This window comes from Solea senegalensis, linkage group LG12 (genome assembly GCF_019176455.1).
Source record: "Solea senegalensis isolate Sse05_10M linkage group LG12, IFAPA_SoseM_1, whole genome shotgun sequence".
NCBI classification, from domain to species: domain Eukaryota; kingdom Metazoa; phylum Chordata; class Actinopteri; order Pleuronectiformes; family Soleidae; genus Solea; species Solea senegalensis.
In genome coordinates, this window is record NC_058032.1 from 7,553,715 (window position 1) to 8,130,430 (window position 576,716).

General features: G+C 41.2%; 23 protein-coding genes and 2 non-coding genes across 47 annotated transcripts; 16 read left to right on the forward strand and 9 right to left on the reverse strand.

Moving 5' to 3' along the window:
* Positions 1-2,636: 2,636 nt before the first annotated feature.
* On the forward strand, positions 2,637-8,209 carry rom1b (retinal outer segment membrane protein 1b). The gene is made up of 5 exons (XM_044039468.1): positions 2,637-3,400; positions 4,694-4,936; positions 5,340-5,527; positions 6,022-6,268; positions 7,412-8,209. The coding sequence occupies exons 1-5, from the start codon at positions 3,254-3,256 to the stop codon at positions 7,622-7,624; spliced, it is 1,038 nt and encodes a 345-aa protein (XP_043895403.1). The 5' UTR covers positions 2,637-3,253; the 3' UTR covers positions 7,625-8,209.
* Positions 8,210-9,326: 1,117 nt separating this feature from the next.
* Positions 9,327-48,212, forward strand: ccdc88b (coiled-coil domain containing 88B). Of its 2 annotated transcripts, none has more exons than XM_044039853.1 (28): positions 9,327-9,575; positions 9,871-10,785; positions 12,265-12,373; positions 16,797-16,866; positions 17,050-17,108; positions 17,742-17,825; positions 18,554-18,694; positions 20,435-20,580; positions 21,004-21,085; positions 21,827-21,985; positions 24,899-25,045; positions 25,451-25,643; positions 25,840-25,976; positions 26,266-26,334; positions 26,900-27,592; positions 28,202-28,381; positions 30,881-31,221; positions 31,386-31,545; positions 32,347-32,745; positions 33,910-34,071; positions 35,086-35,363; positions 35,514-35,657; positions 36,826-37,012; positions 39,050-39,195; positions 42,874-42,981; positions 44,478-44,629; positions 46,183-46,515; positions 47,515-48,212. In XM_044039853.1, exons 2-28 carry the CDS (start codon positions 10,661-10,663, stop codon positions 47,550-47,552), a joined length of 4,842 nt encoding a protein of 1,613 aa, XP_043895788.1. In that variant the 5' UTR covers positions 9,327-9,575; positions 9,871-10,660; the 3' UTR covers positions 47,553-48,212. The 2 variants fall into 2 exon arrangements, with proteins under 2 accessions (XP_043895788.1, XP_043895787.1); XM_044039852.1 differs by having other exon boundaries at positions 10,643-10,785.
* Positions 48,213-61,585: 13,373 nt separating this feature from the next.
* macrod1 (mono-ADP ribosylhydrolase 1) lies at positions 61,586-174,766 on the reverse strand. 3 transcript variants are annotated; one of them, XM_044041167.1, is made up of 11 exons: positions 174,209-174,766; positions 172,466-172,564; positions 171,942-172,049; positions 108,917-108,946; positions 95,823-95,939; positions 77,495-77,616; positions 75,780-75,810; positions 73,023-73,096; positions 69,014-69,095; positions 65,468-65,497; positions 61,586-62,277 (listed from the first exon to the last, which is right to left on the reverse strand). In XM_044041167.1, exons 1-10 carry the CDS (start codon positions 174,621-174,623, stop codon positions 65,493-65,495), a joined length of 1,083 nt encoding a protein of 360 aa, XP_043897102.1. In that variant the 5' UTR covers positions 174,624-174,766; the 3' UTR covers positions 61,586-62,277; positions 65,468-65,492. The 3 variants fall into 3 exon arrangements, with proteins under 3 accessions (XP_043897102.1, XP_043897101.1, XP_043897103.1); XM_044041166.1 differs by lacking the exon at positions 65,468-65,497 and having other exon boundaries at positions 174,209-174,765; XM_044041168.1 differs by lacking the exons at positions 65,468-65,497; positions 108,917-108,946.
* On the forward strand, positions 116,140-150,302 carry flrt1b (fibronectin leucine rich transmembrane protein 1b). 2 transcript variants are annotated; one of them, XM_044041164.1, is made up of 3 exons: positions 116,140-116,253; positions 141,494-142,559; positions 145,046-150,302. In XM_044041164.1, the coding sequence occupies exon 3, from the start codon at positions 145,065-145,067 to the stop codon at positions 147,267-147,269; it is 2,205 nt and encodes a 734-aa protein (XP_043897099.1). In that variant the 5' UTR covers positions 116,140-116,253; positions 141,494-142,559; positions 145,046-145,064; the 3' UTR covers positions 147,270-150,302. The 2 variants fall into 2 exon arrangements, with proteins under 2 accessions (XP_043897099.1, XP_043897100.1); XM_044041165.1 differs by lacking the exon at positions 116,140-116,253 and adding an exon at positions 121,270-121,288.
* Positions 174,767-176,901: 2,135 nt separating the features above from the next.
* Positions 176,902-190,003, forward strand: fermt3b (FERM domain containing kindlin 3b). Its single transcript, XM_044039876.1, has 15 exons — positions 176,902-177,105; positions 179,271-179,395; positions 182,025-182,258; positions 183,827-183,940; positions 184,634-184,802; positions 185,769-185,871; positions 185,989-186,096; positions 186,257-186,391; positions 186,709-186,755; positions 186,833-186,957; positions 187,148-187,254; positions 187,354-187,575; positions 187,805-187,929; positions 188,546-188,687; positions 188,877-190,003. Exons 2-15 carry the CDS (start codon positions 179,272-179,274, stop codon positions 189,054-189,056), a joined length of 1,935 nt encoding a protein of 644 aa, XP_043895811.1. The 5' UTR covers positions 176,902-177,105; position 179,271; the 3' UTR covers positions 189,057-190,003.
* On the reverse strand, positions 180,169-180,240 carry trnaw-cca. Its single transcript has one exon. It is a non-coding gene; the product is annotated as a tRNA-Trp (tRNA).
* On the reverse strand, positions 181,434-181,505 carry trnaw-cca. Its single transcript has one exon. It is a non-coding gene; the product is annotated as a tRNA-Trp (tRNA).
* trpt1 (tRNA phosphotransferase 1) lies at positions 189,584-194,580 on the reverse strand. Of its 2 annotated transcripts, none has more exons than XM_044039883.1 (7): positions 194,286-194,580; positions 192,605-192,686; positions 191,473-191,642; positions 190,739-190,916; positions 190,558-190,614; positions 190,345-190,455; positions 189,584-190,246 (listed from the first exon to the last, which is right to left on the reverse strand). In XM_044039883.1, exons 1-7 carry the CDS (start codon positions 194,349-194,351, stop codon positions 190,224-190,226), a joined length of 687 nt encoding a protein of 228 aa, XP_043895818.1. In that variant the 5' UTR covers positions 194,352-194,580; the 3' UTR covers positions 189,584-190,223. The 2 variants fall into 2 exon arrangements, with proteins under 2 accessions (XP_043895818.1, XP_043895819.1); XM_044039884.1 differs by lacking the exon at positions 194,286-194,580 and adding an exon at positions 193,970-194,001.
* On the forward strand, positions 194,561-198,710 carry zbtb3 (zinc finger and BTB domain containing 3). 2 transcript variants are annotated; one of them, XM_044039877.1, is made up of 3 exons: positions 194,561-194,966; positions 195,873-196,681; positions 197,333-198,710. In XM_044039877.1, exons 2-3 carry the CDS (start codon positions 195,873-195,875, stop codon positions 198,420-198,422), a joined length of 1,899 nt encoding a protein of 632 aa, XP_043895812.1. In that variant the 5' UTR covers positions 194,561-194,966; the 3' UTR covers positions 198,423-198,710. The 2 variants fall into 2 exon arrangements, with proteins under 2 accessions (XP_043895812.1, XP_043895813.1); XM_044039878.1 differs by having other exon boundaries at positions 197,336-198,710.
* Positions 198,711-200,326: 1,616 nt separating this feature from the next.
* rnaseh2c (ribonuclease H2, subunit C) lies at positions 200,327-202,121 on the reverse strand. 3 transcript variants are annotated; one of them, XM_044039885.1, is made up of 5 exons: positions 202,079-202,121; positions 201,821-201,975; positions 201,620-201,732; positions 200,970-201,089; positions 200,327-200,459 (listed from the first exon to the last, which is right to left on the reverse strand). In XM_044039885.1, exons 2-5 carry the CDS (start codon positions 201,972-201,974, stop codon positions 200,436-200,438), a joined length of 411 nt encoding a protein of 136 aa, XP_043895820.1. In that variant the 5' UTR covers position 201,975; positions 202,079-202,121; the 3' UTR covers positions 200,327-200,435. The 3 variants fall into 3 exon arrangements, with proteins under 3 accessions (XP_043895820.1, XP_043895821.1, XP_043895822.1); XM_044039886.1 differs by having other exon boundaries at positions 202,069-202,086; XM_044039887.1 differs by having other exon boundaries at positions 200,970-201,053; positions 201,821-202,111.
* A 1,048-nt stretch (positions 202,122-203,169) lies between these two features.
* LOC122778231 (seipin-like) lies at positions 203,170-208,826 on the forward strand. Of its 3 annotated transcripts, none has more exons than XM_044039879.1 (10): positions 203,170-203,422; positions 203,882-204,151; positions 204,272-204,350; positions 205,328-205,471; positions 205,602-205,628; positions 206,802-206,936; positions 207,033-207,130; positions 207,373-207,496; positions 207,661-207,736; positions 207,846-208,826. In XM_044039879.1, exons 1-10 carry the CDS (start codon positions 203,376-203,378, stop codon positions 207,980-207,982), a joined length of 1,137 nt encoding a protein of 378 aa, XP_043895814.1. In that variant the 5' UTR covers positions 203,170-203,375; the 3' UTR covers positions 207,983-208,826. The 3 variants fall into 3 exon arrangements, with proteins under 3 accessions (XP_043895814.1, XP_043895815.1, XP_043895816.1); XM_044039880.1 differs by having other exon boundaries at positions 203,171-203,404; positions 203,879-204,151; XM_044039881.1 differs by having other exon boundaries at positions 203,171-203,365.
* A 375-nt stretch (positions 208,827-209,201) lies between these two features.
* si:ch73-22a13.3 (inositol-trisphosphate 3-kinase B) lies at positions 209,202-215,102 on the forward strand. Its single transcript, XM_044041139.1, has 9 exons — positions 209,202-209,246; positions 209,415-210,337; positions 211,238-211,322; positions 211,945-212,158; positions 212,683-212,733; positions 212,810-213,014; positions 213,119-213,220; positions 213,782-213,853; positions 213,970-215,102. The coding sequence occupies exons 2-9, from the start codon at positions 209,471-209,473 to the stop codon at positions 214,222-214,224; spliced, it is 1,851 nt and encodes a 616-aa protein (XP_043897074.1). The 5' UTR covers positions 209,202-209,246; positions 209,415-209,470; the 3' UTR covers positions 214,225-215,102.
* Positions 215,103-215,160: 58 nt separating this feature from the next.
* On the forward strand, positions 215,161-225,707 carry nxf1a (nuclear RNA export factor 1a). Of its 3 annotated transcripts, none has more exons than XM_044041136.1 (22): positions 215,161-215,245; positions 216,350-216,409; positions 217,395-217,605; positions 217,992-218,166; positions 218,252-218,335; positions 218,434-218,538; positions 218,791-218,871; positions 219,059-219,128; positions 219,330-219,418; positions 219,510-219,617; positions 219,710-219,819; positions 222,134-222,170; positions 222,353-222,421; positions 222,595-222,650; positions 223,317-223,424; positions 223,799-223,857; positions 224,174-224,289; positions 224,391-224,433; positions 224,525-224,603; positions 224,927-225,109; positions 225,189-225,249; positions 225,338-225,707. In XM_044041136.1, the coding sequence occupies exons 1-22, from the start codon at positions 215,176-215,178 to the stop codon at positions 225,374-225,376; spliced, it is 2,013 nt and encodes a 670-aa protein (XP_043897071.1). In that variant the 5' UTR covers positions 215,161-215,175; the 3' UTR covers positions 225,377-225,707. The 3 variants fall into 3 exon arrangements, with proteins under 3 accessions (XP_043897071.1, XP_043897072.1, XP_043897073.1); XM_044041137.1 differs by lacking the exon at positions 215,161-215,245 and adding an exon at positions 215,605-215,629; XM_044041138.1 differs by lacking the exons at positions 215,161-215,245; positions 216,350-216,409 and adding an exon at positions 216,025-216,280.
* A 683-nt stretch (positions 225,708-226,390) lies between these two features.
* atg2a (autophagy related 2A) lies at positions 226,391-248,485 on the forward strand. 3 transcript variants are annotated; one of them, XM_044041133.1, is made up of 42 exons: positions 226,391-226,932; positions 228,670-228,832; positions 229,524-229,673; positions 229,986-230,088; positions 231,243-231,387; positions 231,816-232,067; positions 232,160-232,259; positions 232,801-232,965; positions 233,247-233,389; positions 233,474-233,552; positions 233,672-233,921; positions 234,537-234,678; positions 234,959-235,057; positions 235,433-235,585; positions 235,932-236,205; positions 236,712-236,784; positions 236,939-237,113; positions 237,216-237,358; positions 237,473-237,594; positions 237,768-237,925; positions 238,137-238,269; positions 238,384-238,568; positions 238,646-238,726; positions 239,275-239,381; positions 239,470-239,562; positions 239,683-239,753; positions 240,917-240,993; positions 241,382-241,552; positions 241,825-241,951; positions 242,275-242,498; positions 243,151-243,380; positions 243,488-243,623; positions 243,897-244,124; positions 244,232-244,333; positions 244,502-244,586; positions 244,761-244,914; positions 245,023-245,092; positions 245,221-245,303; positions 245,378-245,499; positions 245,615-245,769; positions 245,928-246,086; positions 246,221-248,485. In XM_044041133.1, exons 1-42 carry the CDS (start codon positions 226,762-226,764, stop codon positions 246,455-246,457), a joined length of 6,090 nt encoding a protein of 2,029 aa, XP_043897068.1. In that variant the 5' UTR covers positions 226,391-226,761; the 3' UTR covers positions 246,458-248,485. The 3 variants fall into 3 exon arrangements, with proteins under 3 accessions (XP_043897068.1, XP_043897069.1, XP_043897070.1); XM_044041134.1 differs by having other exon boundaries at positions 238,387-238,568; XM_044041135.1 differs by having other exon boundaries at positions 233,247-233,353.
* Positions 248,486-250,895: 2,410 nt separating this feature from the next.
* On the forward strand, positions 250,896-253,876 carry trmt112 (tRNA methyltransferase activator subunit 11-2). The gene is made up of 4 exons (XM_044039672.1): positions 250,896-251,109; positions 251,516-251,617; positions 251,874-251,966; positions 253,453-253,876. The coding sequence occupies exons 1-4, from the start codon at positions 251,035-251,037 to the stop codon at positions 253,552-253,554; spliced, it is 372 nt and encodes a 123-aa protein (XP_043895607.1). The 5' UTR covers positions 250,896-251,034; the 3' UTR covers positions 253,555-253,876.
* Positions 253,877-256,743: 2,867 nt separating this feature from the next.
* On the forward strand, positions 256,744-265,951 carry tgfb5 (transforming growth factor, beta 5). Its single transcript, XM_044039718.1, has 7 exons — positions 256,744-258,125; positions 260,388-260,551; positions 260,992-261,124; positions 261,295-261,405; positions 263,079-263,259; positions 263,616-263,769; positions 265,450-265,951. The coding sequence occupies exons 1-7, from the start codon at positions 257,762-257,764 to the stop codon at positions 265,606-265,608; spliced, it is 1,266 nt and encodes a 421-aa protein (XP_043895653.1). The 5' UTR covers positions 256,744-257,761; the 3' UTR covers positions 265,609-265,951.
* A 5,376-nt stretch (positions 265,952-271,327) lies between these two features.
* LOC122778755 (protocadherin gamma-C5-like) lies at positions 271,328-275,150 on the forward strand. The gene is made up of 3 exons (XM_044040851.1): positions 271,328-271,384; positions 273,644-274,525; positions 274,989-275,150. Exons 1-3 carry the CDS (start codon positions 271,328-271,330, stop codon positions 275,148-275,150), a joined length of 1,101 nt encoding a protein of 366 aa, XP_043896786.1.
* Positions 274,576-277,897, forward strand: LOC122778589 (protocadherin gamma-C5-like). Its single transcript, XM_044040633.1, has one exon. The coding sequence runs from the start codon at positions 275,194-275,196 to the stop codon at positions 277,846-277,848; it is 2,655 nt and encodes an 884-aa protein (XP_043896568.1). The 5' UTR covers positions 274,576-275,193; the 3' UTR covers positions 277,849-277,897.
* Positions 277,898-278,488: 591 nt separating this feature from the next.
* Positions 278,489-281,170, forward strand: LOC122778590 (protocadherin gamma-C5-like). The gene has a single exon (XM_044040634.1). It carries the CDS (start codon positions 278,585-278,587, stop codon positions 281,111-281,113), a length of 2,529 nt encoding a protein of 842 aa, XP_043896569.1. The 5' UTR covers positions 278,489-278,584; the 3' UTR covers positions 281,114-281,170.
* Positions 281,171-281,866: 696 nt separating this feature from the next.
* Positions 281,867-302,825, forward strand: LOC122778588 (protocadherin gamma-C5-like). 6 transcript variants are annotated; one of them, XM_044040629.1, is made up of 5 exons: positions 281,993-284,513; positions 295,567-295,625; positions 296,580-296,633; positions 298,742-298,839; positions 300,655-302,825. In XM_044040629.1, the coding sequence occupies exons 1-5, from the start codon at positions 282,060-282,062 to the stop codon at positions 300,936-300,938; spliced, it is 2,949 nt and encodes a 982-aa protein (XP_043896564.1). In that variant the 5' UTR covers positions 281,993-282,059; the 3' UTR covers positions 300,939-302,825. The 6 variants fall into 6 exon arrangements, with proteins under 6 accessions (XP_043896567.1, XP_043896564.1, XP_043896566.1 ...); XM_044040628.1 differs by lacking the exon at positions 281,993-284,513 and adding an exon at positions 284,571-287,991; XM_044040627.1 differs by lacking the exon at positions 281,993-284,513 and adding an exon at positions 288,454-291,687.
* A 13,798-nt stretch (positions 302,826-316,623) lies between these two features.
* LOC122778282 (protein diaphanous homolog 1-like) lies at positions 316,624-399,820 on the reverse strand. Of its 2 annotated transcripts, XM_044039997.1 has the most exons (28): positions 398,990-399,820; positions 381,114-381,140; positions 379,690-379,854; positions 379,389-379,490; positions 378,727-378,857; positions 378,428-378,511; positions 378,273-378,336; positions 377,624-377,763; positions 377,231-377,336; positions 376,984-377,094; positions 376,686-376,804; positions 375,354-375,470; positions 372,564-372,679; positions 370,730-370,794; positions 369,090-369,269; positions 365,453-366,112; positions 364,003-364,117; positions 363,837-363,845; positions 332,294-332,392; positions 332,074-332,168; positions 331,491-331,592; positions 330,964-331,203; positions 330,372-330,501; positions 330,009-330,133; positions 329,720-329,884; positions 329,211-329,343; positions 325,448-325,537; positions 316,624-318,966 (listed from the first exon to the last, which is right to left on the reverse strand). In XM_044039997.1, the coding sequence occupies exons 1-28, from the start codon at positions 399,092-399,094 to the stop codon at positions 318,794-318,796; spliced, it is 3,768 nt and encodes a 1,255-aa protein (XP_043895932.1). In that variant the 5' UTR covers positions 399,095-399,820; the 3' UTR covers positions 316,624-318,793. The 2 variants fall into 2 exon arrangements, with proteins under 2 accessions (XP_043895932.1, XP_043895933.1); XM_044039998.1 differs by lacking the exon at positions 381,114-381,140.
* A 2,710-nt stretch (positions 399,821-402,530) lies between these two features.
* LOC122778577 (small integral membrane protein 32-like) lies at positions 402,531-404,539 on the reverse strand. Its single transcript, XM_044040610.1, has 2 exons — positions 403,820-404,539; positions 402,531-403,542 (listed from the first exon to the last, which is right to left on the reverse strand). The coding sequence occupies exon 2, from the start codon at positions 403,506-403,508 to the stop codon at positions 403,170-403,172; it is 339 nt and encodes a 112-aa protein (XP_043896545.1). The 5' UTR covers positions 403,509-403,542; positions 403,820-404,539; the 3' UTR covers positions 402,531-403,169.
* Positions 404,540-416,414: 11,875 nt separating this feature from the next.
* On the reverse strand, positions 416,415-479,408 carry LOC122778961 (short transient receptor potential channel 7-like). 3 transcript variants are annotated; one of them, XM_044041131.1, is made up of 12 exons: positions 479,394-479,408; positions 453,340-454,102; positions 447,278-447,460; positions 444,184-444,348; positions 437,243-437,459; positions 435,161-435,394; positions 433,963-434,227; positions 420,715-420,910; positions 420,140-420,361; positions 418,098-418,181; positions 417,105-417,180; positions 416,415-416,818 (listed from the first exon to the last, which is right to left on the reverse strand). In XM_044041131.1, exons 2-12 carry the CDS (start codon positions 454,090-454,092, stop codon positions 416,679-416,681), a joined length of 2,535 nt encoding a protein of 844 aa, XP_043897066.1. In that variant the 5' UTR covers positions 454,093-454,102; positions 479,394-479,408; the 3' UTR covers positions 416,415-416,678. The 3 variants fall into 3 exon arrangements, with proteins under 3 accessions (XP_043897066.1, XP_043897065.1, XP_043897064.1); XM_044041130.1 differs by lacking the exon at positions 479,394-479,408 and adding an exon at positions 459,728-460,327 and having other exon boundaries at positions 418,098-418,178; XM_044041129.1 differs by lacking the exon at positions 479,394-479,408 and adding an exon at positions 459,728-460,327.
* A 12,156-nt stretch (positions 479,409-491,564) lies between these two features.
* LOC122778137 (dedicator of cytokinesis protein 2-like) lies at positions 491,565-576,703 on the reverse strand. Its single transcript, XM_044039732.1, has 51 exons — positions 576,501-576,703; positions 575,206-575,289; positions 574,418-574,458; positions 574,273-574,328; positions 574,083-574,179; positions 573,843-573,991; positions 573,554-573,689; positions 572,898-573,055; positions 570,868-570,949; positions 570,530-570,662; positions 569,904-569,979; positions 569,526-569,602; positions 568,024-568,274; positions 567,653-567,751; positions 567,406-567,478; positions 567,040-567,143; positions 565,581-565,782; positions 563,022-563,119; positions 562,529-562,618; positions 562,214-562,314; positions 559,115-559,249; positions 556,048-556,156; positions 555,086-555,156; positions 553,193-553,299; positions 541,511-541,653; positions 537,165-537,260; positions 508,296-508,394; positions 508,100-508,194; positions 507,395-507,473; positions 507,122-507,222; positions 506,773-506,831; positions 506,535-506,683; positions 506,189-506,274; positions 505,795-505,951; positions 503,321-503,361; positions 501,418-501,508; positions 500,270-500,380; positions 499,691-499,780; positions 498,977-499,081; positions 498,040-498,181; positions 497,342-497,423; positions 497,152-497,236; positions 496,895-496,981; positions 496,634-496,810; positions 495,570-495,653; positions 495,338-495,475; positions 494,829-494,956; positions 494,525-494,732; positions 494,332-494,437; positions 493,003-493,151; positions 491,565-492,423 (listed from the first exon to the last, which is right to left on the reverse strand). The coding sequence occupies exons 1-51, from the start codon at positions 576,541-576,543 to the stop codon at positions 492,361-492,363; spliced, it is 5,523 nt and encodes a 1,840-aa protein (XP_043895667.1). The 5' UTR covers positions 576,544-576,703; the 3' UTR covers positions 491,565-492,360.
* LOC122778138 (protein INSYN2B) lies at positions 514,048-535,277 on the forward strand. Its single transcript, XM_044039733.1, has 4 exons — positions 514,048-514,264; positions 525,662-527,533; positions 529,989-530,063; positions 533,691-535,277. Exons 2-4 carry the CDS (start codon positions 525,984-525,986, stop codon positions 533,866-533,868), a joined length of 1,803 nt encoding a protein of 600 aa, XP_043895668.1. The 5' UTR covers positions 514,048-514,264; positions 525,662-525,983; the 3' UTR covers positions 533,869-535,277.
* Positions 576,704-576,716: the final 13 nt, after the last annotated feature.

A 576,716-nucleotide genomic window follows, 5' to 3' on the forward strand; every position in this document is an offset into this window, starting at 1 on the left:
GACTCACTCACACTACATAGAAATTAGTGTTAAACTTATCTAATAATAAATGTTTTTTTTGTAATTGTTAGTTTTTAATGAATGGAATAACTTTCGAACTACACAAAGCAGAGTGTTAAAATATTTTCAGGACATACCAAACCAACATTTTCTTAAATAGTTCAAATCTTGCATTGAATATAATTTTGGTTGTTGGTGTGAAATTAATACATTTTCTGTGTAGATATAATTTATTTACCCCATGTTTCTGTATATAATACACAAGTATACAAATGTTTAAATGTTAGACTTTGAAATAGAAGGATGTTCAGGGGTTAAAGGTTAACTTCAGAAGGCAGAGCACACATGTACATTTCAGATTCAGTGTTGCATTTCTGTAAATTTGATAATGATGATAGGATAATGTAGATTAACTAAGGTTTAATAGCAGTGTATTAATATTATTTCAATGTGTAAGACCCTCATCTCTCTTCAGAGTGCACCTCACTCTCTGAACTATGCACCTGTGACTCCTGTTAGTCTTCCTCGATTGAATTTGTAAGTGTGTCATTGCAGCTGTTCCATCAATAAAAACGTATTTGGCTTATTTTCATTGTTTATATTGTTATTGGTTGTTTTTTTGTCCCATTAGCCACAATGTTACCATTCTCAACATAACTTTATAATACAGCAAAAGTCATATTTGTTCCAAAGCTTAGGGCTTAAATGTTTCTCCAAAATCAGTTACATTCATCTGCTATTAAAGCTGTAGTGTGTAACTTTAAAATACAAACTTGCCTGTTAGTCTCAAACCATGGTCAAATGCAGTAGCGTACCGTGGGGTTTCAGTCAGGGCCTTCGGTAAAAAAAACAACAACGACATAGCGCACACACACACACCACTGCACATCTATAGGCTACTGCATCATTACCAACACATCTTCCGTTAAGTCACTCAGCAAACACAATTTCACGAGCCACTGTATGACACAAAAACAAGCTTCCACATAAGCATAGGCGTCAGCTACGCGAGCTACCCCGGCACTATTTATGATCAACACTTTTGTCCTCACCACTTCTAAAAAATGTTATAAATGTATCATTAACACTCCAACTACCGTAAATGATGTACCTCTTCGCTGTAGGTCTTGAAATAATTTCCTTCTTTTCTCCAAACGATCGCCGTGAAAAGTGCACACGAAGGAGATCAGAAACATGAGGGATCGGTGGTGTTAATGCAGTGATGATAACTGATTTCAAAACCCGCCAAAGGTTCAAATGTCGTTGATGATAACAGCGGGGGCTAGCGCCAGACACATCGCTGGGCAGGAAATGGCAACTTCAACGAAAGGCCAGCAATACTACTAGAGCAGGTCCACGGAGCTATGATGCGTTTAAAGACATTATGGAAAATCCAGCTCAGCTTCACAAAAAATAACCATATTCTTTCTGGAAATATAATCATAACATACTGAAAAAGTAATTTAATTTAGACATGTTCAGACACACATTAATTTGATTATTAAAAATAATAATAATAATAAAAAAAATACTTTTTTGGATATTGGATTTGGATATACTGACAGCCCACCACTGGTCAAATGAGTTCACACAACTCTCTCTCCCTGTTTCTCAGTAGATTTAGATCTCGTGTCGCCTGCATTCCTACACTGCACACAGGAAGTGATTTGTTTTTTTTCTCCAGACAGATGGAGGCTAACAGCAACACTGCACGAGTAAAGCAAGATGGCTGCAAACAGATTGGAATATGATTGAAAACACAAAGCAGCACACATGAAAAGTGAATTCTACTGCTCGCCACCTGCCCCTGTGCTGCTGGTATACAGCTTTCAAGGAAACAGCATACTAATAATTTCTGTTGATGGTGGAGTAATAAAATCAACAACAACAAACCACCAAAAGTTACACACTGCAGCTTTAACTCTCATTGCAGTAAAGCTACTAAAGTTTATAGTGCCTGTTCAGCAGACATGATGTCGTCTAGATGTAGATAATTATCAAGGTAAGGTAAGGTCCTGTAAATGTGAGCCTTTGTTGTGTTGTAAACACACTTAACTTGAGACTGGCTTCAACCTGGCTGCAACTCTCACTCAGGCCGTCACAAGTACTTATAATAATCCTATTGATCCGGCCCCACCAACCTCCCACCCTATTTATACATAATCCCACAAGAGAGAACTCTCCCTCACATTGTCATATTTCACTTTAACCAGTGTCCTCGAGATCATGTTGGGGACAACATTCACCTCATGTTCTTTAAGACAATAATCAGTTCATATGTGGCCTGCATTAAAGGACTAATCCTCACATGCAGGTTAAAGCAAAGCAAAAACAAAAACTAAATTGAATCATTACAGTACAAAAATTGGTATTGAAATGTGTTTAGTGCAGTTAATATGTGATTTTCCGAAAACCTCTGTTAACAGTCGTGACACTTTGTTTTCTGTTTGTGTGAGGCCTCCATGGCGCTGCAGGCTATGCTGTTTTCAGGTCAGTCCACCTGTCATAACAGACCTCCAATAGGTTACTGCATGTCCATCAGAATAAGTTTGCTGATCAGACACTGGCCTGCTTTCCCATTGGCCCCTGCACTTTAATAGGATCCCAAGGACTCGGTTGGGGGATTAGAGCTCCAAACTCTCAACTTTGGTCGGTCTCAGTGTCCTGCAACCATGGGCACAGCGGTTTAGGGGGGTGCCGCTCACGCACAGTCCCAGAGGGGTACCAACAAAAGACGTCACGACACGAGGTCAGAATCGTTGGTTTCAGCTTGAAGAGGGGGGCGACAGCAGAGTGACCTATCAACTTTGGGGGTGAAACTTGTAATCTCATGTGACGGAATATCTCTTGCTCCATACTTCTTCGATAACAAATTTTCTCACATTTTCCCAAGGTCCTACTACACTGAATTGGATCATAAACAATCTTTTGGCAACAATTTTTGCCTTGAGGTGAAAGCGTTTGGATTATCCTCGAAGGTCAACTCTGCCGTTTACCATCTAAGGGATCTGCCTACTTATCCTCTCCACTTGGAACAACTTAGATGAGCTCAACCTGCTAATAACTGATCAAACAAGTGCAAAGCCTGCACTGACAACTGCATTCCTTTTTTTACTTGCAGTTTGACATCTTTGAAATGAGTCCGTTTTTGATCCAAATTCACTGAGCTCCGTCCTCTTCTCCCCCGTTCTCCTTCTCTTACTCGTTTCTCTTGTCTTCGTTTGGATTGGTGCATAGTGGTGAGCCCTTGAAGATGCTGCTGAAAATGAAGTTCAACCAGCAGAGGCGGGTGCGTCTGGCCCAGGGACTGTGGCTGCTGTCGTGGCTGGCAGTGATGTGCGGGGCCTTTATCTTCTGTCTGGGGGTTTTCCTCAAGATAGAGCTGCTCCGTAGGGATGAGGTAGAGAAGAGGACACACACACACACACACACACACACACACACACACTTACCTAAACCCAGTTCTAACCCTTACCCTAAAACCAAGTCTTAACTAAGTCTAAAGCACTATGTAAAGCACTTGATCACTTGAGATAATGTGTGTTATGATTTGGCACTACTAATAAAATTGAATTGAATGGAATCGTGTTAATTGGAACCTAATTTAGTCCATTTAATAATGCTACATCACCTTTTAGACATGGGCTGAAAAGCAAAGTGGTGCTGACACTGAACACTGAGATGATTTTTGTCAAGGTTATACAAATATGCGTCTATGAGCTCAAGCTTTAGTCCTTTGCTCGTGGGTTGTTTACTGAGTCTGCTGCCACTCGTCTGTGTATTTTTATGTAAAATGAGCTTGTAGTAAAATATATACAAACACAAACAAGCACACCAGGTCATGTTAAACCAGATGGATTGTGTAGCATGTCAAAACGTTCTGTTTTCGAAATTGTTTACAACCCAAGTCATTGTTTATTGTATGTAGAATGAGAATGGCAGATCAAGGTTTATGGCACTGTCGCTAATTGAGGTTGGAAGCATTGATATCCATTTGGCTGCTCAAGAAAGCCTTTCTTCAGCTATGTATTGATCTTTGATGAGAGAATCCGATTTTTAATTATCCTTGCTGTTTAGCCAAGAACTAATTGACACTGGCGCTGAGAGAAAGCGAATGGGTGTATTACAAGAAACACTTGCATTGTGGCCAGCGTAATGGTGTCAGGAAGCAAAAGAAGCTTTTCGGAATGATTTAAAAGAGCTGTTACTCCATTTCACTTGTTATTCAGAAACATATACATATTCAGATGGCGTGCATGTAGCACTTGACTCCATGTACAGATCATTTATAAAAATAGATTATTCTTCACAGAGCTTCAGAAAGTAATGTGTGTACATGAACATGTGCAATTCATTTGAGGAATGCAACAGTGCCAGGTCAAGATTTTAATAATGGAGCTTACACAACTGGCAGCTTCCTACAAACCCGCCTCGGAATCTAATAAATCCATAAATTACTTTTTTTGTAACCAGGGCTAATAATTAAATATGTGACCATATTACTATTGAAGCCTTTGTATCCGGCATATCAGCAGATAACAGAATCTTTTGGTGGCCTGTCATAGTTCTTTTAGAACAGATAAGTGAGGGCAGAATTATTACCTGCTGAAAGTGAGCAGAGGAAAGTGTGACCTGCAGTTGGCCGCTGCGCTGGTAACAATTTTACCTTTGACCCTGTTCTTCCTTACTTGAGGTGATGGACAACACAGAGATCCACGTGGTGCCCAACATCCTAATGATGGTGGGTCTGGCCTCCATTGGCACCAACTGGGCTGCTACTCGTGTGTGTCAGGACTCCCTGGATGCCAGCCGCTTCCCCCGTTGGAAGGTTCTCCTGTTGGCCTGGTTTGCTGTTGCTGCAATGCTCTGTTGCCTGCTCATCTCCGTGGTGGTGCTCAGCTATGCCCTGCAGGGACGCCTGGAGGAGTCACTGAAGGTGGGGGGGTCACTGGGCAGGGTAAAAGATTTCAGCTTTAGAGAGAATGGCCCGGTGTGTTTTCTAGTCTTTGCTGAGACTAGCAAAGAGTAGCAGCTGGCTGACTGGGTTTTGGGCTAGGAAGAAGACAGCAATTCCATATCCTGCAAATAGAAGAATGGTTGCAGATATTAAATACAATTACATTATGCATTTATCAGCATTTAAAAAAAACATTTTTCAATATCTGTTTTCTGAAAGATGGCACTCTTGTTCAAATATTATATTGAAACAGAGTATAGAAAGTGTCTGTCTTCTTGATATGTTGTTTCATACAAACCCAGGTGTTGTCTGTCAACAGACAACTTATAAAATCTAAAAATAAAATCTGATGCCCATTGTCTTTCTCTTACTTTTCTGTCAGATTGGCCTCAGGAATGGTATTCGCTTCTACAAGGACACAGACGTACCAGGCCGCTGTTTCCAGAAAGAGACCATCGATCATCTGCAGATGGAGTTTCGCTGTTGTGGAAACAACAATTTCAGAGACTGGTTTGAGGTTCAGTGGGTCAGCGGCAGATACCTGGACTTCACCTCTAAAGATGTGAAGGAGTGAGTGTACCACAGTGCCACAATGAGAAAGTCACGAGACGCAGGGAGGTGGAATGATGAGCTAGAGATAAAAGGAAATGGACTGATAAGGGATGTATGGGAAAGAGGGGCAAATTAAATAAGGTGGAAATGGAAGTTCAAATGAGGGACGGATAAGTAGAGATCACATCCAGAAACAAGGAAAGATGTCGGGGGGCAGATAAATATGGGATGGCAGAGGAGGAGTGGATTAAATATAGACCTGGCCTTTAGTTTTGAAACAAAGGGCAGAGATGGGTGGAAAGTTTGGTTTGTGAAGCGAGCAGAGAAAGATTAAACACGTGGAAAGGAATGAGTAAGCAGAAAGGATACAACACGATGACACTTACTCAGAGACACTGCCCGCTTCTCACTAATGTTAAGTGTTTATTGAGCTAAGTTGACATTTACAATGTCTACTTAGACGTATATCTCCTTGTGTCTTCATTTACTCTCCTGTCCCCCTCCGTCTCCAGCCGTATCCGGAGTAATGTGGATGGACGTTACCTGCTGGACGGCGTTCCTTTCAGCTGCTGTAACCCTGCCTCCCCTCGCCCCTGCCTGCAGAACCACCTGACAGACAACACTGCCCACTACAACTATGACTTCCAGTCAGAGGAGCTCAACCTGTACAGCCGGGGCTGTAGGCAGGCGCTGATCGACTATTACATGGGCCTAATGAATTCAACCGGTCCTGGTGTGCTGTCAGTCATCTTAATACAGGTGGGTGACATGAACAACACTCAACATTGCTAAAGTAATAACAGTTCACTGATTTTGGGAGTATTTGCTGTAATCTCTGCTCCACATTCATTTCTCAGAGAAACATAGCCATATCCATAACCATAACAATAACATAACTTTTTTTCCTCAATTGTGTCCACATTATGTAACAATGTACAGTAAACAGATCCCCACAAAAATGGAATTACCTTGACAACATCATTTCAATTAAGGGGTCCCTGCTCTCTCTCTCACTCTCTCCCTCACACACACACACACACACACACACACACACACACACACACACACACACAGAGAGCCAAGATGACCAACAAACGACTGACACACATTGATTTCTGTCTTAATCAAACATGCATTCTTAGTTTGCCAAGTATTGATAGCTTACTCGGCTTACATAACAAACACAACCTCAGGCTGGTTGTTATTGAAGGCAGTTTGTGTTTTATGGACCCAAAGTAAGTGCAGTGACTCATTCAATGTTTCAAGGTTATTTATTGAACAAACTTAAAAAAGTTGGCAGAGGGTGAGCTGGTGGAGGCTCAGGACTGAAGGCAGGTGAGGCAGGAGTTAGCTGGATGTGGTGGACAACAGGGGTTCAACCTGAGGCCCGGACTTACAAAGCTTTAGCAGAAGCAGACAGACAAAGATCTGAAGATGTTTGATTTTCAACTCAAACCTGCTTCGAAACCAATTCAATTCAATTCAATTCAATTTCACTTATATAGCCCAACATTACACAATTTCGCCTCAAGGGCTTTGCAGTCTATATGTATTAATACATTATTACATGTCAACATAAGACAAATAGGTACCCTAACCTGAAAGTTAACATTGACCTATATACATTTAGAATTATGATATGATATGATATGATATGATATGCTATAATACTGAAGTGACTCACATTATGAAATAAAAACATAATTAAAATCTTATGTATGCAGCATGAATAAACCTAAACAATGACTAATATTTCCTTTCCATTATATGATTTTGAAGAAGGGAATTTTCCCCAAAGTTTTTGTCAGCCTATGATCTCATTTGGTGAGACAAATATTACCAACTGACACGTCATTCAGATGGAGTTTTTAGAGCCTCTCTGTTTTTCATCTTTCTGTGTAGATGTCGGTGCTCCTGAGCCTGCGTTACCTACAGACGGCTGTGGAAGGAGCCATGGCACTGGAGGACCCAGAGGGCGACAGTGAGGGTTATCTCCTGCAGAAGGGAGTGAAAGAAACCTTGGAGGAAGTCAAAGCCAATGTCCTCACCATGCTAAAGTTTACGCAGGTCGACCCCACTACCGACGGGGAGTCCCCAGAGGCAGCAGATGCCTAGAAAGCTGCCTCCTCTACTCCTGCAAGCTAGAAGCAGAAAAACAAAATCACAGATGAGATGTTGGAGGAATGGATGCGGAGGAGGGGATGGGGGAAGGCGATGTGATGTCAACGGTTCTTGGTTATGTGAGTTGGCTGGTGGCAGGTAGAGCACCTGTTTGGCTTTGACATGTTTTGTTATATACTCCACTGATGCAGCAGCTGCAGCTCCCTCACAAACACACACACACACAAACACACACACACACACACACACACACAGCCAAAACAAGGCATCACACAGGGGTGTTCCTGCACAGACACCAAAACAAACATCTCCTCTGTGCAGGAGCTCATGAATGAGTAAACATCAGAGAATCTGCTCGGGAGATGTGTAGTGACTTTTTATTGTATCTAGAAAAGAGTATACATTCAGTTCATATGGGTGTAGTGTATAAGCACAGAGACACATTTTCAATACTACGACTCAAATTTGTGGTTTTGAAATTCATCCCATGTGCACGAGTTTGTACTAAAGTGCAATAACATGCTTAGGAATTTGAAAATGCACCTGAATTACACATTAAAGGTAGACGTTTTTAACTGCTTTGAAGTGTCGGCTTCCTTTTGTAATATTATAGGTTGTATTAACTGACTCTGGGTTATCGGAGTTCAGCAAGGAGAGTTGGATTAAGTGTGTGTTTGTGTGTATGTGTGTGTGGTGTCCCATATGAAGCTATCATCTTGTCTATTCTGGCAGCTCTGAAACAATCTGATAATCCTAGTAAAGTTAATCCCAGAACTGCTGCACAAGCGGTATCACACAGGAACACACACACACACACACACACACACACACTCTGCCACACAGAGGCACACACTGATACAACACAATGAAGGGGGATTCATGAATCAAAAGAGTTTTTAGTGTGTTTTCATCGACAAAGAACATATCATGTGTCTCTCTCTCTATTCTTATCAAATAAACCTCTACAACAGAACAAGTGAATGTTTTATTGTATTCATAGCAAGAGACAAAATATCTTCCATTATGTACCACGAGCAGAGGTCGATGCAGGAGGGTGAGGTGAGGATGAGAGTTTGATTGAAAAAGGAGAGAAATATTATTTATTCAGTAAAATGTTTCCCTGACCTGCAGCAGTCAAATGAATTTTACATTTAAGAGGAAATGGTAAAGTCAGGAAATGTTCAAAGTAAAATTACAGTTAAGGCATATAAATTGAGGTCTTTCAAACAACTTTCAAACATAAATTACATTAAACATTAATTAGTATTATACAAAAAAGCAAAGGGGAGTCTGACTTTCAACCAGCAGAGGTCGCCACTGCACAGTGTTTGAATGAGTCGCTCGTGGGTTGACATGGATACGGTGGCCCGCTGACAACTTGTTTGAGTTTGATGAAAGCAAATGTCCTCATATCTGTATATTTGTACTTAAAACGTGATTTTATCATTCTGCATTTGCGGATTTTTACCTAAATTTAATTTAAATATTGTTTTTCCTCTGGTGACTCTTGCTCACGTTTTACTGTTATTTTTATTTTATTTATTTATTTATTTATTGCTGTATTATTTATTTATTTATGTGTATAGATTTGTGATTTTGTATTGTTGTTGATGTTATTGTTTCATCATGTGGGTGGGTCTCTTGTCGTGTGTCGTGAGAGGAAGAGGAAAAAACGCAACATGTGCGTTTTGAACATTCCGGTGTGGTTTTGCAACGGAACAGAATCACACTGAGAGGAAGGAGGAGGAAGGGAGGGCCGCACAAATGTCAAACTACTCCACTTGACGCGAGATGGATCCTCTTTCTATGATTCATTATTCATTTATAATGTGTTTATTTTAATTAGCTATATTCTGTAATGTTTCACAGCTCTCCCAACGCAACAATGGACTCCAACATTATGGAGATAATAGAAGAATTCATGGAAAGTGCGTTGGCGCAATGGGTACGTCCTTTATCATTCATCACTTTCAGTTAGAGAAAATGTCATCATTTCTGGAGGCAAAAAGAATAAAATGAAACGCAGGGTCTGATTAGAAAGCAGGTGAATTAGTATTATTTCACTGTGTCTTTTACAGCAGCCTGCCTTCCAGCTCCAAAATATATAATTATTATAGGTGGTGAATAATAAGTGAGCAGCCTAGTTACTGTGTTTTTGCTTTTGTGCACGGCAACAACTCAACTTCTCCTTTTAGCAGCTTCCTTTGCCTGTTAATAACCCTTTTTTGTCCCTCTACCAGCCTTGATACTTCCGTGTCCATGGGCAGGTTCTCATTAGAGAATAATACAAAGTTAAGTACAGTGTGTTCAACAGAAAATAGTCTCAGTGAAATCAATTGAGACGTTGTGCTAGCAGGGGTTTCCACGTGGGAAACCAATCAGCCCCAGGGAATGTGTTCTCCTTCTGGTCATTGAACAGTATTTATGTTTACCTGTACCTGTGTTTAATCTTGTTGTTAAGATATTCTGTTTTACGACTGCCTGCCTCCAAAGAGGGGGTCATTCTGCAGGATCCCTGCAGCTGGCAGGAGAGCAGTATTTGCTCAAGGGCACTTCAGTACAACACAAAAGTTGTCACATATGTTGAAGGACATCCACAGCCAATGCTGTGCCACTCTGTCGCAGACAAGGGTCACCAGCTTCTCTGCATCACCCCAGTCCATGTTTACCCACAGTGCAGTTTTTAGAAGGTGCAGGTGGGAATAAACCTCATTATATTGCAGTTTGCATTGGCACAGCTTTTTTTTGGAGCAAAGAGAGAGGGACCTTGGCTGCGATCCTGCTTGGCTGCCTGTCACTGTGAAGTGCTTCCCAGTGGGAAGGCACATGTCCCACCTGTATAGACAGGTGCACCGACTCAAGTGGCTTCCTGTGTGAAAACATTTGCACCTCTCCATCTCTTTGTGTCTCCCTCTCTCTCTGTGGACCTATTTCCTGCACCTGTCTCTGTCTTCCTTGTTTTGTCCACCCCCCTGGTACACTCCCGCACCTTTCTCCACACATTTCTCACAGGTTCAGCTGTTTGAGAAGATGGTTGAGAGCGAGAACGGCAGCTACAGTCAGTATATGGAAGTAAACTCAATTTCCCAGAGTACCCAGGATCGCTACCTGAGGCTGACCAACGGGATTTTCCTCAATGAGGTCATGAGGGTCATGTAAGGTTCATTTGAATTTTTCATTGCCTCACAATGGCCGCAATAAAAATGATCATTAGACAATGGGAAAATATGAGCCAGTTTGATGATCCTGATATGGGGACATTTTCAAGTGAGTCTTCAATATTAGATGAGCACTTAAACTTTAAATTAGAAACAAGTCCAAAGAGCCCATTTTTCAACCATTTGTGGGGAAATTCATGGGAGGAAAAAAATTAAAAGCTACTATAACCTTGCAGTTAGTTACAAAAACTGGTCACGACAGAAAAACAGAACAATTCATGTATCTAAAGATGAAATATAATTATTTTGGTGTTGTTATGTTCTGAGAAACAGAAGAGCGTGAGTAGGTCACTCAGTTTTCCACTGTGTCAATACACTAAAGTGGTATAAACAAAATCCAACAAATTCTTCCTCGGGCCATAACCTACATCCCCAGACAACTTTACTAAAATCCATCTTTTACTTTTTGAGATTTGCTGGTCCCAGTCAGTCAAACATGGTCAATAACATAATCTTCTAGGCTCATGTGAGACCTACATTACAACTTAAAATCGCATTCTGACCACAAACCAACCAAATATTAAGAAATTGATAGCAAAAAGGTGGATACTTTGAAGTTATAAATTATTTCCAAGGCAAGATGTTGACATATTTCTCCCTGTGGTGCAAAATTGCCGGGAAATTTGTGTTAAACTATGTTTGCCAGGATCACATGTTGCCATTTTTGCCATTTTTTGTGAGTTCATTTCTGGACCAAGATCACTGGACCAAGTGATGTTTCCTGATTTTAAACCGTGGGTGAGGTGAAGTGAGTGGTTAAATTGAAACATAAAAACCACCTGGTCATAAAAAGATCATGGTCTTTCCTCATTGCATCAGCATCCTCTCCATTAGAAACACAATGAGTCATAGGATCATGTTCTCATAACAATCAGTTTTGCCTCAAGAAATTCACAGTAGAATAGAAAGCAACTTTAAATGAGACACCACACAACATCACCTCACATATCTGCTTGCATGCACTCACCCTTTTTTTACTTGCACAAAATTTGAAATAAACTTTGTTGTGGATCCTGTGTAAAGAATGGCATAAAAGCATGACCTGTGCATATTTGCCAGAATCTTAAAATGAGGCTCTGCATATGTGCCACCCTAACAGGTGCCTCTGATAAATGTCTTCTGTCCCTATTCAAATTTCAGCAGAATAAAACCTTTTCTCTCTGAAATGGAAAGACCATGTTCTTGTCAGTATTTGCCAAACAGCTGATTAATGTGGCCTGACCTCAGCCTCGCCATTTCAACAAATAACTACATGAGGATTTTTGCTGCCTGCTTCACAGGCTCATAAAAATTTTATTCACTCTCTGCTGAAATGCACAATTGCATAAGAATTTCTTGTCTGGAGAGAAATGATGTGGGCCTGTTGGATCAAACTATAGTAAATACACTGCCTTGTCTTTTCTGTGTTCCTCTCAGAGACCCAAACCCCAAAATGGAGCGGCTTTACAACAGTGGGAGAGATGACCACGTGCTGAGAGTGCAGAACTTTTCCATCTTAAACCGACACCTGAGAGCCTTCTACCAGGTAGGGGAGGGTCAAAGGAGGGAGCAGGGTATGATCGAGAGGTTAGGTCAGGTCATCAGGAGTGATTTGCTGAGAATCAACGGAATACAAACCAACCAAAAATGATAGCAAACTCTCCAACCTGTATCTCATGTTCTTGTACCTGTCTAAGCTCTGAAAAATGGGGATACTTTGAATTTATAAATGATTTCCAAGGTAAGATGTTGATGTAGACATTTGCGTTAAACTATGTATTGCTGCAATTGCCAGGATCACAAGTTTGTGAGCTCATTTCTGGACCAAAATCACAGGACCAAGGGCTGATAACCATTTCCTGAAAATTTAGGCACAAAAACCACCACAAAAAGATCACGTTTTTTTTCCGCTGTCCATCCTCATGCTCTCCATTAAAAACGCAATGTGTCGTAAGGTTAAAACACGAGGATCATGTTCTCATAACATCATAAAATCCGTAATTACAGTGTTTTAAAACAGACTCACCAGGATGACACAGCAGTGACCTGGTCTTATGCTGTGGTCTGACTGCCTCATTTTATTTCACGGTAGAGTAGAGAGCAACGTCTAATGAAACACCTCACAACGTTGCCTATAAATATTGATCAGAATATATACATATTTTTTAATAATCTGTTGAGAATTAGTCAACTTTTTTGGATCAGTTGAAATAATAAATCTTTGATAATATATTATTGTTGTTTTGTTATTTTTTCATCAAAAATGCCTGAGTTTTTCTGGACCGCTGTGTCTCAGATGTGAGGACAAGATTATTTTCCTTCCTAAAATTAATCATAGTCTTTTGTCAATGTAAAGTATTTCTAATTTCAGTCTTCATAATATCCACCGCTTTTGACAAATTATTTTTTAGATAAAAAACAGCAATACTTTCTTTTTGAAGTGTTTGGCAGTTCTTCAGTTTATATCTCCTATGAAAAATGACACTCGGTTTATCTTGGTCTGCATGCAAACCACAGAACCATTTGTTTGTTTAGGAGGGGCGGGGCCAGCAGTTTCCAATGTGATGATTAATAGAACTTATTTACTGAGAAAACAAAGTGGAAATGTGATTTGTGGCGGAATTATTTTAATGTTTTGCTTTTACAAAGTCAATATTTGAGGAATGTTACAATACTATTTCTCTTTAGACAGAACTTTGATTTTTAAATGACTTCAGTTTTAAAAGACTGTCCACTATAATGAGCAACATATTCTATAGTGTTGTTTTTTAAAAAGGTCTCTTGCCACATACTGTAGTTTCCTCATGTTAAACCACAACTTTTTTTTTCCACGTTTCTTTTTTAATTTAGATTAGAAAAACAAGCTGTAATAAGTGTTGATTAGTGAGTTTTTAGAGGTGCTGACAGGCTAATTGGTTGACAGCTTTAGCTCAAATTTACTTTACACATATGATTACACTTATTTTAACTTTTGCTTGAAGAATACAACACCCCCATGCTGCCAAAAAACTATGACACCATACACTTGAGTCATGTGTTTTTTGTGGTTGTATTTCAGTGTACGCCTGAACTATTCATTTAGACACATTGTACAAGTTTTTTGACTACAGACAGGTAATGGTGAGGCAAACCTGGGACACAGTCACACAGACTAATCATTTGGAAACGGTTTGAGTCTGGATTGAGTTTGTCTGGTGCATTTTAGCACAGACACTGTGAACAGCCTTGTTCACTTTATGAAGCATTATCCAGCCACTGGTGCTCCCAAAAACACTGCTATAAAGGTGTTTTGTAGATGCATTTATTATAGATAGGCTTTTTATTGAAACTGATGAAATATCCCTCTAAATCATAACCAAATGGCATCGGCGAGAGAGAGAGGCTGGAGCCACAGGACGTGGTGAAGCTCAGGCATCAGTCTCAGCATATTATAAAAAGTTAAAGGTGAATGCAGGGGGTGAAAAGAAGATGAAACACAGAACATTTCCACCCTCAGTAAATGTCTCCCCGCTTATTATCTGCCAAATGGTGGAGTGACCACCGGAATATTTTATGGTTATGGGGTTGAGGAAAAGAAGACAATGAAAAAAGTAAATCAAACAGCGCAGAGTATCACGCATTTCATATAATGTGCATTGTAGGTGCCGGTGACATTTGAGGAAATGACTAGTCTTCCCTCGGCAGAGGCAAGGCTTCTGTTCTCGACAAAGAACAACTCCCACTCAAGTGGACTGACTGTGCACTGCTCAGCACGTCACACAAAATAAGGTTTCACTTCCTTACTCTCAGTGAACCACTGACACACATGTGAAGACTCGAAGCAGCACAGCCTGCAGCCCAGTGACTGAGCTGTTTGTGTCCGTCTAGTAAATCGTTGTGAGTTGCAAGAGCATAAAACTCCAGGCGAAATCTGGTTTGCATACCGGGCAAAAAAAGGGCAAAGACAGAAACACAGGAACTGAAAAGTTTGTAGCGTTATTGAGAGAAAGAGTTTGAAAAAAGACAAAATAGTAGATTTTGCCTTCCACCAAGTTCTCTTCTCGTTTCTTCTAGGCACCACAATTGACATATGAGAAACTGTACTGTTTATTACTCATATTGCTAATCTCATACTCAGCATGTGAGAATTAGTGACATCTAATGGTGAGACTGCCACAGATTGTAACAAATTGAGGACTCCGCTCACTCCTCCCACTCCCAAGTGCGTCAAGGAACTATGGTGGCCTTCCCATACCAGAAATGATGTAATTCTGACAGCGAAACACACACTCTGCACATATAAAACTGTTGTGCAAAGATTATTCCAGAATACTAAACCAAACTTTAAAAAACAATTTGATGTGATTACACACGTACGCAGACAAATGTCTTATAAGCAGGTGAATGTAACCTAGTATGTAAGTTGGCAGTGTGATGCTGGAGAACGAATGAATTGTTTGCCTGCCAACGCCAACCAGCAGCTACTATATAATTTCCAGTCTGGCTAATCTCCTGCAGAAGTCTATTTGGCACCATGAACCAATGGCTGAACGCTGACCAACACAAAGCTGCAGCAGATACTGCCCTACATTCCCTGAAGGATCTGAAACTTCATTGTGGCTGTACATGCCTGTGATGCCAGACTCGCTAAAGGGAGCGCGCCTGTCTCTCGGTGCACCGTCGTTCTCATTGTGTGGTTTGTAAATGACAGCAAGCCACAGAGAGACAGAGAGACTGTAAGTGTGAGGTAGTTCTGTGAGTGGAGAACGTGGACAGGCTTTCATGGCAGTTGGGAAAGGAGCTTGCCAAATTCGGTGTGCAGTGCGTCGACAAAAGCATTTTTAATGAAGGGGGGGGCTGCAAGGATGTTTTTTTTAGTTTAAGACTAAAGAAAATAGAGCATTTAAGTAACAGGCTGATGACCTGCTACACTGGTGTTACACTAAATAGCGCTGCAGGTCCCACATGATGGAGAGTTTGTTTTTGTTGCCAGGAGAAAATTGTTTTCTGAACAGAGCGAGCTAGTCAGAGGCATGTGCTGTCTGCTTGACTTCACGCCCTTTAGACCCTGTGAAATTTGTCCAACTTCAGAAAGTAGAAATTACAAGTTGTTGGAACAACCTGACCACTGGTGTCTTTAACACATTCTAAATACTTTATACATCCAGTTTCACAAGCTTATCGTGCCTGTCCCCAAGGACAGAGGTCCAATTCAATCAAAGCATTTAACCTGAGGAAGGATGTGCCTTCTCATCTTTAAGACTATTTTGTTAATAATTGAATAGTTTTTCTGTTTGTTTGTGTTTGTGTGTTTGTGTTTCTCCATATTTGTCTCTTTGTATTTGGGTCTCTGATCAAACAGTTTACTTAAAAACACATTTGTCACGTGTATAAAAAGAAGAGTTAAATCAGCATCTTCAAAGCTTGTCATCATTTATCTCTCGTTTCCTTATAGATGCCATTTAATCTAAAGTCACTAAATGAATTCAGCCTGTAATGTGATACTGTACCAGTTGTAAGTAGCTTGTAAGTGGTTTGTTGTTAGTCAAGGGTTCTGCTGGTGTGTGACGTCTGTTGTGGTCTTGTGCTTACGGATCATTTACATTATCGGCATTGTCCACGTTACCCACGTCTTTAAAGAGTACGGACAACAATAAATGCTGTGAGTGTGCAGATGTGGGAGGACTGTTCTCCATTAATCAGTCCTTTCCCGCTGCTTTTACTACTTTAGATAATCCTCACAATAACTGACACTGAAGAATATAATCAGCCGAAATCTTCTTTGACCCTGAAAGACTAAACGCACACTTATCAGATATCGGCTCTTTGTTTAGACCACAAACTGCAGCCGGCTGGTGGAAAATGTTGCCGTCTGTTTATTTTGGTTTTGTGTATTTCGTCACTGTGGGCAGACCAGGTGAAATTGTCCAGCTGATCACTGTGCAGTTTTTCTTTTACATAACCCGTCCTCCATGTCTTCTTTTCTTCAGGAAGACTTGCAACAGTTGATAATGATGTCTCTCCCGAATGTTGCCATCCTGGGGCAGGACCCCCTAACAGGTACAGGATCACATGATCCTATCAGTGCTCAGGAAGTCATTATGATTCTCATACGAGTCCATTTCGCTGCTATCTGTGAAACACATTTACAGAGTTCTCATAGGGAGGATGGTGGCGGGGGCTGGGGATGATGGGGATGATGGTGATGATGGTGATGATGATGAGTTATTTCTGTGTCCTCAGAGGCAGCTGTGGAAGAGCTCAGGCGACTGCTGCTCCTCTTACTAGGATGTGCCGTGCAGGTGATGACACGCTCACATGACGACCACACTGTGTTTTTTAAATGTAATAATGACAATAATGTTATTTTACTGAGCCTGTGGAGAGCCTATATTTTGTGTCTTTACTCAGTATTTTTCATTGTTGTCACTGCTGGCCTTGTGTTGTAATCAGTCTGATCTATTTTGGCTCAAAGAGTTGCTTCCCGGTAAAAAAAATATTTGCTGAATGGACAACAATGAAATGTGACACAGAAAGAATTCCCTGGTTTCCGAAAGAACGAACACTGGATCAATCACAGGCCCAGTATTGCCGTACACCTCATGACAGGATATCTGCTTGCTTAGCATCTTTAAAATTAATGTCAAAAACCAAACCTCAAAAAATGACATTGTCAAATGTTTTTTAGTAGAGGACCAAATAAACCAGAAAATACTTTCAGGGCTGAAATTAGTTTTAATTAAACAATGTGATTTATGAATGATCAAACTAGCTGGCTATTCATTTCATAAATGATTATTCAACTAATTGTTGCTGCCCAAAAAACGAGACATTTAACAGTCAGTGTGTATAAAACGTATATGAACTACACACACACACACACACACACACACACACAACAATGATTTTTTTTTCTTATCTCACGGTGTCTGCAGTGTGAGAGGAAAGAGACCTTCATTCAGCAGATCCAGTCTCTGGACATTGAGACCCAGGCAGCCCTTGCCAGCTGCATTCAGGAGGTGCGTTCAAGTGGAGAATTAATCCAATGAATAAACCTAAGTATAAAAATGAATTCCACCGATCGTCTGTGTGAGTAGATCATGTCCAAGGGGAGACACCAAGGGAAAAACTATTTTTATTCCCTAACTATGATTTAGCAGAGAATTTCCTCACTGTCTGGCATGTTGCCTGACAGTGTGCTGGGCTTTAGTTTTTATTTAGGATGTCTGGGTGTCCCCTTCTGTCCCCCTCTCTGCCTCTGTCACACCATCCTGTCTCTCTCATTTGTTTCAGTCATCCTCCTCTGTCTTTTCCAATAAGGCATGAATGCCAAATTGTACTCTTTTGAAAGTACCCCCTGTGGATAATTGCCAGTATTACAAAAACAGCATGTTGCAACCCAGCATGTCTGAATTACAGTAACAGCATGTTTCCCCTCCATCGTTTTTTTTGTGCCAGTCTTCTCGGCCTAATAAATCATGAGGTGAGAGGTGCTCTTCCTGTGCACCTCCTGTGTGCTGTTAATATGCTTTTTTACCCGAGGATATTTCAAGCTTCTTTACATGATTATTAGTTTTGCATGCATTAGTCTGGCATTTGTGGTCACACTTCCCACATAGAAATTATAAGACATTTTTTGTCTTTTTTACTTTGTACTTAAATCACATTTCTCACACAACCTTCAAACCGTCTGGCTAATTTTGTGTCAGGTTATCACAGAATATTTGAGACTCTGTCCTTGGTGCAGGTGACACAGGATCCTCGGGTGGTGCTGCCGCTGCAGTGGGAGGAGCTGGTGGAGGTGGAAGGTGCAGACTTACAGCTGGTGTTCGGCTCCATGGCCAAACAGATCCAAAGCCTGCTGGCACAGAGAGACACACACCTGGAGGTACTGGATGTGTGCACACGCTCAAAGGAGTAGCTTGACATTTTATCTTTAAAAAAAAAAGGATCTTGTCCAGAGTTAGGTGAGAAGGTTGATGCCACCCTCACAGGGTTTTATTTTGGATATTTCTTCTTCTGAGACGTGTGCAATGTTTTCCGTCACATCAGTATGAGAACACGCACGTCTCCTTTTATGAAGTTATAAAATCCGATGGACATAAAAGTAAAATATGCACAACTACAGCAATCATTTCATTAAAGATTCATTGGGCCACATTGATGAACATTTCATATCTGTAACTTCTTGGATATTACATTTACTCTGTAGCTATTATTTACCACTGAACTGTTATAATTCTGCCTTGCAGGCAGCAGGAGCTGATATTAGAATGATCTTATAGATGGGTAGTTGGTTGGACAGATTAGAAATCGACTAGAGGTGCTCTCTCTCTTCCACTGAGTTAAAAACAGACTACATTAAAAGTGTATGAGATATACCATGAAGATAGAGATATATTTAAAAAAAAAAAAACACAAAGGCAACATGGTGGGTCACATTAAAAACCGTAGAAGATAATAAAACATTGATGTTAAAGCATATAAAAGACGGAAGGAATATGCATAAAAAGCAAAAAGACACCAGTAAAAAAACATTGTGTTAAAGGCCAAAGAAAAGAGGTGCATTTAAGAAGAGATTCATAAACAGCAAGTGAAGAAACCTGGGACCACATTCAATATTTTGGGAGCTTCAGCCTTGTTTCCGGGACAACCAGGAGCAGTAGTAGAAGGATAGGGTGAGACCACTGAGTGTAAATGAGAGAATAAAATGATTTTTAAAATGATTCTGTAATGCACAGACAGCTAGTGGAGCTAGTTGTGTTCATTCATCTTCCACCGCTTTATCCTCCACATGAGAGTCACGGTGACCTGGAGCCAATCAGGCGAGGTACACCCAGGTCACCTGTCCATCAAAGGGCCAACGTCATTCTCTCTCACACTCACAGTCAGTTTAGAGAGGCCACTAAAGCTCTGCATGTTTTTGGACTGTGAGAGGAAACCAGAGAAAACCCACAGCCACACAAGAAGAACATGCAAACTCCTCTCAGAAAGACCCTCGGTCAAACCAGGATTCAAACCAGCAACCTTTTTGCTGTGAGGCAACAGTGCTAACCACATGGTAGTAATAACTAACTGCAAAAGTGAAAGGACAGTCCGACTAACCTGAAAATAAAGTAGTAGTAAGTAGTAGTAAAATGACATTATTATTAGCTCAATATAAGAACAGCAAAGCAAGAAGTAAAACTTCTAATAAATAATCATGCATAATAAACAAATCATCTCCAGTGAGTCAAATAAGCCCTGATGAGAAAGACTCACCTTGCTGTCTTAATTGAATCCAGTAAGGCATGAAAACACAATTTCATTTTGTATCTGCCATCACTAATGTCATGCAACATGTCAAATAGTCCACAAAGGGGCAATTACAAAAAGAGAGAAGCTATTTTCTATTCGTTTTGTGGAACAATTAATGGTTCAAAACCCATAAACACTAAAATGTGCCTACAGTCAGCTCAAAATGAACAAGCATTTGTCTTCATAGCAATCTTTCTTCCAATCTCGCTCCTGAAAGTCTCCCTTACTGAATCATTCCATGTCTCACTCTCTCTCAGATCTGTCTTTCTTCTGTCCTCTTTGTCCCCTTGCCATGTCCACTGACGTATCTCTGACTCCCTCTGTGTCCCAGAGGACAGCAGAGCTGTGTCGGGAGCGGGAGGCCCAGGCTGACTCAACCCCCGAGTCCCTGGGTGGTCGCAGCATGGGGCCACCCCAAGGTCTGGCACTCCAGCTGGCCGATAGCAAGGCCAAACTCCGCCGCCTCAAACAGCAACTGTAAGTGTGTGTGTACATGTGTGTGTGTGTGTGTGTGTGTGTGTGATGGAAGAACTCAAGAGAACCTTTAAAAAAGGTGTGGTAAAGGTCAGCATGGAAAAAGTGCAAATGATTCTGTCACACTTAATAATAGGAAAAAAAAAAACAGATAACAGATAAGACACAAATCAGGTACTCACTAAAAATGATCCAGTTCACTCAGTGTGTTCAGTGTTGTCTGTATCACAAAGGTCAGTGTTGGCCAATTATAATTTCTGGATGTACATGTGTTTTATTTTTAATTAACATTTCTAGCAAACACAGTCTTATCAGCTCAATTAAAAAATAAATAATACAACTTCTCTGAACACTGCTCTGTTTAATTGTGTGTTTCTTTGTTTTTTTTTTTTTTAATTATGACAGTTTTATGTTTGACTGTTTTAGGCAAGATAACGGTGATCAGATATTGGATTACAAGCAGGAGATCCAAACCATGGAGGAACAGCTCAAGAAACTTCAAAAAGAGGTACAGACACCTGAGGCGTGACCTCGTCTCAGCTGAGCCACACTTCACGTTTAAAATGCTCATCTTTTGTTACAGCAGAGAAGATTTGTTGCATATAGAAATTCTCTATAATTTAGGCATAAAAATGATGAGGCACAGTGAACGTCACAAAACACAGGTATAATTAACAGCCAATTAGTTAATTCCTCTAATGTATTAAACAGAAAAAAATAGTGGCAGCCATTTATAGTTTTGTCCTTTGGCGAACAACTGTTTTTTTGGTGTTTTTTTTAAAAACCTGACAGTATGAACACTTATTATCCAGAGCAGAACGGCCATGAATAGTCATGGTTCATATAAGATTGGAATGTTTCGACAGTGAAGAATTTCCCAAATGATTGTACAAAAAACTTACAAATGAGGAAATAATTTAATACTACGCATTTTTCTATAATATAATAATATGTTGTCAATCACTGCAAAACAAATTGCGCAACAATTGACAAGATGGAGGTGGATGAAGAAAGCCAGTAAAAAAGTTAATGTTAAATTCTCATTAGAAATAACAGAAAAGTACTAAATAAATTTGGTGGCAGACTTCTCTCTTTGTTTTCATTCTGCTACTGTACACACACACACACATTCAATCTTTCTATATCAGACTTTGTCAACATTTGCTCTGCTCTGTATCCCAGATCTGTGTACAACCTTTTATTGACCTCATCCCCACTGCTGAATGTGTGTGTGTGTGTGTGTGTGCAGAACCGCTCTCTGCAGGGCGAGGTGAGGGGCATGCGTGCACTGCGGGATGAGCTGGACTGCGCACGTGAGCGAGCTACGCGGGCCGAGCAGCTCCAGACTGAGCTTCAGGGTTGTAAGCACAGATTGCGCAGCCTGGAGCTCACACGCACTCAGCTGAAGGTACACACACACACACACACACACACACACATTCAAGCACACAGCTAACAAGGCACGATTTATACCACAAAATAATGTACATTCAAACTGCGTTGGCAGTGTGTTGCGTATGGAAATCTATACGGCGCAAAACCTCACTTCACACTGCCTATACAGAAACAGACAAACACAACTACAGTTCTCACTTTTGCAAAAAGAAAGTTCCACTCACTCAAAAACTGCATTTCTTATCATTGTGTGGATTTTAGACAGACATCTTTTTCTCAAAATGTCTTCTCATTCAAAGGTTTAGAGCTTTATGGAACAGTGTCAAATGTTTTTTTGCTTTAGAGATGTACAGTCTGCAGTTTATGTATATATATGTATGTATATATATACATGTATTTGTATATATGTATGCAAAGGTTTAAATGTTTTTGTTTCCCTGAATGTATTTTCATTTTTATGCCTTGTATCATCTACCATCCGAGGGACTACGGGCAGAAGTTAGCCTCAGGCTACAACCTGGCATATTTACATTTTAATGTTTGTCAATATGCATCGTCCCTTTCCTTAAATACTAATAATAATAATGATAATACAAACAATTATATATATGTTTATATATATATATATATATATACATATATATAAACATATATATATATATGTATGCGGAATATATACATATATATATATTTACACAAACTGCAGACTGTACATCTCTAAACCAAAAAAACTTTTAAATCCCTAAAGCTTTCGCTTCCAAACACCAATTTATTCATCTTTCAACTGCCAACTGCACTAAATCCAAATACTTTTTACATTTCTAATTCATCATCAGACACCAACACTGTATGTTTTGGACATATTTTCATGCTGTAAATATAATGTCTTCATTGTTAATGCTGAAGAAAGGCAGGAACACACTGTACTGTAAAACACAGCAGACCTGTGTTTTTTGAGCAGTGTACGTGCTGAAAAGAAAAACTTTTGCAGTTGCTTCACTCCTTCAGGTTTCATGCAAAAGTATATGCTGTTGTGTGCGGTGTCCGTCAGTTTTTCCACTTTTGTAAAAGTAGCACCACTTAATCTGAAAAGCTGCACATTCCATGTCACGGCCGTGAGCATTTCAGTCAAGAGTGAGTTTATGATCAAAGTCGCAGAATGAGATTATATTGAGTGATGTCATCAGGATTTACAGCCTGGAGTGGCTTCGCTGACAAACAGCAGGAGTATGGCTTCAGTTATTGGAACTTTTACACTCAAATGAGATTTATTCTGTGGCAGTATAACTCTTCTGAGGGGGAAAATGTGCTCATATTCTTGTAAAACTCCTCAGTGTCCTCTTTGTCACCTTCTCCGTCTTTTATGATTTACTTTGTGTCCCTGTGACAGCCAGACTTTTAAGGCAGGTGAAATTTCTGTTGTCTTTGGATTCATAATTCATATTGACAAACTCACAGTAAAGTTTTGCAGAAGAGACAACATTACATCTTAATATGCAGATGAAAACTCCAGATCATAACATTTAAGTCATTTTGTAATAGCTCTGGTAATTATTAGATGCAATCATTCGCACACATTGACATTTATAGTCTTTGGTGTGCTCTTTTTTTTTTCATTAAAAGAAAATTAAGAATAAAAAGATCAGGGGAAACAGTTAACTTGTTTACCGTCTGATTGCTTGTGTTTATTGTTGTGTTTTTAGATCACAGCACACTACAAAAATAGTACTTTACATGAGCGGAGTGATCACTGCACGGCTGCATGAAACTGCCGTGACTAGTGACTTGTAAAGCAGTTGTTTTCATTAAGTGAATCATTAGAATCAGATAATTAATTATTAATTATTTGTTCAGTACTTCCTCCATGACCGGAGCACAGACTCGCCAATTACGATCAGCAGTGCTGTCGCTAAATACACCAGACTCCTCTGTTAATTATTGAGATTTTAGACATTTCCTTGGTCATTTTTCGGAGATTAACCCACATTTGTAGGATTGTTAAATCTTTTTAACTGATATGCAGTTCGGCTTGATTCTCGTGGACGTCTCTTCCTGTGTCAAGCCAGCTCGCTTAGAACCTCACCAAAGCAAGTCCTAAAAATAGTACCTAGTACAGGTTCTATTGTTACGTCCCTGTAAAAGTCCAGGGGATGCGGGGAGTAACAAGGTAAAAGCAAAACCATGGGATATTTTGGGCTAAAACAACACAGCTCACATGCTATCCACATGGCTCCAAAGACAGAGAGCACAAGCCCAACTTTTCCACAGCTTTTTAAGTCACAGCTTGATTGCGGAATTGGAGGCATCTGTGGAACAAGCAGAATGGGTGGAGCCACAAAGCACACACAGGAAAAAGGACATCTCACACAGCACCCTAGCACGTAACAACTATGCTCGTGGAAACACAATTTCACCGCGCCGTGCTGAGGCGAGGTGAGCCGATGGAAACACGGCATTTGTTACATGGAGCAAAGAAACCAGAAAAATCTTTCATGAAGCTGAAAAACCAGAGCAACCACTGAATCGATTATTGGTTGACCATTAAGTTGCTAATGGATTAATAATCGTTTAATTGTTGCATTCCTTTTGTATAACTTATGCAAACATAATGAACAATTTTGAATAAATGTCTAATTGCAATTATTTGGACAGGAATTGCGATATCAGAGGGAATGGCAATTTTTAATGAGAAACAAACATGTTCTCTTCAGTCTGTGCAATAAGACGTGTATAGGTCAAGACAATAATTCATCTAAAATGATTTTTTGACACACATTTTGGCTTTAACAAATATTGCACCTCCTGCGATTTGAAAATCGCAGTGGGCTGTTTTGCGATTGTTCAGCCTGAGGGAAGCCATCACTTCGCTATATCTGTGTGTCTTAATGTCACGTTTCCTCTCCCTGTGCCCCTGCGCCCCCTGCAGGAGCAGCAGCAGCTGTGCGCGGCTCTGCAGGAGACCAAAGCTCTCCTGGAAGAACAGCTGGCCGAAGCGCGGGCACGTTGCTCGTCTGTAAGGGAGCTGGAGAGGGACAATCTTTTCTTGCGCCAGAAAATCATGGATGTGGAAGCGGTGAGTATGCACTGCATTCACATGTGTACAATATTTATTTACTTGTCTTATTTGTTTATGGTGTATATGGTGCAGTGTGTATGTAGACGAGTGATTACAGTAATAGATAAGTATATAAGGATGTTACCATCTTTTGATTCACTGATTTATTGTATCTGATACATTAAAATACAGCTTACAAAAAATGTCAATACACAATAGTCTGCGGCCAATTTTAGTTGGCTTTTGAAGCAGTTTAAAGATTGGGCAGATTTAATCTCATTGGTAATTGTATTCCACAGTTTATAAGAATGTACTTCTCCCATATTAGTTTTCACAAGTGGCTGTTCAAAATGATACTAGCCCTTGTATAAATGCTGTGAGAGTTGTTTTTCCTGTGATAACGGTGTGTATGTGTGTGTGTAGGAGCGCGACACCGAGAGGCAGCGAGTTGATGAACTGCTGGAGCTGAACATGAGCCTGGAGGCAGACCTGAGGCTCTGCAGCAGCAGCGGCGGCGGCGGCGCTGGTGGCAGTGTTCATGGCCCTGTCGCTGCAGTTCACCGGATTTTCTTCCAATCAGACCTGGACTCTGACGAGGAGCTGAGCGGATTGATTGGTCAGAGCACCTGCCTCTCTGCACACTGTCATTTAAGACATTTTAATTAACTGATAAGAGAAAATGTGCTGAGGTTTTACTGGCCCTTGGGTGATCACTTATCAATAATCAATGAATGTATTCATTTCTCTCTCTGCCTTCTCCTCTCTTCACTCTTATTCTTTTTGCATTTCTTTTACTCCTTGCCTTGTCTCAGATCAACAGCCACTGAGTGTGGAAGTGGGTGAGGCGTCAACGCTGAGGCTGCTCGGAGCAGAGCAGGAGAACGCGGAACTGAGGCGGCAACTGGAGGAGCTTCAGGCACTGCAGGAGGTCAAGGATCAGCCGTTGAAGGTCGTGACTCTCAAAAAAAATCTATAACCGCTTATCTCTCGCTTGCTACAGGTTTGAGGTCAAAGCAGGATATAAATAGCGATACAGGAAGAAGACAGAAGAGAGACTTTTGGAGAAGAATGTTAAACTGAACGGAACATCTACTGTTAGGCTAGAACAGAACATATATATATGTATATGTATATGCTTTCAGTGTGTTTAATGAAGATACTAGTATATGACATTCATCAGTCTGCCTCAGCTGTGAGCGATGCAGTTGGAGTTAAGTGTGAATCTCCTGTCAATGCAGGCGGGTTCACCAGATGCTAAGGATGAGCTGGCTTGGTTGGAGATGGAGCATCAGAACATACTCACAGAGGTGGGCCGTTTGTAGGACATGGTGTTCATTATGCTACTTTGCTAAGAGACCTTCAAAATAAAAAAAGTTTATCATCAAAACAAGAATATTGAGTAATCATAAAAGCCATGAAGCAGTGTGATAGTAGACATCTAATCTTGAAAGGATTACTTCAGTGACTAGTTACTTTAACCAGTTACTAGTAATGTTATTATAGAGTGGAATGTTTTTCATAGACCCGCTTAGTGTCCTTAATCACTTTTTGCTTTAAATTAAAGAACATCATCAAATAAACACAAAATCAAATCAATCATTCCAACACCAGACACGTCTTCAAACCTCAAATTAGAACGAGGGACACGTTTACTGGAAAAGTGAGCGCTGCAACCTTATGTTCTTTATAATTGACCAATTTAAAACAATTGAAATCAATTAATAATTAGCTTTTCATATTTTTTCTTCTTCTTTGTATTGTTGTATTATTTTTGAGAAAGAACAAAGGAAGGTTTCGTTTTCTTCAATAATTTTTGTTATTAAAAGATTAAAAAAAAAAAATGAAAAATGTCTCTCCCATTATACTTTTCAGTTCTACAACTTGAAGAATGAAAATGCCACTTTGAAACGGAAGCTTGAGCAATTTGAGACCAAACTGCAACACTCAGAAGACAAGACAAACGACCATGGAATGAAGGCAGACAGAAAGGAGGAGGAGAGGGAGGAGAGAGGAGTCCAAGGCTCTGAGTCCTGCCGGGGAGAGGGGGAAGGCAGGGTGAAGGTGACAGAGAGGAGGGAGAGGAGAGGGGAAATCATTGGGACACAGAGGGAGGCAGGTGTTGGTGAGGAAATCCTCCGCATTCAGGATGAAATGTGTGATGGAGAGCTCAAGCCCAAAAGAAGGGAAGAGGCAGAGGGAGGACATAAAGAAAGGGAGAGACAGGGGAAAGCAAGCAAGCAAGAGGAAGACCAGCTTGCACTCACAACAAGCTCGGAGTCCCCAAAGCATTCACCAAGTGTGGCGGAGAACACAGAGACGGAAGCTGAAGTCCAGGCTGCATGCCACTTGCCTGCTCCTGATGTGGAGCTTCTGGTGACACAGCTCCGCAAGGCCCAGGAGGAGGCTGACAGGCAGGCAACTGTGGCCCAGGACCTGCAGTCCAAGCTGGGAGAGCAGAGCAAGAAAACTTGGGAGGCTGAGCAGAGGCTGGTGGTGCTGGAGGCTGAGCTGCAGCGCCTCAGGAAAGCTGCTGACAATCTGGCAGAGGCCCGCAGGCAAATAGAGGTATGGATGGATGGACATCATTTTTATTAAATGCTAATACAGAAATTAAGGTTGTGGATGTTTGGCTGGTGTGAGGGATGAATCAAAGATCTGGTGCATGCAGCAGTTAGTTTTTCAACAGAAAACACCCAGCATGCTTTGAGGGAGCCAAGAAATGTCTCTCATCTGTGATTGCTCATCAAGTTAAATAACACGTTCTTAACGCGGTTTTTGAAAATGTTTTGAGCTGATATGAGAATATGAAGGTGTTGATTCATACAATTACACAGGTTGCCACTGCATGGACTCATTTCACCACTCGCCCAGGAGTATATAATTTCAAGTGTCATTATAGAGGGGAAATTGTATATATTCATACAGTAAGACATTTTAAACACGCTCCATGGTGGTTAGCTTATACCTGCATGATATTATCATTTAGAACGGTACAGCCTCACTGAGCTGCACAGTGTCAGTTATTTTGCTTAAGTACACACATAATCCACGTCCGTATGACGCAATACGGTTCAGCAGCACAACAAAGTACAAGTGGCAGCACCGAATAAAGTGATAACTGTGTATGTACAGACGTGTGTTGTGGACACATCAACTCACTTGTTTGTGTCTCAGGTTCTTCAGTCTGAGGGTCTGGCCATGGAGGAGGAGCTGTGCCGCCTGCGGAGCCAAACAGAGCTCCACAGGATCCAGACCACGGTCATTGCCACTCTGGAGGGAGAGCGCGCAGCACTGGAGAGGGACAAGGAGACGCTGCGCAGCACGGTGGACGCACTGCGCACCACCCAGCGCAAGGTTGGCCAGTCCACAAAACTCAATTACATTAAGTACATCAGAGTGAAGCATTTTCCACGTTCTCTAACCCAAAACAAGCTCTCCAGAAGGGAATAAGCTTCTTAGTATCCCTTTAATTCAGAAAAAAAGGGGGGGAAAAAAGGGAAAACTTGACTCAATAATTCTACAAAACAGAGCATAATGTTACTTTTTCTGGAAAAAAAAAACCCTAAAACACACTACCTTGTATTAGATGGGGATTTTATTTGACAAATAAATTTCTCTTTAAACCACTGACACCACAGAGAGGGATTGCTCAGCTTCTTGTCTTTACACAGCCCCATGTGGACTAAACAAGTCTGTTTTGAAACTCCACTATTTACATATTGATCCACTTCCACACACAGAGGAGACATCGCAGCCTGAGAACATGATGTAATTTATTTAGTGTATTTTTCCAAATGTAGTTTCAGTAAAAATCTAACCATAACACTCCACTGCAGGTCTTTGGGAAATACTGTGTTTAATGTGCTAGTTACAGTAAGAGCGTGAGACATACAACAGAAATTGCAAGCTAAGGAGAAGAATAGCGCTAAGTCAGCATTAAATAAATAGCATAAAAGGTTTTCATGAATATCTCCACTGCAAGTGAGTCGTACATAACCCAGCCGCCAATGCTACTGTGCTTTCCACCGTTATTGTGGACGTTGTATTCACACTGCATGACTACGTACCCAAACCCTCGCTCATAATTCACTGTAAATATATTTTTAATACTCCCAGAATCTTTCTATTCATACACACAATCATTATTAAAATAAAACAGGATGTTCTTCTATGGGATCCAAAGAGGAACTGTGTTTAATACATGTAGTTGAAAAGAAGTGCAACAATCAAAGATTATGATGCTGGTTTATCCTACAATATCATTTACTGAGACCTAACATTTCCCCAGAAGCAGCAACTTGGCGGCAGTGGCGAGGAAATGTTCTTTTAACTCAAAAAAACAAACTATGTATCCACGGACTGTGTGAGTTGAAAGGGCAAGAGAAAGATCAAGTGTTTAGGTTATGGTTTACAGAGCCGTCTGGACAAGGCAGGTCCATGTGTAGTAAGGTATATTTCATAAATAAACAGGCTTACAGTCTCAGGTTGGCATAGGCAGACTGACAGGCAAACAGGAAGCCCAGAACAAAGTAGAGACATGGGGGATAACCAGGGGTAGAACAGGGGAACTGAAGTAGACAAACAACAGAAAGACTGCTGAACAAAACTGAGACAAACTCGAGCACGAGCAAAACCAACGACATGAACAAACTAACAAAGACGACTGGCACCACAGAGACTGAATACACAGGCTGTCCATCCATCTGTCTGTCTGTCTGTCTGTCCAGTCAACACTCTGTTGTCATGTGCTTCCTACAGTAAGGTGTTCATCAGCATCGCCGAACAGAAATGTTAATAAATAAACCAGCGTCCTGTAGTATTTCTCTCAGATTTGAAAATTCTGAGCACAAGGACGAAGATGTAGAGTCAGAAAACATGGAGTAAACTTTACTTTGGCTGAAACACAAACATATAACATTGTATCCTCTTTCTCCCCTTTGTTTCCTTGTTGTTGTTTAGCTTTCCCAAACTACCAAACCCAGACACGTCACTGTGATGATTTGGAAATATAGCAATAATATTAGAATAAGTGAAAACGTTTGTTCTTTGCAATATTTTTGATTTTAATCGATCGTTTTTCACATTGTGTCTGTTTTGTGTCCAATTCATTATTTTTTTTGTAGGGGTGGAAGAAAATGTTGTGATATTTCATGGCATGATACTATATCAGTTCTGTGATTCTCTGTATCCACATGGAAATATTTATGACTGTGGTTTTGTGTTGTATTTAAATATTCAACCGCTAGTTGGCAGCTATGTTTATAGCCATTTGACTTCCACTCCTCTCGCTAGAGAATGAAAACAATACGTTGGTTATATATGGAACTATACGTTATGGATATAGTATTAGTTTCAATCAAATCAAATCAAATGTTGACAGCAAAAAAAAATTTAAAATAACAAAAAGGGCAAAAGGTAAAACACAAACCTCAAAACCTCCGAACACAGGCAGTAGAAACACAGGCAACAAGACCAGGAAACACATGGAAAAACTGCAGCAACAAACTGAACTGAATCAAAGTCACTGGGGAGCACAAGAGACTAAATACACGAGGGAGGCAGGGATTATGAGACACAGGTGAAGCACATTATGGCAGGAAAGACAATCAAAAGGTAAGACAGGACAGGAAGCAAAACTCGACAAGGTACACCCAAGGAACAACTTCAAAATAAAACCAGACACAGAGAACTGAAAACCCAGTGTAAGGAAAACAGAAATAGTAAAAAAATAAATCAAACAACAAATGTATTCTAACATATCAGAACCCTACTGGCTACCATTAGTATGTGTGTCTATTTTAAACTGAGAGTAAAAAAAACTATCTAATTATCCATCTTTCCCCCCTTGACCAGAGTGACCAGTTGGAGCACACCATCCAGACTCTCAAAGCAGAGCTACAACGCCACGGGCGCAGTTTGGACACTTCCCGCCGTCAGGAAGAAGTGCTGGAGGCAGAGCTCCGTGAGGCGAACCTGGAGGCCCAATCACTGGCCAGAGCGCGAGACCAGGCACTGCTGGAGGCCACGCGGCTGGAGCAGGAGAAAGATGCGTGTCAGCTGGAGCTGGATGGCCAACGGAAGGAGGGGAGGCAGAGAGAGCGGGAGGTGGCGAGGCTGAGGCAGCAGCTGGAGAGCACGACCCTGGCCCTGGAGCACAGCAACCAAAGAGCTTGTGCTCTGGACGCTGAGCACAGGTACACACACATTCCTGTAGACACACTTAACCTTTATCAAGAGGGGAGGTGCACGGTTAAGTTCACAAGGCACGAGGGAGTGCTGTGTGCTGCATCATGCATTAATCTGCGGTGTCAATTCTGTCTTCATTTCAACCCTCGGTGCGTTGCCCCCTGGTGTGCAGACGTGTGTGTCAGCAGCTGTGTGAGTCTAAGGAGCTCTGCACTCAGCTGCAGGACCTGGAGAAAGAACTCGGCACTCGATTAACCATCATGGAGGAGGGTAAACAGCAGCTGGAGGAGCAGCACACAGACGCTCAGGCCAAGATGATCTCACTGTCCCAGGTGAGCACGGTTGTGCGCGTGTGTCTGCTAGTGAAGTCACTGACAGTAATCACAATCTAGATGTTGAATACTTAAGGCAAGGGCCTTGCTTTACAGACTCCGCCACCATCTTGCACTGCCATGATATTACAGCAGCTCAAATCGTGCGTGGTATTCTTAGTTTGCAGACGCTTACTAGGCAAACAAAGAAGAATGACATCCTGTCTGTTATGTGAGGGCCACCGTAGTTCCAGACATTTTCTATGACAAAAACAATATTCGATTTGATTATGTTTCTATGTTTGAAGCATGTCAGAGCATTTTTCTATTTCCCCGTATTATTACACCTTTAGATCACATAGTATATTGCTCACACTGGAAAAGGGGGAATAAAGTATCTGCTCAGAGGTGGAAAAAAACAATCACATGTGACGTGAGTTTATTATCACGACCTGAAGTGTGGACTTTATCAAACAAATGTTTCCTACTAACAATTCCAAAGTGCATGAACATTTCAGTGATGACACAAAATGATGCTGATGCTGAAAACACTATATTGTAATTGCTAAAGTCAGCCAAATTTGAATACCAGTGAAGTCAGTGAATAATTTATTGTTTGCATACATTCATTTCTAGTCCATACACACTAACAACCACTAATCTAACGGAACACTGCTGTTCCGTTATATTAGTATAGTATATCATTAATATGTAGTGTGGAACTGGGTCATAACTATAATGTGGTGTTTAGATTTGTGCTTTACGTTCCTCCACAGGAGTTAAATCTCTAAACACTGTATTTCACCCGATATCTCTTATCAGGACCTTTCCAGTGAGCGTGCACATTCTCAGGAACTCTCCGCTGAAGTAAAACGCCTCAGCAAGAAGCTACAAAAAGCCGAAGCTGAACGAAAGGTAGCCACAGAGTCCCTCAGCCAATCACAGGAGAGGACGGAGTCACTCTCCCGCTGCCTGAAGGAGAGCGAGTCTCTCCTCCTGTTGGAAAAGCGAAGAAGAAGCACCGATGTGGACACTGTGTCAGATTTCAATTCAGACATGTCAAACAAAACGCACATTCATCAGACACACAACCAGGACATGTCGCCTCTGGATGAATGCCCTGAAGCCAGCAAAGGTCATGACCTTCCCATGAGTCATGATTATGCCACAAAAGAGACAGAGAAGCAACTGAGTGAGAGGTTGACAGAGCTGGAAAAAGAGGTGTGTAGCTGTGTTTCAATGCATACTGTACATTTATGTGAATAAGACGTATGTGCTCGTGTCAAGACTTTAAAGTCCCATCTCCAGTATGTCTGTGTCGTTCCGTGTGACGTCTGTGAGAGCGAGATGATCTGTAGTATGTTGAAATCCTTGCTCCGGGGATGTTTGACGACTATAAGCCCACAGTCGACTCCCACAAGTGCAGCACTTTATTTCTAAAGCTACTGCTTTATCTCTGCTCATCAGTTTTTATAATGTCACCTCGGCTACTGTTAATCTTCCTTATCTCCACGGCTGCTCTCGTGCTTCAGCTCTTATTCTTTTTCTCTCTCGCACACATTACGTCGTGTGTCTCGCGTCAGACTGTAAGGGGCGGCTCCAGCACTGCCAAGGTCAAGAATTTCATCGAGTGCATTGCTCAGTATGAGCCTGCATTAACGCTGTCAGCATTTAAAGTTTTAGATTAGGAATGATGACATAAGACGACTGTCACCTTTACGCTTCGATTCCTCCAGTGCCACACTCAAATTCTAATTAGCTTTTTAGACATGAATAAATAAATGTTATATTATATTACTTTTGGCTTTGAGCTGTTAATCAAGAAATCCCCAATGGCATCCAGACTCTTTTTCTTTTTAAATGTCTGAATCCGTTGTTTTTAGCACCAAATGGAAATACTAAAGCATTACCATTTCAAATTTACACCACGCCATAAGCTGGGAAAAAAACTGGTGAAATACTGAAAAAAAAAGTGAAAATCCCCCGCGAAGCAGCGTGATTTGTCCAGGTGCTCGTCAAACATGTGAAGGAATTCAAAGAGAGCGCGATCACACACCTGATCCGAGCCACAAAACCCTCCCGACGATGTTGTGAAATGTGTTGTCACACTGCCATTTACTAAAAATATTCATATAAGTTCACACTGTATGAACAGAGGAAAGCAGAGTTGTGCTGTGCATTTTAATTTAAGATAAAACACCTTCAGCTGATTTATAAAGTACCCTTTACCCCCCCTAATCATTTCTAATCTTCATTAGATTTTTATATTTCTCCATTTCATCTCTGTGGATATGTTTTTAAGACAGAAACCTGTCGTTGTACAGCTACAACGTTGTCATGTGGCAGCTGTTGCTGAACATGGCTGTGAATGTTTCCGTCCTGCAGAAAGCAGTGGCGGTTGCAGGACAGGAGGCGCTGCTGTCACGTTTGTCTCAGTCCCAGGAGATGAGTGAGCACCTGAAAGAGCAGCTGGAGGCGCTGCATCGACACTCCCTCAGCCTGCAGGACTCCTGCACTCGACTGCAGACGCTCAACACCCAGCTGCAGGTGACCAAAGCAGGATTATGTAACACGACACACTTGAGAGTTTCCCTTCACATAATCTACATCGTATCGAAAGAATGGGGATGATGTGTTTTGTAAATTGGGGAAAATGGCTTATTTAATGTTCTTATATCAGTGCATGGTAAATTGGTGTTTTTGGCCGGCAACAACTTCATTAACCAGCACCTCAAGAGCACAAAGCACTTTATTCTATACTGTGTAACAGTAGATATTAAAGATAATAAATAAATATGAAGTGGAACTTGAAGGATATGGGCTGTTTCAGTCACCACTGTCACCACTGTACACAAAACTATACGATACTATACTAAGGAACACAGAGATAATCATGTAGAACTCAGTTGAAAGAACAGACTTTCATTTATACTGAAACGTTACACACTACAGCTGTAAATCTTTGAAAATCAGACACAAACTAAGGGCAGACAAACATCTGGTCAGACTTTCCGCTCATTTAAATCAGGGCCCCAAAACATTATTTGGGGCTTTTTCCTAAATTCTCTAATTATTATTGGCAAATCCCACTTTTGTCTCATATGATTTTAATTTTACTGTATTTCTCTGCCTTTGTAAAGCACTATGAGTTGCCCCGTGTATGAACAGTGTTATACAAATAAACCGGCCTTGCCTTACAGACAATATTACGTCAAAAAAAAAGAGCAGTTTAAATTGAAAAGGATTTATCGCGTGTCTTTTATTCCCACTGCCACTGGCTTCTTAAATAATTCCATGTGATTTCATCGTTGTTCTTTTATCGGCTTTTCCCCCCAAATTGAGTGTTTTATTCTAATACGAATCATACTGCTATTTATTTAAGTATTTTATTCAATTTGCCTGTTTGAATTGTAGTGTGTTTTCAGGTTTTCTTTTTTATCCTTTGTTGTTTCCTGTCTGTTGGATGTGTGTGAATACTGCTGACTGCACAACAAATTGCCCATTGGGGGAATAATACAATTCTTTTCTATTCTATATTCTCATATATGCTCTGTAAAAAAGATGGACCAAGCATCACTGAGCTCCCAGCATTCAGCGGCAGTGGCGCGCTGCAGCCAGTGCGAGGCTCGTTGTGCGACTCTAGAGGCCGAGTCTAAAGTGTGGGCACGGGAGCGGGAGGAGTCCGTGGCGAGGGTGGAGGCTCTGAGGCGGGACCACGAGCGGATGACAACGCTGCAGCAGCAGCAGGAGGCGGAGCTGGAGGAGCTGCTGGACAAGCACTCTGAGCTGAGGAGCAATAACCGTAGCCTGGAGGCCCAGTACAGGGAGCTGGAGGCCAGGTACAACACTCACTCATCAAATCATCACACTCTAGACTTTTTTATATGTCTATGTGAGGACCTAAGCACAGAAATACGTATAAAAATAAAACACAAAACCAACAAACACAGTTTTTTGCTGAGGGTGAATGTTATCTTCGCAATCTCAAGGTACAAGGAGCTTCTCAATGAGAAAACCCAGATGGAGGAGAGGGAGCGGGAGATGAAGGTGCAGAGAGAGGAAATGGAGGCAGAGGCCCAGAAGACGCTGGAGAGAGAACGAGAGCTGGAGAGGCTGAAAGAAGACAACGAGAGGTAAAGAATCCCCTCGTCCTCAGCGTCACATTTACGAGGTCTCCTCTCGTGCTGATCTGAATACACCGAACAGCAGCATTAACCTGTCGACTACATATGAATTATAATGAGCAACACAGGCATCCGTTTGAAAGCAAATGTTCGAGTGGGAATGTACAGAAGCGCTCGATGCAGGGAAGACACAGCGCACGGAACTTTTCTTGAAACTTTTCAAAGCGTGTTTTGGAAAAATATTCTGCATCTGCATTCAAGTCCATTCATTTAAGAGGAGTTTCCTGTACGACGTCGGCTTAGAAATACCAAAAAGTAAAAGATACAAGAGAGTGATTTTATTGTCTTGCCTTTATCAGATATCCAGGTTTCATAATAATGTTTACAAACAACATAAATCAGGATAGATCTGTTCATGTTGGAGTTAAGTTTACAGCCTCTTTTAACTGCCCTTGAAATTTCTTGCTCCAGCTTCTCTAATGTGAGCAATTACTAGCTCCGGTCGTCTCTAATTGTAAGCTTGTTATTTAGGGCTGTCTGACATGTCTACACTAAATGCTTAAAATAATTTTTCTGGATAAATTGTTAAGGAATATAATATTAAAACACGGCATTAAATGATATATAGACAGTTTCTGGTGTAATAAACATAGACTCATTATTTGTCCTCATCATTTGAACTCATAGTAAAAAGTTTTATTCCAAAACACTTTGATTCCTCGCTGGGAAAATGAAAGGATATTTATTGCTGCTGAATATTAGCACATTTTCCCCCCTCAGTGATCATTACGAGTTTCATCTCATCTCATTACAGTTCTAATTACAAAATAAGACAAAGATGATTGCTTACTTCAAAAAAATGGGACTCATTTGTAAGCAATAGCCTGAAACCTCAGTGACAATGACGCGCCGCAGTCTTTCTAAACCATTTTTGCCTGATTTGATGTTGGATGTATCCATTGTTTATTGTTTGGCTCATAAAGCAGAGCCGAATGTCGGGCTGTTTGATCCTCGGCTCCGACCGTCTGCATTCTGAAGTGTCCTTGAACAACACACCGCGCTCACTCACTGCCGTCCGTGTTTGATGTTGGAGTGACACAGAAGTGCTCCATGAATGAGTCCGTTTACCATAACAGAGACAGTGGTGAGCAAAAGCCTTTGCATGTGGGTGTCACAGGCTTCAGGCCCACCAGAAGGAGTGGCTGGCACTGCAGACGGAGCTGTTGGCTCAGGGCTTGGTGCTGAGGGGGGAGCTGAGCGCCTCCCAGCTGGAACGGACTCGACTGGAGGGGGAGCTCAGCGCACTGAGGGAAACCAACCAGAGCCTGGACCTCAGCAACGCCCGCCTCACCAGCCAGTACCAGGTATTAACCACACACACACACACACACAGGTGTTTTGTATTCATGCCGCAGTTTCAATATTTACTGCTTTGCAGTGGAAACATTTGCATACTCTTCTTCCCTCTTAAAAACGACGTGTTTAAATGGTTGAAATGGTTAGTTAAAATTGCCTTTTATTAGGATTTCATTGCATTGGATTTATAGAGAGTGTATTTTACACAAACAAAATAATACATTTAGCAGTTGTTATAAACGCAAGTTTCACTCGGACACATCAACAAATGAAAATGAATACAAAGTAGCCAATAAGGCACATGGACATCTCTTGCCTCTGGAGAGGTTAGTCATCTGTCAGTCAAGCACTGACTATAGACTCTCCAGTCTGTTTAAAAAGTTCAAGAACCAGAAGATGATGTTTAGTTCTTTATCTCATGAAACCACTGCTCACTCTCCTGATCCTGGCAGAGCGGGTGACGCACATGTGTGTAGAACTCAAGACACGTGCAGATCAGGCTCTTTTGGTTTCTCTCTGTCCTTTTATTTAACCAAGAACAGTCACATACGTCTGTGTGGCTGGAGCCAGGTTAGCCACAGGTGACAAAATCCACCTCCCTGCACCTCCATCACACTGACTGTATGTTCTGTGTGTGTGTGTGTTTTTTGTCAGGGAGCTGTTGCATGGCAACCAGCAGAGACATCATCAAGTTACTGCACCTGGCCAAGAAATAGTTCAGCTCACGACCATAAATAACAACACACATCACATGTTTACACTTCAGTTTCATTTGGATTAAAGAAGAACAAACGTGTGAGAGATTTAGATAAAAAACAACTGAATGATGATGTGTTTTAATTTAAAAAATACATTTAAAAGAATAGTGTTTTCTCCCCCATAACTGGGTTTTTTCTTCAAGCTTGATTAACCGAAACAGCTCAAACTAGCAGTTGTCAAATAAGAACAATAATGGTGTTTTTCAGTATTATCTGCATGGTAATCTGTGTCCTGTTTTGAGAGGCTCGATTCATTCGGACCCAGAATGTTATATTATTTTCTTACCGCACTTGCAACCAAGTATCATGGTTTAATCAAAACATGACAATAGGGTTGTTGTCTCAGTCCTACTTTAGAGTTTCTTCTGACAGACTTAAATTTACCAGAGAATGGGATGCGGTTTTCACAAGACTTTACTCAAAAACATCATTTACAGTCCTCTAGTGAAGATATCATACACGCAGGCTTCTTATTAAACTGTAGAAACGTATTTTTCCCAAAAAGATTCACATATAGATAAACAGCACAGATGATGTATATTAGTCAAAGTGTGTTTTTTAACGCGTGTCATTATGAGTGTGGTCTTCAGGTTTTTATAAAGACGTTCAAAGCATTTGAAGTTTTTTCTTTCTGTACTTCAACATCTATTCAGAGGCATAACAGGCCTCAAAGATCAGCCGTTTCTTACCGTGTATTCACTGACTAGTCATGCACCCAATCATGTGTCCTTGTCTGTTAAAAAGCAGCGCTATAAACCTTTTAATGCGCTCGCTTTTGTTCAGAGCGCAGCTGAATGAATCGTGCGGCCATTTGCGAGGCCTTAGTTTTGTGCTTGTCGGTGAACGTTGCTGAACTCAAGCCTCTTAAAAAGACAAAAGGTGTTTGTGACGAACACCCAGGTTATGTCGACACTAGCTCCAGCTCTGTGGCCCTTAAATTCTGTTTGTCTGTTGTTTGTGGAGGTTGTGTCTTAGCACATTATGAAGTCTCCGGTTTTGAGACCTTTTCAAAACCGAGCGCTTTTGTAACTGCTATTCACTTCGATTAATCTTTCTTTTTTCCCCGTTGAGTTCTCAATGTGAGCTTTGAATTGCTTCCTCTGTTTTCTGTGATCATCTTCACTTTAAAATATAATACATTTACATTATGGGGACTTGCTTTTTGTCCCGACAACATGAGTCATACCTGGAAAACACACACACTCACTATTCATTCACAGACATATATCGATCTAACCGGGCTGTTCATTTTGACTGACTGACATTTTTGTGGTCTTGTATTCCCAGCTGTTGACGCAGCTGAAGGGGAACATGGAGGAGGAGAACCGACACTTAGCGGAGCAGAACCAGAGTCTGCTGAAGGAGAACCGCGCCTTACTGGAGCAGAGCCTGGAGCGCCGTGACCAGCACTATTCACAGCAGAAGGAGTACCAGTCAGTACACATGCAACCAGATGATTTGTTTAGCAGAGAGTTTCTGGTGTGACAAACAAAAGGTTTAAGGGTTTTATACTGTGAAGATAACCGTTTTCACAGTGGTAGAGCACTCAGCATTCGTCCTTTTTAAATTACTAAAAAGTCTCGTAGCGAATAAATCCAGAAATAGAGGTGAACATGCAGAGTCGGCCTCACCCTTCAAGTAATGAGTCAATCTTTTAATAGCTTTACATTTTAATCTTAAATTCCTGGAAAAGGACATTTAATCTACCCCCCTCCTCAAATTACAGATTTAAATATCAGCCTGTCTCACCTCGGCACACGCAGGTAGTTTTTCTTTACAAACACTTTTATTTGTTCCTTCAAGGCTGCATCTTATTTGTTTTGGAATGACTTGACCACAGGGGGATCCTTCACTTTGTGTTGTAATATTTGTGATATTAGAACACAGACGGCTGAAGGATGCAGAAAGATTCAATTAAAGGTCGGATGTTATGTTGGGACGCACAATGTTAATATTGGCAGATATTGGCTTGAAAATGGATTATCGGATATCGTAAAAACGCACCAAGATCATCTGTGGATATGACTAATGACTACACCAGGAGGCTAAATAGGTCGCTACCACCTTGACTTCTATGCTGGTGACCTCTACAACTATTATTATTTTTCCTGTTTATTTATATTTCTCAATGGAGACTTTTTATATCCATCTACTGCAACAATATGAAAATGATTATGTTCACTTCACCACAGGAGTTGGGAGACAAACAGACATATATTGGATATCGGCAAAAAGTCCAATATTGTCATCTTAATGTTATACTTTAATATCGTTTCAAAGAACAAGTCGAGGGAGAACATGTGTAGGGTGATGTGTGTGTGATTAATGGAACGTTTGGAAAAAAAATAATAATAGAAAATACTTGTGCACAGTGCAAAATACTAATATGCACGGTTGCAGTTATGTAATTATTACTAAATATTTTCACAAGAGATGTCGGTTTTGTTTTTATATAAAAACCTCAACTAAAAGAGACAGAGCAGCAACGTATGAGACAAATGATACATATTTTTGAACATTACAGCATGAAAAAATCTTGTATTCAGAGTAAAAATAAGAAGCAAAACACACAAGTGTTTCATGCACTGTTTGAAAAGCTTCTATCTAACCAAGCCACTTATTTCCCCTCTGAAATATTATTGGATATGTTATTATCATCCCAGCGCCTGAAGACCAGAATCATGGGTGTACAGTTCATTCTTCTGGAGTGAGGATCAAAACTCACACCAGTCCAAAGAGGGAAGTCAGGGCTGAGGCTGATATTCTGCTTTTTCTTTATGTGTGCAAAGACAAGTGCATTATGGGAAGATAAAATGACTCACATTAATCACAAAACTCCATCAAATATTACATTTTCAATCTGGTTCAGATTTTTTTTAATAGCTTATAGTTGTAAGTGTATATTTAAGATAAAGATGCCTCGTAAACACTTTATTTAGTTGAAGGAGATTTAAAGACTTCCACACACTCAGCAGTTTCAGACAGTCTTATATTTTCAGGCCTCTGCACTGGTGACAGCTGTGGCCAGAGGCACTGTGTTTACTGGTTGTCCATCTGTCTGCCCCACTCTCGCGGACGTGATGTCTCGGGAACGCCCCGAGGGAGTTTCTTTAAATTTGGCACAAGCGTTCAAGTTAATTCAGAGATGAACCAGTTAGAGTTTCTGGCAGTTTAGGTGTAAAAGGTCAGTGTATTTGTGACTTCATAAATCATGTTTTTGGCTGAAACTCAAGAATAGAGAAGGAAATTTGAGGAAATTCGAGGCTCAGTTTCTACGGGTTAAAGATGAGAAACATTAAACCCCAAAAAAAAAGGGGGGGAAAAAAGGAAAAATAGAGAGAAATAAAATAATTTACATGAAATTATGAAAAGAATGCACAGTGCAGTAAATGGTTACAATTTAAATCATAAGCATATGAGAATAGAAATGTTTTCAACTTATTTCTATTAGGAGTTTGCATGTTCCCCCCGTGTGTGCGCGGGCTTTCTCCCGGTTCTCCACTTTCCTCCCACAGTCCAAAAACATGCAGGTTAGGGATTGGACACTCTAAATCGACTGTAGGTGTGAGTGTGAGAGTGGATGGTTGTTTGTCTCTAAGTGTCCATGTGATAGATTGGCAAACTGTCCAGGGTTTGACCCCAGCTTTTCACCCTATGTCAGCTGAGATTGGCACCAGCGACCCCCACGACCCTCATGTGGAGGACAAAGCGGTAGAAGATGAGTGAGTGAGTGAGTGAGTGAGTGAGTGAGTGAGTGGTAGCTTGTTCCAGTTGTGTGCAATGCAGCATAACAGCCAAATGCTGCTTCATCACGCATATTTGGACTGAACTCTGGGATCGACTACCTGACCTAATTCAGTAGATCTGAGAGGCTTATCGCTGACTGGAGTGGAGTTAGTATAATGCTCTTGAGTTACAGCGTTCTGAATGACCTGCAGCTGTTAAATGCTCTTTTGTTGAGTCCTGTCAGAAGATCATTACAATAGTCAAACCGACGGGAGATGAAAGCATGGATGAGCTTCTCCTGGTCTCCACTCTTGATATGTTTTCAAAAGGAAGCACGCAGAGAGCTCAAACCTCCGCCAAGACTGCTCAGTTCCCCAATTTGTCAATACATTCTAGTGATGATACCTTTCCAGGTCACCACCGCAATCGAATCATTTCTTCCTTGGGTCTTAACCTACGTCCTCACAAAATTGAATCAAAATCCATCCTTTAGTTTTCGAGTTATGCTGCTCACAGCCTGACAAATGCAGCCAAAAATATAACGCCAAATACACTTACAGTAATACCTTTTATTAAATTCCTTTAAGTCTGTCCATTTTCTACCTCCTTATCCTCCACATGAGGGTCACATGGATGATATTTGAGTCTGGTCAGAGGCATATAGACATCATTTTTATTGTTTATCAAAAATATAAAAATGACTTTTGCACTTGAAATGATGAAGTGCGTTTGCTTCTCTAATCTAGCGCTGGAGAAAATGTGGGGAAGCCTTTAGAGGACGGCGTTAGCGTTCATAACATAAATGGAACTGGCCCTCGAGCCTCATCAAAGTCTGACATCAGTGTCATTTCATAAGTTTGATACCGATCCACCGCAATCAGATCACTTCTGAAAATGAGCTCTGCAGTGATGAGAGCGGCTTTGTGAGGCTGTGAAGCTGAAAATGTTTCATTTCCCATCACTGACCTTTGCTCTCTGCACCAGAGACCGTACTAACAATGAATTAAGAATATATTGAATAGCCACCAGGGGGCAACTGCAAGAAGAGAAATCCGTTTGAATGGAAATCTATGGGAAAATGTCAATTTTGTAATTGTAAATTAGAGGGGAATAGACAATAAAGCACGGCACATATGAGTGGACACCAGAGTGACTGACAGCTGGTATCATCGTATTGTCAGATTCACAGACATCAGAGATCTTCTCCACCCACCACTCTAACCAGTAACCAACTGGGATTGTTATTCTCTGAATGAAACCTTGAACCCTTTAACATTAACATCCACATCCACACACAGTGATGTGAATGAAATCTCCTTTGCAGATTCATCCTCATCTCAGCTGTTTTTATTCTCATGCTTTATCTTCTGTTTCTTTTCTTTCAGGGAGAAGCTGAGCGAGCTTCGTCGGGAGAAGCAGAAGTTGGTGGAGAAGATTATGGATCAATATCGAGTCCTTGAGCCGAGCATGCTTCCCACACCCACCAAGACTAAGTACTAAACACATATTTTATACATATGTAGTAGTTTTTAATGCTACTACAGTATTTATAAAGGAGTGAAGTGAAATATTGTACGTTGTAGTCACATTTGGGCATATTATCTGTGTTATTACAAGTCATTTTAGATTTTAAATGTGTTACTAGAAGTTTACAACGCTACAACGCCTACAACCAGGATCACCACACTGTGCCTTCAAGTCTTTAAATTACCCAATTTTGTACGTTGATATGAGGAAATTACTTTTACAATTACACCCAAAATAATTTCAATGGTACATTCTGATGTGAAGCAGCCATAAAGTGAGAAGCTGCACTTGAACGAACGCAGCGAATATTGATATTCTGACCATCACCGTAGCCTTTCATTCTTCTTCTCACTCGTCCTCATGTTTTGTTGAGCTGGAACAAAAAGGCTCCTGTTCATTGTTACGTCGGCTTTGCTTCCAGACTCTTAGAGACATGATGGTTTTGTTTGTATCTGGACTGGCTCAAGCGTACGCTGTTGTCTGAATGCGATCGGGTCCACACGTCACTGTTAGATATACTGTTACAATAACACATTGAATGTTGTCATTTCACAGAGCTACTGTGAGTCTATCGCGTGAATAGTAACTAATGTGACGACCTTATTCTCCACATAAGGTGATGATTTTCCTCTCACATTACACCTTGAAAATAACGGATTCTTCGATGTAACACTGAGATTTAGACTGAAATCTCAAGTACAATCCTCTCACAAAGACTCCTTTGTAGAAAAGAGTCAGAACAGGAGAATAAAACATTAATGAAGTCACAGCCTTGAGACTTTATTGTGATCGCTCATACGCTCATACTGTATGTATCTGCAACTTTAACAGACAGTCCAGTTCACTGAGTGGACGCTGGTCTGTGTCCTGTCTAATCATTTGTTTTGCAGCGTTCTAAACGTGCATTATGGACTCATGACATATTTAAAATGGATTATCTTGACAGCACGCGATAGAATTATTATTCATCATAATAAATTATAGAATTGTCATGGCACAAATACGGCAGAATTAAAAAAGCTGCTTCCATACGTCGATGCTGTAAAGAAGAGAGAAGAACAAAATAAATGTAAAGAGCGGCAACCGTCGATTCACTTTCACAAATCGATGAATCTGTCGATTATTTCCACGATTAATCGAGTAATCGTTTGGTCCATAAAATGTCAGAAAGCGTCCACAGACCAAAAATGATTAATTCTTTGTTTTATGGAGCAAAGAAATGAAGAAAATATTCACATCTGAGAAGCTGAAACAATCAGAAACCTCGTTATAATCAGGAAAAATCTTCAGTAATTGTTTCAGCGCTACATATTTTAAACAACATACAGGAAACGAGTGATACTTGGTTATCTCCGTGGTGTTCTCTCAAACATCGGGGCTCACACACACACACAAACAATGACACACACTCTCTTGTCTAATCCGTCTTTGTAAATGGTCCCTGTCCACTGTGTCCTCCTAGGAAATCTAACTGGATTGCAGACAGGATGAAGAAGCTAATCAAACCCCGTGGAGGAGGAAGAGAGGGACGCGCCCTCTTCACCGCCGCGGGCAGTGTGGAAAACCTTGCTGACAGCAGTGAATTTACATCAGACACACACTCACCTCAGCCTGGTGAGACCTCACACACACACACACACACACACCGTCTTTCACTTTCTTTCCTTCTCTCACAAACACAAGCCCGATGGTTTTCACACAGATGCGCTCGCATGCTCAAACCACCAAGCAAGGCTACGGGCATGCATACAAATCATCTCATGACTACCAAGTGCGCTCGGCGTTGATACCGGCGTTCGTCTCCTTGGATCTCGCGCTGCAGAGACTTTACCGAGTCTGGACTTGTCTGCTAACCACATGTTGGAAACAGAGAGAGCGATGCTTTCAAAGCCAATATTTAAACCCTATCTCTCTTTCTGACATACTATTAGTGTGCACAGTGAAATTTTATTTTTCCTTTTCATTGACCCCCCCACACACACACACACACCAGCCCTGCTTTCCCCTGGCACTTTTGGTTGCTGGAGGTTTTTATTAGCGCTGTGTCCCAGAGGGACATTCAATCTCTGAATTGTCTCTCAAGTAGAGGAGACATAAAATCGCTTTAGTTTATTTATTTATTATTATTTTTAAATGGATTAATTGCGTAACAACACAATAAGTAAAAGTGAAAATAATTCAAACCCTAAAATTGCCTGCATTTACGCCTGAAACTGACCTGATTTGTCACATTTACGCTGGTCTCTGGTCAGTTTTTGTTCGATAGGTTTAATCAGAATATAGAACAAGTGTTATAATACAGCAGTTTTCCATCTCATTGAACTAAGACTGCAGGCTTTGGTTTATTTTTTATTTATTTATTTATTTATTTTAGTTGAATTCTCATTAAATGAAACACATTAATTGCCATTAATGTTTCTCATTTTGCTGTAATTTGCTGTTAAATAGGTTAATTATAGTTAAATTAAAATAAATCTTCTCCGTGTGTACTTCTGCATTTAAATATAAACCTACTCAGTGGTTCAACTTAAAGGCACACTAATAATCTGTGAAGGATTCTCTTTTCCAGGGTCATTTTAAATATATTTCCAGGTAAAATAAAGGGCATTTTTGAAGGAGACGTGCAATTTTGAAACACATTATTTACCCATACCGTGAATGCTTTACAAATAAATAACAGATACAGCACAGCTGAAGTATCTGAAGAGTGTTTCCACTCTGTTATCTTTAAAGTGAAGGGTTTAAGTGCTTGATAATGTTTCTCTCTCGCTGGTGGAGCTGCTTGGTCGTCAGGGGCAGTTTTCAGGTTCTAATGTGTTGCTCAAAAGATGTTTTGACATGTGGTCAGGAGGAGCCAGGACTAAAACCACTAGCTCTATGATTAATGGCCATGAGCTCCACCGTCTGAGCCACAGTCACACACATTTCCTTAATTAATTTCTGCACCTGCCATTGTGAGACTTGCTGAAAATGTGTTAGCGCAGCAAGAAAACTTCTAGAGAAAACTAGAGAAGTCAAGCAGGTTATACTCATATCTAAGCATGAGATCACAGATGATTAACACCAAGGTCAAAATGGCAACATCATCTACAATATAACATTGCTGCATTTGCATAGACATGGTATTGAAGTAACAATAACCTTTCCTCAACCTCTGACTGTTTCAGATCCTCGCAGCGCTCCAGTCTCTCCCGCTGCCCTGAGAAAAGCTCCATCCCAGACAGACATTTCAGTTCCCGGGACTCCAGCCTTGCATTCTGGCTCCCGTCGTAAGTTGGGATCCCGTCATGGCTGGGGGCTGGGCTTAGCCAGAGGAGGCGCCGCAGTTTCCCAATCCTTCAGTCCTGGTGACAAAAGAACACCTCCCCGCCAACGGCTGCGCTCCAGTCAAAACACCTCCACTGTCCTCTGGGAGAAAGAGAAGGGCGAGACAAACGCACCCCGGGCTGCAGACACACCTCTGACCAATCAGGAGAGTGTCGAGGAGGATGAAGGAAAAGGTGAGGAAGAGAGCGCACAGTGATGAAGATGGCTCTCTCTGTTGAGGCACTTAAAACACGTTGAACCCTGAACCCACTCAGCCAATCAAATCACGAGTTCAACAAGGCTGTGGAGCCACTGACAAACAACGCCAGAGCAGACACATGAATGTAGAAGGAAAACATCATTAACCCCGAGAACACTTTCCATTACGATGTTAAAACATAAATACAGAGGCTAGAAGAGTGTCTTATGTTTTTTTATATAGGAAATCTGATCAAATTCATTATTATTTTCATTTTCACCAACTATGTTAACACACCTAAACAAAAAGTACTCAAAATCTAATATACATTTATAAAATGAGTCATATTTTTGACTCAACAACACATAAGACTTTTGTAAAGCCTGAAGATGTGACACACCCCCAGGAGGCGCATATAAGGAGTTGTGTATTACCCCCACGGCAATTTACCACGGGTGAACCAGCGGCACTGATCTGTGCCCCGTGAGCACTGAGGGTTAAAAAACCAGTAGTGCAAAATGAACAAACCCACGGTGACAGATTAGTGTTATATCCGTGCGAGAGGTCGTCCACTGATGTTTTAAATGTAGATTATTTTCATAATGATGAATCTGTCGATCGTAGTTTCTCGATTTATCAGAAAACCTTAAAATGTTGATCGGTGTTTGTCAAACCTGGATATGATGATCTTCTCAAACGTCTTTTTTTGTCCACAAATGATTCACTTTTAATGTTTTCTTATGACTTGTCATCTAGAGCAATGGAAATGAAGATAATATTCACATTTAAGAAGCTTAAACTCAAAAAAGCTTAAAACCGATAAATTAATAATTAAAATTGTTGTCGATTCATTTAGTAATCGATTAATTATTTCAGCTCTATTTAAATGACTTGTGTGGCTGGATGGATAAATGTTATGTAGAATAAATGTGTGTTAACAGTTACATTTAAAACCTGCTTATAAACACTGTGGTCTTCTCTCTGTTCTTTCCAGACAAACAACTCTCCAGCGATGACACTGCGACAACCTGACAACAACGTACTGTAGCGTAAAAGACACATCTTTTTGATACTAATTTTCGTATGTCTGACTATTGTTAAGCACAAGTTGTTGGTTTTTTTTAAACATGAGAGTGAATAAATCAAAGAGCACACACGTCACTTTGTTGTGAATCAATTAACCACCAAGTGTGGAGCCTTGAATCGAAGTGTCGTTAATAAATAATCGGATTTTTTATTTTGCTTTCGCCACAAATTTGTTGATGAATTAATGAAGTCCTGAAATGATCGTAAACTTACTTTTACTTTTCTTTTCTTTTTTTGTTCTCAGCACATTATTTTTAGTCACAATTTAGTCACCTTAACAACTGTGACTTTGGTCATTATCTTGCATTATTTCTTTTCCCTTGACTTAACTGTACTTTAACAGTACTGTAGAAAAAACTTGGAACTTTGTTGGCAACATCATTAAAGTTGTCAAAAAGCATCAGTCCTGCTGATAACAGTTGTATAGCTTTTTGATTATTATACTATTATGTTAACTATCCACACACTGTATTATGTATTACTGCTGTAAAGACGCTGTTTATCATCTTCAAGTAAATGTCTCCTTCAAGGACCAACTGTTAAGATGTCAAAGAAAACGTAAAATGCTTTTAAATCCATTAAAAAAATATATATTTATTGATATAATCCTGTTGCGTTTTTGACTCAACCTTATATTTAGTATTTTTAAAGGACTAACCCTATCACACACGCTCAGCATCATAGCATACTCTACATGAAGTTCCTCTCCTGTACGTCCCGCTGTGTCTCCTCTCTAACTGCATCCTTTTTTTCCCCCCTCACTACAATGTGTCATCACAAGGACAAACATATTTATTTCATTTCCTCTCTGCGGGGAGAGCCCAAGGCACTACTTTGTGATGTGCACGACATACTTGGGTCCAATTATCTGCTCACGCGGCTCGTCGTTTCGCCGCTAAGTCAATGATACCTGTCGTTACCGCCAGGAAACCCCGGGGTGTTTGAAATAGGCCTGAGGTTATCTATCAGTCATATGCACACAAACAAGGAACAGCCGCCTTCAAGAGGATGTCTCTGAAGTCAGATTGGCCCCATATGTTCTGTTATCTTACATAATTATCCGCGTTTTGTCAAAGGTTGTGAGGTTTTTAGTGCTGGGGTACTGAGATAAACACATTGTGGGCACTTCCAGACCACAACAGGAACAGAATAAAATCCACAGTGTATTGAGACGGAGAGAGGAAGAACACAAAATGCTGGATGCCTTAAATTGTTACACTTTGTTTTCTGAGTCATGTTCATTCTCTTGACACTGTGACGGGCAGGTACGATGAGGTCACAGTAGCGGTCGCAGCTCTCGTCATTCAGCAGCTCTCGTCATTCTACACACCACACATGGTGGAAAAGCCAGGCTAGCTGAGGGTGATCTGGGCATCTGACAAACTCTTCTGACACACACAAAGACTGTGTATAAAGATATAAAAAAAGATGTGTATATAAACCCCCGTTGTGAAATCTTTGGATTTTTCACCAGCTGCCAATAACACTGGTGAGTTTTTTTTCCTCTAAAATGAGAACATCATTTATAAAAAGTGACATCATGTTCAAGACCTTAAACCAACTTTTTATGTATGGATATAATGAAGCGAAAAGAAGTGAGGCCATTTTCCCAAAGAGACATTAAAACAACTGCTACTACCCCATCCTACTTCCTGCGCTTCTTTTTTCAAACATCCATCCTGTATTCCATTCTGATTCAGGCAGTGTCACAGTTTTGCACTGAACCACAGTTTAATTCATTTTCACGCAATCTAGACTCGACAAGCCCTGAGAAAGTTGTTGTTTGCCCCTCTCTGGATGGTGATATGCCAGCGTTCGGTATATGAACATTTCCAGTTTGGACAAGCAACTGAGAAAACAATACTGTATATCTGATGATGACGACAAGAGAACACGCTGCTGCTGCATCCAGAAACCTCCTATTAGAATATAATGACCTATTCACTGGACAGTTTGTGTTCCAAAGAAGCATCAGATAAGCTGCTAGGTGATATAGCCTATTTATAAGCCTAGACACAAATTGTGCTCTTGCTGCAAACGAACCGCTCCGTGGAGCGATTGCAAGGCGGTCTCTGTGATCTAGGGGAGAAAACCTCAAGCTTCTGTAGAGCAGAAAGCAGCCTTATATACAGTCTACATTCTGACCATGTAATCACGCTGCTTTGCTCTGTACTACAAGAGAAAAATCAGGCCGAGTCTGTACTACAGTACTACAGACATCCTTTTATGCAGAGTGCAATCTTTAGAAATTCTGGACTAGGACGAGCTGTAAAAGAACTGTTTTATGCCACGGTTAAACTTCCACTGTTCACCTGCAAGAATTTCAATGACGACTCACCGAGCATCTCCTCTCGCTCACACACTCAAACACACCTAACCAGCACTTATGCTGCACTTGGAGCACAGCTCTTTACCTGATCTCCTATACTTTGTCTTACTGAACAGGTTCTGCACTTATTGCTTACCCTGAGCTTGAGTGTTTTTTCTCAGTAGTGAGTTACTTTGGATAAAAGCGTCTGACAAACGGCTGAATGTAAACGCAGTTCAGCTGGAAGAGACGAGCGAGTGGAGCAGAGCAGGCAGAAGAACAAGACGACACCCTCACATGTAAATTTTTACTTCGCCATCAAAGTGCGGCGCTTGAAGTGCCTCGTCTTGCCTTTCATAAACCGTCCATTTTTATCCTCCACTAGAGGGTCATGGGGGGGAGGGAGGGAGGTACACCTTGGACAGGTTGCCAGTGCAGCGCCGCTTCCATAAACCTTTAGAGGATTAAGCTAAAATGTTGGCTGTCCCTGCTGTTCCCTCTGATCGGGGCTTCTTTGAGTTGGCTCACTCAAAGTAAAAAGTTTTGTGAGACTTGCTTCAAAGTAAAAGTTGATATGAAGCAGGTAACTGAGGAAATGCAGAGCATGATGATTTCCTTGATGACTCCTGGAATTGTCTATTCAAGACACAATTCCAGGCCATTTTTGAGATCATCTCTCTCACACTTGGATTTGCACAGAAAGCAAAAAAATTGCATTAGTGTAAGGATAAAACCCCCGGATGTGATCAGTGGGAGAAGCGTAAAGGAACCGCAGCCATCTGGCTCACATATGGGTTCTTTTGTGAGCTTGTTTTTTAAATTTTTTTTATATGTGTTCATGCCAGAAAAAAACAGATACATTCTAAATCAAATTATGACATAATGCCAATATATTACATTCCTAAAACCAGACATAGGGACCTAAGGATTTTCAGTCAGCAGACATAACAACATGGAATGTCAAATTTCTGTGACTGACATATGGTTGAAAAACCTCTTCCACTTCAGGGTCCTTGTTTAAAACCGGGCACTTATCTAATAGAAAAGGGCGCTGTGCTTTAATGAGAATCCTCCTTAACTCTTATCACTGTTGCACCAAATGGTGTCATTGTAGCGCTGGCCAGGCCCCCGTCAACCAAGAGACAGGCAGATGGATGAAGAGGAGGGATAATTAGCATGCAGCCTCCCAAAGGAGCAGACCTGAGAGTTCATCGTGATGCTGAAAGGGCCCACTCGTGAGACAAGACAGCTTCTGAAGAGCCTCCGCCTCAAATGAGGGGCCGAGGCCACATGAGAATTTGTGGCAGGAGTCGTTTTTGAACGTGGGATCGCAGAAGACAACACAAAAGGATAAACACAGGCCGTAGCTCATTCTCTGCAGCCGGCCCTCTCCAAACACACATCCCGAATTATGATTTGCAAAAGACAAATGGATCGCTAATACAATTCATGAATTATATAGTTGTCATGGTGACATTAATCAAAACGCCGGCCCTTCTCTCTCGGCTCTGAACACTGTGTATGTGGAATTGAGATGCATGATGGGGACTGCACACCGAGCCGCCTGAGTGAGCGCAGGGCACAGCAATAGCAAGATATTGGTTCTGCCAGTCACTCAGAGGCTTATTATGAGTGCGACGCAACAATCACAAGCCCTCTGGCACACAGACAGACAGCCCCCACAGACAAACAGCGGAGGGGAAGGCTTTAAATTCTCGGCAGATGAGCACATTCACAAGCTATTGCACCACTTAAAAAGAGGGATGAATAAAGAAGCAGGACTGTGTGATTGCAAAATGACCCTTGTTTATTCAGCACAATCCCTCACTGTATTTTGAAGGATGGCGTTGTCCCCGCGAGCATAATAAGCAGCAGGAACAAAATCAGTGCAGAACAAAAAAAAAAACGTTGGAGGAAATGAAGTGAGAGGGATAAAAAGTCTTTGCACAAACTGAGTGATTAAGTGCCATCTCCACTCCTGATTCCAGGAGCGATGAATGATGGATGGCTGCCTAAGATGACATCATGGTTGGGTTGTCTTAGAGTCTGCTCAGCTGCTTAGTTATTGATCAGCTGTGAAAATCTCCTTTATTTACACGGTCTGTGGCCTTCCACGACTGTCCTCTTCTCTCGGAGGTCTTTGGTCTCTTCCTGTCTCTCATTGAAAGTTTTCCCTTCATCCTCCCACCGAAAACTCTCTCTCTCTCTCTCCCTCCACAGCCACTCAGCCCCTTTACCTCCACTCCTTGCCTGGGATATCAAATATTAATGACCTTCTTCCTAAAATGTCCCCGGCGACTAAAAACCTCATTTAAACCACTTAGTCCACTAACTGAAGAGGAAGGACACCTAAATACCGGAGTTTGAGTTTTGACGCTCACACACGAGATGAAAACATGCAACGACCATCCATCCATCCATCCATCCATCCATCTTCTACCGCATTATCCTCCACATGAGGGTCGTGGGGAGGAGCTGTGCCAGTCTCAGCTGGTATAGGGTGAAAGGTGGGGTCTAACCCTGGACAGGTCTCCACTCCCTCACAGAGACACACTCTCACACTCACACCTATGGTCAATTATAGTGTCCAATTTGCCTAAACTCCATATTACATGTTTTTGGACAGTGGGAGGAAGCCAGAGAATCTGAAGAGAGAGCCCACACACACCTGAGGAGAACATGCAAACTCCATGCAGAAAGGCCCTTGTTGTGACCAGGTCTCAAACCCGAGTCTTCATGCTGCAAAGGCAAGAGTGTGAACCAGTACCATGTAACTACCATCTAAATCTAAATCAGCACAGAACACCACTGAAACTTCATTTCGGACGATGGAAAACTGCAATTCTGCGGATTGTTTTTGGGCCATTTTCACCCAGCAGAGTACTCTCCCCTAGACTAGGGAGTGGCGTGGTAGTGTAATTCAATTAACTATATTTTACTCGGGGAGGGGGATTCATTGTGAGGGAACACAATGCAACGAGGTAGAAAAATAACAGGCAGGCAGGAGTGCATGTGTGCACTCAGCTGACCCCGTAACCTCACCTCCTCACAAAACTGTCAAAGTCTCTGTGCTTTTACCAGGCTTTTACTCAATGAGGTTAGCCCAAAGGTGAGCGTGTTCATCTGTAACCTCCCTCCCAAGCCTCCATCCATCTCCCCTTCCTTTTCTTCTTTTCCTCCACACTCCCCCTCCCTCGTCTGTTTCGTCATTCTCTTTTCTCTTTGCTTCATTCAGGACCGTTCGTCTCATAACAGTTTGTCCCTGCAGCTCCCTTCACACCTCCTCCACCTCTCTCATGCACTCCCTTTCTCTCCCCTAGTGTATTAAGGAGCTTTGACGCTCTCAGTAAAAGCTGATTTATTCTCTGGGTGGTATCGATCGGTTTCTGCATTAAAGATTATAATTCATTACCCCAGCCCCTTTTAATACATTAAACACTCAAAATAAAAATAAAAAAGCCCCACCCACCCAGACTCCCCGTGTCCTGCGGGTGCGGGAAAACACAAGACGTCCAGCCTGTCGCCCTGAGCTCCACTGCTGCACCTGTGTGTGTGTGCGTGTGTGTGTGTGTGTGTGTGTGTACAAATGTGTGTCACAGAAATCCTCACCGGAACACGAGCTTATATCTTTACACCTCCGTCTGTGACAAACACAGCATCATAAACAGAGGATATGGTAGGGGCCAAAATCTGTGAACAACAAACACACAGCAGTGATCAAAAGTATTCTTAAAGTGAGACTGGGCTGATTTGATTTGATTTCATTTCAGGTTTTAACTGAGTCACTGACTTTTGAAGAATTCTTTAAAGGGTATTTTTTTGTATCTATAATTCCCAGCCATGCAAATGGTGTGGGCTTCTAGACATCATTCATTCATTCATTTTTCAGACTAAAAAAAACTAAATTCTCAAAGCTCAAAGCTTTCACTCATTCAGTGGACTATTTTTGTATTTTGCTAATTGGTTTATGAACTAATATCAGCAATGAATACTGTAGTTTTTTTGGATGGATATCTTTTTGCCTCAATTTCTGATTCTGGTCAAGAGTTAAGGATTTGTTTGCTGCTGACATTCTCTCTCTCTCTCTCTCTCTCTCTCTCTCTCTCTCTCTCTCTCTCTCTCTCTCTCTCTCTCTCTCTCTCTCTCTCTCTCTCTCTCTCTCTCTCTCTCTCTCTCTCTCTCTCTCTCTCTCTCTCTCTCTCTCTCTCTCTCTCTCTCTCTCTCTCTCTCTCTCTCTCTCTCTCTCTCTCTCTCTCTCTCTCTCTCTCTCTCTCTCTCTCTCTCGTCAGCAGCCGATGCAGCCTGCCTCTGTGGGATAGTAAGGATTTGAGAAACACCATGTGTTCCCTATTGATTTGATCTAAAATGGCTTCGAATTCCCTGCACAAAACAAGACTGCCATTCCCCATTGCCTTCTTAAATGGATTTTGTATCTTCGCTGTGAGGACTTGAGGGGCAATCCCTGTGATTCTGCCTCTTTGCACTGTCACTCTGACGGACAATTTGCCTCTTCATCCTTACCCCTCCCCGTCTCTCCTCTGTCTCCTTCCATTAAAGGGCTCTCCTACCTCTAAGCTGAAACTTCTCTCGGTCCAGCCACCACCACACCCCCACTCCCACCACCACCACCACCGGTCTTCATCTCTCCCCCCGTCTGCCTCTCTTTCCCTCTGACAGGCTTTCAGACAGTAAATCAGAGACATTGATCCAGCGCAGAGCACAAGTGTCCTGGATTCTGCTAAAGAGCCATTTTCATTTCACAAGCAGTTTACTGCCCCACAGCACCCCGCCCCACCCCGTAAACATCACCCTCCTCCCTCTTCTCTCGCTCTCTCCATCATGGCCTCATCCATACACATCACCCATCTCACCTAACTGCCAGATCCTCATCTTCTCTGAGTGCCGGTCGGCCACTATTCTCTTCCCGCTTTTCGCTCTCAATTTTCTTAGAAAAGGAATACACACACACACGTTGATAACCTAAATTCTTCAACAACATTACATTTGTTTTTAAACATGTAATTGTAAGATGGTTTCAGAAACACGTCTATAACAAAGACGCATGTTGGAAAACTTTCAACTACCAGTGATAGAAGTGACATTATTTGTGTCTCCATCACTTACTCACAATACAACAGGTGATTCTGAGACAGGACATGTGCCAAATTGCAATATCTAATCGTTTCAGGAAGAGTCTTCCTATCGCGGATAAAAAGGTTTCAGTTGGTCGTGAGTCTTTGTGATCACCTTTGCTTTCCTCTGCAGGGAAAGATTCTGTCCCACTATACTGAGTGAGTGACTCCCTGTTGATTGAACTGATGGGCTGCAGGTGAGTCCAACCACATGAGCCTATGGTAGCTGCACTGCACTGGGTAAAACACTCCCTCTGACACCTCCCCCAACCTGAGTCAGAGACTGTTTGTAAATAAAATCCCCCTTAAAGTCTTAAAGTTAGGACTTGTTTCACATAGAGTCTACTTAAGTACAGAGTCAACATCCAGCAATTTGTTAAAATACTTAAATAGAATGTGTTGTATACTGTCGCTTATCTGAGAACTGGTAAGTTTACACTAGATTATAAAGTGGTGTTTCTCTGCCCTGCATCATTTATGTGTTTCCCTTCCCCAGCGCGCCTGCTTTGAACAAGGCTTTTGTAGAGCTTGCTGATGAGCTGACTGATTTGAATCAGGTGTGTCGGAGCAGGGAAACATCTAAAACATGCAGTGCAGTAGATCCCCAGGATCAGGATTGAGAATCACTGGTCTAGTGGAAGAAGAAATATTCAGTGTCTCTCAATCCCCGTGCTCTGACACACCTGAATTAAATGACCAAATAATCAGCAAGCACTGCAGAAGCCTGATAACGAGCCATTCATTTGAATCAGGTGTGTTGGAGCAAGACAGGGATCCCTGAGGATCTGGACTAGACCATGGTCTGTGTCACTGTCTGCCAGTTTCCTTCTCCATCCAATTAAAGGCAAAATATACAAAAAAAAAAACATTCCATCCTGCTGATAAAGATCATATGATATTATGTGCACTTTGTAGTTAATGCTATTAATGCTAACATTTCTGCATTAAAATATCCTAAAACAACAAGACTAAGTCTCTTTAAATCCATAAAAATATAAATAAATCCATATTTATATTCAATATACCAATGTTTCATTCATTTGGGTTGAACAGTTTACTGATTTCTGCTATTACCTCAGGGGCAAACCCCGACGAAATATCACAGTTAGGAAGGAAATAATTGGTTTAATCCCTTTGACTGTCATCATACATCAGACCAACAAAGTAACAGAAACACTTGTCTTTTGTTCCGTGACATGCGAGCGTAACAATCCGACGCTCTGTTCTGTTCATGCCGCTGATAGAACTCTAACATGAGCTATTCCTTTGTAGCAGTGTTAATGATTGTGATTAAGTGTGAGTAAGTGTCATTAATAATGTTTTGTGCCATAGCTCACTTTACTCAGATAAATTTAGCTGGAATGACACTTTATCTATAAAGCAGTCCTTGTCTCGGATAAGCACCTGAAATGAGTGACAACCTGAATGGAGTGCTTTGGTATGAATGAGCTTCTCTGTGTATTCTACAGTATTTCTACATTCATGTGTGAATAGGAAGAATGTGAACGCCTGTCACTGTGTAATTAGCCCACATTTGCTGTGTAACGTATTCAAAGTGGTTTGTTACTTCGCACGGGTGATTTCAATCAGCTGAATTCATCAAATGAATTGTGTCAACACTGGATTTTGTTGAGATGTCCGGTAACTGGGATTGTTGATGCTTTTTAGTTCTTGTAGATATGAGGATTTTTTTTAATGCTCAGTGAGTGACATGAAGGTTTTTTTTACCTCTGGAGTGAACAACACAAGATGAATGTGGCGTATGTCTGTGCTCACTCATGTGTTTTAGTCTTTGGTGGCTGTTGCTCCACAAAGTGACACTTTCTTGTCCACACTGTGTTACTAAGGAGGGACAACAAACCTGTCAGAGTATAACAAGGCTGCCGACACTCACTGAACAAACTCAGCTCAGTCCGGTCACTAACAGTGCATTAAGTTCATTCTGCTGATTAAAAAAAAAAAATGCCCTTGCCCCGTTTGACCCCGGTCTCGGATGTGTCTTTTTAAGTGGAACAGTTTTTTACTTCAACTGAAGAGGTTTAATAAAAGTGAAGGGTGCCGCACACTTTAAAACCTACAATCCGGCCTCCTGTATATTGGACTTTCCATCATTGTCGATGACAGCTATAGAGTCACATGGCTGATTTTTGCACAGTACAACTCATTCTGCTGTGAGGTTGTTAGGAGAAAGTATACAGGACACGTCAGTGTGCAGCTCCAACGTCTCCCCACTCTGTGCTGTGTGTGTTTTTATGAAAGCTATTAACGATGCAGGAACAGAATCTGTACAGGTCAGTCTCACATGGCTCAACCCTTGGGGTTGCTGGTGCCAATCCCCACTGACACTGTTTACTCCGTGGCAAGGCTCCGACAGTGGTTTACAACTGTCCAGACTTTAACTAAACTGCTTACTACAGCTTAATAAACTCCCCTCTGGAAAGGGTAATCAGAACATGAACGGCGGGGACAACTCGAGTGTCTTTATGAAGTTTTATTGCACACACACACTAGTTAGTAGGTTGTAAACCGACAGAGCGCACGGGTTCTAACGATCAGTTAAATGAACTGAAATAAAAGTGAAACAAACAGCACTTTGATGACAAACTGTGCATGGTCCATACACCGCCTGGAGATCATCATAATCATAATAACATCTATCACAGATAATAATAACTATATAGAGCAATAGTTACACCTTCTGGACAGTTCTACCACGCTGGACACATCGCCAGACCATCACAGGGACGACATTGAGAGACAAAGGACAGGAGGGTACAGCTCAGGTGAGGGAAAAAAAGAAAACTCATATTTGGTCGATAGAAAATTACACAGTTTCAGTATAACTGAGTTCATTATTTAATTATCAGGACAAGTCGGCGACCCCGGCGTTGTTAACACACCTGACGTTTACACACATTAATACACAATATTTGTACACAGAGGTGTGGCTCTGTGGCTCACCTCGGGCAACTCTCTCATATAATTGGCAATGCCCTAAGGCACTTGTGGCATTTACCTGCGACCTAGAGGGCGCCCTCGAGCCACACTTACCCACAGATATAAAGCATGACTTTGTGGCAAGTGGAATAATATATACCATATAAACTCTGCTACACCGGGAAAAAACATTTGTTTCATTTAACTGTGGGGAGTTTTGAGGGCACTGCGGAGCGCACGTTTTACAGTTGGACACTAATAAAACGCTGAAAACAGAAAGTGATTTAGCCCATAACAGGGCAAAATGTGAAAGGTAAGGGCAAAAAGAAGTCTTTTTCTCCCTGATCATTTTAACTGAGATAAGAGGTAAACGAACCCTAACCCATGTTACAGGTGTTGAATCTATAGCTATATATATATATTATAATAATCTTTCTTTTTTTACCAACCACATGCAGAGATTTGTGAATTACAACCACAGCCGCATTGTTTTTACCAGAAGATAAACATTTTCAGCCCAAAATGGCTAAACCAGAGATCTCTAAATAATAGCCACTTAACGACATGACGGAAAAAAAAGAACAAGCACTAAACATACAGACAAGGCGAATAATTTAAAATTTACTCTGGATTATTTTTTTTGTCTCTTGCTGGAAGAAACTCAACAGTAACAAATGAGTTTAAGTGCCAGGGAAATGTTGACAGTGCAGTAACCTATTTGACTGCAATGAACAAAGTCAGCAACAGCATCGACCTGTGATAAATTCTTCAACAAGAGTTCACTGCCTCGTGATGCTGTTAACTGAACAAGCAGTTGACATCCCACACACACACACACGCTCCGTAACATCCACTTCCACAGACTTTGGCACACAATTTTCTCTGTGCCAGTGAAGGCATCAAGAGTATGCGCACACACTCGTACGTGTGGGTGTGTCTGCAGGCTGCGAGCAGCCAGCAATTTCCAGGATTATCAGTGTATGCTCAGAAAGATGGCAGGGAATCAGCCTTCAAGTTAACGAAGCAGTTAGCGTAATTGGTCTTCATCTGTCATCTCAAACAGAGCCGTGGACGGTCTGAGGACAAGTGAGACAGAAAGAACGAGGGAGGGAGAGATTACTGATGGGACAGTGATGAAAACTGGTTGGAGGATAATGAGTCTCATTGTCTCTTCATCCTCTCATCCTCTGTCTCTCTTTCATTATTCAGAGTGACTAGTCAGAGAGTATCTTCACAGTCTGCTGCTTATTAAAAACCCAGAGTGGCTCTAGATGAGTTCATCAGTCTCCCAATTCCTCTTTCCCTCCGTCCTCCCGTCAGCTCCACATCCTCTCATCCGCACCATTTTCTCTTTCCCCCTCTCTCTCAGTTTGAACTCCAACATCCTTCCTCCCTCCGTCTCTCTAGCCCTCCCTCTTCCATCTGTTTATTTTTTTTCCACCATCCTGTAGAGTAAAACAGCGAGAATGAGATATGAGGGGAGGGAGGAGAATGCAGAAGACGAGAGAGAGAGAGAGAAGAAGCAGACGAGGGCCCAGAGATGGAGAGAATCAAAGAGCTCAGGGGTGGAAAAGACAATCCCCTTTTGTGCGAGATGAAGCATTAATACAAAATATGCTTCTCCCAATTTCCTGTTTTTATTCTTTGTAGTTTGTTTTTGCTTCCTGCGACCCAACACTCCTCCCCCTCCTCCCCCCTGTGTGTCTCCACCACTGTGGCAGATTGTTTGGAATCAATAAAGATGGTTGTTGGCAGATGAAAGTCGCGGGGCGGGACGGTGGCTCGCTAAACACTCATTTCGCTTCACACAAATCACGGCCTGCATCCCGCCGACATGTGACGGCTACATCCTGCAACAAACAATTAAAAAGTCATACAGATGCGCTGTGGGGAGAGGCGCGATAGCACGGGCATAAATACACATATGGTGTGTCGTGACAAGCAGACAGGCTACTCGAGGACATGGGATTTGGACAGCATGGAGCAAAAAAGAGGACATAAACGGAGAGAAGAGGAGAGGATTGATGATGGTTGTTAAAAATGAACAGGTGCTGCAGTCACTCAAAAAAAAGAAGAAGAAGAAGATCTGAGAGTGTAAAACAGTGTAAAACTGTAAAATGTTGCTGGTAAAAGAAGTATTCTGACACTCAAAACGACAACATTTGACTTGCAATTTTTTGCCTTTGTCATTAATCAGGAAAAAAGATAATAACAGACTATAAAGAATATATTTTGTCACAGGAGAATTATCAGCTGAATCTGCAGCTCATCTAGTTTAACTGCAGTCATCTCAGTCTGTCCGCACACAAATGCACTGTGTTGGTTCACTCTCATTATATCTAGTTTCAGCTGCAGGAGGCTCTAAACACACGGCGCACACAGCCTGCTCAGGACTGAGCAGCAGACGGATCGTGACCAGCTGGTGAACATACTGAAGCATTTAGCAGCTTAAAACACAAATATTTCCCTTAAGACCCGGTGGAGGCTGGAAACAGAGCCATCATTGAAGAACTGTAATGTTGCAGGTGCTACAGTATGCTGTTCATAATAATAATTATTATAATAATAATAATAATAATAATAATAATAATAATAGCAAACCAGATTAAAAAAAAGGGCTTTGCAAAAAAAGAGGATACACTAAGAAACAATATAATTTAAAATGAGTGTAGGCTAAAGCCTGATTTATAAAACACTTTTTTTTATATTATTCATTGAAATCCTTCAAATTCTGATATCCATCACTAAATAAACACAACGCATCATTTTCGTTCAAATTATATTATAAATATATTGTCAGTACTACAACAATTTCTAGACTTGGACTGAACTGTATTTTCTTTTCTCCCCCTTGATTAATAGTAGCTATCTGGATGCATAGAGGAACAAATAACATAAAAGCACATTATTATTTCTTTATGTAGACGACAAATTAGCAAATTAGACAAATTGCATTTCCAAACAGAAACATTTGCTTTAGTGGTTGAATGTTTATGCTTGATTCCTTCTCAGAGAAGAAGCCCAGTGAGAAAAATGTGAATTCAGTTTGTTATTTGCCAAATAAATAACAATACCATAATAACACGTTTTTGAATGTGTGTACAGTTACAGTTACATCTCATTTTCATATTTTTGGGAAAACATGTCCTCGCCATGTTGTGCGCGCGCCCTGTTTAACACCAAAGGTTTCTGTTGTACATATTTGAGATAAATCACTTTTAATATTGGTATTTAGGGACGACAAGGGCTCAATGATAATTCAATACTGTATTACTGCTCACCTTCAGTGGTATCGCAATAATACAAACAGATTTTTATTTTCATTCTAAAATGTAATTACACATGATCAAATAGAGGAGCTGAAGTTGTAGATTTACACGGGCCAAGAGTTTTTATCTAATGTTGCTCATTACCTTGCATTTGCTGAATAGTGACCCACTGTTATTGGGAAAGCACTAACAATAATATCATATTGATCTCGACTTACTCCCTACTGATGCTTCTGCACGGGGTATTCTTCTATACACGGCACATATGCTCTACAACAAGCTCATTTCACAAGCAGCATGTTTCTGTGTGGAGAAAAAAATTAAATCTCAGTCTCAGTGTTAAACTATTTATCGTTCGTCGTCAAATTGCAGAGACAGAAGAATCCCTCATTCTGTCTCCATCACTTTCAGACAAGAGAAAACAAGGGAGGAAATATTCATGTCAAGTGTTCCCTTGTGGTGCTCAGCTCACTGACTCATATTGCATCTCGAGAAATAATCAATTCACACCGACGCACACAAGAAGCCTGTGCGATTCCCTTTAATAAGCTTTGATCATTGTCTCACACACATGCGCACACAGTGGAATCTCACACACTGTGGCTCAGACTCAACACAAGAACCAACAAATGTTGTAGAAGCTAATAACGACGGTGAAATGAAATCCTTTCAGACGACGGGAACTTGTGCGGAAAGAGACACCGTCGCTGTCATTGCACACTTTGCGTTTTGAAAACTTTCACAAACTGAACCATTAGTGGGAGAAAACAGAGAGCGTAATCGACATCTGCGGAAGCACTAGTGTGTGCGCCTCAAAACAAAACAACCTTAACCTTCAGGAGGAAAGAAGAAGCAATCACATCTTCCAGCTGAAGAAGGTCTGGATACACGTCAACAGCGAGGAGGAGGAGGAGAAGGAGGAGGAGGAAGAGTCTGGATGCTGAGAGAGAGAGAGTGTAGCCACGGCAACACAATCTGACAGATCCACTCTCAGAGTTTACTCCTGACAGTGGATTCTGGGGAGGCTGACGGAGAGAGAGAGAGAGAGAGAGAGAGACAGTGAAATATGGGGAATATGGGTGACCATTTTAACTTCATGCAACAAAGAATAGCATTTTGGTGATTGGAGCACCTGGCTGCTGCAGAGGGATCCGTTAGTGAGGATTAGTCATCCCGAGTCCAACATGGACGCAGACACATTCATAGCATGCAAACCGATGCACATACACATCAAACAGACAGCCAGTGTGGGAAGTGCCAGGTGTTAGAGACACATAAGGTTTATAGTGGAGACTTGGAGGGCTGCCTGCAGCCGCTGTGTCACACACACGCACGCACAAACACACATATAAACACACACAGACAGACAGACAGACAGTTCCACTCCATCTACCAGCCAAGCACCGCTACTGCTTGCTCACTGCTGCTACAAAATCTGCTGCACATCCATTAGAGGAGGGGAAAAACACCAACAGCTACCACTGACTTTGTGCTTTTTTTTCTTCCAGGGACACGTGTACCTTTGGAGAACAACCACTGCTTATTCAGCTGACCCAGTGTGGAGATGTGAAAGTGCTGATTTCAAAGGGCTTTCACATGTTGAGTTTCACAGGCTGAGGATTTGCACGCGTGACAAAGGTCAGAAAACAGATGGGGTAAAATAATGATTCCATCGCTCCATGTAAAGCTGTATTAAGTGAACACACAGTAACGCAACTTAGTGTATAAACACCCCCATAAACTCGCTGCTGCTGTTTTAACCCTGGTTATAAAAAAATCTGCGTACAGTATCAGTTTTTTTCCCCCCCTTTGCTAAAAACAACTACCAGGTTAAAAAAAATCACAGTTGAAAGATGTTAAACACTCTGTGGCGCAGGTGATAATTGCATTTGTCACTACAAATGACACTTTTCATGTTATACATAGTTATTTGATCCGCACTTAACATAAGAGTAATTATTTGTGAGTTGCATATTAATGTAGCGTCAAGCAACCGAGAGCTTGAGCTTAAATGTGTATTTGTCTCATTTCAGGAGGAAAATGTGTCCTTTAAGTTTGCAAGTGCTCCCTTTACAAACTGTGTAACTTAGTAACTACGTAAAACAGCAGCCTACGTAAAACAAGACCTTTGCCAAAAGTTCATATACCAAACTAATTCTAAGGCTATTTTAAAGCAATTATACACGTATATAACTTGTGTTCCTCACTATAGCGGTGTTTTGTTTTTGAGCGTGTGGTGACGTGTGATGTGTTCTTACATCACGACTGATGAGGAAAGGTCTAACCCCGACCCAGAAGCAGCTGTTCTAGTAAAGCGGGTCCGACGCAAACTTTAGGTTAAGTGAGTCAGACGCTGTACTCCGGATACAGACTGTCGGAATCAGCCACTGTTTCACTTCTATTATTTACTGGAGTATAAATGTTAAGTCCCACTTTATACACATTCTTTTGTTCCGTGTGGTGAAAGGAACTTATTACAAACCGCTGGAATGACACTCACATTTGTACAGCGCGCTACTGTGAGTTGATAATTTCCCTCAGTCGTTGTTACATTTGTGTCGACAGAACACTCCCTACATACTGAATTTCTATTTTATGTTTAAAGCAGGGAGAGCGAGGGAAATCACAGTTCGGGATCCCATTATTTTTAGCAACTGATCTTCCCTTAGGCCTGCTTTGAAATATGTGAGAAATCCCTTCTGGTATCGACCAATTCTGTCTGCAGAAAAGATCAAAAAACGAAGACTCTCACCACGGCGTCTAGGTTTAAAGCTTAGCTTTAAACCGGCAGCAACAATGGTTTGATTCAGCTTTTATTTTGAATAAAATGGTTTTTTTTCTCCCCCTTTGACTCTTCTAAAACTCCTTGTCTGTCACATATAATTTAAGTGCTTTAAATCCTTAGCTTAAGATGTCTTTTCATCTTGTCTTGTGTCTGCTGCTGTTTTTTTTCCATCCCGCTCCTGTATATACATGTAGTGTATACATATCTGTTGAGCAGCATGCATATTAATGTAATAGTGAGTGATATCCAAAGCCAGCAGCATCTCTCTGTTGACTTTACTGCCGCTGAGAGCATAACATCTCTCTCCTCATTTAAAATTAATTCTTCTTAAGTTTAAGTTTCAACCGTGCTGCACTGTGCAGATATTTTAATGTGTCATTTATTTCATTTATTTGGAAATAAATAAGCTAGAAAATGTGAATGAGGCCCTGTGATGAACTTTCCAGAGTGTATGCCACTCTATGTCAGCTGGGATTGAACGCCCCTCATGTGGAGGATAAAGTGGTTAAAGATGAATGAATGGATGAATGAATGAATGAATGAATGAATGAAGGAATGTTGTAAACATCCCACCGCGTATGTTAAAGTATAAGTGACCTACTCAGGTAAATCCAAAACTGTGACCAAACCATTTCCAGGACTGTGTGAAAAAAACAATGTGGAGCAACTACTTCCAAATAGTTTTGCTTGGTTTTGTGTTTGTTGCTGTAGCAACTCTAAAAATAACTCGTACGAATGCAGGAAGCATGGTGGCGGAGACCTCTGTCTCAAAATGTTTTGGAGATGAGGGGTGAGTTTGATTTATAGCGCTGGTAAAGTGAGACATTAGAGGTTATGGCTGCAGTTGTAATACCGATGCTTAATTTGAATAATTGAGTGAATGACTGATCATTCCTAGGGAGCCCAGACTGCTTGGCATTATAACTCTATCAATCATGGGCGTAATCAAAACAAATGGGTGAAGTCATCATGTCACGGCTCAAGCCAACATAAAATTTACGTATTTACCAAACTTCATTTAACCACACAGATCAATCTGCAATGATGGCGTACTACATTCGCTTTAGCCTCCTTTGAAAAGTAGGTGAGACGTGAGTCGCACATGCACAGAACAACCTTCAGAGGCTTAAACTGTGGCTTCTTCCATTGGAACCAGGCACTTTCAACATTCACAAAGGCAGAAAAACAACACTTTAAATGAGACCAACACTGCCCATTCACCAAATGCAAGAAGTCAATTCCATTTAACTGGGGAGCGAAATGGAAGTCCTGGTTGCTATTAAAAGTGAGTGTTTCTCCTCTATGACACATTATTTACTTTTCACACGGGGGTTAAGGTTAAGGCTACCCATTTATGGAACAGAATTAATTGCAGTTATTCCTCTTAAAAGGGACCAACAACACATGTTGTCACACACTGGGTTTGTTACCTGAACAATAAGCTGCTGTCACTGGTCAGGCTAAAGTGGTGGGCAGAAAAATCAAGGTAAAACAGAAGTGAATGAGGAAGAATCAACTTTTCAGCAGTGAACAAAAAGCGGTGAAATATTTTCAGCACATTTTTGGCAGCACACACTTTTCAACAATATCTGAACAAGAATAAAGAACAATTAAGCACTTTGGGAAATTCTTCTGTCCTAAGAGAGAGATGATGGCAAGTATAGTTCATTGTAGTGATTGTTTGGAGCTTCCCTCACTTTACTAATTCAAACTTCCATACCTGCTGGGTGAAGTGCAACAATGTGCAAACACAGCAGCAAGATTTTGTGAAAAGGACTGAGAGCCCAGCCCCGGGTCTTCCTCCTCCTGATGTTCACAACTGCACATCTCTGTTATTATATATTATATGTCATGCAATAGAATTTTCATTCTCAGTGCAATTATATTTCATTTTACATGCACACTGTGTGTGCTTTACAGTTTAAGGGCAATCATCCTGTACAAACAGAGTGTCATTTTTATTCTGACAGCATTTTTTAATATCATTTTTTTCCTCTCTATCTCTCTCTACATATATATTTATACATATTTCTTTGCATGCCTTTTGTTCTCATTTCGTCTCGACACATGGCAACAGAGCAAGTGTTTGTTGTTCCGTTACACAGCTTCTATAACAACTTTTTTTTGCATGCCTGATCTTGTTTTCATTTTGTCACTACACATTTTCTTTGTTCTTCCCTACTGTTTGCCAATAAAGCCCTTTGAATTTGACTTTTTGAGAGAGAAAGCAGTGAGCAAACAAAATAGAGAAGGTGGACCGTGTTCTTACTTACATACTTTTATGATTGTTCCAAGACTGTGATATAAAGCACACTTTCTTGCCTTTTTTTTTCCTGCTGTATCAAACGTGTACTGAACCATGACTTCAAAAACCAAACTGTGACTTGTGTGAACTATTACACCGCTCATTTCTATGGATTTAAAGAACGTTGGGAAAAGTACCCCACACAATATGTAACATGATTGGGAATCACAGGGTACTGATACATGGTCCACGATACCAATAATAATATCACGATACAACGATTCTGTGATAATCAATATATTGCAAGACAATAATACACCAATCTGTCTAACTAAAGACTAAACTAAAGAAAGCAAAAACGTCCGTGTGAAAAGTTAAAAGTGCAGCATTTCTCTATTTATACACAACATAGGGAACAAAGTGCATGGAACGTGGATGGAGCATCTCTTAACGTAGCTTTCTCCTCCATTATGCCGCTGTACACTCCCTCTTCTCCCCCCACTTCCTGTTTGCTTTAAAGTGCGTTCATTTGTTTATTAAACCGGTGAATGGATTATCACATTGCGCGAGGAAGGACGACGATATATCACCAAATGAGTATTTTGACCCATTGCTAGTCTACCATGTGGTGGTAATGCAGTTTTCGCATTAACAACTAAACATCTTCAGTGCATGAATAACTTATGATTTGACAACAAGATGCAACCATGACACTCTCTCTCTCTCTCTCTCACATGTGCAAGTAACACATTTTTACACAGGGGCCAAGAATAAAGTTGTTGTGCATGGTAGTGTTTGTAAACACATTAAAAATAAATGAGATGTTAATTAATGAGCTTTAAAAGGTGCTGAAAGCTAATATAGTTTGTAGATGTTTATTCAGAGACTGTCCAGCTCTGTATTGAACACAGTTACATGATGTTGTTGTCAAAGCAAAGGTGTAATTCCCAATGATAGTCTTTCTTTTTTGTATTATCTTATTTGAATCCCTGAAACCCTGGAAGTTATGTGGATGTATGGTACTTTTTCCTGCACTCCCCAACATTTGTAAGTGTCTGTTTCAATATATGTTAGAAGAGTAAATCTGTCGGATTTTTAGTAGTGCAATAACTCAAAAAAAATAAATAAATGTAGATTTAGTGGATTACATCTCGATGTCTCTCAGTGAAATATCCCACCCCATAACACAACACCGCCTATGTGTAACACAGATCACTCGTTGCACTATTTGTCACAGAGACTTAAGTCCAATGTCTGACTCAATTATTATATGACATTAATCACTGGAATTTGTGTTCTGATGAATTCACTTGACTGAACAAATAAAGTAATAATAAAGTGGTTTTCACAGCTACATGAAAGACCAAACCAACAACATGTGTGTGTGTGCACTGAAATTAATTTAATAAAACACACCTGTGTACCTATGCCAGGGGTCTGCAACCTCTAGTATCAGACGAGCCATTATTTTTGACCCCTCTGCACACAAATATAAATAATCTGGAGCCGCAAAACCCTCATGTATAAATATAAATATAATAAATATAATAACTAAAGTTTGTTGCATTTGTGAAATTTAAGAAGTACAAAAAAGAAAACTGTTGACATTTCATAGGAAAACACACAAAAAGCACTGTTGGCCTAACTATAACTACAACTATGTAGACCTACTTGTGCCCTTCCATTATTGGTGGAAAACTGATCAAATAAAAAGTGACCCACTTTGGATTTAATGTAGCACATGTTTGAGAAAAACTGCTGGCATAAGTACAGTATGTGGATCCAAGTGTGTACTTCTTCTTGTACAAAAGTTCATTAAAGTGTTGGGAATGGCTTTCCATATTTCAAACACAGGTCGGTTGAGTTTGAGGAGGTTTTTAAAAATTGCATCTGACAGAGACATAGACGATATGACACATAATATATAACACTGTCAAACACTTTTATTTATCGCCTTAATCTCGAAATAAGAGGTGTTTACTCTGAAAGACAACCATGCATATCAAATATTTGTTTTTCTTTCAAATCTACAGGGACCCACTGCAGAGGTGCAGAGGTGCAGAGGAGCCACAGGTTGCAGACCCCTGACCTACAGTATGTCATTGTGCATTTCATAGTTACTTTAATAGTTATAGACCTAAAGATAATGCATGAAGAGGTGAACAAATACAGAAAGAGTTAGTTTAGTAGTAGTAGTGCTAATTTAAATAATTGTGTGTGCATGTGTGCATATATCAGGTGTCACCAAGCTTTTTGAGACTGAGAACTACCTGAACGGGTAAGAATAAAATATTAGAGGGCGACCATGTTGATCATCCCAGGACGTATTAGGTGCATTTTTAGTGCTCACTCCTAATGATTCATTTTCAGCACCTAATACATCTGAACTTCAAACTCAAGCCCTTGGTACACTGAATGAGTTCAGAGAATCAGCTGTGGTGAAATCATTCAATAATGCATTTGTCGTTTGAAAAGTGAACGTTTCTTATTTGAAATGTAGATTTTTCATTTTTACACATTTAACACACACAGTATTCTGGCTTTGTGTATTGTATTGTATGTACAAATAGCATGCAGGGAATGACATCACTGTGTGTCTCCATTAGTGCTTGTAGCTCAATTGCGTTGGAGCTGAGTTGTCCTCACTGTATACAGTTGTGTGTGTGTGTGTGTGTGTGTGCACGTGTGTGTGTGTGCGTGAGAGAGAGGGAAAGTGGGAAAGTCAACTCACCAGCAGGGAAGTAGAGCGGGAGATTCTGCATGTACAGCTCCTTATCCATGGGCAAGAACACACAGAAGATGACTCTGTCCAGCTGACACACACACACGCACACACACACACACACACACACACACACACACACACACACACACACACACACACACACACACACAGAGGGGGAGGGGGAGAGAGAGACCTTCATTACAGGAAAGCAACAATGTAAAAGAGATAATGTATGTTGTGAATTGGCACTGTACAAATAAAATTGAATTGAATATCAGGAGGAAGCAGCTAATGCATCAGTCCATTACTCTGCTATTATATTCATGCTACAACACAGTGCCTACGACAGTGAGTGCTGGTGTGTGTGTGTAAAAGAAGCTTGGCTTCCATTAAAATGTGGATTCCCGGCACTTTTTCCCTACATTTTTTACGAATTCATGTGTGTTTCCGATCCACCACTGCTACACGAATATTAGGAGTGAGTTTCCAGAGAAGCAGTGGGTGGCACAGAAGTCACCACAGACGGATGAGAAGGCACAACTTAATGATGTCTATAAAGAGCGTCAAGCGAGATCCTGGAGTGTGTGATCAAAAAGCATTTTGTTGTTGCTTACCCTCTATGAGAGTGTTAATATTTGCTTCTTGCACTAAGTTGCACATCACTCCACACGCACCTCCTTTCACTTGCTGTTTTCACTATTTATCCAGTGTAGTGAAATGCAGAAGCTGGAGTGATGTTTCAATCACATATCCACCGAAAATCGTCGTTGATAAAACTCTTACCACTGCACTTATTTGCATATTTAAGTGCAAATCGAAATGAGAGAAAGAGAGGGAATTAAAAATAAGATTCAAAAGGTATACTTTTGTATAGCTGTATATTAGTTGCATATATACAACTAATAAACACCCACCATGTCAGTACCAGTAGCCCTCACATAGATCAAAACCTGGTTCTAATGAGGCAAAACTTCATTTCTGAGGAATTGGTTTAGTCTAGAGCTATGATTCCAGTTGTGGTTAGGCCACAACTGGAATCATAGCTCTAGACTTAACCAATTCCGGGTTAGGCTTAAGAATGAACTAGTTATAGTAAGGGTTAGGGATAATGCCTTATTCCGGGTTATTTAGCTTGATTTAAAGCATAACTCCACGTTAAACAGCTGACCTGAAATTTTTCAGGTCCCCTGTTCAACGTGGAGTCCCCTCTTTGTGAGTGTATAACGACACCAAAGTCCCCTGTTCTCCTGGTTCACAAGTACACACTCGCGCACACACACACACGGCCATAAAGATAATAACTTTCAAATATTGTTAAGACACCGGTCGAGTAAGTGCAGCTACTTTATGACAATAAACCATCTTTATGCTCTGCGCTCTTGTGTTCTTAGATGCCGGCTCTGTACACTGTAATATTTACACTATGATGTGTATATTTGGACATACAGTGCAGCACAATACATAACACTATATGCCTGATGATTCAAAGTTATGACGGCTACAGTAAAAAAAAAGAAAAGGTTTTATAAACGTAAACCATGTTCTCTTCGTTCTCAGATTGTGACAAATATATTATAACCATTATGATGTCGCTCCAAAAGTTTAGATTCTTCTCTTCTGGGCAAGGAGGTGGTATATTTTACAGTCAAGCTGTGACTTCTTTGACTTTATGCCTGGAGTTTAAGTCTTGTTGCTTACAAAGACATTTCAGCAGCCTGCTAGTCTGCAGCTCATGGTTTTCAGTCCCGGCTTGTTGCACAACTACTATCCCTTGCCAGCATTTGAAAGGAGGTCAAAAGAGCAGATATGGAAATCTCTGACCTCTACACGTTTCATCCACTTGATTCCATTTTGCAGCCTCCCACATTTGCAATAAGGGAGGTGCAAAATGGCCTCCAGAAGATATTATCAGCCAAAAGCTCATTTTGATACTATTTCAACATGGACCCAGGAGATGATAAAGCAAATAATAACATCCAAAGCTCTTTTCAAACTGCCCATCTTTCAGGGATCTCTTCAAGCTTGTATTTATATCCTCTTCAAACTGAAAGTCTGTCTGCAGCTACTTTCACTGTCCCGCTGTGTGTGAGGTATAAGCAGATGTTCAGGGAGGCTTTGAGCGATCAGATTAGGATAGTTCACAGAAAAAACTTTGATGAAGATTTTGATGAATCACAGGGACATTTAGGGAGAGAGTGGGCAGTTGTTCCTACTGGCCGTTCTAAAACTTCCTACGCCACAAAGAAACATACAAAAAAAAGCAAAGTGTCATACAATGAAAAACAATAAAAAGTGCCAATATCAGCAGAGAGACTCAGAGACAGAGATTGCCTGGAGTCAACTGTCGCATGAGAAACAAAAGCATCTCTTTGTGCTCTTCTGAGGAAAGAGGCTCTGGACACAGAGCTGTGATCCCAAAACACGAGTATTTTAATAACCTTGGCTATTTTTTCCCCAGTATTCCTGCTCACTGCAATGAATTTTAAAGGTCAAGCCCAGTTTGAACATTTGCAAAACAGCTTTGATGGTGGTGTCATTTTTTTGACACCACCAAATAACCACAGTCACAAGGACCAGAGTGTAAGGAATGGCTTGCTTATGATGTTTAACGCAACAGTGTGTTAAGCCACACTAACATTATGTGAGCTGGAAAAAAAAAGCATGTGCGGCTAACTACCGCTCTAACTGTGGTCATAAATGAGTATTACCCCCAAGGCTGCGATAAAGATCATGTGATGTGATTAAAATCCCTGCGAGAGCCAGTCAGTGACGCAACTGTTATATTCGGCTGAAAACTTGGGGTCAACTCTGACACCAGTGTAAAGAAAATGTAACCCTTGTTTATTACTTTCTCAACAGCTGTGTTAGTGTTTTATGAATTCATGATTACATTTTTTTTATTATTTCACTTGATGCAGTATGTTGGCACGTTGCCCTTTCTTGAGTCCATTTTGTGCCTCAATGTGTTTGCAATTTTCAATTTCATTTTCTACATTACAGCTCTCCAAGCCAGAGCGAGCCCAACAAAACAAACAGTAAAAAAAAATAAAAAAAATGTTAAATTGAAGCAGTTCAAATCAAGAGTAAACTAAATTTCCTCTGGGGAACATTCTTACTTTATATACATGCAAATGAACCTCATCTCACAATCTCATTTGTTTACAATGAACCTTTTTTCACCCACAAAAAAATACCACACACACACACATTCCTCTCAGCAGAACGTAAATAAATGCCTCATTGGTTTGGCTTTCTGGTCTTATTTTCAGCCATTTAAAGCTTGTTGACTGCTGTCTGCCGTGCTAAATCATGTAATGTTTAATGTTTGCTTATTAAGCCTGGCGCGGCGGCGGCGGCGGGTTGCATCAGTCGACCGGTATTGCTGCAGAGACTCTAGAGACACCAGTGCTAACAATAACATCGTCAACACCCTCACTGGGAGGTGATGCAGCCCGGTGCTTACAGAGAGAGAAAGATTAAAAAGAGGAGTGGGAGGAGACCTCTGAAGTGAACGAGGGAGTGGGGAGGAGAGTTTAGAGCATGTAAACGACTGATTGGAAAGTTTCTTCTTTGTTTCAATCACCCACTGCCCCTCTCCTCCCCCGCCTCCCCCCCTCCGTCTCTCCCCTCCAGTCATCTATTCCATCATTTTGTCTTTTCTCTGCTCACTGTTTCTCCGGAGGGAAAGTGTGCCGCATGTGTGTTTGTGTTAGTCGGCCTTAGTCCCGTAAGGAGCTAATTAAAACACAGACTTTGCCATGAGCACGGGAGTCAGAACTTGGGAGTGTGTGTTTGAATGTATGCTATTGTGTGTGTGTGTGGGAGCGTGCGCATGTGTGTGTTTGTGTGTGTTTTCCTCATTTCGCCCTTCTCCTTGCTCTCACCAGAAAACAAAAACAACAGCTGTGAAAGGAATAATACCTAGAGGAAATGGTAGAGAAAAAAACTGACAATCTCTCTCTCTCTCTCTCTCACTCTCACACACACACAAACACACACACACACACACACTTACCTTGTCATGATGTTCGTCTAGATACTCCCTCACAGTTGCCAACGCCTCATGCACAGCCTTTTCAGGTGGATATCCTGCACAAACATACACACACAACATCAACATTATACAAACAATTTGCAGGAACAGACACAGTGACAAATCTCTGTGTTTTCATTCAGAACGCACTGTTATTTCCTCAACAGGTATCCGTTCTTCTTTACACTGTTCCATCAAAGGCTATTCTATCTATTCTATCTCTCTGTGTTTCCTCACTTCTTCTCATCCTGACTCGCCTACTATGCAGACATAAAATACCCTACAGTGTTTCTCCCCAGTGATGCAAACTAGGTACTGAAAATTCATCTTCCGGCCAAATTGTTGCGATTAAACAAACGGTGTGACTCTGCAAAGTAATTATTTTATTCATCAATAAAGGTTTAATATCAGAACACAGAGGAACACACTATGGGGCACAGACTTGCCCTGAGTGATGTACTCTGAAAATGCAGAATCAAAAGAAGCATTTGCAGTGTGATATTGTGTCTAAGTGGCCAAATATGGTTTTCGATAACATGTTTATTATTATTATTATTACTATCAAAATGATGTTCAGTTCAATCATACACTAATCCCAAAAGGAAACATGTTTTGAATGAGTAATGTTAACCTTGTCTTATTTCAATTATTATGCAACAATATCCAAAACTGGCAGTTACGGCACTTTGTGCGTGTGTTTTATGTTCAGGGAGGAAAGATCATTTTCTTTCACCAAAGATCCTGCCGTTTGTAATCTGCTATGACATATGCAAAACTGGCTCACATTTGTTAAAGGTTCTGGAATACTACTGATCATTTGAACGGCCACAGGACGACCTACAACCGACTCCATCGTCCAAACATAAAAGTTGTATGGAAATGTGAACTGACTCCTCTGTGTCATGAGTAATCAGTATTCTTTCTGTTTTCATTTCTTTCAGCTCAGTTGTTTCTTGCTGAAACTGGGGACACACGACACAACTTTCATAGTTGTTACCGATTTTGGAGTTACCGACCTGGAGTACACATTACGCCGACCGGTAACAGCAGATTTTATAAACAGCAGTGTCTAAAAAGACTGGGGATCACACATACAACGCCTGCGCCTGATGAGGGATCAGAGACCACATGATCACGAGAGCGACAGTTTAAAGGGTAAACAAACATCGACATCCATTGATGTGCTGATGTTCCCGCTACTTCCTGTCATTTTCGTCTTCTGTCACCATTTCCTGTGTCCTGAGTTGGCTTCAAAAATTCAAACATGTCTGATTGAGTGCGACGGGGGTCGGGTCGGGTATGTTACCCTTACACACCAGCCATGCCGACTGTCGCCAACTACAGTTGACCGGTGCAGACTCGGCCCAACTGTGAATCGTGGGTAAATTCGGGCAAACCTTCTTGTCGTGCGTCCCTAGCTTTAATAACTATCCTGTCATTTCAGATCCTGCCCCTCGTCCTTGTCAGTCAATCATCAAACTTCCTTCACCTGTTGTTCCCCACCTAACTCCCCTCATTATTCCCTCAGCTTTTACACACAATCCATTTTCATCAGTCCCTTGCCTGATTGTTTAGCTTCCTGCTTCCACTGCAGCTCTCAGTTTGATTATCTGAGAACGCTACGTGGTTGTCAGAATTAGGACCCCTGCTTGATTATCCGGACTGAGGGTTCAAAACCTTCTAACAGTGGGTCATTGTTAGATACAAAAAAATCATTTCAGGTTGTTTAATACTGTACAGAAATCCTGGTTAATAATGAAAATACTCTCGCTGACTGCTCCTCTATCAGTCATCAATCAAATGTGACACATGGTAGATGGTTGTGAGTGAACCAGCAATTTTTATGATGAATGGTCTGGTCCTTTTCTGGACTGGTTTCTACTGAAAGTAATCAAGGCAGCAGTTATCTACGCAAAGTTACTCAATTCCTTGAAAAGCCGTTTGATTGTCAGACCTTCAACTCTAACTTCTGTCAATCCACTCGACGGGAGCATTATTCAAAAACATTTTGGCAAGACTGCTACCTTATTTTCACTTCCATCACATCCGAGTACAGCGCTACCTACAAACCCCAGAGAATGTGTTCCTTTCTATTTGTCAAAATGAGCAGGGATGATAAACAAGAAGTGGTTGATGTTTTTTTAAACATCTTTTACTGAGAAGTTGTCTGAAACAATTCTTATAGAAAAATCCCCCTTTTTATTTTTTTCAACAAACTCTAGTTGCAGAGTTGCTTGTATACGGGAGAATTAGAACCTTGTGTTACACTCTGAACTTCCTCAATAGAGAGGAGGACATGGATAAACGCACTCAATCAGAACTCTGGCCTTTTCCTCCTTCTAGCAACGGGGGAGAGTGAGTCAACAACCAGCCCACCCTGGGGAGTGTTTAAACACCATCCTTAACTCTTTGTCCTGCCAGTGTGAAGGGGATTACCATCAATCTGACACTGTCTCTGGTCTAATCTATCTTAATCTGCCAGTCTTAATCTAAGGCCTTAATCGAGAACCACCTCTGGGCTGCAGGAGATAATGTGACAGGAGGCACTGGGTGTCTCAGCACTCTGGTTGAACACAGCGACCGAAACAAGCCCTTGATGGAAAACACAGCATCTGTTGTTGTAAAATAAAAATGGATTTCTCTGGAACTCAACAAAAATGGTTGGACTTAAAAGCCCTGAGCAATTTGAATAAAAAAAAGATTATAATCACACACACACACACACACACACTCACTGACCATAGATTCCAGTGGAGATGCAGGGGAAAGCCTGCAGAGAAAAGATGGCACACAAAGTGGTTAGAGTCTGTTGCTGATCATATAACAGCCTGGTTATATACACACACACATATACATGCGGAAAAATAACACTCTGCTGGATCTTGATGGTCTCCTCCTAACTAGTAGCCACTTTCTTCTCCTCCTGAATTACATTATTATATTAGAGCAGCAATAAACAGGGATTATTGTGGTCATTTAAATGGAGCGCAGGGTGGTAATCACAGAGCAAATCACTTTTATGTATACTGTACATATTTAGTAACAAAAAAACATCAATCTATAATCTCTACCATGACTTTATCCTTCAGGCTTAAGCAGTAAGTTAAGACATGTCTCATGTTGGAAGATAAGGAGTCTATTATCACTTAACATTTAAGTATATACACGCCTTATTACCTGTGAGCGGCCTTATATTTAAAACCTAGTCAGGAAATGTTAGGCATGTTTGCGATAGACAAACTGGATTAACAATTTCTATGATAAAAATGGCAGTAAGGACAACTTTAGGTCGATGAAATCCATATTAAGCAGGTTGATGCCATAATCTTGGTTCTAAGTTGAGCCAGGCAGCCAGGAAACTTCAAAAGAGGTAAAATCTGGCAGATTCTCAACCTGCTGTCAAACAAAGAAGTGCGAGCAGATGTCAGGAAGCTCCCTGAGCCTCCAGAACTAGTCATTTAACCAGGCTGTGGAGCTGGCAAGCATGAGTCAGAGCAGACATGACTCACATGTTCCCCGAGATGAAAGGTAAGGTAGAAATTGATGGAAGTGAACCAGTTACAGTAAAGAAACTTACCACACCGGGTAAAACAGAAAAGCTGTGGCTGATCAGCAGATTTAAAGACATTTTTTGTCATACTTCTAGGGTTGGGTTGCGGTTCGTGTCGGTACTACCGAGTATAGATTCACATTTAATGAATCGCTGCCAAATTTCGGTACTTGAAATATCTGGGAGAGCACGCGAGAATGTGAGAGCTACGTGTCGGTATCGGTACTGAATACCAGATACAGATACCAGTGCGGCATCGGTTCAATTATGAACGGTCCCCAACCCTACATACAGCTGCTCGTGCAGAGACCTGATTTCAAACAATAACATCTTTTTTCAAATTCATCTATATTGATAATGCCAAAGTGTTGTGAGTCTTGTGACGTTACAATTGCAAGAGAACACAACTACAACATTTAGCAATAAAGAAGTGTAAATTGTAAATCTAACTAACTACAGTCAAAAATACATGAAGTTTGCAATTAGTAAAAAGCTTGAGAACAGAAGCTGTTCTTCCATCATTGGGTCTTTTTTTTTTTTTACACCGTACCTGTGACATTATGTTCTTGTCTTTCTTTGACTTTAACACTTCATTTTGTTGCGAAACCTCCTGCCTGGTGTGTTTCATAAAGCCTTTCTTCATGTTTCCACACTCCAACTTGCAGCTCCTTTTTTCTTGTCCCCCATCTATCTCAATTTGAATTGGGTTTCCTTTGATAAATCCTCACGTCTTTACCTCACATTTCTATTTTAACTACATTACTTTAATGCCTTTGCACATTTGAACCTTTTTTTTTTAACCTTAATCACATTGATCTCTCAGGTTTTTGTTTTCATTATTCTTTAGGTTTATCGCTTCCTATTCATGTCGGCTTCCACCATCCCTCCATCCGTCTGTTCTCACCACAGATCGTGCAGATTTTTCCGTGGCTGTTTTCAGGCTGTTGTCGTAGCAGGACCTCAGAGCTTTCCGCTGCTCCTCTCCAACTCCTCCCTGAGCAATTGGCCCCACAGTGTGGATCACATCTGCAAGCAGGATGAGATGATGAAGCAATTTTAAAGTGAGAAAGAAGAGTAAAATATGCTCATTATGCACATGTACATGTTCAATTTTGTCCCACTTTTAACAAATCACTTAAAAAACGGTATTAATTAATGTAGCCTCACAAATGAAATAATTGTAGTGTGTTAAATTGAAGGTATTGTTATACTATACATACGTAGTAACAATGCCGGTGGAGTCATTTATATTCAGACCTTAATTTGGTATTTTAATAAAAACCAGTTCAGCAGCAGACTTCAGCTCTACACATGCTGAGCCTGGACTTGGACATGTCATCCCATTCTTCCAGCCAGATCATCTCCAGCTCTGTCACAATGAATGAGAAGTGTCTGAACTGCCATTTTCAGGTCTCTCCACCGATGTATTATGGGGTTTAGGTCTAAGCTTTGGCTAAGCCACTTAAGTACAGTCTGAGAATTGTCAAGAATCCACTCAAGAATCATCTTCTTGGCTGTACGTTTCTCGTTACTGCTGAAACCTGAACCGTTACCCATGTCAGATGGGTCTGAACTCTAGAGAGGGTTTTATTCAAACATCTCCTCAATCTTGCGCGTCTCTGTCAATCAGTCAGTCAATGTGTAACTGTATAGCACCTTTCATTGACATCAACTGTACAACATCCCCACATACACACACATACACACACACTTCAATACATACCACAAACACATTCATTTCACACACAACAGGCCAAGGCCACGCTCAATCATTAAGAATGGAAAACCACAACAAACAAAACAACGGAGGAAGACATTGAGAAGCACTCCCACAGCATTATGCTGCAACTGTCATGCCTCACTATAAAGAGAGGCCAGGTTTAGTCAGGTGATCGATCGCTTAGAAAATATCTGTCAGAACAATTACAGTCATTGGAGGTACTGGTTTTTTTTCCCTGATGTTTTTCCTCTCAGCCCTTTTCATCAAGGCCAGACCGTTCAGTTCACACCAAAGCATCTTTTCCCTAATGTCCTACAAGTCCTTGAAATGTTGTGTGCAAACTCCAAGGGAAAAGACACTCATAAGCCTTTTACTTATAGTGGCTTAAAGACTGATGAAGTACTGGAGTAGACCTGGCTGTCATTTCTCTCTGTTAGAATAATGTTTGGCACTTCTTGCCTGGTCACTCAGTTTGGGTGAAAACTTGGGAAGCAATCCTGTTGGTTCAAAGGTATTATTGAGGTAGTCAAGACCGCCAAAACCCAGACCAAGACAATACCGAGACCAAGACAAGACGCAGACCAAGACAGACCAAGTCGAGACAAGGCCGAGACCGGAAAAACACTAGAGTTGACGTTACTCCATAACTTGCATGAATGGAACAACAGCAGCATACTGGGGTTCAGCTACAGTTTACAATCAATACATATCAAAAGTATTATTTCTACTACAGGCAGAACAATACAGAGACAGAGTTTATGTCACGTGAGCTCACTCACTGTAAATGTTTTCACAGACTGGCTGAGATAAACTATGACGGCTGTTGCGGCACTATGAGAGGATTGAGACTCTGTTGAGGACTGACATGACTGGTACTGACAAAACAGCTAACACCTCCAACCCCATCTTTCACCTCCGACAACTGTCTAAAGAATGGGAAATATGTAACGTTATGTAATATTGTAGATGAAAGTGTAACATCAAATTGAAGATACACAATTACAAACTTGAAATTGCATCAGGTCCCATTGTAGTAGCCAAATTACACTAGAATAAGGACAAGTGCATAGAAGATTCTGACATCTTGTCTGCAGTGATTACACATGCCACTGTTCATGTTTTTCTTCATTTAATACACTATTTTAACAATTTTACTGAAAATTATTCTGCAAAAATGGGCAAAAACACTTACTCACATACCTTTTCTGGCCCCTTTATGAAAATTCCAGACAGACATTTTGAGGCTTAGGTGTTAAAAGGATAAATTGATAATAATAATATAATAAACTTATATAATATCTGTAGGACTTTTCACATCAAGGCTACAAATAACTTTACACAGAGGAGACAATAAAGCAGGCAAATAAATCCCGAAAATAAAGTAAGTAAAAGTAAGTAAAAAGTGCTAAGGCTTTAGTAAAAGGGTTTTCAAAGATTACTTGAATTTGCCTCAAAGATCAAGCAGGGAGTTCCAGAGCCGAGGGCTTTGACCACAAAATCTTTATAAACTGATCCACAACACAGTTAAATGTGCGTCAGGTGAACTTACTTACTTGTTAGTTTGGTCATATGTCTGAGATCTTGTCATTATCATTCTAAACCATTATTATTGTGCTTGTTAATAACCATAAAATAAAATGAAAAACTACACGTGTGTGATCACCTAACAATTTAGTTTAACGTTAATGCACCGCTGACACTCTTTTACATGCTACATGCAAATAATTTAAAATATATAAATGGGCAGTAAACCTTCAAATGTCACGGATGTATTGTCTTTAATTATAAAAGCCAACTGTCTAGAAAAAGTAGATTTGAGTGAGCTGGATTGCTTGGAGCTACGAGCCAATTAGCCTGATGACCTCCTTCATGGCTGCTGGAGGATGTAACATGACACCAAAGAAGCTTTCTCTACGTTAATCAAATAGAAAAAGCCTCACCTAGAGTGTGTCTGGCACAATCCAAAGTGAAAAAAAGTTTTCTTTGTTTCTCTCAGCAGGTTCACAGCAAAAAATGTCTTCTACAGTCTCTATTTGCTTTGAACGTTATTACACTGTTTTCCCTCAAACACTTAACGCATTCATGGCGTGTTTCTCTGTCAAGTTAATGACAGCTTGTTTTTTTTTTGGAAACACTACTTTACTGTGATTGTATAAATAGTGAAAGGACTGTTTTTAGGGAAGTGAAGGCATGAAAAGAGAGGAAGACAGAACGCCTAAGAAACAGAAGCTGAGCGAGGATGAGAGCGCTACAGTGGAGTTTAAGCAACCTCTACAAGCCAACACCAGCACACATTCTGATGAGTCTCAGCATGTTGCTCACAGTGTGAATCCCACTGCTGAGATAAGACCTAGTTGGACTGCTGACTCTATACACACACAGAAAAATTCAAGCAATGCATTAAATCTCGTGTTGAGACTTTTCCCGAACAGCATTCCACGGTGTGATAATCTCAGATCTTTCCTTAACAGATCAATCTTGACACTTCAGTTTTAAATCAAGTGTCGCAGCTGGACCGATCTGCACCACTGATAGCTTTGACATCACACGACCTAACCGAAGCTTGCTTTCCAAACCTTCATTTAGTAACACCTTTTTTTATGCAACTAACACATTCTGCAGGTATATATGCAAAAACCGTAAAAACCTTTTCCGTTTCCTTCATAGTTTTACCAATCATGTTTGAGTGGGCGTTCGTTGCTCACAGATAAACAATATCCGTGGAGAAAAAGAGGTGGACCACATTGACAGAAATGTAATGGCTTTTGAATTTATCTGCAGTCAAAAAACAGAGATGAGCCAAGCACTCACGATAGTCACCATCGATCATCTCTCCAATGACATTATTATTGTCATTCTTATAATAATAATAATGGATTTTACACAATGTAGAAAGATAGGCGTTGCGTGTAAAACATCAAGTATAAATAGATTAAGGTATAGGTTTGAATTGCAGTGCTTGACATTTTAGGGCATTCTAAATTCCCAACCCCAGTCGTTTAGCCGACATATGTTTGCATGTTGGCAAAGTGCTCTAATTAATGCTGAATGAACTATTAGCTGTTCTTGCTTGCACTGAACCAGACGCATACACTATCACTAGATTACTTAAAGCTGTGAGCTGCCGATTGCACAGTAGAAAGCTCCTAAATCCAAACAGCAGAGGACTGGAGTACATTCAGCAGAAAGATTTAATGCTTCAAAACCTGCTATCCCATTTTCACCACCAGAAATTCATAACAAAAGCCTGAAATGTGCTCTCGCAACCACGTCCTGAGATTTCTCCAAAGGCTTGTTGTAAGAAATTGTTATAGCTGTAGCCATTGACAAAGGAAATTGTGCAAACTAACCACAATCAATGGAGGATATTTGGTTAGTGATGCAGGATTTGCTCATTACAGCCAGCCAGTGGACCAGAGCTGCTGCTGCTGCTGCCAGAAAACTATTCCACATTGTTTTTTTTCTTTACAACAAAGTATTTCAGATACAAGCCTGAAACAGAGTTAACGACTGTGGAAAAGGAAACTTAGTTTAGGCTGTATTACAGGTTTAATTGAAACAACAACTTTTCACTAAAGTAACATTGAATCTGGTCAGAATGAATAGTTCTTTTTAAATAATGAAAAATAGTCATTAAATAAAAGATTCTCCCCTTCACACATGTGAAAAAAAATACAACTGAGGAAAATGGATGGATGGATGGATGGATGGAGTAAACAATTATCGAGTAAACAGTTTCTCCGCTGTCAGGATTTTAAGGCATGTTCAAAATATGGCTCGATGACGCACGGGAGCCATAGTTAGCATAACTCCTCCTCAAAAGCTGTAACGAGATAAAAATAATCGTCAGTGTGCGTTTACCCTATTACTCGTGAATAATTGCAACTGCTCCTATATTTCTGCCTTTGGTTTGCTCAGAAGTGGATTTGTCTTACCTCCATGCAAGAACCCACACAAAAGCTCTTTATTTCCAGTTGTTGTGAGGCTACAGGTACGGCTGATAGAGAGGAAGAGGGCAAAGTGTCACGTCTGTCCTTGTTAACTTCCTGTTCCGGTACTTTTACCTTAACATTCTGAACAAATGCTGTACAAACACCAATAATGTGTGTGTAGCAGGGCAGGGCAGAACTCTCACACACACTTTAGATGCGGAGAAAGTAGGTGAACGTCACTCCTCCACATGTCTGTCGAACAGGAAGTGTATGTGGGTGTGTGTGCGTGCGTGTGGTTACCGATATACACACTCCAGACTCTTTGGCCGCCACTGAGGACACTAATCGGTGAACTTTTAAGTAGTGTAGTGTGGGTATTTTAAAACAGTAAACTTCAACAGATGATGTTTCAGTGATCCTGCTAAGACCAGAAGTGTGGGGTTCAAATTCTATACCACAGAGTGCTGCAGCAGTTCTGCTAAAAGTGGAACTTGGAGAAACTTTGTCTGAATAAAGATGTGACAACACATCAATGAGATGTTTGCTGATGAAGGAGAGTGCAGTCCCTGAGAAATCACTTAGTCTGAGAGCATAAACCCCCACTGAAAGAATAATAAGTGCTCCAATCAAAGCTGATTAGGCATTGACATGCCTATTAGACACCAATATTCTCCTATTGTATGGGTTATCAAAGGTCATGTCTTTCATATGGTATGGAATGAGAGGTGGAACATTTTTAATGATGCTTTGTTCAGCTGACCTTAAGTCTGATTCATTTACAGTCACATGTATTATTCACAGTCATTTCTGGAAATTTTCTTCATCAAACCGATCTTAGTTCTTCTCTTTAAAGAACCGCTTGCGCAAAATTAATTTGGACACCAGCAATTTGTAATATAATTAGATAATATTGTTGGCTGCAAATCAAAAAATATCTAAATACAACATCATATCAATAATTTTCATCATTTCTAACCACTTTATCCTCTAAAGGGTTGTGGAGGAAGCTGAGCGGGATACACCCTGGACAGGTCACCAGTCCATCACAGAGCCAACACACAAACAACCTTTCACTCTCGCTGGAGTAACTGGAGACGCACACACGCGAGAGAACATGCAAACTCCACACAAAAATGCCCTGAAAGACTGAAACATAAAGGTGATAAGGTACAGATATTCATAACCACATCAGTGTACCTTAAAATACGTTAAAACACAACACTGCATTCTGTGCTGGAGCTGCAGCGACACAATTATGGAAAACACAGACATATTGTGTCACATCAGAAAGAATACAGTGGTAGAGAAATGCTAACTTAAGAGCTTCAGTAGAACCACCATTGTGATTCATCACTTGGTGAGCAGCGAACTCAGCAGAGACATTTATTAAAATTAGCTCTTTTTTTGCACACACACCAATTAGTGATAGTGAATTTGACCTTTGCATTTAACCCATCCTTATTACACACCAGCAGTGAACACACACACACGCACACACACACAAACCAGACACAGGTGCAGCAGTGGGGGATTGGGTACCCGTTGCTCAAAGAACCCCAGCCATTATTGACCAGTTCCAGGATTTGTATACAGCCAAGGAGTTACAAGCCCAATTCCTTTCCTCTTGGCCACGGGTAACATAATGAAATACATGACAAGTTATTGTCACTATTTTTTTTAACGGAGCAGATAAAACAGTCATGGACATCAGAGTTTAATTATGCCATGGTCAGACGTGCAGTCAACCATAAAGGAACCAAAAACAGAGAACATTGCAGTCATGACAATAACCTTTGGTGTATTTTTGTGTGATTGTTTACATCTCCTTGTGTGCATTTACCTCACAACTACACCAATAGTCAAGAAACTAAGGGTGAGTATTTGTTCTGTGTGTGTGTATGTGTAGCGCAGCATGTCTTGTGCTGGGTTCGGTTCAACAGTGGGTCACTTGGTGGTCATTCATCTGCATGTCATCTGCTAAATGTCACTGCTACATAAACACACACACAAACACACAAACGCTTGTTTTTATCCCTTAGTGAGGACACATCACTGACATAATGCATTCCCTGGCCCCTTACCCTAAACTTAACCATCAATTGCCTAACCTTAACCCTTTCTTTAATTTTAACCTAAAACCAATTCTAACCCTAACCCTAAAACCAGGTTTTACCATGACAAAACCCTTTTAAGTTGTGGGGCCCAGACAAAATGTTCCCACAGAGATCGCATTTTTTGGACCTCACAAATCTATAAATACAAATACGAACACACACACACACACACACACACATGTATATAATGTATTTCTGCTAAAATTGAACTGTAATCTATATGGTGATTTTTCCTCCTTGCTAACCCACTTATGTGTTTTTCTGACCTCTTTGTTTACCAGAGCCATTTCACCCTTTTCCACATTCCACCATATTTTTCTCCATCTCCTCTTTCCTATTTCTCCATCTATTCCTTCCACTCACCCAATGTTTATCTCTCTCTCTCTCTGTCCTTTGTCACCACTCTCCTCTCTTCCTCCATCACATTACCTCATCCAGTCATCCCACCTTTCCTCTCACCCCATTACATCTCCTCCATCTCTCCGTCACCACCTCTCCATCCCTTCTTTCATTTACTCATCCCTCCCTCTCTTTCTTTAGCCTTCTACCTTATTTATCCCCATCACTTCTACTTTGTCCCTCTCATCCCACTATAATCTTACCCCTGCATCCTCGCCCTCCCTCCCGCCATTCCCCCATTAGACATTTCTCTCCCCCTCTCCTCTCCCTCCCTCTCTGTCACCTGAGGTAGACAGTTCTGTCAGGAGTCGGCCTTATTTACCGCGTCTCTTTGCTCCTGTTTACATTATCGATCGGCAGGGTTGCTTTAGTTCCACCATACATCAACACCCCCCCACCCCTTCCTCCCCACCACAATGTTACGGCTGCTGGCTCATATTACTCTGAAACACAGAGGGTGTGGGGGCTCGACGGGGAGATGGAAAGCTAGTGGAGCATGTTGGGATGTATGAGGAATTTATGTGTGAAGGAGGTTGTTGTGGATGTGTTATAGTGCATGTGTGTGAGCAGTAGTGTTAACGGGATAAAGCAGACAAGTGACTTGTGAAAGTGTGTGTGACTGAAAGTGTGTGTGTGTGTGTGTGTGCAGCACTGAAAACATACACACACATGTACACGTGGACAAGACCACTCGCTGAAGTTCAAACCGAGCACCAGAAAAAAGTGACCGTAAACATGGCATGTTGTTGGCGCCTGACAAGCGGATCTGTGTTTTTCAGAAATCTACTGGGATTTTCATGCACAACATCTCGGGGTTTACAGAAAATGGTCTGAAGTTGAGAAAATATCCAGGTATGACCAGACTTGATCAAGACAATAGAGGATGACAGTAACTCTACTTGTTACAATTAAGGTATGCAGAAGCTCATCTCTGAACATACAAGACGTCAAACCTTGAAGGATGCGAGCAACAGCAGCAGAAAACCACACCATGCAACTCCTGCCACTTTAGGCCCAGGTCGTACTTTCTACATGTTTGTGTCTGCAGATGTCTGCTTTAGATCCAGGTCCACTGCGGGGCCAACATACAGAGATGGAGCAACCATTCACTCTCACACTCACACCTACTGTCAATTAATTCAAAGTGTCCAATTAACCTCTGCATGTTTTGACCAAGTCTCGAATCTGAACTTTCTTGCTGTGAGGCAACAGTGTCAGCCGGTACACTGCTGTGTGGTCCATGTAATGTAAATATCTTCTTCTGCCAATTTGGAGGAGCAGAGGAGGAGCAGACCTACAGTTAGAGGCTGCATGGACCGTATCCAGGTAACTACACTTTCCAGTCCAGTTAATGATGTGCTCTTGTTTTTTGGTCAAATGAGACAAAGAAGAAGACAGTAACCATGGATGCTTGCTTGAGATTATGTGAGGAGGTCTGCCAGTACTTGAAGAATACAAGGACATACGCATGAGGTCAAACGCCTGGAGAGAAATTGCCACTACTGGAATGGAATGTGAGATTGAATAATATGTGTGGAATGCTACACTGGTGTGGACCCTCATGTTAGTATGAATGGAACTGTGGCCATGTACACACATGGCATGGCATCATGTGTTCCTAATAAAGTAGCCTGTGAGTATATGAAAGTTTGGTGATGAAGTGGATATTACATAGTATACACAAAGTACACTATATAAAATACATAGATTAGATTTATGGCGTTTTTTTAAATTACACAGTTCCATCACGACTTGGCTTGGCGAGGTTCCAAGCAAGCTGAGCTGTGATGTTGACAGACTGCTGGCCACTGATTGGTCAGAGAGTGTCGTCACTGGTCGAGTCATGAGTGCGATGTCTGACGCAAGAATCAAACTGAACAATGCCGAACTGTAGATCCATTGAATAGACTTAAAAAAACATTTAGCAAGGAAATTTCTAAAATCTCAATATTTTAGAAATGTGTATTTAACGGCCGCACTGCCGAAAGCTGGCGATCGCGAGTGGCAAGCTGCATCATAACCCATTCAGCCGCGTTTCAGTACAGTGACTGTGTCAGATGAAGTCTGTGCTCTAGTCATGCAGGAAGTACTGAGCTAATCTTTTTAATTAACTGATTCTAATGATTCAGTATACTGATTATAAATGCTTTACAAGTCACTAGTTTGTGTGTTTGTGTCGCATATAAAACAATGTCACAGGAGTTTTATGCAGCCGTGATATGATGACTCCACCCATGTTGAGGTGGTACTATAGTAATGGAAAACAAGTAGATACCAAACTGAGTAGAGTCGAGCCATGCCGAGCCGAGCTGTGTATAGTGGAGAAGTGCCATTATTGAACATATGTCAGATGTGGCTTTGTGCATAGGACCAGTGTCGGGTTAGAACTAAAAAAAAACCTTCATCACACACTTGAGAATTGCTCTCTAAAATATGTCCCTTAATGCAGTCCTTATTTCCTGGAGGGAAAAAGGCCACATTGCGCTTGCTCCATTATTCTCTGTCCTTGGCAACATATTAAGCCTCTTAAATTCATCTTTACTAACACATCTATCACAGGTCTCCACCAGGGTTTTCTTTTACCTGCAGGATTCAGTCTCAGGACAATTCTTAGGATCTACGTTTTTCTTCTGTAAATAGTTAAAGGTCTCCACAAACTCACTTCGATTTTTGGATATATCGATGTGCATCTTTTGGCACTCCATGGCCAAGCTGAAAGAGAACTTGGATTGTAACAAGAGGGTTGTCCTTCCGAGTCCCTGCCAGGGCAAAGGCTGAGGTATCTCTGAGCAAGGTACCCAATCCCCATTGCTAATGGGGATTGGGTACCTTCATTTTTAATTGGGCACTATAAATTGACACCAGCCACGGGGGTCAACTATACCATTGGTGCATTCTTCAAATTGCCGGAACAAATTGAGGATGCAACCTTGTCTCAATCTAGCCCTAAAGATCGCCATGGATGCTAAGCCTTTTGTGCATTTTTTCAAAGATAAGACACTGAATGTACAGGCATTCAACAAATGAAATGTAGAAAATGATGGACCTCTATCAACTTCAAAATTGGTAGGTTTATCTCTGAAAATCTTGGAAATGGCAGTATCAACAACAATGACATTATGGTTCTGGAGAACTCATCCCTTAACTGATTTACTACAAACTGTTGACACTGCACTTTCCAGTATGCTAAGCATATGATCCACCAAGTGTGAAGTAGATGTGAAAAACTGATGGACTCCACCAATGTAACAGCATTTATGTCATCAAATCAAATAAAAAACAAAAAAGTATGGCCTTTTCCCAAGGAGTTTTTCAGTTCATGTTTGTTGATTAATGAGGGAGAAACTCAACAGACCAGTTTGTTCATGCTGATTGTGCACAAGCGTTTTTTTTCCCCAACAAGCAATTTTCCACCTAACAGCAGTTACCATTGTGGTAGTTGCATACGGTGCAAAAATATGCATGTAATGGCCATATTTTATCATCCTGCTAGAGGTTAATATTTGCAAATCGTCATTACATTAACATGTGCTCATGTTGAACGTGGAACACGTTAGTTTTTATGTTGTGCAGAAAAGATGTTTCAAACTGCCTGCAGACGAACATTAGAGTGCAATATGAATTAATGGCTGCCATTAGCCTGTGACTGCATTTTAGTGAGGCTTTGTATCTTTGCTTCTGTGGAGCTGAAAAGGTTGAACTTTCAAATAGAGGAAGGAACCGTTTTCGGTGGTTACACAGATGTGAGGCCTTTTGAATATTACCCTGAAGACTGTTTTCATCACAAGCCTCATCAAACCACAATACGATTTTCTATGCAATGATCGACTGTGGCCTAATGTAATGTACATGATCCTCTTGTCTTGTTTACAGATTTGTTCGAGGCAACAGCTCCTGCCAGATTCTGAAGACTAAATGTTATTTAGTTTTTATGTAAAGCACATTGAGTTGCCCTTGTGTATAAAATGTGCTATTCAAATAAAGCTGCCATTTTCTAGATGGGGTCCAATAAAGTGATTGAGAAATAATTATACTGTATGGTCATTATAGCGTTGCTATACAAAAACAACATCTAATGGTTGGTTGAATGAATGAATGGAAAAAAAGTATTGGACAGGGTGAACAAGGCTTCCCATTTCCCATGTTTTTTTCCCAAAGAAAAACACTGTAGTGCTTGTAAGATGAAGTCCTTATAAGTCCTTTCATCAAAATGTACAAAACACACACCACTGCAATTTCACTCATAATCATAACACAGAGGCTGTGACAGATGGCCCTCAGATCTATGGGTGCTTCAATCAATCCGCCACTGACCGTTATTTGTTCTGGGTAGTTTCATTGGTAGGCACTATATGGGCCAAATCAGAAGAGCCACTCAACTCAGCAATGACAAAAGACAGTGAATGAGTTGTGCTCTAAAATTTGGAAAGGTCACATACAGAAATATGACAGCAATAAGACTGCCTTTTCAAAATTACATAGCATCAAAGCCGAGTGGGCAGGGCCATTCAGCAGCTCAATACACACTCAGCTGCTGGTAACAATGACAGCAACCTTAGTACAAGGACAGCAAGAAGCCAAAATAAATATCAGCCAAAATGTTGAAATTCATAAGCCTTGATCACCAGCTACTGTCTGGTGGGAAGGACAAAATCATGACTCTGAAAAAGGACATGTGCCTGTTGCATTCATACCACATGTTGTTGACCCATATCTGCATCCTTATGAAGTACAACCTCTCAAGGACCACGTTTGAGTCTGAGTACCACACATCACAGTCCTTGATCTGAAGTGAGAAAAGTTGAGTGACACATTCTTCTTCACATTCCTCTGTGTTTTACATTTCAATTCACAATTGATAAGACTGATATTTTTACCACTACACTTCACAACTGCATACATAATGTGGGTTTGGCATAAATGATTCGGTACTGGGACAAACTGGGCAGCAAAAACCAGTAGAAAGCAAGGCTACTGTGTAATAGTTGTAATTGTTTCCTGTAAACCTTTTATCACATGTGACAATGAACATTTAAATTAAATAATTTATTTATGTATTTATAAATTAATGTCTGGATGACTGAACAAGACAACAGAATAAAACCACAACTCTTGAAAATGAGTCAAGCTTCAGCATGACTTATAATAAGGATGAGAATTTGAAACATGAACCTTAATTCCTCTTGGAGATCAATTAAATGTTTATGATATGATAAAAAATGTGTGTACTTTTATTTGTAACTGCTTTAGGAGTTTTTCCAGGCATAAACACTGAGTGAGATTGTCAGGACCAGTGGTCCTCATGAGGCAGAACCTCATTAGGACCAGGAACTGGTTAGGTTTAGTGTTAAGCACTAACTGGTTACGGTTAAGGTCAGGAGAAACATTTTTGTTAGGCTATGGAAGTCAATGCAGTTTCCTAAGACGAACAGCCGTGAAAAACCTGTGTTCATGAGTAGGCGTCACGCTGGCTTGTGCCTTAAGAGAACTTGACGGAGTGCCATCCGGTGACACCCACCCAGTATTTTTTCTTTTTGTCTGCATTTCCAGCTTTTTTTTCCTGCTCATTGTCATAACCACAATCTTTTTTTCGCTTGGTTCAACCATTCCTGCCTTTCTTCCCTTCTCAGTCTCTCACCATTTTTACCTGGGAGGCTACGAGTCGCTGCTCCCGCTTTCCATATTTAACAGTTCTCCATTCGTCCGTCAGTTCTCTCTCCTCCCCTTTCTCCATCTCTTCTCAAACTTCCATCTGTCCCTCTCTTTTCTTTAACTGCCTTTAAAGCAGAAGGCAGGAAAAAGGCTAGCTGGTCCTTTGTAAGCCTCAGTTTGTGCTCAACCAAGCGAACACAGCTCTTAAATCCAGACTCGGGCTTTGGCACAAAAGGAATGCTCGGGTCTTGTAAAGGCCCCTATGGCTCTCCCTATCTCTTTCCACCTTTCTCTGAGAAAGACAGAAGGGCAGTTACTCTAAAGAGGAGGACAACAGACGACAGAGAAGGGGCCGCTTAAAAGAGAGGACATAATTCTCCTTATTCGAGAACAGCAAAGACATTCTTTACTCCCTCTCACTCCAGCTCTCCAACTCTTTTTTCCCTGAGCCAAGCAACACTGGTGCTTTTTTTTCTTTCTTCATCCCTATTTTCTCCTTCAAGGCAAATGAATTAACTGAATGAATTAACACCAAGGCTGGTGCTGCTATGATCATCATCATCACGTTCCTCCTCATCAACAGCAGCAGCTTTGATGAAGCTTTTTAACACCTAGTGGGATCACACTGCTGACGCCGAGGCAGGAAGATGCAAATATGTCGACAACCTTGTCAAATTTTTTTTTTTTTTTAGCAAGGTCTGAAAGCTACAGTCTTTAGCCCAGAGCCTGGTCGATTCTCTTGGCACCACGAGAGAAACCTCGCTGCTGATGATAGGAACAGAGGGGGAACGAGGGGTAGTGGAAGGGCAGTCAAGAAACAAATAAAGAAAGGAGGAAACCAAACGTGGAAGTGAGGAATGAGAAAAACAAGACAGGGGGTTAGGGGGTGGAGAGGCGCACAAGTGGATAAAGGTGAACAGGAGGGAAACAAGCAGGTAAAGCTGGTGATCGCAACAGGAAGAAACACCACATTTTCAGAAGAGAGAAACAGACAAGAGAGAGTGTCAGGGTGACAGGCGAAGCAGAGAGATGGGGGCTCTTGGAGGAGAGAAAAGGGGGGAGTCCAGGGGAGTATAGTCAGGATTTTAATTAGCGGTAATTGGCCACTGAGGGAACTGAAACTGGGAGATGTGAGGCAGTGCGGGAAGAGAGGGGGGCACAGCAGCCACATTTTGACACTTTGAGTGATATCTCTGTTGCTTTGTACCGCTTTATTTTCTTCAGCACAGCACTTCTTTTCAGCTTCTTGTATTCCCTCCCTCTTTTTGAACCTCTGATTGTGTTATTCCAACACTGCCTAAATGCAGAATGACTGCAAACTAACTATGAGGTATTTGGCAAAAGAGACGACAAACACCAAGGTTCCACCATAGTTTTATCAACCTGCTGACAAACAGGGCCGTGACTAACTGATCAGTGCCGTGGAGAATTCAAAGAGTATCCCTCTGCTCGAGGAGCAAAGGTTAATGCTTATATTGCTCTTCCTTAACCCTCTGCGGTTTTTGTGCTACCTCTGCCATGGCATTCACTCAATGAATAGTTCCACCTGTGTAACTTTGTCCTTTCATTTTGCTCATATATAATTACATGGTGCCAATGCAGGTGATGCAGACGTGCTGAGGCTTTCCTCCTGTTGTCAGTCAAAATAATCTAAATATTGTTTGAATGTCAAAATCCTACATTGCGTTGGTTTAAAGGAGCAGTTTTATGTTATATTCAAGAACTGTAGAAGTCTATGAACACTGTAAAAATAACAGGGGTTTCACACGAGCTGGACATTAGACCAAATGATCTAGCCCTTTATTGAAATAACAGAGTGGTTATTGTGAGATGTCAGTGATGAATAAAAGTCTATTTGTTGCTGCCTTGAAATGTGTTTTTCATCTGATGTTATTTGCTGCTAACACGGCTGTCCAAGTGTATGATGCTGCTAAGTGACCCTGTCTTGGCCAGGTCTGACTTAAATAAGATATTCTAATTTCAGTGGCACTCTCTTGTGGAATAACGGTTAAATTGAAATGAATAAATACAGATTGGTAAAACTCAAAGTTAGCACATAATATCTAGAATCACTGATAGTTTTACCATAGATGTACTTATACTGACCAACGTGCATGACCCTTGAATGACGTGAAATAAGCCATTGCCCATTTATTCCTTCTGCATGTTTACAAACTAAACTGCAGCACACCAAAAAATGTCCGTGCAGTTCAAATGTAACAATAGACCGCCTGTTGCACAATCATCATTGGTTTTTTGGCATTTTTCACGCACTCCTGTGATAACTGTACAGTGTATCACCTGATGAACAAAGTAAGGCTCAATGGTGCGAAAGCATAAGCTTTTAACGTCACTAAAGCACAGTGCGTCTTTTACAGGACGTTAATAGACTCACCCATCTCTCCTTACCTCCCCAGTGTTTCACTATGTTGTATTCTTGTGTGTTTGGCTGGGGAGCGAGGGGTGACTGGGGAACGGGTTAGCAGGGGTGTATCTGTGTTTATCGGTACACAGGTGAGCTCTGGGCGCTGTGTTGTCCGGACAACACATTTGGCTCACGATCCCTTGTCTGGCAACTGAAAAACACACGCAAACACACACACACACCTACACGAGTCTGGATCTTTACAGCAAGCATGTGCCTCGCAAATGAGCAACACTCTAACAGGCTGATTTCAAACTGCACCACTCCTAATCAGACCCTCATTTACACCGGCTCATTCAATCCAGAGCTGACAGATTGCTGATTTAACTAGCTTTAAGTTTCACTTAATATGTGAATTTATGCAGGGACCGGCTTGAAAATTTCCAGCTGTCATTTGCCAAAATCACAAATTGCATGTGACTCTTGCTAAACAGCAGCAGTAGTGTGCCATGTGCACTGCGTGTTGCTAGGTTACAGTTGTGGAATGCTGCTGGCTAAGTGGCTGCGGGATCATCGACGGACACTCTGCATGGAGGGTAGACAGCAGGTCCTCTGGACCGTTTGCTAATTTGTGAGTCAGGCTCTCTCGAAATCCCACATCTGGTGGCAAGCCCGTACAAATCAAGATCAAAGAGTTGGCTTAGACACCGGACCCATCTTTCAGCCCCTCCGCTTTTGTTTTTGAGGTTTATTTTCAAGTGTCGCTTATCAACGTTATGTTCCCACATAGTCCTCCGACTGTTTATTTATCTTTCCTTTGCTTTCCCTCTGTTTTTGCTGTCTCGCCTTCCTCTACCTCCTGCTGGGAGGTAATCAAGTCCTGTTGTGAGTGTTTAAGCAACAGACGCGAGTTGACTTATTCCTGGGACTTAATATTACGTCTTGGGAGAAGCGATCCAGTCCCCAACTACATACTGGGTGAAAGCAGAATACTAAAAACAGGGAGGCAAACACATTCACATGCATACACACTCAGATGCAGTTAAGTCAGTCAGTGACTCAGAAAGCCACTCAGTCACACAGATATCACACTGACAGATAGTTACAGGTAAGAGAGTGATAGGACCTGACAGACTGAACTGTAGTCACTGACACCCTTCATTCAATGCAACACAAACAGGTGTAACCACAGCCCAGTGTACATGGCATCATACTGTGTCAGCGACAGAGAAACACACACACACAATGTGCTTACATACATACTGTGACAAGCAGCAGTGTCCATTCACATGAATAAATTACATCTACGATCTTCAAAGTTAAACAAGTGAACCAACAAAGGAGAACAGACAATGTGAGAACTCATCTCCTTCTAATTCCCCCCTGTCTCCTGCTCCCATCATATCTGACCCCTTCCCGACGCCTCTCATTATTATATCTTATTTTTATTCTTTTTAACCATTATCCCACTCCTTCATTATCGCTCTCTTCTACTCCCCTCCTTCCTGCATTGAGCTTGCCTTTGTTATTGCTCCTCTCGTCTTCTGTGAACTCAAACGCTCAGTGGTACCATAAGCTGATATCACAGACTCAGTTCCCCCTTTAATATCTGTCTAACACAAACGTGCGCATGCTGGAAGACACACACACACACAACTAGGTGGAGTGGTTTATATTATATAACCTAACAAGTTATTACAACTGGCATTGTATCCTGACAAAAATCAAGTTTGAACTTCCACGCAGAGGCAGAGAAGGCTTTGAACTGTGTGCAACAATTTACATGCAGCATGAGATAATGAACACTGGGAGTCACTGATTTAAAGTCTTTGCATGATAGACAATCTTTCATGTTAAGCCAGAATTTAAATTGAACACATTTTAAAGATATCGAGCCGTTTAATTAGGGGCTGCATAACTGTGATTACGTCGTTGCATATTGCTATGACGATATGACTTGTGATAAATGTAGACAAATATGTATGTAAACATTGTAAAATGTCTTTCTGCTATTTCAACAAAAAGGTGAAAAAAACCTGAAAAGGTCCCTTAATTCCTTGGTGGCTGAAATAAATAAGTAAAATATGATAGCACATTACTTTTTCAATCTTAACTTTATAAGTTAATAATTTATACTATTTAAAAATAACTGCCACTGATGCCACAAAGGGTTTTTATTTACATATATTTTTGAAAACATAAAATAGACAACAAATAAATTAATAGATAGAATTCAGTGTGTAATAGTGGAGTTTCCATTTGAATCAAGCAAACTCGGCTGTTAATTCACAACAGAGGCGAGCCGATGAGAACTTTCTATAAATAAAGCAGAGGTATGCAATAAGTGACAGGACGTCTGTGATGATGTGGTATTTTAGACAGCAAAAGCAAAATGGAAGACAATATCGAACTGACCCAGACTCAGGAAGAGACTGCACTTTAATTGGTATTTTAAACTTTAACCTCCTGTCTGTTATGACCTTTCTGACTCAAAAGGTTACTGCTGTTCAGTTTCTCTCCTTAACCCTTAACGTTTTTGTCAAGTGATGATAACCCTAGCCCTCGACCCAGACTTACATGCTGTGTTGCAGATAAACAGGATTCTATTTCATTTCTTTATTTATTTACTGTTACCTCACTAAAACACCTCGAGAAAGCCTTATCTGCCGCGTTAAATCTTCGGTTTTGCCACAGTGCACAGCTGCGAAGGAGTGCCACTTAATAACTGAGTGCAATCCACTTTGCTATAAAAAGAGCACACTAAGTCACAATATTGTCGACTCCTAGATGAGTTTCTGCTGGTGGTTGAGTTTCGTCTGGTGTAAAAAAAAAGAAAAGAAAAGAAAAGAAAAGAAAAGAAATCTACTTGGGGGAAATTCAAGTGTGGATCTTTGCTCTTTTTCAGCAGTTCTTTGCATCGCTGTCAAACTTTCCCCACACATTCACACCTGCAGGCAGTCCAGTACAAGTGCACAGAACAGCCTCACTGGATTCACAGAAAGTCACGTTAAAAACACACACACACACACACACACACACTGTGTACTTACACTTTGCTGGCAGACCGTAGCCGCAGGTGATCTTGGCCTCTCCAGTCTCACACCCGTGGAGGGAAGCGCACTCCTTTTTTAGCACGGGACCCGCAGCGCGATGGATCGCTCCATCCACTGGAGAGAGGAGAGAAGACAGGAGATTCAAAGAGTTGGCCTACTTTTATGAAATCCCTGCACTCTAACTTCTTAAAATGGAGTCAAAATGTTGTTTGAAGTCAAGGTGATGCATGTATAGATGTCAGATTATGATTATACAGATACAGATACAACGGCTTGGTATTATTGCTGGACAGCTCCATGTTGAAAACCTTTCATCCCGATGTTTGTTGTTTTTACAAGTCAAATCTCTCTGTACATCAGTCAATTTGATGGGTTTTTAAGGATACTGCAATAGTTAATTGCTCGATTTAATGTATTAAGAGCTCGACTGACTCTGACTTTTTGGTCAATTAGTCTTTATTAATTACATTTTCATAAATCTACATAATATTTAGAAAAATGTGTATCAATCTTCGATTCACACCACATCTAAAAACTGTGACTGAGTTCATTTCCAGGAGGCTAGTGATGCAGGAAAAGCAATTTTACAGCTGTGCCAATTATAGTTCAGTCAGAATATTTACCCTCCCCTCCCCCCACTGCAGTCAACACATTTCCTCAGAATTAATTTTCAAACAATCTTGATTTTAACAGCTTTAATATTATGATTCTCCGTGTAATGGAGCAAAGAAGGATGAATATGACTTAAAGTAAATCCTGCTCTAAAACAAAAATAGACACTGTACGAAAGCCGTGCGACCACAAAAAAACAAATCACTCCCACTACAACGGGATACTGTGATGACTTACAGTATATAAAGGGAAATGAGGATTATGAATGTGCAGCTGTTCACTCGCTTTGTGTTACATTTTAATTTGTTAGGTTCGAGTGATCGTTCAGGCAGTGTAAGTGAAAAAACGCTCTATATTGATATAAAATTATAAAAGAATAGATATAATCATTTAAAAAAACAAAGAGGGTGTGTTTTTAATGTAACCCGCAAAACATGGGCGATGTTTGTACACTGAAAACACATTTCATTTGATTCTTCAATAATATAATATACGCCTTGTAACACAACATCAGTAACAGTTTAATAATGGTTGCTTTTAGATGGTTTTCACTAGGGCTGCACAATTAATCCAAGTGAACTCAAAGTACGAGCATGTTATAATATCCAAATCAATCTGGACACTACAGTTGTTGGATAAAGACAAACATGTGTGATGAGTGACAAAACAGCATAATAACTCATATTACACTTGCATTCCATGTTCTGTTATCACTCACAGCACTTGATTAAGAAAAGATGATCCTCATGTTGCGGACAGAAGCACTACAGAGGATGGATGTGTTCACTTAATTAATATTTCATCAAAATCAATCTGACCTTAGACTAAACCACTGCACAGTTTGTTTACCTGAACCAAACACGAGGTTCTGGCGACATAGTCGTCAGTGTTGTGCATACACAGCACATCCACTGTTGAATCTCCTCACAACTTGTAAACAGTTCACTGTAGTGCTTCCTACCTTTGAAAACAACGTTACCAATCAACACTTATTTTCCCCTCCAAATGTCATGAGCAAAATAAATTTGCATATATTACAGTATTAATGTCATTTCTCCAAGAGAAAATGTGAAAGCTTATAGATTTTTTAAAAAAAAGCCCAACACGCCAGTGCTTTTTGTTATGGAAGAACACTGAAGTCAATTTAGTCTGGTGCAAACACTATAATTAACCCAGACTAAAACACATCTGTCAGGAGTGAGTTTGTCACAGCACTGAGAGCCTTGACAGCACTTGGTACAAATAGTATAACAACACCCGTTCATATGTCACAGCTCAGTGCGTCGGCCTGTGGTTCTTATTTGTGACTGTATACGCAGACCAGCTGTTACAGCGGCTTGTTTTTTCGCCAAAATAAGGAGCTACACAAAGAGGTCCGGTGTGACGTGAACACGATTGTGTTAAGTCGCCGCATCATGTGCGGTGCTGAGCTGTCGTGCGCTGTGTCATGCTGTGCGACGAGGAACTGGGTTGCACTGTGAGCTCAACGTACGCGTGAGTATGCGGGAGGCGAGCTCTGAGCGCTACAAGCTACATGCTTAGGGCTGCAAAAGTTCAGTTCAGCCTTGGTCTGAGGATTGAAACGGCAACACTGATTCCACACTTTTTAGACCCACTCGTAGGGGACGGGACCTCATTCCCAGAATGTAAACAGTGTCTGCCATCTTTGCTAACAGTTACGCTAACAGGACCAAGTGTTTCTAAGATATTTCTTAACTCAGGGGAAACTGAGGTTGGGAAGCACACTTTTTCAAAAATACTACCCCTATTCTAGTAATACAAAGCTAAATGCAAATGTGTGAAGTATTCCTTTAAGTATTATGACCAGAAACCTGACTCTGACTCAAGTACCCGGTAGGAGGTGGGTTTTCAAAACTTAGCAGAGCAGTGTCTGTCGTGGCCAACTTCATAGTCAGATTTACTAATGTGGCTAAAACACAGGTGACATGATGTCCAGAGTTGTTGTCTGACAACAACACAGACAATGGGGAAAAATGTCCTTGACAGGGAGCTCTGTTAGGACTGTGTAGTATTAAGGTTAAAAAAAAAAGAAGATTGCATGCATATGATTAGATTGCACCTGTGCTGGAATTTTTATATAATATCCACAATGTGTGAGTGCACTGTCAGGTCTATGCCTCAGACTAGTTCAACTTCTCACAAAGATACAGGTGTGCACACACACACACAGAGCACACAGTGAGTTTAAAAGAGTCTCACTCTGAAATAGATGGAAGTGATGGGACGGAGAGATGGAAAAAGGAGGAGGGGATGGAAAGAGGGGGAGCCTGAAGGTAGATATGGAAACAGCATCACTAACAGGGATGGAAACTGAGCTGAAACAACCAACCAACACAAAACACAAATGAATTGTATCTGTTGTTGTTATCATCGCAGAAAAGATGCATAACTGTGTGTGTGTTTGCGTGTGTAAATAATAAAACCTGAACATTTCCTACAGTAAAAATGAAAGGACAACACAGCCTTGAGATACAGTGATGCTTACTGGCCTGACAGTTCCTCACAAAATGCCTGTTTTGCAAATGCAATGTGTCTCATTTACACACACAGTACAAATATGCATGTGAGCACATACAGAAAACTCAACAAACACCCTGATTAGGTAATTAGTCCAAGCAAAAAATAAAAAGAAGAAAAAACGTCGGGAGTTAATTTATGAGTTTAATGAAATCAGTAAAGGCACATGACCATAAAAATGTCAAAACAGTAATTACCATAACCTTGATTAACGTATTGTTTATTTACTGTAATTTACTGCGACACTGGTAGGGAACCAGAGTCTGACTGGCCACCCTTGGTGCCAAGGTGATAGGTTGGCTTATTAGCATCATTGATGGATTACAGAACAGACCTACATGGGTAAAGACGCAGACGCCTGGATCAGAGCCTTTGCATGAAGTGAAGAAATCACTACAAAGTGATGAAGTATTGAACAAAGAGATCTAAACAAACATGCAAATGACCGCAAAGTGATACTAAATAGCCACAAAACCCCCCAGAAAAAGTGAGTAAACAACAGCAACAAAAGCATGATAAATGACAAGAAACCCAATTGGCTTTCATGCTTCTCAAATTGTTATTATGACAGCCTATTTTCTCCTTATTTAAGGCTCTGCATCATTCTTAAAAGTGGTGGAAACTATGGCCAACATTTGAAGGACTTATTTTTATCAAAAGTCCCTCAGCTCTGCACTACGCCGCTCCATCAGTTTGGAATCATTTACAAAAGCAGCTACATCTTAAACAGCTGCTCTCATAATGTCTTTAAATCGGCTTTAAATAACATGAAGTCAAGCAAATCCGGCTGTGTATAATGTGTGTGTTTTCATATTTTATCATTCTGCATTTTACTCCTGTTTTAGATTTTTTTTAATGAATATTTTATCTTGTGTTAGTTTTACTGTCTGAAACCTTGTTGAACGCCTGTCTTGGCTGGGACGCTATTGTAACTAAGGGTTTTAATTTCAGTGAGGCTGTCCTGGCAAAACAATGGTTATCATAATTATAATAATACTTTCCATCTCCATGAGTCTACAGAAGCGGACTCTCTGTGGACCTATATAGGTAACCCAACATCTTGAGAATGTGTGCTCCATGTACTACAACATTTTCCAGTACAGACAAACAAAGAAGACGACAATAGCCGCAGCATTTATGTGAGGAGATCTGTTGCTACCCGCCCACTCCAGTACAACCCAGTGCTCAAGGAACACAAGGACAAACACACGGGGAAACAAATTACCGCTACTGGAATGGAATGCCAGATCGAGTACATGTGCTTGGAATGCTAGACTAACGCGGATTCTCGTTTCAGTATGACGTGAAGAGCAGCTTTGTACATGCAAATGGAAATGTGTAGCAACACTCTGAGGACACGGCACACGCATACACAGAAGGGCCCTGAGTATCTTTTGGTAAGTGCTTGCTCCACCATGTCCGCACCCCCTTGGAAACAGATTTCTCTCTTTTCTTTTGTTAGGTTTTGTGTCTCAGTCCACAGATAGAACTATGATGAGGGAGGGATGTTGGTGTGGCCCATGGCTGACTGCCTTCTGGGGGTTTGTTGTCACACTCACACTCTAAAATGGCCCACTAACTAATTTCTGCTGTCATTATCACCATGTCATTCATTTCCGGGGATGCATGAACACAATACGGCAACTTTTCTTTTTTTAAAACGGGAAAAGGTAATGGTTAAAGTCAACATGCTGTGTCCTTTTAGCTGCGCTTGAATCGCTCTATGCACATTCAGATTAATCTTCTGATGTTCTCCTGTTTACGTAAGATTACTCCCCGTCAAATGGACGATAGCCAAGAGAAATGGCTGAGCCCATTGTTCCAGTGTACATGTGTAGTATGTTCGAATAAAAACAAAATAAAAAACCCAAGACTTAGGATTTGAGGCAGCGCCGCCTCACTCGAGGTGGGGAATATGTTAGGTTTGGTTCGTTTCACTCAGGTGAAGTGTGAAAGCAAACTCGGACCGGCTGAATGTTGCAACTCCTGAGTCTAGCAGACAATTAGGTGTTAGAGCGACTTCACTCCATCCCTCTCTCTTTGGAACCAGCTGAGCAAGGCTAATAAATATCCATGCATTTATTCAGCCTCTCAGTGACTCCCACTTCTCTCGTGTAGCGAGCTGTCCCTCCATCTACATTCAGTGAGGACAGCCTGTGTTCGCTTTCCTTCAGTATGTAGTAACTTCTGACTCTGTGGGAGCCGGTGTAATAGCCCAGCGTGAGTGCCACACACAACTGAGCCGATTCAGACACTATTCTGTCACCTCACCGCAGTCCAAAATATGAAGGGGGAATTCTCGAGCAGAGGGGAGTGCAAGTGAAAGATGTGTTTGAGGCGAAGCTGCACCAGCAGTACTTCCTCAGTGCATGAATGTATCAATATTATTATTACTATGTCTGCTGCACAATATCAGAGTCCATCTGGTCACGCTGCCAAGGGTGAAATGACTGCATTTTTTATTCCTCATTAAATATTTATCTTCTTGAAATTAATTTTTTAAAAGGGGAAATTTAATTTCTCTGTATTGAAGTCTGTAATGTCACACATTGGTGTTTAATTAGCTTTTTGAGTGCTAACATGCTTAATTAAGACGGGGAACATTGTGTGCATGTTATTACAAGTGCCAACCATTAGTGACGTCACCCATCAAAAAATTCCCAGTTTCAAGCGTCCAGAATCCATGTTGTCAATGTTGACACTTTACAAATGGACGTTCAGAGGCTCTAAGAGACGCTGAATTGCCCCCTTGGTACAAATAAAGCTAAACTGTATTGAATGGAACTGAATATGTGCTTCACCTAATCATATATTTTTACTGTAAATGGGAACATCATTTACAAAACTGACACCATGTGTTATAGAGTGTCGGTAGCTGGCATCACACAATCCCAACACCAAAACAATGCCATTTTGGCGGGAGGCGGCGATGTTCACATCCATAGACGTGGCAGCACTTACTAGACTAAAATGTAAAGCCTTACTGTATTTTGAGATCCACTATGACATTTATAAACCCTTTATTGGATAAAGTCGGACCTCTTAACGATCTCTGTCTGATCTCTCTTAAGTTTGAAATAGGCACCGGTGCCATTCATTTTTCAGAGGCTTTTCCTGCCAACATAGCAGTGTGAGCAAACTGAGAGGTCTATTGAAGAAGACTCCAAACGAGTGATTGAGACTATTAACTCCTCAGGCAAATGTTTATTGACTTTATAAATCAACTGAGAAGTAGGTTCAGTTCCCCACTGACTTCAAACAGAGTCCCTTTTTGAAACCAGCAGACTCATCCCCCGGTGGCTATTCTGTTTGTCAGATTTGCTTGCAATGTACATTCACCTGTGCAAATCAATTCCCCTTAGTTTGATAATAAGGTCAAAACTCCGCTTCATACATCAACTCAACAACGCTGTGCCATATATCAGGAGTGACATCATCCCGGTTCAGACCGCGGAGAGAGCAGGAGCCCAAACCACATTAGCATCACTGCAGTGTCAAAGGATACTTGTTGTTCATACTCCATTGACTCTGTCGCATGCTAACTACTCAACAATTACCCATAATTGACGACACCTAATGATGCTGAGACACATTAACAGATTAAAAGAAGGAGAAGTCATGGATTTCATTTACTTTGCTAGACACTAAAAATATTTTAGTGTCAATACCATTTCCATATTCAAATTATCTGGCCTTCATTACCATACAAAATAGTATGATAAGACCAAAAGATGCGACAAATGTGTAAGAACAAAAAGAATAACCAGACAGGGGATTGAAGAGGAAAAGAGTGGGAGGGAGGCGCAAGATAAAAGGGGATGAGATGAATGTTAAGCAGGGGTTCAGAGAGGAGAAAGGATACAAAGGATGCAGGATGGATGGATTGTTGCAGAACTGGGAGTATAAATGAGTGTTTTGGCTCCTTTAGACAAGTCACCAGCCAGAAAAGCAGGCAGCTGACCAGTTTAGGTATTATCATGACTCCCTCACAGGCTCTATATTGACTGACTCTTGGGTAAAGTGGGAGGGAGGCAGCCAGAGAAATGGGGGACTGGGAGGTGATAATTGGCGATATGCTTACCTGGCAAAGAGCCTGCAACCCCCAGCAGGCCTCACAAACACAAACAGATGCACACGCCTGCCTGCAACCTTATATGCCAGGACAAGCTTTAACTCCTTACTAAAACCACCCCCCACACACACACACACACACACACACACATATACACAGGTAAATTGACATTAGAGTAAAACCAATCCCGAAAGTCTCTCCTATGGAATACTAATATGACTGCCCTTGCCAGCTGACCTCTTATAGGCCAAACACACTGTCCGTCAAACTAATGGGGCGGAACACTGGCATATTGCTTTCCCACAATCCCTCAGCAGAGTCAGGACACTCATTTACTTCAGCCAGCTTGTTGCCAAGGCAACATTTAGGATGGGTCTGGTGGTGTATGTACACACTTGCACACTTCCTCACACTGAGCTGTAGACGCAGACACACTTGTATGCACCTGAACGTGCATTGTTGTGCTTAACACTGACTATTCATTTAACTCTCCTTTCTCACACACACACACACACACACACACACACACACACACACACACACACACACACACACACAGTGGTGAGACAGAATGTAGGCATGCAGCTGAGACACTTTCCTATTGTCTGCATGTGGAAGGGACACTAAGTGTTCTTTGCTGCTCGTCTCATCTTTGCTCTCCCAAAACCAATCTTATTCTCCCTCCCTTTCATTCACAATACATGCCCTCTTGTTCATTTAGTCTGAAAGGCAAAGAGACAAGCCTATCTTGTGCCTGCATTTTTCTCCTCATCCAGACAATTTGAGAGAAAGAGAGAGGTGCAGACACACTAGGACCACAGCTGAGCGAGTGCAGGGTATCAAACCCCAGCCCTGCTCTGGAGGATTGATTATAGATGTCAGTGCACACAAATTCACCCTGGTTTTTTTTCTTCTTTTTTTAGCTCGTCAAGAAATCCAGTGCAAAAGGATTTTGTTCTTTTTTTATCTCCCCCAAATAAAAAAAGGGGAGGTGGATGAAATTTTAATTGGGATTATGCTCATCTATCTGGGTCAGATGTCGTGCAACACCTAAACCAGTCAAATGCGTATGGCTGGTTTACATCCTGTGCACTCTGTCCCCACAGACCCAGAGCAACATCTCTATAATACCAGCTGCCTGTTTTTAACTACGTGTCCCTGTTTGATCACAAACCTGTTACGATTCAATTTCGGCACATCACAGCAGGTGAAGGCTTTGAATAGACGATTCCATTCGCCGCAAATATGAATTGAGATGGGAAGCCGTGACAGTCGTTCAAGGATAACTTCTGGCTTTTTAATCTTAATCATAATACTGTAGTTAAAGTGACGCGTTATCCATTCCACCTGTCCAAAACATGTGGCTTATTCTTTTACATTCAAGCCAGTGCCAAATGAGTTTTCACAATGCTACATGCGACACCCTCTGTGCCAATCAAGATATATATATACATATACATGTGTATGTATATATGTATATATATATGTATATATATATATATATATATATATATATATATATATATATATATATATATACAGTATATATATATATATATATATATATATATATATATATATATATATATATATATATATATTATTAAATGTTATTAAAGCAAGATAATGGCAAATAGTTGGAGTATGGCTGAAGATGCAAATATGCACCGACAAAAAGCTCCAGAAGTGTTTTCCCCTGCTTTATAAAAACTGGACATTCAGGGGTTGTTTTGGTAATTACTGTCAGAGACAGTGAGGATAAAGAAGTTGGAAAACTAAGTAACACCCATCTCACAAAGCAATCTCCACTGCTCCTAGCTGCATTCGCCGCTCTAATGGTGAATGAATACACACAAATATGCTTTTCACGCTGCGATAATCTTCTATTAGGGTTTTGAGACAAGTGGCGATAGAGGTGACACAGAGAGCAGTGGCTAGCACTGTAACCTTACCTCAAAGGAAGCAGGTTCTTAGAAACAAATACTCTACTACTACTACTTCCATACTTCCATCCCACAGTCAAGAACCCATGCATACAAATTAAAAAGCCATATTTTTAATATATATTTTAGAAAGTGTGTGTGCACTGCCTTCAAAAATGAAAATCAGAAATTTCCCTAAGAGATAGAAGACATCCATACAGAATTTGTTATGTCTAATAAAATTCAATCGGCGTAACCACCATGAAAAGACAGTGTCTTGAGGAGATCTCAGAGGATAAAAAGTAGACTCAGAAAAATTTAACTGGAGGGCAAAAACCAGCATTTCTCTGTGGACAAACACCTGATGAATCCAAGGAAAGTCTGGAGGTGTTTTACCTCCTCTGGAGCTGGACACACCGACCAAGCAGATGTACCACTCTATTCTTTGAAGACATACTAAAGCCCATGGTTTGCATTTCTACAGAGGAGGATTTATACTGTAGCTGGATAATGGCCTCAAATACACCTCAAGCTTTTACAAGAACTACCAGAGAGCCACTCTTGAAAGGACTGTATAAGACACTGTAAGACAATTGTCAAATAAAGCTGGTAAGACAAGTGTCATCAGTACCTCCACTCCCTGCCGGCTTATGTGCATGATGTCGCTGAAGTAAAAGGAAGACTGTTTCTTCTGTTTCCAAAACTAACCGAGCCCAACAAACCCAACAGGCATTCTGGGTTTTTTTTTGTGTGTCCAAACCCAAACCAGGTACATTTGATGTGTAAACTCCCCAGTCCTTGACATCCAATTAAAGCACAAAGCAAATAACCACCTGCTTACAGACATATGAGTAAATGACTGTCAACACACATATAAATATAAACTAAAACGCCTCCAACAAAAACCCAAATAAGTATGTGTCCAAGTATCCACACTTGGATACTTCTATCAGCATCAAATATTGAAACTTTATGCAAAAAGGCCCTTTACAAATCTATGTGCAATTAAATGAAAAATGTCCTATTTCCTGGATTACCTTGCTGCATCGCAGATTGTCTGTTTTGGTAACTGTTTTTTTTTCGCCCTCTTGGTTGTCTTTTGTATGTATAGGTGCAATTTGTCCTGCACCGCCAACCTGGCTCGGGACAGTGGATGCAAATAAGTCACCGGCTTGTTTACACCATGATGATCATTAACGTGCAATGTCCCCATTTCTAAATAAATAACAAAATGCAATTCTAAGGTGATTTTTGCAAGATCGTATCCTCTTACTCAAACAGTTAAGCTGATATTTTCATCTGTGATGATTTAGTACTTTTTACCGCTAAAGTAGTGCAACATAAACAATTGTAATGAAGTATCTTGACAAGTGATCTTAGGGTAAAGCTTGTGGCAACATTCATATGATGGCTGACCTCCAGCCATCATATGGGCTTTCTTTTCCATTTGGAAAATCAATCAGAGTGGTAAACAGCGAGATGAAAGATGAGCTCTGAAATATATTAGCAGCCAGTGAAAATCAAAAAAAGGTTAATTTCCTGCCCTTGAATTTGTTGCTGATGCGCTGCTTGAGCCCAGTCCTCGTCGAGATTGAAGTGAGAAAACAATGTCAGCAGGTGTGCGTTTGATCTATCTGAATGACATTTTCCCAGGTACCCTTGAGACTGAGTAGTAAAGCACTGTAAAGACCTTTTGTTGCTGATCCTCTGATGAAAAACGCATTAAAGCTGAATGAACACTGTTTATTCAATGCAGTATGACGTAAGCGCAATGATTTTTGTGTATTTCTCCCCACTTTCTTCTAATCCCCAGCGGCTGCCTTCAAACACTATCAGGCCATCGTTGCTTTCTTTCTCTCGTCTTGTCGTCTGTTTGTTCTATCCATCTCCTGCCTCTACCCTTACCCCCTCTCTCTAATTAACACCTACTGTGGGCTCTGACTTAACAAAACCCCCAAGGATGGAGCTGGAAAGAGAGCGAGGGAAGGAAGGAAAGCAAATCCAATAAGAGACGAAGGAAGTCAGCAGAGCAAGACGCACATTTTCAACAAGTGATACAGAAACACGTGAAAGGACCGACGCAGATGGTGATTGTTGGAAATATTGCCTCCTCTAGTCATTCGGTGGACATTTTTTTTTTAGTTTGAAACAGATGTCATCATAAAATTAAACTGAATAAAAATTAATGGAGAAAAACATAAAAATGACTAAAACAAACCAGCGACATAAACATTTTTACTTGAGTGTGATGAAAACACACATTCATGGCCTGCCTGTGAGGAACCATCAGACATCACTTCAGGACACACATCAAATCACGGTGCAGAGCATGAGATGATTAGTGTGTGCACAGTCCATTTGAAAGGCTTGAAGCTCAGTTGGTGTAAGTAAGGGTGGAGCTCGTTTTGCATGTGTGTGTGTGTGTGTGCATGGTAACGACTTAACCCTTTAACACCGGGCGCATCGCAGACGACACGTTAGCGAAAGTACACTTTGCATGACTGTAATTACACGGTTACAATGGTTTGTGCTATCGGAAACATTCCCACAGTTTCTGAAAGCTGGGAAGTTGCACGTCAAAGCCAACCAATCAGCGTCTTTGTTGCCAGAAAGGAAAAAAGTGGGAAAACACCTGTACATGTATTTGGACATTGAGACATTGTTTTTTGTTTTTCCGTCCTTTTAAATTGTTAATACACTATTTTAACATGCAATAAATTGTATGAATTTAAATTTATTCTGGAAAAATTGGCAAAAGCACTTAACTCACAGGACATTTTCTGGCCCTTTTATGGTTAAAATAAGCAAAAGGCTTAGGTGTTAAAGGGTTAATATCTTAAACAGAGCACAAGAGTCAAACGATGCTAAGAACTGACGGCATATGAAAGAACATAACATTTGGGTTAAGTATACCCTACAAAAATTTGATACATCACCATGGAGACTGCAGAGGACTAATTCTGCATTTGTCTAAACACACACACACACACACACAAACTTGTTTTTATATCTTAGAGAGGACACATCATTGACAAATAATGTATACCCTAACCTTAAGAGCCTAACCATAACCTGACCTAAACCCAATTCTAACCCTAACCCTAAAACCAGGTATTAACCCTGGAAAAAGCCATTTAAAGTTGTGGGGCTCAGACATAATGTCTCCACAAAGATAGGTTTTTATGTTTTTTTGGACCTCACAAAGATATACAGTACATACAAGTACACACACACACACACACACAAGGGTCAAAACTCAGGGTGCAATTGTACTGTGAAAGACAAAAGCTTTGCCCAAATGAGTAAAGTAAACAAGCACAGACAAAAGTAGCAGCACTTAGATTTGCCACCATTGACAAACACAAGTTGAGTGTATGGGTGCTCGTAAGCGCGCGCGCGTGTGTGTGTGTGTACAGGTTGGAGCGAATGTGGCAGCCGCATTAGTAGTACAGATTTATTACAAGTATTGATTAACCGTAGACGTCCAACGTCACACGCACACAGCAAAGCACTGAGTCAACAATACACTGAAAAATGACTGTTTATGTCCAGAGCACTCTACACCCATAAATTATCAAATATCGACTTTGCACCTGCACGCGCACACTAACGCGCAGACACAGACACGGGCCGGCAGACACACTGAGTAGCATGCACACACACACACTTTGAACACCTGCCACAACAAAGAGCTACCTGCCACCAAACACAAAAGAAGATCCAGACAGCCATGTCACGCATAGAATATACAGCACACACACACACACACACACGTGCCCTTTGTCTCACAAATTGCATTGCATCATTGGATTAAAAGAAGCACAACATTTGCAGTTACTTTGTGTCCAGAGTGGAGTATTTGCACCACAAAGATGAAAAGAAAAGCCAGCCAAGAAGCCACGGCCACAGTCGCACACACACAACAGATGAGACAGGTTGTGACTTACCTCCACCTCCACCAAGCAGGGTGTTGTTGGCTGAAAGAAAAACGAGATAGAGGAAACACGGATGAAAAACATGTCTAACACATTCTGAGCCAAAATGACAGAACATTTGTTGTTGTTGTTGTTGTTGTTGAATGAAATGGCTGAAGAGTACAATGCTTCATCTCTGAAGATCACACAACGACAGAGTGTATAAAACAGAGTGGTGCAAATAGTTCTACGCTGTCATTACAGAGCAAATGTGGTAGAAATGCAAAAAGAGTCTTTCTTGGTTTTCTGTTCAAACCAGATTACAGCATTTATCAGACATATCCGTCTCAAAGACCCCAGTGATTTTTGTTCCAACAGACGTCAATGTGCCACCAGTTAGAGTCAGTTAAAGACATTTACATTAGCTACAGCGAGAACACATTAAATCCCATGAATGGTGATAAACTGAAACCTTCATCTTTCACCACTGAAATACTGTACATCACAACATGCCACCACTACTATCAGACTTTTTCTATATTTGCACTGCTTTTGCTTACTTCTACTTACTGGGGGATAAACATGGTCTACATTTGTCCTTGACAACATAATTTATTATTGGTGTCAGCATTTCCCGACAAGACCAGTTCTCAATCCAAGTCCTCTGGACTCACGGCACTACCGGTTCTGCCAACCAGCGAGTTTATTGCATTCACCTGGCATTGCAGGTGTAACTTAGTCCCTGATTAGATAGACAGAATTGGAACCAGCAGTCTCTGAGTCCCTTCACAGGGGAATGATGAGCTCTGCACAATGAGGACGACTAGATTCACTGCTGGCAGAGTTAATGAATGAACTCATGCTTAGACTCTGGTCCAAAGGAAAATAAACCACACTGTGATAAGAAAAACTGGTAAGGAAGGCACTGATTAATTTGTCTATCTGGTTATGGAAAATGTCAATCATACTGCAATGTTCGACCTGGAAAACAAGCAGGTGACTGAAGCTTAAATAAATGTAATATCATGAGCTCTTTTGCGAGACAAAGAAAAACAATGGAATTAATGTTTACAGCCTGGCTGGTGTGTACATAATCATTATAACTTCCCAGTTTAAACTAAGCCATGGCACATGGAGGAATCGGACTATGGATCACATTATTTACATTACATTACATTACATGTCATTTAGCAGACGCTTTTATCCAAAGCGACTTACAATGGAATTGAGTACAGTCAGCGAGGGGTGGAATCGAACTTGCGACCATTGCGACCATGATGTTTACCACTGAGCCACTCCACCCCATTTAGGTATGTTAGTCCGACTAAAACTAGCTCAATTTTAGTCGTGTTACACAAATGATTGTCTTAGTCTGGCTAAAATCAGACTTTTAACATGTTTGTAAACACACTGAGTATCTACTGCTTTATTATCCACATGAGGACCACAGGGGGGCGGAGCCAATCCCAGCTGGCATAGGGTGAAACGCAAAAAAACCCACGCACATGGGGGAGAAAACAAAGGCCCTCGATCCATACTGGTGACCCTCTAGCTCTAGCTGTGAGGCAACAATGCTAGCCACTGCTCCACTGTGTGACCAGCAAAGTGCTTTTCTCTCCCATATATTCATTAACATGTGGAACTGACTGCTGGACAAAGGACATACACAGCATGTCCGGAAAACTGAAAGCTCACCACACATTTATATACTGTATATATAAAAAATATATATGATTCTATTCTTTCTCTGCAAAATGTTGGTAGCTGAGACTGGGTTAAAAAAATCCTGATGAATACATAATTTCTCTGCATAGGACAGTGACAATATTACGTCAGAACATGCAGAGGATATCTCCTATTTTAGTTACTTTTTGTTGGCAGGCAATTTGCCAATTGGGAGCTCACTCAAATTGAATAAGTTGGTTTAAGAGAAGGAGAAAGAGAAACTGAATCCCACCGCTGTCTGTCTCTCTCTCTCTCTCTTCTCGAATCCTCCACTCAACACTTCACAACCCCCCATTGTCTCATTAATGGTAAATCTCATTTAATTCCAGCCTTTAAAGACACTATACGTCTCCATATTTGTACGCTGCAGCTTCATTAACATCTCCTAAAGTGAATATCTCCACTCTCCCGTTTGAAAATGTGCAGTTCCATGCAGTGTGAATTAGAAAAAAAAGGAGGCTTATTTAATGTGACAGTGTGAGCCTATTTCGGGGTCCACAGCTTGTTTGAGAGCTGATAGATGTTATGATGAACTGAAATAAAACTTGCTCAGGTGTAAAAGTGCAGAAAAAAATAAAATGGCTCCATTGTATTAAGCCTCCAATTCGCCCCTTTGCTGATTACTGTCGCTGCGGGCTGAACATCACGTAATGTCACATACTTGTCCAATCGATTAATTGATTATTAATCGTTTACTAAATTAATCGACAACTATTTAGATCAGAGGTGTCAAACTCATTTTTGTTCGGGGGCCACATACAGCACAATTTGATCTAAAGGGGGCCGGACCAGTAAAAATAGCAAAATAATAGAATAATAACCTATGAACAACAAGAACTCCTTTGTTTTTTCTCCTTTGTTTTACATTTAATGAAGGATAATTTTACAAAACATGAAATTTCTTGAGAAATATAAGTGCAATTTCAACAATATGCCTAAATTTACTATTTACACAGCACACTGGATCTATAAAGGCACAAACATTTAGTCACAGGTATCTGGAGCATTTGACATTACGTTTAGATTAGTGTGAAATTTTAACAAATTCATCCTGTGGGCCGGATTAGACCCTCTGGCGGGCCGGTTCTGGCCCCCGGGCCGTATGTTTGACACCCCTGATTTAGATAATCGATTAATCGGTTCAAAGCTTTTTTTATGATTAAAACAAGATTTCCGATTGTTTAAGCTTCTTAAATGTGAGTATTTTCTTCATTCCTTTGCTCTGGATAACAAAGAAATCAAACAAGACATTTGAGAACAACGTCATTTCCAGGTTTGACGAACAACGATCGACATTTTTTAAGGTTTTCTGACATTTATTGGACCAAACGATTGATCGATAAAATAAGCAACAGATAAATCGATTATGAAAATAATTGTTATTTGCAGCTCTAGTCCAGTGTGAAATAATTAATAATAATTAGAAAGGATGTTGGTCTTCTGTTAGGCTGCTGTAGCAACATAAAACCCCAAACACTGATCATCACAAAGTTGTCATGTGTTGGAGGCACAGGCTTGAATTTGGGTTTAAATCAGAGAAAGGAATTCTTTTCCTCAGTGAATGCAAACTCAAAACTGTATTTACCTTTACATTCACTTTGCACTTATACAGCGTCACACTAGACATCAGGGATCGCACTTAGCCTTTTTTCTGCAAACAATGTCAAACTACTTAGAAACGTGACAATGAGCGGTAACAACAGTGTGACTGGATTCACTGGACTGGATTTACGATGATTTACGATGACAGCTGCTGCGGCTACGATTAATTCTATACACCTCTATTTTGTTCTTAACTTTTCCAAGCTCATGTGCCAAGCTATTAAATGAGACTTGGTCATTACTACAAGGACATACGAGAAATTAGGATAAGGTACCAAAATATTTTAGGATAGCGAACAGTGAATCAAAGCTCACTATAAATCCACTGAATTGACATTTTTCATATTAATGGAAGGGTGTTTTGCATGGAGCTGAAATAACTTAAGGAGATTTAGGTTTTTATTAAAGATCATTTTGATCAAACTTAAAATAATGTAACTAGGTTGCCTGCTGTGTAAGCCTGAGTGTAAATATTTAGTTAGAAACAAAGTAGTTACTGTGGTTTTAATCAAGGGTGCAAAACTCCTCTTCATACCATAGCAATTTCAATTTTGCCACACTATAAATGTATGTTGTTATTACACTGTAAAGCAGGTGGTAACTTTGTAACGGAATAATTTTTGCAGAAATCACATGGAACCAGACGTTGCTTTAGGGTGTTGGAGCTTATCTGCACCATGTCCAGGATATCTGAAAAATAGCACACAGGCTTTTACCTTTTCTGCACTTTAAAGGAAAAGTCAACCCCCTGATGCTTTTACTGTTATGTGTCAATTTATGACGTGTAATTCATTTCATGACTTATCTAGTTTCCTTTCGTATCTACATCTACACTTAATTTCCCAAAATATTATTGTGAACAAAAAAAAGAAATAAAAAAAAAAGAGGCAGAACCAGTTTCTTACAAATGTGAAGAAAGAGAAACAGGCTCTCTTCAGAAGGTTACATCACCTTCTGGATTTAAAAAGCCGGCATCAGAGTAGAAGTTTGTATCTCAGGATCAACAGCAATGGATTTTTTTCCCCTTATTAAAACAGATGAACATCTGCTGCGAAACGGTGTATAAAGAGAAGTGGCTTTCTTTTCTTCTGAGGCATCACACATCAAAATCTGGTGGTAGCTGGTGTTTTAGACGGTGGACTTTCTTTCTTCTTCAGTCACACTCCACTGCAGCTGGCATTGTCTCAGTGCAAGCTGCCAGGAATCTGGACAGCTATCGTCAGAAATCAGAAAAACAATATACTTTAAATGTTCACAGGTGTAAGTATTTCTATATTAACGTCTATCATAATGATTTTTGCTTAAAAATTAAAGGATTCTCACTGAATATTTAGACTGGTATCCGCTCCATCAAAAAAACTCTACTATTGCACCGATAAAAAAAAAAAACAGGAATGTAAACAGTAGAAATCGAGCCTGAAGTTCACAGGAACACGTGTATAAATGTATTTAATAAGCCAGCACCTTCCTTGTTATGTGACATAGAAAATGTTGAACCAGACTCAAATATTTTGCCAGAGCCTCAGCATCTCTTTCAGATTTAATAAAGGGGAAATGTTTCTTTAACTCAAAACTGACGTTACTCTCAACGCGGCCTTTCTGACGTGGACTTGGAGGGTCTGTGTCTAAAACCCTGAGTACACTCTGCCCCTGCTCACCAGAACACTTTGTTCTTGGAGAGAGATCAGGGAGACTTCTGTGTGTCAGAGTTCTAAACTGATGTAAACATTTCAACCTTTAGGCTCGGTGAGGAACAGGTGTCAGCTCCTGGTTTGTTTCGCAGATACTGAACCAGTTCATGCACATTTGGAAGCAGAAATAAAATGACGGATAATGTGGTAAGGACGAGTGGGCAGACTTTATAATCAGCAAAGTCAAGACAAGAACCTACAGTGAGGTGTCCTTTTACTATTGCGCTCCTCATCTATGGAGCCTGAAGACCTGAGGGCAGCAGAGAATATAAGTCTTTTTTTAAAAAGCAAACTTAGACTTTTAATTTTATTCTTTTATTGTTTCTTTTTTTTTTAAGTTTATCTTTCACCTCATCAGCATACCCTTTTCATTAGCCTTATTAGATAAATACTGTTTCACTATACGATATCAGTATTACTGGTCTATTCTGACTGTATTTATCCATTTCATTTGCATATGTTTTATTGACATATCTATATTTCTTTATATATTCTTGCCGGGTTCTGGTTGTTCAGTCTTTCGTTAGCGTTTCCTCATCTCCATCGTAAGTTTAATATCTGATCATTTTATGTGTTGTTGGGATGGTTGATGAGTGATGGGCGGGCTGATGGAGTTGCGTTTTTATCCTCTGAAGCACTTTGAGTTGCATCGATTTGTATGAAAGCTGCTATATAAATGAAGTCTGGCTGATTGATTGATTAATTGATTGATTGACTGTTTGATGCACAGCTGGCTGCCTGGGCGACATAAAAGGCATTTTTACAACCTACAGCCTTTTGTAAATTATCCTGACCATGTTCATGTGATGTCTTCTGAGTAGCATAATAATTTTCCCCATTCAAAAACAAACCGTGACTCCCGGTCCTTAACTCATTCAACTGTCTTTTGTAGCTGCTGAACACACACACAGTGGTCAGAAGACTGTCCGACCTTTGACACATAACTTGACTGTTGAGTTTTGCGTGTGTGTTGCCTGAGTCTGAGGCGAGGGCTGGATGATATGGCCATAAATGTCAATATCTGTATTTATCACAATAAAGACGCAATTTTCTCCAGTTAATTTAGGTTTTGTATTATAAGCTGTGTCTCTAAGTGTGTTTGCACAGTGCATGAACATTATACCCTTAAATATATTATTGAATTATTGCCTAAGCCTACATCCAGAAAAGGTGCACCGTTTTCAAATTCAGGTTCATCTTCCTCGTGGCAAGTGCATATAATTAACCAAAACCAAAAACATTAAAAGAAAAAAAAGCCTGTTGCTTGTGTTCTATATTCAAGGGATGATACGGTTATTAGGATTGTCTCATGTGACGTGCAATAGATTTGGAATACATTTTCAAATGTCTCCCATGTAACAACACTGTTCTTCTCTGTGTGTAGGTGCTTGAAACAGGACCAGGCCGTGAGCCCTGCAGGGAAACAAAGGCATCAAAGCAACCTAAAATACTCATGTGTATGCACTATCATGCACTTGCAGAGATGGACGGACGCACACACACGCATGCACGCACGCACGCACGCACACACACGTGAGAGAGAAAGAGAGAGGGCGAGATGCACATACATACGCGGTAGCTGCAACAGTCACACATAGACACTCATGCAAATGCGGATAGCGGTGTTTTGGTGTTTGGGTTTCCATGGAGACGGCAAGGCCCAAAGGTTTGTTACTGAAACCTATTTAATTAGAGAGAGAGAGAGAGCGAGAGAGAGAGAGAGAGAGAGAATAATGTTGATACTCAAGGGAAGATGTTTCACCATCTGTTAAAACCAACATGTATCCACTACTCGGTCAAGTGTGAATTGAGTGCAACAGTGTGTTTGTAAAAGTCACACACACGCACACACACACACACACACACACACACACACACACACACACACACACACACACACACACACACAAGTCGCCTGCATACATGATGGAAGCTCACAGTTTCTTTTTCTCATTGGCATCAGATTAGACTAATTGTAATAGCTAATACCGCAAAGCTAAATAAAGCCGGCTAGCATCTGCTGCCGAGACACACCAATTATCTGAGTGAAGGAGGGATCAGGGTGATAAGTTATACAACTACACACAGGGTGAGAGAGAGCGGGAGGGAGGGTAGGTTGATAGGGAGGAAGGGGAGGAGAGTGCTAGGTGTCGGGGGACACGGGGAAGGGCTCAGGGAGGGGGAGAGAGCAATGGAGAGGCAAAGGAGGGAGGGGTGACGGAGAGTGAGTGAGTGAGTGAGGGAGACAGAGACGAAGTGAAAGAGAGTTAAGGGTGGAGAAGAGAGACGCAGGACTAAATTTGCTTGGAACATAAAACAACAAGATGGAGTGTACTACTTCTTCCACGGGAGGTAAGTACTCACACTGAGGGGGGAGAGAGGGGTAAGGATGAAGAGCTAGAACGACTGATGCATCAGTGAAGGACAGGAGCTCAAAGCTCCAAAAAAAAAAAACCCTGACCAACCAGAGATCAAGTTGACTGTGACAGAGAGACAGAGAGAGAATATGTGTGTGTGTGTGTGTGACAGTGGAGAGAAGCAATCAGCTGCTGTTTGACTAAAATAGTAATAATTTAACCACCTGTGTGAGAATGAGTCCATGTGTGTAGCATTATGTTGGAGAGAAGTAAAGGAGTAATGATGATGATGATGATGATGAAAACAGGTGCAAACCTCGTTTCCGTGAAGCTCAGACTTTAACCAGTCTTGCTCTCTGTGGCCCTCCATCTTATTTTTCTTTCCTTCTTCACTCCGCTCTCTCTCTCTCTCTCTCTGGCCTTATTTCCCAGGCCCCAGTGCAACCTGTTTGTGTATTCCTCCCTGTCCTGCTTCCCGCTCCATCTCTCTCTCTCTCCTCTGCCCACTCGTCCTAACCACCATTATACCTCTTTCAGTCATTTAATTTCTAGCTATGATTTAGCAGCACCACTTGAGAACGCCAATCAATGTTCCTGGTGTCCTGATGGAAAACAAAGCAACGCTCCTGATGAGACACAGGACTCAGACAGAGTTACTGCGCCTCTGTCCGACATTTTAAAATAAAGATTATAGAAAAAAGCGGATCAGAAATAATACATGCTGAGAAATTGTAAAGGATTAACTATGAAGAAAATACTAAGATAAAGGCATTTTCTTTCAATCAAAAAACAAACAAACAATACTTTATAATCACATAGTGTTACGATGCACTAATTGCTGCCCCACCCTGTGCAGCAAAACAAACAGTGCAGCTGTACGCTCATACAGTGCTTTATAATTAAATGTTAATTGCAAAATTTCACATCATGGTTGTGACTCTACGACAGGGTTTGCCTTCTTATCACAGTTCAATGTTTTTGATGCTGCTCTCGCTAAACTTCCTGTATTCTGATCTGGTGTGGAATTAGATGTCTGTACTCATTTCAACAAGGAGTTACAAGGGCAGAGAGATCTTTAAACAAATTAGACACAGAAGAAAGTTGACCAGAGTTTGACAAGCAAATGAGCAGCGATGCACTGGAGAAGTGGCCTGTCGGCTGCTATAAACACCGTCTGGCTACAGTTTGCACTTCATCCACAGATAAAAACTGACACCAAACACCTCAGTCTGTGACGGAAACAATGAGGTGGTTGATAATCTTGGCTCCCAATGTGAGGTGTTTCAAAAATGTACTGTATATATATAAAAATATATAAATGATTATCCTATGATTTTCTGTTCAGTGGGTCTTCACAGAGTTAACACTGTAACTGCTGCAGCTCTGTGGCGTTAAAGGGTGGAGTCTTTGCAAGCACAACATACCCAAAGCTCCACCCCTTCACCTGTGAACAAAGGAAATATATATATATATATACACTGTAATGGTTTTATTGAATAGTTTCAGATTCTGTATTAATTCACCTACATTCACATGTTAGTACGGCATAAGAAGAGAATCAAAGACTATTGTTTTTGCGGAAACACATGACAGAGGAAGGTTTCAGAGGATCTAAACTGAGGATGATGTCAGATTAGAGATAAAAGCTTTATATTATATCATATTAGGAACAACATGCTAATAGTAAAACAATGTTGAGAATCCACACACATACATTATGTGATGAGTCCAAATCAAGAAACAGCTTGTTTCTTTTCCACTAGACATTTCTTCATAAAGTATAATTTAAAGGGATCGGACAGCTCAAATTGTTTAACCTACTTACAGCAACAATTGCCTGCACAGAGCTATTTAACTGATACCACGAGGAATAAGCAGACGATAAATTACAGTCATTTACTGCATATGCACTAATAGTTCCTGCAGGACTATGACGACTATTTTTCACGACAGAAAACCAAATGAAAAAGAAAAACCTTGTACAGAAGGTTAAATAATCCTCTCCTAATGTACAAAAAAACACTGGAATATTAGTTTGCATTGTGTCTGTGTATGATGTGTTGTATAATTTATTGTTCAGGTGTTCAATACTGTAGGATTTCCTTCAACATCTTTTTAAAAGCCCAATGATAAATTAACCAGTATTACCCCATATTGCACCACATGACTATTTTTATACCATATAGTTGCAGTAGAGACACTGCAAGTCTGAGTTGGTTTAAAACTTTTAAAACACATTATAATTAGCCACTCCTATCTTGGTCACGAGTCACACAACCCACAGATGTTTATTTGAGTTATTTAAATGAACGCTGCGCATTATCCAGTTTAATTCCCTGGTACTGACATCAGTCCTGGAGTCTAAAATTAATTCTCAGCCAGTTTCTAGTTTCTACTCTTGGCAGTTATGTGGACTCATTCTGTCTATGACAGTTTGACTTTGTGAGTCACTTGAATTGAATAAATGACTCAATCTTGGTAAGCCATCTCTGGAAGAGCGCCAGAGGGTGCTGGTGGAGCGGCTACGCCCGCACCCACGGCCCCGAGTGGCCCCCCACACAGGCCCACTACAGACGCCGCTGAGTGTGCTGAGAACCTGCACGTGAGAGCATGAGCAACAAAGTTACTACACTGCATATACACCCAGCACCCAGAGGGCTGAACTGAGGCCAGTCTTTTGTGACAGAACAGCCCAAAGGTAATAAATGCAAATTAATTGTGGGGGGATATGCCTCTGAGGCAAATAAAACTCATTGGTCACAGAGAGTGGATTAAAACACATCAATATCAATTTAAACTGCGTAGTCTCCCAATTATTAAACATTAAAACTGGTAACTGGTTCTGATGAGTCATTATTGGGACGCTATTAATGAGGGCTGCAATTCCAGTGTTCCACTTTAAAATGTTGAGAATCATGGACTCAAACTCTGGGTCGTCATATTATGATGACGTTGTGTGTCAATGCTCCATCAGATCTCAAATCTATTACTATCAATATTGAACTGATTTAAAATATTACCAATATATTACCAATGTACAAATGTTAAGTATGTGTATATATATATATACAAATGTAATCAATTGTTCAGCCCTATTAATAATGTGACTTAAAAAGGTATTTATTAAAAAAATATTTACTGTAGTTTCATGGCTTGGCCAAATCAACAACAACAAAAAAATCAGCTCCAACACTGAAACCAGTTAGTGGCTTTAAAGTTGTGGCTGAAGGGTGTATGTTTTAATTAAAACTCAGACCAAGTCTGTCTGACATATAAACCAGAACCAAGCTGTGAGAAACCTTTCTCCATCCTTCCCTAGGAGAACTCTACCCCACTCACTCTCCAGCTGAAGGGCCTCAAAGTGGACACACACACAGTGACTGCTGGTGTGTGCGCGCGTGTTGTAGGCCAGAAGGACAATTTTTGTCCTCACAACGTTAAAGAGCTTTTTGAGGTGTAAGAATGTTATATGAGGATCAGGCATTTAGATGTGATGGTTAAGTTTAGGGTAAGGAAGCATTAAGAATACTGTACAAAAGTGTGTGTGTGTGTGTGTGTGTGTGTGTGTGTGTGTGTCTGACATTTTCATGGAGACTAAAAAGGCAATTATATTTGAGGCTCTGACTAAAGTTAGGATTAAATGGCGACTTGTGGGTTGGCTGTTAGACATTAACTGGTGATGGTTAAAGGCTTAAAGATGTGGATGAGGATTTGGTTATGTTGCGAAAATTAATGGAAGTGAGTGCAGAGTCGGGCCACACAGTGCTGTAGTGGTTAGCACTCTCGCAATGCAGCGAGAAGACCCGGGTTCAAGCCCCGGTTGGAACAAGGGCCTTTCTGCATGGAGTTTGCATGTTCTCCCCGTGTGTGCGTGGGTTCTCTCCGGGTTCTCCGGCTTCCTCCCACAGTCCAAAAACATGCAGTGTGGGGATTAGGTAAATTGGACACTCTAAATTGACCGTAGGAGTGAGTGTGAGAGTGAATGGTTGTTTGTCTCTATCTGTGTGTGTGTGGCCCTGCGATGGACTGGCGAACTGTCCAGGGTGTACCCCGCCTATCGCCCGATGTAGCTGAGATTGGCACAGCACCCCCCGCGACCCTCTGGTGGAGGATAAAGTGGTTAGATGATGACTGAGTGCAGAGTCCTAATAAGAACCACTATGCAAAACTGTGTGTGTGTGTGTGTGTGTGTGTGTGTGTGTGTGTGTGTGCGTGCGTAGCTGGTATTCCTTGTGTTGTGGGGACCTAAATCTGTTTACACAGGATGGGGACATGTCTAAATGACTACATTTTAAGGTAAAGACATGTTTTAAGGTTAGGCTGAGGCTAAGGTGAGGGTCAAGGTTAGGACACTAGTGGGTACGGTATGAATGTAAGTCAATGTAATGTCCTCTGAAGTCATGGAAACCAGTGTGTGATTGCGCGCGCGTGTCCCTGTGCACCTGTCAGTCTAATTCTCGGTGAGTTGTCGGTAATTGCTGGACCGTGGCGACCTGCTGAACCCCTGTAACAGAGCTCAAAGATCCAATGTAAAGCGCGCGCACATACACACACGCACGAACGCGCACAGAGAGAGAGAGAGAGGGAGAGAGAGAGAGGGGAGAGAGAGAGCGCGCAGCTCTGCGCGCAGCTCCGGCGCGATACGAAGAACAAGAACAGGAGGAGAAGGAGGACGGAGCGTACGCTGGAGGCGACACTTGTCAAACCGCCAGTAAACAGCCGTTTGTTCCTTTAAAAAGAGACCGTGACGCCCTGGAGACCCGGGGGGATTAACCGAGGTGGAAATAGAGGCTGGTCGCACCTTCCGCCGCTGCTGTGCACTCAGGGGGGAAGAGACGCGGAGAGCCCATGAGGAGAAGAAGTGGGAGTGTGTGGCGTTTGCGCCACGAAAACACATTTTGGAGTTGAAGTACAGCGAAGTTGACGCGGGGTGAGATGTCGAATGACGGGAGCTGAGAGACCGAGAGACAGAGAGAAAACACACAGACAGAGGGAGAGGGAGAGGGAGAGAAAAGAGCACTTTATCCGAGGTTAGTCTCTCATTCATTCTCTATCTTTAACACACACCGGTGCGGACAGACCGTGTCTCCGCGGCGCGTACATCCCTTGTTCAGGTCCAGTCAGTTGACCGGGACCCTCATGTGTGAAGTTCACAGGATGCTTTAAATAAGATTGCTGTTAGGAGAACGAACAGCAGACGTGCAGAAAATGCATAAAACAAAGGAAAGGGTTTGTTTTCAGCGCACGGTCGTGGCATGATGACATGAACAGGCTGTTTGGGGGAAAAGGTGCATGCGTGTGTGTGTGTGTGTGTGTGTGTGTACAGCATCTACCTGTGCTGGACCACATCCATTACTCTGTCAAATGAACGCGCCAGAGATTGAAGCAGTAAGGGACCCAGAGAGCTACAGGCGGAGGGAGATTAAAGTGAGAGATTATACTTTGTAAAGAGATAGAATTCCCATTGCATGTTTACTCTCTTTTCTCCCATCCCCTTATTTGTGCAGAAGTGTGTGTTTTTTACAGCTTGTGTGTATGTATGTGTGTGTGTGTGTGTGTGGGTGTGTGGGGGTTGTTCTTATTTCTTTTTAAATGTGTTATTTGCATTTGTCAGAAGGGCTAACACTGGCTCTCAGTGGACATGGCCTTCTTCTTCTTCCGTGACAGCATTTGCATCTTCCACCTAAACTCACAGGCCTGTCTCTGTGAGGATGCTCTGTGCCTGCAGTCAGTGTAGGACACCAGAAAAACATACAAACAAAACATTGCGTCATACTTGTCTCAGCAAAACTGCCTAACATGTCCCACTGGATGTAAACAAACACACTTACGAACGCACTCTTTTATACAAGCGCGGGATTAGCAGTCATACAAGGTCTACATATTGAGAGACAGAGCAGATTAGAACGAGATTCCCAGGGTCAGAGCTGCACTGAACACGGGATTACAGAAGGAAGGCAGAGAGATGGATGAAATGATGGACAGCAAACAAGGGGAGAGGGTGAGCGATGAAGAGAGAGAAAGAGGGAGAGAGAGAGCAGCAAAGAACATGAGATTAAAGTGTAATGTCCTCGAGAGGCAGAGAGAAAGAGTAAATCCAGGGCAAGTCATGCAGTTAGAGGGAACAGCTCATTGGCAGAATGTGGCGTGAATAAAGAAAAGCAGCAGACATTATTTCTGTATCTCCTCTTATTCTCCCGTCCAACGGAATTAGAAGAGGGTTGTTTACATAACTCCAAATGGTTTGTAAAATTGACCAAATAATGTCATTAAACTAAATATGTGAATATATATGTAGAATATCGAAATCGCAATACAGCCTACTGCAATTTAAAAAAGTATTTGTTAATTAATTAGATGAATTACTGTGATGATCCACACACGTCTTATTCCACAGACAGAAGAGAATGTCTGTGTGTCTCACAGATGTGCACAAATGTCACACAGTCATCAATTATCAATGTGTTTTTCCAAATGAAAATGAGAATAATGATGTCACGAATCGTCTCGCAGTCGCAGTAATCGCAATTAGATATTTACTGAAAAACCGTTCAGCCGTAGATGATGTGGAGGGCATGGTTGAAATGCACCTGTGTGATGCTGGCCGTGTGCTCAGTTTAACACGCGAGCTAAATGACGACATCTTCGTCAGTCGTTTTGTGTTTGGATTGTTGGATGACGTAGATTTCAGATGGTGGTGCGAATACGATACGATATGAGACGATGAGCCTGATTTTCTGCACGTTTTCAAAATGTCAAACGAGGCATCAGATCCAGTGAGGCAACGGCAGCTACACTTGCTGCTGCTGCTGCTGCTCTGTGGGAGGAAAACCCACTTTGTTATTGTTGCTTAGAGTGAATCAGTGCTCACACCGAAATGTGGCATGGACGGATGAATCGGATGACATTTGCAGGGAAACACTTAATCCAATATGTACTTGTCTTCCATCATATCCTGATGATTAGCTTGCATGGACTTATATATTTGGAAACACTGACCTATTATTTTACAATGAATTTGTTTGTAGCCTTTTGTTTCTACTAAGGTAAATACAGCATAGTCCCTTGGAAACGGCTCCACTATGTTCACTACTTTGTTGTATTTTGTCCGTCTGGGAGTTTATCATCGCCTTTTTTTGCTGAAAATATTGGTCGTGGGTCATAAAACACTCCATATAGCTGACGGGAACTGCAGAGTCATGTGATAATTTTCTTTTGGTTTGCTTCCAGTAGTCAGTAGTGAGGGCAGTTTTCCCTGGTGGCGGTTTGTTCAGTGGTGAGTGGTATTCAAGACTCTGGGTCAGCGCCCTGTGGCAGAAAGAGCAGGTGTCAAGAGGAAGAGACGACTCTCTGTGCTTCATGTGTCTAAGTGGTGTGTCTGCTGCCCTCAGGCCAGTTTACCTTATTATGTACCTGAATTATTTCTGCTTCTATTCATCTATCACCTCACTCTTTCACAAATGACCTTCATTTTCTTTACAACCTGTTACTGTGACTTCTATATATTAAAAGTATTCAATTTTTCAAAAGGAAAGGAAAAGATACTGTGCACTACACACTACAGTGTGTCATGGGGAAGTTATTCAATATTTTTCAATATCTTTTTTCGGGTGTTGCACTTTGTAGACGGTCCCTGCACGTACAGATCAATGTAGTTTCTGCTGCTCTTTTTTGAAAGCGTGAAAAAGTGATGTTGTAGCTCGTTGTCCACGCTTCCATGATTCAAAATATGTCTTGCATGTGTTTCAACAATGTTTCGCTTAAATGTTATTGATCACGAAAGTTCAAATCTGTGAATATCCTTCTAACTTTTCTCAACTGAAAAATCAAAACAAAAAAAACTGTTATCCATTTTCATTTGAGTTTGAAAATCAAATTACAGTTCGTTTTTTTTTTTTTCATTTTTCGTTTCCTTTTGAAAACACGGATTGTGGTAGGATGTTTATGTTCATGCCTATAGTCACGACGTTCAGAATCGATATTTCACTGCTAAATGTAAATAATTGAGCAGTCTCAAGCCAGGGCTGGACTGAATGTAAGCATGTTGTTGCATGTCAACTTTGGCATGCTCTTAATCTTCCCTTTCATGAAAGATTCAATACTGGAACTGTTACTCATCTGAATCAATATCTAATGGTAAGTGGATAATGTCCCTGCTACCCTAGACCACCGTGTGTCCTTTCCATGGCTTTTTAATTAGGAAAGAAAGCAGGAGAAAAAATGTGATCGTCATCATAATGGCATACATCAAAAGAATAAAAAACGAAAAAACATGTTCCAGAAGAAATGGACAAGTCTAAGTGAAGATTATCAAGTGGCTTAAAAATAATCTTGTTTTCCATCCATGAACAGGAGTAGGAGAGGCGTACAAACACACCTGCACAATAATGGTTCCTGGCACCACGTCCTATTAAAGTCTGTGTGGGAAACACTTCACTTTAACCTTTTGCCTCCAAGATGATGTCGTAACCACATCCACACGCCTTAGTAACACGTGGCCACGACATAAGTAACACCTGGCCATGCATTAATATTTTTTTCACCTATGTCACCAGAGGGGCTCTGTACAATTCATTGAATTAATGCAATTTAGTCAAAACTTATTTGTTTTTTTATTAATTCAGGCTCATGTGTAATAAAGGGAAATCTTGCACTGTCCCACTCTCAGACAAGTGAACGCAGACCTATTTTTTATACAATTGGAAAAAGGTGGATCTATAAATGCTGGGTCTGCAGGTTGGGCTACACACACACTCCTGTGCTGATGGGGATACGTGATGGATTTGAACCTTTTTCATCTCTCGGCTCTGTTTCTCTTCACTAAAATCAATTGAAAAAAATTAATTGAAAGTATGTGAAAGAAACATTTCCCATCTGCAAACAGAGAACAGAAAGACCCGCTAAATGACAGAGGTCCCATTAACACCTGTTACCGTCACGTGATCCACGTCGATACGAAGGCACGCAGCCAATATGCCACTGCTTTCACACCTGGTATTAATAAATGTGCTCATTATCTCTGTTGTCTTCACATTGTAATTGGATCTGATTATGGAGATCACTTTGACTCGGTTGATGAAATTGTCAACAAACAGCAAAACAAATGAAAGCAAAGCCACAGAGAGGGACTAATCAATAGTTTTTTTTATGGATAACACTGCAGGAAATGATATTAGCTAAGGAAATGTTTGTATTTGTAGTTGTAAATGAATATATACAGAATCTTATCACTCAATTTGTGGTTCACGCAAATGATCTGCTCAGCACCAAATGGCAGACAAACATTCGCTGGTGAGCAAAGTGGAGAATTCCCCTTAAGCGTTGGTTAGGACTAAAAACTATGTTATTCTATTATCAATAATAGAAAAACAGATACACTTAATAAGCACCAACAAAACAATAAAAACACACAACACAATTCAGACGTCAACTGGTGATTATTATTACGCTGAAGACTGAAAACGTGTATGAGCAGAAGTCAACAAACATCCAAAGTAAAACATACATTTTAGTGTTATATATACCTCAGAATGTGTGTAATGATATTATGAATATGTACTCTTTTAATTGTGATTGTTATATTTAACAATTTCAACAATTTGGTCGAGCCTGAGAAAAGAGATGAGACCAACGGATGAATTCAGTCAACTCCACAAAATGGATCCTGTGTAGGCCTATCGTTGCTGTCTTAGATTATTTCTTATGTAATCTATTGTAGGAGGCGCAGGATGCTGAAACAGGCGGCTTTTATATAATTGAGGTTATGCCATGTTTTGGCTGAGACCTTCCCAAAATGACATCATCAAAAACCTGGATCATATACATATATATATATATATATATATATATATATATACGTGTGCCACATGCTAGATAAGAGAGATGCATTATACAAGGGGAGGTTTTAACAATTTAGAAGGCTCTCCTTTTTACTCACATATATATATATATATATATATATATATATATATATATATATATATATATATATATATATATATATATATATATATATATATATATATATATATGTACACTCAAACACAATAACAACAACACCACGGCGTTGCATTAGGCTGAGTTATTAAATATATTGCTTTATGGGTATTTTGGTCTGAGCTTTCAGGGACAACTTCATAGTGCTCACTTTCTTCCCTTACCAAACTTTAAAATAATGATAATAATAAAAAAACAATCCACAGATGACAGAAGAAATGAGTTGTGTCTAATTATTACTGAGAAGAGACTATGATGCAGAACTGGCATGACTTGACACAAATTTACCCTTAAGGTCATTTTCAGAAAAGAAAAATGTTGAACGACACAGAGAAGCTGTTCAACATCAAGTCTTCTGTGATGAGATACACACTTAAAATAGTTCTTATGGCCATGACAGTAATATGGGGGAATTCATTGTTGATTAATCAGCCAAAAAAAAAATCACAAAATGTTCTCATTTACAGTTTTCCAGAGATAAGTTAAATGTGCCCATAAAAATCTCCCAGAGCTCATCATCGTCTTTTACAGTATATAACAAATACAGCAGCAGATCCGTGCACATGCTAATCATTTTTAATCGACTAATTCATTGCCCAACTAACTATTACAACTCCACAAGTAATACACTCTTGTCAGTTTTAATTCCATATAGAAACGCCAGGTCTCACAGCCAAGCAATTCAATGGTGACATTAAGCTTTTACTGCTACGGGTTAATGAGAAATAATTACTAATGATCTCATTATTAACCTGCTGCTGAGTGTCACTGTCACCGGTTAAAGTAACAAGCTCGCCGGTGGTTTGTTGCATCAGCTTTGACTAATTAACTCGATGACGCGTCTAAATTAAACTTGACTGTTGTCAGTTTGTGCTCACTGCACAACACTGTGCTGTCAGAGGTGGTTTGTGAGAGCAGAGCGGCCACTCTGTGCGAGCGTGTCTGCACTTTTTTTTTGACACATGAGCCCAACAGAGTGTGACATCACACTGTGATGGCATTTTCCAAAATGAACATTTATTCACATCATTTCAAGAGAATGAATCTAACTAGACGTTGTAGTTTTGGGAACAGTGAACAACTGTGTGTATTTCAATGTGTCTAAAACACAGGCTCAGTATTGGCATAATATTCAAGTCAAGGAATTTAATCAGGCAAACAAACATGATCACATCCCTTGTCATCGGAGACTAAAATGCGGTACAGGTAAATTAGGGCTGTGCAATTAATCGACACTTGTGCTTCAATTACGATTATGGCCCCAAATGATTTTACGAAAAACAAAATAATCAAAACAAAGCGATTACTACAACAAGGGGCCTTGGAAAATAGTGCTTTTTAATGTTGTAATTGTATTGTTTGACTTCCTATCCCAAAAATAGAACACAGGCATTCAGTGGAATCTAGAGCTGCAACTACCGATTATTTTCATAATGGATTAAATCTGTCGATTATTTTCTCGATGAATCGAGTAATCGTTGGGTCCATAAAATGTCAGAAAACATTAAAAAATATTGATCAGTGTTTGTCAAACCCCGGAAATGATGATTGTTCTGTCCACAAACCAAAATTATTCAGTTTTAATGATTTCTTTGTCATTTGGTGCTAAGAAAATTCTTCTTAAGTTCACATTTAAGAAGGTGAAACGATCAGAAATCCTATTTTAATCATGGAAAAAGCTTCAAACCAATGAACTGATTATCAAAATAGTTGACGATTAATAATCGATCAATCAAGTAATTGTTTCAGCTCTAGTGGAATCCCCGGTTTAAAGATATGTACAATATACAATCATTTATTAATATGCATTCAAAAGCCACTTTCTTTACGTGCAAATGATTTAAATTGTGACCTAATATAAATACACCCTCAGAAGGAAACATAGACCAAAGATGTAAATGTTTGTAAGAGGAGTCCATTTGAAGGAAACTATTATTTCTTTTTGATTCTCTCTTGGATCAAAGGTCGAGAAAACTAATCAGTACCAGTAATTAAGTGTTAAGGCACCTGTGGCCAGAGGTTAGTCATTATTTTAGGATTTTAGAGGCATTCAATTTCTGATTTACAGCATGAACATTTACATTTTTTGTGGAGTATGAAGATTTGTTTATTTCTTCCAACAACTACTGTACTGTAACTCATCAACAATGGGGGAGGAAAATAATGAAAACGTCCCTTTTCGCAGGGCCATTTAAAGTTGGTTTGGATGATTAATGTTCCACAAGCTGCAGACTATCGACCTGCATGCAAGGAACTAAAATCTCTAAATTTGGACCAAATTGTGGACCTATGTACAACCACCAAACACCAAATGATCACAGAATATATCATCACACTGCATGATGAGAAGCAAACAGTGCTACACCATCCGGGAATAAAGAAAACATACAAAAGCTAATTATCGGGCCATGTTTGGAAAGTACGACTCCCTCTCGCTCCAAGGACAACGTCGTTCTTCATTGTGAAGGCGAATGGGAACCAAAGTGTGTTTGACCTCATGTATTGAATTGTAATAGATCACATAGTGTATGCAGGGACAGTGCCTGACTCTGTGGCTGAATGCGCTTTGATAATCATCCGGAGTGAACTCATTGTCTCTGTGAAATGAGAAACAAGGAACCAAAGTTCACTCACTTTTTTCTTCGCAAACCAGCACATTTCACACAGAAATACTTCATTCTTGTCAAAAAACGACAATTAGCTCCCTGTGAAATTTCTTTCATTCTAGCTGCGGTAATAATGATAATGAAACAGAGAGTGACAGGAAATAATACAGAAAGACAGATAAAGAGTTGTCGGGTGAGGGGTAACAAGCTTGTCGGCTGGGTTTGAACCTCCTCCAAGGTGCCGCACAGAGTCTACCAACAGGAGGCCACATGAACTTCATATCTTATTAGATTTAAGATAATGTGTTTGTCAAATGAGACACACAAACACACACACACACACACACACAGAGGATTTGTCTCCAAAAGCTGTTCAACCTAGTTACTGTGTCCTATCTAAGACAGTCTTCTGGTGGAGTGTGTGTGTGTGTGTGTGTGAGAGAGAGTCTGTGTGTATAAGTGTGTGAGGGTGTCCGGCCCGTAAATTGTCTGTCTGTAGATACTTCCTGTGTATACCTCATTCTGAGCGAGACGGCGAGAGAAAAGAGACGGAGAGAGTGCAAATGCTTTGAGCCGGAAAACCCTTCCATCATATTTAATGGGATTATTTATCCACATACCGTCATGAGACAATGTGTATGCATGCTGGGCTGTGTGTGTGCGCTGAGAGACGGCCTATATCATAGTATCTCCAGGCACATAATATCGCAGGCCGTGATTGTGTCGTCGCTTCTGTGCCGATAAATTTAATGAATTCCTCCAGTGTTCCTCCAAAACAACAACATTAGAGCTGTTTATGTTTGATTCACATCGTCGGCTGATGGGACCGATGCTGCGCTGTTTTTTTGCCTTTATAAATATTATTTTCCCAAGTAGAGAAATCATTGCTGCTGCTGCTGCTGCTGCTGTGATGGTGTGGGAGGATTTCGCTCACGGTGTCTGAGGTGACAGTGTGTAAAACCTAAAATGAAACCCAGCTTCGCCCCGCTTTTAAAGCGCTGCCAACCCACCTAAAAGCTTTCATCTGTGAGGGTCTCACTTTGCTTTTCGGTGTCCCATGGTCTGATTGCCATTGCAGAGGGTTTTTCTCTCCTATCAAGAAAAACATGCTGGTAGAAAATACACTGAATAATTTGAAATGAGAGTTTCTGTTTGCCATTATTAAAGTGTTAAGATTGAGATTGAAAGACATTCAAATGTGAACACTCGACACGACCGGATGTGAGGCCGGTGGTTGTCGCTGGACTCGTGCTCGAGCTCACAGTGCTGTGGATTTACTGTCAGCAGCCAAGGCTGCGGCCCTCAGAGATGATACAGTTTATTTACCGCTTATGCATAAAAATCTGCGAGCTCTTTCTGTAGCCCCGCTGTGTGAGATCTGACTTTTTTAATTATGAGCAGCTGTGGTTAAAATAAAGCCGCCAGCATTTTCATTATTCGCACAGTACTTCTGCATGTTCGCTTTGGGTGTGTGTGTGTGTGTGTGTGTGTGTGTGTGTGTGTGTGTGTGTGTGTCCTTCTCTGCCTTGTCTGCCTGTTTTTCTCCCTCTTCTCATCACTACCTCTCCCCCCCTCTCTCTCTCTATCGCTGTCCTCCCTTTTCACCTCCTCACCTCCGCGCTTAAGTCTGTCCCAACCCGAGCACCACCCCCTGCTCTGTTTTCCTCTCTCTCAGTCTTGTTGACTCCCTTGTTCCTCTGCTCTTCACTTCCTCTTTGGAAAGCAGCTTCCTCCAGGCCAAAAACTCTGCTGCTCACTTTGTCTCCCTGTCCGCCTCCATCTATACTTCCCTCCTTCCATCTTTCGTCTTTATCCTGTCTCTTTTACTGCTTTTTTCCCCTTTTCGCCTGACAATAGGTTTCAGGACCCATCTGTAGAAATTTCCCATTTGTACTGTTAGTCTCTTGGTAGCTTGCTCTCATCTTATCACCGCTGGAGTCTCGCCTCGGCTTCAGTGCTCGGAGGACGTAGAGGGAAAGAAAGGAAAAGGACGTAGGAACACTCCCACTGAACATACATGCTGTAGACAAAGCAGCAGAAAAGGGTTTAATGCAAAAAAAAAAAAATCTTAGCTATGATTTTTTTGCTTTGCCCAGTTTTCCACCAATCGCAGTGAACTCTGACAAACTGAGCCCATATGTGAAGCATAGGCCCGTCTAATGATGGAGATACAATCACATTAACCCTGACAGCAATAGAACATTTGCACAAAGAGTCAATTAGGCGCTTTGATATACAGTTGCATCGTCTTCGTTCACAGTCTCATCAAAGACACAAATTGGTTGCATGAGGGAGACGACTGCTGTGTTTGAGGACGCCGTTTCAAAGTCGACACAGAAACAAGAGTTGCAGAAGCTTAAAGAGCTGCTGTGGACAGACAACACGACCGCGGAGTGGAGTGGACACATCTGACTTTGATTCAACTCTGACACAAAGCACCGCTGAAAACCTGCTTAAACAAAGACTGGAAGTAAAAACAAAAATCACCAAAAGGTGAATGTGACCTGAATTGAGTGCATGCACTCCACAAACAGGAGAACTGTGGTCTGCTGTCCCACCTTTTTACTTCTAATCCCACAATAATTACAACCAAATAATTCATTTTAAATACATTTTTACAATACAATACAATTTTCTGAATGGCCTTCTGGGGTATTTCTTTTTAAAGTTAATGGTTTATTTAAAGATAAATGCCTCTTTGCTTAGATATTTTAAAAAGTAGGTAAATTTAGGTAAAATAAAATAAAATAAAGATGCCTAGGGAGAAGAAGAACTTAACAAAATCTAAAAAAAAAGGACAAAGCCTGAACAGAAAGAGAACGTGTTGAACAGTGACAGCTGACTATAAGTGAATTCAAAGATAATTGACCTCAACACTCTTCTGAGTGAGAAGCAGAGACTGTAGCAGTGTGTGTGGGAGGTAGTGTTGTCACAGTGCATAATGGTGTTGCTATCATTATCACTGGCAGAAAGAACAGAGAACCGGTGCGTTTGTGTGTGCGTTTGTCAGTAAGAAAGAGAGAGAGCAAGTCACTGCAAGTTCACAGGTCACATGTCCTACGAAGTGTGCGAGCGCTCAGACGACAAAGATGAGACGCGGCCCGTGTTTACTTCTGTGCACAAAAAAAGATCTGAGGAACTTTTGCATGTGTGTGCATTTGTGTGTGAGAGGCATCCATTTTAGAGAAGCAGCTGCTGATCGAGGCTGGAGGAGCACAAACCACGCAGGCACAGATCTGCGTACGCCGTCACTGATGTGTTAACTCTTTCATGTAGGAATTATGAAAACCTCAGTGGGTATTTCTCATGTCCACTCTGGCTGAATATGTGCTAATGAGTTTTTGACCAAGGAAACATGTATTTAAAAAACAAACATTGGACATAATTATATCTATTTTGTATTTTTGATGTTTGTGAACTCGTGCACTCACATATTAACAGATTCAAAAATGACTCATTCTCCTTCCCTCACGCAGCTCCTCTCCGTCACTTACTGGCATGGCATTTGTGATCAAATCGAGAAGAATACATCTTTTAACTTGGATAGATGTGGATTAGGGCTGAACAACTAATCTGAATTTTATTGGAAATTGCAATACAGCGTAGTGCAAAGGGACACAAGTCTCCTTCAGACTGGTTGTCGTTTGGCGCTTTTCCACTATATAGTACCGCCTCGACTCAACTCAACTCGACTCAAACGGTTTGGTTGGATTTCCTTTACAATATAGTTCCTCCTCAACGTAGGCGGAGTCATCACAGCCCGGCTGAATGGAACTGCCGTGACTTAGTTTTATACGCGACTCACACAAACTAGTGACTTGTAAAGTGGTTATTTTCGATGCACTGATCATTCGAATCAGTTAATAAAAAAGACTTGTGCAGTACTTCCTCCATGACCAGAGCACAGACTCCATCTGACACAGACACTGAACTGAAATACAGCAGCAGAGGTTGATCGCATGCTTTCGGCAATGCTGTTGCTGTTGCTAAATAAACCAGACTCCTCTGTAAAATATTGAGATTTTAGACATTTCCTCCAACATTTGGAGATTAAAGCACGTTTTCAGGATTTTTAAGTCTTTTCAACTGATCTAAGCTCCGGCATGATTTTTGTGTTGCACGTCGTGCTCATGCCTCGTCCTGTGACGGCCAATCAGAGGACGGCAGTCTGAGGACGTCACACGTAGTACCTACTCAGCTCATTTGTAACCTCGCCAGAGCAGGAACTAAAAAAAGAACCAGGTACCAGGTACAATCACTAATGGGAAAGCAAAATAACCGTGCCGTGCCGAGGCGAGTCGCGTCACGCCAGTGGAAAAGCGCCATTTGTCCTTCCAGTCATCTCTGCTGTCTGTCCTTGAGCTCTGTCAGCTTCCTCAGCATTTTTAGCTCCATCATCTCTGCTGGTACTATTTTGTTAATCCTTCTTTTCCTGGCAGCCATTCATCATCACTGTCACTAGAATCATTCTCACTGTACTCCCATCACACACCGCACTCCGACTCTACAACATATGGAGCTACTCGCATAATTGCAGAACTTTAAAAAAAATAAATAAATAATAATACTGCAAGTGACAATCTAACATCTAACAGCAACACACGATGTCCAATGTAGTGGACACATTTAATAACTCCAATTTTCTTCATGGAGATTTGAACAATTGCGTTGGTCATTACTTGATATTACCAAATTGTGTTTGTCAAGATATTCTCGCCAGCTGTCAGCTATCTTGGGTTTGCACTGACAGTGATGTTAGATGGGATGACACACTAGTTTTCACCATGTGGGCTCATGTGCACCTGTACCATCAAAAGACATTCATATATCAGAAAGCAGCTTTGAAATAGACACATGACTGTGAATCTCTGTTATTTTCTGCTCCTGACTGGAGTAGCTGTAATGAAAGCCATTTCCCCCGGGCATCAATAAAGCATTTCTGATGCTGATTAAAGGCTAAGAGTTTTTCCTCTACTCCCTGTTTGCAACAGCAAAACATTCTGTAGTTATTGTGGGCTGAATTACAGAAATGGAATTTGTATCAATAGCTTTGGATTCATTTTAGATTACTAAAATAATACTGAAACATAATACAAAATAAAAGAAAACCAGACCTGACCTCTGTGCAAAGTTTCAAGAGAAAATTTAAAGGAAAACAATAGATTCCTCACACAAATTCAGCCCCTGGCATTCATGCTAATTATTTTTAAGTAATTATTTTTGCATATTAAGTTTTTTTTTTTCTTTCTATTATGTAAAATAAATACCAGCTCACCTTCGTTAAATATTGATTCCATGTGCGTCTTCCAGTTACATTTTTGAGGTCCTTATAATTCATCATGTCACACTTTTAGGTGAATAGTTATGGTGAGTCAAAATTCACCTCCGAGTTATTCGCATTTTGATTCACTGTTGATGTGGAAAAGCCTTTAATAAGAATGTAATTGCTTATCACAATTAGGGCTTAACAATTTGGGTAAAACATTTAAGTGCTATTTTTCTGACAGCGATTTGCTTGGGGTCGGTTTTTACTGTGTCATAGATTTAACACAAGATGGAGCATTACCACTACGAGATACAATCAAAATATGAATTAAACTCTATTGCAATGATGAGAAGACTTAAAGATTTGTATTGTTTCTAACATTCATTCTTCAAACTGGAAAATAACATAGAACAAATGAATTGAAAATAATTAATCATTTACCCTTAATTATAATTACATTCTATTATAGTACATATTTTTTTGTAATCTAATTACATAATCATGAATATATGTTATCTGTTACACCCCCAGATTTAATTGTGTAGCTTTAAAAGGCTAAAAAAAAAAAGAAGAACCATTTTACTGTTGATTACATTCTACCAGCACAATAAAACAAGGTTTTTGTCACATCACATAAATCACATGTGGGATAAAAGTGATAAGAACATCACTACACTGTGACTTTAAAAGCAACATTACTGCTAAGCTGAATCAGTGCATTTGCATTTCTCTTAGTACATTTGTTCCATTATTGAGTGAGAGAGTGAGTCAGGGGCAGATTAATGCTCAACTTACTGAAGTGGTGTTGTAATGCATGGTGGTTTTTTTTCTTTGGTTGTTTTTTTTTTTTTGGCAGCAAATCTTGACGATGCGGTAAGCAGCTCGAGTTGAGACAGGATGTCGTGGACTCATAACACCGCACTACCGTTTGCAGAGGAAACTATTGCCGAGCTGCAGGAATAAGTCAGAAAACGTTGGTGGCATTAGGGGCGACGCACGGAGCAACTCATCACCGTAACCTCCACATTTTTATTGTAGCTGTAGCCTCTTACAGCCACCCCTGCTGGACATTTGATTGGCTATTGTTTGTTGTTTGGTTAAAGTAATGGTCAGATGTCAGAGTCGGGGCAGGTCATTTATTCACTCGCTGGAAATTGTACTTGCAGTGGCGGGTGTTAATTTTGTGGCCCCTGCCTGGATGACATGTTTTTCATTACAATAAACATGGACACTGTAGTTTACTTTGAGTCAGTGCCACGTGCACATCCTGCTGTCGTAAATTCTCACCCGTGCACTAAATGTGTTTTAATCTCTCGCAGAAAACAGTCCCCCAACAAATCCACGGTTTAATGTGGGCTAAAATCTACAGTACCCAGGTGTTTTAGGACTTTTTTTAATTATTTTTTTAATCAAACTGACAAATGAGCTTTAATTCGACAGCCGCAGATGGGTTAGGAAGGTCAGAAAAGTACTGAGACTCACCAACACGCCAGATTGTTGGTTTGGAATTTATTGACTATAAAAAAGAAAGATGGAAAAAAAATAAAAATCCCCTCAGTCATGTGAGAGGAATCCGAGTAGAATTTACCAGCAAAGCCAAACCCCAGTGTGTGTGTGTGTTAAAGTGATGCGAGAAGTGATTGAAAAAAACAGTGTATTGAGCCTTTCCCTCCCTTCAGATCTTTGCTGATTATCCCTGCTCAGTCACTTTCCTCATCTCTCTTCTCCTCTTCCCTGCACCTCCCTCTCATGCTAAATGGAAGCAGTGTGTTGCTGTGTTAGAAAGCTAGTCACATCCCTCTCAATCTTCTTTTTAGCCCCTCTTAGAGTCTCTCCCCCTCTTTTTCATTTCCCACCTCTACCTTTCTCCCTGTCTATCCTTGGCTTTCTCTCTCTTTTCCTCTTGCTCTCTCTCCTTTTTCACTGTCTTTTTTTTTTCTCTCTCCTGCTCTACCCCTTCATCCTTCGCTATGTCCGCGCCAACACCCGCGACTGATTCTCCCAGAGTCATGGCCTTCAGAGCCTGACAAGCTTTCAGTGCCTGCACCCGTGTGTATGTGTGTGTATCTCTACAGGACCTTTTATGGCATAAGCACTGACCTTCGGAGGACCGGTAGTCCACATGGAGACCAAAACCTGGTTTTAATTGAGGCAGAACAGGTTAAGTCTAGGACTAAGATTTGAATTTTGGTCATGGTTAAGGTTAGAGATAACACTTTCTTTAGGCCGTCCAAGTAAATGTAAGTCAATGCAGTGTCCGAAAAGAATAGCTGCGCAAACCTGCATGTGGGTGTGTGTGTGTGTGTTCAAGCATAGATGAAATATGAGCTGTTAAATATGAATGCCGTGTTATGTTCTAATGCCATGTACGCATGTCACTCACGCACTGGAGAGTAGTAAAAATGTGCATGCACATTAGACACACACACACACACACACACAGTGTTCAGCGTGTGTGACTGCAGAGCTTCTGTGGTATTATCCCGCATCACATTTGCTGTCCATTTGTCTGTGATAGTTGCCACACAGACACAAAACACGCACGCAGAGGCAGAGCAGGCCCTGGATTCAGGCTTCACTGACTTTAAACCTTGCTCAGTCTGACAGTAATTTCTGCCTCCAAATTACATTCCAATGGCTTCATAAATCTGCTGCCTCCTCCTCCGCCTCTTTCTGCCCCCCCTCCATCTTCCTTCCTCCGCTCCTCTATCTTTCCCTCTTCTCTGCCATACACCCTCTCTTCCTCTCTTCCCTTTTTATTCCAGCCTTGCCTCATTTTTTTCCTGTATAAACCTCTATCTTCCTCCCTCCATGCCTTCCTCTATTTTACCATCTCTCTTTCTCTCCTCCTCCTATCACCGTTTTCTTGTTTCTCCACGCTCCTTCTCTCTGGCGCCAGCTCAGTAAATGAGAAACAGGGAGGCAGAGATGGGGAGGTTACGTGTGTGGGGTAGTTAAACAGTCACACTCAGACAGACACACACACACACACACATAAATCCATACAGATGCTTGTATGCACACCCACGTAAAAACGGATGTGCACACACACATACACACACACACACACACACACGCACGCACTCACACACGCACACACGGTCCACAGATATGCCCACATACAGTGCAAAAAAGAAATGTACACACGTACAAAAAGCACACATCCAAAGTCAAACATCATAAAGAGCACATTATGCTTTGATTGAGAGACAAACGTTTGTGCTGCCTTGACTCTAAATTGACTCGTGTGGGTGTAGGTATGCCATATACACACACACACACGCACACACGCATACTCTCGCACAATCTTGCGATTTTAATGAGAGTGTTCATTTTACAGATAGTGCCTCTAGGTGAAATAATTGCCAGTGTTTGGCCCTGATGGCTGGTCCAAGTGTTCTCAGGCCAGTTGTCTTTATGGCCCATGGCGGGCTGCAAAACACACCCCTCAGCTCCCTCACCGCCGCTTTAACTGCTGCTCTGCTGCAGCCGACACACACACACATGCGATGAAGACATGGGCATAATATGCATAAGCACACAATGAAGAGCAACTTGCGCATTAATACTAAACACACACGTACACGCGCGCTGAGGCAGAGGCCAGCAGAGAACAATAGGGTCGTCTGACAATGGGGCTCAGAGGAATTCTCTCCTCCATATTAATATTCAGCAGAGTGGATGTGGAGAGAGTGTGTGTGTCAGCAGGGACGCATGCTCATCAACCTCACTAACACTGGGGTTAGGCAGCCACATGATTACAAAGTACTCAGACTTTGGTCCCCAGCCCTGTAACTATTAATCCCTAGCTCCTATTCCCTCACTTCCTAGCTCCTAGGTCCCTACAGTGCACAGACTGAGCACACGGCCAAATATCACAGCTGTCACTTTTCTTTGCTTTCCATTTTGTGAATTATTCTGAACAGGCTGAGGGAGCAAAGGGGTGGATGGCAATGGAAATTTGTCAATGTCCTACCATCGCCCACGACAGGGTTTCATATTTGTGAGAATGTAGATAAAAGGTCATCTGTAGGGGAATTTTTGAAAAAACAACAACAAAAGATTACATTTTTTTTCCTGTAATGAAAAGGGCTAAAGCAGTAGAAACACTCTTTCATTGCTGGTCTCGTCCCTATCATTTGTTTTTGTCAGAGCAAAGATGTAAGATGTAAGTAGATGACTCGTCTGTATATCTGAAGTGTGGGTGGAGTGGCTCAGTGGTTAAGACCCGTACCCTGTGCGCGAAAGACATCATGGTCGCAAGTTCGATTCCACCCCAGGCTGATTGTACTCAATTGCATTGTAAGTCGCTTCGGATAAAAGCATCTGCTAAATGACATGTAATGTAATGTAATGAAGTGTACAAGGTGAGCACTTTATCTCTGCACGTATGCTCCCTGCATCCGTGAACACAAATCACTCACAGCATACACATTTGCACATCTTTGCAGAGTGTCCAGATAAAACAAATGATTGTCATACTGCAGTGTCCAGTAGCCCTGATCGCAGACATGTTTCCATTTGTAGATATCTGTGCTGGTGTTCACACTTTATTCAGTCTTCTCTCCTGGTCTCACAAGAGCTAATATCTGTAGCAATGTTGTGACAATGTACAACGGACAGAGAAAAATAGAACAGTAAAAGCATCTTGACAACAACGTGCCTGTAGGATACACTGTTGTCATTGACTGGCTCACAAGAACAGAGTGATGTCTTTCCCTTGAGGAATGAGATGTTCTCTGTGCTCCCTGCTATACAGGAAAAACAACGATACAGAAAAGACACACAGCAGAGGGTCACTCAGAAATATTCCTAACCTCAACACTGTATGGATCAGTGTAAGAACTGATCTCTTTATTACTGCTTCTACTCCTCATTGACAGTGTGCTTTATAAGTGATAATCAGTTGTAAGGAAAATACTAGGGATGGGAATCAGCATCAGTCAGTATCGGTATCAAAATCCCTGGATCGGCTAAAACCCAATACTATCCAAAAGTCCTATATATCACATTCTGCCCTATGCACAGACTGTAAAAATGTAAATAAAAATCAGCAAAAGCATTTTAGCTGAGTCATGTTTAGGCTGTTTATTTCTTCTTTTTAGGGAGAACACTATTTGTTACACAGTTGAAGAATGATGCCTTTGAAATTACTCAGTATAAATGTGTTGTTAATAGCTTCATAGTTCATAAATGGTTAGAAAATGACTGTATCAGACAAATGCCGTTATCGATAAGTTCGATAACGGTATGGGACACAAAAAAAGTGGTATCGTGTCATCCCTAGAAAATACTGGGATATATTGTATTTTACTAGTCATTTGACTGTGGTCGCCATTAAAGGAAATGTATGAATGCTAAAAATCAAGGATACAAAATAGGTACATTTGGATAGTGGATAAATATAGGAGATATTTTCCTTTGAAAAGTGGTAACATGGTGAAATGAAATACAGGGATGGCCATGAAAACCAGCGCCACTCTCTAACCTTCTGAAAACCCGTGACAAACATCATTTTCAGGTAATACCTTCTCCTAAATGACTATAGAGTCTAGCTTTTGCCTCCCAAATCCCTGCTCTGATGCATGCTCCCTAATGCTCCCTTTTTTACTCCCCTCCTTCACCTACCCCCCACCACACCCCCGTCAGCCAGGCTTGCCTCTGAAAATCCATCACTAAAAGTTTTAAGGACAGCCGTGACACTGTACAGATAGAGCTTCACATACTGATGTCTAATGGGCAATGGCAGTGAGCTGAGGAAATGCTCCTGATGTTCAATATTCTCAGCTTGTCCTACGCGGGCAGACATTTTGCCTGCGGTATTGAAAGATTAGTGCATGGTGTACAGGCAGCTTTGGACCAGACATTCTAGCCAATTAAGGGGACGTGGTTTAAAATAACAGAAGATTTTTTTTTATCAAAGGTGACAAATAATATTAAGACACGGCTAATGGTGACCAATTAAAAACCTTCATGTGAATTATGATTTCACTGCTGAGCCACTTAAAAGCTCATGTATTAGAAATCAAAAGTGCTGTACACATCATCACTGTCCTTGAGTAGACAGTCATCTAATTTCTCCTCTAATGCCAATCACAAAGTTGACCCGTTTAGCATTCTCTCCCATGTAAAGCCGTTTTCATTGCACATGTTAGCTGCACTATGCACGCGCATATAAATCGGTTCACTAGGATATCAGTCTGGAGTTTGTTTTTATAAAAGGGGACAGTTTATCTCACAACATATTGTCCAGCGTCAATCCCAAAGCAAGCAAATTACCTCCCCACTAAACTGCACACCCAGTTAAACACAGCGTTCTCTCCGTCTGTGGGACCATTTAAAACACAGACACACTTTACGCTGTGTTCAGGATGTGACCTTCTTTTTTTTTTTTTAATACCCTCCACACACCTCAGCCCGTTGACCAAGTTCTTCCTCACTCCAGCATGTGCTCTTTGAAAATGAAAATGAGGACAGCTTTATTTGTCTCTATTTGTGTTTAAGAAAACTACATGATAATTTCCCAGTTGGCAATGAAGTCTACTTACTCTGGGATAAAGTGAACAGACGAATGTGAGCAGCAGAGCAGTTAATGGCCTTGATGAATCTGTCTCTGTACACTCCGGATGCCTGATGAAAACCTTACATTTCTAAAGCCAGTGTTCACTGGGGGGTTTCAATCTGCAACAAGACACAGGCACTTAGCGCGCGGTGGTTAATGAAAGCTCCGAAGCTTTGTGTGAATAAAAAACACAGATATAAAACATGGAGTCACCTTAATGGGAGGTTTGTGTCTGTTGGGAGCATCGTGGTGCACATATGCAGCAGCAGCACTGACCTTCAGGAATATTTTCACAAGGCACTTAATTTTAAGCAGCATAACTATTCTGATGGGGATAATTATTATTAAGCCTGCGCCTTTTAGTATTCCATATTGTGCTAACGTTGAAGGATAACATTACATCTTGGTGCCATTTAAAGAAAAGCTGCTAAACCAAAATAGTGCTTCATTTGTGTAGACCTGAAACTGAGGAATTTTAAATTTCATATTTTAGCAGAAAACACATTTTCTGCTAGAAAATGCAGTCAAGCAAACGTGGATTACTGTGACTACTGAACTACAAAGGGATGCCTTTTCTAACGTAATACTCAGGCGATAACTTCAGACCCTTCTTTGAAATGGACTGTTTGGTTGGGCAGTTTGTGTCTTTACTGATTCCATGGTCCACAACACAAATCCATTCATTGCTGTTCCATAAGTTCCTGTTGGTTAGCTCCATAAATCTACACTGTGTTTTTGTATTTACTCTATATTTCAATGTTTTACAAATCCTAAAACTGTGTTTGTCTGTTCTCTGTTTTTCCAGGTTGGGGCTCAGTAAAATCCACCCAGCTCTCCTGCTGAAGCAAACACCACTGACAGCTTCCTTTAGGATAACAGACAGTGCATTTCAGAAAGTCCATTTCGCCAAAACTGCAGGTGAACTTTTCACACTGGCTGTCACAGCGACCTTAGTGTGGACTACATACAGTGTGCACTCTCCCCTGGCTTTGCTGCCTCTGAAGATGATCTGTGTGAACTGAAAAAGAAGCAATCAAACATTTAACGAGAGAGAGAGAAAGGCTGAAATTGAGAGGGAGCCCAGCTCTTACAGTCTGTATTCAGCATCGGGTCAACCTGTCCATCACAGCCTCCACACATGCTCATTACCAGTACTGAAGTGTGAAATTTATTTTGTCAAAATTGTCATAACACAAACAATAATAACAGATCAAATTTCCTTGACGTTCATTTGCTGCCGTTTTCTGAATCTGCGATCAGACAGTGCATTAATTAAGACCACGGCCTGGCAATTCAGAGCAACTGTACTATTTTTGCATGACCCACTGATTGCATGAATATCCAGGATTTCTTTTGACTTCCAAGAAGAACCCTTGAGCCCAAGACCATCTTCTGACTGTCTGCCAAACTGTCACATTTGGGTGTGGAGGAGTTGTTTCAGAATTAGGCCTCTGGACACTCATTGAAGATGACATAAGTTGCCAGGCCTAAAACCCCCCATACCAAAATAAAACCTACCCAGAGAGAGAAAGAGAAAGGGAGCTTGGCAGCAGGACACACAACACACAAATGTGGGTGCCGAGGCGGCTGTGAGCCATGCTGGTGTTGTTGTTTGTGGATCCCTGGAGTACAGGCTATCATCATGCCTATCATCATTCACGCAAGCTGAAGAAGATTCACCGGCCCCAAGGAACAACTCTACACTTCTGAGCATTTCAAAGGAGACTGGGAGTCTGGGCTTACACACAGGGATCCACAGCAACATCCTTCAATCGCACGTAGAGACACAGTGATACGGCTCTCCACATATCCTTGACTCGGAGAAAAAAAACAAGCTGCAGCTGACGTGAAAAGGCACAAAGACTGAGCAGGTTAGCAAGCCCTCGACAATCACACACAAACTTCTTTCCTTCATTCAGTGCAACGAAGAACACCACACTGCCTTATTTTGCTGTGTTACATAAGACACAAAAAATATACACAAAGTCAAACAGACTTTGTTTTTTTTTCAGAGGGATAAATACACAGAGAAAAAATAAGAGGCAAATAAAGAGGCAGGAAAGCTGAGGCCAAAGGAGTGCGAGAAAGAGAGAGGAGGAGGAGAGGAGAACTGAGACTGAGCTCATTGTGTAGGAGTCACTGAACGACCAGAGGTGAAATCATAGGGTTAAAAAAAGAGGTTGAGACAGAAGAGGTGAGGAGGAGAGTGACTGCATGCATGGACACTTCTGTAAGCAAACCTGAGAGTGGATATAAAAGATAAAGATAAAAAAAAAATTTTGATTATCAAGAGAAAGAGGTGGTGGGTGTATGGGAGAGGTAGATGGTCGGAAAAAATATAGACGCGGCGTGTAGAGTGGCATAAGAGAGAGTGACAGTTGGAAAAGAGAGAAGGAGCCAGGAAGGGGAGAAGACAGAAAATTTCAGGTTCATAATGAGGGTGTGTTGATAGGAAATCTTGGCATGTAGGCAAAAACACAGGGGAAGATTTGTGCCAAGAGGATATTTATGAAAGGAAACCAGGGACAGAGTGGCACCATGAACATATGCTAGCTGGTATTCACAGAGCATTTCCCAATATGGTTTCAGCTCATATGCTGTCACTCCCTCATGTGTGCATATGTTCTTCCCCCCTACTTATTCTATTTCTCCAACACTGGTAATGCTTAAAAATAGCTTGAAAATACCATTAAGAAAAGAGAAAATATTCTGGGTCCATGCTAAATTGAGCGGCACACATTCTCCTACATTAAATACTGCCTGTGTCAAGCCAAGACAGGACTTTTGATACAGATCTCATTTCACACACATGATGCACACACAAGCATGTTGGGGTTTACACCTGTCTCACTGGGAAATGCAACACACAACCGATCTTTGAAACCATTCTCCTTTATTTTGCAACAAAGTCATCTGATATGACTTCAGCCATCATTGCCAGGAACTCATTTCCCCTTTCCTTCTCTGACAGACTGGCCAACTCTCCATCTGTCTCCTCGCCTTCCCCCTCATCTCTCCATCTTTCTATTGTTGCCATCTCTTATTTTGCTTTGCATGGATTTTGACTGTAGTCAAGGGGCAATTTTGCATCTAGCACTGAGTTCACATATGGATACACAGACACACACAGACACATACGTGCATGTACAGAAGGGAAAGAAAAAAACACTTGCCTTCAAAGTATTTGTTTATCAAATGTGCTGTCAAATCATGGCAGGCATTTTATGCCAGGGCACATTTTCCAGCCTCAGGCTACTAAAAAAAAAAAGGATTCAAACAAGAGTGTGCCACAATGCAATTCCCACAACTTTCACTAGTGTATATTATTCATGTTCTATAAATAATGTTCATTGAATGTAAGTGCACGGAGATCATTTTATCTCAATTGTAAATTTATGTTATTGATGTCGGTGTCAGGGATTCGCTTTGAGACAAGTCACAAAACATCGACTGAGGAACGTATTAATGTTGCAGAAAAATGCTTAGCTGTAAAACATCTCACTAAAACATTTCTGGGGATTTCAGGACCACTTTACTGAATAATTTATAGAAATTTCACCAACAATAACAACCAAGAGAAAACATGCATTATACATGTTAGCCTGTAGTGAGACTGTTCTGAAAGCTTTGTGCTCTGTACACTTACTTATATGTGTGTGCTTTGATCATAATCATATATACACAGTTGGTCAGTATATTTAACAAATGTTCTCATTCATGCATTTTATTTAACACATTTTAAGATATTAAGTGCCCCACAATAAGTACTTAGTCTCTGTGTACTGTTCAGGGTGAGCTTAAGTGCAGTCAAGAGGTTTAATACTTCAGTTGTCTCTAAATTGATCAACAGCCCTGTAGGCAGTTCATCCTTCTTAATCTCTCCTTTTTTAGTTTTATGTCAATCACTCAATTTCAGTTAATCTCTGTGGAAGAAAAGTCTTCATCTCTTATTTTCGCTTCTAGCAACTGTTCAATTTTCACCATCTCTGTTGTCTGTCTGTCTTCTCCAAGTCTTGCCACCTTTCTTGTCCACTCACTCAACCCCTCATTTCACTCTCAGCCTCTAAATGTCCATTTGTCTTGTGCTCGGCCACACTGACCCATTTAATAGTGGACAGGCCTTCTAAATTACATCTGGCTTTTCAATTTCTAGACTTTAGAGATAAAAATATCTTTACTTTTAATGGCAATGGTTTGAAAAGAGCACTTAAGTCAAGAAGAAGTTTTAAAAAAGAGGTTAACTGTGTTTGTTCTGCACTCTTTTGAATATAATGAGTTACGTCTCCTTTGATTTTACAATGAGTTACTTACAGCCTTTGTTCTTGTTTTAATCCAGTTTTTGATTCTTCTCTTTCAGTCAGGAGCTTTGTACCAACATGGCTACTGAGAGTCTTGCCGAGCTACGTGATTGGCTCTTCCTGCTCCTCCTGTGCCTCACCTTACTGGCTGAGGTGCTAGAACTGGCGGCAGCAGCAATTGCCATGGAGACAGGCGAGGGAGATGAGGGCATTGTTTGTCCCTCAGTGTGCCGCTGTGATGAGGGTTTTGTCTACTGCAATGACCGTGGCCTCAGCTTAATTCCTCCACTACCATTAACAGCTGCCATCCTCTACTTGCAGAGCAACCGGCTGAGCAATGCCGGGCTGCCTCCCTCACTGGAACGCAGCTCTTCCATACGAGTGATATATCTGTATGCCAACCAGTTAGATGAATTCCCTATACATCTTCCGCCTTCATTACGGGAGCTTCATTTGCAGGATAATAATATACGAACGTTACCGCGGTCAGCTTTGGCCAAGTTACCATTACTAGAACGTTTACACCTGGATGATAACTCCATATCCACAGTTAGCATCCAGGAGAGAGCTTTTTCTGGGACTCCACGGCTTCGACTGCTTTTCCTGTCTCGAAACCACCTGTCAAGCATCCCTGCTGGTTTGCCAGCTTCCTTGGAAGAATTGCGACTCGATGACAACCGAATCAGCACCATCCCCACTCATGCTTTCCGGGGGCTCTCCTCACTGCGACGCTTAGTCCTGGATGGGAACCTGTTGGCCAACACACGCATTGCAGATGACACCTTTTCTCGTCTCTCCAACCTGACTGAGCTGTCATTGGTCAGAAATGCCCTGCAGTCACCTCCTGTCAAATTGCCATCAGCTCATCTGGTACGACTCCATTTGCAAGACAATGGAATGACCCACATACCACGGGGAACGCTGGATGGGATGCGACGACTACAAAAGTTGGACCTGTCAGGAAACAATCTGACCAGTCTCCCCAGAGGACTTCTAAAGGACACCGAAAGCCTGGAGATGCTACTGTTGCGAGGAAATCCCTGGTACTGCGGCTGCAACCTTCGATGGCTTCATGCATGGCTGCATAGCAGGGGTTCAGCAGTGACAGTCAGAGGTCTGACTTGTCAAGGGCCTGAACAAGTAAGAGGCCTGATCCTGAGAGACCTTACCTCCCTGATGGAGCAGTGTGAAAGTCCTCCTGCTGGTCCCAGCACTGGGGTCGGGATGAACCCAGCAGAAAAAGATGGAGGAGGTGAAGACGGTATTGGACAGGGCCAAGTGGTGGCTTCAGGCCCACATGGTAGCACCACCACTACTTCTCTGTTGGTCCCCACACAAGGTTCCCTCTTTACCCTGCGAGCCAAGTGGCCAGACCTCGTTATGCCTCTTCCTCCCAGTGAAGGGGGGCGGGTATCTGGAGAGGCCTTGGAGCTGACTGTAAAGCCTCTCTCTTCGGACAGTGTACTGGTCAGTTGGCTTTGCCCAAAGCCAGCACCCTCTTTTCGCTTGTCGTGGCTTAGGCTAGGTAGCAGTGCAGCTCTTGGTTCAATTACAGAGACTTTGGTTCCTGGAGAGAGGACACAGTACCTCCTTAACCAGCTCACCCCACGCTCACATTACCTCATTTGTCTGCTGCCACTGCGACAGGAACATCCCTTTGGAGGGTCTAGTATAAGTTCATCTCGAGCTGGCAGTACAGGCATGGACACAGAGAGTAGAGACTCAACCCCAACCTGTGCTCGAATAGAGACTGGAGAGGCTCCGGTTAGCTCAGGTGGAGAGGGGTCAGAAAAAGAGGGACAGGACTCTGAGCTAACAGTCCTGCCATTAGCTGGGATCATTGGGGGTGCCACAGCATTGGTAAGCCTGCTGTTAATATTTGGCATCTTCTGCTGGTATGGACAGAGGGCAGGTTACATGTCTGGAGACTCAGGCTCATACAACAGGGGGCGGGGAGGAAAACATTATGATGACTATGTAGAGTCAGGCACGAAGAAAGACACTTCCATTTTGGAGATCAGGGCTCCTCCTGCAGGGTTTCAGATGACAGCTATGGCCCACCAGCCACTGCAGCCAAAGCTGGAGGATGTCACCTATATCCACACCATTTTCCCCTCCTCTTCCTCTCCTTCCCAAGCTAACGGGACGTACCGCAGCAGCCATGGAGCTGGCAGCCTCAACGGCACCATCCTCAGCCAAGCCAGCCACCATCATGTCACTTATGGTACCAATCGTGGCTACAGAGATGGTGGTATCCCCGACATAGATTATGCGTATACGTGATGATGCAGGGACATACTCCCTAAGCCACAAATGCCAGGGGCACCATTCAGGATGATGACCCTGACCTTGTGGCCATTTTGTCCTTGGTTTCCAAAGTACCCTCTGTGCCTCTGCTGGTTCAATTGAAAATGGTTTGTTAAGTAGAAAAGCCTGATTTCAGCTATGTTATTGGACATTGCTACTGAGTGACTTAAGTAACAGTCCTACTATTCTCTGCTACTGTATACTACATGATACAGTAGGACCTTCTTTCAGCTCTACTTCTAGTTATAAATTGTTACGTTTTCTCTTTTGATAACTCAGTGTCTTTGAAATCTACTCTTCTTCTGAGCTCATAATACACAGTAACTTATTTGAGGTTGATATACTAGGCTTAGCTGATTTAGCAGGAGATATATTTATAATATGAGGGAAAGGCACTTGATGTGTATAGAGATAGCGCTCATATCTTCCTACCGACTGTAAGCTTGGTGCTGTATAGATGAAAGGGATGACAGAGGGAGAAATCAATGGTTGTTATAACACACAGATGACAATGCATCATGATTGACATGAAAAGATGTGTTCCTAGCCCCCTATTTTCCCTGGTTTACTCCTCTGCTTTTCTTCTCTCCTTTTCGTCCTCTTTTTTTTATTTTGGCTCTTTCCTTTTATTTCTCTCATGTCTTTTGTGGTGCCGTTAGCAGAGGACGACTTTGTTCTCGCCAAGGGAGCTGACAGCAGTGATAACACTCCTGACAGAGACGGGAGACACAAACCACAGCATGGGGAGACTAATGAGAGGGAGAGGAGGAGAGTGGAGGGCAATAGATAGATGGATGGATGAAGGGGTAGAACATGAAAGAAGACATAGGGGAGAAAGAAGAGTGTCATTTGGGGCACAGAGGCACTGAAAAAGGTGTGTTGGCTCAAGGCAGAGAGCAAGGACAGAAAAATTGAGTTAAAAGGAAGACAAGTAAAAAACACACACACAAAAGCAAAACAAGATGGGGAATCAAGAAGAGTGAGTATAGGGTATGGAAAAATGGGGTGACAATGTCATCATCCAAAAAATGTCTCAAGTTGTACTCTGTGGATCCACTATTGCACTCAACAAATGACTGTGTGATAGCAGGCTGCATACTTTCTTCAAAGACTGAAGATGCACTTGGTCTGAAATCATTACCAAAATAAGTCAAATACTTGATATATATTGGGCAGCTTTCACCTTTATAAGCTGACTATCACAACTTCAGAAAGGTAGATAGACATTAATATGAATATGAATGTCAACACAATATGGTTATTAACTCCGATATTTAGAAAAAGAAATGCATGTACAGAGTTTCTATTGTGGACTGGTCTCATTTTTTTTATTACCTTCTGAAATGGAAAAAAAGGGAGAAATATAATCATATCTTGTAATAGTAAGCCATTATCTTAGCCCGGTGACAGTTTTTTCGTTTATATAAAAATTGTATATAAAACATTTTGGTAGAAATCAGAGCTTCTGTGTCTGTAAGCTCAAGTTCCCTCATGACCATAATATGTTTTCAGTTTTAAAAAAAGCTCGGAAATTACAAGAGGGCACCACTGGGCATTATCAATGACATATGCAGTACTGTGTAAAGGTCTTACAGGTCTTACCACCAGCGTTGTTGTTTTCATGTCTGTCAAATTCTGTGATGATTGGCATTTGGACTGGAATGATGGGACTAAAAATTGGTCTTATTATACATTAACATATATTAAGTGTATGTAATGCTCAAGCATGTCTTGAATAAACCTGGAGTAATAGATTCATTGTTCTTACAGCAGATATTTTCTTTTTATAACATAAAATAGGAGGACAAACAAAGGTTTTACCAGTAACATTAATTAGGTTTAAGAGAGCCAGGGCCGTGCTATTGTTCAAGTGTCAGGGTAGGTCACACTATTGTCACAAAACTGCATGCATGATTCCTGTGTTCCAGTGAAGTGATTGAGAAGTGATTACACTGTATGTATGGTCATTATAGCGTTGCTAAACACTAGCAAATCTAATGATAGCCTGAGACTTTTGCACAGTACTATGCATTGTGATTATCGCTTTTGAGATGTTGTTGCATTACTGAATATGGATTAAAATAAATTCCAGACAGGAGTGTGTGTGTTACATATTGTCACACTATGGTCAAATACAATTCCGCCGTTGATGTAAAGTAGTTGCACATGTTTATTTGTAGCAAAAATGGCTTAATAAATGAAACGTTTACATCCTGTTGATAGTAAAGGGAGACCTTCCACAATATAAAGAGTACAGCAAAAAACCTGACAGAATTTTAATTCCGAAACAGTATCCACTCAACCTATCGGACCCTAAAATCATTTTTAGTATTTTAAGTTGAAGTCAACTTTATTTAAACCAACATTGTGATGCATTCTGGGAGATAAAGTACATAAAGCGACTCTGATAGGCCTCAACACAGCATACAGTTTTATTAACAAGGATCACAGCCTGACCACTACACTGTGCAGTTCAATGTAAACACACAACACAACCCCAAGACACCTGCTCTGTCTGCCGTTCAGTGAAACAACAAAAGTACTTACTGGAGGAGAGGAACTTCAAAGGAAAAGTGCTGTCAGAGATTAGAAGAGGAAGAGGAGAGAATAGGAAAAATAAAGAGTAAATCTGTAAAGGGGAGGATGGGGGGGAGACACAGGGGAGACACAATTTAAATAGAGCGTTGAGTGTTGAAACCAAGTCTTACTTTCAGTAGCTCTCTTCTTTTTCCAGCCTGTGTTACTGTGCACCAGTAATATTGGACGAGCTCCGGTGTGAGTTTTTAAATTCTCATGTCTGCATTTGTTTTTTGGTTTCCCTTTTTTAAAGAGCACTGACGATCCCTTTCACTCTGTGAAAAAGTCATTTTTCCTTTAAAATTATCACCCTCCGATGTGACAATGAAAACACTCTTATGTATAAACATAGAAATGGGTGCAAAATGCAATTCCATTTATTGGTCTGGTGTCTTTTTTCTATGCAGAACAATAAAGACTAAAGGAAAAGCAGCTTTGATGACTTATCTGTGTGTGTGCGTCTATGTGTGTGTGTGGTTTATTAAATCAAAAAAACTATGGCTCGAGACATCAAGTAATACACTGGGGTGACTTCAAAAAAATGGAAATCAATGGGATTATTATCATGATTTATGACAAGATGAAGTGGTCCTCATTAAATCACACACACTGAATGAATACATTAGCTGCTACACACTGTTTAATTTTGGCCAAAAAAAAAATCTGCTAGCCAAAAAGTAGACGCATGTTTTCTTGATCCCAAGACATTTGTGTGTTCATTTGCACGGAAGTGTTTATTGTCTTTGCCGCTGTGTTTGAGTGAAGACATGCCTCTTATTCTAAGTGAGTGCTAATGCTTGTGTAAGCATGGATCAATATAACGAACGGGGGAGTGTATAAGTGTCCATCCAGAAGTAACTGCTCGTGATGGAAGGTTGTTAAGGGGGAAGGAATATACTGTCTGTACTGTAGATAAACATGGATCAGTGTAGTGAGTGCTGTCTATGGCAAAAACAAACTTTTTCAGAGAGGTTGTGTGTCTGTGTGTAACTGTGCAACTGGTATTGTGGGGACCTAAATCTCACATTATGGGGACAAAACCCAAGTCCCCATTACCTAAATTACAAAATTTCAAAGTGGACAAGTTTTAAAGTTAGGCTGAGGTAAGGGTTGGGTTAATAAGGCCAATACTAATTATGGTTAAGGTTAAAGTAAGAAAGGAAATGTAAGTCAATGCAATGTCCTCTGAAGTCATGGAAACCAGCGTGTGTGTGTATCTCCATGTCTCTCACTCACTGCAAAGGCCTTTCACTGTCACAGTCCATCATTTAGCCTCAAGACTTCCATATTCATTTTATTTATCACTCCACACCCACAGAAAGATGAATAGAAATGTACACATATACCAAGTATCAGCCTGAACAATAAATTGTGCTGCGATTTAGGATGCACATGTTACGCAACATAACTGATCCAGAGTTTACACAAACTGTTTATGGTTTCAAGGATTCTTATCTTTATATTCTCATTCTGATGATATCTCATATGGTAATGCTTACATCATATTTTAAATCCATTACAAAATGAATACTGGACTGGAAAAAATTGCAGATGAAATTAAAATCGGTGTGAAAAATTGCAATTAGATAATTCCCCCCAAAATCATTCAGCCCTGCAACCAACTCAGAATCTTATTTCTGCTCAGTAACAGATGTGACCGAAGGGGATTATTCAGCTCTGCTTCCTTTAAAGCTGCAGCAGGCAGGATTGCTGGAAAGACGGTTGATTGCAGAGGTTCATCTGCTGGTTCTTAAAATACAAACATAGGCACTTGGTTCATATGCACCAGACAACCTGAGGCAATCTCTCAATCTTTGAAACACGGCCAATATTGACACACATTCTATTGCATTTGAAATCCTGAGCTCTTTTTGAGACTCTTTTCGTTTTAGGTAGCTTCGCAGGAGAGTCGCTGGTGCTGGAATTGTAATCTGTCTACCAAATTGACCTGTATGCAGAGGAGCAGCTGTAGTGGAACAGCCAAGGAGAGCGAGCACCCTCTCTCTGAACTTCACTATGATTGATCAAAGCCTCCTGTGATGGCTACAACATTTGCATAGACTACAAACAATGTGTAGAGGAGGTGCGTCAATAAAAATAAATAAATCTTTTTGTGTACAAGCACCTTAATTCAAGTATTTTTTTTTCCCCTTTACCCTCAAACAGGGCCTTAAGTTAACTTTTTTTTGCCACAAAAAAGGCTTTTTAACACCTTTATTGACAACCTTGAACGACACAGAAAGCATGGTTCTTGACCTTGTTCAGAATACAAATTAAAGTGCTGTTGAGTTATTTACCAACTTAAAATAATTAATGACTAGGCCTAGTTAATAGAAAATAACAGAAACAGGTATCCATCTCACTGATGGTATCATTTATAGTTAACACCCACCTGACCACTAACAAGCCCAGCAATTTTCAGTTTAAATGTCGGATTTGCTTGTTGAGTTACCCTCATAAGTTAAAAAAGCCACACACATAGCGGATATGTCAACAACACAAAAGTTACTCTGTACTTCTTTGCTACATCTTTGGTACATTGACATTTTACATCTCCTACAGTTGTCAAAGTAATCTTTTAAGTATTGATGTCAACTGAAAGCAACATAGATTTTTCAACACACTTGGAAAAGAGGGTGAGCTGAGGGACATTCAGCCGCAACATCCAACGACACCAATAAGTGTCGTCAAGCACATACAGTACAGTTTGCCGCATACAAACTGACTTCAGTTTCAATACTTTAAATATGTGGCATGTTTGTGCTCAACGAGTGAGCCCCAGTCACCGATGTGCAATAAAAATGGTCAGCTGTACTACTGTATGTTCCTTTACCACAGGGCTGTCAAGAATGATATGAAGCTGCATCACTTCCCAGTGTATGCATTAATTATAAACTCTTACTAGCCAAAGGTCAATGTATATATGTAAATATGCATCTTAAACAATGGAATACATTTGGAAAGAGTACCATTTTTGTACTAACTGACCTCACAGCAGTCAGTGTGTCACATGTAAACGGGTGGAATATAATAAAAGGCATTCATGGATTTTGCATTTTCATTTTATAAAATCATTCTACGGCCAGAATTGAATAATTATTGCAATGCAAATAATTCATTTCAAAATAGAGGAAATTATATGAACCAGTCACTTTCCCCCACTGCAATCAGGCAATAAGAAAATGCAGTTCTATGGGGCTTGTGTTCCTTGGGGGAAGGAAAAATTTGCGGGACGAGGAGATGAGTGTATTCTATCAGTGTTTGTGTGTAGTCATGTGCGAAATGAATGGATTAGTGTCATGAAATGGGTTATCGGCTGGTACCTCACCAATCACTAAGATGTTGAGAAAGTAAGTGTGCTTCCATGTTGGGGTGTGCAGGAAAAAAACTGTTTACGTGTCGTGGGTATTGTCAGGTGTGTGTCAGTGACTCACTCATTTGAAAGTAAACAAAATAAGGTAGACTGCAGATAAACATCAACATGTAAGCAATGGAAATGTTCAAACACATGCACACCTCAATTTTTTTTCCAATATTATCATTTACAAAACCTGTGGCCCCCAAACCTCACTTTCAGCTGCAAATCAAACTCACCCATGAATTTCAAAAATTAATTTAACAAGTCATTGTTTGAGACACAGCTGTGTACCTTTGTGTTTCAAGGGACTCGGGGTCCCGAAGGACTTCCGACAGAGCTGAATAACAAGCGCCGACACTTTTCTCCTCACAGAGTTGTACTGCAAGAAACCGGCGGCTTTTCCTCAGAGGTATGATGTGATCCAACAACAACAACAGGCTTCCTTTGTAGCAATGGATGGAGAGGACGTCAGTGGAATAAACAAGGCAGAGAGAGAACACTGAGACAGCCACGGGGGGATTATAACAATACCAACTGTATGAATTAGGCTGTCTATCAGCGAGAGAGAGAAAGAGAGGGAGAGACACTTGGGTGCTACTGCAAGATGCCTCTAGTGAGAAGGAAAAGAAGAAGAAAAGAAACCTTCCAAATTAACTTGTGCCTTAACCACAATGAAAGCGTGTAGTAAAAGATAACTAAATTGCCTTTATACTGCAATTATCCTCCATTCAGTTTCCGAGCCTTTTATCTTTAAATTTGCCTAATTATGAGCATGTATACCAATAGAGTTTTCTAACGTTGCTGTCAGGAAAAGGAGCATCTCGAATGAAGTCAATGAGAGAGACATTTATAATAATTTCTAATAATAATTTTATTATGTTCTTTGTGCCGACTCCTCTCATCATCTGCCCTGGACTGACATTAAGTGAATAATTGATGGATTCTGTTTCTTCGTATAATAAACCATCAAGCATTCAGTTTCTTGTGCTGCCGGCATAAGAAAACTGAGGAGAAACAACTGGCTGAGCCGCGCTTCAGGCAGAAGGCTCCTGCTGGACATGGTCTTCCAGAGCTCTCAGCCTTCACTCATGGTCGGATTACAGCCCACCTCTCTGGGGCAACACTCTGGACCTCGGCACTTGTAGTTATGGCAATGTGATTTCTCCAGAGTACTGACTCTGAGCCGTTCTTCAGCACAGGCAAATCCATCACAGCCAAGAAAAAAAATACATAAATCAACTCCAGGAGCACAGTAAATTATTCATTACTCGGTTGAAAATGCCACTGAGTGGATCACGATCATACCAGAAGTCCAGTCCGCACAACGTGCTGCCAGACATTTCATTCACTCAAAGGTAACAGTCTGGTTCAAAGGTAAGAAGAAAGAAAAAAAAAATCAAACGTGGAAAAAGTGTCAGCAAATATTTCAGAACATTTTTCTTTTTTTAATCTACATAGATAACTTCAATTTCAATTAAAAAAAAATATTATTACTATTTTGATAATCGATTAATCAGTTTGAAGCTTTTTTCATGATTAAAACAAGATTTCTCATTGTTTCAGCTTCTTAAATGTGAATATTGTCTTCCATTACTTTGTTCCATGTAACGAAGAAATCATTAAAAGTGAATCGTTTCGGTTTGTGGACAAAAACAAGACATTCGAGAACATCATCATTTCCAGGTTTGGTAAACACTAATCAACGTTTTTTAACGTTTTCTGACATTTTATGGAAAAAACTGAACATAAATACAAATAAGGATCCATTTGGATCAGTGAATATTTGAGTTAATGAGAATGACACATTAGGAAACTAAGGTTAAATAATATGTCCACAAAAACATCCTGAAAACCTGTTCCAATTGTGTTTCGGTCTTGTTCAAAATTAATAAATAAGAGATCATTCTACACGATGCAAATACATATGTCAGTCTTGCAGAAGACAAAGTAAGTACAGGGTGAAATGCCAATTGTGGGTGTAGTATTTCATTTTAAACACTGGAATCTACCAAAGACGAACATCTGCTCAGACTGAATGTATTTCTTGGGCTCGTAAGAAAAACGTTGTGTTTTGATTTAATAAATGTAAGTACAACAGCTACACACTCTTAATACTATAGGAAAAAAAAATGTAACTCCATGTTCACTGACCACATAACCACCACGGCTGGATGGATGGATGGTTTTTATTTTTGTGTCTAAATGGGCTTATTCAGAGAAACAGACCATGAAGCTGGAGTAGAACATACGTACATTACAAAAAAGATTAGACAAAATAATGTTTTTTTTCATAATTAGATAAACCTATTTTCTTCCAGAGGAGAAAAATGAAAGTTTTCTAAAACTGCCACTTCAGTACAGGAAAACTTGCTGTAACCAACTTGTATTAAATCATAATATGTTCGGCTTTGACATCATACAATACAGGTCGACGCAGTGAACGATCAACCTTTCTGTCAGTCCAGCTCTGAGGTTCCAATTTCCACCCATGGGCATTGGCAACAACAGGATAAGTGAATGAACAGCCTCTATAAATAGCCTTATCATTTCCTAAGCTCTGATAATGCAGCACGGCTGACAGGATGCACATCGGGCACCACTTCACAACAACGCCTGATAGATAATTACAAGATTGTAATTGTTAACAGTGTGTGCACAGTGTACTCCGTGTACTCTCTGTGTGTCCGCATGTGATTATGTGACAAAGGCACCGTCTGCGATGAGGCCATGTGAGCAGACAATGAGGATCCCATGTATTTACTGGTGGAGAGTGGGAAAGGGGTTCACTTCAAGCCCATTTTAGGGGTTACAATGATACATCCTTTGTACTTTGTTCACTAAGCTGTGATTACACAGATGAGAGAAAATGGAGGCTTATTATCAGCCAGCATTATACTTTACTATTCAAATAAAGCAGCCAACAATGGGGATAATCTTCCCCAATGTGCTTTTAATTTCCATATTTTTTTTTTTCTTACTCCGTCTATGTGTCCCAGTTCTCGTCAAAACTACTTGCGCGGCTGAATCCGTGAAACTGGGTTAAATTCAAATGTCAAAAATCGAAATGAGAAATATCAATAATCAAAAGGAGGATAAACTCATTAAAAAAAAAAGCTTTTTATGAGTTGTGGATATATTTTATGTGCGTGTGTTTTTTTTTTTAATGGCACAAGAATTCAACCTGAAGAGCCAAGGAGACAAGGACGTTGGATACCGAGCCAAAGCCTTGATGCTAGACTGATTGCTTGTCTGGCACTAAAACCAATATGTGAAAATAAGGGCAGGTGTCACACTATTATCGTCGTTAAAAAAGAAAAAAAAAAAAAAAAAATGAGGATGCAAAGGATTACAACTGTATTAAGCAGTGCATTAAGTGAGCATGCAAAGGAAAGACATGCAAGTTCGAAAGCTGGCTGCTTCACAAACTCCACATTATTGTCACACTGGCAGGACCTCAAAGGGCTTTTTGCAATATCAATAGCCCCGGTCACATTTGGTCAGCCATTTTAAATCTGAAACTCTGATTGCTTAAATCCCTCACTTCTGCCACTTGCTTTCAATTATATCCAGCCATAACTTGTCGTTTCATTGGTATGTTGACGATGTTCAGATTTATTTACCTTTGCAGCCTGAAACAGTGTCTCACAAAGCATTTTGACTGCATTTCTGACATCAAGCAGTGGCTGAGCCCAAATTGTATTCATTTAAATGAAACAAAGGGACTCGCAGTTACACCGACTGCGAGTGGTTAGTGCTCTTGCCTTTGTAGCAAGAAGACCCAGGTTCACGACCCAGTCAGAAACAAGGGCCTTTCTGTATGGAGTTTGCATGTTCTCTCCGGGTTCTCCGGTTTCCTCTCACAGTCTGAAAACACGCAGATTTGGGGGTAAATCCAGGGTCCAGGGTGTACACCGCCATGAGTCAGCCCACGACCCTCATGTTGAGGATAAAGCGGTAGAAAATGGATGGATGGATGAAACGATGATGGAGTTGTGTATTGTTTTTGGTGATACTGGAGCAGCGAGCTGGGGTGCCCCGTCTTCACAGCTCCGCTCACCTGTTAGACACCTTGGTGTCTTTTCCTTGACAGTAAGTTGAATTTGAACAAATAAATAGACAATGTTGCGTATACTGGCTAAAGCAAAGCCATTTCTAACAAGCCACAACCTGGAGGTAGCCATACATGCCTTCATTAGTTCAAGACTGGACAATTGTAATGCCCTTTATGTTGGTGTCGCTCAGTCTTCTCTCAGCCGCCTCCAATTACTGCAAAATGCGGCTGCTCGCCTTTTAACAAACTCAGTTTAGACGGGAGAACATCACTCTAATACTTTATTCTCTCCACTGGCTACCTGTGCGTTTTAGAGTTGATTTTAAACTTTTAATCTTTGTTTTTAAAGCCCTTAATGGCCTAAACTGCTCGCAAGCACAGTAGAGATTTGCGGTCATCCAATCCAACCAGCTTAAGCTCGACGTGCCCAGGTCTAGATAGAAACAGTGGGCTGACCGAGCCTTTTCAGCTGCTGCCCCCAAACTCAGCAATAAGCCCCTCCCACCTGAAATTTGTGTTATCACTGACCTTGGCCTTTTTAAATTCAAACTTTTAATACCCAGTAGTACGGTGACAGTTTTAATTCTACTTAATTCTTTTGGTTAGTTAGTGTTTTCAATTGGTATTTTCATGCTTTTATTTATGTTTCATGAATTATTTATCGCCGCCTGTAAAAGGCTATAGAAATAAAGTACAGTACATAAGGTACATTACTTTGTAATTGTGATTAGCGTTTTCTTGTTTGTTTTTTTTAACGTGTGCTCTTTCTCGTCACTACATCCATCACTTTTCTTTCACATAACTGAGCGCTGTCCAAAGTGGACCGTCCCAAAGTGTCGACACTTACGACACTTTGTTTTCATTTATTTATCATACTGAGAAAAAAAAAAAAGAAAAAAGATTCAGACAAGGGGACAGATGTGATGCATTCATCAAAAAGACAGAGGGAAAAAAAGTGTTTGCAAGATGCTCAGATCCCCTCATTTCTTATGCATTTATGGGAGGATCACGTAAATAAGAGAAGTATACACATTCACGCAGGTTGATTATATATTCTGCTAGATTTACTCTGGCCATGCATCCGTCTGTGTAGCAGGAGGAAATGCTATATCATTTCAGACATGTATGTATGTTTTCAGAAAATGTAAGCAAAAATTAAGCAGTGAGCTAATATTGACACAAATAAAGTAACAAATAGTGGTGTGGTCTGTATAAAACTTGAATTTAAATTGGTTTATTTCCCGCTAATGCATCAATAATTATGACAGATGTCATAAGGAGGATAATATAATTGTATAAGTAGTGTGAGTAATACTTTTGAATCACAGTAAATGACTTAAACACTCTTCTCCGTGGCTTCAACAAAACTAAACTGAAAGCTGTGGTGCAAATTTGTAGAACAACATTTTGGCCAGATATCAGGGAGGGGGATGTCATTGAGTGTGGCCATTAGATGTGGTCAGCTGCACAGTGCAGCTCTCTCCATCAAATGAAAGCCCTAAAAGTCTGGTCCTATTCCATTTTGCCTCAGTTTCAGTTACTGTCAGCCGTTGCCTTGTTTTTTTTGCCTCCTACAACAACAGAGATCTTTTTTTCCTTTTGCCAGGTACGGTTTCAGTTAGTCCACTGCCCACCATTTCCTTCACCTGGGGAAAACTACAGATACTGCAGAAAACAAAAGCACTCCCCTCGTTCTGTTGATGTTGCACAGTGACACACACACACACACACACACACACACGCACTTCCTTTGTGCCATAAAAATGAGCCTCCGTGTTTCTTTTGTGCCTGGTAGAAGAAAAAGTTGCTGCTTGATGAAAGCAAAGATTTTATTGAACCAATCTAAATGATGTCATTATTCATTTGTGCAAAAAAAAAACTTGAATTTAACAAAATTTAACAAAACTACCTCCATCAATGGCTTTGCCCCATACCAGGTACACAAGAGGCACATCTTCAAGACCACCAGGAGTCACAACTACCCGACAAACCACCGCATGTGACCACAGCATTTGCCTTGATGTCCGACACTCTGATGGGCCAAGTGCTGATGACCAAGCTGACTCCTTTTCTCTTTTACTCCCTCATTCACTCCATCTCTTTCCATCTTCCACATCGGCCCAATCAGACTAATGAGGCTTACACTTCCTGCATCCCCTCCTGCTTGCTAAAGTGGCGATTGATTGGAGGGGTGGGAAAGCTTTTAACAAGGGAGGGGTGGGAGAAAAATAATTAGCACGAATGAGCTTTTCTGCAAACTCCTTCACTTTGTATTTTCTTTTCCCATTTATTTACTGTCTCAAGCAACATTAGGGATTAACTCTCCAAGGCTATGTTAACTTCTCGATGTCAGGGTGTAAATCAATCTGAAGCTGTAAACTGAGGTCCGTTTGTCTAAGGCCAGTGTCTTACTCCTCTTAGGTCACAGTTCTGCAGTGATGTCTAAATGGACGGGAATAAAAAAGGGGGGAGGGAAGAGGGAAAAACTGGAGACGCAAAAAAGCAGCATTTCTTTGAGTCTTCCCACTCAAATTGAGACACAAACTAGACATCAGATCAAAACTGCGTAAAACTTGGGGCAGTGAACCTTGAAAGCTGCCCGAGTGATCAGTAAAATGGTCACTCTGACGGTTCTGCCGTAATTAAATCGGACAGATCTGGACAAGAAAACTAGAGCAGCAGCAATGTCTAAATTCATGCATTTCTATTCATGCAACTCAAGCAAAAACAAGCGAAAACAAAGCGACAAAATGGAATTAACGATACAATGTGCACTGTGGTCTGAGATAAGAATGTGGGTCTGAAGCTTGCATGTGACAAAATATTATGTATATATAATAAATTCAGACAGAAAAGACAGGCGGGAATCTCTCATTACTCACCAACACAGTTTAAATGTTTCAAATTCACTTAAAAAGTAGCTTTTAAACACTGATTCCTCACACTGGTGGGGCTCAGATTTCTCCAAAGCCTGAAAGAAATGAAATACGCCTACGGCCTTTAATTTAATGTACCATCAGAAATGAGCCACTTCAACTGGGTATGTTAATTTCCTATTCATATGAGAGTTTAAAAAAACACATAGAGATACTACTACAGCTCAAAAAAATCGCTCCCTGCAGAGGCAGTATTACCATACAGGGACCACAAGCTATACTGGAGGAACTTGGAGGAAAATACTGCTCTACTGTGTATACGAGGGTGATCGGCGTGGAGCTGAAGAATTTTGACCGGAGTGCTTAATAAATGAAACAAATAATAATAGTTAGAGTCACCTTATCTCTCCCTCCATCTCATTTTCGGTATACCAGTGTGTGAAGTATGTGTGAGGAAGAGGAGGATGATGAGGGAGCGAATTATCTTATCGGGAATAAATCTGCCTCGTGTGAAAAGTCTATAGACGATTTTCCTCGATCTATTTACACCACTGTATTTTAACAGTGGTGATAATGGTGTTAGCTCAATATTTTCTCAGGTGGTACTTGGTCCAAAACGTTTGAGAACCACTGCTCTAGTCTTCACCTTTGTGAGGAAAAAAATATACATTATACTGCACAACATTTGTCTTTGAGACTGTAGCAGCTGTGTTTGCACATTTAAATCCAGTTATTTAAAGGGTGCACAGATGTGTTTGTCACTGCTCACGGTGGCTGTGAATCAAATATGGCACCCAGTGGTTTTGCACTAATGCTAAAACATCCATCCAGCAGTGTGTTGTTATGAGTGACTACGGGCTCAAACATATTTAGCATGTGTTAATGAAATAATTTGCTTTTACTTGACTGACTGAAAACGAATCAGCGGGAATGTTGATAATTAATCGTGATAATAAGTAATCAAACAAAAATAGCAAAATGTTTGCTGCTCCCATGCTTTGAATCTGAATATTTGACTGAATGTTTGTCTGACTGACAAAAATTAAAAGAAATGGTAATAGTAAAAATATCTTTTACGACTGCTTACCATCCAATATAGTCTACTTTTTCCCCTTTGACAAATAAAAGTTAGTTTTAACTGAATATGTCTGCCTCTACTCTGGATGTTCTCAATTCAATTTTATTTGTATACTAGCGCCAATTCATAAAATACATAAAGCACTTTACATAGACCTTACTCAAGACATTACAATTATAATAGAGACGCCCAACAGTTCCCACAATGAAAAAGTTTGATGAGATCTTGGCAAAAGTGGAGAAAACTCAACATTTAACTGGTAGTGCTTTAAAACGGGCACAGTTCTGGTTCGTTGTGGAGCCTCAGAACCTTGGTGCTTTCTGGCAAACCAGCCCACATTCACACCAGTTTAAGAGGAACCAAAGTGGGGGGACATTACTCATGCAGAAGTAAACACAACACCGGCAAAATCTCCATACTTCCTCTACTTTCCGCCTGCCTTCACAACCCCAGAATATGACACGCCCACTGATGATGTTACTTTTTTTCGTCCCAGCTGAGAACCAACTTTTCATGTTTGAACATGCTGGCTATTTTAAGATTTAAAAAAATTAAATTGCTAGGGATGCACGATATATCGGCATTAATATTGGTATCTTATATTAAATATTGGTTTTTAACATATCGGCATCGGTCCAATGAGTAAAACTGTGCCGATTTTAACAACCGATGTTTATACCCGTCTAATTGCTGTTTGTGTGTCGGGAAAGGGAGGCCATGCGGCATTTGTTTGGGCATATGACAGTGTCAGTGACACAAGCGCAGCACAAGGTGTGTGTGTGTGTGTGTGTGTTGAGGAGAGAGAATGTCAGCGGTGTGGGCGTTTTTTCAGGGTGTCGATACAAGATACGCGAAAAGCATTATGCAACACTTGCAAAGTCGAGGTAATGCGAGGAGGGTTCCGCGTCAAGTCATTCAATACCACAAATTTGATTATGTCATTTGAAAAACCGCCACCCAGAAGTACACAAACAACAGCAGGAAGCTAACGCTATTAACATTAGGCAGCAGACAAAAAGAAAGCAGCGCAGCTGGGACTCGACCAAAGGAAGACAGTGGCCAGGGCAATAACGATCAAGGTAATAGAAATGATTGCTCTTGACGACCAGCCGAGGGTTCCGACGGTTGATAGAGCATATTGAACCCCGCAACAACCTGGCAAGTTGGCGCTACTTTTCCGATGTTTTGCAATTTAATAAATATCTGGTTGCCATGAATACTGGCAAGTTTGATAAAGTATTTTAACATGTTTTTTTTATTATGGCAGCTCTTAGTAGAGCTTGTCAGGTATTGTTTCTCATATCTGTTGTGTAGTTTTATTGTTAAGGGAAGTGGCGCGGTTGTTGTTGCCGGGAGGAAGGGTTGTTGACTTTATTTACGTACCCAGTATAGACGCCCTTATCTCGGTTACAGTAACTTTGGCAGGGTATTATTTTTATTCATGTTAATGTTTGTAATTTATGATCCAAACTTTCTCACAGGAGTTTAGTGAGTTGAGGGAGTTAAACTGTACTTTAATTTAGTTACACACTTGCTACAAGTGGTAAAGGTTTCTTGTAGTGTACTTGTAGTTGGTTACTTGTGTCTTATGTGACCTTGTTATTTGGAGGTAAAACATGTTTTGAAAATAAAGGAAGACATTCAAAAAATTTTTTAAAAAGATATCGATATCGGTTATCGGCCATAGCAGCAATGTGAATATCGGTATTGGCGGAAATAGTCATATCGGTGCATCAATAGAAATTGCCTCTGGGTTCTGGTTCTGAGTTCTTGGCTCAAATGTGGAAAAAGTGTCAAAATATTCTTCTTTCCCCTACCATTTTCTGACAATTTATAAACTCAAGGAATCATCAATTAATCATTATGGTACTTGGCAACCGAATCAATAATAAATAATGTTAAGAGCTTATTTAAATCACTAAAAAAACAGCAATTCAACAAAGCATTTACCAAGAGAGTTTTAGGTATACTGTGTGATACACTACGATAAACACACACACACACAAACACACACACACACACACACACCAGAACTGACTGTTTAAGTTTTTTTCATATGTGTGCAGTCTGTTATTAAAGATTTTAAGTTGTGACGCACAAACTCTGTCGCCATTGTGCCAGGAGAACTCACGTCGGGCAGCAAGAGCTGCTGTATGTCTCCATTTAAGGAAACCCCACTTAATGCCCAACACAGTAGTTTTGTTCCTGGGTTAGTGGCTGGTACAGTAGATGGAGTAGGACAAAGTTTTGACGGCACAACTTGCTTAGTCTGAAATGCAAGCGGCATCGGCAATGCCAATTTGCCTCTGTAAGTGCTCGAGTGTACCAACAGTTGAGAGTGTGTCCATTAGCACTGCTGCTTCCCAAACACAAAGTCTGCTCAGTGGGGATACTGCTATAGGAACTAGAGCTAAGGAGGTGAGTAGAGTTACTAAGGGAGGGAGAGAGTGCAGTTCATGAGGGATCGATAAGCTGTTCAGCTTGATAGCAGCAGTATAACATCTAATTTTTTTTATATATGTTTGAGTAAACAATACAAATCCAGCGTATTAATTTTTACTCATGTTGAAAGGTAGACTGTGAGGGAAAAAGGATTTAGTTTTATCTCTTTTTAATTTAGGCACACTGCAAAACACATGCACATAAAATATATCAAGGCCCATTTCTACTATCCGTTTCACACACACACGCGCACACACACACACTTTTTAAATATTTGTCTGCGACTGAAACTTGGTGTGACATTTTGCATCTTGTAATATGAGCTTGTCCTAAGAGGAGCTGACAAGAGCTCAGGGGGAGATGTATGGTAGCTGCAACAGAGGGAGAGATAGAGAGCACAAAGTGTGGAGGCTGTGGGAGCTCACAGCAGCACGGCAAGTCTCTGCTCTGGGCTTTTCATCACCACCTCAGACTCCTGGTACGAGACTGGGGAGGGCGCGTACATGACAACAACTCGCCTGCCCTGATTAACAACTTAGATTAGTGACTCGATGACAGAGGCCCTGCTCGTACCTGATATTAATACGAGTCTTGGGTGATCTAATCATAAATGGACAGCTCTGAGTACATCAGTTCACACATGACATTGGAGAGCATCTCCTCGTGCATCTCAAGTGGTCATTAACAAGCAGCTCTAATCCCTCACTCCAAACACGTGCACATCTCTTGTTTGCAAAGACCTAATGCTTGTTGTTCTTATCCAGTGGGAGGACTGGAAATTAAAAAACAACGGATTCCAAACTATGTGGCATGTTCTTTCATGTTTATTTCAGTCACGAGAATCAACTTTTCACACAGTGTTTTCTGCTGGACCACGGTTACTTTAGGTGGTCTGACACGCTTCCAGGCTGAATATTTTGAGTCGCCAAATGACTGTGGTATGGAGCAGTCCAATTATTCGCATTCACTTATTCAGTTACAGAAGAAATGGTGCTTTGAAAACATTCATGTGGAAAAATATATTACTGACAAAAAGTATTATAATGTTACTGTTAAATGATGTTCATACAACAAGCACTAGAGACTGTAAAAGGTGGTTGGTGGTTGTATTCAAAGCAAATGTTCCTGGGGGGGTAACTTAATCCCTGTCTTGATTTTACAAAATCCTTTCTAAAGTGCTAAAGCAACCAAATAATCTTGCTGTATGTCCCATTCAAATGAGAAAAATGTTGCTCAAATACAATCTGAAAAATAATTTTACTCACTATGAAGCAATTTAAAACAAAAAGTCAGGCCTGACAATCTGCCATAGACATTTTAGCTGCGTGGCAAAAGCGGGGATGTTTGCCAGACTGATTTTGGCGCAGAGCATGGTGCTAAGCCCGACTGACAAAGCCAGCAGAGAATCGCCAAAGCCTTACAGGAAGATTATGAGGCCGTGCCACTGTTAGGCTAAGTTCTTGTGAGGAGCCCGATAGCAGCAGAACCAAGGGTTTTGCCTATTTTATCCTCTTGAAATCACTCTGCAAAATCCCCGACCGCAACCCTCTAACCTTTCTGCTCCAGCTGTCCTAGTCGATGTCCTGCAGTATGTCTGCCTGAGTCCAGTCATCCATGTCTTCCAAGCACCAAGATATCTTCATCATCTGTAATCCCCCCCCGAGCCCCACAACCTGCCCCACTACAGCTATATGCTATCATCAGCTCTGGACTTCACTAGAATCAATAAAAGATGCTTCACCGCTGGGGCGAATTCACATTGCACCCGTTGGAAACATCCAAGCTCAAAAAAAACAATGATGTTCAATTATTGATGATGGCCCCATGCATCCATCCTCACATACAGAACATTGTAATAATGAAAAATTAAGCTGATACTGGAAAGTTTCTACTGCACAGATGTATTTCGATTCAAGGTGACACATTTTTCAAAGTAGGAAGGTTTTTAATAATTCACTTGTTTGAGATCATTTTATTTTAATATTTTACACTGTTTGAGCTACAGTATTGCAATGTCAGAAGAAGCACATCAGGCTTCCCCACAGAGCTGTAGAAAGAAGGAAGCGACCGCCCTCACGTAAAGGGACAGTGCACTTTCACTCAAGTCATAAAGAAACGGAACCAGAAAATCTTTCACATTTATGCCTAAAACAGAAGAAGCATTGACACACAGTCTGCAGGTGAATTTCAGCTCGATTAACTACTTGTTGCATCTCTATAAAATAAATCAATTCAAAGAATAAGGTTGATTAAAACCTGTGGGGTGGGCCACATGGTGGAGCAGTGGATACCGCCGCTGCCTCACAGCAAGAAGATCAACAGTTCGGATGCCGGGTTCAAACGTGGGCCTTTCTGTGAGGAGTTTGCATGCTCTCCTTCTGACCTTCTGGCTTACCGTGTTCCTCTTTCAGAAAACTTTCTTTTTTTTCTGTGGAGTTTGCAGACGAGATATTGAGTGTTGTTGCCCTTCACCTGCTTTCTGACCTTGTCCCTCCTCTCTCTGTCACATCTTTGCTATATCCATCCCCTCATCCATCCATCAGTGCTTTCCTTCTAGGTTTCTTATCTGTGAAGTTACAGTACAGTCTGTCCACTCTCTCTCTCTCTCAGACACACTTTCTCTCACAGTCTGCCTCTCTCTCTCTCTCTCCCCACCTGCCTATCATGTCCGTTGGCTCTAATCTTGTATCTCTCAGCTGTTGCCACAGTGAGTGTGTTTCCAGTGCCAACCAGCAGCTTTATCTCTGACCTGCAGATGAAAACCTGGGAGACCCTACCTCATGCACAAACACACAATAGAACACCTGCGCAGTGCACACAAGACGCGCACAAAAGACACACGGCACACTCGTGCGCCGCCTCGTTAGACATCATGGTACACACTAGGGCTGAACGACTTTGAATAAATATCTAATTGCGATTATTATTTTTTATTTAAATTGCGATATGAGAAGGAATGGTAATTTTTACAGAATTATTCGCATTTTCATCTCAATAGCATATTCAAAATGATTACTGTGTGATATTTGTGCAGATCTGTGAGAAATGAAGACGTTTTCTTCAGTCTGCAGAATATGATGTGTATAGATCCGAACAATATTTAATCTAAAATGTTTTTAGCACGCTTGCCTTTGCAACAAGAAGACCCGGGTTTAAGGGCCTTTTCTGCATGGTGTTTGCACTTCTCCACGTGTGTGTTTTCTCCGGGTTCTCCGGTTTCCTCCCAGTCCAGAAAAAAACATGTGAGTGGATTTGTTTGTCTCTATGTGGCCTGGTGTACCCCGCCTATCACCCTATGTCAGCTACAGCACCCCCGTGGCCCTCATGTGGAGGATAAATGGATGGATGTTCAACCCTAGTGCAGACGCACATTCAATGAGCCAGAATTATGAGTGCTGTCTGTTTCTGGGACACGCGGTTGCAGCTGTGCACAGTTGTACACATGCAGATGTACATGTATGTGATCTGTTAATAGGTCTCGACACATGTGCACAGGTGGGGCATAAATGCAGTCGTCCATGTAATCATATGTCACACACACACACAGACTCTCAGCAAAATGAAAATTGTGCAGCCTTCTTTATTTTTTTTTATTTTTTACAGTCTAGCCTCAAAGATTTATCAGCCTATCCTCACACTCAGAGTTAGTTCCACTGAAAAAAAAAGCACATTACACAAAAATATGAGGTGGATTTATCAGTCTTGGGTTGTTTTTTTTTTAAATATATTTTTCAATTATATTTAAGATCTATGCGGAGGGAAAAGTAAGGCCAGAATAAATGGTCTTTAATGTCAAACACAATAAACAATACGCCGGCTGAAAGTACAGTAAGTGTGGGAATGGAAATGAGAAATAAAACTTTTGCAAATGAAAATGCAGCTCAGTAGAGCTAAGCAAATTTGCATTTAATCAATTTGGAAGAAGGTTTTAATGCAAAGTTAGTTGCTGAGAGGCCGTACACGCACACGCGCGCACACACACACACACTCCAGGATCTCATCAATCCGACGACATTTCATTGTGCGATCCATCTTAATCAGCTAGCCCATCAGAGACAATATATCCTCCCCTCCATCTTCCTCTCCTTCTCTGGGCGGAGTGATTGAGGGGTGTAAAGAGGAGGATGTTTCTGCTCCTCCCCCTACACTCCCCCCTTCCCACCTCCTCCTCACCAGGACGGCTCTTAAGTGCTTGTGGGTTTTTACGTTTATAGTGTTTTATAGGAGTGGGCAGGAGCCAGGGGCTGTAAAAGTGTGGTGGGATGGTGAGGGGGGAGAGGGAGCGGGGGCGGAGTGGAGGATAAGGGGGAGGAGTGGAGGATAAGGGGGAGGAGTGGAGAGTTACTGTAAATCCAATCTTTATTGAGAGCGAAAGATTCGACAAACAGCACCGGCCCAGCCTCCCTGCAACGCCAGGCTTACCTGATCAATGAATACTGACTAAGGAATAGGTTCGTGCGTCGGATTCTGGCTCTTACTGATCCCTATTTTCGTTTGCTTGTATGCTACATACAGACATATTTTACTTTTTTCCTTTGTACCCTGTTCTAAGCACATAGTATGCAACTGGTCCTGAAAGAAAAGTTAAACAGACAGGAGCAGAAAATAACCACGTTTCCATTTGTTAATTCACCATATCCTCTGGTGCTTCTGTACTTGGATATCTACAAGGATAAACCATGGTTTAACTACTCTAACGCAGACCTAGAGCTGTGCAATTAATCGAAACTTGTGTTTCAATTGCGATTATATCCCCAAAAAGATTTCGAAACAAAACAATAATTACAAAAACAAGGGGCTTTTATTCTGAAAACAACACTTTTAATGTTGTAACTGTGTCTGACTTTCTGTCCCGCTCGTTCACCAGGCAAAAATAGAACACACACATTCATTCAGTGGAAGAAATATACAATAATTTATAGATATTTTAAGGTAAATTCAAAAATGCCATGTTTACAGCCACTTTATTTTTTACACACAATAGATTCCTTTAATTTCAAGTTCAAGTGAATGAATAATCATTTGAACTAATCTTGATTTCAATTTTGATCCAAATAATTGTGATTACATTTTCGAGCAGCCCTACCCCGACCTAAACCCTAAAACGAGGTCTTAACCTTGATAAAGCCCTTTTAAATGTGAGGATGAGGCAAAAACCAAACTCACTTCCAGTGGTGTATGCATCTTTGGTCCTCACAAACGTGTACATACAAGCACATACGCACACAATCACACTGTGAACCAGTCTGCCAGTACAGTGTATAACTGGCCACAGTTGGCTACAATTGAGTGTTTGCAGCCTTAGGGGCTAAATGATACTTCAAGGCCTTTCAGAAAAGCCCCAAAAAATCCACAACACTCCCCCTCCACATGTCAGAAACCACAGGTGCTACTGTATGTGGCCTGGAGCTTTGCTGTTAGATCTGAAACAGGAGAATGCCGTTGGGTGTCATTATTGAATGAGTTTAAACTGCCCATACTTTACTAATTGTTCTTTTTTCCTCTAAATGTCCGACGCTTTGATATTCTGTCTTTTTTTGTGTGACTCTCGAAGTCTTTTAGTCATTTAGTAGCTTCAGTTGGTCATCAAATGAAAAGGTCAGCCACTTAGTCAACAAAATCACCACGAAGACAGTCAGCTTGTCGCCCAATCAGTCATAGACGGACGATACAACTCTGCTGCCAGAAAATCTTTTGTGGATACCCCGTACCCGCTTGTTGCTATGGCAATGCAGTCAGAGATTTAAATACCAGCCTTTGTCCTCATCCCACCTCTCTTTTATCTTCTTTTCACTCTCCACACTTTTTGTCCGGCAGTGTGCTGACTCTCTCTCTCTGTCATGTTTCCTCAGACGCCCAAGTGTTTTTCATGCTCCCTCCATCACCTTGCCTCGTCCTCTCGGCTACACAACACTTTACTGGCTGTTTCCTCTTGTTAATTCCATGCCACTTTGCGGCGTGCGACTCTGTAAAAGCTCTTGTAAAACACGAGGCAAAGTCGCCTCTACAGCCACACAGAGGCAAATTACAACTCGCTACTGCTCGTGTACACATAATTACTGCGAGCAGAATGCAGGAATTAATGCTCACCAGCACACACACACACACACACAAGCATTAATGTCACAAATGAAACAATAAACACATATTCACTGGTTTCTGTAATAGCATACACCTGCTGACAGTTAACTGCCAGTGAAAAGTTATCATTTACTGCTATAGTCTCATCATCACGCATCATTTAGGTGTGATGGCCTGCTTCACTCTCCTCTGGTGCTGCATCTAAGCCAAGACGCCGATTACATTTACTCCAGTTGTCCAAACACCCTTGTGTGAAAAGGTCTTCAGTAAATTAACTGGTTTGTGGCTCCATCTAATGGTCAACTTTGTTGGTCTTTGTACATCTGCTACTATTTAACTAGTCTGTTTAACATTGGTTTTGTCTGTAGATCTAAAATAATAATAACTTTGTCGTTTCAATGCAATTCATTGCAATGTCAGCATTTTTGTTTCAGAATTGGCTCAAAAACAAACACAAATTTGTAAACAAGAATGTAACTCAATCGCTCGACAGAAAATTAGTCAGTATAAGAAAATGATGATCGTCAAACCCAAACTTTGAGGTTTGATCTCAAATGTCTGGTGACTTGGAAGTGAATATCACATAAAAAGAAAAGAAATGCAATCACTCTTTTTGTGACCCTTACCAAACATTTTTGTGGATCTATGTACTACTGTGCATTCATTCAAACTATTTCATTTATGCCTTCACAGAATAGTAATTTGACCATGATGTGGTCTCCAAATGAAACAATTCACTGCATAAACTGATACTTGATTTTGCCTTCACACAAAAAAACATTTTTGTGACTGACTTAGTCGAAGTGACTGTCACTAAAACACTATTTCAATCCAAAGAATTCAGTCCCGAATCCTTTTAGCACTTAGAGTTCTTATAAACGTTACTGCTGTGCTTTGCCTGCTTTTGATTTTTCCAGGGAATTTGTCACCAGTCCTTTTGATTCTCAGCCATTCTGCCGTTGTTTTATTATTCTAGGCTATATGAACACTAAATCTTCCCACTATGTTGGTAACCACATAAGAGATTGCAGTTGTTCCCCCACACACTGAGAAAGCAGCAAACCCATAATCACAGCAAACATCGCCCTCACAGGTGTTTTGGTACAATATTTATATACAGTGAATGCAAATCACTGCACAAAACCCTAATCCTTTCAGGATTAAAACCCTAATCCACCTAACAGTGGCTTTCTTCCCCTTTTGTTGAGTGTTATTTACTTTTGTTGCAAACTGATGAAATTAACGTATGTGTAAAGTAGGGCTGAACAATTAAGTTGAAATTTTATCAAAATCACTATACGGCCTACTGCAATTTTTAAATCGCAGGAGGGGCAATCTTTCTTCAAAATAAATGATGTGTCAAATGACCATTTTAGATTAAATATTGTCCTCCTGACTGTTCTACAGACTGAAGAAAACATCTTTGTTTCTCACCGATCTGCACAAATATCACACATCTTTCACATCTTTGAAACTATGTTATTCAAATTAAAATTTGAATAATTAACTTTCTCTCTCATTTCGTGAATCACATCGCAATTTCAGTCAAAATAATCGCGATTAGATATTTAGTCAAAATTGTTCAGCCCTTGTGTAAAGTGATAAAAACTATCTCCTCTGACTTTGCCTCCCCACGAGAAAATGTGTTGCCACATTTTATTTATTAAAAAAAGTGTTCATAAATTCTGTTTTAAATTGTGTAAAATTAGCCCACATTCTCTGCTCTGACACTGTGGGGGTGTATCTGCATTGTTTGTACAGAATATTAATGTATACACTCTGGTATTCAACCTAACGATCAAACAAACTGTAGAGAAGCAACATTTTCATAATTTTGGGTTGCAGTTTAACAATATACTGTACACGGACTGATAAAGTCAACTTTGTGTTTTTATATCGGTACAGCATTTGAGGGGGGTGTGTGGCTCAAGCCACACTTTAGATGTAAGTTAATCTGGTTAGGATAAAAAATCCTACTGTCTGCAGTCTTTATTTACTCCACAACTGAAATGTGTTTTCACATGTTCTCAGCCACTTACATATATAATGTGTGAATGTGTGTAACGTGTGCATTTGCTATACACACGACTTAAGATGGAAACATTTTTTTTGCCATTTTTGTATGTAATTAGTGTGTGAAAAAAGATCTTCAGTGACTAACCTGCTTATTTACACACACACATACCTGCATTAACAATAGCATCAATCTCCAGCTTGGTGATGTCGCCAGTGTAGAGGGAAATCTTCTGATCCAACTTTTCATTTCTTGGGTAGAGGCCTGGCTTAGGACCATCTGATAATGACATACACCAGAATTTTGGTAATCCAGACTATAAAAATCAAGAGATTCAGTGGCATGACACAAAATGTAACTGAATCCAAATTGACTAAAACAACAACATACCTGATGGTCTATATAAATGTTTTGTGTCTCCAACTAATATGTATATATATATATATATATATATATATATATATATATATATACATATATGTATGTATATATATATATATATATATATTTTTTTTTACTGTATATTCAGTATGCTGTATATCCCATTACCCACACAAAATATTTCTGTTACTCATAAATTGGAGTTGCTCTTGGTGTATAATTTTATAAGTGCCTCGATAACACTAGTGTACATGTCTTTACATCCTGAGTGAACACCACAGTGATTTTGACTGTTTTGGGTCAGGATGTTAGACCTGCAGAGGGAGTCCACACTGGAATGTCGTCCAGTGGCACAAAGTCAGTTGTCCTGTAGTACTGACGCCTGTCCTTCACTGACAGAGACAGCAGGAATTCTGCAGGAGACAAGAGGGAAAACAGACAAGACAGGAAATTATATGTCAGAAAAACAATAATATATATCTTTACTCTTGACTGAAAAGGGAGAATCATGGACATTTTAGCAGAAAGGAGCCTGGCGATGAATGGGACAAAACAAGTGATTTAACTTCTGTTGTATTTGTCATATAATAACTCAAACTGCTTGTATATATTAACATAATTCTCTATGAAAGCAATATTCAAAACAAAAACTTCAATTCAGTTGCCAAACTTCATTCATTCACAACAAAAGTTCATGTCACATGTCAATACATTGTGATTAACAAAATGTTTCACTGTTTAATGTCTTCTGTCTCTGATGACAATGAAAACCACAATTGAATGGTTTCTCCAACTCACGAGGAGCAGAAAAATCAATAATTATCTGACATTTATTGAAATACATTTTGCTTGATTTTGACCATTTCTGTCATAATTACCTCCTTGGCCATATCGCCCAATATTTACTACAGTATAACACGGCACAGTATGTCACAAACATCATAGTGATTGGTAGTGGATATATTGAAGTGTGTTATTCTTTTAACCTGCAGCCAAACTAGCACTTTTTTTTACAAATCTGAGGACATGGTAAATTATCTTGACTAGTACTTTGATCTGACACAGTAAAATAGACACAAAATTAGAATAATTTTACTCATTCAGTTCTCATCTTTTGTATGAACGAACCTCTATGATGTAATCCTTTTTGTATCATCATTAGAATCAATTTTTCTTAAATGCAGTGGTTGCCAGTTTAAAGCTGCAGCGTGTAACTTTTAGTGACGTTCTTATTCCGCCTGTTTTGTCGTCATAAACAAGCTAAAACAAAAAAGTAATACTTTTACTTGTTAGAGTGTGTGCTGTGCCTGATGGCCATGTCAGTGAGATATGTAGCGTGATGTTTTACAGATGCGCCGACAACAAATAACTAAAAGGAACACAACACAACAGACAACAACGCTATTTTTTTCTGCTCGGTTTGTGGCTGTTTGGCAACAAGACATCAAGCTTTGTATAAAAATAGACTGCAGGCCTCGAAGAAACACTGCTCGCAAGGGAGTGACACTTTTCTGTCGCCCCAATCAGCTGACTGTTGTGGGACTAGCTCCACCCATACTGTACAATTGCACTGGCACCCCAAGGGAAGGCTCCCCAAAAATGGAACAGATGGGAGCCAGTTCATTTGAAATGATTGCTTAAGGTGGAAACATGCCTTAACAGAGCTGACTTAGGGAGTGTTTGTGTTCTACAGCAGGAAAGCAGGGGCTGACGGGGGCCAAGAAGCGTTCTTTCAGTTATCAGTCATACTCCAAACTGGTTGCAGCTTTACTAATGCAATGTTGCAGTTGCCTCCATCTGACTTGAAATAAAACAAATCACAGCAATGTCAGTGGGCGTCACAAGATCTGAACAGAGCTACACTGAGAAAACTCAAATGTGTGGAGCTGCCAGACTTCACAGACTTTTTTGACCATACTTTGAATTTAACTGGCATTATGTTACTGTATACACTCACTATAAGCATCTATCAGGCAGTGAAAGATGAACAGGTGTTTTGCCAGAACATCCTGTGTTAGAATCTAAATCTCCTCTCGTTTGGGAAGGGTCTGTCTCACCCTTGGTGTCCTTCCAGTTTCCATCAGCGGAGGTCAGGTTAACTTTACGGGCCATGGCGGCCACGGTCCCGGTGTGGAGAGACTGCACTAGGGCGGCTGAGCTCACTCCAATGACCGCACCGACGGTCACCTTACCCAGCAGCCACCCTCTCCTCCACCGTGGTGAGGAGGCACCGTTCCCCTGACTGGACTTCTGAAAAGCTTCTGTTGTTGCTTGTGTTGTTGAAAACGTCTTAATATGGCCGCGAAGGGGACCTGTTGCTGGCTGTCCCCCCAGGTGGGAGCGTCCAGTGGCGACAGTGAGATTGAACCTGACACTGGCTCTCTGGAAGTCAGCCCGCACACGGCACAGGGGGCCGGCGGTCACAGGGAGGGCTCTGACATATGAATATAGAGTTGATATTTGCACCGCCATGCCTGAGGGTCACTGCAACACTCGCGTTTCGTGTTACCGAAGCTTTTCCAGGGATTAAAGTCGCACACGCCGAGGTTAGGTTTCGTTTTCGGCCTGAAAGACAAGACACACCTCCTTCAAAGATGCTCGCCTGACATTTACCGCTCATATGCCATATTTGTTTTGGATGTGGAATGTACCATTTACGGGGGGTGTCCGATGACTTTCACGTACATTTAAATGTGTGAATATGTGTTCAAGTGACGTGTGATGTTTGTAATTACGCATTCATATTGTTGATTGTAAAAAGAGACAGAACGTGTGACCAGTACTGCTTTTTTATTTAGTTTTTTCGAATTTCGCACTGAAAATAAACCCTGGCTCGGATGACATGGAGGAGACGTTGTGACGCCTCCTCTGACGGCGGACACACGAGGACACAGAAGATGGAACTGGACTGTATTTATGATGCTTTTGTGCTTTGTTTGAACTTGTTTTTTTCTTTCTGATCTCATCATATTGTTGGCCATGGTTTATGTTCATAAACCCTTTTTTTTACCTTGTCTTACATTAGTCTTACATTAAAACAGTAACTACCTCTTGCAATAGAAAACGTAAGACGTGTATTTTTTTCCAATCTTAATTCAAATGTATACATATATACAAACATGGACAAAGATGGACCAAAAAGCGATGAGAACAATCTCTGAACATAAATAAGAAATAACAATAGAGGCAAACATGCAACTTTACAGATGCCAACTGCCAAGAAAACCAACCAACCAACCAATTGCTGAACTTGCGTATACATAATTCTTGCCGACACTTTGGACATGTCTACCTTAACCGTACTAGTGGCACCTGCCCCACTGGTGCACAGCAGGTGCCCTTTTAATTTTCACCCCTGCCCTTCCAAATGTCTGTGTGCGCCACTGAAAGTGAGTGAAGTAAGTGAAGTGAATAAACCACATTCTTAAAAATACAAAAATTTGTGTTGAACCTTTGCAACGGAAACAAACATACACTTATTCTATAAATGTATTCATGTAAAATTTATCTGGACAGATGTTGTGACGGGACCGTTCAGGATCCAAGAGCACACATGTAGCAGTGTTGACTATTTATTAACAACCAAAGAACAATGGAATAGGACAGTAAGATGTCGGTGATGGCGACAGCAAAAGGAGAGCACAGGAGTTGGTTAAACTAGAAAAGACACAAACAACGGGTAGACACTAGAGCACTAAATCTTCAGAGAGCCGTGATATTGCCACTGAGTAGAGTGTAACCATCTGGCGACGAGTGACTGCAGATCCAGGGAATAAGAAGACTGCTCTCGATGAGAAGATTGGGAGCAGGTGTGCTCCTGACACAGGTGACTTGATTGCACGCCACGCAGAGAAAAACAGGAATGAGGAAGCGCGGCAGGAGGCACAGGTGGAGACAAAGCGGGCCATGACAGATGTGGAATATTGCTTTGATATTGCTCTAGTGCTTTTAAGATTAGTTTACAAAAAGTGGTTGTCGTTTCTTATAAAAGGATATTTTTGAAGTTGCGTGATGTTCATGAATGGTGACTAGAGAAAAGGTGAAGAGGTCATATGCACTTTATATAAATAGAGGGTGTGTATTGGAACAGGATGATCTGCTTCATACTTTTGTACATATGATGTGCAATGTTATTTGATGTGTGAACATAAACTCAACATTATTACCGCCCCCCCTCCGCTTATCAAAACATTTTGTAACCCAGAGGTTTGCATGAGTGAGTATTAGTGAAGTCTGTTTGTTGAAGGACGGTTAAATCATTGAATATAAGATTACTGCCCCAACCAGTGAACTCCAATCAAGTTAGTTGATTAGGAAATATACCCAAGACAACCTAAAACAAAAATTGCCAGCCTCATCAGTCTTTACTTGTCTTTGCTAATTACTCTAGAAAAACAAAATTACAGTCCATGAAACGCACCTTAAAACTGCACAAAGCTGCTCCTGCAATGCACAAATATGACTAATCTAGCATGAGTTGTGTTTGCTATTTTAAGGAAAACAATTGGAGGGTAGTGATAATACATAGTGTCTGTCATTTCATATCTCTTCCACATTTTGCTCTCGCTCTAACACACACACGCACACACGCACACACACACACACACACACACACACACACACACACACACACACACACACACACACACACACACACACACACACACACACACACATTGCCTCATATGAGAAACCCACACTGCATGTCAGTCAAAAAAATTGAGCCCTTTTCACATTTCCGCCTGACGGAAACTGACAAAAAAAGGAACAAGCCTTTCTTGACAAAAGCGGCACAGCTATCTGCACAGACCACAACCCACCGAGCCCAAGAGAGGCGAAAACGTTTCACAGAAAACGTGGGAAACATCTTCAGAGAGCTGACAGAGGCACTGGGGTCGCCCAGGTTCCATTTCCAGGTTGCATTTCTCAAAACCTTGTGCAGAGGAGACTAAAGGTATTGTCTTTACAACTGTGTGTGTGTGTGTTTATGACAGCGTGGGACGGAGGATAAGGACAGAGAGAAAGTTAGGACAGGGTGTGAAGCCTTAGACATGCAGATCTGGGGTCTGTTGTTAGGTCACATCATTCTATGACTCAGTATAGAATAAGTAAGTAATAAATAAGTAGTCACAGAGTGGATGAAGGTAAAGACGAGAGAGGGTAGGCCTCTAAAAGGTGCACCACCGTCATATATATTGTTGGTATGCTGTTATTTGTGATTCTAGTCTTTGAGAATATACAGTTACATTTGAACACAAACACATGTTTTAATCGTTTTCATTTTGAAAATGCGCTCACACTTTCACACACAACATTAAAGAGTAAAACTGTTTCTGGCGATCATCACACAGAGAGCGGAAGTGTGCATCCATGGTGATAGTTCAGAGCAGAAAGGGGAAGTCCTCCCAAAGCTGGAAATGTCAAAATAAAATGTGTCTGGCTGTGTTATTCAGTATCATGTGACACTGAACCTGGTAATATGATTGACATGTTATTTTTAGTCTCTTCTTTAGTATTTTAGCTGTCCTGAAAACAAAGCAGGTTTCATTTTTTTATCACGTCCATCAACTTATGTCTCATTGAAAATGAATTGAAATGCAAGTGTTTGTCATTTTAATATGGATACAGTAACATGTACTGAACTAAAATGGTATTTCATATGTTTAGAACATTACGTTTTTTATTTGTTTTTCAAGTTTGCATATTTACATGTCAGTAATCATATATATACATGTATATATTACATTACATGTCATTTAGCTGACACTTTTATCCAAAGCAACTTACAATGTAATTGAGTATAATCAGCCAGGGGTGGAGTCAAACTTGTGACCATTGCGACCATGATGTCTTTCGCACACTGGGTACCGGTCTAAACCACTGAGCCACTCCACCCCACACATATATATATATATATATATATATATATATATATATATATATGTATATATATATATATACACACACATATATATATATGTGTATATATATATATATATATATATACATATATATATATACACACACATATATATATGTATATACATATATATATATGTATATACATACATACAGTACATGCAAGCATGCATGTATGGCGCACAGCAAAAGAAAATAGTTATGTGTAACTTAAAGCTCCGGTGTGTTACTTCTGTTACCAAAGCTCTACTAGTGTCGCTACTCCCCCAGACATGCCCTGCACCTCAACTGAGCCTGCACAGTTCTCTGAAAGGACAACTCTAGGTTCATACTCATTCTCTTTCAACATTTAATTTTGTAACTCATTTCCTTACTCAAGTTTCAGAGAATCTAGGATAATTTTTAAAAAATTTTTAAAATACTGACACTATTTCCTGTGTCCCACCCACTATTTATCATTGGCTGTTGGCAACATGTGTTTGCAGCTGGGTTATAATCAGCACACATGACCCGATTGCATCCAGAGTCGGCTCAAAAAAGTGCAACTGGAGTCGAGTTTGGTTACCCTCACACACTTGCCAATTTCTGTGCTAACTAGCCACACCGATTGTCCCCGACCAGTGCTGACTGGTGAAGACTCTGGCCAACTGTGGATCGTGGGTAAAATCCGTCAAAAAAAAGATCACAGCTTTACTATCATAGCAGCCATTCAGCCTTCCCTCCCTCCCTTTCAGTCGTGATGTAAAACGTATCTCTCTTGGTGTCTCCAGAGAAACAAAACACAGAGAGAGTTGTTTGGAGCTCATAGGCTTAATCAGCATTGTGTGAACCGGTTTAAAAGTAACAAACATTTGATTATGTTGGAAAGTTACACAGTATATATATGTACATATATATATATGTATGTATATATATATATATATATATATATATATGTATACAGTGTAATTCAATGTATACTGTACATAAGAGACCATAAAGTGTGTTTATATTATAATTCCACAAGTCACAAACAGATTCCATTTGTCACAGATCATTTAAAAAGCTCTTTCCCTGACCATTCAAAATCTGTAATTATTTCCTTCTCTTAATTTTGTCTAGCTTTCCCTCCTCTCTTGGTATCTGCTCTGCCAGACCTGTGCGCTCGCTCTCTCTCTCTCTCTCTCTCTCCCTTAATTTTTCAACCTCTCTTTTTCCCAGTATGGCAGTATGGGACCTGTCCGTCACAGTGGAAGACCTGGGGCCTGATGCCCCGCCTGTCACCCTCAGCGTGACCTCTGAACTCCACGTCGGCGGGGTCATCGTTAAGTTGGTGGAAAAGACACGTAAGTCACCTTGTGTCCACTTCTGGTCATCTACTCTGAGAAACAATGCATAGAAAATAAAAAGTGTTAGAATTATAATATTTTAATAGTTTTTATGAAGTGTATTGCATAGATACATCTCAACATGATTACAAGCTTAAGCTGAACATGACATACGTTAATTAACACATGAATCAATCTGTAACCTTTTTTTTTGTCATGCTTTTCTTTTACTCACCGTTAATGGTTATGTAACTAGATTCCAGCTAATTTGCTGGCATTTAAAATAATGAATGGAGTAGCCGGGTGTCAACATTTACTAGCTGGTGATGCAGAAAGAATGAAGTACACGCACACACTCAAAGTGACTCATGCAAGTAATATTTATTCATGGTGCATCTCATGCATGTATTAAATCGTCATGCAAGTCAAACATTAGTGTATTTATTTCACTCCAGTGTTGTAGTTCAAAGTTGACATCATCAGCAAAATGGAGCTCAGTGTAGGAGAAACAGCTCTCTGTAGTCCAAGTGGTATGTTTTTATGTATTAGAATATAACTTTATTCATACAGATAACACAGAGTACTTTTACATTGATCCATATGCACTCACACGCCTTTAATTGCCTTTTTGTGACTGCTTTTGTGAAACTGTGTTATTATTAAGAGAAGCAAACACGGCTCGCCACGGCACCGCTGACACTTTTTCAACAGGCTTATTTCTAACAGTTTGAATTCCTGCTATTTGTGTTGTATGGCAACAAATCAACACGTTCATACCCCGTGCAAGAATTTGACCCTGACGTGATTTGAACACGCAACCTTCTGATCTGGAGTCAGACGCGCTACCGTTGCGCCACAGAGTCTTACACTGGCTCCACCTAAAAATAGTTGCAGTGAAGACTTCACAGTTGAGAATATAGCTGAGATTTATCATTATGTTACTAATGAAATTGCAACAAGCGTGTGACACAAACAAACACCTTAAGAATTAACCACACTGCTAAATAAATCATTGACCGACAGGAAGGTTAAGCTTTTTCTCATCATTTGACAGGATATCGACACAATTGTCATTTTTTCATAAAGCTACTATAAAACCCAGTGAAAGAGAAAAGTATAAGTTGTACAAAGTAAAAGTTGAGAACACATAGGTTTATCTTAGGTTTATCTTAAATAAACAGTTCCCACAGCTCTAATATAACTGAGCTTTTTTCACAGCAGCCGTTAAACACACAGGTGTGACTAATGATATTAATGAAGCCTTTGGATCGAACTTCATTATTAACACCTGAGTTATTTTAACTGTTATTTCATTCAACAACAGCTGCTGTGGAGGAGAGCTACCATGACTAGCCATAAATAAGTGACTGTACTCAATATCAGTAAGTAGCCGATTAAAGGCTTTGTAGTTGATTTGAATATTGATTATTCTATTGTGTTCCAATATAACATTTATCACTTTATCAATTAACAAACTCATGAGGACAGTTCGTGTAACAGAAGAGGACACAAGGCATAGGGCAAGATGGAGGTAGATGATCTGACCCCTAAAGAAGCCAAAAGTAGATCATTAACAAACTGCTAATGGCGCGTTTCCACTGGCTCGACTCTCCTTGTGCACTGCTGCACAAACCCTACCGCTGTATTTCTGTATTTAGTGACTGTGTCAGAAGGAGTCTGTGCTCCGGTCATGGAGGAAGTACTGAACTAATAGTTTTAATTAACAGATTCCAATGATTCAGTTACACTGAAAACAACCGCTTTACAAGTCACTCATTTGTGTGTGTCGCATGTAAAGTTTCATGACTACGCTCACGTTGAGTAGGTACTATTTTGTAGTGGAAAACCAATGTAAACCGTGCCGAGGTGGGTCGAGGCAAGCTGGGGCCATAGGTGGAAAAGGAGCTTAAGTGAGCTTTTGAGTTAAAGTTAAGGATGAGAGTTCCTGTAGTAAACTGTCTGAAGTCTAAAAGCATAAGGTGTTTTTTGACAATCACGATGGTAATTGTAGTGTTGAGTATTATTTCAAAGAATGACTGCTGGAGATCAAAGTGTCTGACCCTGACGTGATTTGAACACGCAACCTTCTGATCTGGAGTCAGACGCGCTACCGTTGCGCCACAGAGTCTGGTGGACAGGAATAATCCTTCACTATAAAGCTCTCACATGACAAAATATGCTGACAAAACAGTTAGGACTGAATGCAGCTTGATTAATAAAATCAAATGAATAGATGGGAAATAGGGAGTAAAAAAAGGGGTAGAGAAGAGAGGAAGTGAGAGAAGGAGGAGGGATGGCCAATGGCTATACAGCAGTCACTGTTTTTTTCCCAAAAAATGTAGACTTTTTTTTGTAGACTATTTTTTTCTTTCGCTTGACCACTTGACCCCTCCTGACCAGACTCCATGCTCAATGGCCCCCAGGTCATTTGAGTTTGAGACCCCTGTACTAAGAGGTCAATGTCAATGTTGTTTGGATAAGAAATGCAAGGGAGCAGGTATGGTTTACTGCACTAGTATACAGTATGTGATTACCAGACTAAAACATATATTTCATGCCTTGACATGCAGCCACTTTTCATGTGTTTCAGTCATTCCATTGTCACTTTTTGTGGGGAAGAAAGATTGATGATTTTGTGTGTCTGCAGAGATTAAGCGCGACTGGTCAGACCACGCAGTGTGGTGGGAGCAGAAGCAGCAGTGGCTGCTGAGAACATCCTGGACCCTGGAGAAATATGGCATCCATGCTGACGCCCGACTGGTCTTCATGCCCCAGCACAAGCCACTGAAGCTGGGTCTGCCCAACGGCATCACCCTGAGGCTCCATGCCTGCTTCTCCGGCCCCGTCTTTCGTACTGTGATGGGCATCTGCAGAATGCTCAGTGAGTCTCTTTCTTTCTTTCTTTCTTTCTTTCTTTCTTTCTTTCTTTCTTTCTTTCTTTCTTCAGCGTCTTTGTCACCAGAGAGGAGAAAGTTGGAAAAGCACATAGTTGTACATGTTTTTGGACATTTAAACAAACAAATGTCATTTTAAATATGTTTTATACTGTAATATATGTGTCACAGGTCCCTTTTATGGTTAAAATAAGCACACAAAAAAGTTCAGGCTCACATTTTGAGACTTAGGTTCTAAAGGGTTAACAACATGTTATGCCTCTCCTCCTCAGTCTTGCTGATTGTACACATTCATACAGTGATAGTTCACAAATATTTGCAATGTGTTAAAGTGTCACATTTGTATGTTGCAGTCTAATGAGATGCAAGCACACACACACACACACACCATTGCCAAAAAACAAGCCTTTCCCCATCTGCTTCACACTTTCATTTTGTCTAATTCTGGCAATTCTTCACCAAGAAAACCCCAGGGGGCTGACAACAGACGGGAAGGGTTTTGAAAAGCAGCAGACAGACAGACAGGGTGAGAAATAATAAAAATATGCCTGCAGAAAAGCAGCTTAGGGGGAGATTTGTATCAAATATGGCATGCAGCAGGTAGTTCAAACACCACAAGCAGGAACAGACAGAAATAAAGCTCTGTTAAATCCCTCTGTGGGTTAAAAACCAAAACAAAGGAAGCATGTCAAGGGGAGAGCAGAAAAAAAATACAACAGCAAAACAAAACTGTTTTCCATTTCCATTAGCCTATTATTCACAGCAGTTCTGTGTACGTTTTTAGCTAAACAGAAAGCTCAATACTGATACCGCTGGTATCTTGTTCTAACATAATACATGTTACGTGATTTAGTAACAATTAATCGATATTACCAAAGCAGAAATTGTGATGCTCATGTTATGTAAACATCATCTAAACTAGAGTCTGAATGTGATCGTAGGTAGTAGGTTTAATATACAGTATAAGGGCCACCGTCGTATTGTTTTGTGTGTTTCTTGTTTTCTTCTGAATGAATGGATGAATTGGGTGATGCGTCAGGTGTCCTGCTTGCTGAGTGGTTTGCTTCCATGATGCAAGATTTTGTAGGGATGTGTAGTCAATTATTTTTGTTAGTCAGGGAGGTCATTTGTTGTACTTTGATTTTGAGAATTGTCAGGTTAGATGTGTTAGATGTGTTAGATTTGTTTGTTATTTGGGCCTTTGCCCAACCTGAAGTCATTTGGTCCTCTTTTTGTTATTACTTGTAAATAAAACATACTTAATTGGCTCAGCGGTTCTGTGGCTATTTTTTGAGTCTTGGAGAAGTTGAGTATTTTTATGTCATGCCTCGGCCTCCCCTACACCGGGCGTAACACAGACGAAACAAAGTCATTTGTGATCATTCAGTTCATTTTGATTTGATTGACTGTTTCCTCACTAAGGGTGGATTTCTTATGTTAAACCCCTAAGGTCAGACACTGCATCATTATGTTTTATTTATGTGCTACAGTAAAGATGTATCGTGTCTCATGTGACAAACTTCATTTGCATCCATTTGCTCTGTCACGTCCACAGACATCCGTCATCCCGAGGAGCTTTCCCTCCTTCGGCCTCTCGAGGAAAAGAAGAAGAAGAAGAAAGATTCAGCAGAGGAAATCTACGACCTGACTGAGGTGCCCCTCTCCTCAGGTACAACTCTCACACTTCTTTTACTCTCTACAAATAATTATGTAAAAGCTTCAAATCTCAAAACTTTCTGAAAAAAAGAAATATATATATTGGGCCGAGAAATAGTGTAGTGAGCAGTGTTGCCTCACAGTGGAGTTTACATGTTCTTGCCTGCATGCATTAACTGGACACTCTAAATTCATGTGGAAGTGGTAGACAATGAATGAATGAATGAATGAATGAATGAATGAACGAATAATAAAAAAGAAAATTGAAATAGTCAAAATCAAAGGTTTATTTTCTGTCAGTTCATTTGATAAAAACACAGATTTTATTACTACTTTTAACAAACACACTCTCTTTGCTGCTGTTCCAATAAATAAGACGATGATGTCCTGTTTGGTTTTTTTTTGTTTGTTTTTAAATATATATAAATAAATAAATAAATAAATAAAACCTTTCTTTTCTTTAGTCACTTTAGCCCCAATGAGATGATTTGAATATTTTGGCTGATAAAATCAGAGGATACTGTAGTTATTTTTTCAAAAGGCTTTAAGTAAATTAAGGAAGTTTCATCATGACATCTAAATTAGACCCAACATCAGTTTTCATTCATAGCAAAAACTGACTCCTCTATTAATGAAATGCCAGGATTTCCTTTTTCCTGCAACCTGGGGCATCTGTTTCATAGCATATCTCTAACCTCACCTGCAGTGTCGCGGCCTTGTCTGTACAACGGAATGCCCGCTCACTTCGCTGACTCGCCTCAGATGGAGGCCATCTACAAGATGCTGTCAGTCACGCAGCCTCCCCCTGCCCCAGAGGTCATAGCCAAGCAGTACCGTCCAGCCAGTGTGGTGGACAAGGCCCACATCAATGGCAGGTACATGTTAACACATTCAAGATGTGTGTTTGTTTTTTTTTAGTTTTAAAGACAGAAATAACAAAAATAAAGATATCATTCATCAATTCATCATCATGAATAACATTTAAAACTTCGGAGCACGTGAGACTTTGATCTAGACAGATGTAAGCGTGTGCGGTGCGCGCTAAGCTTTGCCAGTGGCAACAGTGTGATGTAGAAATATGCAGGTTGGGAAGGTGTCTGACTGAAGGCCTGTACAGTACATACTCTGTTAAGTTAGTTTCCTCAAAGTGGCAAGAACAAGAACACGGTTTCATACTTCACGAGTGCAGAACTCCTCATAAGGACACAGGATTGGTGTGTTTATAGTTTATAGTTTCTAATTATTGATTCACATAATAGTCCGCGTCATATCTACATGTTTGAATCTCGAATCACAGCGCTAACTTTTAATTGACAGAGAGTGTGCTGCCATAGCTGTTCCCTGCGACAAGTCTTTTTCTCACAGCACGCATTTTGACTTGCACGGTGGGAAAAGTACAGATGTTAATAATAAGGTCTCATTACCGGTGAGCCAGCGTGAACACCAAAAGACCACATTTCATTATTCACACCAGTGCTTTTCTCCTGCCGTGATCCGTCAAAGAGTCTCCAGAAGAAAACATTCACGGAAAAACATGCATAATACATCATCATGTTCCCTCCATCATGTGTCTGTCACACTGAGAGCTACAAGTTGTACTTTGTGAATCATTACTGCCTGAGTGAGAGCTCATACATGTCAATCTTTCTAATAAGACAGCTGCACATACAGGGCTATGTGCTCATTTAGTTTTTCTGTATTTTTTTTAAATGGGGTTTGTATAATACATGTTGTATAACATCAAGCATCGAGATACTTTTTACTTGTGTGTTTGTGTCATTGTTTTATTACATTTATACATTATTTCATATATAGAAAGCTAATAAAACTTTTTTTCCCAGATGGTTGGACTCATCCCGTTCTCTCATGCAGCAGGGCGTCCAGCAAAATGACAGACTCTGGCTCCGGTTCAAATACTACGCTTTCTATGACATAGAGCCCAAGGTATATACAGTTTTTCTGTGTACATCGTGGTGGCAGCTCATTACTTCGTCTTTGACCTCCACCTTCTCATTCATTCATTCATTCATTCATTCATTCATCTCCTCTGTGGCCCTGCAGTACGACGCCGTCCGTCTGACGCAGCTTTACGAACAGGCTCGCTGGGCCATCCTGCTGGAAGACATCGACTGCACTGAGGAGGAGATGATGCTGTTTGGAGCTCTGCAGGTAGAACACGGGCGCTGCCAATGGGGACAGTGTGTCAACACATGTGGGAAACATGTTCCTGAAGTAACCCAGTTTCAGGAATTCAAAGGTTCCACTTTCCACAAGTGTGTGTGTGTGTGTGTGTGTCTCTCTCTCATCTCTTATCTTCCATCTCATGTAGTACCACATCAGTAAGGTGTCTCAGTCCGAGCCCCAACTGATGAGCTCCAGCACAGCCATGGACGACCTGGATTCAGCACTGCAGTCCCTGGAGGTCAAGATGGAGGGAGAGGGCAGCTCTGCATCCGAGTTGCTGGTTAGACATATTGGATTTATCTATCTGTCCTCAAGAGCTGGACACAATTAAGCACTTTATTTTGTTGAGGTGGTTCATACCACACACACACACACGCACACAAGATTGAGGTCAATGCTATAACAGGAGCTGGTTTTGTTTATGGTGTTTCAAACGTTCAAAAACAGCTTGTTTACTGTGATCATTTAGAATTATAATGGCAGATCTCACATTCTCAGGTCTTATGTAAGCTCAGATAGAGATTTCATATAATCATTTGTAATAATGAGTAAAAAGGCAATTCATTTATCCAATAAAAAACAATCTTCTTCCCTCAGGAAAACATGACTGCACCAGAACTCAATGACTATTTGAAAATATTCAGGTGAGATTAAATTTCCTACCACAGTCCAGAAGAAGGTTACATTCTGGATAACGGCTCTATGTGACTGTATGTTTCAGACCTAAGAGGTTGACTCTGAAGGGATACAAACAGTACTGGTGCAAGTTCCAGGACACATCCATCGCTTACTTCAAGAGCAAAGAGGAGAGCATCGGAGAACCCATTCAACAGATACACCTCAAAGGTTAATGGTTTTGTCGTCATACTTTATGTTACTGTGATCTTTTTCTGTTCCAACACTGCACTCAGTTACATCTGAATGTGTTTTCAATGAGAGAAAGCAGCACTAAGAGAGCACTCTTCTGCCTGTTCCCTCTATGTCTAACCCTCAAATGTGACATATTGATTTGATATTCATCCTGCGCGTCCAACAGGATGTGAAGTGGCTCCTGACGTTAACATGGCTGCACACAGGTTCCTCATCAGACTCCTTATACCAGCACCTGAGGGTATGAACGAGGTCTATCTGCGGTGTGAAAACGTGAGGTCTCACACACACACACACACACACACACTTGTCTTTCCTCATGTCTGTAGCTAACAATCTGTCAATTCCTCCGCTTTGTCTGTCGTCCTCCAGGAGCAGCAGTACGCTCAGTGGATGGCTGCGTGTCGGCTGGCGTCCAAAGGCAAGAGCCTCGCAGACAGCAGCTTCCAGAGTGAAATACAGAGCATCCACACTTTCCTGGCAATGCAGAAGACCAACACTGGTTCCCACGGCAACGTACCAGCCAGCGACGAAAGCATCAATACCCACAGCCTGGTGTCGCCACGCTACCATAAGAAATACAAAGCCAAACAGGTACAAGAGACACAAAAGGAGTGGAGTTTGGAGTTGTCTACAGCAGAGTTCATCACTGATAATGAATGTAAAATTTGAACGCATCACACCTGCAACACAAATTGCGACTTCTTTTTGTGGACAGCATTACAATTATTTACCAATGTTGAGCAAACTGAAGCCTCTACCTTTTGTGCTCATAGCAGCAAACACACTCCATAAACTCTTCACCCTGTGCCTGTTCCTCCAGCTGACCCCTCGCATCCTGGACGCTTACCAGAACGTGGCTCAGCTCTCGCTGACTGACGCAGTGACGCGTTTCCTGCAGATCTGGCAGGCCCTGCCTGACTTTGGCCTCTCATATGTTGTCGTCAGGTTCAGTTTACCCTCTATTTATTTTTTTATTTATTACGGTCTATTTTAAGCCAATTTTGCCTTGACACGTAAAGTGGAAAAACTAGAACTATCAGTGTTACAGTTTAGTGTACATTCAGTCCAAGTATAGTAATGTAACATTTATTTGTGCATTTGATAAAGCACACTGCTCAAAACAATTATGGGAACACTGGATCATCACAGTCTTTCATTTTCTGTGATTTTAAATCTCGTCCTCTGAGGGTTCGTGACCTTCATCCTTCATTCATCTTCTACCACCTTATCCTCCACATGAGGGTAAAGTGGAAGGTGCTGGTGCCAATCCTGGCTGACATAGGGCAATAGGCGGGGTCCATCACAAGGCCACATCAGGACAAACAACCATCCAAAGGTTGTTTGTCAAAGAATTATGCAATTTTAGCAAAGATTGTCAGCTGAAATATTTCATTCAAGTTTCTATGTGTGGTTTAGGTGTTCCCTTGATTTTTGGAGCAGCGTATTTTCAAAAAAGCATATCACACACTTACAGTTAGTCCGTTCTATAGATATAAAGCCAAGTGTTGATCAGAGTGAAATTTTGAAACACAGGAAGCTGAACGGCATTTTTGACTAATAGGTTCAAAGGCAGCCGAAAAGACGAGGTACTGGGCATCGCCCCCAACCGCCTGATCCGCATCGACCTGGGGGTGGGTGATGTGGTCAAGACCTGGCGCTACAACAACATGAAGCAGTGGAACGTCAACTGGGACATACGACAGGTCAGACTCCTACTTCTACTACTTCCTACTCCTACACCATGCTTGCAGTAAAACATGGGATGAGAAGTGAGCTCATAAACACCACCAGTACAATCAGGAGAGTTCTAGTTCTTTAAAAGGAAGAAATAATGAATTATTTTCAAATAATGGCTTATAAAAAGGACGTCTCTGTGTTTCTGACCTCTCCAGATGGCCATAGAGTTCGAAGGCAACGTCAACATAGCTTTTAGCTGCGTGACCGCCGACTGCAAAATCGTTCACGAGTTCATCGGAGGCTACATTTTCATGTCGACTCGCAGTCGTCAGAAGAGTGACACGCTCAACGAGGAACTCTTTCACAAGCTGACCGGCGGCCACGAGGCTCTATAATGCTGAGACGCACAAACACGACAAAGGCCGCCACACCTTCTGCAAAACATCCTGGGACTTTATGTTGCATTCAGCCAACCACAGATAACAACAGTATGTCTGTTCATGTGTAAACCCGCGACAACTGGTCTGTCCACTTGGGTTATTTTCAAGCCTTTGTTTCACACACACACACACACACACACACACACAGTGTCAGCTGCATCAGAGAATGGACAATGTGACATGTCCACACAGGTGAAGACTCAGTGGTCCTCATGATGGCTCCCACTTTCCCTCAGGATGGACGACCGGTCAACCAAACCACTGGTCATCTGGTTCAACATCAGCAGGACAAAATACTCTAAGAGGTGTAAAAGGAGCAGCAACTTCACTCTTATCAACTTGACTCATTATCAGTGTTACTTAGGATTCAAAGCTTTACTATTATCACACAGGTAAATGGTGCATGACTGCTGCCACATTATTATTATTATTGGAGCCAATTGAGGAAACAAAGTGTGTACAACGAATGCCAACACATAATGTTTATCACACAAAAATAAACACACATTTATTAAAAATAAACACTTGATCGTCTTGTTGTTGTCTTCACTCCGTATAGCTGTGACATATGGTAGCGACGTCTGTTGTTTGTTACACACAAAGCTTCGGACCAATTATCTCCTCTCACATGCTGCGAGTGTGTCCATATCTTACAGAAACACTGTCAAGTAAAACCCCAGTTTTTGCATCCTCTGCCATCCCATAGTCACATGACTAAACCACACATGCAACGTCTTCACCAGTGTCTCTGTGTTTGAAAGCTTGTCTTGTTGTTGCCAGCAGGCACTGTGTGTGGTGAAATTGTGTTGTAATCTGTGTGTGCAGAAGAGGAAAACAAAGTCTCTGTACTCGCCACTCGACGTTGACTGGCTAATAACAATAAAGGTGCTTCTCCACAGACATTCTGAGTCTTTCAATAATCACACACGGATTGGATTTTTTTCGATTTAGTCCCATTTTGAATAAAGTCTGGGTGAACTCTCCTGTTCCTGACCAAAATCACCTCATAGTGATTCACACAGTGTTACCAAGGGAACCGGGATAAGCATCAACCAACCACGGGATGCTGGGACAGTCAGGTGATCCCTCCTGCGACCAATGACAAATCAGTATCTCTTGCTGCTACTGCAGTGGCAGGATGCTCCCTGAAAGTGAACAAGAGTGGCCTCAGTGAACAAGTCAATCCTTGTTTTAAAACAAAAAAAAAAAAATGAAATTCACTCAATTTCATCGGTTTTCTTACGTGTGGGTCTCAGTCTCAAGGCTCTGCTAAAGTATTTTGGGAGAAGTTTTCCCTCTGCATCACCTGCGGTCAGCAACACATCGTTCTCTGACCTGAAGAACTCAATTCCATCTGTTCACAAAAATAGAAAACACAAAACACAAAAGAGAGGTTGCTTTACATAAAGAGCTTATTATTGAGAGCACTATGCAACACTGAAGTAGTTGGAGTTACCAGCGAGAGCCTTCGGGACATCGATAAACACGGCAAGATCGCAGTCTTTTCTCATGCCTGAGAGGAAATAGAAATAACTCTAATAATAACAATAATTTTAACAATTACCATAAAGGAATACTTCACCGATTTGCATTTAGCTTTGTATTACTAGAATAGGGACATGCTTGTGAATTCTTACCACTGATGACGCCGTCCTCCCCCGGGAGACCTGATGCCAGGTGGATGTGTGTCCTTTTCATGCGGCTTAGGCCCTGATGCTGGATTGAGCTCCACTTGCTGAGGTAAGAGCCATGAACGGCTTCAGCAGGACAATCGGGAGAACCAGTCAGGACCGGTTTCAGCTCCAAATCCCCCACCTGACATTTAAGATAGGGGATACAGTAGTGGTTGATATTTATGCACCAGATTAGAATCCATACACTGAGAATATATACTGTACGTAACTATATCTAGTAAATATCTGTTGGTTATTTTCTCAATTAATCATTAATCATCAATTAATGTTGGCAAAAATGTTGATGTGTGTTTCCCAAACCTCAAAACAAACCAAAGTGTTCCAGTGAAACTGGAAAATATTCACACTTAAGATGATGAAAAATCAAAAATCTTGTTGCCTGTAAAACCGAATAATCGATTATGAAAATAGTTGACGATTAATTTAGTAACCGATAATCAGTTCATCAGTTCAATAGTTGCAGTCGTAATATCAAATATGTGGATATATCATGCTAATAAGTCCACAAAGAGGAAATCTTTTCTAATAAAAACGCAATGTTGGTTTAGATTAAATTAACAGCATAAACGTGACACAAAAGTAAGTAAGTTGGTTTGCTGATTTCTTCTTCTTGTCCCCTCACATGTTCTGTTCACATGTGTCTTATAAAGGAATACAGGCGAGAAGACTGAATATACCTGCACTGAATGGCCTTGATTGGCTCGAATCTGCAGGCGTCCGTCTTCTGGGTGGGAGCGTAGTTTGAAGCGCTGCTTGTCATTTGTGGCCACGACTTTCTCGACGTCTTCCACCGAGTACGGGTGGAACTGTGGATGAGCCAGGAGTTCTTCCACAAATAAAAAGCCATCTGTGAGGATGAGAGTGAGAGCTGTGAGAGCTGTTTGGGTTGTAATCACGTTTCCATCTTCCTCTTGGACTCACGTCTTTGCACTGCACACTTCACAAGACTACATTTAAAAGGTGTGCATTAGGGCTGAATAATGAATCGAAATGTAATCGATTAAGGAGGCACAATATGTATTAAAGCGAAAATGTGTGTTAAATTACCATTTTAGATTAAATATTGTATGTACTCTATTGATCTATACACATCATATGAAGGCTGAAGGAAACATCTTTGTTTCTCACAGATCTGCACAAACATCAGACAGTAATTATTTTAAATGTCAGTGAAATGAAAATGAGAATAATTATCCATGTAAAAATTACAATGTCCTGTCATATCGCGAATCATAACGCAATCAATTGCAATTTGAGTAAAAATAACCGCAATTAGATATTTATTGAAAATCGTTCAACCCCTAGTGTGCATGCATCCTGTGAAACTGAGAGAACAGATGTAGTCATGTCGTTACCGTACCAAATAGCAACGAAGTTTAATAGGTCAAAAATCATGTTACATTTAGAAACCCATACAAAAATATCACCCTGATTTTGTCAGATAACTGTATGTATGCCTTATACAATATTTTCCAATATTTTACTGGGATTTCCTCAAATGTAAAATGAGTGTGTATATTAAAGGCTATCTTCAAGAAGCTCTTGAAAACCCAGCTCTTCCAAGAGCATCTTTTGTCCTTGCACTTACCCTACCCCCTCCCCTGCATCTCCTTCTGCACTTGCATCCACCTCGGCACTCTCACCTTCTATCAGTGCACTGTTCCTATCGAGTGGAGTTCTTTCCAAGACTTCTGCTATATAGCTTATTCCTCTTTTGTAAGCCGCTTTGGATAAAAGCGTCTGCTAAATGCTTAAATGTAAATGTAAAGTGGGAAAATAGAAAGGAGCTTATAAAAACAGACAGCTCACCTGTTCCCATGTGAAGACCCATCTTGTTGGCTCCATGGCGAAGAGCATAGGACATGGATTTAGACAGGCGGACATCTCTGTCCTAAAGAGGAGTGACACACAAATGGTGAGGAGCTGATTAAACAACAACAGAAACAGGACATGGGTTTGGAAGGCTGCATATGCCCAAACATGCATATCCCCAAACATGACTCAGCTAAAATGCTGATTTTTATTTACAGTACATGTTACAGTCTGTGAGTAGTGAAGCAAGCGGTATACAGGATTTTTGGATTGTATCGGATTCTACTTTTTTATCGGTCCAATATCCGATCCAGTGATTTTGAGCCGAGCAAGAACTAATTGAGAAAGAAATCAATAGATGAATCGATTACAAAAATAATCATTAATCGAAGCCCTATTGCACTTACACACAACACTGAAAGACAGGTCATTTCTGAGGTCTAATGCAAGTAAAAGCCTTCAATGGATTGTTCAGTTTTTCTGAAGTGTGGCTGTTTGAGGTATTGATTATATCATCAACACAGACACTGCTGAACATGCCACCACAGTGAACTAACCTGTGACCCTGACACTTGCTCTCAATGATCTCAACATAGCTACTGACCATGACACAACTGCTTACTCTCATGCAGCAAATTCAATAGAGCAAAACAATAACGTGGGGTGTCAGCTTCAGTTTCCAGCTGTAAAATCGAATAATCAGCAAAGGCAGCTAACTTACTCTTCACATTCTTATTTGTAGACTTCAGAAGGTATAGGTTTTATTTTGCCGTTTGTTAAGAGGCCAACATGTGCTTTTCTTTCTGCCCCAACTGGTGGCACCATTATCAGTGTGGGAGCCAGTGTAAAGATCACAGGCTGGTTCACAGATACAGCTGGAAATCAACAGCGGGCTCAGGGTTGATAATGTGTCAATACCTCATATAACCACACTCCAAAAAAAAAACTGTCGATTTAGGACAAACTTGTCTTTTTAAATAAATGTGTGATTTGAGATAAAAAAGCTATTTTAATTGGACACTCGCCTAACCAAAACATCCTCCCTGATTCTCTCTCTCTCACACACACACACACACTTGTTTTTATATCTTAGTGAGGACAATTCATAGACATAATGCATTTCAAAGCCCCTTACAATTATCACCATCACGTGTGCCTAATCTTAACCCTATTCTAACCCTAAACCCAAGTCTTAACCCTGAGAAAGCCCTTTAAGGTTGTGGGGGGACTCAAAATGTCCCCACTAACTAAGATATACATATACAAGTCTTCTTACTGCTTTGACGTCCATTCATTTTGGACAGCCCAGGAAACGCATTTTCTTTAACCTTAATCATAACCAGCTAATGCTTTAACACTAACCTTCATTCAAATCTCAGAAATGAGGTTCTCCCTCATTAGGACAAGGATTTGGTCTCCATGAGGATTACCACTCTAAAATAGTACAAGACAAATACAAGTAGAGAAAGAGAGATACAGAGACAGAGAGAGGTAGGGAGGGAGAGAGAGAGAGAGAGAGAGGGGGAGAGAGAGAGAGAGTTCTAATTATAGTCCCTGACTTTACCATAGTTAACAGTTCACCCTGCCGCTTTTAAATGTTCAGTCACAGACGTGTTAATGGTCAGAGAGCATTTTTTATTAAATCACATACTGTAATATAGCAACAGAATTCCCTCACCTCTCCACCATGTTTTCTTCTCATCCCTCTTCCTCCTCCTCCTCTTCCTCTCTTGTCTCTGTCCATTTTCAAATCAATTCACTATTTTACCATTTATAGTGCGGTGAATTTCAATCAATCGAAACAAGACAAGAGACAGATGACACCTATCACGCTGTGGTCAGTAAACAAACGTACTGAAGTCCTCTCCACTTCCTGACTGGTCTCCCTGTCCGCCTGTAGGTGGCAGTGTGGCGCGTGGAGTGCAGGTGTGATGTCATTGCTGCCACCACAGAAGAAAAGGCTGCGCTTGTTTAACCTGAGAGGAAAACACTGGACAAAGCTCGGTTAACGGCGGAGAACGTAGTCGTCATTTCTAATAAACAATTATGTAGTAGCCGAGCTGAGCAGCGTTTCGCACTGTTTCAGCGAAACTACAACCGACAGGTGCTAACAGGAAGCTCCGGCCTCTGGACCTCCACTTACGCATACAAAGGTTGAGCTAACTCGGCTATCAAGTGTTAGCGTTGACGTGCTTCTTCCTCACGTCTGTCCCAGTGTCTGTTGCATGTGTGTGTAGCGCTTCATGTCAAGATATGAAGAGTCCAAACAGATCACTATGGAAACGTTAAATAGGAAGGCAGTCCTCAGAAGACTCGGCTGTCGATAACTGCTAAAAGACACAAACAGGCAGTGCCTTCAGTGAGTATCTACTTTGTGGAAATCTTACCCCTTGTGTCCTAAAATCTGGGTTTTATTTAGTTGTAACATGTTGATGTACACTCTATTTTGTCTTAATTTGGCTAATGTAATGGATTAGCTAGTCCTAGCTAGGTCACCTAAAGCAGAACATTTAAATATTTGTACTGTAAAGTCAGTAACTTCATGTTCTTTGTAATCATAGTGCATTTTATCATCTGTAATTAGGAGTGGGCAATAATTCAATATCAATACACTCACATCACCAAAGTCCCAGTATATCAGTATTTTGTGAAGTACTCAGACCAGCTCATTTTGCATCATCAATCACATTACGTTCAAAGTGACTTAAATCACATTTCCTCCTCATTCTGATGCTCAGTTTGTTTGAACCTCAAAAGGCCACCTTGACCATATGTGCATGCTGAAATGCACTGAGTTGCTGCCATGTGATTGTCTGGCATTGATTGTAAAATCAAATTATGTGCAGTTGTATATGTATATCATAATAAAACCTATTTCAATAGCTATATGAAAGTTGCTCAACCTGTTGATCCCAGTAGGAGGTTATTATTATCCATTCATTCATCTCCTACCTCTTTATCCTCGACTTAAGGGTCGTGGGAGCTGTGCCAATCTCAGCTGACATAGGGCGATAGGTGGGGTACACACTGGACAGGTCACCAGTCCATCACAGTGCCACATGGAGACAACCATTCACTCTCACATTCACACCTATGGTCAATTTAGAGTGTCCAATTTACCTAATCCCTGCACTAACCATGTCATTATCAAAGAAATAATCAGAATTACTAAAAATGTTTTCTGTAGAGACAGAGTGTAATTATTTATTTCGTTGGCAGCAGCAGCGTCTCTCTTTTTTACATTTTTATCATTGCTGTTGCTTAGATGATGGAGTTCCCACTGCATTCACAGCAGCTGCTGTCAGCTCTGCGTTCACAGCGTCAGCGAGGCTTCCTCTGTGATTGCACTGTCCAGGTGGGATCATCCTGTTTCCTGGCTCACCGAGCTGTCTTGGCCTCCTGCTCACCTTTCTTCCACATGTTTTACTCCGATTCCCCGGGAGGCAGCGGTGGCAGCGGCACTAACAGCCCTGTCACACTCGACAGCGACATTGTCACAGCTGCTGCATTTGGCTTGCTATTGGACTTTGTCTATGAAGGTGTACTGCAGCTTGAGGAGTCTCCACCGGTGGAGGACATTTTGGCAGCGGCGAGCTTTCTGCACATGAACGAAGTTGTGAGAGTGTGCAAGAAACGACTGCAGAGACGAGGACCGCTAGCTGAGGCAGACAGCACTCGCTCAGAAGAGAGTGCTGGTGTGAGGAGGGCAGTGGAGACTAGAAGAGAGAGCAGGGGTGACAGTGGAGCTCAGCCTGTGTTGGCCATGGCAGGAGATCATTTAAATACAGGCGCCATGGTAGTGCCACTCTCATCATGTCCCATAGTGGTGGAGAGGAGGCAGGTGGAGTCTGTGAAGTCTGAGCAGAGGACTGGTGAGCGACCATCAGAGGCTCGGGTTCACACTTCTCTCCCTGATCTTGCTGACACCACCCAGCCGGGCATGGATGCCCCTCTGCCTCCAGCTGAGCTGGTGCAGTCTGTCCCTGCATCTGGAAGTCACACCAGGTTGGGGGTTGGAGGTCAGGGGGAAGGCTCGGTCCTCTGCAGTCCTTGCAGCACCACAGAGACATACAGGTATTGATTATATTATATGCTATAAAAGTATATGCTATTAGAGGGACATATAAAAACAGAAAGACATTCATAATTCACTTTGTGATGTTCACTAAATGTTAGGTTTCCATTCATCTTCTAGCGCTTTATCCTCCATATGAGTGTGGCGGGGGATAGGTGGGGTACACCATATTGCGTGTTTTTGGACTGTAGGAGGAAGCTGGAGAACCCAGAGAAAACCCACGCACACATGGAGAGAACGTGCAAACTCCATGCAGAAAGACCCTTGTTCTGACTGGGTTGCAAACTCGGGTCTGCTGCAATGGCAAGAGTGCTGAATGTTAGATTTGTGAGCAGCACTTTTTATGCGATAAGAATAGTGCTTTTAGCAACATTTATTCATAAAGTTGCATGTTGCACCTGAATATCCCTCACCACCTCACGCTTTCTTTCTAAGTGTTGGAGAAATCATGTAGCCTTCAGTTAAGATCAAAACCCTATGTTCTAGTCTGTGCTTTCTCAGGATTAAAACTGCTTACAAAGTTCACTGTGTCTGTGGTCTCCCACATTTTTAAAATCAAATCAGATTTGAAAATTTAGTCTAGTGTGGGCCAATCACACAACACAATAGTGTCAACATAAACTATAGTCTCCTTTTTTTCTCTCTTTCAGCAGCAACCAGCAGCCCTCTTCCTCCTCTTCTTCCTTTCTCGTCCCAGTGAGTCTGGCTGGTGGTCGTTCAGTGCTCACACTCTCAGAAACCTGTGTCTCCCCCAGCTCACATCAGGACACACCACTACTACGTTGTGACCTTGACTCTGTCAGAAAACCCTCAGACACTGACCGCAGAGGTGCGTCAGATGGAGGACAGCAGACTGTTGTGTCACTCCAAGCATCAGCACTCATCTCGCACATGCAAAACAGTCCGATATGCTCGCCAATTCAGCGTGCACCTCCCCAACTCCGAATCCAGAACACTTTGTCACTGCAAGGCCAAAGCTCCCACTTTCACACTAATCCTCAGACACAAGCTCTGAGGGCACCTGAGGAAAATGTGGGGCGAGTGAAAATAGACAACAGTGATGAAGATAATGTGAAAGTTAAAGTGGAGGCCATCGTTATATCTGATGAAGAGCTGGAGGAAGAGAAAGATGAAATGAGAGAGAGGGAACCAATGATGGAAGTGAACGATGAGTTTGAAGATGACATCCAGGAAGAGGAGCTGAACAGTCCTCAGTTTCTTCAGTCTCACTCACAGGCCCTCTTGCACATGACTTCTCATTCAAATGACTACTCCTTCCCTCTCTCTCCATCCTCCTCCTCCTCAGGTGCTGGGCCTTCATCCCAAGAAACCTCCTCCTTTGCCACCTCCCTCGTTCCTCTGTCCACACACCAGCAGCATTCAGACCCTCCTGCCTACTTCCAGGACTCCATGGGGAACTTTATGGAAGAAATCCCCACATGTGGCGTCTGTGGGAAGACATTCTCATGCACCTATACACTGAGGCGTCACGCCATTGTGCACACACGTGAGCGCCCTTACGAGTGCCGCTACTGTTATCGGAGCTACACCCAATCAGGCGACCTGTACAGACACATTCGCAAAGCTCATGACCACACACTGCCGGCCAAACGCAGCAAGGCAGATGTGGATCCGTCCCTGCCTCCACAACCACCAGAAAATGGTGAAAATGTCCATCACAATTTCCCAAAACCCAAAATGGCTTCTTCAAATGTCTCATTTTTTCCAGCCAATAGTTAAAACATTTTGTAACACTCAATAATCAAAATAATTCCCTCCATCAAGGTTATGTTTTTCCTAGCGTTTGTCTGTTTGTGAGCAGCACAACTCAAAAAGTTAAGAACAGATTTTAATGATATTTTCTGAGGATGTAGGTTATTGCCCAAGGAAGTAATAATTAGAGTGCTTTCTCTAGTTTTTTTTAGCTGCATTATTGAGGTGAAGAGAAGTGCTTCACAGTCTAATTTTTTTTAAATAAAAACAGCCAGAATTACTCTACAGTATACAAGGTTGTGGCTTAAACAAGTAGTTTTTGCCATTTGTTTTAATTTAAATAGACATTTGCACAAATGCCACAAGTAGTCCTGTCTCCCAACCACTAACAAATCATCAATAAATCCATCCATTGTCTCACACTTTATCCTCCACATGAGGGTCGCAGGGCTGCTGGTGCCAATCCCAGCTGATATAGGGTGAATGACAGTACACCCTGGACAGTCTGCCAGTCCATCGCAGGGCCACATGGAGACAAACGGCCATTCTTGGCACGTATCCATCCTGCTCAGTTTATTCATGTCAGATAATATCACATTTGCAAACACCCTGCAGACACTTTGGCTGCTTATTCAAATGAGGACATTTCATAATCACAAAAACACCAGCAGAGTGAAAGTAAACATGAGCCTTAATTCATCCAACTCACTTCTTTATAACATGACCATGCTCTGCACAGAACCGTACAACTAATCTGATGCGTCCTGTGCTGTTGTTAATCTTTGTAAAATTTAAGATGTGTTTTTGCAGCCTAAATATATTTTATCTTTTTATTTTTAAATATGATTGGGAATAAAACAACTGTATTGTTAGGTGGGACGATACCAGAGGTGTATGGAAATACTTGTGACATACAGGAACTCTTATAGTAAGAGTTTCTGTATGTCACAAGTATTTCAAGTAAGTGGAAGCTGATTTTTTTGAGTGTATCAGGTAATTTAGTAAAATGCTTTTATCCATTGTGAGTCTGTGCCAGAAAATATTGTCTGATGTAGTAGCATACACATGAGTAGTTATAGTCACAGGAGGAAAATGGCAGCAGTTGAGTCTTTGATTAGGAAATTCCTAAATAAGGCAAATTTCAGTCAGTAAATGGTCTGTATTTATTTAACACTTTTCTCACCACTCAACCCACTTTACTGTACAGTTTTGCCAGTCACCCAATTACACCCATTCACATGCTGTCAGCACAGCACAACAACCAGGAGCAATTTGTGGTTAAGTGCCTTGCCTAGAGACAAATTGGCATTGGGATCGGACCCTCAATTTTCCAGTTGGAAAATGACCCACTCTGGTAGCAGTAAAGATACACCCAGAATGAAGAGTGCTGTTCCATGCATCTATATTTTTCACCATGCCTTATGATGTCCAACCATGTGTTTTTTCTCCTCGACATTTTGTAATACACCACTTCAAAGTAGTTTGGAGTGGGAAGATAAGTTTGTGTTCTCTCTGGTACATCAGTGGAGGTGAGAGAAGAGTAAATAACTTCTTGGTGCCACCTCATGTTTGGATTTGCTCATTCTGTTTTATTCTCTCCTGTAGTAGATAACTGCATATTCTCTTTAAACACACTTTGGCATGTGCAGACATTCTGCCATTGTAAATGTTCCTCAATGACTGAATTTGTTCCTCTGCATCATTTCATGTGTGTGGATGAGAGATATGTGATCAGTATTGGTGTTACTATAGTAACTTGACAGTTTTGAAGTGGAAACTCATTTGTGACAGTTGAGAGGTTGGTTGTTTAGGGTTTCATGGTCGCAAGTATTTTTAGTCTAAATGTTACCTTGTGGATTAAAAACTGTTCAGACTTTAAATACTAATGTGGTTATATTATGTTTCAGTGAATCACACCATGCACAAGGAGGTCATTTGACACTTTTTAATTCACTACAGAATAACCTGTACAAAAATATATGAACATTACACATGTTACTACACTGTACACCTCACTGCTAACGTGGTAGTTTTCTCTCTTCAGTCTTGTACTGGCCCATGGATCTGTTAAAAGAAGAAATATCAGAACCAAACAACAAAGCTGTATGCCTCTGTGTCCTTGCATTTCCTCTTAACTGAATTTCTAATGAAATACTTTTCTGGTACATTACTTTCTCTCAATATTTGTTAAAATGTGGACAATCAAATAGAAGGTGATGGTACTATTGCAGAAAATCTGACAGTCAGAAATGAATTTTTAATCAAAATGTGGTTACCAATATACTGACTGGAAGACAAAGTTGTTTTTAGGCTGTAATAACAACAGCTCTGATGCTTGTGTGAGAAAACAGGGCTGGATGATACTTAAATCAATATCTAAAAATGTCATAATAAATGTGAGGCGATTTGACTCACTGATTATTATCTATTAGTTTAACAGGGCTGTGACAAAACAAGTGTACAACAAGAAACTACAAATGTGCTCAGTAAAATATGGAGTCCTCAAATCTGGGCTGCTGCTTAAATATAATATTAATATAATGTGCAACTATTGGATGGAAAACAAAAACTCACTGCGTCAGCAAGCTCTGGCCAATCCATTGCCATCACAATCATGTCATCAGAATTGGGAGGAGTCTCCAGGTTCCAGTACGTCAGCTTATCAAACACAGAGGATACCTTTACTGTTCGGTCCTGGACAGACAGACACACACACATTTAGTAGTATGCAATGGTTTGGGCAGCTGCACTACCCCTGTAGCTTACAGCGAAAAATTAAAGTGAGTGTTTCTTGAAATTGTTATTCACTGTTTTACTGATCCAGAAACACTTTCTATTCTATTCATTTTCTAGTCAAAATGTGCTGCATAAAGGGAAGGGAAAACACAGCAAAAAAGATGCAGTTAAATAATGTCAGGCCTGAAAGAATTAGATAAAACCTTAAGTCCCAATGAAGAGGAAATCAAGAGCTACAACCTCAAAAGCAACATTTCTTGACCCTGCAGGTGATAACAGGTATCAAGCCCTGATCATAGGACCTCAAAATCCTGTTTGTAATGTAAACTGTAATGCCTCTGATATTCGGAGGTGCCTGGCTATGTTAGGCTCTTATATTGTATTCTATATTGAACAGGAAGCTAGTGTTAAGTTTCATGAATTGGGGAGTGTTTTGAGGACTTAAGAGTGTTGTAACTGCATTTTGAATGACTTGTAGATGTGTTTACCTCTTGGTCAGAGCCGGGCTTGTTGGTCTCTTTCAGCACCAGGCCAGTGTATCCCTGAGGACAGCTGATCTCCTGTCCTTTCAGCTCACGTCCTCTGAATGACACTGTTTTCTCTGTGGTGGTAGAAATGCAACAGATGATAAAACTCTCCTGTATAAATGTACTTAAGTACAATGGTAGAAAAAAAAGCAGTTTGTATACCACATTTGCGGTCTTTTGTGGTCGCAGTGAAGTATTGTGAGACCTGGGCCGATCCACTGTGTTCAATCTCACAGGGAAGAAGGTGGACAGGAGCCCGCTGTAGCTGTCCCTCTGGTGGCACATGGACCCGAATAACACTGGCGTTGCAGGACATTCTGTAGACAGAAGGCAGTTTTCTGGGTTTAAAACGTCGGGCCAAATAACCACTAATAAGAACCAAGATATTCCTTTTTTCAGTACGTGTTTACCGCCACTCACTTTTTGCAACAGGAAGTGTTTTCTTCTTCTACGCCGGATGTCGTTCCGGCCGTTTTTCTCGTGTTTGACAAGGAAACCACGCCCCCTTTCGGTGAGCGATTTACGACTATTTTACCACTAATGTTTAACTATTTTTATAAGTAGTGTTGTGTTATTATTTCTCACCCATAGCATTGGTTTCCTACAACATAACTGAAAGTATTATTTGACTTTAGATAGAGAATATGAAGAATATGAATCCTGAAGAAATAAGGGGTTAGTGATGACAGGACAGGTGCAAACTGAGATGCATTTTTCCTTTTAATGTGATTAATTCCATATGTATTTTATATTATATGTTTTTTTGTTAATGCCAAAAAAAGCTACTACTAACATTTTAATGTTTGTTACTTTACGAACATAAAGCTAATGTTACTGAGGAGTTTGGCTTTCCCTGAAAATATTTCTTTTAATTGCCCGAATATAATACAAAATGAATTACCTTGTAAGGTAGTTTTATGTAGTTTATTTATAAATTTATTAATAGATATTGTGACTATACCATCACTTATAGTGTGTAACGTATGGTGATTCATTGTTCTGCCTCCTGTTTACTCTTTGTGAACAGAGATGAAGTAACATATTTGAGTTTATCCAGTCAAACTGCCAAATGACATGGTTTTTCACTCATTCCCTGTTTGCAGCCACCTCGCTTTATTTAACGTCACTGTTGCCTCCATCTGACTTGATATACAACAACACTTCCTGTGTGCAGCCTGAGAATAACAGAGAGGGTCGTACAGAGCTGATCGGCTTAATCATCATTGTGTCAACTAATTTGGTTTGAATGTGACAGACATTTGTTTAAATTTAAAACTTACACACTACAGTTTTAAGAGAATGCATTCTTATGCTTCAGGGAGTCTAAACAAGAAACTTTAATATCAGGTCCCTTTAGATGTGCCTCCTGCATGTTAGTGGTGTCTCCACAATGTTCAAATGGGACATTGTATAATTTTGCTGCCAACTACAGGCAAATATTGTAAAAGTATAAACACAAGACTTCCAGCCTTGTGTCTGTGGTCAGAAGAGGAACTCTGGCATCTCTGTTTCAGTCAGCTGCAACATTTCATGTGGGATGAACTTAACTCTGTCCAATGTCAGCTTCGAAAGAGCAGATAAATGATCTGTTTTTTTCTTTATTTCTTAACATTTCATTAATAAGACTGTCATGCTGTGGAGAAAGACACTGCAGGAAAAAGAGAAGTGATTTCCAAACAGCTCAGCTTTGGCCAACTGAAACCAGAGGTGAGTCTTCATGTACACAGAGGAGAACAGTTCCTGTCGCAGACAAGTATTGGACTGGTACTGAAGAGATTCATGATTTGTTTTGGTGTTTATGTGTATTGTGATATGCTTAAGTCTCATTCTTATTTTGATTTAGTCATCATTTGATATGTAAAGTGAGGGTGTCAGTTGTCAGATGGCCAGTGACACAGTTTACAGTCATGTGATGTAAAATGCAGCTGCTTCTGACTAAGATTAGATTCAGTGGTTTTTCCGTTTTTCAGTCGTGAATGTTATCACTTGTGTTTTCTAGCTCATGGCGTCAGCAGCATTACAATTTGTTTTTGTGACCATACAATACTCAGTGTACGTATCTGTGAGGCAGTATGTGGGTCAAGTAAACAACTGTCAGCACATGTAACTCTTAACTTAACTAGTAAATCACCTCTTAAGATGTGCCTGTGATGTGACATTTTTAGGTTATGTTTATGCTTTGACATTGTGTGTGTGTGTTTATGTGGAACCTCTGTGTTTCAGGACCATATCGTCATTGTCTCTTGGATTCTCAGATATTATGGATCAAAATAGTCCCTTGAGTTCAGGAGCTGAAGAACAACAGTCAGTCCTCAGGCTGCGAGATGTTGTCATCACCTCAATGTCAAATGCCCGTCGGAAAGCGACTCAGGGCTTTGTTGTGTTCTTTGCCGTTGTGCTGCTCCTCTGCCTTGCATCCTTTTTATACGGGAGCTTCTACTTCTCATACATGCCCACGGCAGCTTTTTCAACACCGGTACATTATTACTACAGGTGTGTATGTGAAGTACTGAGTCCCAGCTGCACCATGAGAACATTGTTGTAGTGACTGTGTGTTTTATCCCCCCTGTTTTGCTCTTTCTTTCACTTTGTCATTCTCGTATCTGTGTGCAGGACAGACTGTGAATCTTCAGCCCCCTTTTTGTGCTCTTATCCACTGGCCAACATCTCTCTGATGAGGAACAGGAAACATGTATGTATTTAAAAACTGAATCTAGATGTTGATACTGCAGACAACCATGCAGGGAGAAAAAGGGGGTACGCTGCCTTTGTGTGAAGTTAAAGTAAGAATGTATTTCTCAAGACCAACATGTATCAGCTGGCAAACATCATGTCAGTTATAATAACAGTGACATTCTGCTCTACAGTTGAGGTCTGGTACACACTCAGGCCACAGAGGATGTAGCTACACTGATTCAACAATGACGCCGCTTCATACTGATGTCTTCAGTAGTTTATTTCTCTTTTATGTCCATCACATGTTTTGCACTCTTTGGACACCGTGAAAACAATAAAATAAAAACAAATGTGTAAGTGTACATCTCTGACTCTCAAAGGCAGATGTACAAAGAAGTAAATGATTACATCTTCATAAGTAGTGTAATTATTTTGTCATTACAAAGGTACCAAGTGCAGACGTAAAAAAAAGACGCAGTGCTTCCTCCGCCACCATGATGCTCTAACCCACAATACCATTTGTTTATGACATCCTAATGAAACTTAACTCAATGGCACAAACTCTGTGTGACAATAAACATAAATTGTACAACCGTTGAAAAAAAAAATGTATTAGGACTAGGACAAGTTCGTTCAAATGCCATTGGTGCTAATTCACCAAAACCTAATAAACACACGGTCATGTACGTTAAACTTGGCACCAGATGACCAAATAGAGGTTTTTAGGGTCAGTTTTTAGCCCCTCCCACTTCCAATTTTCAGAAAGGAGATGAATAAAATGATCCTGTATCACCCAAATGTTTTTCCTGAATAAAGGTTTTTTACACGTCTGATGTAGCTGACCAGGCAGTTACTGTTTTAAGCACAGCAGCTAAAAGCAGTTGTTCCACTGGTTTTGTGGGCCAGCATCTGATGATCCATGTATGTATTTTTCGATATACACATGAAGTCTATTCATTGAAGTGTGTCATGTTTTGTTAAATGTGCATTCAGGTGCTGACATTTGGCCAGGCCTATCAGATCTCTCTGCAGCTGGAGATGCCCGAGTCTCCAGCCAATCAGGAGCTGGGGATGTTCATGATCAGGGTGACCTGTTTCTCTAAGGATGGAGGTCATGTCACGTCCTCTGCTCGCTCTGTGAGTTACTCTGACATTTTGTTCAGCTCCATGTGTGGCTTCATGTGTACGCACGCACAATCCAAATAGGGCTTTGTTACTGGTTCCTGCAATCAACGACTCACTGTTGCGTTTGCTGTGTGTTTCTCAGGTGAAACCAGTGTCCAGCGCTCGCTTTGTGAGTACAGCACTAGCACACAATAACCTTGTGATCACACAACCTGGTCAAAGCCAGATTAGAGCTGCTTATGCCTGTTACAATGCTGTAGATAGTGTTCAACTGAATGAAAAGATGAATGTGTGAAAAGATGACTGATCATGATCATGAGAGAAACTTTTGTTGAGTCAGATCATTTTACCCCATAGCATTTTAAATCCTTCACCTCAATTGCAAACCATGTACAAAATGACTCATACTATTTGAAGGTACAGTGTATACAATGTACATTTATTGGTGCATGTTGCAGCTGAATATCTCTCACCTTCTCAACCATCCCTTGTAAGTATATCGGACAGACTATGTCCATTGTCAGCTACTGTAAAAACATGGCGGTCCAAAATAGCAACCTCGTTCGAGCTGACCTGTCTCTGATATAAAATATATAAATATGAAAGACTCATTCTGGGGTGATGAAATCAACAAATCATACAATCAGGTGAAGTACATTTATTTTACCTTTTAATTCCTGCCAAATGAAAGTGCAGAAAGGACCTTCGCGAACAAAGTTACATATCTAATGTATACTTGAGGTGGGATTAAAGAAGAAAAAAATATAAATGAATAATTACAGGGTCAGAAGCAGTCGTTAACCCTTGCACATACATTCAAACAGTGTGGGGACACTTCCACTGGAGGAGAATCAACCTTCGAGCCAACAGAGTGACACATTTTGAGCCGCCTACATTCTTATTATTGTTAACTTTTCTTTCTGAGACTCGTCATGTACCTGTCACTTCGCTGCATCTGTGTTTTTCCCAATGATGCTCACTGCACCAGATTGGCTTTAAATTTGACGTCAAAGTGTCCAGACCACCCAACCAGACTCTTTTCTTAGGAGGAATAGCCTCTGCATAACAATGTTGACAACATAATTTTTGGTAACAGTGAGATTGAGGTAAATGTCTAGTCTTTTCAACGAGGTGCCCTGTAATGATTAGGGGTTGTCATTAAGTGCTGCTCATGATCAGTTATTTCGTCTCATTAATGTCAGCAGTCATTAAACTGACAACTCAGTCGCTAAGTCATATTCAACATAAATCGTCTGTGTCCATGTCATCGTTAGATGATTGAACACAGTCATTTCTGCTAGTATTTCTCATCAGGGTGACGGTGTTGTTGTGTTGTGGTCAGAGCATGCTTCGATATCGCTCAGGCCTGCTGAGAACTGTGGGAACGCTGCTGTTCCTCCCGGCCTTCCTCACAGGAGCTATTGAGCAGAAGCAAGTGCTTGAGGTGGAGCTCTTCTCCGACTACATGGATGACCCTGTGAGTATGTGTGTGTACTCCTCTGTGGGTGTGTGGGTGCTTGGACCAAGTATTTTGTTGAAGTTTGAAGCACGATATGTTTTCCTTCTCTTTCAGTATGACCCCGCGGCCACTGCCGTCATAGAGATCCTGTCCAACAAGGTGCAGATCTACTCATCTCAACTCTACGTTCATGCTCATTTCACTGGCATAAGGTGAGTCACTCATTTCATATAGTGGAGTCATAGCATGGATCTCTTAACATGAAACTTAAAGACTGATTATAGATCAAACAGTTAGATGAAACATTATAAGGAAAACTCATATTATTGACCTGATCTGAAATCGGGTCACTAAAGCTGAAAGAGCAGTCGTCAGAGTCTAGAGTTTGTTGTTTCCCCTCTACCATGGATAATGGTCTGAAATGAATTACCATTACCAACTATGCTTTCGACAGATACTGGATGTTCTACTTCCCTGTCACATCAGCCCTGGTGGGAGTCTCCAGTAACTTCATCTTCCTCAGCGTCCTCTTCATTGTCAGCTACATGAGGCTGCAGATGAGTGTGAAACCTGAGCAGGCAAGGGAAGGGGACAGGCACTGCAGGCAACACTGAACTTACTACACACAGTTTCCAGACTGACTTCATGACTTTTAGTTTTGTGAACTATTGCCAAAATCCTCTGCGGTGTTGTATTTATGACTCCAATGCCTCTGAGTACTTGTTTTCCTTGTTGTTTACAGCTCAGGACAGACGGTCCTGTGTCAGAGAGGGAAAACAACATGGACAACAACCAGCAGGAGGATAATGTTGCTGCGGGTACAAACAAATTATACTAACATACAGATATTTTATTATTACAGTTATTTGAGCTTTTAGCCTCAGCCACAAAGCGAGTGATTGACTGCAGAAACACATTCTTTGACAGATCCTGCAGAGCTGGCGGGTCCCCATCAGACAACCCCCACAAATGTGAGCCGGAGGAGGCCCCATTTGCACTTTGGTGACAGCACAGTGCGGCAGAACAGAGTCAGATTTGGTCAGGCTGAAACAAACGGATTATAGACAGCTCCAGGACATTAATCACACACACTTATGGAGACAGTAACAGCTTGACACAGATATATGAGCTTGACACCTCATCACTTAATACAAATATCTTATGATCAGCTCCTTGCCATTGCTTAATGGTCCAGTATGTATACATTTAGGAGGGTTTATTGCAGAAAATAAGAATAAGTCATGTATACTGCATGTACTTTAGGCAAATGCCTTACTTTATAGTGGCTATGTTTTTGAATTGCCATGTGTCTACAGGCAAAGCAGCTAGAGTGAGCAGTTTGTATTTTGAAGTGGTGGCTTTTTCTGCAAATGAAAATAATTACATCCTTTCTGGTATTTGAAGGCCACCGTAGTTCCCTGATGTGCTCACTATCTTACAATCTGCACTCTCACCATTAGATATCATGAACTCTTACACACTGCACCTTTAAGGCACTATTCATACACTGGGCAACGAGTGCTTTACAAGGGCATAGAAATACATTGAGAAAATCATAGAATAAAAGCAAGACATTAAAATAGTCATAACAATCATGAGAGATAAAAGTGGTTCGCTCTGACCTGATGTTTACTCTTAAGAACCAGTATTATTCCTGAAATAAATTAGCACATTAATCAAAACCCACACATTTTATTTTTAAGTTCCTATTTTCATATTGACCTTTTTATTCATAAGATCACTTGTCATCACAGTCTTTGCGAGTCTAATCAAATGAGGCAGAGTCGGTTATGTGACAAGTTGTTGATCTAAATTTGGTCTGTTTTCAAGTGAGACACCTTTTCAAGATAAGTTGTAAAATGTAAAAGGAATTTGATCAATAAAGTCTTATTGCTCTGAGAAGCAGGATTTCTTTGTAATGAGCTTTCTACTTTATTTTTATGCATGTGAATACTTAATTCTGAGTGGCTGATTTAGTATTCCGCTGTTTTGTTTTTGAAGTCTTCCTATCACTGACGATCATGCTGGTTGAAATCATGCATCTTGGTTGCCTGCTATAATATAGAAACTGTTTCAAATATTTCAGGTTATTTGTTCAAACAGAAAACAGCAAACCCTAGTTCCATGTTGCTATCTGATGCAGACCAGCGTCATTCCTGGATGTCCACACAGACTGGGGCTCAGCTGACAGCTTTGGAAATTTATAAATGTCACTGCATGCAAAACATAGCACCAACAGAGAGAACAAGAGAGAGAGAGATGTATCTGACGGACAGTGGCAGAGCTTTTATCACTGAAAACTAGCATGAGGAGGACACAGCAGGTGAGGTAAGGTGACACTCATGACCTTGCGTGTTAGTAAAAAGAGAGCTCATAAATATTGATCCGTATGTGATGTCACTGATGTCAGAGGGTTGTTTAGTAACTTGTAAACACATTTCCTCAAATGTATTCAAAACTGTCTCTCAACAACATTTCCTGTCTGCCGTGTACAAGCACATGTTGGACTGTGGGACTAGATTCTCCATCGGGCCTCTTCAGCGGACGCAAAGATGGACGTGACTGATGAGAGCAGAATGGAAACAGATAAAGAGAAGGAACAAACAATGGCTCACGACTCTTCTGATGGATTATCGGAGGACATGCACCAACCTGTCACTTCCAGTGAAGGTCTTTCAAGCAGCTATAGGGGTGGCAGAGCGAGAACCAGACCCAAACTCCAGTGGACAAAAAGCTTCCCCCCTTACAGTCAGTGTATAGGTGGACTTGAGTCAGGAACAAGCATCCCCGACCAGCAGCATCTCAGACCTGCTGAGACAATGGTAGACAGTAATGAGGTTGCCCAAAGTACAGAAAGAAAAGGAGATGCAGCATTGAGTACAAGGTGTGTAAGGGATGAAAGGAGAGCAAAGTGGAGGATGAGGAGGAAGGAGAGATTAGGTGGGAGCTATGAAGCTAACACAGACAGATGGGAGCAAGGACGGTGGATTGGGAAGCGAGGAGTGAAGGAGACTGATGGAGAAAGGGGCCATGATGGCAATGATGAAAGGGAAGGAGGCACAAACAGTGAGTCGAATCATTGGAGAAGTAGAAACTCAAGTTTTGAAACAGAGATGAAGGAAAAGGGAGGCGAAGAGAGCAAGAGATCTCCTGTTTCAGTGGTGGAGGGGGAGAATGGGGCGGGTAGAAAGACCTTTGCGGAGAATGATGAAGAGGAGGCTATGGAGCTGCTGCCAGTGAGAGGGGGCTCCACAACACATCATCAATCATCCAAACATCCATTCCTTTCCAAGCTTTTACACTCCTCCTCCTCCACCTCCACCTCCTCCTGCTCCTCGGTCAACTTCTCCTCAGCAGAGAGTGATGAGGTCTTCAGTGAGGGAGAGGATGTTGGCAAAAGGAGGGAGACCTTCAGGAAGGTGAGAATGACTGAGATTAACAAACAATGATGACTGGAGATCATATAAATATTTTTTAGTCTTGGCATTACACCTCTTCTTTGCACATTTGGTCCTGGTCATTTGCATTGGATTGAATGAGGACTTTGACCAGAACAGATTTGAATGTTATTTGCATGTCCAGCGTCTGCTGCTGGTAGAAATATAAGAGTAGAGGGCTGCTGACAGTTGGAAGAGGATTAGGCAAATTCTCTTTTTTTTCAGTGTGTGAAATCAGCACTAAAGCTGAAAATATAATGATAAACTAAGCCCCTTTCTTCAAACGTGTTCTTTTCAGTCATAGTGTACTACTTCTTCTGTTTGGTTCCTCTACATGCCCATACTCCACAGCTATGAGTTTTGTGAATATACAAAACTCATAGCTGTGGAGTATGGGCTGTGTAAACACCTGTTTTGTACACTAGAAGGTGTTAATCTTGCATAGTATGCTCAGTCTCACATATATTATCAGGATGTGAGGGGATAGGTTTTATTAGGTTAAGGGTCCAGTGACATCTAATGGTGAAATTGTAGATTGTAACAAACGGAAGACGCTTCTGCTCATCTCTTTCCCTTCCCAAACATTATGAGGGACCTACGGAAGCCTTCACATAGCAGAGAGGTGTCTACCTTTCTTTGTGTAGTAAGCTTCTGCTTCAAACATCCTTTATGGTTGCTGTAAAAACACAGCCGTGTAAGCCTCAAGCAAGGCTGTTTCTATTTATAGCTCAAATATCACTGTATTATGCATAATAGATCCTGAACTTTAACAACTTCAGGCTCCAGTGGTCGACAGGGACAGCAGCAAACCTTTTTCATTTGTGTCTCAGTATTTGCTTCGCATGAGGACTTAAAGTTATCTGTTGTGCTTTTGTGTCTCAGTATCGCTCCTGGAAAACCTTCCTGACCATGATGCACTGGTCACTGCAGCGGCAAAGTTCCTGGGTCCAGCTGGCTGGACATCAAGGCATGTGTCTTCATAGGGAGCTTCAGACACTACGTGACTCAGCTTGTTTACACTGCCATTTTAGCAGGAAAAGCTGTTTGCTTGTACCCAACTGTTTTGTCATCCTGGGGCACAACAGCTGTCCACCATCTTCACTTTATTTAAAAACAACCAGCGAAGCATGGAGCAAAATTGCGTTGTTTTGGTTCAGAGTGCATGGTGGAATTGTGTGACGTCAGCTACCAGAATTCTATATATATATATAAAAAAAACTCACTAGCACTCAAACACTACATGTATGTGTCAAATCATCACTGGCCTATTTGTGTTACTGATGCTTTCCATTACCACTGATGAGCAAATCTTACATGGGTTAGCTCCCCATACTTGATACAAGCACAGCACATTAGCACTGTGTGTATTTCTCTACACTATTGTTAGTAGCTTAAATATTGGTTTTATCCCTTTTAATTCATTCATTTTCACATAATATAATTGATCTAAACCATTTAGATCATGTGTCACCATGTTAAGGGTTCTTTGTTTTGCAGTCACTCAAATGTCCACAGTGCTGATTCACAGAAGGATGTGGAAATATATGAATTCATTTTATCCTTCGTCCCCTTGACGCTGGTGTCACCAGGCAACTTCCAGCTGAGTGAGAGAGGGGAGGTGCTGAAATTGTACAGTGAAGGGGAGGCAAAGTGCTTGGACTGCCTGATGAGAGATCCGCTGAGACCCTTTGTCCCGCAGTACCACGGCATCATCACCAGGGGGGAGCAGCGCTACATGCGTCTGGAGGACTTGCTAAAGGGTCTGAAGAGGCCTGTTATCATGGACTGCAAGATGGGAGTCAGGTAGGTTTGAGAGCAACTTTTCCTCCACAGATGAAGAGTGCAAGTGTGATTGAAAAGCGCTGTGTGGTTTACAGAGACCTGTACTTTGCGATATATTGTGCTTACTACTGAATAAACATGCACATTTTTGTTTTGGTCTCATACTATTCATATTAATATTTGAGCGTACACCTGGTATGGTCAAATAGTTACCTTCAATACATTCACCATTGATTAAAAAATAAATCAAGAACACACAAGGTCCATTTAGCTCATTAGCAGATTGATTTATATATTTGTCATGGAATATTTCTGTTTTACTTTAAGTACTTTGAATACCTGTCATCTATGTTACTTTAAATGTTGTGTCCATTGAAAACCAATTAATTTCCACTTAAAGACCGTTTCATCAGTATTATGAATGAGACTTTTATGCACCATTATTTTGTACATGACGGTGATTTAGTAATGTAATCAAAAACTAACATTTATCTTATTAAATTAAATGTTAATGAGCATTATCTTTTCTGATAATTGTTTGGAAGTGGTGGTGGTGACCTGATATGTTTCTCACATGGCTCCTTTAACACAAAACTGTAAGTACAAACACCGTAAATACAGGTTATTTCATGTAGCTATAAATAATATACTATGTGGGCATTTCCTTCTCAGGACATACCAGGAGGAGGAACTTGTAAAAGCTCAGATTAAAGCCACCCTGCGAAGTGACATGTACCAGAAAATGGTGAAAATAGACCCGGCCGCTCTGTCTGAAGAAGAACATGCACAAAGAGGTGTGACCAAGTGGCGCTACCTCCAGTGGAGGGACACAAGCACTTCTACATCCACACTAGGCTTCAGGATTGAGGGCATCATGGTAAGTGTGAAAGCCAGTACAGTCTCTGTACAGCTCCTTTTACCTAGAATTGCCCATTACTCAATAAATATGTGTCTGTTGTGTTTCTGTCTATTTGAGAAAAGATGGAGGATGGCAGTGTCCAACGTGACCTCAGAAAGACTCTGACTTTAGCTCAAGTCACACAGGCTTTGCTCTACTTCACCAGGAGCCAGATGGACATCCTGGTCAGTTCTGCCTATTCTAGAAAGATTAGTTATATTACAGTGCTCATGTTTTCATGTGCCCATAATCAAATTATAGTGATTAAAAGAAATAAAATCATGCATGATTACAGGTGAATGCAGGGGTAGAGTGTATGTAAATATATGTATATATATATGTATATATATATATGTATATATATATATATATATATATATTTATATATATGTGTGTATAAATATATACATACATATATGTATATATATATATAGAGAGAGAGATATATACTGTATATAAAACTGAAAGGTGCTATGATTTACTTTATATGTACAAAAAAGCACTGCAATGGTAATAATGTAATGCTAAACATGTATACATCATAGAAACAAAAGAAATCAGTTTAAAAGTCAAATATAAATCTAATCTAATATAATGGAAATTGTGAGTTTCTCCTTTACTGCCATAATTTCAGCTAAGATATTTCTTGCCCTCATTATCGCCTTTGTTTTTTACCCTATGGTAAAATTGCAAGTTACACTTCAAGTGCAAGTGTTTCAGGCTTTTCCCTTGGTCTCTGCTCTCAGAAAGCATATCACTCCAGACTAGTGGCCCTGAATGACACACTGATGAATTCTCAATTTTTCGGAACACATGAGGTAGGCTTACAGACATATCTTCCTCTTTCCCCAAATGTCTGCTTTAATTTAATGCTTTTCACTTTATTTATCATACTCAGTTTACATTTTTTTTTTTTTATGTTTGACATGATCAGGTGATTGGCAGCTCGCTTCTCTTTGTCCACGACCACAGCAGCAGCAAGGCCAATGTGTGGATGATAGACTTTGGGAAGACGACCCCCGTGTATGAGACGTTTAAGCTCCGACACAACATTCCATGGACTGAGGGGAGCAGGGAGGATGGCTACCTGATTGGTCTGAGTTCCCTCATCACGTCTCTGAGTCAGGGTATCAGTATGGCCTCCTGTGAGCAGGAGGACAGTGGTAGAGAGGAGAGGAGTGTTACTTGAAGCAGACTGATGCAGTGGTTGACACTCAAGATCAGGTGGACACAAAGGATGCTGTTACACACCTAAAAGCAACTTTGTTTCATTTACTAGAATAAAAAACAGAAGAGCGCTTGTTCTTGGGAAATCTGTCTTCACAAGCTTGAAGGATCAGGGGTTTTAAAACAATCTCGTCTGGTTTTAACTACCTAATCTGAAAGGTAACTTGTAATTTTATTAGTCCAATAAATGGGTAACAGCTCTACAAAATTCCAATCATTTTTAAATAATAATATCAAAACGGTATTCCTTGAAAATGGTAGGTTCTCCAGTTTATTATTTATCCCTCTTCAAAACCAAAAAAGGGAATAAGAGGCACTGTAAAATGGGGCTCTGAGATTTTTCAATAACAACCATTTAATCAAGATATTACTATTGTATTTTAAAAAATATTAATGTCGATCATTCTTTGGCTATATTGACCACCCCTGCTGTAAAATAAAGTATTATTATTAGTAGATAAATGTAGTAAGATTCCTTAAGTAAAATAATTTTCCATCCTCCAGTCCTGACCCAAGCATTTCACTCACTGCTTTTCGTTGAAACCCGTCCAACAGGTGGCGCCATGTTCTATTTCATACCAATTACTGACGAAAAGTGACGCAGACTAACGGATGTCACCCGACCAGACTCAACAGACAGGTGTCCAAGCTCCACATATTACACTCATCTTTAAATAATTTACTACGGATAAAAACAAGTTATTTATCAGTAACTATTGTCGTATTATATCTGTGAGTGCTGCCCCGCCACTAAAGTAATGCTAACTACTGGCTAATGCTATCTCACCCCAATTGGCCACTAACCTGACTGAGGTGAAACTGTGCTAAACGGTTAAATATTTTTCTCCAAAAAAAAAATCGGTGTTGTGTTTTATATAAACGACGCAGCAAAATTCTGACAGGAGGTTGCAGGATGGATAGACGCGGGATTTGGTTCCAGAGATGCTTCCGCAACCTGGTGGTGACACGTATGGTGAATGACGGTGAGTCTTGGTAACTAGCTTTTTCCTCCAGGTAAGTCAGCCACATAATTTAGTTACACGTCAGGGGGAAAAAGTTGAAGTGTACCGCTCTACCTTTTGTCAGGTTGTCATATATCCTTAAAAAAAAACCTCTTTTCCTATCACAGTGAATTCGGAGCATGCGCAGTGTGTAGGGTCCAGCAATTAGAGGATTACTAACACCTGGTCATCAGTAAGAGGCAGTATTTGGATATAGATTTGTTCGCAGTGTTTTATAATATAAAATAAAGGAGTCGTTTGAGCTTCTTAAATTTGAATGTGTTCTATGTTTCCCTGTCCATGACAGTAAAGTGAAAAGTTTGGGTTTCTGATCAAAAAAAATTGTTTTCATCATTATGGGAGCAGGTAAATACACATCACGTTTTATTAATAACTAATCCATTTATCAAGGAAACATTCGCCAGATTAATCAACAATAAAAATTATTTTTAGTTGCAGACCTATATTCTACAATTTATTTGTTGGAATTTTGGCACTGGAATACATATACTCCACAACAACTATTTACTTAAAATGGATAACTGGAAGCTTTTAACTAAACCTAAATCAAAAGAATAGGCAAATCTGTGAACAAGTAATGAACATGTAATTAGTTATCACTGTTCCTTAATGTTTTCATCATCATCATCATCATCATAATCAGTATTTTTTGTTGACAATGTGATAATCTTAGACTTAAATTCAGTTTGTATATTTTCAAATGGTGGCGCCATTTTGTGACACGGAAGCTGAAAGTAGTACTTCCTCTTCCGGTCAACACACGCAGTTAGAGAAAGCAGCCGTGCTAACTGCTAAATACCATCCCCTGTGACCGCAATCGTTGTTGTCTTTTAACATCTGTTCTTTACGTTATGTTCTGCGTTCCATTTGAATTATTGCCTTGTGGCGCATGAAAGACAGACAGTATACGTCATTATTAACCACCGAAGTTTGTGTTTTTTTTTGTTTTGTCCAACAATAATCGAGACATGGCGGATGGTGGGCATTACTACAATGGTAAGAACTCCCTGTTCTCTACACCAGTAACCTTACACATTTTCTGCTACTTCTATTGTTCTGATTTAGACCAAGGAGATTTTTTGGCGAGAAGAGATGTCAGAAGCACTGATATCATGATCCCACGAGGTAAAGCTATAAGTATGAGGCAACGTGTGCATTTAAAACAGGTGTTATATTTAAATAACACGAGTTAAATACTCGTGTGTGTATCGCTATGTTAAGAGTTTCATCTCATCGTTTCAACTACGTTGTGAATTATAGATGGAGAAAAAATGCAGTTACTGCAGACTTAGCACTAATCTAATACTGCAGATTTGGTGTCGTGTAGCAAGTTTTATTCCTTACTGAGTCTAATATACTTTTGATAGTTTATGTTTAAAAAAACCCCAAAACATATATTGTGATCAGTTATTAAGATCCTGTTAAATGAGGAAAAGACAATTTCAAGGTATTTATGTGATTTTATACACTGTAATCATGCAGGGTTTTTTGTTTGTTTTTGAAAAAAACAAATTCATACAGGGACATTTGGCCCACCTGGCATTAACATTAACTGAAACAGTGCTAAGTGCAGGACTAAATACACTCCATGTGTCTCATAAACTACTTTGGAAGTGGTTGGTAACATTTGGTCAAATATTTTGCATGCATCAATTCAATCTGTCCCCCAGGAAGAAGGGTAAAAGAGAACCCCTAGTTGATGTACTCTGACTCTGAGGCGTTTTTACACTTCTCTGGCTCATACGTTGATTTCTTCATAGCCGACACCACAACATAAACGTTGTTTGTCACATATTCATTTTTTCTAATGGCCAAACACAGATGCACTCAAACACATCAGTAGTGGAGACACCTGTACCGTTAAAATCAATTTTGACTTTGCATAGATATGATCTTTTTGTATGTCTGGACATAAGATCCAGTCTCAATTGGTCAAAGGAGACATTCCATTGTGATGGGATCTCACAGGATCTGGATATTATGCCAGATCTGATGGGCCCCTCTTTCATGTACTGGCAGGATTGTGTATATTTGGCTGGACCATTTGTTTGAAATACATTAATTATGTCATATATATCTCAGACTGATTAATTTTTAAATTTTTTATCAGAGCACGATGACAGAACCGGACCACAGTTTCGCAACCGAAAGGGCAGAAGCTATAACAGAGGTGGTATGCATGACCGCTCTCGCAGAGACCGCCAGCGAGGAGGTCACTCCAGTGATTTTGGTGGTCCTGGACCGCGGTCCAGGCTTGACGACAATGATGGAGATGTAACGATGAGTGATAGTAGCTCTCAGGATGGCTCCCAGTACAGATCGTGAGTGTGACTGAATAACCCAGCCAGTGTGTTCTGGAATATAGTATTTATGGCTTTATTTCCTTAAAAAAAATGCAGAAAGTCTTCCAAGTAAACTTTGGATTATATTATAAAAAAAACAAAACAAATGGGAATCTTTTGTGCTTTTAGTAGTTGAAGAATCAAAAATGTATCAACTATTTACTTAGGGCTTGTTATTTTCATATAAATTTAGAAATTACACCATAAACACAGCTTCAGCTATTCCCTGATCATTTGGGAAAAAAAACATTACACAGACCAGGAACTTCTGTGCCTCTTTTTTTAGCCTCAGAAAATTATCTGGTTCCTCAACTAAGCTTTCAGGTGGATTCCTTCAATAATTTCCCCCCTTTTGTCTTCTTTAGACACCCATATCGCCCACCTCATCGGAAAGGAGATGTGCGATTTAGAGACAGGCGTCCAGGAAAAGGAGGAGGTGGAAGAGGAGGTGGTGGCTTCAGAGACAGAGGTGGAGGGGGTGGCAGTGGAGGAGGAGGTGGAGGAGGAGGAAGAAACCAGTCGGGCTGGTCTAAAGTTACAGTGTGTATATTTAAAGTCACATTTGTAATAACATGTTACTTTGTAACCTGATAAGAGATCACATTGTCATATTTGTGTTTGACAGATACCACATGGAAGGAAATATGACAAGAAATGGTTACTGACCGCTCTTCAGAACATCTGTTCAGTTACCTTTACACCTGTACAGGTAAGGTTCAGTACCCTCATCAATATTCCTTGTTTTTTAAGTTGTATTCATGATATGGAAACAACAATAAACCACCCCCCCCTCTCTCCACCATCCAGTTCCATGTTGACCACGATAGGGCTCATTTCTATGTGGATGATGCCCCTGCTGCCTTTGCTTTACGTAAATGTTCTCACAAGATTACAGACACGGATGGTTACAAGGTATGTTTTCATATAAGGTTGACATGCAGTTACATGCAGACCACAAGTTAAGTTCTTTAATTGACTCAGAATGGTATAGGATGGGCCAAAATATGCCTCTCTCTTTATCGTTACTGATTCTGAGCAATGCAAGGAAAACTATTTTTCAAAAACAACTAATTCACCATAAATCAAGACTCCATCTGAAGCACATCTGTTTTACTATCCTATTAACTAATCTTTCTCATTTTACCTGATGTTTGTTCTGTTAAGGTGGAGGTTCACGTCAACCCACATGCTCCACCAGCCTTCCTTGCATCTGACTTGAAGTCTGAACATTTGGAGCACCTAAAGGTGAGTTAGAGTTAGCACTGTCATGGCTATGATGACTGCAATTGCATAAATACAATGGTTTCAAATTCAACAATTTCAAAATTGTCTCTCTGATTAATACTTCAATCTAAATGTTGATCAGTAACATTCAAATAAATATGTAGACTCACATGTGGTTGCTCAAGTTGTTTGTTGTTGTCTTCCACAGCAATGCATGGGAAAACGCTTTGATGCCTCCCAACAGTCGCTTGACTTAAACAACATCCGGACAGACCCAGGTAATTATACTCCTCATTCGTCTCTTGTACATCTAGTCTTTCTATGTTGTAAGTTAAGTTATTGACAGATGGCTCGTATATACTGGAGTTACAAATCTAAACTTTGCAGAGCTTAATTTTATTACTTAACTGACAGAAAATTATTTAATTTAATTAATTTTGTAATGTATTTTGATTGCTATTTTAAATTTTACATGACAGACCTGGTGTCCCAAAAAATTGAAGTCACCTTGAATCGGAAGACTCACATGGAAGCTGTCATATCGGTTATTGCGGGACACATTCCAGAGGTAATATTAATATGACAAGAGTGACATAACTCTTGGCTATTGTTGTGTTGTTGGTTTAAATGAATCATTGTTCATTTGATTTTTTTTCCAGCTGGCCTGCTTAAACCTGAGCAACAACCGCATTCACAAACTGGATGAACTTGCTGAATTGGTCACAAAGGTGCCTAATCTGAAAGTTCTTAACCTCTCCCACAATGAGGTGAGGCTGGCTCTGCATTTGATTGGGATGAATAACAAGGCATTTTTAAAAAACTTCCCCCTTACACCATCTTGCTATGTGGCACTCTCTAGCTAAAGTCAGACCGAGAGCTGGACAAGTTGAAAGGGCTGAAACTGGTGGAGCTGTGGCTAAACAGGAACCCACTGTGTGGCTACTTCAAGGACCAGGCTTCATATATCAGGTCAGTCAGTGATTTTTGGGGCATGAGGACATAAGCTTCTGTGAAGGGGAGACAGTGGTGTGACTGTTCCTTTAGGGATGTCCATGAGTCTATCTTGTGTAGCAAGAATAAGTGGCAGTGTGCTGCAAATGATCAGTCAAACCATTGAGTGTGCAAGATGCCTGCATAATCGTAAGCATTTCCCTGACAGTCAAGGATGAACTTGGGGACCAAGTTCAATAGCCAACTAACATTCACTGCTAACTCCCTGTATTTCTCTGTATGTAGTGTCTCATAATGTCTATGTTGTGCGTATGGGCCAGGGGGCGGTTCATTTGCAATTGGTTCAAATAACAGTAATTTTGTGTTTCACTTTTCTGGGGTTTGTTTTCCTTTTTTTTTTTTTTTTTTTTTTTTTTGAACAAAATTTTCTTTAAGGAAACTTGCTGTGAGGACCTAATCGCAATGCACTTTTACATTGTTTTCCTTTCAGTTTTCACTGACAGTTTTTCGCCTTGTTGTGTAGTGTCCTTCTACATTTTGTCCTCAGTTGCAGTCCGTAGTGATGCTGGACCAAGCACTCCTCTGCTGACATCCTGGTTAGTTTTCTCATGAACTGCCGTAAAATGCCACCACACAGTTGCTGATATAAAGCTCTTAACAAGGAACGCATTTTAAACATTATCGTCACATGTTTCAAGCATAATCTCAATTAAAAAAAATATGAATTAAAACAGTCTCGACTGTAATTTATAATAGTGTGTTGTTTGTTGGACTGAGGGCAATTCAGTTGTCTCGACAAATGTTTGGATAAAACAAAGAAAATCAACAGTCAATCATGTCCATCCCCTCATAGCACTTTTGCCCATTCGGCCCCCTGTATCAGGCGAGTATGGAAGGCTGGATAGCCCATGACGGGTAAGATCCCACCTCAAAATCTTGGGACAACCTAAGGCAGGCACAGTCACGATTACTCAGCCTCAGTCCCCATGAGCTCTCGCTCACTAAGAATATTCCCAGAAGAAATTAAGAAGATGGGACTTTACGGGAAGAGCTGTTGGGCTTATGTAGAGGGTGATACACGGCATTTATCAATGACCAGTGATGAGCCAAAGAGAAAAGGCAGTCTTTCACTAACTTGGATCTTTTTGGCCTACAACAGGCCTCTTCTGTTCAGCAAATGAAGTGGACAGTTTGAAATATATCCATAACTAACTACCGATGGACATATGCTCTGAACTGAAAATGGAAGTTCATATTTGCCTGAGAAAAGTCAAAATAAGTGGAAACACACACTTGCCATTTCTGATGGGTGTGAAGAATTCATCGTAGAAGAGTATACAATTTAATTAGTTGAGCACTTAATGATATCCCACTTCTTCTGTAAGCTGACACACCACCAGCACATTACAGCATTGTTTCCAGTTACACACGTGAAGAGTCATGTTTTAAAATGTATGGTGGCTGTGAGATACTGACAAAATCTCTGCTTGTGCAGTCAGAGAAAACTAAAGGATGAGTGGTGGGACTGCTGGGTTCAGCTCACTGTGAGGCCAGCTGTGCTTTTTGAGTTCTGTTCCCAGGTTGTCTTTCTTCGCTGATATTCATTGGCACCCTCTGGCAGATTCACTCACATACTGATGAGTGATTGTCATCTCTTTTTAATGTTGAACTACTTGTGCTATTGTCGGTGTGCGTTTTACTTTATATTTCTTTTACCCAGACCCTGTTTGGTTTTGTGGTGACCTAGATTCATCTGCTCCCTGACATCTTGGCCAGAGTTTGGTGGGAAAATAACACAAGACTGACAGCCACCTTTCTCCCAGCCATAAAGTCTTTATTTCATAAATTACAAATGGTTGTGTCTGCTGGTTTTCAGTACAGTCTGGTAAATTGTGGGTTTCTGCATGTTTGAATGTGTGTGGTCCCTAGAAAAGTGTGCTTGTGTTGCTTCCCATTGTCATATCTGTGTAGAGCTCCTAACTGGGGAAGACGGTAAGTATACTTACTGGTAAGTACACTTTGGGGTGGGCGAACTGTCAGAGAGCACAGCATTAACACTCTACAGGACAAAAACGGGTATGATAGACCATTTGCTAATTTGCTTGAAATCAAAGAGGAATAAATCCCTTGAGAGACTGGTTAAGGTGAAACTGGGTTCATGTTGCCTGTACATGACATAAGGGCTTAGAATTACTGTGACAGAAATGCACAAAGTGACATAAGTGGGCCCGCAGGTGTGACTGACCATGATATCAATGTTTTGAATGTTATTTATGTGCGTTTGTTTTTGTGATGATAACTTTCTTGCTCTTGGTTTTTCTTCCTGTACCAGTGCTGTGCGGCAGAGGTTTCCCCGGCTTCTAAAACTGGTGAGTCCATGCAGTTAATTATTTTATTGAGCCTTCTTTCATGATCTGTTTGTGATGGAACCACACTGTGCTTTAGTGCATAATAAAACACCTTGTATTCATGTCCCGTCTTCATGTATCTGGCTATTATTGCAAAAGTCATAACCTGTATGTTTTAAGTGTGCTCTTTTTTTTTTTAAAAGGATGGTCAAGATCTACCCCCACCTATTGGATTTGATGTAGAAACACCAACCACAATTCCTCCTTGCAAGGTTCCATGTTTTATTCTATTCGATTGATTAAATATTTTTACTGTGGTACATGTGACATTTTGTGTGTAATTTCTCCAGTGTGTTTATTTTGTTACGTTATTTCACAAGTGAGAGTTTAAGCTATGTTGTGTTCTTTAATTAATTGACAAACGTTTTTCCATTTGACAATCCAGGGCAGCTGTTTTGGATCTGAAGAAATCAAGGCTCCCATTCTTGGCTTCTTGCAACAGTAAGTTTCTATATTGTTTTGACGGGTAATTGTGCTGTTAATGTTGCTATTAACCAGCACTACTGCTTTTTCAGCTAGGGTTTGGTGTCATTTGTGTTTTACCTGATGTCGATGCTAAATCTTGTAATCAGTGCTGATCTCTGAAACAATATTTAAGACTGTCTCTTTTTTTGAAAGTTGGGAGAAATTATGTGAATTTGCCTAACAAATTAAATGTAACAATTAAAACAATAATTCATGTAATAATACAGTAAAAACACTTTTGTAATATTTGTTTGGGAACCAATGTAAATTATTATTATGCAGTAATTTTAAATATCATGATCACATTTGCATCATATATTTTTTTGAACAGACATTCAAATCAAATGCACATGAGGTGTCCTTTTTATTAAGATGCCCTGTCCCAGTGATGTGGATTCTGATCAGACACATTCGCAAACATGAGTGAAATGTGTTTGGTCACTATATATGATGTGGACAAAATGGCAGCTAATGTAAACAACTTAGGCACTGATATTTGTGTTGTGATTTGATAAGGTTGATGCCGATCGCATGAGAACCAGATTTAAAATGCCGAATCCTTAAAACAACTTTGGTGGCAAGTTATAATTGCAAGGGCACAGAAGTTAACACAAGAAAAACTAACATGTGACTGTTCTCCAGGTACTACAGTATATATGACTCTGGTGACAGGCAGCCTCTTCTGGATGCTTACCATGACGGAGCATCGTTATCCCTTACAACGCCTTACTCTACCCAGAACCCCTCCAGGTGAGAACACTAAAGCTGCTTTCAGGATTATCAGAATGCGAGGTTACCAGGTGAATCACCGGTTCACTCCACCAACTCTCTGTGTGTGGGACTTGACTACCAGCAGTGAATGCACTGCCTTCCTAACTCTGCTTCCAGTGACTGTTACATCTGATTGTTGGTATTTTTGGAAAATTGCTCTATGTTGCTCATATTATTTAATGCAGCCTCCTGTAAATACTGAATATCCTCTCCTGATAACCACAGTGTACACATGAAGAATGTATGCAACATCTTGTTGGGATCAATCATCTTTTGAAATGAAACTGCACGTCTAAGGATGTTGCCACAGTCCCCTATATTCTCTCTAAAGATCTCTTCTCTTGTTTGTTTAGGAGCAGTCTGGGAGAGTATCACAAAGACACTCGAAACCTGAAAAGGATCAAAGACACCAGTGAGTTTAACCGTCATCCGATCTGCACAGATTTTACTCACAGAAATGATAAAGAATCCAAATGCAGATGTAATTTTGCATAATCTGTATGGAATTAATATCAGTTTCTGGTCTTAATATTTGGAGAGGGAAAAAAACGCACTATTTGAGTAAAGGGGCTTTTTATGCTGTATCCTAGTTACTACCTAGTGATGGCCTCATTTTCGTTATATCGCCACATTCATCACCCATCAGGTTGTTCATCTGTCAAGGAATTTGAATATTTGAGAGTCAATAATGTTTTGTGATTTCCCTCTCAATCTCGCCTCTTATTTAGCGATGAGATTTAGATTGCTGAAGCACACGCGACTGAATGTGGTGGCTTTCCTCAACGAGTTGCCCAAAACGCAGCATGACATCGCCTCCTTTACTATCGACGTAAACACCTGCACAGTAAGTTCATGTTTGTTCAGTTTGCCATCTCTTGTCATTGGTTTCTTCCCTTTATTGTGAATCCTTCTCTGTATTAATTCTTGAAAACGGTTTATTTACAGAACACGCTACTGTCATTCACAGTGAGTGGTGTCTTCAAAGAAGGTCAGTGTTTTGCTCATAATACATACAAATGTGGTTCTCATCTACTCCCGTTTGATTTTTATTCCTAATCCAGGTCATGTCTGTTTTACAGTTGCTGTTGATGGTAAATCCCGAGACTCCACCATGGCCTTCTCTCGGGTTTTTGTCACAGTCCCAGCAGGGGGTTCTGGGTAAGTTTAGTGAGCTCCCACTGGTCTCTCTTATCTACTTGTTGTCCATCTTGTTTTAACAACAGTTAATTTATGTATTGTCTGTTTTGTAAACCAGTATTTTAACACCAAATTGGCCATTTGATTGTAGGATTTATTGAGAAGTAGTTATTTAAGATGTGATTCAAATGTGTTTCAAATAAGTATATATATCTGAACCTAGTTTTTCAGTTATCATTATCATTCACATGAGCCAAGGGGAGAAGGTCCACTCTTGTTTGAATTACCTTAAACTCTCACACTTATTTGTTTTTCTGGTTTTTTTTTTTGTTTTTTTTTGACAGTTTGTGCATCGTGAACGACCAGATTTTCATCCGAATGGCCACAACAGAGGAGATCCGCCGTGCCTTTGTGGCTCCTGCCCCAACTCCATCTTCTAGCCCTGTACCCACTCTCACTGCACCACAGCAGGAGATGCTGACTGCCTTCTCACAGAAGTCTGGCATGAACCTGGAATGGTCCCAAAAGTAAGTCTTGTTTTTTTGTGTGAGAGAAAAGATTTATGGAGTTAATTTAAAATATCTTAACATGTGCTCTCTGTCCCAGATGTTTGCAAGATAATGAATGGGATTTCAACCGAGCTGCGCAAATCTTCACTCAGTTAAAGGTAATAATGACTTAAAGTAGTTATTTTAATTTATGCTCAGCTGTGTCCTTTTTATAGCAAGGTCCTAATATGTTGTTTCTGTTTTCAGACTAAAGGCCAGATCCCTGATGTGGCGTTCATCAAATGAAGAGTTGAATCACGCTTCTGTGAAATAAAATTTGCAGTTATTTTATTTATGCCTTTTGTTTTATCCTTTACTGTTGACCTCTTGTTTTATTAACAATAAGGTAGATCACATTTACTATTAGTTGCTTTGTTTTAGCAGCCCAATGTCAACAATTTGACCAAAACTGTTGTGATGCAATCATTGGCTGTCATCACAACCATAGTTTTGATGGTGTGTGTATAGAAATCAGAAATCTACATGTTTGCATAGGAATAAGGACAACATGGCTGAATCTGTTTATCTGAATCTGTTGCATTGTGTTAAATAATAAAAATGTTTTTTTTTTTCAAAACTGCCACATTTCACTATCTGTAAGGAGAAGACATTGAGCTTGAATCTTTATTCAGGAGCTATAAAAAAAATCTACATTTTGATTTGATCTACGTCTGTACGGGTATTTGTGTTCTCAATAGCTGAGCAAACATTTATACATAGAAAGGTGTAATATTGATATATTGGCTTATGAGACTTATGTTTCTCAATTCAAGTCATGAAATACAAAAACCTACATTAAATGTTAAAATCTTAAATGTTTGACATTTTATAATAAACCTTTTAGCCCTTATTTGTTTACATAATATATACATAGTACCAATAAACATAATTCGTACAGAATACCAGAATATTCTACAGTACAGAATATTACAACAGCTTTTAAGATCTTGATAATTAGGAATAATTTACTGAGATAATTAGATCTTAACAACAGTCCAGACCACACATTTTTATTTCAATGTTATGGGTTTACTTAAAAGCAGTGTTCAGACCTTCAATTGTGTGTTTAATAATCTGGGCACGGACCATGGACGTTATATTGAGGGGACCTTAAATCTGATTGGGGAGAGAAACCAAGTTATATTTGAGTGTAAACAATTTTGACCTCACAAACATGGCGCCCAGCTTGAATGTCGTCTCGTTTCCGGGATGTGCGTTTGGTCGCGGTGACGCATGACGCAGCTCCCTTCAGCACACAGTTGGCGTATGATAACAATAAACAACCCCGAAACAAGAGATACGCACCAGCGGGACCTGTCGCTCTAAATCAACGCAAACGTACCGAAAATATGAACCGAAACAGCTTCACACCATTGGAGTAGCGTCTCGACAAGTAGCACGGGAGCCTCGTCCGCCCTGACACAAAGTATTTTCTTGTTTTTTGTGTCAAACCTAGGGGAGAAGTACGAGTTACGGTTCACCCCTTCCTTAGCCCCTTGTAGCTAGCCGTGGCTCATTCCTTGTATTTGCACACTTTGTGTTAAGTCTGTTATGCAGTTGCCAGAGGACTGCGGTCGCACTTGTTCTCCTTCGCCACCTCTTCGCTCCCTCTCCCCGCTCTCTCTGGCCCTATGTCTCGCTGGCTCTTCCCCTGGTCAGGCTCAATCAAGAAGCGGGCCTGTCGGTACCTCCTGCAGCACTATCTCGGTCACTTTTTACAGGAGAGACTGAGCTTGGACCAGCTGGGCTTGGACTTGTACAACGGCAGCGGTGTTATCAAGGAAATCAACCTCGATGTGTGGGTGAGTCAAAGAGACGAGGGAGAGTTCCCCCCTACACAACAACAGTCTGTCTTTCTCTGTGTGTTTTTTGTTGGACTCGTGCACCTTTGACTGTTTCGCAACTCCACTTGAGTTCAACAACAAACTCCAGCGTCCAACTCTCAGCCGAGCTCGCATTTCTTCGGGGAAATGCACTCACGGGAAACGCATCAGCAGCCCACCAGATTATCTGTCTCTCATTATCTGTATCTATTAAGTCACTATCCAGTGAAGATAACTACTAACACAATACACAGCACGATTAAAATGCATTAAAAAAACCTGCAGAGACAGAATAAAAGTTCATATCATGTCAAACACAACTATAGCACATATGTGGATGCTCTAACGTTTTTGACAGCTGCCATATCTGTAATGCACAGTATTTGAATAATAAACCAGCCTTTACAAGAGATATGATTGCTGAAGTAGTCACAATTGAATTGTATGCACAGTATTATAGACATGTACACATAAATCTGAACTTAAATGATGGGAAACAAATCTGTGGCTCCTCACCCACTCCATGGAAATGACTGATTTACCCTATTTGAATGTATATGAATCTAATTTACTGTACTTAAAAGGAGTACAAATGTCTCTATAAGCTGGAACGGTGATGTACACTGTTAAATCTAAGGTTGGACAGGACTAATGTGATCTCTTTACCAGATGCATCAAGTTGTCAAGACTTTTTAATACAGCTTGAAGAGTGTAGAGTTATTTCACTGGCAGTACACCATGCTGGTGCCACTCTAAATGGGTTTTAAGTTCAGTCTCTTGATAAATACAAATACCTGAGAGTTTGGCTGGACAAAAACCCAACTTAGCCTAACAAGGAGGGTGAAATTCATGTTGGGCTTTCTGTTCAGACTCAAGTCCTGTGTCTCTGTGGCTTCACAGAAATGTTTACTTTGCTGGCCTCATGGCTACCTTGTTCAAATTTGACTTTGTCTGTCACTCAGCCCTGAGGTACATCACCAACAACATGAAGGTTAAATCTCTCAGTTTGTCCTCCTTAAACTAAGCAGGGAAAGTTCAGACAGACTTAGTTTGGTTGCTTGCTGGTTACAGGGAAACAACAGCGAAGTAAAACAACAGACTACAGAGTTATAGAAATATAGAGAGGGATGTGAGCAGCATGCAGCAGTCTCATGTTGTTTAGCCTTTCTAACATTATGTATGGTAACATTAATCTATTTTATGGAAAGGAATTGGACACATCGCTACTCTTTGTAAAGCTTAGTGGTCAGGCCATCCATATCTTTACTGAGGCTTCAACTTTGACATTTAGATTATACAATTATTTGAGTTTTTTTTCAAGGCTTCTGATATAATCTCAGGTCTCAAGTTTGACTTCAGTTAAAAGAGTGCTGTCTCTCAGAACAAAGCAAATCAAGTTTTTTGTATGACAGTCCTTTGTCCTGGAGAAATCTTCATCCCAAATTAAAATTTCAAATACATGTCCCTGTAAATAAGTCTGTATGATGCTGCTGCTAACTGACCCTGTCTTGGCTGAGTCACCTTTGTAGAAGAGATGTTAATCCTAATGTGGCTACGTACTGAAATGAAGATTAAATAAAAGTAAAATGTACTAACCCTTTGAGTTGTGCACTCCATCTGCTCCATTAGGCTACAGTATGAGACCAACACGAAAGTAGGTATTCTCATTTCTCATTTCGTCCCCACTCCTGACTCTCTGTTTCTGGTTTACTCCAGGCGGTCAATGAGTTCTTGGAGTCCCTGGGAGCTCCTCTGGAGATAGTCGATGGCTTTGTGAGCAGCATTGCAGTCACCATCCCCTGGCAAGCTCTCCTGACTGACCACTGCACCTTAGAAATCTCTGGTCTTCAGATAACATGTCGACCAAAGTACCGGACCAGTAAGTTCACTTCATATAACACTAGTACTTGTGTTCAGAGTCTCACACCAGTCAGCCATGGTTTTAGTGAGGGTTTTTTCATTAGTGTAGTCCACAATTATATTATGATTTGTCCTTTTTTTTGTCTTGAAACCGGTACAGCTCCTAAATTCATGTTAGTATCAAATATTGCATTGCACCCAAAAATATCAATTTGTCATTGTAGGTAAAGAGCTCTTAGCATCCAGGCAGTATCACCTTACAAGTCTGTTTGTCATTTGTGGAGACTTTTGTTTATCTACGATCAAAATAAGCACCTATTATTATTATTATTAATTTTATTATTATTATTATTGTTACTATAATATTAATAACATTGATTCTATTGTTTTTGCCGCATTTGATCAAATCAATTCTTTAATTTCAGTAAAAATAAAAGGACCAAAAAGTATGATTGTATCACATCTGTCCATTGACACCAAGTGCTTGCTCATGTGAACTGTTTTTTCTGTAATGTAAGGTCTCTGCCTTACTATGTACAGTACTGTATGTTTTGATGTTTACATGTTTTTTTTTATTTGTCACACTCATTAGTCACTAAAACCCCTGTGTGAACAGCCCATGCATCAATGTGAATTTGTATGTTCAGCGTTTACACAGCAGCCTTCACTTACAGACATCACTTAATCCCATGTGTTTTGTTTACACCCAGGCGGGGGTTGGGATTCTCAGACCTGGTCATCCAGCATGACCTCCAGCATGCAGCTGGCTCAGGAGTGCCTGAAAGACCCACCAGAGGCATCCGAGGAGCCGCCTGCCCCACTAGAAGGGCTAGAGATGTTTGCACAAACCATTGAGACGGGTGAGTCAAAGCTGTTTGTAAACAACCAAATTGTCCCACAATAGTAATTTACATGCTGAGAATATTTGTGGGGATTTCCTATACTTTTATTTAAAGCAATTCAAACACATAATATGGGTGTCAAACCCTGATGAAGACTAACATTCAGGTGCTTTTGGATAGTCAACATTCAGAAAGAATTTTGTGGTTTTGTTTTATAATATCAGTGGGAATGTGCTTAAGAAACTTTGCATGTCTCCTCTGTGTGTGTGTGTGTGTGTGTGTGTGTGTGTGTGTGTGTGTCTGTGTGTGTGTCTGTGTCTGTGTGCGCAGTCCTTCGTCGTATCAAAGTCACCTTTTTGGACACTATTGTCCGCATCGAGCATCAGCCCCTGGACCTGGAAACAGGCGTTGCCTTAGAGGTGCACATTAAACGGTAGGTTTGAGCATTTTGACATCTCTCTCCTCCCATGAAAAACTTCTGTATTGCACCTCCTTTACATTGTTGTAACTTTTATTTATTGTTTTTATTTTTGGATCATGGAGGTTCATAAATGCAACTTTGAAGGTCATTTTTGCTCTTCATTAGGCAATGATAAGTAAAAATCCTTTTCAATTAATTATACTAAACTCTATACGATACTATATGTCCAATTAATGTTGGAAAGCCTTTCTGGGGAAACCATTAAAGTAAAATTTCTAATTCTTTCATCCTAATGTCTGTCATGTTTTTGGGCCTCTGCAAAACAAAAAGAATGTTAATTGCTATTGATTCCAGCCCACAGAGGTGAACAGCTTGCCTGTTGTTTCGCTATCAGTGCAGTGGAGGTTTACTTTTGACCGCCTTTTAATTAAAATTAAAAGGCGGTCATATTTGCTGTGGCATCGATTCTCGTATTGCACTATATCACCAAATCAATATTTTGACCCACCCCTAGTGAATGGCATGGATGGATTACAGAAATAATATAGATTTTTGTCATGGACAGCAAGGCAGTTTACTAGCATAATTGTTAATAATTAAAGTTTGTAGGCAGTTGGATTGGAAAAGCTTTCTTGGAAAAGCATGCAATTAAAAATGTAATAAGTTGCCATTGATTTAAAGTCTGTCAGTGCATCATCTAGCAAAACAAATTCTTTTTAATATCTTAGATTTAGGCCCTGTACAAACAAACCTTCTGGCAATTTACTGTGACACTATTGAGCTCTTTGTTTTGCTGCATTATTGACAAAGCTTCTCAGGATGGTTGTGTTGAGCCTGGATCAGTGGCCATGAGGTCCTGTTGTTGCTGCAGTCTGATTTTTAGCAGAGCAACTGATCTGAGTTACATGAAACATATTTATGTGGTAGTTTTTATTAAACCAGTATGTCATTGTGGGGGGTTATATTTATCGTAAAATAGTGGCATAATTTCCGTGAACAGTTTAGCTGTCTGGCCCAAAAACATTACCTTTATACAAATTTCTTTGTTGGCATCGACCAAAAGCAGCCTGTTTTCCTCAGCTCTTAACATTTGCCATTTATCCCCACCTTTGATGAGTTAAATTTTTATAATAATGTGTGTTTTTGTGTGCACTGTGTTCCTGCAGGCTGGAGTATTTTGATGAGGCTGTGCGAGATCCAGCGAGCCAGGCTGCTGCGCCTGTCGACATCCACCAGCCACCTGCCTTCCTGCACAAGATCCTCCAGCTGAGCACTGTGCAGCTGTTTTATGACAGCGCTGGCATAGTACAGGTGATGGACACCACAGTTAGTCTTTTTCCTTCACACTTATTGTCCTAACATGTGTTTAGTCTACTTACATCCAGTTACCAACAGTAAACTGACACAAAATTGAGAAAAAAAGAGATGACCAAAGCAGCAAGGTCTAGATTTGGAGCATTCTGTGAACATTTGATGGACTCAGCCTCCTTGATGACCTTGAGATGACCAAAACAAGATAATTTTAGATAATTTTCCTTTTATGCCAATTAAAATGTGACAAAGTCTGCAAATGCAAACTAGTCACAACTGCCAAAGTGGAAAAACAAGAAACATTCCATACATGCTTGTGTTTCTGTTAATTAACTTTCATCTGGTACATGGTTAAATCCTTAGTGTAGTAGTGATCGGTAATAGTGATCAATAACCAGAAATCCTAAAAGATTTGACTTAATTTTCAGGATCTGCCTGAGGAGAAACATCCAGATTTAGCCACTGCAAGTGAAGGAGATGAGGAGCAAGAAGAAGAAGAAGAAGAAGATGATGACGATGATGAGGAGGAGGAGGAGGAGGAGGAGGAGGAGAAGAAAGAGACTAATCCTTTGGCTGCTTCTTCTTGTTCTCCCTCTCAGCCTTTGCTCATAGGAAGCTGCTCCGGTTTTATTGAGACCACAGTCAAGATCAAACAGAACGACATGCTGCCTGGACCAAAGGTGCGTGTTCATACATTATAACATATTGAAGTTGTAGTTATTGCTACTGTCAACTCATATTGATGTATTTCTTCTCTCTCTCTGTTCATCAGTTGGAGTTGGATGGCAAAGTGGGCTGTGTCCACATGCTGCTGACTCCAGATCAAATAACTCATCTGACAGACTTACTGGCAGCTCTCTGCATAGACACTGGTAAACTTAAGCTCACTTTGGTAAACCATACATACATACATTTGCTTCTTTTTTTAGCTAAATATTTGTCAATCCAGATTAAACATTTTAATGAAGGTTTAAATCTGAGTCTGTGATTCATCACCTGACTCTCTTATACATGATAGCACATTTAATATGTTACTTAGATTATATCATAAGGTGGGTTTTCATAAGCATGTTTTTATGTGCATTTCTGAAATTGCACATAAGAAATCGTGTGACTAAAACATCCCTTACACTTGTAAGGGAAAAACTGTGGAAATGTTGAATAAAGTGGGCAAATTTAGCAGTGGATGGATACACACATAAATGCACATTTTCTTAGCTGTGTGTGCCCCTTGAGCTTAACCACTGTATAAAGTGAAACTTCTAAAGGTATAAAGACTATGTGAACAAACACTGACACAGTAAGCCTGAATAAGCATGTGCTGTTTCCTCAGTGGCTCAGTAAGATATTCTTCCATATGAACACAAATCCACACACTAAGCCACACAAACGAATGCATTTCTCTGTCCTTAGAGCCAGAATCTAAGTGTGGTGGTGTCCACAGCCGCCCGTTAGACTCAGACGACCTTCGTCTGATTGAGGAAGACCTCAGTAAGCAGCTGGGTTCCAGCCCCAGAGACAGAGAGTGGGATGAAGAGCCTGACCTGGAGCCTTTTGTCACCGGCCTGGAGAATGGAGGTACACTGAGCAACAGAGATCCACTCATAATGTTCTGAGATACCTAAGCATTAACAGGCCATGTTGTCTTTAATCATGTCACACCACCAAAATACCATTTACTTTTGAAACAAAATGTTTTTTATAATGGACGTTAGATAGGTTTTATGTCATTATACTGAGAAGTCTTGTTGAAATATGTATGTGATGCTGTTTCCTTTAGTGTTTCTTTGTTGTTGTTTTTTTTAAATGTGCATGATGTTTTACTCACTGTGTCTCTGTCTGTGTGTGTGCGCACGCAGAAATGTTTTTTTCTATGGGTCCGACTGGGATGAACAGCAGCGTGACGTCTGTGCGCTCGGGCAGCGAGCTATCAGACAGTGATATGGAATCCTCCACACACAGTCTCGTAAGCCTCACACAGCCTGCTGCACTGTCTTCACAGGTACTCGCTAGTATTTTCAACATATACAACACTTGTAAATGTAGTCAGAATTAATGAAATTTTTACTGTCATTTCTCGTGATAGGGCATGATGAACTGTCCCAGACGATATCCAGTAGCAGGTTGTCTTTCAAATCTACCACAGGCCAGCAGTCGGAGCAGAGGTAAAGTCAGCAATCTGTAAAAAACGGTCAGACTTATAGTAATTTTTAAACCTATTACCCTGTTTTCTGTTGATTTTCTCAACGTATACTGAAATAAATCTGAACACTTTTTCCTGCAGGACGTTCACACAGCGTTCAGGCAGAGCAGCTAAAGCCTGACTCTTTGCTGCGACTGACACTTGGAGGGCTCACCCTAACCCTGCTTCAGGAGGAACCGTCCAGTAGTCTTGACAGAGGCTCGTCCTTGGCTCAGGTGTCGCAGGTGTTTTTTCGGGAGTTAGCCTTCTTCAAAGACGGCATGTTCAGTGAGAGAGACTTCCACCATCTGAGAGCTGGCTTTACCAAGGCCTGTCCACACTCTCATATCAGGTAGAGAAACACAGACACTTCCTTTATCTTTGCTGTTGTAATTCACCTGAACACATATTTACATAGTAAAAGTTGCATACAAATGCATTGTTTTAAAATCATTTTATTTTCATTGTCAAAGTCATAATTTTTAATTGTAAATTTAACCAAATCTAAGCGACGTGGGAATGAACAAATGAAAAAATTCTGTCTGTCTTTCACATCTGGAGTCAAATATCATAATAATATGTAACGAGGTGAATGCATGTATCTGTCTATCATGGCTGGCATGGTCATCATGGTTGCCAGCCCTAGAATCTGGTTTCAAAGTGAAACTCCTGTGGACGATTACGTGACTACGTGACGATTTTCTGGCTGCCGCCCCTGGCCATAAGTAATACGTAATGAAACGAAGCCGTGGGCCGTACAAAATCTGACCATGGGCCACGATTGGCCCGCTTGCCGGACTTTGGGCATGCCTGACTTAGTGTATTTAAGAATGTGGTACATATCTGAAAAATGTAACACTGAACATTCTGTAAATTCCATTCCTAATACTGATATCCTATACTGGACGTTCTACCACTGTTCTCCTGACTGAGAGTGAGTTATGTGTCCAATTTCATTCTCTCCCAGATTGACAGGAGCAGCAGTGCAGGTTGCTTGTGAGATGCGAAGTGGGAGACGCCGCAGTAGAGCCGTGACCTCTGACCTGTCCTTCAGCAGACTGGAGCTGTTGGAGTGTCTCTGGGAAGGTGGAAAACCTCAGTATAGCGAGGTAGTAAATCTGTGTGTGTACTTGTTTGTTTGCAGTAGCAGCAATAAATGATCACATAAAGTCACAGTAAGGTGTAACTTCTGCTGTCACAGTTATATAGTTCTATATTTTTCTTTTGCACCAGAACATCTTTGACTGCCAGCTTGGAGAGATGATAAATGTCATGATGAAGAAACAAATCAAATTGTTGTTTTTTGTATACAGCAATGTATGGTGTAGTTTGTTGCTAATGCTAATGTGGAAGATTTTAAAGTATGTGTCTCTCTGTTTCTCTTTCCAGTTGCTTCAGTTCCAGAAATCTGGCCTGTTCTCAATTGGAACTGCAGCCAGACCATGTGCCCAACTACACTACAGCCTCAGTGAAAAACACCTGCGCAGGGTACACACACACACACACACACTTGTGCACATGCTCAAGTTTACATAGTGAAATACATTTCATTGTTGCAGTCTTTATCATTTTCTCTTAATTATAGTAAGGACGTTACATGATTCTACTTCTTAATGTCATGTTTATCATCAAAACAGGGATGTGGTGACACCCTTATACTTAAGCTGAGCATGAATCTGTTTTGAAAAGTGAACATTCTGTTTTCCTGTTCCTGAAAATGCAAACTATATTTACAGTCCATACTAGATTTAATCTGTCCAAACTGGTGCATTAGAAATACTTTTTTTTTCCTTACTCAAATGATAATGCTAATAATTATTTAGAAGTTCTTTAAAATGCATTAATGCATGTTTGTGTCTCCAGGGTAAACAGCGGGTCTTGCGTCGGGACAGTGTGGTGAGGGTGGAGCTGGCAGAGCTGAGTACTGAGCTGGACCTGGACTTCATTAGTCGCCTGCAGAACCTGAGCAAAGCCTTCAGCCACTGTCCCTCAGAGACAGGACCAGGAGTTTCACAGGTGGAACCAAACAGACATTTTGTACCACCATCAAAGAAATATGTTGAATATTAGATGTTTCTAATACCAACAAAGATCTGTGATCACAAAATCACAAAAAAAATCACAAAATGTGTTTGTAATCAAACCCCACAAAGACAACCACACTGAAGAGTGACCTCCTTTGGACTTGAGTTGGCAATTTGTTAAGGTTATCGTATTATATCTGATCACTTGTATTTATACAACACAAACATGAACAAATCTAGTAGAGGGAATTTCAAAAAGCTCTCTCACACTGTCTTCAACTTTAATCAGCCCATCTGTTTAGAAAAGCATCCCTTTAATGAACTTTCTTTTATCTTAGACCCAGACCACCGAACTTTACTCCTCCTTCACCCTCCTTTCACCAAATGCTGTCCTGCGGCTCCGTTTCCCCATACCTGACCTCGGACCCCTCCCTACACGTCGACCTCCTACTCAGAGAGCAGTGCGACAGGAGATCTTGGTCCTGGAGCTGATGGAGCTAGAGTTGAAGCATCAAGAGGCCCCGGACCTCCAGGGTGGCCAGACCACCCCAGGACAGCCACTTGCTCCCTGCCTCACCCAGCTACTGGAGGCTTCCTTTACTGACCTGCACGGTGGGAATACACACTCGCATATATCACTCTAGATTCATGACTTACTCTGACCCATGAAAAGAGCAGCCAAAGACAGAAACACAGAATACTGCCTATTGTTGTTGTCATCTATGACTTAACCAGTCAGCTCCTGCAATAGAATTAAAAACAAGCATGAAAGAGGCTAAATATAAGTTCTGCAGCCTCATGACTGCCATGAGTGAGCATATTGGGGTCTGGCCATAACAGACAGGACCGAGGAGGATACAATTTTTACTTGTGGACATTGATGAGGTGAAACAGCACACAGGTTAGAATGTGGAGAGGGAGGGGGCAAGAACTCAGCTGCATTTGATAACATTTTCTGTTGATGCTTTTTTTTTTGTTACTGGTATTCTGTTGAGTGGAGAGCAATCAATCATGTTCCCTTTGGCGCTGACTTGTCTTTAGAGCGCTTAATGTATACTGGTGACATACATTTTCATGTGAAATGCAGAGGAGAGAACTGGTGTTTTATGTCTCATCAGGGTCATATGAGGGCTGGGAGGGCGGCTCTTTCCCCTGTATCAGAGTGAAGAAGAACCGCGACTCTTTACCAAGGTCAGTGGTGGTGATTATACATTGTAAGGTGTTTTCTTTTCTGCTTCTAAACTGACACTTATTATTATTAACTGGGAACTACTGTTATTATGTACTTTACCACAAACACGTTTAATCTTGTAAAATCAACTTGTCCTCATGTTTGTGTGATCAGGATAGTGGTACATGTACGTGGAGGTGAGGCTCAGTGCCCGGCAGCTGGTCTGAGTGGGACAAACCTGGGCCTCATCAGGGACCTGGGAGCTGCTTTCTTTGAAAGTCACTGTGAAATCAACGACAAAACCAGCTCCCCATTCTCTTCCAACCGCACCATGTTTGAAACTGAGGAGGTGCGCTGACACTTACAATAATGACTCGTCTTTTACCAACAATCTTGTCATGCCTCCAAACCTAAATCACTCCCCCCTCTCTTCCTGACCCACGTGTTTTAGATGGTGATTCCAGCTGACCCAGAGGAGATGCGTCAGTTTCAGGCACAGTGTGTTGCTCAGTGCCAGTGTGCTGTGGACATCACCCTGCCACTGGCTTACATCCTCCTGCCCAGCAAACAAGCCTATCAGAGCATCTACAACAGGTATTTATTTGAGAATGATTGTTTTCCTCCAAATTCACATTATCCAGGATTTCTCTCAAATATTTAGTTTATATTATTGCTTTTATCTTCTTCTCTTATCTCTTTTTCCAAAAGAATCAACAATGATCTGTTGATGTGGGAGCCTCCTCCCCCTCCTCCCTCCTCAGGCCACAGCCCCAACCACAATCTCCATCGTCCGGATGAGTTCCAGCTCTGCAAGTCAGCTTTCAGACTGGGTGAGCTTGACCTGTACAGCTATTAGACATTATAGCTTGTCTCAATACCTTTTGTCAATCTTGTTGGTTTTGTATAATATTTGGAAAAAGATTTGTTTTGTTGTTATTGTTGTTGGTTTTTTGCTCCATTTGTTCAAATAAAGGGCATAGATTAAGTGTGTTTTCTCACATAGACTCTGATTCAGAAGAGGATGAGCCACATTTCTACATGGCCAATGACTCAGCTGGAAGGACACAACAGTCGGCTCCAAGCTTCAACCATAACCTCAGCCTCCTCTCCCTCACTGTGATCATTGGCAAAGGACGCCTTCAGGCTAGAACAGACAGGAAGGTGAGCCACATGGCTGCGGACTAAAGTATGAGAATGAGATTGAATTCAGTGAAAGAACGGATTAATTTAACACTGTCATTTATTTACTTAACAAATAAAGTTGGATACTTTAAACAAAAAATTAACACCTGTTCATTGTATTTCATATACTTGTATTCATTTTTGTCAGTTAATTTGTATCATATTTTCTTTTTGCATTCTATTGATTCAGGAGGATGAGAGTCATGGGGAGATTGTACTCGACCTAGAAGGAGGGAAGATATTTAGTGTAGCGCAACACCAGAATGACCCAAATCTCAATTTCTTGTGTCTGGAGAGCAAACGAGTGGAGCTCTACCACAAAGGTTTCTATTGTCATGTTTTTGGCAGTTCATTCCCCTCTTTTGTTTTTAAGTAGATTTAATATGTTGTAAAAACGTTCTTCACTGAGCACAATTTTTCCTTGCACATCACTGCAGCAGTAGTGAAGGACACCCCCATCCCTCAACGATTGGAAATGCCGAGCTTCACTCCCCCAAAACACTTGGACCCTACCATCTACCAGACTGAGGCCGGGGTTAGCTGCATGAGTGGCAGAGAGGGGGAGCTACAGATGTTATCCACCGCCATCAAAATCACACTGGACGCCCAGAAGAATGTCAAGGTTTGTTGTCAACCTGATTTCAAAGTGGTTTCATGTTTTTAACAAAATAATATATATGTTTTTGCATCATATTATAGGAGTTCCTAGTTGCCCTACGACTTCAGGGTGCCACCATGCGACATTACATGACACAGAGCAGTCAGAGCTGGCATGAGCAGGTGAGAAGCAGCCAAAACAGACTGAAGACAGACTTGTGTTACAGACTGGAGTCTTCAGTGCATCAAAGTAATACTGCTTACAATTAACTGATTTGTGCTTGTTTTTTTTCTGAGATTTTTGTGTTACCTGCAAAATAGTTTCAAGTGTCTTTTTAAATTTCCGAGGCATTTTTAGCTATCTTACTGGTTAGAATCTCTCCATTTTTGACATTTCTCATTTATACAAAAAATAAATGTGGAGTCTGTGTGAAATGAAGAGTGCAGAAAGAGTTAAAAGGAAACACCAATTTCTCTCATAGTTGTGTAGCAGAATAGGTCAAATTGTCCATTTCATATTCTGAGCTTAAAAGTTGCAGTTGTTGTATGAAACTAAAAAATCTTCATTGTCTAGTTATAGTAAAATCTTCAAGACCTGCACCTGCTTCTCTGCACCAAATCCAATTTGTTCCATTTTTTTTTCCAGTTAAGTTATTTAGGTGTTGTGTTTATTATATTAGGTTGATTTTTTTTTTTACAATGTTAATCATATTTACTATGTCTTCTACCAGCTGGTTGACTTCCTGGATGTTATTGATGAACCCATTCTGGGATACACAGCACCTGTTGTCATCACTGTTCTCCACACACACCTTGCTACCTGTGCGGTTGACTACAGGTATATACACGATAAAGTGATTTAGATAGTAACATTTAAATGTAAATAAGGCCGTTCTCTGATTAAAGGCTGTCTTTCTGTTTTGCAGACCTCTATATCTGCCACTGAGAGTGTTATTCACAGCAGAGTCCTTCTCTCTGTCCAGTAATATCATTGTAGACACTGCCACCTTCCACCTCAGGTACTGAATCTATTAAATATAACATGTCGAAATGAAAATCACCACAGTAAACGTTTTAAAATGTCACTGTCAGTATGAAGTGGTGATTCATAGTGTGTGTTTTTGTGGCTTTGTGGTCAGGTTCATCCTGGATGACTCTGCTCTCTACCTCTCTGACAAATGTGAGACTGACATCGTTGACTTGAGGAGAGGTAAGACTCATGTTGACTCATTTGTGTTTTGCTCTGTTAACTTGCTAACTGGCTCTCTCTGGGAACACATTGAGCTCTCAAATTGGGTATAGACATTTAACAGGCACAATTATTCCCCTATCAGATAATTTATTGTTAACTGTTTCCAGTCAATGTGATTGCCACTCACTCGCGCCTTTCTCTTTCTGATGTAAAGATATGGTATCTACGGAGCCTCCAAAGTCCTGCAAAGTGTTTGTTTCTATTTTTTTATCCTGTACATGCAAGATAAGGGTTTAGATAATTATTTTGTGGGAACATTGAATATTCTTATGCCAACCTCCATGTCTAAGAGATAGAGAAACAAGAATGTTGGGAATGCACTTAAGATAATTGTCATGTGTGCACAAGATCCATATATTAATAACTATGATAATAATATTGTAATCACTTGATGATGCGATGTACAAACAAGATGAAAAAGGAATAACTTCAATTCAATAATCTCACCTCAGAATATCACACATTTAAATCATATTGTGTCTTGGATGCATCTCCTGTGATCACATGAGATCTGATTTGGCTTCAACTCCACACTCTCTGTTCAGGAGAGCAACCTGATTCTTTTAATGACTCTTAACTGTACAGACGTGTCTGCTGTCAATGTGTTGGTGTGAATATGTGTAGACAGAGAGAGAGGGAGAGAGACACACAGACAGACAAAAAAAGAAAGAGAGGAGGAAGATGTCAGACCAGGTCAGAGAGGCATTTGTGTGAAGGCATTGTCTATGCGTCCTGAAGACACCACTTCCTTGCTTGGAGTTGTGACTCTGTGCTCTGTCGTCCCCCTCTTCCTCATATGATTCAGACGCTATTAAATGGTCAAAATCCTTCCGGTCCACTTCATTCACAGCCCTGGTATACATTACAGCTATTTCTGATATTCCTCCAAGTACCACCAGAGAGCACTCACATACCACTACTGCGATGATTACCACAGTTTAAGCACATAGGACTTACAGAGTAGTTGTAGAAACGTCATCTGCAGATGTTCCGGTTTAGTGCTGTGTTTGGTTGTTAATTGATGGGCTGGCTTAAATAAAACTTTTGTGAATAAGATAATTGAAGTATGCATATTTTGCACACAGATTTCTGTCTTACTTTACTCTCTTTGTGTCACACAGATTACATGTGTGTCCTGGACATTGACCTGCTGGAGCTCGCCATCACCACGTGGAAAGGCAGTGATACGGGTAAACTGGTGAGTGCCACCTTAAACCTTCAATTACATGCTGCAGTCATGAGTACAGACAGACAACACATTATAATTTAGTCCCGTTTTCCTTCATAAACAAGCAGAGGCCTGTTAACCGTGTTCATAAATATTTATTTCACCACAATGGACTTTCCCTGAAATAAGAGATGTTAGGCTTATTTCCTTATTTATGTTTGTTGTATATTGTGTAGCTTTGTAGACATTTGTTAAAAATAAGTTTCTCAATAAACGTATACTGTAAACTTTGACTTTTGGGCACAAACCTCAATTAGATAAATAATTTACACATTTTATCAACATCTGATCATGGCAATAGGAGAAAATATTGAAGCAATAAAATGTACATGATGTGACTCTCTTCTCCCTCCTTCAGTCTCAGCCCCTCTTTGAGCTCCGTTGCTCCAACAATGTGGTCCATCTCCACTCTTGTGCTGATTCCTGCGCCGCCCTCATTAATCTGCTGCAGTACCTGATCTCCCAGGGTGACCTCCACCCACCGCCACGACACACCTCGCCCACTGAGATTGCTGGGCAGAAATTGCCAGTAAGCAATATATATATATATATATATATATATATATATAGATATACATATATATATGCACTGTAGAATTAAATATAATAAATAATAGGTGCTACTCCATAAACTGCTACTCATGCTACGTATTTTAACTATCTGAGAGCAGCATGTCATGTCAAGTTCTAGTTCCACTGATGACACATGTCATTACCATTAAAACAAATAAACAAACAGGCTGAATTAATGTTGAATTAAGATGCTATGAAATGAAAGTTAATGATATTCTTTGTTGTCAGCTGTCAGAAACTCCTGCCTTTGTGCTGCCCTGCCCTCCAGCTGAAACCGCTGAGATCAACCAGTACGACCTGGCTGATGCCTTAATTGACACAGAGAGGAGCCACAGAGAAGAAAGTTTAGATCCAGGTATTGTTTTTGCACATTTGATCATAAATTAATCTTATGATTCAATAATATTTTGTAATATGAGAGGGAATGGGCTTTCACTTGTGGAGTTATTCACATGTCAACAGCAACAGAAGGTATTTAAGATTAGCTCTTGTAATATAAGACTCAGGTAATACAATCTTTCATAATATATTTACAAATACTATAGGAAATGTATTCCCATTGTGAAGTCCCATAGTGACTTCACAAATCAGTCCCATGTTACACAATGTGGTCCCCTAGTCTCGTCTAGCACACACTGTACACTGTATTGCATAATGTTGAACCCTTGGATTTTCCAGGTTCACCCTCCACGCAAAGAGGCTCACCTGTCTCTGTCTACCTCTTCCCTGGAGAAGCTTCAAAGCACAACTCCTCTGTCCTGCAGCAGGAGGACTCTGAACTGGATGGATTGGTTGCCACAGCAACAGAGGCTCAAGCAGATATGATGTTGGAAGATGGCTCGGATGGCTCCACTGACAACGATGACTTCTGCATCCTGGAGGCTCCTGGCATGGGCATTCCTGTGAGTCTCCTCTGTCTCTCATTGCTAGTCACTGCTAATCTTGGTTGTGCTACGGGGAGCACGTGCAGATGGCGCCTATGGTCTACACAGAATCAAACTGGAGATGTGTGCGGATTCATATGTGTAGGGTCTGTGCGGAGCTAACCAAAAAATAGGAATTTGAAATGAAGTTTACTTCATGTGGATGTGGAAAGTATGACCTGGCCCTTAGTCTCTCCAGATGCAAAATGTCCATCAGTTCTCTCATACACGTATCAAACTGGGAAGCAGAATCAGAATTTCATAATAAAAGCCATATAACGAAGTAACACGGATATTGAGGTTCAGCGTTTGTACTACAGCCGAGTTGTCATGTTCAGGGTCGGTTAACAAAGTCATGTTAAATACAGTAGAATACCATTAATGCAAAGGAGACCAAAGGTTATGCAGAGTTGAATGAGCCAGAATCCCCTCTGTGCTCTTACATCTGCTATATAAGAGTCAAAGGGAGGAAACATTTTTATGCAATTTGGATTTCAGAAGAATGTAATTGCAATGGATTGCTTTGAAATAAATTCATTTTTTTCTCCTTCTCATCCTTGGTAGCACCAAAGCATCATTTTTGTTTTTGTAATTTGTACCTCTACATCCCCACACACTGTATTTGTTACAGTCAAAGGATGGGGAGCCTGTGGTGACGGTCCTGTCCCAGGGGCCCATCAAGGTGAAGGACAGTCACTTCTCGAGGCCTAGAGGCAGCTCAGACCTGCTGCGAGCCCCCAGCCGCTTCCCTGTGCCCCAAAGCAGGGTGGTGCTGCGGGAGATCTCTGTGGTCTGGCATCTGTATGGGGGCAAGGACTTCGGAGGCAAGACCATGTCCTTACACACTCAGCAGACAAACAGGTAACACACACACACACAGGGTCAACAATTTATTTCTATATTCATACAAGTACGAAATAAATGGTAAACTGTTCATTTTTTTCTGCTGCTTCTTCTCCTTCATACAGAGGTCGATCAGTCCCTGCTGGCGTCCGTGGATCCCCGTCTCGCGCTGCTGCTTCCTCTCGTCCACAGAACTCCTGGCGGTGGGCAGGAGGCAGCGGTCGTCAGCACACGCTGCTGATGGAGATCCAGCTCACCAAGGTGCAGTTTTAAAACAAACAAAGGCATTCATAGTGTAACAGTTGTAAGGAGATGTATTTTATTTTGTAATGCTTCTGTTTCAGAGGAAAATATTGTACTGTTGTCTCCATTTAATAGATTCAATTTCCTTTACCAATAAATATTTGTCTACATTGTTCTCATTAGTTTACACTAATGAAATAGGTTTACAGTTTTACAATACTCTAATAATGGTATAACCGCTAATCATTTCACAGTGCCTGTTTACCCATTCCTCCTGTTTTTGGTGTTTAGGTGTCCTTCCAGCATGAGTCCTACCAACTGCCAGCAGCAGGGCAGGATGGTGAGGGGTCAGTGGCACCTGTGGTCGGAGTTGGTCCCGGCAGTGAGCAGCCAATCTCCAGGCAGGTGTTCATCGTCCAAGAGCTGGAAGTCAGAGACCGACTGGCCTCCTCACAGATCAATAAATTTCTCTACCTCTACACCAGCGAGAGCATGCCCCGCCGAGCCCACTCCAACATGGTGAGAGAGCAGAGGGACAGGGATGTGGAAGTACATAGAACACTTCCCAAAGGCAATGTACTGATTATCTGATTGGACAATATGTGATAATGATTTTATTTTCATAGCTGACAGTAAAGGCCCTGCAGTTGTGTCCAGAGTCTGGCCTCGGTGGTCCAGAATGCTGCCTTCGGGTCAGCTTGCTGCCACTACGACTTAATATTGACCAGGTAACGTCAGCACCTGAAACTAAAATAAAATAAAAACAGCTAGTCTGAAATCTTGTGCATCGAGTCTCGGAATAAAGTCTTTGAGAGCCTTTTTCAGTGAGTTGGCACAACTTATTATGACAAGTCTCTTATGTCTAACCAGCCTCTCTTTATCCATCTCCTGTCCAGGATGCACTTTTCTTCCTCAAGGACTTTTTCAGTAATTTGGCTTCCTCTGTTAACCCTTATCTGCCTGTGGACTCTGCAACTGAAGGTGAGCTATGACAGATGATGTTTTTATATCAGTACTATGATTCAGTATCACTGGCTGCAGAACATTTAAATGATTACTCAAACTCATTTTTAGAATGTATACCATTTGATTGGACCTGCATATTTTAAGATACACTGCGGTAAATACGTACATATGTATTTCTTTCCATTTCAGTTAAAGCAGACCAATCCCAGAAGGCTTCTGAAGAGGCGGAGGCAGCTGCTGGTTTGGGTCCTGACCTCACAGCTTCTGTGGAAACTACCTACAGTGAGCAGAGCTCCTCCTCTGCTGGCTCCACTTCCTCCTCTGACCAGCCAATATACTTCCGGTATGCAGACACTAATCCACCAGACATCATGGAAGATGTAACCTGTGTTGTAGAGATACTCCTCTTCAACAAAATCACACGTTTAAAAACTTAATTCTTTTCCCCCAGGGAGTTTCGTTTCACCTCCGAAGTGCCCATCTGGCTGGACTATCATGGCAAACATGTTGTCATTGACCAGGTAAGGCAGTTCATTGCTCACCTGGCCTGAGTAAAAACTTATAATTAAGACATTTCTATTTGATCAGGTAATCATGTCCCAGGCCATTTTTTATCTTCACACACTCTGTCCTGCTTTTTGTTTCACAGGGAACGTTTGCAGGGATCCTGATAGGCCTGGCTCAGTTAAACTGTTCTGAGCTGAAGCTAAAGAGGCTCTGCTGCAGACACGGGTAGAAACACACACCTCCTCTGAACACACACTTTGATTGTTTGTAAGTCTTACTTATTTTTCTGCACTTTCTAGTCTCCTTGGTGTTGACAAAGTGATACAGTATGCTGTCACAGAATGGCTTACTGACATCAGGAAGAATCAGCTGCCAGGCATTCTGGGAGGCGTTGGTCCTATGCACTCTGTTGTTCAGCTGTGTGAGTTGACGCTGTTTCCTCTAAACACAAAGTCACCGCAACATCGACACATTCTTCGTTTGTTTTATGTATTTATTTATCTCTTCTTTTCCCATCTCTCTCTGTGCCTTTCCAGTCCATGGAGTGAGGGATCTGTTCTGGTTGCCCATAGAGCAGTACAGAAAAGATGGACGCATTATCCGAGGTCTCCAGAGGGGGGCAGCGTCCTTTGGCACCTCAACAGCATCTGCTGCTCTTGAGCTCAGTAACAGACTGGTGCAGGCCATACAGGTACTTAAAGGATTTGCATTTTCAAAGAGACTCTTAAGCGTCTAAGTAAACAATGATGTAAGATTTAGAAATTCTTGTTTGTTGTGTTCAACCATAAGACTCTTCAGTCAAATAAGGAAAACAAGTGAAACTGCGTTTTCTGTCTGATATTTTTAAAGGCTACAGCAGAGACCGTGTACGACATCCTTTCTCCCACGCCTCCTCTGAATCGCTTCGCAATCACTGAGGGTCGGGCTCCCACCAGCCGACCACGGAGAGCCGCGCAACCCGCAGACCTCCGAGAAGGTGTTGCCAAAGCCTACGACACTGTCAGAGAGGTGCGTTCACAAACTAAACCTAGTTTAAGTATTCAGAGAAATCACATTTCCACAGAGGGATTTCTCTTGAAGCTTCCTGGTTGTCAACAAGGTCTCTAACCTGTGCATGGTGCTCATTGTCTCTGCTTGTCCAGGGAGTGATTGACACAGCTCAGACCCTGTGTGATGTAGCATCCCGTGGCCATGAACAGAAGGGTCTGCCTGGTGCTGTGGGCGGCGTCCTGCGGCAGATCCCACCCACTGTAGTACGACCCTTGATAGTGGCCTCTGAAGCCACCTCCAATCTGCTCGGTGGCATGAGGAACCAGATCAAACCAGATGCCCGCAAGGAGGACTTCCTGAAGTGGCGTATTGAAGAGGGTCAAGAATGACAATGACTTTTTTCTGTCTGTGTGAGAGATAATGAATGAATGTGTGTGAGAGTGTAAGTGAGTGTGAGAGAGTTTAGTGAAATTATAATTTGGGAAAAGTCTGAGTCAAGGGAGTGAGTCGAGGGTTTGAATGTGTTTGCATGTGTGTATGATCTAAAGAGAGTTAGAGTTTGCTCCAATGCAAAAACAAAGCAAAGACTAATTACTACTGCAGTTACTAACACACAGTGTTTTATGTGGCTCCAACATACATGGATGTACCAAATTTAACTTGTTTGTTCTACATTCAGCAAGAGCTCCCCTCATGTTGCTCTCAGTTATACGCTAGCCCTTAGATGTTGTGTGCAAATATCTCACCATCACGCTCATCTGACTGATTTTCAGTCCATCCTAAGATGGGAAGAACTTTCACTCTCAAGGTTTTAATTTTTGCGAACGATAAAAGATTGTGGGCACTCCATGCCCTATGATTTTGTTGCTTTAAACTGTTTTCTTCTCTTAAAATGGAATGAAAATAGTCAAAGGACATCACAAAAGCACTTTAGCAGCAGTGTTAAGAACAACCGTACGACCAAGCTGTGTGAAGTTTTGGTCTTTTATTTTTGAACTTTTTAAAAGCAGGTGAACATAGAACAGAAATCTCAGATCCACCTCAATATCAGTTCACCTTTTTGGGGCAGTGCGTGCTGACAGGATATTTTAGATAATGAGTGTTGGGCTGACGCTGAGTTCACACTGATCTGCTTTGTCTCGCACAGCTCTGTTCACACACGCATGTGTCAACAGCAGAGCTTCTGCTATGTTTTACATAGGATTTCCCCTTTGAAAATCAGTAAATATACTCTGTTATCAACTTAACACCCGGACTTCAGTATGAAGCTGTGCATCTGTCTGTTTCAGAATTAAGTTGTATTGGAAAATTGATTGGAGTCAGGGAACCATGAGTGTGTTTTTATGACATATGCGAAAGATGTAGGCATTGAAACTGTGAAAGAAAATATGTTTCACTGTCAGTTTTACCTGAAAACGTGCAGCTCAAGCATGAGACACACCAGAGACGCGTGTCTTACAGGGACTCTATGGACACTGATCAGTTAAAAGCGAGACACAGTGTGAACCCAGCCTTATTGTCCAGTGATGCTCATAGTAGAGTCCTGAAAATAAAGTTTAAAGGAACTTCACAACACCCCAGTGTAAGCAGTTCAGCGCTCTATGCACCCACTTCTCTCAGTGCTGTTACTTGTGCCATAAGCCTTGCAGAATGTCTTTTTTGATGAGTTTGTGTTGCCTTCCTAAATCCTCTATCCTCTCTTTGAAAATATAACACACGCTCATGTTGGTACACATCGGACTGAATAGAAACACCGGATCACATGAAGGACTGAACTTCTGTAGCATATTGCATTCTTTTATAGCTTCACAAAGTCAACTTGAACTTTAAGTTGTCTTACAAAGAGATGCCAGTTGATGCTTTTTCTTCTGCATTACAGCTCGTTTGTGCTTCTGTTTCCATGAGTAGTTCAGCACCAGGGCCTGGGAACTGAATTAATCAACTTTTACTGTCCTCAAAATCACTTTGCCCACTTCCTTAGATGCCTTCCTGCATTTTTTTTTAAATGTTTCTTCTTTTTTTTGTTTTTTTACTTTATGAAAACATAAGCAAAGTATTGTTATACTCATTTTAAAGATGCGAGTTGAAAGGATGTGAATCAGATGACAATGGAGGAAGAGTAATTAAGGGATTTTGTGAATTTAATGAGGGTTTTACTTTTTTTTAATCTCTTTTTGTTGTCATTTAATTGGTGTAAGGGATTTGTGTCCCTCTGTGCGTGTGGGTGAGCGTTTGTATGTGTTTATGTGTGAGCATGATGCATGTCTGTGACCGTGACAGGCTAATGTTTGTTACACCACTTGCGTGTAATTATTATTTACAATGTTATAAACTGTATGAATGACCTGTATAATACAAAGACAAGGACTATACAAAATTAATACAAAAATAAAAAAAGTTTGAGTACAAAAACTGAACACTTCCTTTGGCTGGTACTGTTGCTGCTAATTAACACTGTCAGTGAGAAAAAGTTGTTACTGAAAGAGGTTATATGAACACACTAATGGTAAAAGTTTAATTTTCTCCCTTCATTGTTCCAATAGAAGGAGACTAAATGTTATCTCTCAACACGCCAACTTTGCCGGCCCCTATAATAATAATGATAATCTCTCTAAAGGTTATTCTCAAAATCATAAAGGCACTTTCTTTTGTTTATTTTCTGCCACCACCAGGAGGCAATGCTTACAAACTTGACAATTTGAGGCCGGCAATGGCCCATCATCAATCCTTGCAAGTTTGGTTGAGATTGGAGAGAAGTAATGATTAAAAAGCTGAGAGACATTGATGAGGAATTGGAGTTGGTAGATGTATTGCAGAAGAACCAGAGTGAGTGTTACAAGATATCCATACTTGTATACTTCAGTTTCTTAAAACCACAAAGTTGGTTGGGAGGATATAGGGTGTGTGTGTATGTACAGTAGATTGTGTTTTAATTGCGGTAAAATGTCAAATGTTAAGTGCAGTTTTTCTTTCTTGCTTGGCCGCTGTGCCATTACTATACCTGCTCTGACCTGAATCTTGATTCTTCATGGCCACTGTGTCATGACTGTACTTGGTCTTGGTGTTCATGCCAGTCTTTATGTCTATCTCGTGTGTCTGGTATCCGTCTCTCTGTCCTGTGTCGGACTTAGTCTCAACTTAAATGGATGATTTTAAAGTTGATTGGTCTTGAGGCGTCTGATTTCTGCAGGAAATTCTGGTACCTTATTTTGAAATGGCTTTAATTTAAAAATGTAATTTTGGTCTTGTATCTCAGTTATCATAGTTGCAACTTGGACTGTTGATAAACGTGGAAGCTGACAAATCATGAAGTAAATGCATCAAAGTTTATTTTGAACTGTACCAGTTAACAAGCTACTTTACTGTAGCTTGTTAAAAGTTCTTTGTAATTGCTGTAAAAATGTAGTAATTGATTATAATGAGCTAGACCAGGTCTTCCTTTATTCTCAACTGGTAATTGCTTTGATAAGATAACTGGTTCCTGATTTGATTCTGAAGCTAAACTTTTGATTTATATGCAAGTGTAGTCACATTAGGTGTTATTCAGCCCATGGATAATGTTATGATATACTTTAAATCTGGCATTTGTTGGCACACTTTTGATATCATTTAAGTCTTAAACTTTATGCACTGCCATCAGTCATGTTGGGAGGCCTCCCAGCAGGGGATTTTTATCTTCCCCTGCAAAACTATGTGTTACTCGCCTTAGGGATGCAGGGCTATCCTGCATAGTTTCTTTCATAAATGAGATTGAAGGTTGCAGGATTAGAGCGTGTTTCTTTTCTTTAGGAGGACACAAACCTGGCAGAGAGACAACTTGGTTAAAGTTGCGCCAAATGTTCAAACTTTTTATCTTTCGATACGACTTGAAATAAAACCTTAATTCTGTGGGCCTAATTCAGACAGAAATCAGACAGAATTTGACTTTATGTTAAAGACTCTTGTGCAAGTACCCTCTTGTAGCAGGAGTGAGCTGCTGCAGCTTTTTAATTTATTTTTTGTTATTTGATTTGTTTCTTGGATTGAGCTTTGTGATTAATAGTGATCATGTAAATGTGTAAACACAAGTGGTCTTTTGCCTCTTATTTGCAAAGCTGGCAGCTGATTGAAATGGTAGGACTTTATGGTAGGACTTTATGGTAGGACTTTATGGCTTGCCCAAAGTGGGATTTTTGATAGAGCATAGGGTTAACACCTCACCATACACTAGCTATTTCAGCGAACAAGTGTCTGTACTCCATTATTACCCATGACTTTCTTTTAAATTTCACAATTTAGGCATCTTGTAGAGTCATTAGGAAGATGCTTAATCCTGATGTCTTGGTTGGTTGCATGAGAAACTGCTATCTCTTAGATGTGTTGGCGAAGTTCCTCCTCTGATTTTTGTAGACTTGCCCTAAAGTTTCTCTCCGCTTTAACTCATGTTGAGTTATGCATTAAATGATTACTCCAACTTGTCTCCATATCAATTTGTTTCTCCCTGCATCCTTCCACCAACCACTGCTGCTGTTGCATCTGCTAAAGGTAGAATAATAATTTCTTTGCAGACTGTATACTGATTGTCTTGTCGGTTCTATTATTTATTTTTTTATTTTTTTATTTTTTTATTCATATCATCATGTGGGGCTGTCGTTTTAATTATTTGGCTTTAATTCATCATTTCTATGTGAAGCACGTTGTAACATAACAACAAATATTTGTTGGTAGACTGTTATAGTATAAAAATGTGGCACTGTTTGTATTTTTAGAGTACATTAGAGACAAGTTAAAAAAAAGAAAAGAATACATGTCAGGAACCAACTTGGGGGAGGCTAAAACGTCGGGGAATCTATTTTGCGACGTAACAAAGGCTCTTCCGGTGCACATGTTAGTGCTACAAATATAACGTGATTTGCATGTAGATACTTAAGCTTCGTGTGTTTATTTGTATTCTACTTCGAAACGTAGCGTCGTGTCGGGTTTTAACATGAAGCTTCTAACGCACAACATGTTGATGTCTCACGTGAAGGGAGTCACTAAAGGATACCCGCTGCTCATCAAGGTAAAGTGCTCACACCTGGTTAGCATTTCTGCTAACACCGCTAAGAGACCGGAGACTTAACTGTCCCTCAAGTTTTCAAAGAAACATAGTTTGGAAGCTTCCAGAGACACTAGTTAGATAATACGGGGTAGGAGTGTGTATCTTTTGCTTGTGTTACTGAGGGTAGGAATCGCCTCGTCAAATCACTGCTAGTGTTTTGCTGATCGTTTTGTAGCGGATACGATCTAAAGCTCAAACACAAACGACTGGGGGAGTGTGTCATGAAGGCACCTCTTCCTCTGCCTGTTAAGTGTTTATTCTTGTATTTTCCCCGGTGGGAGAGGGGCAAACCTTTTGACTGGGCTATGGGACTTCACATGTTTCTGAGGATTCTTACTCCATTTGATATCTTGTTTTGTTTGTGAAGGCAACTGAGGTGAAGGTGAATGAGGTGGAGTTCAACCCCCAGTTTGTGAGTAGGATGATTCCCAAAGTGGAATGGAGCGCTCTGGTCAAGGCTGCAGAGGAGGTGAGTCTGGTACCGATGTATCCAGCACTGATGGAATATGAGCCCTCTCAGATCCAGACTTTATGCTGTGTAAACAGCGTAACTTTGCTAAGGGACATCTTTGAATAAACCGTGTGGTTGTGGTTTATTCAAAGATGTCCCTGACCAGTTTTGTTTTGAATGTGTTACATCAGCCAGTCACATCCATTTAAGAGGCTGTTATTCATCCGTGATGTTGCAATATTTCACTTTGTAAATGTGTGTCTTCTCTCCTCAGCTTGGTCATCGTCAAGACCTGCCTGCTGAGCTTCTGGCAGACTACGAGAAAAATGAAGAGTTCCTGAAGAAAGTGCACAAAGTGCTGTTGGAGGTAAAAGCTCAGTCAGCCCTGTTCTGTTTTTATGGCTGCAAAAAATATCTATCTATCTATCTATCTATCTATCTATATCTGTGTATATCTATAGGGTTATTTTTTTCCCTTTACTTTAAAATGTCTTATAGCATTTAATATTTTCATATATTTACCATCACTGTGTTAAATTAAAGGTGTTTCAAACCTTTTTTCTCACTGCAGACGTTTTTGACACTGATTAATGACCAGCTTCATACTAAATAATCTGTCTTTTCCTCCACTGTCTTCTTCAGCACAGTGATTCTTTTTTTCTGGCACATCAGTCACCTTAGTGTCACTGGAATAGTGTAGTAGGGATGCAGGATATTATTGGCACAATATTGATATTGGCTTTAAGGCATTGAAGTCTAGGGTCACAACACTACACTGAGCCAGATACCGGCTATAAGATCAAGTTAGTGACGGCGTTATTTTAGATGTTCATCATGTCAGAGTGGGCAAAAAAGAAGCAACAGTGAGGATAAAGTGGTAGACACTGATGGGATGAATGGATACATGTATATGGAGGCATCCTAAAAATGGGGAAAAACCAAACAGACTTGCAAAGTTACGCTTTAACATTTATTATCGGATATTGACAAACATACAAAGATCCCCCAAGTGAGAGGAGAGCAGTGAAATGCTCGCTGCATCCCAGCCGAGCATGAACATAGCGGCGAGTCACAGAGGTGATGAGAAAGATATGCTGTTCTGACAACACAGCACGTGGTGCCCCCACCACTCTGGTAACCAAACCTACCCCCTTGATAATGTTGCCAGACTCTTGCAATAACAAGTACTTTTTATGGCGATAACTCAGAATGGCATTGTTGCCCAGTAATATTACACTGCAGCCGTTGCTGCCTGCCATGGCTGCCGCCCGAGGCAATCTACTGGACCAATTTTCAAGCTTTTTTGTAAATACTACTCACATGCTCGCCCATATTTATAAACATAGGGCTCAGGTCGATAAATACCGGAATTCCCCTTTAGAGTCAATTTTTCCAATCAGTCACTGATCATCATCAGCAGCAGAGGTGTTCATGTATTCAGTTCAATTCAATTTTACTTGTATAGCGCCAAATCATAACATACATTATCTCAAGGCACTGTACATAGACAACATCAAGGAGAGCAGAGAACCCCAACAGTTCACACAATGAGCAAGCACTAGGCATCAGTGGAGAGAAAAACTCACTCTTAACAGGAAGAAATCTCTGACGGAACCAGGCTCAGAAATGTGCTGAGAGAGAGAGAGACAGGTTACAAGTTTATACAGTTAATGATATCGACTTTTTAATTATGGCACAATAATAATGGTGATGATATGGGTAGCCTCAAAAACTGGATCTTTATCCCGCAACCTGCATGATGAGAATACACAGAGAGAGAGAGTATTTAATTGTGTTGATTATTTTTACAGTGGTGAACTCACACCTTCTGCCCGTTTGTGACTGTGCGACAGGTGGAGGTCATCGAAGGCTGTCTGCAGTGTCCCGAGTCTGGACGAGAGTTCCCCATCACCAAAGGAATCCCCAACATGCTGCTGAACGAGGACGAGGTGTAAACATAAGCACAACAATTCTCATTATACAACCTCACTGCTAACTGTCATTCCAATGAGATTGTGGGTGTTCAGAGAGAGAGAGGAGAGCAGTTGGACTCTGGTTTGAGTTGGAGCCATGAAGAAAAAAACTGTTTGGTTCATTGTTATGATGACATCTTAAGTGGGTGATGCTGCCAATAGAGGCGAAACCATCTGAAGAGTAACAAATGGAAAAGTTCCCTGAGAGTGTAACCCCCAGTGGTTTTATCTGTATTTATTTTTGTAACTGTTCAGGCTCTTTCTTTTTTCAATAAAACTGTCCTTATTCGCACAGGCAAAAAAATCTTTTTTAGGTTTTTGTGGAAAATATGGATTTAGTTATATTACAGACACACACAGAAGTATAACCCCACTTGCGTGTGCTGAGCTTCTGAACCCCAGCTCGCCCTCTCTCTGGGTTTAGGAAAGTGCTGAGAGCTAGATGACGTGGCAGTGGCTTCTCTATATTTGGCTGTGAGTTAAAAGGCAGAAAAAGCAGGCAAGCTAGAAGTTGTTTTTTAAGGAAGTCTTTCTTTTTCTTTTTTATTCCTCTTTTAAGCCACGCATAACACTCACACACACACAACCCCACCCCACCTGGGTGGGCCCCTGCAATCCAACATATACCCTGCAGTGTGTTTTACCCTTTCAAGAGAGTTTTTTCTGAAGAAAAAAATTGAGGTCCACAAAGACAAATTGCCTTTCCAATAATTTCTGGTTGTTTTGACATGATAGAGCATCATCAAGTCTAAACGGGAGCCTGTTTGTTTGCAGGCAGTGTTATCATTTTTAGAAACCCTGCCAGGACAGATGATGAAGGAGGGGGTTTGCTCTGACCAGAAGCCTCAAGGCAGCCTGAGTCTCTCCTACCTTTTCCCTTCTACTTACAGCAATTACAGGCCTGCACCCGCAACTATAATAACGGTATAATGGGATGGCAGCAGAGCAGCAATAAAAGCCACCCCTGACAGATTAACAGTCCTTTCCAAGTCCTGAACTGTAATTAACAATGAGACCGAAGAGGAGCAGAGGAAAGAAAAGAGCCACATTGAAAGCTTGAAAGGATAAAGAATCATAGGGATGGGCTCTGTGTGAAGAGATTTAATAGAATTAGGATAAGCCTTGAACTGTCAGCAAGAATGAGTTTAATCTGGAAATCAGACAACCTGAACAAAACTGCCTTTTGAGATTCTAGTGAATAATTAATGCATCACATTTCTCCAATGTTTAGTTTACCATTGTCAAAACATCATCAGCAGAACTGTAATGATGTATAGTACATCAGTCTGAGGGATTAGTTTAAAAAGCTGCGCTGGCTCAGGTTTCTGAACACAGGAACTGTCATGTGACCACAGGGGGCACTGTAGTCACTACCTTTCCATGAGTGTAGAAAAGAATGAATCATTGTGCAAGTCCAACTTGTTTTTTTACTATATGGTACTATATGTTATTCGGACTGACATCGAGTCTGAACTCACACATCCACATATTGTATTGACTCGAGCAACTAGTAGATGTTTACATTGAGCCAGATGGAAGTGGGACCCAAGCTGCCCTGGGTGCCCTGCACATGTGTTACAGTTCCCACCCCAGCTAAGATTCAGAAATATTAGAAGAGACTGCTATAGTATAAAAAAAGTACTGTAAGCTCAAAGCTCTGTTGTTTTACAGTTGAAAAAACACAAAGTTGCCAAACAAGGCACCAGTAAACCAAAAGCTCCTGTGCTCCAGTCATCAGACTGTATACATTAAGTAAAAGTAGTTTTCTGGCTTGGCCAACCACGTAGTAAGTGTATACTGAATAGCCACTGGGGGGCAATTCCACCGGCCAGCCTACTTCTCAGTTGATTTACAATGCCAATAAACCTTTCCCTGAGAAGTAAATGGTTTCAATTGTTTCAGGTCTTCTCCAATAGCACATGATGTCAATTTTATAAATTACGTTACCCTTTAGAGGAAAAATAGATGACAAATCTTGGCACATATGAGTGGACACCAGTGTGACCGACAAATGTTATATTGTATAGATGCTTGGATGCAAATCTGCTTTAAAATGGGAATTCAGATTCTCATGGGTGACCTCACAACTGGTTGCGCCACTTGTAGCACTTTTCCAACTCAACTCTACTCAGTTTGGTGTCAAGAATGTCATTTTCCATTACTTCAGTACTTCCTTAACATGGGCGGGTCATGGCTGCACGAAACTGCTGTGACGTCAAACTAGTGACAGAAAAAACAATTGTTTCGTAGTACTGAATCATGAGAGTCAGTTAATTAGAAATATTCCTGCATGAGAGGAGCGCGGACTCCATCGTTAAACTAAAATTCAGCGGAAAGTGTTGTTAATTATCTCGGCAGTGCCGTCGCTAAATACGCCAGACTCCTCTGTTAAATATTGGGGTTTTGAGTCTTTTTAATCTACAGTTCGCCATTGTTCGGTTTGATTCCTGTGTTGGATGTTGTGCTCATGTCTCTCCCAGTGATGACACTCTCTGACCACTCAGTGGCCGGCAGTCTGTCAACGTCACATTTTAGTATTAGCCTCAACCTTACCAGAGCAGGTACTAAAAAAAATACCAGGTACTATCGCAAATGGAAATGCAAGAAAACCAAGTCGAGCTGAGTCGTGCTAGAACTCTAAACTGAAAAAACACCATTAGTCCCAGTGGTTTTTTTCTGGTGGTTTAGAAACTTTAGTTTCCAGGAAAGGCTGTTTAATGGCAAGATGAAGTGGCAAAACACATTAAAATGTGTTGGTTACTGTAAACAACCACATAAAAAAAACCAAAAAACCTCAACTATCACTTTAAAACTGACTTTAATCATAATAAAACAGTGTATGGAAGAGTCTTCTCATCATTTCCTCTGTAAAACAATAAAGAAAGATGTTTGTGAAATACAGAAGTAACCCTTTAAACCCTATGTTTACCTGCAGAGAGGCGGGTGATGCAGACATTTTTGTGGAGGGAAGAGAAAAAATGTGTGTGTGTGTGAGAGAGAGAAGGAGATGGCTCATGCCTACATAATAACACACTCCCCTCCCTTTGGTGGCAATCGGCCCCACCACCACCATCACCACCTCCTCCTCCTCCTCCTCCACTCTCTACATCCAGTCCCTCCTTCCCAGACTCCCTCTGTCTGGAGCTCTGTGCTTCTCTCTCTCTCTCTCTCTCTCACTCACTCACACACACACACACACACACAGGATCTACAGAATAATGGAGTCACGTCACACAGCAGGTCTCAGTGTTTTCAGCAGACATCGCACTGGAGCTCATTTAACCTGGAGTTTTACAAATTACTCTTAAGTTGTGCTCAAAGCCACAGCACAAGGATTTCTTTCATGTAGTGTTCTGCGTCATGTATTTTTACGTTGTCTGACTTTTTTTTTTTTTTCCGTCATGTGTTTATATGAGGGGGATTAACAGGCCCAGTATGAGGTGTCCGATATAAATCAACAGGTTATGTTTTTTTTCTAGGTTTGGTGCAGGCAGCTTTCTGTTTACCTATATATCGGGGATGGGAGGATCTTTTTGGGTTTTTGAAAAGGTTGTGACTTCATTTTCTGGAGGCGGCCATGGGCCAGTTCTCTGCTGCACAGATGGCTCTTTTTGGAAGTGAAAGAACAGGAAACCTGCGGCTTCATATGAAGTGAACAGATCAGGATTTTGTCTGCAGGGTCTGCGACATGGGCTGAGCTCCTGTGGACACTCTGTTCTCCTGAAAGCTGTTGAATGATCCGAGGATGGACGACGGAGACGGATAAGACATACTTCAAAGAATCGGACAGACTCGTATATCTCCACCTTTACGCGCGCGCGCAACGGATCAGTGGATCTGTGAAATGAGAGATGATCTTTCCTAATAACTGATTTAATCACATTTCCCTTTAAATGTATTAGTTTAAATGTTTGTGAAGAAAACATGACCGCGCGCATTAATGTGTCACAGACGCGTGTGTGAATTATGTGAAAATTTACCTTAGAAAAAGTTTGTTTTGGTCTTTTTGATGCTAAATTGATTTGACCTAAATAACCTGTCGAATCTGGATGTTGGACTTTTCTTCATATTTGTATTTTTTTGTGATGGAGCCTCGGCTTTAAATGTTAAATGACTTTACGCACACGGCTTGGCTTTGAGGCTTGGAGGTTTATCTAAGTGACCGTCCACGCAGTCTCCTCACCGGACAATGTGGCTACCCCGCCTCGCGCTGCTGCTGCTGCTCCGGTTCTCCGGTGTGCCGCAGGTGGACGGACTCAACACGTGTCAGTCCATCAACCTGGACGCGCAGAAGTCCCGGCGCATCGAGGCCGTGCGCGGCCAGATCCTCAGCAAACTGCGCATCCGCAGCCCGCCGGACGATGACGACGACGACGACCCGGCGTCGAGCCCGGTGCCCCCGGAGGTCATGCTGCTATACAACAGCACGCGGGAGCTGCTGAAGGAGCGCGCGCGCCTCGCCGAGTCCGCGTGCGAGCGCGAGAGCAGCGAGGAAGACTACTACGCGAAAGAGGTGCAGAGGATCGACATGCTGCCCCCCCGCACCGACACAAGTGAGTCTTTGTCACTATGCGTGTTCCGAGATTCGCTTGGAGAACCAGAACTGATCCAAGTGAACCTCAACCAGGGCCGCGCTGTTACCCACAGGGCCAAGCACAAGCCTTTATGGGTCCCTGAGGTGAATTTGATTTGGGGGGCCCTACCACCACTGAGGAGTAACCTGTGTTTGACTATTATTGATACAAACGTAATACTATGAATTGCATTGATTACATTATTTCTGTGTTATTTACTCCATACCAGTGCCAACCTTTGCATTTTTAAACATTAGAGGGCACTAAAATGACCAAAATGGACAATAATAATTTACACTTTCATACTGATATATTCAGTATAATGACACCGAACGTGAATTGAAAAATAACAAAAAAATAGCAGACACTGCATTTTCTGCAAACTAGTAAACCTAGTTTAACAGTCTTGGTTTTGAAAACGTTAAATGTGCAATCTTCAACTACAAAGTAAAAACAAATAACATACGATGAAGACTAGATTTAGATTTAAGAATATATGTAAAGTTGTTTAGATTTTTTTGATATGTTAAAATGTTTTTCTTCCCAGACACTATTGGGCCCCCCAGTGATAAAATGTTGAAAAATAATGATCAGTGTTTCTCAAACCTGGAAATTATGACGTTCTTTGTTTTGTCCACAAAAATTATTTAGGTTTAAAGATTTCTTTGTTAGAAGGAGCATAAAACCCGGAAAATATTCACATTTGTTAAGCTTTAATATTTTAATGGCACCGTTTAACTAATGTACAGTAGTAGTACTGATGTCAACAAGTCTATGCAAATACATGATGACGAACACTATTTCACTGTACTACTGTTATGATTCCAAGGGAGGAGACGCAGGCGTTGATAAATGTATATAAACACATTTCTGTGTAGAACTTCATCATAGTTTGTCATAATCCAATCCAATTTTGGATCATGCATTTACTGCTGACTATTAAAAAATAATTTAAAAACGTTTTAAATTATCATTAGATGCAGTAACATATTTCATTCTGAAATTAATTTAAATGTCCAGTTTGTCAACATAGTGTTTAATGGCAGATATTGAATATTGAAGTCCTGTATGTGTGCTTGTGTAAGTGCTTTAAGATGAAGATTTTTGCTTTTTCATAGCCTTACACTAACCCTTTTTAGGCAAGAGCTTTGCTTTATGTGCAACATACCTGCAACAGCCCAAAAAGATAAACTGGCAGAGCAGAGAAACAGGTCACAATCTGGAGTCTCACCATGAGATGTAACGAATGGCATTTTTCCAATGAACAGTTCTAGCACGACTTGGCTTGGCACATTTTGGCATCAGACATCTCGTCTTCTTTTACTAAAGTACCTCCTCAACGTCAAAGCAGTTGTTTTCTGTGTAACTGAATCATTAGAATCAGTTAAATAAAAAGTTTAGTTCAGTACTTCCTGTATGGCCGGAGCACAGACTCCGTCTGACACAGTCACTAAACTGTGATTCGGCTCACGATCGCCTGATTTCGGCAGTGTTGTCGTTGTTAAATATTGAGATTTTAAACATTTCCTTGGAGATTAACATGCATTTTTTAGGATTTTAAATCTTTTTAACTGATCTACAGTTCAGCACCGTTTGGTTTGATTTACGTCACATCTTAGTATCGGCTCAGCTCACTTGGAACCTGAGGAGGTATCAAAAAAAGCACCAGGTACTATCTGTAATGGAAGAGGAAAAAAAAACAAGCCGAGTTGTGCTAGAACGGTATGAATGAAAAGCGCCATTATGAATCTCAAGGTTTCAAATTACCGCAGGCTATAGTCAATAATGAAGCACCCGTCAGTTCTGTACAGTATTTACATACACACACAGTGCATCAACAGAAAAAACTGCCTGTTTGTACCTGAGCAAACAAAGCTGCATCACTTATGCCCATAAAAGAGCAGTGTGATGTTTGTGAAAATGAACGAGGAGGAGAAAGTAACTTATCAAAAATGATCCTGTCTGTGTGTGGAAAGTAATGCTTCACAGTGTGAACGCACTAATTACCCATATATTAAACTTAAGGCCAGACACATTTACTTACTATGCCCAAACCTGTCATTTAGTTTGGAGACGCTCATCAACAGCCATTATGTCTGAGACAATGCATCAGTGCCACAGCTCTGTTTCAAGCACTTATAAAAATGCATAGAAAATTGTCAAAGAAAACCTGAGAGGTTGTTGGAGCATTACTCATCCGTTTTTAAGCTGTTTGGGGCTTTTCTTTTTTTCCCCACTCAGATGCAGTGCAGCCAGTAGCACCCAACCCCCACTACAGAGTCGTCCACTTCGATGTCAGTGGAGTGGACTTGAACAACAGCACCCTGGTCATCGCTGAGTTCAGGATCTTCAGAGCTCCCAACCCGCAGGCCCGGGCCTCAGAGCAGAGAGTGGAGATCTATCAGGTATTTTTCTTTTTTTACATGCAATTAAACCAAAATCTTTCACCTGTTATGAAGCAGACACTAAATCACATCTGTAAAAATCACTTTGGAGTGTTGTGTCTTCACTTGTTTCTGCTTAATGACAGATAAAATAAAAAAATCTATGCATTTCTTTTGTGCAGCTTTGCCCTTTCATGATTCTGGCCATCAGGCCAACAACAAGACTGTTTTGATACAAAATCTTCATCAGTTGAGTTGATTTTAAAATGTGACTTAAAAGAGACATTTTACACCTTTTTAGAGAAAAATATTTGCCACAGGAATGTGAGTTAACGTAATTGTTTTTTATGCTGATGTTGTGATTTATGCCGTGGGTATGTTATGTCAAAGTGGAGGAAGATAAACTCCTCAGCTCTATCACCGTCTTATTTATTTTTTGTTTGTTTGTGTTTTTGCATCAGCTGCTGAAGCCTGATGAAGAGAGCACCTCCACTCAACGGTACATTGACTCGCGCACTGTTCAGCCCAAGGCCAAGGGATCCTGGATCTCTGTGGACGTCACAGAAACCATTAAGGACTGGTTGTCAGATCCAGGTCAGCTTCAGCACTTCAGATGTTTTTATGCTTTATGTACATGGGCCAGACATGACCGTCGAACAGGCCTGGTGGGTCTGGCACTGAGTGATCTACACAGCGTCACTAATCTGTTCATCTTCATGATGATGATGATGATGATGATGATCATCCTTTTCTTTCTGCCCCAGAGAACAATCTTGGCCTGAAACTGGGCGTCCACTGTCCCTGCTGCACCTTTGTCCCGTCCACCAACAACATCGTTCCTAACAAGAGTGAGGAGCTGGAGGCCCTGTTTGCAGGTTTGTCGCACTTGTTTTTGTTTTCCCTGGGACTTCAGGGAAGGTTTTCACGCCTCTAGCTCCAGGAAAGTGAGTTTACTGAGTTTATCCTCCTGTTGCATCATATCACAGATATTTAGGGAATAGCTTAGTCTGTTTGTTTGTAGATCGTTGGTCATCATGTAAGATGAGTTGTTGTGATAACACGTCTGCACTTTCTGACCCCACGGTGTATTAGTGAAGTGAGACCACAGTGGCCATAAAGATGAGAAATGTAGCTTTAGGTTGCAAGTGGCTGTGTTAGAGGAACTGAAAGTGCTCGGGGGAGATTTATTGGCACAGCAATTATCCCGCAGGTCACAAAATGTGGTCATTAAGTGCAGACTCTTCTTAAAAAGACGCCTCCAGTGATTCTGAATCACTCACAGACTGACAGGAGAAACTAGTCCTCCATATTCTGTGATACGACTAAATACCAGACTGTCGGTGTTTCTTCGTTCAGGCCCCAAATTATGGCACTTTCTTCAGGAGTTACACTCAGCTGAGCCAAGTCTGGGTTTTTTTCCACATATGAAAAAAAACTTTGATACTGCTGTGAGACAAGTCAGCGCTTGTGCTCTTGTGTAGCACTTCACATCTTAGGTAGCGCAGAAAGACTCCATGAAAGCAGCTGTAATCACTCACAACGACATTCAGGGGCTCTGAGACAAATATGTTTCCATTTATGTCCTGTGATGTTTTAAAATATATGTATACAACTTATGAACTAATGATTTTATCCTCCATAAAAAAGGAGGTATTATTGTATTAATAATATTAATCAGCAGTGGACCTTAATATATTCTGTTGTCACCCACGAGGATCTGAATTCACACGGTTGGCACTTTGGCAGGCGTCGTGTTGACAGACGTCACCTGCACCGATTGGATGATACTAGCTGTCACTCACACTATCGTTCATGTATACAGTGTATATCTGTGTTTTATTCCTCTAAATGGGAAGATAATATACAAAATTGACATCATGGTCTTTGGAATGTGGGAGGAAGCTGGAGTGAACTCGGAGAGAACCCACACACACACGGCGAGAACCTACTGGTTGCACACCTACAGGTGGTGCAGGTGATAAAGTGTTTGTCGCTTTAACTAGCATCCAAATCTGTGACTTCGTTGCTGTGAGGCAACAGTGCGTGCCGTTGTTGTATCACCATGTGACCCAAGTCCAAAGACATGCAGATTGGAGGTTTAGGTGAACTGGAGACTCTAAATTGAGAGTGAAAGGTGGTTTGTCTCTGTGTTGGCCCTGGGTGTAACCTGCCTTTCACCCCATATGCCAACTCTTAAAGAGGATCATGTGGTTGAAAATGAATGAATGAAACATCATGTTCTGTTGAAGAAAACTTGACGCTGGAGATTTAACTCCTTAGAAAAATGTTTTCTGGCGTTATAAATCAAGAGATAAGTAGGTTCATTTTCCACCACAACTCCAGATGGAATCATTTTTGCAACTAGCAGAGTCGCCCCCTATTGGTAACATTGGGAAAACTAAGACTACTTTCATTTAGTATCACCTACCTGGTTGCTCACACTCACATTTGCTGTGCTTTATCATCACTTTTCCCCCTAAATGGAAACGTTACTTACAAAACTGACATCGTTTTATATTGATTTGTTTTCTTGTGCAATTTTTCATAGGTGTGGACGACGAGCATCTTCGTCAGATGAGAAAACCAGGTCAGGTTAAAGGTCAGGCGGACTTCAGCAGCAAGACACCGCACCTCATCCTCACCCTGCTGCCCAGTGACCGAGTCGACAACCCAGCCAAGAAGAACCGCAAGAAGAGGGCAGCTGCCACAGACACCTCAACCTGTACCCGGTAGGCTGACACATGTGTGTGGGTATGTGGGATGAACTCACAGCACTGAGAAGTGTAGTTTTATAATTCTGAACTCTAGCTGTTGAGGGTGTGGGGTTCCATTTTATTTCTTCCAGGCAGAAAAGCTCACATTTGACACACAGACTATTGTGTGGCAAAACCAACAACACTGGCCCTGTGTTGAGACTGCAGGCCAACAGGCATGCAGTTTTTTATTTAGACTACCTCACTCTGCAGGGGAAAAATGGCAGGTTCTTCAATTGTCATTTTCCCATGACCCAACTTTGGGCCCTTGCCCCAGACCTTGAAGAGAGCGGGACTGAGGATTGAAATGTGTTTGTTTCTCTGTGTCTCAGCGGCTCAGACCAGGGCTGCTGCCTGCGCTCGCTCTACATCGACTTCAGACGTGACCTCAACTGGAAGTGGATCCATGAGCCCAAAGGTTATAAAGCTAACTTCTGTGCTGGCAACTGTCCTTACCTCTGGAGTGCCAACAACCACTACAACATGGTGAGTGGACATGTGTATGTGATTATGGTTGGAGATTAAAAAGTGATGAAAGCAGCACAAAGCAGTATGAGATGGGTATGCTATTGACTCAAAACTTTAATATTTATCATTTTTATTAAAGGAGCTTGTAGAAAAAAACACGGTTGAATTATAGATGAGATGATCAAATAAATTTAGAGTAGATCACATTTGTCCCCCTGTGTGTGGATGAGAAATAGTTTCAGTTTGTAGTGCTCCATTATATCCCATTATGTTCCCACCCATTTAATATTCATGCACAATTTATGTTCAGATGTTTGGGCAGCAGTTGATATTTTTAAAACAATATCACCACAATAATATGTGAAATGTACATTGAACTTATTTCAAGCAAAGACACGTTTTCAAAATGATATTTTACTCTAGTAGTGTAAATGGAAACAGTGACGGTCTCTTCGGTTACAAATAGAAGCTCCAGTCCAAACAAAAACAACTCTTGAACGTCAGACAAATCTACGCAGCTCCTCTGTTGTAAAACACTGTGGTTTGAACCGAACTGCAATCAACTCTCAGCCAGACTTCAATGTACAGAAAATGCGGGTGATGTTTTGCCCCTTAAATGAGCTTAATGTGCATTGTTTGTCATCGTGAAAACACCATGGTTAACCCAACCGTCGTAAATGGGCTGTCACCTCGCAGACGCCTGCTGTGGAACATATAGGATTACACAACACAAGCTTATTGGCCTCCAGTCACACAGACGCTTCCATCTGGTTCCACTCTTTTTCTTCTTTCTTTTAGGTTTTGCTGCAAGGACACATCAAAGCATGTCACTGAGATTTGATAGTGTTTGGTTGTTTTGCAAAGAATGTGAAATGGAATAGGGGAAAACATTGAAGATGTTTCGCCATTTCATTTTTTCTGAAACAAGTCTTCTTCTAAAAGCCCTCAAAAGGGTTTGTGCAATTTTTTTTATTAAACTTTAGATAATTCACTCTCAGACATCATTTATCCGTCCTTCCATCCATTTTCTACCGCACATGAGGGTCGCGGGGGGGAGCTGTGCCAATCTCAGCTGACATAGAGTCCATCGCAGGGCCACATATAGAGACAACCATTCACTCTCACACCTACAGTCAATTTAGGGTGTCCAATTTACCTTATCCCGACATTATTTATGAAGAGTTTAAATGATTAGTATGTCTAGTCTTGATAACCACTCGTGACACTTCACGATACAGTTTTGCCATTCACTAGTTCAGCACATCATTCACACTCATCCGCACACAGCACAGAAAACACCATCCAGTGTGACATAGGCTTTAAGATTGCCAGCTAGTTAACGTTAGCTAGCTGCTAAGTGAACACCGCAGTATGTCAGGAACCACAGGTAGCTAGCTAATTAGCTAGCACTTACTGATAGCTCAAGCTGGTGTGACATCAAAAATATGTAGTGAAGTACAAGTGGAAAAAAATACTGCAGTAAGTACAGATACAGCATTTTAGTACTCAAGTACAGTAGTGAAGTAGTTCTAGTTCTTTCGTGACTATACATCACTGGAAAACAATGCTCACATGTGATCTGCCCGTCATACTGAGAGGTCAATAACAAATTTTGAACGTTATTGAAAAACAAACATGGCTGTGTGTTTGCTATGGAAACAGAACTTTACCTCTCTTTTATTTCTCCCCCGTGCTCAGATCCTGCCCCTGTACAACAAGCTGAACCCTGAGGCCTCCGCCTCGCCCTGCTGTGTTCCTCAGGACCTGGAGCCTCTCACCATCATGTACTTCATCGGCCGCACACCACGCGTAGAGCAACTCTCCAACATGGTCGTCAAATCCTGCAAGTGTCGTTGAGTTTGGGGGGGTTAAGCGACCTCAGAGGACGAGGTGGTTTGAGCAGAGAGGAGAGGACTAAAACTGCTTTGCTCAGGGGGGGAGGGAATAAAAGACGAGGACAGACGGATGGATGTGTCCATTAATCTTCGCTGTTTGATCGCCTTTAGCCTCTTTTTTTTTTTCTAGTTTTTTTTCTTTAACATTACTTGACTCAAATATCAGGATTTTTGCTTCCTTTCTTTTCAGGCATGAACAACATGTCACATCATTTTTCTTTGTTCTCTGGAACTTTCCATCTGAGAGATGAGACACTGTAAGTATGACACATAGCTGTATTAAACCTGTACCTGGATATTAAAAACAGGGTGTTTTTTTTGTTTGTTTTTGGTTCCACCTCAGCTGTGTTTCACAGCCGTGGGCAGCGCGTGTGTGTGCTTTATGTTAGTTGATTGGAGGAAGGCATCGTAGAGAGGTTTGCAGACTGAGATCTTCAGGCAAGGGATGGAGGAAGGCAGATAGAAAAGAGAGAGGAGCTGTGTCCAGGCAGAGGCCCTGCCAGCTCCCTGTGGTCCCGGGCTGAAATCTGCCCGGCGTAAACAGGATGTGAAAGGTTTCCAGACACCGAGCCGACCACTCACGAAACGCTACATTTAAATGCTTCCATCATTTCTCTCTCCCTCTCTCTCTCTCTTTTTCTGTTGCTCGAGGTTCTGGGATTTGTGGTGAGAGGAAAGACAGAGAAAAGAGAGGCTTTGAAAATGAGACGTGGGATGATAGGGCTGCATTTGGAACAGCTACAAGTTTAGAAAGGTGGTATTTTGCAGCCTTAGCAAATTTGTAACTGTTTGGGCCTGGCTCAGAAATTCCGTGATCGCACACTCGTGCTCATTTTCTGGATGTGCCTTCATTATCGTATTGTAAAAAAGCTGTTGACTCACTCACTATTCTCATGCGGTGATATTCTCATACCTTTGTTTACCATTAGTCTCACTCGTTCACTCACGCACACACACACGCGCACACACAAGTATCCACATTGACCACTTTAGACTAGAATGTCTAAAGGCTGAAAATAAAAAACATCCCCAGGGTTCATTTTAAATATAGGCTCTCTGGTATGCCAGTGGTTTGTGTCTGTGTGTGTGTGTGTGTGTGTGTGTACAGTATATGTACTGTGTTTGTGTGTCTGTCTGTGTGTGAGAGAGTGTGTGTGTGAGTGTGGCCAGTGAGGTCATGTGTGATAGAAGAGAACATATTGCCTCTATTTTATTGCAATTTTGTGAGTGATAAACATCTTTAGACAGTTGTTCTGCTGAGAGAGAGAGGGTGTGTGCTTGTGTGTTCTTGTATGGGTTAAGGTTTAGGCTGTCCAAATTAATGGATCAGTGCTGTGTCCTAAGTATAGCTGCACAAACCTGTGTGGCTATGGATGTATTAAAGCTGCAGTAAGCAAGATCAGTGTAAAACAGTTGACTGTTGAGTTTCGTCCACAGGTCACTGAAATACTCGTCTTTAGGATCGCAGCTCTCCGTCATCAGGTGATCACACACAGACGCACTGAATTGTGTGTTTACAAAACTAACTAAAACTTAATAAAATTGTAGTGAAAATTTGCCTTTGTAAATTAATTTCATATATAATCCCTTTGGGTTCATGAAGCACATGGCAAATACTCCATATTACAGAAAATGAACACTAAAACTAATAAAAACAAAACTAAGCATTTACAAAAAATTAAATCTAGCAAACCCACGCTAATTAAAACTAACTCATTTTAATCAAAAAGTCAAAATGATACTAATGAGAAATCCAAAACTATTATAACCTTGATACAGAGTAAGTGAAAGTGGAATATGCTGACAGCTTTTTAATGGAATTATTAATCAATAATGCTAAAATCATTCCTGTCTGCTGCATCTTTAACACAGCAGGTGGTTTTATTGCATGGTCAGAGTAAATACTTATTTCTGCTTGGACGGCAAATGCTGGTTAAAATAAGGGAATAACTGGACACCTCAAACATTTAAGTCACCACCAGCCTATAAACACAAGTTATATAAAAGTCGTACAAATAGTAACACATTCAGTGGAGGTTTAGGTTTTACGTCTGACTTTTGTTTCTTAATGTTCACAACAATGAAAACTAACATCATAATTAAGTTTTACAGACTCGTCGCAACAACGTTTCATCAAAAGTGTCAGAGCTAATTATTCAGAAAATGTTTCTGCAAAGATGTGTCGTTAAACCTTTCAGTGCAGTAAATGCAACAAACAAAATTCCATTCACCCATTTTCTCTGAAAATCTGGGTGTATAAAAACCCCAACTGTTTGACTCAAACTAACCACGGAGAGTGAGGAACACGGAGAAGACTGAGTTTTATAATCTGGATAAACCAAGCCATTAAATGGCCCGTCACTATAGCAACCGTACTTGTGCAGTCACAGTTGGCAGCAAGGCTTCACTGGTGAAAACTGACAACAAACACACTGAGGATTTACATCTGTTTGTGCTTTGGTGTGTGTCATGGTGGTGGTGAAGACGCGGTATCTTTTACGTCACTGTTTCAAGTGTACCTATAATACTCGGCCTGTAGTTATTATTATTATTATTATTGTTTATTTGTTTTCTTGTTATATGATGTGGGGACGGGGAGTGGACCGACAAGGGGAGGGAAAGATGGGGGACAGAATGAGAGGAGGCGACAGACTGAGGGGGAGAGAGAAAGCAAGAGAGAGGGTTCATGACAATGTTAAACTGACATCCATTTGTGTTATCTGTATTTTCCACAGTAATCATTAACAACCACATTGTGAGAAGGTATCTGAGTAAGAATTCTCCTTCAAGAGTACTTCACTAGAATGAATTACAGCGGAAGCATCTATTGTTATTCTACCGCGTTTATTCCGTTTCTTATTCCTCTTCCGCCCACAAGTTTGGCACGTAACTCCTCCCACAGTTTTGCGAAAAGCCCCACACCAAAATTTGACAAAAAAATGTCATAGTTTAGTATGTCGTCTAACTATGACATTTTAGTGACTTTATGGAAGACATACTTAACTATGACATTTTAGTGACTTTATGGAAGACATACTTAACTATGACATTTTAGTGACTTTATGGAAGACATACTCAACTATGACATTTTCGTAAAATTTTGGACGACATACTAAAATATGACATTTTAAAGACTTTTTGGACGACATACTTAACTATGACATTTTTGTCAAATTTTAGACAAAATACTTAACTGGCATGGTGGTTTAGTGGTTAGTAGGTCTTAACTATGATACTGTTGCAAGAATGTCCCTGGGTCAATGCCAGGTTTGGTATATTTATATGTGGATTATGTATGTCTCCCCATGACTTACTAAACATTGTTTCTTCATGATGTACTAAACTATAACATTCTGGTGTGCAAAATATAATTTGCTCATTTGAAAAACACTATCTGTGAATATACAAACAATACCAGGCAAGATACCATACCTGGAATCGAACTCAGCACTTTTTTACAACAACAACTATGGTGACAACTACTAATCGCTACTTATTATTTGAATTATACACCAACATGTCATAGTTTAATATGTTGTCTAAAATCTGACAAAAATGTCATAGTTTAGTATGTTGTCCAAACTTTGAAAAAAATGTCATAGTTTAGTATGTCCTCCAAAAAGTAATAGTTAAGTATATCATCCAAAATTTGACTAAAAAGTCATAGTTTAGTATGTCATCCAAAATTTGACAAAAATGTCAAACTTCAGTATGTTGTCCAAATTTGATAAAAAAGTCATACTTTTAGTATGTTGTCAAAAATTCGACAAAAAAGTCATATTTTAGTATGGCGTCCAAAAGTCGACACAAAAGTCATACTTTAGTATATTGTCAAAAATTCGACAAAAAAGTCATACTTTAATATAATGTCCAAAATTTGACAAAAAGGTCATATTTTAGTATTTACAACATACTATACTTTGACACTTTTAGGTGATTTTGGACCACATACTATACTAGGACATTTTTAGGTGATTTTGGACCACATGACTTTTTTGACAGATTTTGGATGACATACTTTATTATGACTTTTTTGACTGATTTTGGACGACAAACTATACTATGACTTTTTGAGTGATTTTGGACAACATACAATACTTTGACTTTTTGAGTATCTTTGGATGACATACTTATAATGATTTTTGCCTCCATTTTGACCTACATACTATACTATGACATTTTTAGGTGATTTTGACTATTATACTTTTACTTTGATTTTGACTGTTTTGACCCACATTTATACTATGAATTTTGGACTGATTTTGGACCTACATACTACACTATGACTTTTTGACCAATTTTGACCACATACTATATACTATGATTCTTTTTGAATATATTTTGGACTTACATATTTTTACTATGATACTTAGCATTTTGGACCACATACTATACTATGACTTTTTTGACTGATTTTGGACCACATACTATACTATGACATTTTTAGGTTATTTTGGACGACATACTATACTATGACTTTTTTGACCAATTTTGGACGACATACTGGTAGGAACGTTGAATACACTGCTTGGACCCAAATGCACGAGACAGGAGGCAAGACGAATCCTTCGAGAGTCTTTAATTTTCTATTGAGAAGGCAGTCAAAAAACAAAATCACTTCTTTTCATAGGGAAAAACTAAGCTAGACTATTCTAGACGAAAACAAAATCACCTCTTTACAGAAGGTGAACAAAGAAACAAGACTTGACTTGACGCTTGCACTGAGGCGAAACAAACTTGGGAACTGACGTGAACTCAAGAGCAAAAACGACGCACGGGCAAATGACAAAGGAACTGGGGACACTTTATAGTGGAGAGGGAATCAAGGGCAGGTGCGAGTGATTATTTAAGGATCACCAGGTGAAGTGCATGAGGGAATTTAGGGGAGATGGGTCAAAACAATTGAAGGAACCACGCGACAGGAAGACATGACATTTACCAAAATGAAAGAGAAAGTGAAAAAAATCAAACCCACACCAAAATGACGATAAACTTAAACTAACACAATAACTAAACTAAGCAAACGACATACTCAACTATGTCATTTTCGTGACTTTTCCTTCTTTCGACCGTTTCCAATCATGTGTATGTGGAAATTATTTGCAGTTTTTTGCAATTTTTGTTGCCATGGTTATTCGAACTTTTGGGAGGAAGGGGAATAAGAAGCATTATTATGCAGTGTAATAGCAATAGATACTTCAGCTGCAAGGCATTCTAGTGAGAATGCCTTGCAGCAGCAGGCACTAATAAGGTTACAAATGTGGTCGGAAATTTAGCAAAAGATCTTGGTTTGGGACTATCAGAGATTTTCGACCGTAAAACCAAGTCCTATTCGTGTGGACGCACGAGTGGTACCGTTGTGGCTTTAATCAGTGCTCGAGACATTGACTCCGGTAACAATGGTAAAGAGATGTTGCAGTCATCCAATAATTGAAACCAACATTTTCTAATAATTATGAGCTGATTACCAGCTGTAGCTTAGACCGAGAACGTTTCTCTCATTATAATATTGAGATCACAGCCACTGATTCAGGTTCCCCTCCTCTGTCCAGTAAGAAAATCATACCTGTCATTATCACTGATGTGAATGACAACCCTCCTGTATTCACTCAGTCCTCCTATAATGTATATTTAAAAGAGACTGTACTCAGTATCAGCCTCTGACCTGGATTTTGGAGAAAATGCTAAAATCTACAAGCATCTACAGCATGCACTCGTTTGACTATGAGAAACTCAAGGTGACTTGAGTTGACTGATTGACAGGTGACTGATTGACTGTGATGCAACATAATACTGTTGAAGAAGTATCGCTGAATCATACTGTTATCGTACCTTAATTATAGTCGCAGCCACTGGAAGTTGCCTTTGTTTTTTTACGTGAGTGAACCTCATATTCTATACATTTAGTAAACGTAATGTACATATAAGTATTTTACTTTAAGTGTAATTAAATTGCAAGGTATTTTTCAAAGATAATACCGAAAAAATGATGAGGAGAAGTGAATCATAATTTAATAGACGTCTTTGTTCATTAGAAGAATCACCTAATTGTGCTTCTGCATCTCCTCTTGAGATGCACTGCTGGTCCATCAGTGCTGGGTGTGTAACACATTTGTTTCGAGCACATTGGATATGCGTTAGATGCTGTGCACCAATAGCGTTAGGCGCTGTACAAAGAGATCTATTCCCTCCCCCATCCATTTTCAACACTGTAGCCAGTGCATTGCTCAGACCCGAGATGAGAGGACGATGCGTTTAGACATTCGCATAAAATAACTTGTATGTTGTCAAGATGCATATAGATGGATATCCTTGGAGTATGACAAGTATCTTTGATGGATTCGTACACTGGCATCTTCATCAAAAATTATAAATCGATGGGAAATAACGTCCTGTTGTGAGGACTGGGGATGACAAAGAGAATGGGATACAGAGACTGGAGATGGCAGGCGCTTTGGTGGCACAATTTCTTCCTTTTGTGGATTACAACACATGGGCAGACTCGGTACAGCATCCCGGAGGAACTGGAACGAGGTTCAGTGGTAGGAAATTTAGGCAAAGATCTTGGTTTGGGACTGTCAGACATGTTTGACCGTAAACTGCGTGTCGCCTCTGAAGCTGGTAAGCAGTATTTCACTGTGGATGCGGGGAAGGGCGAGCTGGTGGTGAATGACAGAATAGACAGAGAGGCTTTATGTGGACAAAGCGTCAGCTGTGTTCTACCGCTGCAAGTGGTAATAGAGCAACCGTTACAGTTACACCGGATAGAAGTGGAAATCAGAGATGTTAATGACAACGCTCCTACTTACCTAAAAAGCGATCATGTTATAGAAATAGCTGAATCCACCGTTGTTGGTATGCGTTTTCCCTTGGAGAGTGCAGAAGATCCTGATGTTGGGAGTAACGGATTGAAAACGTATACTCTGAGTAAAGATGAGTGTTTTATTTTAAAAGTAAAAGAAATAGAAAATGGAAGAAAAATACCCGAATTAGTATTAAATAAGTCATTAGATCGGGAGAAAAAAGCAATTCACAGTTTGTTTCTTACTGCTATGGACGGAGGAAACCCAGTGAAGTCTGGGACTTCAAAAATAACTATAACTGTGCTTGATAACAACGATAATGTGCCATTATTCGAAAATCCCTTTTATAAAATGTCTCTTCAAGAAAACAGTGCAAATGGCTCCTTTGTAATCACAACAAAAGCAACCGACATAGATGAGGGTCTAAATGGAGAAATTGAATACTCTCTTGGCATACACACACCACCATCGGTGCTGTCGTTGTTTTATATAGATGTCGTAACTGGAGATATATATTTAAAAAGCCCGTTAGACTATGAGAATCAAACCTCATATAGGATAGACGTAAGTGCAAAAGACAAAGGTTTTCCTAAAATGGAGGGCCACTGCAGTGTACAGGTGGATGTCTTAGACGTAAATGATAATGCCCCAGAAATTTTGCTGACATCTAAACCCACGTCTGTGCCCGAAGACTCTCGCAGTGGGACAGTAGTGGCTTTGCTCGGTGTCCGGGATCTTGATTCCGGTGATAACGGTAAAGTGACATTACAGCTTCCCAAAGGTTCACCCTTTACTCTTAAACCTTCTTTTTCTAATAATTACGCACTGGTTACTAGTGGTGTTTTAAACAGAGAGAGCTGCTCACATTATGATGTTGAGATCACAGCCACTGATTCAGGTTCTCCTCCTCTGTCCAGTAAGAAGATCATACCTGTCATTATCACTGATGTGAATGACAACCCTCCTGTGTTCACTCAGTCCTCCTATAATGTATATTTAAAAGAGAATGGAGTTCCAGGATCTATACTGTACTCAGTATCAGCCTCTGACCTGGATTTTGGAGAAAATGCTAAAATCTCTTACTCTATACTGGACTCTAAAGTGCAGGACGTTTCTGTCTCATCGTATGTTTACATTAACTCAGATAACGGAAGCATTTACAGCATGCACTCGTTTGACTATGAGAAACTCAAGGTGTTTCAGATTCAGGTTCAGGCAAAGGATCAGGGCTCTCCGTCTCTCAGCAGCAACGCTACTGTCCATGTTTTTATCCTGGACCAGAACGACAACGCACCCGCTGTTATTTACCCCTCTTCCGCTGCCATGGGCTCCCTCTCTCATCAGAGGATGCCCCGTCCCGCTAAAGCGGGTCACCTGGTTACCAAGGTGACAGCTGTGGACGCTGACTCGGGCCATAACGCCTGGATCTCCTACAAACTGACGGAGGCCACAGACGCGTCTCTGTTCACTGTCAACCTGTACACAGGGGAGGTGAGGACTAAACGCGCTGTGTCCGAGCAGGACGACTCCTCTCAGAGGCTGCTTATAGAGATCAGAGACGACGGGGAACCGGCACAGTCCTCCACCGTCACGGTGTCCATCCTGCTGGAGGACGGTCTCCATGAGCCCATCTTAGACCTGCGACAGAAGGTAGCAGAGCCCAGCAAGAAAAACGGGAGAATCGCCCTTTATCTGATTCTCTCTCTGGCCTCGGTGTCCGTGCTGTCTCTGTTGACTTTTCTCATCTTAGCGGTTAAATGCATCAGGAACAGCAGAAGCAGCGGTAGTTGCTGCATGAGACGGAGCGACTGTGATGATTACAAGAACCCCAACAGAAACCTGCAGATTCAGCTCAACTCTGATGGACCCATAAAGTACGTGGAGGTGCTGGGAGGAGACATGTTGTCTCAGAGTCACTCCTTCAGGTCCTGTATGTCTCCAATGTCAGAGTACAGTGATTTCACTTTGATTAAGCCCAGCAGCACCACTGACTTTAAGGAGGTGATCAGTGTCCTGGATGCGTCTTTACCTGACAGCACCTGGACCTTTGAGAGCCAGCAGGTGAGCAAAGTGACCGTCTGTTTTAATGTTCCCATGACGCGTTTGTTTTCTTTGATTTTTAACTGCTTCAGATGCTCAAAAACATGCAATTGAAACTTTATTATTTTGTCCAGTAAACTGTAGTTATTGAAAACTTATTAAATCACTCCTTATTTCGATGCTCCAACAACTAGACATCATGATCAAATATGTGAGGGCGTGTGTTTATTATGTCTGTATTTATTCGTTCTCAAAAAATACAAAACATTTGATTTGTTTTCATTCAAAACTGGTGTTTGTCTATTATACAAACTAGTGTGGATATGCTTTAATTTGAAGCTGTTGATCTGTCGCATTGTGAAAACGCATTTACTTTGATTGGACAGATATAATGTTCAACACACAAACAAACACACACGCACACAGACACACATACTCACAGTAGTGCATCTGTGCAGGCTCTCTTGAGCGCAGCGGCGTGTTTAAATGCTCTGCTCAGCCGTCTTCCCATTGGCTGCTTGTGGTAGATGATGTTCGCCAATCACACACAGAACTGTACAAAGAGATCTACTCCCTCCCCCTCACCAGCTTCAGCACCACCAACGTTAACAGTGCAACGAGCTGCTGGACGGTGTGTGATGCGTTTATAGCTCAGATATGAAAGTTAGATCGTATATTTAAGCTTCTGAAATGAACGGCAATGCATGGAATATGTCAATCGGAGTGGCCAAGCCTCTAATAGAAGTGGATGTTATTTTCGATTTTCTCTATGGGAAATAACACATCCTAACGGATCTGGGATGACAAAGACAATGCACTACCGAGACTGGAGATGGCAGGCGATTTGGTGGCATTATTTCTTTCTCCTGTGGAGTACAACAGCCGCACAGACTCGTCACAGCATCCCAGAGGAGCTAAAGCAGGGTTCTGTGGTAGGAAATCTAGCGAAAGACCTTGGTTTGGGACTGTCTGAGATTTTCAACCGTAAACTGCGTGTATCCTCTGAGGCTGATGAGCAGTATTTCAGTGTGGATGCGGGGAAGGGCGAGCTGGTGGTGAATGACAGAATAGACAGAGAGGCTTTGTGTGGACAAAGCGTCAGCTGCGTGTTGCCTCTGCAGATTGTCCTTGAAACCCCCCTAACTTTACATCGAATTGAGGTAGAAATTAAGGATATAAATGATAACGCCCCCAGATTTCACTCAAAGGAAACGGCTTTGAAAATTTCTGAATCGGCAGCCGTGGGAGCTCGATTTCGATTACAGAGCGCAGAAGATTTAGATGTTGGAAGTAATTCGGTGAAATCGTACACGCTTACCAAAAACGACTGTTTTACGTTGAAAATGAAGGAGGTTGAGGATGGAAAAACTGTTCCGGAGCTAGTGTTAGAGAAGCCACTGGACAGAGAGAAGAAAGCAGTTCACCAGCTTCTGCTGACAGCATTAGACGGTGGGAATCCAGTCATGTCTGGAACCTCACAGATCACAATCACTGTGCTTGATGTAAATGATAATTTCCCAGTATTTGATCAAAATTCATATAAGGTTTCCTTACCTGAGAATACTGCAAAGTATACTTTTGTTATTAAGGTGACAGCAACTGACGCTGACGAGGGACCAAACGGTGAAGTTAATTTCTCTTTTGACTCCCGGACGCTTGATTCTGTCACATCAATGTTTGAAATCAATTCAGTAACGGGTGAAATATATTTGAAAGGAGATTTAGATTATGAAAAAGACACATCTTACAAAATAGAAATAACTGCAAAAGACAAAGGTGTTCCTGAAATGGAGAGTCACTGTCGTCTGCAGATAGATGTTGTGGATGTTAATGATAATACTCCAGAAATTGTTCTCACCTCTGAACCACAGCCAGTGCGCGAGGACGCACCGAGTGGCACAGTGGTGGCTTTGCTCAACGCACGTGACGCGGACTCGGGTAATAACAGCAAAGTAACACTGCAGCTACCCAAAGGTTCTCCTTTTACGCTAAAACCATCATTTTCTAATAATTATGCACTGGTAACAAAAGGTGTTTTGGACCGAGAGCGTTTCTCTCAGTATAACATTGAGATCACAGCCACTGATTCAGGTTCTCCTCCTCTGTCCAGTAAGAAAACTATTCCGGTTACTGTCGCTGATGTGAATGACAACCCTCCTGTATTCACTCAGTCCTCCTATAATGTATATTTAAAAGAGAATGGAGTTCCAGGATCTATACTGTACTCAGTATCAGCCTCTGACCTGGATTTTGGAGAAAATGCTAAAATCTCTTACTCTATACTGGACTCTAAAGTGCAGGACGTTTCTGTCTCATCGTATGTTTACATTAACTCAGATAACGGAAGCATCTACAGCATGCACTCGTTTGACTATGAGAAACTCAAGGTGTTTCAGATTCAGGTTCAGGCAAAGGATCAGGGCTCTCCGTCTCTCAGCACCAACGCTACTGTCCATGTTTTTATCCTGGACCAGAACGACAACGCACCCGCTGTTATTTACCCCTCCTCCGCTGCCATGGGCTCCCTCTCTCATCAGAGGATGCCCCGTCCCGCCAAAGCGGGTCACCTGGTTACCAAGGTGACAGCTGTGGACGCTGACTCGGGCCATAACGCCTGGATCTCCTACAAACTGACGGAGGCCACAGACGCGTCTCTGTTCACTGTCAACCTGTACACAGGGGAGGTGAGGACTAAACGCGCTGTGTCCGAGCAGGACGACTCCTCTCAGAGGCTGCTTATAGAGATCAGAGACGACGGGGAACCGGCCCAGTCCTCCACCGTCACGGTGTCCATCCTGCTGGAGGACGGTCTCCATGAGCCCATCTTAGACCTGCGACAGAAGGTAGCAGAGCCCAGCAAGAAAAATGGGAGAATCGCCCTTTATCTGATTCTCTCTCTGGCCTCGGTGTCCGTGCTGTCTCTGTTGACTTTTCTCATCTTAGCGGTTAAATGCATCAGGAACAGCAGAAGCAGCGGTAGTTGCTGCATGAGACGGAGCGACTGTGATGATTACAAGAACCCCAACAGAAACCTGCAGATTCAGCTCAACTCTGATGGACCCATAAAGTACGTGGAGGTGCTGGGAGGAGACATGTTGTCTCAGAGTCACTCCTTCAGGTCCTGTATGTCTCCAATGTCAGAGTACAGTGATTTCACTTTGATTAAGCCCAGCAGCACCACTGACTTTAAGGAGGTGATCAGTGTCCTGGATGCGTCTTTACCTGACAGCACCTGGACCTTTGAGAGCCAGCAGGTGAGCAGACATATAATTGAACTGCTGTGTAATCTATATCACATGCTGCTGTTGGTAACAAGTCACAAACACTTGCGATTTTATATTTTACCTGCATGTGTATAGTTTGGTATTTGTATGTGTTTTTAACTTGTGATACTACATTGTCATATTTTCTTTTCTTTACAAATAAATATTATAAGTTTCAGAATATATCATAAGGATAGTTATTACATCCTCATTTCAACCCAGACAACCATAAGTATTGGCTCCTCAATCTCAGCATTTGAATCCTAATCCACAAAATCCCAGTGTTTTTAAATACAATGTTACATTTCTAGTTGTACAATGCTGTATTATAGGTGTTTTAGAATGGCTCTTTGTTTCAGCACCACAGACCTGGACAGTTCCGTATCTGAGGAGTGTTTCTTTGTGTATTCAGAGCACTAGTTCTCCTCATTAAATCCTATATTACAGCCTATTTGAATTTCTATACTCAGACTGAACTTGATTTGCAGTATAATTGATGGTGACGTACAACAGCTGGCATCATATCATTTCTGTTGACACTGCTCGTGCAGTATAGGGCATCTTATTTAATGGACGCTGTGCCTTTAACAGTACTGCTCATCTCTTCTCCTATTGGATGGTAGAGATGAATATTGTCCGCCAATGAAACGGGGAGCTATACAAAGAGATCTACTCCCTCCCCCGTGCAGCATCAGCACCACTAACACATTGCTATGAGCTGAATTAGACGGAGTGATGCTCTTTTCGGAACTACGGGGGAAAATCTTGATTTTGCTTTTTGTAATGGAGAAATATTGGATCTTTGTTTTGGAATAATGCTTTGTAGCAATGGATGATTGCTACCGTCTTTTCGATCACCTCACTGGGAAATAATTCTAACGGACCGGGGATGACAAAGAGAATAGGATACAAAGACTGGAGATGGCAGGCGCTTTGGTGGCATATTTTCTTCCTCTTGTGGAGTATAATTCACGCACAGACTCGTTACAGCATCCCAGAAGAGCTCAAGCAGGGCTCTGTGGTAGGAAATCTAGCCAAAGATCTTGGTTTGGCACTGTCTGAGATTTTTGACCGTAAACTGCGCGTCGCCTCTGAGGCTGATAAGCAGTATTTCACTGTGGATGCGGGGAAGGGCGAGCTGGTGGTGAATGACAGGATAGACAGAGAGGCTTTATGTGGACCAAGCGCCAGCTGTGTGTTGACTCTGCAGGTAGTTATTGATAAACCGTTACAGTTGTACAGAGTCGAGGTGGAAATACAGGATATTAATGACAATTCTCCAGTATTTCCTCCGCAAGATATTATATTAGAAATAGCAGAGTCGACAGTAGCAGGGGCACGTTTTCCTTTAAAGACAGCCCAGGATCTCGATGTTGGAGTGAATTCAGTCAGGTCTTATACCCTGAACAAAGACGAGTTCTTTAGTTTAAAAGTTAAAGATGTTTCCGGAGGGAGAAAAGTCCCAGAGCTAATCTTGTCTAAATCTTTAGACAGAGAAATAAAACCTATACACCACCTGCAGTTAACAGCTATAGATGGTGGAAATCCAGTGAAATCTGGAAGCTCACAAATTACAATACATGTGCTTGATATTAATGACAATTTCCCTGTATTTGAGAAAAATGTCTACAAAATATCGATAAGCGAAAATAGTGCACAAGGCGCATCAATAATAAAACTGACAGCAAAAGACATCGATGATGGTTCTAATGGAGAAGTAGAGTATTCATTTGGAACTCACACGCCAGATAATGTTCTCTCTGTGTTTGATATTGATTCGTCAACCGGAGAATTGCGTCTGAAAGGGAAATTAGACTTCGAGACAAACGCAAACTATGAGGTTGACATTTGCGCCAAAGACAAAGGAACTCCAAGAATGGAGGGACACTGTACTGTCCACATTGAAGTGATAGATATTAACGATAATGCTCCTAATATATTTCTGACCTCTCAACCTAATTCTTTGCCAGAGGATGCGCCAAGCGGAACTGTAGTAGCTTTAATCAGTGCCCGAGACCTTGATTCTGGTGACAACGGTAAAGTGTCATTACAGCTCCCAAAGGATTTCCCTTTCAACCTGAAACCATCTTTTTCTGACAATTACGCTCTGGTTACCAGCGGTGCTTTAGACCGAGAGAGCATCTCAGAGTACAATATTGAGATTACAGCCTCTGATCTAGGCTCTCCCCCTCTGTCCACGAAGAAAACTATAAACGTTTCTGTTACTGATGTGAATGACAACCCTCCTGTATTCACTCAGTCCTCCTATAATGTATATTTAAAAGAGAATGGAGCTCCAGGATCTATACTGTACTCAGTATCAGCCTCTGACCTGGATTTTGGAGAAAATGCTAAAATCTCTTACTCTATACTGGACTCTAAAGTGCAGGACGTTTCTGTCTCATCGTATGTTTACATTAACTCAGATAACGGAAGCATCTACAGCATGCACTCGTTTGACTATGAGAAACTCAAGGTGTTTCAGATTCAGGTTCAGGCAAAGGATCAGGGCTCTCCGTCTCTCAGCAGCAACACTACTGTCCATGTTTTTATCCTGGACCAGAACGACAACGCACCCGCTGTTATTTACCCCTCCTCCGCTGCCATGGGCTCCCTCTCTCATCAGAGGATGCCCCGTCCCGCTAAAGCGGGTCACCTGGTTACCAAGGTGACAGCTGTGGACGCTGACTCGGGCCATAACGCCTGGATCTCCTACAAACTGACGGAGGCCACAGACGCGTCTCTGTTCACTGTCAACCTGTACACAGGGGAGGTGAGGACTAAACGCGCTGTGTCCGAGCAGGACGACTCCTCTCAGAGGCTGCTTATAGAGATCAGAGACGACGGGGAACCGGCCCAGTCCTCCACCGTCACGGTGTCCATCCTGCTGGAGGACGGTCTCCATGAGCCCATCTTAGACCTGCGACAGAAGGTAGCAGAGCCCAGCAAGAAAAACGGGAGAATCGCCCTTTATCTGATTCTCTCTCTGGCCTCGGTGTCCGTGCTGTCTCTGTTGACTTTTCTCATCTTAGCGGTTAAATGCATCAGGAACAGCAGAAGCAGCGGTAGTTGCTGCATGAGACGGAGCGACTGTGATGATTACAAGAACCCCAATAGAAACCTGCAGATTCAGCTCAACTCTGATGGACCCATAAAGTACGTGGAGGTGCTGGGAGGAGACATGTTGTCTCAGAGTCACTCCTTCAGGTCCTGTATGTCTCCTATGTCAGAGTACAGTGATTTCACTTTGATTAAGCCCAGCAGCACCACTGACTTTAAGGAGGTGATCAGTGTCCTGGATGCGTCTTTACCTGACAGCACCTGGACCTTTGAGAGCCAGCAGGTGAGCAGAAAACAGTAGTCGTGCTATTATATATTGTCCATTCGCTGGTGAAATATGCATTTCGTTTTCAACCCAAAAAACGTTGTTTGCTTTTTAACAATCTAAGAACGTATATCTATATTTTGCAGTAGCTTTAGCAGGGAGACTAAATACCTGCAAGTAAATCGAATAAAAATCGTTTTATGTTTTTTTCTTCTTTTGCATCCTTTGTCAGTATCATTTACTTTAATGTGTTCAATAACCTTATTCCAGACTTGAAATCAGGCATTTAAACACTATTGTCTCACTGTAATCAGATAATTTAGTTCAATTGGTTAAATTAATTGACGTAGCAGTTTGAACTATCTATAAAGTGAAAACCTTTTCTCAAGAAGGGCTTGTACATTTTTAAATATCACATATGCAGACATTTCCACATATACCATGCTTTTGTGTCCCCCATAAAAAACATGTTGTTATCATACATTAGGTAGCAACTGAGTATTTCGAACAGTTTTAGTTTACCATCATTTTAAAAATTCAGCTTGATTATGTTTGTTTAAGGTGCTGTTGTGTTTGCTTTCCTCATTTTTCCTGTGATTATATTTTTTGTCAAAATAAATCCCACTATTTCTCCTATGAGGGATGTTGTGGGAGGGAGAGGGTGGTTACAATAGCTGTGCAGACAGACCTCGCCTTCTGTGATTGGATAGCAAAGATGACTGCTCTGAGCCAATAGCATACTGCACTGTACAAAGAGATCTATTCCATCCCCCTTTCACTCTCCTCACAGTGGAAACCACAGTGTCAGAACTGGAGCGGCGATGTGTTTGTACGAAGGAATCTGGAATTTACACCTTTTATTATAACCAATTATTCAAGGATTTTTATATCATGAAGCATCCTCTCTGGTGGTGGATTTAATGGTGAGCTCGTTGTGGGAACAACAACTCGATGGGACATATAGTATTCTAACGGATCTAGGATGACAAAGAGAACAAGATACAGAGACTGGAGATGGCAGGCGCTTTGGTGGCATCTTTTCTTCCTCTTGTGGAGTATAATTCACGCACAGACTCGTTACAGCATCCCAGAAGAGCTCAAGCAGGGCTCAGTGGTAGGAAACCTGGCCAAAGATCTTGGTTTAGGACTTTCTGAGATTTTTGACCGTAAACTGCGCGTCGCCTCTGAGGCTGATAAGCAGTATTTCACTGTGGATGCGGGGAAGGGCGAGCTGGTGGTGAATGACCGAATAGACAGAGAGGCTTTATGTGGACAAAGCACCAGCTGTGTGTTGCCTCTGCAAGTAGTGATAGAGAACCCCTTACATCTTTATCGAATAGAAGTGGAAATACGAGATGTTAATGACAATTCTCCGAGTTTTCTCAGCCAAGAAAGAAATTTGAAAATTGCGGAGCTGACAGCGGTGGGTGCGCGATACCCTTTGGAGACCGCACAAGACCTCGACGTCGGTATAAATTCACTAAAATCATACAGTCTTAGCAAAGATGAATGTTTCAGTTTGAAAATTAAAGACCTTGCTAATGGAATAAAAGTACCAGAGCTTGTGTTAGAGAAGCCATTAGACAGAGAAAAACAAAATGCCCATCATTTACTGCTGACAGCGTTCGATGGGGGGAATCCTGTCAAAACTGGAACATCCAACATTATTGTGACTGTCTTAGACAACAATGACAATGTCCCTGTTTTTAAAAAGACGTTATATAAAATAAGTCTACCTGAAAATAGTCAAACTGGCTTCATGCTCGCAAATGTAGAAGCAACAGACGCAGATGAGGGTATTAACGGTGAGATTGAATATTCTTTTGCTGAGCACACAGCCGACACGTTGTTATCTCTTTTTAAGATTAATTCGGAAACTGGAGAGATTTTCCTTGTAGGAGAGTTAGATTATGAAAACGCTGCAATGCACGCAATAGACATTACTGCAAAAGATAAAGGCGTTCCTGAAATGGAAGGCCATTGTCGTGTTCAGGTGGAGGTGATAGACGTGAATGATAATGCTCCAGAAATTGTTCTAACTTCAAAACCCAGTCATGTTCCCGAGGACGCACCCAGTGGCACCGTAGTGGCTCTGCTCACTGCTCGGGACCTTGACTCCGGGGATAATGGTAAAGTGACATTACAGCTTCCCAAAGATTGTCCCTTGACTCTGAAGCCGTCGTTTTCTAATAACTATGCGCTGGTGACAAAGGCTGTTCTAGACCGAGAGCGTTTCTCTCAGTATAACATTGAGATCACAGCCACTGATTCAGGTTCTCCTCCTCTGTCCAGTAAGAAAACAATAAATGTCACAATAACTGATGTGAATGACAACCCTCCTGTATTCACTCAGTCCTCCTATAATGTATATTTAAAAGAGAATGGAGCTCCGGGATCTATACTATACTCAGTATCAGCCTCTGACCTGGATTTTGGAGAAAATGCTAAAATCTCTTACTCTATACTGGACTCTAAAGTGCAGGACGTTTCTGTCTCATCGTATGTTTACATTAACTCAGATAACGGAAGCATCTACAGCATGCACTCGTTTGACTATGAGAAACTCAAGGTGTTTCAGATTCAGGTTCAGGCAAAGGATCAGGGCTCTCCGTCTCTCAGCAGCAACGCTACTGTCCATGTTTTTATCCTGGATCAGAACGACAACGCACCCGCTGTTATTTACCCCTCCTCCGCTGCCATGGGCTCCCTCTCTCATCAGAGGATGCCCCGTCCCGCTAAAGCAGGTCACCTGGTTACCAAGGTGACAGCTGTGGACGCTGACTCGGGCCATAACGCCTGGATCTCCTACAAACTGACGGAGGCCACAGACGCGTCTCTGTTCACTGTCAACCTGTACACAGGGGAGGTGAGGACTAAACGCGCTGTGTCCGAGCAGGACGACTCCTCTCAGAGGCTGCTTATAGAGATCAGAGACGACGGGGAACCGGCACAGTCCTCCACCGTCACGGTGTCCATCCTGCTGGAGGACGGTCTCCATGAGCCCATCTTAGACCTGCGACAGAAGGTAGCAGAGCCCAGCAAGAAAAACGGGAGAATCGCCCTTTATCTGATTCTCTCTCTGGCTTCGGTGTCCGTGCTGTCTCTGTTGACTTTTCTCATCTTAGCGGTTAAATGCATCAGGAACAGCAGAAGCAGCGGTAGTTGCTGCATGAGACGGAGCGACTGTGATGATTACAAGAACCCCAACAGAAACCTGCAGATTCAGCTCAACTCTGATGGACCCATAAAGTACGTGGAGGTGCTGGGAGGAGACATGTTGTCTCAGAGTCACTCCTTCAGGTCCTGTATGTCTCCAATGTCAGAGTACAGTGATTTCACTTTGATTAAGCCCAGCAGCACCACTGACTTTAAGGAGGTGATCAGTGTCCTGGATGCGTCTTTACCTGACAGCACCTGGACCTTTGAGAGCCAGCAGGTGAGCAAAGTGTGATAGAAAATATCATGCACAAATTGTTTTTGTTTTGTTTTCGTCTAACGACATTGATTAAAAACTCCTCAAAAAGTCCTCAAAAGTGTCAGCTTTAGAGCTTTGGTGTGACATCACAATAACAAGTAAATAAAATTAAATCTCCTCCGTACAATTAATCAACGGTTTGTCATCTAAATGAAAAAGCCAACATTTTAACTAAAATCATATTATTAAAACAACAACAATGTGTAACTTAACAGAGTTGATAGCACACTTGCTCTTATCATAATCCCTTCCTTGGATATTCAGTATAGCTTGTCCATCTAAGCATTTCAGCACCACAGTGATGGACAGCGACTTTGACCTATTCGTTGGAGGGAATGCCAATACATTGTTGTTGCCAAGGTTTTCTCAACACTTAAACCTGTGAAGTTAACTTTTAACATCCAACTCAGCTTTTTTAACCTTCGTGTCTGGACTTTTTTTTAAATTTAATTCACAAACTGAGGCTGATTGTTATTATACTTTGGGAATGAAACAAACAACAAAAAACTCTAATTATCTTTGAATACTATAACTGCAGATTGTATTGCTACACAAACACTGATTCATTGCATTTATTTATTTATTTCACATTATTTAATGTAGTGTTCTGTTTTACGGATTTTCCTCGTAGTGTTTCACCCTCATGGCAGTGCAAATGGTGAGTGTGTCTTTAATAATGGTGGTGCTCAGCTCTCCTCTCATTGGATGAGAGCGATGGATGCTGTGCACCAATAAAATTCAGAACTGTACAAAGAGATCTACTCCCTCCTCCACGCAGCTTCAGCACCAAAAAACAGAATGCTCGGAAAGGGGAGAGAACACGTACATGTTTCGCACGTTCGAAGTATAAGATGAAGTCTTAATTGTATTTTCTGCCACGAGGAGGCATCTTCTAAATGGATTATGTCACACTCGTGGAAGTTGGATTTTGACTTCATGGTCTTTGTTCCGATGGATTGAAAATTGTGTATTTTACTGAATCAGGATGACAAAGACAATGGGATACAGAGACTGGAGATGGCAGGCGCTTTGGTGGCATCATTTCTTCCTCCTGTGGAGTACAATACACGCACAGACTCGTTACAGCATCCCGGAGGAACTAAAACGGGGCTCGGTTGTAGGAAATTTAGTCAAAGATCTTGGTCTGGGGCTGTCAGAGATTGTTGACCGTAAACTGCAGGTCGCGTCTGAGGCTGGTAAGCAGTATTTCACTGTGGATGCGGGGAAGGGCGAGCTGGTGGTGAATGACAGGATAGACAGAGAGGCTTTATGTGGACAAAGCGTCAGCTGTGTTCTACCTCTGCAAGTGGTTGTTGAGGACCCGCTACAGTTGCATCGCATTGAGGTAGAAATCAAAGATATTAATGATAATTCCCCGAGTTTCCTTTCAAATGAATTATCATTAAAAATAGCCGAATCAGCCGCAGTTGGCACTCGCTTTCATTTGGAAAGAGCAACGGACACCGACGTTGGAAGCAATTCCCTTAAATCATATACGCTTAGTAAAAATGAATGTTTCTCCCTTAAAATCAAAGAGATGGACGGTGGTAAGACCGTCCCTGAGCTTGTTTTAGAAAAGTCTCTAGATCGAGAGAAGAAAGCTGTTCACAACATATTACTGACCGCTTTAGACGGAGGGAATCCAGTCAGATCTGGAACATCACAGATAACCATTACCGTGCTGGATATAAATGATAATTTCCCAGTGTTTGAAAAAAACATTTATAAAGTAACCCTGGATGAAAGAAGTATGAAAGGAGCAGTTGTTTTAAGGCCTAAAGCAACAGATGCAGACGAAGGTTCAAATGGTGAAATTGAATTTTCATTCGGTTCCCGGACACCAGAAGTTGTGTTGTCAATCTTTGATATTAATTCGTTAACAGGTGAAATCAGCCTGAAGGGGGAGCTAGACTATGAAACAGTTAAGTCATATGACATCGATGTTACTGCAAAAGATAAAGGCAGTCCTGAAATGGAAGGCCACTGTCGCGTGCAGATTGATGTTACTGACTTCAACGATAACGCTCCTGAAATTGTCCTCACGTCTCAGCCAAAGCCAGTGCGTGAAGACGCAGCAAATGGCACAGTAGTTGCTCTGATTAGTGCGCGTGATCTTGACTCTGCTGATAACGGCAAAATCGCCCTACAAATCACCAAGGGCTCACCTTTTGCTCTGAAACCTACTTTTTCTAATAATTACGCACTGGTTACTAGTGGTGTTTTAAACAGAGAAAACTGCTCACACTATGATATTGAGATCACAGCCACTGATTCAGGTTCTCCTCCTCTGTCCAGTAAGAAAATCATACCTGTCATTATCACTGATGTGAATGACAACCCTCCTGTATTCACTCAGTCCTCCTATAATGTATATTTAAAAGAGAATGGAGTTCCAGGATCTATACTGTACTCAGTATCAGTCTCTGACCTGGATTTTGGAGAAAATGCTAAAATCTCTTACTCTATACTGGACTCTAAAGTGCAGGACGTTTCTGTGTCATCGTATGTTTACATTAACTCAGATAACGGAAGCATCTACAGCATGCACTCGTTTGACTATGAGAAACTCAAGGTGTTTCAGATTCAGGTTCAGGCAAAGGATCAGGGCTCTCCGTCTCTCAGCAGCAACGCTACTGTCCATGTTTTTATCCTGGACCAGAACGACAACGCACCCGCTGTTATTTACCCCTCCTCCGCTGCCATGGGCTCCCTCTCTCATCAGAGGATGCCCCGTCCCGCTAAAGCGGGTCACCTGGTTACCAAGGTGACAGCTGTGGACGCTGACTCGGGCCATAACGCCTGGATCTCCTACAAACTGACGGAGGCTACAGACGCGTCTCTGTTCACTGTCAACCTGTACACAGGGGAGGTGAGGACTAAACGTGCTGTGTCCGATCAGGACGACTCCTCTCAGAGGCTGCTTATAGAGATCAGAGACGACGGGGAACCGGCCCAGTCCTCCACCGTCACGGTGTCCATCCTGCTGGAGGACGGTCTCCATGAGCCCATCTTAGACCTGCGACAGAAGGTAGCAGAGCCCAGCAAGAAAAACGGGAGAATCGCCCTTTATCTGATTCTCTCTCTGGCCTCGGTGTCCGTGCTGTCTCTGTTGACTTTTCTCATCTTAGCGGTTAAATGCATCAGGAACAGCAGAAGCAGCGGTAGTTGCTGCATGAGACGGAGCGACTGTGATGATTACAAGAACCCCAACAGAAACCTGCAGATTCAGCTCAACTCTGATGGACCCATAAAGTACGTGGAGGTGCTGGGAGGAGACATGTTGTCTCAGAGTCACTCCTTCAGGTCCTGTATGTCTCCAATGTCAGAGTACAGTGATTTCACTTTGATTAAGCCCAGCAGCACCACTGACTTTAAGGAGGTGATCAGTGTCCTGGATGCATCTTTACCTGACAGCACCTGGACCTTTGAGAGCCAGCAGGTGAGCAGACATATTGTGGGTGAAACTGTATACATGAAAATATAGCTTGAACACAATTTTTGTTTTTGTTTCTAAATGTCATACATATTTGTTTTACATCTATTGGCACGTTTTGTCTGCAGTGTAGTCCAGTGGTCCGCTGTACCGATAACAAAGTGGTCTAAATTAGAACCAAAGTTTTGGTTTGTCAGCCTCATAGTTGTTGTGACCGCTGAATTTAGTGTCTTTTTTCTAATCATCATTATGCCTATATATTATAAAAGTGAATAGATTTAAATAAACTTTTAATAATGTCAATGAAGTGGCATTTTAATTAATTAATAATTAATATTTCAGCAAATACATATTATCAATGCATTGAATTTCTCAAAATATATGTTTTTAATGAAATCTTCGATTTGTATGTCATAGTTCAAGTATCTTGTTCTATCCAACTTCTTCCTCTCATTGCAATTTGCAAAGCTTTTAATACTTTTATTTCATTTCTGCAGCAATAATCCAACTTCAAGCTGCGTAGAGGTTTCATATCTCACATATATGTTGTAGAACGAGCTCACTTGGAAACTCGATGGTAACTTTACTCTGATGTGGACTTGGTCTTTGTTAAAACCATGGAAAAACACTTTAGAAACTATGCCCCCCTGCGGATACCAGTGGTATCGCTGTAAAGACAGCTGTATGATTCATCCCTTTGACAGGAGGAGTTCTCACTGAGAGCATGTATCACAAGAAGTTCACTTTTACCTCTCTTTTTCTTACATAATGGACATTTGATGTGCACAGGCACGTCAATTCTTTTTTCAAACATTTAAACTTTAAATAAAAGCCGATATCCAGTGAAAACGCAGTCCTGGAAAGTTTTCAGTGAATCCTGTGAGTGTGTGTGTGGCTGTAGCAACAGAGTGTGTGAGCAGTGTGACAGCGCTGGTCCAGCTCAGTCTTCCAATGAGAGCGGAGGCCTCCCTGTCCTCTCCCCGCCCATGAGGGGAGTGAGGCGGAGGAGACAGAGCAGCGGAGAGTTCTCGTGGAGAGGGGAAATACTTTGACTTTTATCCCGTTTTCTTTTTTAAGTTCGCCGTCATGATCACATCAAAACTTCCAATCGACCTGTTTTTAAAACGGAAATGTTTTCCGTCGAGTCGGGCAGCCTCGTTTTGAAACGACTATGGACACGTTACGGTGAGAGAAAGAGTTAGAAACTTTCCCATTCCCCGATCCTCGGAGCGCAGCACAATGGACTCCGGGCAGAGAAAGCGCTCCAGAGGAGGGAGGCTGTGGAGGGTGTGCTTTTATCTCGCCTGGCTCTCCAGCGCGTCCGCGCAGCTCAGTTATTCCGTATCGGAAGAACTAAGTCCGGGATCTGTCGTTGGAAATATCGCTAAAGATTTGGGTCTTACGACTCAGCGGATCGATGAGAGGAGGTTGCGGGTTGTCTCCGAATCCACAACTCAGTACTTTGAGGTAAAGCAGGCGACAGGCGATTTAGTTATAAAACAAAGCATCGATAGAGAGACAATGTGCGAACTGAGCTCAACGTGTTCACTACACCTTGAAATACTTCTGGAGAATCCTTTGAGAATCCATCGCGTGGTGGTGGACATTCTGGACGTGAATGACAACGCACCGCAGTTTTCAACAAGCAACATTTCTCTGGAGATATCAGAGGCTGCTGCGCCCGGCACAAGGTTCCGTTTGGAGAGCGCGCACGACCCAGACGTGGGCACCAACTCCTTACGCACGTACCACCTCGCAGCAAATGACTTTTTTACTTTGAATGTGGAAAGTAAAAGCGACGGCACCAAGTTTCCAGAGCTTGTGGTGGATAAAGCTTTGGACAGGGAGACGCAGGCCATGTTTCGCCTGTTGCTCACTGCTGTAGATGGGGGTAAACCAGAGAAATCTGGCTCAACACTTCTGCTCATTAAAATTCTGGACGTAAATGACAATGCGCCCGTCTTTGAAGAACCAGTAAACAAAGTTAGTTTATTAGAAAATGTCGCACATGGCACTTTAGTAACTAAACTGAACGCGACTGATGTTGATTCGGGTAGCAATGGAGAAATATCTTTCCTCTTTAGTAAATATACACCGGACCGTGTTCTCAGACTTTTCAGTGTGGATTCTAAAAGTGGGGAGATCCGTGTGAAAGGTGATGTGGATTATGAGAAAGCTACTGCATATCACATCACAGTGCAGGCCAGAGATGGTGGCTCTCCTGCTATGGAGGGCTCCTGCAACGTCATAGTGGACATCATCGACGTGAATGACAACGCACCAGAGGTGACACTGACGTCACTGACCAGCCCTATTAGAGAGGACTCTGCACCAGACACAGTGATTGCACTTATAAGTGCACGAGACCTGGACTCTGGTGTGAATGGCGAGGTTAAATTAACTGTCCAACCAGGTTTGCCATTCAAACTTATTTCAGCGTTTGGCATGCATTACAGCCTCATCACTGCGGGTAACCTGGACCGCGAGACTGTCCCAGAGTACACGGTGGTCATCAGGGCCACTGATGCTGGTTCACCACGCCTCTCATCACAAACCACCTTTGTGGTGAAGCTCTCTGATGTAAATGACAATGCTCCCACCTTCTCTCAGACTTCATACTCTGTGGACATCCCTGAAAACAACGCTCCCAGCGCCCCCATCGCCGCCGTCACAGCCACTGACCCAGACCTCGGTGACAATGCTCGCATCTCCTACACCATCCTCCCCAGCATGGTCCAAGGCTCTCCCATATCATCTTATGTGTACATCAACCCAGAGAGTGGACACATCTACAGCATGCGCTCTCTGGACCATGAACAGCTTAACGTGTTCCGGATTGAGGTGCAGGCCCGGGATGCTGGGGTGCCCCCAAGGACAGCCAATGTCACTGTGCATGTGTTTGTGGTGGATGTGAACGACAATGCACCAGTGGTTGTTCACCCCTCCTACCCAAAAGACAAAGGAATACAGCTCACTTTGCCCTCATCTGCAGCCACAGGACACCTCATAAATAAACTTGTAGCAGTGGATGCAGACAGTGGGCACAATGCGTGGCTGCTTTACTCCATTGCCCCAGGACCAAATGCTAGAATGTTTCGTATTGGGGCACGTAATGGGGAGCTCCGCTTAGCCCGCAAGTGGGCTGAGGAAGAAGAGGGCTCAGTTTATGACATTGTGGTCATCATTGAGGACAATGGTGACCCCCTCAAATCCTGTTCTGTGAATATTACAGTAACTGTGGATGATAAGGGCGCAGTCAACGATGTTCCAGCAAGACCCCGCCACACACCTTTTAACCAACGTACAGGGATGTCGGACATCACTCTGTACCTTATCATCTCTTTAGCCTGTGTATCGGCTGTTTCCTTTATTACCTTTGTTGTAGTTATGGTACGCTGCCTGAGGCACCGCGGCCCAGGACTGGGAGACTCTGACTGCTGCTGCTATGGACGCCACAGGTCCAGCCGCTACCATCAGAGGCCCAGCAAGGACCTGCACCTGCAGCTCAACACTGATGGACCCATCCGCTATATGGAGGTCGTGGGGGGCCCCCAGGATCCACACACACGCACTTACAGGCCCTGCTACTCTACCTTATCCAGCCGAAGTGACTTTGTATTTATGAAGACACCCATGATGAGTCACAACAACACACTCAACATGACACTCAGCAGGAAGCACCTTATGAACTCAGCCTGTGAGGTGAGGCCTTGAATGGGAGTGGTTGAATATATCAAGGTGCAATTAGACCAATAGATTTTTCACAATAGATATGTCGTTCTTGGAAATGCACATGGATGTAAAGCCTGAGGGATTTAGGGTACCTAAAAAATATATTGCATCATACGCCTTTTTTCTATCTTTGAACATGATATCTGCAGACATTGTTTTGATGCCTGTAGACAATACACTTATCTCGACTGCCTCAGTCACACAGCAGAAGTGTTTCATTTTCTCTCTAGATTCGGAAAAATAATAATTAATCTGACCTGATGCAGGTAAATGAGGACTAGTAGAGGAGGAGCTGGCCTTCAAAGAGAAGAAACATGCAAGAAAGCTGAAAAAAGATAGCTAGAAATATAGGAAAGGAAGGAGAGTGGGGGAGACATCAGTGCTCTGAGCAGATGGGGAGGAGGAGACAACAGATGAAAACACGTCCTGCAGTGTTGATTCAGTCAAATGGCTGGGAGGCCGAGTCAAACAGGATGACAGAGGAAGAGAGATGGGTTGGGGGGGGGAGATGGAAAGAGGAAAAGGGCCAAGGAAAGAAAATTGTCAGTGGGGCAGGGGGGAGAATTAAAGCATAAGGCAGTGGTTGAAAAACAGGAATTCATGGGGTCAGTTGCCTGACCCCAGACTTCCTGTTGTCCTCTGAACTTTTAGTTATTGGTTCCAGGACTCCGCATCACATGTGGGGGGTTCCTGGTTCTAATTTTATTTCATTTATTTATTTACTACCATTATCTTTAAAGTTGGATATGACTCCCTCCTAATGATAATGACCACACGGTTTAATCTGTAGGAAGCACACACTTCCTACACAATGACTGACATCATCAGGATGAGTCATTGTAGGGGAACTCAGTGGTTTTCTCATCAACATTTCATGTCATGTTACTGTAGAGTTCGAATGGTTTAAAGTCATAATTCGGATGTTGAGTGTGTATCCTACACACGACAGACGCTTTACCCTTCAACATCATCTCATTCTCTTGTTTCTCGCAAGTTAGTGTAACATAGATTCTCTCTGTACTGAGGTCAGCAGAGTACCATCTGTCTCCCTGATCTAGTGACACGTGTGCAATGAGGACAACAGAGGAAAAGAGTTAGAGGGATAGATAAAGGGAAAGGAAGAATGGCTTTACGCATGTGTGCCACAGCAACAGACGGCAGAGGCTGTACTGGCTTAAGAGCAGCAGCTATCACTGTGGGTGTTTATGTGGGATTGTGTGTTAAATGCATCAGGCACAAGAATCCTGTCAGTCGTGTGTAATTTTAGCAGGACCCTTGGGCCATATCCTGCCTTCCTAGTGCCCTTCTTTGTATTCTCTATTCATTTGCATTGAGCTGTTTTGGCACGCTGGATGTTACCATGTGCTAACACAGAAAAAGTTTGAGATAATGGCTCCCATTTGGCCTGCAACTGTGATTATTTAAAACAATATTCTACTGGCCATGGGTATTTTTAAGCCATGTAATCCTGATGCAACCTTGATCTACTGAAATTTGGCGTCTTGTGACAGTGGACACGTGTACAGAAATATGTCCAGCTTTTTAAAGATGGACACATGTGTTACGAGTTTGAAGAGGAATATAGAAATAAGCCACAAGGTTAAATATCCTGATTTCCACTTGACTAAAGATAATATTTGCGTAAAGAAGACTCTCTCTGGCAGTAAAGAAGTGGGTGTTGAATGTGTCTGCCTCTATGTGTGGAAGGTTATATGGTGTGTGGTGTGTACATGTGTGCTTAACATTATCAGAGAGAACAAAAGTGACTTCCCTTTTTCAGGAGCAGAGCACCAGGTGCACCACCCATGGTTATTTTAACAATTTGTGTGCATGTTAGGAAACTGAATCTTTCAACAACAACAAAAAAAAGAAGGAAAAGAAAGCACCAGGTGGACCAGGTGATACTGCATAGCTTTCCATTTCTATACCTGGATAAATATTTGTGTGTCATGATAAAGACGTTACGAGCAAACCAGATGTTTTAAGCAGAGTTAACATTCATGTGCTGGATGAGTCCAGATGATCAGTCCAATGGTCACATCCACATCTCTAAAGATCATAGTGTTCCAACTGCCACATACTCTATTATGGTGCAGTAGCTACGGCGCTGAGCCAGGTTGCAGTTCACCTCGATGTCGTGATGTAAAGAAAGTGTGTACAGCTTTGAGGCCAGTGTGAAAGTCTTGAGGTTCACAGAGTGGTTATCACTTATGTCTCACTCACATCTTGGAATTTTGAAAAACCTTCATCTCATATTTTTAAGATATATTACAACTGCCCAGGAATATGACTGAAAATCCCTCAACCATAACTTGATCGTGAAGGAATTCCACTCTTATGGACACTACACTACTGTGTGCCTGTGATATTTATGTGCAGTCAATCTCCATCATATCACACACACAGTTGTTAAATTGAGTTAGGTGTATGCCCCTTTATACAGAGCCTGTTGTCCTTTGCTTCACACACACAGTGGGATTTCACCTTGATGGAAAAGATAAGCCTGTTTCTGTGAATGTTTGCGTGTAGAAAGTCGAGTCACGCAGCTGGAATGCTGGATCTTTCTGTGGATGATTTCCTCCAATCAGTGCCAATCTTTTTCTCTCTCTGCTGAAACACACACAGACCTACGTGCCCACACACACACACACACACACACACACACTCATCTCTGAGTCCATTTATAGACTCTAAACATCACCAAACTCTGCTATGACGGAGGTTAGGCATTTAACTATGTCCATGTCATGATGTTGCATATATTACATATAATAATTGTATTATTGAGTGAACATGGCTACTTTTTTCTCTACATTCACACTCCCACCATCAAATGTGCTTAGTAGTTAGTTCAATGAACAAGGGTTCTTTTTTCAGTCCTCTGTTGCCTCATGAATTCAATTATTTACCATTCATTGGTGCTTTTGCTGCTCATTTACCCACATTGTTATAATATGACATAATAGATGTGTCGTGATAGTCACCAATTGTCCCCCGCAATTCTCCTCCGTCTTCCTCTTTGTTTTCTCTCCTGTTCCATCACGTCTTGTGATGATTCCTCCTGGTGCAACGACTCTTAATAATGCAGCACATCATCCTGCTGGCCTCTCACTCCAGGGAGTTTTTGTGTCGATTAGGTGGCAGAATCTGGAGCCGAGCCAAGGGTCTATTTACCGCATCACTGCACTACAAGAGAGCCTGAGAGAGAGAGAAAGAGGGAGAGAGCTAGAAACATGGACTAGACATGGTGACATGGCCAGTGAGGTAGAGATGGACGAAGAGTGAAATGGCCTTGAAGACATTTATAGAGCGTAGCAGAGAGTCTAGAGACGAGTGGTAAATAAATGCATTTGAAAAAAAGCCACACACCTTCTGTTGTAGTTAAACGTGTGTATTTATTTCACCTATGATCTGCTTTCATTTATTTGTGTTTGGTCATCCAGTGACCTTTCCCTTATATTTACCCTTATGTGTGTCTGTGGTCTTGTTCTCTATATGGTAAACCTTGCTTTTTTTCCCTTCTGTTTCATAAGCTGAGTTTGTGTGTCTGTGTGTTTGTGTGTTTGTGTTTGCTCTTCTGCAGCATTTTATGCCCCACAGCCCATGCAGCTCTTGGAACAACATGGCTGCCTGAGTTCTCAAATATTCGTCACCATCTGTAGCCCTTTATTGAGCCTCACAGAACAAAAATCCACATCACACTCTGACACACACACACACATACACCGACAGGTTTCCACCACAAAACAACAACCACTTTGGAACCAAATGGAACACGTATAAAAATTGTCCGGCTATTGTTCCAATGAAACATGTGTTTCATGTTGCGTCTTGTGTTTGTCTTCACAGCAAAAGCCCCCCAACAACGACTGGCGCTTCACACAGGGACAGAGACCTGGACCTAGCGGGTGAGTACACCGACACCATAGATGTGTTGTTTTGACGCACATGTTTATCATAAAAGACAGAGAGCAAAGACGGATGATGATTAAAAAAAGGGGGGAGAAGGTCATAAGTGCTGCAGTAGTCACAGGAGCTCCTTGTCCGCAGGCTGCTGATTTTAAAGAACTGATGACAAATGAGTTCTGCTCAGTTTCATTTGTATAACACTAAATCAAGGTCGTGCAATATTACACAGAGATCCCCAACCGTTGAAATTCACATCCAAACTCATATTGATATTAATTATTGTTGCATTTTCACAGTGTGACTGTGCTCCAAGACGTACTGTCTTTACACCCCCTGAAAGAGCACGTCTGCCTGTTTCCAGCCTGCTCTGTAAAATGGCTGCCGCGGCTTGCAATCCCCCCTCCCCCTCCTGTTCCTCTCCTCTCTGCGCTCTCTGAGCCTGTGCGCCATCACTCAGTACTACTGATGAGGGACTGTGACCAGAGCCAGTGGGGGGATGGGATGGTGTGTGTTTTTTTTTAGTTTTTTTTTTTTATCCTTCTTGCTCTTCCTTCGTTCTCTGTTTTCAGAGAGGCTTCACTGACATCAGTGATTTTACCCTGTAGACGACAACAGATAAACTGCGTCTCTGTTTCAGTTAGGGGTTTTAGTGAGTGCGTCCGTTGCCGTCTTGGGGGATACAACTGAAAACCTGCACCAAAGAGTTTTTCCCCTGAAACATTCTTGCTGAACCAAGTCAGGAAAATGTTAGACACACAAGCTGGAGCCACTGCAGCTTTAGAAGACAACTGAGGCAATGACATCTCTGGTATTTTTAAATGGATGTTACAGACTCAACATATTTTCCACAGAGATGTAGAGCACAACATGTTAGCTCTTTATTTTCCATGACACCATTCCCCCCAAAAAAACAATATGGTTCTTTCAGACTGTATAACTTGTTGTGTTTTTAGTCCCCACATGCCATACGGTACACACATACGATGGACGCCGAAGAGTGGGAAAAGGTACTGATTTGGTCTTGGACATTGTACGGTCCCTTTCTGTCCTTTTTTGCTGATCAGTGCTCAATTGTACGAATTCACCGAAACAAAGCGCTGATGAGCTGAAAAGGGCAGACAGCGACTCAAACCCTTGAGGTAGTGCACTGCAGTTGCGTGCTGTGCTGTGTGTAGATGTACCTAACCCATAGCTTCTGTTAGTCTCCCTAAAGGTTTGTTGGGGGTTGTGTTGATCAATGTGCATATAGGCCACAATGCCTGCTGTGGCATAGAAAGGATTGTGACACTTTTTGATTTTGCGTGCAGTGTTTTTTTCTGTAGATTTTGCTATGCCATGTTATGTGTGTTATACATTTAGTCGTTCAAGTCTGAAAAGCTCCTGTTTTTCTCCTTGCGGGGAAGCGGCTTCTACCATATAGCTCTGCCTTTGATGTGTGTCTGACGGTTGTAGCTTAACATCACCACATGTGGCTTTTTTTTTCATGTGATTTATCAACTGAGCAACAAACAGACAACGACACAGAAGTCTGATGATTGATTTCTGTTAAAGTTCTTTTCAGCTATTGAGGTCAACAAGTAGTCAGCACCCATCGTGTGACTGATTAAATCTGCAAGTTTAAAGTTTCTCCGACAAACAACAACACGCGTCCCCCCCCTCAAAGTGCACAGAGGAAAACTGATATCAATGTCTAGTCAACCGAGGTCATCCCTCTGGAGCACAGTTTACCCACAGGAAGTGATAATTCAGACCACAGGAAACTCATAACAAAGCCACAGGATATGATAAGCACAGTGATGCTAATTTGGCACAAATGATGCATTTTATCTTTTATCTTAATTGTGGTGAAGAGGCACAAAATGGCTGCCCAGGGTTTACGGGCCATGCTTTCACCCAGCCTGTTTCTCATTGGCTGTCTGGCACAGGATGGGCATGTTTGTCTCACTTAGTCTTTCTCTGGCACTTAAGTGAAAACCACTTCAGAGCTCTGGCAGCCAGACTTGGCAACCTGCTTTTAAGTTGAGCCCAGAATTCCCTTTTCACTTTTTCATTATATTGTGTCCTTTACTTTCCCTTAATTCCCCCACATAGACCAATTTGTCCAGGTTAGGTTGGTTCACATTGGTTGAAACAGAACGGAAAGCTTTTCTCTCCACAATGTGCGCATTTATCTGTAGTGTTGTTCTCCTTTACAACTACAGCCTTTATTTTTTTTTAAAGTGTAGACAGTGTTCTCTGAGCTGTGCACGTCACCCAGAGCTTTTACATATGTAAATAATCCTGCACAAAATGCCATTGGAGAGTTTGTTTTTGCCCAAAATAGTCAAATAACTGATGATATTACAGAAAAAAAGTAGTTCACGTTTGTTCCATTGTTGGTGCTGGTACTATTATGATAACTGTGCAGTTTTATTGCCAACTAAAGTGACCATGTAAAAATACAGGTAGTGTACTTTTTGGCTCTTTGTGATTAAATGAAATCACTGTGATGGAGTTGTCAGGTGTGGAGTTTGTGTTGGTGTGGGAATGGAAATAAGTCATGGAGCATACGAGATCGTGGGTCTTCCTTCTCCTTTGTTGCACGCACATGCAAATGACAGACTTTAAGCAAACACGCCTTTGAAGGTGAAGTTTACACAGATGGAAATGTTCAGCGCTCGCCGCGCGCCGCGTGTGTGTGACTGTGCACATAACATTTTCTTACAAAGGTGGGACAATAATTAAATATTTAATCACATTTACTCCACGGCACAGAGCTTGTGGTGATATCGGAGAGAGAGAGAGAGAGAGAGAGAGAGTGAATGCTGCACATCGCGTGTGGGTAAATGAACAGGCTCACTACTGTGCGCACACACCTGACCAAGAGTGTGCTTAAAAGTGTGTGTGTGTGTGTGTGTTTGCGACACACCCTGTTTTGTGAGCTATACATCCTTCTTGTTATCCTCGCCGCGTTCTCCTCAGGCTGTGTACTTCACTGTCAGCTGCTTTGCCTTTACGTCCTGAACCACCAACTGTCAAACAAATGACGTAGACACACAAACACACACAGATACACAAACTGTTCAGGTCAAACCACAAGTTATTTACATCTGTTTTTCCCTCATTTTTGCCACAGGGCAACTGGAGGACCTGAAGTTGCCATGGGAACTGGACCCTGGCCTCAGCCCCCAACTGAAGCTGAGCAGCTGCAGGCCCTGATGGCTGCTGCTAACGGTGAGTCCTATACCACATCACCTTGTCCTGTCAGACTAGGGGGTTCAGTGGTGCAGCAAGTCATATTTCAACCAGAAGGTCAAGGGTTTGATTCCCAGCAGTGTGTGAATGGCTATGAAAAGTGTGTGACAGAAAAAAAGAACGCTGCACATAGATGCACTATATAAATACAGACCACAGAGGCTGTGTGCCATGACGCAGGTGAATGTAGCCACCCGCACGTCTCCAGTCGAACAGTACACAGTCGATGTGTTGCATTCAATAACATGGCAGAGACTTCTGTGTTTCTCCAGGAACACACTGATCACATGTGGAGTGTTTTAACATAAGCAGGAGGTTTAAGCCTGCTCTGCAGTCTGCCCCTGCACACACACACACACACACTTTCACATAAAACCACAGTGACTCATCTCTGGGCTATTACTGTGGCCTCAGCGAGCACATGGAAAAATACACATGGAAACAGGCACTGAGTACAGTGACAGGCAAACACGACATGAAACGGTGGAGAAGCAAACGCGACAATTAGTAAAGTCACTGTTATTTTGACAGTTGTCTTCTGGAAACGTTCCGTTGGAATGAACAGATAAGAGTTAAATAGTTAGACGGAACAAACAGAACCATCAGGAACAAATGGGAAACAGACTGTGCATGTGATAAAATGTTGAAGGTCATTTAACCTCTATATTTAATGTCACTGTGCTGATGAGGATTATGCACGAGAATCAGAACAGAGAGAGGATTGAGTGTAAAGTCAGAGGAGATACCACAGTATGTATGTGTGTGTGTGTGTGTTCATATAGGCTGAGAGGAACTATAGGGTGGGGGAGGGGGCGTTTGTGTCTCTGGCTCTGCAATGCAGAGGCTGTGGGAGAATTAAGAGCGCAGGAGCTACGTCATTCACACACAGACTCAGGGAATTCGTGACAGAAAACCAGTAACACAGGACTATTAAGTTTAATCATTCCTTAATGAAACACTATGTGTTGTCTCCTATAGTACACTTGTGTTCATGCTTTATTCTGCTTATGCCAGAGCGTGTTTAAATTAAAGCTTAAATGTAATGCTCACGTCTTTAATTGACTGTATGCATGGTTACTTTGAGGTCTTCACTAAGCCAGCCTGTACATTTATGGTAAGCTCATCAAGCCAAAGATGCAGAGATGTTGAAGTTACTAAGAGAATTTAGTGAGAGGCTGACTGTGAGGGATGCAGCAGTGCTCACATCGCTGAAATGTAAATGTCTTTTTCATTTTAGGCCACACGACAGTCGCTTGTGCATATAGTGCATTAGTATTTAAAGATACAGTATGTAACATTTCTGCATTAAAATTAATACAATTTTGTGGAGTAGTGTACTTACCTCAGTCAGAATGTGTTTCAAATCCCTATTTCTATTCAAGGTAGAGTTGTTTTTATTTCAGTTTCCCTAGTTTCGCTTTATTCATTTCTGCTTTTACTTTCGGGGGCAAATGGAAACAGTTAGCCAGTGTGTTGCCTGTTTGTTCTTTCAGTTGTATTGTGTGTATTTGTCACTTATGGATTATGACTACTTATTACTGTTTGCTGCATGTTCTGCCTCAGAAGCTCTTCCCTAAGAGTGCAAATGCTTAAGGCAACCAAACAAGACAAATATTCCCATGTCATCAAACCCTCTCATTATTGTTTTTGATTGAGAGCAGCTGAAAGGACATACTGTGCATTTAAATGTGATTTTACCAAAAACACATCATATTTTCTAACAAGTTTCATCCCTCTCTCCTCCTCCTCCTTTACCCCATCTTCCCCCCACTCAACCTCTCTTCCCCCCAGAAGTGAGTGAGGCTACAGCTACACTGGGGCCTGGAACTATGGGCCTTAGCACCCGCTACAGCCCCCAGTTCACACTGCAGCACGTGCCCGATTACCGCCAGAACGTCTACATCCCCGGCAGCACAGCCACGCTCACCTCCAACCCCCAGCAGCAGCAGCAGGCCACTGCCCAGCAGGCTGCCCAGCAGGCACTGCCCCCGCCCCAGACCTCAGCCCAGCCTGAGCCCCCCAAGGCCGCTCAGACCCCTGCCTCCAAGAAGAAGTCTACCAAGAAGGAGAAAAAGTAGATCTGGAAGGAGAGAGGTGGTGGAATGATGAACCCGGCCTGACCAGATGAGAAGTTCAACCCCCCATATCCCTCCATTAGGTATCTGACTCTGCGGTCACTCGTGCTAGCCACGCATTTGGCCGCATGGATCATGTTGATGGTTCTTTGAGGGAGAGTCTTAAAGAATCTGAATGTGTTGAAGGCTGTTGATGGTGTTGATAACCCGTGCTGTGCTAAACGTCTAGTATTGCTCATGTGATCTGTGTTGGTAGATATTTTTGGCAGGTTATGGGGGGTTATTGTGATTTTCGTTTTCTTTTTTTTCTTCTTTTTTTTTTACTTCTGGCGAAGTCAAATGAAATTGGTCAAAGAGATTTAGTGTAAGTAACAAACCTTGCTGGGATGACAAGGCTCACACGCAGTGACGTATTACAAGATAAAATGTCGATGTTTTTCATGTTGGATTCATTGTTCTTTCCCTGACGTGGAAAGTCCGCTGTAAAGTACGCTAGTTGCCATTCATTTGATTCCTACACAGAATCAGCCTTGCAGGCTCCTAAAGCGTAACTCCTGTGGATATAAGGCTGTTGTTTGACAGGTATTACACACTTTTCTGCATGCTCGTTAAGGTTCAAACCACATATACTAGTCTAGAGTTACAAAACTATGCATTGCAAAAGCAAAGAGGAGGACATCTGGAGTCTACTATCCTCCCTTCAATCGCAGGTCAACATAATGCACATGTAGCATTTACTTGACACAAAAAGAAAATTCCTTCTGTTATCATAAGTTTAACAAATAAGATTTTAATCCCTGAGCATGCACCCAGAGGAAGGGCTGGCAGAGGGTGGAGTGACATGACATGGTCTAATGGAGTCACGGCCCGTGCTGTCCATGCAGGTAGTGCAGCAGCAGACACCAGCGTCTTGTACATCACCTCCAGATGGACGGAGACATGTCCCGCACCCTTTGCATCCCCCTCCTTCATACCTAGCTCATGTCCCGTTGAGAGCCAAACAAAGAAATGCACTGTTTGTATTCTGAAGATGAGATGATGTAGGGAGTAGTGTATCACTTTCTTCTGTAGATGTGGTAAACTGAAGTGCTTAGGAGTGTCTCGACACTTGAGCAGAGTATTTCCCCTTCACTATCCTGAAGTGCTGAAGAAACATATTGATGTGACACATTAACAAGCATTTTGTTTTGGGTTGGTTTTGGGGATCATGATTCAATAGCAGATAAATTGTTTGTATGAGAAATTAAGTCTTTTCATTGCTGTCCATCTGTCTGTCAGGACCCTGGCCACATACAACTGCATGAGAAAAGGCAGCTTGCAGGCTCAGTCGGTGGGAGTGTGAGGGGGGAGAGGGGGTTGGGGTGGAAGGTACAGAGACTGAGGTGGCACCACAGCATCAGTCAGGAGGGTGAGGTACAACCATGGCTCTGTCCACTGAATGTACAGATGAACTTCTGTTGACCCACCCACCCCCCTAAACTTTCTCTAATGCACTGACCCAGGTAGAGGTCAACAGGCACATCCAGGCACCGCCGTCCCCTGTTGGGAGGATATACCACTCCAGAGCCGTTAGAAACATCCTCCTCCACTGAAGGCAATGGGAAACCTCAGCCTCTCTACCCCCCACCTCTCCCCTCTACTCTCTGGTCCTGTGAGGCTCTTCCCCACTGTACATAAACACGCAAGTCCTGTCAATGGCATGAGCCAGTTGTTTGTATAGTAGGGACTGCGTCCAACATTTTCAAAATAAGAGTCCCTCTCCACAAGGTGTGGCTTACTACTGGAATGTGTTGCATTTTGTTTTACAAGAAAAAATAAGAAAACCGCAGTTTCAAAAGAAAAAATAAAAAAAAAAACAACAATCATGAATAAAAGATCTGAGATGTTCTTCAACAGTTTGTGTTGCAATGTAGTAACTAAGCACCATGAAAGCCAACTAACTCTCTTCAGTGTAAATAAATGAATTAAAAAAAAATAACTTTAGATAAGTAAACAAAGTGACACACGTAGACTAGTTAACTTGTGATATGTGTTGCGCATATTTTTGTGTTCATTTTCTCTCTACTATCTTTTATCACCCTGTAAAGAAACAAAAGAAAACAAACAAAAAAAAAATATGGAAATGTTTCTATCCTTCTGTAACCTCTTTACTGTTCTTTTGCGGTGATTTTATCTTGTGCATTTGTGAAAGAATGCCTCTCATTCTCTTTCTGTCCATATGAACAAATGATTATAAATATTATATATGTGTAAGTCCGTCCACTGCTGAATTAATACTGCTCTATCCTGCTGTATTATCTTTCTTATCAAATGCTTAGCCCCCACGCTATATCCCTGTGTTATTCTCTTATTTTTATGCTAATATTTATATTGCTGTTTTATTTTCTCTTGGACACTGACATTTCAAATAAAACGATTCTGAAATCATTTAAGACATTTTGTCTGTGCCGTTTGTTTCAAGCCAATGTACGAGTTTCTTCTTTGTTAACAAAGGGGTATATGTAGCTGTTTTTGTAGATTCAATTTTTTAATTTGTTCCCTTGTTGAATAATAAATGGGAGGATTTTATTGCACATTTACTTCTGTTGATAAAATGAATCCATGTTATAGTGTTATAAACTTCAAAACTATTTATTACAGCTGAAAAAAAAAACCTCAGTCTGTGTGATAGCTGCTGTTACGCAAACACAAAAAAAGATTGACATTATCAAAACTAAAACTTGTTCCACTTAAACTGACTCACTTCTGCTCGCCAGCTTGTTTTTCCTCTCGTGTACCCTGTGCCTTTTACGTGGTCTCTTACACAATAACATACACGTCTATAAATAGCCAACGGGAGACATCACAAAGCAAAACAAAGGGAGCTGCATGCCGCAAACTCACTGCTGCAGATGTTGGGGGATGGACGAGCGGACGGGGAAGGATGGAGATGATGCAAGTGTGTGTTTTCCATTCAAGAGTTACAGCCTGAAGATTACACAAGAACATCTGAGAGCATCGTTGAATTAAAAAGAACTGAATTCATATTAAAAAAATAAATAAAAAATCTACTTAAAACAATACTTGTGCACTATTCTTCATTTTAGTTGAAATAAAAACATTTTGACTTGATAATCCACTCGTTCACACAGCAGCAGCATTCCCAGATCAAACACTCACATGCCCAAAATGGCCGACTCCTACACTGCTCTTCTCCAGCTGTATTGTGTGGTTGCTACGGCAACTGTCAGCCCCAGCACTGGATGCTCTCGGTCCCTTATCCACATCTTCATTACACGTCTATGCATTGGACATTGTTGGCTCCACTCGGAGGCCCGACTGCGCCGGCTGACCTGTGGGAGGACAAACATATTCAGCCATTTGTCAGACCTGGCAACACACAGAGAGACATATGCAGTAAACATGAATGTCCCTCACAGAGACACAAGTGGATGAGTCAGAGGTGATGAAACACACGGCGGGTTTCTTACAGTTTGATTCACTGAAGATTTACTGGACGCAAATTTTGCATCCACAATCAGCGGAAAGTGAATTCTTATAATTATTATTATTATTATTCACGTGGGCCTTTACAGTACTGTCTACTGCTAGACTTTAAAATAGCTTTAGAGCTACTTTGTCAGCTGATGTTTGTCATCCTGTGACACACACAGATGTCCACTCTGTCCCCATCTCCCCTGAGGGGAGACCCGACAGAATGGGGAGATTGTTCTTTTATTGCTCACCCCCCATCTCCCTTAATTAAGCACATTCCTGCTGATTATACACAGAGAGAAAGAAAGAGAGAGAGATACATAATAGAGTGACACAGTCACACACAGGCAAAAGACCTCAAACCAGAGATGTATAGTATGGTTGACCAATGACAGGAAGCAGTAGCAGACTGGAAATTGACAATAGACTGAGAGTGTGCAGAAATAACATGAGTCAAACAACCTGGACACCGAGTCGCCTCATCATCACATCCTGAATGAGTCAAACGTACACTCATCCAGGCGTGTGACAGCACACTCAGTACACTGACGTCACATTAGGAAAAAAGAATTCTTGTGTCAGTCTGACTAAAACCAGACTTTTAAAATACATGTGAACATGTTAGTCTGACTGATGTTGTTCTAAATTGAATCTCAAAGTGGGACTAACACACCCAGATTATGCAATTGGGAGTCAAATTACAGTGTGTGCACGTGCAGTCAAACTCAAGATAGCTTGGCATGCACACAAAAGTAAGACCGGACTGTATGCTCAGATTAAAGACAGAGATTAGAGACCTTTCTGTGCATTGAAACATTTAGAGACACTCTCACAGGATGAGTCAGTGAACAAAAATCAAACATTCACGTCACAGATTTTCTGAAACCTCATAATCCACTGCATCATAATTTGACTGAAAACAGAGCTGCCTCTCCTCACTGCCAGGATTTCCCCGCAAGAGGAAACAAGGATCTTGTTTCAGGCAGAGGAGGATCACCTCTGATCCATGTGTGGACATAGCAGGACATGATGTCACCGGCTGCTTGTGGCGGGGCAGGAAGTGAGTTTCCGCGCCTTTTTCCCCCCCCTCCTCTCAGGGAAACTACCCTCCCCCTCATCCTCCTTCACTGACTTCCTCTCTTCTTCCTTCTTCCTACTCCCCCCTCCCCCCTCTTCTCTCCTTCCTCCCATCCTGCAGCTGCCTCTGCTGTGTGTTAGGTCACCACATGTTGGAGGACAGAGCTCTGCTCTGTGGACATGCAAACTGAGGGATAAGCACCGGCTTAATCTGGATATTAGCGAGGAATAACTCTTCACAACCCTGGAGTGAACTATAGGCATGTTCTAAATCCAAGTGACACATTTTAAGCAGATTATTTTTATAAAGTTTGCGAGACCCAGAAACAGGCAGGAGTGAGTCGATGTGATTTCAGACTGACACATTTGGATGGATGTTTGTAATAAAAACTTAACAAGCTCGAGAGAGAGAGAGAGAGAGAGAGAGAGAGAGAGAGAGAAGGAGACTCACGTGCACGGCTCCAAAAATAAACCCCGACAGCCGTGCACACTCTTTGTGAAACACATGATAATGTTCGTTTTTCTTAAATCTAAAAAGCCGATATTCGCCGACTAAAGAGGAATGTGCTCATCAGACGGTGTCAGGAGGGAGAGCCGTGGTGTTTGGCTCAAAGAGGGAGGCAGGAGCATTGGAGCCTGATCGTTGCTAAGGCTAACGCGAGCCTGATTTAAAGGGACACAGTAATGTGCTGGCTGCATGGGTCGACTAAATCACAGCAATGGAGCTGTAGCAACGTGGAAGAAGAACACAATGCTCCCTTTTAAAGGCAACATTTTTCCTTTTACTTCTCTGTCTCTCGCTCCATCTTCTTTGCCAAGAGTTCTTGCGCCTGTTGTCTCAGCTGGGAGGATGGAAATCAGACAGGAGAGAGAGAGAGAGACAAGAATGAAGGGGAAGGAGACAGACTGAGGGACAGTGAGGGCAACTAAGAAACGGGATTAACTCTTTGTTGTTGTGTTACTTTACTAACTTACTTTCATGTATTGTTTTCTATTCGCTTAACAATATGTTTGGTTAACAGTGTGTGGTTTCAAGGGATCAAATGCTTCCATCTGGTGCAGTGTGGTTTAGGGGGGCATCATCTAACCCCTGTCTAACTCCAGACACACACACACACACACACACAGACATGAAAAAAACATTCAACCATAAACCCAATCTCTCTTCATAAGCCTTAAACCCCACTAAACACCCCCCACGCCAACATACAGCACTCACACACATACAGCTGCCACACCCCCAGCAAACAACAGAGCATTTAATTCATTTCATCCAAAGCTGGGGTTGTCATGGAAACATAAAATTCCCCATTTCAGAGAGGGGAGAAGGGAATGGAGCCAGGAGGGGAAAAGAAAGAGAAAAATAAATGTAAAACGTGCAGCAATGCAGCAAAGAGTCCAATAAATCAAATGTCTTTTGTTCTTCATTTCTGTTTTTTGTTTAGTAAGAGAGTGTGTGTGTGTGTGTGTGTGTGTGTGTGTGTGTGTTCTCAGACGACTGACAAACCCGTGTCTGTGTGTAAACCCTTCACTCTTGCAGACACTGACACAGAGGCATGTCGGCAACTCAGCACCATGGCGACAGGTGTTGCCGCGGAACTGGTGCAGCTGCTGCGTGGATATTTCAGGCTAATAAGCGTACAAAGCTCTTTTCTGCCCCACTCCCTCGTTCTGTTCTCCATACACACCGCCGCACACACGCACACACACGCACACACACACACACACTGATAGTGGAGGCTGGAATGTAAACTCTGAGAGAAGAAGACAACCATGTTTATACTAAGTTATTACATATTCAGCTCGCTGTTTGGTTAAAGAGAACAGACTCGTGAAAATCATGATCACATGACCAAACGTGGGTTACATATAGGGTGAGGATGAAACTCTGTTATTCCTAAAATATCAAAACATCATAAAATACAACTGCGAACATTTTCTTAATCTCCCTTGATCCCATTTTTAACTCAGACTTTTCCGCATTGGGAATATTCTGAGAGCAACATCTCACATTCTGACAGGACTGTGCTGCAGAGGGACAGTTCAGTTTTCTTCGTGTATATAGCGCCAAATCACAACATACTGTACATTATCTCCAGGCACTGCACATAGTAAGAGCACAGAGAAAGCCAGCAATTCACACAGTGGGCAAACACTAGGCATCAGTGGAGAGGGAAAGACATGGCAGAGGTTCAAACTGACCATTGTGTCACAGTTGAGGGTCCATGCTTGCTGCATGAGACTTGTCCTACCATCTTTTTATAATAATAGTTATTTGGAGAGTTCAAGAATGTAGTCATGAAATGATTATGATGGTGATGAGGACACACATGACACTGCAGTCCGACTGCACGGATCAACTTCACAGTCTCATTTGTAAATATGTGCCAGTGACCCAATTTACTGCTCTCATCACACGTCACAGACTCCACATCCCTGCTTTGTTCTCCCTCCTCTGTCCATTTATTTTCTACCGCCACAGAAAAACAAACACATTTACTGCGTCAGAGTTTTTCATTTCGCTGCTCTCATTTCTTCTCTATTATTATCCCTACATCCATTTCCTGGTCTCCCTTTTTGCTAACCCAGATAACCAGGCACACGCTGCCCTAGATAAAATGGACGTCTGTCTCTCTCTCTCTCTCTCTCTCCCTTTATGAACCCGCCTTCCTTCCTTCCTTCCATCCATCCATCCCTCCCTCCTCCACTGTCCTCCTTCAGTGACCGCTCTGTGTGTCCGTCTGAGGATGTGGTCCAGGTGCAGAGAGCAGTGTGTGTGTGTGTGTGTCATTTGTTCGCCTGTGTCCATGAAGCTCAAATATTCATGTGCCTGCTCTACATCAAGGCAACCTATGATGTCGGCTGGCAACAGACTCCCAGTTTCCATGGCAACCTCCACCATCCAGCCCCTCCTCTGCCTTCTCTTGAGTCATTTGGGGGGAGGGGCATGGCGGTGGGGGTGGTGGTGGTGATCACCCCCCTGGCAGAATGTGCAAAAGAGGGGAGACTTGTTAGCATCACAGGGAGTAGATCACTGGATGAGATGAGACGAGGGAAAGAAGAGAAACGACAAATACTCTGTTATTTAGAGACAATCAACACTGAAGAAAAAAGAGACAAATAAATATTTCAATGGGATGACACCATGAACAGTCACAGGTCTCTCCATCCTCCTCCGCTCTGTCGCCTCTTTGTCCTCTTTCCTTCCACCCCCCCCCATAAGAAGCCAAGAGACTATAAGATGCTTACTGTAACACAGCTGCACAATGGCTTCATAATACTCCTCATTTACCACACACACACATCAACCATGTCTTCCTGCCTGCAAAAGAGACTGTAACGCTGCCCCGTGTGCAGAGGCTGCTTCAGAGATGTCACTCCTCTGAAGCAGGACATGACACTGCATCACTTTACTCTTTTATGAGAGCAGAGGAAAGTCGCCGGGCTGTAGGATTAACGTCGTCATTTATGTCATCAGTATATCGCTGTGACTCGTGTATAACTGTCCGCCATTTTCACTCCAGTCATTGTTTACAGGCCTGGTCTTTTCTCCTCATCGACATTATTTCACATGCATGACGGAGCATCGTGCACAGTGGTTATTGCACTCTGATGCAGCTGCAGCTTTACATTCACATCTGTGTGGTCTTTGTCTATGTGGGTCATCTCCATCTCTGCAGCAGCCCCCGCCCCCCCGTCCCCCGTCTGTTCTGCTCATGATGCGGTGCAGAAAACCTTGAAAGCTCGGACAGAAAATGCATTTAATCCAGAATGAAGAAGAATACGTCGCGGGGGAATAAACTATGGGATGATGTGAAAATAATGCATGTAAAGGAGGAGGAGGAGGAGGAGGAGAGTGAGAAAGAAGGGAAAACACCGGAGGGAAAAAGAGCAGGAAAGACAAAGAAGCAGGGAGAGAGGTGAAGGAAGCAGACAAGACAGGACGGGAAAAACATCAAGAGGAGTCTGGTATGGGTGCTGATTTTTGCCAGCAGGAGGTTGAGTGTAACCATGGTTACAATGCAAAGGAGTGATGTCATCGCTTCTAATATGTCATGGTGGAGTATTTGGAGGTGTGAGTCTTTCTGTGCCCTCAGTCATTTACAATCACACCAGGAGAAAAATAGAGATTATTGTGTAAATCTGGAATTTTTTACCGCCTTTATTGATATTATTCACCGTTACCTTGCAGTTTCCCGGCCATTTTTTTTTTCTAATTTATTTCCAAGCTTATCTCTCTAAATGAGTCATAAAACCAGACATTCTACTCCAGGGTTTTCATGTCATTTCCTGTGTTAATTGCTTTTTCTTTTCCAATTAACCTCTCAGACTTTGATTGGAACAGACACGTTTGGAGTGATACACATTTCTGCGTTACAATCCGGTCGGATTAACCTCTAAATGTCACAGTAGATGTCGTTCTTCTCATCTTCATCCCGCACTCAACCTCTAATTCTCTTTATAGGACACACTCGCACATGCACGCACGGATAACCCGGATACACGTGTATATATGGCACACCCAGAAATGTACTGCCCTCTGAGGAAATCTGTCTGCTGCAGTCTCAGCCATGTAGGTCAATAGACGGACAACTCATCAACCTCCGTCAGTGTGAAGACAGATAGGGGGCAGGAGGGAGGGTCACATGTGGACACACACACACACACACACACACACACACCTCCTTCCACAATAACAAAAAAAATGGAATCACTCACAACTTAAAGAAAAGGAACAAAAGTATAATCTGTGTGAATGCACACGGACACTTGAATGTATACTGTAGTAAACAAGAGGATTTCATCATTTGGTTTCAGTGGCTTGTGATGAGGGCCTGACTTGTCCAGACAGACACAGCAGCCTCAGGGGTTTCACATGGACACCAGCATCATTTCAAACCTCCTCACATCTCATCACATCTCTGTCATGACCACACAAACAACAACTACATAACCACAGCACACCTCCCTGAGGTTAAGATATACTGTCTGTGTCCAAAAAGGCATAATCTCGGGTTTCACAAACCCCACAAGAAAACCTGGTTTAAAGATAAAGCCCACAAACAAAGCTGCGTTTGACTGTGCAACCCCTGGTGCTTATTGATATTCTGTTTGCATCAGCATCGAGCTCAGTCTGCAGGAGAAGACAGACCCTCGTCTCTCTCTCTCTCGCCACTTTGCTCATGTTTGGGGGAGAATTCCTCTTCAGAGAGACGGTGATCGACCAACATGACCCATGACCTTAGTACGTGTGTTAGCAGTTGAAAATGCACAGAAATAGTGAGTAAGTAAGAGTTCATGAGGGAGAAAAGGTGGATCCAAAAATTGTGACATTGACTGCAGGGGTTTGTCTTTCTAATGCTGACAAGAACATGAGAAGATGAGAAGAAGGAGAGGAAAGTTACAGTAGATGACAATTTGACGGATGGAAAAATGCAGACTGATGTAGCAGAAGCCGACAGAGGCACACAGAGGTGTTTTTTTCTCATGTGTGCAGCTCGGTGCATCAGGGTGAAGACGAGCAACGCTGTGACGATGGAGATGTCACTCGGTGGTGTGATGGCACGGCCAATCGGTTGACACTCACTGGCCCATGTTAATCGTCCACTAATTGTGTGTCACATGGAGAATGTTGTACATGAAGCCGAGTAATTCGATCAAGCTGATATCATTAAAGATATGAGGACCAACGCCAGGGAGACCTTGTGTGTGTGGATATTATGTGTTCAATTTGCAGGGAAATAAGCACCGCAGTGTAAAATGTGGAGTCGCACACTGTGCACATACTCACATACACACCGACTGTAATCCAAAAGCATCAGCTGTGGCTTTTTTTGTGGCATTCATCGGCAGTCACTCAAACACTGTTTCTGTGGAGTTTAAATGCCACAGTGGAGTGTATTTCTCTCTTCAACCAGCAGGAAAGTTGAGAAACTGCCAAACAAAACAAATGAGGTGAGGCTTTAATCCAAAGTTCTCAGAAACTAAGACGGGGAGAAAAAGAGAAAGAGAGAGAGAGAGAGTAGCTGCGGAGTGTACAGCCAAGTTTAAGACAAATGAAACACTTATTTTAGAGCTCTGGCTGGCAGTGGGGAAGCTGACAGCAGCCAGAGAAATGCACATTCACACATAACAAATATCAGAGGAAAAAGCTCAGAGAGCTCAAAAAATAAATAGACACAGGAACAGAAAGAAAGAAGAAAAAGAGAGAGAATTAAAGATAACATGTTCTGTGCATGTGCATCCATTGTTTTCTTTTCTCCACAGCTGAGGTCACATCTCCACACGCCCTCCTCCTCCTCCCCCTCCGCCAGGCAGTGGAGGGGTGACAGATATGCTCCAAGGTTCACTTTGCTACCTGGAGACCGACAGCCTCCCTCAGCTGGCCAATAGGAGGCTCTGAAACACAGCCTCCTGCTCCTCCATTGGTCCACCGCTCGAGGGAAATCATTCCACTATCAATAGCCATGTCATTGTGTCGCCTGGCAGTGCTGAAGCCAATTATACTGCCCCTTTCCTTTGTTCAGACCTCTTTTCTCCAGCAGACCCCCTTCACGCATATAAGCGGACACACACACACACACACACACACACACACACACACAGACTCTTGTTACCTAATAAATACATCTTCCTTCAACTAAACCAAACCTAAATGTTCTTTTTTTTAAGCATAAACACTAACTCTTCTAATTGTCTCTGAATCAACTACTGAATGTGCTTGAACAACAGCACATTGACTGTAACAGTTAGCAGATGTAGATAAATCTTAAAAGTGTCTCCTAGAACGTGTCACTGATGATTTTGATGACAATGACCTCACCGTGATTTTTTTGTTGCATATTAATGAATGACACGTGCTAACATCAGCATGCTTAGTTGGTCACATGACATGATGTTCAGCAGGTTTATCTATGTTTGTTTCTTCACAGTTTCACATGTTAGCGTGTAAATATTTGCTCAAAACATTAAGTTGCGCTTGTTTGTTTTGCAGGTGGTGGCAACAAGTTGACCCGATGACGTCGGCTACAGCTGAAATGTCAAATTTAAAAAGATAAATCTCTTGTTGGCCACGTATTACACCTCGATTTCTTGCTCATCCAGAGTAATTTATGAGAATTGATTCACACAGCTACATGTAAATCAAACTAAATAAAAAAAATGCAGCTATTCTACGATAAACAATGATTCATTCAAAGTCATCATGTCATTTAGAGCTCAGTTCTTTTTGGACTGATGTCATTTGTTTCCAAACAACTTAGGATGACAGAGGCACCACTTATGTTTACACAACCAACAGCGGTGTCACAAAGAGTGCGACAAAAAAGCACACACACACCTATAGGCTACACTTTCTCAAGGATGCAACAGTTAAATAAACAGCAGTGAGTCAAGAACACACACACACACACACACACACACAAACAGCTCAGACAGGTTGTCTGTTCTCAGCCGCTCCCACAGAGTTGTCAGTGTGAACAAAGTTCACCCATCAGCTAATCACTTCATCATGGCCTCTCATACTACAGTACTGTATATATCCTCTCAGCTTCTTTTCATCTGCTCCTCTGTTCTGTATTTCATTCAGTCTCAAACCTCCTCACTGTTTCTCCTGCAAATCACGTCCTCACTTCCAAACTCTCAAGCACTCGTCTCCAGAAACTGGCCCACTAAAGGATTAAGAAATATACAGTTTTTTTTACTAATTTCCAGAGATAAATGTGTTATTCAATCACCAGACAGTGGATCCGAGACACATGTCTCATTCCCACAACAACAGAGGAAGTTGGGATCGTAAAAAATTAATGAAAATTGACAACAACTCGACATCAAAGTCACTTCTTTCAAAGAAACTAAAAGCCCGTACTGTGTTCCTGTCAAGTTTTATGAGTAAACGATCTGGAAAAAAATCAAATAATGTTTGTAGTTTGTCAAAACAATTTAAAGCATGGAAATATATTCAAGCATTGATTAGAATTAGTTTCTGGCATGTTTAAAATGTGATTTTCCAGTTTAAAATCTTAAATGACATTTAAATGTGATAAAAACCAAAGTCTAGTTTAGATAAAAGCCTGTCTTCATGAGTGACGAGGACAGTTCCTCTGCAGTTCTGCTACACAAATGCCTCTGTAAGCCTTGCACACTCAACATAAGGAGCATACAGTATACTGTATGTACACATGCATGCACAAATACTAATGAAAAGCAAAGAGCAACGGGCCCTTCGATTGGGATCTGATACTACAGTGACTCTCTGTTTCTGTTTTCAAAGAGACAGGAAGGACAGTAGTGACATATATGGATACAAAGCAATCTAGGACATTTTGATTTACATTTCTTTCTTTAGTGTGGAGCCACAATCATTCCTGTCCTATGGTCCACATGTGTGTGTGATTTCCCACAGAGCGACCATAAAAGATAAAAGGAAGCCGGCTCTTTCTAGTTAAATTAACACAGGCAGTTTAATGAGGTGAAATCCCAGTTTTACTTAAGAGCGGAGGCCTTCACTGAGCGAGAGCACAGCAGAACTGGTGTCCTTATTCTCCAGTCGTTCGACTGGTAATGACTTCCAAAAACAGCACTCATTATCTTCAGTGTTCAATAAGATGAGATAACTCATTGTTTGACTACAACGCCGCTTCTGACGAGATATTTTCCATTAACTGACTGTTCCATTCAACTTTCCTGGAATAGCTGAAAGTTGAAGTTAAAATCCCCACTGCACCAGTGTTGCAATGTAACCAAGTACAAATACTGTGTTACTGTACTTAAGTATTAAGTTTTATTCACCATCTGCAATTTACCTTGTTATTTATATTTCTAGCAACTTTTACTCACTATACTACATTTCCTCTGTCTATCTTTGTTACTACCAAATAGAGCACATTACCACCACAAGCTCCTCCCACAATCCAAGATGGCAGAATGTCCTTTTGTTTGCTCAATGTTCGTCTGCTTTAACCATTTGTAAATGGATTTCTCACTGTTGAAAAGGGTTTTACGTTGCCGTGTCTTCATTGACTCAAAGTATTTCATACATTTTGGGACTGCGGCCTATTTATCCTGTTGTGTTTGTGAGCTGCTCCGAGGAACTGGGCTCCTCCACCTGCTCTGAGGCCGGTGCATTTGTTGGAGCCAACTAGAGATCAAGGGATCGGCTGCAGTTTTGCCATTCACTCATTCACATGCTTCAACATGGGGATAAGTGACACATGTAGACTAGCAGAGCCAGGAATTGAAACCACAGCCTTCCAGTTGAAAGACAATTTGGCCTACCACTGAGCCATTATGGCTGAATCCCAACTCCTCACCCTTGTAATACTTTTACTTCTAAAACTTAGTACATTTTATATCAGAATCCTGTCTATCTTCAAGAAGCTCTTGAAGACCCAGCTCTTCCAAGAGCATCTTCTGTCCCAGCACTTATCCTCCCCCCTCCCCTGCACTACCTCCTCAGCACTCTCACCCTGTCAGTTCCTATCAAGTGGAGTTTGTTCCAAGTCTTCTTCTATGTAGCTCATTCCTCTCTTGTAAGTTGCTTTGGATAAATGCCTAAATGTAAATGTAAATGTAACACAACACTGTTTGTAACCTCTACATGGCACAGGGTAACTTTTCCATGCATGACTGACACAAAGTCTTTCATGTGAAAAACGTATGGCTTGTGACGGTTTCCTGACAAACACTGTGAAAGATTTTTTTAAGATGTGAAAAGAAAAAAGAAATGTTCAAAGAGACGAATTCACTCACCTCACTCAATGACAGCTGAGGTCAGGAAACCCTCATGTGACTTTGCCAGACTTGCATCTGTGGTAGGTGGAATGACACGGCAGGGAATTTCTGAGATGTTTTTTCAGACAGAACAGGCCAGTGCGGCCAGACTGACCACCGCAGGAGGAATCAGGATCTCTTCAGGTTTCATGTTTCAGAGCCAGTGCTGTCATCAAAGAAAGAAAGCTGATGATTTGCCTGATGTGACACAGGTGAGTTCCCTCTGTGTGAACTGGGAACTTTACACTGAATACACTACTGAATATGAATATGTATTCAATCACATCTGTGGTTCCAGGGATCGCTTTGTCAACACTTAGTATATCTGTTAAGTGGCAGCGGTAGAGCGGGTCTTCTTCCACCCCAAGATGTTGGGGGTTTGATCCCCGGCTAAGAAAAAACAAAAACAAAAAAAAACAAAAAATACTGAATAAACTAAATGAATTAATTGCAGTACTATAGCTTAACACAGGAAGAATCATTTACAATAATCACCTACCACTATATTTCTCGTTTATTTTTGTTTCAGAACAAACCCATGGCTACTGAGAGTAATTACTGGAATGCAGTAATCTCAGTTTAGTTGTTGGACATTTTGTCTAAAAAGGATTGAAAAGAGGGGACAAATGATTAAAAAAACAGTTAGTGTTAGCATATGGATGGCATCAGTTGTCCTTGGACACTTACACACCGAGACAAACAAACCGTTAAATGGAATCTTATTGAAAGGATCATGTTCAAAACAGGCAATCAATGATGGAAAATGTCTCTGGAAACTCTGGAGGCAGAGGGAAAAAAAGCCAGGAATTTGTCTGTAAAAATAACTAATTCTTCTGTTTATTCATTCTTTTGCTGTTTATTGGCAGTAAGAATGATAGTTTTACTGAGTGCCTGAGCGATCTGATATTTTCACCACCGTGTGTTTACACAAGACGGAGGGAAAGAGCGTGCAGGAGACGAGAGACAACAGAGACATGAACTTTAAATGAAATTTACAGAGTGCATTACTGTGCAATATAAATATATATGTATACAATCCTGTGTAAGAGTCTAAGGCCACCATTAGATGTGTTGTTTTAGCAATGCTACGACCATACAGTATAGTTATTTCTCCACCACTTTGTTGGAACACATTCAGAAAATATGGGAAAAATGTCGTTTTAAATAAAATAAAAAACTTATCAAGTATTTAGTGTGACCTACTCCTACTCTTGAACAATCCAAATATCAGTGATCACAGACATAAACACAGCAAAGCTGACTTTTTCACAGTACTGTATTAACAACTAACTCACTCACTGATATTGAAGGTTACATGCACACTTTCAGGATTGCCACAAACTAAATAACGACCCATTCAAATCACTTGTTAATGACTTAAGACATTTAATAGATTTGTGTAGCAAACAGAATGACTATGTGCATTATTCTGCGAACATTTACGTCTAAGAACAAACTTGTCTCAATTCAAATACATTAAAACAATCAGCTGTAAAAATGAACAAAGAAACATTCACTTTAAAAAAAAATTGGAGCAAAAGGAATGACTCAAATTAAAAAAAAAATGATTCCAGTGATGTTCTCATATCCCTATCAATATTTCAGTCCCTTTCTCTCAAATAAAATATCCACCTGAGGCACATTATTGTAGATAAACCAGCAGTTGTGTAAGTTTGTACATATTTTGCACTCGAATTTTGCAGTTTGCAAAATTCTTCACCCAATTATCTCGAGTCATTCGACTGAGCAGACGCTCCAACATGAGATGAGAACAAGGACTTCTCCATTTCTAAATCTGCTGTAATTAAATAACCGTGTATTTTATGTGTTTATGTGCCAATTCCTCCACATTGTGATACAATTATATGGAAGATGGAATGTAAAAAGTTGATAAAAAAATTACTATTTTAAGCTTTTTGAACATCAGGAGCTATCGATGTGGCAAAAGCGATGTGGAATCAGTGGATTCATGAAGATTAATGTCCACCACAGTGGCTGGATATCAAGGCTAGAGTGCACACAGCAGTATTGTTTGCATAGGAAGAAATATTGCATGGAGCAGCAGACGTCGGCTCTCAGGATTCCTGTCAGATGTTACAACACAACATCATGGCAACATGTATGATGATGATGATGATGCTCGCTGAATATAGCAACAAAAAAAACAGGACCAGACATTCAGCGACTACTGCTGCAGTTCAGAGGGAGGGGGAGTGGGTGATCAAAACACACAACCACACACACACACGACTGAACAGACACACATACTTGTCTCAGCAGTTTGTGGGCAGTTTTCCAGTGTGCTATATTCTCAGCAGAAAGACCACAAAGCTGTTTATGAAACCTAGCATTTATGACAGCATGGTCAGTACCGTACAGTAATTACAGATGGCAGCGCACACGCACACTTAAACCTACACGCACAAACACACTTGTAGAGAGCAGTGGCGCACACACAAGTAAATATATGCTTACTTCTCCCTCTCACACATACACACACACACACAGGCATGTAAACTGCTCTAGGTTTTATATGAAAACACCCTTTTAAAATGAAAGATTTTTTTGGTTTAACTCAAAAAGAACTTTCTCCCATATAACTTTACTTTCCTGTGGAGTTAATGACAAGGGTTATGCTCCTGAATTAAATTGTATTTGTGTGTTGTGGGCATGTGTGGCAATACAGCTTAGACATGATATTTAAAAATGATACAATTTTTTTATGTGAAATGTAACTCTTGCATGCAAACAAGTAAAAAGAAAGAAAACACACTGAAACACCAACGTGACGATGACGACTGATTGAGTGATCCATACACCGACCCAGTGCAGACTGTGATTAAACAAAACCAGGAAGAGAAATAACAAGACTGGATTTCTAAATGTTGGCACATTTTTCAATTATACAGCAAACATTATTAACATTTACACAGTATAACATACAGTATATGAGACAATTATAACAACAGTATGTCTTCAAGGTAAAAAGGACAAACTGGCTGGGACTGAAACATCAAGAGAAGACGATGAAGCAACTGCACGATTTGTGCCAAATTTCAGACATTCCCTGCCTCCATCTGGAATTTGGAACACACACACACACACACACGCACGCACACACACACACACAATCCCTCCTGAGTTAGTCTTTGGAATTTCTCAAGATGTCCTTTTGTTGAATGACTGAAGGATGTCAAGATATAGAAAGGTAGAAACAGACAGGAATACATAAAGAGATGTGTGCATATATTAAAGAAAGCAATTAACATTGTAATGACATTGACAAAGACCCAAAAGTCATTGAGAGACACAACTGAGAGAGCCCTGCCCTCAATCTCAGCTTCCCTCTGTCCTCACAGAAGACAGCTTGTGCTGCCCTAAAAGTTGGTCCTGTTAAGACAAAGGTTGCAAAAAATGCAGGCCTTTTCTTTCTTTTTTTTTTACAGCAAGCTAATCTTAGATTGGACTCTGGAATGCCTAAGAAATATATCTTTGTTTATCACCTGCGCAGTAAGAAGAAACTCTTCCTGCATTGGCTAATTAGACCGAGAGGAAGCAACCTCTACAGACTCTGCTCCCTCTACATTAGGCTCTTCTTTCTCATCCATCTTGGTCTTCTTTATAGGCAGTTTACATGAAGACGTGTCCTCCTGCATCAGCTCTTTGGCCAGGATGTTGGTCACTGCATGACCAGCACGTCGGTGGTTGGCTGAGAAAGAGAAACACAGAGTGAGAGTGACGCACGAAAACAAGCAGACTTGATCATCATTTCCACATGGTTTTGTTTGTTTTTTTCACACTATGTGCAGACAGATATGCCAGTGCATGCCATGGAGTGACATATCTGATGTATGTACACTAAATACATATAAAAACATGTCAGTGAGCCATACAACACCACATCACCAGCCAGAGACCAAACACGTGTCACTGCAAAAATAAAGAGACAACCATGTTGCACACGTAATCATGAGTGTGAGCCTGTGAAAATGGTATCAGCAGGTGTTTGGAATTATAAAACACAAAAAGGATGCTTGCTTTCTTTCCAAGATGCACACACATGCAGCATGAGACACAAAATGATTGAGTGGTGTGACTCTATGTACAAGGATCAGAGTGATATCTGGAGCAACTACGCAGGAGCTCGACAAAGAGGAAAGGGGGGAAAAAGGAAATTAGAGGATGAGAATGATGAAATGAAGGAATGGAGATGTGTGTCTTAAGGTGGGCAGAGGTAGGAAGGCAAAAGACGGAGGCTGAGACACTGAGGAGTGGAATGATTCATAATGTGGGAGGATTAAAGAGGCAGGGATGAATGAAAATGAGAGAAACATAGATGGAGAGACTGAGTGAGAGGAGGAAATGAGCCCCAAGTAAAGACAGGAAAGGGAAGTAAAATAGATCACAGGGGAACAGTGGAGGCAGTGAAATGACAGAGGAGATGTGCAGAGAGGGAGGGAGAAAAAAAAAAGAAGCAAGATTATGCCCTGATGATACTGTGATTTTTTTTGTCTTCCACCTGCTTCTTCCCACACGCATGCATGCACACAAGCCTGTACGGCTCCTTCCATCACTCTATCCTTAACCAATCATCGAGTGCATATGTGGGAGGACAGCTGTGTAGCAGCAGCCATTTTGAACTATATAGGTCAGTGGGAGATTGTGTTTGTGTGCTTGCTATTATTTTATTGCTGGTGTTTGTGGAGAGCTCTTCATTCCTCAAAGCAAAGGATGCTGAATGAAAAGTTAACATTATCACAGGACACATCTGTTTTTGTTGTTAATACAGGCATTGATGGAATGTGTTCCTGAGTCAACCCGTCATTGTCACAACGTAAATCAACAGAAACACACATGCAAATGAGTCCCCAAACACACAGTTACCGAGCAGGTCTCCAGAACTAGCTGTGACAAAGACACAATTGAGTCTGTGGAGAAAGGAGAAGTCAAAATCATGTTTGTTCACAGTTGACTTTATATACACGAGTCTCAGCTGGACTGATCATCACAGACAGCTGGGGTGTCAAACTGTCACCTCCAAACATATTCCTGTGAGAGAGACACAGATTTGTCCTCACCATAAACACCACAACACAGGACCACTTTCTCTCTTCTTTCACACATATTCCTCATATCTATTTCCATCCTGCCCCGACCCTTCTCTATCACTTAGAAACTTATTAATGAGACATTATGCAAATAACTCTAAAAATGTGCCTGTGTGTGTGCCAGTGTGGGTGGTTCTCTACATGTGTTGCCCTAAAAAAAAAAATCCAACCCACAGAGAAAACCTCATCAAAGTTTGCCAACCAAGCTCTCCTCCTCCTCTCTCACCCTCCTCCACTCTCTCTTGAGAGAGAAAACAGGGAGCAGGACAAGAGGCAGGACCAGAGGACTGTCACATTGGAAACAGCATGAGTAAAAGATGAGTTTAAGACCTGTACTAAATGCAATCTGGATGTGATCGGATCACTGTGGAACTATGTTAAAAGCAGGTCTGAAAGGGGTCGTAGGCATTTCTCACCATGCATGTTTTCACAGAATGGCTTTGATGTTGACTAAATGATCCTTGCACTTGGCGTGAAGCCTGGTGGTTGCAGCAGTAGGAAATGAGACGGCAGGTCTCACAACAAAGACTGGATTTAGGGCCGTTTACTGGAGGGTGAGAGTGAACGAGCATGGACTGTAGTGAAAACTCATCTGTAACAAATTACACTCCAGGAGACTCACTAATGACTGCCTGATGAGGGAAACAACACTTTGCTCTGCAGTATGCAGTGTGTGTTGTCCTTGAGTAGAAAATATAGAAGGTGAGGAGGGAATTTGCAAACAAACAAGAGTTGTGCAGTTGTGAGTGTGAAAACTAGCTCATTGCTACAACACTGACATAATGTTCACCTCTTCAGTGGTCACAGGTTTTACCAGCTCACCTAATGAAAGTGAGTCTGCACCGTTTAATACCATTATGTGACAAAGTAACGAAGCAATCCTTACACTTGGAAGCAGCTGCAGCAACAGTTACATGACAACAGGGTAACAGTGCCATGACTAGCACAATGAGGTATCTGAAGATGTAGGCTGGCTCTTCATCAGTGTGACCTACTATACAGAGACTTGTATTGCCCTCCTCAGGCTACACTGGGTAGCACACAGCTGCTCTGCACTAGAGGACTGTGGGAAAAAGTGACATCATCTGCAACACACTCTCGGTTAGTATTGAGGGGCAAGCATTCATTTAACAGTCCATCACGGAATGGGCATAATTGGTGCATATAATTTTACATGACCCTGGCAACATCTGTGATATACTGGTTATAATTGGAAAATCTGACTGATGATGTCTGTGTGACGGTCAGATAGAGCAAGTCATTATGATATATATATGAATGCATATTTAAATTCATAATGGTAACTGAAATCCACTGAATGCCAAGTTCAAAGGTTTCACAATTCATGAGTCAACTTTTACAAAGATACTGAGCCATGGGGAAAGCAAAAGTGACAAAGGACCTCAGGGATACGGTAGTTGACATTCATGTATCAAGTACAGCATACAAAAAGATAACCCAAGATTTGAAAATGCCAATTGTCAAACTCTGATAATGAAGCAGAAGAGTAAGAGGTCTGATAGTAAAAGGACATAGCCAAGTTAACAAAGAATGATTGAATCCATGGTAGTCAAAAAATACATAAAAAAAGAAAATCCCCAAGCAACTTCAGCTAAAATACAGGCCTCCGCAATAAAGAGGTGTGGCTGTTTCCAGATCCAAAATTATGAAGTTCTTAGACAAAATTTGGCTGCATGGCTGGCTTGCCAGAAAACAATCTGTTATTGCACCAACAGCCCATTTACAACACACCAAACATCACAGAGACAAACCCTCAACACTTCTGTAATTTGGTGTGATAGGACCAAAATTGGACCTTACAGTCACAACCATAAACACTATGTTTGGAGAAGAGTCAACAAGTTCTGTGAAACATGGAGGTGAATCACTGATGTCTGGGGTGTGTGTAAGCTAAAACGGGACGGAATTTTCATCTAAAATGATTCAGCATGTGATGTGAAAATACTAGAGGACCTTTGCATTCATCAGCCCAAAGAAATGTGGAAAAATCTTAAACTTTCCAACATGAGAACGATCCAAAACGCAAAGCCTTCAGTGGTTACAGCAGAATAACAAGGTGGCTCTGGAGAGGCCATCACAGTCTCTTCAAAAATTCAGTTCATGCTAAATAAAACAAGGCGTTTATCAGACATTGAGGCTTATTTAAAGAGCAACCTTACCACCCAAGACAATAAACAGCCTCTCGCATAACTGTCACAAAAGACTGAAAGCTGTTTGTGATGCTAAAAAGGGCAACACACAGACTTGAGAACAAAGAATAAGTAAAATATTGAACCAAAGACCCTTTCAGTATTTTCAGAATTGCCATGTTTTGTTTAATGACTTTGCTCCTGTGTGGTGGCTCAAAAATCTAATCTAATCTTTTACACCAAGAGTAAAATTAATGATCACTCTTATACATTCGGTGAGGATACGTAAACTTAAAAACAAAAACTGTATGTGTTTATATAAAGTGAGAATTATTTACATTGCGTGTGTGTGTGTGAACATCTGTGAAAACAGGGGTCTTTTTCTTTTTTTTCTTAGGACCAAAGTGTCTGCACAGCTAACGTGTGCCTCTATTGTTGCAGAGCCCTTTATCTCTGTCTCACTGCAGTGACTGGTGCTTTGTCAACTTGTTGCTACTCTGACTGGCTGTTCTAGTGAGGGTCAAGACCCAGCAGATGGGCCTATAGTGAGTGTTAGACACATCATTCCTCCACATAAGCCAAATTCAGCCTCGCTGGCAAGTTTGTGTTCATACCCAAAGAAAAAGCCAGACCTTGACTTGGCAATTTTAATCAATAAATTAGTATGATAGCATTTAAAAAGTATGCAAGGTTGTCTGTCCACTGGAATGCAATGTGCTTGTTGTGCTGTATTGCTGTATTGGTATGCAAACATCGTCCATGTGTGTCTTTGTATTGGCATGTGAGCATCTGGTATGTATGCATTTGCTGTGTGCCTTTAAAGGTGGGGGGTAGACAGACGGGGGGTAGACAGCTGAGGGTCCCCCATGCAGTCTATTCTTTCATACAACCAGCACAAACACGCGAACAGTTAACTGAGGTACAGGTCAAAGGTCAGAGTGTCGGGAGCCTCGTGGCTTTTCCATTCAGTCACTCTGCCGTGACACAGTGAGCGTGACAACACACTCAGTGGTCTTTTAAAACAAAGTTGGTGACGTCGGCTCTCGCCACAGCTGTGTGAGGATGAAAACAAAGAAGAGGGGGAAAGGAAGGACACACTTCACGTAATGGAGGCTGTTAAATGTACAATGGCAATCAATAGCTCCACACACAAAAAGGTAATAAGTCTTGTAGCCTTGTTTTAGAAATGCATGATAAAAATGCTGCTCGTGTTTGGAAAGCACAGTAGTATTATAAATAAACATTGCAATATTCTCTCAGTATATACAAGTAACATTATATAATGTAAAATATATTAAAAATGTATATGGATTTTTCACACTATAATGCAAACACAAACTACTCTCCATGTGTAAAAGAGCTGGATAGAGCAGTGGTTTTTAGCCTGTTGATGGAGGCTCACTGTGGCCACATTTGTGCCTGATATTTATCAGAGTCAGCCAGAGTCAGCCTCCTACTTTAGCTTTACTTATTTAAAATGTTCTCTCTAAAGCAGCCACTCAAACACGCACATGCACCGACACAAACATTTGTGTGGGTCAAATACTTGAGGCCCTTCCCAGCTGTACGAGGCAAAGTGGGTAACTATAAAGGAGCAGCCTTTAAACACTAGAGAGGAATATATAAAATACTAACATCAGAGATTGCCAAAAATTATCAGCAGCGTTTCACAACCTCTTCAAGAGCCAGGGAAAACAATAATCTTTGGCAAAAGAAAAACAGACCAGAAAATACTGGACAAGAGTAGTCGTGGAGGAGGTACTGAAATGTGATACATATGGCCACTCATAGTTTCCTACCACAGACAAGTATGCAGAGGGAGGAAGGCTTGTGCTCCTTTTCTCCCTCACACATGTTAAGGTATTTCCTGTAAGGACTGTAAGGTGGCCAAACAGTACTAAGGGTGACTGACTGAAACCTCAAGTGGGCCCCATTCTTACCCCTGCTTCCTTCATTTCCTCCACTAAATGTTGTCTCCGCTCAGACTCATCACCACTGAACTGATAATTCAGTGAGTGAAGGAAAGAAAAAAAAATGAGAGAAAGAATGAGAGAAAGAATGAAAGAAAGAAAGAAAGAAAGAAAGAAAGAAAGAAAGAAAGAGCAGTCTACTCTGAGTATTTGACTGGATCACCACATCTGGCTTCTATTGAAAAGGGATTGGGTTGCACACTTTACCTCAACTTCTCTTATGTGTGAATATTCACATATGTCTATGTGTAGAAACACACAAATACACATTCTCTCTCTCTCTTTCTCACCAACTCCCTCCCTCTCTCTGCTAATGGGCACTGGACACTCTCCCACACACATGGTTCCATACAAGTTTCCTAAAGTCTGGAATCTTGTTACACACAATCCTATCAACAACACATAAAGAGGTGTGAACTCATTTTCATTTGCATTTTTCACTAGTTATATATAACCTACAAAATGTGATACAGACATAGTTTACAAATGGCAGAAACAGAAAAACTCAGTGGTCTCCACTAAGTGCAACTGGACTGGCAAACAGTGGAGTAAGTGGCTAACCAGATTACTTACCTCTATGAGCTTACAAACTGAACTACATGAATGAAAATCAATACAAGATGGAGCTGTGCCGGGGAGGAATATGTTCTCACAAACTGGACATAAATACCTGCCTAGTGAAGTAATGTGAAAAACTGTTTCTTGTTCTTCCTAGATTTACAAGACAGTTGAATAATTATGATAATGAAAATTGTATAACCATATATATGTATGTATATATATATATGTATATATATATATGTATATATATATACATACTTTCAAGGACCTTACAAAGAACTATGTGATGAAGGGGTCTGAAATCATGGGGTTGAAATCAGTGAATCAAACACAAGAGATGGCACTTTGACAAATCTACATGTTTTGTGAAGATATACAGCTGGGATGCTGTATGCGAGTACCTGCTTGCCGGGGTCCTCTCTTTCTCCTGAAAGCAGCACCAGACTGCAGTGCCTCCAACAGGCCGTCCATGATACCAGTTTCATCACCCTCTGTGAACAGCATAAAGAAAAACATCAGCAAAGCATCAACAAACACTACTTTCTATCAATATGTTGTCAGATTCAAATTCTCTGTCTCACACATAATTTTAGCTATCAAAATGAATACCCTGCTCTGATATAAACAGACATTTTCCCTACATTATTGGTTTGTTGGCTCACTAACCAACACACATGAAGGCAGGAGGGGTATTTACCAACCATGTGACCACGTAAACAAATTATCTCCATTAACCTAGATAGGCAGTGAGCTAGCTCAGCTACTGTCACTGCTTGGGGGGGCTTAATGCTGAACTATAACAAACACACTCTTACATAAAAGACACACCCACTGAGACTAAACCTGCACATAAGCATTACATTATTACAGAAAGCATAATTATGGCTTCCACTGACAGGAACCTTACATCTGAGTGTGGGTACAGATATGGTTTGTAAGGTGGCCTCAGTGTTTGTTTACATCAACATTCTCTGCACAGCCTCAGTGGCTGATGGCTTTAAATAAGGAAAAAGAGGCCAAACCAGGGGAGGTACTCCATGGCAATGCTGCAGTGTGTGCAAGAGTGTGAGTGTTGTCATGATTGTTTTGTGGACAGAATTCAGTGGCGAAACTCAACACCTAAGCAGATGGTTTTAATCATTTCTATTTGAACCTGAAAACAGACAGAGAGGCCTGGGAATGGGGCAGTGGGGTTAAAGGTTTATGTTGTCACCTACCAACCCCCACACACACACCCACACACACCAAGGCCTTACACAGCTCACATACACCCCTCAATGTCCACTTCCCGGAACTACACCCTGAGTTCAAACTGATGTAGGCCACATTCTTCTGCTTGAGAGGAAACACATCTGGCACATTTCCACTGACACTAATCACATGATGGGATTAAACCACAAGTGGGAGCACAGAGACACACAAACCTATTTATGTAAATGCACTGGAGGCAGTAGAGGGACCACACAATGACTGAGTTGTGTATAAAACACTTATTGTTGATGGAGTGAACACCCAAATAAAACTAGAGGGTCCTGGGGCTCTAACTTCATACACACACTGTTGTATGTATAAAGTTACTGTGTACTGTGTTTTTTGTGACTGTAGTTCAGGGCAACACTATTTCAAGAAGCCATTTATTAGAGTTCTTTCATCAAAGATAATTTCATGTTTAGCTTGTTAACAATTTGCAACAGTGTTAATAACGGAGAGAACGACACTTATTGAGTGCAGTAACTTGTTGTTGATCATGTGCTTTTGTTAATTCACATGATTTGCCTAAGGAATAGACACACACTCTGTGATACAAAGAGTAAATTATTGCCCAAAGCAAGAAAGAACATAAGGGAGATTAATTAGTGTAATAGCATTAGATGGTGAGCACATGCACATACACACACACACACACTGTGGACAGCATGCTGTGTGGAGCAACAGCACACCTAATGGTTGTTCACACAATAACAAATAGAGAAATGGATGGAGTAATGTACAGACAGCTGGAACAACAAGCACAAAATAAAATATAAAAACAGTAAAAAATGTAAAGCATTTCCAAAGGAGAAATGGTTGTCAAATGGGATTTAGAAAGATTTTTTTTTTCCTAATGTCTCCTTATAGTCTTGCCTTCCGTCGCCTGGGGTGAGACATCAGGGTTTGTAGACTTATCCCGTCTGATTCTCTCTCGCCCTGTGCCTTTCTCTCCTCATCCGCCCATCTCCTCTAACCCTCTTTACTAAAAGACACGAACACAGTCTAATTCCCAAGACAGCATCTGCTGCTTCCCTCTTCTCTTACCCTCCCCCACAAAGCTCACTCACTTACTCTTTGAGTGGAGCACAAGCACTCCTTGTGGCAGTTCCCATACCAGCAACCATTTGAGTCCTGCAGCCACACATGCACACACCCTTTGCCACATAAATAGGAAGGCACAGCCCACACAATCTTACACAGACAGTACTGACACCTAGCTGTAGATATGAGGAATAGTTGGTTTCAAAGCAGCTTTATCAATTATCCGAATAAAATGAATGATAGGAAGAAATGTTCATCAGTACAGCTGTACTGAAGAAGCAATCAGATTCAGATCAAACTACAATCTGATTCAAACTACAGATTGTGACTGGAGACCCTTGGGTGTGGCATGCGTCTGGTGTACTGAATCTTGAACTTGACAAGAGCTTAACAATGCAAGCAACCTTTCTTTTAAATTTAATTCTTATAAAATTAATACTCTACAAAGACCAACCATTTTAGAATAACCATTCACAACAATCACTGTCACATGCTTAGCACATGTGAGGTCCTGTTGAGTGAGCGTCTGTCTGTCTGACTCGCAGAGGAATGACAAGGCCACAGACTGCAAACACATTCTGACCCTGGGACAACTGGGACATTGTGCTTCACAGTCTATGAATTTACAAGATAACAAGGTGGTGTGTGTGCGTGTGTGGATGAGTTGGTGATTGTACAAAAATGGAACCATGAAGATGTCAGCATGTGAAAGACTGGCAGTTAAACAGCCACTGTGTACAGCATTTCAATATGAGGGTTATGAACAAATACAAAACAGGTGTGTCTGTCAGATTTGTGTGTGGTTTAATTCAAATAAGTGTAAGGTGACAGGGACAGGCAAATATGCCACCTGTATGTAAATGATCTCTTTCCCACTCATGCAGGCGCACACAGACACACACACAATCTTTGAAGCACTATTGTGTTCCATTTGTGCATGCCTCTAGAGACTGCATATGAAATTTGACTATCTTTTACTTTCTGTAGGAAAATGTCTACTCCATCCCTGAAAGTGGAGTGATGTGTCTTTTAAGTGGTCTTTCAATGAACAAAAGACAGAGTGGGAGGGAAAGGAGAAAAGAAGAGGGAGTGAAGGAACACAAGAAGTAAGAAAGAGAGGACAGTAGAAGCCAGCTGGAACATGAAGAAATAGGAGAAAGGCTGGAAAGACTTTCAGTGAAAGAGGTTCAGAAAACAGGCACACATCCTGACACACACACTGAAAAAGTAATTTAGTCTCACACACATGTATACACAAATACAAAATGCAGTGGGGCTGCATAGAATTTTTCACTGTAAAGAGTCCCAGGAGAATCCAAATGGAGCCAGAGAAATGAGGAATGTACTGAAACTAGGTCACAGTCTGAAAGAAAGGGGAAAAAGGGTCTACACATAAATGTGTGTCTGCAAGGGAGTATTTAAGAATGCCAATGTGTGTCTGTTACACAGGACAATGTAACTACTGGCAGGCCTCAAATGACACTTTCAGATATGAAGAAACATGTTTTAAAGTGATAAAGACATTTGGGCCTCCTTTCAGTTCTCGTCTTGAGAAGCAAATCCCCTTTACACCCAGGAAGTGAAATGAGGCCAAGCATTCTGGTATATGCCCTTGGTCCCCTCATCTTCACTTTATGAGGAGTTTCATTGTTAACTTGCTTCTTTCATAACACAGAACATTAATATTAGATTAACTGTGGTCTATAAATAGTGATAGGTTGTTCTCATACACACACACACACTCTTCATAAGTGTGGACTCTGACTGCCCCCAACTGGAGTTAGAAGGAAATACAAAATAAAATGAGAGGGCTGTTTTTCTTATCTCTTTCAGTCTCATGCAAGAAATGAAACAACACCAAGCAATCGTGACCTGCGTTGATGTCAAGGAGCTGGTTCCTTTTCCCCTTCTCCTCCTTCTCCCTCTCTGCTTTTTCCCTGGCCAACTTAGCCCTCTTGATCTTCTCTTCAGCCTCCTTTCTCTTCTGATTCTCCTTCACTGCTTGCTGTTGAAGAAAGTTAGAAAGAAGAACACAATTTCAGACAGTGTGTGGGGTAACTTATTAGTGACTTCATAAAGGACAAATGAAAGACGCATCCGTCAACAAACTCGAAACCAGTGGATGGTAGTTATTCATGGTAACCGGTAAAACAAGTTATTTCCCTTTGGAGCCCTCCCAAATGGCACATTTGAAGCTCATTGTGATGTATAAACTGACAATATAATAGAATCACTCTTTTACTGTGATATCAATACAAACAGATGCACAGGCTCCTCCCATCTTGGTTTGACTTTGTCTTTTATCAACTGCATAACAATATACAGTATCTGTGATATGAGGTCTTGACTTTGTTTATTCGCTTGCAAAATAACTCACTCACCTGGAACATGTTTTTAAAGGTGTTAAGGTCCCCAAATAATTCCTCTACAGAGATTTTACTGGGGTCAAAGACAAAATAATCTCCCAGGTCAACATACTGCTTCTCCATATTCTTATGCATCAGATCCAACTTCTCATGCTGCTCATGGGCACTGACAATAAAACTGTAAAGACACTGTATTAAGGAAGACAAACTCTCAAATTCTATGCATCTTAGCAGAACACAACAAGAGTAGGGATTGAAATTTTATAATGGTAACATTGAAAAATGGAACTGAAAAACAGGATATGGACATCTTCTCCACAAACAGGTCCTTGTCGCTTTGTGGAGGTGGGAACTTTTTCAGAAGCCCCTCCAGGTCCCTGACCTGACGGCCCATCAGTTCTACGTTCTTCTGAACTGTCTCTGCAGAAACTGGAGGGGACATGAGGGAAATAGTAATGATGAAGCATTATGCCCTCATACGTTGGTTTCACTCACATTAATGGACATATCATTTTTAATATGAATAAAAGAGCTGCTATAAATATGTGAAACAAACTGTGAAGTGTCGCCATAAACAAACAAATTGTCAGTAAGGGAATAGATGTCATAACAGATATAACCCTGTAGGGAGAGAAATTCATCAAAGTCAGTTAGATGTCCCATGTACCTCTGCTGGCCTTTTCAACATGGATGAGCTCATCTGGAAAGGTCATGATATCAGGAAACTGCTCCTGGCACACATCAGCGAGGAAGTGGAGCAGTGTCTGCTTCTGATCAGATGATTTGGTGTCACGCAACTGATGGGAGATAAGGATTGATTAAAAAGAGTAGACTGAGAAGGCAATCCATCAGTAGTGATGTCTGCATGTGCTGTCAGGGTGACACAGTTTGTGTTTATATAGATAAACACAGAGCCTTCAATATATTGACATTTTAAAAACTGTGTTACTACACTCTATACATATATACATATATATATATATATAGTCCTTGAATTATTGGTCAGCTCTTTAGAATAAATCAAGTAAATTAAATTTCACAGCAGATATATTCATGTGACAGCAGAAAAAGCTGTAATGATGTGTATATATATATATATACATACATATACGTATATATATATTTCTCCCCAAAAACATGGGGGAGAAACCTTAAAAGCTGGTAACCTAGAAACTACTTTTAATAAAATTGGATAAAATGACATGTCTGCACTTAACCTTCTGTGGGTTTTTGTGTGTAATATACACCTCATTTTTTACCTTGCAAAGGTATGATATGGAAAAGCCGAATGCCTTTCCATTGCGAGAGCCAGCATTCATGTAATTCCCCAAGAGAAGGATGATCTGCAGCAAAGTGGAGAAGTTCTGACTTCCCCTGAGCTCCTCGCAGGCTGCCGTAACAGAAACCACATCCGGCTTGATATTGTTCAGCTGCTCCTCAAACTGCAGTTTAAACAGGATGGCCTGAAGCCGTGGCATCAGTTGGTTGACAGTGGACATCTGCAGAAATTGGGGGTGGGGGGGTTGTGTTGAGAATTTGTTTGCCACATTGTGTTTGTGTGTGAGAGAGACGGGGATTTCATCTATTACAGTTGAACAAAGACCCCTGTGTTTAACAGCATGAGGATTTTTAATGTCTTAAATAATGAGAGTGGCATGACTCTAAAATTTTCCTGTGTCTCATTTGTCATCACAGTTTGTGGTAAGTGATGTCCAAGTCAGCAGGGAAACAAGACTACACATCTCAATCATCATTTTGTTTTGATTTTGAGCGCATCACTCCTCACCACTACTCCAAACTGTTCGGACTCGGCCAAGTCATCGTATTCATCCTTCATATCTCCAAGGACACTCAGCTGCTCTGGTGCTGGCAGTTGTTTGACCAGATTCTACAAGGCAATAAGAGAGAAAACATACATGACTTCAAGGATGTGGAGACACCTTTGTGTTACTCCTTAAAAAGGACATGGGTCTACTCAAAAGATGGACAATTAGACTGACCCGAGAAAGACAAAATTTTGTTCAGACAGCTGGTTACATGCTGTGTAGAGCAGTTAAGTATTTGGAATAAGCAAAAATAAACAAATGCAACATTAAAACTGTACCATGAAATAAATCCTGTTCTCACTTTATAAATAATTATGTCACTTCTAAATGCATTAGCCACATTGATAAACACCATAGCCATAAAGTGCTAGAACATGTTTTCTGTCCATTACAATAACGACATATCAACTACACAGTGTAATAAAAAGAATTGGAGGAAGTCCTGATTTTGTGAATTTACCAAAATATTACAAAAAATATATATTTTTATTAAATATATTTATAAATATTATAGAGACACTGGGGCAAATATGAGGTAATTACCTGCACCAGGGACTCTGTTAAGATCTTCTCATTAACCTCTAGGATGGCATTCTTGATCTCCTCATAAGGGAGACGGAAGGATCCCAGGAAAATGGCTGTAAGCAAACAGTTAATTTCACATGTTAAAATATACTTAGGATTCAGTTGAACATGCTTGGACAGTGGAGCTGACCAAATGTACTTGAAGAACCATGTTATTGTTATATCTTAGGGGACTTACACAGGTTCTGTGCACTCTTGGTGTCAAGAACCTTCAGCTCCTTCACCTTCTTCTTCTGCACCTGCTTCTTCTCATCTCCACCATCCTGCTCCTTTTTGGCTAGAGAGGTGGACAGAAGAAAGAAAACTTCTTTATAAATGTAATCACATTTATTGGTAACTTTCTTAACGTCACATGATTACTGGATGTGTGTTAGAAAGTGAGACAGAATTAAAGTAGAGTGATGATAGGAGCCAGTTTGACAGCTAGAAAAACAGGCAGCCTTGACAGAGCATTCACTTTTAACACTCTTTCCCAAACGTTTGGTGTTAACATTACACGATTGGCCTTGGGTGAGACTGAATTAATATGAAATGGCTGCAAACGACAGGAAAGTTGTCCCTGATGTGTGAGGGCCTGGTAAATACAGTTGGACATTTGTTAGTTGAAGGCATTTAAAACCCACAGTCATCTTACACGTGCGTTCACACTGGATTCTATCACATAGACAGGTTTGACAGTAGCACTTCATTTCAGGTTTGTGACTTTAAGGATGTGTCTGTGTGTGTATGAGGGTGAATGTGCACTAGATAAGAATTAGAGGTGAAAGATGAACAAGCACATAGATTTGACCACATAACGGGCAACAGTACACATGCAACTTCAGATCCATCGTCAACACAGTGCAGCTGTTAACTTGAATCTGCCAATATTGTCTATCAATGAAAATGTGAGCAGTTGCTTTTATCGATTGTCCAAGCAAAAGGACTTGATGTTTTGCTCTTGGCAGATTAGTATGTGGCACGAATCCTGACATTACACTGATATAAAAAATTAGTAATGATGTTTTCTCATCCCTTTTGCACAATGTCTTGCAAAACATGATGAACACTCAAATCTACTTCTCTCTCGTACAGTCTTTTCCAGTACTCAATTTTAGACTGTGTTGTACTTGTCTCTCTTTTTGGCAATGTCCATGTAAAAATTAGACAATAACAGGAAACGTGAATTGCTGTCTGGAAAATGGCCAACAACAACAATGCGGTATATGTTAAAAATACGTAATGCTCACTCTCTTTGTCACTCACTGTCTAACAAAAAAAGACAAAAAAAATATGAGTCACAATCCTCTGTGTGCTGTGTAGCCCACCTGTTTCCACTACGTAAATAATAATGATGAAATGTTGTAGTGATGTAATGTATGTGAAGACAGCTTAATGTACCTGTTACTAATGTCTATTATCTGTCCTTATTGTCTGTTAGGTCAAATTAACTCCCTGCTCTCCATCTAGCATTACTGAGTCATCCATAACTTTTTTTCACACTTCATCCACATTCAACAGTAGTTTTTGAGATTAGTGAAAAATAGTCTTATTCAAGCACTCTCCACAGTCCACACAGAGACAGTCAATACAGTATAACAACTTACTCATCCATCTCTCAAGCCTTCCAAATGTCCAGTCAGACAGTATTCTGTCTTACTGTGAGAAGCCTATTAGTTGAAGTTTGTTAACGAGTCTGGGCCTATTCATGAGCTCTACATCTCACAATCTAGCCATTTGTTTTAATTGCACCGAACAGTCAGTCATTTAGGACTGTGGCCTCAATAAGTCCCATTGTTTTACACAGTGTTAGCTTTATGAAACTGTTCCTTCTCGGACTCGGAATGAAAATGTGACACAATGGTCGACCATATACATGCGATTTCTGTTTTATCAGCGCAATCAGCTTGGTGTGACACTATCATGAATCAATAATGGTATCGTTTGTCAAACACTGCAGCCAGAGACACTACTGAGACTAGGAAACCACAGCAGGAAGTTAACCATTACACACACAAACAGGGAAGGGAAATCCGTCAGGAAATCTGAGACCTGAGATCTGAGAGGAAACAACATAAAACTATTCACACAAACACATAAACACAGCTGAAAGGTTAGGAAGAAACACAAAGGAAGTAAATTGCATGAATAAATACACTCAAGTCAGTAACACTAACAGTGATAGTGATAATGACAAAAATAGTAAACTTAAACTGGGGAAAAGACATATGACAATACCTAAGAGCACATACACCACTAAAAGCATTTACACCAAATTCTAAATACAGAAACAAACATGGATTTAAAGACTTAAAAACGACACATGCACTAAATGTCTAACCTTGCTGGTATATAATCTCATGTAGAGACAATCCAGTTAGTCTGGAGTTTAGTGAAGTAGTAACAACACATTATCATGTCAGTAGGTCATTGTGTAAGTGTGTGTCCCAGAGAGATGGAGAACAGCTCAGCGAGCATGTGTATGTATGTGTGTGCATCCATGCTGTAATAGCTACAGTGCCAACTGTGCTCTAGCCAATGAAATCGGGCTATGCTGACATCATGGCTGATTCATAAAATGGGGTCTGGTGTGCAGAGTGTAAAATGGCTGCTCCAAGCAGTCCACATGCACAGCCAGCTCATTTTATTTATGAGCCAATGGCACCTCTAGTGGTGTAATGAAGCCACTGCACCAGGTTACACTTAGTCACTGTTGGGGAGGAGGGGAGATAACAGAAGCAGAACATAAATGTGACTAGACACACACACACACACACAACTCAGATAACATATAAACCGACTTGTGGAGTGCTGAGATCTATGTTTGATCATCCTAGCTGCCTTTTTATCATACCGTCTCAAAAAGAAAGAGTCTTTTCTGGTAACAAATCACTGCCACCCATTCTAACCACACACTTACTCACACACACACACACTCACACACACACACACACACTCATTTCCTGGAACACCTCCCCCTCGTCTCCCCAAACAGCTGCTTGGCAATGAGAGATGACGGAAAAAAAAAGAAAAGGGGAAGCTGGGTCCGTGCGTGTGTGAATGTTTGTGTATGTGAGTTTGTGTCTGCCTGTAATCACACATGTGTGTCATGAAAGAAGAAACAAACTTCTTCCATTTCTAACTGCTGTTTTCAATTAACTAGGGGAGAAAACAGAAACGAGAAAGATAAAAAAACGGGGTGACAGAGGGGTGGAATGAAGAGAAAGAAGGGTACAATCATGCACAGCAAACTCACGCAGATGTCGATGTTAATATTTAACAAAGTGTATCTGTGTGTGTGTGTGAGTGTCTGCACAAAGAGGAGTCTGTTTAACAGTCAGCAGACCTGAGTACACCCCCCCCCACACACACACACACACACACACACACTCACACACCACCCCATGGTCTCTTCCTCTCTTGTTCCCTCACTCCTTAAAAGGAGAAAAAGTGTGGAGGGGAAGATGATGGGTAGCCAGGCTTGGAAAAAGACAAGAAAAAGCAAAGAACAGATGGAAAGAAAGAAAAAAGTGCAAGAAGGTTAGGAAAACAAAGACAGAGGCAAAGAGAGGAAAACGTGCAAAGTCTTTAAAAACTCTGAACTATTTTTTATACTTTTTATACTACTTTTTTTATACTTTTTCTTCACTCTTTCCATGCTGCATTTAAAGTCTACACCACATCAACATGTGCTCTATTGTATATGTGTCATGCCAGGAGTGCTTTTCAAGGGCCCTCTGGTGGTAACACTGGAGAAAAGCACATCACTTACTTTATATAACTTCAAACTAATTTTTTTTCCATTCAACATTCCAGGGCTGGAGTTTGTCTAAACCGAAACAGGGGAGAGTGGGTTTATAGTTTCAACATCAGATTACGTGGGGTGAGCAGTTCTTTGGAAAAAGTTGCTGAGGTTGCTCAAGGAGAATAGCACAGAGAGACACAAAACACATTTGTTGCCAACTTTTACCATCAACAAAGACCAAAACATTTCAGAGAACTCAATGATAACACACTATGTTTTACTTTGAGAAAGTTTAAGTTTTGATAAGGGGGAGAAAAAGGGAGAAGGGCATTAAGTTCTTTGTCTAAAGTAAACAGAAGGCCAGAGCTATGGCAGACAGAAGGACAGCTGTAGCTGTGGTCCCTTTAAACTTTAAATGTCCAACATTATGTCACTCTCAATATAAGTGTGTGTGTGTGTGTTTGTGTATGTTGCAATGTGTGTTTGACAGAAGAAGAATAAGGGGGTTTCCACAGTAACCTCGGGCCTGAAAGAGCCTCTTCATCCTGCTTTTCACTGTGAAAGGAAAGAGGAGAAAAGATTTCTGACTGAGTGTGTGTGTGTGTGTGCCTGCATGTGCATGTGCATGTGAATGTGAAAAGGACCAGATGGCAGGGTGGGGCAGTGAGGAGGGGGGATGGGGGCAGGATGTGGGAGGGCCAGGATACAGGGGGAGGGCAAGTGGGAGTGGCTAAGATGTGCTCCCTTGCGCTCCCCTGGTGTATGAAGAGTGCAACTACAGCTGAAATACTGAAATATATGAAATTATAAAATTTCATGTAATCACACTATTTTTATTTTATAAGAGCCACTGTTAGACCCTGAAATATTTAGAAAGATATTTCATTTACTTATTTTTTACTTAACCAAACTTGAGACTTATTAGCACTACACTTCAAGTTTTGTTTTGAAGTAATTGGAAGTTTAAATTTCACATAATATTTCTAATTTTATTTCTATTTTCAAAAGATGCAATTTTTTTTTACACACATTTTTATTTGATTACATATTTAAATCTATTTGTCATTAAAGTTTTGCAACATCACAGCTTGTATTATTCAGGCAATCTTTTTTTAACACTCAAAACTAATTCACTTTTAAATATTTATTCGGTTTGATTATTTCAGATGACAGGCAATGTCAATAAATATAAGAGTGAAAAAAATGTCTTCACAGACTTCTATTAGTTACAAAGTAAGTTAATTTATATTAGACCATTTATTTTACATTCACAATGTTTTTACTTTTCTACTTACAGAAAGGTACTTTAGAGTGGTATAGCCTGGAGTGAAATTAGTTTTTCTTTTTTTACTATTGTCATTATTATTATCTAAATGTAATGACTATAGGAAGCACAAAGTGAGGATCCATCATTGAGGGTATTGTTTAGGCATGGGGTCATAGTGCCCTCCATTGGTAAAATTGATGTACTGCAGCTAGATGTATAAGGCTGACAAATCCCTTTACCTCAGTTACACACTGCATCTCAATGGTGCCATCTAAGTTGTGTGTAGAGAGAGAGGGAGAGAGCCAGTGGAAAAGACGGAAAGACATAAAGATGAAATTAAGAACATGCTGCTTGAGACTGCATGTACGTGACAGTGCCAAAAGAGGGGAGATGGCGCTGGAAAGAGGATGTGTAAGTGTTTGAAGGCGAAAGTGGGGACAAGGGTTTGGACACAGTTGGTCTGTCTTTGTCAGTGTGTGTCACTGTCATTCTCCTAGGGCCATTGTGACCTCTCTCTGCTCTTCTGACCATGAAGGTCTTAAGCAATGACGCACACACGGCACGTAACAGCATCACTGATGAGACACACACACTCAGACACAGTATGCTGCCTGCATTACTGATAAAGTGCACCATAGTCAACACACCGACACAGCACTACCTTGAACTTGAATTTGCACTTGCTGAAACCACACAAACAACCCATAAATCCCCATAGCGAATAACACAGGACACAGCCAGACCCCCCCATCCACAACACACACACACACACGGGAAGAGGTGAGCTGCTATGGTGTGCTTATTAAATCAGTCCTATATCAGCCAGTCTCCTTGGGACAGCAGAAAAGATTTACTACAGCAATTACACTGGCTAATTACAAGGAGGAGAGACAGAGGGAGCGAGGGAGAGCTGTAGAGCTATAGGGTTTAAAGGAGAGAAGGTAATCAAATCAAAAGCAGCAAGAGGAAATAAAAGTGCAAAAAACTGAGGTGGTAAGAGAGAAAATAAATGGAGAGAGAAAGAGGAGGGGGAGAGAGAGAGAGAGAGGGAGAGGGGAGAGGGAGAGAGGTTAGTATAAAGGACAAATATGATGAGCCTGTGACCTTGAAACAGTCATAACACCTGTTCACTGATTGGGTTACATGAAGACAGCATCACAGTTCAGTGTGTTAAACCCACAGACTAGTCTGTGTATATTCATATGTATCCCAGTGTTGTTAGGAAGTCACTGCAGAGGCAGACAGCAGAGATTGAGTCAACCCCATGCTTATGATAAAACACAACATGTGATCAGTGTGTTCCAGTGGAAACATGCATCTCTGCCATGTTACTGAATACAACACATGAACTTTGACTTTAATGTTAACACTTTTTTTTTTGTTGTTGTTTTTCTGTGACACTCTCGTGTTTGTTTTTCACAGTATGAATGTCCTTGACAATGCATTGGCCCTTGCAGCACAGTGCTCCCTCTATGGGGAGGAGAGTGAATCACACAATTAACACTTGAGCAAGCCTATCAGTCAGCCTGGCCTGACGGATGAGATTAGTGCGTTACAGACTACGACTGTATCTTTGAAGGTCTCAAAACATAAAGAGCTCACTGAAAATAGCCTGTAAGGGTAGCAATTAACAGTAGCTATGAACTTCAAGGTGTTGCTCATGGACACTTCATCTTGACAGATGATTAGAGTCAGGTCATGCAGTTCAATGTTACCCTTTCTATATAGAGTGCCGACTGCCTACCAAACAAACTGACATTTCCCTGCAAGTTAAGTGTACCCTTCATCCCAAACACTTCATGTGCACACCCATGCAGAAAGTCTCATTTACATCATTTACATGAGCACTGAGGTAGAAATGAAAACCTAAAAACCAGGTTTCTATTGCAATTAAAAAGTTAGATGAACTGTAACACGCATGTACCCCATGAGGCACATTTTGCCCTGGGCAAAGGGGATTAGGTTGAAGCCTCCTGTCAGGCTTCAAATATTCATTATTACATTATAGAAAAATAGCACAGAAAAGGTGAATTGGAGCAAGAAGGACAAAGAAAAAATTAGAGTGCAAAAAGGAGCACGAGTAAGAAATAGTCAATTTATGAAAACAAGCAGTTCTGACTTATGCAAAAGAAAAATAGATGAAAGGAGGACAGAGAAGAATCTACACAGTGTCATGCCATGGAGGACAGTTAAAAGCTCATCGCGGGGCTGGAGCACAGACTCATCCTCTGTTAATCCCTCAGCTTCTGTCCTCTCATCTCCAACCATCCATCCCTTCACTCATCTTTATCTCTGCTTCAGTGATGAGGACAAAGAAAAGCACTCAGTCATTTGCTCCCTCCACCATCTCTTCGTCTCTTCAGGCAAGGCTCGCAGGCTTGATTAGCAATTGTGACTTAAACACATGGTGGAAAGATTGGCACACATGAACATACGCACACGGAAGCATGTGCACATATACACACACACATACACGCATGCATGCATGAACACATATTCTGTGTGGCAAAGAGAAGGACAAAGACCAGTTTTGTTGGTCTGATAAACCCTTAAGGATGGCCCAGAGACATTTATGTGGCTGGAGTGGAGGAGGGAGTTTTGCCTTTTCGAATGTCAGCCATTGCTCACACATTTGATAAAGTGTATCTGTCCAGAGGCAAAAAGATTGGTCCGTTTTCTGGTGCTGGTCAGAATGTTTTTTTTTTTTTTTAGCAAACACACTAATATAACAAGGGAGAGGAGAGTGAAAAGACATGCAGAGAGTAATGCTGGAGGATAAAGGGGCGATGGGAGGCAGCATTGTGGTGGAGATTCTGTGGAGCTAAAATATGAGAAAGAAGGATGAGCAGAAAAATGAACAAAATATGAAGAAAGAAATATGGAATAAAAGTACATATTCAGAAAACTCAAATACGACAATTACATACTACGTAGACTGACAATGATCTCTAATTAAACATGACTCAAAACTCTCCCTTTGAACTGGAGTTTGCTGTATTTAATTTACAGCTTTGCAGGATCACTACACACACAGTTTTTTAAGATTCAATCTATAAAGCCAAGAACACAATAGTTTATGTGAACATTCACCTTTGTTGCAAAGGCTTTGGAAAAACTACTGCAGATGTTTGAAAAACATCAGTAACACTGGATCATAGTCAAACTAGGTAGCTGGAGGGGGGTGACAACCATGATCTGGCAACCTCCACCCGTTCATGGGAACCATGGGGAAAAGTCTGTCTCATCAAAGATCTTTTGCGGTGCTGCAGGGATTCCAGTTTGTGAAATCAGTTTTACACTCAGAAGAGAGAAAAACAGCCACCAAAAAATAAACTACACAAGAGAAAAATGTTTGAACAGGGAGACAGATGAGCAAATTCTCTCCTATAACATCTGTGTGCTGGCCTCTCAGGAATTGGCTGTAGTTAGGGCTAGACAAAAAATATAAACACACGGGGCACAAAGACACAAAAGTACACATGCAATCCAACCATGTGCTTAGTGAGCCATCAGGGGACATGTTGCCAATCAGACAGCTATGTGAGGCTGGGCAAATGAAAACAATCAAGGAACAACACAAAATATGGCTGAGAGACTGGCATGCGTTTATGTGAGTCTGTTTGTGTGATTGAGTTCTCACACACATGCAAGCACACACTCTCACACACAGGCATTCACAATGCAGAGGTGAGCCTATGTGTTTATTCCTGAAGCAAATATGTGTGGACAGATTTTCTGTGTCTTTTGTACATAGAAAATTGAATGTTCTTGTTAAGAGTGGCATATTTAGGAAAAGACAGTTTACATTTATTTTACATTGTGCACACTTGATTGGATCGAAGTGTGTGTGTTAAATGAATGGATATATTGCCAGGGTTATCTGTAACCAAATGGACGACAACAATGCCAATAAGAAACAAGTTGTAAATAAAATAATAGTGTTTGCTTTTAAGGTCTTGCAGTAAGTCAATAAAAGACAAAAAAAAATACAAGACCAGTGTAGTACTTATTTATTTGTGACCTAGCATGTGTATGAATGTCTAGTGAGCTATCGCTCCCTTCTCTGTTTTGTCTTTCCTCATGGCTCAGTGAGTGTGTCAGTCTGCATTGGCCCTCTTTTAGAAGCTACTGAGAGATGGCAGCACCATTAAAATTTAACCCACTATCTCACCACTCACCAGAAACTGACAAAAGAGAGAGGGAGAGAGAGGGAGTGGCAGAGAGAGCTAGGCAGACATATACATGCATGTATCTAACTACTGATCTGCGTGAACATGCACACACGCATACTCATTCCAAGTCAGATGTGATCGCGAGAGATGGGAAGCGACGGAGCGAAAGAGCCCATACAGATTGAGAGTGAAGAATAAGGTGGGGCATATTACCAGCCAGAAACCACACACAGTGTGAAAAAAGTGACATCAATTCATCAGGGGATATGAGGGTGTATGGACCTTATGTTCCATCATTCTGCACAAATCCCCCCTAAATCCACATTTCCTCATTCCATTACCTTCCCTCTCGTCGTGGCTTCTCATTCCTTCACAGTAATCCTTCTTTTGTCTTGCTCCATCTTTCTATATCTATCACTCTTTAGATTAAATATTGTTTGACACGTAGCTTTTTTTTTTCAACATTCTGTCATCACTCTTTCAGTCTTCCTACCTTTCTATCTCTCTTTCTGTTCCTGTCGTTTTCTGCCTCAGTGGAGTGTGGGATAGGAGGCAGAGCTGAAGGCCTATGGTCCCTTAATTAAGAAGCAAGGCGGAACGAGGCCACAGTTAACAAGGACACACACAGACATTTGCACAGCTTTCCTTGAAAGGACCTTCATTGTCTACAGGCCTCGGTACTGAAGTAAACCATCATCACTACAAGTTGGCACTGAGACAAGTCTGACGTGAGGTTGTACACTCGGATGATGACCTACAAGTGACTGAAACCTTAACCATAAATCCAAGCTCTAATCCCCTTAACCTGCACATTCACTTTATAATACTTTTGACTTGCAAAATCTAAAACTCAAAAATAGTCGCCACATAATTTCCTCTTCTTTCACACATCACAACACCTAATCAAAGGCTGAGGACCTGGGTTGAAATCTGTGGGGTTAGGACTCAATCAGCTAGTGCAATCAGACACAGGCCACACACACAAACTCACAAGTAACTACAATTACGCACAAGGACGACACACATATAATAAGCCTCGGGTTGACTGACGAGAGGAAGGCAAAGATATTATTCAGTCTACCTCATCACTGCTGTAACCATATCACACACACACACACACAGAGGAGGCGGGCTGGAAGTAGCTATTTTGAGTGTGCGTGCATCCATTCTCTGCGAAGGTGACTTTGGGCTGGCTGGAGTGGTAATTGGGTACACATACAAATGCCTTTTTCTTCCTCTTCCCCACGTTCGCATCACCCTCCCCAGCCGCCACCCTTTTCCCTCACCACAGCCCGGAACGTGATTACATTTCCGACATGAGTGAGGGGTGAAGAGAGAGAGCAACAGAATGAAGAAAAAGAGAGAGAGAAAGATGACTGACTTGGAAAACAAAGAGAGGCTAGAAAACCGCTCTCGCACAACAGGGTAAAAGACAAATAAATAACAGCAACACAAGAAATGCATGCACACGCACGTACATACATTTGTTTTTGCCCTCTGTACACAAAAGCGTATACACCTATATACCTATATAGCATTTACTCAGCAGGGGAGCATAGCAAAGCAGAGAAATAATATACAAAATGTCAGTCAGACTATCAGTTACCCTGATCTTTTGAAGCAGCACATGCAGTAAAACACACACACACAGTTGAAATGGCCATCTAATTTTCTTAGACAAGTGACATTTCTCTTTCTATTTTTCTGTCTCTCCTGCACTCGTCATTGTGGTGATAAAATTAGCATTCCTTTCCTTCCTCTGCTTCTCCTTCCCTCGACGGCTGGACAAGAGGTGAGGACCACAGGGACAAAAGAAAGGAGAGAGATGGAGAAACAAGAAGAAAGATGGGAACAAAAGAAGACATTAAGAGAAAGAGGAAAAAGCCCGAGAGACATGTAAAGACAAAGAAACAAACAGAATGCTGAGTAAAACTAGGATAAAAAAGAGAAGGGACAGTAATGGAAAGACAACAAGACTCAATGGGAGAGCAAGATAGAAAAAGAAAAATACAGCAATTGGACAGGATGCAGACTTGTAGAGAAAATAAATGAGGGGAGAATGTACCCTCGAGGGATTCATATCTCCATGACAACCTTCTCCTGTCTCCCCTTTGCTGTCCAGTTGCATGATAAACTCCAGCTACTTTAGTGGACCTCAGCATGGACGATATCAACTCTCACTAAACAACCCAATAATAAATCTGGGATGAAATAATAACTTCCCTGATACTTTTAATGGCCAATTTCCAACAATAAGAGAGAAAAAAATGTAACCTTTTAACGTGGAGCTGGACATCAATGGTTGAGCCTACTTTGTTTATTATGCATGAGTCAACTCCACTTCTGTGCAGGTGCATAAATCCACATATGTGCATGTTTCTACAGGGACAGGAGGCCCTGTGGAGTATAATTAAAAGCTAGAGATGGAGTCCTTGGAAGGAAAGTCAAAAAGGAAAAGAAAACTGACCTTTAAAAACACAGAGTGAGATGCAGAGAAACAGTGAGAGATGACAGAGGTGTAATGGAAGATGGCTGAGATAGACTGAATTGTATTATGCTGAACGAAATGTGAAAGAACAAAAAGGTGAAAGACAGAGCAAGACAAAAATAAAATAATTGACTGAGTTGCTTTGTTTTTTGATTTCTTTGGGGGCCAAATGGAGGGACACTGTCAGTCAGTATAGTACTGTATTCATAGCACAACCATGGCTTATGAAGTGAATTTTGACAAGATCTTGTGGATTCAAATCAGACATGACATTACTATGATCACAACTTGTGACAAATGAATGTTACCAGGCAAAACATGAGACGACTGATTTGCTCACCTGACTTACTGTTCAATGTTTTATTTTATTCTGTGTGTCATTAATGTTATGCAGAGTGGAGATTATGCTGCAATGGACGTGTCCTTCAGCCATTTTCACAACTTTGAAAATGAAATGATGGTTCTGCCTCTTCATTTTTAATTGCCATTGAGGCAGGGGAGTTCATTTTTATTTTAGTTTATTGGTGTAGTTAACAGGGACAATGCACATGAATAAACATTACTGCAAATGCACCAGGATTAGCCAATATGCTATTTTTCACCTGTAGTCCCTGGGCAAGTGTTAAAGTCAATACAATAATACAATACAAAAATAAAAAATTCATTTCAAAAACATTTATGATAAAAGGTCAATGTTCAAGACTACAGTAAAATACAAATATGCAGGTGCAAATAGCAACAGGTCAGTAGGCAACAGAGTTCAGTGAGGACAAAACTGCAGAAATCTTGAATGGTAAATACGTATTTATATGCAGCCCATCTATGAGCACAGGTGTCAGGAGCAACGTGGGGTAAGTATCTTTCCTCCCAAGGACACATCAGCACGTAGACTAGCAGAGACCCTCTACCTTCTAGTTGAAAGATGACTTGACTTTTATTTAAATGAGCTAAGTACATATATATATGTATATATAAATATATATGTATGTATGTCTGTGTATATATATACACACAGACATACATACATACATACAAATACACACACACACATATATATATATATACACACACATATACATATATATACATACACATTTTATACTATAAGAACACAATTTCCTCTGGATGCACCTCTAGTGAATTGGTGAGCTGTTGTTCAAACACTGGCAGTACTCTGAGTGGAGGGCAGGACAGGCCATTTAAATTTTATCATATTTTCCCAATTTAGCAATTCCTATTTATTTAACAGAGAGCAATGATTGAAATGGACTGGTTTCTTGTGAGTGTCAGTTTATACAAAGGCTGTAATGGTTTGAGTTTAGTGATGCTAGTTTGTGACCAGGTTGTTAAACAGTATGAGAAAAGATCACAGAATACATGCACATCTTAGCTGCCTCTGATGACCTGCACTCACGCAGAAACCAAAAATTCAAAAGACTTAACTTGAAGCCGTAACAGGCTTTTTTCACTTGAGTCGTCATTAACTGAGCGTTTATGTGCACAATAGCACGTGTCAGCTCAGGGAGAGAAAATATAGAAGGCAAGAGGGTGGACAAAGAGTAGAGAAAAATATTCAGAATAACGGGTGGGGTTAGAGTGATGGAGACATTTCTGTATTGCTGGCAGGAGGAAGGAATTCAATCTTAATGACACTATGATGCAACACATTGTTGGGAGAGATATTCTCAATTTCCCATTGGAGGGAAACAGAACCATTGGGTCAAGCAGGTGAATCCTCATATGAAGGGTATACAGTGTGTGTGTGAGTAGGCGTGTGTGCTTGCACACTAAAGGATTGCTGCCCTTGAATCAACCTTGACTGCAGTTCCACAAATGCAGAAGAAAAAGTCCTTATATTCCCAAATTAAAACTTCTTTTACTTTTTAGACGACATGCAACTTAATCGTGATTTCTTTTAGAGACAAGTGGTTTCTTTCTATGCCTTTTTAGCTTTCCTCTTTCGCTCTCTAGCCTTGTGAGTTTAATTCACACAACATGTATAAGTAATCTCTCAACTGTGTCAGGGTGACCATGAACAATGTGAATCTTAAAAGTACATCAAACTTTAATGAGCTGATCGTCTCTTTTAAGTTAACCTAATGTCAGTGACTGATAACACATGGCAGAAATCCACATAAGAACCAGTTACAGCTCTTTCAATTTGTATGCAATAATAATTGACATAATGAATGTACCATACATGTTCACATTTGGATTATTCTTAAAGGATTAAATGTGTATTGGTGGTGATAATTTTAAATCAAGGCGTAATATCTTATCAGTTATCTCAACGTACGTTTATCCCAGAGCTATAACCTCGATAACATAAAAATATATATTAATATGAAGGTCAAGAGGAGATAAGGGTTATTAAATACTTAAGAAGCTGCATTTTCCCCATATACCATGGTTTGACATTCACACCTCAGCCATCTTCTTCTGTAAGGACATCTCCCCAATCACCTCTCTCTCTCTCTCTCTCTCTCTGGGAGCAAAGGATTGTGGCAGAGGGCTATAAAAGTGTAATTTGCTCAATTTTCCTCAGGAAACCAAATTCACTTTCTGTCCTGTGTTACAATCTGTTAACATTCAGATGACCAGCATTTCAGACAGCGCATTACCCGCCTACACTCTCTACTAATGACCCTCACGCAAAGTGTACACATTTGCAAGCGAGGAGAGCAAGGACACACAACTATTAGTGTAAAAACACAACAAAGTGTATACGCAGATACTTGGATTGGCGCGCACACACAAACACACAGGGGCTTGAATTCGGGATGAGAAAATGGAAATAGAGAAATTACAAAGAAAAAAGATGGAATAAACGTCTGTAGGCCACATATTTTTTTCTCTCTCTAAATTGAATAACTTGCTAAATCTCACTTTTTGTTCCTGCAGAAGGAAAAGGGAGTTTTCTCTGCTGCCGTACAAGCCTTTCTGTTCTGCATCTCATCAACTATTTTCCTTCTGTCCTGTTTTCCTCCTTTGTATAAATCTCCTCAACTCTTGCACCCCTATCCTTTGTCACTTTCATGCCCAACTCTCTCTCCTTTCCTTGTTCACCTATTCTCGCTCACTCTCTGCTCATCATCCCACTCTCACAGCAATCTTTTCTCTCTTTCTCTATCCCTCTCCTTCATTTCCACCACTCCAGTCTTGGGGTGCTAATAGCCTCCTCCTTTGTTCTTGGAGAACAGCGGGGAACAATGGCGGAGTGGGGCTCGTCGTTGTGGCAACAGGCATGAGACAAGAGAGAGACGGAGGGAGACAAAGAAGAAAGGAAGAGAGAGAAAGAACAGGCACAGAGGGGGTGCTGGTTGTTAGCCGGGCGGCAGGGAAGCGAGTGCTGGCTAATTACACTCGTTTCTATGCACTCTGCAATTAAACCCTGGTGCACACACATGCACCGCCTGTGCTCAGAATATCCACCACCAGCCACACGTACACACACCCACTCTGCAACATCACAGAAAAAGAGCAAGCAAGAGTGAAGGTGGCAGAGAGGCAGAAAGGGGTAGGCTGGGGAAGAAAAAAAAAGAAATGACAAGAAAAGACTGAGGCTATTTTAAATCAATGCTACTCTAAAGGAGCACAGTAAAGGTTCATTAAACTTCCAGTTCAAACATTAGCTTTATCAGCTCTATTTACAAAGTGTGTAAGTGTTAGGTGGCTTAGTGACCTCATGATACCCACATGTCGAACTTAATCAAACAAACACCTATTTATAGGGCCCTCTGATTTCCGCAATGCGGAAAATGCGGACAGAATAACAGAATTGAGCAATAAAAAGTTATTCAACTTTTAAAAGTGGAATCAACACAGAATCACACAGAACCTTGTGGAGCTTGTTATGTTTGTCTGAAATTTCATTTTTCTGAGAGGTCATGTGGGACCAGCCCAGCTTCGCTTACGCAACAATTTCTAAAAAGCCACAAACACAGTCAGGTGATGTGTTGTTCCATAAACTCTGCCAGCGCACACATACAGTCCACTGGGCCGGTAAAAATACAAGCGACGACCACTTAGATTCTTAAGCTCATAAGAAGAACATAGAACGGCATGCTAACAGAAGCGTGCCTGTTCAAAGCACAATTACAGCTACAAGTACGTCGGCATATATATACAAGCCAAGAATTTGACCACGACTTTGTGGCTGTGTGTGCCAAGTCAGACATTCCTCGAGCTAAATAAGCTATGGCCGTTTTTAGTGAAATCCTGCAAACTTGTTTTAGACATTTCCTTGCTCCAACACACCAGATTCAAATAGACGGGTCGTTATTAGGCTTCTGCAGTGCTTGTTGATGACATTTGACACCAGTATGTAGGAGCAGGGAAACATAATAATGATAATAATATGATAAAATATTTGGTCTGAAGTTATGCATTTGAGATTTAAAGCACATGATACAATCGAGCAATGTTATGTTGCATGAATAGGTTTATTTGTATTAGGTTGTTGGCAATCATATTTTGCAGGTAAAATAAGTGTAAAATATTAAAAATCAGAATTTGGAAGGATTTAAGTGGGAAAAAAAAGTTATTTAAGAAGAAAAAGGGAATTTACAAAAAAATCAAAGAATTTTATATACACTATAGACATAATATAATGATCAGCTGCTGAACTGCAACTTTTATTTTCACTTTATTCTTATCTCTTATCAGTTCTACTCCTCCAATTCTGCATCATTTCATCTAATCAGCTCATCAGGCCCCATTGCTTCACAGGATGATTTCTTCCTCTCAAGAGATGGAGATTTAGCTTCACACAAATTAGCAAACTGGGAATATCAGAGGGAGCGAATGAGAGGTTGAGATAAATGAGAGAGAGAGAACAAGTGAGGAAAATGAGAATGGGGAGACTTGCATCCAGGTCACACCCCCCTGTAGGGTAGAACTTATCCTCCGTTTCAAAAACACTTCTCAGCTTCCTTCATCCCTCTATCCATGCCCTCACACTCTTTTCCATTAACACACAACTCGGAGAAACGTGTTTCATACCGTCTGCCTGTCTATTCTATTATTCATGCAGTTTAATGCTTGCCCAAAGTGTGTGCATGTGTGCAGTAAGAGTGTTGGACGTTCATGTTAAAGAGCAGGAACGTGTCACTGCATGTCTGAAGACCAGCTGATGTGCTGGTCACACTGGGCTTCCAGTGCTCATAGCAGCTTATGAATGTGCATGTGTGCACAGATACACACACACAAAAAAACAGCATGAACACACACGCGCGCACGCACGCACGCACACACACCATGCCAGTGAAGCACATGAGAAGTGAAAGGAGTCACATTAAACAGCCAAACTTGTCCTGTTTCGCTTTCATAGCCTCAGTCCATTTTCATAATGCATTAAAACCACCGCTGAGAGGGAGGGAGACACAGAGGGGAGAGAAGAGTGATGGGGGGCAGGGGGAGACACACACACAGAGAAATGGAAAAAGAGAGGCGACAAGAAACATTCTCCAAGTAATCCAAAACTGGTGAACGTATGGTGATGAGAGGAAACAAGATAAGGTTGAAGGAAATGGAAAAGAAAAGAGTAAGAAAAGAAAACTTGCCTCAAAGTCAAGATATGGGAATAGAAAGCATCTGATAAGGGTATACACAGATTAAGAAGGTGGATAAAAGAAGATGGGATGCATTGATAAAACAAGTTAGGATGACGGCAATAGATGGGGAAGATGGTTTTGTCACAAATTTGACTGTGTGTATTATGAATGCATGAGGATTTATTTTTGTGGGTCTGACTGTTGTTGTAACGCTCTGTGGTGTGTATGTGTGTGTTCAACAGTGGCAAGGGGCAGAAGGTTCTCCGTTTCAGCACCAGCAGGCTGATGAGAGTTTGGGGCCAAACAGCCTGGAGGCAGAACTGGCCTTGTTTTTCCCTCTCTCTCCCTCTAACACTCTCACTCACAGACACAGACAGACACACACACACACACACACACACACACACACACACACACACACACACACACACACACACACACACACACACACACACACACACACACACACACAGACACACACACACACACACACACAAACACAATTTCAAATTTGAAACAAATGGAGCGTCCACACCAATGCAACATGCTGTGCGTTTTGAATACAGAACCTTACATACAGCAACTTGACTAAAACATGAAAACTAATTTTTCATGTCAATGAGTTGACCACTGGTATTTTAATAAACAGATATAGGTTCATATAAACAATTACTCAATACTAACAGAATGCTTTCAGTGAGTGCCAATCAAAGTGTCCATAATACTTTTGACATGATTGGGACCGTTTATTCTACTGAGAACAAACTCTGTTTTGTACAGCTTCTCAGCTCATTGCTGTGGTTCATCAGGTTGAACCAATTGTCTTGTCTTACAAGCTCACACGTCATCTGGTCTTTACAAAATGTATGTATGTAAAATTAATAAACTCACTAATATGTGATGAGCCAAAAAGACTGTATATTTATTTGAAGAAAGTGGTGAAGGTTAAATAAAGGTTAATTTCCAAAATGTGCTTATTGAGTGGCCAGGAATGTGACTTCAGTGAAAACTGCCTTGACTCAGTTTGCTGCATGTGTAAATATGCAAATGTTTGTGAACACATTAGCTATAACATTTTAAGACAAACTGACAGTGTACCAACATTTGGAGTTCTGAGACAGTTTGGAAAGTTGTTTTTTTTCTAATTTCATACAAGATGAAAGTCAGGACTTGAAACTCGCTTGAGGTATATAATCCATCACAGCTAACACTATGCCTGCTTATTTCCTGCCTTTGACAAAGTTATGTTTTAGTCATCAGAGACACTGCAGTGAATTGCATGTGTTTATGACCTGGAGAGTGTTTTTCCAAGTTCCATCAACCCAAAATGTTCTTACTTTATAATTATTCCAGGTGCTTGCCTCAGAGGTTTGCTTTCCTGAGAAAAACCCCAATATGTTATGAATCTATTAGTTTGTAACTCTCAAACAATCTTTCACCAACAGCAACATGCAGAGACAACACAAATGTGCTGTTGTAGTAGAGTGGTGTTTTTTTCCAAACCAAATTTGACATCTCTGCAAAAACAAACAGATGTCCAGAAGGTAAGAAAATAGCAAAACATAAAAAGGACTATAGCAATTTATGGTATATAATTGGGGGTGGGGGATGTAAAAATAGAATGCACACAGTATGATTGATGGAATGTCTAATAAATTTCACTGAAATAAGAGACAGAGCCCAACATTTGTTAATTGGTCGAGAAGGGAGGAGTTAAGGTAACAGTTGAGCAAGGGCTGAGACAAACAAAAACCTATCTTTTCCAAGTCAATGGCGTGAAAGCTATCTCACACACACCTGACAAAGACAGAGTGCTGCCAATAGTGCCAGAGGGAACAAGAGAGAGGGAGGGTGGCAGACGACAGCTAAAGAAAGGAGTCAGAAAAGAGCATAAAACCATGAAATGTAACATTGAAGGATAAAAGAGATCACTATGGTGTTGAAGGATGACTATTGCCTGTTTTCATTCTGTATGTCCATGCATCTTGCCTGGACAAAAAAAGTCATGAAGAGAGTTGAAGAAACAGCATTTTGTATTTGTGTGTTTAAAAAAAGGGTTACAGACAATTAAATCAGGCTACACAAATAGCATTTTCCCTGCTTTTAAGATATCTTCATTTCCTTCCTCTTCGTCCTCCTACATCACCTGTATAACTTTCATCTGTCAGTCCGTCTTTAAAATCATTGTCTAAGCTCAATATGAGTATACAAGTGCACACACTTCTACAAATGGCCACCTAGATGGGTAGAGGACAGAAAATAGACTGAAAGCATCATCTCAAGGACAAAGGTAAGCCACTCAACCCTTGTCTGAAAGCAGACCTGCATCATATAGCTAACGGAGTCTTGAACCAAGTAAGTGTATGTAGTGCAGTTTCCCATCCACACTTTTCACCAAAGAAATAAAGAAAAAAGTATGAAAAATGGAAGGCCAGACACAAAATGGGCCTCCAGAGAGCCACACCTGAACAATGAAGCCTTCTTTTATGAGTAGCACAGCTACAGAAATCTCTCCTACACTCTTTCTGTGATTGACAAAGCTGGACTAGAAGGATAAAAGCACTAAATAAAAGCAACCACTGGACCTTAAAGACAGGATAATGGTAGCACTGAAAGCAGACATGAGTTGCAGAAAACAAGGGCAAGGAGAAGACTGAAAAATACTTTTTATGGATGTCCCTATATGAAGCAAATAACATGAAGGATAACTAAGTGTGAGGGTGGGTGAACAGTGAAAGAGAAACAAGAGTGATAGAAAGTAAGGCAGCCAGGGGAGGAGGGGAGAAGGCACAGAGAAAGTAAAGAGAGAGAAAAACTGAATGATAAACTAATACATTCAGTAAATCATAAGAAAATTACATTACTTTTCTTTCTAAGCTCTTAACACTCCATGTCCTATATACCCACTCAAACAGTGCAAAGTATGTACGTGCATGCATGAGAAAAGATCACACGACGATAATATTACACTCCTTAATTCCTAATTAATCCTTCTAAACTGGATTATGGCACAGAGCCTGACAAGTCCAGGATTTCACCCTTTCCCTGACAGCTGTGTGTGTGTGTGTGTAAAACATCACTTTACTGTTGCTCGGTCTCATAGGGCCAGCCTGTCCTTATGATGTTGAGAAAATAAAGTTGACAGTGTCTGTGGTCCCCAGTGACACAAACGTTCACACAAACACATTCACTTACACTCCCTTGCAGACAAATACAGTGTCTCCAGTACGCATACAAGTATACACACACGGCTGCACAGGGAGTCCCTAGACCACAGGTCTTGAAACACTTTAATGTGGTGAGTGGCAAGAACTCTTAGCATTACTTTACACATTTTAAGTGTGCACTCGTGGGGGATGTGTGCTTACTCACATAACAAACACAGGTCCCCTGACACACACTTGTCCTGGTGTTGCATTCTCTTCTACACTGCAGTCTGAACAGATAGGAAATTAATTCATTTTGAACAACTGACATGCATTTATTGCCAGAATAATTGCTTTCCATTAGGGCTGAGCAATATAGACCAAAAGTTATATCTCGATATCTTTTAGCTGAATGTTGATATACGTTGTTTTTTTTTCAGTTAAGAAATAATAATCAACTGTATTTATATAGCACTTTTCTTACAGTGCTACAGTCCAATCAAGCCTAATAACAAAAATACTAGTTCTAAGTCAAAGCCACATGAGCCAAATGTCACAGACATTTTTATTACATACAGTAACAGGGGATTTTACTGTGAGGCCCCGCCTCCACCTTTGTAAAAATCCAGCAAGCATCAAGCGCTAAACTGAGTCAGTTTGATGTTTGTTAAGAAAAATTTGACTTTATGCTGCTACTGTTCAACAACAGATGGGAGAGAGAGAGTGCTACATACTGAATGCAGAGAGCGAGAATGAACTCGAAGTACAAATGTGGGGTATCAGCACTGGAGCATGACATGACATATACTGTGTCTAGCATAACTTCCCTGTAATCATCACTTTCCTGCAGGGTCAGTAGCAAAACATCCATCCATCCATCCATCCATCTTCTACCGCTTTATCCTTGACACGAGGGTTGCGGGGGTGCTGTGCGAATGTCAGCTGATATAGGGCGATAAGCGTGGTACGCCCTGGACAGTTCGCTAGTCCATCGCATGGCCTCAGTAGCAAAACATAATTATTGAAATGTCAGAACATTTCAATAATTATTATTATTACTATTGTCTGTATTTTTAATTCAATTTGTTACTGAAAAGAAAAGACGAGAAAAGAAAAAGAAGACAGATCATATCCTTAGACAACCATGTTTGTTACACGATGCCTCATGTTAGGTGGACTTAAGTGTGACTGCCAGAGAAAAGAGCATATATCAAGTCACCTCTCCTCATCTCTCGTGCAGAGAGCTCCACTATAATCAGCCATTACAACAAGCAGCGGTCACTATGACCAACCAGAACACCTGAATTCTCTGTCCAGGTCTTTTTTCACTTTTCTTTTCTCACTCCCATGCTATCACTTCTAACTTAATTCAGTCTCCTCATTTTGCCTGAGCTCAATCTCCATCACTCAAGTTGCTTCAGGTCTCTTCACCTTTTGATCATTTGTCATTGCTTCATTCCCTCCCTCTGTGCTCTCTTCAATCGTACACAGATCACTCCTGCCTCTGTTCGTCCTTCTCCAAGCCTCATTCATTTCATGCCTCTCTCCTTCAGTCTGCCCTCAATAACATCATCCATCTTCTCATCTACTGCACCAAGATTAGTCTCCATCCATCTGGGCCTTCAACAATAAGCCCCCCTTGCTTTTTCTATTGTGCATGCAAGTCACATTAACAATATCTAAAATAAAGTCGGACAGATTTTAACCCAAAAGTAAAAAAAAAAATATATAGAAAAAAACCTTACGGGTTACGGACTGCAGATTTACTGGCTACAGAAGTGCAAACACAACACTCATCTGCCACGCAAGGGTTTTGATTTCTCTGACAACAGTGCAGTAGCCTTCATGTTTGTTTCCTTTAACTGGCTTCAATCAAGCAGCGTACGTCTTATCATCAATCCAGCTCTCGCACATTTGCACTTTGTGGTGACAAGCTGTTATCTTTCTTAGCCCAGCCAACTGTCTTGTGAGTGGCAACTTTCTTTACAAAAGCTGAATTGGACACAAACCACATTTCACAGTCTGCAAAAAAAAGTTTTGCTGAGAGAGTTTACAGTCTAAATAATCAAGACAACCTCATTTCCAAACACTTGAACATTTGAATTAATTACCAAGACATTTAAAAAATAAATACTGTCATTTTCAATGATTTAAAATATGTTTTTCCCGTTTCCTCATCAGCATCCAATACATCTACGTTTTTGATTTCAGTTGTAGTTATGGTGTGTGTTGCAGTATTAAACTGCAATCAAAGAAAACAGTGAAGAAAAAAAAAATTATAAACCAAAAAAAACTGAACATGAAACCTTGAAAGTATAGCTCTCTGGGTTCTTCCAAAACTTTGCAGAACGGACTTAAAAAGCCATTCTTAAGACATCCCTGGTGTAGCACCCCATTCACCCAAACAGACAGCTGCAGCTGCAGCGGATGCCCTGCGCATGCACAATCTCTGAAAGGTTTACTCTGCTTGGTGCACATCTACAGTGGAGCAGTTTGAGCAGACAACGTACTTTCAAGTATAATACACAGAAAACAAAACACACACGGTATACAACACATGACCAGCATGAGTAAGTGATACTGTATAATTCATGGAATATATGGTGTTCAGATCAATACTTTAAATGCTAAGTCCATTCACACAATGGCAAATTACTCATGTGCTTTCTCTCTCCTCCTTTCACTGTTAGTCCCTGATGCCCGGCAACTATCACCCTGCTTTGCCAGTCTCAGTTTCACCCTGCAGTTAATCTACTGGGTGGAGTGACGTGCACTCTGGGAACCAACGCGAGGAAGATGAAGGAGATGAAGGAAAAGGAAATGAGAGGAGAGGGAGACATTGGGGATATGGACATGCATTATTGAGCATACAGAGTGGAGTTTTTAGGGGATAAATTTGAAAGCGTGTTTAGGGACAACCTTTTCCTTTCTGCCTCCTCCGCCTTCTCCCCTCCTTCATTCCTTGCCCTCCCTCCAACTTTCGGTTCCCCAGAGGACGACCACATCTCTTATTCAGTGGGGAGGTTAAAAATTCAAAGCTAGCAGTGAGAAGGTGGAGGGGAGAAGGAAAGAGAGTACCTGAAAATGGTCGAAATGAAGGAATGTCTTTAGGGAGTTTTCTCCAGTGCTAATCTAGAGAGCTCCTTGCTTTGATTAGACATGTGTGTGTGTGTGTGTGTGTGTGTGTGTGTGTGTGTGTGTGTGTGTGTGCGTGCGTGCGTGCGGTGGAAGAAAACGAAAACGGGGGAGGTAGATGAATAGAAGGGAGAGGAAGTCTGAGCACGAGAGGGAATAGACGTTCACTTTCATGCAGTGCAGTGTAGCACACAGCATGGTGAAAAATTAAGGTGCCTGCAGGGCGAAGCAGAGCCCACGTCTCACAGAACACGACACATGCAGATACTGAGTAATGGAGCAAGGGCTTCAGCATGCAAATTCACTCACACACACACAGAGGCAGTTAAGACCATAGATACAGGAGCAAACTAGATGTAACTGACCAACTGGCATTAATGCATAGCATAACTAACAACTACCATTACTACTCACATTAACTGCACAGACAAATCTACATTGTTGTATCTGCAAATACACAATATTTAACACAAACCTCAGTCTTCATACACATTTACACAAATACTGGTAGCATATTAAGGTCAGAAAGTGGAGCATGCCCTGGTCCACCAAGCCCTGTAAATACCATCGGTGTCTGGTGTAAATGCCACTGGGTTATCCATATTACACACACAGCCTCCACAGTGGGAGACCTGGGGCATTGTTACACTGCCAGCAATAAAAGCTGGGTAGCTCACAACAAGTGCACGTGTGACACCACAAACACACACACAGAGAGAGACAAAACAAAGATAATATGCGCCTTAAGAAAGTTGGTACAAGTGTGTACAAAGTTTGGATGAAATTGATAGTTTTAATATGTGTGGCTGTGTGAGCAGCCTGAAGACATGGTGTGAGCCATCAGCATAATGGGGAAAACAGTCTAATAGCACCCTAATAACTCACTAGCTAGACAACACTGCATCAGTATCAGTTTGAGGCTACTATTAAACTGTTTGAATGAGACAGAAGCTTTGGACTTTAAAAAGACACGTTTAGATGCCTGTGTTGTAGCCATCTACCTTTACTTCTGTCGTTTCACTGCAAGCTTTATCTTAAGCCATCCACCAGCTTTGTGTCCTTTTTCTGGTACTACCCTGTGTTCATTGCCTCTTTTCATAGGAACTCCTTTATCAAGCAGAGATAAGAGATGCGAGGCAAGGAAATCAGTAGAGGACAAGAAGAGCAGTGGAAGGGAGGGAGATGGGGGTTAATGCTCCTATCTCATCAACTCCATCTTTGAAGTTGTCGCTCTTTACTGCTCCATTTTTTTTATGTATGTTATCAGTGACATCAAAGTGGGCTATGCATCTGTGCTTGTGTGTGCGTGGGTCATTGCCCTCAGTGATAGGTAGCTAATATTGCGAAAAATAAACAGAAACGAAGATGCTACCTTAGGCAGAACGGTCAATCTGTGTTTATAGCTACACATCTCTCTTTACCTTTCCACTCACGGTTCCTATGTGGAACACAGGTGTGATCTCAGAGCTACCCTTCTTTCCCATGTCAAACCGTCAGTATCAAACATAAAACACTGATGCTTCAGAAACACAAGCAAAAAAACTAAGGACATCATATATGCTGTGACCAAGGGCAGAGTTAAATAAAGGACGAGTGGGTGGAAGGAGTGTAGGTGTGCAGAGATATATATTCCATCAATCCCCTCATTACTGGTCATGTTTTTCCGCTCCTGGGTGAAAAGAAATAAATCAACAATGCGAATACTTAGCAGCCATAACAAGCTTTTAAGCTCATCAGCCAATTCCTCAATTAAACACAAACGCACGCAATTCCAAATATACTCAAGGACACATGAACACACAGAAAGAGGTTCCCTCAGACCATGGTCAGATCTCAAATCAACTGGAACATTTAAATAGTAACGGTGTACGAGGAACGCTGACTGACTGACTGACTGACTGACTGGCTGGCAGAGGAGTCAAGTGAAGCGAAGGAGGCCTATTCCCTTTAAAACAGGATAATCTCCAGGAAAGAGCAAGTGAAGCAAGGAGATTAGGCACACACAGCGATAGTGCTCCGGCATGAGTACACAGCTAATTTGCATGTAAAACAGAGGAGAGAGAAATGTAACGAGGGAGGGTTGGAACGAAAAGAGTGAGACAAAAGCATCAGAGAGAGGGAGTGTGTGTGTGTGTGCGTGTGCCCACTTATGTGAGTATATATATTCATATGAATGTATGCTTCTGTGTGTTTGTGAATGAGCTATTGCAGTTGGCAGTGAGAGCTGCACAGATGTGTTTGAACCTGATAAGGGCCGATGAATGAGTATTTTTTTTGCCACTGTTGCTCAACCATAAAGAGATGGTGAATGTGGAGACGCTTGTTATTGCCGCACTGAGAATACACACCGATCCTTGCAGTGCTTAAGAGGTATAGTTAGGATTTAAACTTAAGCACTGATTCCGATTTACTCTTAGATACATAAACAAACACCACAGCAAATCTAAAACCATCAAATCCTTCATTCTCTGGTTTAAGCTACATATAGGAAAGCCTGCCCATATATGGGCTATATGGGCTGCTCAGATTTACAGTATATGTCAGACAGCAATGCACACAGAGTCATTCAATCGTATGGCCATTTGTTGGAGGCAAAAAGGTACAGAGAGAAAATAGGGGTTAGAGGTGTTGGTGGAGAAAGGGGTACATCCACAAATTACATGAAAAAGAGAGAATGAAGGCAAGAATAGTGCAATATTTTCCCCAGCTCTTTCTACAGCATTAGTAACCCTTGCATTAACCTGCTTCCCCTTCAGCAGCCTGAACACTGCATGATTTATTAACAAAGCCGATTACTGTAGACACACAACTACAAACACATACACAGAGATATACACACAATCAGAGAACATAAAACACAGTTTACACAAGCTTTTCAAAGCCAATACTAATTTAGCAAAATGGCACAAGCATGCACATACACTCTCATGGCTAAATAAAGTGTGCCCATACCTCATTTAGTCATGTAAGTTCTTTATTAGTACACATTTTAAACAGTCTCAGGAGATGGCAGCTCTGAGCCTACACATTCCATAAACATGTATCTTAGGCTCTCCATAATTATACTCAAAACAAACACGTGCACAACAACTTACAAATGTTGGTTGGCTATGAGATGAGGATGAGAGGGGACAAACATAAACAAACCCAATCTAGGTATGGGGGGGTGACATGGGGGGTGACAGAAGAGGAGACAGGGTGAAGACTTCTCAATTCTCACCCGTGGCATATGACAATAACTTTCCTCATTGTCATTTATCAGGCCTGTATGCCGTAAACTACTTTGCTAGAAGAGCAAAGGTGTGCTTATTTCATTTACATGGAAATTCGTTGCTGACTAACAATGACCTTGTATCAGTGCATCGTAATACAAGTCAAAAAAACAAGTCAAAAAGCTCAGTAGCATAAGTAATGTAGGGATATATTCACTAACACTGCATTATAATTCCCCATGCCTCTTGGGGTTTTATTGCTGATAGATTTTATCTTTCATCTCTTTAACTGATTACTGTTCAATTTGAGAGAGACTCAAGTCAAGCAAGCACACACACAACACTTAAAAAAGGAAACTCTGCAACAAAAACATGAACACACACACACAAGCACAAATACCTACAGAGAAGGAAATTGATTTTTTAGAACATAGGGAGATCATTATTATAATTGGTTTGAAAATGTGGCTGAGCTCAACCACCCACTCTCTCTCGAGAACATAAAGAGGATACAAAAAGCCTTCCACTGACAACAAATACATTTGCAAATGTGTCTATATACAAGGAAGCAAAGGTCATCAGTGATGCTCAGTGAATGGTATCAAAAATGCCTCCTTTGCACAGTGGGGAAATGTCACACAAAAAAAGACAAAATAGGTCACCCCTCTACAAGAGACCACAGGAACATAGCACCAGAGACTGAAACACAGAAGGAAAGGCTGGAGAATTGGGATATGAAAATTATCTTCCCATTATGAGGATTAATAATCATATATGCTCCTGGCCCTTTTCTTTCTTTTCTCTCCCAAATCAAATTAATCACAAACGCTCCCTGTAGCCCAGCCTTTCCCTGTGCTCACTCTTGTTTTTTTCCACCTACCTCCTCCTCCTCTTCTCCCTCTCACTCTTTTGCTAATTGGCCTATCTGAAGTGCCCACTGCAAAGACACCTGCTATCAAGCACAGAGTGTAAAAAAAACTGAAAAGAACAATTCAGAATGTGTATAATATGTATATACCCATATTGGATGAACCCAGTAAAACTTCTAACCTCATCTATCATCCTGCATTTTTTAAAAACAACCAGGTAACTACACAACGAACAACTTAGCTCAGCATATAACTTATAATCATAAGAAACGAGAGTATGAAGTATGAAAGTATGAACCAGAAGCACTTTGAGGATCGAAGAACCAGTGCTAAAGGGAGGGTGTGGGGATAAGATTGCTGCCTGAAACCAGACAAAGTAACTGCTTTACAGCGACATGAACATGCTTATGTCAACAGCTGTGTTTACAATCATGAATACTTAAATCAGGTCTGACTGCAAAACCTTAGATTCACAAAGTGCAACAATGGAAGAAAATAACATCTTTTCTGCAGAAAATGGCACTATAATAGCACGGTTACTCCGCCAAAGATATACTGCAGTGGAATTTGGCTAGGTAAAGACAAATAAACTGTTGTGAACACTATGGATGGATGTTAAAATAGATATTTTTATCACATCAGACAGACAGATGTAGCACTTGCAATGAAACAGCTTGCAATAATCCAAGGCCAGGCATCTGTTCAACTTCATTCAAATTCATAGTCACAACCAAATTCAGCATGTGATCTTGTTAAAATATATTATCTTTAGTGCTGGGTTCAGAAAAAAAACTATTTTCTGATTCAATCAATCATTTGCCTAACTGAAGAAAACACTGCAAGGAACACCCAGCAAGTGAAACTGGCAGGGACTGTTTTCTTTAAAGCGGCTTAATTTGGTAATTAAAATATTGATCATTGCCCTGGCGTATCAATTATCGTATTGCACCAAGGACAACGATATATCACCAAATTGATATTTTGACCCACCCCTAATCGAAACCATGTGGTACTTGACCGTGATAGTCATGCAGATAGTTTGCAGATTTCTTCAGTACTTTACCATCTATGGTGTAGAACCAGAAATACTTTTTTACGGCGCTTTTCAGATGCTTTGGTGTCATGACTGTCCGTCAGAAGGACAACTTTGTTTGTGTCCACCATTACGACCTCACAACAACGTAACCAATTGCTGTTGTCTTCTGATGAGCAAAGAGGGCATAAATGTATGGCGTTATTTTTGCAGCATTACCATTTTGCAAATCTCTTTCATAACAAAGTGAAATTGGTATGGAAACTGAAATAATTGAATTGAAAGATTTAATCGGGACCTTATAAATCACAATTGAATCAATTCAGGAAATCAGCAGCGATATCCAGCCCTAATTACAAACCTTTTTTTCCCCAAAAGGCAGTGGTTTCATTAAAGACAAGGTGGATGCACTGAACCAGATGAAGAAAACCAGCAGGCAGCCTGCACAAGCAAATCATTACTGTTCCCACAGCTGATAAGATAAACCTTATGAAAACCTGGACAGTGAAAACTTAATTTATTGATCGACATGAAAAATAAACGTTTCTAATTTTCAATGTAGACGGCTGAGTTTCATATTTCTATCACGGTGACTAAGAAGTTTGGCAGCACAGCACTATACCAACAGTGACCTTGGCTTCAACGTTGTTTGCCAGGCAAATTTAGCAGTCTGAGAGGAGAAAGGTGAAACGACTCGAGGTAAATACAACCAGGCAAGAATCAAAACAACTACTTTGGACAACATGTTTCCAACAGTAATCTGTTATTGATTATTATGATATTGTTTTTGACTGACCCCAGAATCACTGTTGAAATTTTTTTTACAGAGGGCTTAAAGCTGACTATACAGTTTTACTGGGTGGAAGGCAGAAGGCAGAAACACTGGGTGGAAGGCAGAAACACAAAACCAACCCAGTGCCACACAATTCAAGAATTATTTCAGAAATGTATGATAAAATGCATTTTAGTTAGAATGTGGGACACATTTGTAAGGCAGGTGGTGAGCTGTAAGCATTTATGCATAGCTTGAGTTTAATAAACAGATATACATACTGAAAACAGAACTGACTACAGAGATAAAGAGAAAATATGAAATATATGTGTGTGTCTGTCTGTCTGTGTGCAAGAGAAAGGGTGCAATTGTGTCCATGAGAGCCATGCGCAGCCAGAGGGTGTGTCTCCCACCATCAGATCTCTGCTCTTCCACAGAGCTTCAAAAGGTCACCAACACCCCTGACCCTGCCCTGAGCAGACTAGCCCCCTGAAAGTCTGTTTTCTGTGTGGGTGTGTGTGTGCAACCCCAGCTGTGCTGCTGGGCAGCTGATAGAGAGGAAGAAGGGTGAGGGAAGGTCAGCAGAGGCTCATTCTGATGTCAGCCTGCTCTTGCTGGGTAAACAAGGAATGGAAGGCACCGGAGGAGGACGACAAAGAGTAAATCTAGGCTCCCAGAGGTGAGGGATAAGGAGAATGATAAGGAGGTCAGGAGAAATGTATTAGGCCTTGAGCAGTGTATTTAAGCAAGAGAAGAAAGGACACAGGGTGAAGGGTCAATCTGCATAACCAGGGGTGGCAGATTATGGGCATTATGTACATGCACAGCAACAGACCCACATACATGTATCTGCAGTGTACAGTGACAGTGTGGATTAAACCACATGTAGATTTTCATACTAAAACATAGAGCATTCATAGTGGGGACACTCTTAAGCCTCTTTCAAACTAAAAGTAATGGTTTTAACCCAGAATTTTGAAACCCAGGTGAAGATGCTAAATAGGCAATTAATACCATTCTTTTTTCCAGAGGTTGTTCTGCCATGTGGTGTTTTTTTCCCTCACCCTTGTATCACCCAAGTGTGAATTTTGGAGACAAAGTGAGTCATGGTAAGGAAAAAAAATAAACAAAAAGAAAAATCACCATGATATAGTGGTTACCATTTTACTTCTACTTAGGTTAAAATTATATTGAACACATTGTCCCATTTTTTACTAGGAATCACTACAAACATTAATGCTAACAGCTATGCTAATGGCTATGATAACAGCCGAATGAATGCATGTCGAGTATTGCACAGGTGTCAGCATCTGGCAAAAATAGAGCACTCACAAACAATACCTACATAGAAGCACAACAAAATCGGAATTCTGCTTCAACTAATGATTGACTGACTTCAACATATTCAAAACACGCACAGTAGACAAACACAGACAGAACAGTAAACACTAGGTCTCTCTCGCTCTCCCCCTCTCTCACACACACACATCCACACAAGTTGACACACAGACAGGGGTGGGCCTATGAAAAGGCCACAGTATCTTTATAGTGAGCTCTCAGAAAAGGTTATTAGACATCAACCAGAACAGGCTGCTGTCTCAGCCAATAAAAAGGGAAAGTGTGGGTGCACAGGCCAGGGGGGTGGAGGGTGCGTGTTAGAGAGGTCAAATTAAGGAATGGCAAGCAGAAGTTGGACTTGCAATACAGGTGAATGCAGATGGGACAGCTGCCAACACTGACATTTAGATGGCATCTACAGCTAATGTCAGCCATGTGTGCCTGCGCACTTCTGTTGATGTATACGACACAAGCGAGTCTGTGTGTGTTTGTGTACGGAGTCTGAATCTGAAGGTCAGATGAAATTATAAACACACCCACACTCTGTATGTCTCAGAGTTCCTGGTATCTTGGTTATGATATGAATATGGAGGAGTTAGAGCAGAAGGCTCAGTGACACTGGGACAAGGTGATAAGAGTGGACAGGTGTGCATATGTGAATGTATGCCCGTGTGTCAGCGCTTTGTGCCAGAACAGCAGGTGGCTAGTCAAAGGACAACAGTGACCTTCTCCTTATCCCTCTATCCATCTTTCCCTCTGTCCCAAAGTCCCAATTCATCTCACCTGGATGTAAGCACTCTGTCTCTGCACAACTCAGGCATACTGAGAAGATGAGCAAACACAGGTGTGGGTGGTTTATTCATAAACTCATGTGAGGGTCTTTTTTTGACACAGCATCGCTGAATAATGTAAATGTGCCGTGTGTCCTCCAAGCAAAGAAAGGGAGGAGAGAAAAGAAGGCTTGAGAAGAGGTGTGAAAAAAACAAACAGAAGTGTGTATGTGAGAGTCTTACCTCTAGAGCCTGGTGGAAGCAGGGCAGGAGGATTGTAATATAAATGGAGTTTGGGAGGAGATAGTTGCAGCACAGGAGAGGTGAGAAGAAGAGAAAGACATTGATTATTACAGAGGGGACAAAAAATAACCACAATAGTAAGAACACACACGCCACAGACACTCACTCTTTGTCTGCGAGGAGAAGGACAAGGTGAGTTTGGCAAAGAGCTCATCTTTTTCAAATCGTTCCTCTTTTACTTTGGTCCAGAAACTGCTCTCAGAGAGGTCTTTAGGTTCGATCTAGGATGGAAATGCCAATGGGTACAGAGAGGGAGAAATTAGAGAATTAGAAAGAATGATCTGTTAGTTAATTGTATCATGTGATGTAAATTGTGCAAAAATGGCAAAATGTCTTCCGTCACTTGCAAAAGATGCAAAACAAGAGGCTGCAGTTTGGTCTTAAAGAGAAGGCACAAATATGAGGAAGGAAAATGTGGAAGTAGTCATTTTCTCTAATATTCCCACAGTGTAACATAATATTTTGTGGTACATATTGTGAGTGTCACATACAAAAATGTGTTCCCTTCTTCACCCTTGCTCTTTCTGTCACCTTCTCCATGTCTTTTGTTGTGCACGTTCTCTATTCTAGTCACAATTAACTCAGTTTTTTTCTCAACTTTCCCAGTATTTTCATCAAGGGAAAAGAGAAATTAAAAATTAAAAGAGCAAGCAGGAAAGCAGTGGTAGTAAATTTCCAGATATCAGATGTTTCATTATGGACAAAGCCTTAAGGGATGGGGACGTTGGACGAAAAAGACAAAGTAGGAAAAGGAAATGTGATATTACGACTAGCTGAAAGAGCGAGAAAGAAAACAAGGGACCAAGCAAAAAAACCTTAATTTAAATTACAAAAGAACACTGTCCTTTCTAGCAGCAATTTAATTATCTTTCAGTGGTGCAGTTAAAAGAAGAAGGCTTATTAAAAAGCAATTTCTGTGACAGCCTCGTCAAACACTCACCAGAGAAAGAGAGAGAAAGTGAGAGGGGGGGAGGAGGACGAGGGAGAGAGAGTAAATGCTGATGAAGTCTGCTGAAGCCATTAAAGAGTAGCTTTAGGCTAAAGAAAGACAGAGGGCAGTTTTGATGTTTTAACCATCACAGATGAGAGGAAAGAAGAACATGAAGCACATTGTCATGAGGCACACGTATGCAGCACGGAAGTCACTTTAAGTTAGAATTTCACTATTAAAGCTCCATCTCACACAAAAGCCCACCTAGAGCTATTTCACATTATATCTCAGAAGTTGTCTCCCAAACTTTAAATTAACTTTGAATTATTTACAATAAAATTCTTCTGTTTTATGCTCATGTGTTAATAAGGAGCTCAATACACTATGATACATCTGTTAGGAACTGCCACATTCACAACACTGGTGTTTCTGGCATTCATAATACACAATTATAGACAATTTTTCTACTGGCCTTTAAGTTTTAAGCTGGTTGAGACATTCCTGGCAATGCTGTATAAGATTTGTAACTGTTAGTACCCATCAGGCAAAAGAAAATGTAACATTTGCACAGGCGTTCTTCTAAAGAGCAAAAGGGTTGTTATATTGTATCTATCTGAGGACTGACCTTGCTCCAGTTGGCTCTCTTCAGCTGGACCTCAGGCTTGTAGTCCTTCTTAGGCTGGAGCCCAAAGGGCAATGAAGGTGGTGCAGGGGCACCCCAGCCTCCCATGCCAAACGGTGGAGGTGGAGGCATGCCTGGGCCTGGTGGTGGAGGTGGGATACCAGGACCCCCAGGTAAGGGTGGCGGAGGTGGTGGTCCTGCCATGCCAGGAAGAGGCGGAGGTGGTGGTGGTCCTGGCATGCCAGGAAGAGGCGGAGGTGGTGGTGGTCCTGGCATGCCAGGAAGAGGCGGAGGTGGTGGTGGTCCTGGCATGCCAGGAAGAGGCGGAGGTGGTGGTGGTCCTGGCATGCCAGGAAGAGGCGGAGGTGGTGGTGGTGCTGGCATGCCAGGAAGAGGCGGAGCTGGTGGAGGTCCTGGCATGCCTGGTAAAGGAGGTGGTGGAGGTATATAAATACCAGTTTGACCTGGTAAAGGAGGAGGGGGTGGAGGCGAGGGAATGGCTGCATGGCATGGTAGGGGTGGAGGTGGAGGGGGCACACCAACACTCTGGCCAGGGAGAGGAGGGGCGGGTGGAGGAGGGGGAAAACCAGGTGTTGGGACAGGAACAGTAACCGTGACAACTTTAGTCTTGGCCTCCTCCAGATCCTTAGACAGCTGTTCAATCTGTAAGAAAGGACATGGAATGTGATTTGGGACAAACTATTTGCCAATATCTCATATCCTAAAATATGATAGTGCCAGGCAGTAGACCAAAAATGTATAATACATATTCTTTTAAAAACGTCAAATGTTTTGTGGTATACAACAGCATTTTTATGCATGAGCGAGTGTGTGGGTGCTCGTGTTGAGCGAGCGTGCGCACAGGGAGTGTAACTGTATGCATGCTTGGTACCCTCAGACATGTTTTCTGTTAAAGTGGTGGATTAAATTGATAATTCCTGCAATTACTACCACAGTTACTTCTTCAGCTAATCCTGAAGCATGTGTGGTGCAGCAGTGAAAGGGGCCCCACATTGAGCAGTGTTTAGCTGTGCCTCATTGCGTTTTTTAATATATCGCAATGCTAAATATATCGCATGGTTTAGCATAGAAATGAAGACAACATGAAAAGGAAAAACTGGCAAAAAAAAAAGCCTGAAAGCAGGATAATGACAAGGACAATGGTGAAAAGAATACAGCTCCTCCAAAATCTGCACTTAACCTTGCTGGGGACTTCATATTCTTTGGGTGAGAAACTTCTGAGGTAATTGTCATGCAATAAATCAAGTAGCACAGAATCGCTGTATTGTAATGTTATTGTAATTGTTGGACATTCATCACATATATTATATTTTATCATGAATTACTCTGCAATTCCCATCCCTGATACTAATGTATGCTGTATGGTTAAACATTTAAAGTCATTTATCATTCTATCTTGCTGTTACTGTCGGTTGCTGTTTATTCTTTGATAGCACATAAATTTTGGATAGATTTGGCTGTTTCCAATGAATTGCAATGCCAACAGAGTAATTAGTTTTGGGAGGAGAAAAAAGAACAAAGAGCAGAAAAATGTTACACTGCCAGGGATTAAAGCCTGGGCAGGACTGGGTTTGAGGAGAGATGCTGAAGAAATTGAGAACAAGATGAAGAGGAAAAAAAGTGGGTGTGTGTATGTGTGTGTTTGTGTGAAGACAAACTTTTACATTAAAAGTGAGTGAAATCAAATTTTAAATATTGATTTAAAACTATTCTTGACAAAAGAGTCAAAGTAATTAAACAGCTGATATTAAACTGAGAATATCATGTATGTGATTTAAAGAGTACACATGTGTAGAAGATCAAAATGAAATACTAAATGTGTGTTTTAGGTGTGTAAAATGTGTGATGGGAGTGTTTGAAGGCAACATAATCAAATTTTGCCATTTCTCCTGACTTTGAAAATAAGACGGTAACTGGCAAATAGGGTCTCTGAGGCAGGCTTTCTTAGTGAGGAAGCAGATGAAGAGTTGGGCACAGCATCACAGTCAAATAGTAAGACATCTCTATGTGTGAAGAAATCTTTGATGGGCAGTGCCTCAAACACAGAGAAAAATGAGCCAGCTTAGTATGAGAAGCTTTTTTTGATGCTTGGCACATGATGCTGTTTATGCTTTGGACAACTGCATCTACATATGTGTCTGTAAGTGTTTGAGATTTTGCATGTGGAGAAGATGACTGCTGGCATTAGCCACTTTGAATGAAGCTCATTTTGGAGCGGTGTACCTCTCTCACTGACAGAAACACACACACATGCTTCTAGGTCACTTGGTGCTACTGTGAGTTGGGGTGTAACTCTGAGTCCAGCTTGCACGACAGCGGGACACCGACAGCTAAACAATACTTATTTTGCCCCGCCCCGGCTATCATTGAACAGAACCGCATACACACTCACAGTATCCTGGCAATGCTCTCCCTTTATTCATCTTTATTTACTCACTATACTTTAATTTCCCCACTCCCCATTTTTTTTTCTTAATTATTTTTTTGTTTTTTAATCTCTTGACGATTTGGGTTCAACCCAATACTGAAGTTTTTTTTTTCTTTTCATGCTACCCTAGCATTTAAAGCCAGGAGGCTTCAGTGTTTGAGTGGGTGTGCATAGATGTTATGTTGGACAGTTGTGTGCTTAGATTTGCATAATCTTGCATTTATCTAAACCTTGAAATATTTTACCTCTTGCAGCTTTTGCCAAAGTTTCTTTTTGTGTGTGTTCCCAGTACAAAAACTTAGTCTCATTCAATGTTCTTCAGTGATTATGTGATATGTTGTTTGTTTATGTTGAGCCTTTTGATGATGGAATCAATATGGTTTCAAATGAGTAAATATAGGCTTTTTAAAAACAAAAAAAAGTGCTCCAAAGCCACCTTGCCCAGTTTGAATGAGGAAAAAGTTTGCAAAGTTTTTAAAATTTGGTTTTGAATCATACTGTAGCGTTTATGTTTATATCATGTACAAATCTACAGTATTTGTTCTTAAAGAGGGACCTTACTCATGCATTTAATCACACAGTCTCCTTGACATAGCAATGCCCTGATATCCAAACACTTCTGAGTGTGCCTCCACTCAGTCTGAAACGTGTCTGGGGGTCGTCCCTTGTCTTTGTGTTTGTTACATCCGTGACATTGTGATCTCACAAAGTCACAGTCACAGTCTGAAAGCTAACTGGCCGTTTTCTGGGAGAATAGTGTGTGTGTGTGGGTGTGTGTGTGTGTGAGAGAGAGAGAAATGGTTCACATTTGTGACTATGGCTATTGTGGCTATATTGTAGATATTGCTACAGCTATGTTTCCTTTTTGATACCAGTTTATTTATACCAGTTTACTTCTGTTGGTGACTCTGTTATTTTGATTCAGCATCTCTTAAAACCATTTGTAAAATTTAAATAAATGTTATAATTTTGGGGGTATCACTATAAGGGTACATTCCTATACCCAAAAAAATGGGTATAGGAAGACTTATTTACAAATCAAGAACCTGTAAGATGGAATTGTCACATTAAGGCTCAACACTTGACAGTAAGAATGGTAAACACATTAGTGTTTGACTTATTTGAAAAATAATTTATTGGGGCATAACAGCTCACAGTAACAGGTGGGTGTGCATATGTGTCTGTGTGTACCTGCTGTTTTAGAGTGCTGAGCTGTTGTTGGAGTCCCTGGTTTTCCATTTCTTGCTCCTGCTTAGAAGAAGCCAGCTGTTCCTTCTCTTGGCCCAGGTCCCGTAGCTTCTGCTCATAGTCACCCTCCAGTTTCTTAAGCTCCACCTGTAACTCGTGGCGTGACGTCAACTCTGCATCAAGCTAATTACATATAAGTCAAAGACAAAGAGAAAAATAGGCAGGTTAAGCTCCAAATTTCCTTCATTTTCTAATATGCATTGTTAAAAGTGGCGTCCCTGGTCTGTTGTGCAATGAATATTCAGCTATTTATGTGTCTTTTCCAGATTATGTGCTGCCTGTGACAGATAGGTCCAGCTGTTAAACAAAAAAAGTCTCTTCCTTCTACTTTGGAGAACCTCTGCATGTAATAGAGTTGATTTAAAACTCAGCCTGACATTAGTCATAATGAGTATGACAAAAAAAACATATTTCCAGGATTGTTATGAAATAATGGGTGAGTAAAATGTACTAGACCTCAAAAGCCATGTTTTATTAGTCATTTGAAGGACAATTTAGGAGAAATGTATCAAATCGATTAAATGTAGTAAAATCCAACCAGCACACCAGTGAGTTTTTCTGAAAGAGATATGGGTGCAAATGTGCTGGCATGCATATACTTTTAGCCTCTCTCTTGAAAATGCAGCAGTTTACATTTCTCAAAGACCCATAGGAGCCATTTCCTGCAATCTAGTTGCTTTCAGTTTCATTGTATAATTTACACTGCAAATTAGTGTCAATTATTGAGTTAGGATGCTTCAGTGGACTTCTGTGAGCTCATTTCTCACATCCATGTTTAAGACTTCATGTCCATAACGGAAAAACAAATGGGAGATCCACCTTACCCCCACGTTTAATTTTCTAACTTTCATAATTGTATAAAGATTTTTACTTGACAAACAGGCTAGGAGTGATCAAATAGGTGAATACATGAACACACACATGGCTGTTTAATTTGCTAACAGCAGATCTGTTACTCTCACTGTCAGTGTCCTGACAGCCTCATCCTTAATTCCTGCCTGCAATTACCCCTCCATGCTCCACTCGCACTTTGGTGTGTGGTCAACAAATATTAATCTGAGTGTGTTCATGTAATGTGTATTTGTGTGTGTGTGTGTGTGGATATGATCCCACATCAGTCTGTGTGTCTTTTCATGAGCCAGAATGAAAGCTAGTTTTACCTCCCTCCTGGCAATTATCCTGTCACTCGGACTGAAATATCAGAGTAGCAGCATGGTGCAATCAAGGCATTTACCCCCCTTGTGTGAGTGTGTGTGGGAGTGTGTGTGTTTTGATAGTCAGTAAAAATATGTCTGTTGGTTTGCTGTCAGACATGTGCATGTTGATTCACTTACCCTCTGTGCCTCTTTTTTCCCCTCATTTGCCATCCCATGTCAGCCAGACACTGGGTGCATACAATTTCATTATGATGTAGTTTGTATGCGAGTGTGCACGTGTCAGGGGGAAGTGTACGCTTATAATGTACAAATTTCTGTTGTGTCTATACGACTGTAATGGCTTGTGTGCTTCTCTGTGTAGACATACAGTATATGTGTGTGTGTGTGTGTGTTGTGTTGTGTGTATTTATAATGTGTGTGTTTCACCTTCTTCTCCAGCTCAGCAGCCTTAGCTTCACTGGTTTCCACCTTGGTCTGGTCCACCATGTTATCTGCAGACAAATCAAGGACAGAAGAAAGGGGGCGAAAAAAAATGGTAAAAAGGTTGATTGAAACAATAAGTTTGGCTATAGAGACATTGCAATCTTCAGTTTGGCACATGATGTGTACACACAAACAAGCACATAAACAGAGAGCACTCTTCCTAACTATCCTCATATTTTTTCTCTTATCACACTAATCAATGTCCTGCAACAGTCCGAGTAATTCTCCAGATATCACTCTTTAAACTCTCACTTGTTTTCCTCTATGGAAAAATACACCTCACACAGTTTATTAGACAATCTTGTAGGCAACAATTGCTATTTTGCAAGACTGAAGAAAACCGACCATAAAACAGCCAGGGAATAATCTCATTATAAGTTATTCTGCTTGACAAAGGACACAGACTAACCAATGGTATACTCTTAATGAATAATAGCAGGGTCTACAGGTGCTTAAGCACCAAAGGGCTTAACAAGTATGTGCAGTAAAGGAGCTAATTAACATGAAGATGAATACCACATAGTCACTGGATCAAAGACAGCTAATCATGACGCCCAGGAGGAAAATCAAGAAGATAGATCGAAGACTCAGAAGAGTTGTGAAAAGCTAAACTGGAAAATTTAGATATTATTTAAGAAAGTAGATGAAAAAGATGAGACAAAATGAGGTTCGATAGCTGCTGTAAAATGATCGCCCATGGATGAAGGAGCTGAAACTATTTCAGATTCTGTAAGTCTAGAAGGTCTTATCAACAAACCAAAGAAAAAAAATCTATCTGCATGACAGAACTTTACAATAAAATGCCAACCCATCCAATTTCAGAGTGTGCATTTGTGTGCAAGTACATGGCACATGGTTATTGGATGGGTAATGGAGGGGTTGTTACTTCTCTCATGGTGGCTGGACTAAATGGGACAAACTTCAGAAAGAGAGCACTAAGTGAGACAGAATGTGGGGAAAACTGTGCTGAATTTCAGAGTTCAAAGAAAAACACTAAATAATGTATGCAGGGCAGAATTGGGCTGCTTTACACCGATAACTCTGGCAGTCTTAAAGGAGGCCAGCCAGCCTGTGTGTGTGTGTGTGTGTGTGTGTGAGTGTGTCAGGACACATTTAGAAGCAATGCAATTAGAACCTCCTGTGTTGGGCAATAGAGATCGGCCATAAATAAAGAGTATTGAACTCTTGAGACGTGTCCTGCACCCCTAACTCGGCTCTGGTTTATTTTACAACAGTAATCAGGTGTATCATACTCACTCAAATTCATAAAATCTATATTTACGAATATCAGTCCAAACTCAAATGTTACCAGAAACGTACAAGTGGCCATCATAGAACTTTCTTGCAGATGCATGCACTAGGAGCCATGGTTGTCTATTTTTATTTACAGTAAATACAATAACCATGAATGCTTTTAAGTTACCATCTAACACAAGAGACAAAGACATTTTACCAAATACATTATGATATCAGATTATGGGATTGCTTGTTTGACAAAGCTTATGAAATTGTGATTAACGCAATGTAAACCACAACTATGAGTAGCAAAAATCAGTTAAAAGTAATGGACAATCCCCCTCTGGCACCACCCTGTGGGGAATCCAGACCACTGCACCTGTAATGTGGTGATATTCACTTAAATGAAGGCATGTTGCCATTGACAGGAACACAGTCACTGTGCTAGTGTTTGGAGAAGTAGTAGCAGTAGTTCACACACACCAAGGGAGAGAAGAAAGGAAAAGTTTGTTCATGTGTGTTTTCTGGTCAATCTACTCACCTATCAAGCCTTCAACGTTGAGGCTGAGATTACGACACTTGAAGTCAGGGTCCGCTCCATTTCTGTGAAGCACGATCTGAGCGATACATTCGTCTATCACCTTGTAGTACTGAGGCCTGCGGGGGGGGGATGGAAGGATCAGGAAACAGAGAATAGAGTGAAGAAGATTGTAAAGAGCTGACTGTACTGTCAGTTTCTAATTTTGCAAATTAACTCCACAATAAAAGACAGCATATGAAAAATGTACAATATTATGTAATAGATGTGAGTATTCTAATCAAACAAAAAATGTAGGGTAAATTGTGAGTAAAGAATGGGACTGACAAAGAGCAAGTGGGTTCATTTGTCCAGATAAGTGTGTGAACACACATGCCTTGTCACTTTGTCTTTGTAACTGAGATTGGCTGTCTGTGTGAGCATGACAGTTTGAGTTTCTTGTCACAAAGATTGATTGTGTGCAACTGCGTTTGCGAGTGTGTTGGTGTATACCCAACACACTCGGTCTGATCAACTGAGCTTCACACAGACACTCAATTTTAGAGGTGTCTTATTCCCTGACCCCATTAGATGCTGCCAGATTCACAAACTCAATACTTTATTTATTCTGTGTGTGTATATGTGCCCCCCCTGCATTACCCATCTCTCTTTGTCACCCTATCTCTCTCCAACACTTATTCCAATCCTTCACTACACTTCAAGGGTAGATTTATTGGTGGAGCAAGAGAGCCATCTAGTGTCCTTCCGGAAAACACATTCAAAGTGAAATACACTCGAGTTGTGTATCTGAATTCCGACGATCCCAATTACAGCTTAATTCCTGAATGCAGCACATTTAGATGGTATATTAGGATTCAAGTTGTCAGTACACATATAGCTGCACACATTTTGACAAACACTAATCCAAATTTAATGATGTCAAACAAAGAAGACAAACAGTATGTATTGTTGTGTATGACCATTATAAGTATGACCATTCATATTTAAATAAAGGTATAAGGTATACACCTGTGTAAACTCCATCTCAATTTGAGATTAAAATACAGCCGTACAAAGAATTAAAAAAAGCAAAACAGCAGGTTGTCCGTCATTCATTCTGACATAAATGCTAACTCTTCCATTCTGTGTACATACCTCCCTCATTCTCTCAGCATCTACCTAGCAATTTACCTCAACTCCCAATTTCTTTTTCATTATTGTCTCACCCTCCGCCTACATTCTCTTTTCATCTCTGTAATTACCAAGCTGTATTTTCTGTCACTCTGCAGCTCTCCCTCCCACTCTCTGTGTGGAGTGCATTACAGACTGCGTATATTGTGTTCACCTGGCTGGAGAATGCAGGATTACAGAAAAGGAAGGATGGAAGAGATAGAAGAGGAGCTAAAAATACTTTGGCTGGGACCAGCTGTTTGGGCCAACTTACCTTTTCCATTCTCACAGTTTATTCCCCAAACTCTGCTAAAAATACACCACAATTTCCTTGTCCACCATCAGGAAAAGACAGGAAAACACAACTAACTCTACTGAAATATGTTCAGGCCTGTACATATTGTGATAGTATGTGAAGAAACATTTTGCCTGTTAAAGTGGACATAAATGTGCACAACTGCACACATTATCTCCTCAGTTCTCCCAAGTTTAACTAAAACTTGTGAGTAAACTAAATCCCTAAGGTTTTAGAGGACACAGGGAAAGTCTCTCTGGTGATACGAGGGGAATGGAATTAAACTTCATTGCATGTATTCATTTCACAGATTTGGAGCAGTGCTCAAGAAACAACCAGCAAATAAAAGGATAGGCTAAGAGGAGGGAGAGGGGTGGATGAGGAGTGTCAACTGAAAAAATGCATTTCTTTATCCTTTTGTTGTGGTTATTTTGGCTTTTTTTAAATATATATCAGTAATATGAAGGAACCCACAGCTTTGCATTGTGCTACATGCAGCTTTCTTTAGAATAGTGTGGTTGATTATTTCAATCATACATCTTCCTAAGCTTTGTAGCAAATTAAGTGTAAAGTGACATATGCCATGTTTCCACTACATGTCTACATGCCTCGACTCGCCTCACCTCTACACGGTTTGGTTGGTTTTCCATTACAATATAGTACCTCCTCAATGTGGGTGGAGTCATCACAGCACGGCTGCATTAAACTGCCGTGACTTTGTTTTACATGCCACACAAACAAACTAGTGACTTGTAAAGCAGTTGTCTTCAGTGCAACTGAATCAATAGAATCAGTTAATTAAAAAGATTTGCTAAGTTCTTCCTCCATGACTGGAGTAAGACACAGTCACTGAGCTGAAATACAACAGCAGGGGTGTGATGCAGCTCGCCGTGCTGTCACTAAATACACCAGACTCCTCTGTTAAATACAGAGATTTTAGACATTTCCTTGGTAATTGTTGGAACCCACATTTTTAGGATTGTTAAGTCTTTTTTTCCTGTGATGGCAATCTGACCAATCAACGGCCGGCAGTCTGAAGACGTCACGCATAATGTCAGCTCAGAGCAGGTACTAAAAAACTACTGGGTATCATCGCTAATGGAAACACAAAATAAACATGCCGTGCTGAGGTGTGGCAAGGTGTGCTGCGCTAGTGGAAAAGAGCCTATAAAGATCAAAAATAGTACGTTTATTTTTTAGACACCCAATTATTAATACATTGGCTATATTGTAGTTTTGATTACAATTTTGATTAAAAGACACCCTCATCACAATAATGGGTAAAGCAAGCCTTGAATTATGTCATTAACATAGAAGTTTGTGTACTGTGTATGTGTATAATGTGCTACCTGGCCAAATAGTCATTACGGATCAACAACAGGTGCTGCATCAAGGACAGGAAGTGGTTTTCAGCTTTGGAGTCCTTCACGGTGTTGACCAGGATCTCAAACACTTCCCTCACATCAGTGAAACAAAGCAAGTTAAGGGCTTATCATTTAAAACACCATAAACAGTAACTCTAACAGTCATTTAAGCATAATTACTGACAATTAGGAATAGCTGTGCATCACCATTATCTGCATTTCTAAATAAACTAAAACTCAACACTTCCATTTGTTTCCTGCAGACATTTGGACACATGAAAGTAAGACAAATGCCACATTTCTCATCCATCCATTAATCTATGCTGTATCGCAGCAACAATGATGTAATCTTAACTTAATAATTAAGACATTTATGCATGTGTTTTCAAACGTTATTTGACCTTCTGTGAAACATCATACTTGAGATTAATGCATGTAGAGTCAGACAACCACTGGACTATGATGAGAGCCCCTGGGAGACACCTGGTGTTAGAAAACTGTAACTGCACCTAACAAGCAGCAGGAAATATTGGGATTTTCAATATTTACGGAAAACACTTGCAATCTGTACAGGTGGTGTGACAATGATAACAGTAACAATACAGAACAATCATTTTTAATAAGATCAACTGAGATAAACCGCAACTGTATGGCAGGAGTTGATTGTCAACTTTGCATGATGATGAGAAATGATACAAGTAAAGAAGCATGTATCATCAGGCCTCTAGACAATGACAGAATTCAATAATTTGTTTATTTTGTTACTGTGTATGGAATTTTCATCTCAAAGTTATAATGAAAACACATAATTTAGGGTTCTAAGATGAAAAGGTCCAGTGGTTGTTGGATGTTTTGTTGTTTTTACAGCAACACAGTAGCTGATGTCATTAAAATGTTAATTGGGGAAGATACATTTTGAATGTTAAGTGTGACCATGTCCCTAGGGGTATGCAATCTTATGCTTATTAAGTTTGCAAATGTTAATTTTGCCTCCGTCTAGGAAGAAAGTAGTCATACTGATTATGCAGGAACAGAGAGGAGCCAACTTTTGTGTAGATAGCCGACTCATTTTTAAAGAGCAGAGGAAATAATGTGTATGATTCTATATGCTGTCTGAAATATCTGTCTGACACATAAATTGGAAAAATAATGCAGTCTAGGTTATTTTGTATCAAGCTAGAAAAGTACTGTAAGGACAAAATGATGAAGATATACAATTATGTGATAGACTTTGTCAAGCTCATGCCTTTCACTTTAAAAAGGCAGAGCAGACCTTGAATTTCTGCAGAGGAACAATTTTTCCCTGTGGAAGGATATTCCATCTCAATGCGGATGTCATCAAGGCGCACTTTGAGGTCCTCGGAGTCATCTTCAGCCTGCTCGTCAAACACCGTAAGTTGCACCCTCAGCTCTTCATTTTCTATCTTCCTCACCTCCTGCAGGGAGAGGGATTGATGTGGGAAAAGGGATAGTTGATAAAGTTATAACAGCACACAAGTGTTCAGCCATTCAGTAAAACAGAAGAAACAAGAGGGGGGCAGGCATGAACAACCAGGAAATAAGTGATGTTGGAGTCACTATGAAGAAAAATATCAAATAAGGCCATTTTCTGTACCATCAGCAGGTCTCTGAGTCCCAGTCTGAGCAGCTCAGAGCGAATATGGATCCTGAAGTCCAACTCTTCCCCTCGGCTGATCAGAGCATTGATTAGCTGCATGCAGCCACCCTACCGAAAGGTACACCAAACAATTTAGGTGAGACAACAATATTTATTATAAAATCACCATGAAAATGTAATACTTTTCAGGTGAGCACATTTTCACACAGGTAGCACCAACTATTGCTACTTGTCAAGCAGATACCTTAAGAGCGATGTTGGGATTGTTCATGCCAGTGAGAAGAGGCTGAAACCTCTCAATATCCCGTTTCTCAGCTTCTTCTGTCATGGCCTCCAAAACACGTTCATGGCTGCAAAAATAGACAGTTATGTAAAATAAATGCCACTGTATGTACCACGTCATTACAAGAATGTTAACTGAGGAAAGGACTCAGGCCAAAAGGACTTTGATTTGCAGCTACTATTAGAACCTGCCATAGAGAATTTAATTCAAAGAAAGTCTTTAATAATTAATGAAAGTGTACGTTAATAGAGCTAATCAGGTAAGGAAATGTCAGTTTAGATTTGAACTCCACACTTAAACTGTTGGGGAAGAGTTAGCCAGGATTTCCGTGTAAAAGAGTTTACATGTTCTTACAGGTTTTCAGGATGTTCCAAGATGGAGATGGCAGAAAGAAGCTTGACGGCATCCACCATCATGTGAGGCACAGTAGGGTTGATGGCTCTGACCAGCAGAGGAATTCCATCATCTGACTCCAGCATGGATTTTAGACCATACTTAAGGGGACAAAAGGGAAGCAAAATGAGACCCAACAAAGACACAAATCCCTAATTTATATTGTATTGTTGAAACAATCTCAAACGAGCATGTGAGCACAGATGAAATGCTTATCACTTATAGTAAGCATGATTTTTATATCTTAAAAATTAATTACAGGCCAAAATAACTGACTGTCCATAAATAAAATGTAGATGGATTTCTTTTAAATATGTTAAATATGAACGTGTGTGTGTGTGTGTGTTTTCAGAATACTATAGTCTGTACCTTTAAGTTCTACTTTAACATAAAAAGTAGTGCAGAATTTTGTGGTTCTTCTTCGCCACATAAGATATGGACAGATTCACATTACAAAGGGTCCAAAAAGTTCTAAAAATCAGTGTATGCTTCAAAGAGCAGATCGAGGTTGATGATGATGCCCTCTAGTGGAGGAAATGCTACACTACAACAATGAAAGCAAATGGCCTAATAATGACATATTTTGATGTGTGTCAGGAAACTTTCTTACCTTGTTGTTCATAAAGGCTTTTAGACATCGAATTATCTCATGCTGGCATTTCACTCCCATCATTCTAGTTGAAAGTAAACAGATGTTATAAACACACTGCTAAAAATAACACTGCGAGCCAGTGTTATTTTTGTTCTTTTGTGTTGGTGACTTACGGATACTCGTCTTTCTCTTCCTGGAGTCTTCTTAGTAGACTCAGTAGCAGGGCCAGGCCCTCATCTCCAAAGTTCTGCACCCAACTGGAAGTGACAGGATAACACGATTAGCTCACTGTGTTTTTTCCGCCCAGATTTTATCGTACACCATTAACCCATGGGGCATTATGCAATCTAATTCATTTCATGAATTAAAAATGTGATGACCCATGAGCTCTATGATTTCAATGATGCCAGGTGAACTATGTTGATTCGTTTGTGGGGGGGTTTAAATGTATACAATCATATTCAAGCATTACCTGACAGGGTTGTTGTTGAGTGAGACTCGTAGAGATTCCAGACAGCTGAGCAGCTGTGTGTCTCTGTAATCTGACTTCAACTCCTGGATGTACATCATGGCTGATTTGGAGCTCTCCTTCTGGTTTTGGCCCTAATAAACAAAAAGAAACAGATGCAACAGACACACACGTTGTTTTCTGTATTCATTATTTGTCTTACAGGTTGTACACAATTTTCTTTTAACAACAACGGAAAAGCAAAACAGACAAGGCTAATTTGAAATGCTGATTTATAGAGTTAAAGGGTACCGTTTGTATCTTAAGAGGCATATTTCACAGTTAAAAGAACTGCACTACCAACCATCTGTGTTTCATTGCTTTGTTAGTTCTTTGAGCTACTTGCTTCAAGTTGCTACTTGCATTTTTTATTTGGTTTTGAAAGATAAATGCAAAAAAAGTCCTTGAACAAAGTCAAAAGGCCAGTGTCTAGACATTTGTATGAATAGCAAGTCTATGATTACATTATGACATTTTTTTTCTTGAGCTAATCCTGTCCATATGTAACACTATGTACTGTACTGCGTGTGGCATTGGATAACATGGCATGGCAAGGTCAAAATACAATGAGATTTAGTCATAACTGAAAACAACACGCTTTTTTGACCATATATTTTGATACTGACAGCTTTAGATGTGTGGAGGTACTGAGACACCATCTCTCGCTTGATCATGATGTCTTTCGCTCTTAGAGGCTGCTGCTTCTCGTCATTCAGATTCATATCCACCTGGAAGAATGTGAGTGAGACAGGAAGAGGGATAGTCGGAGTGGACAAACAAAGAAATAACTATTACAATAATGTTTATTCTTCAAAAATGACTTTATGCTTTCATTAATCAAGTATTTGTGAGTTTACACACACACACACACACACACACACACACACACACACACACACACAAACATTATAATGCCGTCATTCTCACCAGCATCTGTTCAAAGAGCTCCAGGACATATTCATCAGAATGATCATGGAGAATGGCAGACTGAGCACTGATCTCATAGCTGGCAGCCGAAGAGTGACGCTGTCCCTGCGTATGGCCAGGTTTCTCCTTGTCCTTCTTCATCCTCATGCTGGTGAAACGCTCCAGCTGGATAAGCAAACATGATAAATTAGATCAAAGAGGTCACAGCAAATGGGCAAAAAAAAATCCCAACAGGTCACACAAATGAGGTGGCAATCCATAATCTATCAGTGTCTTAATACTTCATACGATGATTAAACCATAATAGATTACCCATGGGTTATTTCTCCCTTAGTTTTGTGATATTACAGCGGAAGTGCAGAACTGCCAAGGAGGGGGAAAATATCTGAGCTGTTATTTGTTTTAGTTTAATTTCATTAGTTTCATGCACTTTGCAGCAGTGATCATGTGCATAGGTGAAGGATAAGGATAATCTGCTTGCTTAAGATGCTAAATGCTCTCTGGGTTCAGTGATCACTCACGTAATCATTTGTCATTAACTTACTCACAAAAGTGTGCGAAAAGAAGCTGCACTTTGCCAATGGAGACTTTATATGCATTCCTGCTGCAAGACGAATGCAATGACAAACTGAGGAGTGATAAAATTCCTGTTGCAGCTGTGAGCCTCAGCACATGCAGAGCATCTCCACCTTCAGACTCCCTCCCTGAATTAAACATCCGAAAAATCATTTAATCAATAAAGCCAAATTCAAGCTAAAACCCAAATCGTTCACATTATAAAGAGAAAGATAGTTTTTTTTTCCTTGGCAGTTCAATGCTTCCGTACATTACATCTTCTAAACCTTTCAATAATGTAGGGTGATGATTAGGGCTTGCACACCTCAAAAGGTTTTCCCAACAAACAGTGCCACACAAAGTCTACATGCATTTGATACAAGAAGGTGCAGAAATGTGACTTAATAACATTGAGTTTCTTTCCTCAGTTTTCAATGACTCTGTGGTACACTGACAGGACTTACTGCATTTTTTATTATTTCTTGTTGTTGCCAAAAAAGAAAAACACACAAGAACATCAACTCTGAGGTACATGCAACCTTGGCACATATGGGCATAATGATCCTCTAAGATGAATAAAATGGTCAGTGAACTATGAATTTGCCAGTCTCTGGTTGCAGACACTTAAAGGGATCACTAGTCTGTGTGCCAAGATTTTCATGTCATTGTGATTTTATAAGCATATCCAACTGTAGTACAACACAGAAGAAAACACATATACTTAATGCCACGTGTTATGATGGATTAGGTTTGACGCAGACAGAGACCTTACATTAAATGGATAATGGTGAGGTTATTTATTAAAGAACACACCGGCAGATGGACGAGTCAAGCACACAGGTGATTGTGGTAAGTGGTAACAAACCTACCTCATCAGGAATCAGCCGTTTGAGTTTCTGTAGAGGACGGATCAAAGGGAAAAATATGGTACATAAAGGTAAGAAATAAATCAGAAAACAGGTAAAAGCAGCATTAAGAAAGGAGTCAGATAGGAGAAAAAATAAATAATCAATTGGAAAGAATTCATTGTGACAGGAACATTTCATGAGTGAGTTAAGTAGGACATTTACAAGAGTGTAAATGCAGATAAGTGCTTATCAACAGTCAAAAGTCAGAAAGGTACAAACAAATTTGAACAGAGAAAAAGAAAAATTACACTATAGAATTTGCTCTAGCAGGCCTTGGCCACTAGATGTCAGACTACACCAAATAATGCTCCTGCAGGCATGACCTTTGTCTGCAGGCTCAATCCACAAAAGACTTAATAAAAATAAAGAGTGATATTGATGAAGTGTCACAAAGAAAAAACAAAGCACTAAGGACCAAAATGTATTTCTTAATAACAATATGGCCTTCCATGTATTCCATTTTGGCACTCACTCAATCAACTACAAGAGGGATCATTTGCATAAAATGTTTTTTTTTGGTTCTCTTATGCGGAAGTTACTTGGGGTGCAACTGCCTGTTTCTGCACAACACAATGTTGTGGGAACACTCGAAACTATCAAATTACAAACATGAGGATGTGGCCTCATATAATGTGTGAGGATATTTTTAATTATGCTGTGATGTCACTTGGTGTGGACAGTTGAATGAATGAATGAAATTAATAAAGTAGGCCATATAATCCAGTTTTAATTGCTCAACTAGATTTTATGTTACTTGGGACACCAACTCAAGACCACAGACAACACTTAACCATAATTTCACTGTGGTTTTGCCTGCGGGTGTTGACGTTGCCTTGGAAGTTTTACCGGTGTTTCTTTCTTTCTCTACTACTCTGGTACCAGAATGTCTTCTGTAGGTTTATTTAAGTCAGACAAAGAGACAGACACGCTTTGGGGGCAAAGTGCAAAGTGATAATAATATATCTTGTGACTTTGTCACCTCACTGGAAAATGGGTTAGTAAGTACTTGCTTCCAGCATTTTTTATTTGGTTTTGAAAGATAAATGCAAAAAAAGCTCTCATTCTTGAACAAAATTAAAAGGCTAGTGTCTAGACATTTGTATGAATAGCAAGTGTAAGATTACATGATGACCTTTTTTTTCTTGAGCTAATAAGACAAATCCTGTCCATATGTAACACTATGTACTGTACTGCATGTGGCATTGGATCATATGGCATGGCAAGGTCGAAATACAATATGATTTAGTCATAACTGAAAACAACAAGCTTTAACTATATTGACCACATATTTTGATACTGACAGCTTCAGATGTGTGGAGGTACTGAGACACCATCTCTCGCTTGATCATGATGTCTTTCTCTCTTAGAGGCTTTCTTTCTTTCTCTACTACTCTGGTATCAGAATGTCTTCTGTAGGTTTATTTTCAACAAAGTCAGACAGAGACAGAGACGCTTCGGAGGCAAAGTGTAAAGTGATTATAATATATCTTGTGACTTTGTCACCTCACTGGAAAATGGGTTAGTAACCATCTTACCAAACTTGAGTGATTAAAAAAGTGTTTGGGGTTTTTAAATCACATTAAATTCAGCTTCATGAGACAGTGGGGGCATGGCCACTGGAGCCATCTCACAAACTCACCCACTATTCTGATCTACTTGCTTAAGTGGGGACCAGAAAAAATCATGAAAAATTATACATAAATACTATCATCTCAATACATTACACAGACAAACCTCATTACATTAGTGATATAAGATACCAGCAAATGTGCAAAAGCGTATATATATATATATATACACACACATATATATACATATATACATATACATACATACATATATACACATACATATATACATATATATATACATTAATATTAGGGATGCATGATATATCGGCATTAATATTACTATTGGCCGATGTTCGTCATTTTTTAACATATCGGCATTGGTCCAATGAGTAAAACTGCGATTTTAACAACCAATGTTTATACCCGTCTAATTGCTGTTTGTGTATGTGTGTCGGGAAGGGGAGACCATGCGGCATTTGTTTGGGCATATGACAGTGTCAGTGACGCAAGCACAGCACAAGGTGTGTGTGTGTGTGTGTGTGTGTGTGTGTGTGTGTGTGTGTGTGTGTGTGTGTGTGTGTGTGGAGGAGAGAGAATGTCAGCGGTGTGGGCGTTTTTTCAGGGTGTCGATAGAAGATACGCGAAAGGCATTATGCAACACTTGCAAAGTCGAGGTAATGCGAGGAGGGTTCCGCGTCAAGTCATTCAATAGCACAAATTTGATTATGTCATCTGAAAAACCGCCACCCAGAAGTACATAAACAACGGCAGGAAGCTAACGCTATTAACATTAGGCAGCAGACAAAAAAGAAAGCAGCGCAGCTGGGACTCGACCAAAGGAAGACATTGGCCAGGGCAATAACGATAAAGGTAATGGAAATGATTGCTCTTGACGACCAGCCGAAGGTTCCGACGGTTGATAGAGCATATTGAACCCCGCAACAACCTGCCAAGTCGGCGCTACTTTTCCGATGTTTTGCAATTGAATAAATATCTGGTTGCCATGAATACTGGCAAGTTTGATAAAGTATTTTAACATGTTTTCTTTTATTATGGCAGCTCTTAGTAGAGCTTGTCAGGTATTGTTTCTCATATCTGTTGTGTAGTTTTATTGTTAAGGGAAGTGGCGCGGTTGTTGTTGCCGGGAGGAAGGGTTGTTGACTTTATTCACATACCCAGTATAGACGCCCTTACAGTAACTTTGGCAGGGTATTGTTTTTATTTATGTTCATGTTTGTAATTTATGATCCAAACTTTCTCACAGGAGTTTAGTGAGTTGAAGGAGTTAAACTGTACTTTAATTTAGTTACACACTTGCTACAAGTTGTAAGGTTTCTAAAAACCTTTACTTGTAGTTGGTTACTTGTGTCTTATGTGAGCTTGTTATTTGGAGGTAAAACATGTTTTGAAAATAAAGGAAGACATTCAAAAATTCAGCTTGCATGATTTTCATTCTGTACAAACTTTTATCATCTCAGAAACTTTTTTTAAAAACATATATCGATATCGGTAGATATCTGTTATCGGCCATAGCAGCAATGTTAATATCGGATATCGGTATCGGCGGAAATAGTCATATCGGTGCATTTATATATATATATATACATACACAGTATATACATACAAATATATACATATACATATATATATACATACGTATACATACATATACATATATATACACATACATACATATATATATAACCTTTTAGTGTGAGGGGAACTGTAAAAATCATCAGTGAGCCCCTATAAATGAAAAGTCAGTACCAAGGCCTCCATAAAATTCCATTACCAGTCAGGATGCTAATCATACAATAGAATGTATGATACAGCTGGAAAAGGGGACAATGTATTTCATTTAGGGCTGCATTACTTTATCAGTAGTAACTGACTACTTAATTAATAACCAAATCCTGTAATATCCACTTCAATTTCAATGTTGTTGTTTTAATTTACTTTTTAATTTAACTTTTGATATATATATATATATATAAATACATATACACACACATACATATATATACATATACACACATACATGTACATATATGTGTATATATATATACACACATATACATATATATATATACATATACACACACAAAACACACACACACACATATATATATATATATACATATATATAGAGAAAGAGCCAAATCTCTAACCTTCACACATTTGCTGCTTCCATCACAGCCGTGTAATTATGTTCCCTTTGTTTATGTATGCACCTTAGTTACTCAGGAGACTCAGAGATTTGGCTCTTTCTCTCCGTCTCTGATATCAGACAGCTGAAGAGATCCCAAATCAGCACAGAATAAGCAGAAACTCTGTCAAATGGTCAGTTTAGACACTCTAGGTTAACACTTGGGCTGCCTCATGTGACAAAATGTAACTTTTAGATAGCTATTACAAATGTACCCATTCACTTGTTCCAAGAGCTCCCTGCATACACCTAATGGCACAAATACCAATACATAATTGTTCACTGAAACTACTACAATACAAATTCCATATATGCATTTATTATTTATTCCTCCACAATGTGAAGTCAAGACTTTACATGACACAACAAAACAAATGACCAGCACGGCATGAAGTGAGGGGACTCCGAGTTTGATCTGTATTTTGTTATTTGCAAAACATTTGTGGTTCCGAATGTTAAGGGAATAGATATGGGAGACAAATTTGGGTGGTGTGTGTGTCATCATCAAAAGCATATTACGTTGATATTGCTTTTGGTGTTGCCATGGCTATAACTTGTATCACACAAGGGGAAGCAGTACACACCCATACACATTTCTGAAGAGTGTCCTACACATAACAGACAGCTTATCGTTATGACTGTTAAGATGAATTATGTAGTTGGTACATGCCAGGTCAGTTAAAACTTTCAATCTGCCCCCTGTGACAAGGACAAAAAACTAAGTCTGATGAAGAGCCTCAAACAGCAAAGATAATATTGTCTAAATCCTAAAAGGTTCTCATTCACAGAGGCCAGTGTCTATACTACACCACAACTTTCAATTCTTTCATGTCACATCTTCCCTAAAATGCAGTTATAATGCTCATGCCTCACTGACCTACTGATTCAAGGTCCATTTGAATGCACTGACTGTCTTTGTGAGAATTATTTTGATTGTATGTCACTCCAAGTGGAGCATGTTTGCTGCATGACTGCACCCAGTCCTTGAGCTACTGTTAATGGAGATTCAAAACCTAACCACCCCCATCCACCGCCACTTAAAACAAGGGAGGCCACTGTTGTCAGGTCTCTCTTCACAATACTCTTTTCTGTTTTCAGTGTTCTCCAACTAGATAAACTTTAAATATAAACATTCGATAAAATTAAAAATGTGCAACAATCCTTTCATGAATCTTAATCAGAATCACAATACTTTATTGATCCCAGAGGAGAAATTCTTGTGTTACAGTCGCTACTATTCAAAGAACATGATACAAGGATAGAAATATGTAAGAATAATAAAGAATGAACAAGAGTAAACATAAAGCTGAGTAAACTTAATCATATGTACTCTAATATAAAATGTCAACATAATACAATATATACAGTAGAGATGTACACTCTATACAGTGCTGAATGGATGAGATGGTTGTAATTTTAGTTATTATACATAAGTTGGTTATTGCACATAAAGTTCAGGAAATTGCACAGATCCCAACACATATATCACACATTAAGGGAGGGAGGAGTTGTGGAGTCCGATGGCCACAGGTAGGAATGACTTCCTATGGCGCCCAGTAGTACATTTTCATTAACACATGGGACAGGATATTCTACAGTACATAATTCTATAGTACATTTGGCTTACACATCTTGGCTTTCTTGCCGACAACGCAAACATTGATGACAACATCACAGGGGAGCACAAAATGTTTCCACACCAGTGATTTCAGAGAATGGGAAGGGGTTCGAGTTCGTTCAATGTGTCGCCCAAAACAGAAGTTGCAGGTGTTACTATTAGTTGGCAGCAGCTTTGGGTTAGCGGGAGGAGGTAACTGGCAACAGCCACAACACTGTTTTTTTCCCTCTGGCATGCCTGCAGGCCATTACACTGGAGGCATGGTTAAATCCTCAATCCCACCAATTCCGCTTTTGAAGAAGATTGTGACAGTGTTTCGACTGATACAATGTACAATTTACAATCGAGATCGTGACACCCCTACTAATGAATCAATATCTCATATCATTATCTGATCAGTGCATGCTCTATAGTACAAGGATTAAAAACTGCAATTGATCCCAACAACTGATGAAGATCCCTGCAACCCCATAACAGCAATCCATTTTGTGTAATATGTTGTAAGGTCACCCTCTTTCCGCTGTTTGACCACATATGTAGGTAATGTTACAGTGATGCATCTAGCTTTCAACCTGAAATGCTTCAACACTAGATATCATATTATCTCTTTTCTGAAGTTACCAGCTTTCTATATAGTATTATCTAGCACTTTGCGAGATAATTTCTGCTATAGCTTGTAAACCTCTCCTTTCATTAAAAGTCTACATTTCATCGGTATGTTCATTGTCGTTTCATGTTTGTTTTTTATTTTATTTAGAGTCTGTAGAATGTGTATATTTCTTGGGGAGGTGCTTCTTATAAGCCCATGTAGGGTTTTTTAACCTCTCCTGCACTTACTATTCTTCTTTAATTTCTGTTTTTTGTATTGTCGTTTTTTTTATGGTGCAAATAAATAAATACAAAAAAATACAAAAATTTAACGGAAGCAGTGTTTTCCATTAATTGCATTTACTATGACAGTTTGGAGTGTGCACAGCTGCCATTCCCTCTCACCCTCTCTCTTTTTCTCTCTCGGTCACTCTCTCTCCCTACCTTGCAAAAGTCCATTAAATCATACTATCTTCTGCAAGCAAACAGAAAACAAATAAAACCAGCAGATTCATCTTTCAATATGCACTGTTCACTGAATTTAACTGCAACCAGTCAGAAGACAGGCACACCTGCTCACTTTGCATCAGGTGTGAGCAAGTAATGTGTATGTTTACAAGGCAATCACATGCCCCACCAGACACATGTCAACACACTAATTTGTCTCATCTCCCAAGAGGCCTACACTATGAGGCAGAATTTTGATTTATCAAAACTTGAGGTATTACCCTGGGTTTGTGATCCTATGAAGCCGGTTCATTTCTTATTGCGGTAAATCACCATAGTAACTGATGTTGACAATCTAGAGGGCAGCTTTAGATTGTGAACCTGTGAAAAGCTCAAGTGCAGACCAATCAGATCACTGAAAAAATTGCAGCAGGACCCCTTCACAAGCAAAGGAAAAAAAGTGAGAAATAATAGAGCATCAGATATTTCTATTGACAGTAGTGTACCGTGGGGTTTCAGTCAGGGCCTTCAGTAAAACAAAACAAAATAAAAAACAAAAACACGCCATTGGCACACGCACACCACTGCGCATCTATAGGCTACTGCATCATTACCACCACATCTTCTGTTATGTCACTCAGCAAACGCAATTTCTCAAGCCACTATATGACACAAAAACAAGCTTCCACATAAGCATAGGCGGAACACGTCCCCGTCACTAAAATGTTATAAATGTATCATTAACACTCATTAACTACCGTAAATGATGTACCTCTCCCTCTTGAAATAACGTCCTTCTTTTCTCCAAACGATCGCTGTGAAAAGGGCACATGAAGGAGTTTAGAAACATGATGGATCGATGGTGTTAATGCAGTGGCCATAGCTTACTTCAAAACCCGCCAAAGGTGCAAACGTCGTTGATGACACCAGCGGGGGCTAGCGCCAGACACATTGCTGGGCCTGGGGCGTTCTGTCACTATGTATCACATTTCGATTGGCTGACGACACACGTCAGTCAAAGTTATAACCAAATAGGAAATGGCAGCTTCAACGAAAGGCCAGCAATACTACTAGAGCAGGTCCACGGAGCTATGATGCGTTTAATGACATCCAGGAAAATCCAGCTCAGCTTCACAAAAAATAACCATATTCTTTCTGGAAATATAATCATAACATACTGAAAAAGTAATAGAATTCAGACACGTTCAGACACACATTCATTTTATTATTAAAAATAATAATAATAATAATAATAATAATAATAATAATAAAACAAAATACTTTTTTGGATATTGTCAGGGCCAGCAGAGAAGGCCCTGCTGGCCCTGACAGCCCACCACTCTCTATTGATGAGTTAATAGTTTTACTGTTCCAGACATTCCATTTGTCTACTGTGGTTTTAAAACATCATTTCTAACACGGATGAGAATTTATCTCATTAAATAAATACATAATAAATATTTTCACTTCGATCATGATTGCAACAAAATATGTGGCAATGATGATGCTTTTATTCTTGCATTTTTTTTTGTTAGTTGAGAGTGACTGGACTTGCTTGAGTTGAATATGTTTGACCTCTCATCCAAGAGGCTTCTTCAGTTTTGTTCCTGCGATTCAGAACAAGATAGAAACAATATAAACACAAAGTAAAGCTTCTGATTTGTGTTGTTATAAAACAATTATCCACACACTGTACTATAGTTCTCTTCTTTTTAGATGTGTAGCTCAACACATATTAACAATTTTTCTCTTTCTCTAGATCGCTTACATTTTATTTTTGAATTTGTTTTATTATTGTTACAGTCACTCTAACCGAGATTACTGGTAGACACCAACATTTCATTTCATACAATGAATATTGGTTATGCAGACTACCATGTAACGTTAAGTCAAGGCAGGCAATGAAAACATTTTCTGGGTTAGTTAAATATGCTTCATCGTGCACACCCCTGATCATTAGACTGTGGTTGAAGCACAGACGAGAGCAACCTTTTAGTTCCTTGAAAAACATTTTTTTTCTGAGACTTGAAGTTCCTTGTAGGCTTAACTTCCCTAACTGAACCTCCTAGATCATATTTAATGGTCTGTGCCTGACACCACAACAACGCATTCCTTTTTTAATTATTATTTAATATATTACTCAATGATATTATATTACTATTTTAATATACACATAAGACGGTAGCCCACAAAACCGGCTACATAAGAGGTGTTTTCTAATACTCTTCAAACACATACAGTACTTTGTACAATATTTTGTGTCTGATTGATATGTTGTAGAAACTGTAGTGTGCTGTTGATTGTATTTATTTTAGCTGCTATTGCTAGGCTATTGCTATGCTATAGCTGCTAACAACAGACGAAATACTAGTTTGGACCAAACGTGAAGACTGTGTTTGAGGAGTCAATCTAACATGTAGAGCTGAAACGATTAATCAATTATTAATCGATTACTAAATTAATCGACAACTATTCTGATAATCAAGTTCAGGTTCAAAGCTTTTGTCATGATTAAAACAAGATTTCCAATTGTTTAAGCTCCTTAAATGTGAGTATTTTCTTCATGAGAGAAATGGAGAGATTTCTTTGAAACAAATAAATCATTAAAAGTGAATCATTTTCGTTTGTGGACAAAACAAGACGTTTGAGAAGATCATTATTTCCAGGTTTGGCAAACACCGATCAACATTTTTTAAGGTTTTCTGATATTTTATGGACCAAACGATTAATCGAGAAAATAATTAACAGATTAATCGATTATGAAAATAATTGTTAGTTGCAGCTCTACTAACATGAGTGCACATTTACATATGCTTGGTGAGGTACTGTACCTTTTCAGCAGCAATATTGTGCTAGCCTACATTTACAAGCAGTACATGTAGACAGACCGACTTATTCTGATAAGTCTATTCCGTGGGACATCTGCAGAAATAAATACCAGCTGAGATCCAGTGTGTTTGTTTTAACGGTTTAACAAATCAAGTTGTTCTATTGCTATTTATCATCAATTTGTGACGGTCAATGTATGGTAGACTCTGAATTCCATTTTGTTCGTTTTGTCTATTCCATGACATCAGCGAGCAGAAATGCAAATGACTAAGTTGTTTTTTGGGGTTCAAACTCTGCATTTACTCATAAATGTTCAAGAGAGAATAGCAATCCATTTCTTCTCACCCCAATACAAACCTGCATTTAAGAAAGAAATGGGGAGAGTTAAGATTAAAAACTCAACTCTTGGCCAAGCCTATAATTTGGAGAGGAGTAGGAGACTTTACAAATGGGTTTTACAGCAACACCCAGAGATATTTAAAAGAGGAACCTCTGAGTCATCAACACTAATAGCCCACAATTCAACTATACCCTCAGAAGGCAAGAGAAAGAGGGGTGGGGTGTGTATATTCATTTGGATCAAAAAAAGAAACACTGGGAAACGTAAATACAATACAGGTCTCACAATAGCAACTGATTCTTAGTTGTACAATTACAAAAGAAATAAACTTAAAGAATAAAAATAATTATAGATGATTTCTACCTCAGGGACATGATTAAGGTGTAGAGTCTGGATGTTTTTATGTGTCTTTAACCAAAATTACTGTCTGACCTGTTTCACATGGCCTGGTGTTTCTTTTTACTGTCTTTACCCAGCACTGTTTAATAGAGTTGCAACAATCGACATAATCAACAACTTCATTATTAAAATACTATTTTGCTGAATTTTTTACATAATGATTAATCATAATAATCATTAATAATAATAACAATAATTGGTTAAATTGCTTCCTTGTAGTAAAAAGTCTGCTAGCTTGTGTGGGGTTTGAACTGCAAACATGCCAACATAGTTAGCAAAGTAAATTGAGAATATACAGGTTATTAAAAGTAAATTCTACTGTGAGGATTTAGAATTAAAAGTCACACGTAAACAATGAGAATAACTTTGCTTGGACGTAAAGCTAATGCTGAAGCTAATGTATGTCGAGTGTCAAGCTACTTTATGAAATAGATGCAACAGGTTCATACAGAATGAAAAAAAACAAACTTTTTTTTTGGGACATTAAAACATGTAAACCTACAATAGTAGCACATCCAGATGAAAAAATCAGATCTCCCAATTATTGTTCTATTCCTAATAACAGAGGAGCTGCTGTCCTCCACCCACTCAGCAATTAGAGAAGCACATGGGCTCATGCTTTTTACAGTCGCTGTGTTGAGATACACAGTGTTCTGAGATTAGCTCTAATCTGTCAGGGGGACACTAAGGAGAGTCACAGAGGAGGAGTGACTAAGTAATCCTGACTAAGCCCCCCCATACACAACTTAAATAACATGCTTGGTCAATAATATTAATATCAGTGAGCATCAGATGCAGGTCTATGCAATTCTCTGCAGGCTGGTGAAAGACAGGATGAATACTCGTGCAAACAATGGAAAAGCCCCCTCATATCACTGCCTACGGAGTTTATCTGTGAAAATGTAAAAGTGGGAAACACCTCAGGGGGTATAAGCTTGCATTTGGTCATAGTTTGACTTTGTCTTTCATAACACTGTTAAATTAACAGTGTTATGAAAACTTACATTGTCCTCTGCTTCTGAGATTTAACTAACCTAATACATTTGGGGTAATTGTGATTACATTTCTTAAAGATTTCATTTGAAAAACTCAGCTGGTGAAATTATTTACTCAGGATCACAGTGAGACATCACTACTTGCTGGAATGTTTCAAACATCTCCACTAGGCTCTATGACAAAGCTGCTGTAGATATTAACTAGGACTGCAGCCATTCGTCGACATAAGTAACTAATACATACAAGGCTCTCAGTGTGACTCATCCCTAGCAACAGTCCATTACACTTAACAGTCTGTTATACAGAAATAACAGACCACTGAAAGTAACCAACTACAATCAAGTATTCAGCTAAGCCGTTTAATAAGTCATGTCAAGTGCAGTGAATTACACAAGCAGCTGTCTATCTTTTAATTGTGTTAATAACATTACTGGTGTTTATTCTGAATAAAAAGAAATCGGCTGATTAGTCAGCTAACAAAAACAACCATTACTTGCAGCCCTAATATTAACATCATCCAGGGCTCTTAAGTCCTGAGAGAGGGCCGTGTGCATGTTTGTTAACATATTAAGTAGCCCAGTGGTACCTCCTTACACAATGGTGGAAAGGAGTGAATAAGAGAGATAAGGTTAAGCAATAATGGGGACAAATAAAGACGCATCCTGTTTGCTATTTTTGCACAACTTCCTGTCACAGCCCACAGAATTTGAGAAAAAAATATAACTCAAAACACAACCTGACCCATTTGTGTGTATACACAAATATACTGTACATGTACATATGCAACTAGAAAGAGTAAGAAGGAGAAGTAAATTTAACAGTCAACAATGTGTATACAATGGCACCCAGTCGATTACAGCAGTTTGAACACAAAGTTGTTTCATATTGTCGTAACTGTCCCCAGTACACCAGAGTCAAACTGCTGAAGAGGGAAACCATATTTCTCTAACTGCAAGTGTATTTCACAAGAGCAAGAGGTTTTTTTCTAGAATGAAAGAGTATGTGGGACCAACAACTGGGACGGTGGGGGTGAGGATGTGATGGTGTATATACTTTTATTTGGATGTGTATGTAACAATTTCAGATAGAATTCATTAACAGATAGCTAATATTTTAACAAACTAATCGTTACGGTGAACTCATGTTTGTATAATTTAACTGACTTATTGTGGTTTACTACTAGCAAAAGAAACATGAGGTGAAGGGAGACACAGGAGATGTGCTACGAGCTAGGCCAGATGTGTCAATCTCAAGGCCTGCAGACCACATACGACCTGCAATACAATTGCCCGCAAGATAATATGCACATTAGGGCATGTGCTCCTCCAATTTTGCTATTTACACAGCACAGAATTTCAGCACAAAGTGGTTGTATTTATTGTCTGAATTTGTAGAAGAGACAGAAGAGACAGAAGTACATTAGCACAATGCAAGGGGGCATTACTATACTGCTGATGATGTTCTTTTGAGTACTCAAACTGATGAGTACATAACTTTTAAACAGTTGCGAGAGAGGTATGATCAGTTGTGTGATTATTATGAAGCATGACGAGGAAGGTTTAGTGTTAGCCGAGACAAAGAAGGCACGAAAATTAGATGTTCTGTGCTTGCTGGAAGAAATAAATGCCCAAATTCCTCCTGATCAAGCTGAATGTCCGTATGTTCTTCAATTGCTTGTAAAAGTGTCAGCCTGAAGTAGCTACAGCTTCTGTCCTGGAAGAAAATCTCCCCTGTGCTTTCTGACCACTGCCTATAAGTTAAGTAAAAGTCTTGTTACACTTGAGGCAGTTCTGGTGAAATATAACCAGACTTTAATGTTTAACTTTCTCCACTGTCTGTGGATCCTGTCTTTGAATCCTGCTGCCTCTGTGTGTGTGCGTGTGTGTCTGACGGGCAGCTATCCCCGTCCCCTACACAGACAAGTACCAACACCTAGTAGTATCAGTATCCATTCCCAAGTTTAAAGTAGCAATGAATAGCATCCAACTGAACCGCATTTATTTGGTAAGAAAGCTCATAAGCAAGGTAAAGCAGCACCCCTATTATGCGGTGTAGAAAAAAAGCCTGCAAATAGTTGACAACTGTTGAAGCAACCTCTCTTAGTGACGGGGGAAAGATCTGACAAACAGTGATAAACAGAATTGGCCATTTCCTTTTTAATACAAGCATGACAGCACAAACATGTCAGCATCAGCTATGATGGTATTAAAGCATAATTCTGCAGCAACTTCAGAGGATGTTTTCTACTTGTATCTGCAATTAGACTACAATTTTTATTTCAAGAATTATTTTTTTTTTTTTCTAAATCAAGCTTGATTAAAATATGTACTGCATCAGTGTTTCCCCCTACCATTGCATTAGTGGGGTGCCCCGTCAGAAGTAATTTAAATTCAACTATCCTATAGAACATGTACATACCAGAGCTCTCAAGTCTATCAATGAATGGATGATGCGAAGGCAGATTGCTCTGCATAGTCCATTCATACAGCTGTCTTGAATCAGCAACATATCGGAAAATAATCTGAAAATAGTATTTCTTGTTGCATTTCTATATATATTTGTATTTCTTGTTGTTGGTAAATACACTGGTTGCAGGACGGATACACTGTGAATTGGATGAGCTGCACTCTGATCCACCCAGCTCCACCAATTTACACTGCTTCCGCACTTCCGCACGACTGGACATCTGGAGTCTCAAGACTTTTTCTCCCGGCACTTACACTGTATGTGTTGTAAATACAACAAACAGAGGAGTATTTCTACCGACGGAAGACACAGGAGCATGCTGGGCTTGCACGTAGTTAAGTGAAATATACAGAGGATGTTTTATTCTGAAAAGTAAACCAGTAAACCAGTTTTTATTTTCCTGTATTTCCCGCTCGTACTGAATTTTTGCAACTCTGCTGCTACACCCGCCAGAAATAGAAGTGCTGCATATTCACTCCAACTTTCTACAACTGAGTGACCCGACGCCAGATCGGGGTCACAACGCAACCATTCTGTAACCAGAGTATTTTGGGGGTGAAAATATACTTTTTTTTCCAAATTCAAAATCTGATGTCTTGTTGGTCCATGTGTCTTTTTTGTTCTGAAGTTCAAAAATAAAGGTTTGGTGGAATCAAACCAAATAAATTGGTTATACCTTGTCCTTTTTTAAAACATACTAAATACTGGTTCTTATCTTATTTATACGAGATAATTTTTTTAAACGCTCACAAGGTGGTGGCCGGAGTAGTTCTACTGCTCAGTAGAACTACTCCTGCTGCACAGCCTGCTCCTGACAAACAGCAAAAATCCAGTCACCACCAGATGACAGGTTTTGACCCAGCCTGGTTGTCATAACAAGAAATGTTCCAATCTTTAGTTCAATGTACAGTTCAAGTAATTCAAATATACGTGTTGGAGGGACTAGAACAGATTATGCTAAGAAACATGGCAAAAGGGTTGTACTGTACAAGGTAGCATTTTTCATACATTTTCAACTTAAATCTGACTAATTAAGTCAGATACTGTGTCAAAAAGTAGAGTACGTGAGAGTTGAGACCTGTCTGGTTTGATTCATGGTATTATCTTGAGTTACGCATTTGCTAAGGTGGTTCCCCCAGGAAGTAGATGCACTGCTGCAAAAAAGTATATGCAGCACAACATTTCATGCTTGAGGGATGGTATACTAATCTTTGCCATTTTTCAGCCCTGTGCAGATCAAGACTAGCACCTTCTGACAATTACTTGAACACCAAGCCGAGATTCAACTACACATGCAATTTAACAGAAAACTGCTGCTGGTTTTCCAGTAATGTAACAACATTTTGTTGGGACAAATAATTAGTATAATGATATATTACAACACATTCTGTGTCATGAAATTAAAACCTGCAAACTGTGTAGCTAATGAGACGACTTTAATATAGGGTGCTCATACACAACAGACCAACTATAAAATTAGGCATTCAAGTGCTTTATATATAGTGTGTAACTGCACACTGTATGTGTCACAATTTACAAACAAACCATAATTGTTCATACTGTTAGAAAAGAGTTTGATGAAATTACTTCCATTATCATCTATCAATATGACAACATGCATGTGGAAAGTCAGCATATTTTCCAACTCTGGCCCTCACTTGACTCGGTTTCTATGAACCACATTCATGACAGCCTAAGATGCAGCGAAAATTAACAGGACTGGTGCTCGATACAACCTGTCAGAGTTCACTGTGCACTTTAAATCTGATGCCAACATAGACATTACTGTTAAGCATGGTCAACAGAGAATCTGAGGAAGTATAACTCGTTTAACTTGTGTAACAGGATTCTGAGTATGTTTTATCAGTCTTTTAACATTTTCTTTTCTGTGTTGGTGTAACAGGCTGAGTAAAAAGGAGAGGATGAGCCTGAAGGTCTTCTCCAAAATTATCTGAGTCCAGCAAAAAAGTTTAAAATTCTCTTTGGGAGGAGGGTGTGATCAAAAAAGCAAAAAGCATCATTGACCAATGCCACCACACCCCGTCCATGAATTCAAATTAATGCCTTCAGGTCGTCGTTTTATAGCTTCAACCACAAAACTTGTTCAACTTTCTGATAAACTATTCCTCATCCTACTCAGAGGAAAACTTTGATTGCAATAAAAGCATGTTAAATAAACAAGATATGAGAGCAAGTAAATGTTGGATTCTGTTTCTGATATTAAGTGATCACACTACACAAGTGGAACCTGTTCCCTGTGGGTTCCCAATCACTCAGTCTTCTATGCTCAATTAAAGTGCGTTCTATGGCAGTGATCCACCTCTGCTGCCTCTCAGTTCTAGAAAAATACTCTCCCCTTAACAACAGCTATCCAGACAGCTTGTCTGATCTGCATCTTGCTTTGTAAACACGTCTATGGATTGGAATAGTGCAACTTCCTGCCATATCAATATTGTTTTGATTATAACTGTTATATGACAGGACTGGGTGACAACAGCGACTGGAGTTGGGAGTTAAGAACAAATCATGTTCTATTAACATAACTATTGTATATATCTTCTGCTTTCTGATATAGTACTTCAGCATGGTTAAACTGTTATCATATCATGAACATCACTGTCAGTCTTTACATAGTTCAATAAAGTTGCCTGAGAGTCTATAAGGGAAAAAGAAAAAAGAGAAGAATCATCTAATATTCCGACTGAACAGCCAAAATGGATTTAACAGACATAATCTTAATCCCCAACAGACTATTCCAAATGTTCAGTTTCAGTACAGTGGTGTACGTTTAATTTAATGGATAAGTGTTTGTTTTGTTTTTCAGGAGTATATAGCCGCAATTAATGTTTCAAAGGAGTGAAGATGAAGCAGAATTATTTTGCCAAAATAAAATATTTAAATGTCTTTTTAAGATTGATGACAAAAAAGGTGTACAACTGAATTACTACACTTACTACAATTACTAGCTTGATTTACTAGAGAGTAAGATAAGTGAAGACAAAACAGATGCAAGTGACACATAATTGTTGGTGTGTCTGAAATGAGGCAGAGAGCAATGAAGTCATACATAGCAATGAGGTCATGATCCAGTACGCAACACCACATATCTACACCCTCTCGCCTCTTACTGAACGCTGACCATGGTGTTAAAAAACTCTTGCCAGAGTAGCTCAAAATTCAGAGTTAGTGTTACTTAAGTCAAGGATTCTACATCTAGTTAAACATGCAAACACACGCAAACACACTTTCAGCCAACTCTCACTGAAACCAGGCTTGCACACTCACTGTTATCTAGGGACATTGCACAATGCTCCCTGTAGATGACTTACATTTACTCAACACTGTACAGTGTTTTTGTATGCAAGCTGAAAGCTTGTATAAATGCAATGTAAGCAGAAAAATGCCTGAAGACCAACACTATACCCACCTCTTAGGTCTAACTGGGCTCATGTCTGGCAGGTGGTACTAGTTAAATGAAAATTTCAGAACTGTATTTTGCTAGACTAAAGTATATATACACATATATAGGATACAACACATAGTGTGAGGGCTGCTGACTGGGACTAATTCGTGGGACTAATTAAGTGTAAGAACTTACTTAAGGTGAGTGTGCATTTATATGTGTGCATGTGTGTGGTTTACTAGGTGACTATGTGTGTCTTCTGAGCATCCTCTATCTATCATCTATGGATACCTTTTGTCTGTGTGTATATCAGTTTTCACCTGTTGCTAGACATGGGTTACATTACACAACAGTTTGCCCTGGCTACTAGTGACTCTCATCATGACCCCACACTGAATCACACAGGCTGACACAACATGTCACTGTAATTAAGTCACCCAGGAACAACCCATGCTATCAAAGCCACACCTTACCAAAGAAAGCTTGTCTGGCAATTTGTTTTTCTTTTGAGTATTAATCAAAACGCATTCAGCCATTAACTGTATACTACACTATGACCAGTTAATTGTTCTCTTTGGCTTGTTTTTTTTGTTTTTTAATAATATAAACAATAAAACATCCAGGTCATGTGTTGACTTGCTGCAGATTGTCAGGACTTCACAACATAAAGGTTTATGTGTTCAGTACCAGTCTCCCAAGGTGGAGGGCCAGCTACTTCCTCATATCCAGACTCTTACTTTGTACAACATCGTAAAATATTTCCGTGTAACTTAGAGGCTTTGTTGACAGCTGGTGCACAGCTTAAGGGGGTGAAAGTAATTACAGATATAATGGCAGAGTGTTACTTCACTTGCAACATGAGCGGAAGAAAATGTTGTCATATGTCATGTTCGGTTTAAAACCAGCGAAGCCGACGTATCCACACCAGATCAGATCATTAAAGTGTGCCAAATTGAATTTTAATGGATACTTACAAATTTCTTTTTCCCGTCTCCATCCTCTTCTTTGTAGTTCTTCTTTGATTTCTTGTCCTTCTTTGGACCGGCTGCTGAGGCAGAGTTGCCCGTGTGTGGATCCATACTCAAAAGTTTATCCGTATCCTTGAAGTGGTTGTCAAAATACCTCCGTGTGTGGCGGTAATATCCACACTCACAGCACAAAGACAAATGCTTCCCCCGACGGTGTTTTCGTGAGTTGCTTGAAAAGTAATCGAACCGCCGGGCCTGAACTACTCCCTTGGCTAACTAGCCACAATTAGCACGGTGCTGCTAATAATTTGGTAGAACGCCAACTATACTGAGAGAGCGGAACCGTCGCTAAGCCGCCTGTCCATATGTATCACCGAAGGAGGGAAATTCAAAGCAGACTGTTGAGCCTCGGGACGAAACGTCCGAAAACGACCTGTAGCGTCAATAAAATACACACGGAGTCATTACTAACCCCGTGTCCACACGCAACACAAACCGAAGCTTACACAAAAGTGACTGTTAAGTCCCGAAAGTATACGGCACGATGTCAGCTAACGTTAGCTTTAGCTCTGCTAGCTTGTCCACAACAGTAGGTAAAGTAACCGTAAGCTAAAAAAGAAAAGGGGGGAGAGAAAACTCCACTCTTCCCACTTTCACGAGTTGTTTTGGTCACTTCAACACAAGGGGTGTGTCGGCGTTATGAGTTATTTCTGTCTGCAGTGTCTCCCAAATTAGTTCCCATGGCTGCGATAAGTTAGTTTAGCTTTTTAACCCCTGAGTGACAGCAGTTGGAGTTTTTAGCGGCGGTGAAGTCTTCCTGTTCTTCTGACAGACATACTCCGGTCTGAGCTGGCTGGGGAGGAGCCTGAGCTCAGCAGCTACACCTGAGGGAACTGACTGCTCCAGCCCTTCTACCTATAACTCATTTAAACCAGGATAAAGTGCCTTTTAAATAACATTTTTCATGTATTAAATTGAGTGATATAAACATAGAATGCCTACGGAAAAGTTAAGTTAATACATAACAATTGGAGCAGTTATCCAGATACTAAGTCAAGACCTTCTGGATTTTTGTTTGTCTGTTTTTTGTTAAATTTAGTTTTAAATTTAATTTAAATTTAAATTTAATTTAATCTAATTTAGGAAACTGCTTTTTGTTACTCCTCCTATCTTCGTATGTTTCGGTGCAACAGTGCAATTTTGTAGTTATACATATCTCGTCCAGTAATTTTGTTGTTCTCTATAGTTTTATAGCTAACAACACGACCGTAACTTTAATACTGTTAATGTTCTGTCATTCACACACTGTATGATGGCAGCAGCCAGCAGGAAATTAGTTAACTACTAGTACTTGTTTTAAAATAATTTATACAATATTGCATCTGTGTATGATTACCATTGACATTATGCAACATTTAAAAATAACAGTGGTAATAATAATAACAATGGGTCTCTCTCTTACATGCCACAAAGTTTAGCATTCATAAGGTTTTAACTGAATATTAGTTATTTGCACCCATGTTCATCACTCACGTGTCGCCCCAGGTGGACTGCACCAATGACATGACGATTTGCATCCGCAGAGCGTTACATGGAGTTCCTCTGCCTTATCTTCACATTAAAAAACATTTAACTGGTGACACTTACCAAGTAACACAACACTTTTTTGTAGCACACAAGGCTGGGCTGACTTTCTACTTTTTTCTTTTTTTTTTAATGTTATTACACTTCTTTCAAACTTCTCAAATTCAGAAATGTAAATGTAGCTATGCATGTTGCATATATGAATGAGTTGAATTAGAATCAAAGAGATAGTCGAGATGTGTGGCCCTCTGCTTCATTCAACTGAGCAATGCAGTGGAATAACACACTACCCGCGGGCAGCACAGGCCAGGGACATGAATAACTGACCTCAAGTGCCTCTTGGTTGTCTCTCACAACAATTCAAACATCTTCCATCACAGATGTTTGAGAGCAGGGACCTAAATAACCATACACATGTTTAAGCAGTATGGGATTGGCTCTGACATCCCCTATAGACCCTCATGTGGATTCTAGGCAGTAGACAATGAATGAATGAATGTTTAAGCAGTTGCTCCTGCTGGAAAAGTTGTTCAGCATGACGTTCCACAGATGGGTGATGGGTTTTCACAATATTGTATGAATTTTTTGTGTTTAAAAAATACTTCTACTGCAGTGCAACCTCTCCTGCTGTATTTGATACTGTTTATCCTTGAATTTCAAGTTTAGAAGAGAAATTTATGAAAGAAAACCGCACACATTACAGGTTGTAGTATTACACTTTATCTCATCTCATATATGTGGTGAGGATGTTGCATGTGGTGATGAAATAATCACTATAGATCAACACTGAGTTCACAAGATCCTTCCTTATTGAGCAAAAAATGTCCAGCTATTGCACTCTCTATGTCGTGCAGGTGCAGCTATTTTCTGTATTTGGTAAACATGGCGTTACACAACATGTGGTTTGGGCAAGAAATAATCAGAGTCGGGCGCCACCAAGCGGTTAGAATACAAACAGCACTGTCTTAAGGCAGCTGAAGAAGAATGCACATTGATCACTCCGCTGAATGCACTGACTAATCGACCCGTGTGCACAATGTCCTCCTAATTACAGCATGTGGGTCGTCAATCATCAATACAAGTCCAGCAGTCCAGGTCACCGTGTCCCCCTGTCTCCACAGAGCCTCTCAAATCCAAAGACAACAACAACTGTGGTTTCAAGCATTCAATAAGTCACTCAATTAAAAAAAAGGGGGGATTTTCTTGAATCTAGTTTCCTTGGACTGATAATTTTGAGAATCACTTCATGGCCTAATCCTAACCCTGAACTTAACCTTAATGTAACCCAAACTTTAAAGCATATCTTCACCTTAAAATGTAGTACCTTAATTTAGGTTATTGAAGACACGCCCCCATGATGTGACTGTGTAAACAGATTTAGGTCCCCACAACATAAGGAATACCAGGTACACACACAGACACACACGTGCACTCGCACCCTAACCTTAACCATCACAACTGAGTGCCTAACCCTAATCCTAAAACCAGGTCTTAAAATCCTCACTCCATAATGGTTGGCACGATTTCTGGTCCTCACAAAGCCACAAATACAAGAACACACACGCACGCACACACACACAGGATTACAGAGATATATAGGCTCATCTATCTGCCTTGGTATGTGAGAAGTGTTTTCCAACAACAAGATTGTGGAGGATTTGCGCATCACCAGTGGCTGACAACAGTTTGGTTTATCACACAGGGCTCATCATACTTTTTTTCTATTATTACTATTTCAGCCTCAAGTCATTCTCCGGGTATTGGATCTGTAAATTGTGGGAGAGGTTAATTAAACGTGAGAGTGCACGATGAGGCTGGCAGCCCTATGGCTCTCGTATAAACGCCTCTGCGGACATAGTCTATTACATGATTACCAGTTCAGTTGGCCCCTCACTTTAACTGCATCATCATCATCATCATCATCATAGCATCGCTGCTCAGATACAGACGAGCTACTTCAAAGTGCGTGTAAATACGTTGGCGATACATTCTGCCATTTAATCACCCTTGAACAATGCACAGCAGAGAGGAAAGTTTACAAGACAATATAGTTACAGTCACACAAATATTGTATATACACATTTATGACCCTTTCAATGCCGACACGTCGCTTTGCTTTGGGGAAGAAAAAACCCCAGAACAGATTCATTTTTGTCATGACATGTCAGTGTAATGAAGATCCAAACTGCAAGTGACTGGGCAAATTTAAAAGGAGCTCAGAAGTGTGGGGGCAATATGAGGGAATAAACGGTTTATTTCCAAAGTGCTTATGCGGGGGTTGCAGTGGATGATGGATTGTTTCACCGTTTCCTCCATTAATTACCAGAAAATACGAGAGACACGAATTTAATTGGGAGTTAAAGTTGATATCTTTCCAGCAGCAGCAGCAGGGAGGGACATCACTAGTTTTCTGAGATGAACTCCCCTGGACTCAAGGTCTGGTTTTTGAGGTGCAGTGAGTGAGATGAGGGCTCAGGTTAGGTCTCGTTGGGGATTCCAGGTTATTTAGACGCACCAAAAGTGTCTAAGACACATAAAGGCAATTACTTTACTGTCAGTGTTTCACTGCTCAGCGCCAGCAGAGTCTACACGAGCTTTAACATTACTTGTAGGAGGTCCGGGCCTCTCTCAGTGACCTGTCATATGGCATTGAGGCGAAGAAAGAATTCCGGAGTTGGCAGTTGATGAAGAACACAATGAGCAGCACCAGCAGAAAGAGCAGTAGGCACATGACCATATAGGTGATCAGGTCCGGTTTGTGGAGCTCGCCCTCCCGGAGTCCCCCTCCTCGCCCCGTGGTGGGTCTCAGAAGAGCGGCCACGCTCACCGAGCCGCCGTGGGAGGCGTTCAGTGAGGAGGGACCATTCGTGGAAGACTGGGCCATGAGCACCAGGTCGAAGTCTGGCGTGTCGGTGGAGTTGAGGAGGATCTGCCTCAGCATGGCGCTCTGTGGACTCACCGGCTGCGTCAGTCGGCTGCAGGATGAAAACAGAAAGAGAGGGTTATGTAGCCCACTGAACCTTATAACACTGGTATAAAAATAGAATCAGAGGGGATTCGGGGACGACACATGAAGAAACAGCTCATGAAAATAATATCGCTGCACAAAAGCATATTAATGCCCGACAAGGTCACCAGTAAAATGCTTTTCTTTGCTCAAATCATGATGAAAACACCACAAAGTATCTGACTGGAATCATTCCTTGTTGTTTTTGAGCCAGAGCGCACGGTTTAGTTGGTGGAATCACTTACTTTCGTATGTGCTGCGAAGAGTTCCGCAGGTGAGGTGGAAAAGACTAAATCCTGGCTCCGCATTCCTCAGCGCACCCGACTCTGTCCACACCAGCCACGCCGAGAACGCGCCGTGGAGAAGGAGCGGGTTGTCAGCTCCGAATCTGCGCCCACATAGACCATATGTCGCCGAGGGGGATATTAACAGCGTCTTTCCGCTCCACGGGGTCCCAGCACAACAACAGATCACCAATTAAACTTGTTCAGTTACCCGAATCTTCCAAGCACCCCGAAGTTAGGCACAAACTGCGCTATGGCTTCTTCTGTGACATCCAACCGACTCTAATGTCCTTGACGGAGAAGCGTAAAGTTCCACTGCATCACTGGAGCGCATGCATGTCCTCCTGTGTGCAGTGGTGCGCGGCAGCCGACGAGAGGATCACCTTTTCTTGTGCGCACGCCGCGGCAGTGGAAGGACGCATGCACACGCCGGGTCCACTCACTTCCCACTTCTTCGTTCTTTTATCCAGAAGAGTCGGCACGTGTTGGACAGATCGCCACAGATGGCTCACCCTTACGGAATCATCATCATCGATCCAGTATGAGTAATCATACGAAAGGAAGGATGAATGGAAAACAAAACAAACTGGGTCGTGAACAGCCTCCTGTCTGTGCCTTGGGTTGCGTGTGTATGACACAGGGAGAGAGAGCAAGAGAGAGAGAGAGAGGGAGCGAGAGAGAGAGAGTGTGAGAGAGAGAGAGAGAATGTGCAGAAAGAGGGCGGTGGTGGCACGTCACCGGACAAAGATGTGTTACTATACTGTAAATAGTATGTCTATCTATCTATCTATCTGTCTGTCTGTCTGTCTGTCTATCTATCTATCTATCTATCTATCTATCTATCTATCTATGTCTTAGAATGAGCTATTATTACACTATTATAATAGATAATAGTCATGAAGAGGTGCTAGTTAAGTCAGAGCTGTTTGTGGGTCAGTGTGAGGAATGTCTCACTCTCGGGTGATGAGAGACAGGAAAAGGGTGAGAGATTGGTGAGTGTCTGTAAAAGTCACATGGGTTTATTACATTTTTAGAATAAATCTATCAAGTTGTTTAGTGTTGGAGATCACAGTACCACGCGCTGTCCTTTTACTTTAGGTGTAAAGCAACAATCTGTCTCTTTCACGTGCCCTGAGCCATGTTTGTGGCAAAGATGAAGTATAGATTTGGCACAGACACTAAAAAGTAGCTGGTAAAGATGACATGTTGCTTGGGCACATGAGCATGCATACACACGGCCAGGTACTGTGAGGTCTGCTGATCTGTTTTATATTCATCTGCACCTGTTCTGTCACAACAGAATGGCTGATGGGCAAAGACCAAGGGCACACACACACACACACACACAAAGAGAAACACTGTAAAGAATTTCCAGACTGGAAAATTACTTTGATCCAAATGCACAATTATATGAACCAATAACCAGAGAAAGCACTCAGCGAGAACAAACCTTTGCCCACCAAACTCTAACAATGGCTTCCTTAGGTCATTGCCTATATCCCCAGAAAAATTCCATCCCACTCCTTTGTTAATTTCGTGCCTTCAAACTGTTATCAGTGTCATCATTGTAAAAAAAACATCCATCAGGCAAATGTAGTTAAACTTAAAGGAGGAAAAGAAAAAGAGGAGAGGTGAGATGTGTGATATACCATGACATACATGTCGACTGCTGCCTTGCTCGGTGACTAATTGTGAGAGTTATCAGGCCTTGCTCATTATCTTGTAACCCCTGAAGGTGGAATTTGACTTCATTAAGAGTCTCAACCGATCTGAGATCCTCCTCACTCTCCTCAGCTCATCAAAATAATGTCCTCTCTCCTTGTTGCTCTCACCGTGTCATACATGATCACAACAACACATTTTTTCACCTTTCGCATCCTGCTCTACAGGTCATTGTTGCTTTTCTAATTCCCTTATGTCTCTTTTTGATTTCTATGTCGTGTCGTTTTCTTCCTTGTCTCATGATTAATAGTACACACATCACTCTCTCCAACTCTTTGTATTTCTTAATCCTTTTATTCCAAAAATAGGAGAGCACAACTCATCCGTGAAACACAGAGAGCTCAAAATGGAGATAAACCAAGAAAGCCAAGTTTGAGGATTTATATTTTTCATTTTGTTTTACAAGACGGACAAAGAGAGAGAAGGAGTGTGAGGGAGAGGTGTTTAAAGAGGGAGTAAGAGAGAGAAGTACTTAAAATAGGCTTAATATTCCTGCTGATGAGACCTAACCAAAGTAAATGGCAGGCTATGTGAGTCAACAGGGATTATGTTTGTGTTTTTGTGAAGCGCTCACACAGCAGCCATACCACACACACACACATGCACGTCAGTGCACTGTCAGCTAAGTGGAGAATTGGCTCTACTCAGGAGATGTTATTTGATTCATTTAATTTTTCATTAGAAGGGAAGGAAGAACATATAAAAATCCCCCCTTAAAGCAATCTGCCACTGTTTTACATCATTAAGTTGCAGTCACCTCAAATTACGCCATGTCAAATTGTACAGAGCATGAAAAAAATAAAAAAAGTGATGATAATCTGCACTGAAGGCAGTGCTATACCTGGGCTGGTATTGCTAATTCCTTTGAGGTTAAATTGTCTTCTGGGTTTTGCTCATTTTCATTACGTGAAAGAGTAATTTTGTTTTGCTGCTTTCCTCAGCATGTGTTCCTCAGTGCAGTCGAGCAACTTGCTGCACTGACAGGAATCCAAGTGCCACCCAAATTCATCGTCTGTAGACAATCTATCCGTTCCTGCCTCCATTCTCTTAAATGGAACAGCACTCTTGTCCCTTAACAACTCAGCTGAATTCCTCACTGGAACCCAAAACTAAACATTAAGAGTCACAGCCCTTTGTGAAGTTTTATAGTCCAACATATCCTCATGTTCTCAAAACTTAAACTGGTTCTCATAAAGTATACAAACACCAAACACACACACACACACACACACACACACACACATGCACTCACAGCACCAGATAACAGCAAATCAAACACAGACAGACTCTCGAGACAAAAACACACAAAAAAACACAAAGAGACAGATTATAAGAACATTCAGTCCACACTCACAGTAGATGTCTGACATGTACAAAATGCAGTGACACCCGCACACACGGCTACACACTTGAAGAAACAGAGAGAGAAATATGGAGAGGACACACACACACACACACACACATGCACGCACACAGTCACATAACACAGACAATATGATCACTAATGGCAACCCAGGCGGCTAAGACTCCATTATCCCAGATGTCAATACAGTTACATTCTCTGACTGGCTGATTACCAACAAAAAACCTGAACACACAAAACATGCAACATGCAAATGTCTCCCCTCTCTAATTTTCTCTAATTGTGTACATTTTCTCCTCATCGGCTTCTTTTTAACCTCAGTGGAAAAATCAGCTGGCAAAATAAGATTTCTCCCTGCCAGCATATCAAACGCCCCCATTGGCAGAAATCAGAAGCTCTACAATTAGTCACCTGATTATCTCGCTAGAACACCAAATGTTGCCTCTCATCTCAGGCGGCGATAAAATGAGAGGCATTTATTTTCTTGCAGTAAAAATGACAAATGGATACTCAGAAAAGAGTGGGAGCTAACAAACTCAAACTCCAATTTATTTATAGGAGCCCATTTGAAAAACAACCGAGGTTGACCAAATGTGCTGCACACGTGAATGACGTCAATAAAAAAAATTAAATCAGTAAAAATAGAAAGCATAAAAACGTTTAAAAAACGATACAGGGCATAGTAAAAACATATAAAAGCAAAACAAACAAACAAAAGCAATGGGAGTCCAGCCCAACCTGTGTTAGACGCCATGGAGTAATAGTAGGTTTTTATAGACGATTTAAAATGCTCAACAGTCTGAGGGCATCTAACGTGCCGGGGCAGGGCATCTAACGTGCCGGGGCAGGGCATTCCAGAGCCGAGGAGCTGCCACTGCAAAGGCTCCGTCACCTCTGGTCATTAAATGAGCTCATTTAATGACTTAAAAACAAATAAGAGAATTTTAAAATCAATCCTAAAATGAACTGGTAGCCAGTGGAGTGAGGCTAACATTGGTGTGATGTGCTCACGTTGGCGCTTCCCAGTCAGAAGGTGCGCTGGGACGCCGCGAGGTGATAAAAGCATGGATTACCCTCGCCAGATCTCTAAGGGGCAGGTAGCCTTTGACCTTCACTAAAACTCTAAGTTGATAAAAAAAAAAAAACTTTTGCCAATCAGAATTCACCTGTTTATTCCAAGGGAAGGGAAAGAAGTTCCTGTTCATCCAAGATTTGACATCTCTTGGACGATCAAGCAGAGCCTGAACACACATATAACACATGTCCATACATTATAGATATAAAAGAAAGAAGCATTCCCTTCCACATTCACAAAAAAAATACAATTATTAACAATAATTTCAACACAGTTGTTTTAATGCATCACTGCATGTGTATCATGTTCCATTGAAGGATTGCTTACACATTATGTTTGTTTGTGTATGTAACGTAGTCTCAGATCTCAGCGTGGGTCAAGTGGCCTCTCAGCTGAATGACAAACAAAGCAGACTCAGCCAGGACGTGTCAGTGTGTCACTGATCTTGAGCACAATAAACAAACAGCAGAGTGAGGGGCAGAGACACTGACGCTCTCTGTTTCGAGGAGGTCACGTTCAGAATGAGTGAAGGAAGTTTTGTGAGGGAAGGGAAGGAGTTCTTCAGGTAAATGGCTGGTGATGAGGGTCACCAGGGAAGTAGCCATGCAATAAGCCCATCTTGTGTGTATGTGTGTGGAGTAGTGTGAATCTCTGCAACCTGTCGCTCAGTCTGAACGAGGAGACGATGGAAAGACAGAGGAACGTTTACTTACTTGTTTCTTTAGTGGATGAAGGAGGTCACTGCAACCACAGACTAAACAGTCCAATGAAAGAAAATCAAGGTAGACAAAAGTTAGAGAAGGTGATTATGAATAAGTGCTGAGCACCAGAGTTCTTTTAAGGAATATGGCAAAACAAAAATAAAATAGGAGGGTTGCTGATCGTGAGAGAGAGAGTGAGTGAGAGGAGTTTGGCGGATTAAAAACAAAGAAAAAAACACACAAGACAGAGTTGAACAAAACAAAGGGAAAGAAAGGCAAAGTGAGTCAGAAGATGGATGGTGATACAGCAGCAATGGCAAGGCCATAAAAGGGAAACTATGTTGTAGTCACATAAATATACTGAGGGGAAATGTTGCTGTATATTACCAGCAGCAGCGTGGGGATTGTTATAAACACAACTTCCTCTCGACGTCCCTCTCATGCTCTCTCTCTCTCACACACGCACACGCACACACACACACACACACCGTGTATGAGACAATGATGGCAATCCAGGAAAAGTGGCAGCACTCTGTGTAAATCATTCCGTGTGGGTTCATCACTGCTGTTATTAACTCTGAGAAAGAGCCAGGAGTGGATGTGATGGAATCACTGACTGTGTTGATAGCACTCCAGACAATGAGCCGAATGCTAATGCTAATTTGACGACAACAACATTTGTGCTTCAAGTTATGAAAATCTGTGTCGTGTGTGCGTGTGTGTGTGACTTTTATAGCCCAATTTTGAATCCCATAACATTTAGATATGGTGTGATGTAACATTTTGAATGAACTTTTATTGCAGTGTGACGACGCGTCCTTGCTTATATTTATGACATTAGGATCAATAGTACCCAGAGTTTAGTGAGACTGAATCGATGACTCTTGCTCACCCATAATTTTTCACTGCGACCCTTTTTTAGTCACCGAGTCACTGATTTTCTGATGAATTTATTTTTTGCGTTCCAGATTGATTGACTTGAAGTTTGAAGTGGTACATTTTGAAAACATTGAAAGAGCCTAAAGCCCTAAATCCTTCATACTGGTAAAGATACAGGTGGAAGCTCATGGAAATAACTTTCATCACACAGTCAGTGGAGGAGCTGGGCTGAACTGGGCCAAATCCGGTGGAGGAGTATTCACAAAAGAACTCAAATATGTTTCATTGGTTTGGTTAAACAGCAGGTCAGAGACTGTGTGCGTGAGTAAGCTCCCACACACACACACACACACACACAGACGCATCAGGCGCCTTCACTATAAGTTCTGAACAGAAGCTCCTTTTTTTCCGTTACCACAGCCAAGTTGTTCCAGTCATGACGATTATCCACCCATGTGGTGACGTGAGGACGACCCCCTGGTACGACACTCATACCTATACACATCCTCTCATTCCTCACTGTAGCAGCTCACAGCTGAGCTACCTGGAGGGCTTGTCAGGGAGTCATCACATCAGTCCCTCCATTGAGCATCAACTGGTGCGCTGTGGCTTTGAAGAATTGGTAAACACTCAACAAGTCTTTTGCTCTGATAGCCCCTCCCCCGATAACCCTTTCCACTACTACTCCATCAGCCTTCTGACTGCTCCAGAAATTAGATATTGGCGTTTCACCAACGACGGGCTCTTAAAACAAAACCTCTCAAAACTATTGATTGATGACTATTTTTGCAGCCTGCCGTGTCAGTGATGTAAAAAAAAAAAAAAGAACAACAAAAAAAAATGAGGCAGATTGGATGATATTCTTATGACTGTAATAAAGGTTATATCTTAAGTGATAAATGACCATGATTGTGTGTCTGTGACAGCTTTATGCTGCACAACTGTGGCTTGTTTTAGAGGTTCGTCTCGATGAGCTCCTCTCCCGAGGCGCTTTCGTCTAATGAGATACTGAGAGCAGAGACATGGATGGCTCCGGGGTGGGTTTGATAGGGTCTGTCTCTGAGTGTGTGCAAAAATGTCGGCTGACACAGACACATTGCCTGCGAGGGTGAGAGAAATAAAATCAGCTTAAGCCTTCCACGGCGTTAGTGTGCAACCTTTTGCTTGTTTGCGTGCTGTACAGTTAACATTACCGCTTTAAATTTGGGTGTTGGCGATAGTTTGGCGTGTGAGCAGGCAGGCATATGTGAAGTACCAACGCCTGTGTGTGTGTGTGTGTGTGTGTGTGTGTGTGTAATGTGTGTCACTTTTTGGCAGACAGAGTCCACCCACGTGTGGATCCAAGCTTCTATTAATAAACATGGAAGGATGAGCCACTATGTATGTTTATACAAGTAAGCATATTTTTTTGGAGAAGCATGTGCATACTGCTCCGGGTGTCTCTTAAGGGGCTTCCAGGCAGTAGGTGGAAGGCAAGTTTTTAAGTTTTTAAGTTTTTATCGCTCTTCAAAATCCCTGGAATCTCTGCCTTTTCAGGTGCAGGAGGTCAAGTTTCGACAGAAACAGCGAGAGACAGATGGAGCAGAGGGAAGATGAGGAGGAGTAAAGAAAGAGGGAAGGCTAGAAACACTTCCCTGCCTCAGGCCTCAGATGACAGTTGTAAAGTGTGGGCACATACGCACACATGCCCATGTCAAGGTCCAACATCTACTCACAAGCATATTAACAGATTCACCTGACAGATGATGCACGGACACACGTTCAGCACTAACTCCATGTTACTGAGTAAAACACTAAAGGCCACAACTGGTCTGAGGGGGAGCACTGGAGGAAATCAGACAGATAATAGAGTTTCCTGTGCACTTTAAAAAGCGCACATCCCTTGGCCTGACTTTGTTGCTATGGTGATTGGCGAGAGAGGGTCTCGGCTGTAATTTATGTGCATGCGTGTGTGTTGTGTACATGCTCATCTGCTGAATAAGGTGTTCTTTGTTGAGACAATGTTTTGGCATCTGTGTTTTATTGGCCTGCATATATAGTGCAGTGGTGAGTGATCGGAGGCAAAGAGGAAGAGTGGAGGAAGCAGAAGGAGAGGATGTGACAGAGGTTATAAACCAGACTCACAACACGATGAGTAAAATATGCTGCAGTGAATGCACTGTGATTGAGATTGTCCTACATGTCTAAACAGTCACCCTTGTCTGGACGTGGAAATATCGGCAACTTTCGTCACCAGGCGAGGATGCAATAGATTTGACGTTTAGCGCGTCACACCTGCTCATTAAGAAGACTCAGTGATTCGTCAGCACCTCGCACCTGTTCATTAAGAAGACTTATTGATTAGTTTATCACCTCATATGAATTATGTAAGATGACTCACTAACCAGTTCATCCCTTACCTGTTGAGATGACCTGCAATGATAGGTGACCTTTGAAAAGAACAAGTGTGATGAGTCTCATCTATTGCATTTTTAATTTGAACTGCTGCTTCCAGGAAGAAGTTGTCTGATGGCAATGGATAAGTTGGGTTAACCTAACTTTACCTAACTAAATCTAACCTTATGCTGAAAGTAACTTTCACCAGGAGCAGATTTTTTTCACCACACACTGTATATCCTCATGATGGGGAGAAAAGACACATGTCTTTGTTTACAGGTTCACATGCCATGAGTCAAACAGTCCAACAGTTCATGAAACACAAACCCACCTGCAGCTGTATGAATATGAAGTTGCCTATTGTGGGTTTCGACGCCTACATTAACGTGAAAACAGTTTAATCACGTTCTTTAAATTAGATTTTCTACACAAAACCTGAACCAAATGCACTCTTTGTAAAATAAATTACAAAGAAAACAAAGAGCCCAAATCACTTGACTGTCGTTATTTCCATCCATCCATCTTCTACCATTTTATCCTCCACATGAGGGTCGCGGGGGGGCACTGTGCCAGTCTCAGCTTACATGGGGCGACAGGTGGGGTCACACCCTGGACAGTCTGTCAGTCCGTCACAGGGCCACATGAAGACAAACAACCATTCACTCTCACAACTACAGTTAATTTAGAGTGACCAATTTACCTAATCCCCAAATCTCCAATCCATTGTTGGACTGTGGGAGGAAACAGGAGAACCCAGAGAGCACCCACGCACACACGGGGAGAATATGCAAACTCTCATGCGGAAAGGCCTGCTGTTCCACCATTTAAGTCTAAAATATGCCCACGTAAGGGAAATTTGAATTACAGCTCAACAGGGTTCATTGGCCTTTGTGTAATGACAGACTAGACAATAAAAGGAAGGCTGTGAGGATGGTTGAATGAATGGCGAGGAGTAGCTGAGCTCTGATAAACATGCACTCGTACACGGATGTGCTGTCTGTTGTGAAGGACTGTTCACTAAGCTGCTGCAGAGGACAGCTGCCAGAATGCTACTGACATGCACAGTGAGTTGTTGAGGTTTGACTCAGCTGCACACACAGAGTACACACACATACTGTGCACGTTAAGACCCCTCGCAATCGCAAACACAGTCTGTTGAGTCTGCATTTGCTGAATGTTACATTTTACACAGTAGATTTTGCAGTGTGTCACATGAGCAGTGGGTGACTTCAGGGCTGCAGTGGCTGTAGTTGTGGAGTTCATGTTTACTTTGAGCACCTGCTTGAAACAGCTCTAATAACAGTCTATATATCCCGTCGGGACATTATATAAACAGGGCTATAGAAAAAAAGGCACGTGTGCATCACGGCACATCTCGTAAAGTGACCTGCTGTGTGAGCCGTGATGAACAGTGTTACTGTTGGGGATAATGTTGGTAATAGAAGAAGGTGAAGTAGTTTGATCGTGCACATTGTTATGATTATTATGATTTGGGTAGCTGTGCAAACCAGCACATAATAAAAATAATAATAATAAAAAAGTAAACCTATAACAGACAATATAGAAAATAGACCTGCAACAGTTCATCAGGAGTAACTAATAGCAGAAATACTGAAACCTTTCAATAGCTGCAGACCAAACGCTTGCATAAATATGTATATTATGTACACGCATTAATGCACTGTGTAAGTTGTTGTTAATGAAAATAAAACATGTCTTTTAAGTATGAAAACATCACTCCTCTGATCATCACTGAGCTCACTAAACTCCAACCATCAGCACAATGATGAAAGGAACCAGTTTAGAGCTTACTCTCTTTAATCCAAGGGTCAAAAATATGACAATATACAGTACAAGATTTTGCTTTCATCAACACTTCTTGCAAACAGGTTGAAAATAAAGTATTTCAGGCCATTTGTCTTTGTGGCAGTGGATTATTAAAAGCCTTCACTGGGAGACTCAGTCGTTCGGGTCTACACACAGAAAATAGATAGCTGCTCTTTTACGGTCTTTCTTACACACAGTTGATACAAATAAATAAATAAATAAATAAATAAAGACACAAGTTCAACTCCTTATTTTAAATGAAGAACCTGACTCTAGTCGTTCCGTCGTTATGATGGAAACATTATATTTCTAAAAGCTTTTCAAGTAAGAACTGTCACTCAGCCTTGGCGGCACCAAGAAATGCTCATTCGTCTACAACACCTACATGTGAGTTTAGGCTTTTTAGCTTGAAATACTAAGCGTACAAATGCATTTGTAATTAATTGTCCTGGCAGTGACTCATCTCATCGACTTGCACACAGAGGTTTCAGTGTAATGATAACGATGTGACGATGAAGGTTTGATTTGTTTATCCCGTCCAAACGAATGATGTATAACAACAGCCCTCTAAATGTGTTATTAGGTGCAGTAGCTCCGTGCTGATCCTTCCCTACGGGGCTAATGACATTTGATAGCATCTAAACAACAACAGAATAATAACAGTGTGACTTTTTTTTAGCTGGATTTAAATATTTAAAAGCATGTTTTTCTTTTTTTAATTATTTATTATAGCGGTCTAAAAAGGAATTAGAGGAATAATATGAGGTATTCACATTATCTGAATCCACAACAACAATCAGTTGGATATATAACAAAATGGCAAATGTTAAAGTAAGAGTGTGACTTAGGCACTCAGAAACTGTGGCCAACATTAGCTTTTACATCTACATGTATGTCCCGTTTGTTTGTTTGTTTGTTTGTAGCAGACACAATGTTCCACAAAAACTAGCAGTTTGTCATATTGTTCATGATAATTTGATGACATCCCCCCCCCACAATCTTTCAGGTTAAGGTCCTTTCTTATCTATTTAAGTTAGCAAATAGAGCAAACTAGTGTCCAAAATGGGAAAAAACATCCATAAAATGACTCCACACAGCCTCTGCAGCAGATATTTCCCAATTATATTTCTCGGTATGGCGTCACATTTATGTCAAAAGTCGTGAGCGCAGTAAAAGCAAATAAAGTGACTGCACGTGTGCAGAAATGTGACGCCATATCTCTGCATCTCCATGATGTTGTCCTGTCACAAAGTCAGATCAGACAGAGAGGGATTCTGACCTATACTGCATTGTAGAGCGGTTAAAAAAACAACTTGTTTTTTTTAGAAAATGAGTCACAGAGGGTCACTTTGTGCTGTGAAGGCACAGTGAAGAGGGGAATATCCACGTCGGTTATTTAGGTCACATTTGAACACTGTTATTGGTTTAGCTGTTCAAATATGTGGACAACATCCTCTTTAAAACAAAGTACCAGGAATATCATGTGATGTTTTCTACATTGCAGTCTGCTGTCTGGAGTAATGTTATTGACACAATGTTTTTTTTTTTTGTTTTTTTTTGTTGTAATTCTATCAAAGTCAGTTCTTGCAAACCAAAGATCTTTTATGGTGCTTTCATGACAGCAAGCGGCCGCGCAGTACATGTCCGGTCTCTACTTCCATTCAGAATCGTTGTGCACTCAGTGAACCAGCCTGTTCACACAATCTAAGCGGAACCAAAGTTCCACCAGCCTCTGTCATCAACAGCAGGTTTTGCTCAACACACAATGTGAGTGGAAGTAAACACAACAGTGGCAACACAGCAGTTCAAAGTTGTCCAGAGACCATTGGATGTTTGTTTTTATTGTTTTATGTTTTCCTTCCTGACATTGAAACGGCCACTGATGACACAAGGTATAACCAAGCATTTGTCACGAGCTTTTTATGTTAGATCTGGTTAAACTTAAGTTTGGGCAATGTAACCATGCCAGAGCTTTGCATGTGTGAAAGCCCTATCAGAGACATGGAGAGGCAATACTGTATATCTGCAACACACGGTGCGTGAGATGGACATAGAAACGTCTTTGATTTTCATTGAGATGAGTGTACAGTAAGTTCATTCATCATTCATCAAGTGCATAAAACCTACAGTGTTTTCTATTATTTTTTTTGACTCCTAATGGCAGGTTGTTGTGCATTGTGGATGGAGATGCATTAATTAGATAGCCTGGTGTGTGGAAGGGATTCTCAGTATCACGACAGGTCTCACTGCTTGTCATGACAGGGTGAAGACACAGGAGCAAAGCCAGCCTCTTTGCAGTGAATAATGGTGGCTTTTTTCATATATCGTCAATCCCCCCCCCTCCCTCCCCCCTGCAGCTCTCCTCCTGAGTCATCCTGTCTGGGATTTCCATCTCCTCTCTAAGTTGCCAGTAGATGTGTGTGGGGGGGCCCCTCATTGCTGCACTGCCTCAGTCCTGTGCCCTGCGGTGCATCTTCACATCTCATGGTGCTTGTGTACGTCTCCTTCTCCCCTTCTATTTCGCATCAAGGAGGTGAGCCTCTGCCCCTCCCCCCTCTGTCACCGCCTGAAGATGCTGCCTTTAATTAGAATTCAACTGTCAACACGCCCCACGCACACACTTCACCTCTGACACTTTCACCTCACGCTCACTTGAAGTCACTGTTTTTAAATTCCTCCCTAATTGGTCATTGCATATCCAAACGTATGCATTTTACCTTGTGTTAGCAATTTTTCACTCTCCCACTTGCTTCCCTGGCTCTGACGTCTCTCTTCCTCTTCCACATTCAAACCTGAAAACTCCCTCTGCTTTTCCGCCCTCGTCGTGATTTCACCCTCTCTCACATCTCCCACTCTCCTGCCTACTGGCGAATACTGTCAGTGTCTCATGGTGTTCTTGCCAAACTTGTCACCGAGTTGCTGGATGAGCAGAGCCAGTTCATCGGCGGCCTGAGACTTCTCCTCCAGGAGCTCGTAACGGAGGCTTGAAATGTCTTGCTTGATCTCCTTCAGTTCACCTACAACACAGAGAGCACGTGTGAGCAAAGGCAGACACGTGTCCGAGTGAGCGCAGCGCTTAAGGTGACACTTGAGAGTATTATGCAGCCACACGACACACACAGCACAGATATATATATATATATATACACACATACATATATATATATATACACAGCATTTCCATGGACTTTATCTCACACATACAGGCACACAAATACCACCACATGCTCCACACACGGTGTACATACACTCATATGCCCTCAGCAAAGGACAGCACAATGAAAGGGACGAGTGAATGCTTACCTTCGTTGACTTCATCATTCTCCCTGTCGACTTGAGCCTTTAGCACATAACGCTTAATCAGGCGCTTCATGATCTTCTATGAGGAGGAGAGGAGAGAGGATTAGAAGGAGGACACACATACACAGACTTCTCTATTTACATTTTCTTTCTAACCATGTGCTCTGCGTGCATGATTTACATGCACACATAGAACCATGCAGTAAACCCCCAAAAACAGCTCTGTGCTTCTGAGATGGAGTGTAAAATGTTAGGTATTGATTTGCAGCCAGTGGGGACGTCCTGCAGCCAAGGCTCAAACTGTCAATGCCTACATGTGGGCAGTGTGGGGAGGAATCGATACCTGTCACTGCACACACGGCGCACATTCAAGGGACATCTTTATTGTCGGGTGTGTGCTGCATATGTCGCTGGATGAAACGCATGCGTGTGCGCAGGGACACACACACACATGCATGTAAAAAAGGGTTGAGACAAAAGCACAGCAGGCCAGAGAAAGAAATTAGATTTCCCTTTGGGTAAAGGGTGAAAGGCAGACGAAGGAGCAGAGCGTCTCTCTGCACAGTGCAATACTTTCCGATCATTTACCCAGTGCCTGCTTTCGATCCCCTTCAAACAGCTCATTAGAGGCGTTTTCAGTCTTCCTCTGTTTCTCTCGCTCCTCCAACCTCCTCTTTCCTCTTACACTCACAATCACCTGTTCAACCCTGCCTTCCTTCCAGTCGATGCCCTTTCATCCTAACACTAGTAAAATGATTTCCTCTCTGGTATGAAAGAGGTAAGGAAGATCAAGAGAGATGGAGTGATTAGCCAGAAACAACAGTGTCTCACTATGTGTTCCACCCTCTCATTCTGTATTCCTTCTGACTCCCCCGCCTAAAGTCCTCCTTACTTTTTTAAATCCATCATCGTCTATATTTCCCCTCATTAGTTTCTTCTTACTTCTCTCATTATTGTCTCATCTTGACTCCACCATTTCTTTGCTCTCCGTCTCACCTCATATCTGGTTGGGTGTTTTTGAGACTTCCTGTGGATGAACTCGTCTCCCGGTCGTGGATAAGACCTGAAGCACTCGTCCTGCTGAAACAACGAGACACGCACAGCAGTTCAGCGCTGAGTGATGAATGAAAATTCAGTGTAAGACGAGGCAACACTCACACACACACCACACAACACAACACAACAGGGCAGTGCTCAGTGTTTGAGCACAGATATATTCAAGGGGAAGTTGACATGACTTGACCAGAGTGAATCTGAATTTACGGAGTGCACAACTGTGACCTCGCTTCGCAGCTTGTGTCACTTCAGTGCTGTCGAGTCAAAGACTATTTTTAAATGAGCTGTGGGTAAAAGGAACGAGCTGCTTCCCTATCAGCACCAAAGGCCTGCAGACGTACATCATTACAGCCAAATAATATTAAAGTTAAGCTGAGGAGGTTTCATTTATTAAAACAAAAACTGCAACTGAATTATTCAAAGTTACGAGTGCACAACGTGCAATTCACTGTATGTAAAAACACAAATAAAAACCACACAGCATCTCTCCCAGTCCACACGGGGAATCAAATATGTTTCAGACTTCATTTAACACCAAGACTTACATAAACGTGTCACCCTACATTTGTTTTTCATTTTGCAAACTCGTCCAATGATAAAAGAATCAAATGTGCAGTATTCTTTGTATTATTTGCCTGCAGACAACAGAGGATTTGAATAGTTTTTCTTTTAAAAAAAAAACACGAGCTAACAAAGGAACAGCACTTGCCAACAATGTTTGCTCAGTGTTCATTTAAATGAAAAAGCAAAAAGAGCAGCATGAAGAACAAGCGTTTACAGAAAAAAAAAAAAAGCTCAACCCTTTTAATCAATTCCAAACATGAATGTTCATTTAAAAGGAATTACCAGAGGCTCAGTCAGGTTTCTATTAACTGTACAAAGTCAGTCTAGTCATTAAATCTGGAATTTCAGCAAAGACTGACATGGTTATCTTTGTGAACACATGTTAATGACACTATTTGCCTGAAGTGGGAGAATCGCCATTCTCCGACGTGTTCTTTTTCTAGATCCCTCTTTACATTCTGGACGCGCGCGTGAGCGTTACGTATCGATCGCTTGCTGCCTCTGCTCGGCTCTGCAATCCAACTGTCAGGACACAGGGAAGTTTAAGCGCTCACAGGAGCAGCAGGGTGTAACGCATCTTGTCCCCGTCCAGAACCTGCCGAGGCCTTTGAGCAGATGCAGGTGGATCCAACGGCCTGACTAATAGCTTAGACGAGATGCTGAGCTGAGCCATTTGAGCTGAGGACTCAGACAGAGGAAATGCCTGTGGACAAAGATTGATTCTGTGCTAAATGGCCTATGCTGTTTTCTTCACGCAAGACTTTCCTTTCATTACAGTGATTTCATTTTGGATGGACGGTCGCTGAGCGTGGATGTGTGAGAATGATCAAGGCTTGAGTTGCATTGGGAATATCATTTATTATATTTCCTGGGTCACGTCGGTACACTCAAGCTACATATACCGTACGCTGACAGCGCAGTAAGGTTCTGTAAGTATTCGAATCGACTGCTCGTACATAAGCACGTCTTTGACGTTGTCTTTTCATCTGCAACGATTGATCAACGAAAGCCAGAGAGTCAACAAATAAAAAACAACGTTTCAAAACAGTAACAGCTAAAAAACAAAAAAATAAAGAGCACGGCAGCTATGAAAGCATTTAGAACGTCAGCCACCGGAAAAAATACATTCTAAAATAAAGACCACAGCGGGGCAGCAGCTGTAAAAATATTCAGCATGTCAACCCACGAGGAAACGAAGGAGAAAATGGAGAGAAATGAAACATAAACAAAGAGAGTAGAAGCTGTAATATTACTTCATGGTTCTGTAAACTGAGTATAACATTTGATTGAAAAGTATCAGGGACAGAGGTTTGACATCGTCAGTTGTCTGCTTGGTAACGGTCGGTAACTAACCACTTGGTAACTACAGTTCCTGGAAAATGACCTGAAAAATCCTGTAAAAGCAACACGACACTGACCCTTGCTTGTGAATTGAGCATGCCCATCTCCAGCTCGCTGTTGCGAAGATGACCGTTGCCTTTGCAGAGGTGGATCAGGCAGGACTTAATGCGGAGGACCAGGTAGTAGAAGGACTTTGGGCTGGGAACCAGGTTGAAGGGAGCGGGCAGCGTACGGCCCTCGTCAAAGTAAGAGAGCCACAACTTGGCTCGGGCAAACTTCCACTCCACGTCAGCATCCTCCTACACACACACACACACACACACACACACACACACACACACAATAGTGATAATTAATTCCATGTTTCATTTTTAGATCAATTTTTAAATCAAAGCTGATAACTTAGAACTTGGAGTTCTGAATAATTACCATAAGATGATGAAAGAAACTACACCAACCAAGATTTCACTTTTATCCTTTGATAAAAAAAAATCTTTATTGGATATAAGAGCAGTCTGGATTTTCCCCAAATGTTGAAAAACTCTGAACAATGTTTCTGCTTCAGTTATGTATCGCAGCTTTGCAGCTTTTATCGTGGATTGTGTGATTAAAACTATAATCCCAGGTGTAAACCTTTGTCTCATCAATGCACCTCTATCTCCTGGTACGAGCTGTTGATCATGGCGATGAGCATGTTGAGGAGGACGACCACCATGGTGACGTTGTAGACCCCGTACAGCACGTAGCCGATGTTCTCGATGAACTTATGGTCGTACTTCAGCACCACTGAGATGACTTCCGACAGGCCGAAGATGGACCAGAAGAGGGTTTTAAAACTCTCCTCCACGCTGCAGACAAAGACAAGAGAGGAAACTGTGACGTGAGCAGAATCAAAGCGATGATTTGCGCATGAAACGCGCCGTGACGGCAGCGGGCGGCCAGTTGAGCAACACACTACTCTTTCGCGCACACACACGCACGCGCTGACGTGTGTTTACGTAACGCCACATTCAACTCCTGACAAACTGTAAAGCAGGAAATGACTCAAACAGATGCTGAATCATCCCAACAGGTCACAGTAAAAGAGGGAATGTTTATTTTATTCAGAAAGACAGTGCTAACATGGTCATTAAATAAACTTTATGAAAGGCAAAGCGTTCAGTGAGTAAATTGGTGGGAATTTAATGGGGTTAAATGGACACTTCAAATTGTAAGTCTGAGTGTGTCTGCCTTTGTGTTTATACAGCGCCATCGTCTTTATGAATGAATGTATTAATAAGACAGTGGCTTACAGTTGGGAAACAGTTCACAAGCTTTCCTCCTGCTATTAAACGCTGTTTGTACTGGCGCATTGCTATGGCCTCATAAAACACAAATAAAAAGACTCAAATGAGCGACTGAGTAAACAGACAAACAAGAATAAAAAATAATAAATCATACAATAAAGGAATGTGCGTGGGTTCTCTCCGGGTTCTCCGGCTTCCTCCCACAGTCCAAAAACATGCAATTTGGGGATAGGTAAATTGGACACTCTAAATTGACCATAGGAGTGAGTGTGAGAGTGAATGGTTGTTTGTCTCTAGTTGTGTGTGGCCCTGCGATGGACTGGCGAACTGTCCAGGGTGTACCCCGCCTATCGCCCGATGTAGCTGAGATTGGCACGGCACCCCCCGCGACCCTCTGGTTGAGGATAAAAGCGGTAGATGATGACTGACTGACTGACTGACAATAAAGGAAGGGGATGGAGATCCTGTCCACGCCTAAACTGTGCAATTTAGCTTATTTATCGTCTGTTTTCCTCTAAACATGAACACAGTTTACAAAACTGACATGTTCTGTTGAAGAAGACCTGAAACCTGAAACTGAGACCATGAACTCGTCAGGAACGTGTTCAGTGATGCCACAGATCAAGTCGGAGCTATGATATATTCTTACTTCCTGATTAGCTTCTTCACCCAGCAATACCACAAAACTACGGAAGGGCAGATGAGGTGAAGCAGCACATTCAGGTACATGTCTTATTGTTTCATGTCCACGAGTGGCAAGCATTGGCTTGAGATGATAGGGATGGTTGGGGGGGTGGGGGTGGGGCTTGGTAGGGAGGAAGAATCGGTTTGGCTGGATCGCTGGAGGGGATGGAGAGGAAGGAGGCTTCAGGTGAAAGAAGATCTATACGCTCCAAGTCTCAAGCTGTGGGCGTCTTCCACATTAGCGCCTTTCAAAGAGACACTTTCATTGGCACGCGGTGAGCCAGGTGAAGGCTCAGAGAGAGAGAGAGAGAGAGAGAGAGAGAGAAACACACACTCTCAAATGCTTAAAACAAAAGAGACTGACAGAGATGCACACACACACACACACACACACACACACACACACACACACACACACACACACACACACACACACACACACACACAGAGTCCGTCCTCCACTCCCTCACACTCATATCAAAACCAGGGACTCCTCTGGGTTCTCCAGCTTTGACCTTTAAGGAAGAAAGAAACAGACACTCTTCAACCTCCAAGAGTAAATTTGTGAGAGTGTCTGTGTGTGCGCCCTGAACTCACACTAAAATGCCGAACATCTTAGAATGTGCTCTGCCTTTGTCGGTCACTTTGGTTTGAAAGTTTTCCACCAAATGTTTACGCACATGAGGGCACGCACCAGGACTCAGCAGACTATCAAAATACAGATTTAATACCCCAATTACTGTCTCTTAATACATTAAGTTCTCCTTTCATGAGCATCCCTGAACTTCAGCTGAATATATTTACATATTCTGCACATTTAGAGCTTTTAAACCTTTCTTTCTTTCAAACTTCAAACTTCCTTTGTAGTTCCTGTTGTTCTACATAGTTTCATGGCTTGACCAGATCGGTCCCAACAGTGTAAGTCTCTGTATGTTAGTCCTCTGATAGGCTGGCGAAGTGTTACCGGCTTTCTTGCCAATCCCAATTAAAAAGAGACTCTTGCCCATTGTCAGCTGGGATTAGCTCCAGATCCCACTGTGATCACCACCAACAAAAAAATCCTACAGTGTAGGCAGCAGGAAGTTGTGTTGTTTATAGAAGAGTCTGCTGGTGTTGATATGGGTAACACTTTAGATTAGGGAACACATATTCACTATTAACTAGGGGCTCACTAACATGCATAAATAGCACACCAGCCCTTTATTAGTAATTATTAAGCATGTATTAACACCTTATTCTACCTCTATTATGATGAAGGTGTTAATATGTGCATAATAATTACTAATAAAGGTCTGGTATGCTACTTACATGCATGTTAGTAGGCACCTAGTTAATCGTGAATAATCTAAAGTGTTACCTTGAGATGTTTTTGCACACGTATGACCATGGAAACGTCTCGTGTTCTAATCCCCATGAATCCCTGAGCCCTGACCTCTGCCGTCTCTGCCGGGCTCGAGACATGAAGCAATTGTCTTGAACAAGAATAAATACATACGTAATATATTTATCGCGTGTTGTCAGGAAGGAGCCACTTTACAAAAAAAAAAAAACATTATGTGCAACGAGGCAGTGATGTCCTCAAACCCCCCAGTGTTCAGTGTTTTACACTGAGACCGACAGCAGCATCAATCAGCTTCTGACCACACAGACAAAACAACCATAGAAATATTTTATTGTCAATCCCACTGACAATTATACGGGTTGACATCACTCAGTTGTGGTTCTTTGACAATTACTTGGTGAAGTGAACTTGGATGCAGAGGCACTGGAGTCAAAAACACACTCAGAGCATTAATAGTGGCTCCCAAAATGGTTTGGTATTCTTGGTGGTGATGCTGTGTCAGACGCCCGAGACATCAGACAGGCGATTTCTGCAAGACCAGAACTGACTGAGGCCATGTTGTTTTATTTTTTTTCCAAAAAAACACAATTTTCTCACTCTCTATTCACGTCACACGCATCCTCCGGCCTATCGTGCAATCAGTAACGCTGTGGAAGGTGATTTTGGTGAACATGCTTTAAAATACTGTGATTTAGAGCCTTCTGCCTTTAAATAATGTCTCGTCACTTGTGTTCAGCCTCTCTTTCAAGATGAAAATGCTTCCCCGTGGCTTTGAAGGAAGAAACAATATTAAAAAAAAAAGAAAGAAAATGTAATCAGATCTTTTTAATCAGATGAAAGAAACAATCCTTCACAGCCTTATGAAACGCTCACTTGATTTTCATGTTCCTGAAATGTGAGCGTAGATAATGATGATATGAACGTGTCATTAAACCAGACACACGAGGATAACGGCTCACATGTTATTGAAATTAGACACTGACTACATGGCGGATTATTAATATCCACCGTTAAACTGTTTCCGAATCACAGTCGGCCGTGTATTTATGGCGATTCGGCCGGTGCTGTGTTGATGTTTTGCAAACAGAGGTTCACAGAGGTCGCCTGCAACCAGGCTTCTATTGGACAATGCTGTGCAGACGTCTGAGGCCACCATTAGATTTGTTGTTCTAGCACTAACGCTATAATTACCACGCAGTATAATCGCCTCTCAGTCAATATTGGAACACATCCAGAAAACATCTATGCAGTTATATTATTATTAATTTAGTATTAGCTCTCTTTAAACTGGAGTGGAACTCTAATTAATGCTATTGTTTAAACCTGGGCTTGTTCTACTATTTCATGTCAAAAAAACATGTGCCGATCACAGCAGGTTTATTGAGGACATGCTTGAGTGTTATGTGCACAAGTTTTATAATAATAATAATAATGAGAAAAATGTATATTATTATTAATATGTATATATACATGTCATATATATGTATCTGTATATATATGCATATATATATATATATATATATAAATATATATATATATATATACATAAATAAGACAATTTTCAGTCACATCATTACAATACTAATTCATAAAAACAACAAAGTTGGGATACTGAATGTGCCACAATACATCTTCTATTTCCATGATTTTGTCAATTATATTCCATACAGACAATGAATCATTCATTCATGTAAATCAAGTAAGAAGTTGACTCATTTCTCCATAGACCTCCATTCAAATTAAGTTCTTTTTGCAACCAGCTGAGCTGCCCCCTAGTGGCTATTCAATATATCCCTATACCCTGTTTAGCTTCAAGGACAACCTGGAAGCCGTCAGACAGAACTATTTAAAAGTCTTCTTCCAGCCTGTGTACTGGTGATTCATTATCGGACCGCACTGCTCTGCACTATCATTTGCTCTTTTGCTTATTGATTTGTCCTCCGCGGCCGTCAGCCGTCATGTGGAGGATACAGCGGTAGAAGACGGATGGGTGGATGACTTCACTTAAATCTGTGTGACATGTGCTTCAGAGAGAAAGAATGTGGGAAGGGTGATCTACAACGGGAAGATCGGATAATTCTGGGTTTGTTTGGTTTGCTAATTTTATCAAGGCACCCGCCGGGTGTGTTACTGGAATGGGCGAGACAAATGATGCTCGAAATAATTTCTTTTCACAAGCCCAGAATGAGATGATTTGGTTCTCTGCATGTGTGTTTATAACAGCATGGGAGCAGTGTACTGGCAGCAAACGAGCAGAGACATTGTGGATCGTCAGCCAGAGACAGACAATGTGTTATTATGTGTTATTAAGAGTGGCGGCTCCCAACAAGCTGCTGATAGTATGACACACACACACACACACACACACACCACATCCGTCTCTCATCCACGCAGCCTGTAGCTATTTCTCTCACTCAAGCTAAACATTTGAATTATTTTTATTCCTCCTCAAATATATAATTCTGTGATTATTGTTGGAGGGGTAACAGTATTTCCACATTGGTCAAATGTAAATGTACACGTGGCATTCTGCTCTGTCTCGCTCCCTCGTTATCTAGATATTAAACGCCTCATTGTCAGTCACCTCTTCTCTTGGCGTGTTTCCGCTTGTTTGACCTCGCCACGGCACAGCACGGCACGGCACGGCTATTTTGCGCTTCCACTACCGATACCTGTACCTGGTATCTGTCCTGGCGAGACTGCTGGCCACTGAGTGCCGTCACAGGAAGAGCCACGAGCAAGACGTCCGACACAAGAATCAAGCTGAACAATGCCGAAATGTAGATCAGTTAAAAAGACTTAACAATCCTAAAAATGTGGGTTCATCTCCAACCAGGGAAATGTCTAAAATCTCAGTATTTAACAGAGGTGTCTGCTGGTTTATTGCTGATCACAACCCAGTGCCGCTTTTTGATTTACTATTTCAGTTCAGTGACTGTGTTCAGGAAGAAACAGTTTTAATTAACCGATTCTAATGATTCAGTTACACTGAAAACAACTGCTTTACGAGTCACTAGTGACTCGTTCGTGTGTCGCGTGTAAAACAAAGTCACGGCAGTTTCGTGCAAAATGTGGAAAACTGAACCATGCTGAGGGGAGCTGGGACCATAGGTGGAAAAGGGGCTTCTGTTTTGTTTTATTTTCATTTCCTCCTCTCCTCTCCTCTCCTCTCCAAGAGACAACTGAGTCTAACTTTCTATCTGCTGTGCTAAAAGACATGTCTCCATGGCAACGACAAGGGTGGGGCCTTGCCCACCTTTGTCGCCTGCTTCCCTCTCCTGTCTCTGCGAGCGTTTGTCTTTGATTTAAAGACAAAAAAAAAAAGGTGATGGAAAGAGACAGGGGGACGGAACGAACATTGACGTGTGCATCTCATCAGCACGATTGTTTGTGAATGTGTACATTTGTACGAGGAGCAGTGGGATACGGACTGAGGAGGCAGGAAAAACAAAGGCTGTTTCCTGTGTCTTCGGGGCAAAAGTTGTGGGAGAAAACTTATTAAGTGGGGAATACGACACCACAAGATGAGCAATTGCAATTAAGGGTGTTTTGATAGGGAATCACACAAAATGAGGACTTTTTTTTAATCTTTCACAGTCTGTTTTACCATCTCTGCTAACCCGTACTGTCTTACTTCAAAATGTGCAGCACATATCATTATATTTACACTGATTATGACCTTTGAACGACACTTGTCCAGTCAGTTTTAGATTTCTTCACACAGTTAGACCGATTCTTATTAATACTAATATGTTGTGCAGGAGTGGACGAGCAGCTACAGTGGGGGACAGTGAGTGAGCTATTGTGGATTTTATTGAGTCCTTTGCCAAAATCAGTGTTTTTCGTGGTGGTCCTGCTGACTGTCATAGTATCACTGAGTGTGTGTCTGCCTGTTCTATGTGGCTTCTAAGTGCAGGAGGACACGCACAGTACAGTCAGCACTGACTATGACCTGGTATTATCCTTCATCCTGTGTGATCTGATCACGTCCAGATAGCGCTAAGTACAGGCCTGAATGGCCCTGATGTGTCCCATGTGTCCATATTCCTGAGCTGCACGGACACAATCTGTCTTCAGGGTGGTTTAGAGACCGCCTCCTCAGCTGGAACTGTAGGCTCAGATTTTTTTAATTTAGAATAATCATCACTCATGCTTCTAATTTAGCCGCCACCACACACTCCATCCATTTATAGATACAAGGAACATGTGTGACGCACTGACAGCTGACACCACTGTACATGATAATAATAATAACATCATTTTATTGAAATCAAATCACGCGTGGTCACAGCAGAAACGCATCCAGGATGCATTTCAATGCCAGGTGTGAACAGTCGCACTGAAGAATGTCAGTTCAGCTCAGTTCAGACAACTTTATTTGTCCCAGAGGAAAAATGAATCAGGACAACTGCACTGGATCATATGAGCGAGGATGAATGTGTCGTATCTTATTCAAGCGCACTTCCTTTTAAATCGTGTGTTTCATCCACACTGAGCCACAAACATGTGCAACATGTAATGACCTATTAACATGTCATCACTTAACTACAGTGTTTATTATGTGTGTTGGTGTGTAATTAAATGTATTATTATTGTAATTGTTGATAAAATAAAAGGCCGGCCATTTGCTCGTTCACAGAAGAGATGATTTCCTCAAAGTCTGTGATTCTTTCTTCCAAACAGACTCAGTTTCTTCCAAAGTCCTGATGCTGATGATAATGTCGTGCTGAAGTCTGCCAAAAAGATTAAGTGTTTGATTATTTGTGAAGCTCCAAACCAAAATGTAACTTCACAAAATGCTCCGTGTTCCTCATCCGGACCCAGGGGCATCTGATCATCTCAGATCTCGCTTGAATAATAATTATGTCTTATATGTTACGGTATTACCACTTCATTCTCAAAAAGATTTTATTCTAACAATATTTACCACTTAAATGTCATACTACTGCTACTTTATTCTTGAAAGATCAACATCTATTTTCTTCAGTTTGACCCTAATACTCCACCGTACTCTCCTGCTCTTTATCGGATGTGGAGAATTTAAAATTCAAACTCATTCCTCAACAGCGCTGTTTGCCAAACAGTCGTCTGACAAAGATCCTCAAAGCCAAAAAATACACAGAATAAAATAATAATTTCACCTGCAAGCGTTTAACCAGTGTTTGAATGTATTGAATGAAATAATAATGTGGGTATCACGGTCATTAGCTTGACTGCCACAATGAGAGGTCACTGTTTTTGTCTTCGTCTGCTCCGGCGCTTGTCGACTCAGCAGAAAAGGGAAGAAGAAAACAATCAATTCTAAGTGTGAAATGATGATTTCAGCGCCATTTCAGAGGGATTACATCGCACTTACAAGGATATTAAACGCTGGGAATAATTTGCCATGACAGCGGAGCGATTTATTGAAAAGTTGTTCATATTGGCACAGATTAAAGCTACTGGAGCGGACATCGACAGCCCATATTGGTCACACTGTGTGAATGCATTCCAGTGTCTCTCCCCTCTCTCCAGCTGTCACGCCATAATTGTAATTGTGTCTCCTCTCCTGGTTTTAACATTCAGATGTGCTTGACTGAGAAAGGCTGCACACAACACCTCTGTCTTGCCTTCAGAGATAATAAATTCTCTCTTTAGCTCACCTCGACTCTGTCTCAACCATCTGTTTTGCTCTCAGCCACCTCTTATCCTCTCCTCACAGACTGTCTCGCTCTCTTTCTCTCACCAGAATTCCTGTCTAGCTACCACTTCCTGGCTCTATTCATCACCATCCACTCTTTCTCATTCCCTTAATTCAGCTTCAACATCGCATTTCTTCATTTTCTTTTTTTTAATTTCTCAAACGTACGTCTATGTGTCGTCTTTTATGCGCGCTGCTGTCTCTTCATCCGCGACCTCTCATTGCTTCATGTGTCTTTGTCCTTGGCTTTTATCTGATACAAGGTCAGAGTAAGGTCACGCGGCGTCTCGCCTGTAGATCTATGCGCTCTTCTTTCAATTCAAATACACAGCATTCAACATCAACAAGTTCCTGTTGCCAAGGCGAATGCATGACATTGCATACAAAAGCTCATTGTGGTGGATAAATAGCGATAGTTAATTATAAGAGGGTTTACTGTACATACAATCTAAGTTTCTTGGCTGTTAATATTTAATTCATCCGCGCTGAGCCCAAGCCTCTGTCTGTTTGACCTTTCTTTCATTGTTTGTCTTTGCATCCTGGCTGCTCTCTAGAATTTGCCTGAACACGCAACTGAGCCAAAAACACAAAACAAAACAAAACAGAACAAAACAGAAGAGAACACCCCACCTTCCTCTGCTTCTCTCCCTGTGGTTTGCTTCCTCCCTCCTCCATCTCCCTGCCCTTCCCTGTCTGCTGTTCTGTTCAATCACCTGTGTTTCCTCAGTTTACTTTCAGCATCAATACATCATTTATTTTTATTTTTTTTCAAGGTTGTTGACACCATGCTGTGTGTCTTTTTTCTTTGTTTTTGCTCTGCCCCCTGCACAGGTTTCAACCTCTGATTATTTAAACACACTTTTCCCTTTTTCCTCCACAATTTCTGCCTTTATCTCCCCCATCCTCTCGCTGCCTCCCCCCCCTCTTTGTGCAGTGTTGTCATGCATGGCTGACCAGAACCCAGCAGTGTCCAAATCAAAATCCCAATAACCGTGTGTGCGTGTGTGTGTACTGATTTGTGCATAAGTGTGTGTATGTCCACCGACGCACCTGTTAGAGAAAATGCAAGAACTGACAGTGCGAGTGAATAATGAGTGATGTGCACTTAACAAAGAGCATGTGGTTTGTGTAAATGTGTGCATGCTTTCACTCAAGACAGTTATCACAGGCCTGTCTTTATGAAGCCTTATCCAGCTGTGCATGTATGTGCCTGTGAGTGTGTGAGAAACCATCCTCCAGTCTGAGTGGCCCCTCCGGGAGAATCATTACAGTCTCCACCTGGCTTACTCCGCATCTTCCTGTATCCGAGTCATCAGACCAGCTCTTACTTCTGCCCTCCATCAAAACCTGCCATGTCAGATCAGTGTGCCACACAGGAAAGAATACACACACACACACACACTCTGCTGAGAACGCAGAGAGGGAGAGAGACAGACATTGTTCGATCCAAATATGCTGCACTTCAACCAAGCAATTCAATTAAGTGGGACAGAAAAATAATACACACAAGATTAAAACCTTGACGGAGTAAATATTAATTAAATGAGACCCAAATATAGAGGAAAATATTGGGTGTGATTAGATACACACAACCGGAGTGCAAACAAACATATAAGCATTCCTACTGTTGACCATGTGACAGACAGATTGAGAGTTAAAGCTAGACTGACCCCTGGTGGCGAGAGTGAGAACAGCATCACAAATGACAATCTGTCAGAGGAGAAGCACCATTTAAAGCACATAAGAAGAGGAGGTTGTTAGAGTCGGAAGAGCAAAATCAGCCTTGATTTCGATCTCTAAAGCTGAGAGGGGAAGTGATAAATCGAGACTATGTAGAGCTGGATTATATTCTTGTGATGGAAAAGATTGCAGTGGTGACGATAACACACTTACATCCACAGAGCCCGAGGTCTGTGCTGCTCTTGTCTTTTAGTTTTTGAGAAATCTTCATTACTCAATCTCACTGTCGGTCTGTAACCCCTCTCTTCCTGACTTCCCGTCTCAGATCCATTAAGCTCTGTTTCTAGCTGTCCATTTGCCCGTCTGCCAGTTATCTCGCTCCTCTCTCTTGCGCAGCTGCTCTGTCTGTCTGTCTGTCTGTCTGCTCATGACGTTTCCTCGTTCTCAGGTGCCATGCGGGCAGCCAAGCAGAACTCACAGCCTCTGAAAGTCTCGCGCTGTGGCTCAGCAGAGGAGCTACAATATAAACACAGCACAAACACTCGGGCAACGTCAGCACTGGAGAGCACAGTCATCTAACAAGAGGTCCAGTCATCAGTGATTGCATCTAGGGGAATGTGCAGCAGGTCATACAATTGGAAATTGCTCCCTGACTACCCATAACTCATATGTATAGTACACATATATATATATATACATATACAGTATATATAGTAATGATTCAAACATCTGGCACATTAATGTTACACCTCAGCTGTAGTTGTGTAGCTGCATAACCTTCTGACCTTACAAGGTTAAAAAACAGGTGAGTAAATGGACAAAGAGCTTCAGACGACATATAGACAGAGAGAGTTTGTCACTGTAAACTGAATCATAATCATGGTGCAGTTTGCCAAGCAAAGGCAAAGGGGATTATTGTGGCACTACTCTAAGGCTCTGAGGTTATTCTAACTTAATAATTGTTTAATCCTTCAGCTTCAGGGCCACACAGTTGCTGTAATCTTAGCACTCTTGCCTTTGCAGCAGGAAGAGTTTGCATGTTTTCCCTCTGTGTGTGTGTGTGTGTGTGTGTGTGTGTGTGTGTGTGTGTGTGTGTGTGTGTGTGTGGGTTTTCTCCGGGTTCTCCAGTTTGCAGATTTGGAGATTAGGCACATTGGACACAGTCGTAGTGGATGGTTGTTTGTCTCCGTGTGGCCCTGCGACTCTCTCATGTGGAGGATAAAGCGGGAGAAGACGATTGAATTAATGAATGAATGAATGAATCCTTCAGCTTTGTATTATAAATATAAATCCTGAGTTTACTGCACCACATGTTCAAGTTTGACGTGTGGTTTACTGGGAGTGATGATAAATCGGTGACAGCAAACAGGGTTTGTGCATTTACTGCTGCCAGATACTGACATCTGGCAGCTGTTTGTCTTGGGTGCAAAGCCTGTTATAGCAACACTGATTGAGATTATAACCAAGTTATACTCATGGGCCAATGCTTATGTTCAGTTTTATGTTGTTTTTTGTAACTGATATGAAATCCCAGAAGGGTAACTTATGCCAAAAAGAAAAAAAAAACAGTAGAGTGTCATCTGCTCTGACCCGGTGAGTGACTATTAAACTTATGACCCCCTCAGTCCAGGCTCTCTTGTAGCTGGTGTGAAACCAGATGAAACGCTGCAATAACAGAATTTCCCACAGTAGTTGAATAGATGTATAATGTGTGGCATCATAATTGCAAACCAACATGATTGGACTAAGCAGAAATAATGCAGTGTCATCTGTTTCCTTTGAGACTTGAGGGAGACTTGAGAGATCCTTTTTCATCTTGAGATGAAGAGAAACAGATGTGCTGACAGAGTCTGTCGGTGACCAAAGATGAATACGACTCTCACAAATAGTAGCAGTGACAGTTCCACCATCAGTCTGGCGGCAGTGGATATGAACGGAAGGACAGGTGGAGATACGGATGCATTTAAGTGGAGGTGGGAGGCAAATTTGTTGTCGCTCAGACTGATGTGTCGTGTGACTTGTTGGACAGGTTGATCGCTTTATGAACAGACTGATATATGAGCCCACGGTAGTTTATACACTTTAAATCCCCTTTCCCTGACAGATAGATTTGAAGCACAAGGCTTTGTGTGGCCTGCGTCTTACGTTCTTACACTCTGTGAACAGTATGACTCTGATAATTAAGCTGAAGGAAACACTTCAGCATGTAAAGCAGATTCCATGTGCTTAACGTTATCACCTCATTATAATTGCAGTCGGATGATTGTCAATTGCTATTATTACAAACCAATAATAGCCCGTAGCCGTTCATCTCTCTGTCTGAGACTGAAGGCAGAACAGTCTGGAGAGGAGGAGAAGGACGGAAGTGAAGTCTAAGAAGTCTACATACATCTGACCTTGATGGATCATACACCACTGTGTCATTTTATTGATTTGCTAAATCCTGGACTCAAATCAAGTGGCTGTGAGCTGCCACATATTCAGCAGAAGAGGTGATGTCACAGAGAAACTTCACTACTTAATTCAAACAGGAACCAAAAACTGTCTAAAAGATAATCTTGTAATCTAGTTTCTTTTTAACATCCGCACGTTTCATTAAGCACTTTCTTTGCCATTTGCAATCTCATTTGCACTTCTATTGACTTTTCCTTCAATATTTGTGGTTATTTTAGACATAAAGCACTGTGGACGTCCCTTGTATAGTGTCGGTAACACTTAATGGTGCTCCAATTTTGTTAAATATGTTAGATACAACATTAATTCACATTTAAAAAAATAAAAAAATATAGATTCCAAACATCCCTTTTCCCATTCCCCATATTAAATTTACCCAAATGGACTAATTTCCAGCGCTGGGCTTGAGATTAAAGTTCGATCTCTGGTAATGATAAAGCACCCTGGGTTTAATGAACTCGCAAACAGTCACATCAAGTACGATGTGACCATTTATATTGTCCAGGGGTTCTTGTTCTACAGACCATTTTAGCAATAAACCGAACATAAGACCACAATCACATACTCTTGTCCTTAATTGTCCTTCGTCCTACTTTTTGCAGTCATCTCTCAAACAGCCAGTAAACCAATATATAGCTCCACTGTGCTTGTCTTTGTAACTTAGGGGGGAAAATGCACACATGCAGACATCAGATTGTACACATGTTCTGACACACATTCACATCTGGACCTCGCACACACCACGACAGTCACACGAGGACAAGCGCAACTCACGTGGTGAAGGCAGGATTGTATTTGGCTCCTAGGTAGTACGAGTACAGGTTGAACATGCCGATCATGAAGGCCACGAACACCATGATGAAGATGACCATGAACTTGAAGATGTCCTTGACCGTGCGTCCCAGAGAGATCTGCAGCGGGCCAAAGCTCTCATTGGCTGGCAGGATGTAGGCAATGCGTGAGAAGCTCAGCACAACAGCAATGGCGTACAGGCCTTCTGAGATGATTTGGGGATCGGACGGCCGCCACTTGATTCTGGCTGGAGGAGGAGAAAGAGACAGAGAACGGTGGGATATTCTGTTACTATAGAGTCAAAAGAAACAAGCTGTGCTTGTTTAGGTTTCACCTGCACATCACACTTTCCTCAGCTCATTGCTGGTCACAGTGTAGTAAGAGCAGAGAAGAAAAAAGAAGAAGCTCACAGTGGGATCTGAAATATATTCCTAGAGAGCATAATTCTGGCTTTGAATAAAGTGTGCTTGGAGGGATGAAAACACTGTAAGAAGATGAATTAAGTAAAAGAGTAAAGTTAGAGAGAAGGGGGAGAGGGTAAGGGAGGTCACATATCAGCGTGGCTTACTGCAAAGGGAGGAGATAAAAGGACAGCGTGTCCGTGTAAAAGAACAGAGAGATGGAGAGGACAATTGATCAGAATGGACAAAAAGAAAATCAACAGAGAACGGACCACTCTCATACAGATTTTCTGTGAAACTGCAGTGAACAGAGGATACGTCCACTGCATCTCCACATCTGGACTTTCAGTGCCGACGTGAAGAGGTAAATAGAGTTAGACGAGCATTGCGTCTGACACTCATGTGCCATGACAGAGTCAGACCACCAGATGACAGCACTGGTGAGGGTTCCTCTACAGACCAGTATAGCTTGATGGCTATACAGCAGTGTTCAGAAGAAGTGGTTTGAATGATGCTCATGCTCTTCAGCACCTTCCTGATCTGTTTATTATCCTGACAGTACAAGGCAGAATAGCTAATGTGGGCATTGGATCTCACTTGAGCCCTTAAGCAGAGTGATAACACTTTCATCTAAATGACAAACACACTCTGATCTCCACTGCTCAGCTTTTTGTGAATCCAGGCATTTTTAGAAGATTCTTCTTCCCCTTTGGGAAACACTGATGCAGCGCACACTGTGTTTGTGTGTGTGTGTGTGTGTGTGTGTGTGTGTGACTTACCATAAGTGAAGTAAGCGACTTCGTCAGGTAGCGAGGCATTGCTCAGGTCATCGTCTGGTACATGCATATCCACATACTGCTGAGCTTTGGTCGCCTTGAGGAACGCCATGAAGCGCGCCGTGAAGGACGCTACGAAGATGGAGAGCATGCCGAAATCCAGAACGTTCCAAAGATGCATGGCGTATTCCCTGGGGCCATCACTCCAGATCTCCTTACACTCTGACCAAATCATACCTGAGGAACGAGGGACACACACACACACACACATACTGTACAGATCAACGCAGCAACACAATACACAAACTCTAGCGGAGAATGATTTCTTTAATCGATTTCCCGATTTCTTTTCACAAGGTCCCGAGATATTTCAACTTCCATTGAAATGTTTTCAGTTCTAAGAGATTTTCATAGAATTTATGCTGCAAACGGTGCAACTTTTGAATCCTTACATTTACATAAAAATGTCACCAAAGTAGTTGCATGAGGGCACTTTTTATTTAATATGACCACACAGTGCAACTGTCTGAGTTGAAAATATGCTGTAGCAGCTGAGAGGTGCATCAGGCAGGCAGTTTGAAGAGATTACCAAGTTGCCAGCGCAGCTTGGCCTGCATCCATGCCCTCTTTGCTCGCCCGAGGAAAACAGCAGTGGCGTTGTGTTGCTTTGCTGTGACAATGGAGGACACAAACAAACAAACCGCAGCTCCTGAGCAAACAATCACGACACCAGAGCATCTGAAAAGTGTCACATGGAAGTATTTCTGGTTCTACACTAGAGAGAGCTAACAAGAGATTAACAAACAAATCTGCAGACTCTTCTGTTTGCTTGTTTGCAGTCATGCAAGATTATCGCAGGCGTTTCACATGACTGTGGTAGTCTGTGCAAGAGGAGGCGAGGATTCAGGAAACGGCATTTATTAAGATCGCTCGCAGGATTCTGTGTATCAATATGGGATATAGGAACAATAATAGGTAGAAAATATTTTTGCACAATGTCAATGACACTTGCATCTTCACAAATAATGAAAACAAACTTTATTTCTTCCTCAGTCACTCACACATCCTCACTTGTATCTCAGTTGTGGCCCACATACACACACACACACACACACACACACACACACACACACACTCTCTGTTATTCTCCATTTGAATCCAAAACAGGAAAACATGACTTAAATGGTGCCATGATCAGCGTCAGCTCTTTAATTACCATCAAATCATGCTGCGAGAATCACAATTACCCTGATCTACATACGCCACACACACACTGCACACACAGACACACACACACACACGCCTGAGCACCTGCTGCCAAAATGAACAGGGATGGAAAAAGAAAAATGGTGTCATTACATGTAAACAAATAAAAACAAGCATGCGTGCCACAAACCAAACACATAATGTGGTATTATGGGTGGACTGATTGAAATAAGAGGAGACTCAGCAGACGGGAAACAGCTGAGGTCTGACAGATATTGCCATGGACTATACATGTGTCATGGTGTTGTTTTTCCTTCGTCCTCTGCATTTGTCATGTGAGCCTGGTTGTATGCCTGTCATGTTTCACCCTCCCATAGACCCCGCCTCTCTCTCGCTCTCTTTTTCTCTATCCCTCCCACTCGTATTTCCTCAGCACCACCTCTCAGATGAAGCTCCAAATTTCCCTCCAGCTCGTCGGTCCCTCCAGGACTCAGTCAATCTGGCCTCTGCTGTTTCCAACCAGGAAACCTCTGTTTGATCCTTGACTGATAAAAGTGAAGGAGCTGTTGTGTTGCCACAACCTTCATCCACTTGGTCGGTATAGTGCTGGATTAATCTTTAAATCAGCCTCATATCAAAGTTGGTCAAAGGTTCACAGAAGTTTCCAGGAACTTTAATGATTTACACATCTGTATACATCAGAGGAAGTGAACTTTGAAGTGAAGATCTTGATAAAATACATCCATATTGATTAAATCTGAACTTAAAAACAAAATCAAGCAGGAAATGTCACTTCCATGACATGTCAAGGGTGTTTGTTATCATGAGGGATCATCTGTTTTGACCATTACGACTTTACATCAAGAGTATTTGATTTACCCAAAATCCACTTCATGATCAACATCTCTGTCCAGGAGAACTGGGTGGTCTTGACCCGGAACACCTGTCGTGGATGGTCTGTGATGGTCTCGTTGGGCAGGTTCTTGACGCCCTCGAAGCGGTCGGACGCGTTGACGACCAGCAGACCCAAGAAGACGGTGAAGGAGACGGCATGAGCCACAAACTTCATGAAGGGGCTTCGCAGGATCTGACCGATCTGGAGGTGAAAAAGAAACGAGATGTATCTGTGGATTACAATTATACCCTGCACCTCCATCTCTTTCAAATAGCAGTATTACAGTATGATATACTTTATTGTCCCAACAGGGGAGCACTGAAATGTCCCATATTTACAGTAAACATACAACATATATGTAATGAAAACTTGCACATAATAAATGTTGCATACAAACCGAGTATAAAAAACATCGCACACTCCTGTGGATAAAAACATCATGAAACTATTGCACAATCCGTTCAGCCTCAAGCAGCATTATTTCAATGTTTGGTAGAGGTAGGTGCAAATTAATTTTTCAAATGGTTGGGTTTACAGTGGGGGACATAATATCATCTGCCAGAGGCTAAGAGCTTGTATTCTGTGTAGAGGGAGTGTACTGGGTCAGAAAAGAAGATTTAAGCTTCACGTCACTGTAATAATAGAACGACAAAACATGTTTCAACGCAAGATTTCACTCAGCGATGATCAGTTTCAGTGACGTTGCTGAGTCTGACTGCAAATTCGGTCTGTGTCAAGGAAAAATGTTCACCAAACGTGTTTGAGGGAAAAAAAAAACACCCAAAAAATGTCTGATATGGAGGATTTTGATCCTAAGAGATGGAAATTTGAAAAGCACCACTGCACAACCATCTCAGCAGGTAAACAACATCTGCTGCAAACTGTGGACGTGCTTAACCACCAATCACCTCCACAGCAACATAATGCCGGAGTAAAAGGATGCCAAACTATCAAGAGCTTGTTGAAACGCACCATATGGCGCCAACGTAAGGAGTGTTAAACATGCCACCACGCTGGGACACTTTCATAATTGCATATAAATATGCCAAAGATTGACAAATACACGTAGAAAGACGAACATACACCCACCTCCGACCCCCATACAGACATCTGAGATTCACTCTAAACCCGCTGTGTCCAATATTACTTACCCACAGGATATCGCTACTCTCTGCATGCACAGTAACACATAAGATTTGATGGCTGCGCCAATGCCACACGCTACTAAACCACGCGGGAAGAGGTTGTCTGGTGATTCTTAACCCTGCACAACCTAGTCCAAAATGCCTCCTAATACCGGGACCAGTCTTCATTTCTTCCACTCTATTAGGATGAACAATTTCACTCCTCAGATAAATGAGAGTCAACCTGGATCAGGCCTCTCGCGATACACAGTGAAACCCAGGGGTTTCTTTTTTTTTTATCAGTTTGATTGTGACAAGAGCTGATCTTCTCTGCTCGGGTGAAACGCTGTTCTGCTGGCACCAGTTACATGGAGACTAAGTAAAAGAGGTTTAGTGTGAAATGGAAATCTAAGGCTAGACAGGACTCGAGCTGCTGTTACCTCCATTATTCCCCAACGTCACATCCACTTAATGCAGACAGACGGCTACTCTGAATAGTTAGGAACACATAGGTAAGATTTCTTGTGATTCCATATATAAGCTGTGTCCTAATGCTGGGGCTGCCTTCAGCCAGTGGAAGCTGTCTATACTCAGACACTTTAATGTCACAGCAGAATAGTAGCACGGTTGCATGGAACCATTTGTTTGCTACCATAAGATGCTGGTGGGACACTGAGGCGCTGAGGAAGGTCAAGCTGCTAGAAAATGAAATCAAATTAAATAGCATTATTGTTTAATATTGTAAATTTAAAGAAATAAACAACATAAAGTAAATCTTTTAGTAGAAATAGTTCAGCCCCAGCAGCAAATGGTTGGAATGTGAACCTAGAGTTGTCCTTTCAGAAAGCTCTGCAGGCTCACCTGAGGAGCGGGGAAGGTCTGATGTCACTCCCTGCCTTTTACCCTGATAGTCGAGCCTCATGCAGACAACCTCTGCGTGTGTGTGTGTGTGTGTGTGTGTGTGCGCGTGTGCCACAACGCTGCAGCAGGAGAAGATGTGTCGTCCTCACAGCAGTGCATCTGTCACTCACTGCAGAAGCTCAGCTCATGTCTGTTTTACTTCCACCAGCTTGTTTTGAAGCTCAACCTGAGAAACGATCAGAAAAATGCCTTTCGTGTGTGATTCACTGTCGCTTACGGACGGAAGAGCAAGAACACATTTTATTGTCTGCATTTGAAGGAGCCCTTTGCTTTCTAATTTATCTAATATGACACAGTTTTTGCATCCATAATGACTAAGACTATTCAATAATGTCCAGCCATTCCATTACTGATCAACTGGATTGTATATCTTGTGGCTGTGACCTGGGTTTGAAAGTCCCACAAGAAGAAAGTGGGGGAAAGGACGAAGAGAAGGACAGAGAATCAAATTCATTTCTTGAGTGTGCATGAAATAATTAAAACCCCCAAACAGTACTTGTGTTTTGTTTTTTTTACATAATTAAAAACAATGAAAATACCATTAGCTAATATGAGAGTGTGAGAGCAGGAGAACACCCACTTTGACTCTCTGACAATCACAGTAACACAACAGGCACGTTCACGGAACCCTGGAGAACTGGGTACTCCTCAACTGTGCTTTTACACTAAATCAGAGCTTAACAAGTGGTAACACATCACAGAAGACATCATTCAGCCCACTACAATATAAATAGACGGCAGAACAGAACATTAAGCCAGTAATATTGAAAGCCTTGTGATTAAAGACGGTGGAGCTAAAATAGTAGACTTACTTACTCCCTCTGTTTGTGTTCTTGTCAGGTCAAAGAGTTGTAAAAGAAATGTGTGGATACCTGACTGTCAAGAAATGTAGACACGTTACAAGAGAAATGGACACGGAATAATAAATAAAGTGTTTGCCTTGAGTGAGGGGATGCAGTTCCCAGAAATCAATACTGAGTAGTGAATGTTTTTGAATAAAGTTATCACTCTGTGGTTTGGCATCTTATAAAAGCATTCTTTTCTTTTTTTTAACAGAGACAATGCTACACAGAACCTGACACAAAGAAGTCCAAACTCGTGAAGGAGCCATGTTGATTCAGTTGGAACAATAAACTATCACATACTGGATAATTAATGTGGCACAGAATGTTTCAAATATGGTATCATTTAGTTTACTTCAGATTGAATTCAATTAATCAACTACTTTATCCCATCACCAACTATTTACACAATGTTTTATACAATGTTCTTAAACAAGAATGTGTCCAGCTTTAAACATTCAAATTACCGTCCTGGATTAAACTGCTGAATATTTTGCATATTCTTTGAAACTGAATTCTTTATGTTTTTACTCGGCTTTAATTCACCTTAAGGTATAAGGTATATTAAACCCTTATGCTGGTTGATGGTGCACACAAGGCAAGTGCAGCTGGAAAGAATAAAAAGTTCACTCTTGGTCCAACTACCTCCCTCTGCTGCAGTCAAACTGTGTGTGCGTCCTCAGGATTTACTCACACATATACTGTATATGAAAATACAGAATGTTCAGGAGAGTCGGTCAAAAGATGGGATTATAAATAAGCTATGAATGACTCGTTGTCTGTATGTATCGTAGAGTATATAGTGTATATACGTGCCCACACTCACACACAGAGTGAGACTTCATCTATGTTTGAGATACTCCACCGGTGCCAAACATCTGTCTGGAGGGATGGTGTTGTGTATTCCAGCAACCAGTGCCTCAAGCAAATGTACATCCAGTTCAGTGGGTCATGTGCTGGAAGTGCATATAAGAACAGACTTTTTATTAGATTTAATTTTATTTTGTCTATTTATTCCTACACCTATGACCAGGATGTGGAAATATCTATATATCAGCAGCTGGGACAGCCGTTCAGAGTGAGATCTCCTGATAATTGTAGTTCTATAATAAGATAAATAGATAAATGAATCATTGCTAAATTTGCAGGTATCCGGCTGTAATTAACATATAGATTTGCGGGTCAGGTGCATCAGATTTGCTTTAATAGCGGGTCAATCAAATCCCCAACCTACATCACCATCACCATCACTACTGCATATAATGTGTCACTGTAAATAAACACGCAGGACTCCATTGTAAATAAAGTCACAGATCACCTGTACAAAGAAAACAGAAAAATAGAGCCAGCATCATAAATTCAGCATATTGTACAGAAGCTATTTCTCTGCAGTGGTCAAATAAATACTGACTCCCTAATGAATTCATTAATAATAAATCACAACAAGCTTTTTTGTTATTTATTATTTTTGCTGTGAAGCTGTTTTTCTGTGTTGAATACATTTTGTTTACAAAAAGCGAGACGGAGGAAATCCTTGACAAAAGCTTGCTGCTTGTTACAGGAGGAGGTCATGATATCTTCTCCCCAGGTGTTTTATTTCACTTATCATGTGTTTCCTTCCCTGTCCATGTTTCATTTCTTTCCTGTCACTCAAGGCAGCAGCATATTCTCACGTGTATGTGTACATTACCCCCGCGAGCCTCATGCGGAGCATAAAGCGGCAGATGAGTGAACGACTGTGCGTTACACTCTGCACGGCAATGCCCCCGCTCTTCACCTGCTCCGATCAGTGCGCGACATTCTGTATTAAAATATGCATCAGATTCTCATCCTGAGAGATTTTCCCACAGACATTGCAGTGGGTTCACGTTCCACTTCTGTTACCACTTATCTTTGAGCAACATATACATCACCTTCAGCTCTCCTCGCTGACATGAATCCTAATGTGTTTTGGGGGTGCTGATAATGATGTGTTGTGCCGCGGTAGAAATTGACAGAATTATGAGCTGTAAGACACGACGCCTTTGATGAGACGCGCGCAGCAAAACTGCATGATTAGCACCAGGTGTTCGAGGGCAAACCACGACACATCAAAGCGTTCTCGCTGCAGCCTTTGTCTGTCCTGATTCACTCACTCACGTCTTTATCAATTTCATTATCAAATCCAATTTAATACACCTTATTGTCTCCACGGATAAGGCACTACATTATTGTCAAATGTGCACAAACACCCATTTTGCCTTGTTATCCTTTTCCCGGTTCTGTTTTGATATAATCTCAAATGTCCATGTTTAGTAATGAACTAGTCTTTTTCCACTACTAATAGTAATACTAGTAATAATATACACTTACAAGGTGTTGTGCAGGCTAAATTTCTCCACACTTTTCCCCCCGTTACCTCAGCTGCATCAGGGTTGATTCATAATCAAATGGAATTATGCTTGCAGGTCTGTGCACACACGTGCACACACGCTACCAAATACTAGTGACACAGCAAGATCTGCGGCGGCGCACGTCTCCTGATTAAATCCACACAGAGACGCACACGCTCACAGTCATGACTCACACCTAACCCCACACCAGCATCTTTTCACAGTCTGGACTTAGAGAGTCACTCAGGGATCCCAAAACCTGTTTCCTGAAACAAATACACACACTCAGTGGTTGATGGCGAGGGAGAGGATTATCTTGATGGACAAGTCATTTTGCAGGAGCGGTTACTCAGCTCCGTCATATACGGTGTCATTTTAGAGATTATAATTTGCTTGATGGAGTATTAACACAATGTAATAAAGTGCTCCGGTGTCCTATAATCAAGCAGTGATGAGACAGTGTTCTCTCAATCACAAATCTGTAATGTTTTAAGCCACACTCATCATTTGGTCTGCCTCTATGTTGACAACCAGTGGATGAATTGCCATTAAATGTGGCCGCATTCTCAGCGTCCTATAGGCCATAGGACCTATAGGGAATTAAACCTCATAGCAATTTTACAGTGGAGGTGATAACATTTATTCCCTAAAACTGTCCCATGGAATAGAAAGGTGAAGTAAATACCAACGGAACTCCGACACAGTTGATTCTGGATGGAGTAAAACGTTAAAGGGGCTGTAAGAGAACTGTAACACACTGACATTCATATCAGAGCACAAGTTATTCCAACTATAGCTGAGGATGATGAAGTGCTGTAGATGACAGTTGGAGACTAAACTTTACTGTGTTAACCGTGTCATGGGCTGTGTTTTAATGGCGTTTAAGTTATTATGAGGACACATCGCTGACTTCGACACTATGAGGAAAAAAAAACATGATATTCTCCTACTCCTAAACAGGTGCCCGAAAACTTGAGGCTCAAAAAAGCACCTGTGACAAAATCTCACCACGTTCATTAACACAAAATGGTAATCATGTCCTCATTTCCCTGAAAAACACCAATCACATCTCTACTCACATCTGTAGACCAGATCAGTGACGACTGCTGGTGTGTGAAACAGGGGGAAACTCATTTCAGGTACTTCAATTCAAACTAAGTTTCTACTGGTGTTAATGCGCCGTGATACACAGCTGATTCTAGTGATGGATTTCTAGCAAACCTTTAGTAATGACATGTAAATACACCACTACTACTTTCAACCATTTATATTGTGACATGTTTCCCTTTGCTGTCATAAAGCGATCACCTCTGGTAGACATGTATTTTAATTTTAGATACTTTATTAATCCCCTTGGGGAAATTATTCTCTGCATTTCGACCCATCCTAGAATTAGGATTACCACACTAGTACCACCCGGGGAGCAATGAGGTTCCTCTGGTGGGGACTTGAACCAGCGACCTTCCAGTTACAAGCCCAGTTCCCTTTCCACTTGGCCACAGGCTGCCCCCCTAATCAAAGTTCAGAGTTGTGAGCTCATGGATATCTCTGGAACCAACAGAAACACCATGATCCTGGTGACCGGGTGTGTGTTTCTCACGCCCCCATGCTCTCACTGTGTGTGTGTGTGTGTGTGTGTGTGTGTGTGTGATGAACGTGTCCATACCTTGCTACATGGCATGATCCAGTAGGCAATGGCCAGGAAGGGCAAACCCACAGTGACTCCCAGCACTGTCCAGCATTTCACCCCGACGGACTGTTGCCTCAGACCGGGCAGGTTCTCGTACCAGATTGTCATCAGCTGCTGCTGACAGTTAGGATGAGCAACAAACTAAAGAGAGAGGGAGAGGGAGAGGACATATGTTTAGCCATGTAATAATAAAAAGAATAAAGAAGAAGGATGCACTGGGGAAGAACATTGAGAGAAAAATAAATTAATATAACTGTATAACCCGAGAATCACATTTTGGTGATTAAAGGCGGCAGAGAACAGATAAATAGAAGAATATGGCTCTTTGTACGTTATCCAGACGAGTTATACTCATGCTTATAGGGACTCTGCGCAGTGTATCACATTGTGATATGTGTCCCGATCCCTCGGGAGTTAGCATCATTTCTCACTGATCAGCTGACAGGGCACAGAAAGCTCCAAGTCAAATGAGAAAGATTCCTCCAGAGAGTTGGACTCACTCTTCCTCCTAAACGGCCAAATGCATTTTAAAATCCTTGCTTGCACTGGACACTGAGATGACCGGGAGGAATCCTGGTGGACCACCGCCTCTGCATCCACTTAACTGCCCTGTGTGCGTCTGTTCGCTGGTGGAGAGCAATGCACGTTTAACTTATTTATTTTTCATGATAAAGAGGTAAAGACTTTATCTTTAAATACATTACAGAGTGTTGACCAGAAGCATCTGGAAATGCAATCTGAAATGTTTAAGTTTTCAAAAGTGGACTTAAATTTCAGTGGTAAGATACAATATTTGATCATTCCTGAGTCGGTTGAAAGCAAAATGGGGTCATTTGTAAAGAATAACTGTGGAATAAGTAACAACTGAGCTCAGCTAATAAGACTCTGTAATCAATCAGAAATATTGATCTTATTTGAAATTAGTGGTTTCCTCTGTTCTGCTTCACTTCCTCTTTCCAGGAGTGGAACAAGAACAGATATCACAGCACGGCTATTAAGACCTGACACTTATTTGTGAAATAAATCAGCCTCTGTCTGTTCAACTGATTTAATTATTTGTTTGTTTGCTTTTTCTTCTAAAAATCCAGCCATGAGCTGACTACAGTATAGACTAAGAGATAAGAGCGCTGATGGCTAACTAAGATCTCACCATAGGTTCATAGGAGCTGAATGAAAAATAACATTTGAATAATACTTTGTTTACATCATCACAAACAATGAAACATTAACAGAAACAGAATCTCAGGAAAAGGATAATGCAAGTCTAGTTTTAAGAAAATTCTGCAAATGTATTGGAGTTCAATTTGTGAAAAAACCTTCTAAAAAATCTAGTCATTTATATTAGTGTTGTGTACTTTTGCACTATATTTATTTTGCTTTGACGGTCCCTTTCTATCTCGTCATCCAGTGTTTCCCTCTCAAATATCCTGGTAGGTTTTTACAGTATATTTCACAAGCACCAATCACCGCCTTTATCACGAACCATGCACGCTCACGGCGCGACCAAATGCCTTTGAATGGAATTGATGCAACACATTAAAAGGAAGAATAAAACAGGAAATGATACGGTATTCATGAAGAGGGCTTGTGGTCCTGTTTATGATAATATCCAAGGTTTCCCAGGTATGTGTGTGTGCATGCAGGCTGCTCTTCTATTTAGAGCAAACCTATCGTGTATTCATTACAATCATTATTCACAGCACACTGGCTTTCACAGCTGCCACTTGGCTTTAGAAAGAAGAAAAGAAAAATACCATGAAATACATTGGGAAATCAATTTACTATGCAGTGTATAAAAGAAGAGCAGCCCTTAAATAAGAAGCGTGCAGGCTTGGCGTGGTACTGCAGCATCTGTTGATGACATTACTCCAGGAGAGGACGTGATAAATGAAAGCTACCACTGGTCTGGAGAGACAGGGGCAAATGACTGTTTTTGTTCCTGCAGGAGGAAGGATGCGGACAACAGGGCAATCAATGCTCAATAGGCGGTCAACTAGTGGTACAATCAAACTGTGTTTGTTTATTGTTAATCATTCACAGGTTCATTCCGGTGAAACTTGCTTCACCCTGGTTTCCGTTAGCCTCTTTGTGTTCTCCCTCCATCGGTCTTTCATGCATCTTCACATGTCGGCCTCAGTTATCAGACTCTTAGTATTCTCTGACTTTCCTGCATTACACCATACATGCACTCTATCATACATACAGTGTGTACGCTGTACTGTAAAACCCTTCACATCAGCCCATGGAGCCATGACACAAACCCTTCCTACATGCAGCAACATGCATTACACAGTTCCGCTCCACCTGGTCTCCATGGAGAGTTGTCCGCTCCTCTCCTCTTTTCATCCACTGTAATTAGTTCCCAGAGTATTTGTCATGCTCGCTCGTACAGGATAGAAACACTGCTTAAAGAGGCCATGTACTACCGAGCACACACACACACACACACACACACACACACACACACACACACACACACCGAAGGTCGAGCAAGAGAGAGAGTGTGTGTGTGTGTGTGTGTGTGAAAATGAGAGTATGGCAAGGTGAAATGGGAAAAGGGGATTTGGTTTGACATTGACTAAGAGAACCTGTTCTCAGCAGGGATTAAGTCCGGACATAGAGGCCAGTGTGTTGTTTACATGTGGCCCTTTGAGGACACCAACATACTGTACTCACTCAAACAGCTAATCCTTGGCACACGTTGACTTCAAATGGATATATTAAAAACCAGCATTTAAAACACTTTCAACACCAAGTTGATTTATGAACATTTGTGGATTTTCAGATGCTCAAACAACAAAATAACCCTAAAAAAACCAGCACCTGGATCTCCATCTCTGAGGTCTTTGAGTTTATCTTCATTATCAGAGACAACAGCTCAGTTTAGTAGCAGTCCTCATATCGAATTAATAACATTTAGATTTTATTGTATGTTAGAATGTTAGCAGAAAAGCTGAGCTTGAAATGATTTGTCATTACAGGAAGGAGCGTATTTCAAACAATTGTTATGTCGGAGCTTGACATTTTTGGAAAGGAAAGGAAAGGTGTGCATTATCGGTGATGTACTTACCTTTTTGACTTCGTACTTGATGGCCAGTTTGATTCGGCTGAGGCAGGGTCGGTTGTAGGGCCTCGGGGGGCACAGGTCCACATCACCGTTCAGTATGGCCTCCACTTCCTCTGTGTTTCGACAAAGGTCCAGCACACCCACCACAAAGTCCTTACACTGCATGGACAGCTTGCGATAGTCATTCTGAGTTGTGGGTGGGATGTTTTAGTGTGTGTGTGTGGGGGGGAGAGAGAGAAATCTTGAATTAAAAGACATATGTGACACAATAATATGATATAATAATCACCTTTGAGTCAGCGCTTGATGGACACTGCACCGTGATTCAGACGGATAAACACGACGTCTTCTAATCACCAGTGTGACTTCGGGCTGCTGTCTGTCTGTTTTGTCTTTTCCTTCTTGTTTTGAAGGTGTTTTCCATCTCGTCACAGAGACAATGTATGAGTTGGTAATTGGCTGTCAGCTCATGTGAGTTCTGTCTTCATCCCCGTCAAGTGAAGTCAGCTTCTTTCTGTGCTTAACTGTTTTCACTCTCAGTAATGTCTTTAAGGTGACCTTCTGTCGCGTGGGACCTCGACTGTATCACAATGTTTACAGTGATGTGACAAATGTCGACCCATCAGGAGACATTTATTCCCATTTGCAATTACTATGTAACTTGAGATGAAATTGAAAGAGTGATACTGTGATTCAGATCAGGACCTTTCCTAAATCAAATCCAGCTCTCTGCTGAGTTGGATTATCTTTAAAATGAGGTTTGTACACTTGACTTGTTTTAATCATAACAGTAAACCTACTGGTATGCTTATAATAAAAAATAAATAAAGCCACAGGACTTTGTGAGTGTTAATATTTGTACAAGTCCTTCTAGTCTTTGCCATATTCTTAGTAATCTCATTCATAAGGGAAAAAAAGGACAAACCTCTTTTGTAATGTTTATTTCAAATGCTAATTTAGTGCACTCTCTTTCAGCAATTTCATGCATATAGTTTAAATCTGCAATTTAAATAAAAAAAAAAACTGCAAGGTAACTGCTAAACAGATGATTTTGAACATCCAAAGAATAAAGAAAATAACTTCTTCTCTAAAGACACCAAAAGGTAAAACATTAAACAGGCGACTGATGAAAACACCACAGGGTTCATTCACTTAATGAACATAAACGTCTTCCTACAGGAGACGAGCAACTGAGGAGTGTTCAACAGAGTCCGGCGCCTCTTTTTAACAACAGTTATCTGACTGACATTGAGTATGTCACCATCTTTTTCATCCTGTAAACACCAAAGGACTGACGTTCATAAGAATGTGCTGTTTATTTATCTCTCTGACACTCTCAGTGGGGTGGAGCTAATGCTCCAGTTGCTCTCATGAAGAGGGAAGTTGTTGAAAAGTGATGACAACACAGACGGACAACTTTGTAACTCATGGGCACAGGATAAAAAAAAAAGAATTCTTTCAGGACTTTGGGGGCTTGCTTTAAGAGCCAGTCTGTTAATGTTAACTGTAAAACTTTGTAAAGTCATTTCTCAGCTTTCTTTACGCCACGTCCTCGCCCGCCTGACTCTAACCGCTCCCCTTCAACACTTGGTTCGAGCGGGGACGCGGTCAGCTCCTTAGAGATTTAGGATCTCTAAGGAGCGACTCTCATTATAAAATGCATCGACTTGTTTGTGCTGTGTTCAAACATACCTTTACACTTTGTTGGTTTTATAATGCCCCACTTAAACCAAACACATTAGATAGGTCTTGGCAGCAAATTTATCATTTAAAACTTTGGGAACTACCATCACTGCTGAATGCAAATATGGGTGTGTACTGACAGTGAGTATATCAAGTTTTCTATCCTCCGACTTTTCTGTTCTCCTCGTGTGTGGGTGTTCTTTAGGTTCTCTGGTTTCTTCACACAGTCCAAAAACATGCAGATTTGGGGATTAGGCAAACTGGACACTCTAAATTGACCATAGGTGTGAGTGTGAGAGTGTTTGTCTCTATGTGGCTCTGTGATGGACTGATGACCTGTCCAGGGTGTCCCCCGCCTTTCGCCCTATGTCATCTGGGATTGGCACCAGCGCCCCCTGCGACGCTCATGCGGAGGATAAAGCGATAGAAAATGAGTGAGTGAGTGTTTTGTGCTAGGTGCTGGTGTTGATGATACCAAACACGAAACAACTGCATTTGATGTGAAATTTAGCTCCTCAGACTTCGATTGATCATAGATTAAAAAAAAGGTGGACTATCATTAACTGCAAAATAAAATAAAAAAATCTGCTCATCAAGGGTTTGAAAACATGTTTAAATTGTCCCTTAAAGGAGATGAAGGAAGTTGCATGTGGTGTTGTTTCTCCCCCTTCCGGCTGCTAAGCGAAACAAATCAATTACAATATCATGGAAACACGGAGAGGCACGGCCTCAGGGCAGCACCGGTGCAAACGGGTTTTCTTAATCAACGCATCAACACACACACACACACACACAAGGACGTCGCTCATTTAATGTATGTGTGGGAATCCAATCACGACTCCAGGTATGTGGTTTCTGCCTCGGGTGCTGATATAAAATAAAAAGGGAACAATGCCTGGTGACTGAAAATGTGGAGAGCGGTTTGAAGTAGCGCGAGTGTGGTTACAGATGAGTGGACTGAGAGGGGCATGAGCCAAGTCTTAAATATGGAGGGAAAAGAAGGGAGGGGAATGGTATATAAGGGATGAAAAGACGAGGGAGAAATTATCTATGACTGCACTTCCACCTGCACAGTCCACTTCTTCTTTTTATATTATAAAAAGAAACAAAATGAATCCAAAATGAGCACAACATGAGAAAAACAATGGGATTTGAACGTCCTCTGTGTTACTGTCTTTGATCTCTCTGTTTCCCCCCGGGGTGAATGCATGTTTGTGTCTGTGTTTTAGGTATTTAGGGATGTCTCCATGTACTTTAACTTCTGGTGAGTTGTTTAACTGTTAGAACTCTGCATGAACAGAAACAGTGTCACGTTCTAAGTGATACTACCAGACTTGACTGAAAGTGTGTTCTTTGTGCTCTTTGTGTTTTCACTCATGCTCTAACTTGTGTGTCTGCCTTGACATAAAACATAAAACCTGAGTGTAAGTGTGTGAGTGGGAATGACGGCTGTCGCCACTAAACTGAGGAATACACAGTATGTGTGTCATTAGACAATGGTTTGAATCGAGAATGTATTTGTTTACATTAAAACACTATGCACCACCCCATCACTATTAATATATGCAGCACAGGCAGCATTAACATGCTGAATGACTGTATGTATGAATGAATACATGAATGAATGATGCTCTTAAATTCCACATGAACTAACTGACCTCACAGACATCCAGCTTCTGGAGTTCTTGCCCATGACAGCACACTCCTCATCATTTGTGTCATCATTTGAGACACCAATCCTTAATCTCATATTTATCACCACATTTTTGTCTTGATGAATTGTCAATACCTCGTCTTGATCACATGATCCCATCGAGTACAAATCCAGCTGTGTTACTGAGAACAATCTCTCAGAACAATCTTGGTGATTGATTCGGACTCCTCCTGCATGGGCTCCAAGAAATGCATCTTTGATTGCCCCTTAGAACCAAACGCTATTTAAGGCGCTATTATTTTTTTTCAAGGGGTCGCCACAGTGAGCTGCCCCCGTTAAGGCTCACTCATCTTCTACCGCTTTATCCTCCACATGAAGCCGGAGAATCTGGAGAAAACCCACGCAACCACAGGGAGAATATGCAAACATGCAAACCCCTATTAAGGCTATATAAGATTATTCTTATATTGCTTGTGATAGCTCCACTAACTATCAGGACACTGTAACATCTCATTACTGACTTACTGTATGTGCATCAATCAAAATATTTTGCTTTTATTTAATAGGTCTACAAATTGAATTGTACACATTTACTATATCTGTCCAGCAGAGAGAGTCTCATGTATTATCATTTTCCTGGGTGCAAAAACTGTAATAAGATAGATCAAAAAGCATTTTTGATCATAAAATAAGATTCTCTGGGTCTATATGAAGCCACATTACACTGGTTTCACTCATTCTTGACTATAGTTCATTATGGTATCCAGTCATTGCATCTGTCTATGGCTGGATGCTCTTTTAATTATATATGTATAACATGCTTGATCCCAATCAATACTTTTTTTTTTGCTGCTGATAGTGTTTCGTATGCCTCGGGCATTCAGGTCTTCACTGTGCCTTTTGATGACTTCCTTTTATCTTTGCTTCATAATCACGCTATAGAAAATAGCCAATATGTGGTTTTCATAACCCTGACCCCCAACACATCAGATTCTTATAGATGGACCAATCCACATGACTTTGGATGCAACACTGTAGATGCTACTTAATAATGTCAGTAGCGGCTGCTGTTGTATACAGAAAACTAAATGAAGTAATAAGGAAACATGGGTGTCACAATGTGGATAATGAATTAGTAAAGCTCTTATACGCAGGTGGATCCATTTGATCATAACAAATGTGACTATTAAGTCTCTTGCATGAAAGGATCTATACAATGTGCATCTTTATATTAATCAAAATGTCAGGAGTACACATCTGTGATGAGTGTACATTTTTGGCAGTAGGTGGACTTTGTTACCTTCAGACAGCGCCTAGTTAACTGGCTGTGTTTCCATTCTTTGTGCTTTGATGACCCAGCAGGTGCAGCACACTTCCACCCCTTCTCTATTCTTTTAAACCTTCTTTTGAAGTCTAATTGGTCCACGATGATAACCTTCAAATCCAGTCATCGTGCCACCTACTGGCAACGGGAACTTTAAGCTTTCAGGGTGTGGCTGTACTCTTACATAACAAATGACTGGCGGCCATTGCGGTTGCTCCATATCACAACAAGAGGGTCTGTCCAGTGTCGATTGCAGCCCTCGTATTATAATAATGAATAATTCTCAAAAACGAGAAATCCCTAACTCATTCTCACATACTGTATATAGCAGGTCTTTCTATGACTATTATTACACAGTTTTAACAATATTTGATATCTCTGCGTAATGAGATAATGACGTGAAGAGGGACAGAGAAACAGAGGGGTGATAATGAGATGGTAATGAGAAAGATGAGCTCCAACACAGCTCTGGTCCCTCAGGTGAGCCCCTCTCATTAACTTGTCTGGTGACGGAGAACACAGTGACAAGCAGAAAGACTGAATGACAAACATGAAGGTGGACAGAACGAGGGACAAAAGGACGGATAGAAATGAACAGGGCACACATGCAAGGACAATGGGGAGCAAATCCGCAAAGACTGAAATTGTAACGTAGAATTAAAATACTATACTAAATATAACTTTGTATATAATCAATAACCTGAACATGGCAATGGAAAAAAGTTGGATGTTGTTTGACCTGAGGTTAAAAAAGAAGGGATTATCTATCCATAGCTAAACTTCTTGCTTGCTTTGGGCCGGTGCACAGACCTTTCCCACACCGTGCAGAACAACACCGTCGGAAATTGCAATGCCACAGAGTCAGCGAAGTAAATTTGAACCCATGTCCCAAGCAGAGAGACAAGGGAAGACGTTGCTTAGAGATTTCACACACAATAACAGCCGTGCCAAAAACAGACAGCTGGAGACAGCTGGTGATGTAGTTCAATTTAAAAACAAAAATGAAGGCCATGTCAGCACATAATCTTCCACTGAGTCAGTTTGTGTTATTTGCTTATCATTCAAAGTTTGCCGCTCAGATCATGTATCTTCCTTCTTTCCCTTAGGGCTGAGTAATGACTCAATATTTAATTATTAAGGGAGCTTCAGTAAAAATCACATTTCTATAAATCTGGTCATCGCTATTGTTTGCTGGCTCAGTGTGTGGGAATAATCTCTTAACCTGCATCAATCTGGTACATAACTCTTGCTCAAACCTGTGTCCACCGTCAAAACCAACAAATTATCAAATCATCATATCATTTCAATATCATTAAAATCTCATTTGAAACAGAATTGCTTTGATTCAAAATCAGTCCACCCCAAACACACAGAGACAGATAAATGCAGAGGAGACCAACTCACCTTAAATTCGGTCTCGATGTTGGCCAGCCTCGCTAGTTCATTGCTGAGCTCAAGCGCAGTCAGCACAGGGTCTTCGCTGCTGAGCGACAGGTAAGCTGCACTGGCCAGACCTTTATAAGCATTCATCCTGGAGCGCGAGTGACTGAACGAGTCTTTCTTCTGTTTCTCCACACATTCCGAACACTTGCAGAAGTAGTCGTGGGGCCTCTCTATGCGCGCCCCCTTCGTCAAAAGGATGTGGACAATCTCGTACTCCTGGCAGTGAGCAGCCAGGATGACGGGCGTGATGTCGTGGGAAAAGCGTGTTCCATCCTCATCGTAGGCGTAAAAGTCGTCATCGCGCATCTCCTGCTCCAGAGGGCTCAAGGTGAGTCGGAGACCTCCACCGAAGGCGGGGTGGGCGAGAATGGCTTCAACAATTCGGACGTAACCCTTGGAGATAGCCAAAAGCAAGCCGTCCCCGATCCTTGCCAAGCCATCCTTCTTCAGCAGCAGCTCAGTGACTTCCAGGTGCTCGTTGCCCACCGCCAGCTGCAAGGCGTTCTGTCCCATGTAGTCAACACAGTTGAAGTTCAGCGTTTTGGACTCCTCCAACATTTTACGCACCACAGGAATGTTCCCGTATTCAGCAGCGTCCAGGAAGCGCTCCTCCTCCGCAGTGAGCGGTGAGCCACGTTCATTGAACATGTAGGCAGGGCCTCGCACTGCTTGGCGACGCCCCTTCTCCCTCAGTGTGGTGTGCCGGCGATGCATGGCTTCCACCCTGGGAATGAGATAATTGGATTATCATGGAGGTATAGGCTGAAGGATTTAAGATTTAGACGACGGAGGGATGATGTGACGAGCAACCGATGGAGGTGAGAGAAAAAAGGACAATTAATCATGTCACAGTGACAATGGTGTAACTAAGCAAAGGAAGCCATTACAATCAGTCACGGAGTTGTGCTTGACACAGACTCATCCTCTGACCTCAGGGGAAGCTCCACTAAGACTTATGTCTTCGTATGTACATATATCTCTGTGCAGATCAATGAACCAATACTGGGGTCAAAGCTCACTGCGGGGCCATCTCAGGTCAACAGCTCTGATTGGAAAGAGAGAGCGAGAGATAAAGCGGTCACCTTTAATGCTTGGACATGACAAAGTCACACTATGAGGCATCGGTCCTTCAAAGTGTCATGAATCCGTCGTTGCATGTGCACATGCAGACGTGCACCTGCGTCTCCTGGTCGATGCAACATGTCATCATTGTTTCCACACACTGTCACATCCTCACAGTTCTAGTCTTCTTATTGTATTTCAGAAGTGCAAAGACCTTTCACACTTGCTGTTCGGTTTGATCGTCTTACCCTGACAGTGAAAATAAACAAAAAACTTTATTTTGCTGAAGGTAAAAAGGATGAATAACGATGAAGTGGAGCAAAAACTACTGGGTAAGCTCTGAAATAACAAGCAGGAGTATGACATTAGGTCTGGCGTTGGTGGAAAGACCAGGACAAACTTTCCACAGTGCAGGATGAACCGATGCATGCTTAAGATTTAATTCATAAAATTGTGAAATATTACTGAGAGCTCAACAGTAATGCCCCTAACCGAGTGTACTAAAAGAATACTGCACCTCATTTCCAATTTGACTGTCTATAAAACAGTCATTTACTCATAATGAATACACAAAAGGCTGCCCAAAGGTTTTCATTGTAATTCCGTACGTTCATGTCTTGTGATTTGGAGCAGAGCCCTCCCAAATACTGAGGTCTAGTTTCACAAAGAAGAAACTGAACCTTTTTAAAACAGGTAAGAAATTCAATCCGAGTGCACTTTGAAGAAAAAGACAAAAATGGTGGCCTGTTCTTAGTGGAACAATTCCCTGAGGGTGTTACAGCATGTGGAATTGAGAAGAAAGCAACGTGAAAGTGTGAGTTTTTGTAAAGGTGTGTGTGTGTGCGTGCGTGTTTAATTCAAATAACCCATGGGGCCCACTGAGCAGCTAGTCTGGTCAAGCGAAAACAAAGTCCACCTGTTTGGGGGAAAAAAACCCTGCAGGACTCAAATTTCAATAATTTCCATCATGATTCCAGAGTTCACGATGATATTTACACAAAATTTCAAAATAAGTGTCTGTTTTTTATAGGGACCGATGAAAAGTTTACAATAAAAACAAACAAAAATGTTATTTTATGTTGAATGTAATACAGTTGATTATATAGTAAATTATGTGTGACGTACGCGTCATTGTTGGTTTACATTAGAGATGCAAGATATTGGATCTCCTGCTGATGTCCGATATGTCGTTATTGGGAGAGCATGGGCCGATAAACGATACTGATACACGTTCTTCTGCAGACGTCATTCAGTCTCTCCTGCAGTGAAATATTGTTCATACTCGTATTGCAGCAAATGAAGACATACATTTGTTTTTATTGTGCAAAATAAATACACATAAAGAAAATAATAGCTGACATGGGCGCCAGAATAGAAGTCAAGGAGGCAGCAGCTTATTCAACCTACTGTTTTAGTCATTATAGTCATAGCGGGGGATCTTCATGAGCCGATGACACATTTTGAAGCCAATATGGGCTGAAACCGATATTGTGCTGATAATATCACGTCTCTCTGTGCTTATTCAGTGCTGCACCTGCTCTGTTACCTGATGCAGATTTAACAGTCGTAAAACCCTGAGCAGCAGTGATGTTTTTTTCATTCATTTTGTTCATCTTTAGTTATCGCGCTTTCCTTTTTTCACTTGCTGTGAGTTCACTTTCACTTCACCTGCCAGTATCTGCCTCTCTGTCACGCCCACATGAGACTGTGCTTCTGATTGGTTCTACTCAGAGTCAGCCAATCAGATACTGTGGGTCATGTCCGTGAGAGCACACACGTCAGGCTGCATTCTGCACTCTATTCTGCACACATCGCTGGCACTGATTACAAGGAAGAGGTCGCAGGCCAGCTTTCAGTATAACCTGATATTCAATGGCGGGTCACGTGAAATCAGTTGAGGGGCTGCATTTGGCCTGTGGGCCATGGGTTTGACACCTCCGATTTACACAATCAGCTATGTATGTAAGCTGCCAATCAACGTTAGATGGTAAAATCTCTCTCTCACTCAGTCATCGACACACGCACGCACAAAAGCATTTGTAAATGAGGGGCCAGTCTGGTTGCTTAGCCATTTAGATAACCTCATAGTCAAGTAATGAATTGCCATCTTCCATCTCCTTCTATTTTCCTCTTTATCCATCTCTGACTGTTTGTGATTCTGATTTGAAATACAATTTAGCCACATCATTTCTGTGCGGAATTACAGTCACACCAGCAGGATGAGGGAGGCACAATGGAGATGGATAGATAGTGAGAGAAAGTGCGTGTGTGCATGCGTGTGTGTGTGTGTGTGTGTGTGTGTAGGGGAGAGACGAGAGAGGGGAGCGAAGACAAATGACTGAAGGTTTGTGTATGTGCATTCAAACTAAGGAACCCAATGCCATGTCTTGCAAAATACTAAAAACAATCCATCCCTCACTAGAGTCCTCTGCTCTGCCTGAACGTATGTACAGCATTGACCCAACTTTATACCCCACAAAACACACACAGCAAACTATATCCACGTATGTATCGTCTCCAACATTTCACAGTGATGTGTCTGTAGTCGGGTTGTGTGAAGACACTATGGATTTTTAACCAAGCAAAGCGGCAATGGGTTGAAACGACTGACAGCCCCGACAACCTCATGCAGCAGTGTTACTGTCTGTTTACGTGTATGTTAAAGGTACAGTATTTAGTCTCTAAACCAGACTGCACCTGCTTGCAGCTGTCACTGATTCTACCCGGCTCTCATTTTATTTTGATGCTGCATCCAAGTCAGAGGCTGCTGCAGATCACTCAGAGAGCCTGGCCAAGCAACCAGCTCCAAACCCTATTAACAGCAAAAGTGTAAGAAACAGGGAGAACACCATCTTGAATCTCTGCAACACACCATTGCAGATATCCTCCCTTATCCCAAACAAAAGAATCTGAAGCCTTAACATAAGATAATACTTCATGTACTCATAAATATAATGACTGTTATTCTTATTGGGATCATCTACGCAAGTTACTGGTAACGCTTGGGCTAAGCGTTTGGTGTGTTGGAGTGCTTTTGAGGAGTCAAACACATGTAATACAATGTGATCATGATGAGCTATTCAAATGGGATATGAAGAACAAAGTGCGACTGATTCTCCTCAAAACAAATAACATGCTTGGTGTTGCAGTGAAGTAAATGTTTCGCAGTAGAGTTTCCGGCGGCTGACGCCACGCAACCGAGGTAACGCCATTTTGGCTATAGGAACAACAATCTCTGCCATACAACACATTCAAAGTGAGTGTAGAAGATTCTGCTGGTATCATTTATCATTTATTGATTGATTAAATGTATTCATTTCAATCACTGTTCCATTACGTCCACATTAATTACTTGAATTGTCCTTTGGGGATCAATAAAGATGTCTGAATCAGAAACTTCATATCAGGTACTGTCGTCCATCATGGTGCAGAGGTTAGCATCCAGTTTAATCACTTCCTGTTCGGCAGTTAAGGCTAAACTAATCAATTAATCAAACATTTTATTTGACAAAGTTATGGACATGCTCAATGTCAGTTAAGTTTCCTCAAAGTTTACCCTTGACCGTCGACCATGAAGCTGTGAATCTGGACGCCAACTTCAGCATCGTTGCAGACTCCAATGCTAATTAATGTAAACATCTTGTTTACGTTACGTACTGTGGAGTAGAATGAGGGGGAAGTTTATCAGAGAACTGAAGCTGGCGTAATGCTGCAAGGTCTGGAATAATGTGCCCTACGGCTCTTTCCATACTCACATACACACCTGGGGGTGTTGAAAGGGTCAGATATATTCAGTCTGTCAGGTTCTGTAAACTTTGCTTAATCTCTGTGGATTTCTATCGCACATTGAACTCATTAATGCTTGAAACCGGCACTGGTGCCATCCATTTTTCAGGAGCTTCCAGTCGGCCAAGATACGGCACTGTGAGCAAACTGTCATGGGACGTCCGCCTCTCTGTAGCACTGATTTTGAAGCAGAGAGTAAACAGTGTTGAATTCCCGTTCATAAACAAACCAAACCGAAAGGAAAAGGATTACTAGTAATGTAATAGGACATATAGCTTGTTGTAAACTATGGGGCTGTTTTGGAAGAAGCAGTTCCTGTTTTAACTAAATTAACTCATATTCTGGTAGAAAAAAGATGATGAGTTAAAACAACCGTTTTGGTTGAGCAGGAATATTTGGCTGACTAATGGATTAGTAATTTATCAGTTCACAGACATGGACAGAATACTTAAAAAATAATACTGCGAGCTCTCTCGTTCTCTCACTCACTTGCTCACTCTTTATCAAATACACACACACAGACAGACACTGTCAAGCAGTAAATTGGCAATTTTGAAGATCAAAGGTTGTGATGCTCACCATAGTTCACTAGTAATGAGAAACAGACACGTTCAGCTTCTCTTTCACACAATGTTCAGCCTGCATGGTCAGGCCTCAGTGAGCGTGCACATGCTCTTTCTCCATGCAAGCTGAGCACTGGTGTATCAAAGAGGCAGACCAGGGAAGATCAAAGAGCCAAAAACCGAAGCCTGCCATTCACGGTATGTGATAATCAAAGCTAAGCCGGAAATGCTAATAAACAATATCTCTTTTTTTTTTCTTTTTTTTTTTACTCTCTGTGAATGATTTCTACCAACAAATGGAAATTAGAAAGATGTTACATTTGAAAAAGAAAAAAAAATGCCTGACATATTCTAAATCAGGGTTCTTATTAGTGTGTCCGTGTTCTGTGTGCATGATGAGTGTGTGTCTGTGATGTAATGAAAACTGATTTTCGTACACTTTTCCTGCACAGTGTCACATGGATGTGCCCTCTCTCTGACACACACACACACACACACACACAGTCCCTGATGCTTATGCATTGATTCACTGGAACCAATCAAGGGGCTGTAGTGGAAACCGCCCAACAACACTGTTTATTCTGAAAATTAAACACTAAACTAAGGACAAAAATGCTTTACGTGTCATATGTCAAATTAGAACAACACAAGTTAAAATATGACTGTTATGAGGCTCCACAGTTTACTCTTACTCAGCCTAATCTGCTGACATAATGTCGTCTTTAAGGGCCTGTAGATGCCAGCTGGGAGCCAATCAATGGCTTATGTGAATGGAGACAAGCTGGATGCTTTACTCTCCCCAAAAACTGACCTCTACTTGTTTGCTTTTTATTCAAACAGTTCTTCCGGTTCCAAAGTGCAGCCCAGTTGCATAATAAAAACGAGTCACTTTATTATCGTGTGCCTATATTGTGGTTAATAATAAAAGGGGGACTCACGTTTGCCGGGAGTCGGATTTGAACTCGGTGTCTATGTGCTCCACGGTGTAGTGGTTCCCGTAGTCCACGAGCTCGGGGCCCCGGTGGAGTCTCTGTCCGCGGTGCTGAACGCGTTCAGCGGTTGCTGCGCCTCGTCCTCTCCACTTGGGAAACGGGTCATCGTAACAGTCGAGCACGGCATCGACCCGCACATCCTGCTGCGAACGAAACGGAGAACCGGCAACCCCGGCGCGCTGCCGGAACTTTGGCGGCGTAAAATGTGGACAGTCCCCGGGCTCCCGGTGCTCCGGAGAATGGCGATGACACTCCGGAGTGGCGAGGTAAGGCGGATCTGTGTCGTCCAGGAGCCGAGAGGCGGAGGAGAACAAGTCCAGGGGCCGTGGAGAGGAGGGAGACCCTCGGGGAAGACAGACGGACAGCGGTGGGGAGGGAGACTCGGAGAGATGCGCTCTGTCGCCGCTGTCGCTTTCCTCAGCCTCGTCAGACATGGTAAGAGTTCACCAACAACATACACTTTCGAATAGTGTTCGCTATGTGACAGACATTTGACGGTGTTTGTCAAAGTTTCGGCGGCACAAGTTTCTTCCCGCGAGCCTCTGCCTTCACCTCTCCAAGAGCGCCCTGCACTAATTAGAGAGGCAGCGAGTGCGCGCGCAGGGAGCCAGCCCTTTCCAAAATGGAAGAAAACGCTCAAGTGGCAGCAACACCATAAAACAGCCCACCTTAACTCTGCACTGACCCACACACGTGCTTAACTGTGAGCTTTGGATTTGTGAGCACGATATCCCTGAATATTTGTACTTTTATGACGCGTTTTGCTGCTGGTTATGTCAAAGTCAGACAATACGTTTTACCTCTAGAAAGAAAACAGAAGAATAAGACACAAGGCGCATTTTAGTCTCGTAATGAACAGAGTTAGGGGCGAGTAAGTAAGTGAGGAGGTTAATGTGTTGGTCACCTATTGACATACTACTGTCATTGCTTCAGTTCGAACACACAAGTGATACTAACAGTAAAGTGTATCCGGGCTCAGGTGTGGTTTTATTTGAGGATACAATGACTCTCTGCACACACTTTGTACTGTAGGTCTGCAACACAACACAACACAAACTCAAACCTTTTAAGGCGCCTGTCTTTAGATATGATGAGAGAGAACATCCTGTGTTTAAATGTAACTATGTTAGTGTGTGTGTGTGTGTGCTTCTTGTAATTAGAGGCAGAGACCCATTAGTCACAGTGGAGACTTCCTGCACCCCCATACAGACAGTAACCAGTCCTAACCAGCTCTTTGATCTATCCGTGTATTGATGCATCCAGCGCATGCACCCACATCGCTAAATAGCAAATTAGCTCACACATGACAAACTGTTTTCACTGGACATGGTATTTTGGTTGATATAATGGCCAAAACGGTTTGGAATTAAGTTTGTATCGTATCTTGGAAAGATAAGACAAATAGAGTTTACTCAGTGAAGTGCATTCAAATGTAAACATCATTTAATCATTAAAATAGATTCTCCAGAATATAGGAGCTGAATCCTGGTCCTTTAAAGGGTATCAACACAGCCATGACGTCAAACTTTAGTGAAATATTTGTGATGTGAAAGGCGACTTGTTGTTCTAATTTTTGGCTGATTTGAACATCCATCCATCCATCACTTTTTTTTCTCAGCACAAAACACTGCACACACAAGAGCTATTGACTGCAGACAGTCCACCTCCATGTCTGTTTATATTCTGAAGTCTTGACTGGATCGTCTAGTCTGCACCTTCTCTGGAATAAAAGACTGAAAATCTGTTACAAGGTTCGTTGTGTCTGTGGTCAGATTTGAAAATCCTCTAGTGTGGGACAGGCTTAACCGAGGCATCAACAACTCTACAAGTAATTCATTATTAATTGGGAGTGCTGAGTCAGTGATTCCTAACTATTGTTTTCCTTTTTCTGTATTATTATATTATGCATCTTATCTGGATGCCATACTGTGCTTTTGCATGCATCGGCTGCCAGTGTGAGATGCAGCTTGAAGCCCTAATAAAGCTTCCATTAGAGAATTTCATTAAAAACACTGGAATTACTTGTTTAGCTGTTGTACTGTAGATAATGTTGGGTCTTGTTGCAGGCTGATATTCCTGCGCTCTTTATTTTCTGTAACGGGCAGAATCCCCTTTGAGAAATCACTGGTTAAAGGAGGACTTGAAAAAGCAACTTGATTGTGCAGCAGCGTTCTTCCTCTCTGTCAGTGAAATTACTGTCAACAACCAGAGTATCTGGTGGGGTTTGTCGCATAATGTATTTTAATGTCCAATAGTATGTCTGACAAAGGCAGACAAAGGTGGCTAGAGATGAAAGACAGACAGGAAATGTTTGATAACATGACGTCTTTGAACAGATCACAGGCCAAGTAGGATCACATTCAAATCCCTCTCCAATTCCCTTTAGCTGCCCAAACATCGAAACAATCTTCAGCATGTTGCCCCCTTCATGACACCGTCATAAATCACTAAGTGTCATACCTGACAGAAGAGCACATACATAGACCCTGAGGTCTGCTGACACCATACCTCACTCCCAGTAGACCAAATAGAAATGTTGATTGATCAGAACAACATTCCTATAGAAACGTCCCCTATCCATTCAAACACACTACGCCTTTAACCAGGAGCTCAAATGCTTTCATCAGTGGACAGAGTTCAGTATCTGTGCCCCAGCTGTCACCACCAGCTAACCGCCTACAGCATCTGGTAGAAAAACCCAGCACCTCTCTGGTGAAGTCCTGCAGCTAAGTCAGTCCAGTCTGTCCAACAAGCTGCTCAGATGTTCCAGTTTTGTGATGCCAACTATCACTTTACTCTACAGGAAACAAGAGAAAGGGTTCCACTCATAGTCTTGGCTCAACATTTCACAGGTGTTTGTCTGCCCAGATCTGTGCAGCCAAAAGCTCTATGATGTTGGCTGGAGAAGAAAAACTGCACTTTTTCTGTCACAACAGGTTCTCATATTCTGTTCTATTCATATTCATGAGCAATCTGCGATATCTGTTGGCAACATTGTACAGTCACATTGTATAGTAGCATGTTTGGTTTCAAATTGCAAATTTCATACAGTAACGGTAGAAAAACACAGTCCAGACCTTAAAATATTAAAATTAAAATGCCATCAAATATGTAGTGTGTTGTATTAACATTTACAATATTAAGCTGGTGCTGGAATGCGATGACAGACCGTCTTACGTGATTTTCGTATTCCTGTAGCAGCTGCCGCATAAAAACCACATGAAGCTCAGCTTCAACTGTTCTCTATGGCAGTGTTTCCTAATTCTGGTCCTCAGAGACCTGTGCCCCTGCAGGTTTTAGATGTTGCCCTGCTTCAACACAACTGACCAGGACCAGGATTTGGAAACGGGTGATTAGACGAATGTGGCAAAAATGTCACTTCCAGGGAAGCTCAACTTCTCTCGAAGTCAATGGAGCAGTGGGCGGGCACGGACGCTGGGCTTCTGAAAGGCAGAACCAGTTTTTGATTGACAGTGTTACAGAAACACGAGGGAAGTCTGTAGACAAATAGCTGGTTGTTTTGTGTGCTTTGCTCGGCGATATAGCCCATAATTTACATATTTATCGCATTTCCTTGTTCTACTTTTTCGTTTGCAGAATTAATGTATAAATAACTGGGCCTGAAACGAGCTTCCCCTGTTTCAAAGACCAGCAACCACTACTGCTCAGTATGTAGCTCTTTCTCTAAGACATGCTTTGAGTTGTGGATACTGTACGCAGCAATGAATTGATCACGCCACAAAAGGATATTATAAGAGCGATAATAGGAGTGAATGTTAGGCAGAGACATTCAGTGTCTTTTGTGCTAGCCATAAACATCGCTGACATCCATCCATCCATCTCACACCACTTTATCCTCCACATGGGGGTCGTGGGGGGGCACAATCTCAGTTGACATAGGGCGATAGGCGGGGACAGTTTACCACAGACACAGAGAGACAAGCAAGCATTCACTTTCACACCTATAGTCAATTTAGAGTTGACCTAATTCCCATATTGCATGTTTTTGGACGTGGGAGGAAACCGGAAAACCTGGAGAAAACATGATTAATGCAGAGAGAGAAGAAGAAATCCAGCCCCTTTTGTGTTGTTGGGTAAACTTCATGTGTAAACCACAATGCAAACACAATACACATATGTTGGTCAGTTTCTGTTCATGTGCTTTGGGGCAACACTGCAGGAAGGTTTCTTGTGAGGCTGACTGAATAAATAGATTTTTTAAAAATACTTTAAGAGGCACACATAACTACCCTCTCTGTCCTAATCATACTTCCATCACTGTGATAGACACATGCTGTCTCTCATGTGTAAACATGGCCACAAAGATGCCGATCTTTTTGTCCTTTTGATTCCAACAAACCAATCAGTGTTAATGTGCCAGACGAGGTTGGGCCCTAAAGCCAATCACTCACGCCCTCCATCGACCTCATGATAATTTTATTGGTCACTTGATCACTGACACGTCATGTCATCAATGGGAGCTTCACTCCCCTGAGGATATAGGAGATGCTCGTGGTGTTTCTCTGCAGATTTGTACCTTTTCTTTTTCTTTTTTTTTATTTTTTTACTGAATTAATTCTCTGTCTGTCCCACTCAACCAGTGAGACCCTTTACAGCTGAGAAAGTAATTACAGGCAGATACTGGAGTCAATATATATTCTATGCATATTTTATTGGTTCAGAGCAATGGGAGAGGCACCAAAGTGTTTCAAACTTTTATTATGACTGCTTGCCGGGGGTTTGAAGAATGACTTGTACCAGAGCATTTAATGAGGTATTCTGCCGACTGGCATTTATTACAGATATCAGTGTTTGTGTGTGTGTGTGTGTGCATATCTGACTCATATTCATTGGTGCCAATATATAAACTCACTTAACTGCTAGAACGTATTATCAGAATTGAGCTTATATTCACATCTAACGATCACATTCATTTATTTACAATCTAATACCTCTGTAATTGCTGCAACATTGTAAGGTCACAGCTTTGGTGATTTGCGATAGCTTTTGTTTGTCATTTGGTGTCGTACAAATAAAATGCATTCGATGTGATATAATACGAGTTCCTGATATGATCCCGTTATGTATATAAATTGAAATCCATACTCTTCTGCCCTTGACTCGGTGCATTTCCACCTTCATGACTCTTTGTCATTATGGGGAGATTGCAAGTGTTGCCAGTTCAGCAATGTGTGTGTGTGTGTGTGTGTGTGTCAGAGTATCTGGCCTTGAAAGGAGCAGAAAGGAAACTTGAAATGAAATGTGCAGGTATGCTCATTCTGAGATTAACCCGAATAACCATCACGCTTGGCCCCTGGTTAAACAATGGCGCGCGGTGCTCTCTTTGTGGATGTTCAGTTGGAAAAGGCCTCTTTCTTACACCTGTGCCTATTCATATCTCTAATATATGCTAATGTATCGCTGATGACAAGACGAAGAATGAATAGACAAGTGGGGTCTGTTGTCAAGATGCCTTTACCGTCCTCTAAGGACTCACAAAGGCAATTAAAAATGCTAAAGCGGTGAGTTTAAATCAAGTGTTTCCCCAGGGTAATTGCATTGCAATATAACTCACTAACAATTAGACTTTTCTCTCTGGGATAGAGAGTTGAGATCAACCAACTAGTCCATGTGATGTAGTGAATGCAGAGTGGCTCATTGGAGTTATACCTGCCATCAATTATCCTAACCAATGGCCTGTGCTGGGAGGATCAACACTGCCTGTGGCTTTAAAGCAGCGCCTTGAGCTAAACAGTGACCTCACTGTGTATCTGTATGTGGGGATAATAATTTGAGTTAGAGTTCCTCTGATAAGGGAACAAACCACCGAGGTTGAATGTTATTGATTTCACTGCAAAGAACACGATATACAAGTACATTTTTGACATGTGTCAATAATACACATTCTGAAACTAAAGAAAATAGTGTAACAAATAAATAACAAACACTTATATGTGTGGTTACACATAAGTGGCTTAAAAAATATGAAAAGTCTTATAAAACCATGACAGTATGATGTTGAAACTGAGACTGACCACAACAATATTCTTCTTATGCCACATCATTAAGTGCCTATTAATATAATATAATGACTTTTATTGCATTATTTGGTAAAGAAATTAAAAGCTGATGGGTCTTTTCATTCATTTTAATCAAAAGTTCTCAGGGAGGCTGGTTCGTGGGCGTCTCCCATTAATTAGCATCACATGCAGCTCACTTTAGTGATTCGTATTCAGTTGCAATATTTACACGTAACATTCTTATATATAATGCAGGTAAATAAAATAGATTTGCGTCGAGAGATGGAGTATAAAAGTGTGAAGCAGCTATATTTAGAACATGTTACAACATGATGATTAATAGTAATGGGCCGGCCTTATTACATCATGATTGTAAGTAAGTATGAATGTGATTTCCTATAAGACAAAATGACTTTAGCGCCTGCATATTCCCTTGCCTGCCAGTGAAGGAATAAATCACTCAGGTTGTGGCTTTGAAATCCCACCGCAGGCCCTAGACATACTATGCCAACACACACACACACACACATTTTAGTTTTTATATACATACTAATGAGAAAACCTGTCACTCTTTCAAATCCGTTATTGCCTCATCATTAGTCTGACCACATAATGACACAGGACCTCACTCTGAACTAGAGTGTATAACAACTCTATACACCTGCCACTATAGCCTTGTTGTAACCCTCACACTCTATTAGAAACATGTAGCACCTCAGCTTTCCTTAACCAAGTGTCGGTCTCACCCAACCTTGACAGCCATGGGAAATCCATGCTGTAAATTAAAAAGCACTCCTGAGGGAATGAAGTGGCTCGCTACATTTATTTTTCCCTCTACTGAAAACACAAGTTAAAGTGACACGAGGTCGTGGTGGCAACAGCAAACCTAATGAATATAAATGACCTGATGGACTAACATAATCTTGAATGGCTTTAAAGAAATAGGAGATATAAAGTACTAAGTTGGGCCACACGGTTGGTGTAGTGAATAGCAAGAAGACCCAGTCGGAACAAGGGCCTTACTGCGTGTGTGCGTGCGTTCTTCGGTTTCCTCCCACAGTCCAAAGACATGCAGATTAGGGGATTAGGTAAATTGGGCAATCTAAATTGACAGTGGTTGTTTGTATCTATGTGGCCCTGTGATGGACTGGTGACCTGAACCCCGCCTATGGCCCTATGTCAGCTGAGATTGGCACCAGCGCCCCCCCTGTGACCCTCATGTGGGGGATAAAGCGGTAGAAGATAGATGGATGGATGGAAGTTTAAAGCATTACATTTAAATATCCAATATGTTGTGTAGTATCGACACACAAACGTCTTTACAGGCCACAGTGCAGGAAAAGAGGGGTCAAGGAATGTGCCATCACATAAATTGTCCACTATGACATGCTCTTCCTCTGTTCCTCTGTTAGCAATGCTATCAGCTCTATATATAGAAGAGTCATTACAGCTGAGATGATGCTTGCGCTGGATCAAACTTACTGTGTGTATGTGCTGTGGCAGAGTCTGCTGAGACATAAATGAGATGTGTAGGTTATTTCCCCCCAGCATGTAAATAAGGTCAGCTAACGATCATGCAAGTTTGCCCAAGGCAATGAAATGAAAGAGAGTGGCTAATGTTTGATAATGAAATGGTACCTGCACACATTGGAGTCATGGCTCATGTTGTCTTATTGTCCTGCACTGCCTCCCTTACATAAATTCATTCTTAAATTGGAACAACAGGTCAACATTTCGTATGCTGCCTGCTCTACCAGGGGGATTGTGAGGTGAAGAGAGGGCACACACAACTGCCACAGGTTTGCTTTATGCAAAGCAATGATCACCCTGATCACCACATTTAAATTAAACAGCACAGATGTTATGCACGAGTGAGCCGACTGGCTTCTGGCTGCTTTGTCAGCTGGCAGGCATCACATTAGTGTCTGCCGTTCGTTTACGGGTAATAACTACATGCATCTAAACTTGTGTCCTACTTTCTCTGTATTATTCACACATTTGTGCACTTGTCTGGCTCATGCTGAGATTGATCTGATTTGAGTGGACTATAATCTGTCAAATTGCACCCTTGTTTTATGAATGAAATCAAGTCATTTTTTTTGTCACAAGTCAAGGGGCTGCAATCACTTTTTGGGCAGGTATGTCAACAGATAAAAGACAATGGATGGGCTGTAATCTGTCAAATAGGACCTTCGTGGATGAAACTGGGTCATTTAGAGGCATAAACAGCTTTCAGTCACAGAGATAGGAGCTTCTCCTTTTGACAAGTAAAAAACAATAATATTGATTACTGTCTGGGGCATGAAATAAAATAACACAGAGTCATCAGTGTAATTGCAATGTGCTTTGCACGTTATGACAAACATAAAGAGCTGCACAAAAATGGTGCTGTCGAGCTTTGGCTGCGTGCGTGCAAACCCTGGGAACACGATCCATGTATGGTACAGGGAATTTCTTTTGAGCATCGCACACGGTGGTGTGATGATGTCACTTTTAGAGCACACACCTCTCAGGGAGAGGATGCTGTCACGAGCACCTTGTGCATTAATGCTGCTCTGGTGCTCAACTGTTATCAGCAGTCACCAGGCCACAGGTGCTCCCACTGGGCCTTTACACCAGTTCCATGCTGTATGTACTGTATTAAAAAAGTTATATAATCTTTAAATCCATCTTCTACCGCTCCATCCTCCTACTGTGCCAATCTCAGCTGACATAGGACAAAAGGCGGGATAATCCCTGGACAGTTCACCAGTCCATCACAGGTACACATATGGAGACAAACAACCATGCACTCTCACACTCACTATTTACCTAACCCACTATACCAACCGTGTGGCCCAACCTTTAACTCCTTGGTAGATAAACATCCTTGTAATCACACAAAAGAGTTGACATCGTGTTGATGCAAAAATGTCACATTATCTGAGAGATCATTAGAACAACTGTGAGTCTCTTTAGTTCTCTTTAGGAAGAAAACAATGGCAGGCAAATAAAAACAAAAACAAAAAAAAAACAGAGCATGATTTTGTGGCGTCTTGTTCTCCTCTCATTAGACAAAGTTTCGGTTTGACAACGGAGGACATCTGGGATGTTCTGCTATGAGGGAAATAAAGTGTGAGTGACAGGAGGAGCTTGTACTGTGTGTATGTGTTTTGTTTTATGTGCACAGCGTAAGAATTAATGATGAAGTCTCCTCCGTCGGTGGCAGGAGAGTGCAGTATCTGCACAGTGTGTTCAAGGTGTTTCGCCAAAGCAAACATCTACCGCTTTGGTTTATCCTGCCGGCTTTACTACTCGTAATGTTTCTTCAAATTTCCTGCTCGTTAAACAGGACGTGCGTGTGTGTGTGTGTTTGTATGTATTGCCTCTTTAGGACCTTTTTTTAGTCCACATGGTGACCAGAAATGAGGCAGAAGTGTGTAAGTTTAGGTCAAAGAGCTGAATTGTGGTTAGGTAAAGGTTAGGCATTAACTGGCCATGATTAAGGTTAGACAAATAAGGGTAAATTGGTGGAGTGCACCAAGATGAATAGGTGCACAAATCTGAGAGTGTGTGTTTGTGTGTATTCTGTATCAACAGAGCGAAAGGGAGATGACACCAATTAGCAAAGGATGTCAGGCAAAAACCCTCGTATTGCAAGGACGGGTTTCCTAGAAACTAAAGTTTGGTGAGGACTTTTGAGAGATCATCTGAGTTAGGCTCCAAAAACTTTACAACAGGCTTGAGTTTCAGTGCAGATACCATCCTCAGATCGGCTGATCAGATACTATGAAGCAACCCGTTGTCAGAAACAAAGCTTATTTTTGTTTAAATCAATAAAAACTCAATAGTTCTGCAATCAGTGACATTCATTCAGTCCCGGTAGGTAACCGCCCATTGCCATAGTCTTCTTACTTTTCGATGAACAGAAATAGCACATGGTTTGGGTTTGGAGGGAGCTGTGTGATATCAGTGAGTCAGTCGTGGAAAATAAAACTCATTTGAAGATAAAGCTGTTTTGTTTCGTGGTGAACGGAGTGAGATGGAAAATGTTTCAATTTCATGGTTGTTCTCTGAGAAAGGCAGAGAGTGTGTGAGTGTGTGCGTGTGCGTGCGTGTGTGTTTTTCCCTTGCAAGCCAACAAAAGGTGCAAATAATTGGGCTCGGGTGCTCATCCGTAGACAAGGGCAGGGCTTTCCACTCCTCTCATACCGTTCATAAATACAAAGCAAAAAAATGTCAAAGTATAACTAAACATGAGCAAAAGCCTCATTTTGTGGTGAAATGGAACAGAAACCATATTATTTACACTGCTATCAGCTAATCTCCCAACATTAGCATTAGTTTCTATGGTAATAGAAAGTGTATTCTCAAATGAAATCCCATCTAATTTACTTTTCTCTGTTCACCTGCTCCCCTCACTTAGTCTTGTTTTCCCTGTACGGCAGCAGGGGAGGAGCAACTTAATGTGAGATTCCTCTGCAATGAATTACACGACTCATCGTCTCATTCCTGTTATCTCTCCCTCTCTGTCATCATCTCCTCTCCCCTACAATTGCATTACCTCGTCCAGTGTTTCTTGGCAATGACATCCTCTCATGCATTGTTAGTGATTAGGTTTAGCACATTAAAAGTTAATTCAATACGATATCGGGAAGAGCATAAACAGCCAATGACAAGGCATGAAGATTCCATCCAAATATGCTGGCTCTAATGTATTAGAAAATGTACTAATATCAGTATTCATGTCACCATTTGAGACCAAAAACAAAGAAAAGTGTGTGTTTGTGTACATTCTGTGTTATTCTGGCCCAACAATCAAACAAAAGAGGAGATACGAGAGTGAATGTTCCAGCTTATCTGCTGTGCTGCAGAGCAGCCACTTTTCAGGACAACACTGTCTTCCTTCTTTCCTTCCTTCCTTCCTTTCTCTCTCCCTCTCTCTGTCTTCTACCACATGCCTCCTACTGTCTCTTATCAGAGCCTTTCAGTGACACTTCACTTCATCTGCAATCTAAACAATGTCAGGGGGAAAGAAAGGAAGGTGTATGTGGTTTGCACAGCTCTTCACACTTAGTGGTTAAAAGTCATTATTTCCACCATGTTAAAGACTCAACATCTCCAGGGAGTCAAAAAAAAAAAAAAACATGGCTGCCAATTTGATGCGATCACACCAACACGGAGCATCTTAAACATATTCAGGACTGCAAGAGCCCAGACATTTTAAATGGTTCCAATTACATTCTCAAAACACACAGACAACGAAGCATGTGTTCTCTCACCCAAACAAATATTAGTAGAATCTACAGAGATGATAAATGAAACTAACTTTCAAACCTCATCAGAAAGTCAGCACGTCTTGAGAGGAAGCGACAAGGAGAGTAAAGTGCGTATGTCCAACCCCACACACACACACACACACACACATATATATATATATACATATATAATGTGATATTCTCAAAGGTGGTATTGACTGATAGCGACAGCAATAGCCAACAAGTAATGACACAAGAGGTTGGCACTGCAGGATATGAAACTTGAAAAGCTTGGAGTCTTTTGAGACCCAACACAGTCAAACATGCAGGTGTTTTTTTCTTCTTTCTGTTAAAGAGATGATTTAAAGGTCACCGGCTTGTCAAAGATAAGTGTTCCAGAGTCATAATGATCCATTCAATCAATCCAGGGCAAGACACTGAACCCCAAACTGCTCCTGACGGCTGCGCTGCTGGCAGCGTGTGAGTGAACATGACGGCTGTGCGATGAATGTAGATGCACTGTGTGAACGTGCCAATGACAAAACTTTGCAGGGTAAAGTGCTTTGAGTGGTCATCCAGATTAGAAAGCCACTTACAGACCATTTACCACTGACTTTTAATTGGCTTAGTATGTATATAGCGTGGCCCATTATCAGTCAGACTTTAACAGTTCATATTTAGCAGTGGTAACAGGAGATGACAGGAAGCCACCGTACCGCTTCTGTACATTAGATTTAGTCATTAGTTTGTGCGTTAATCTGCCTGTTCTCCGTTACATTTGCAGGCCTTAATCTCAATTGCAGACAGTGGAAAAAGAGAAGCGATGACTCTCACAATGATACATATTTTATCTCCCTCCTCCCTTTTCACTCTGTCGCTAATAGCCTTAATACATTATTTAAACAGTGTTAAACAAGACACAAAGTTTAATTAACTTAGGCCGCCCCTGTTGAGCTGGGAAATTAAACCTTTGTCTTCTCTTTGTCAAGCTCATGTTTTATGGCCGTGTTTCTGCCTTTTCTTGTACATGAAATACAACAGATTATCCTCCGACACAAAGAGAAGCATTTACCGCAGCTTGGATTTATATAATGAGCAGTAAAATACATTGACATTTGTACAAGGATCAACAGTTTTTTCTGCTTTTTTTTAATGATGTCAGTACACATGAAGAGTACTGCGGCATGTGTGAAATCAATGGATCTGCCTGGAATGAGCTCACGAGTTGATCCAGAGTAAATTATGCTCATAAATAACACATTTCACATTGATTCATTTTACCGTACGACTTGCATCAGCGTAACCTTTTCTCATAAAGACTCAGGGCAGCAACATGTGTCACGCAGCGTCTACGTCTTTGAGCAGACACTTGGTTGTTAATGACCACATAATGTTTTTATATGAGTACAATAATGTACAGTGCAACCACACCGGAGTAACTAACTATTGTTAACATGTGTTAGTCCATCTGAGTCAGACTAACACAGACAGATGATGCGATTGGGAGTCAATCTTCCACTGTATGTACAACCTTCAGTCAGACCAGAGTCAGACTTAGGTCTATTTCACACTAATAGTCCAGACCAGGTTTGCCTTCACACTGCACTTCAGTGAAACCAACCAAACCTTTTCAATCACGTATTCTCCTCCTCGCCTGAGGCGGCGCTGCATCAAGAGTTACTGTTTTAAAAGCTTTGTTGTTCTTGCGTGTGCTTAGTAGCAGTTGTGACATATTTCTATCAGAGGTTTTACCTCGTTTTCACACCACGACACATGCAGACGAGCCATTTCTCCCGATGCCCCTGCGTTGTAGTCCACTTCCTGCCTTGAAAGTTCACCCGAAGGGAACGGAGAACTATGTTTTTAGGCGGACCCTTGGCACATAGAGACAATGGTAAAATAGAAGAATTACAATGAAGATATGGTTAGTTTTTGGTTTGCTTCTACAAACCAGGGCTGGTATGGATACACCCTTAAGGCCCTGGTATACTTCCGCACACATGCCGTGCGCCAAAGTGCATATTTGTTTTATGATTTGTTTGCTCACATATGAGATACATTCATGTATAACCAGCCATTATCACATCACTTAATTTTAAAACTTACTTAAGTACACATTTGAAGACTTTAAAGAATCTGTAAATGAAAACTGAGTGAGTATGAGTTGTCCAGCTACTAAGCTTTGTCATGTATCGCCATTATCACTCACTCACTGCTTTGTTGTAAATGCTGACATACATCACCTACACAGCTGACACGTTAGGGGACAATGACGTCCAATCAAATCACATGACGGACAATCCTAGGATTGCAGCATTAGCTAAAGAAATACACCAGAAATTGAAGGTATGTCATCACAACCTGTCTATTCCGTGATGATACTGACAACAGCATCAATTAGATGAGTGACTGTGATGCATCTTGCACACAAATTGGTTAGTTTGTGGGGAGAAAATAAGATGTGACGTACAGTATACAAAGGAAAACCTGTCAGTCCTATGTAAGACATGCTGAGATAAATAAGCACGCCAATTATTATCAGTATTCTCTGAGGTCTACCCTTCATGACTCCTGGAGGGCATTTATTTATTAATTTATTTATTTTTTATTTTACCAGAGTTGGTGTTTCTTGTGCACCAACAGTGATGAAGTGTCTGTAAAATAAAAATATTCAGAGTATTTATGCCGACTAATCAAAGGGTTTTTCCTCACAGCTAATTAGACCTGATAAGCTTGGCCATAACATGTAATGGCAGGGAGGGAGAGACAGAGAGAGAGAGAGAGAGAGAGAGAGAGAGCAAGACAGAAATGGACAAACTTCATGATAATGGAAGGAATTAACAGGAGTGAAAAGGAGAACAAGGAGGAATGAAAAAGGGGAGAAAATGAAGCAGGTGCTCACAGTTTCCAGTCCTCCATCCAATCTTATTTTCAGCTATAATTTTTTTTCATTAGCACTCATCATACACTTATGATCTGCATCCGCTCAGAAACCTGTCCCTTACTCCTCTCTATTCAAATGCATTCTATTGCTTCATCGTGACTGAAACACACACATGGTATCACAGCCCCTCGTTTTCCTTCTTTTCTCCCCCTGAATTATTCTGCTGCCAAATTTAATTAAGTAAGAATGTACAAGCTCTCCTCGGGGGATAAACACAAATGGTCTCTTTAGGAGGAGACGTTTCCGTTTACAGTTTGTGTGGGAGCCATGCGCACTTAAAAACATATTAGACCAGAGTGGACACGAGACAAGTGGCGGCAGTGTGTCCACATTCACTGGGGAATAGTTAGGAAGCCGTCAAAGCAATTGAGACAAGAAACATGTAAGAGAAAAGAATGTAATCACAGACTTCCACAGTGACTCATGACACTATATACAGTATATATATAGACACATATAAGTGCAAATATAGAGTTATACCTCAAGTGTTGTACTCATTACAACCTGTCATTGAATGTGTGTTTATTCCTGTTCAAATTTCATGTTTCTGTTTTGGACACTTCTGAAATTGAACTGCCACACACTCAGTCCCTAGATTGCCAGCATAGCGCTGATAAAAACAACAAAAGAACATTTTTTTTCTGCCTTATTAACAGGAAATGGAAGGGAAATCTGCTACTGATTGAGGATTCAATTATAAAGGACAACACTCAATGACGCTGCTATGATCAAACTTAATAAGAATAAACAAACAACAAAAAAACAAAACAAAACAAAATCGGAAACACTCGCACTTAAGTTTCTATGTGTTATTTTCCACTTGCATATAAAATAACCTGAAAGGAAACAAAAATTACAAAGAAAACCTTGAAATAACACTTTACAGTCTTGAAGAAGGTGCAAAGTTTGTTTGTGTGCATTTACACGACACACAAAAACAATGAATGACAAAAAAAAGAGTCTGAAGTTGTCACTCCTAAAACTAGAAGGAAATGTTGCTCACACACAAACTGCGTTTTCCTTTGTTTCATCACATTATTGTTATTGTGTTAAGAATTAAACAGTGACGGTTAAGGTTAAAGGGTGAAGCAAACCCCAGAGAATGTCGAGCAAACTGTGTGCTGTAGCCCTGAAGGGCAGAACGTGCTTTTATATCACATTTCTGATCAGTAGAAGAGTGTGGACTGCACGCAGCGTGAGTGGAGCCGGTGCACTGAAGCCAAAGCCAACTGGCAGCAACAACAGCCTTTATCTTTTTACGCATAAGGAGTCATCAAATATGCATGGGAAATTGGGCAGGTTTGTGCAAACAAAGCAAGACAGTGCTTATATTGGAAATGTGTTTATGGATGGAAATAGTCTCCAGACAGAGAGATTAACAAGAGTGACGTCTCTATGTACAGTAACACCAGCAGCCGTAGTTACTGTGTGTGGGATCCTCCTCAACGCAAACACACAAGTGGGCTCACATTTGTCACGAGCATATGTTGTTTTAGACCGTCAGTGGAGGGAGTGGATGCACAACTGACAACGCATCCACAAAAATGATTATTTTAAACAATTTATATACCTTTAAAAAATATATATAAATCAAGCTACTTTGTTTACCGTGCAGAATATTTTGTCATAGCTCATATACAGTAGCTCACACTGTAAGTTCTACATTTATACGGAGTCGTATTTATTTTGGGCACAAAGGAAGTGCAAACTTATGAAAGGCTGCGCCGACCTGTTGACTTGACTTCAGAGAAGTCGTCCAGCACACGTTAAACGGCCAATGGTTGTTTTCACATGATCATTTGTACTGATTAAAAAAGACTGTGATAAGTAGTTGGGCTGACAGAGGAGGACATTTGAGCACTTAGCAGAGAGGCTCAAAATTGCTAGTTAGCCCATATAAATGCTCACGTGCACTAGCATTAGCCGCCCTAATGTGACGTCCTCAGCCGTCTGCAATGCATCATTAGTAGCATAAAACAAAATGGCAAAATGGGAATTGTTTTCCCAAAGATTTACACAACTCTCCCGGAGAAACTCAGCGCTACTGCCAGTCTGGCCGGATGCCAGCATTTAGTACGATTTCAGTATTAATTAGACGTGAGGCGCGGAGACACAGATATAGTTCAGCAGAGAAGATGAAGGGGCTGTGTCTTCTGATTTGATAGAGACAGAGTGAAATACAGAGAGCAACATCGATATTATAAATAACACCACAAGCCTCATTTCCTAATCACAGCCTGAATGAAGATTCATCTCCAGAATGAATGTGTGTGTGTGTGTCTGCGTGCACACATGCTTTGTAACATTTAGTGATAAAAAAATATTTACGAGTGCTCACTGCAAAATATACAGAAAATCCTCGGGTGTGATTATCAGTGAGTCAGTTTAACATTATTATTATTACAATTAACAGACAGAATGAATGTTTGATATTCTGATTAAAAAAAAAAGGTGCAAACATATGTAGCATCTCAGTATAGCAAAGAATTCATTGTGAACTGACTTCACGACATCACAGAGGGAGACAAATGGAAGAAAGCTATTGGGAAGCCGTCAGCTGATGACACAACACAACACAACACAACACAACACAACACAACACAACACAACACAACACAACACAAACCCCTTTGCAGGGCCAACATATAGCGATGAACAGCCAGCCACTCACACCTACAGTGTCCAAGTAACCTTTGCTTGTTTTGGAACCAGCAACCTTCTTGCTGTGAGGCAACAGTGCTAGCCACATGCGAACTGAGGTTCAGATAAACGCAGAAAAATCAGCCGCGACCACGTGCTGCTGTAACAATGAATTTCTTAACAAATGGAGGATGTGTTACATCTAGTCTCTGATCTTCATGTAAAATGTATATCACTAAATTGTTTCTTTTTGAAAACTTTGGAACATTTCGGAAAACCATTCCATCCATCGTCTATTGCTTTATCCTTCACCACCGTGTGGCAGAAAACATGGACGTGTTCCCTCCTCTCTTCATTCTTCGTGACCTTCACAGCGATAAACACACAGACAGGATTGTGTCCTCTGTGTGGCGAGGTTTTGTGGGAATAAATGAGCTATGGTAAAGTGGGTGATGTCTTTGTTGGATTGATGAGACCTCTATTGTTGAAAGCCTCCCACTTTGTTAACAAGCTGACAAGTGAGGAAAAATGAACATGCTACTCCTGGCTCTTGACTGACAAGCCACTGGCATCAGGACAACAGGAAAAGAGCAATTCAAGTCACACACCGTCCCCAGGTGCATGCATACTTAATACACGCGCTTTTTCACTGCTGCAGTGCAGTTCCAGTGTTGTTTTACTTAAATATCTCATCCTCTTTTCTTCAAAGACAGGGTGAATTTGCATCTGTTCACAATCCAACAATCTTTAAAACACTTAAAAACACACAGACGGCCGCATTCATACGCTTCTGCAATTAATTTAGTGTATTTAAAAGTTGAGTGCAAGAGCCCAATAATCTAAAATACAGACCTCGCAAGAACGATCTCTGTCACAGACAGGTTATACACAAATGTAACTTTCACCACATTCATTTAAAAGCAATAAAGCGAAGGGGAGAAAATCTATATCAGCAGAAATCAATTTCAGAAGAAGAAGTCAGAAGGATCTGGACTACACTGAGTGAACATCACTGCTGGCTACAAATGATTTACCTATATAACAACGTCTGATTCACCAGAAATGCAACAACATGCATTTTCTTATATGCAGACATCCGACAGACGTCCAATTTTGGTTTGACTATCCTAAATGCAACAACCGTGTATTCATTGTGTCCAAACTATAATACCCAGCATCTGCTTTAATTATTAATTAAACACTCATCCATTGTATTTTCTCACTCTGTCAACAATTTCTTCTTGCTTCATGACTTTGGCTGTGAAATGTTATCCGTGCAGCCCCCCGTGCATTTTCCCTCCCCACACCCTCCAGTTATGTGTCTCTCTTTCTGCCACTCACTCAGGTTTGTAATGACATCAGACCACTGAGGGTAGATAAGAGTGGCTGTTGTGATAAGGAGCTGAGAGAGGGAATGATGCAATCTATCTCCATCTCCTCAAACTGCCACAGCATTTCTGATCTAGTGGACGTGAATGTCAGCTCTCCTGTGTCCAGCACAGCATGTCTGCAATCTGTGAGCTACAAAGGACACGGAATCTTGTCCACAAATGCTGATTTTATGATCTCACTTGTCCTATGGATTTTCCATCATGAGACATGAAGGGATTTGGAGATGGAGGACAGAGTTGTGGTGGCCAATTTAAATGTTTTAATTTCAATATAAGCCATGTGCTTGATTTGATAAGTCTTTGTTCTGCATATACAATACTTGTGTTGGTTTTGTTTCTAAAGCACAAATGAACTTGTGAATGAATTAAAAAGACACCATAACAACATTTGTCACATTTCAAAGGAAACGCCTGAACCTGGAAAGTACTCTACAGTATATCTAATTTAGAAGCAGGCTGCATTTTTAATATTTGCTGTCAAAAATATGTTAACAAAGATAGGATTAATGTACCTTTTCAACTACTTGAAATTTTTCCATCACAACAACTTTCTTTAAGATTTTTTCTTCATGGATAAAGACTTTCTTAAAGATCCAGTGTGTAAACGCTGCCACCAAAACACTGCTCGTGTTGCTACCCCTGCAGACGTACCCCACACCTCAGGTGAGCCTGAGGAGCTTTCTGCTAGGTCACTATTCCAACTGTTCTCTTATCCAGTATCCTAACCTCACTCGTGTTTCAGAGAACCAGGGTTAATTCCTTAACATGAAGTCCACTGCCATCTCTTCCCTTCACTCTGTGTCACCATGGACAGGAAATCAAAGCACTGCTATCCCGGGAAACATGAGTAGTGTGGAGCTCATGGGCTTAAAGGCCTGCACATACTCTTCATACTTTTCTTAAGGTGGAAAGAACAAAGTTACAAAGTCATGGCCAGGACATTTCATGAACTCCTTGGAAGTCCTCACAGGGAATGACATTTCTGTACAAAAACGGTTCTGCCCAGACAATGTGTCAAGAACAAGAAAATAATGATGTTTTTGCACCCCTGGGAGAGACAACACATTTCTGTTCTTGTGGAGTATGTGCAGGCCTTTAATCGACATTGTGTGAACTCCTCTGACAATGGTTTGAAAGTAACAGACATTTTATTTTTGTATTGACAACTTCAAAAATGTCAGCTTTAAGTTTACAATCTAAACAAAGGAATCTAGGTAACATAGGCAATGTCTACAACCAATATTTTTTTCCCAAAAGAGCCAGAAACAAAATGGGATTTTGGTTATATAATTTGATAGACGAAATGCACTAAAAGTAGACTCCATGTTGTAAATTTCAGTTTTAAAGTCTCAAAGACTCAAACTGTCGTCATGTACTCACCCTAGTGTTAAGGACCTTCATTCAGTCTGGACAGTCTGGTGACAGTCCTTCTATTTCTGCAGAGATTAAAAAGTGGAACAAACAAGAAATCATTATGTTATATCATGTCATATCAAAGTATTAGGTATAACAAGAGTGTGGTGATCGGAATATCTCCTGGACAAACAAGATTGTTTTTGTTGTCTGTGTCCCCGCTATCACCAGTGTCCCCGCTATAACCAGCATCCTCGCTATCACCAGCGTCCCTGCTATCACCAGCATCCCCGCTATCACCAGCGTCCCTTCTATCACCAGCGTCCATGCAGCCCCGCTATCACCAGCGCCCATCACCACTATCACCACATGCTATCACCAGCCGCCCCCGCCACCAGCGCCCATGCTATCACCGCCCCCGCTATCACCAGCGTCACCAGCCCCCGCTTATCACCAGCGTCCCCGCTTTCACCAGCGTCCCCATTTTCACCAGCGTCCCTGCTAGGTTATATAATTCTGAGGTGACAAAGCAACAACAGGTACCCCTTCATCCCCCTTCATCCCCTGTGAGCTTTCTTTCTTACATCCTCATCTGACCACTGGCTAAAAGCTTGCTTGCTTGCTCTTCTTTTAGATGACCTGAGGGCACTTCACCACCTGCTCGCATTGCCTCTGATAGTGGCTTTCTTTGTTTATCCGCGGCTGTGTTATTATTTTATTTTAGTGTCCTGAAATTGAAGTGAATTGTCCGATCGGAGATTTGATCGCCTGTTTCTGAATCGTTCTGGCAGAAACAAGCAAACCTCACCACGAATCTCCTGCAATATCTCGTACAAGAGAACTACTTTGAAAAAGGCCAATGTCCTGCTACAAGACTTCCTCTCTCTCTCTCTCTCTCTCTCTCTCACAACCCTTCTCTGGTAGACTTAATGTTAATCTAGGACTTTAGCCAGGACACACTTTCTCCCAAACCTCAGCTCAGCTATGTTGTTGGCAGTTTCTCTCTGACACAAATACAAGCTGTGTTCACCTCCACGTCATTCTTTGATCACACTCGATCCACCTCCTCTCCTGAAGCACCAAGTAACACATTCCTGATTGTTCCTGCGTCAGTTCACCCGATCCACACTGGCCAAAGAAGAACATTAATTATTGAAGCTTGTTTTATTACAGAAGACATCAGAGTGCACATGGACATTAACAGGACTTTGAAACAACTTCATCGGGACTAATGTGATATGAAATATAGTTGCAATCACTTAATTTAGGTAATGACATTAGGTAATGACGGAGTGAAAATTCTGGCTGGGAAAATGAGAGGTTGACTGGTTAATTGACTGTATACATGGACACTTCCTAGTTCTCAATAAGCCGGCTCGATTATTTCTGGAAAGCAGAGATATTTTACACTTGGTGTCTGCACAAGTTACTATGAATATTTAGGGATTCATTATAGAATTTAAGTGAGGCTGTGTACAGACAGATACAGTAGTGCTCTGCTGTTGTCCCCTCACGATACTTAAATGTAAGTTTCTCCTGACTGGATATTTTAGAGGAAGATTTTTTGACTCACAGTCAATTAGGCCAAATAAAAGACTTGAATTTTAGTTTGTCATGCAGAGAAAAGTTTTATTTTCTTGATTAGCCGTTTCACAAATTTGGTATTTAGTTTATACATTACCTTTATATGAAGTGCAGACACAAAGATGTTACTTTTAGTTAAGCATTTTATATGATATGATATATTTGATTTAACTGTAATTATTTTATCAAAAGGGATGAAAAATGACAACTGGCAAAATATATCAGTTAACAAAAATCTGTATTATATATCAGCTATTGGCTGATTTCAAAAGACCAGCATCAGCCTAAACAAACAAACAAAAACATATTGCTAAAAAAAACCTTCTTACTCATCTGATTCTTCTCTCTTGTTCCCTTGCTCTTATTACCAGCTCGCTCAGCAGGACTTTTCAGATGCTCTGCTGAGCTCAACATAGCAACACTTCTAGCGAGATACTTGAGTAAATCAGTTAGGTTCTCTTATCAAGCATCCTGCTGATCCCAACATGAGTCGGCTCTTTTGAGGCATTGGGTTTTATAGTTTACTTATCCATTTTAATCGACCATCTGCTTTATTTTTAATTGTTAATATTCATTTCAAGAGAGTGTTGTCTCTTCAGCACTGCATTCCTCATTGTGCGATTTGTTTATAGATGTTACATGTTGACAAAGTGAACAGATGATGGCACAGGAAAAGATGACACAGGAGTTTCACTTCTGACTGGGGGAGATCCCCAGGTGCTCCCAGGCCAGCAAGGAGATATAAGAGGGGGCAGGGTACAGCCCTGGTGGAGGCCAACACCCCCTGGAAACAGGTCCGACTTACTGTAGAGTATTCGGACACAGCTCTCGCTTTGGGCAAGCAGGAATTGAAAGGCCCCTGAGAAGTGACCACCCTCATCCTATGCAGCACCTCCCCCAGATCATCCCTGGGAAACTGGTCATCCCTGCCAGAGTAAAGAGCTGGTCCAGGATGGAATCCTCAGAGGTTCTACAATCAGCCAAACCTTTTCAGCACCTCAGAGTAAACTGAGTACTGTGATGCCCCTGTAATTGGCACCCACACCCTGGCCCTCCATCTTAAAGAGAGGGACCACCCCACTCTGCCACTCCTTTGGCACCACCCAAGACTTCCACGCAATGCTGAAGAGGCGTGTAAGCCAAGACTCCTCAAGAGTCAGAGCCTTAACCCCCGGGTCTTTGCCTCACCCAGGGAGATCGACGATGATCCGCCATCATCCTCCGGCTCTGACTCTCCTACAGATCGTAGATTATTGGGGATTAGGAGTTCCTCAAAGTGCTCTCCACCACCCTATTATCTCTTCAGTGAAGGTCAACAGTGCTCCAATCTTGCTGTGCAGAGTTTGGATGGTTCCCCCGTATCCTCCTCCTGAGGTACTGGAGGGTTCTTCTCCATGGTCTTGCCGAACTCCTCCCACACCTGCTGGTTTGCCTCGGTCACAGCTGCGGCCATCATCCCTCAGGCCTGCCGGTATCCCAAAACTGTCTCTGCACTCCCCCGGGACAGCATGTCCCTGAAGGACTCCCGTTGGAACAGCTTTCCTGACCAGAAGAGATTTATTTTTTTTAATCGCTTTACATGCACTTTAAAGGTCATCATAAACCATCACTGACATCAGTCTACATTTCAACTTCAACATACATTCAGAGATTTGGGATTTTGAACAACAATACCCTAGCTGTGTAACTAACTGATGATTCAAAAAGATGCAACATAATATGCTTCACAAAAAGCTCAGTACAGATGGTGATTGTGCACAATAACTGTGTTTGAAATTGTCTCGTACATTAAATTAATCGCCATAATAACGCCCATTACAACATCCAAATGTCCTTACTGTATATTACAGCATGAAACATAGTTCCTCCTTCCAAACTCACGTCAACACGTCATGGGTCATTGTTCATGAGTCAGCATTTCATCTCCTGAAGCAAGCGGAGGCAGCGACTGTCCAGAGAATTCTTCAGCAAACCTCATGACTTTTCCGCTCCGCCACATCAACTGTGAATGTCTATTGGGGTCAGAGTGATTTGCACAACAAGCACAATCATGCTGGTCAGACAACGGCACACACATTAATCATCTCTGAAGTGGCGGAGCTGAAATCTGCAGGATTATCTTTGAAAGAAAAAGTCACTCCTGGATGATAAAACACTCATGTCCAAGTAGGAATCAGTCAAATTCTTGGATGACAACACATTTGTGTTAGTCACATTAGGGGAGGGGGGTGATCTATGATCTAAAGTGGCACATATTTTGAGTCTTTAAATTCAATTTCTGAAGCTCCCATCAAACTAAATCACTGCATTCAACATGTGTGTCCTAGAGATATATTTTCATGCAAAGACCTTTTTAAACGTTTTAATTATCTGCCATAATCTTGCTCAACATCTGAAACCATGAATCACTATTACATGCTTTTTGATTTTTGCTGGAGTCTTTGTGGATGGTGTTATCTTTGTCCTTTCATCTCTCTGACCGTCTGATATGCACTTATTACTGGATCTAAGCGGGCAGGGAACGGTGACCCCACCCCTGTGCTACCTCAGTGCAAAATGCTATAGAACACACAATTATGGGGGAAATGCAAGTGAGAAATGTCTGGCTGGAGAGAAAAAGCAAAATTGTTCCATTAACAATAACTTTGAAACATGTTTTTGTCAAAATGTCATAAGAAAAAGAAAAATGATGTATTGTACAATGAATATATGTATTCTGTGGGTAATGGGGGCGGGGCTTTTGCTTCTCCCGCTTTCCCTTTCGGTTATGTGCTGCATTGTGTGAACTACACTAAGATGATGTGTGATGATGAGTGATCTAACTGACATGACCGAAATAAACATATAAATAAATAAATACGTTAATGAGCAGCTTTTCATTCACATGTTTTACTAGAGGACCTGTGCTACTGTACACAACACACGCGTGTGTTTCTATGTTATTACAGCGGGTGACACCGAGAGGAAGCATGCTGGTCTGTACACTTCCGATTAATTAATGAGCCAACTGTGCGTCACCGAGATGTGAGAGGGAGGAGAGAAAGAAAGAGGGATGAAAAGGAGGAGGGACACAAATGAGAAAGCTGTGTTTAATTAGACTCATACAGAGGGCTGGCCGTCCTGCAGGATCTGTCCTTCACAAAGAAGAAAAACCAACTCAGCTGCCAAAGCTCAGCACACACTGTTCTTTGCATTGACAACATCCCCTAGAATTCTTTTTTTTTTTTTAGTCCTCCAAACACATTTGCTATTTGTTGTGAGGGTAATTTATATATATTACATATTTCATTTAAAGTCTTGTAACATGGTTATGAGCTATGGTCTCATTACCATGCATTGGTCGCACAGCCAAGTGCTCACAGATGGAGTGGGTTATTTCCAGAGCTCTGGGTATGTCACTCTGAGAGGGAGATATTTCTTGGGGGCTTTTTTTTTTTTTGCCTTTAATGGTTAGGACAGCAAAGCATGGAAGAGGGCAATGAGAGGAGGGGGACACACAGAGCACTGCAGGTGGAATCAATCCCAGGTGACTCTGACCTGCGGGGTGACAGCTCTACCAACCGAGCTGTGAACACTGTAGGTTCTTCAAAACCATGGAGGTTCTTCAAAAGGTGTGATTTTAAATTCACATCATAAAACTGAATTTTCTCTCTCTCACTCACAGTTGGTTCACCTCACCGCTCATTTTCTGGATACTGTGTTTGTCCGTTATATCTTATGTGCTATGTTTATTTTATGATCTGTCAAGCCGCTTCAGACCTTGACCTGCAGATGCACAGTACCTCAGCAATATTTTATAATTGTTTTTGTTGTTTTGTGTGTGTGTGTGTGTGTGTGTGTGTGTGTGTGTGTGTGTGTGTGTGTGTGTGTGTGTGTGTGTGTAAGAGTTGGCCAAACACTAGTGGTGATAACAAATGCAGCACAAGGTCTCATTGCAGGGATTAGATCTGGGGATTTTGTTTTTGGAGATGATCGAGGTATCCAGAGATGAAGAGTTGAAAACACATTTACACACAAAGTATCCACATGCAATCTGTCCTTAATCTCATGTTTCGCAGTTTTGGCCTTGAGTGATGGCACAGTCCAAATTTATGCTATTTCCATTTTAGAACAATTCACACAACTATCTGTCCTTCACCTTTTCGTTCCTTTTAAATATAAAAAGCAAATATAATATACAAAAGGTTTAGAAAGGGGGAAAAAAAAACTGCAACACCAGGGTGCACTCATTGATGAAAGACAGAAAAGAAGGACTTAAAGGTGTAACATAAGAGTGGAGGAGATAAAGGTTACTGGTAAAGATAAGTAAAGCGTGTCACAGAGAGATAAACATGAAGGAAGATAACTGAGGTGTACAGCATCTGGAAAGTGGGGGAGGATGAAAAGTGGAAAAAAAAAAAATGAAAATTGTAATGAAAAGCAAAGGACACATTTAGGTGGGGAAATGGAGGTTTTCCAGCTCAGCACTGAGACGTCTGACCTTATGCAATGACCACAGTCCATCACCAAGGGAGACAGCGGCCATCCTGCATTTCTAATAAGAGACACACACACACACACACAGGTTTACAGTTATACACACAGACAGTTGTAAATATGGAAATCATGCAGACAAATGCAAGTACAAAAAGTTGTCCTCAAAGAATAAAAAAAAAAAAACGAGGAGGGGGAGAACACAGCAGAGAGTGAAGAGCTGCATGGAAGGGAGTGAGAATGGGAAGTGACAGAGGACAGTTACCTTGGTAACCACGGCCTCTGGTGACAACTGCCTAATCAGTGGGTGGACAGTCGGATACCCAGGGTGATTCCCCAGGCATGTATGTTCATTTCCCCTGAGCATCAGCGGAGCTATTTTACATTAATGTTAAAATCGGACTTTTCACACAATCCCTTTCAGAGGCGTCACAGGCAGCTACTTTATTCACACTGAGGTTTGCAGGTTTGGTCTGTATGAAATATCAGTATGAATCTAGCGGTGGTAACTTTTAATATACCTACAGATACATTGCAACTCGGTAAATTCACAGCAGAGAAACGTCCTGCGCTGCATTTTATATGAAGCGGTTATCGTACAGCATATTTGACCCGACCCATGTGCACAACATCTCAGCAAACTACTGAAAGTATACATTTATTTGTGTTGCCTTGTTTTAAATTCAATCTGATTCAAAAGTTGCCAACACAAAGGGAAACAGTGGCCATTTCTCTCTTCTCCAACAGATAATATCCTCTCCTTTCAGTCTCCAGTATCCTTCTCTCTTCCTCCCCCATTTCCTCCTCTCTGGAACCCATTGTACATCTGGCACACACACAAACTCATTAGGCCAAAGGAGACACACTATCAGATAGCAGATGCAGTGCCACGGAGGCAACACACCAACACAAGTCTCGACTCACACTGAATGTGTGTGGTGCCGCACACGAGCTTGCCGTGCAACGCAGCCATCAGTTAGGTGATCGATACAAGTGATCAAACCCACTCATCACTGGCTGCTGCTGCTGCTGCTTGTTAGTCTCACTTTTACATCCATGTCAACTCAGATTTTATGACCATCTCCTGGAGATCCATGCGATCAAACTGCTGTCACTGACTCACAGATTCAAGGATATTAGATCTTTTATTAACGTTATGGTCTAATGTGTGAATAAATGCAGGATTACAGTATTTACACCAGATTTATTATGTTCAATTGTAGTCAATAGTCTTATGTTCTCTGACAATGAAGGGATATAATATGCAATGCATGTAAATACTGTCTGAAAAGCTTCCAGTAGTCACATAATGTACATGTAGTACAATGTAACCCCTACAGTTGAAAAATGGTACTACAATCCAATGTCAACCGCCTCCAAGTTACTGGAGAGACGTGAGACTGCCAGGTGGTTAGAGGAACAGATCTTGAATTAACTTAAAGATGAATCTACAATGAGATACATCCTTTCCTACAACATACATAGAATTTGCCGACATCATGTTCCTGATGCTCGGCAACCAGTGGAAACTCCAGGAAATTATATTGGGCCCCAGCCAACAGTCCTGTGGCTACAGTAACCTAAAGTGGAGGAAAAGTAATTGCCCTCTCACTCAGAATTACATTTATTTAGAGATTAAATCTTTTTTTTTATTATATTATATCACACTTTTTGCTAGCTTTATATGTGCTTTTGGACAAAGTCGTGCCGTTTCAAGTCTGTACTGTAGTGTAAAAAATAAGCAGCCATGTGGATTTCAGTCCTGTCAACTGTCATTACAGTAATTCTGAGATTAAAGTGTACATTGGAATCTGTCAGTACTCAAATACTGTATTAGCTTTCATCTTGTTCCTGCTCATTATCCAGTGACACACTGCAGCATCCTGTCATTTGCAATTCAGCAACTGTGGCCAGCGTGATATGTTCCATGTAGTACATTACACTCACTTACATCCTTATGAGGGATCAAGGGAACATGTGGGGACAACCTGCTACTGATGAGCTGTCAGATTAAGGATTATCAAGAAGCTAAAAGTTACAGCTGCACTTCCTGCCCCCCCCCATCAGCTGATTGTTAAAATCTGTCAAAGAGGGGAGGCGGTTTGAGAGGGAAGGGGAGAGAAGATGGGTGATGTGTTGGCAAAGTAACACCTAGACAGTTACAAGGAGGCAGAGAGAGGAAATGAACCCAGTGGGGACAGGAGAGTGGATGGTGGATAGAGAGTAGCAAAGTGGATGATGAGAAGGAAAGCAGATAAGTACCACATTATCAGACTTCATTTCCTTGGTTGTGTAGTATATTCAAACTCTCCGGTCGCACAAGTCTACAACCAGAGTGGACGAGCTCACTGGCGGCACCAGTGTTTCAACACTGCCCTCCACAGGTGGCATGGAACATTGAAATTATCTGAGGGGGAAAAAAAAGAGAACGTTTATTGAAGAGGGAAATAACCTGAAAATGAAATTACAAATAGATGCTGACATTAGGGAATGAGTCACGTCTCACACTGGAGACGTGTTTTTAATCCTGCACAGAAGAAATTCAATATTTGGGAAAACTGTGTTAGGTTACAGTGTCTACAGTCTCCAGGCCCACAGACAATAAACAAAATATCAAAACCAATCCAATTTGTTTTTGTGTTTTTGGGCAGTTTTGATAACCACTGATCCAAAGAATCGGAGTCTGTTTGGGACAATGTCTTCCTCATAATGAACTCAATTAAAAACATTAGAGTTTAAAGTACACAGAGAGAAGGGAGATTATATATATTGCTTGTGTTTTACTCTGATATCATTACCCTGCAGACACACACACACCATGTGACAAATATTATTATTTTGTAATTAAAAAGTCGATATCAGTAACTGTATAAACTTGTAACCTGATACAGTTGTTGTGTATCTGCTGCTGGTCTCCCTCTCTCTCTTCTGTCTCTCCCTCATCTCCCTCTTGTCCTTTCTCTCCCCCCATTTTCTGTCCCCCACCTCTCCACTGTCCCCCATTTTTCCTTTCACCCCAACCGGTCGAGGCAGATGACCGCACATCTCTGAGCCTGGTTCTGTCAGAGATTTCTTCCTGCTAAGAGGGAGTTTTTTCTCTCCACTGATGCCTAGTGCTTGCTCATTGTGTGAACTGTTGGGGTTCTCTGCTCTCTTTGACGTTGTCTATGTACAGTGCCTTGAGATAATGTATGTTATGATTTGGCACTATACAAATAAAATTGAATTGAATTGAATTGAATATTCATAGTGTCCTCCGAACACACACAATCTTTTACTTACACACAAACATAACAGATTAAATTTTAAGACCTTGGCTGGAGAAAAAAAAAATGGAAGCATAGATCTAAACAGTGCTGACAAAGCCAAATAGTTGAAATGGGAAAAGTTGCCGTGTGCATTAGTTTAACTTTAAAAGCGAGCAAAGGCTCAGAGAGTCTCAGACCCCCATTTATTCACTGTCGGTTTGAGCTCCACAAACAAGGGTGGGGTGGATGGGGCACATACTGTAAATGCTGCATTTTCCAAATGTCAAATATCCAGCACAAACTCATTTCAGTGCAGACACGATGGTGCTCTTGTAGCACAAACGGCAGCTCGTTCCTGGTGAGCGTGTGGACAGATGTGTCACGGTTCAGTGCTTTTGATGTAAGTGAAGAAAGGAAGAGGACGCCCACACTTGGCTTCATGTATTCATTTCCATACAGTTACCATACAGTTATCGTCTGTGATTTATTTTTGCTGAATTGCTCCCCGTCTGGATAACGAGGATTCTGGCCGGGGTTAGAGGTTAAGGTGAGGGTTCACTTTGCTGCGGTTACAAACACCAGCAGTTTGCTGAATGCGTTATTCCCAGGAGGAAGCTTGCCTCTCTTTTCTGGGAGAAAACACTCAGACTGTACAGAAGGAATCGACCTCTCAACCTCCTCCACAGCACAGAACAACAGACTTTCCTTTCCTTGTTTGCATTTCATGTGCTCACACTAAATCTATGTGTTACTGCCCCCTTGTGGACGACCAGGCAGACAATCTGCAGTGAAGCTAAAGGGAGGAGGAGCAGGAGGAGAACAACAACAAAATGTTCATTAATGTTTAGTTATATTCACTGACTTCTTGCCACATGTGTCCTGGAGGACAGCATCATGACAGCACATCTAATAAAATTAACCTTGAGCTTGGATTTGATGAAATAATTACTGGAAATGTGAAACACAAGTTTTCGGTACTGAATATTTAAATAAACAGACGTTGTGAACATTACTAACATATTTAGTGAAGATTGTCCTAATTTTGTGTTTAATGATTTAGTAATACTGACAGACATGTGGATAAGGGGAGTACTGGCACTGACTTTCCCCACTTCATGCATAAATAGTGAAGTGAATTCTCCTCTTCTGCTCAACTGAGATTGTTTTGGAGTGTTTTATTTTCCTGTGGATTTGTTAGGATCGAGGAACTTAGCTTTGTGTTCATGGAAACAGTGTGTCCATATTTAATGTGATCAATCAGTACATAATCAGTCGACATATGACTTCCTACCTTAAACTCTTACCACGAGTTCTGATGCTACAGTATGAATACACCTTTAATTTCACACAGTAAAAGCTAAACATGAGCAGACAGTGATCATATTTCATGCACCAGACCTCCGACGGTTTAAATTGGTTTTAAGACTGTACCTTCCAGCAGTGATTTCTGATGTTTGTATGAAGCTCCAAGTATTCAAGGTATTAAAATGCTTTTCAAAGCTTTAAATCATTGAAGTGAACAGAAACAGACTGGTTGTATTCATTGTCCAAGGACACATTCATTACCTGTGGCTGAACTAACAGCAGCTATTGAACCTGTAATAGTTTGACCACTTGATGAAGTTGAGAACTGTTGGAGAGCCCTTTGTTGTCCCCAGAACATGAAAATATTAGAGGTTAAATTATGACTTGAAAAAGTAACAAAAGACAAAAGTCTTTAAAATACAGTCAGACAGATAAATAAGGCTATTTAAAATGACACAAGCAAATAAAAGCCCCAAACTCAAGAACTCAGAAGAATAATTGCGGGGTTATTTATGTTTGGACTGATTTTCCTTCGGGAAACCAAAGTCACAGCAGAGTAGGATCATTAAGTTTGGTTTAAATGTGATGAAAGCAGTTACGAATCATATTTACAATGAAGCCCTTTCTCCTTCTTTCGTCTCCACTTCAGTGAATTTATCGCTTTACACATTTTGGTAGGTTTTCATGCAACATATAGCACGTCATTTAACTTGGTTTCTCACTAAATCCATCTTCTTTTTTTTTTCCCTTCCAGATGATAGATTCATGTCTTTAGGCTGAAACATCTTTGTGGCCGTGGATCAGAAGACTCACGTCGTGCAGCGCAGGCCTTTGCATGAGAGTTGAAATGCTGCCGTTTTAAATTGGCTGCATGTAGAGAAACCCGGTGGTCACTGTGGCACCAGATAATGACCGTATTAATAGAGAGGAGAGGAGCGATGTCTCCCACATCCTTAATCATCTTCTGACCGTCTGCTCTCCCGCAGCACCGAGCGCAGAGAAATCACAATAATACATTTACCACTGGGCAAAATGGGAGCTATTCATGTGCATCCGAATCATTTTAAATGACATATCATAACATAATGACCCATGTGAGGGGTAAGTTAACTCCAATGACTGCACTGGCATATTTAAATTCACGCTGCAGCCCGTCCGCTCTTTTAAAAACTGACTTTTAGTGAGAGAGGGTAAAGAAAAGGAGCTCCACAACAGGCCTGAAGGAAGGCTGCATTGTTTCTCCTCTGCTGCAGGACAGAAAAAGAATCCGCTTACCACCACAGCAGGACTCCTCCCCCCCTCTGGTTCACAACAGTCTCTCAGATCCATGGAGCTGTGTGTACTGTAGATGCTGTCCATGTCTGTCCTGGGCTGTATTATTAACAATCTGTCTCAAACAACCAACATTGACAACATCAGCCCACTTTTCAAACCGCACAGTGGCTCCATAACTTGAGACACCCTTCTTTTTGTGGTAAAAATCTAACAGTGACACTGTGAGAGAAAAACAACCACCTGCAGTGTGAGTCCTAAGCTACTACAGTTCTAGTGTGGAAGTGCTCAGAGAATAATATTGATCATACATTTGTATCGATTCACCAAATGACCTTTTTATATGTTATTATACATACATGTACAGCGGCACGACATTTGAATCATGAAACCTGGAAAAGGATGACGTCGGAACAACTAGACTGGCTCTGGATAACATTCAAACAACATAAAAACTCATGACGCCGCCTTTATGCTAAAAAAGTAATGTTGCCATTTCACAATATGCCAAACTAATATTTTTGGCTGCGTTAGTTAAGGAAAGAAAAAAAACAGTGGGCTGACCCTGTGCAGTAAACACAATCAAACTTCTGTGTAATCACTCCGAGGCGGGAGAAAATGTGTTCTGTTGTAATTTTGCACTCGGCAGTTTGTTACACTTCATTATGCTCGAATATATTAGACTTTCTTGTTTGTGCCAAAGCTTTTTTGGCGGCGAGTTCTCGGTTTAAAAGCCTTTGGGAGGACGCGGTAACCTTTGTGCTGTATGAAATTATTACACTCCTATTACCTTGAGTCAACAGTGAAGAAAACCGTATATAATAAGCAGCTAATAATCAAGCATGTTGGCAAAATGGTTTGTGCTCGCTCAGAAGCAGAATGGACTGAAAAGCTGCTATAATGGCGTTAAACTTCCCTGCGAATCATAGAGGAAAAGGTCACTCCAAAAAAAAGAGAAGCTTTTATTGAACGGGTAAAATCTATTCTAATAAGGCAACAGCAATGCTGAGACTGACAGGCGGATCGAATGAGCATAGTTTTGTGTTTGGCTGCAGGTTTCTGTGAATAGGTTTATAACGCCAACGCATTAAACAACGAGAAAAGAAATGGTTTCAGAAATGACTGTTGCTGTCTTTGGCTGGATCCGTGGGCTTCACATCCTCTGATTTGGAGCTCTGTGGAACAGACATGGACGCAGAATATAAACACAAGGTTCACTCTTTGTGAAAGTCAAACATGAGTAATATGAAAACAATAAGGTACAAGCTTGAAGCCAGTGAACTCATTTTAGTACTTGAAACAAGGCGGAACAGCTTGCCTGGCTCTGTGTAAAGATTACAAAACTTTATAAAAAGGTGTATTTTTACCTTTGGACAGATTCACTGTTTCCAGTGTGGGCTGAGTTCACTTTACATTTAACATGTATACTACTTGTAGTGTACATGCAGAAGTCTGAGGACACTATTTGAATTAAGATAACGTGACTGAATGTTGGTCAACGAGTTTTACTCTCATCTAATGCTCAAGCATGTCTTCAATCCGGCACAGGAGCCTCTGCAGATGTTTTTTGGGACAACACACAGGTTGTACCACTCCAGTTCAAGTGTAAGGGGAAGTCACTCTAAAAACTCGACATCTTAACTTAAAGAAGCTGTTTTTTTTGTTTGTGTGTGTTTGCATACACTCCTCATTTCCACAAATGTTGGAACTGATCCCCGTCAGTGTTTCTGAACATGTTTCGTATCTTCCTCTACCTTGGACTTGAAGAGAAGGTTGATGACTCCCCTGGAGCGTCTGTCTGCCGTTCGGTCAGAGGTCAGACAGACGGACATGCTCTTACTGTCCCTCCTGGCTCGGACACTGTCCACCTCCTCTGTGCCCCCCACCACTGCCAAGGACAGACCTACGTGCAGAAGCAAAAAGTGAGGATTTTAGGTTTGTGTATCAGTGGTTACCAGGTTATAAACATCACCACTGCAGCTGTTCTACTAATGAACTGTGTGCACTGGGTGCATGTTCAGTGAGGCAGTGCGGCTCGGCGTCAGCGTTGAGTCAATGCTGGCTCAGCTGGAGTGAACCAACATGGTAGAATGCCAGTGAAGCATCAGTAATGAGGGCCTCATTCACCTTTAAAGTGCAGGGTTATGAAACTGAAACGATGATTTATGAACTGGAGAAAACTGTTCTGAAATGACGGATTTACTAAACTGGAGAGGTTTTACAGCTTTTCTCACACTTTCCAGCTTATCCTTATAAGGACTTTTATTGACTTCAATGTATCCACAACCTAACCTTAAACATAATCAGCCTAACCCTAACCTACCCACAATTCAAATATCAGCCCTAAACTAAACCAGTCCCTCAGAAATGAAGTCTGGAATTTGGATACACAATCGTTTAAGGTCTATTGCTTAATAATGAGAAATAGAAAATTGAATATACTACCCATAATTGTGTTTGTTTAAGTGGATAATTGCTTTAAAATAAGAAATTATGTGGTTTCCAGGCCTTAGATAAACCCTTAATATTTACTTTAGGAAAGGGCCTTGCCTTACATAGTATGCCATGTTTTGTCGCCATGTTTGTACAACATTAAGCAGAAGCTTGCTACACAAGTGAAGGAGAAGGATGTAAACACAATGCATCAACTAACAAAGGAGGAGGAAACAGCAAAGAGAGTTGAAGAGTGGAACAGATGAGAGAGTTTCTATGAGAAAATAGATTCTCATGGTGGCTTGGCAAAGGGAGGCATGAGTGGATGAGTCCCTCTGTGTGTTGCAGTTTGTAGTCTCACATTAGACGACAGTGGACCTTCAAAAAGGCCTCATCGTGACATGTGTTACCAGGTGACGGCAGGAAAAGCACAGATGTGAGTGATCAAATTAAGGACAGCCCTTGGTTTCACTGTGCACGCTGGTTCATTGTCACACTGTCCAGACACACATGAACTGAACAGAGCCTTGTCTGCTCTTTAATGTCTATGAGGAACACCAGAGCTTTTCTCCACTGGACACATTGTCTGATGTGGAAAAAAGGGCTGAAATGTGCACGTCATAATGTGTGTGTGTGTGTGTGTGTGAGACCTGTGATGGCAGGCAGGGATCTGGAGTTGGCGCTGGTCAACGAAATACTGCCTTCATTTGGCTCGGACAAGTTGGTGTCACTGCGGAACTCCTGTTTCTTGGACAGCTAGAGGGAGACAGAGAGCGCCGAGTTTAACAGCTCCACACGTTCTCGGCCTCGTGTCTGAGAATACGCCGCTATCATCATTCTCACCCGTTTGCAATCCAGAGTACTCGTCCGCTCTCTCTCCTCCGTGATGAAGATCATGCTGCTCCTCTTCTTCTTCTTCTTACTCTTCCTCAGTTTGACCTCGGCGTCACCCACCGTCACCACCCCCTCCTCCACTGAACTTACACTCACGCTGCCACTGGAGCGCGACAGGGTGGAGGTCCAGTTGTTCGGGGACTCGGGTGGATGGTCCCTGAAAGGGATTCAATATTTGTTGTATTATTTGATGAAAAAAAAAGAAAAAGATTAAGGACATTTTGGTGGCCATTACTGGACATTTTGGTGGCACCTGTCTGGATGAAGCTTGGTCGGAGTCCCACACTCAGATCCTTGCAGCGAGGAGATTGAGATGATAGACTGTCGAAAGGAGCGCAGCATGGAGCGAGGACGAGTGGACTTCCTCTCATCCAATTCCGGCTGGAAAGTTGAACGACATAATGTCAAAGAACACAGAACTAGACAGAAACACGGCAACAAAGAAGGAGAGAATCGTCCAAGAATGGCATGTGTATCATAACTCCAACCAAAATGAGCGTAATCTCCCCTGAAGGACAGAGCCAATTTACAAGTTAATGGCCATATTTAGCCCCGTTCACATCATCCAAGCCCTGTTCTAGTTGTAGGGATATTTAAAAGTTACAAATCCCCTATCAAAGCTTTACTCGGGGGCTTTTGGGAGTTCTTTGATCTCTCAAATTGGGCTGGGTCAGCTCATTTACAGCGTAATTAATGCAGCTCTATCACAGTTAATTCTGCGGCCAGTCTTGCAGGGAAAACAAGTTTCAGTGAACTTCTCACCAACTCTCTCACTCCGTACTCCTTCTCTACTTTCTTCTTCAGCTGTTTGAAACACTCCTCCATGCGCTCGTGGAACGGACGCAGGTCGTCGGTCACTCTCTTCTCGTGGAGGAAGATGCCTCCGCCTAGTAACGGGATCTACAAAAACACAAACATCAAACAAAACAAAAAAAACACACACATCTCCATGTGTTAGACATGAATGCGTGTGTGTGTGTGTTCATTCACGCACCTGCCACGCGATGAGGTCTTTGAGGCGCAGCAGTTTCTCTCTGTCTTCTGGATGCTCCTGAGTGTACTCTTCAGTGAAGAATGCCTGACAGAGGAAAGAGAATAAAAGCTTATTTAAGAATTATTCATGCTTAGCCAGTTTTTTTACTCACTGTGTAATATTTAATACTTTTTATGTTTTTAAGTAGACTCTATCTCTATCTTATACATTTTTTATGTTTCAACGATATTCAATACTTTCAAAGGTTTTATCTATTGCAGGGTTATGTGTTGTTTCTTTGATTGAGCAAATACCATAAAGCTCTACCTCTACTATTACTACTACTTATTTGTGACATTAATTGTCATTGGGAGAAGAATTATTTTCCATCATAATTAGTGCCATTTAGGAGGCGACACTCATTTTGTTTTTCAAGTTCTTTAACTGAACTAGATTAAAGGACTATCGTCTAGTCCTTTGTGCAGCAGAGCTCAGATAACTTATTAGAGACTTACAAATTAGTCAAAAAGACACATGATGGATACTCTCAACTCATCATCATTATACAACACTTTTAACCCTTTAACACCGAGCATATCGCTGTCGGCATCACCGTAGTTACGAGACTATCGGAAAAATGCCAGTGGTTTCTGAAAGCTGACCAGTTGCACGTCAAAGTCGACGTGTGATCATTACGGTAATTTCACTTGTGCTGTTTCAGGAAACCGGACAATCAGCGTCTTTGTCGCCAGATAGAAGACAGTAAGTTTCCATTTTCTGGCCTGTTTTTGCACATTGTTTTATTGTAAATATGTATCATAATGTTCCAATTTCAATTTCAATTTTTGTTTTTCTTCATTTCCAACTGTTAAAACAATATTTTAACATGCAGTACCTTGTAAATAACTACCCGATATTGGAAGTTATGGAAAAAAATCGGCAAAAGCACTTAGTTACAGTACATTCTCTTGTCCTTTTATGGTTAAATTCAGCAGAAAAAGTCCAGGTAGACATTTTGGACATTGGTGTTAAAGGGTTAAAAACCAAATAAAGAAAAAAGTCATACTATTCGCATAATATTTTACCTTTTCATACTTGGCAAAGCCGCCCATAACAGCCGGGTCCACAATGCCATTGAGCAGCATAGACAGGGGGTTGATGGGAAGGCTCCAGTCTGCCTGATATTGGTTTATCATGGTCAGAATCTTCTCATTGGCAAACTCCATAGTCTCTATAGCATTCTCCAGTGGAGATAAGGTAGTCTGCAAAAAGATTTCAAGAGAGGAGAAGAATGATGGAACATGCTTCACTAGTTATTTAACACAATCCAACACATGCACACTCACATGTTTGACATCAGTTGCTTCAAACCAGCGCAGGATCCCGGGCAGTTTATAGACGGTGGTGAAGGTCGTGCGTTCAATCCACATAGACTAAAAACAAAAATTAGACACATCTATTATCTGATCTTCAAACCTGCTGTGGCATCTGCAGTGCTCATATGAAACCTTAGAAAACAAGCTGATAATAATACAATCCTATTATTTTCAGCACATGATAGCTTCTTAAATACAGACATAGTCCCCGTGGTCAGAAATCTTACAGCAAACTCATTGTTTGGGTCCACAGGTCCTTTCCTCACAGGTCTGGAATACTGAAAGCGCTGCACGTAGTTGGACTTGTAGAAGCTGCGTCGTGTCAAACGAGGAAAAGAAAATATATATCAATTACGAGAACCTCAGAGACGTTGCCTACGTGCTTGACGATAACTCGATCAGGTTAAAAGCACTGACTTGATAATCTGGTCAGGGACAGGTTTGTTCTTCAGGCGAGGAGGGATCTCAAGGACTGGCCTCACTGTGAAACACTGGATATCTGAGTCACATCACTCAGGAATAAACCGTGACACAGAGCGTCTCCACATCCCCGTATGGTCTTTTACCTGAGAAATGTGTCTGGCCTCCAGCCGCTAACTGCTAATATACAAAAGAATACAAACAAAACTAAAAAAAATATATAAATAAAATATAAATATATAAATATATATAAATATATATAAATATAATATAAAATAAATAAATAAATATGTGCATAATAATACTGGCTTGTTAATTCTAGACAAATCTAATACACATGCTGTAGATTGTGATTGAGATTCTGAGTAAACGGTCCCCTGGTTTCTGTTGGAACACTCTGAATCCTCATTAATCTTATGCTTTACGTGCAGCCAGCTTCAGCACAAACAAAAACTTGATGAATGAGACATTTAAAAAAGCTTTACTGATATAAATGATATAATTATTGGACAACAAAATAGTGTAGCCATCCATTAATGAAAACATAAAGCAGCCAAATAATCATGAAAAAGTGTTTCCCTCTATTTTCTGAGCAATGACCCAAAAGTACTGCATGTAAACAAGGTTCGGTTACATTTCTATGTGCGTGTGTGTGTGTGTGTGTGTGTGTGTGTGTTATGCTTCCTGAAGGATACACTGAAGTGGAGAGTTTCTGATATCATCTGCCGGCATAGTGGTGGTGTTGAGGCGCACGGCACTGGGGAACTGGCTCATCAGCTGGTTCTGGAAGTCTTCTCTGCGCTCGTACTCCTTACCGCGGTGGATAAACACCTTGTTCTGAGGAAATGTACTCGTGTTAGATTAAGCGTAAATTTACAGTACCATGTGATCTCATTAGGATTATTTTCTTCTTTATCTTTTTAAGCCGAGATGGCTGCTTCTTATGTGGGGCCACATCTACTGCACACAGTAAATTATGTCAATTCTCTACTTTGCTGAGATATAAACATCATCAATGTTTACATGAGGGATTTTATGTCCCATTCTGGTGGCCAGCTGCTGCACAGCGTATTGACATTTTAAATAGGTTATCTCCAGCATCTGCCGACGCAAAAAAAGGTTTGACCATTTTAGAAGTGGAGTCAGTGTCACGTCCAGTGGTGAAAGAATCACTTTGTTCCTTAACTTGAGTAAATGCGACGATGTACCGCAAAAATACTTCACTACAAGTACAAAAGTATTGCTTTGGTGCCTCTGACTGATGATCACATGTGACGTTCTGAGATTATGTCTACATAACCAACTTAAAGCAGTGGAGATAAACTCTATATTCAACCTGAGGTGATGAATGGGTGAAGAAATAAGAAAAATATAAACATTTGATCTATAGAATTCAAAGAGTAATGGAATATATATTTTTTTCCTCAGATGTCAGAAGCCAAAAAGTGTATGTAGTGTGTATAGTGGAGTGGACGTATAAAGTAGTGACCTTAAAGCTGAATTTGAGGACATTACTTCAGTGACCATGCTTATATTTTCACTGTTGTTCAGATCTGTGTATATAACTTATATAAATATATATATAATCTTTGAGTAATCGTAATGACACTAAACTGTCATGTGTACACGTACCCGGAGGAAAGGAGGATAACCCTGTCCATAGTAGCCCACCGCAAAGTAGTCTGGCTTAGGCCTCAGAATCTTCATAATGTTCTCATAGAACTTGGCTTGTTTCTCCTGCAGAGAGAGAGAGGGAGACACTACACTCAGCAGAATGCTGGGCCGAGGGAGAAAAAAAAGGTATAAATTCAGCATTAGCTGCCAGTGCTGCAGTCATGTAAACAGAGAGACATGTTTTCCACGGTGGGGGAGGGAAAAATAAGAGCTGAGAGAAGAACAAGGTGAGAAAAGTCAGGAAGGATTTGAAGTGACCAGTGATTGAAAATGAGAAAATCACCGGTCCTATGGAAGTTCACACCAGCACTCTTAAGAAAACGGTTAACCCTCCTATGTGGAAACTGCTTATTGGGGAACAAATGGTTGTTGACAAAACAAATGACTGTAATTTAGAGCGTGAACAATGGCTGCTGGATAATTTGCCTGATTTACTTTGGACTGAAGTGCATTTGTGGACCGTTGTACATACATTTATTCATTTGTTTCATTTAACTGTGGTTCAGGACGCAACAGCAGCGCTCGCAGTGAGCTGCGTTACTCATGCCTTTTAAAAGCCTCCTTTGAGAGCGTCTGTAATTTAAATACAGAGCAAAATGGCCCAATGAGGAAAACACAGACATTATTTTCCATATTTATATTAACATTTAGGTTTGAGAAAGTCATATTTACCAGTCTTTTGCTGAGTAACTCGTAGTCAAAGATCTCATTTTCATACTGTTCCGCTAGTTCCTTACACAGAGTGATGGCCTCTTCCCACATCTAAACACACACAAAGGAAAATAAGCAGAAAAGCCCTTCATTACACCATCTGCTAATACATCTGCAGTCATGCTGTGTCATGGTGGAAATGCATCATCTTGTCTGTCTGCAGGGCTCTAGGGAAATGTGGGAAATGTCTCTGCCACTGCTTCAGGAAACTCACAGCACAGTGCGAATACAGAGTGAAAAGGGACAAAAATGTACCACATACAGATTATGACTGTGTTTTTGCAGCACTGTCTTAAAATACTGATATATACTAGAGGAGAGTAGCATTTTTCAAAATAAAAGTCTGTAATGAATGCAAATGTTTCTGGGCCGTGTATTAATAAAAAAAAACAAAACAAAAGGTACAAAAAACAAAACCCATAATTATCAACAATGTATTAAATTTGTGCTGCTAGGTCACTCTTAATATTTTTTTATTTCTCATTATTAATCGATTCTTAAACCTTTCAAACCATGACCATGATCTGTAATGACTCTGACCTTGCCCTTGTCAAAGTAGTTGATGATGGTGTCGTAAAGTGTTTCTTTGAGCTGCCGCTGGGTTTGGGAGCCGTGGAACTCAAACTGAGGGCTACACATCTCATCTGACCACTAAAATAGAGAGAAATAGGGGGGGAAAAAAGGACAAAAGTCATAAATTGAGATATACAGTGCATTATTTTTATTGCTTAACCCAAAGAGGGAAGAAGTGCGGTCTGGGCAAAGTATATTTGCTGGTGTCCCAGTTATCATCACGGTGATACAAAGGAAAAAAACTTAACAGCTTCTTTGATGTCATAAATCAATATGAGCTCTTGCACAAACCCAGCAGCACAATGATGATCATTTGTTATATAAATGACAAAACAATTCATCTTCCAATATGTAAATTACAAAGGAATTATTTTTTTAAAAAAAAAGCAAAAAAAAACCTCTGCATCTGAACAACAAAACTGTCCAGTCGGCTTTGGACAATGAGGAAGATGAGAGCTGCACGTTCCAGGCCCTTCTACCCACTAATGTGAAACGGGCACGGCACGACTGACACCAACGATGAATGGACATAATAAAAAACATTACAGAGTTCAACTGCTTTGATGTGAGGATATTAGACAGAGCGAGGAGGAGACGGACAGTGCGATACATCCTCCCCTCTGTCTCTGTTCCTCTCCGTGAGCCTCTAAATGTCCCATAAAAGAGACGAAGAGAGAAAAGAGGTCAAACACACTCAAAGACACACACACACACAAACCAGCAGGCAGCGATGGCCAGTGTCATGCCATAAAGCCAGGAGCTTCATCATCTGGAGGGAAATGGTGTAACAAACCATTTATTAGCTAATAAAAATGAACTGACTCATTAGTTTTCAGATGTCAAGTGATGGGCAGGGGAAGATGCTCCAGCGTTAAACAATAAAATGTCACAAAATGTGTTTGTGTGTATGTATGTCCATATTTGAGAGGACCAAAAGCTTTTCAACCACAGGAAGCAGGATATTGTGAAAGTGGGGACGTTTTCACGGGTCCTCTCATTGGGTCACACCTTAAAAGGGCTGGTTAAGGTCAGAATTAAGTTCATGTCAGGGTTAAGGTAAGGGTTAGTGGTTAGGCATTTAGCTGAGATGGTTAAGTTCAGGGTTAATATCCTACCTTTAGCAGACGAGAGTGTAGCAACAGTGTGTATGATGCCTCTGTGTAGTTTTCACCCTCCAAGTGAAGGTCTCTCAACTTGTAAAGGTACCTGATTTTACACACACACACACACACACACACACACAGACAATTAAATTAAATGCAACACATACATCATTCCACTAGATGCCAGTGTTGGGCAACATGAAAAACCACCGTGAAATAATTGAGAATAATGATTTAAATCACGTGTGTCACTGTCACTGTCTCATTCATGCAGATGTCATTAAAAAAATCACACACAGACAGATTGTGTATATATGCAAACACAAAGACACACAAAACTGATTGTATATCCTGAGATCATTAGGTTCCCAGTGAACCAGCATACTCTGTGCTGTGCTTTTTGTGAATCTTTCTTTGTCTAGACAAAACACTCGGTCAGAGTCTAAAATCTCTCACCAAGACATTTTTTGAAAAGGCGAGAAAACAAATGGGATTAATAAAGAAACAAGTCCTCCGTACACTTGGATAGCTTGGCTACTCTCTCAGTCCAGTCACATTTCTTTTCTATTACTTTCTCTTCTCATCTAATCGCCTCCTGCTGTAGCTCTTTCGTGTCACACCTTTAATCAGTTCTTATCTGGCAGGAGATTATTTTTTTTGCTGTTTCTCTTGGTTCCAAGAGTCCCTCTGCGGTTGACAGTGAGAATTAACAAAAACAAATGTTTGGTTCTTCTCACTTTTCCCAAGTTATGCTACTCCTTTATCCACTTTTCTGTCTGACTGTCACCCTCACTGTTGTCACTGTCTCAAACAAACCTATTCAAATTGTATCAAACCTATTTTAAATTTGCAGTAAATTTTAAAGATTTGGTTTTATTTGGACATTACATTATGAGAAGATCCTAATTTGTAGTTTTATGCAACTGCAACTACAAAACACCTTTGCTTTATTTACATATGTCTACAATGAAAGTGATTAGTGGAAATGACTGTAGCCTACGGTAGAGACCAAGAAAAGTGCAGTGGAGTTCAGAAATGACTCTGACCATTAGTTCTGTTGGATGCAGTATCTTTTTTTTGACTGGAAGCCTGAGGGGAACAGTGAATGGATGTGCCATCACAGGCAATATTAGATTTATTTCTAAGAGTAGTGAAGGCAAATCCAGATAATGCACAGTGGCATCAAGTGTTAAGTGTCAGGTTCAATATACGGCGGGCTCCCTGCTGTAAATGTAATCAAGCAATTAAGATGTAAATTCAATATTACATTATGCACACAGTGGGACGTCGCATAATTAGTGTGGGTTCTGTTGCAGGCCCAGTGGCCATATGGCTAGAACGTGGTACGAGCATATGGGAGGGCTGCAAATGATATGACACAAACGCAATGTTTAAATATATATTTGAATAAAACCATGTTTAATTGTCAACATTCACTCAGGAGTCTCCCTAATGTGACTGTAGTCTTCACAGGAGAGATGGGGGCAGCTGATTAACCACAGAGGTGAGTGCACATTTACACATACAGATAACTAATCATTGATTGCTAGAAATGCACCATGGAAAGATGTGTGTGTGTGTGTGTGTGTGTGTGTGTGTGTGTGTGTGTGTGTGTGTGTGTGTGTGTGTGTGTGTCCGCGCTTCTGTCTCCTGCCATCATCATGTCACTCCCCTCATTCCCCACGTCCATCATGTGTCTCTCTCCCTCTCTCTCTCTCTACTCTCCCTCCAGTCAGACTAAGAGCTGATCCTGTGGATTTTGACATTAATTCAGTGGGACTCATATAATCCCTTGTCAGATTATGGAGTCAAACACATGCGCGCACACACACTCAGAAACACACATACACACGCACATAAGACACAGACGAGCACCGTCTCAGTGTATACTGAGTCAAATCCAGCACATACATACCTGATATACATCCCCTCACGATTGATGTCCTTGTAAAAGTTCTGCAAGAATCAAAATGAGAAGTTGGGTTAGTGTCAGTTTATGTGTGTGTGTGTGGGGGACAGAGAGAGGGAAACTCCAAATATCAAAATATTAATAATGCACAGCATCTAGCTACAGGAAGTTTGTAAATCTGTAGACCGTAGCAGTAAATTTGCAAAAAAAAAATGTTTCCAGGCTTTTACTTACAGGTCCAGTGGACAGTTTATTGGCAGTGAAATACGTATATGTGTATCAGTGTAAATATATGTGCCTTACAATATAAAGAAATGTGTTTTTTGTCACCTTACAATAAGCCTTTCATATGTACTTAATGCACAGGCTTTGCTTCACAGAGGCTGCCGCCATATTTCTACATGTAGCCTGAGGTGGAAAAAGAATGACATCTTTTCTGGTATGTGAAGGTCCCCGATAGTCCTGCCGCAGCATTGTTCCCTGTCACACCATAGTTCCCCTGTCCCACCATAGTCCCCATCCACCATAGTCCACCATAGTCACCATAGTTCCCCGTCACACCATAGCATCATCACCATAGTCCCCTGTCACACCATAGTTCCCCGTCACACCATAGTTCCCCACACCATAGTCCCCCATCCCACCCATCCCACCATAGTCCCCCCCACCATAGTCACACCCCCGTCACACCATAGTAGTAGTCACCATAGTCCCCTGTCGCACCATAGTTCCCCGTATCTGCAGTTAAACTTTTTGTTTGATATGTTAAATGTTGTATTATGCACACTTCTTCCTCTTGTCATGATTAATGGAGTTTAATGAGACCTACAGAGAACAGTGAAGTGGAAATAACTGATAACTGAACTCATTCATAACCATATGCTTGGTTTTATTTTTGTGTAAAGGTCAGATAAATCATTGTTGGCACCTGATGCATTTTGACTTCAGAAAGTCAATTTCCTGCTGGAGGCTGCCTATAGTATATGAAGGTCAGATTGTTGGGGTTTTTTTTACTCTCAGCATCCACTTTTGACCAATTCTATACAATAAACCAGTATACAGTGCTGAATTGCCAACTTGCTTTTTGAGACGCTGCAAGAGCAGGGGAGGCTTACTTTAGCCTCATCAACGTAGCATGTATGTTTTTTATTGTTTGAAAAGAATACAATAAATAGCAATGTGATTATGTGTGTGTTAACCCTAGATGTGAAAAATCATTACACTTTATTTGTGTAGCACTTTTCTGAACAATGTTAAAAAGCTCCTTATGAGGAGGAAACCAAGACACATAGATAAAATGAGAATAAAACATGGGAAAACCGAATGATAAATCTAAAACGTTTTAAAAAAGTGAATTAGAGAGTTAGTATAAGTTCAATCAGCTAAAAAAGCTCTGTCACCTTTTGTTACAGGTTTGGTCTCACATTAATCAACATTGTTTATCTATCTGTAGATTTTAGTGGTCAAGAGGACCTACAAATGTGCTCTGAGGGATTAATTAGTATGCCAAGCAAATAAAAGAGAACAGCTCATAGCCCATGACCGAATGACAAAACCTTGCCAGGGGAAAATAATACAAAGGATATAAATGGACTATTGTCCATTTAGTCATTAACCAGTTTCTCAGAAATATCAAAACAAGAAAAGAGAGAAAGAAAGAAAGAAATTAATTTGGCTGGGAGTAGGAACTATAATGATTTAATCTGCTGTGAATGTGATCACATGATGGGGAGATTATATCAATTTCTAAACCTGTAAACACAATGGGGGACCTGATTAGAAGACATCCACATCATTTCCTCACACACAAGAAAGGATGTGGAGCAGATGCTAGCTGACACAATTCTTTGCCAGAAATCTTTGTTTCGTCTGTCCTGGAGGAAAGTAATGAATGAGAATTGTACAAAACAAACTTCCTCACTTGTCTCTTTTAAAATGAATTGATTCACGTGTGTAAACGCATGTCTGCCCTTAAACACCTTTTTTTGTGCTAATTTTAACCATAGAAGGGCCAGAAAATTCTCAGGGAGATTAAGTGCTTTTGCCCATTTATCCAGAATAACTTTCAATATCTGGCAGTTCCATACAATTTACCGCATGTTAAAATAGTGTATTAAGAATTAAAAATTAACTTTTGTTTAGAAAATACACTGTAGTTGTACATGAATGCCGGATTTTGAACAGTATAACACAAATTTAAAATAACATTTGTTTGAGTCTTTGTCTCAATGTCCAAAAAAACAGGCCAAAAAGTGGGAGTTTTTCCAACTCTCTCCTCTCAGGTGACAAAGACAATTACCGTAATACCACACATTGTCTTTGACGTGCAACTCCTCAGCTTTCAGAAGACACGTAATTCTGGTCATGCGCTTGCGCAAACGTGTCGCCTGCGATACACTCGGTGTCGAAGGGTATGGGGTCGGAGCATCAACAGTGCGGGATTTTAAACGTCAGGGCAGCAGGAGGAGGGAGGGGCTTACCAGTAGATTGACGGTGCAGCTCATGCGGTTGTTGCGGCTGTCGTCGCTCATCACGGTGCGGTAGTCGAGGAGTCTCGTCAGGAGTCCTTTCACCAAGGTGACGAAGTGCTGCACCTGTGGCCTCAGTGAGGGTTTCTCTGCAGAACAGTCCAGGAGGCTGACGGACACAACAAGAGCTGTGAGAACACTGACTTATGCACAAAAGGTTTCCTTCTTGAGGGACATAATAATGATTTGTAGAAAGGAATAAAACTCTATGACAATAGTAAACAATGAACTGCTGAGCACCATGTAATATCATTAATATAAGATGTTTTTACATACTGTACTATTTTCTTGTTGTTGTTGGTATAGTTATCATTAATGATTTGCAGTGTTTAATACTTAAGCGTACATGGTCTCGAGCAGCTGCATATATCGCTCATCGCCTCCTCCACCTTCCACTTCATGATCCAGCTTCAGAATTATTTCATTCTCAAACTGAGATGGAAAGAAGGCAAAGAAGTGGTGAGACAAAAAAACAACAACAAAGCAAATTAGAGGAGGGATAGAGGGGGAAAAATCAATTATACAAGCATAATTAAGTTGTCTCTTTTACTTTTCCTGTGATGTGCAGTGTCACAGGAAATCAATGAAGGAGAACAATGTGTTTGCGAGAGTTTCTGTACAAGAGTTGAATTTGTCATGTCTGAATACACAGATGTCTTTATCTGGCCGTGTGTGTGTGTGTGTGTCAACACCTTGTGGAAGTTTCCAGAGTGTGAGTGTTCACAGGTGATCATGTCAAAGAAGATGGGAATGGTGGCCCTTCTCAACTCCTCCTCCGGGATTAAAGTCATCTCCAGGATGGGACCCACCATGCCGGGGATGAAACAGATCTTATGACTGCCTGAAATGACATGAATCACACACAGGCGGAGATAAACGAAGGGAGGGAGGGACATATGAAGGGAGACACACATCTTTGAATTTTCTTACCGAGTTTGTACCACATGTCACGTATGGCAAAACCAATGAGTCTGCGCATATCTCCATATCTGAAATACAATGACACGGGGCAAATGGAGACATGAAAAGGAAAGAGAAATCAGAAGGAAGACATGTATTAATCAATACTTCAAGAAATAAACTCAGTAGAGAAGATAACGTTGTCCTAATGTGCCCAAACATGACCTAAATAGAGCTTCTATGCGCAGGTAGCACACAGGTTTAATAAGAAATGGGAGAGTAAACACAAACCCCAAAATAGAGCACAAATCACAGAGTGTTTCATTAGAGCAAGGAGGGTGGTTGTGGTAAATAAGGAAATGATATGGCCTTCTCTCACTTGGCAAGAATCTTGTTCCTCTTGGTTGGTGAGAAATGCTGAAGCTGCAGAGACTCCTGGGTAATAAACGCCACTGCTAAGTGGAAATAGTTATTCCACAACTAGATGAGGAGAAGGGAAGATGTAGAGAAAGATAAAAGAGATTCATATGAATAAAATAAAGCAGGAATTAAGTGGGTGGGTGTTGATATGAGGCAAAACTCACACACACACACGCACGCACTCACACACACACGCACGCACACTCACTCACTCATTCACACACGCACAAACCTGTACTTCAAAGTCATCGTTGTTGAGGAACTTTTGGTTCATGGTGTCGGCGTAAGTGTTGATGGCTCTGAGGAACACCCTAAAAGGGACGTGCGCGCACACACACACACACACACAAACAGAAAAGACGAGAATGTGTCACGGATGATGTTACAACTTATTATTTATTGAAACTATTTCAGTTTGATGTCTGCACTGACAAGTTATGATAGCAACTCAACACATCGTGTTGGCGAATTGTGGCTTCGTGCAATCCCTCGGTTAGAGGCAAAGCTGCTCCAACCGCCATCTTCCCATTATCGTTGTTATTGTAAGTGGGAATTGTTCTCCATATCTGCACATCACTGCCCTAACACCAGACTGCAGACTCCTTATCCCCTCATCTATTCTTCATCCTCTTTCCCCCCCGACACAACTCAAGCCTCCCGTCTTCCTCACATCAGAAAAGAAACCCACAGCGTCACATGAGCGGCCCACACATGCAGACACACTTTGTCAAATCATCAGCTGGGTTCATGACTGCAGCCTTGATCCCAGTTTTACTGTCTCTGACTGCATCCTGTGAGGGATTATGTGGGTGCACAAGTCACCGCAGATGTGACAGCTATGGCCTTCCTTTACTGGTTCAACAGCAGGACTAAGATTAAGTTGACGGTCCACATCTGGGGCATCTGTGTGCGTGCGTGTGTGTTTGCAGTGCGGTACCTGTTCTGTACCATGATCATGGCCATCCAGTCAGAGGGATATACATGCTTGCCAATCAAGTCCTTGAAAAGTAGGAAGGACTCCATCAGGAAGTCCTGAAATGAAATAGAAAAAGACAAAATGAGTGCGTATAACTAGCAATACAAAGACTTTTTTTTTCTTTTGCAGACGTCAGCAAGTGTCTGTACGCACTTACCACTAGATCAGTGGTTCCACTGAAGGTTTCTATGTATGTAGCATAATGACGATCATCCATCTGACTGAGGATAGCTGTCATGCAGGCGACCACCCTGGACTATAGAGGTAAAAGTATGAGGGGGGAAAAGGGAGGGACACAGAGAGAGACACGCATCATTACTTTCAGGCACTGTGCAGCTCCTCTACAAGTAAGTGCTATACATCTAAAGTCTGACATGTAAAAAAAAAAACATTTTTACACCGATTAATGACAGCAGGATCAGCCTGAAAGGGGACGAGGCAACGTCTGGACGTCAGGAGGACACGTAAAGAGCACGGTGTGATGTCTTGGTCATGTTGCTGCAATGAAGTCACCCTTATATTTTAGGGCGGGTGATGATATCTAATGTGGTCCCAGTTCTCCTTGATCAAGTTAAGTAGGACGCCTGTGCATTGTCCAGTTGAAGCAAGTCAAATGTATTCTTTAAAAGCAACATAAGCTGATCACTGTGCTTTATACAAAACAAATGTAAGTAACAGCATCAAGAAAGAAAAGCACAAACAAATAACAGGAATCAAAGTATTAAATCAGTAATGTATAATGGAAATGTATTCATTTAAATAAACAAAAAATAAAAGAACATGTCTTCCAGCTTTGTAAATAAAGGTCAGTCTTTAGTCCAAAATCCTTTACTCCACAACATCCAATGTTTCTGCTATTACACGCCTCTCTCTCACTCACACACACACGCAGGTTCCCTTGACTTCAGAGGACATTGCATTGATTGACATTAGTTCCCTGGAAACTCACTCTAACCTTAACCATAATTACTAGTGCCCTTACCTTAACCTAACCCTAACCTCAGCCCAGCTTTAAAACAGGGCTGTCAAACTCCCTTTAGTTGAGGGGCCACGCACAGTGCAATTTGATCTACTGTATCACTAAAATGATAGCATCATAACCTATAAACAACTCCAAATCTTTCCCTTTGTTTTACATTTAACAAAGCATTTTTTTTTTTTACATTATGAACAAAAAGAAAAACAAGTGCAATTTCAATAAATGTATGCCTACGTTTACCATTTATCATTTATGTGCATTACAACTTACAGATCACAGTGGATCTACAAATGCACAAAGGTATCTTATACTGAAAAATATAGTATTTCACATGATATGGGTGTGGATATATGGGGCCGAATTGGACCCTCTGGTTCTGGCCCGTCTGCCAGCACCGTATGTTTGACACACCGGCCTTAAAATGTCATAATTTACATTATGGAGACTTTATTTTTGTCCCCATAAGGAAGACAAGTCCATAATATGATTGTATAAAACGATTTAGGTCCCCGACTTAAGGAATACCAGGTGTACACACACACACTAGTGCAGTTTAAGTGTAGGTCATGTGTCAGATTGCCCTACTTACTCTGAGGACTCTGTGCTCTCAATCTACTTTAACTCAATCTATATAAAAAATAAATAAAAAATCAAACCCAAAGGGCCAGATGTCTGGCTGTTGGTGTCGTCACACATGAATGTGTTTAATCAACACATCACGTCCTTCTGTTATGACATGCAAAGAAATAAAGGTGACACATTAGAATGAAACTACTGCAGTGTGAATGTGTCGGGCAGAGGGAGGGAGGGAGGGAGGGAGGGAGGGAGGGACATGTAAAGCTGACAGGCTTATGCAACAGAGAGCGGATTACTGGCAAAACAGGACCCAGATGCCAAAGAGATCTGGGATTTCTCCCCTCCTCCTCCACCTCCACTTTCCTTCCATTTGTCTAACCATTCTATCAGTGTGGCCACTCATATCAATAATGTATTAAGGGTTGTATATTCACTCTTTCATCAAAAAAAAAAGATGCATGGCATGGAATTTGCTGGAGCCGCAGTGTGTATTACACCGCATGGTTCAAAAATGTTGATTATAACACACGTATTAGTACGAGTGAAAAAAGATACAGCCATCTCCAGCAGCACTTTGAATACAGGTAATTGCATAAATCTGTTCGCTGATTGATGTCTTCCGAGATGCTGCCATTACAGAACTGGCAGAATCAAACTGAACACTTTTACTGAAAATGAAAGCGATGTTTGTGGAGTTGGCAACAGCCCACTCCAACAGATTAAATTGGCCCAGGTACGCGTGGAAGCTTTTCAGCCTGGAAAACACAACAATTATGCTTTTGACCGACCTCCACCGTCTGAATGTTAAATGTTCTGTTTATCAGAAAAAATAAAAATAAAAATAAAAATGATGCCTTGCATTTGTGTATCAGATTAAACACTTTGGCCATATGTAATATAAATGTGAAACCCATTCAGCTACACAAGTGGAATTGTAGCTGAAGGGAACACATGCAGCACTCGCACATAATGAGAAATCAGTGGCACACGCTCTGAAATGGTCTGTGGTCTGTGCGTTTATAGCATTCTGTTCAAAATGCAAATGTTAGGATTCAATATCTTTTACTTCATGAAGCAGAAGCTTGTGGATTTTGCCAGTATGTGTGAGTGGTAATTTGCTGGTAAAAAAAACCAACTTGAAGCCGTCTATTAAAACTGAACTAAATGTGGTGGAAACCTCTTTGAAAAGATTTCTTTTTTCCAAGGACGCTTCAAAGAGCACATTTTTCAACAAGATCTCTTGAACATACTCAAATAGCCATAAAGTAAAATCCTTCCACACACAATGTTAATGAATGGGATTAAAGATGCCATTTCTGAGGCGTTGCTGCAGCTCTGTCCTGTTTCTGCTCTCAACCACCTGGTTTCATTCAGGCACAGGATTCTCCACGTTTGAATCCCACTCGTCGCTGGGTTTATAGCATTTGCCACTTCAAGCTACGTTAGTCACATAGCTCTCAGTCGTAACGACTTTTCAAACACAAACTTATTTCACATCAACAAAAAAATAAATCATACCCTCCTGCTCACAAACAATACACTCAAGAAAAAGCAGGAAAACAGGAAATTGCATTTATTCAGTTTACCAGTCCAAATATCAGTCTGTCACACTTTAAGAGTAGCCTTAAAACTCCCCTTTTTGACATAGTTCACAGTCATGTCAGGCTTATACTTGCTTGTAACATTCCGTAGCTTTGCTGCCTCAGTCACAGACTACGTTGCCTTGTTGCACCAAGCTGCTCTATCTCTCCATGTGTATGGATTCATGCCCTATTAATGCATATTGCTTTAGCCTCTTCCCACCCCTGTATTTTTGTGCTTCCTTATCTCTCTCTCTCCTCCTTTGTCCTGCTGCTTTTGGAAGGTATTTCTGCCCCCGGAGCTGCAGAGTTATTATCCCTATTTATTTTACAGCACATCTCCATTTGTCATTAGTGTTGCAAACCTTCATCTTTGTTCTCTCATCGCCAAAAACAACCACCGCAAGGTTCCTGCAACTCATCAATCCGTGCCGCCGTCACCAAGGACAAGCTCACAGTGGAAATTGTTTGAGCTTCGCTTCGTTTGTATAAAGTCAAACAATAATTGTCGTCAAATGCCGGAGTCGTCAGGTTTAATCTATCAAAGGAACACACATGTTTCTTGCATGTCAGTGACAACAAGTGTCACACAGTGGCTAAACCTGAGCAGGTGAACCACCAGGTACACCATATGGTCAACACCTGTATTTTCCTCACATGCCAAACTGTCAATATTAAGAAGACAAGCAGATAAACGATCTCACACCAAAGTGTGAAAGACAATACTTTTAATTTAAAGTTTGTGGGGCAGAATAACAAGCATTCATACAAGTAATTTCACATCAGGCCTATTGAAGCCTTCCGCAGCACTTCATTTACACTTTTCTTCCCATCTTTCCTCCTCAGTCTTTCCTTTTATGGCGCTGCCCCAGGTGGAAAGTTATTATGGTGCTCTCAACTGTGATTCTTCAATTTTTTTTACATCATGTATTATAAAATAAAATACCTAGAGAACACAGTCTCACAAAGAGCCCGCAGCACTACTCATAGACAGACACATGTGGTCATTGCTGCCCCACTCCCGTATTACACGTTTACACAACACCTGGGGGCTCAGATCACATGTGTTGGGGTAATAGCAGTGAGAGATGGATTGTGCAGCAGTGTAATTAGAGTAGCTGTTTGCATCAGGCTGCTGTGACTGTGATTATCAAACATTCATTTCTAACTGTGGGCATGTGTTTTCACACCTCAGTATGAGTACACATGTACGCCCGGTTCATTGTTCAGGAAATGGATCAATGGGTCTCCCTCACACCCATTTTCCATTCAGGCGCAAAGAGACATCATCAGTCAATAGAAACAAGCAAGCAGAAGGGGAGGAAGAGTGGTCCAGAGTATAGGAAGCAGAATAATAAAAGTCACATGAAAAAGACAAAGTTTTCTCCGACTCCGACTCATTTTTGTTCATCCAACACAGAGCATCTGTCCAAATATCTCATATAAGTTTTTGTATCCAGGTGCTTAAGGCCCCACATGTGGCCCTGTTGTATACTGGTTGATTAAATAACGTGCACAAACACATGCACTCACTCATTTGCATTTCTCATACAAGGCCATTAAATAAAAAAATAAAAAAAAGTACTACTCTATGTGTGAGAACATCTGCTTTACTAGTGGTCATTTATTATAAACATTTTCTGTAATAAACATGCGACAACACGAGAATAAACCTAATCCAAAGCCTCGCTTATTACAAACCCTCTCATTGTCTGAATTATGATCAGACTCAAATTCACAGACTTAAACCCGCCCATTAAATAAGTGTTTCCATCCTTCCTCATGCTTGACGAATGAGGAAATTCATTTGCAATCACACAATTCAAACCAAGCAAAAAAAAACAAAACAAAATGCTCATAATGAAGCATAAACAGAACCTGGTGTCATACAGTGTTGAATCTCACTTTCTTTTCTTTTTTTATCCGTCTCCTTTTTGTGTTTTGTGCCTCAAGAAATAAAGTGTGAGTGCTGTTATTTTGGTTGTGTGAATGGAAGAAAAGAATGTGATGGGAGGAGGGTACAGGTATGTGGTAGGATGGTCCAACAGGGATGAGGAGGAAGGTATGTCTGAAAGATGAAGATACAAGAGAAAGACGTGACGTGGGAAGGTGAAAGTGGGGCAAAGAAGGAGGGAGGACGGTGACGAAACAGCTCAAAGGAGAGAGTGAGGTGAGAGAGAGAGAGAGACGGAGAGAGAGCATTAGCAAGTCACAAAAAAAACCACCCAAAGTGTCTGCGAGCACCAAACGAATCATGGGGATTGAGGACATTTTGGGAACATGAGGACATTTTAAAGGGCTTTTTGGGGGGTTAAGGCCTGGTTTTAAGGTTAGGGTTAGAACTAAGTTTAGGTTCAGGGTTAGGCGTTTAGTTGGGATGGTTAAGGTTAGGGTAGGGGGCGAGGGAATTCATTATCTATGCGTGTCCTCAGTAAGGACGCTGCACCGCTATGTGTGTGTCTGTGTGTGTGCAAGACCATGTTTGTGTCCTGGCTTGACTCCCAGAAGCAGCCGGTTGTGAGCTGCCAAAGTTTCACTGGGTCTAACATCAAGCCAGGGTCAATGCAGGAGTGTGTGCACGCACACACACACACACACACACACAAGTAGAAACCAGGGCATGGATTGGGATTAACCAACAATAAATAGAAAGATATGGAGCAAGGAGAGAAATATGGTGGAGGGATTAATAACGGAGTAATGGCATCTGGAATATAGATGTATATTGCATTGAGAAGAGAAGAAAAGAAAGAGATAGAGGAGATAGAGGAGAGAGAGAGGCAGAGGGAGAGAGAGAGAGAGAGAGAGAGAGAGGAGGGAGGATCACTGGGCTCTGTGAACATGTGAGGATCGGCAGCAACAGAATGAGACAGAGAGAGATAGAGAGCGAGCAGTAAGGAGTCAGAGGAGAGCACTACTGAGGACTGGTGGACTATAGAGAAGAGAGAGAGAACAGGAGAAGAATACGGACCAAAGAGGAGGTTATGAAAGGTAAGTGATTGAAACAGCAATGAAAGACAGTTGATTAAAATCCAAAGTCTGTGTGTGTGTGTGTGTGAGTCATGTTTTCTTCCTGGCAAAGACGCTCTGTAATGACCCTCTGAGGAATGTTTCTAAGAGTGCACAACCTGTTCATTCAAGATTTAAGACGGCGCTCCGGATCGTTCATGGAGGTAATAGTGGAATGGAAGCAGCAGCTGAGCAGCCAAGAGCAAGAAAGGAGAAAACCTATAGTCTTAAAAACCTCTGGCCCCAAAACAAGAACAACAAACAAATGTGAACATCTTGTTCTCCACGCACTTTGACAGGCGTGTACATCCGTGTTGTGTATTAAACAGTGTGCATTGTTTTTCACTGTGTGTGTGTGTGTGTGTGATGAGTGAGTAATTCTGTCAATGATGCATCTGCACACTGTGCATTATATATGTGTGTGTTGTGTTTCATCATGTCACATTCTCACTATAATTGACTTTTGAGAATGATTACAAATGCTTACATTTCTCTGTGTGTGTGTGTGTGGATGTTTTTGTGTGACTTTGCTGCTCTATCAAAAGCATCTGAAGCAAACATCAGAACAGCTACCGTAGCTTTAATATGGGATTATATTGCAATGACCCTTCTTTTATACACTAACGCTGCCACTAGTGTGTGTGTGTGTGTGTGTGTGTGGGTGTGTGTGTGTGTGTGTGTGTGTGTGTGTGGGTGTGTGTGGGTTTTTGAGAGTGTCTCAGTCTGAGGAGCCGGTTAAGTTCAGCACTAAGATGTGGATTGTGGTTAAATTAAGGGTCGGATTAGGATTTTTCTGGTTATAGTTAAGGTTAGGGATGACGATGTGTTTAGGGGTGCCTGAATGAACTGACATCAATGCAGGGTCCTCATTAGAATAGCTGCACAAACCTGTGTGTGTGTGTATACAAGGTCATGTGAATTTATACGACCTGAGCATTTCAGTCACTTAAGTGCATCATTTAAAATGAGTGTTTGTGCATGTTTGCACACATTGTAATGTCTAGTTGTGTTTCTCGAGCGTTATCACTGCTTTTTCATCATATGTATTAAGAATATAAGTAGAAATGATGAAGATACACCTGCTTAGAAGTGTTTTAACATTTTATTTTTTGAATTTATGGTTAAATGGTCTTATTTCCATGTAAAAACTTGTTTCATGTGACTATGAGGTTGTTAGTGACGTATCAAGCATGTTCTCTATGGAGGAATGATGTACAGCCAGCGTTCTTGCCTAAACTAATTAATTTTGTTTTTCATAAATGTGCTTTTAATTTTTCTTTGTATCATTGTCATGTTTTGCTCAAATATGCAGGAGAGATTTCTATTTCAACACAGCAACACAACAACTGCAGCAAGAAAACAACAACTATTTAAAAGGCAAATTAAAGCAGAGGGAAACACAATCAATAGCTTATGGCATTATACTGCATTGAGATTCTTTATATGCCATTTCTAAAGAGAGTGACCAGTGACGGACAGAAATGGAAATACGTGTTAACAGAGAATGGCAGGAGGACAGGGGCAGAGCGGAACGACACCGCAAAGGCATTCATGTGTGTGTGTGATGGATGTGTGATGGAGAGATAAGGGGAGGGGCGATGGCTCGTGGGTTAATGATGGAGAGATTTGCCGCGACGTGTGGACAGGACGAGCGATACAGCAGCAAAAACAAAGAGGAGATGATCGAAGAGGAAAGAGAGATGAGGGAGTAATCACAGGAGAGAAGGACAGGTGGAAAAAAAAATGGAATACAGAGATTCTGTGTCAGGAGGAAAAAGCAAAAAAAAAAAGGAAGAAAAGGAGTCAGGGGAGGAGAGCACGCAGTTTAAACAAGAATGTGACACTCTAGGCCACACTGAGGTGTGTAGTTGTGTATTTGCAGCACATTTTAACATAAATTCTTCCTCTGTTGATTACAAGCTCCAGTTTTCACTTCGCCATGTTTATCTCAAATATCTGGTGACAAATAGCTCATGCATTTTCAGTTTTAACCAGTTTAACTTCTCTGCTCTGGAGCACACGTCTCCACAGTAAACAATAAAAATGGAAGATTAGAATGGTAATGCACTATTATGTCTATATTTCACCGCTTCCCTTGTTATAACTACCTGGCTATAAATACATTTTTACAATAAAACCAAAAAGGGGGACAGAGGGCCGACTAAATGCAATAGGAAATGACTTTGCCCTAATCACACCCCAATCAATCTCCTTCAAATTGCCATAACAAGGATGGGGGATTACTCTTTATTTTTTTTTAATAATATGTAGGTTTGCACATATGTGATTTGATTAATGTGTGAACATAGAAGTCTATAAATCATGTTATTGCTTGAAACAATATTAAAACTGTTAACCTATAGTCCTATTAAAAAGAAAGAATCCCTTTAAATTGACTTTACTATTATAGAATTAGAAACATTAAAGCTTAGTATGTTATTAAGGCTGACAAGTCCAGGCGTGCCAATACCTCACAGGTCTAATGAAGAAAAGTAATCCCAGGTTTAATTCATTTTCTGTTTTGGTCCAGTGTATGCATCACTGATTCTAAACACACACACACACAAAGTTGTACACAGCTATTCTTAGGAGACTGCCTTGACTTTATCCATTTATTTAGCCTAAACAAAGTGTTATCCCGAACCTTAACCACAGCCTCACCACAATTCAAATATTAGCCCTAAACTTAATAATCAGAAAAGAGGTTCTGCCTCATTAGGACCAGGTTCTGGTCTCCATGAGGACTACTGGTGCTGTCAAGGTTAGCGTTCATGCCAGAAGGATTCCTAAAGAGATAATAAATAGGAAAACACACACACACACCACAGTCCATTTGGTCTGTCCAGGGGCAAGGACCGACGATGTTAGCTCACACACTGTAGCTTTGAGGTCATAGCTTAAAGGAACATTAGTGTCAGCTCCAAGAGATTTACAAATTAATCTTTGTGTTTGGAGTACACTTTGATTCTGGTAGTCATGGATCTTTTACACTGCCAACAGTGAGCTACAACACGTCACTATAGGAAAAGCACACATATAATAAAATGAAGGATGGCCGGATTCCATTCTGCTATTGCTAAATTAGTAATGTACTGGCTGTTGTTGTGATTTACGACCTGTGCTTTTTCCTACCACAATGCTACGTTCACACCAAACTTTCCTGCAATTTTTCGTGCAGTGGGATCACTTCCCAGAAGTCGGCGTATTTTGGCCGTGAGAGAACACAGAACCATGGATAATATCAGACACACTGTCTCACTCCATCTCTTGTGGAAACGTCGGCAGAGAAGAAACCGCTGCCGTGTGTACGGAGCTCCCCAAGAGAACGGTGGATCAACATCCCTGCAGACGTTTCCACAAAAGATAAAGTGCAACTTGTGTCGTAGAGCTCCGAGTGCCCACACACACACAAATGCATCCAGAGTCTGGATGCTGGCAAGTACGTGACATAATCTAGAGGATGTCTATGCTGATCAGTTATCACCTCAACGCGTTTTCAACTCGAGCATTAGAGAGACTGTCGTGTCTGTAAGTTGACTATGTAAACAAATCTGTGTCCCTGTGCGAAAACAGCATGCCATTTCCAAAGGTCTGCAGAACAGAGATTGTGAGTCTCTAAAATGGTCGTTAACACGCTGTACTTTTCACTACAACACACAAGGTTTTCTGTAATTTGCAATGCATCATGAGTATACAACACCATCACAGTAATTGGCAGTATTTGTCACAGTAATGTACCTGACAAGTTCTGGCTGTAGATGAGGTGTTTTACCATTAAATGACGCTACGTTAGAAGACCTGGTGGCTTGGACGCACAGAGGAGAGGAGCGGCGCCACATACTCACTCTTCTGCAACACGTAAGTTGGTCAAAAACAATAGTCATGTGACTTAACTTGCCGTTATGAGTGAAGTTGTACATAAACATCTACTTAAACTTAAAGGCTGTTCTGCAGTAAGGCCATATATATGTATACAGGTAGCTGATTTATGTTAAATTAATCAATTGACTCAAACAAGGGAAGTTTTCACCCATTTCCTTCTGAAAGAGAATGACTTCTATTAAGCAGTGTTAATTCCCCCATGAAGTTTCTTGTGATTTGGTGTTTTCAGATGCTTTGCTGTTATCAGTCCAACTCACGGCTCCAGATCCACTAAGCTGATGAATCGCGGAAGTGAGAATGTCAAGGAGAAGAGGAACAACTGCATCGTGCGTCTCTTCTCAAATGTTTAATGGACTTTGACTGGAGCCAAGCATGAGTCGTATGTAAAAGACTCCCCAAGCAAATGGACACTGTACATTCACGTCAATGGAAAAAGGTTTTACATCTAACATGTTTGTATGCTGTTGTTTAAAAATGCTAAGAAAATTATATATATATATATAATAGTGTTGTACTGTAAAAAAAAACTGAGGTCCTGAACTTATTAAATTCAATAAAAGTGTTTTCCCACAACTCTTACTCTCCTTTTGTATGACACACACATGAATGCACAATACTTTTGTTTATTAAATACATGGTTATTAGAAGCAATTAGCAATTTACCAGAATGTATTGAATTTTGGATAAATAACAGCTAATTGTTTGCCAGGTAAATTCTGTAATCTGAATAGACTACGGCATTACTTCATACATTAAGTTACAGCTAGATGTTTTTTTCATTTGCTGTAATTCTGAAACAAAAAAAACTGCTACGTGTATACAGCGAAATACTGCAACTTTATAGTAATTACTAACAATTTAAAAAGACTTGATTGGTAACCTTTTGCCAGCTATTTCCAGTGCATTTATAATTGTTCCATTACTCACTCAAAACATTTGAGTGTGGGATGGGAAAGCCGAGTTCTCATATATCATTTTTATTTCCACTGTTCCAGTTGACATGAAAAGACGCCTCAGATTTCAGTGTAGCAGAGCAACTCAATCTGCCACAGACAATGATAATCAAACTTGAATGATGCCAGGTTAGATTAGATACTTGGCTTTTCTGATATGAACATTACCCCCATGTCTCCTGGCTGTTAAGTTGAAATGCTGATGAAGGCACTCTGTCCCTGGAAATGCAGTTGGACCCAATTAAATTGCACAGCACAACAAGCCGCAGAACAAGCTGAGCTATGGTTTCCTGGCTGTTCTGATGTTCATTACTGGATTCTTCCTTCTGTCTGAGGTGCAGGGATAAATGTTTCACCAAGACAAAGGAAGAAATGGAACCACTGACCAATTAATGGAAACAAAAGAAAAAAAAGTGGATGATAGAGTATACCTGCAATGGATGCAAATATCAGACGTGTATACACACGTACAGTACTGTGCAAAAATGGGTCGACATGAATGGGTAACACTTTACATTAAGAATGCATTAATTAACGTTAGTATATGCTGTAATAAGCATTTTCTGACAGTTAATTAATGTTTAAAGTAGCATTTAGTCATTTAATATGAAGGTTACTTAAGGTATTATTACTTCATACATTAATCAAGGTTTCCTAAAACCTAAAGCTACTTTTAGTGTCAGTTAATGGAGAGATAACTTTCAACTGTTCATGGAAGTATTGAATAAGTGTTAGTTATTTATAATTAAGCATTTTAGATAACCACACTCATGCTAAAAACTTATGGAAGGTTTTCCCAGTTACTTTGAAATTGAACCCATGGAAGTCAGAAATGGCATTCTGGCCCAGGTTGCCATGGCCACCTGGAAGCTTTCCCTGCTGCTGTTAAAAGCAGGTTCATCCCCATGACGAGTAAGATGGGGGAGATGGTGCAGCCTGTTTTGAATTCTCTTTTCAAGGACCCGCCACTGATTTGTAAAGTGGGTAGCTGTGAACAGTAATTTTAATCATCCAAAGTAACTCTTTCCCCTGATGTGGTGAGGGATGTGGTAGTGTTCCAGGGCAACGTTAATGAGACTATGGGGGGATTGATGCGTATGCATTTGTCAAATCCAACCAGGTAACTGCTCGGTTGCCTTTGACCTTCTTGGCCTCCTGCATCAGTTGGCTAAGGACAACAGTGTGTTCCAGCATCCAGAGAAGCCTGGGACGCCACCCTTTTGGACTGAAATGTCAAAGTAACTGTTGTTCAGCATGTAGTGTATCAATCATCTAGCTAGGACTCAGAAGAAGATCATTCAGAAGTGGATGATATCTGAAGAGTTTGCTTCCTTTGGTACAAAGCAGCCTTCTACTGTTTTCCAGGAAGATGGAGGAAATGGTGCCCTTAAACCAAATCCTGCGCAGAAGCTTCCATGGTCTAATTTATATAATTTGTGCGGTATACCATTTGGTCATGGAGCTGATGATGCAAGCCTTCTGTATGATGTCTCTGACCTCCTCTCTCCATCATGGTCCTCAGGCGTCTAGCGCTTTTTTGGGCTTCTTGACACTGCCAAACTTTGGGTGCCCAGTCATGGCTTGGTCTCTCTTTGCAGTGGCTCTCTTGAAAGAACTCCTCTACAACATCCTTAGGGCAAGTCAGACTCCCATATCTTGCTTCACAAAGCACAGTTCTGGTAAATGTACTGTTTATGAGTGCTTGATGAACTGAGTTCTCCTTTTCTCCCTCTGTTTCCTCAGTCTCTGAGTCCTTTCTGCCCCCCTCAACTGGCACAGTTGTCCCTAAAGTTTGCTGGTCACTTCTTGTTGTCATCCTCACTCTTTGAAACTTCTTGGTCAGGCTCTTAACCTCATCCTGCAGAAAAATGATCTCTCTTTCCCTCCTGTTAAGCTGCTTGACTGGTGGTTCTCTGGTGCCTCTTCTCTGCTCTGTGCCATATTGAAAACCATTGCTGTTAAGCTCTCGATCTCCCTCTCTGCTGTTCCTGCTAGCACGGTTTCCAGTTCTCGGGCCAGGTCTTAGTCTAGTTGGCTCTATATTACCCTTTCTCTCGCAGGTTGGTTGAACAGGGTAGTAACAGGGGCGTCCTGTGCTTCTGAAGTACACCAACAGGTGCAGAGAGGTCTCCAGTGCTGTGGCAGCTTCCTGAATGGGGTCACAAAGTGTCTCCACTCAACATTGCACTTGTTTTCCTCCTTTTCCACTCTTGCTCCTCTGGTATATCTTTAGGCTTTTAGTATTCTTGAAATGCTTATCACATTGGCACATTAAGTCTCTCACCTGACAGACCAATGTAACAGCTTGTATTAATTCTTTACATCAATTAAAAGAGGAGCAATTAATAATTTAGTCTCTCCATTTGCTTAGGATTACTGTGAGTTGCAACCTTACAAAAACATGTGCAGGCTTATTTAGATTGATTTGTTTTGGTAGGACCCTCAAGAGCAGAGCCTTTTCCTTCTGAGTACAGTCACTGAAGTAAATTGTCTTGTGTTGAAGAATTTGATTTCTCAAGTTGCTCTGAGCAAAGACAACAGAGTGAAAAAAAGAGAAAAGGAAATATTGTCTTCTCTTTGCACAATTCCGTGCATGTGCCTCGTCTCAAAAGGCAAATAAAGTGCTGCATCCGTTCTGTTGTGGGGTGAGGGGGCGAGAGAAAGTGAGTGAGAGAAGCATTGTGATTACAGAGCAGTAAAGTGAGCCTTGGTCTCCCTAAAACACACACACACACACAAAAACACACATAGGACCCATCAATCGCTGGTTGAAAAATGAGGCTCACCTTGAAACGACAAGGGACTCAATTAGCTGTAGCATCCGGTGCTGCGTTACCACTGCAAAGGCATGGGTGCACTCTCATTCAAAACTATGTGTATACACACACACACACACACTCAAGGGCGAGCAGACTGCATTTGTCTGCATGTAGACAATTACTGAACGGCCCAGACCCATTAACTGGTAAATTAAACTCATTGGCTTTATAAACAGTTTCCATAAAATGCTGCACCCTGTCAAGACACTCCATGTCGAGTTTGCAGCCTGTGTATTTGGTGACAGATGCTCAATCACATTTGCAGTGCATATTGATTACAGGCGAGCAGTTTGCAAATTTTTATTTTTTTGTCCTTTCACACTTTTATTTTTGTACTCTGACACCATCAGAGATTCCATCTGAGGAAAATGGGCCTTTACATCTCTTCTTCTGAGATATACAGTACACACACACACACTCACATATTGCTTTTATCTCGTCTGTGAACCTTCTCCTTCATCTGTTATTTCCCTTCTATCCTTCCCACCACCTTTCTCCTCCTCCCTCCGGTTCTCCCTTTTTGGTCGCCTCCCCTTCATCACCAAACCAACAGCAATACCTCCCCTTCTCCTCCCTGTTCATTTTGGCACAGCTGGGGGTGTGATATAGGTGAGAGGCTAAGATTAAATATAGAGGCAGAGGAAGAGAAGAGAGAAATAAACAGCAACTCAAAGACAACGTGACAGACGGAAATGCAGGTGGTGAGAGGAAGAGTGCGACAACAAGCACTGGTAATGATGAAAGACAAGAGTGACAGGAGGGGAGTGGTATTCAATACGATTTAGAGACCGAGCAAAAGAGGGGAAGGAGGAGAGAGACAGGCAGCCATGTGAATCACAGAAACTGACTTCAGAGAACATGGTGTCACTTTCTGCCTGACAGCCTGCAGGTCAGGGGTGAAGACTGAGACTTGAAATGGTTGGCACCTTCCCACCCACCCGCAACACCCACACATACATCCACACAAAAGTATAAATAGGAGGTGACAGCCAGGAGAGAGGAAGTTTGTAGCAGCAGGTGCTGCCGCCGCGAAGAAAAAAGGCTTGGAGATGAGCTGCGGTGAAATTATCTTCAACGGACTTAATCTGAATCCCAAGGCAAAGTACTCGATGGCACGCATACACAGGCAAACACACACTCATTGATACAGTAGGCATCTCTGCACACGCATTCTCGCCTCTTCTCCCTGTCCCTGTTCTGTATCTGTCTACCTATCTCAGGAAAAACATCATCACCTGCAATTTCCTCTTGCAAACAACACATCTACATTAATGTCTCATCCACCTGCTGGAGCTGCCCCTCAATCTGATTTCGATAAAGAAATATGTATTATAGAGAGGTATTTTTATCATTATAACAATAATACCTATAATAATTGATACTTTCACTACTGACGCTGTTATTCTAGGGTATTACATCACATTCGCATCACTCTCAATATTGTCATTATGCCAACCAGCCTGCAGTGTTACATAAATACATAAAGTTACACAGATGTTCCCGTCGTCTCCCTCACTCGTCTCTTCTTCTCTTCCCTCTCAAATTATTTCTCTGCATTCAACCCAACTGGTCGAGGCAGATGGCCGCCCATCCTGGGTCTGGTTCTGGTTAAATTACATGTCCAAAGTTTCATTACAGAGGGATGCTGACTAATAACAACTGATATTTAAACTGTTCCAATTTGATGCTGTTGCTCAAGGGCAAGGCCTCGACGATTAACACAGTTACATGGCGAAATCCTTCAGTTTGATATTTTATTATTTGAAATGAAAAGTGAACTTCTGATATTATAAATTACGGAGGGAAAAACGATCGCAGGACTAAACTGTCCATTTTAATTTAGCTCATAGCGTCAAAACAACCAGTTAATATAAGTCTCACAGAGCATTAACGTGAGTCCATCCTGAATATTTATGAACTATTGCAGCTGCAGTGCAGCAGTCAGGTTGTGCTTGCATCTGTCCAGTGGAAACACGTCTCAAACTACAGAGAGAATGACAAGAACATTTCAAAAACTTTGTTTTTCGAAAAGGAAACTTTCAGTAAAAAAAGAAAAAAGAAAGCTTCCTCACAAAAAAAACGTCCCGTTACTGATCTCAAAGCATCTAAAACAAATATGTGAACAAGCCTGTAACTCGTTTATTTTTCAAAATAGTGCATTGTTCTCGCCTTGACACTGCACAGCAAGCATCTGTGCTGTGATGTTGCACCAGCTGGCTTGAAAAGCTCCTTTTCTTTCTTTCCGTGCGTGAATTGTGTGTGTGTGTGTGTGTGTGTGTGTGTGTGTATGCCACGTCATTGGCTGTCACACAATGATTGCAATGAAAAGACAGCACTGTATGCAGAAGGGAGACGAACTGAAAACAAAGGCATTTCATCATCATAATTATTGATGAGACCGTCATCTATCTAAACAGACATCTAGTCGATATAGAAAGGAATCAACAGCAGCAAAGACAGGTAGACAGTGGTCTGTTTTAAACATCGGTGGATAGAAATTAAGAGAGCATAATAAAAACATTTCCAACCTGTACGGAAAGCTTGTATTCTGAGCACACGCAACACAGTTAATTGCCCTCCAAGTGTGCGTGAGATAAAATCATTCACTAAAATGTGAGCTCAACTTTATACCCGACAGTTAACCTCCCTTTACTCTTATAGGAGCTTTATCTCTTGCCAATAATGTGCTGCTGCAATCACCTGATTTCCTCACAGGAGAAATTTGATTATATGATCTCGCCTCAGTTTTAAAGCCAATCGCAGTTTCAAAGTGCAACAGTAAAGTCAAATCTCAGTGATGTGAGCTGAGGATCATAACGTGTGCAGGATTTCATATTTGTTTTACGTCTATTTTATGTGCCTGAAACGTATATTCTCTTAAACAGCCAGGATTCACATGACACAAAGAACTTTGTATGTACTTTTTTGCAAAAAAACGTAAGTAGTTGTGGTAGTGGTTGGTTCTCTTAGAGTCTTAGAATTAAATGATAAAGCATGGACATGTGCAGTGGATAAACTGCTCTTTCTAAATGTCTGACTGACAAACAAACGGGTGACGTTGTGGTAGGTTGCTTACTCTTTACTCCTTACTTACGTGTTCACAGGGATTAACGGGTTGTGAGGGTAGTAAATTGGTTGCAATATTCAACTTCACAGCAAGATGCCACTAAATCCTACACGTGAAACGTTCAGCATAAATGTGCAAATGCTTTGCAGTACGTGGGACGTATTTAAACAGAAATCTAAACTGCAGGCCGTGAGGCATCCTTGCTTTACATATTGCTTTGAAAGGCAAACACAATGCCCCTTAAAGTGTTTCACGTTGTGTCATCACCACATAATGCCAGACTGCAATAACGTGATGTTCTATTTTTCTAAGATTTATTGCACAGAGCTCTGGTGAGTGTGTGTGACTTGCATTTGTATACACATTCGTATAACGTTGGGATTTCAGATACCTGTAGTCGTCTATATTATTCCAGAGGAAGAACTTGAGATTTAATTTTGCCTCTTTAACTCCCACCTACCTTCTGGTCTAATAAGAGGCTGAAAGAGTTCTATCGATCTGGTCAGTGTGTATATTCACTTGAGGTTGCTCAACCTTTATGTGGTGCTTTACCTGCCTAATGTCTATATCTTCTTGCCAGTATTTATGTTCTCTCCCTCTTTTCCCTCTGTCATTCACCTCATTCATTGCCTGTCTTATTTCTCTCTCTCTCTCCCAGAGGTAAACCAGCAATTCCCAGAGAATGCATTCAACTCATCCTCTACAAGCAACTGGTGTGAGACTGATTTCCAAATCAGAAACCCAAACCAACAAGGGGATCATCAATGGGAGACCACTTTAAGTCCACAGCCTTATTGGATATTGAATTTCTGCCTCCACATCCACATACAAACTTCCTCACACTGCCACGCAGGCTGTGAGACGAGCTGGAGTCATTGCTGCTTTATATTGGATATAATCCTGCCGACATTGTCTGATGTCACCGATTGCCTCAATCCCATTTAGCTCCTCTGGGGGCTGAGCTAAAACTGCAGAGGAGTATGGGCAGGAGGGTGGCTGACCCAACCAATCCAGTGCCTGCACTAGGGGTTCCTCTGGCAGGGGGGCAATGGGGCCCACTATGCAGTGTTGGGGTGCAGACATCTCCAGGACTGCGGATTTTCCCCTCCATCAAACAACAGAGCAGCCAGCCAACCAACACACATCACCCACTCACCATGGCAACAGACAAAGCGACGACAGCAGAGACGGAGGAAGTTATCAGAAGTGACAGCCACAGTCTGCCTGTGTCCAAGGAGACATCTCAGAACGAGATCAACAGCCTCACGCTGGACGACATGGGGTCACAAGGGTCAGGCAGCGGAGTTTACTGCCAGATCAAAAGTATTCGGACAAACCCCAAGGACACAAGGGGGAAAAAGACAGCTCGGTATACAAACGGAAGTGTGGTAGCATCTGATGTGGTGGGAGGGGTTTGCACTGAGGCCACAGACGTTGAGACGACCTGTGAGCGGAGGAGGGTGCAGTCGCTACGCGGCGAGAGCCATCGCTCGGTCGTAAAAACTGCAAGTGTTTGTGCGGCCGTACACGCCACGCCACCTCGGCCCTGTCGGGTGATGACGAATTCCCCGGCGCGTCTCTGTGGGACTTGTGGGAGGAGACGATCACAAATTGCACCGTGTACAGGTGCATGCCGTCGCAGGGCTGTCAATCAAATAACAACCAGCCAGACTTTACCTAATCCTCCACGGAAACCGTCCGTGGCGCCAGACCAGTCAAAAAAAGACTCCGCTGTTGTGAACTCGCAGGCTTGCAACAAAAAGACAGAAACGGCAAGCACCTCCACACACACACCAGTCAAAACATCACAGATCCCCCGGCTGTCGCACACTATGCCAAAAACACGCAGCTCACATTCCAACCACACAGCACACAGTCAAGACAAAACTAAAGATCCAAAGCAGCAGACAAGGCCACATTCTGCCGACTTTACTTACTACAAGGACTCCGCCACGCAAACGACAGAAACACAAAACAACACAGATACCACACCTACAACACAAGAACACACACCACCTGTAGACGCGACCGAACCACATTCAACTGACAAACGCAAGCATAACACGGCCAAAATCCAGCACGCTGACGAACAAACACACTGTAAAAAAATAGTCCACGTCACATCCAAACCTGCAGCTCCTCCCCGTACCAACATCCCGTCTCTTCCACCAAAAAACTCTCCTAAAACCACTCCTTCTAAACCAGCCACACCTGTAGCACAAACCAAAAACAGCCAGGACACGACGAACACCCCCCAGCGAACCTCGTCAGCGCGGATCAAACTCAAGGACAACACGGAACAGAGGAGCAAATCGCCCGAAGACCGCACACTGCCTTGTAAGACTCATATGACAGCACAATGTAACGGGGCTCCAGGAGGACTGCGGACTGGACCTGCAGGGAAAAAGCCACGTGCGCTGGAGGGGCAGCTGCAGAGCGTTGAGGAGAACCTACTGTCCAATCAGGAGAAGATCAAAGTGCTTCTCAACGTCATTCAAGACCTGGAAAAGAGCAAGGCCCTCAGCGAAGGGTGAGTGAAGGGAGATAGGGAGCGGATAAAAAGTGGGACGTGGGGGACGGGATGTATAAAAAGAAAAAGATTAAGATAAGGGACATAAAAAAGTATAGAGACTAGGTCAAAATGTAGTATACAGTATGGCTGGACTGTAGTGAAAAAGAGAAAGTAGGTAAAAAAAAGTCACTAAAAGTTGCTGGAGGTTGTAATACTCCAGTGTTTTTTATGAAGCATTCAGCCTACTTTCACATGCTTTCACCTCTCTATCTTGTGTGCTTCTCTCCTATCTATTTTTCCTTCTTACATTTACAGTGTTTGACTGCAGGCAACTTGCCCAATAAGCTCTTCTCAATTATTGTTGTGCTTCTGCTTCCAACAGTATAAAGAATTGACTGAAACTCAACCAATTAAGACCTCATTCAGACCCCGATGCCGACATCTGTCCTCAGTGATCTGTTTACGGCCAGAATGGAATGGGGTGTGTGTGTGGTGTGTGTGTGTGTGTGTGTGTGTGTGTGTGTGTGTGTGTGCGTGTGATCCATTTCTGTAGAGATGTGTGGTACATGCTCCTCTGTAATCCATATCAGCAAGTCTCAATATCTTCTTTTGTTATTTTACCATATATATATATATATATATATATATATATATCTATACACCTATAGGATATAAAGTCCCAAAGGTAACCAGTGTTACTAAGATGCATCTTTCTGCTCGCCAAAGCTAAATTGCAACTTCTTACTTCTTAATTATTTTAACCTCATTGACACCATCCTTTTGTTTGTCTCTGCTATACAGCACATACAGTCCACTATCGCCAAGGCTGTGAAACTGGCTCCAAGCTACATCCATCCTTTAATACTCCTCCACCCTCTCGCCTGTCTTTCCTTCATTCATAATTAATACTCCCCCCATTCTACTCTGCTTATCTTTCACCTCCTTGTATACACTGTGACTCGCCCCCTCTAATGACATTTCTGCCCAATCACCACTTATTGATATTCCCTTTTCCATCACTGCCTTGTCCAGCCTGTTCACTGGTGTTAAGTGTTGACTTTCACCATTCAATTTCCTCCTCTCCCAGCCCACTCTTCACAATGTCTCTCCTACAGTATTCCCTATGTCTTTCTCCCGCCATTACGCCCCTGCATTCACATATTTTAGTCACCTCCTTTGCTCTTCTCTATAAACTAAATGTCATCCCTTTATCTCGTTTCTTCCAAAACAATGTTTAGCTCCTTCTACATGTTTTTTTTTACTCCCTCTCCTCCCCATTCTTCCTATTCAGAGTTAAACGCTGTCTCCTCCTCCGAGATAATCTCTGTCCCATTACCCAAGAGGGACGCATTTAATATTTAAGATTGACATAAGGGCCCGTCTGTGTGAACATATAAGATTATGTGCCTATATCCTGCATGTATGTGTGTGTCGTGCTTAGTGAACAAACAATGGCAAAGGGATAAAGGCGCAGGATGGAGAAAAAGGGGGAGGCTGAGAGAGAGAGTAACTGAAAGCAAGAACAAAAAAGACAAAAAGTGAGCGAGGAGTAAGAGAGAACTAAGAGGGGCTGCATGTATCTGATGCTGTGAATAGAAGTACTCTTAAGTGTTCCGCTGTGATAAAAGTGTCGGCTGAACAGAAAGGATTTTTGTGCTCGGCTCGTCGGTTTCTTTCCTCCTGAAGCACAGAGTTCTCGTCTCTTGCCGTTGCCATCACGGGTAAAGACTGGCAGGGGAGACAATGTGATGCCAGACACAGAGTCTATCTTGATGTCATTAAATGCCTACTTATCACAATGAATCAGACGCTCTCTTGTCTTCACAGCACGGAAGAGGGGCAGTCAAAAATAACAACAACAACAACCTTGGCAACAAATTGTTAAAATGAAATTGCATGGAAAGTCGTGAGCTTTTCAGATGTTCTAAATATCAATTTTTATTATAATTTTAACAATTCTGCTCCTCCAGGTCTGAACGCCTATGCTTGATGAGAGTCTACTTAAATCCACAAGTAGAACTATTTACCCAACTCGAAATGACTTTTACTGAACCCTTTGTATCCACAAAGTGTGCCTGAATGTGGTGTTTTACCGAACCAGACCCATGTAGAAAGTCACTGCGCACACAACGGTTAGCAGCAGTTTTCACCTGCCTGCATACCAAACAGGCAGGTTTTCACCCACTGGGATAACTCAACTCCCTCCTTTTCAGGTACGCCACATGCTCTGATCAGAGCCTCTCTCTCTCTGCCCTTTGACAAGCTTTGAATACACACACACACACACACGTCACAGTTCTGAATGTGTGTGTGGACGGAGAGAGCTACAATAACTGTGGCGGTTGATGGCGAGATTATTTCCAGTCCAACAAATGTGCAATCTGTCGCGAGTGACAAAGTCCCCTCATGACGTTGCTGTGTAATATTGAAGCCTGTTGCTGTTGTAGTGTTTCACCATGTGTTGTCTTCACAGTCGCAGCTCATACAGAACGGGTCAGGACATAAACAACTGCTCAACCTGCCAAAGGACAGCCTGCATCATTTACAGGTAACCTGATCAAGATAATGAGCTTACTGCATTACATAACCATGCAAATGCAAATGACAACACGTTCTCGCCCAGAGCAGAATAACAAGTAGACCTGCACCTTTTCCTGGAAAAGGTCTAGTAGCTTTAAAAACTGCAGATTTTCTGTTGTTTATCCAGAGATTAATCAGTAATTCATATAATCTCTTTTTTGTGGTATTTTTATGCACTCAGATTTTCTGATATCGTGCCGTCTCTCTTCGCTTTTCTCCAACTCTTATAACTTCTAACATTATTTACACGTTCAATTGTGTTGTGTGCAAACATGCAAATGAATTGGGTCTTTACTCTTGGTACATTTGTCTCTCGTGTTGTGATCTGAACACTTTGGGTTATGTGTATTGTGTGAACTACACTGCAGGGCGATGAGTGATCTAAATGTCATGACCGAAATAAACATATAGTTGAAAACTGTACGATCTCATAGAACACACTGCAATTCTATGCTCGCCTGACACTTCCCCCGTCATTCTCAACTTTTCATTGAGCAAACCATTCCATCTTTTCATACCACGCATGCCCAGCAGCACTATCAAACTGACCCACAGATTATAATCACTGAACCTCCACCACTTCTCCCTCTCTCTCTCTCACACAAACACACGAGACAGAAAAAACTAACTAGAAAACTCTGGCATCAAAAATTCCTTTTGGTTCGCAACTTTCTATGCAAGAATAACACCAAAGTGTTGGAAGTGTACGCCGCTTGTTTACAATCATACAAATTTCCCTTGTATACCATGAGGGATAAAGACACATTTTCCAGACCCTTTATTCCAACTCTCTTGAACTCTCAAGAGGCCCTCGCCTCCCAGCAGCCCCACATCTGCATCCTTCCTGTATGTTTACTTTCTACCCCTCTGTTGTGTTACCTCATAGCTACTGTGATACTTTTCTAATACTTTGCACCAAACTCTGACATTCCCCTTTTTTTTATATAATTCTTTCCCCTGAGCTTAATTACCACAACAGGATCCTTAGCCAAGAAAGTTAATGAACACCAAAGGGAGAGGACTGCCACTTGGTGCCATACTCATACACCTGTAAATATACAGTATGTACTGTATAATATAAGATAAACACACGTTTTTAATGCACAGTCACATGCACAGAACTGTGCGCAAAAATAAAGACGAGGAAGAATAAATTTGTTGACACACACTATACAGAAAAGGGCATAATGGCTGCAGTAGCTATAGGAGAAATCAGAGCAATGATTTAAATGTGTTAACCTTAACTAGAATACATTGACGGGGTTTGAAATCTACGGATCACAAAACAGATCTATGGATCAGCAATCAGTGAGTAATAAAGGCACCATTTTTATTTCTTTTATTAGCCCTTTTTCTAGGATCAGAGGCTTCCCTAATCTCAAGAGATTTACACACTTCATTAAATCCCCTTCCCCTCTCTTTGCAGATTGAGATTTTCCTTTTGTGCTGCACTTCCACTTTGTTTTTCTTGCACACAAACACACACACACACACATAATTATGCATTCACACACTGTGATTAAGCCCACCAATATGGATACCCGTGTTGATTAGATAACGACATGCATTGCCCATGCATAAGCCAATGTACACACACACACACACAGAAAAGGCATAATTATATTGCACAATTTGTGGACAGATGCATGCAATCGACTTCCTCATTATGTTTCTATTTCTTCTCAGTCGGTTCATGTTGTATTTTCACAAATGCACGTGTTCAGCAGCCCATTGTGAAAACACAAAAAGCCAGGAGTACACGAGCGTCGTTTGTTTGATTGGACAGTAACCGCCTTATCAAAGCCCCAGGGAGGATTCAGGATAAAGACGGCTGGAGATAAGGAAAGAAAGCCACAAGCAGAGGATGAATGACATCTGGGACTCACACATCCCTCCTAAGGGTTTGTGTTACTTTGAAAAAAGCTGGCTGTCTGAGGATGTTATGCCATTGTCAGCACTAATTAATTTGTGTGATGAGAGACAGAGGGGAGAGGTACTTGACAGCCACTCTGGTTTTCTGCCATGACAGCTAAAAGAACAGATCCATACACAGTATATCTATATAATGTGACATGTTCTGTCTACACATATTCTTACCTAAGCCGAGCAGGGAATCAAACCCACAACCCTTGAGTTGAAAGACGACTCGCTCTACCACTGAGCTACTGTCTCATAATTACAGGAGCTACAGGACCACAGAGTCATGCACACATGTGTACAGAGTAGAGCTGAAGCGATTAATCGATTATTAACCGATTACTGAATGAATCCGTATTAATTAATCCGATTTAATCCTGATTAAAACAAGATTTCCGATTGTTTAAGCTTCTTAGATGTGAAGATTTTCTTCATGTCTTTGCTCTGGATAACAAAGAAATCATTAAAAGTCAATCATTTCGGTTTTTGGACAAAAACAGACATTTGAGAACGTCATAATTTGCAGGTTTGACGAACACCGATCAACATTTTTTGAAAGATAATCGTTAGTTGCAGCTTGCAGACGACAGCTTGCTGAATGAATTGAGGGCAGCAGATTTTTCCACTTTGGCATAATCCCATGAACAATACGAACAATATTGACAGAGAGAGCTATAGAGAGGTTGTAAGAGGGGGAGGAAGTGCACTGCTGGAGACGTATGCAAAAGACGAGCCATCATTCAAGAACAAGACAATTTAAATTTACTAAAGGGTGATTTTTACCACTTTTATCCACTCATTCCCTTCATCCCTCTTTACTCAGGGTGCAGACATTTATCTGCTCTCACCAAGTCTCCAGTGGCCTCTCTTTCATTTTTTCCTCCCTGTTCTCCTTCCATCAGCCCCTGTGCATTGCCTTCATCCCTCACTCAGCCTTGGGCATGCTGTAGAGGATGCACATGTGGGCGCCAGGGGAGAACACGTGTGTGTGTGTGTGTGTGTGTGTGTGTTTTGGCATACACAAGGATAGGAGTAACTGGAGTTGCCTCAACATGTGGTTAATTAACTCTAGAAGCAGGGCCCTTTGCAGCTCCACTCCTATAATCCAATTGAAAATGAAACACACACACACACACACACCGAAAGCAGAGAGAAGCTCTACTACACTTTGACCTGCAGCAGTGGACACTTCAAAAAGATGGTGTGAAGAGAGCACAAGAGAGAGAAGGGGGTTGAGAAGAGCATAGAAAAAGAAAGCCAAGAGGGTCTGCTTTGAACACATCAGAGGAGCACAAAAATGTTCCTCCCTTGCTCCCCATTTTAACACCTCCATTTTGCAAATGCTCTTCTCCTTCTCTGCTCCCTTTTTTCCATTCACACCCCGCCAACCTGTGATCTTCTGATGCATGAAGCACAGATGAACACTAACAGGGGTGTGGGGGGGCGAAGTAAGGCCTTTTAAATGTACACAAACGCCTGTGACATTCAAACCACTGTCAAACGAGTTCATTGACTTCTGCAGCAACTCTCGGCAGTGTTGAGATCCCGTGTCGCCCCGTGACTTTTCTGTGTACACGCACAAACGCCCCCTCAGTCACGTCTGATAACGTTGTAAAGTCACATTTTCATTTGACACCACCTCCTTATCAACTGCTCTCTCTGACACTTTCCTCTCCAGTGTGGAACATGATTTCCGACAGCAGGAGGGACGACTCCAGGTCATTATGGAGGCCCTGGAGGGGGAGTATGATGTGCCTGCAACAGCTCTGACCAAGCCCATGCAAGCTCCTTCCAGCCGCACTGGCACCAAGGCCCGTGTCAAGAAACTCCGCAAGAAGTGTTTCTGGTGGCTATGAACTTAAAATGACAACAGCCTTCCTGGGAAGCAGGTGCATACAAGAGTGGATTATGACCCACATCAGCTCTAGAGTATAGAGCAGCTCTTTCAAGGGCAGTTAATGTGTACTGTGTTCAAATTAAAATCAAGTAGCATCTTGGCAATTTTCCCACAGTGACCCATCCTCAGCTTGGACCTAAATACCTACCAGGGATTAGGGGTACAAGAAGTGGAAATGCACGAAAGAATGAAACTCGGGCCAAAGGAGCTGTTGATCTCTCCTCTCTCAGATCTGTATGACAGGATGAATAACAATCTTCTCTCAGTGGGAGCCAGACTTGAGCAACTAATTAATGACAATTATCTGACTTCAAGCGACGATGCTGTTCTCCCCTTACGAATTGCAGAACAGAGAGGAAACGAGTCGACACTTGACAGACGAACAAACTGTTCCTGTAACCTGCTGTTAAAACAGATGGATGGATGTATGAATGATTTACGCCAAGACTCATTTACACCGACAGCTGGGAATTAATCTTTGGTTGAATTACAGCAATAAGAAGGCGAATTTGAACTATTTGGTGTTTGTGTCTTTGAGTGGGCTTGAATGTAGACAACAACTGAAGCGCTACGAGGACATGACCCTGCTGTGCTCTCTGGAAACAGACGGCTCACACTGCATGGACATCAGTGTTCACAGAAGAGCACTATGTGAAAGGCAGCTGATCAAAACACTGTTTACCATTCTGTCCACTTTGATTTTGATTTTTCCCCCTTATTATCATCCAAAATGGAAGTGTTTTGCTGTAAATCTTAATCTTACATACATGCACATACAATAAAAAACACAGAAACGCATATGAATGAAAACATTCAGTATATACTTTGTTTTCCCTGAAACGGTGCACACTAGGGGTGAGACCGGTTATCAGTTCAAGGTTAATGATTGGCCTGTTCCCATGATGAAATGTTGGTATTTGCAAAAAAAAAAGGTGCCAATTAAATATGTTTGATTGCTGTGAAACTGCTGACGAAGGCTTTTTCAAAAATGACATTACAAGTTGTGTGGAGCAACGCTCCGCCTGGATGTGATTCTGCATGATGTTAAGAGTCCAACGCTTTCATGTAGTTTATCACCCAACTGTGATTGCTCAAACTTTTCACAGTGAAAACAAAACTCAGTCCAAAACACTCCCAGATTGTTTGTTATTTCCCCAATGCAAACATTAAATTGCTCATAAAAAGGCATTCTGTAACACTGAGAACATGCAGTCCCCTCCAAATGTACTTGTTTTTGCTGTGACATCAAGAGATGAAAGACAAAAGAGATCAGTATTTGAGCTTTTACCAACACGTGTTAAACAACTGGTGTTGTTGTTGCCCAGGTGTGTCCAAATAAATTGATTAATCAAACACTAAAAAAAAAAATAGCAGTAAATATCCACTCTCACTTTCAGCTTTGGGTTCTGCCTGTGCAGACAACATTTTTTGTTGACGCTGTGATATGATGGGAAATCAATCAGAGCCATTGCACAAACATTGACCACAGCCACTGCAACTATGTGGAACAGCAAACAGGCATCAAAGCAGTAGACCGAGGAAAAACATCAGCAGTTGATGAAAAAAAAACAAAAAAAAACCTGAAAACTACTGTCAGTGACATCACCAATAACCTTCAGGGGGTCAGAGTGAAGGTAACACAATGCACACCAAGAACATGAGTGCAGAGGCTACACAAGAACATGCAAACGGCTTATTAGCAAAATTGGAATTTGCCAAAGAGGCTCAAAAGTTTTGGGACATAGTTTAATGGACCGATTAGATTAAGCGTCACTAAACTGATGGAAAGTGTGGTAAAAAAGAAAGGATCTGCTCATGATCATGATGAACATAGAAGCTCTTCTGTGTGTCATGGTTTGCGCTTTTTCTGGAATGGGCTCATTGATCTTCACTGATGATGTAACTCGGAATGTTACAGAAACATTTTTGGCTTCCAATTTAAAGAGGTTCAACCAAAATGTTGTGTTGAGATCCTTCATCATAGAGCAAGACAATGATCCAAAGTCCATTTCCAGACTTCAACCCTCTTGAGCATGTGTTATACCAGCTGACAGAAGAATGCAAAAAGTTTGGTGACATCAGTGGGTCAGAGGCTTGATGCAGTGATTGCATTTTATATAATTATATAATACAGAAGCAGAAATAGGAAAAAGAAAGAGAAAATTTTCCAAGTTGTTGAACATATCTTGGTGTAAATACCTGGAAATAGAAGCTGAAAGGCTGATCTCTTATGGTCTTTCAGTACCAAACATGATCAGTGTACAGCTAATATAATGGCACTGGCCTCACTGTTCCGACACCTTTGGTGGGGACTGTATTGCCACAGCGAGTCGTTTCATCTGACTACAGCAGTGCAACAAAACCAATTACTATTCCGCATGGGTGTATCCCTGTTAGAAACACTCACACAGGCACACACCGATGCTTACTTCACAGCAGTTTAGAGCCTCACCACTAATCTCACAAGAGTCTGCCTTGAACTGCTTCCCACTGAATATCAGCCACCAATTACAATCCTGGATAACATCGCAAATATTAATTACTCCGTCTCTATTCAAGACCTTATCCGCACGGAAACAAAACTTTACTTTTTAAAACACCTATTTTTCTTTGTCATTTTTAAAAGCAGTTTTCCAAGAAATGTCTTCATCCACACACACACAACCCCCCCGAACAACTTTTTATTTTTTAAATAAAGCTTGATTCCAAAAGGTATACATTCCACTGCATACAATCACAGAAAGAGCCAGAATGAACTGAGTAAATATAAGTTATTATCAGGAGAAAAGACCAAACAAACAAACACAAAAAGAGGGAGGTGACAAAGACAGCGACGGCAAATGCAGGAGCAACAGAGGGAGGACGATGACATCATTGTTTCCCCAAAGTAACATATTGGTTGTCTACACGAAAATGCAACGGTGGCTTTTTGAGATTATTTTGGAAAATAAGCATTTCAGTGCTCACAAAACACCTGTTCCGTGTGGTAAAAAGCCAACATTACAAAACTGTAGCAGATTCTCCTGTACTTGTTTTCGTGTGTACGGCCCCAAAACATCCTGTCCACGCTTTTTTATAACCGTGTGAGCCCTCTCTTTCTGTCCTTCCTCTTCTATGTACAATAAAAGTGTGTCTTTGGAAATACACTCCTCCGTCGTCAAACATACTTTATGTTTCCGACACAAGTGAAAGCAGAGTTCTACTAATATGCAAGAAAAACACTTGACCCATGTGTGCACAGAGTCATGTACTTACAATGAGAGCATGTTCACGGCCCATTGTGATGACGGTCTGGTTTATGATCCTCAGCAGAGACACAACAATGTCCTGGATGTGCTGAAACGTTTCCCCCTGAGAAAAAACACAGACAGACAGGAGTGTGTGTGTGTGTGTGTGTGGGGGTGGAAGGATAACACAAGAGACAAAGATTGTTATACTGTACTTTTGTGAGTGTAAACACAAATGAAAACATGATCCACTCCAACATAATGTCAGCGCTGCTTCCAGGAACACGTCAGAACTTCTTCCCCCTCAACAGAACATTGGATATTATGCATAACTGGGCAAAGTTGAGTTCCATTAGAGTGAAAGGGTGGCTGATTAAATTAAAAACACTATTCTGAGTCAGAAATTCTGCTCACTTTCCAGAAAATGTGCCTCACCAGCAGATTAAGTTAATCATCATCAGCGTGGCTGTTTGAACCTGAAAAGGCTCCCGACACGTGTGAATGTGGATTTTTCTGTGCAGACCTGCTCTCACATTTTAACTGTTCTTTTCCCTTTGAAGCCACTTGTCCAACATGTTTCTTTTGCTCCATCTGCCCAGGGGGAAAGAGTAGTGATGAGACGCATTGAACTGTCTGTCTGTCTTTGTACCCGGTGAAATATACCATTTCCTGGTTTTCTTATAATTATTTTAATCATCTGCACCTTAACTTAAGTCAGACTTTCAAACCTAATCAAATATCCAAATAACTAAACTGAGCAATGAGCACTGGGAATAATTGACACCGATATTTTAAATGAAATATTGGACTGTGGGCACTACAGTCCAGTACAAAGAGGTGTGTCCTATATAATATGACTTTGGTTTAGAGTCATGTAAAATATAAAAGGCACTAAAAAAAAACTAAACAAAAATGTGAGCCCTGTGCATCCACTGAAGTAATATAATATAGCATTTGATTTGAAATCAGTGCGTCACATTCAATAGAAGCAATTAAATATAGCTACTTTTATATTTACATTCAAATAAAAACTATACCAAAAGGAGAAATTGACATATAAAATGTAAGCTCTAAAGTCAGCGTAAAGCTTTGTTACTCAAGTTATTACTCTACAATTTGGAATTCATTTGGCCTTTTTCTACTATGGTCCCAGCTCGCCTCGCCACGGCAAACCTACAATACCTACTCAACATGGGCGGAGTCATCACTGCGACTAGTGACTTGAATTGAGATTTTAGATTTCCCCGGTAAGTGTTGGCGATTAACCCACGTTTTTAGCATTGTTAAGTATTTTTAACTGATCTACAGTTCGGACGTCTCTTCCTGTGACGGCGCTCTGACCCATCAGTGGCCGGCAGTCTGACGACGTCACGCATGGCGTCGCCTCAGCCAGAGCAAGTACTAAAAACAAAGTGCCTGGTACCAGGTGCTATCACTGGTGGAAACGCAACTTAACCACGCCGAGCCAAGCAGAGGAGCTGCTGAAAGGAAAGCGTGAAAATGAATAAATCATGGAAATTCACTTGAAATATAAAAGTACTGTGTTTATTGTGTCCAATGGCCTGTGAAGACTAAACTTAAGATGAGTAGGGTCTGAAAAAAAAAAAAGAGGCCGACTCAGACTGGAGTGAAGCATCTGCTCCAGCAAATGTGTTAATGCAGCTACATGCATTTGTGTCCATGTCCAATCTGACCCAATTATGTGTGTGTGTGTGTGTGTGTGTGTGTTTTGTCCTTGTATGATCTGATCAGCCAAGCATAACGAGGGTAAATCCAGAAATAACAAGCAGGTAAAATGATGTTTGTTGCATGAAGAGACGTGCTCAGAGAGCCATCTCCTGTGGGTGTGGCAAGTCAAAGGTCTCTTCACAAACATCAACTCTACAGCATCGTGATACCACGCGAACGCAGAAAACACTGTTATGGAGGTGGGATGAAAGAGAGAGAGAAGAGAAGAGAAGAGAAGAAAAAAAAAAAAGCCCTAGTGAGTCATGTCTTTCTGTCTTCCTCTGTTAGCATCATCCCTGTACTCGCCCTCACACACACACACACACGAGTAACTAAAGAATGCCCACTGACATGGGCACTGGTCTATTCTGTCATCCTGTCTTACATCTCTGTTTGTCTTTGAGAGTCTCTTTCTGTTTCTTGGAGGTGAAGGCGACATCTTAATCAGGTATCACCGAGAGTGGAAGAGAGTCAAAGAAAGTAGCACCACCATGTCCTCCCTCTATGTTGCTTTTATTATTCATGGTATGTACTGTATATCTGCACCTCCTTCAGATGTAAGACTTCCTCCAGCTCCCTTTGTCTTTCTTTTGTTCATGTTTTCCTCTCATATCTGTGAACTTCCACTCCATTCACATTTTCTTTCATCATCCCTTCATGACCGTGAGCAGTTTCTCCTTATCTGGCCTCTTCTGCTTATGTTCATTTTTTTTTTGTTATCCGAGAAGTGTAAAAAAAAAAAACCACTAATCTTCCATAGTTTTTGGCTTTTTCCAGATCACACACATCAGTGTTGTTGAGTAGTGTTTCCAGTGTCTGCAGAGTAAAGATCACAGCCACGCAGAGGTGATGCAATCATTACAATGCATGTGCAGTCTTTTGGGTACACACACATGGATGACACAAGTGAGTGCATTGGTTTGTCTTTCTCTTGAGCGAATTGAAGCTCATTTTGTTATAATATAATGTTATATGAATTATAACATATAATGTTATAATTCATTTTGTTCAATAATGAAATACATCAGAACCAGAAGTCTCTCAAAGTGTCTCCAGTGCAGAACTTCACCCCCACGAGGAAGTCGGAGTAATTACCAAAAACACTGCTGGTGACTCTACATGATGTATGTGTGGATGGCAAATGATGACAAATTATGTCATTTCACTGATCAGCAACAGAAAAGAAAGTGGACAAAAAAACACATTTGTGTTTCCGAGTTACAGCTATCATTAGCATTTAAGCACTTCAGTTTGATATTATGATATGAACATAGGAGAGATGTCTTGATGACAGCTTTATTTGGGGTTATAGTAAATAAGCTGACATTAATTGTCTTAGTGACCTTCCATATTCAGTTAATGTGTAAAGTTATGGAGTATGACCCATCGTCTATTCCATCCATCGGCAGATTACAATGACTTGTCAGATTTGAACTTGGAACACAGCTGTGTGACACTATTCTTATTCCTCTCCTTATTTGAGCTTCCCACTGCTAGGATATTAAACATTTGGTTATATCACCCAGGAGCAGACAGGAGTCTTGCTCTCCGTCACTGGTTTTGTGGTCCGCACACGATTGTATCTCTTCAAAATGAGACCCCATGTCTCAATGGTATAACCCGTTTAAATGGAGGTTGAATTTAAAAACCTCTGCCACGTCCTGCTTTTGTCATCAGACTCTCTCCCCTCCCCGTTCATGACTTCTCCCGTCTCTCATCTCACCGTCTCTCGTCTCACAAGGCTCGCGTCTCACCAGGCTCGCGTCTCATTAGCGCCATCCAAATGACTGGGGCTGTAAAACGCCAGACCTTCACTTCAAAGACTCAGCAGGTTGTCAACAACTTGCAGAAGCAATTAAAAAGCCCTCAAATGCATGCGTTGATAATAAAGATGTTTAGTTGGAGAGATCAACACATTTGAGAAAATCATAGTCACAATATTGTTTACCCTCATAATTCCCTAATGCCTTGTCAGATGTTTGGTAGTTCAGTCACTCACCAGTTTCTGTGACCTGCTTTGTTTTTAGCGTTAGCCTGGCATTATTATCTTGGCTGTTTGGGTTATTTTTTGATTGCGGACCGTCTAAATACACACTTGGAGCCGTGCTGCCACTGCTCGCCTCCGGCATCAGAATGGGTCACTCGAGTTTGCTCCTAATGTGATGACTGAGGATGTGATTTTGTTTCCCACTGACATTTGATTGTCAGTGGGAAACAACATCTGCCACCAAGTGAGTGGGGGGGTGGGGACAGCGAGATGAGCAGCGAAATGAATCTTGGACATTGTAAAGGGTTGAGATTGCTGTGTGCATGCTGGGAAAAACTGCACGGACGCCCTCTGAATGAAAACGTCTTGAAGGAAACGAGAGGAGAAATGAGGTAACAATGTAGAGAGAGTGGAAAAAGCCAAACCTAGTGTCTCGCTTCAGGTAGAGGATACGGTTGGAGTCGCAATACAGTGAAACAATGTGATCTACTGTAAACAAATCTAGTCAGTGTATGTGACCTATAGGTAATTGGATCCCAGGTTGTTCTTTAATATCACAGCACAGTTTACAAACATCTACTCTAAAACAACCCAGAGGACTAAAAGCAGCAAAAAGACACTCTTGTGTGTCTTACTAAAAGGCTCGCTGTGTGTCTCACCACATTGTGCCGGCTGAGGACTTCCAGAATGTTGTTCAGCAGTTCCAGACTATTTCTCCTCTCGTCATGAGGGCCGTCGGCCATACTGACCAGCGCCCCACTCAACTCCCGCAGCATCATGGGTAACAGCACATCACGGCACTCTGAAGAAACAAAAGTGCACATGGTTGAACATGACTACTTTGATGAGATGCTCACTAATGATGACCTGTGAGATCATCCTTCTAGAAACCCAGGCAACTCAGTTACACAGTTCACTTGTAATGACGCTACAGTCTCTGGTGGGATTTGAACTGGGGACCCAGCAAGTGCCCAGCAAGCTGTTTTCACATGTTTCACTGTGTGTCACAAGCAGAAATCTCATTCAGGAGGAGCATTTGTGAAGGAGCCCGTTGGCTGCTGCAGTTTGTCTTGAACAATTGGTGCTCAGCCATTCCATAAATCCTTTATGGCATCCGGTCATTTTGTGAATTACAGCAAATCTCAATAGCAAATGAACTGTAAAAGTAAAGGTGGAGCAAAGAAACGTGAGAAAGGGTGTTCAATTTCAGGCCCTTTCATAAAGTCCTGACCATCACAATTGCCTGAATTCTATTAGGTTAATAACATTAAAAAAAAGAGTTGGGGGGGTTTTCCTTCATATTTTAATAAGATTTTTTGAATGTGTCATTAATCTTTCAAATGGTGATTTCCTGTTCAGATTAGGTTGATATTGGAAGTGTCCCTTACAGACCAAGCATATGATGAAAAAATGTGCTTACACACAATGCCCATTAAATGTTAAAATCATTATATTACCATTTTATTAAATACTGACTGATTAAAAGCCAAGTGTAAGCAAAAAGACTAACCTCACAGCATAGTGCAATTTTTGGTAAAAAATTAAAGTTTCCTTTGCTGGGCTACAAAGAAAGGGTTTAAACCCCCATGTAATTCCTTAATAGCACTGAACTGATTACAAATTCAAACAATTTATCTACAGCAGACATGCATACAAGCATATAATTATAATAAATCTAATTCTGTAAAAGTCTAGTAAGGCTAATGTGAACATAAAATAGACCACTTTGTTGTCAAAATGCTCTCGTAATTTGGCCAAGTTGGCTCTGGACGATCCATCACTCTCAAGGTCAAATGCAAATCTTCAACTCTAAATCTCAAGTTGCTCTAAATTATCTAAAACTATAAGAACATTTCTACTTTTTTCCTAAAACTGTCTTTTTGGGATGTCTCTTTTTGTCATCTGCGTTTGTCACCACATCACTTCTGTTCTGTCGTAGCCGCAGGTAGACAGAACCCATTAAACGCTCATTAAGTCCATTATAAACTGACCCGGGCCCGCGCGCCTGCTGAGCGGACTGCCGTCACAACACTCACTCCATCACACCAACAGGCAAAGACGACGAGTCATGAGTCACTGAATGTCCTCAGTGACTCTGAGAAATGGACGGGAGGAGGAGGACTACTGAGGAGGAGCCGGCACAGGTAGACGGAACGGGAGTAGGAGGAAGTTTAAATGAGGCATTGCGACAGGCCGGATGACAAATGTTGTACCTCTGCCGCACATTAAAGATAAGAGGTAATAATTCAAAAACACAAATTAAAAACTATCCGATAATCTCTCTGTGCCCTTTAGAAAGTGGTGTTTTAGGAACAGCTCTGTGTTTTTACAGGGAAGTCCTAACAACCTGTTTAATCCCTCAAAGCAGAAACTCATCATCCTCCATCCTTTCACATTTTCACAAAACAATGGCCCGTGTTTTACAGTGCATTTGTGTGTGCTCAACCTCAATAATTAATCCATCGGCCTTCCGGGAGCTGGATGTTACATTCAAACTGTAGAGAGCTCAATTCCACCGGTGAAATGACCCCAAAGCCACCTGCTGCTTTTGTTTCTATTGATTTTAGAAACAACCCCAGCTGATATTTCCAGGTGCAAGTATGAGGAATAGGGAGCAGATGAGAGGCTGAGAAGGTTATCTTGTTGTGTTTGTGTTTCGCATGTGTCAGGACCAGGGGATAAATAATATAGATGAAGCTCCACGCTTTGGAGATTGAATAATTTGTCACATTTTACGTGTTGTAGTTACTTAATTGGAATTGGAAGTCTTCAATCCAGGCAACACATAAAGTGCTGCCTTTAAAAAAGGGGGGAGAGACTTGATGGTCAATATTTCTTGACTTGATGGTCAATAAATATTTGAAACTTAGGTAAAAATAGAATGTTATTTAATCATAATGGTTCGGCTCCACCACTCTATGAAAAATTCAACAAAGTGACACCATATGGACCACACTCTGGCATAGTGGCAGCCGTGGAACTACGTACATCAGGGAGTGTTTAAGGGGACTGACATCTAATCTGAAAAAATGTAACGACAAAAGTCGCTGCTAAGGGTCCATCACTTTTTTTATTTTTTTATCCTAATTTATAGAAATATCTTAGGCATGAAACATGAAGTGACGCTAATTTAAAGAATAATTACTTGCAAGTTGCTGGAACTGTATGATAGTGATAGGATAGTTCAGGGCCAGTGCAATACAACCAATAATGAAATCATTTTCATGTAATTTTATTGTATTTACTACCATACATATAATGACACTATTTATTGCAGTGTTGAAAAATAACAACGCATTCATAATCGTAAAACCATGAAACCCTGCCTTCTCCTCGGACAGTAAAAAGGTACCAAACCCTTTTTCCCCCACCAGCACTTTCAATACTGTGCACTTGTGGGAGCCTGCGTGTGCAGGATAAGAATGTAACCGTCAATCTCGCCAGCAGCCGCTTCTCATCTTAAAATTCTGAAAAACATTGCGGGGGACCAGAAGCATCCTATAGTCCACTCATTTATGGAATCCTGCTCTAACAGATCTGCCTGCATGTGCATCATCGGTTTTGATCTCAACTCCTACTGCCTTTCAGATCACCTCTAGACTGCCTGAATATAAACATCAAAAAAGAAATGATGAAGCAGGGACTGCAATACCGCTTCACACTCTGAGGCCGATTGCCTTTAGTCATTGATGCAGAACACTGCCCCCCAACCTAACCGGTATCTCTCATGCCTTGCCTCAAATAAAATCAAGACTGTTATTATCCACTGTTTCAGCTTGAACGGAAGCCTTTGCAGAGATTCCTTTGAACTGCACTGCGGGCCTAGAGGATACTGAGTAAAATCAACCAGCTGCAGTGGAGTGCAGCAGGTCTATAGGTCATATCTAAATTTCCCATTTGAAACCACTGCTATTTCAAGGAATTCCTAGTATTTGTCATTTTTCCTAAAAGCAAATGACGCATCCTCCCACAGATCAAATTAAGGCTGCAATCAAGCACACTGGATACCTGCCGCGTTCCCTCTTAGACTTAATAAAACAGATATCGCAAAAGAGCACATACTGCAAGTGCTCAAGCGGAGCCTCTTTCTTATTTATTGTCCCTCCACTCACATTTCTTGTCTTTCTATCACATCAGCATACACAATGTGCGGCAGGTAGGAATAATATTTACTCACTGTTGTGCAAACCGGCAACACTTTGTTGTTGCAAGCGGTTCAAAAGGGGAACCGAAGATAGGGAGGGGGGAAAAATAAAATCAAAATCAAAATCGCATAAGACTTTCCCTGAGTGGCTGCACTTGTCCACTTGTGTGTCTACGTTCCACTGGCCTGCATAACTTAGTTGCGTTTCAGGTTTAACAGCCTGCGGTGCTACACTGCAGAAAATCAATTCAGCCATGTGGTGGAAGAGGGCTTCACCAGCAGGCAATGACAGACTAATGGATGTCAAGGTCCAGGGGCAAAGCCCAGGATGCAGTTTCTCAACTTTTTCCCTCATCTAACTCTCACCGTGTGTAGACACACATCGAGTCATCTATATCTACTGATTCTGTGCTCATTCATACCAATACGTGCGTACGTGCCCAAGTGTGAACCGTCCGTCATTTCTTTACGCCCGTCTGTGAGCGTGGTTATGTGTTTGGGTTATCAAGTTTGTGAGAGCGAGCCGCCACCAGTGTTGGCAGGCTACTGTGGAGAGCAGCTTTGATGGCTCAGCAGCCGACCTCACCCCTCCTCCTCCACCTCGCCTCACCCATTTTTTTTTTTTTTCCATTTGACACCCAGGCACAATAAACTATAGCACATGATAATGAGATGTAGTCTCAATTTCTAAATGTCATATAAATCTGACGCGTCTTCCTCTCCCTAACCCCCCCGCGGGTGCCGTCCCTTGCTCTGGAAAAGATGGAGTAATAAAAAAAATGATAATGAGGTGGTTTGGGACCAAGCCAACTCCCCGCGTGGTGATGACTAAACGTCTCTCTCAACAGGTTTCTCATTTCTCCACGTCACGGCTTTGTGTCCCCTTTCCTCCGCTCACACTCCATCTTCATATATCGCACCGCTCACTTTTCCCCTCGCTCCATCTCTAAACTGCATTTAAAATTTAGAGCCCCATCCTTTTTATTTGTATTTCCGTCGTGCCTGCCCGTCCACACTCGTCTCGCTGACATTTTTAATCCCTGGTTCAATCTGGTGCGGTGGTGATGTACACTGGGCGTGTGTGATTTGTGAAAGCAACAAAGCTGCCGCAAAAATGCTTTAGGAGAATATTATTTTCATAGAACGGTATAAATTTGTCTTGCCGCCGAGGATCAGTCTTCCCCTAAAAGTACAACCCGATAAGTCACAGGTGATCATGGCAGCGGTAAATGATGGCGACGTTTAAAAGTGCATTTTCCACTGCGAGTTCTGCTACGACGCAGATAAGATCTGCCACTGAACAAATACTCAACGTTTCTCCTCTGATAAAAACACACGGAACAACTCACGTGTGTGTATGTGTTCATCTGTCCAGACAGAACTGTGTGTGGTCGTCATGTTTACAACGAAAACAAATATCCGTCACAGGGATAACAAGAACTATGTCAGATAATCCCCGAGTTTCACTATTATTTCTTTATTCCCAGTGATCAAAGCATGCATACATGATCTTTCTTCTTTCTTTCCCTGTTATCTTAGCCACTCTCTATGACTAACCGCCTAATTACCACATCTCTTTGCTCTGCTGCTTGTTCAACTATTAAATTAATTGACCAATTAGAGCGTTGGTAGCCTTTGTTGTTAGAGTCGGATCAATTCAACCAAAGGAAGATCAATATTGGGTGAACCCCTTGTGAGGAACCATTTCAGTGGTTTGACTAATGGGCAGATTTATTCCCAGCATCCTCTAAAAGGAAAGTAATACATCTGCTCTCTAGTTAAACTGGTATCTGATATAAGCCTTTAGATTATTCTTGCATTTGTTAAGATTAAAGAAGCCGTAAATCTTTACTCCCATCACATTATAATTATCCCACAGGAGATGGTTAAGATTTTTAAAAAAGGTCAAATGAACGGTACAGTGTGCTCATTCATTGACCACCGTGTCCCTGTTGTTTGCGTCAATTTCCAATGAGAACATTCAGACACGAGCTTGGATCAGACTTTGAATGAGACAGAAAGGGAACGTGTGAGACATCATCAAACTCTGCTCATTTGCCTTTTTTCTTCTAATTGTTTCATCAGCAGCCTCTCCAACTACCATCGATGCAGACACTGAATGACAATGAATCCCCCCCTCCGTCTCACTGTCTCATCAAACCCCGAGCATCCGAGTCACCGCAGCCTCGACAGCAACAATCAAAAATCACCTGCGGCAGATGGCTCCTCTGCTGCTCGACACTTAAATGGCTGTACAGGTTCTTGACAGTGTGTGGTCTAAACATGCACCGACACACATGGCACCGCGTCTTGTGCCCAATTATAAATTTATAACGCAGGTGTCACAAGCGTTTGTTTTTGTTTTGGGTTTTTTTCTGTGTGAACACGATTTGACTTCCCTTTAATTGCAGAGTACAGCTCGACCATGCGGATGACATGAGCCTTAATGTGATGTAAGGAGCGCTAATGTTGGGCAACACATCTTTAAAAGACCCTTTAATGATCCAAACATTACACTAAAATCATGTCTTTCATAGATGCTTATGTAAATATTGTACTTCCTAACACTGGGGCGGCCCGTGGCCAAGTGGAAAGGGAACTTGGCTTGTAACTGGAGGGTCCCCACCAGGTTAAAAAGGGCTGGGGTACCCCATTGCTCCCCGGGCGCTATTGAGTGTGGCAGCCCACTGCTCCTAATTCTAGGATGGGTCAAATGCAGAGAAATAATTTCCCTAAGGGGATTAATAAAGTATAAGATTTAGTCAAGTAAAAAAAATCTGATATCTAGAGTGAGTGATTGGTAAATGGTCTGTATTTATAATAATATTATTCATACAGCACATCTGTATGCCGGCACAGCCGTCAGGAGCAACATGGGGTTAAGTGTCTTGCCACAAGGACACATAGGCATGTAGACGAGCAGAGCCGGGAATCTAAACCACAGCCTTTGAGTTAAAAGACGACTCGCTCTACCACTGAGCGACCGTCGTCCCCCACAGTGTCGGAGTTATTTCCTCTGCTGAGCCAGGAGAGGAGAGGAGAGGAGAGGAGAAGAGAGGAGAAGAGAGGAGAGGAGAGGAGACTGTCATTTTGACACATGCCATTGTTTTTAATGATTAAAATGTGTCTGTATTACAATAATGAACTATATGGACACTTAGGGGATCACCATACAACCCAGCTGCAGCAAAGCGGTCAGCTATGACAACATCACTAACCAGCTGCATGGAAGAATTACATAATGAACATAATCACGTGTGATGGACGCATACAAAGACTTTGGACAAAGAAAAGACAAAGACTTTCATCCGCTTTGAGAGAAGAAAGCGTATCTTAACGCCACCTGATTTTACCTTAAGCGACACAAAGCAAAAGGAGTTTTACCTTGATTGTCTTTATCATTTAACATCATCAGACGTAGAATGAAACTGGGCCCTCACGTGACCTCTCACACTGCTGATTAGTGGAGACCGTGAGGACAACCAAGATCACTTAGCACTGATTAAACCCTGATGATGATAATTGTACAGTACATCACTCATCCATAATGATGAAGCAGTGACATGCATTTGTTAAGTAATAGCAGCAGGGAGAAATACAGACTTGCTTTGCGAACAATATCAATAAAACTATATAATGCGTTGCAGTAAAATGAAAGCAATTTAAGTAATGAGACTGTGGCGGTTTTTATGAACTGATCGAATAAATTTTAAACACAGTTACACTTGTATTGGCACGGGCTGCTTCTTTTTAAATTGACTGCATTATCAGATTTTCCTACGCCTTGTTGTAGAGATACCGAGCTGTAACAGATAATCTTACAAGAGCATTAGACTAAAACTCTTGGTGGTTTTCCTTTGACCGGTTTATTGTGTACTGCAGAGGCACGGAGGGTGACATGATGGCTGGACAGTTGGATGAGGGGAATAGTGGCATGGCTGAGGAGATACAGAAGGGTTAGTGGATTGGATCAGGGTCTTTGACCAGCTTTAGGAAATGAGTGGGCAAACAAACTGACAGACTCATCACTCTGTTGATCTGCTCTTTGCTCTCTCTCCCTCCTTCTCTCTGACCTCTTGTTCTTTTTTTCTCCCGACGGTCTAAATCTGTCACATACTATGATCATTTCCCTAAATTAAGTCCTAATGCTTTGTATGTGCCTGTGTGTGTGTGTGTGTTTATATGGTATGCACTTGCCACAACCCACTGAGTGAGAGAAAAGAAAACATCCAGCCCCAATCAAGCACCACCAAATAAGAAAACCAGGCAACATCACCATGTTTGACACAAACGCACACATTCCACAGGATTTGAATCAGGGTTGTGTGTGTGGGGGGAGAGGGGGATAAAATTAAAAAGGCTTTTCAGTTGTTATTTCTGGATGACAGGAGTCTGTTGTGTCATGCGAGTTAAGTTGATTTTAAGTGGACACAAGGGCAACACATACAGGATACAGAGGCACTGATTGCTTGTGTCTTTTTTGTGAACGCTGTTGCTGAGGAAAGAGGAGGAAACTTCATTGAAAGCGTAGTGAACTTGGAGATTGTCTTTCACCATGTGTGTTGATTTTTTTGTTTATTCTAATGCAGAATGTGAGTGTATGGTCTCATGGGACAAGTGCATCGAGGTTGTGTCCAAACCCACTTTTAAGAAAGTGAAGGTTTAGCACTGTTTTTAGAGTCGCACGTGACTTCTTATTCACTTTAAAAGTCAGGTTGAGCACCTGGATGTATTTGCACATTGTAAAGTGCTGTTACATAGCGGCAGATTTACCTGGAGGCATGAAAACGGATGCTACTCTGTTTCAGTACGACCGGGATCCGTCAGCTACTTCATTACTATAACATTCATCATCGCTGCTGCACGTGTAACAAGCAGAGCGTATGCACATGACACAGCTACTAAGGGAAGCCTACTCTGCTACTTTTATAATGCGCCATTAAAAAACAGAAATACTGCACCACTGGCTTCAGAACAGCCACAAGGCGAAGTGGTGTCTCGCACTGTGTTCGTATCCCGGTCTGCCTGACGACCTTTCGATATAGTTCATTTTGACACTCTAAAATGACTGTAGATGTGAATGGTTGTTTGTCTCTGTGTGTTTGCCCTGTGATGGACAGGTGACGTGTCCAGTGTGTGTCCCGCCTTTCGCTCTATGGCAGCTGGGATTGGCTCCAGCTCTCTGCGATCCTTCATGTGGAGGATACAGTGGTAGACAATGAATAAATCAGAGCATTTTTCTTTTTTTTTTAAAATGGTACAATGATTTTCTGCTGCCTTGAGACAGCAAAGCACCAACACTGTAGCTGACTGCACCTGACTTTAAGACAAACATGCCCATCGGTGTCAGGTGGGTGCGAGTGCATTTTTATTGCATTCAGAGTGAAAATGTCAACAGTCCAAAAACCCTTGTGGACACACAAGCTTTCACCCAGTGATCTAAAAAATAAATGAAAAGCAAAAAATGGTTTGAATACAAAGTGTCCGAATTATAATTTTACCAGGTTAACTTTTTAAAATGAGGCCATTTGAATTTTTTCCATACAGTAAAAAAAAAACAACGAATGACCCGTAAGACTGTTCATCTTCTCTCTCTGTCAAACAAGTGGAAGCAGGTGATCCCCTGTCATTCTCATGCGCTCTCTCACACACACACACACACACACTTCCATCATCTAACCTCTGCTACACCGCCAGTGGCATGACATTTTCCCCAGAGAGTCAAACAGACAGGTAGAGTTATTAAATATGGATTGCAGTGCAGTGATAGGACACCAGGGGCCATTAGCCATCATAAATATGTAATTTAGCTCTGCTGCATATTTCAGCCTTCAGGACGAATGGAAAACCCGAGCACACAAGGCCTTTGATTAGCCGCCCGGTGCTAAAATGCATCTCAATTAGTCTGAGCGTCAGCTGGGTGTTGATAGGAATCAAATGGACCCATGTATTGATGAATAAATAAATAAACGAATGAATGAACAAATACAAATACATAAATAAGCCGTCTCCCCAGGGGGAAGGGGATGGCAGAGAATCGGAGCTGGTTGCTAAGGACCCACTGTATGCAGGTTGTTATGGGTTTAAAGTATTTTCTTAAGCTTGAACTTACTTACTTTCCAAATCACTCAAAAATGATTCTTTGCTTCCAAATTGTTTCATAAAGTTTTCTAATCACCTTTTAATGTCTGCTATGATATCCTATGTTTCTTTTGTCACTTTTCCCACTTTCTGTTCCCATCATTACCTTTCTTGTTACTTTCATTGTTTTTTTTTCCCCCCTCCTCTGCTCCCATTTTTCCCGGTGACAGAGCGTAACTCAGATTGTGTTGACAGTCAGCTAGAGGACCCAAGTCTGTCGTCTCTGGCCCTGGGGAATCAATCACTGGAGCCAGGATCAATAACCGAGGACTGCATCCTGGGCCGGCGACTGACTTGGTTGGCAGCGATTGACTGATGAGTGAGGCCCGGTCTCTACATCAAGCAAAAATAACCTTCCAGCCATTTGCCCACACATCTGAAGCATGCACCGTTGCACAAATACACTCCCACTTAGATATAATACTATCAGTCACAATGAATACATACAAAACATGTTGGCAGGTTGGGTATGAGGATGCATCCATGCACACATGGGGCAATGTCAGGGGTGCGAGCAAACGTGCAGCCTCATCGGTCAACCGCGAGTCCAAGACAAATTTCCCCACGGGGACAACAAAAGTATAACGTATCGTATCACATCATTCAGAGTCTACTTCCAATTCTCCAGTATGCACTGCAGACGCCCAATTATGTGCCTCCTCACTGAGTCTGTACTATACAGTAGCACAACATGAGCACACTCGATCTATCACTGTGTGGTCCAAACTGCCACTTATCAGCCCACCACAAAGCAAATTAGACATCCATAATAGGTCTCAATAGAGCCAGGGGTTGAACTAAGACTGGTGAAGGACATGCCATCATGAGCGTGTAGTGCTCTTGATGCAACTATGATGCCGACTGAATAGCGTGTCCCCAGCCTCATCGAGTCAAAAGCTCACCGTGCACGGAGAGAAAAGTGACACATTAATGACAGTAAAACCTCTGTTGAGATGGGGTTCAGACATTAGTTGACGTCGCCTCGTTGTGGTTTGACAGCAGGGAATCACCTGTGACATTAATATGAATAAAACGGATCTTTGTCCACGCTCAACACAAAATACCTACGGACAGCGGCACAGAGTTCCCGCTTTGCAATTAGATTTGTGGACATTTTCACTGCGGGTGAATGTCAACGCCGCAAGGACAAAGGGAAATATTTGCATGTCGTGTTAACTGTCGTGTTATTTTAGCCTGAAGATCGCTGAGCTCAAGAGACGCGACTTAAATTGACCTTCTCGATCCGTGTAGAGTAAATTCATTCAGGTGAAAGTAGAGGTTGAAAGTACAACACTATCTTTTAGTTTAAAGTATATTATAGTTGGGTTTTTTTTTTGCTAAATGCTTAATGCAGCAAATAATTGACTTAACCACCATCATCATCATCTACCGCTTTATCCTCCAGCAGAGGGTCACAGGGGGTGCTGTGCCAATCTCAGCTACATCGGGCGATAGGCGGGGTACACCCTGGACAGTTCACCAGTCCATCACAGGGCCACACACAGATAGAGACAAACAACCATTCACTCTCACACTCCTATGGTCAATTTAGAGTGTCCAATCTACCTAAACCCCACATTGCATGTTTTTGGACTGTGGGAGGCGAGAATGCTAACCACTACAACACCGTGTGGCCATTGACTTAACCAAAATGACTTTTTTATTATTTGTTTGGTGTCAAGAATTAGATAACACAATATAATTCTCAAAGTCAAAATCAACTGATTTAAATATGTCTGTGCGTCTTTTAACTGACTAACTGACTGTCGGCTACGTATTAACGGCACACTTTTATCCACGGTGCGGTATTATGATAAATCCTTGAGAGTAAAGAAGCACCAGACTACAGCAGGAGCAGCTGTGAGCGCAGCAAAGTTACTCACTCTACAACAGACCTTTTTACGTGTCAGCCTTTTGGTGAGGACGAAGGACCTCACACAGAACAGGTTTGCCAGTCGTTCGAGACCGAGCACATCTGTGATTAGCACGTCACACGAGTGCTGAGTTGGCGATTAGTTACCGTAGCCGAGGAATAAGTGGAAATAGAAATGCGCACCTTGTCTCTGAAAGAGTTGGCTGCTCACAATTTCGGTCATGGAGGTCACCTTCTGTTTGTGCAGTTTCTCAGGGGGGATGCAGGAGTAAAAGTCATGCAGCAGCTGACTAGAGAGAGAGAGAGAGAGAGAGAGCAGAGGGGAGCATGAATAAATAATCAGACACATCATTACATGGGAAAACCAACAGGTGTGTTGTTAAAAAGGAGCACAATAAATATTCACGAGCCATTTTCTACAGATATTTGCATGCGTTTTTGAATTTGAACAAAGAAAATCATTCTCCGGCTCTGATTATTGCCACCACGGAACAGGTTGAAAACACCACAGTAAAAGAAGCTTTAAACGTCGTTATAGGATAGAATAGCGTCAGAGTGTGCCACAGACGTGAGCAGAGCAACAGTATATGTGTATATATATATATACACACACACACACACACACACACACACACTATATGCTGCTGCATATAAAACAAATGAGCCGAAGCTGAAACACAAATTTGATGCTACGAAGAACACCTGCTCAAAGCATATTAGAAATAAAAAATCCTTCATCTCAATTTTCTATCTATCTCTCTTCTCAAATGATACCACTAATGCTGAGGTAGAAATGTAATAAAACATTTATGAAATAGTCGAGCTTTACTCAAGAGAACCCAAGTTTACTTGCTTTTGCAAAGTTCATGAACTGGCACAGGGACACACATGTGCCCACGTGTCATGTTGTACCCTATGTGATGGACATGAAAAACAGCTGGTGCCACGCTTTGGATCACGCTAAAGGAAAGGTTACAAGGTACAGGAACGCGACTGTACAGGAAAGATGAGACAAAGCTTTGATGTCGACCTCATGCACAGTGATTGCAATTGGTGCAGGTTACTTTTGAAAACACTGCCTCGGGCAATACTGGTCAGGAATACCTTATTTTAAAGTGCGGATGACTCGGCTATACGTGTGTGCACGTTTGTGTAGTTGTGTATAATGAAGGACAGACTGTAAATAAAAGAGAGAAAAGGAAATTCAAATATTATGAAACATTTGCGCTGGTGTTTTTTTGTTTTCTTTGTGGAACACGTGTTGTACACACGCACAGTCATACAAAGAGTCTCTGTGACCCTGTAGTGACACGGAGGCACTGGAGGGAGCGAGCGGGCATATGTGGATAATCGTCACACACACAAAGGACACTCGGGTTACTGAAAGGTGAAATGAGGAAAAATTGGAAGAAGGCTCATGTTTCCATAAAATAATGAGGTCAGGCCACAATAATGGATGTGTGTTGGGTAGTGGAATTGCAAGACAACAAATGAGGTGCCTGAAATCTCTAGTTTGATTAAAAAAAACAAAAAAAAAGAAACAACTGTTGAGGTTTGTACACACAGTATATTTGAATCTGGATTCTGGGTCAAGGAGAGGTTAAACAAGCCATTTCCCAGTTGTTTTGCTCTTCAAGAGGCTGCAGGTCACACAATCAGACATTGCACTCAATGCATTTTGTTTGATGACTTTGTCTCGAGGCACATGGACAAGCTGCAGAGGAGCAGACGGGGACAGAAGGACGAGGATCACTAAATGAAACCAAGAGACAAGCTAAAGCTGGGCTCGACTGTAGCACTTTTATCTTTACTGTTTGTGTGTGTGTGTGTGTGTACATGAGTATGAATGTTTTTGGTTGGTTTAAAACCATCATTGTGAGGACATTGTGGCCAATCATAACTCCAAAAGTCAGTTTCAGGGTTAAGACTTGGTTCTAGGGTAAAGAGTAGATGTATACTGTAGGATGGTTAAGGTGCACGTAAGGGGCTGTGGAATGCATTACAATGAGTGTCGTCATCCCCATAGAGAGGGTGTGAGAATAAATGTTGGTTCAACACCAACATTGTGAGGCTTACCTGAGGAGCTTTGCATCAAACACTTTCTCGACATCATGCAGGACGGTTGGCAGATACTTCAGAGCTGCGACCTGATGCCAATACACACACACACACACACACACACAACATAACTTAAATGTTTTTCAGTTAGAACAAAAAGGCTTTCATCACAACTGAGAGAAAGTACAGTGCATGTGCAAAGGTCTCCGTCCACCATTCTATTTGTTGTTTTAGCAGTGCTATAATAACCAAAAAGTATCATTATTGCTCAATCACTGCATTGAAACACATCCAGAAAGTGTGGGAAACATGTAAACAGTTTTAAAAGAATAAATCTGGGGGAAAAAAAACTGCTTCCACAGGTTAAAGTGTCAAGTATTTAGTGTGATCTACCCTTACACTTGAACAACAGCACAATCTTGGTAAAGCCTGTGGTTTTTTGGGGGGGTTTCTTTTTTGTTTGTACTGTTTATTCACAATATGCAAATAGTACAAGGCTTCCCGATTACTAGTAAACAAATACTTTGTACAACATAATATAGAAATGAAATTGAGGAAGCAAAATAATAAAAACACAGAAAAATAAGCCAATGATGACAGAACTTCACAGATGTAAAAACTGCAAAGTTGGGGTACTCGTTTGTCACCTCTTGGAATAAAGAAGTGAGAATAGGAGGAAGACATCAAACATCAGAATACTAACCATAAAGAGGTTGTGAGGAGGAGAAGATGAATGACATAGAGCAGCAAAAAGAAGGAGAAAGGAGGTAAAGATAGAGGGTAAGAGGAGAGTGAGTACAGGGTTTCTCCATCCTGGTCCTGCTGACCCACTGCCCTGCACGCTCTAGATGTTTCCCTGCTACAACACACCTGATTCAAATGGTCAGCAAACCCCAGGACCAGGACTGAGAAACCCCGCTGTAGTAACCATAGGTGCAGGGTCTGTGTGAATGTGTGTGTGTGTGTGTGTGTGTGTTTACCCTGAGCAGCAGAGTGGTGGTGTAGTCAGTTCTCATGAGGTTGTTGATGGACTCAAAAAGCCTCCTCAGCGACTCCTCAAACTCTGCCTGCTCTTTCCCCTCGTACAGCCTGGGCAGGCAGGAGGAAATTATCATCAACACAAGAAGAAAATGATTAGAGAAACAAAAGAGTCAAAGAGGGAAAACACAAGACGGTTGCCTGAAAAACTGACGTGAAATCATTAGTAAGATGGCGGGAGACAGAGGGAGAAGTGGGATGAAGAAGGCAAAATATAAATAATAACAAGAAGAATGATTCCTCTATCTCTGAGTACATAACCCATACAGGTTTTCATGCATAATAATCTCATGCTATGTCTAATCTGGCAACAATCTGTTTTTGCAGTACATCAGTAGCTGCACTTCACATCTTCTCTCCACAATATGATTCGTCTTAAAGCTGCTACGTGTTACTTTGACCCCGAAGTCAGTCATTACATTTTACAAGTCAACCTACAAGACGATGAAGTGATTGCAGAGCTGAGCTGTGAAGTGCACACTCTTGTAATTCACTGCATTCAATCAAAGCGGCGCACACAAAACCACTGCAGTGTTTCCATGACAAGGAATTATAAAGCTAATCTCCAATAGTCACTGGCTGCTGTGATCACAGTTATTCTTCTCCATCTTAAAAAGGAGGAAAACACTTGGTTCCTTCACTGCTGTTATTCACATCACATACCGACACTCACACCTCTATCATCCCTGCAGTTCAACCTCCGACACCACTCTTCTGAACTTTTCTCTCATCCTTCTCTCCAACCCCGCCCCCATCTTCCTCCCCATCTCTGTGTGATTCACTGGTGCAGCTGTTAATTACAATAGAAGTAATAAGTGCAAGAGGGAAGGATTAGCATGTGGCACACAGCAAATTTAGCATGTGTGGGGGGGAGGGATTAGGCACTAACACACAGAGGTATTATCACTGGGGCTCTTTGCAGAATACAGTTATGATCACAGATGCATTGTCCTACTTAATCTGCCAGCCCTGCCAGTGCATTAATGTGAGTGAGTGTGTGTGTGTGTGTCAGACTATGGGGGACAGATTTTGTACTAAAGAGCAGTTAATTAGGGCAGGGTTTTAAAATTAGGGACAAAAGCCATGTCCCAGATTGGGTAAAAAAAAGTGGATTTTTGGGTCAGTGGTTGAAATGACCATTGCTGCTGAAATGTATCTCAACACACAGGCACTAAATGTCCCCAAGTACAACAGCACACAGCATCATCATCGTCGCTTGGTAAACTAATACTGGAGACAGATGGAGATGAGGGAGGGAGGGCAGGATGAGGGGAAGATGATCGGCAGGGCGGAGAGAGGGGAGTCATACTGAGTAGGAGGGAGGGAACATATAGGAGGAGGACCGCTCAGTATGTTGCTGTTGTTTATGAGAGAAAAAGAGACGACATTATATATGTCCCACATGAATTATGAAATCCCTGTCGGGGCTGAATCAGTCAGAAATGTCTCCTACTTTTGATGCATCACATCAGTTTGTTATTTCAAAATTTGCAACGCTGACTTTTACCACACGTGAACAAGCGAATGAGTGTTGCAGAGATGCGACGCAACAACAGTATTTATCAATGCTGGCCAACAAACATTATAGACATGTAGGGCAAAGCAGCTTAATCGTGAAATGACTGAAGAAGGCACCAGAATCTGGACAGAATTGATTAAATAATGTGTCTCCGTGTTCTCATTTCTGCGAAAAGGTTATTATGAACTTTTTCCAATCATTTGAAAACGTGCCTGTATTAATAGCGAGATCCTGTCACTCTATCATTAGAAATGATCCAAAATGTGAAACAGATCCCCGAATGATATCCTATTTACATTAATGAGGAAGGACACATGAAAAAGCTGTGAAAAAAATGAACGGGGGGGGGAGAACAAGGTGAAATCTGAAGATGAGGAGGGACGACACAAAGGAGAACACAGAAAGTGCTCGAGGGAAGGAGAAGAAAGGCACAGACAGCTGATGAACTAGACCACAGGGAAGTGTTGAATGCTATAGAGCGTGAAGGACAAAAACAAGGTGAAGTTAAGAACGAAATCTTGTACCTTACATATTTACATAAGTAAACATTTCACGCTCCTGCACTCCGGCTTAGCATGAGCACGGAGCGAGTTTGACAAGCTAATAAATCTTCAATGCTGCCTACTTAATTATTAATGCCTGCTCGTCCTGAGGATGATGGAGTCTTGCAGATGCACCTACAGCACCGGTGGTGCCCTTGAATACCTGATTCTCTCTCGCAATGACGAGGTCTTATAAGACGAGAAATCTAACGTGAAAACTTTGGATGTAGAGAAAGTTGCAGTTTCCAGCTGCAGGTGGTTGGGCTTCAACAGATGGAGGAGGAGGAGACGGAAAGAGAGAGGGAGATTTATCGGTTCTGAAATACCCGGGGCTGTTGAATGGAGCTCAGGCGATCCGGAGCAATGGAGTGACAATGTGTAAAGTCTATATGTGAACCTCTGGATATAAATCAAGCATCACTCCACACACCACAATAAATTAACCAGTTCCAAACAGAGAACAAACAATATTCACTTGTGACACACACACACACACACACACACAGAGAGAGAGAGAATTGTCCCTCAGCATCACTTGATTATGAATTAGGTTTCTGATCCGTCAGCATCTACAACCGCTCTGCTGCCATACACACTGTTTGCACGCGCCGTATGCCGCAGCTCTCGCCTCAGGACAGTGGGTGTCAATAAGTCTCTCCTGCAGGAATGTGATGTGGTGGATCATCAACTGCCCATTCAGCAGCTCTGCCCTGTCATTAGCTCCCGTTTGGACACTGCACTTCATCATCAAGGCTTATTAGCAACATTAGTGCTGCAATCAGCAGCCTAAAGTCTCACAGAGCTGTCAGAAACAGTAACTCCAGCAAGGAAGTCTGACTGACTGGGCATCTGTGTGTGTGTGTGTGTGTGTGTGTGTGTGTGTGTGTGTGTGTGTGCGCAGTCATTATCATCATGATAAGTTCACGGGAAAGCCGCGTAAACACTCACTGGGAGTAGAGCATGCGCGAGCGGACGATGAACTTGAAGATGTACTCAAGGGCTTTGAGGGTCCGGAGGATGGGCTCACACTGTTCCCCTCGACTGGACACATCCAGATACCTCTTCAACACCGACATCAGCTTTCTGGGAGAGAGCGGTGCGGGGGAAAAGAGGGTCGGGAGAGAGAAATCAAAAACCATTCAGTCCTTTTCACGACTCTATGTTTCCCTTGCATAGAGCATGAAGAGTGCAAATCAGTGTGTTTGAAAAGGGGAGAGAGTGAAGGGATGACAGGAAGGTGGAAGTGGGGAAAAAAAATAGCAAAGAAACATTTCACACTTCAACAGATGTAACTTTCACACATTTTATATCTTGTTGACACTTACAGGAGCCACCTATGACTTTACAAAACACTATTCTTGTGTGTCCATGGAGTTGTAGAGAGGTGTGGGTGGCACCGAGTGGCAAATCAGTCTTAGTTTATGACCCACTAGCGCCTAAGCAGGCTCATCCCACATTATCTTAGTGACATACGGGGCTAACATACACATTATATAAGCCATTAAACAATACTGTCAGCCTACAGAGGGTTAAGACATTAGAATGTGTAATGACCCCACTTCTGTGAAATGGCAACTGGTTTAAAACAACCCAATCCTCTTAAACAATAAACAGTCTCGTAAAAAAAATAACTTTAATCTGGTATCCCTGCTATCTGGGCGATCTTTAAAATATTATTATTGCCGTTCAGTCTTGCTTTGTTTTGTTTTGGTGCACAGCTTAAAAGTTAGCACTTTGTTCCTTTTAAGTGCAAGCGATAAGGCATTAAAATGTAGTCAGAGGGTGTTAGGAGAGGTTTACGTAACCGCTTCGCTGCAGACAGGCGGAAAAGCTGCAGTGACCCTGGAAGTGGGGGTGGAGGGATGATGAGGAGGCAGATGAATATGGAGTGGAGGGAGGAAAAGACAGGAAAAGAGTAAAGTGGTTACAGGAGGTGGCGAGTGGCACGGATGATTACGAATAAGAAAGCTAAGAGAGGAGAGGCAAGAAATGCAGGGGGGAATAAAGAGCAGGAGGAGGCAGAGATGTTTTTAATTTCTGAACAAAAGCTTTGCACAACACAAACAAACGGTTTTCTCTGGTGCCCATTCAATTAAAGTGAAGTGAATTAACAATGAAGAAGAGGCAGCAAGAAGTATTTGGGGGGGCTTGCCTGAGTGCTTTAGCTGTTATCCCAGAGAGAGGCAGCACTGAAGCTCTGGCTAACAGAGAGAACAGTAACAACACATTCTCTAATCCTTTCCAGTCGAGCGGTGAAAATGTGACACACACAGTGGACGCCCCGTGGCATCTGGACGCAGTTGCGTAATTATTCACTTAGCATTCAATCTTCCGATGATGTTTAAATCGCTACAATGTAGGTTTGATACTTTCATAACATCGACACACTGGATATGAGATGCTGCACTTTCCTGGGGATCTTTCATACCTAGATTATATTCTGACAGATCCAAGATACTTTATAATTATTGAAAGATCAGACACAGTCAACACACACTGGTGATGCATGTTTATTAAAGCGAGGTTGAACAAGCTTCTGAATCTTATCTCAGGTGAAAATCAAGGACTCCGTCTGCATTTGATTGAGCTCACAGTAAGTTGATTTGACATTAATTAACTGCTGGGAAAGTTGAATTATCATCATATCTGCTGCAGCGGATTCAATGGAGAGCTTGTCCTTGATCGTCCAGTCATTAACATTTGCATTTTGGAGCACTAATTAAGATCAAACCCCTTTTTTTCAGTCTTCTAAACAGACTCATCTGTGTTTGGTACAAAGCCATATTGCCTGTGTGCAGGTTTTTATGATTTTCTTTTAGTTTTATGGCTTTTATCAAATTTGTATCATCTTTTCTGGTTGATCCTTTGCTTTGGAAAGTTTTCTCCTAAGAAGAGAAATCCTCTTACCAGGACTGTCAAGTTGTTTAGTCAGCTGATTGGTGAGCCTCAGCTCAACACAGAAACCCTATATTCCAGACAGCTGGAGCAGTTGGCAAACAGTGGCTGGAATCCTCTACGCTCATGAAATTTGAGCTTCTTTGCTCTGGGCAGAGGTTGAGAGTACTGAGATGTAAAACAAAGCAATATAAAAAGAGCACCGATTCAGCGGCCATTCCACAACATAAGTTTTTATCCCCGTCGCGTTTATTTATTCTAGTACTGGTCCAGTGATTGTGTTCTTTATTTCATATTAATGAGTCTTGATTAGCCTGGGGCACTTTTATCTCACTGTGTGTTTTTATTTCATGTCTTATTACACGTGTCACGTCTGCTGTCTGTAAGATGGTTGTCAAAGGATGCCTTTGTCTTAAAACTACAACCAAGAACTGACTTGACTTGATGTATGGGGGGGTCGATATAGACCCTTTCATTGTATACAAACATTCCAAGCCTAGCGAAAATGCGCACGCAGTTTGGGGTCAGAAAACATCACAACAGGTAAGAGAAGAGCACGTATGTCCACGGTCCTCCACCGAATAATTCTGAATATGCTCTTTCGTTGCAGATTAAGGACCGGCAACATTTATTTATTAAATAAATAAATGAGTACTAGCCGACAGCAATAGTCTGCCTAACCCAGCTTGTTACTTGTTAGCGCGCTAGCCGGCCAGCAGCTAACTACAAGCTAGCTACGTCCATGCAGCATAGGTTTCAAATGTGCACTGACACAAACATGTCTGTGAAATCCAGGCTTTTCATCGTAATCTAACAGAAAGAGTTGATAAATGATAACTTACATGAAATGAAGTGAGCGCTACAAACGCGAGCCGCTATGACTGCAGTAGCATCACCCCAGTCTTCTCTTTTTAATGCTTGGAGCCACAGAAGATGTCCTGTAGGGATTCTGAAGAACTTGACAGCCAACTACGCCACAAGTAGGCATCTTATGTGTAAGAGTGTGTTTTCTGACCCCAGACATTTCTGTGACGTAGCTCTATTGCAATATATACTGTATATGTTCTAATAATTGTTGCATTCAAGATTGCAGGAAACACATGCTACAGTGCGAGCCAGAGGGAGTGTCTTACAATCCAGAATATAACCTACTTGTAAGCCAGTGTGGCGCTAAAATGCTGCTTGATGTAAGCTTCCAACACTGTGTTGAAGTGCTGGAACTTTCTGTCGGCAATCAGACCGATGATGTATATCTGGCACGAAAAAGAGAAAACAGAAAGAAACCAGAGAGAGGGTTATGTGTTTGCACCACAGTAGAATTTATGTGCAGTCATCTAATAGACTGACGTGTTAAGTTGGACCACGTGTCAAAAAAATATCTGCTTCAGTTGATATCACAAGTATAGTTAGATACATGAGCATTTCTGGGATAAACTGACTCAGACACACACCCACACACAAACTTACCAAGGCATCAAACACCAGAATGTCATAGTCATCGGTCTGAGAATGCTCCATCATGATGTTGAACAAGGCATCGAGAGTGTCTTGCAGAAACTAAAACACACACAAGAAGAGAAAGGAGAGGTTCGGGGAGAGCACACGTTCCAGTCTACTCATGTATGTATGTATGTATGTATGTATGTGTGTATGTATATATATATATATATATATATATATATATATATATATATATATATATATATATACATATACACACACACACATACATACATACATATATACGTGTATACATACATGCATACATACATATACACACATATATAAATATATATACAAACACACACATATATACTATATATATATATTCCATTGTGAGTCGCTTTGGATAAAAGCGTCTGCTAAATGACATGTAATGTAATGTAATATACATATACACACACACATATTTATATTTATATTTTTATATATATATATATGCATTTGAACACAAACTGACCTTGACCACCTCTTCTCCATCGATGAATTTGAGGTTCTCCAGGTTTTCTCTGAGGAGTTCAGGCCGAATCCTCCACTTAAGCAGGCCCAGTAGACCCACTGAAGAGAAGACATGTATTTGAACAACATTAAATCTATCTACTATGAACACATCGGTCTTTCTTAAAGGAATACTTCACCGACTTTTAGCTTTGTATTACTAGAATAGGGGTAGTAGTTTGGAAAAATTGTGCTTCCCAACCTCAGTTTTCCCTGAGTTGAGAAATATCTTCATTCTTTTCTTTGTTACGTGCCGACCATGACACTTGGTCCTGTTAGCATAACTGTTAGCAAAGATGGCGGACACTGTTTATATTCTGGGAATGAGGTACCGTCCCCCTACGAGTTTGTCTAAAAAGTGCAGAATTGGCGTTGCAGTTTCAAGCCTCGGACCAAGTGTCACTGGTGGGCACATAACAAAAAAAGAATGAAGATATTTCTCGACTTCAGGGAAACTGAGGTTTTCTATTCTAGCAATACTAAGCTAAATGCAAATTGGCAAAGTATTCCTTTAAGAGGGAATATTTTGGGTGACAAAGTAATAGAATGTATCCATGAAGCAATACGTCAACAAAGATTCTGGGAATTTGTTTTGGCTCAACACTTTTTTCTGTTCAAATTGATAGAATAACCACTAATGAGGTCTGCATTTGGCTTAAGTCCTCATTAAAATTGTATATTGTATTCTCTGCTTCAAGTCCAACTAATAACAGCAATGAATCATCTTAACCGCTGGTGTTGTCAGTGTCCCTGTCACAATGGTTCATGAGACTCGGCTCATCTTTCAAATAAGTTTCTCACATTCATCCTGATGCCGTTGGACACGGGGCCCATTTCTCTGTAGCGCTGCCAAGCGGAGGCTCACTGCTGTCTGACTCACCGAGCCAAGCCACACAGCTAAACCAACAACAAATAGCTAAACAACAGTGTGTACCTGCAAAGCTTCGCTGTATGTTTTGTGATACAGCCGATTAATACCACAGGATGATGTTCATTATAATGATGGACGGGCTTTCTCACAAACAGCTGTTGCACTGCACCTGTGTCTGATGCACCTTGGTGTCTGCAATGTGTGTGCGTGTGTGTGTGTGTGTGTGTGCGGCTGCCTGCCAGAGTGTGTAGGACAAAATGACGACACTCCCTACTAGTAAAACAAATGGTTCATCATCATTTACCAACTATCCTATGTCTCACACACACACACACACACACACACACACACGTAACATTAACCTAATTAAAACACTTTTGACCCACAATTAATTAGCTGTACGTCTGTGTCACACTAACCTGTCCCGAACTCACTTCTTAACTATTGTCATCCTGACACAACATTTAACCTTAAACCTAAAATGAAGATGTTAACCTCATGGGAAGGTGCTGGGCCATGCTTCACTGCTGTAGCTTATGCTCCTCCACATACTGCGACTCCCTAATAACCGGCAGACGCGCTAACCTTGATTGTCGGTTCCCGTCTGTGTCGTGGTGGGCCATGTTTGGTGATGCAGGTACAAAGTACACAGTATACCTTTATAACCTGCCTACTTAGGTCCTGCCCATTTCTATTGACCTGCGTGTTAATGCAACACACCACAAGTGGTAAGTGAGGTCAGATTATTTTAATACGGTGCGGTGAGCCTGGTCAGTTCCTATTTATAAAGAAGTTTGTGTTTATTTGCATGTGATGAGGGTTTTTATTGGTCCCATTACCTTGAGCGCAGCTGTGTGCCATATTGTAGAACCGACTGCACTCTTGGCAAGGTCATTACTTTTAATGCAAGCGAGTAAAAAGCACCAGGACACAAGTGTCAGGTGACTAAGTAGAAGCACTACGTCACAATATTCAAAGCTTTCTGCCAGTAGTTTCTCAGACAAAGTTCCAGCATGTAGTTACATTCTCGCCTTATTGATCCTGCCACGAGGACAAAAAAAGTTTCCGGTATTGCACCATCATTTCTCCTGGTTTATTGAGGTGATATCTTATATACCATACAGCCAAAGATATGATGACACAATATACACTGGACCCGAAGTGCTTAACAGCTTTAAGAGACTGAGCACTGCATCTGTGCTGCGTTTTTTACAGCTAGCCAGTGATTCATGGTTCCAGCCTCCACTTATTACTTTGTTGAAGGAAAATCTGTGTTCTGACATGTCAGGTTCAATATCGGCCTCCTCATAAGCCTCAACTTTCTTAAACTTTAGCTTTCACAGGAGTATGTGCTTGTGAAGAGTCGAGAGCAGCTAATTGTCAACACAAAATGGAAACGAGCACCTGCTACTGAGCTATTCTGCCTTGATTTCCATTCTTTTGGACAACCCGAACAAAACAATTAATGCCTAACCCTAACTTTAACCCAACTATAATTCAAATCTTACCCCTAAACTTAACCTGTTCCCTCAGAAATGAGGTTCTGCCTCATTAGGACCAGGTTCTAGTCTCCATGAGGGCGGCTGGTGCTGGTGCCAGTGATAACAAATACAAGGACACACACACACACACACACACACACACACCTACCATTCTGTGTGAGTTTGGTGGAGCAGACCAGTGTGGAGATACAGAAGCTGTCTCTGGAGCTGACTGACAGGCCTCCTCCACTCCCTGACACGCTGCTGGAGCTGCGGCTCAGTGCTGCCATCTTATGGCTGTCACCGTGATGGTGGCGGGTCGAGGGCATTGACAAGTAGGAGCCGACATCTTCCATGCGCTTGCTGTCACCCTAAGAGAAGAAAATGCCAGTGATGATGCAAAAGTAAAGCTACAGCTTCATTAATGACAGCACAGAGTGTCAGACTTTCGTAAAGTGGGACAAGAAATATGCAAATGTGGAAGCAAAAGTTTCTCCAAACATGGAATGCTTTATGAGGCCATGTCTTGAAGGAACCCCGCAGTGCAGCATTGCAATAATAATAATAAAGCGATGGCGAGCGAGGCCTTATTTACTTTTCCCTGACCCGACTTTGCTTTCTAAACTACCGACGTCAGAAACAGTAGAGCCAGGAAAAGTAAGAACACGAATTATTGAACAAAGCATTTCAAAGACACCGAGAGATGAAAAGTGGTGAACACAGACATTGAAGTGAAAAGAAAGGCACGGGATATTGTTTCTCGACTTTGTTTGAGCTGTACATCCTTCTACAAATAACATAGGATACAGAATCTTCAGGTGACTAGTTTGTAACCTCACCTCCACACTCTTTAATGCCACATCACCGAGTAGTAATGAGAAACTGGGCGACAAAGCAGGGACGACGAGATTGAAGCCACGAGTGGCACAGGGATCAAGAGGAGCGCAGGGATGATGAGAGATAATCGAGAAAAGGGCACAGGGACACCCATCCATTTGGTCTTTGAGTGAATCATGAGTAATTAATCTTCATTGTGTTTGGCATTTAATCAATAGGGGATTTATTATTATATAAATTTAGCGCTGGCTCATTTGGAGGGAAATCAATTTGGCAGCATTCAGCCTATCTGGGTGGCCATAATCTTCCGTCCAGACTTACTATACATTTAGGTCAGTGATTTATAAACTCTGTTATTCACATCTCACCACTAAATGAAGACGGTAAATAAACAGAAACATCTGGAAAACAAAAGTAAGCCTTGGTCCAACAATAGTCCACAGTCATCCACGACTCGCGATGAACGATGAATTTCAATCATCTTGAAACCTGGCTGGCTGTGTCGTATAATAACCACATTTCTCACTTTTATATGACCAGCTATTTAAAAATAAATCAGATTTGTAAAAGACATAATGAGCTGTGACCCTTTCTCATCACAAAAGCATGAATGTATAGGCTTCGTCTATAACTCATCTCATCTATACGAGAATCTTGTTGCTGTAATGTGCTGTTCAGTTGCCTATTGTGGTGATTCTGCAACATTGAGGGTACGGGAAGCTAAGTTTGACAGTTGAGTTTGGATAATTTGATCTTTCTTTGGACAGTTTCATTGAAGTTGTGTTTCTCACCTTGAATACGACAAGGTCATGCATCCCGTCCTGTAGAACTGTGCCATCTTCCTTCATCAGGCGCACAAAGGCCATGGCAAAGTTCTTCTCACTCTTGTCCTTGGCTGAAGATGAAGGGAGACGATGTGTAAACAGAGGGAGGGTTGGAGGGGCATGGATTAAAAAAAAGAAATTAAAAAAAAGGAAGGCGTTTAGGCACGGTGGAATAAAGTCGGAGGATTTGTGTGATCAACTGTGTGTAACGATGCTTTGGGTCATTTCCAAATGGGAGGCAGAGTTTTATATAGGAGGAGGAAGAGCAGCGTTATGAGTGCAGATGTATGGAGAGAACAGAGAAGCAGAGGAAGACGAGAGGCTGATACTCACACTCCTGGGAAGAGCGGTGTCTGAACATGAAGCGCAAATGAATTTTATGCATTTCTTCCAGAGGGACTGCCACCTGGAGGACGGCTTGTGTTATTCGAGCACATAAAAAACAGTTGATCTACACCTTTCTGATGTATCCCGTATATTTAAAGGGGTAAAATGAGGGATGCATACTCTATATGAAGCTAAACATCTGACAAGTGTCTCGTATAGGGGGAAGTACAATAAAAACAACACACACACATACCTTAAAGGTTTCCATCCAGCGCGGCTGCTTGATTTGGTAGTAGATGACAGATCTGTACTCACTGACCGCCTTATCCCCTGCTCCCAGACAGATGGAGTTCTACGAGAGAGAGAGAGAGAAGAAAAACAAACGCTTTATGTTAAGAAAGATTTATGTTTGTGTGTATGTCCACTTGCCCCTAAAATGGATTTTCATCCTGGGATAAAACCACATCTCTGTGTCCCTGACTAAGAGAGGGCGACAGAGTGTGATCAGTGTCGCGCTTGCTCACCAACTCAATATCTTAAACACAATACACACACACAGACACACAAACAGGCCACCCGGTGTTGACATGAACCGTTATCCCGTTCAAACACAGCACTTCTCACCTGTATGACCTTGCCCTCCTCGTCGCAGACCCACATGATGACTTCCACGTTCTTCTGAGTGGTCTTGTTGTACTTGTCGAAGTCGCCGCCCTGTAAGGTGAGATAGATGTCATTGCGAACATCTCCCGGCATGATGATCTCGGGGAAGCCGAGCTTGCGAGCCACCACGGTGCTGCGGTCCACCAGGTGAGGGTACTCCTTACGGATCTGAACTATGTCCCCGACCAGAGGCTTCATGGTCACCCACAGACCTTGAGAAGAAGCGGGGACAGAGAAAGAAGAAGTCGCTTTAAGGGTCAATAGCAAAGATAATGAGTTACCATCTCTAAACCAGTTGCTGCCATAAAAAGAACTAGTTGATTTATTTTATGAACCTTCATAAAGAACATTTTCCATATTAAACTAGTGACCAGCCTTTAGCCGTGTTTTAAATCTGTGTTTACTCTTCACTCAACAGGGACATTTAACACTTTTATATTAATGACTGACTTGACTTTGATCATCACATGAAATGATTAGTGTTAAAGGTGATTCATCAATCATTCGTCAACTTTACTGGACCGGCTTTTCACACACACAAAAATGTTTACTTAGAAAAACAAGTGCTACTTCAAGTTATTTAAAATAATGGATTCATATCAAAATATAAATCAAAACTGAAAGCATGATTGAGGAATTGAAAGGCTGCTACTATTAAAACAGGGACCACACAAACTCCACGGCTTAATAAACGTGAGATTCTCTTTGTGTTCATTTCTCGGAAATGACTGAGCCACAACTAACGGTGCGCGGTGTGTTTACGAGGAGGTTCTGAAAGCAGTGGAAAATAGACAGAGGGGAAAGAGACGGACAAGATGAAGTTATTACTGTAACGGGTAAACATTTAAGAATGCAGTTCTCTCACAGGTTTACTGAGAAATGACGTGAAACGGAAAAAGAGAAAAAGAGAGGGAGGGTTATTTTAAGGAAATCGTTGGGGGAAATCTAAACTATGTCACAAAGCCCTATTTTCAAGGCTAAATATAAAGCCCCAGGGAAAAGTGAATGTGTGTTGTGGAGCAGGGGAATCTCAAAGTGAGAGGGAGAAGGAGAGATTAAGGGTGAGTAATGTTGAGAACAGACATCTGATGGCCTGCGGTTCTCCTTCCATATTTATTTGTCTGGGTCCTGCATTTGGGGTTACTTCATGTGGAACAAGAGAGTATCAACCACAGGGGCTGTCAAAGTCAGCGCTAAAACATGGGGCTGGTGAGGAGAAGTAAAGGGCAAACGGAAAGTACGGGGCTCAAGGCACGCTCTACATCAAGATAACGCCCGTCATTCTTACTCACAGAAGACCGAGAAGAAGGTGAAAAGTTGCCATTTTAAAAACGGACCACTAACGACTGCAGCAAACGCAGTAAGATTTGGAAACGTTTAGTGCACACAAGGATCACTCAACCTGACACGGAACTGTCCCATGGTTGTCACAGCGGGACACGGCGCTAAGTGCAAAACGCTACCTTGGCCGCCACTGTCTCCTCGCGACGCAGTCACTTTGTTCAGCAAGGTGTGAAGGTAGTCGTGCTCCGCAACCACGCTGGAGACAAACACAAAAATACAAACAATTTAAATCATGGCGGAGGTGAAAAATATACAGTTATTATTGCAAAAAAGCATATCAGAGAAATATCTTTCTAACCAACCAGGTGATATTTTGAGCCCAAGTCTGAATTAAGACTTCTTTGATTAGGATTTCAGGGAGCAAGAAATGTGTGGACACTTATTGGTATTTGTCATTGTTGTTTATCCTGCCCAGCATCCTGTGTTTATTAAAATGTGATGTGTGTGTGTGTGTGTGTGTCTTTGAAAACTTTTTATAGCACTTTAATAGAACATACGGAAAGAAGGGGATGAAAAACTGCTTCTCCTCATCGCACTCAATCTTCCCCTTGATGAGATCACTGATGTCCATCACTGCCAAGAAGAGAAAACAAATGTGTCTGTGAGGAAAAGAAAATCTAAGAAAATGCTACAAAACAGTAACTCCTGCCGTGGATTGGCATCAGTCAACGGTGACAGACTCGGAGATTTCATGAGGACTCCGAACCTATGGGAGGAACATCGGCCCCGAAGGGCAGGAAAAAAGGCAGATCACATCAAATTTAGTTTGATTCTCATAAAATATGGCTGTGGTTGTACAAAGCAGCTCTCGGCTGCAAGTATAAGCAACAAAATTGGGGCAAATGTACTTTAACCTTTGAGAAGCAAAAGAAGAAAATGAAGCCAGGAAAGTTTACATGGACGAAATTTAGCAACAACTGGAGACCAACCAGCTTTTCCCCATCTCTCGGATACGCTGCAGCTTTCAGAGACTAAAATAAAAGTTGTATTAATAAATAAAAGATAAGGGCGAGCAACCTTAACAGCAACTTGGTGTTTTATCTACAGTAAATACTGGTCAACTTGACAACTACAGCTGCACTTTCTGAAACAAAAACAATTACACTGGTTTGTGTTCAAGTACCTGCCACGCCAAACGGACGCCTCAGACCCTGAGTGCACTTCTTGTGTGACTCCTTCAGGTCCATCTTGCCCACTCTCACGATCTGACAGATCAGATAAATCTTCTCTCTGCTCAGATCCTTGTTTCCCAAGTCCTGGCAACCACAGACACCGAGAATATGATGAGGGAGTTAAAAAAGAAGAAGTAGTGGTTGTAAAATAAATCATAGAGTTGAAGACAAATGAATTTTAGAGGGTAGGGGAGATCACGTCTGAAAAGAAATGGGGTGCATTTATTCATATACAGTGAATGTGGACTGCTCGAGAACAGTGTGACAGCGCTCTCCTGTGGTCACTTACTGTAAAGACAACTTTCAGATTGTTGAGCATATCGATTTCCTTGGGGAATCCTTTGCTGCCCCAGCGTACCAGGTAATTCTCACTGTGTGAAGGGTCAGAGGGAAGAGTTCAAATGCAACCTGTTCAAATGTCACATCACTATTTGTGACACAAGATTTTCAAAGAAAAACAACCAGAGGAAGTACAAACACTTTGTTACTATACTTGGGTTAGATGTTTCAGCTCTTTACTTTAATTATTTATTTTTCTGATGACTTTTTACTTTTGGTCCCGACGTTTGAACACATACATCTATACATTCTACTCTATAGTCTCAAAACAGGCTCATTATTTCTGTTGTAATGCATACGAGGGGGAATTAACAAAGAACACTATCATATTGGCCACACGGTGGTGTAGTGGTTAGCACTCTCGCCTTGCAGCGAGAAGACCCGGGTTCGAGCCCCGGTTGGAACAAGGGCCTTTCTGCATGGAGTTTGCATGTTCTCCCTGTGTGTGTGTGGGTTCTCTCCGGGTTCTCCGGCTTCCTCCCACAGTCCAAAAACATGCAGTGTGGGGATTAGGTTAATTGGACACTCTAAATTGACCGTAGGAGTGAGTGTGAGAGTGAATGGTTGTTTGTCTCTAGCTGTGTGTGGCCCTGCGATGGACTGGCGAACTGTCCAGGGTGTACCCCGCCTATCGCCCGATGTAGCTGAGATTGGCACATCACCCCCCGCGACCCTCTGGTGGAGGATAAAGCGGTAGATGATGACTGACTGACTGACACTATCATATTTAGTGTACCTTGTACCTTCTGGCCTTTACTTGAATAAAGAAGTGTGTACTTTTACTTATGTGAAGAATGTGAGTACTTTTGCCACCTGTAAAAAATGCAGCGATAATAACGATTTGTGATCAAATTCTGGATACTCTATTTGACGAAGTGCTTTCAGTGTTTGTAAATATGTCTATGTACAAGAACTGGTGAATTACAAAAATAGAAACATGATCTTTGACCAATTCGCGAGGCAGTGCGTGTTTGGTCCGGGTAAATCTGGATTACACATATTCGTCTATTGGCTTGAATATGAGCAACACTGTGTGTTTAAGATTCAGATACAGATCAAGGTCATTTACATATTGCCAATAGAACAATTCATTTAACATTTAACCAGACGAAGAAATAGCGAGCACATATGAGGAATAAAAAAATCACGACAAAGGCAAAAAAGTGAGCGAGAATCAAATGGTGGAGGATATGCACGGAGGTGACTGATCCAGGCCTATCTCAGTACTCTCAGCTGCGGTGGCGGAGAGCCTGACATATCCAGTATGACAGTGAATGACAGGGCTTAGCATCAGCACTGTCGAGACCCACACAGCACTGTCAGTCAGTATCTGCAGCCCTGTAATTTGTGTTTTCACTGATCTTATTTTTGGTGTATTATTGTTCCAAGTTAGTCGGGTTCAATACAGGACAAGGATAGATAACGACACAGGGGAATAGAGAAGATGGAAGAGGTATACAGTATATATATACATATATACACATATCTATATCTATATATATATATACACATATATATATCTATATACATAGATATATACACACACATATATATACATACATATATATATACACATACATACATATACACATATATACACATATATATACATACATATATACATATATACATATATATACACATACATATATGTATATATATATACATACACACACACACATATATATACATATACATACAGTATATACATATACATACATTTATACATATATATGTATATATGTATACATATATACATATATATACACACACACAGTATATATATATACTTTTGTTTCAGTTTGTAAGTGAGTGCTGATGAACGTAAGAAGCAGAATAAGGTCAAAATAAGCTACACACAAACAATGGTCCACGATGGTCAGGTCATTTACTTTCACTGTCATAACTCAATGATTTCCTCCAACATTGATTTCTTAACATTACTTTAACAGCTCACTTGACTTTACTTTTAAGTGATACCTGATGATGGTCTGTTTGATGGGGTCATAGAGGGACATGAAGAGATCCGAGTCTTCTCCAATGCGACAGACAAAGTTCCTGACAAACACGTAGAGGCTGTGGGTGGGAGAAGACTGGATCCGTGCTGAGATCCCACTGTGATCTGTCTGGATGTTGGACTGCAGGACATGTGATTGATGTTAGGAGGTCAACTTTGGATAAAATGCAACATTTAGTAGTGTCCGGTGACTGAATCCTAAAATGTATCAACTGCATTGTCCAGATTGAGAGAGGGGAACAAAAATATATGAATAACAGAGTAACTAAAGTCAAACAAATGTAGATTCTATATTACTCTCAGCTGGTAAATGAAAAGGTATCATCCATTGCATTTTCATAAAGTTTAACTTTACCATTTTTTTCAACACAGCATTAGTTGATAAGAACCCATGAAAGGATTTCTCTCAGGAAGAATCTCTTATCGGGTGCAAACAGACCACAAACCACAGCAACGTCAAATCATTTGACAAGTAAATCAAACTACCACTGCGACATCTGACTTCAAAACCACTCACGAGACCCTCGCCCTGTTCTAGCAGACGTTTCTGCACGGGCCCCCTTCCTCCTTCCTAAATCCCGTCTACTACCACACTCCTCCTCTCTTATCTCGCCTGTACCTGCTCCTCTTTGATGCGCTCATTGATCTTGGCTGTGGCCTCCTCGTGGGCCCGGAACAGACTGATGACACTGGCCTGCTCGGGGTCCAAGATGTTCCCATCATCATCACGGACAACCTGGTCCAGCTCGAGGATCCTGGAGAGAGGAGTCACAGATCAGGGGGCAGATTAATGGGAGGTGAACAAAGAAATGGGAATCAAAAAGGCAGTGGTTCAGAGGACCAGAGAGTAATATATGAGTTACTATAATAACGTGTGAACACATGATTTAGTTTCAGGGTGGACATACTTGTTGCCATAGTCAATCTTGGAGGTGACTTTCTGCTTGAGCTCCTTGAATTCGTCAGTGGGCAGAGTGCCCGACAGGAGCTGGGAACGCCACTCCATTAACTCCCACATCAGTCTCTGGACCTGCCTCACACGTAGCTCTTTATTTGCCTGGACAGGTAGATTAATGGTGTCACACTCACACAAACACTTACATTGACCTACACACACACTTTCTCTTTTTCTTTTCTTTTTGGTTTACCACAAAGAGCTGCTTCCATATGCTCCCCCACTCCCTCAGCGTGGTGGTCACCTCCTTCACCAGGGGCATCTCTGCCGACATCACCACCTCCTCATTTCTGTTGTAACACACAAATGCGTCACGGCGTTCGACAAACACAACTCAAGTTGAGTTTTGGAGACAGGTGAGGAGTGCTCTTCGTTGCCCTTACCCTCGTATTTTAACGACGATGTCTTTAAGATGAACAAAGCTGGCAGGGAACACTCCCTGGAGAGGAAATGGGTCAATTAGAAAAGGAATAAAATTATAAAAGAGTTGTAGAATTGGTTCAAAGTCGAGCATTGCTGTGGTCTTACATGTAGAGCTTTGTTCCGAGCCAAGTAGCCACGGTACCATCCTGAAAGACAACATCTCACTGTCTTCACACACATTTACTACCATATAAAATGTACAAGCGTCAGAACAGAAGGATTTTTCTTTCTTTCTTGTATTATTTTATTATGATGATTCAGTGCTGATTATTATGCGACACCTCGTTAAAATGCTTTCATTTTGAGCAAGGGTGGATTTTATGGAGTGACAAAATGATACAATCATATCAATAGTAAAATGACTACGTAGGTCTGGAGTGTAATAATACGTTCATTATAACACTATGAGCATGAGGTCTATGAGCGACATCATTCAAAATGTAAAATACAAGGTTATGAGCCAAGGACAAAATGAATCACATCCAGATTTAGGACTTTATTGAGTGTCAACAATTCAATTATTTTCCTGCACCTGAGCAGTTTAAAATGTCTCCCCCATACTGTGACCTTGACCTAAGGTATAATAGCAGGTCTGACCCCTAGAAAACTAACCACGTTTAATCCAAATTGGATTAAAACTGTAAATATCAGAGAAAAGCAGACGCAATTAATTATGACACACTTGCCTTCTATCGTGTAGCAAATATGTATGACTGTAAATCTGTGATCGTCATGTTATCTGATACATCTGATCCACTATAATGTCATCTAATACGAACAGGTGCAAAAATCATTCAGTAAATTCACTACCAAATTTAGAATAAAGATTTTGAATATTTTTAGAGATTCATGCAACAAAAAGTGATTCATTATTTTACAAAATTGACTCTCACCATCACAGACTTCCTGGATGTGAACAGTATCTCCCACCTCCAAGGAAAGTTGCTTGTCTCCTTGTCCCGCAAAATTCCACTTAACTAGACAAAGACACATTTGAGAGACAGTTGTTTAATGGCAGTAAATAATAATGGAGCAGATCCAATCAGTCTGATGATGAGTGAAGTTTTCTTTAATTATTGCTAATGTACAAATGATTTGCCAAAGTACAACTGTGGTTTGAAAGTGAACATCTAAACATGGAAAGAAAGAAGAATTAAATTGAAATAAGGGAAAAAATTGGAAACAGGTTACATGACATAAAGACAGTACTTTGGTAATAATTATCCCATATTTTACACTTTTTAATTTTCACTGTATTTCACACTACAGTACATCATTAATGAAGTGATTAATGTGAAAGTATATCAGTGGATTTAAATAATTATTTTTTACCACATACTGTATGAGTGCAGGAAGCACTAAACAATCTAATTATCATAATTTGAATTCAAATCATCCCAAACCAATGCACAAAACATTCAGACGTGGCACTTACAGAATAAATGTGTTTATTAAGTGTTTATTTTCAAACCAGTAGTAAAAGTTTGATTGTCGACTGTTTTTCCAATGAATAAAGTATTCATGACATCGTGTGTTTGTGGACTTTTAGCTGTGCAGCTTCAGACTCAAAACAAAACTTCATTTCTTTCTCCACTTCCTGTGTTGTCATGTCGACGTCGTCTTACACAGACCAGGAAGATGTTCATCTTCGATACAAATCGATAAACCACCGTTTCTTTGAGCAATTATGTCAGGGACCGTCTCTAAAGCGACAGCCTCTGCTTAAAATAAGAAAATAAAAATAAAAACTATAGATTAAATGTGACGGGAATATATGTTGATCAGCTCGGCCATTTTTAACCCACACACTAAAATAAACACAGCAGAGTCAAGAATTTGTGGGAAAAAAATCAATCTTTCCATACAAATATTGTCACACGTGTGTTAATGTGCTGCATCGTGTGTAGTGTAGTGTAGTGTAGTGTAACGCTGTGACTGCTCTCCATCCATCACTCGCTGCTATTCCATCAGTTCATCAACTTTGAATCAATGGTGATTCTTGTGCTCAGTGAGGCCACTGACACCTGCTCACATCCTGTCAAGCAGGAAGTGTTTCTCATTCTTATTTATAGAGTGCATGTTTTTTATTATTACACCTCATCAGACACGATAGCAACATGTATGTGCACACGCACACACGCACACACACACACACACTCACTTAGAAGAAGATGAAATACACACTTACCTACACCATACCGCTCTGCAGTGGTCCTCGTCCAAGGGGCCATGGTTGCATGCGGTCCCTCACCTTATCTATACTTTCAGTCCCGTCTGTGTGACTCCTACAAACAAATGAATCCCTTTTCGAGCACACGTCGACTGAACTTCTCACTTCTGCTTATTTCTAAGCTTAAATGAAAGCGGTAAGCCCTTCCCCCTCCGCCTCTCTTCCTCTTCTGTC

What these genes read in the sequence shown, in the direction of transcription:
- rom1b (XM_044039468.1), top strand. Translation starts at nt 3,254, where the DNA reads ATGCTGCTGAAAATGAAGTTCAACCAGCAGAGGCGGGTGCGTCTGGCC. An exon ending in AGCTGCTCCGTAGGGATGAG is followed by an intron (nt 3,401 to 4,693) that starts GTAGAGAAGAGG and finishes TCCTTACTTGAG; the next exon opens with GTGATGGACAACACAGAGAT. An exon ending in GCCTGGAGGAGTCACTGAAG is followed by an intron (nt 4,937 to 5,339) that starts GTGGGGGGGTCA and finishes CTTTTCTGTCAG; the next exon opens with ATTGGCCTCAGGAATGGTAT.
- fermt3b (XM_044039876.1), top strand. Translation starts at nt 179,272, where the DNA reads ATGGCAGTATGGGACCTGTCCGTCACAGTGGAAGACCTGGGGCCTGAT. An exon ending in AAGGCCCACATCAATGGCAG is followed by an intron (nt 184,803 to 185,768) that starts GTACATGTTAAC and finishes TTTTTTTCCCAG; the next exon opens with ATGGTTGGACTCATCCCGTT. An exon ending in TCTATGACATAGAGCCCAAG is followed by an intron (nt 185,872 to 185,988) that starts GTATATACAGTT and finishes GTGGCCCTGCAG; the next exon opens with TACGACGCCGTCCGTCTGAC.
- LOC122778755 (XM_044040851.1), top strand. Translation starts at nt 271,328, where the DNA reads ATGCTAAAATCTACAAGCATCTACAGCATGCACTCGTTTGACTATGAG. An exon ending in TTGACTATGAGAAACTCAAG is followed by an intron (nt 271,385 to 273,643) that starts GTGACTTGAGTT and finishes GAGAAACTCAAG; the next exon opens with GTGTTTCAGATTCAGGTTCA. An exon ending in AGCAGGTGAGCAAAGTGACC is followed by an intron (nt 274,526 to 274,988) that starts GTCTGTTTTAAT and finishes TGCTCTGCTCAG; the next exon opens with CCGTCTTCCCATTGGCTGCT.
- ccdc88b (XM_044039852.1), top strand. Translation starts at nt 9,489, where the DNA reads ATGTTTCACAGCTCTCCCAACGCAACAATGGACTCCAACATTATGGAG. An exon ending in TTGCCAGCTGCATTCAGGAG is followed by an intron (nt 17,826 to 18,553) that starts GTGCGTTCAAGT and finishes TCCTTGGTGCAG; the next exon opens with GTGACACAGGATCCTCGGGT. An exon ending in AGGCCCGCAGGCAAATAGAG is followed by an intron (nt 27,593 to 28,201) that starts GTATGGATGGAT and finishes TTTGTGTCTCAG; the next exon opens with GTTCTTCAGTCTGAGGGTCT.
- tgfb5 (XM_044039718.1), top strand. Translation starts at nt 257,762, where the DNA reads ATGTGGCTACCCCGCCTCGCGCTGCTGCTGCTGCTCCGGTTCTCCGGT. An exon ending in GCCCCCCCGCACCGACACAA is followed by an intron (nt 258,126 to 260,387) that starts GTGAGTCTTTGT and finishes TTCCCCACTCAG; the next exon opens with ATGCAGTGCAGCCAGTAGCA. An exon ending in AGAGAGTGGAGATCTATCAG is followed by an intron (nt 260,552 to 260,991) that starts GTATTTTTCTTT and finishes TTTTTGCATCAG; the next exon opens with CTGCTGAAGCCTGATGAAGA.
- rnaseh2c (XM_044039885.1), bottom strand. Translation starts at nt 201,974, where the DNA reads ATGTCCTGCAACGCCAGTGTTATTCGGGTCCATGTGCCACCAGAGGGA. An exon ending in CACAAAAGACCGCAAATGTG is followed by an intron (nt 201,733 to 201,820) that starts GTATACAAACTG and finishes CTACCACCACAG; the next exon opens with AGAAAACAGTGTCATTCAGA. An exon ending in AGCCCGGCTCTGACCAAGAG is followed by an intron (nt 201,090 to 201,619) that starts GTAAACACATCT and finishes CTGTCTGTCCAG; the next exon opens with GACCGAACAGTAAAGGTATC.
- LOC122778589 (XM_044040633.1), top strand. Translation starts at nt 275,194, where the DNA reads ATGGAATATGTCAATCGGAGTGGCCAAGCCTCTAATAGAAGTGGATGT.
- LOC122778590 (XM_044040634.1), top strand. Translation starts at nt 278,585, where the DNA reads ATGATTGCTACCGTCTTTTCGATCACCTCACTGGGAAATAATTCTAAC.
- si:ch73-22a13.3 (XM_044041139.1), top strand. Translation starts at nt 209,471, where the DNA reads ATGGACGTGACTGATGAGAGCAGAATGGAAACAGATAAAGAGAAGGAA. An exon ending in GGAGGGAGACCTTCAGGAAG is followed by an intron (nt 210,338 to 211,237) that starts GTGAGAATGACT and finishes TTTGTGTCTCAG; the next exon opens with TATCGCTCCTGGAAAACCTT. An exon ending in GGAGCCAGATGGACATCCTG is followed by an intron (nt 213,221 to 213,781) that starts GTCAGTTCTGCC and finishes CTCTGCTCTCAG; the next exon opens with AAAGCATATCACTCCAGACT.
- flrt1b (XM_044041164.1), top strand. Translation starts at nt 145,065, where the DNA reads ATGGCTACTGAGAGTCTTGCCGAGCTACGTGATTGGCTCTTCCTGCTC.
- zbtb3 (XM_044039877.1), top strand. Translation starts at nt 195,873, where the DNA reads ATGATGGAGTTCCCACTGCATTCACAGCAGCTGCTGTCAGCTCTGCGT. An exon ending in AGCACCACAGAGACATACAG is followed by an intron (nt 196,682 to 197,332) that starts GTATTGATTATA and finishes TCTCTCTTTCAG; the next exon opens with CAGCAACCAGCAGCCCTCTT.
- macrod1 (XM_044041166.1), bottom strand. Translation starts at nt 174,623, where the DNA reads ATGGCGGTGCAAATATCAACTCTATATTCATATGTCAGAGCCCTCCCT. An exon ending in CCTGCTTGGTGGAGGTGGAG is followed by an intron (nt 95,940 to 108,916) that starts GTAAGTCACAAC and finishes TCCTCTCTCCAG; the next exon opens with TGGATGGAGCGATCCATCGC. An exon ending in CTACGGTCTGCCAGCAAAGT is followed by an intron (nt 77,617 to 95,822) that starts GTAAGTACACAG and finishes TCCTGCTTGCAG; the next exon opens with ATGTGATCCACACTGTGGGG.
- trmt112 (XM_044039672.1), top strand. Translation starts at nt 251,035, where the DNA reads ATGAAGCTTCTAACGCACAACATGTTGATGTCTCACGTGAAGGGAGTC. An exon ending in GATACCCGCTGCTCATCAAG is followed by an intron (nt 251,110 to 251,515) that starts GTAAAGTGCTCA and finishes TTGTTTGTGAAG; the next exon opens with GCAACTGAGGTGAAGGTGAA. An exon ending in TGGTCAAGGCTGCAGAGGAG is followed by an intron (nt 251,618 to 251,873) that starts GTGAGTCTGGTA and finishes TTCTCTCCTCAG; the next exon opens with CTTGGTCATCGTCAAGACCT.
- LOC122778577 (XM_044040610.1), bottom strand. Translation starts at nt 403,508, where the DNA reads ATGCTGAGGCAGATCCTCCTCAACTCCACCGACACGCCAGACTTCGAC.
- trpt1 (XM_044039883.1), bottom strand. Translation starts at nt 194,351, where the DNA reads ATGGACAGAGACAAGAGAGGAAGAGGAGGAGGAGGAAGAGGGATGAGA. An exon ending in GGAGGACGGCGTCATCAGTG is followed by an intron (nt 190,615 to 190,738) that starts GTAAGAATTCAC and finishes ATTTCCTCTCAG; the next exon opens with GCATGAGAAAAGACTGCGAT. An exon ending in CTTGAGACTGAGACCCACAC is followed by an intron (nt 190,247 to 190,344) that starts GTAAGAAAACCG and finishes GTTCACTTTCAG; the next exon opens with GGAGCATCCTGCCACTGCAG.
- LOC122778137 (XM_044039732.1), bottom strand. Translation starts at nt 576,543, where the DNA reads ATGGCCCCTTGGACGAGGACCACTGCAGAGCGGTATGGTGTAG. An exon ending in AAGCAACTGATGTCAAACAT is followed by an intron (nt 496,811 to 496,894) that starts GTGAGTGTGCAT and finishes ATCTTTTTGCAG; the next exon opens with ACTACCTTATCTCCACTGGA. An exon ending in GCTTTGCCAAGTATGAAAAG is followed by an intron (nt 495,654 to 496,633) that starts GTAAAATATTAT and finishes TTCCTCTGTCAG; the next exon opens with GCATTCTTCACTGAAGAGTA.
- nxf1a (XM_044041136.1), top strand. Translation starts at nt 215,176, where the DNA reads ATGGATAGACGCGGGATTTGGTTCCAGAGATGCTTCCGCAACCTGGTG. An exon ending in TTGCGGGACACATTCCAGAG is followed by an intron (nt 219,419 to 219,509) that starts GTAATATTAATA and finishes TTTTTTTTCCAG; the next exon opens with CTGGCCTGCTTAAACCTGAG. An exon ending in TTCCCCGGCTTCTAAAACTG is followed by an intron (nt 222,171 to 222,352) that starts GTGAGTCCATGC and finishes TTTTTTTAAAAG; the next exon opens with GATGGTCAAGATCTACCCCC.
- LOC122778588 (XM_044040627.1), top strand. Translation starts at nt 289,225, where the DNA reads ATGGACTCCGGGCAGAGAAAGCGCTCCAGAGGAGGGAGGCTGTGGAGG. An exon ending in ACGCCGAAGAGTGGGAAAAG is followed by an intron (nt 296,634 to 298,741) that starts GTACTGATTTGG and finishes TTTTTGCCACAG; the next exon opens with GGCAACTGGAGGACCTGAAG. An exon ending in CCTGATGGCTGCTGCTAACG is followed by an intron (nt 298,840 to 300,654) that starts GTGAGTCCTATA and finishes TCCCCCCAGAAG; the next exon opens with TGAGTGAGGCTACAGCTACA.
- LOC122778961 (XM_044041129.1), bottom strand. Translation starts at nt 460,215, where the DNA reads ATGTCTGACGAGGCTGAGGAAAGCGACAGCGGCGACAGAGCGCATCTC. An exon ending in ACATCGAGACCGAATTTAAG is followed by an intron (nt 447,461 to 453,339) that starts GTGAGTTGGTCT and finishes CCCACAACTCAG; the next exon opens with AATGACTATCGCAAGCTGTC. An exon ending in AGTCGCTTACTTCACTTATG is followed by an intron (nt 434,228 to 435,160) that starts GTAAGTCACACA and finishes CTCCTCCTCCAG; the next exon opens with CCAGAATCAAGTGGCGGCCG.
- LOC122778231 (XM_044039879.1), top strand. Translation starts at nt 203,376, where the DNA reads ATGTACACAGAGGAGAACAGTTCCTGTCGCAGACAAGTATTGGACTG. An exon ending in TCACGTCCTCTGCTCGCTCT is followed by an intron (nt 205,472 to 205,601) that starts GTGAGTTACTCT and finishes TGTGTTTCTCAG; the next exon opens with GTGAAACCAGTGTCCAGCGC. An exon ending in CCGACTACATGGATGACCCT is followed by an intron (nt 206,937 to 207,032) that starts GTGAGTATGTGT and finishes CTTCTCTTTCAG; the next exon opens with TATGACCCCGCGGCCACTGC.
- LOC122778138 (XM_044039733.1), top strand. Translation starts at nt 525,984, where the DNA reads ATGGGCAGGAGGGTGGCTGACCCAACCAATCCAGTGCCTGCACTAGGG. An exon ending in AGCAAGGCCCTCAGCGAAGG is followed by an intron (nt 527,534 to 529,988) that starts GTGAGTGAAGGG and finishes TTGTCTTCACAG; the next exon opens with TCGCAGCTCATACAGAACGG. An exon ending in ACAGCCTGCATCATTTACAG is followed by an intron (nt 530,064 to 533,690) that starts GTAACCTGATCA and finishes TTTCCTCTCCAG; the next exon opens with TGTGGAACATGATTTCCGAC.
- LOC122778282 (XM_044039997.1), bottom strand. Translation starts at nt 399,094, where the DNA reads ATGGATCCACACACGGGCAACTCTGCCTCAGCAGCCGGTCCAAAGAAG. An exon ending in GAAGAGAAAGACGAGTATCC is followed by an intron (nt 378,337 to 378,427) that starts GTAAGTCACCAA and finishes ACTTTCAACTAG; the next exon opens with AATGATGGGAGTGAAATGCC. An exon ending in CAAGAGTGCACAGAACCTGT is followed by an intron (nt 332,169 to 332,293) that starts GTAAGTCCCCTA and finishes GTTTGCTTACAG; the next exon opens with CCATTTTCCTGGGATCCTTC.
- atg2a (XM_044041133.1), top strand. Translation starts at nt 226,762, where the DNA reads ATGTCTCGCTGGCTCTTCCCCTGGTCAGGCTCAATCAAGAAGCGGGCC. An exon ending in CAAGTCAGCTTTCAGACTGG is followed by an intron (nt 237,595 to 237,767) that starts GTGAGCTTGACC and finishes TTTCTCACATAG; the next exon opens with ACTCTGATTCAGAAGAGGAT. An exon ending in TACGACTTAATATTGACCAG is followed by an intron (nt 244,334 to 244,501) that starts GTAACGTCAGCA and finishes TCTCCTGTCCAG; the next exon opens with GATGCACTTTTCTTCCTCAA.